At 39.0% G+C, this 496,055-nt stretch overlaps 2 protein-coding genes across 14 annotated transcripts; one reads left to right on the forward strand and one right to left on the reverse strand.

Moving 5' to 3' along the window:
* Positions 1 to 81,452: 81,452 nt before the first annotated feature.
* RIMS1 (regulating synaptic membrane exocytosis 1) lies at positions 81,453 to 389,772 on the reverse strand (the record flags this gene model as incomplete). Of its 9 annotated transcripts, none has more annotated exons than XM_082048664.1 (33): positions 81,453 to 81,897; positions 82,252 to 82,391; positions 83,480 to 83,581; positions 86,339 to 86,451; positions 91,133 to 91,274; positions 122,177 to 122,409; positions 142,833 to 142,999; positions 151,404 to 151,516; positions 160,470 to 160,499; positions 166,151 to 166,263; positions 172,608 to 172,679; positions 174,827 to 174,904; positions 178,927 to 179,010; positions 185,098 to 185,187; positions 185,637 to 185,750; positions 186,089 to 186,166; positions 189,754 to 189,816; positions 193,875 to 194,000; positions 195,924 to 196,077; positions 202,006 to 202,077; positions 203,210 to 203,366; positions 203,496 to 203,667; positions 203,984 to 204,114; positions 205,175 to 205,287; positions 206,133 to 206,179; positions 213,011 to 213,134; positions 215,079 to 215,178; positions 217,309 to 217,419; positions 218,162 to 218,229; positions 246,823 to 247,694; positions 249,988 to 250,331; positions 279,679 to 279,892; positions 389,609 to 389,772. In XM_082048664.1, 33 exons carry the CDS (start codon positions 389,770 to 389,772, stop codon positions 81,679 to 81,681), a joined length of 4,920 nt encoding a protein of 1,639 aa, XP_081904790.1. In that variant the 3' UTR covers positions 81,453 to 81,678. The 9 variants fall into 9 exon arrangements, with proteins under 9 accessions (XP_081904790.1, XP_081904789.1, XP_081904796.1 ...); XM_082048663.1 differs by having other exon boundaries at positions 195,924 to 196,080; XM_082048670.1 differs by lacking the exon at positions 160,470 to 160,499 and having other exon boundaries at positions 195,924 to 196,080.
* A 69,342-nt stretch (positions 389,773 to 459,114) lies between these two features.
* ASRGL1 (asparaginase and isoaspartyl peptidase 1) lies at positions 459,115 to 480,639 on the forward strand. 5 transcript variants are annotated; one of them, XM_082049266.1, is made up of 7 exons: positions 459,115 to 459,216; positions 460,899 to 461,141; positions 465,621 to 465,763; positions 470,373 to 470,527; positions 474,680 to 474,798; positions 476,827 to 476,937; positions 479,590 to 480,639. In XM_082049266.1, the coding sequence occupies exons 2-7, from the start codon at positions 460,955 to 460,957 to the stop codon at positions 479,823 to 479,825; spliced, it is 951 nt and encodes a 316-aa protein (XP_081905392.1). In that variant the 5' UTR covers positions 459,115 to 459,216; positions 460,899 to 460,954; the 3' UTR covers positions 479,826 to 480,639. The 5 variants fall into 5 exon arrangements, with proteins under 5 accessions (XP_081905392.1, XP_081905396.1, XP_081905393.1 ...); XM_082049270.1 differs by lacking the exon at positions 459,115 to 459,216 and adding an exon at positions 459,271 to 459,488; XM_082049267.1 differs by lacking the exon at positions 459,115 to 459,216 and adding an exon at positions 459,481 to 459,614.
* Positions 480,640 to 496,055: the final 15,416 nt, after the last annotated feature.

Consider the following 496,055-nt stretch of genomic DNA (forward strand, 5'->3'; position numbering starts at 1 on the left):
GGGTGGCTGTGGAGGAGGTGATGGGACTTGGGGAGCCAGGAGGGTGTCCTTCTCAAGGGGCCTGGGCATTTCTCCCTCCTGTCTGTGGGACAGCGAATGACCACGGCCTCTCTCTTTTGCAGCTTGTGACACCAGCAAGGGGGAGCAGCTCCTTGTTCTTGGCTCTCCCCAGCCTGCTGTAAGAATTGAGGAATCAGAGTGGAGCTGCCCCATCTGCCGTGACGCTCAAGATGACCTTGCTTATGTGATGCCCTTTCTCCACCATTTCTGCCTGGGCTGCATTTTGCAGTGGGCAAAGAGGAGATCGTCGTGCCCCCTTTGCAGGCAGACTGTCAACACCATCATTTACTCTGTGTGGTCAGAGGATGACTTTTTGGAGATGGATCTTCCACACCCCTCAGATCCATCGGTTGCCAGCCACCAGGAGCTAAGGCAGGTGGTAGCAGGTCCTTCCGCTGCTGCCCAGGGCAGGGACCACTCACCTGGGGGACCCCAGCGCCCCCCAAAGAGGAGAGCTAGTGGCTCCCAGGCCTCCTCAACCCACAAAAGGTGACACTAGTGGCAGCACTAAGGTGACCCAGATGCCAGTGAAACCAGGGCCAGGCCAGCAGCTGGGGCCTATGCCAGCCCCGCCAGGGGACTTGGAGACGTGTTTTAGTTACCTAGCTATGAAAGAAGAAAATGAAACTATGGAAACTGCAGGAAAAGTTATAGTCTCTCATTCCAGGCAGTGCAGCTGGCATTGCTGTCACTGCCACCTGTGGTGCTTTCTCCTCCTTCTCCTGATGCTGTGCACACCTTCCCCATCGTGAGTCTCTGGAAACTTCCACATTGTCTATTGTAGTTTGCCCTGAAGCCTCAATTTATCAGTTAGAAAATGTATCTCTTGCAGGTTCTTCAGAAGATTGTACTATTTTAACTATTGCCATGTCAAATCTTACTTGCAATGTGTCTCTCAGTTTATCATAAAATTGATGAATTCCATGCAAACAGCATGTTCCATTGTACTACCATTTAAATATAACTTAAGTTGTATGTTATTATCTTCTTCGATCTGCTAATAATTATCAAGGGAAATTAGCTATGGCATTTAAATATATTTTCAGATTAAGCCTAAGACTTTTCCGCTTTCTGAATATTTACCTTGAGTTGTTTGTATAGACATCCTGTGAGTGTACAGACTTTGATTCTTTCTACAGAGAGATTAACATATGGCTAATCCTCCTGAAAGAGGTCTTTAGTTTTCTTCAAATATAGAGAATAATAGTAGGATATTTGAAATTGAGCTTTATTTTCAACAAAACATCGGTAAGTCTGGAAATAAACAGTCCTGAGCCTTGGTTGCCTATATGTGGACAGACCAAAGAGAAGTGGCTGCTCTCTGCCTTGGCTGGAGGGTTCTTTCCCTCAAGCACTGCACTGATCATAGTGATTCCTGCAACTATGGATTGCTGGGGAATGACTCTTTCCATGGAGATTTCCAAAGATGCCATATAGCACTACCAAAATTGATTATTTCATTTCCAGCCTCTGCCTTTAAATCTAAATGTGCAACTAACTGTGCTAACTGGAGGAAATCAGGACCAGACCAATTATTGCTTCTGCTTATTGTTTTTGTAAATGTATGCGAATTTAGGATGGTCCAGTGATCTTAAAATGTGAGACATCACAACCTTCACCTGACCCCACAGCAGGGTAGCATATTCTAGCTTCACTAACAGCAAAAGAGCTTAAAGGATCAGGGAAAATAAATTACTCCAGAGGATACATTTGCTTATGGGAGAAAAAACTCCATCATCTCCCCTTTCCTTTTTTTATTGTGAGAGAGACTTTGGGAGGGGAGGAGGAAAGGAGAGGTCAAGACCAGGTTGTTTCCAACTGAATACGAGCTTGGAGAGATTTGTAAAGATCATCTGGGGAGACTTCACTCCCCCAGCGTAAAAGGGACTACAGAGCTCTCAGCACTATCTGAGTAGATTTTTTTTTGCTAGTGAACAATATTGGTAAAAAGAGGATTTTAATCCACCTGAATTTAAACAACAAATTCAATCCAGCTGTATTGAAAGGTTTTAAGTGTGTTGGTTTGTTTGCTTTAAGAACCAGACACACAAAACCAGAATAAAAGGAAAAAGAATAATGTTCCCCAGTCACATAAGGGCTCAATAACCAGAGTTTTTCAGTATTTTTCAGGAATATGCAGGATACTAGAGATGCAAATTAAGTTCCGTTTTCTGCTTGAGGGAACTGAAACCTGCCCTCTTATCTTCCTAGTGTAAACCAAGCAAATAAGTTGCCCTCATATTCTGTGATATAAAGAATATATATATAAATATAAATATATATTTATAAGGGAATGTAAGATTATCAACAGGGATTAGAGAGAAATCTCAATTTAGAGTTGTCCTACCAGGCAGGAGAGTAGAGTGCTCTGGGAGGATATAGGGCATGTATGAGAGGAGAGAATTCAGCCAGTCATAGCTCAGGTGAGAAATCTGACCCCTGAACCTATGGAGAAAAGGCATGAAATTGCCACATCATATTTTATGAAGCTAAAGCTTTATTTCTTTGGCTTTTCTTTCAAATACCTTAACGGTTTTGTTTGTGCCAAATGGGAACATTCTGTGTCAGAACATCTCTTTTTTCGGTCTTGCCAAAATAAGAATTTGGTTGGTGCCAATGGCATTTTTATTGCTCATTTCTCATTTTACAGCAGAACTAACAAAAATAAATCAGTAATTCTTACAGAGCTCTGCTGCAGCTTAGCAAGGGTTATTCAGTTTAGAGCTGGAGCTAGAGAGCTCCTTTCCAACCCTGAAATAAATAGGCACAGCTCCTGTTGGCTTTGAAGTTTATCCTGGTGACTATCCAGGGCTGTGTTTGAGCCATGGAATAGAAAATAAACGTAACTAAAGAGGAGTTAATAAAAGTTTTAGACACCCATTAAATAATGGACCTTTAATGCTCCAGACACAATAATCCCAGTGCTTCTAAAATTAACGAGGGTTCTTTTTGTCCTTGCCTGACTTGCAGTGTAGTCCTATCTCATATTACTGATAAACCCTGGAAATAAAGGGACTGTTCCTTCCACATGTGTCCTTCACAGCTTAGTTCTAAGGAGACATGCTGTACCTTGGGCTGTGTCAGGATCTACTGTGCTTCTCATCTATTCATTCCTTTCAGTGCTTAATGTGCAAGATCCTCTCCTATTGCCATGGGGATAGCCATTCAGTCAGAAAACTGTTTATTTCATTTCAGAAACTTACATAGTAACAAAAGGCCCAAGTTCATTCTAGATTTTACTCCTGTTGAGGATAAAAACAAATAATTCATTTTAAATTATGCTTTGATTCTCAGGTTGCCCATTTGATCATGTTTGCTTCCACCAGCATCTAGATTGGAAAAAATTATCTTTCTTTTTCAGTACCGTAAATCTGAAAAATAAATATATATTCTTCCTTTTCCACTTTGATTCTTTTCATATGTGTACTAGATTTAAAAAGTCTCTTCAGACCTCTATTGCTACCAGACATGATCCTTCACCAGACCAATCAGACTTACTGTGAAATAAGGTTTCCTGTCACATTAAGGTTCAGCTGTCATCTCAACCCTCAATGCTGTAAACAAGCAGTTGCTGGCAGTGGCTCAGAAACAGAACTATAATCTATGTACCTCAATTTTCCACATGTCTGGCCAAGAAAGGTATCTCTCCATGACATCATTCCATCTCATCCATTTCCCTGTCTCCTCAGTCTTACAACACTTTTATCCTCCTTTTTTTATTTCTTCTGCATCCACATCCCTTGCATCCCCTTGGATAATTTCTCTGTGCCGTTTTGGTTACTGTATGTAGCCCAGCAGTGACTCATGGAAATGTCTGTAGACTCCTCGCCTGTTTATTCTACCAGCCATATCCTGTTATTTGTCTGTCTCTCAACTATTCTTGTAATGAGACACTTTCTGCTTGACTTTCCAAATGTTGCTTTCCTTGCTTAGGATTTTCATTCTTGAACATGCAGCCTCAGTGTTGCTTTGGTGCTTTTCCTGTTTCTAATTTTCCATGCTCTGCTGACAAAAAAACCCGCCAACCTACCTCTTTGGCAGTTTAGCAGAATGCATCCATCTACCTTCTTACTTCTGCAGTGGAAACTGAATTGGTTTCTTCTTACATCTACTATGAGTTGTTTGCCCTCTTCTTTTGCTTCAGGGAGCCCATCCCTGGCAGAGGCCAGAGGGCTGTCTCTTTAACCCGAGCTAGTCCCATGCTCACAGTACAATGACTTCAGTGCACCCCACATGTGGGTTTTCTTTATTTGTACATCTTGTCTACCAAATAAATTAAAATATTACCCACTGTGTATGTTTACGACTGAGTGATTTTGTTCCTCCCTCTGCAAGGGAATGGCAGAAGTAAAGGAGAAAAGACTGAAAGGACAGAAAAAAGACAAGACAAAGGATCTTTTCTGTGTATTTTCTTTCCTCTCCCATAACATTTCCTATTTCCTTTTTGTGAGTCTCCTTGACTAGAATACCAGTTGTGTAGATCTGAGGGGAAAAAAGCACATATTCTGGACTCTGCTCTCTTTGAGTATACTGAAACTGCCATTACATGTGGCATCAGTAGGGTAAAAGGCCTTAACGCTATGTGTCAGTAACATATTTGTTAACATTTTTGCTGCTAACATTTTAAAATTATAAATCATATTAGGATCAAATATATATTTTTTCTTGCTCTATTGGCTCTAGCAGACATTTTCTTCTTGTGTTGTCACCTGCGCTTTTCAAAGTACTGCAGACTTATCTTCCTTGTGATGCAGTTTTCTTCACTCTTCTACTGCACAAAGATTTCTGAATTTAAAATAACCAATGGAGTTTTTATAATAGCCCCTTCTTACTGCAACTCTGCCGGTTAGTCTTGGAGCAGGGCTCCAAAGAAACAAGGTCCCTGATTCTTCCTTCACTCAGAATCTAGTTGCAAAACCTGATAAGGACTTCAGCATCAGGGGGGTTTTAGAGCCCAGCCAGTACTCACAGTTGCTGGAGCCTTCCCTTCCAGCCATCCTGCAGAGACAACCCTACCAAAATACAGGATCTCTGTGAAAAATAAATCCTACTCGCAGGGGTCACTTGCAGCTTTAGGTTCTGACAACAAAGGTACCCAAAAGAAAAACATTTATTTATGGGTGGGACATGTATCATTAGGGGCAAAGCAGGAATCTTCAAAGAAATCTTTGCGTTTCAGTATTAACTATCCAGTTAGCACTGAGTCTCATTGACAAATAAAGAGTCTAAGTTCTTCTTATCTAATTTTTGAACTGTCAATCAAAATCACTTAAATGCTCAAGAACTCCTATCCTACAAGCCCACTGTTTGTTAAATGCTCCAATCTAAATTCAAAGAAAGCTGTTAGTCTCATTCAAAAATATCCCAGGCTGACAGTTTTAATGATTTTTCCCATGGGGATTATAATAGTTCCAAAATATCTGAAAATTCAGATAGTAAGAAGACATGGAAACACAATCATTTTGGCTAGGATTCACTAGGCTTGGCATAAAATTTTGGGGAGTCTCTTAATGTCTTTGAATCCAAACTCTCATTTTCCAAAGTGACTTTTGACTTTTTGTGTAGGACTCAGTCTTATTTCTGCCTAAGCTGCTATTTAGGTAAAGTGTTGTACCTGAATGAACAGTCCGTGAAATTTGGAAGGTGACATGGGTGAATCTGAGTCCACAAAAGCTGAGCAATACTTAAAACTCGGGCCACTTACTACTAACATATCTGTATGTTCAATGATTCACACTACATGCCTGCACTATAGACAGGCAGCACCGCTCTTCCTCTTCTTAAAAGTCATGATCAGCTGTTACTTCTGCTTCTAACTCCTCCATAACAAGTGGATGTAATGGCCTTTTTCTAAACTCTCCTTCATAGTCCTTCAAGGAAAAAGCAAAATGCAGGTATCTGTTGACACAAACTACACTTGCAGGAAGGAGACAGTGAACCAGAGTCTTTGCCAGATCCTTCCACAGAACATTACTTGACAATTTGCTGTTTAAAGGATTAGGCAGTTGTCACCTCTTCACTTAAAAGAATCTCCTGTCCTCACCTAAGATGTTATTTTCTTTGCATTGGTTTTTGACGAAATTATACGCAAGTCTTTGTCTAAATCTGCCATTCATGAATACTTGTTCTGGCTGGATTCAGTACTTGAAATATCAAAAGAAATCACTGCCAAGTTTCTTATATTTTCTTCATCAAAAGTTCAAACCAAATAATAAATGTCATGTGGGAAATACCTCTCAAATGCCTGTCATTCATTCAGAAAAAGAATGAGGGATGTGTGATTTTTATTCTGCTCTTGTTCACTTCACTGGTTGTAGGATTAGGCCAGAAAACAGTCTTTCTTTTATTTTCTTTTTTTTTTTTATCCTCTCCTTTTCTTTCTCTTTTTGTTGTAATTGCCTATGACAGTCTGTTGACAGAGAAAAAGCAGAGAAATTACTCCTGTTCAACTTGTCATCTTTAGTGCCCTGAACTGGTGCTGCAGAATGACACTGCTTGCTACAACTGTAAGGCTCTGTAGATTCCAGGATGATAGATTTTTTTTTTTTTTTTTTTTTTAAATGAAACAGTAAACTTTTCAGAGACACCTTCTGTCCAGTTAATCCATTATGTTTTCTCTAGGAAAACATTACTTGCTCATTTTAAAGATCAGCAAGACACTTCGGCTGCCTAAGTATTTTAACTCCTTTCCCTAGCCTGCATTTGGCACAGGAAAGTTTTGGACTGTTCTGCCACTGATTTTGCACCTCAGACACCAAAGTATACATTGATCTCTGCCTGTTTGATACCAGAATGTGCACAGGGAATGGGGGAAACAGCCTGTAAACAAATAAACAAACAAAAATCCTTAAGAAAAAGTGGACTTCCTTGTAAACTAAACCATCCTTAGTTAAGTCCCAACACTAAGCACACGGCAAAAAAGAAGAAGGAATAAACAGTATGCTTTCTGAGTTCCAAAATGAAAACTGTTCACCTAAAAAGGGGAAATATGAGCACCAGGATGCATACTGCCTTTTTCTTTAGTACCTTTGTACTTTAGTAACTTTGTACCTCCAGCTCTCAAAGCTGAGCAGTCTGAAGGAGGGACAACCCCACCCAGCTCCAGGGCAGCGTGGCTGGTCCCCCTGCAGCAGCTTTTGCCTCAGCCTCCAGCCCCCACAGCCATTTGCTCTCTGCAAAGTGAGTGCTAATTTATAAGTACCAGGGACAATTAGGGGATTTGTATTCAAGCACAGTCCCAAATTCCAGGCTAACAACATAGGTCAAGAATGAAGGTAAAGTACAGGTCAAATTTAAAGCCTGAAGGCATTGATCTAAATTATTGCATGCTCATGAGAGGCACTACTGAAAACTACCATTCCAGTAATACAAAATATTGCCACCTACTACTTGTGTAAAAATACCTATTTTGTTATATGCTAACCCAAAGGATTATGTATGCTTTCACTGCGTCTCATAGATTTCCCAATAAACCTGTGCTGTCCTCTGTACACCTAAGTTTAGAATAATTAATATAATGAATATAAGGTGAGGAGAGGCTAAATAGGAGCTTTCCACAAACACAGCCTAAACAGCACAGGAAAAAAAAATGCACAACAAAGCTGTTTAAAAGTCATGTATGCTTAGACACAAAAGGTCAGTTTAATGTGGTGGGGGAACTGATCTTTTTTACATGACTTTATCATGGCACCCATCAGATTTAAGATGTATGTCTTTTACATTGCACCAGTGGATACTTGCAAACGTGCCAGAGAAATCTGGAAAATTACTTGCACAACTAAGGAAAAAACAATCATGCAAACACAGCAAAACTTTATTTCCTTCCAGCAATAATTGAACTGTGTGAAGTCTCAGACTGGCCTTTTAGCATCACTGATTCAATGCTAACATTTAGATCAGATGCAGCGTGGTGCACACCCCCGGTTGTGTTACTGTTGTGATGTTCATCATCTCCTGTCTGTCAGTGGAAGCGCATCATGCACACAGTTGTGCCCAGCTCCCATTCTCTGAGAGCTGGCTGCCAGGGTAGACTTCAGCAAAGGGCATACAAGGGGCAGAACTGACTGGCTGCAAGGTGTCTGGAGTGCCTTTTGTTGCTGTGTCCTTGGAAAGTGTCTCACACTGGAGTAAGGTGAAACATATCTTGAAGGGGACTGTACTTTGCATTTATACACAGACATGCAACAACTCCTTTTGTGTCTCTGGTATGGGGCGATTACCTGCTAGCAGGCTGTTCACACAGGTATTGCTGTGGTTCTGTGAAAGTGGTAAATACTGCTTTTCAGTGAGTGTACCTTGACAGTTGTGCCTAAGGAACAGGATTCACTTCTTCCTTACTTTTGCATTTTATTCATATTCTGGATTTAAGTCACAGCTCAAAAGCTTGCAATTAACTTTTGACAGTCTTTGTTACAATATCAGCCATTTTGCCTTGAAACAATCTTTTATTTATGCCTAGACATCTAATAACAGAACCACAGGATTAGAAGATGGTTGAGGTTGGCAGGAACCTCTGGAGATCACCTAGTCCAACCCACATGCTAAAGCAGGTCCACCTAGAGTATGCTTTTTTCAGTTGCAGTTAAAACAGACTGCAGGCCTTGATGAGCAATCATCCACTTTCTCTATCACCAGACACACAAGATTGGGTCCACCAGCTCTATTTCTCTCTCTTCATTCTGCCCTTCCTTCACAATCTTGCATTAAGGGCTGCTTGGTTTCATATTCCATTAACATCCCTGAAATGCTCAGAGGGCGGGTAGCAACATGACTTGTCCAACACTAGTCCAGTATTTTATTTTGTTGACCTGTAAGAGATTCATCAGTGCAAAAGTCTTTCTAAATTGATACCAGATTTTCGGGCAAGTTAGCTTACAGCCTGCAGTGTTGGAGATTAAAGGCACAGAGGGATGAAAACTCCTCAGGCAGATAAGGATACAGATTTTCTGGATTCAATTCTTTCCTATCTCAAACTGCACAGTGTTCATAAAGTGGGGATGCTGCCTCCATCTTTTAGCTGAAGATTTTAACCACCCCCATTCAAAACACCTTATTACATACATTTGTTACAGGTAAGCAGTATGACAGAGAAGAAATGCTGTTGTTAGTTGGTGGCACAGAGAACAGAAACCATGATTTTAATGAAGGAAGGAGTACCAGTGAGTTAGTTTCTTGATTTGCATTTGTGAAGAACTGGTAATTCAATCTCAACAGACGTTTTTCTTCCCCAGAGTTACTGTTTTTCATAGGAAAACAGCCTGAATAATTAGCATAGGCTCATGAAAGCAAGGTTTTCCTTTCTGGATGTGTTTTCATTGTTGTCAAACTTTTTTTTTTTTTTCTTTTTTTTTTCCCATTGCATTTGTTGCCATTGTTGCCAAAAAATATTTTACTCTCCTGTGTTTTTGCTCTGTTTCTCTGCTGCAGTACAATGACACAGCTCTCAGCCTGGGAATTCGTGAGTGGCCTGCCTTTCCACTGTTATTCAGGGATGTGGAAGAACTGAAGTGCTCCTGGTATGTCTGGTATGTAACTCCAGTGAAGTTTTCCTGGTATGCAGCCCCAGTAGCAAGAAGTTGGGGAATCATAATGAAGGGTTGTTTTGCAGAATCACTGAATGGTTGAGGTTAGAAGGGACCTCTGTAGGTCATCTTGTCCAACCCCTCTGCTCCAACAGAGCCACCTGAAGCAGGTTGTGCAGGACTATGTCCAGACAGCTTTTGGATATCTCCAAGGAGGGAGACTCCACAAGCTCTTTGAGCCAGTGTCTGTACCAGTGCTCAGTCACCCTCACAGTAAAAAAGTGTTTCCTGATGTTCAGACAAACCCTCCTGTGCTTCAGTTTGTGCCATTTCCCTCTGGTCCTGTCACTGGGCATCACTCAAAAGAGCCTGGCTCTGTCTTCTTCGCAGACTTCCTTCACCGGTTCATATACGTTGATGAGATGCCACCTGAACCTTCTCTCTTCTCTAGACTAAACAGTCTCAGCTCTCTCAGGATACTCCAGTCCCTTAAACCTTTTGGTGCTTTAGAATGGTCATGATGTAAAAGGAAAAAGCAGACTGATAAAGTACATCAGAATAAATTAGATCCTTAGGTGAATAAATGCATTTGGAAAAGATTTTCTAAAATAAAATTCTTCAGTTCTTCACTGGAATTCATGCTGAACACATTGTACTCCTTCACTAGCTAAGATAAAACTAGGCACAGAAAACAGAAAGCAATGTGTCTTGTAGAATGTAACTCCTTCCCCTTGATGAAAATCAACTATTTTCTGTCTCACTGGTGCTATTACTAAATAAGTGTCAAGAAGACATACCAAAGTATTCCTAAAGACAAAGCCTAAAATTAATCTGGATTTTAGAATAGAATTTTAGAACAGAATGGCTGAGACCATCGGGTTGGTTTACAGAATCACAGAATCACTGAATGGTTGAGGTTAGAAAGGACCTCTGGAGATCATCTGGTCCAACCCCCCTGCTCAAGCAGGGCCACCTGGAGCAGGTTGTGCAGGACAATGTCCAGATGGCTTTTGAATACCTCCAAAGAGGGAGACTCCACAGCCTGGATATGCTACTTCATGTCTTCAGTCTGTGATTAGAAGATGGATATAAAAGGTATTGTCAGTGATAATGTAATATGATGTACTTTTAAGCCTGTTTTTAATATACATGAGAAAAAGGAAATTAATAAGAAGTGGACCACATGACAAACTAAGATATTATAGTCAGTAGCAGAACTAGTAGTAAAGCCGTAAGAAAATATTTATAATAAAAGATTTCGCACTTATATGGAATGGTAGAGCAACTAAACAGTAGACTTTGGCAGAAGGATTTACAATAGTCAATAATCCACGAAAGACCAGAGTAACTGCAGGTATGTATATGTCTGGCCTCATTTCTTGCAGTTGCTGTATGATGGTGACAGATTTTTTACATACGTTTTGTCACCACTATTGCATAGTAAAGGTGAGTCTTACGAGTCTCAAGAACAATCCCTGCAGGGGTGTACGCTTGGATCTGCGGAGAGTGTATATCAAAGATTAAATCCTCTTAATATCTGGATAGGCAATTTAGAGATTATTCTGGCAGGCTGAGCAGCAAGTCCCTGTTGCATTGCACAGTGGGTTTGCCCTCAACCAGGGCAGAGACTTTGCTGGATCTTGACACCATGCAGAGCTCCTGCGTTTGTCCCCAGCACGAAGATGTGAGATGAGGGGGGACCAGTGCACACATAAACCTAGCTCTGCTATGGGGATACATATCTGGGCTAGAGATCGCAAAATTCCTGCTGGATATGCCAGTTTGGGTGGAATTTGATACTTCTACTTCAGGACAACGTATTCTTTTATTCAGAAGGTTTACACCATTCTCCACCCTTCATGACTCTGCTGGGTTATTTAAGTAACTCCCTATATCCTGATTTCCAACCTGGCTCCTCTCTTGATTCTTATACAGATGCACTGGGCGTGAGGCCAGTACTGATTTTGTTTCTGGTTTTGAAGATCAGAAACGGGGCTTGGTGGAAGAGTTTGGACTTTTTCTGGCAATTCATTGTGTGCCACTCGCTCTCCAAATAAAACTTGGAGAGAGCAGGGTCCCTAAGAGCTCTTTCAGGCCCTGGGTCAGATTGCTTTAAGCTTCTCACAGTTCTCATCAGCTCTGACAGAATCTAATCAGAAGTCCTCTGAACAGAGAATTGTTGTGATTATAGGTGGGTTTAATATGACAAAACTGAGAAAACATTTTAACATGCAGTTGTTATGTGCCACCAACCTATGTGCTTAAAGTTTCTCCACCACATTACAGTATCTTTTTCTCCCTCACTCAAACCAGCACCTGCTGTAAATGTGCTTTTCTTAAGTAACATTCCATTAAAGGAATTAAAGGAAATTCTTGGAAGTCATGTGCACCTGGGTTATCCTGGTGTAATTCTACATTTGGTTGTCTTCTATGAAACCAGAAGTGAATTTGGTCCCATCTTCATAAGCTAGTCATCATTACTTCTTCTGTGCAGATATTTTTACTGCATTCTTGCCAGCATGAGAAAAGATTCTGTAGAATTCATTAGGTTATTGTACTTGGCTGTACAAAGAGTAATGAGGGAACAAAAAAAAGATCAGGATTTTGAAAGACACGACTTTTCACCAGAAAAAGCAGATCCTGCCTAAGAATCACAACTACACTTAAACAGCTAGAGAGTTTTATAAATTGAGTTTTTGGTAATTCTGGCACAACATGTGCTTCTTTCCTACAAAGTCAACTGGAACTTTTATCTATGTCTTTAAAAATCCTTGTTCTACCCTCAAAAGGAACACATATTAAGGAATCTAAGAAAATATTGCTTGATTCCAGTGGGAAAAATGTTTCTCTCTGGTAACTTATGGAGAAGAGCAAAGTTGTCTTTTTTAGGACTTCTGATTCTCTGAGATTATAGGCCCTGATGTGCTGTAGCTCCTGAAAATGGACTGGCATAGGCAACAGCCTGCCAGTTTCCAGAAGGACAGATTAATCAACTGCAGTAGACTCTCAGAAGCTTTCCCAGGTAGGATAGGAAACACTGAACCAAGTCAAAAAGAGAACATGACAGATGGAAGAAACAAAGAGCAACCACAGGTCACAACCAGGCTGCCTCTCCCTGGGGAGCCTCTAGTATCCAGCCAGGTATTCCTTCAAAAAGCAAAGAAAAAAGTGCTTTATTCTAGCTGGTCCCAGCAAAGGTGTTTCTCCTCTTAACCGCTATTTTTTTAAACTAAGATGCCATTTCAGAAGCAGTGAGGCTGGTTCTGCCCAAAATAGTTCATTAATTCTTCCTTTATCTTTGATAGCCTCTTGCTCTGTGTAAGGTAAAACCCACAAATGTTCATTTCAGCGTCCGCATTAGGTTTCTCATTAAGTGTTCACCTTAGTTTGAATGTCAGCAACTGATCATCGTTGGTCTTTTTTTTAGCCCCAGAATACAGAAAATGGCATCCTCGTCCTTCTGCCCTCCCGCTGATGATTAACAAAACAGCTGCAGCTGTTTTAGTTATGGGCGCAGCATGATGCTCTGCCACAAGCGACCTTTTCACTCCAGCTTTATAATGTTTTCTTAAGGTATTGACATGCTTGGTGTCAGGCACCGTCTATTTGTTCTCCTTCTGTAGATCATCCCTGCATTCGGGACCATCTCTCACAGGTTTTATAGTGATGCTGTAATAACAACCACTGTAGTTAATGCTAAATGCCACCCAGTTGCTGGGTTTGCTGTAACCAAGTCTACAGAGATGTTGTATAATTTCTGTCTTGGAGACTGTCAAGAAAACAATTTGCTTAACAAGAATTATTAGGAAATGTGTCAACCGCTCTTAAATAAACAGCCAAGGCTGTTCCTTAGTTGCCCAAAGTTACCTGAAAGACACAGCAGGAACACCTCTTTCTTTAGAACTGGCATCATCACAAGGATGTCCTGATTGGCATCTTCCATCAGCAAGCTAACCACAATCACCTTCAACCTTCAGTACCTTTTATTTTCTGTGGCCCTAAGACCTCTTAGCATTTTAAAATACTAAGGACCACAGAAAACTGAGAGCAATCAGAGCCTGTACGTGATTTCCAGTCTCTTAAAAAGAATCAGAATTAATTTTCTTTCTGAACGCTATAAAAAGAAACATCAAAACTAGTGCCAAAGTAATACAAATATTTCCTACAGAAATATGTTCAAAATTCAGAGTTTTAATATTAACATCCAAATTAAATTATTTGAAAATTTGGGATAGCGGAATGTGATGGGACCCAGCCAGCACTTACAAATGGATTTACTTTTCGCTATAGTAACTTCACAGAAAGATCAAAAGGCTTCTAAACTCAAAAAGACAGGTCTTATTAGGATATAAATACTTCATAAATAGAGAAGCACTCAGAGTGACTGGATGAGAAGGAACAGAAGTAAAAGGGTTTATAAACAAATCTCTCTTCCGCCCATTGTACTCTTGCTTTCTGGAGCGGTTTCGGCCAACTCTAAAGCTTTCTGCCCAGGATCACACTGTGCCTGTTCCTCTGGGCTCCCCAGGATGCCATCCCTGCTTCCCTGCTTCCCTCCATCCCTCCTTCCCTCCATCCCTCCCACCTCCGTCCATGCTGGCTGTGGGCAGGCTGCCTGCTCCCCTTGCAGCCCCACAGCAGAGGATGTCCTGCTTGGCGTGGTGCCTCTCCAGCCCCTCTGCTGGCTTCTCCACAGCCACCTCCAGGGCTCTGGGCTGTGGGCAGGAGCTGGCCCTACTCCTGTGGCACATCCCAGCAACCTTCATCCTCTCCACTGTGGGCAGCCACTGTGCTGATGGAGAGCAAACCAACACAATGTGCCACCAGGACCCACCCAGAGATGTTAATGTACACAAAACACCACATCTCTCAGCCTCCTGGTCTGATGCCAGCGGAGATCTGAAATTGCTTGTATTGCATGTACAGTCATTTAGGACACTGCTTCCAAAATTATTTTTGGCAGAGGGGTGCGGAAGGTGAAGGAGCAGTGTTTGAAAGAAGAAATAATCCTTCCTTCAAAGGGGTTAGTTTTGGCCATGAGGGTTTATTACTGTAAAACATACCTCTGTCATACCCTCTCCAAAAAAATCACCTCAATTATTCAGGATTATTAAGTGAAAAATTCTCCAGCAGTACACAGCCAACAGAAACCTTCATTGTGTTTGTACTTTTGCTCTTTATTTCCATTATGTTGGCAGCTGGGTGTGAAACTCGGCACCTGAGAGCACAGCGTGACTCTGTGAGACCCCGGCAGGACGCTGAGCCAAGTAGGAGCACCCACCCATCTGCAGGGGCAACACAAGCAATGTTGGTGGGTCTCTAACAAATCAGCTGAGCAAAACTCAATATAAAGTTCTGGTTAGAAGCATTGTCCAGCACACACAGCCCCTTGCACCCAGCAGCTATGTACTGTGAGGCTCCTGTGCAGCCAGGATGTGGGCAGGCAGGGCTGGTGCTCCCTATCCCATCTCCTCTCTTGGCCCTGGGCTTCCCTCTGCTCAGCAGCTCAGCTTTGACGCTGGTGCCAGCTCCCACTCACATCACTCGCATTGTATTCGGTAGAGGCCTTAGACTGAGCTTCCCAGCAGGCCAAAGGATGTGAGTTTGCTTGGTCTCAGGTTGCTAGGAGACCTCCTATTTCCCAGCTATAACCTCTCAGATAAAAGAGGATTACTACTTCCACGTTTCAAAGAGAAAAGAGATTTGTTTTTTCTTTTTGCCTGGGATCAGGTCTGGTCAGGGGATGATGAGCACTCCTGTGGTGCCAGACCCTCTGGGAGATGAAGCTGCAGGCTGACCCTGGTCTTGGACTTAGCTAACAGTTGAGAGGGAACTACCTACCAAGGCACCACACCTGCATATCTGGGCATCAGGGAAGGCCTTGAGGCAGAAATGGAAATAATCACAGAAGTTAGCTACTCCCCAGACAAAACTGATGCTCCATAAGTATTTTTTGCATTACAAGTTTGAATCTGTGGGCCTGGAGGCTACCTAAATCTTCTTTCAAGCTCCTAGGAGAAAAAATAAGAGGAAAAAGTCATAGTATGGATTTTCAGTGACCCCAATGGGTGGGGCAGCAAGCTCAAAAGGATCCGTCCAGCAAGACACTTGGTTCCTGGGAAAATCGTCCCTCTGAAATAGAAACTACTCAAGTGTTCAGAATGGGGTATGTGCTTATTTATCTCACTGAACCAGTGCTCAGCAACAGATTAGCTGGAAGGGAAGGAAGAGATTCTTTATACCATATCTTGTTATTGCAAAATGAAAGGAAACAATTTCCACATCCCAAATTTGATCTGCACATTTCATTCAGTATTTATCTTGAGGATATTTTTTATATTGAACTGTTCGAATAAATCTTTTTGCCCTAGAATTTTCACATATTTGTCACATTTGGGATTATATCTTTTCACTGCTTATTTGATAACCAGTATTTTATCAAATTCTGCCACATTTATTACCTAGGTATTTTTATAGAGAATACATAGTAAGATTGGCATGTAGGTAAATGAAGTTCTTAATTGCTAGTCTGGTTGTTTGGTATTGATCAAGTATTTTTGACTTTAGAAGTTAACAAAAAGGACCAAAAAGGACATGTTCTGATTTCATTGTAGATATTAGCTAGATAACAACGCTAATCGCACTTGTAAGCAAGAGTACCTCAATTTAATTTTTTTTTTTTGTCAGTCAGAAATTAAATACTTGTATTTCAAGAAAGATCTATAATATTAAGTTGAGTGGTTTGGACCTGCAGATCTTTTTAAGACATCATTTTTAAGATAAAAGATTTTCCATTCCAACTGACAAAATTACCTAACAGTAAACCACGAATACCTTATTTGGACTAATGTTTTTTTTGAGATACCAAATCTGATTTCCAGGCTTTACCATTTGTAAATTCTTCCACACCTACTTTACCATAGTTTGCATTCAATAGTTCAAAAGGGAGTTTTGCAACAGCAATCCACTTTTTGCTCACCTCCAGAAAAGAATAACTAGTGTGACCATTGTGGGGGACTACAGTGGGTCCGTGGATTCCCTGATGGAGGGCATGGAAACAGAAATTAGCCTTGAAGATATGAAGGCCTACCCATCAGAAAGATGGGAGTAAAGGAGTATCTGGAGATGTTAAGGATGTACCCGTGAGAGAGAAGGGAGTAAAAGAGTAACACTGATGATAGCAAAAATAGCCAATGTGATGTTACTGCTCTAACTTGTAACCAATAGTGAAGAGACACATGAATTGGTAAAACTGTATAAAAATGCACTTGCGGCAACAAATGGCATCTATTACTTTCATCCTGGAAGAACTTGGTCTATGTCATTTGTCCGTCTCAGCCGCGACACACCTGGTTATCTTTTTGTCCTGTCTTTTCATTACCTGTCTTTTGATTTCTGATTTCTTCACATATTCACTTATGGTAAAATTTTCTTGCAGGTTTCCTTTCTGTAAGTTTCTTTTATGAGAAAAGATCAGATTTCTCTCTTTGGAACTACACAGAATATCTTTGTTCTGTTTCTTACTTTATGATGACTTTAACGATGCATGCTGACAACTGTACATTTCAAATATTCACTCCAAGAGAAACAGAGAGGTATTTGAGTAGTACCAGTGAAAGCCAGAATAAAAAATTAATGTTAAGCTCTTAAACCTGTGCTTAAGTTTTGATGTCATTTTCACTGGGCTGAGATGCCCTGACTGAAAAAGGTTTACCCAACACTTTTGGGAGAGGAAGGGACAGATTGCAGATGGAAAGCATCTACTATACTGCATATAACTTGCATATCCCTATTTGCCCTAGTATCTGGCAGAAAAACGAAATAACTGCTATTAAGGAAATCAACTCCTTGAAAAAAATTGAAAGATATGGAAAATCCTGAACTTTACGTGAACACTTCAACTTCTTCAACTTACCCAAGAGTCTGGGAGACAAAAATATCAAATTTTAACATGATTATAAAAAAAAACATAGGATGAAAGACACAGTTAACCTTCTGGGTGATGTGACTGTGCCATAGTTAAAAGCTTTCAGTGTTAATGGTCTGAAACATGAGGTCATAATGTGCACTTACAGTGGAGAGAGGAAAAGAGGAGTATGAAGTCTCTTTCATATTTATTCTTGAATAAGTTAATTCTCTCTGCCAACTTTTCTGGTGTGTGGATAAAACCTGAAAGAGAAGCAAGTAGCTGAAAATATCATACTGACTAGGGGCTGACAGTAGCACCAAGCTCAAGCTTTGTATCGCCAAACCTCAGAACTCTGTTCCCTTACAGACTTTACAGGCCTTTAAAAAGTTTAGGCCATTCCTCTGACACTGGGCAAACCTCCAAAACTGTTTTGGTGCTGTCAGCACCCACTTACTTAACAGAGTCCTCATTTGCTTTTTCTCTTTACAGAATGGTTAAGTTTGAGAACTGGAAACATGGTTCATTGCCTTTGTCCCAGACAGACACACAAGGGAAATGTACACTTCAAGCTCCCAAGGATACAAATATGACTTGGATTCCCAAAAACAACATTCTTTACCCCCTTGCTTTATTATAAGAGCATCATCAGCTGAAAACTGCTGTATGTCAAAGACTTGGGAAGTAATTTAACATAAGACCTTTCAATCAGAACTGGTTATTTAAGCCTGAGATACGAGTGTGAACTGTGCCTCATACTCCCTCCTCCCAGACAGCTTTTCAGGAACAAAATGAATTTGGATTACATAGAAATCTTTCTGGCACCATTGTTTTTGCACAGATTAAAGATTCGTTAGAATGCATTCTTTCCATCCCTACGTGATTATGTGTATGTTGGCCAGCATTTCTACACATGGAGTCCTCAGGCTGAGTATTTTTAAATATCTTTAAGTACTAAACACATGTTCTGACTTTCAGATAGGCTGTGCAACTGACTTCACAAATCCCATAAAATCCCAATGTCTTTTTCCCCATAAGTAACTAAATACCAGTAATTAGCTATAAGAGAGCAGAATTCATTACAGGCAGATTTTCTTTTGAAATTTCCAGTTTGGCAGTAGAAGGTTACCTTGTGTGTCATCCTGTGTGTCATCCAGCTCTTCCAAACTGGAATGTATTGAAATGGGTAAGATAGATTTTGTTGAACAGAGCTGTGCAGAATCAATCTGCTATAGAGAAGAATATATAGCCAAAACACAATTATATTAGTGTAGGGAACTGAGAGATGTGGCTCATGTTCAGCAATACTTTGCAAAAAACAGAGCAAGAAAGGCACAGTTACAGTGTATTTCATGATTCATCGAAAGAATATACAGTACAATGGTGACCTTTAAAAACTGGTGAAAACCCAACGGCCTCATTTAACTGTTTGCAGACAGCACAAAGAGAAAGCAAAGGTCCTAAGTACTCTGGTGTGTAAATTGTTTTAAGAATATACATGGTAACATGTACACTTGTTTCTAAATGGTGGGGGAACTTTAATCTGTGGATGATGTAGGGTTTGGAGTTCAACAAGCTTACGTCTTCTTACTGTTAACACTTACTGTCACGATTAGCTCACAGTCAAAGAACCTTGATTTTACATACTTGGCAAACAACGAAACACAAATGAAATCCATATAATTTGTTTTCTATAACTCTCTTACTGTATGCTAGCTCGATGTTTATCTTAGCTCAACATTTATCTTTTCAGTCATAAACTCCTAAGAGCAGCGACCTCTAACACAGATAGAATGTTAAAAATCCAACATATCTAAGCCAGCTGAACCTGTTGGAAAGAATCTTATTATTGCAAAAGGGTTTGAATTCATTACTCAGTCTTCCAAAAAGCAGCATCTTTTGGGAAGTTCCAACTGTATTTTGTAGCCATTAATTATAAATATATTTCTCCGTACCCCACACCTTCTTTTCTGTGCATCCCCAATGCACTCCCTATCCTTCTGTCCTTTGTCCCTGCTTTATCCCCTCATACCTCCAGTTTCTCCAACATATGCTCCCCTTCTCCCAGTACTCCTCTATTTGTTCTCATATTCCCTCAAGCACTTTCTGTCTACTTTGCAAGTCACATAATTTCCAAAGGCATAAGGGACAGCATGAACAGTGACTGGTTTGAAAGTACATGCTTTTGACTGCCAGCCAGGAGGCCAAATGCAGAGGATAAGTGCTGAGTTCACTCAACAACCTTTAAGGAGACGGCAATAGGGACCATTCTTCACTAACCATTGACCAACTTCTACAAAATCTGTAGGAATTTAGTATCTTCCAGACATCTAGTTTTCTATGAGAGTTTACTGGCCAGGGAATTAAGAACATCATCTGTAACCCAGAACTCCCTTGGCACCAATATCTCATCACTGTGGGATGCAGCCCATTTTATACAGGAGAGAAAATATCCTTCTGATCCTCCTGAAATTTGTTTGTTTCTGTTTCTATTCTATTCTATTCTATTCTATTCTATTCTATTCTATTCTATTCTATTCTATTCTATTCTATTCTATTCTATTCTATTCTATTCTATTCTATTCTATCCTGTGCTGTATTCTCCTCTGCTGTATTCTAGTGCAATACTGGGAGATGGGAGAAAATGGGATGCAGTTTAAAACCAGAAGAATATAAACCACCTAGAATTAAAAATAGTGGACTGCTTAGTGGGGGGAGAGGGGATGAAAAACTGAGTTTGAATAGAAGTACCTAGCACCTGGAGGAGAGTAAAATTTATGGTAGATTTAAATCCCCTAGGGAAATCCATCATTCTTGGAATGGTCTTAAAAGTATTTTGTAATTGATAATCAAGCCAAATGTCACCACAGAAAAATATTATCTGGAACTTCAAACTTATTCTTACACAAGTACCTCTGTGTAAGTCAAAGATGCTACTCATATGCATGCATTTGCTAGCTTACAATGTGTTAGAAGGACCAAAAGCCATATCATGGAGAATTAAGGCACAACAGAGCAGAAGTCTATTGCAGTCCACACCCTTGTGAGAACCTAAAATACTCAGCTTTAATTTCCCCATTAAGACTTTGTCAACTTGAATAACTTACTCTTTTAACATAAAGAGTGTTTAATTTGACATCTTTAATGGATGTTGGAGAAATGTGCAACATTGTTCAGAAAAGCACATTAGTGCTTTCACAGACATGGAGACAAGTTTGAAGGACTTTTAAAACTTTTAATAAAACATGAAACAGCTAAAGTAAGAATGTGAGAGGTTTCAATTAAGTCTAAACAAAGAGAAATCTGTGTATTTGCCTTGTTTGCTCATCTTTGTCTCTAACCGTAAAGATGAAAAAAAATCCCATTAGACTCCACAGGCCTGGAGAGCATGGTGCTGACTCTGTTTTCCGTGAATTGGCCTTCTCCATCTTCTTCAGTGTTGTGCTGGAGCTAGCAATTTCTAACTATTTTTAATTAGTTCTTGTTAGTTTGGGGTGGCTTGTTTGATTTGGTTTGGTTTTTTTTTCAGTTGCAGCAAAAAGTTCTAGAAATCTTTTTTTTAATAAAAGTCACGAGTTTCCTCTGGAGACCGATAGTGTAATATTCCAGCAGAAGATATTTTTCGTGGAACAACAGAGTTTGTTTGAGAGGCCGCGAGGGGCAGTGCTGCAGGCTGTGCCAAGCCTAGAGATGTGCTACGTGGCCCCAGGGCAGGCAGGAAAGAAGGAAGGACAAAACGGTGGTTTCACAGGGCTCAGCCTGTTGGAAACAGGATTTTTTCGGCCATCCCATCCCGCACTTTCATCACACGTGCTGCTTGGGAAGCAGTGGACAAGACAATGTCCTGCTGAAAAAAAGGATGGTGGTGAGATCTAATTGTTCCAAAACCAAATCAGCCTTGATCCACACGCTCACCACCATGTGCAGAATCCAGTTAAATGCCACAACTCCTACTGGAAAACATTAATGAAATGAGGAGATGGGAAGAACAAGTAGTGTGATTAATGGTGTACAATGAAGATATCATCAAACAGAGCAACACGGGACACAGGTGACAAGGGCTGTGGTAAGTTCAGAAAATGGCAGCCATACAGACCAGCTCATACAGTGATCCCATTTATCCTACCACCAGCGCTAACGTCTCAGGCACTGTACTACTTTAGGTAGCACCATAGCATTAATACAAATATGATCAACAATGAACTTTTACATAGAGCATATTTTGCATATATGGATAGTGCATTTTCTTGGTTCTTTTTAGACAACCCACCTATCCCATGAACAAAACCAGTGCTTTTCTTCAAGAAGATGCCTTATGCTTGCTCATATTCACTTCAAGTGTCTTTCCCATACTCTTGATCTCTTGCACATCTGCTCGCTAAGTAGCATCTGTATGGGATATTTTCTATGCTCTCTGTGCTTTCTTTCATGCTGATCTCTTTCCCCATGCTCAGGAAACCTTCCCTAAACTCCCCAAATGCTTACAAAAATTGGATAATGGTTAGGTTCCTGATGCTGTTTACTAATGTCTGCTTGTTTTTTTTTCCATGGACTTCTCATCTGTCTTTCTCTGGTTTATGCTTGAATTGCACTTTTTTAGAGTTAGGCAGTCCTTTTTGTCTGTGTATTAGAATGCTGGCTGCCATGACTAGGTTCTGATAATGTTACTCTCAGAGAACCACCAATCTGAACAGTAAATTAATTTTCTGTTAAAATAAAACCCATGGAACTTTAGTTTTATCAGGGACTGAAGGCCTGATATTTAAATCTAATGTGTGTCTTGGCACAGCCTAGTTTACACAGTGCATAGTGAGACAGCAAGGCCTTGAGATGGGCCTACTCCCTTGATGAATGGAGGATCAATAAGATGGTCTTGGAGTTAGTACAGGAAGAACGGCTACCCAGGACCATTAGTATTTTATAGAAGCACAGAGCAGCTGAGATTGGTGAGGACCTCTGGCAATTGTCTAGTCTACCCACCATGCCCAGAGCAGGGTCAGCTACAGGGTCTCAGGGTTGCTCAGGGTCTTGTCCAATCAGGTTTTGAGTATCTCCCAAGGATGGAGACTCCGCAAGTTCTCTGGACAATCTGCTCCAGTGTTCAGTCACCCTCTGCTCCCAAACTAATTATCATGGAGCTCTAGGCTAACATCTGCTCGGGCAGCACCCTGATAGTGTGTGGAAGAGCAAAGAGAGAACAAGGACGGGCATTTCACCTCTGAGCTCCTGAACCCAATTGCACTTTTAGCTCATAATAAGCTCATTTGGAGAAAAAATCTTGCACTTTTCCAGAGAGGGTGAAATCTCAAAAGCTTATAATGCTACTGAGCTGGCCCAGTGCACCTGACCCAACAGTCCAGTCTGTGCACTATTTCCCCCTCATAAGCTCCAGTAGCACCAGCGATGTGTGTGGGTTATCTGCTACTTAGAGCAAAACTGAAACAGAGCATTACAACAGATAACAAAGCAGGGCATTGCTGATGCCACACACATCAGCTCAACAGCCATGTGAGGCTCCAGCAAAAGGATCCAGGCAGATTCACAGTCTAAGTAAGAAAACCTACTCACGAAGGAGCTGGGTATGTAATGCAAGCTTCCCTGGCTATTCAAGAGAGCTAATTTTCTTTAGACTGTTCAGTGACAACTCTCCTCATTGAGGAGTATATTTCTGTGACAAATTTCACAGATTATTTGTCAAAATTTTGTTATAAAAATATTTATCGGAAAGAAGAAAAACAGAACCACAGAGATTGTTCCTTTCCTCTTCCTGACACCTGCCTACAGCTGAAACATTTTTGGGTTTGAGGGTTTCCTTTTAGACAGTGATTAATTACAGAATATTTTGGCCCAACACTGGCAGGCACTTCTGGTTTTGGTAGAAAAATTTTTCCATCACATGTGGAGTTACAGTTTTAAATTAAAAATGTCCAAGCTGTGTAAGATGCCATAAATTACAGCCTAGGAAAAGTATCCCTCAAAAAATATACTCATCTTAAATTTTCATGATTTTCATTATTTAACTGCTATACCCTGGTATTGTCAATGTATAAAATTAAACTTTAATAAGATGCATTTGGCGCTGCCTATCTGAGCACTGCTAACAGGGCACATTTTAAAGATAACTGATGATAGTTTTCAAAGAGTGTTTTTCCTTTTGAAAAAAAAAAAAAAAGTCGTTGACTACATAGTCTCTTTGTTTTTTATTCCTCTTGGGATTTCATATTGAATAGAAGCCAAGCAGTACAAATTGTGTTAGCTGGTGTCACTGTGATCATTTCACTCAAGCCTAGATATTCTTATCTCATAGAAAAAAATGTAATTAAATGAAGCATGTGTAAACTTTTTCTGTCAGTAGATGAGCTCTCTGTGGATATACTTTTATGGTTTAATTCACACAGAGGAGTATTTATGTGATAAAGGAGAAGGTTTCTTGCTAGCCTGGGCAATCATGTTAAGACATTTTCCTGAGATCTCTAAAGCTTCATAAAGAAAACAGATTGTGGATTTTAGATTCTAAATCACATCTAGCAGCTGTAGGTTTGCACTTTCACCACTAACTACTCTGCTGACTCACTGGCTGACTCATTCAATGAGTTTCATGTTGTTCAATATTAATTTAGCTTAGGGAGAAGCATGCCACTGAGTATTCGCAATCTTACATCCTGTCTCTACGCTTCGATTTGTAGCTAATAACAAAAAACAGAGTTGGGACAGAATGAGGAAATCCAGCATTTGCTGCCCTGTAGACTTTGATCGTGCCAATGAAAGTCATGAGCTGGGGCAGGCACGTGGCCAGTCCCAGGAGCACTGGATGTGACATATAATGGCTCTGGGTGCTGTAGCTTAATCTCAGTCAAAGTTGCCAATAGTTACAAAATTCTAGGATGAAGTGAGGCTTATAAAAATGGTGCTGAAACCCTTCCAGTGGCTACACTTTAGACACTTTAAATATTTAATATAAAGTGATGTTTTTAATATTTATGAATAAAATTATAAGTGGATGCTTCCCTGGACAGAACTTGATTTTCCATTTTTTAAGGTTCATGTATAAACAAATAAAACCTGGGATTATACCGAAGACAACAGCTCAACCCCTTGCTGTTTATGTGCTTCACATTAAAGCTTTCTGAAATTCTTACTTCAGAAAGCACACCTAGTGAAAATAGACAAAAAATATTTCAACAAATAGTATTGTTCGAACAGATTCTTATCACAGAAGGATGGTCATTGAATAATATTTTTTAAGATCCTAAGTCAAGATGAAATACTGTTACATTATTTACACTGCTGCAGCTTTAACCTTCCTTCACCCCAACCTCAGCTATAAAAGGCATCCAAAGACAACAGGAGCAGCATCCTCCCTCTAATTAAGTTAGGGCTGGCCAAGACAGAGCTCAAACATTTTTCTGAAAACATAGGCAGGGTTTCATGCTGGTTGTGTTTCTGCCCCTGCTTTTTTGTCAGGTTCACGTCCACTATTTTTTGGAGTGAGGTAATACATAAGTATTTGGACATTTGTTGTCATCTGACCTTTTTTTCTCTTGTACTTAAGGGAGCAAGAAATAGCAACCCACAATGGAGGTGACTGCTCAGATGATGCAAGATGTTGGAAACCATTAAGGCTAACCCATAACCTCAGACACATTCCTCCCATCCCATGTCCCAGGGACACCAAGATCCACTACCCTGTATACGGCAGGTATGAAGAGTGATAATATTTAATTTAAAATTGCTAGCACTTGGGCTGACAAGTAGTTCTGGGCTTTGATTTCTCAGACAGTTTATTTAGCTTTGAGGTAACACATCACACATGCTGCTGAGAAGGAGGGTCTACCAGTTACTGAGAAATTATCTAACTGCCATAATCCCATTTCTAGATGTCAGGCCAGCTCAGGAGCAAGCCAGGTAACAAACTGCTTGTCGTAGCTGAGACATATGTGGAATAACAACTCACAGTGACCCTCAAACTCTAGTGTGAAAATCTCCCTATGGCATTTTGACACTGAAACGTCAAATGGTGACTGAATTGGGAGGTTTCAGAACTGTAGTTTGGGATTTGAACAACACCGCTTCGCCCAAATCACTTGTTCAAAGACCACATCCTTCTGAATGGTTCAGATGTCTAGAGCACACTAGTGATGAAAGCACAGCAAAGTCCACAAAGTATTTAATAGTTTGTGTGTGGTGGAGAAATTGGAAGACAGGTTGTAAAATTTAGAACTAGGAATGAATAGAAATGCGGCACATTCCAGTACACCATTCACCATCTATTATCACTGCTTGAATAATGCAGGGTCTGGAGAAGAAGAAATAATTTGTGTTTATGCAATTGGACATTCATAATCATGTGGACAGTGAAGTCAAAACAAGATTGTACATACTTCACTCTTCTGTTTCCTCCCTTTTGTTTGTTTTTCTTGAAGAATCTTGTATTCTAGATACATGTAGTTATACACATAAAAGAAGGCAACCTCCCCGCAGACTCTTGAAACTATGCCTAGTGCTGCACATACAAGAAGCAAAAACAGAACTGAGGGAAGATCCTTAGATAGATTAATAGAAACTGAGCAGCTGGGGTCAGACTCCTACAATGCCACAGGCATTGTTTATCCCCTGTGCCTTAATTCTCCTTGAAAATGGGTAAAATATCACTTCTTTACCTCCTGAGAGTCTTCAGAAAGAAGAACAATATGGCCAGACACTACTGTAATGAGGCCATCTAAAGGATATATAGATAAGAAAAACATCTGCTGCCTTCTGTAACAGCCTTTCCTCTTTCCCCTATCACCTAGGCAGCAAACTAGGTTATTTCAGAGGCAGAGATTATTCAGCTTTATTCTAGTGTATACAGAACTTTCGTCACATTTTGTCTAATCAAAGATTTTATCACTGTATCATAAGCCACACCTGGTTCCTGTATAAGAAAAGCAAAATTTCTGGCAAAGCCTGTTGTCAAGCTTTGAGAACATTTGGCTCAAAATGAGTACTCCTTTCCAGCCTAGTCTGCACACACTCACAGCCTACCTGGCTTCTGCAGGGCTGTAAGGTAACAGGAGAGGGAGAGAAAATCAGGTCAAGAGTTGTTTTTCTCTCTGCTCCCATTGCCAGAAGCACAGTTCAGCCTGACTTCTAGTTCACTTGCAAGGCTTTTCATAAAGCTCCACAGGGCTGTGCTGGTAGGTGCTCTCTGTATTTGATTAATACAGAAGACTTCCTTTATTTAGTAAACCTTTCTTCCACTTGATGAGAAAAGTCCCTGGTACAATAAAAGGTGCTGTGACACCAGGTTTGGGAAAAGGTCTACCAATCCAAGTCCAGAGGTCAGGAGGAGAATTAGGGTGCTGGACAGCTTCGCAAGCCTTCAGTAAAATTTCCTTGGGAATTTAGATCTTGTTGTGCTGGTACTCATGTGAAATAGCTTTTAAGTTCCACTGCTGCCAGATATATTGGTAATATAGTGTGAACTGTAACACGGTGCTACTGGGATTCTTAATTTCTCAACATTTCTTAACTTATAAGTAGTGAACTTTGACAACTTAACATGGTTTTTTGGAAGTGACTGTGTATTCCTATGAATTTCAGTATAGTGATCTGAACTGAAGAAACAGCAAATTCAAACCAGAAGCTCTCTCAGGTAGAATTGCATTGCTACTGAGGAAGGTCATCACCAAGGCTGAAAATTTTCAATCCACCACACTGATGATCTGTTACTTGAGCTGCACAAGAAGGCCATGGAGTAACAGCAGCATTAAGTTGCCGCTTACTCAGAAAAACAGCTCTAGTAAAGACAGAGTCATTTTACAATGAGGGTGGTGAAACACTGAACAGGTTGCCCAGAGAGGTGGTAGATGCCCCATCCATGGAGACATTCAAGGCTGGGCTGGACGGGGTTCTGAGCAACTTGATCTAGTTGAAGATGTCCCTGCTCATTGCAGGGCGGTTGGACTAGATCACTTTTAATGGCCCCTTCCAACCCAAACTATTCTATGATTTCATGATATTAGCATAGAAATCTGTTCACAAGGAATAGGAAAAATTAAGAATCACAGATTATGTTCCTCTGAAAGTCAGCATAAATTAGTGAACATGGTTTTCCTGACTCTTTTTCATCAGCCTCATTTTCTCTCACCTTTGGCTTCCTCCCATGCTCATTCTCTTTTGCCAGCCAGAGTACAGCTTCTCATGCCCATCTCAAAATTTTTCTCCAGGAATATGAAGTAGCACAATCAACTTCATGTAATAATACATCTAATTAACAAAATGCTAACAGTATTTTCATAAAAGCAGCTGATGAATGCTTTATCTCTAATAGCATGCATTTAAATACCACAGACATAATTATGCTGGCCTTTTTATGTAGGGTAAAAAAGGCATATGTCAACTTCACCTAAAAGATTGTAAGAGACTGACATTTCAGCAGTGGTTTCTGCTTTATGCACTTTCAGGTGTAAGCCCTGAAAGGGTTTACTCTCCTTTCTGTGTTATTGTGTGGGATGGCAAATTTTAAAGCCATGAATAGACGGAGGTCTTCTTCTTATAACAGATAAAGTGAATGCTAATTTCTAGTTGCATGAACCTTGGTACTCTCTCTGATTATATCTCTTGTAGAGTACAAAGCTGTTTTTTGAACATGAAAAACATGCCATTAGCAAACCTTGTCTTGCTGATATTTTTATCTCCCATATTCTGTGTCATGCTTTGAAGTCTAATGAGGAAAGCCACTCTGCACTCCCTAGGCAGCAGTGCAGAACAAAGGATTTGAAGTGTTTGGTTGCTTTCCTTGCTTGGGAATTAGCTTTTTTTTTTTGCTAGGAAGATGTTAGTTTTAGAATTTTGCAGACCATTTGGCTCATTTCATTGTGTTCATACTTAAAAATTTCATGGATAAGAACATGATAAGAGATAGGAAACACTGCTGCATTTAATGGCAAAAGTGAACAGAATTAAACTGTAAAAATCTTAGGCAGTTGTCAGTGTAAATCACTCTAAATCCATAATTCCAGATTTGCTTTTCCGATAATTAATCATATTAAGATTACATCATTTTTCACAATGAGAAGCCAGACATGGAAATCTTGGAAATATACATCGGTTTACATGAGGTTCATAATTCTTACAAAACTACAAGGTATACCATGCCACACAGGAACCACGGGGTTTTTGCGGGGAGGAGGAGCAAACTGCCAGACATGTTTGGGCAAAACAAATCTCTTGCTGGGTCTGCTATTCATGCTGTTATTAAATGGATTATAGATAGTCTTTTAAAGAAACTGGGGATATGGATGTCACTGAACAAAGTATAACTTATTGATATTGTATATCACAGAAGAACATTTTTGTAACCCCAAAAGACGTCTGAGGAATTTAACACGAACAGACTGAGAAGGGACAATTAGTTAGTGGGCTGTCTAGGCAGCTCTGAAGCACTGAAGGCACTTGGCTCCAGCTAAAACCATCTGGAATATTTCCATTTGTACTCAAATCTTAACTAGAAAGAAATGTCAGAGGGGGTAGGTAGAGTCATATAAAACTTAGAGAGCCATCTGGAAGTCCCAGAAAATGTCTGAAGGCCTAGTTTTTGCAGCTAGGACATGCCGGAAGAATATAGGTGACAGGTATAGAAAGTAGCTAAAAAGGAACATCATTAAATACAAACAAAAAATACATTTTTATATTTATCTTATTTGCAGCTTTTGTCCAAAACTGTGTCTAAAAGCCTGATGCTAAATCTTTCTAATTATGACTTTACTTATTTTTTTTTCCACAGAGTCATTCTGATGCTGGGAACAAGATGAATCTGGACGGAATCAGAAAACACAGGGTATGGCAACAACAGGGAGAACCAGGGAAAGATGGTGGGTTCGGGGCACAGTTGCCGTGTGTGTGGCAATGGACATGCTACTGGTCCCACAGTTGGGTGGCCAGACAAGAGCCCTGAGAAAGGCAGTGCTTTTCCTGCTTTTTCTGCTTTTCCCACTTTTCCTGCAAGAAAGAAAGCAGAGGTGCAGCCCACGGCTCCCATGCGCCAGCTCCGCCACAGCCCCTTGCAGCATTGCCCGGCTGTAAAGATGTGAAGGGCCAGTTTGAGTTGAAAGACACAGGTGATGCTGGCAGCACTGTGCTGTACAAAATGCTGTGACCCTCCCTGACCTGCAGAGCTCAAACTGGGGTGGAAACGCTGTGAAAATTGTCTGAACTGTGGAGTTTGTGCTGTGCAGTGGTTACATGTTATCAGATCGGGAACATAGATCCAGACTTCGGAGCAAAGAAAGGGTAGAACATTTCTTCTACTGTTAGCTTCTCTTCTTATTCCTCCCACACACGCGCTGCTGCACTGTCATCTACAGATTTAAAGGAGTTTTAACAGCTCCTGAAGGATCAAGCTCTCTTCACTCAGATCACCTTGAGAAATTAGTGTCTGAAGAAAAAAAAACAAAAAATGCAATTGGTTATCTACTATGGGAAGCTGACAAAATATTTCCTTAAATTGGATCTACCTTTACTGGCTTCTGGAGGGACAACTTTATAAGTGATTTTCAAAACTTTTCAGTGGAACATGGGCATTCTGCCATATATATGCAAATGAATAAAACATACTCCAAAACTTAGCAAATACAAACTCCAGGTGGATTGGCCATATTTTTGCATCTTTCCCAGCCATGGAGGTCAGTCCAGGCCCTTTTCAACCTAGGAAGTACAAAGCCCGGAAAGTAACACACTCAGCAACACTTTGTCCATACTGAAGGGCGCCAAGCACGTCGTTAACACGTGTGTATGTACAGTCACCATCCAACACTTTGGGAATAGAACACATGGCTGTTCTAGGACCAAGTGATGTAAATTCCCTTTGCTGCAGCAAAATTTCTTGTCTAAATGAGCACAGCAAAGGCCCTGTGCTCCAGATGGCCTAAACAAGGTGTGGACTTCCCCTCCATGCACCGAATTCCAAGCTTGCTAAATGTGGCACCCTGCCATGGGAAGCTGAGTCTCAAAGTGACCCAGCTTCACCTTTGGCTGGTCAGCTACCTCCCAGCCAAAGCTGATCAAGGACTATAACAGCAAGGGAAGAAAGTATATATGTTTATGAAATCTCTCTCCCAGTCCCTTGCTCAAAAAAAGTGCCATCATCCCAATCCTTTCGAGCACAGCTTTATTGTTTGGACAGAGAGCTCACAAACAAATGCCAAAACAAAGCTATTTCCTGGGCTGAAATGACCTAGGGCTATTGCCAACAGCCTCAAGCCAGTGTAGCTACATTGACAGGGAAGAGATCTAATTCTGTTAAACCAGCCTCCCCATACTTTAATTTCACTGCCAGTCAGATTCATGTTTCAGCTCACTGCCATAAATCATTGATCTTGAACAAATATCCAAGGCAAAGAAAAAAACAGGCTTTCAAGTTTTAGCACCACAGGCTTTGAGAGCCTGGTATATCAGCCAGTGTTGAGCTTGGGCCTTGCTCAGAAAACAATTGAACTTTTGTCCTCCCCCTGAGAATGTACACCACATGGTGGTGTGCTTAGCAGCATCTTGAAGGACTGGGTTGATCTCTGGATGCCACATAATATAAGGAAAAATGAAGAGCAGTGATAGAAACACTCCATGCTCAAAGTAGTATAGCATGTCACACCCCCATAGAAAAACACAGAAATGTTCAGAATATCCGTGGGAATGCAACGGGACCGATTGCGATTTTGCCAACACCACCGGCATGCCAAATCTAGCAAGCTGCCTCTGGAACCATTGCCATCGGCAGCTGCCAAATACTGCCAACCATCTCATCAGCAGCGATCTGCATCTGCCAACAACAGAAGCTGCCAGAGTGAGCTATAGCTGCTGAACTGTGAGCTTGCTGAGGGTTGGTGGGCACTTAGGAAGGAGAGACACTGCCTTCATGTCCACTAGAGTCTCTCCATTCCCCTCAAGGTCAGGTGCAAGGAGCTGGACTTACACTCCTTGTTTCCTTCCCCTTTTCTTCTTCTCCCATACACACTACAGATAGCTCTAGTTCAGATTCAAACAATTTTTCCCATGCAGAAAAGAGAGAAAAAAATATCCTCTCTCAAAATATCCCCCAAAAGAAAACAAAACCAGTGCAGTAACCAAAGCAAAGTTCTAACTCTGAGAAGGAAAACTGGCAGGAGCTCTGTGAAACCAGCTAACAGCTACTCCAGGCTGTCCCTCCCAATGCGCTTTTACACAGAAGGTGCTCAGAAAGCATGGATGGGATGGAGGAGAAAGAAAGAAAAGACCCAAAAGTGACAAAACAAGTAGTCAGAGCAGAAACTTTGCTGTTTCACATAAACTAATACAAATACTGATCATTTAAACTGCTGTGTTGATATAAATGATGGACAAAATATTTACACAGAGGTCTCTGATCACCTTTTGAAAGCAAGCACTGCTGCACAAAAGACAGATCCTGTCCTGAGAAATATACAGTCTTGCTTGCCAGGATGTCTAAATAACAAGTATAATTTACTATTTGTGGTAGTGCAGCACATAGTCACATAGCTCCTCTCATCATGAAGTGAAATCCCACTGTGTAAGGACTGTTGTGGTTTAACCCCAGATGATGACTAAGCACCACGCAGCCACTCCCTCACTATCCCCTCTCCCCCACAGTGGGACAGAGCTCAAAAGAGTAAAAGTCAGAAAACTCATGGGTTGAGATAAAGACAGTTTAATAATTAAAGCAAAAGCTGTGCATACAAGCAAATCAAAGCAAAGAATGCATTCATTACTTCCCATTGACTGGCGGGTGTTGAGCCACCTCCAGGAAAGCAGGGTTCCATCTCATGTAATGGTTACTTGGAAGGATAAACATCATTACTCTGAACACCTCCCCTTTCCTCCTTCTTTCCCCACAATAAACACTGAGCATGACATCATATGGTTTGGAATCTGCCTTTGGTCAGTTTGGGCCAGCTGTCCTGGCTGTGCCCCCTCCCAACTTCTTGTGTACCTGGAAGAGTGTGAGAAGCTGAAAAGTCCTTGGCAGCTTAGAAACCACTAAAACATCAGTGTATTATCAACATTATTCACATTCTAAATAAAAAACACAGCACTATACCAGCTATTAGGAAGAAAATTAACTCTATCTCAGCTAAAACCAGGATAGGACTATACATAATATACATAAGGGTGGAAATGCCAGGCTCTACTCAGAGAAGTGAAGCAGATGGAAAACAGAGAGATATAGGCAAAACAAACACATTATGAGTAAAATTACAGTTCATGTAGGTTTTTTTTCAGGCCTTCCTACAAAAATTGGCTGCATCAAGATCCTGAAAGACTCAACATTGCCCTATTGCAGGTGATTTTAGAGAGCTCCTCCAAACATGAGTGCTGGGATGGAGATCACACAATCCAGCATTTGAAAATCTTAGCAGGGGGCACTCGAAGAAACCAATCAGTGGTGGCAACTGGCTTTCCATACTAAAGAAAGGGAAGACACAGAGTAATGATAGGGTATGAAGCATATAAATCTGAGGTCAAGTCTAGAACACGAGATGTTGCAGAGAAAGAGGAAGCCTCTGAGCAACTGTGGGGTGCAATTGTAAAGATGTTGCAATAATTAAATAAGGCAAAAGGCTTTGAATCAGAGAGTAAGAAAAGCTAAACAACTTCATGTAAAATAACATATTTTTGAAATAACCCAAGGTTGTAAAGCATAACAGAAATGTCCTCATTGTATGAATATAAACATTTCTTTTACAATTTTCCTTATCTGAATGTTCTTATGGAAGGAAAATTCATCAAATCACTAGCAATCACATCATGACCTGCAATCTGAGATTCTGTCATCACCCTGCTTTCAGTTTGGATGATTTCAGGGTGCCTTTGAAGGGACAACAGTTATTTCCCCAGAGTAGTTTCCAGGTACCAAAAGAAAGCCTGATTTCCTGTAAAATCCAACTTCAAATGTCCTGCTTTAAATTAAAGGACTGGCATTTGTAAGTGGAACTATTATAAAAAGACATAAAATGTGGCTTAAGGCCACAAATCACGTTCACTAAAGCAGCCCAGAGGCACACACAACTGTGCAGCATGGTCACAAACTGCTGATGCATCCAGTGCTCCACAAGCATCTGATTGTGAAGGAAGAACTGCACTATGGCCTTGATGATGAAGTCAAGGTAGTAATTTCATTTCTGACTGGTAAGCATTATTCAAAAAAGCTACAATATATATTAAAAAAATATCATGAGCATCTCACTCTATATTTTCATCCTCTGTTAGAGAAGGTGAAGGTTTTTAATGTTGCTTGGGATTCAAAGATTTTCACAATGTGGATTATAGGCTGAGAAAAGGGAACTGGAAGATGGCTTTGGGATTTCTAGCTTCAGTCCCATAATGGTTAGAGGTGTCCTGAAAGTTGGGACAAGCAGCAGTTGCTGAGCTGGCACGTTGCTCCTGCCACCCAGGGAGAAGTGTCAGCATAAGCGCTGAAAGCAGACTTCAAGTGGCCTTCCTGACAGAGGAGACCTGCCAAGGGATATATATTTTGGGACCTCAGTAGTGACTCTTTCATGATGTGCCACTTGTGGATGATATATAGAGCAGTACACAGTTCATCTGTTTGGTGAAAATATTAACTATAGACATTACTTGACTGATTCGGTCCTCTTGTGATGTGCGAGGTGGAGCAGCGCGAGGCTGGCTGGCAGTGTGCCACAGCCACGCCATGCACGGAGGGCTGGGAATCGGCCAAAGAGCAGAGGACAAAGCTTTCACAAGCTCACAGTGTGTGCTCAGGTCTGTGGCACCGTCCTGGTGCCTTCACCTGCCTCACCAGTTGTCCACCTCCTACACAAGAGGGTACTGACAGGAAGGACTGTAGATTTCCAAGGACGTCTGAAAAATGAGAGCAATTCAATGGTGAAGAGGTAGATATGGCAGCCTAAAGTTTCTAGCCTCAGCCATTGCAACAGCTTTTGTAGAAAAGGCTTAAAAGCTTGAATTCCCTACAAAATAAGGAAAACAGTGCTTATTTCTCAAGAGTATTTTACCAAATGCAAGCCTGGACAGGAATGGAAAATCAAGACTAAGTATTGCATAAATAATGATTAAGTCTGATGCTAATATTGTTTAAATGTCCCCATCAGCGTACCTTCTGACTTGAAGCTCAATTGCTTCCTGGGTTTTAACCATCTGTTTTTCTTACCTCTTATGCCCTTTATTCTAGAGCCTAGACTTAATGTATGCTAAGCAGCTGTATCTTTTATTTCTCTATTTATTAATCAAAATTTTTGATGATTATAGTGGTATTCTGTGGGGAGGAAAAAATCATTAGGGTCCAATGAAGATCTTCAGCCAGTGGTGGAACCTGAAGTTACCTGGCAACTTTAAGTGGCTTTGGGTATGTGGTTGAGGCTAAGGCAGAAAGAGAATTAGACCTTGACATCAGACTTCCCATAAAAGAGAAATCTCTGTAGGGGAAAGAACCTAGCACTTTAAGCTGGAAAGTTTTAATAAGAATGATACAAATCAATATTCATTGAATTCCTTGCTTTGTAGGAGTGTTGAGGTGTTGTTTTCCCTTCTGCCTCACTTGGCAAGGCCTTTTTCACTATGGAGCTGCTCCCTTGCAAATACATCATAGATTAGTCATAAGGTAAGAACAGAATTAGCGTAGAGTATGCCAGCACACCTGAAATAGCAAAGCAATATAGGGGGGAAACCAATAAATATCAGCTGGGTGTTTGCTTTATGATCCAGGGATACTTCAAGGATCTCTGGGTAACATACTGAGTTTGATTTCTCCACATAAAACAACTGCAACAAGCATTTCATCAATATTTTTAACAGGGATCTTTAGTTGTATGGGAATTGGGGTGCACTCCTTTTTAAGGAGAGAACAACCTGAGGCCAAAGGGTGTCTGTGGGACTGAGCTCTCAGGAGACCCCCCAGCTCTCCTGCAGAGATCAGATGGGGGTACCTCAAAGGCTTTTCCCTTCCAGCCGAGTGACTGAGTGAGGGCATCCACTGTGGTCCTTGCTACAAAAACAAAGATGGAAGGACCGTCCGCACCACAGTCCAGGCCCCCACGATTGCAAGCTCTTCCATGAACTGACCAACTTACAGTTTAAGAAGTAGTTGTGTACTCTGCTCTAGTGATGGGCTCTTACCATGTTTGAGGGAACACTCATCAGAGTTACAAACAGTCTTTCCCACATACAAATGTATAGGAATCAACAAAAGTATAGCGTGAGCCACAAGCTTCCCAACAGCCTGGCTGCATTGCTCCCTCTGAAGAAAACCTTTCAGCCCCTAGAGAAGTTATCTTCGACGCATGATCTGCTGTCACCATGTTAATACAGAAGAATCTCTGAAGATGTTCATGTTTATTTAAAATTGAGGTGGGGCTCCTGTGGTTCGGGTATGGGGTATTCAAGAGCATCCTGCCAGAGCACCTTGGCTGCCTGTTTTTCGTCTCTGCAGTGATGGAGGGCAGTCTCATGTCACCATGCTAGGATTTGTGCTCAGCTCTTCTGAAAACACTGTCACAACAGAAAAGAGGAAAATGCTCATACAGTCTCCTAACAACAACAACTACAACAATGTCATTACCATGGGAGAGAGAACCTGGAATAGCCTGTTGCAGCCTAAGGGGCTCCTCCAGTGTGACCCAGATAATGCAAATTGATTGGGACTTTGTGATTATTTCGCATCTTCTCTAAAGGAAGCAGGTTCCTGCTCTGGCAGGAGGATTGGACTAGATGATCTTTCGAGATCCCTTCCAATCCCTAACATTGTGATTCTGTGAAAATCAAATTAGGCCATTAAATCCTGTCCATAGTACCAATTGCGTTTGTGGTGTGTGTGAAGAACATGAAATTTAGAAGTGCATCTTTTATCTGGATGAACTTCATTTGGAATGAGCCAACAAACTTTATTAGAGAGTTTGTTGCACAAAGCAACATGTGAGGATTTGTATGTTTGTACCCCGGAGTGTGGGCAATTCCATTATCTGCCCTCTCTCTTTCTTTGTGCCAAAATAATGGTTTCCTGGACCTAGCAAAGACAGATATAGATATATTTATATTTATTCTTATTTATTTACTAAATGTATATATTTATGGGCCTGCTTATTTATTTCAGTTGCTGAGGATTTGTGTAATCAATGGTTAACTTTTGCATTACCACAGCAGTGCTTCTAGTCTTTTAAGTGAACCGGATCCTTTGCTACTTGATAGTAATGCAACAGTTACCGAGATTTCTTCAGAGGTTATGCCTAAACCAAAAATCGAAAGCTGTGATTCAGCAGGAGGATGGGTCTCAAGGAATTTACCCTGAGCATCCTCCATCTGGCCAGCCCTGTGCCCTTCCTCCCCTTCATCCTCTTCCTTCTCTCCAAGGAACCTTCTTTCACAGCCCGTTCCCCGCTCCTCCTTGCCTTTCCCTCTTCTTTCACTCATTATCTTGCAGATTTACGTGAGGAAACACATTATCTGAAAACTGGTTTTACACATAAAGGGACGAGACCCAGAATTATGAAAATCCAATATATTAGTCTCAGACATTAATGGTGAAAGACCAGCTATCATTGGCAAAAACCCCAAACTAATCCAGATGCCCACTAAAGCATGAACAAATGCTGTCCAAATGTCTCCAAATGTCTCCAGAACTATTAATTCACCGCACATAAGCTCCAATGCACTTCCTCTGAGTGGGGCAAGGGAAGGCATCTCTGTCTTCCAGGGAAAAAAAACAGCCCCCCTCGCTGCATCCTAAGCAGGAGCCAGACTCCGTGCTATCAAAGTCAGCAGGAATTCTGCCATCCATTTTTCCAGCAAAGTCTTGTATTTGGTCCGATTTTCCTGGTAAAAGATTTTTGAAATAAATATTCAAACCTGAATCTCTTTTACCCAGAGGTTCAGGATGGCAAAATCAGAATTTCATATATTTGATTAACACATGGAAAACAATTTCTGTCCTCTTTTGTGGCTTTCTGAAACACATCTACCCTGCTGCACTAGATTCTGTAGAAATAATATTTCAGTATTAGACTGCAGTAACACTCCCTTTCGCTTCGCCTGCTTTTTACATAATATCATATGACACAAGTTACAGATGTGATGGCCAGACAGTGACCTATGTGTGACAGGTTAGTCTCTTGCTGGCAGCAAGGAATCTTATATGTTGCATAAGGAACATATGGGGAAGTAAAACACAAATGGGGGACTAAAGACAGCCTTGTCCAGTCCTGCCTATTCTCATTCATTTTACATCAATTTCAGGCTTCAGCATTTTTCTTTTTAGCACTTTTCTTGCTTTCTTCATGGATGATACCTGGTTTACATCAGCAGTTAGCTCTGCAAGACAACAATTAATTGCTTGAATTACTCTTTAGATAACAGAGGCCAGAAGAGGCTTGTAGGATGACTCAAAAGTCCAGTAGGATAATTCAAAGGGAAGGATAAGTCAAAGTGGGGAACAAATATAAGAAACCATCCTGAGCCTCAATAACCTGCATGGTGATGAAGGAGATGAACCCTTGCAGGGCCACAGACTGAACTGCAACTTTTGGGGGCTTTATTGTCCCTTCATGGGACATTTAATGTTTAGGGCAGGGTGTGAAATTGATTCTTTAAATTACACTTTCACTGCAGCTTCAAGACAAAAGGCATGTGCAATCTTTGTGTTAGAAAGGCATAAATACCCCAGCAGTGTTCCTACTAGATTAATTGAGAAATAGTTTTAGAACCAGAAACTCCCTGTTGGAGACAGTGTTTGTCATCTGCACAACCCAAGGCATGACACAGACTCAAAATATGTTCTTCTCATTTTATACAAGGAGAAACAGGCAAGAGGTGTCGCATGAGGCTCTCCAGGTTGGAGCCGGGGGGAGCAGCAGAGAGACGGGTGCCCCAGTCTGGACTCCCACCACCCTCAGGCAGCCAGATCCTCGCCAGGAAACCCCAGCACTGGCAGTGTCATGTGCTGTCCAGGCTAGATGAACCACCCTGGCCTTGGTGGTGCACATTTCATCTTGCTTAAAAGAAAGCACTTGTTAGTCTAAATGTATCTCAAAAAAAAACCCCACCCAAAAAGCCATATAAACATATCTTTATTCTCCATCTGTACAAATGACAGTAGGCATATGCTGCATGAATTAACAAATTCTTTGCTCTTCACTCCTGCAAAGTAAATACTTTATTTCAGATGCTAGTTGTGTTGTCATTTATTATGACCTAGGGTCTTCCCTTAAAATTTTGGCAACTGAACTGTTATAGCAACTGTCTTGCTATAAATAGTTCTATTTCATTAAGACTTACTAAAAGAAACACAACTTCTCTCTCTCACTGAAGTGTTACCCCCCACCCAATGCAGCACAGGCTTCATTCCCCTACTTAGGGGATTTCTTTTTCCCTTAAATTGCTTACACACTTTATTTGCCTTATATCTCTAAAACTCCTTACTCAGATTTTTTTCAGCCAAGTTTGTACAAGCTGCCTCATAGTCTAGAAATATTAACTATATTTTATTCACTGCCTTTGCATTGTAGATGGCATTTTTATTTGATTTTTTTTTTAATATTGAATTCATTTGGAAAACTTAACTGTTTGTTTGTTTCCTTGTTAGTTTGACTTCTACCACAAAACACATCCTCTTATTCCTTCCTTGGTCGTTTCCTTCTGGTACTGCTGTCTCCCTAAAATGATTTAAAACAGTGCCATGCTGGCTCAGCTCTATTACAAATAAACCTCAGAGCCCTCTGCTTCAGGAGACCCAGCAAGCAAGCATAGAAACTGCAGAGGGAAGTGGTAAGAATGATCAGAGGACCAGAAAACGTGACCTCTGAGACAGGCTGAATGAAGAGATGATCATTGTACAGAGAAAGAAGAGTCTGAGGGAACAACATGGTATTCAAGATTCAAGTATGTTAAAAATGTTTCAGAGGAAGGGAAAAAGTATTTTCTCTGTATGCACAGAGCTGAAATGGCAAGAATGGGTGAGATTAATTGTAGAAAGGGAATTCAGACTGGACATTAGAAGAAAACCCTAATGAAAAACCCTAAAACATAATGAAGCACTAACTTTATTACTAGATGAGCCCTGGGAGCTCCACTACTAAACACCTTCAAAAACAAATATTTTGGAGAATATCTGTGAGCCACAACAGAAATGCAGTTGATCCTTCTTCAAAGTAGGGGTGAGTGATCTTTTGAGTTCCTTTCTATTACTCAGTCTTATGTTACATCACTTAAAACCCACTGTGGAACATCACTCTTTACGGTGAAAACTGAGAAGGCAAATTAGGATTAAAATTTAGATCCTTGCTACAAAGAGACATGAAGGGAAGAAAAGATCAGAATCAACAGTTAGTAACTCCATACATCTTAATAACATGAATCAGGAGTGAACATTTTAAAAAACAAAACAAAACAAAACATTACTGTCTATTACTCAGTCGTTAAAAGGGATTTCAAAACTAAAACATGCAGCTAAACCAGATTTTACATTAATTTACATTACATTTAACAAACTAAAATAGAATAATTTATTTTACTCACTGCAAGATAATGTGACATGTACCTTACAAAGCCGGGGTCATTAAAAAAAATAAATGGGTCAAGCTCATGGTATCAGGAAAACCTCTAAAATGCACTGTGAGAGGCAGTTATATAAGGACAAGACAGTGCCCGATTTTACCGCTTTGTGTATTGATTTCAATAAAGACCTCCAACTATACATCTTACAAGGCAAGGGGACATCCCTTTGCAGAGGGCAGTGGGTGGGAAATATGTGATGCACGCAGGGGCTCTGTGACCCCACTGCCCATCAGCAGCCCTGCCCTCATTAATACCGTGTGAGGCTTCAGGACTGCTTTTCTGCATCAGATTGGAAAAGAGAAGGCCTGGCCTAAGTTAATAAAAAGCTGTGGAATTCAACTTCCTGGACTTCTAAAAACATTGGTGTCTTAATGGAAAACTATTACCAATATGACACTGAAGATTTCAATGCTTTGGAACTGAGCCTGCCCAGCATACATAAGCAGCTTGTGATTTTTCACCTCCGGTCATTAAACTGATTGCAGATTCAATCTGTGATCCAAAACCTGGTTTTCTTCTGTAAGATTGTAAGCACGAAGATTACAAGATTTCTCCACCAGGTCTGTTGACAGCTTTCAGAGCATCAGACAACTGAAAACTAGGACCTGCGTCATTTCTGATTTACATGAACAGGCTCTGGAATCACATAAGTCTGAACAAAATTGATAGGTTTTACATAAATAGGTTCCTTTTTAAGACACCAATGAAGAAACAGACTCTGCTTTGTTTTTTCCTCAGCCATGTTAATTTGGCAGCTGTAGCAAGAGGAACTTGTTTTTTGTCACTAAAATAAGATCCAACCAAACTCTTACAGGGGGCACATTACAGATAAAAGCAATTTTACAGCCACTTTTCAGACTAAAACGGCAGTTGAGATGGAGAGGCACACATTATTTTAATAGTAAAGAGAAATATGGAAGAGAACTGAGGGAGATTTCAAAAAAACTGTTAATTAAAGAAAAATAAATGAACTCCGTGTTCCCCTAATGGCAAAAGGAAAAGCAGCCGTCATTTCTTTAGAAGTGATATAAAATTAAGGAGCAATAAAAAGGCAGGAAAGTGGAGCATTATTTTAAGTTGCAATCAGTTAGTGAAATGGAGGACACAGGGCAGAGGCAGGTATTTTAAAAAAATCTATTTAGACAAGTTCCCTGTTTTTATTTCAACTTCCTTTGGGTTTTGGGTCTGCTAGGAGCTGGAAGAGGAACATGGCTTCCCTCACTGAATTACACTTGTGTACCCTCTCTGGTTCTTCTCCCACAGGGGGATGAAAGGTGCCCCTCAGCCTTGCCACCCAACCCTGAACAGCTCTTCTGCGAGGTGGCCGAACGGGCACCAGTTTTCTTACACAAGCAAAACTGGAACGGAGCTCAGGCAGGAATAAGCACAGTACCCCAGACCGTGAATGTCCAGTCTCACTATGGGTTGTCATTTCTTCCCAATATAATCAGTCCCTGAGGTAACAACAAACAAAGATAACCAGGTCGCATGACCTGGGTCACATTTTGTTATACCAAAAGGGTCAGCATGTTACAGAATCTTATTTTATCCTGTGTAAAGCCACCAAAATTCAGTGAGAATTACCACAAAAAGGTCTCTGACTTACCTTTCATGGGTACATGTGGTAGACACAAGAGAATTATACAATGACTGTGATGGGACCATTCTGTGCTTCTTGATGGGCTGTCATGGTGGGCACTCAGTTCCCACTAACCCAGGAATCCTTGCTGTACCCAGTGGCAGTAATTAGGTCAAGTGAGACATTTGGTTGGTGTTTATTATCCAAGACCTTGAAAAACATCAGAATGACTAATTTGTTAGCACTTTATTAGACATCCTGGTATGTCCTTTCATTATCTCTTACAGACAAAATACAGGAGAAAATTGGTAAAGAAAGAACAAGAGAAAATGCCTCTATTGACTGCTTCCCCGTATACTTGTTAGACTTGTCTTAAAATTAAACACTTCCATCGTGCAGCAGTTGTACCAAGTTTTATCATTCTTCTTTCCAGTACGCCAGCCCAGGCTCAAAGAACAATACTCTGTGGGAGTGAGCATCAAATTAACTTATTTTGGAGTTGCCTGACTTCTCTTCCCAGGCAGAACAGGGGTCTAGGAGCAAAGCATAGCAGCACAGCTCTGGCATACAACATCTGACCATCTGTGGAGACCTTGAGAGTGGTATCTAAATCCCAGATGTAGCTCAGGTCAGGTAGGTGGTCATAATTCTGTGAGCCAGATCAAGAAGGGTCTGCTGCAGAAGGTTGTAAAACATGCCTGGGTGAAGAAATGTCTCATAAATGCTCTGGATTTTTAGTCCACTTTTAATTATTTTATCTTTCTCTCTTATTTTGCAGGAAAACAGTTTATAATATTTACAAAATACCTTGTTCCCTGAAATTTTGGTTTAATTAGAATAAATCCTATTTTTAAATCAGAGTTGATTTTATTGAGTATGTTTGGCCACAATGAGGGAAGAAGTCCAAAGAAAAGAAAAAACTACTCTTCCCTTCCTTTAAGACTTCCATCCGGACTTGGGAAACCTATTTCAAATCCCTCCTATTGCCTCTTCCAGAACAGATTGCATGTATGATAGTTCCAAGGAAGTATAAACTGGTCCACATTCTTCCAATTTGTATAAAACATTTACTGCTGACCAGAGCAGGGACTCGCATCTGGGCCTCCCTGGGACATGACCTGATCAGCTCTCTGTCCAACCACAGACACAAGTGTTTCCTCTAAAATGGGACTATTCTGGCAGAAGAGAGGCACTATAGCATATGTGTCACTGGGATGATTCTGCTGGGGGGACAAATATTCACTTAAGATCTCTGTCTCTACTCAAGAAGGATAAGGGGGCACTTTTTTCCCAGGTTAGCAGCATGTCCTGGCCCTACGAGTATCACCCATAAGACACCTTTTGAAGCTTCTTTGAAACTCCTTGCTAAATCGCTGCTGATCCCAAGCTGTCAATTGTTTATTTATCTGTTTTTCAAATCTTCTAGCTTAACACTCTTCAGCTCCACAAGCTGGCTTTGCTGCATGGGGGCTCATATATGTAGTTTCTCTGATTATCAAAAATATTCTACTGAACCACAGCAAGAAAGTACAGCTTTTGGGTTCTGCGCTAATGCAGACTTTTATTTTCAATGTTTTTTCTCCCTCCTTAGCATCTACAGCTTTTACCTTCTGGACAGAGTAACTTCAGAGATTAAAAAAATCACAGTTCCCTGTCATACTTGTTACTCTATTTTCTACTAAAATTTTAAGGAAACTCACTGCATGTAAATATTGGTATATACTCTTTGTGGTTTTTTGTGGCTATGCACAGCATCAGCCTCCAAGTAGCTTTACTGACAGAGTATAAATCAATAATAATCTCTGTATTTTCCCAATTTTTCTTCTTCAGATTGTCTTAAGGTTCATCTGCTTCATCTTCTGTCCTGCTGCACCTTGTTTCCGCTCCATCTACTGATCCCTAAATATTTATTCTTCTTCTGACAGTCTTTCTGCCCTCTGGCATCAAGTGCAAAGGTACTGGGGATGCTGTGGGGACCCAGCTGTGAAACACCCCGTTAGGCTTATTGATATGACAGGGCAGGCTCACCATGGCACTGAGTGCAGGCATGGGAAAGAGCACGGTCCCCTTGCCTTCATGTTTTTCAGAGGTGCAAAGCCAGCCCATAGGCCTTCTGGCATTCTTCCCAGCATCAATTCAGCAGGCGCTTCCCTGTAGCCCCCCAGGAGAGGCTACGCTGGGGTGAGCTCTGGCTGAGCTGCACTGTGAGCAGGAGCAGCCCCGTGTCCCTTTGGCCACCACCACGGGACCTGCCAGGCACTTGGTGGGGTGGTGATGATCAAAGGGCAGAAGTTCCCAGGACTCAGCCTCTTACAGCTAAACTGGCCACCGGCTTCTGCTGTTAATGCTTCGTGTTCACTGAAGGAAAAATACACAGTACTAAATCAGCTAGAAAATAATGGAGCTTTTCTGTGTCTCATTGTAATAAAGCTGGTGAGGGGTCTGAAGCAAAAGTCTAATGAAGAGCAGTTGAGGGAACTGGGGCTGTTTAGCCTGGAAAAAAGGAGGCTGAGGGGAGACCTTATTGCTGTTTACAACTACCTGAAAGGAGGTTGTACCATGGAGGATGTTGGTCTCTTCTCACAAGTAGCAAGTGACAGGACAAGAGGAAATGGCCTCAAGCTGTGCCAGGGGAGGTCTAGGAAAAAATTATTCACAGAAAGGGTTGCAGGCATTGGAACAGGCTGCCCAGGGAAGTGGTGGAGTCACCATCCCTGGAAGTGTTTGAAAGGTGTTTAGATGAAGTTCTTAGGGACATGGTTTAGTGCTAAAGTTAGGTGATGGCTGGACTTGATGATCCTGAGGGTCTCTTCCAACCAAACTGATTCTGTGATTCCCCTATATGTGTTTGTATTTCAGAGCTACAGCAGGATCTTACTAATGCCAGCATTGCTTAGTGAGCCATGCTTTGTTTTGCTGCCCTGTGCTCATCCTTGGCTTTTGGAAACGCTTTGTACATAATGCACTTTATGACTTATATCTGTGCTGTCAAAAATATTTCCTTCCATTTAAGCCTGGCCTGGGCCTCAGCCATGTGGATTCTTCTATGCTGTGACTGGAAAGCATACTTTCCTACACTTGCCTCTGAGAATTCATTAGAACAGCACCATCTTTGTCATCAATATCGTTCTTTAAATATATATGGACTTTAATTTCCTTGGTGGCCCATGTTTGCAGTGTGACATACCATCAAAGAAAAAGGCAAATGCTTTGCTAAAATTTAATAGCTTATATGGCTATTCCTAATCTAGTTGTTCATTATGTCATAGATACTTTGACGTACCTATTTTGTGACAACGTTTTTACCCTCCTATGCCTACAAATCAGATACATTTTAATCAGTGCAATTCCTAACACAGAAATGGGATGTGACTCACGCAGCTTATTTTTACAGATTGGAATTTGAGATTTCTGTCCCACCAAAGGGATACAATGACTGATGGTTAACAGAGATGTTACGTCTGAGTCCATGATATATTCAGCCATTTCCTTCAGACAGCCAGGCTGTATTCCACCTGCAATCACTGTATATCCTTTATCTAAAATTCAGGTGATCCTTCTATTATTTAGTGACCATAATATTAAATTTTTATATATATATATATAAACATACCTACCTAAAGACACTGTTGGCCAGCTTCATCAGTCCAAATCAAGATCCTGAACACATGCCCATAAAGGTAAAGAGGAATTTGAGAGACCCTTGATCAGAGTCCTAGTCACAACAAGAAAGAGAATAATCCAGTTACCTAATTAAGATAATTGCTGAAGAGTTCAAAGATGCAGGAGGAGTAAACCTCTCCTGTGCTGATGAAAATAAAGGGAGGTAAGCTGCCTGCATGCTACCTGTAAGTTTTTTGCAAGGTAACTGTTGTAGGTTACTATGATTTGCTGGCATCATACGCAGCAAATGTGCTCATGGGGTGTTTCAGAGAGGAGCAGTGTCGAGGATGAGCCAGATCTGCAGGACAAGGCGCTGTTTCATTCCCAGCCTGATGCCCATTCACCCCACACACAGACCCACTCTCAGCCTCACCTCAGTCCAGAGGATTATCACTGAGAAGACTCTTAGGAGGCATCCTGCTGCTTGCATTAGTGTCAGTTTGTTTGTTTGCTTTCTGAAAAGGAACCCTACTGTGCCTAAATAGATTGGATTTTTTTTTCCAAAGCTATAAATTCAATTATCCAGTAGCCTTATCCAGCTGACAACCATCAGAAGGGAAGCACTGAGTGTATTTTCTGAATGAGAAGTTGAAGGAGATTTACTGTTTCTTCACGCTGCGGTGTTTCCTCTCAGGTGTTTGCCACAGCATGGGAGGGATTTAGCTGACCATTGCACAGCCTGGCCTTCCTTCCTCCATGCTGCTCATTTGTCATCTCATCTTCCTCTAATAAGCCGCTTAGTGAAAATAAAATGTGGTCTCTTTTAAGATAGTGATTTTTTTTTTTTTCATATTAGCTGTCCAGACCGTACCTTTTGGTCACTTTCTGGATAGGCAGTTGGAAAAAGTACACTGTCAAACTTAGAAGGCTATTACTGAGATTACAGAAGAAAGCTAAACCATAGGTTTCAGACATGCATCTCCAAAATCCACTGCTTTCAGGAGAATTGTCTCAAAGAAATACCCAGCTCTTAATAACAATATTCACTATGAAAGTCAGATTTAGGAACAACTGAGATACAATTAAGCTGTACTATAATGTAGAAACAATCGCAAAACTTATTTTTTATTTAGTTTTGTTAAACTAATATTCCTTCACACTTTTCTCTCTTGATAGGGCATGTAGTCAAATGCTGTTGAAGAAAAGAGGAAACCTGATGGAGAAAGATAAATGAGTGAAGGAGATGAAAATGCTATAAACACAATAAAAATTCATAAATACAAATCCCTATCTAGCAGACTAGGTAAAAGCTGTATTTTTGGTGATCCTCATCAGACATTAAATTTTATGTCCATATTTCTTGTATAAGGTAACAGTAAAATATCTTTCTGGTCTACATCATACTCTGGCCTTATGCTTCTTCATGCCCTGTGTTTTTGCAGGACCTCAGACCTCACCCAGAGATAGATGTATCTGAGTGTCGAAGACACCTGTCACTTCCAACCTCACAATGAGTCAGCCTCATTAAGTATTTTTAGTACCCTTTTCCTCCTGTTGCAAGGATTGTTAATGGCCCTAGGAAATTTCTAAAACACCCATGGACTCTCAGTGAAAATGTAGCATCTGTATTCCTTTTTGTAAAGGCCTTCTAAATTATTTGGACCCTTCAGATAGGAGTAAGGTCTAAATATCTTTTAAAAGTCTCTGACGCTTCTGCTTGTATCCTGATCTTCTGCAATGGCAAGATGGACAGCACCAGTTACACAGTCCCACATCCTTCATTTTGGGAGACTGAAGCAGGCCTGAGCTAGGAGTCTTACTCTCCATTTTGATATAGTGCAAAACAGTCTAGCCTGGGGCTTCTACTTTTAGGGATTCCTTTTTCACAAAGAGTCAGATTACGGAAAGAAAACAGCTCCTTTTTGATAAGGGATAATTGCAAAATGTAGGCAAAACCATATTTGCTGTAATTTTCTTTCTATGCACCATTTTTGCTAGAATATAAAGCAAAAATTTAGACCATACATTCTGATGGAGGAAAAAAAGAAACCCACAAGCAACAAATCTCAGCTCATCTGTTTGTGCAGTCTGTGCACATTTAGCATTGAGACTCTCCCAGAAACCCTCACCGCATCTTCCTCTGGTTCACGCTAGCTCATGCTTAATATATTTTGGCTTAAAAAAAACCCAAATTGACAAGTAACAGCCCTTCACCTGTGTAGACAAGCTAACTGCCAAAATAACTGTTTTCCCTCCTGTAGACAAGCCTAGCAGTAGACAAGCCTAGCAGCTTGCAGACAACATGGTGGCCACTGAGCAGTGACACTGGTTGACAAGATGACAGGAGCAGCCATAAAGGCAACCTGGTTAGAAGGGGAAAATTACTTACTAGAAGAAAATACATGCTGGAAAAATACCGACAGAAGAAAAGCCTGCCAGCCTGGGAACCAGGCCCAGGAACCAGAAGCATCCTTGAGAAGTGCGCAGCTGGCGTCTTTGAAGTACAGCTGGGTACCTGGAAACTGGACACATCCAGAGATACCACCAATAACTGCAAAAAACAAAGAACTGTAGCAGCAACTTATCATTTGAAAAGGTGAAAAATAGTCTGGAAAAAAGGGGAAAACATTCTGAGAAAAAATGAATCAGTAGCTACCATTGGCTGTCCTAACTGTAAGAAAAGGAAAACAGTCTGGGAAAATAAAAATTGGCCTGAAAGAACAGAAAACATCATTATCTATTGGCTACCCCCCTTGAAAAACAGAATTTAACAGACTCTATTGGCTGTTCAAAGTGGTAGTGTGTTGTGGTTTAACCCAAGCTAGCAATATAACCATGGTAGCTGCTCACTCACTCCCCTTGTCCCACCACAAATAGGGAAGAGAATCAAAAGTGAAGGGAGAAACTTGTGGATTGAGATAAACACAGTTTAATAAAATAACAAAATAATACTGATATACTAGTTGTAATAATAACATATATAAAATGGAAAATAGAATATAAGATAAAAGATACTCAATGCAATTCCTCGCGAAATCCATCCTCACCAAGCAGCCAGACCCAGGCAGCAGCACCTGGTCCCAAACAGCTGATCCCAGAGAGAGCAGAGAGGAAAAGGCGGAAAGGCCCAGAGGCTTCTGCAAAATGGCAGGATGGCAAAGGCTGAACTAAAAAAAGCTCTAAACAGAACTCCCCAAAGAGGTCTCCATCCTGGCTCTGAGATGACCCTGAGAGTAGCCAGAAGATCCCGAGTCTCCTTAAATATAAAGCGTGATGTTAATGGGATGGAATACTCTTATTGATCAGTCTGGATGTCAGTCAAGCTCTGCCCCATCTATGCCCGGCTTCCTTGATGCCTCATATCTGCAGGCAGAGCACTCAGAGTGTCCTTGGCTCTCAGACCAGAGCAATTAAAAACATTAACTCTGTGCTGGGTGTTATCTTCTTGCTCTCAAACTAAATTCAAACAATGACTGTGCTAGCTACAAAAAAATAAAAGTTTCTGACTGCATGAAGAAAATTAACTCATTTCAGTCAAACATGGTGATACGTGGCGTACTATACTCTCTTATGTCTCTGTGATACAAAAATGACTTATTTTTTATCCAAAATGGAGCTGCTTTCTCTCTGAGAACTTCCTGTGCTGTACATACTTATCTTTCCCTAAACAGGTTGAATTCTCCATATGAACTTTGAGAACTTGGTCCTTCATGGGGGTGACTGGCTGGCTCCAGCCTCCATGACTCAGAGCATCTTTGGAGTGAGACTCCCTGTCACATTACTGATCTCCCTTTCTCTCGCTTCTGGGATCAGTGCGGTTTGTCCTCCCACATTTGGGATGATTTGGCCCCTTCTGAGATCTGTCTTATTTGCTTAATACTGTTATTATATATTCATATAATATATTCTATCATAAGTATATCTGCTGTTATATTGTTCATAAGTAGCTTCACTAATTCTAACTTTGTAGTAACCTGTAATACTATACACCTACTTGGTTGTTATAATACTATTGATTGCTGCTATACTATTGACTGTTACTGTTATTGATTGGTGTCACATGATTAATTGCCAATAGTAATTTGTACTAGCTTAAGATATATATATATATATTGCCTTTATTAATCATAGGTGTACTTACTAGTGGTGATTTTTGTTATATTTGTGGTAATTTGTAATAAAACAGAGAAATCTAGAGGATAAAGCCTCCTTGCTCTCGTTTATTATAGAATCCTATAAACGCATGGTCATGATCCCTAGACACCTGCAGGCTGGGTAGCCCTCCAGGTCGTGACATGGTGGGGAGAAAAGGCAATTTCCCCAAAGAGCTCTGAGGCAGATGAGTGGAAGCACTTGCAAGAATGGCATTGCTGGTGCCACAGCACCATGGCCAAGAGGAGAGCTGAGAAGCAAATGTGGGAAGTGGGAGCACACTCACAATGGGAGCAACTGTTAGAAAATCAAAATGAGTCAAAATCTGCAGTATTTCTGCATTTGTGAAATACCTCTGCTTATTTTCTTTTACAGGAAAACTTTGGGCAATGGCAATGTGAAGAAGCTGGGACTGGGAAAATTGTTGAGTGTTGCTGGGAAAAGATGGCTGTACTTAATGATCTACTCCACTACACATGTATGTTCATGAAAGGAAAAAATAATGATCTTCACTTGGATTTAACTCTCCTTTTGCTCCTTCTACACCACTTCAGGTATGAAAACATTTATTTATAATGTCAATTTGCTTGTAGTTCTCAAACCCAGTCTTTCTGCTTGTCTGGTAGTTGTTTATATAGGTTGTTGCTACGGAGTAGGAAATGAATTTTCTTCATTTCAGCATGTGAAAAATCAGAAGTCTGCTACTGCTTTTGAAGGTCTATAACAAAGGCAAGTGTAGGAGATAGGAGAGAATGAGCCTTAGGGCATGCAAGCAAGAGCATTGTTATGAGCTGGTGGAGAAAAGATGATTCTTTGACTGTCCTACTCCTCCCAGAAAAGGTAAAAGCAAAGTTTTAACTAGAGTTGCTTGGAAAAGAGCTTTGTTTTTCCAAAATATACTTTTTATCTTTTTAAGGAAGAATCTGAACATGAAATTTTGACATTGCCTGTACCAACCATGCTCAAATGGCTCAAAGGTGTTGCTGCAGAAGGGGTCTCTGCTGTTTGCTCCTGGGGCCAGGCTCTTCTCCGTGCACTCTCCCTCCTCTGCAGGGATGCCAGAGCAGCACACTTGCCACACTGCATTTCGGGAGATACCGTCATCTGGAGGCTTGTTGAGGAGACAGCCAAACAGTGGCTCCACAAGCCATTGGCAACAGCACCAAATTTTTTTTTTCCACACAACTGTCCAAAATGTTTTAGCTTTTACTGTTCAGTCTTTAGAGAGAAGAAAATAAATAAATAAATAAATAAATAAATAAATATAAATTTTCTGTCAAAAGCGAATGCTGTTTTGTGAAAATAAAACTCAAAATTTCACTACAAAAGAGTTTTGACAGAGATTTTCTAACCAGAGGTCTGGTAGAATGGGGGGTGCCGCCCAGCGCCCCCTCCTGCCCTGGCAGGTGAGTGGGATGGGGTGGTGGTGGTCCTTGGAAATGCCCCCAGCTCCACAGCGTCACTCGTAGGGGCCCAACCCCCTTTGGTTTGGAGGCCACACAGCTCTCCCAGGGCCCGGCTCCCCAAAGGGCCTCTGCGAAGATATGAGAGGACCCCTCTTGGTGCCTGGGAGCTGGAGAGCTAAGGGAGACCTGCTGGTCAGGGATTTCTTCCTGAAAAAATGAAACGTTGGCATTCAAACCATTTATTCTCATCTTTCCTGTGTGTTTTCTTTCTTTTTGTCGTTCCCATTCAGCAGCAATATTCTGATCACTGCAATTTATGGACAAACTCGCCCTCGCTCAGAAGGAAACCTCTGCAGAAGTGACATATGCCCATGTTGTTCATTTTATTACTTTTCCAGTGTGCACTGCTTGCAAAAACCATGGCTGCTCAGCGTTTTTTTTCTACTTTAATATCTGCAAGATCTTGGTCTTCTCTCTTTCATATGCATTAACTTGAGAAATAAGCAGGCACTGTTTCTTAAATCCAGATAAAAAGGATACATAATAATTACCAGCTGTGCAGCTTCCTGGGGTGGTCCCTCCCAACATGCTCCCCTAATCTAATAAAACTAACTGTGAGCAAGATCTGATTATGACTATCAGCTGGCCACTGTATTTGTTCACGTTGGCCAATAAAACCTCAATAAAAAAATAAAATTGTGATTTTTTTTTTTTTTTTTAGTATGTGGAGGTAACTTACAAGGCCCCTCAGTACCCATATCTGTGCCCATGTAACCGTCCAAGTGTCTCTTGTACACCCACACTGCAAAATCTCAGCACTGAATCTCTTTCAGAGACAATTTTTTATGGCCTCTTCTCGTGGTCCTTCCCCAGGCAGGTTTGAAACACTTCCTTCTCAAGGTAATATTTCAGCTCTTTTTCCTAAATGTTTTTTAAAGGAAGATTGGTTTCTGTAAGTTTCCTAGGTATCATGTAAAATATAATTTCCTGGACTTTTTTTTCTTTTTCTGAATTCTGAAACTTACTAAACAACAATACTTAGAAAAAGGAAACACTATCTAATGTGGTACTGCATAGTGTATATTCAGGCTGAAAGGGAAATAATTTATCACAAAGAAATTCTGCAAAGGAAAGTACTCCTAAAAAAACCCCATTTTTGTGCTAGAGGAACATTAAACAACTCTAAAAAGATTAAAAACAACATATGGTATTTTTCCCTTTCTCCCCCCAATACTAGGACAACCAAACACGTAATTCAGCTTTTTATGATCTGGCATCAGCGAGTGCCAGTTATCATTGTTCAGTTGCCATCAGACAGCTCCGTAACAGATTGCACCAGAGCTACAATTAATTAGGAGGAGAGCTCCTGCTGCCCCAGGTCTCCAGTTCTCCTGGGAAGTGTGTGGTCGCTCCCCAACAGGGTCCTCAACCCAGCTTTTTCCAGAAATTTGTTGTGTTTAACACCATGTCATGACCAAAGCTCTGCATCAAGAAGGGTGTGGGACAAGCCTTTGTGTGCAGGAGGCGGCTACAAGTGGAGAGCTTAACAGAATACAAAAGCTCACTAATTGTGTTAGCTGTCACCTAAACGCATGGCTAAGATGGAAAAGTTCAAGTATGTCGCTGGAGCTGCCACCCTGAAGCCATCCTGTGTCTCCCTGAGGCAAGTCAGCAGCTCTCAACATGAGACCTATGGGCCTTGATTGGGACCCGGCACAACACCAGCACACCGGCAGCTTCGATGCTGCTGAACTTCTGTCTCCTGTCTCTCCAATAAATCTCATTAAAGGAAGCTAAAAATAGACTAACATTATTTTTCCATTGTCTTGGACCAGAGAGGGGGAGGGCTGTGCTGGGGCCTGGGAGAAGCAGTCCTGTGTACGTGTCTGCAAAGCCAAGGAGGTATGTCCTCCAAGATTGGTTTTTATTAAGCTGCGTCTCAGTGTAAAACCTGGTGAACTCTACTTTAATCCCAGTAAAGGCTTTTAGCTTCTGCTGACTTAGATTATCAGAAAAAGTATATCTTTTACAGACTACCAATGATTTAAACATTTGTGTATGGTGAAGATAACAAATTAAAGTCAGTTGCCAGAGTATGCAGATTGTATCCTCCCTTGCAGTGCCAGTTTTAAGGCAGAGAAGGCTTCTGCAGTTGCAATGACTTTTTATTTAATAAATCCCTCTGTTTATGTATTTATACAACGGGAAATGCAGAATACCTGGAATATATCAATTAGGAAAAAAAAAGGAGTTCCCCTTCACTTTTGGTTCTTCTGTTATACCCTTCTTCCTCTGTCAGACTGAATGATGAGTTAAGACCTTCATCACATTTTAATACCTTGTTCCTATGCTGTCCCCTCCAGCTTCCAGTGACAGATTAAAAAGGAGAAACACCTACAGCACAATATTGCGTATTTCCCAACTAGTAAAGCATTAACTGCTACATATTATACTTTTACTAATTTGGCCTTGTACTTCTGTGTTAGTCTATGCACGTATCGCTTTGAAAAGCCCTGTAAAGCAAGAAAAGACTATTATCCTTGCAGATCCTGAACCAGGGAGTGAAAGAGGATTATTTGTCTCAACTAAAGCTATATAGTGAGTCAAACCAGAATTAGGAAGAAAATCCAAGAACCGACACCTATAATCTGCTGTTCCTACGGTTTTTTCTCCCCTCAGTTCAGTGTATCTTTTTGTTCTTGTATTTTCCATTCAGAGGCTTTTTTTTTTTTTCAGTGCTGCTTTCATGTTTTCCGAGAAACCTGAGGCAAATTGCAACTAATTCCACAAAAAAAAAAAAAAAGTAATACACATAGGAGTCAAACCAGAAATTATGAAGGGGTCCTCTTCCTCTTTGTCTAGGTGCATAAGTGTTGGTGGAGTTTCTTATCCTGACACTACCACCTTTTACTGGCAAATGTTTAAAGACAAGAAAAAAAAGGCACTATAAATCATAAAGGGTGTAACAGGATTATTCACTGTAATACTGAAGATGTTTCTGGCAAAACATGCTTTATAATGTATTTTCTAATGGATGTTGTATTCTTAAAATTAAATAAAATAGCATAAGTTAAATTACATTCATTTTGCAATGAGGAAAAGAATAGCTAAATTAGAAAAGAGAAATACCATCCTAGTTCCAAGGTGATTACTTCCAAGTCTCCTCATTCTCATAGTTTTGAAAATGCTTATGATTTTCAGATCTGGTGACAGTGGGTTTTTTATTTTTTACAAGAGACCCTGAGGCCTCTGCTGTTGTTTTTGTGGGTGTTACAGCCCCGGCTGAGACCACCGTGGGGCAGATGAAATGGCGCAGGAGAGGCTGGACAGGCACGGCCCCAGGATACGGAGGAGCATAAAGGGAAATGTAGAGTCTTGAATAAGCAGTGCAGAGTTTTGAAAGTCTTACACAATATTAACTATTTCCTTTGGAATTACCCTCGGTTACTTGTTGCTCATGACACAGCTTGTCAGTCTGGCCAGCTGCAGCCCAGGGTGTCCAGGCACGTGTGGCCATGGCGGCTGAGGCCTGGCTGGGGCCCACAGGTCAGGACAGGGCAAATGTCACCCCTTTGGCCTCCCTTTTCACACACGGCTGTTCCTGCAGGAAAATAAAGTTTCTGTTTCTCAGTCACATAGATGCAGGCGCTGGAGCGGGGAGGAAACCACAGACACCACTGCAGCTGCAGCTCTCCTGGGCTCAGGAGACCAGAGGAGACCAGATGGGCTTTGGGATCTGCCTCCAGCAAAACAGGGACTACCCTAGAAAAAGAGGGACATGGCCCCCAGCCTTCATTACAAAGGCTGCAGCTTCATGCCACGGTGGCAGCCTGACTGCTGGCAGCTGAGCTGTGCCAGGCAGTGGTGGCACCGCACCAGGGGCACCCATCACAGTGTGGGGGCTGAGCGGCACACACCCCACTCTTCCCCCAGCTCCCCATTGCTTCAGAATTGTAGTAATCAAACAGACAAGCATCACCCATGAAATGGCCATTTGGAATGACCTTTGTGCCTCTGGAGGTTTTACATACATCCTACGAAATCTATGGGCACAAGTAGCTACTGAGCATTTGGGCAGATGTAGTGACTAGTTACTCAGATTTGCTGCTATGCAGAGTTTCTTTAATATCCTTTTTTTTTTTTTTTTTTTTAGATGTCATGTTTGTATTTTGAGCACCAAACACAGCATCCTTTCAATCAAAACACTAATAAGCTTCTTTGAGTATCTCACTGGTTTGCAAGGCCACTGCACCTACCTTCCTAACTCCCCCGGCCTCAAGCTTTGCTCCCGATTATTTGCGAAAGGATAGCTTCTGCATTGAAGAAGAAGCCAAATAGAGAGAGAGCTCAAGCACTATATAGTTTTTAACATGACTGTCAGAATAGTAACTTTTAATGTTAACATATTTTTAACAAAACATTATGATTCAGAAGTGAAATTTCTTGTCCCCCTGTCTTAGAGTGACTGAAAGTTCAGGCTGGGGCAGGCATCTGGATAGACAATGAGAGAACTTACAATTGTGCAAATTGGATTTTTTTGAGAAAAAGATAACTATACAACCTGTATTCATAGGGCTAGAAAACCCATTTCATCCCAGCTATCCTTTGCAGACATAGGCTGATGTGGGCTGGGGGTGACAGCACCCAGAGGAAGGTGAGGTACCACTGATGCACCAGCTACTGTCAGAGAAAATTGCCATGTTAGATGGCCTGGAGTCAGCACAGACAGCCATGGCTAGGAACCTGAGATCTATTATAATATCTAATTATTTTTTCACAGAAACTGGAGGAGGGACATTCAGTCCTTTTGCCAGGACTTTATAAACACCTCCTTTTTAAGTTCAGTATGAAAGCACTCAGCAGCACACACCTCTAAGCAAGACCTGAAACCTCATCATCACAGCCCCCTGTGATACAGGATAAAAGCATAGCTGGCTCTAACTGCATTTTTGAAATGTGGTTAAGAAAACTAATTGTGCAAATTCTTTGCCAAGTGATTAATATTAAAGAGGAGAAATCTCAATTACTAGTCAAAAGGGAAGCATGTTCTTAATAAGAGAACATTTGGACCAAAACAAAATGTCAAACATTTTCTGATCAGCTGCATCCTCAGCTTGATGTGCCTCCTACTCTCTCACAAGATCAGCGTCACCTACTGAGCTCCAGAGTGAGATCAGGCCTATACGGCTTGGTGGCTTTTTCAAAGGGTGCTGGTGCCATCGGGGGGTCACAGCGCAGTGGTGGGAACAGCCATCCCCCATGGAGAGCGTAGGCACAGCAGGAGGTGGGAGCTTGAGCTTCTGAGGGACCTGAGGGGTGATGCACTCTTCGGCGTGCACGATGAGAGTAGTGAAATTGGAAGAAAAATATGAATTGGTGAACATGAGTGAAATAAATACTCATAGGTAACGTACAAGGCTATTTTTCAAAAAGTTTACTGCCCGGGGCCAAAGGTGTTTGTTTTCACCCCAGGGAAAGCCATCAGTGTTCACAAGCCTACAGCAATTCTGGGCTTTACTGGGACTCATTTGTGCTCAGGGTGTCTGGCTCCCTTGAAGCTGCACCACAACACTTTATGACCAGTAGGAAAGGCTACACTGAAGAACAAATGTTACACTTAAATGAGGCACCTGCGTTGACCTACATATTTACAAACTACATATCCGACCTCTGCAACTAACCTCATAGATGTATTTGATAAGGATTTGATAAACTATCATTAGAACATGATCAAGGAGGTTTTCTTTAAAATATAACCCTCAATTGCACAAAGTCTCACTGCTGAAGGACCAGTAAGTATGAAGAAGTGGTGGCTGAAAAAAAAAAATTCTGATAGCTCCAAGCAACAGAAAAGTGAGGCTTATAAAAACACATTTCATAACCAAAATTATAGCAAGTGATAAGGCAACATATTCTATAGCATGGAAACTGAGAAGCTGTTTTCTTGCAAAGATTCTTGGCTTATTAAGTTAACTGAGAAGGTCACAGAGAAGCAGAATGATGTTCCCAAGAAACAAAACCCCAACAGTTTTCCTCAATATTATATGCATGTTCCACACAGTGACTAGGCACCCAGATGCTGTTACCACTATACATTAGATTAGCCACAATTATTTCATTTTAACTATGTGTTCTCTCTGGCCCTTTCTTGTTTTCAATTCAGATGCTGAACTGCGAGAGGCAGCAGCAGTATTCTGGCTGGTTTATGGTTCGCTGCAGGAGGAGAAAAGCACTTATACCCTGGGTCTGGGACATGGGATCCAGGTCATTCTGGGTTAGCTCTTCAAAGGTGATGGTGGAAAGGTGCTCCTGCAGAACCTTATCTCCCTGTTTCTGGTTGGGCATCTTTGCTAATTTACAGCAGGCACTTCACCTGCAGCTCACCAGTAGCAGAAGGAGTTCATAGAGCTGCTAAAATGAAAGGTCTTGCTAAGCCCCTGCAGCCCCTCTTACCCTCATCCCATGGATCTAAAGTGTTCAACGCTTCTTCCTATATTTCTGAAGAGACCAAACCACAAACTTGGGACAATTTAGATCTCAAATTTGATTCAGACTTATCACCTTTTACCAACATCTGTTTTAATCTTTAATGAGGCAAACTGTACCTTAGTGTGCGATTTGGAAGAGAACCAAGAAAAACAGGGTTTTGATTTTCAGTTCATTTAAACACCAGACAGTCAAGAAACATCATCCTTCCAGCTAATTGAAGTCAGACGGCAGGTTGCTGCTAATCTGGGACTAGGAGTTGCACGCCATATCATGGCCCTGTGTGGCCAATATGCAGATGCACAGAACAGCAGCTACACTGAAATGGAAGGTCATGAGCAAAACAGGTAATAAGAATACCACAGTAACACAAATAGGAAAAGAAAAATTGCTGAGGTACTAGTGCCAGAATAGTGCGAATGGAAACTTTCTCTAGCCAAAGCCTTCAGCACCTTGCAAAACACTTTCTGAAGTCAAATTCCAATATGAAGAACATAGATCTTTTGGAGCCCCTATTTGACTGGAAGGACACATCTCCGTGCTGCTGCAGGAGTGGCTTCAATTAATTCCAGCAACACCTGAGCTAACTTTACATCAGGTGCCATGGAGACCAGCAGAAGACCTGCCATAGCAGCAAGAAACTTAGTCTTTCTTTACCTGTCCAAATTTTGAAGAGACTACTCTGTAAATACACTTTGACTGAGTGTAAATACACTCAGATAGTTATGGTAACATGTTCTCTCCTTCCTAAGTACCTTTAATTCTGTTAAACACATGACGCTCTTATTTAAAAAAAAATCTCCATTTTATTTCCCACTCTGAGGTTGCCACAGTACTGTGACAATCAAAAGAAATAAGATGTTTCATTATGATAATTAATGCAATGAGCCTGGTGAATTCATCGTGATTGCTGTAAATGTCATTCCTTGGGCCCATAGTTTGTTCTCACCTTCTTTTTACCTTTCTTCTACTTTTTTTTTTTTTTTTAATCTGTTTACTTTAATCTGTTGTGGGTTTTTTTGTTTTGTTTTGTTTTTGTTAAGGCTAATACTAGCACTCTTCTTAAGTACAAACTGAGAAGTTACCACTGTTTAGAAGCACACTGGTTAGCAGGTCAAATAGCTGTTGCAGAGCTGATGAGTCCCTGGAGAACCTTTAGCGCAAGAAAGACCATTTAAAATTAGAATCTGCAATGACTATGGCTTGGCTGAAGATCATAAAAAGTGGAACCAGTATCACCTCATTTTACAAAAATAAAATACGTGAACATTACATTAAAGGCTTACTAATATATATGTAGCAAGAATATATTAAAAAGTATGAAGGAGAATTTGAATTTGTTAGAATGGACAGGTGAAGATATTAGCTGTGTACCCAAGGAGAAGCAAACCAAGACAGAGATGAAACATTAATAACATTTGTGTTCTGGTGAAAGGTAAATGTTCTGGAGGACTTCGCAGGGGGGTCAGGGAAGGCTGCTCAGGGACTGGGGTCCTTCTAGACTGTACACTGTTCTTAGCTGTGCTCCTCAGAAGGTACTGTTTAGTTTACAGACAAATTTATAATGTTGTGACACATTTATCTCACTCTGAAAGCACAAAGGACACTGTAATTCTATAAACAGTGCCCTTCCTTCCTCCCTCCCTCCCTCCCTTCCTCTTTCTCTCTCTCTCTCTTTCTTTCTCTTTCTCTTTCTCTCTCTCTTTCTTCTCTTTCTTCCTTTTCCTTTTCCTTTTCCTTTTCCTTTTCCTTTTCCTTTTCCTTTTCCTTTTCCTTTTCCTTTTCCTTTTCCTTTTCCTCTTTCCACAGTTGCTGCTGCCTCCTTATGGTTGGCATTACTCTCTCTAGGGAGTTCTACTGCAGAGCACAAACTTAACAACTGCTACCTTGGTGGCAACATGACAGGCATTGGAAGAAATACTCAGGCATTTACATGTAAAATGATAGAAGTTTTTAAGTATACTCTACTCAATTTTTAGCCAGCTTGACCTGGTACGCTTGGCCACTGACACTAGATTAATCACTTTTCAGTTCCCTCTGACCCTCTGATAGAAAGGCCAAGAATCATTTAGTTGTAATTGTTTCTTTAAATACAATATATATCATATTTTACAAGAAAAAGTATCTGTGGTCTTCTACGGAAACAAAATCAAAACCATGGATTGCATGAGAGTGTTTCCAGAAAGACAGCTGCAGCAGTTTGATGTCCTTGGCCCAGCGAAGGGTAGCTGTCAGAGGAATGAGGTGGTGTCTCCAGCTCGAGCCGCTGCTGCTTTCCAGCCTCTGCCCTCCCTCTGAGGACTAGAAGTGGGGTGGGAGGACGAATGCTCCTCATGCCTTGCCTGGGAGACATGGGGAGAGCTTCTGGTGGGAAGCTGGTTGGCAGCAAGGAAAGTTTATGGATCAACTGCGTGAGCCAGCAGAGGAGATGCTGGGTACGTCTAAAAATGTCCAGGCGAAATATGCAAGCCAAAGCACATACACGAAGAAGAGAGAATGCAGGGCAGCGGGTGGATAAACAGCAGAAGCATGATGTAGCTGCATAAACTTTACTGGAAAACTTCAGACTGGTACAGAAAGGGCCGTGAGGCCACTGAGATACTTGATGAAGGCTTCTATACATGTACCAGGGCCTTGACTGCTGCTACTGTCACTGAGATCTGGGGAGCAGCTCAACAGGCCAACTGAAATGCCCTTGTTGTCTGAGCTGGCTGCTCCATATGGTCTTCCAGAAAGGCAAGGGTCGCATCTGCTGGGCTCTTACCAATGTCTGGGCTACCCTAGGGCTTCTCAAATGGCTAGAGATGCCTGCACAAGCAACTCAATTAAGCTCTTAGTCAGCAGAGCAGTGGACCATAAGGCATGGTTCAGGTTTGGTATGTGGCTGGGGCTCAATCAAGTTGGCGAAACATAGGCGTCTGTGTTATGTTTTATTAGGCAGTCTGGGGTACCTCATGTGGCTTCTCATCTGTCCCATATCTGTGCTGGCTCTGTGCAGCTCCTGGGTGTCTGTGGTGCCCCTGGTGCCTCAAAGTACACAGGCTGGACTTCATCCCACTTGGCTGGTGAACTTTAGGCTCCACTGACTGCATTACCCTGCCCTCTCTCTCATGCTCGGAGCTTAAATAGACATAAAACTTCAGGTTCCTCGTTCTTGAACTGAATAGCATCCCGAGTGTTTACCTAAGTGCATATGCTGAAGATTCCTTACAGCTACTCACATTCATCCAAGGGAAATAAAAAGAGTTTTATCAAATTTTATCAAAAGTTTGAGGAAGATTATATTGGCTGGATTGGATGGGTTTTTGTCTTGAAAAATTTATTGCCAGCAAGCAGCCTATGTCAAAAAAAAGCCCTAAAAATTTAAACTGTAACAGACCCTATAGCTTCCTCTGCCCTGAAACATCAGAGGGTTTATTTCAAATATTTGCCAAAGAAGTCTAGCAAAGGAGAAATACTTTCTAAATAAAGTATTCATTATTGTTTTTATTATTTGAGGAGCTGTCTGGAAAATTTCACCAAATTAAACTGGAAGCTAAATAGTATGCAATTTTCAGTGCATTTTCTCAGTTCTTGGAGCAGTTCTAATTATTCCTTCAGAGGCAGCTCCTAGGGACCAAACTCAATTGCCTGTGCAGAAAATCAGGCAAACACAGAACCAATCTCTCAAAATTTACAACCTGACTAAAATCCTTATCCAGCAAACCATTTACTCACTTGCTTTACAGTAAGTGTTTAAATAGCTAGAGGCTCTTAAAATCATGCTTCAAACGATGAGCTGTGTGAATATAAAATACACTTGTCGCTTTCTGCTTTTTGCCAGAATTTCCATAACTTGAATAGACACAAAGCTCAGGAGCACAAGAGCTGAAATTCTAAGCAGTCTTTTTATACATACACACATACATATGCTCTCTGTCTATGTGTGTGCCTGTGTGTAGTATATGTATAGATATGTGTATAAATGTGTATGCATGTACCTATGTATATCTAATTACAAAGTTTGCACAAATGCTGGGAATCTTAGTCACTGCTGTGAACTGGAAAGGTCACTCGAGCTGTATGAATTCAGAGAATTTGCCCTGGGGAGCAAGTTTGGAAGCATCAGCCCATGTAGCTGTCCAAGTATGGGAAAATAATTCTGGAATATTTTTTTTTAATAGGGATGAGCCTGAACAGCAAACCATAGAGCCAAAACATCCCAAGTGTAGCAAAGCTTGAAATGGAGTTATAAATTCATGTCTTCATAGACAAACAGTCATCCATCTTCTAGAAGAACAGTCAGGAGGGTCCAGTCATAATACTGGGAAGAAGCCATTTCTCAGTTTTTCACCCCAGTAAGGTCATTCATGAAAATAGTTACCAGCACTATGATACATACTTCTCTTTTGCATTGGTCTTACTGAGTCAGAAGACTACAGGGGTCAGCTGAGTAGACCAGTAGCTGTTTGAACTCTCATCTGGATGACCCGTCATCCACCTCTCCCACATTGATGTGTACATGAGTTTTCCTCCATGCCTGATGATTCTTTCGAGTCCTCAGTGAAATTTAGACCATCTTTGCAGGACTGCAGATAAAATCACAGATCTCTGCCTTTTCTGTCAGAGACTTTTGGCTATGTTTGACCCCAGTGATGATGTTTGAAGATTGCGTGAATGAGCCGTGATTACAGGAGCCTCTGCTCACGCATCCTTACCCAGCACCAGCTGTACGGCTGTGGCAGACACACCTTCCCAAAAGCATCAGAAACTTCTAGACTGATAGACTGCCATGGTCATGTCCATGCCCCTTGGTCAACAGACAGGGCCCTTGACCAATTAAATGCCTCGATTGAGAGAAGTTTCTAGACTACTGCCATCAATTACTTAGGGTATAACTAGACCCTGTTGGAGACCACTTTTGAGTGGGTCTTTCTCAGAGTAGTGGGGAGGTAGTGGAAGGCTCTTCTCCTTAGGGTGGAATGCCATCTAAGGGTGTTTCCTCAAGGACTGAGACATTTTGCCTTCTTGGTAATTGGTTATATCTTCTGGGTACCCTGGGGAGTCCTCAGTTTTTATGAATGGGAAGATGCACATTGTGAATCATCATTCTAGAGATTTGGGATCCTTTGAGTTTGAATTGACTGTGTAGTAACTGAAGTCCTGACTGGTATCTGAATCTGTGTTTTAAAATGTTGGAATGCAGAATAATTTTGGATAAACCCTGTTTCTAGTTGGTTCTCTCCTAAGGAGTTCTGGTTAGAATAAAGTCTGTCTGGAGATTATTGCCTGCCTGAATTGATTTTTGGAGTGCCTCTGTGACAATGGCGCTGAAGAGGAGGACGACAGAGGAGGGAAATAAACTATCAGCTTGGGAAGGGGACTGCAGATGTAGGACGGCCAGGGAAACGCCTCAGTGACCTGAGGGGGTACAGTGAGGCCTGGGCTCTGCGGGGACACCTGCCCCCTCAGCAGTGCCAGCAGAGCCCTTTAGCAGTGACTCGAGTGGGAAGGGGTGCTCAGCCGGCAGCTTCACTTGACACCTAATGCCCCAGGGCTGTTAACCTGCTGAGGGATAACCAGGGCATTTGTGCTCACTTACAAGGCACTGAATACAGCTGGGTAAACTCCTTTAAGGATTCTTTGTTCTATTTTCTTCCTGTCTTTCATTTCCAGTTCCTCAAGATGCACTGGTTGCCCTTGGCAACATTCTCCAGATTCTTCTCAAAATTCATGAAGACAAAATGGCACATTTGAGGACAAGCCAGCGTGGTCATTAAATAAACATTCCCTTTCCATTCAGTGGCAGCATCAGAGCCACAGAAAGTCTTTTGCCGAGATAGTTTCCTGAGATTAATGTCATTTATTACCAAAGCTACTGGGTCTTGCAGCAGAAACATGACAAGCCCCACTCGCGTAGCCCAACCCATCTCTCAGCACATCCTGGGATGTGCACAGTCCTGCTACTCAGAGAACAACAAATTCTTCATCAAAATACTTGGTGAAAAGATCTTCTTTGAAGTTCAAAGTTATCCATTTTAAAAAATCCACAAAAACATTCTTAATTATTTTTTTAATTCCTGGCTAGTTTGAAATCTATTAGTACAGACTTCAAAAAAAGATTATAAATGGATAGCAACTCTATAGATGCCTTTACTCATTGTTTTCTACCATTCCTGAGCAGATCATCCACAATTGCATAATATTGTTTGTGGCCCACAAGCAGCCTAACAAAAATAGAAAGTGATCATAGGCGTAAAACGCCACAATAAGAAAAAAAAAAAAAAAAAAAGAAGAAAAAAATTCTATAATTGTTATAAAGAAATCATGACTCCATCTGCACAATATTTAATTAAGGCAAAGAGAGAAAAATCAAGCCCTTCAGACACCAATATTTTCAAGCAATTGACATGTTTTGGCACTAGCACAGCCACATTACAATGAAATAGAGTACCTAAGTCTGTAAAACCTTGGCTGCAAAACCAGATTTTCCAGATGATGGATGGATATAGGAGAAAACAAATATGATTTGCTTAGAGGCTGAAGTGCACATTAGGCATGGATATATGCAAAATACGGCACAGGGGTCAGAAAATATGTAGCTGAAATGTAAGCTACTGAAGAGAAAAATCAGTTGGAGAAAGCAATGTGGCAGAGAAGAAGCAATTTGAACCAAGAATTTGTCAAGTCAAGCTAACAAGGGGTTAATTCCTCTTTAAGTAATTCTTAAAAAAAAAAAAAAAAAAATTACAAACAATTTGGCTTGAAAATAGGCACACACAGTGCCAGTAACAGACATTCATACTTGTCAAGAAGGAAAATTAAACTATTTTTTAGTAAAAGATGTATAGCAGTATAGAAAATTTTCAGATCTCGAACTGTATATGCTAAGATTAAGAATATTGTTGTGGCACAGTCATCATTTAGTCCTTGCTGGCAATATGCTACATCTTCACTCCCTTGATTTTGCAGTTTGGTATTGTTTTTAACTCTTTTAAGAGGGATCTGAGTTTTTTTGCAGGCAAGGGTGAATTTGCAAGCGAGTTCAGCTTGTCAGAGCCCTTACCAACCTGCCTGCTCAGTGCTTGACCAAGCAGAGAGAGATTAAATAAGAATCCAGAAATCATTCTCGCCCTAATTTTTTAATACTTGAGACAGAAATTGATAAATATAATTAGTTGACTACCAAACATAGATAAATATAATATTTTACATTTTACTGCAAAGAAAAACTATTTCCTCAGCCCCACTTAAATTCCACATTTCCAGTTTAAACCTGACAAAGAAGCAAGAAACTAAATATTATGCACAAAAAGGCTGAACTCCACAAAGATGTTGGGTGAGGTTTCCAAAAGCATTTTCCCACCACCTAATGGGGATGTCACCACTTCTCTGGGAAGAGTGACGCTGAGTCTTTCCGAACCCTCAGACAAGTCCTCTTCACCCCGGATGGGCTGTGTCGTGTGAGGTTTCACCGCAGTGCCCTCCACAGTGACTGACATGGCAGAGCTTCTTGCCTTCACTGGTGTCATACAGAGAGTTTGTGCTGGTTCAGCCACCCAGCCCAGCTCTGGGTAGTTCTTCACTTCAGCTGGGACCCCACAGGAGAGGACCACGGCCTCTGGCCATGCTCCCAGCCCACACACCACTGACAGATGTGGGGAGGCAGAACCTGCCCTGCCTCCTCCAGCACCTCATATGCTCAGTCAGGTTAAAGTATCATGTTCACGACAATGTTTGAACCTGAGCTGCTGACCCAAGTTAAAACTGAACAGCCTGCTCATCACAGCTCTTTGAAATCAGGTTAGTAAACCTAGATTAAGAAGATATCTTTTTTTTCCTACGCTAGTGAAGGTGAACTCCCAAAGGTGCTCTATCACTTTGTCTGCCTGTTTTGATGCTGCAGTCTTGTGCAGGCTCTCGTACTTAACCCCACTGTGTTCTTTTTCCACCTCAAATCAAATGAGCAAGGCCTTCTCTCTGCAAACTAAGTGTATGTTTGTGTGAGATGTTTTAGTAACAGCAGCCTGGAATGTAAAGATAATAAGCCTGGCTCTATTTACAGAAAAGGCTGAGGATGTAGCATACATTTACATATCATTATTTTAATAAGGAAGAGTAACTTTCCATGTCTCCAAGCGCTTCCCGCACTTCTAGAAGCCGTGGAGTAGGGACACAGCAAACGGGGAGCCTGTCAGGACAGAGGATCTGCTGTAAAGGACATACACAAAGAGGGTGGGATATGACTGAAAACCCAGGGGTGGCCATTAAGAAAGCTTATTTAAAATTACCTCTGCAATTGTGACAGTTCCACTTGTTGGTATATTATGTTCCTAGCAGAGATGTTGTTATGAAATTAAAGCAAACATGTTACGTTATTCCTGTTGATCATCCTTATGTTTATTCATAGACTGTAGGGTAATTTCCTCAAATGTTAGCTTCTGGAGTTTCTCAACATAGAGGAATGAGGTAGAAGGAAAAAAGAGCAATATTAATTCAGGCCTGGCTGTAGATATGTACCCCCACCAACTCAAACAATCAAAAATAATTTAAATTAAACCAAAGCAATCTCCTCTGAAAGGCTGATCATGTTGGAGAGGGAGGATGGCAGTAAGGCGAGCTCTGCTCCTCCACTGGAAGCTGCTGGGCAGCCAGGGGTGCACAGAGCTGGTCCCAGGCTGCAGGGTGGCCTGGGGAGCAGTTCTGGGCACTGCCAGTGTGGGGGGTAACGCTGGAGTTATGTCCCTTGCAGTGGCCTGGGACACCTTGCTCTGGTTTTTAACATTGGAATTATGTCTGTGAGTATCAGGTTGCTGTAAAAGTCACTTGCTGTACACAATGTAAATCTCATCATTTTGAGGATGCAGAGGTGTTTGCAAGGTGACAAGCCTTCAGGGAGAAGAAAAAGACAACACCACAGCAAGCCAGTGGGAACACAAAAGAAGCAAAATCTAATATCCCTCCCGTCAAAATAAAGTGAGTTGCTTTGCCTAGGTAAAGGTTAGCTCTGTGTCCTCCAGAAGGGAAGATTAATGCTTGGCTCACAATAAAATAAAGACAATGCCACAGCCTGTGCGAGTGAATAATCAACTATTTAAAAATGGTCAAGCAGTTGACAGGTGCTAAAATGGGAGCCATTTTGAATGTGCTTGGATTTCCAGGCATACTGTGTTCATTTGGAGAATAAATTCTTGTGTTCTGAACCTAAGTTAATGACACTACATGACCCTTTTTCTTCATTTTAACTTTGCAGTTTAATTGTCAATTTGTGTAACACTGCTAAGTCCTTATAAAAGCCCAATAGCAACAACCCATATGTCCTGCCTGACTGCTGGCTTTATAGTGACTGGTTGATCTTTTAAAAACATGCTGAGGAATGTATAGGCCTTGGATAAGAGACAGCTGAGTAACAAGAACCGACTTATGTCTGTAATTGGTTTTACTTATTCATGCAAAGATTGGTGATGATGCAGGATGAAATGCTCAAAGGTCTGGCTTCAAGCTCTCAGTGTCAAAGTTAATGGTGTCAAGCTCCAAGAACACCTTAACAGCCAACCCTAATTGCAAATATGTACTTCTTCTGCCAGGTCCCAAGAACAATTACAAGGGAGGGGATTGACTTCAGTCTCTCTGAGGGCCCTTTTCCAAGAGTTTCCTGTGCTTAAACCTCCTCAGCTCTACTGGCAGAGGTCTCCTTCACAGCTCCTGAGAACAAGGAACGGCAAAAGGAGCGGACAGAAAAGGCCCATGACAGCCCTAACCATATTTACGGACAACAAATGTGCAAAACCCACCTGGCATGTCAGGATGGTGATCAGCAGTTCAGTTCAAAGTATTAGTTATTGAGCCTAGTGGGGTCTGGGAGGCTTAGTCATGCCCAGCTTAGTCAGCTCTGCATTGCTTCAGCCTCTCCCAGATCCAGAGGGGTCAGGGTCGCTATGCAGGGAAATTCAGAGCAAAGCCTGACCACCAGTCAGCCTGATGGATAGTCTCCTCTTGCCAAAAGTCTCACCCATGGTTATTCCCTCAGCTCTACACCCGATCCAGCACCTAGGTGGCGGTGGGGGTCACTTGGGTAAGAGACATAGCTCCAGGACTATTTTTCCATGTAGCCACCAAGCATAAACAGCTAAAAATAGAAAAATTTCAGTTAAAACAAGAACACAGCATGCAGCATGATAAGTGAGCCACACTTATATTTGCCCAAGTGTTCTGTCTGTGACTGACAAGGACCTTTATTGTAGGGAAATGAGATTCTCTACAAACGACCTCTGTTCCTCTTGGAAAGGATACCATAACTTTCCAAATACTGCTACACCTGCCTCGCCAAAAAGTTGATCCCTGTCCACGGGTGTGTTGGCTGTTTCAAGTTGGCTTCTGTGGCGTAAGTTCACATCTTTCCACAGCCATACAAATTATTAATTGAGTAGCTTATGATGCTTAAAACAGGATCCAGAGTAATTTAGAGAGCGTGTGAGCTCACTTCAATACACAGGATTTAGTTGTGCAGCTGATTGATTGACGTTTTGCTACAAGCCTTTGCTTTTTAGGGGGTATGAATGTTTTTCTGCAAATGCAGTGGAGGGGGATTAGCTCTGATGAATTCCACCACTGAGGCACATTTTATCTTTCAGCCCTTTCACACAGTAATGAATGGGAGCTGTCACTGTTGCGTAAATTACATCTGCTCTTACGTATGTAAATGCCTAATCCCGTATGTAAAAGTAGTGGTACACAGTAGGCAAAAATCTTCTTTAGAGACGCGTTGTGGAAGGTTTGGATTACATCCCGGTAAGAACATTTAGTAACAGCAGCAGCGTTCCCAAATTCCTTTTTCAGAGTTTGCACAACCGGTAAATGGAGCTTTAAACTCACACTGAAAATTGATACAATTTGTTTGTTGATATAGTTACCATCATCTGCAGTTGTATAATTTATTATCGCCTACCGCTGCTGGGGATAATAAAAGAGTGAGTGGGTTTTGCGATGTGAGTAAAACATGAGCACAAAATCTGCACTGGAAATACTGAGTCACTTAATAAACATGTAGACCACAAATTCATTGTACATTATTCATTATACAGGTTACAGATGGGCCTGAAATAGAGGAGCCTGCTTAGGTTTGTATGCACATCTGCAGTGCCGAGGTGGGGAGGAAGGGTGTCAGACCCTGGGTGCCACTTTAGACCCTCTCCAAAGACAGAAGCCAGAGAGAAAGTTTGGATTCGATGGACCATATCACAGCCACCTCCAGGCCCGGCAGCCTGCAGTTTTATAGGTTTTGGCTGATCTCCAACATAAATACTGTTAAAGACCTCATTGAAGGAATAGTGATCAGGGGTGTCTGTATTCTTATAAACAACAGATAAGAGACAGGAGATACCACAGCTGCTTTTTGACGCTCTTGTCTGCCTCTGGTGCAGCAGTGGCAGCTGGCTGGACCCACGCAGTGTGGCCTCCTGGCAGCACAGCAGGCAGGGGCAGAGCCTGGATGTGTCCACACTATGGCTTGTCATGGGTGTGCAGATGTGCCAGCCTGACAGGAGCTGGTGGGATCCTCATCTGACCCTCAGCTCTGCGGGACCAATTCTGCCCTGAAGGTAGAGCCCGGGCAGTGCTCCATAGGAAGGAGAAGAAAGAGGAATGTCTTGTGCAGGGAGCCTGTGCAGCCCTGCGGTCAGGCCAGAGGTCTGGACTGGTGACTGCAGCATTTATTCTAGGCCCTTGTGAGGAGACAAGGACCTGCAGAGAGAAATGCAGAGGATGTAAGTGCTCCCTGGGGTGCACAGCAGCAGGGAATGAGTACCAGCCAGCCTCAGAAGTGGTTCTGGAAGCAGGTTCTGCCTCAGAGCTTTAACCAGAGAAGTAAGGGCAGTGATTCACCTCAGCCTTCTTCTCACCTGGTGCACTTGCCTAACCCAAACCAAGCAGCACGACTTGCCTTTTCAAGGTTGGAAACCTGCTTACCTGCTTGTGGGGGGAAGAAAAATAAAACAACCAACTTTGAGTATTATGTGTAGCTGTGCCAACTGGTGACACCTGTCACAACATGAATAAACTAGTAAGAGTTTGCATTTGCTATTTGAAGTGCATTTTGTATGTGAAATACAAGGAAACCGGAGTTCAGTGTAAGCCCGAATGCTAATCCTGCATGTGTTTTGGGGGTGGGGAGGGAATAGGAGGAATTGTGGGAGATCTATTCTAACCGAGTAAACCCTGCTGCTTTGCAGATTTTTGTCAGGCATGGACCACTCTAAGTATTGACTCCCCTGGGATAAGTAACCATTTGCAGATTAGCCATCATGGCAGAACTGATAGACATCTCCCCCAGACGGAAGCATTTATTTGCTTTCTCACATCTTTGCTGCTATATTAAAAAAGGGCCATTATTGAAGATTTCCAGGAAAAGCTTTGCAGTCACATTTTTCGTCATTGCATAAGCCCTTAGATATATCTCAATCATTAAACATGTTTCAGCACTCTTTCTTTTTTTATTATTTTTTGTTCCAAATGGCTGTGCAGTGCTGCAGTTCAAATTTCCAGAAAGGCTGTAATTTCCTTGGATTGTCATAACTTTGTTGTAATAAAATGGGCAAAATGCTTAATGGGCAACCTTTACTTACTATTCTTTGCAGACAGTTGTGGTCTGACATTTAGAGGAATGCTCACCCAGCTTACAAACACAAGGGCATTCAGGCTCAGGTGCTGAGGCACAGCCATGTGCTCCATCTGCGATCCCTTTGTGCAGCTGTCAAGGTTCCTACAAAATGCCAGTCAAAAGCACAGGACCACCATCTTACCCAGAAATCACATTACAGGCATTCGTGTTTTCAGAGCGTTTTAGACTCCTCCCCACCTCTTGGAAAGCTACTTTTACTCATTTGCAGTTGACAACACATCTATCCAAATCCAATCCTACAGCAGTTTCCTAGGTAACTAGCGCTTTGGCACAGAAACCCTCTACACGGCAGATAGAGCCAAAACACCCGTTAGCATTTCCACTTCTTTTCAATGCTTTTGAAACATGCAAAGATGCAAAAAAGCACCACGGAAGCATTAAAAATTTAAAAGAAAAGGCGACCAACCAACAACAAGAAAGCCAGTGGCAAGGTATGTTCAGCTGCTCTGTTTAACTTTCATCCAGGAAATTCTGCATCTGCCAAAAATTAGCTTGGATCTAGAGACAAGAGCAATCTAAGGTCTGAAACCATTTCACAAGGGCTGGACCCCTTCAGGTTATCTTCATAGATTGCGAATACCTTTCTAGGCTCTGAGTCATGCCTGCAGTGTGGACAGGTACTTCAGAATCACACCAAGAGCAAGTAGTTTGAGTCTCTACTCTCCCAGCCTCTCTTACTGTAGCCAAGCTCCAGTGAGGCCTTACAAGGGCCGTAGGGCAAGGACCATTATCTCCATTACCTTGTGGACTTCTGAGGAAGCGTTTCCTCAAATCGCCTTGTTACACTGTCCTGTTCAATGCTCTCTCATTCACTGCTTGGCTGCAGAGCTGTGATCACTGTCATGGGATCCCACTGGCCCTCATCCTTGTTGCTCTGCATGTGGCTGCAGCTCATTTACCAAAGGTTCCTCAATCCATCGAGAGAGAGAGACTCTCTAGATCTCACTGTGGGACTGGTGTCTGGAGTACTTGGGTGGAGAAGGGGCAGGGCGACTCCAGCGTTTGCACTCGCTGCAGCCCAGCAAGGCAGTTGTGGTTGCGGCAGCTGTGGTGAGGCAGAATGCATTTCCATGTTTCGTGTGCAAGAATAAAGCAAATTCTTGTGCTCACCTAATAGCCACAGGCGGTGCATTTAGGCACTGGAAAAAAAAAAAAAAGCCGCAGCTTGAAGCCAGGTTCATATTATTAATAGAAGAGATTGGGCTGCAAAGCTACACTGACAGCTCTTCCTGGCATTAACATACACACACACACAGAGCTGATCCCGACTAAAAGGTAATTAAGGAGAGGGGGAAACCTGGGAGTGGCTGGTATGAACTGCCCTGAAGGGGAGGAGTGGGCTCAGGAATGTGCATCTGAAGGGCTTGGTCCCGTGTCAACTTCTGTGAACAAGTCCTGCTGAGTCTTGCTCTGCAGGCCCTCGCCAGCCTGTTACATAGGGAAGGGAGAGGGCTCCATGATGGGCGGCTGCAACTTGCAGGCAAGGCCCTGCCCTCCCTTCTCCGCCTGCGATTGTGCCGGTTCACTGAAGGGCAGTGTGTGCGCATCGGGCTGGAGCAGAGTTCAGAAGAAGTTGCCTGCAGCTGTCCTCACTCCAGAGCATGTTACAGCAGGTTGAAGGCTGCTGTGAGCTATGCCAGACACCAACTCGAGAAGCTTTTCTGGCAACTGAGCATTGCCAGGATATAAGGATACGCTAGTCATGTCCTGTGGAACAGCCTCTTCTTCAGGAGCTTGAGGGAAAATGCCAGGGACACCTTCTGGTGACCTTCTGCGACTTGCACAGGAGAGGGGAGCTACAAGAAGCTGGAAACGCAGGGTCAAATGTAGCAAGTTTTGTGCCATGACCTGGTGCGAAGCTGCCACAGAGCGCAGCTGTCCTGCCACACTAGATAATTTAAGAACCGGTAGCTTTTACAGTTTCAGGCTTTTATGCTAGCGATCTCCCCAAGCACTTCCTATCAAGTGAGCACTTCCCTCATTGCCGCCTAGCAGAACACCATTGCTGAAGTGCAGCTGTCACTAGCAGGGGGCAGCAAAGTTTTTTTGTCCCCTGCTGACCCCCAGAGCTGTACCAAGGTGGGTGTCATTCTTCTGATTGTGCTTCACTTTCAGATTCCCAACAGCTCGGTTAGAGTCCTAAACCTGGGCCGTCTGTTTTTAGCCCCTTGTGATTTGGGTCGGGAAGCTCTAGCACTGGCTTCAGGGCCCTTTTGCGCAGCTCAACAGCCCATAGCTGGGCTGTGAGACACTCTGTGCCAGGTCAGCTGACGCTCAAATCCCAGCAAACTTTAGTTTTACTCTTTGGGGATGCTGATGAGCTGGAGGCATGAAGACTTTAGTCCACTCATTTGGCAGTTTAAATGCCATGGTAGGTATACGGGGTTACACAAAACAGTCCTGTGCAGTTCACTGCTTGAGTTCCTTCACGGTGTTGAAGGTTTATTTATGGTTCAGGTACCAAATTAGACCTTGCTCCCGCAAACCCAGCCTGCTTTTTTTGTCCACTCTAACTGTGCAAGACCTTTCCTTTTCTGCCCTTGATGACTGACCTTTCTCAGCAGGTAGATGAGCAGCACCTCCTTGAACAGATTATCATTGAAGTTTAATAATCTTCCAGCACAAGCGTTCACTGGTCACAAGAAATTCTCCTGGTGTTTCGGACTTGGAGCTTAATATGAAAGTAACAAAGGTGTCGTTGGGTACAGCATAGTCTAACAAAAAAAGTCATAATCAGAAAGCAAAATGAGGTTGGTTGACATTAATCTGTCAGAGCAGCCACTTCAAATAAGGAAGGAATGGGGACAAATGTGTTTTTTTAACACTCCTTAGTGGAACTGCATTGATTTGAGTGAGTTCATAATCACTACTGAATCAGAGAAAAGGGTAGGCTGTTAAATATAAGCATTATTTCTCTTTATGCTTTACAAATTCTCCTTCAAAACTTTTGAGTTTTGACTGTTTTGAGAGCTCTTACTTGAAACCAGCAGAGAAACACAGCCTGTGATCACACAGCCGGTTTCACTGCATCTGCAGGTATACGTCCGAAACTTGGAAAAAACGCTACAGGTTTGGGTTTGTTTTTTTTTGTTTTTTTTGGGTTTTTTTTCCATATAAAACAGGCGCCTGTTTCTCCACACGACAGCAGGGATCTTGGCGACCCCCTGCTCCGAGGCAGCAGCAGCAGCAGCCGCGCCGCCCGCGGCCCGCGGGGCTGAGGCGCCCTCCGGCGGCCGAAGGGGGAGCGGCGGGCGGCGCGGCGGGGCCTCGTGTGGCACCGGCAGCCCCGCGAGGGACCGGCGGCCTCGTGTGGCACAGGCAGCCCCCGGAGGGACCGGCGGCCTCGTGTGGCGGTGGCGGCGGCGTCCTGCCCTGCCCCGGGGTGGCTCGCTCACCTCAATAATGTGTTTTAAGGCTTGTTGTCCTTTGGCACTGTTTGCAAACAGCCTGAATAAAATTGTAAATAAATTTCCACTAAATAAATGTCCCTAAGTAGATCTATGTAACTAAATAAATCACATTATTTGCAGGAGCCGGCTCACCCAGAGGGTGGTGGAGCACTGGAACGGGCTCCCCAGGGAGGTGTCACAGCCCCAAGCCTGACAGTGTTCAAGAAGAGACTGGACAATGCCCTCAGACACCGGTGTGAATTGTGGGGTTGTCGTATGCACGGACAGGAGTTGGACTTGACGATCCTTGTGTGTCCCTTCCAACTCAGGACATTCTATGATTCTATAACAAGCGATTGCCCACAGTGGCAGGTTTTCCCTCTTGCTACCCCTCAGGCATCCCCAGCACTGTCACACAGGACCTGGCACCGTCCGAGGCCACCTCAGCTGTCACAGCCCAGCGCCACACTCCGAGGCTGCTTTTCCAGAAAATAACAGCTTTTGGTCTTCTTTGTTACAGCATATGCATTACAAAAATAGGAAATGAGGCTCATCTACAGGCCAGGCAACATCCTCTTGTCATGGACGGGGTGCCTTGGGTGGAAATGCTGCCGCAGGCTGCACAGATCACTGCCTCCTCTGAGAGAAAAATGAGGCTACGAGGTTCTGAGCTTGGTGCAGCTGGAATTGCCGGCTGGCCTCCTGCTTGGTTTGGGGTTTGTTGTCAGCAAAAGGGCCTCGCTGTGTAGTGTGGATCAGTCACCTTTCGTCACAAAATCGCCTTGAGCTCGGTCTCATTGAAATTGGTGGTGAAATTCCCACGTTCATTGCAGATGAAGCAAATCCTGAGTCCATAAAAAATGCACAGCATGCATGAGATATGCAAGTAGGGTGGGGGAAAATAATGGTCTTAAATCAGCCATGTACCAATGGAAGAGCAGCCCCAGAATGGTGAGGTATTCAACCACCCTTCTCTGCTTTCCTCCATTCACTCTCACTCACTGAAGAAATGTAAATGTTATCAAATCCAACAGGCATTCTCTGGAGAAAACAGATACAGCTCTGAGCTGGTATCAGACAGACAAGTGATGGGAGAACAAGGCTAAGATTAGTGACAGGCTGAGATGCCAGCCTAAAGAACCAAGGGAGAAGGCTAAACCCTGAAGGGTGGATCACTGTCTTGCAACATATCTCTTTCTCCTCCTTTACATTTTGGGATTCATTTTAGGGAATATTTGAATGGCATAACAGAAATCTAACAAAGAATCCCACATGTGTTCAGCAGACCTGAAGGATTACATAGATAGCACAGCAGTGACTTCTATTGCAGCTGTAATTTAATTCTGTTTAAAGCTCTCCAACAAAAGAAAATGTGATGGTTTTCTTCCATCTTTTCATGCACATGATGGATGAAAAAGGCTTGATGGTGGGGTTTTCTTTGTGTTTTAACATGAATGGGTTAGGAATGCTGGGTTTTGCCACCCACAGACTTGGGAATCAAGTGAAATGCTGGGAGCACCAGAGTAAAAGTTGAGTCCAGGCACCAAACTACACTAAACTTTGGTTCACAATTTGCAGGAGCAATGACCAGGACAAAGTGAGAAGAGGGAATCAGCATTTCTTAGTTTTTGTATGAGAGCAGATACTGTTCTTCAGCTGCCTCCAAAATCCTACCAGGAAAAAATAAGCAGAAGAGGTCAACAAGCCACTCTTAAGCTGCCTGTGAGAAGATTACTGATAGTCCCTGTTCCCAGCAATTATAGCCTTTATGTGCCTTTTGAGACTAGATAACAGAGCAACTCAAGGATTATTTGTGCCACCAACTTACTTTTCCTCTCCCAATTGACTCCTAGAGAGTCACCGGTCAGAAAGGCAAACAGTGCCTTTTGACAAGCCCTGCTGCCACCAGATGGTCTGTTCCCAGTAGTGAAGTAATGAAGTTGGGCCAAAGCCTTCAGCCCTTCAGGGGGAAATACACTGCCACCTGTGAGGCTTTAAGGAGCTTCTGTCATTCAAAAATACAGGAGCTAAGCTGTTATGCCTCTTTTTTTTTTTTTTTTTTTAATTTTTCCCCTTGGTCTCCCTCTTTTGTGTCCCCAGTGATACAGGGGTGCTCCTTCCTTCTCTTCCCTCCCCGTCTATGCTCCCCAAGCCTGCATTGCCCTCCACGGGGACCTGTTTCTGACTCTCTGGTTTACTCATCACAAAGAACCTGACTTCTTCACCATCCTACCCAATGCTTCGTGAGGCCTGATGACAAGATCCCTCTTCCACAACATGTTTTTTTTTTGAGCTTAAAATTAAATATACACTTTACATCCCCTTAAAGTTAAGCTCACACTCAATGCATGTGTCAAATGGTCATACATACAAACTACTCCTTTAGGAAAAGCTGGGTCATGCTGAGCAGCTCTGTAGCATTGGCTGCTAACAGACGTAGAATTGTAGAATCATAGAATAGTTTGGGTTGGAAGGGACCTTTAAAGGTCATCTAGTCCAGCCCTCCCTTCTAACCCATGATATGAGAGGGACATCTGGGTGCTCATTCTAAATCCAGACTCTTTTTCTGTACCTGATCCAGGGACAGCTGCATTCCCAGCTCTTCATAATCATAAGGCAGTCTTCCATATGTTTTTGAAGGGTTGTGTTTTTTTGCTGTAATTGTGAATATTTTCTTTTGGGTTTCCTGTTCATTCCTGAGCACTCAAGGGTTGCTCGCTTAGCCTCAGACTCTGTGACTCTGGAAGAAACACAGCCCTTTCTAAGACTGGAGGGTGAAGATTTGAGCTCACTCTTGGTTCCTTTTGCTGCAGGTTTAACAAACAGCAGCTCAAGGATAATGCTGCTCCTGGCTTCTAACAGACTTTGCTTAGTAACTAAATATTTAGAAAACATTTCCCTCCTGGCCATCCCTCACCCTCTGCTTTGCTGAAAATAATAATTTGGTCTTTTTTGCTCCTGTGTGTTAGTGTAACAGTGCCATGTTTGCACTGTGTGTGGATGCTGTTTCTGCACTATGCAAATAGTTATCAAAATCGATTTATTTTCTGAGTACACACCATAACATTTAATTGAAGTTCTACTTTGCAATATTTGCTGGATTTGCAAATCTTGGCTTTTTTGGGTTAAACTGCATGACAGGATTTCTTAAACTATTGAGAACTGTCTCACCAGCCCTTGTATGAGCTTGTTCTAATTGGTATTATTCTGTCTTCTGTAATTAGTGCCATAGCATGTACATGGGTGGCTCTCTTCTATGGATACCTGCTGCCAGACCAGACAACAGTGACTATAGACAAAGTGGTGGTATTGGAAATGCAGTGGTGATAGTGCTACTTAATTCCTGGGAGACTGGGACAGGAGACATCTTCTGTATGAAACTCTGTACAGGGGATGGTATAAACTGCGGAAAACAGCAGTGTCCTGAGGTGTGTGACTCAGGAGTTTTTATTCGGCTGTAGCTGAAATGTAGTGACAAGGTTTAGTACAGAAGATACAGACAAGAAGGTGAGATCTTATTGTGTCATCTCAGTCTCTGAGGACCTCAAAACAGCTTTATACACATTTATGCACTGGTCTTTCTATATCTATGTCATGTTTCTAAATAGGAGATTGTACCTCCCCCCACCTCATTCATCACAAAGTCCAGGTGCAGAGACTGGTACCTACATTCTCAAAGTCACTCAGTAGCCTACATCCCACTGACATAAATGAGAAAAAAAAAAGTGAAAAAAAGACCCTAAATTTTCACCTAAATAAATTGTTGTAGACACAGTGAAAATCCACACAGGTGGTGATATCATATGGCCTTTCACACAGGGCATTACCTCTGGGCCACTACTGACTTGTAACTGCATTTTAACAGGGCTCTGAAATTGTAGGCTTGTTAAAGAATGGCGATCAGGATGAAAGATTCTGAGTTGTCCAGGGAGCACAATAATAACAACCTGCTACTAATCACTTCCTGTAGGTAATTTTTTTCAGAGGCCACTATGGGGATTCTGTGACACCCTTAGGTGATTCACTTCTAGCAGCTGAAACCTCCAAAAGACTCAGTGCTTGAGGATGCCTTTCTTGTACTGGCTGAGACATAAATATAGCTGTATAAAGTTTGTCTTACCTGAATTGCTATTTTGGTACAGTTGTCTACAGATTCTGTCGACCTTTTATCCTTTCCCTCCGGTACTACACTGACTCAACAAGGTGGAACATCCAAGGTTTTATGTCCTGATGCATGACTAGAAAGTACCTAATGAAGGGCCATCTCATTAGACACCTGGGGGAGCATTACGGAGCTGAATCATCATAATCAGATGGGCTCTAGAAGGAGTGAAGGCAGCTTCCCTTTCTGTCTCTGGCACCTCAGGGCGGACAAATTTGGATTACGAAACTCAGAAGAACGTTTGATCTATGTGACACGCCTGCCACACACAACCTCTCTCATAATGATGGTATTTAACTAACAGCACACATGGTCACCAGTGCAGACCCTGAGAAAATACACACATGACCTCCACATTTTCTTTTTCTTCTGGAGAGAAGTGAATGGGCTGGGAGTGAGGTATTGAGACTTGTTATGCTTGATAGATGTTAGCGGAGTTACTGATTATTCAAGATGGCCAGAATACTCACTACCTGAGTTGAGAAACCACATTATTCAACAACAATCTGCTTTCTTGCAGATTGCTTTCTTCTACATTTGCAGAATGCAGTAGGGTAGAAGTTGTAGGGTAACATGGGGTGAGCATTTGGGGCTTGAAATTAAGAGCTCCATTGCTGTCTGCCAGGACTTTCTTTACTTAAAGCAAAAGAAGACTATGAGTCCCATAATCCTTTTTCCTAGAGTTAAATGGGCTGTGGACAGTAGCATAACAACTATAGTGGAGCAGCAAACAGCCAACTTCATAGAAGACAAGTCACAAGCTATAATTAAAATATTGGAGTATGCAGAACAGCCACTGAAGATCCACTCTGAACTCTTCTTGTATGTATAACATATACCTGGGCTGCACTAGACTTCGGTCTGTCATTTGTTAGTGAAAACAGGCAACCAAAGTGCGCATATCATTTCCCTGGGATTTGTGGAGGAAGGAGATCCTGAAGCTCTGGTTTGTCCTACTCACTCACAACAGTTCTGATGTCTCTCTAACACAAAGGTCAAGGCCAAAAAGCTTTTTCTCCATTCAGAAAGAGGGACACTAAATTTGCATTTCAATACAAAATTTAGAACTTTTACTCATCATGAGCAAAATAACTGTCTGATTATATGACTGAGATCATGGTTTTAGTATCTTTGCTCTTCCTCTGAGTACATGACCAGCACACAATTCATCTATCCTACTTTGTTCTTTAAGTCTTTGCATATGTGATCCCCGTTCACCAGAAACACCATAGAAGAAATGGTTCAGCATGTTCTTTGCTTCCATATTTTTGGTGCTGTAGGGGTGGGGATCAGAAATGCTGAACTTTATTTATTGCTCAGGATCAGAAAGGAAAATAAACCCTAGTATTGGACGCAATATTCAAAGCCATGAGATTTTTGAAATTGAGGGCTTTTTGCAACTGTATGACAAATTCTATATTTAAACAGATCACTCCCACCACACAGAAGCAGAAATATAACATGCCTTTTGTTCAGAGATTTACCATGTTTAATTAATCATTTTTTCAGTAGCTTAACCATGTATTCAGATAAATAAAGTAATAAACAAAAGTGTTCAAAGTGAGGCAATATTGTCTTTATGTTATTTTTAAATTGTGATCAGGTATCTGTGGGACATGGAAAACTAAAAATCAAACAAAGTACATAATCTTTGCTTCTCTAACAAAATTTAGCGCCAAATTCTGCTCTCAGGTAAATTTCTACAAAGCATTGTCCATAAGGGCATTACAACACAAGGACATATTTCTGGGTTTAAAAAGTGCAAAAGATCAGGAGTTGTTCTCACGTCTTAAAGGCTCAGCACACAGCAAAGGGAGAGCTGGGGCCTGGCTCTGACACACATCGCCCCGCTGACCCAGTGCAAGCACACGCAGCATCGCTCAACTCCCACAAACTCATATGATTTCACCAGATGCTAATTTGGCTAAATTTGTAGGTTTACTCCAATTTGCCTGCTTCAGTGAATGAGAGCACAATTTGGCTCCTTTCTCAGTGAAAAGGCAGCCAACCAAACATGACTTTCACCAGGCCTCAGTTTTTGGCTCCAGATTTCAACATACACTATTACAGCGATCAAAAGAACCATAGAAATTACTTATCATTTTACTGTTCCTTAATACATTTCACACAGTCCTGAAGCAAGCAGAATCACAGATGAACCTCAGAACATACAGAGAGCACAACTACTACACTGGACATGAAAAGGAAATTTTATTAAACATGTTTACATAACATGAGTTGGAAGTTCATTTAAAAGCACAGGGGAGTGTTAAGACAAGTGGTCAAAATAGAAAGATACTATCGAATTATAACTAGTTGGTTTTTGGCCACTAAGACAGAACAGGACCTAGTAGTAGTGCACCAATGCTTGAGTTCTTCCTGCTCAGCAGGTCGAGCAGTAACCAATCTGCGCCCTATGGAAAGGTGGGCAGAGTAATTCCCACGTGTTGAGTATTAACAAATAGTTCACTTGGTGCAGGCAGTATGTCTATGAATTAAAACCTAGTGTGTACACAGTTTCTACATGTGTTACAGCCCCACAGTAGGAATCTACACCAAAATAGTTATTAGAAGGAATTTGGTCCGTACTACATCACGTTTTCCATAGGGTAAAAAATAAAGTCCATCTATAGACATTTAGCACCAGACTCACAGACCTAGCCTGGCTAAAACCCGCAAAATGTCTATAAGAAAAATGGATGGCTTAGATTTCTTGGTTACTTCAGTATAGTAATTACGAGCAAACTGTACAAGTACATGCAACATACAAGCTGGCCTATGTGGAACTAACATACATTATTAAATAACCTTTTTCATCTTTTTTTTACAAAACGTGCATGCAGCTTTGAACAGTTCCAAGTCATGCTGCTCTATTTGTGTGATCACAAAATTGAATGGCCTGTAAAAGGAGGGGAAACATATCAATGCACCTGCAGGAATCTGCAGTTGTTCACACATTTACAGAATATCACAAGGGATTTCAAGGCCAAGAAGAACTCAAATGAATAAAAAGCAAATTGAAATTTGACTTTTTTTTTTTTTTTGTCTCCAAAAAGTAAGATATCTTGCGTTAAAAAATCAAGCCTTGTGCTTGCATCAATCTCAAAGAAATGTAAACTAAAATTTGATAAAAACATTAGTAAGTGCAGAATATTTCAACTGGAATTTCCAGTGAAACACTGAACAACTCATACCATGCTCTATCCAGGGCAGACGGGTGCGTCTGAAGCGACACACATCAGAGGAGCCTGGGTACAGCTGAAAGTGTCATATGCTCAATCCATTCCTGGTCGACGTTTTTTGGGAAGTCAAATATACATTTATACACAGAAACATAAATATTTCCTCTCCATTTCTAGGAGGAAAACTGCATTACCAGTAACATATTCAATGTCAAAATTAAGACCAAAGCTGCTTTATACCAGTCCCCAGCAGTAGTTGCAGAATTCTTCAAAATTTTTCCATGCAAAACATCATAAACATAAAAGTTATTATATATAATGCAAACATATCTGCTTTTTACAAAGAAAAAGTGGCACTGTGATGATTATTTATTTTTCAGAATAGAACTTAGATTGGTCATCTGTTCTGGGTTCCCACAGGAGAGACCTGGAAGTCCCAGAACTGAGAAACTATTTGAACTCGCTGGAATTGTAACTGTGGCTGTTGAACATTGTAACGATGCTTACAGAGATATGCTTCAGCCCTTTTTTGTTTGGTTTAGAAAAAGAAAGGAAGGGTCTCTGTTAGCATTGTGAGGACTTCTACAAAACTAACAGAATCACATGGCAAAAAACTCGTGGAAGTGACAAGTACAGAAAAACTGCTGAAACACCAGGAAGGTAACACTGCTTGAGGGCTTGTCAAAATGTGAAAAATACAACGTTGTTAACAGAGTGAGAGCTTCCAGTTTGGGTCATCTTTGACTTAGGTCGAATCTAAACATCTCTCTCTCTCTCTTTTTTTTTTTTTTAATCATTATAAGCATCGGTGATAGCCGCTAATAGATTGGCCGTATGTGATATACCTTTGTTCTGTCAATTTAAGCCATCTCTTGACAAACAGCAATATTTTTGGATAACTACTACAAGCAAAACCAGAAGTGATTGTCTCTCTCCAACAGTGTTTTTTGATCATGTGAATATCTGGTTCCAATTGTTATCCTGGGTGATGTTTTCATTAGACAGCACCTGCTACTACGATCTAATGCAGGGAGGCCCAGTTGAACTTTCCAGAGATGACTGGGAAGCCCTGCGCGTCAGGGGAGTCAAGGTTGGATCCACTAGCGATGAAGGTGGAAATAATTTATACCAGCCTATTACCACACTGGACAGATCCAGTTCCTCCAGAAGGATCTGGGCAACTCCCATGAAGCATTTGTGGTCCATTCGGCCGTAGTCTCCCCAAACTATTACCTGGAAGAACATAAAATACAGGTTCAGCATTGTCCCCAAATCCATGCTTATACCTTCACTCCTGCTGTTGTGTGTAGCATAAGGAAAATGTGATTCTTAAGGGTGAATTATTGCTCCCTCTTGTGGGAAAACCTCACAGCAGGATAGCAGTGAGAGTCAACAAAAGAGAAATGTTTAATTCATCCAGACATTTTGCAGGTCTGAAACTGCAAGCCACAAGGATGTGTTTGCTGGTATTTATAAAATTAAATGCTTAGTGAGCTGGAATGGGTTTATGCATATTGCTTAAACTTAAGTAAACATGCAAGTGCTTCTCCACATGATAGCCTAAAATGGGATTAAGAAGCAACTGACCTGAAGGACTTTACCCTGTGGACTTTCATCAAAAACCAGTGTCTGTTGGTACAAAGGATCAAGGGTCTTCCGTGCAATTCGTGTCTTCTTCTTAGCTATACATGCTCCATTTTCCAATAAATACACTTTGACATACGGAGCTGCAAACAGAACATCATTAATTTTATGTTTGGACTTAAAAACATCTACATTGCACATCTGAGCTGGAGCACAAAGGCCTTAAAAGGAAGCTGAGTGGAAAGAAAATGACATGCTGTCTTCACTGTATAATCTGAATACAACTATATTCATAAAGTAAATGACACAGCCCATAAGAAATAAATTTGTTTTTTATAAACTTTGAATGTAATGATCTAAGATGTTACTAACAACAATTACATTTAAGCTCTGTCCTTTTAAAACCACTTTCTTTTGCCAGGAATTAGCTGTCACTGATAGCTACTCTGGAGTCTCTATGTATGTTTAGGGGTCAGAGATATTTCAAAACAAAAGACTGATGTTTCATTGAAAGGAATATTTAAAACTAAGTCACTCTGATAACACAGACATTAATTGTTCTTTATCTTCAGCTCCTAAGGAGGTTGTAAAGTTCCATTTTGGAAAAATGTTATCTAAAACAACTGTTACAGTTGTTAGGGTAAGCAGTGGTTGTGGTAGCAATTATAAATCTCCTCTAATAAAGATTTCTATAAATAACTAGAACTTTAGAAATGTCCTTATAAAATGATAAAATATTAAATCTCATTCATTATACAAATTATTGACACTGGGACTAGCATAACCTGCTGTCTTTTGAGGCACTGTTGCACAGAGGAGATCCTGGCATGTGGGTCTCTTCAGCTGTTCGTTCAAAGCATTTTCATATGTTCTCCATGTCTTGTTTTGATATGGAACAAACACAAAGGACTTCATCTACATCAACAAAGCCCCCCTGAGATACATAACTTGCCCAAGATACGCAGAAATATTTCTGCAAATGTTCCTTCCAGAATGGATGCAGAGTTGCTGAAAACCATTCCTTGAAAGGTAGGATGCGACTGGCAAGGTGGTGAGGAGTGGACATTGGTCCCAAGGATATATCCATGCACACATTTCTTGTTGAAAAGCAAACCAAACAAATGCAAAGGTAGTGACAGCTAATGAGGAGCTCAAAAAGTCTCCAATCCCCAGTTCATCAGCACATTTCAAGTTCTTGTTTTCTGTTCTTATATTGCCTTTGTTTCCTTACCCGGGGTAGATTTGGAGCCAGGTTTTTGTGTGAGGCCACGGGCTCTAATAACTTCTACTTCTAACTGGCCCTTTTTATCCACCATTCCAATCTGGATATCACCTGAGAGGGAGAAGAAAGAAGCTCACATTTCAGAGAAGCAGCACAGCCGGGGAGACAGTACAACAGTGAGAAACAGAAAGACTAGTTTGCTACTAGTCTGATGTATTAGTGTGCTTGTCACCTCTCCTCCTGATCACTTGAATTTTTCCATCCTTAAACGAAGACTAAAAGATGTATATACTAAAAGATATATGTATCTGTAAGGAGCACGGTGCCCTCTCTTGGTGAATGGTTTCTACCAGAGCTCAGGATTTCCTCTCCTTGGAGGCAGGCAAAATTACAGCAACCCTACGGTATAATCACCACATCTTTAAAATTGCACTGTTGAATTATCTCGAGGCTTCCTACCTCGGACTTTTGCCCCAGGTTGCCAGGCGCTGACATGTGCCCTGACAGTGGTCCCACACTCAGAGAGCCTAAAACCCAAAATCAAGTTCAGAAATCCCTTCGGCTGGAAGCTCCTGCTTCCAAGCTGAGATGCAGGAGCTGGCAGTGCGAAGGCTCCTTGTCTGACATAGTTGGAAGGAGAACTGCTGGTAGAGGCTAATACTGAAACCTTCTTCTGTAACTACTGACCCTGACTGGATCCTCAGCGTGAGGCAGAGGCACCAACCAGACCAGGTACGGTCACAGCGCAGCTTCAGAGAATGACGCCCTGCCCCCAGGAGATCAAAAGGTCTTTTTTTCTGCAACAGACTCCAACAAGTAAGGGGTGACAATTTTCTTGTTTTTATCAATATTCCACATTCATTTTTGGAGTGAATAAAATGTCGCAACACGTTAAATTAAGAAGGTGCTTTCACTATTAATATTAAGACTTGTTTCCCTGCCTGAGTTCTGACAAATGACATTTCCTGCAGAAAAAGGAAACTGCTTAGTTTGAGACCAAGCTCTGTTCTGATCTAGATCAATAAAATGCAAGGGAAGTCAACTATGGGCTGATGCTCAAAGCCTCGTATCTATGTGGTTTCACATATCATGAAAGCAGCTGGGTAGAAATCTAACAGGCCACTTAGAATAAAAAATGCACAGTATGACACGGGCAGCTACATGATGCCTATGTAAATAAATAAACTATATGTGTATCCATGACACACATATGTATATATTTGACATGTACACTCTGCCTAAAAAAAACCACACTCACAAATAGATGGTCCTGAGTATAGATTTTGGGGTCCAGGTTTAGAAAGGCAGCATTTTGAAATTAACTGAGCATGAGATTTCCACATGCTCATCTAGCAGTATATGAAAGCAGTGTTCATACCTTAGAACTTGAAGTATGACAGAGCGGCAGGGAAGATTTTTTTATCAATCAAACTTTGCTTGAATAAACAGAACTCTATGTTGTACTAAAAATAGTTCACAGGAAAATTTCAACAAGCCTTTTTAAGAGCACATCCAAAATAAAACGTGCAACAGGGAACCAGAAGGGGGAGCGATAATACAAACATTTTCAAATTGCCACTAGTGAAAGGATACCACATAGAAGGTCTTCTGAAAATTGTTGAAAAGCATCATTGAGTGCTTTTTTGGGGGACAAAACTTGAGCCTTTAGTAAATAAAGCAGTTCTAACAAGTGAAAGTAAATATATTACTCAAGTAACCTGCATAAAAATATTTAGTCAGAAAAATAGACTCAAAGAGATGTGAGAAACCTAAAGCCTTATATTCATACTGATAGAATCACACAGATTTTTATTGGGAAAATTATCTCACAAATATATTTTCTTTCAAAATAATAATAAAAATATGATTTTCAGAAATGTAGTGCTTATTAATGCATTAGTAGCAGTCATTTGGATTTACACAGCAACCCTTGCCTTAGGGGGTACTCCAAGTGTTCTCAAGAAAACTTCTGTCTCCTTCTGCTCATGAGTTGGGAGGAGAATACTCTGTTCTGCAATTTTTCTTTCTGTTTCTCTCTCTTATTTCAGAAGTGGCTCAGTAGCCCTTCCTGAAGCTGACTCTTCCAGGACAGATGTACAGAAGCATTGGCCATTTATAATTTCTAGCAGGAGAAGTATGGTTAAAGCAGTGGATCAGGGACTCCTCACTCAGAATCCTAAAGCATGTCTAAGAATTGCTCACATATAAGAAAAAAAGAATCAGACCTTTCCAAAGATACTTACACAGTACTGCACTGTTGCACACTTACACACACACTCTAATCATAGCCAAAATACAACTAATGCTACTATAGGGAAACACAGACTGGCCTGGAATACAGAGAAAAGTCACAGATAACCCCAGGCAGCTGCTGTAGAAAAGGATTTTGTCTCTTTCATGACAAACACTGGCTTTATCAGCAGCTCATTACCGGGCATTGCAAATGGGGGCAGAAGTTTCACATTCTGGCCTTAGAAGGTTGGACAAGTGCAGAGTTTGGCCAGAAAACTGTCTGTTACATCCAATATAATCTGTGGCAAGTAAATGTAAACTCTGAACAGCTGAGACTTTGCAGTGAGCTACAAGGGAGAAGCCACAATAATTCTGAGTGGGAAGCAAAGTGCAATCCCTGTCTTCAAACTGCAAATGAGATGAGCCAACACCTCAAATGGAGCAAATACTGTTTCTCACCCCATTTCCATTGCTAGCACACAATTTCGATTGCTAGGAATACCAGTGACTGTGTACAGGACCTTCATGCTTACAGTGAAGGAAGCCACTTTGTAAAAGTATTTTTGGTGCTGTAGTCTGGCAGTGTGTGTTAGCTAGTTTATTATTCAGTTAACAGAAAGGACATATTATTCTTACCCATGGCAGGGGTTGCTAGTGTTTGTCGGCCTACCAACTGGGCAGGTCCAAGTCCATCGAGGAAATCACTAAACTGACTGTCAGCGCCCAGCCGTACTCCAGGAAATATTAAGCTGAAGAAAAATAGAAGCTGGTTAAGCATAAGAATAGGATTAATTTCTACTGTCCTACTGTATTTACCTCAAAAGTAGTACTGATACAAGGCAAGCAGCTAAGGATGTGCAACCGCAAATTGTTCTGCAGCATCAGGGAGAAGCCATCTCCCATGGACTCCAAAGCAGTGTAGTGAAATTTGGCACACAGACCCAAAGTTGTTCATAAAACAGTTCTTGCTAAGGAGTTCTCCAGGAACAGTGAAGAGCCTGACAGGTGAATTAACTATGAGTGACCTTGCATGAGAAAACATATAAAGTCTCAAGAAATTTAATAGCCTATCATTGTTCATTCTTGAATGTTTCATTTACCTTGTAATACTGTTTTGTATCTATACACACACCCAAACCCCATCTGCACCAGTTTAAACAAACAGGGAAAACAGATGTATGTACTAAATTAATCTGATTGCTGCAGCTGTTTAATGAAGCAGTAAACTGGCAGGTAGCACTAGTGTTGATTAGAGTTAAACCTAATGCCACCCCCCCGGCCAAAATATTTTGGTAGCCACATCTGGATCTACAGCTGGTAGCCACCCCTCTTTCAGGACATATGAATATACGTGCTCTTCCAAGCTGCTTGTATTCCAGAATCTCAACTTCCTTTTTAATAGATACACAATCTCCAAGGAAGGAAGGAAAAAGAAAAAGAAATATAGAAAGAGAGAAAGGAGCAAGAAAGAAAGAAAGACTTTGACTAGACTTTGAAGCAAGTCTAGATAGCATCTTACCCAGCAGATCATCCACTATTCTGTACCTGCTTCTCCCTCAAAGGAAATTCCCTCTTAGACTGGAGAAAGTAACAAAACTTCCTAATGAAAATATTCAGTGTAAAAAGCTTTGATTTCCACAGATCAGGCTTATGGACTCAATTCACAGTGAAAACTCTTTGCAAACCCCAGTTAGTTGGATATAAAAAGCCAATTGCTGTCTTCAAGACTAACTGCTCTTACTATTCCTGCAGAAACATATAGACTGCCTGTAACTAAAACTGTCCAGAAAATATCAGTGTTTTTCATTAGAAAACTCTGATTTACCAAAAGGTAAACTTTTCACAGAAATTTAGTTTTTAGAAACATTTTTGTTTTGTTTTTAATGTTTCTTTAGATGGAGAAGCGAAAGAACCCCATGGTCTCCAGTTCAACCATCAGCATTCACCTAACCTTGAGATGTAGCTTCAAGCCCATCCTCCCTGACCAAGACACACAACCTGCTTCTCTCCACAGCGGCACTACCCATTCACTCTTGCCCCTACTATGAAAAGTTTCTTGCTCATTTCTTTGGCCCTTTTCCCCAAAAAGTGTTAAATTTTGCTATGGAATGGCTAACAACATTGAAAAAGTTCACTTGAGAGCCTTCTCACTTTTCAGACATCTCTAGCCAAACACATAATAATGAAGGTTGTGAAGCAGACTTTCACCTTAATGTGTATTAATTCTAATTCATTGAACTCCAGTTATGGGTCAAGCGGAAGAACATAATATGGTACCTGGGGTAACTACTGTAGGAATCTGCATTCTCAGTTGAGCTATGCATCTGATTTGCCTTATAAAATGCAGGATGAGGCATGATACTGCCAATAAACTGTGTGATTCTGGAAGTAAAGTCGGTACCATCATGTACACATGCACATGGAAGGAAATGTAGCCTGTGCAAATTAATACAGGCATTTCCAATTGTCATCATTACCTGCCTACATTAATGTCAAGAGTGGGCTGCAGACAAAATACTACTCAAGCAAACAAAGTCAAGCTCTCACTGATTTTGATGGGAATCTCACAGGAGAGAGGAAAAACCTAGCTAACAGCTTTGCTATTCAAGTGTAGGAGAAGTCTGAATACAAGGTGCTATCAAAACCTGAGTCATGCTGACACTAGAAATAACATCTCAAGTTAAAAGTAACATTTCTAGTGTTTGAAAAAGGCCCAGAAGAAGAAGAAGAAAAAGGGTGTGAGGAAGAGGATTTTAGGATCAGCTGGCACAGTGCATGTACCCCTGATTCCATGATGCATTTCTGAAGCTTCCCCTCCACCTTGCAGTTGTGTCCAACTCAAGTTCTACAAATAAGCCGGTGATGCACGTGGGGGAAGTGATTAAACAGTTGAAAATTGCTTTATTGGTCATCTTTCTTACAAGAATCTCTGCATTTAACATTCTTCATTCACTGTGATCTAAATCCAGAGCTGCTGTAAAGTAACATTATTCTATCAAACTCAAGCAAGTTTACAGAGCATCTGGGGATTTTGATCTACAGCTAAATCATAGAATCATAGAAAAACAGAAGACTTCAGGGATGTTTTCTAAGCCATAAAATACAGCACCATGCTGAACAGAGCCCTCTGGTATCCCTTCTGCCTACGGCATTCTGTCCCGTTCATGGAATGTTTCTCTTCCTTCATTGCAGGAAGATATATTTAACTGTTTCACCTGAGATTTATCTGCCTCCTTTGGCCTGTTCTCCTGGGCTTCCCTTCAGAGTGACTGTTAGATATTGGTGGTGTTCACACTTCACTGGCCTCACTGTTTCTGTACTCTTGCCAGGGACTGGAATAAGGATGTGGAGATCAGGGACAGTGTTTAAGGCTAAGGTCAAGTGCAAAGTGTGTTTGGAGTCAGGAAATGAAGTTGAGCTATACTGAGGAACAGGGATCAACCAGAAGAGGTGGTAACTCCATCAAACCAAGAGTCTGGGACAGAAACTTAGTGAAAAGTTAGGGAGCTGGTACCAAATCATGGATCAAAAAAGCAGGACAAAGGTGGACAGATGTGAAGAAATCTGTTGTATGCGAGCACTGAGAGAGGTAAGGAGACTGGTCAGACGCAGAACTGGCGCTGAAGCAGCAAGAGATGGGAAACAGGCACAGGAGCTAAGGAGGTAGAAACAAGACCTCAGATGCAGATAGTGTGACTGCCAGTTTACGATAGCTCACTTTACTGTGAAGCTGGACCTAATTCTAAAGGATAAATTTCAGACTAAGTCCCACTATGCACACTCAGCCTGCAATATGTCCCAATAAGAAGCGAGCACTCCGTTTGCCTCCCAGGCTTCTCTCTTCTCTGCCTTACTCAGAGGCCGATTCTCAGGTCAACAATTTAAGGCTCTGCCTTGCAGTTTCTGTACTCCAGTTGCACGCTGTGACCTCCAGATTCACACCTTGGCTGCCCCAGCCTTTCCAAATCTATTTACACACTTTGAGGGTAGAGCAGAAAATTAGTCTGTACCCCTGAAAAGGTCTTCACCTCCCTCATACTGCTAACCAGGGAAACAGGCCCCCCAGCTCACTCTTAGCAGGGTCCAGTTTACTGGGCCCTTTGCCACCATGGTGAATGGCTGGTGCCTTACAGACTGATGGTCCAACCTAGAGTGAAGGAGGAGGATGGCAGGATGGAGTGTTGAAAGGGTAAAGGTAATGCCCTATCACAGAGTCACAATGAGAAAAATACTGTGGTATTTTACTCTTGTCCCTCATTCTTCATCTGATGCTTATCTACTTTTTGCTTTTGAGTTATTCATGATGGAGCCTGTTTTTTTTTTATGTGGCTCTTGTGATTCTTAGCATTATCATTGAATCATAGAATAGTTTGAGTTGGAAGGGACCTGAAAGATCATCTAGTTGCAAACCCGCTACCATGGGGAGGGACATCTTTCACTAGATAGATCAGGTTGCTCAAAGCCCCAACCCTGAGCACTTCCAATGACAGGGCTTCCAGAATTTCCCCAGGCAACCTGTTCTAGTGTCTCACCACCCTCATCAGAAAAAAATGAGGGTGGTGAGATAATCTGATGATGGAGAAACTGCACCTTTACACAGCTCCCTGCCACCACCACGGCTGCCCCTGGCTCTTCATGCCCTATAGAACCTGCAGTAGTAATTGTGGTAACACAATAAGCATATGAAAAGATGAAGCCAAAGAAGTCCCAATCTCTCATTTTTTCCCAGGTCCATAGGGTAGATTTGCCTACCCCCAGTTTCCCTTTTTGTGGGGAGGCATCTTCTGAGAATTCCTTAGTGACCCCTGTGCCTTGGCACACTGGTAGAGTCCCACCAAGAGCCGTGAGGAGACTGGAGTTTTTGTGCACACTTTTGTGTCAGATCTGCCTTTGTTCTCCTTTTCTATATACCGAGCGGTGCAGTAGTGAATGAAAGCAGCTGCCCCACTCCCCACAGTTGTCTCCCTGATTTCAGCTGATGGGGCAGCTGGGCTCTGGGTTTACAATTCTCAATAAGAGACTTGGACCAACTCCAAACTAAACTTTCTTTGTTTGCAGTATTACTGAACAGAGTTCCATATCACAGGGATCTACAAACAGCATCTCAAGTTTAACTCTGAGTTAATCCAAACATAACTCAAAGAAAAAGGACCCCTCTGTTTTGTTTTGAATAATGCAGTCTGAATTTAGTTGTCTTTTGACGAACAAAATGCCTCACTGGATAACAGGGAAAATGAATCCTTAATAAGCCCTCTCTCAGTTTCAATTTTCAAGAAATTTGTGTTAGGTGCATAAAATAGGTGAGTTTGCAAATGTTTCAAGAGAAACAATCTGTACACAGAGCTATCCCCTTCAGCCAGAACTGGGATCCCAAGTTTTCTCACAAAGACAGGAAACTTCTACATTACTGATATTTTTAATGCCACTTACTTGCCCTCGGAGCTATAACTATTTATGCTGCCATCAGTGGATTCCCGACTTGGCTGTCGAACCATACGACTTCTCATCTCTGCTGCCATTCCTGTCTCTGTGCTTCTCTGTATCGTGCTCTTTAGCTTCTTGTTGCCAGCTTCTGAAAGCAGAGAAAAACAAGTGATGGTTAGAATGACAACTTAGAGCAAAGCAGTTTTCCTTGCAGTTTTCCCCCATGAACAGTGATCTGACTTGACCATTACTATTTAATAATTCTAAACAATTATTCTGACTGAAGAAAGAATCTCCATCATTCTTCAGTTGCAAACTGGCAATGGCTTCTCTTTAAAAGGGCTGCAAACTGAAGGTCTTCATTAGGGCGAACTGTTAGAAATTAGGTTTTTAATGAATAACCTTCACACAGTTCAAGTGTAGACAGGATGACTGTGACCATGTCTGCTAACCGTATACTCGGTAAGGTGTCTCTAGCCACCTTGTTAGTTAGGTTGGGTGACCACAAAAGAATTTACAACTCTCACAGAAAAAAAAGAGGGAAAAAAAATCCTTCATGCATTCCACAGAAAAATGTTAGCACTAAAATCCCTAGTATCAAAAAACAGTATGTTGTGACTCAGCAAAATATTGCTTTTCACCACATAAATTCCTCAAAGTAACCAGTCTGGGCTTGCATCTGAACACTACAGGGTAATGTCAGTCTTGTGAAACTGTTTAAAGATTTGATCCATTTGGAAAAGTTTCCATCACACATTCTTTAAAATGCAATTTGAGTTCCACCTGAAAGGTTTCGTGTTCCCCTTGAGCAAGGAGAGCTTCCAGTCCTTTGCAGGGGTGGTTACGGGCTCAAGGTGCAATGGCCGATCTACAATGAATTCCACTGTCACGTAGTAGAAATTACACTTGTAGATGATGGTAATTGTTCTCAAACACCTTTAACTGAAATGCTTCTACCAAAGTCTCTGTGTGATGTAATAGCGTGTGTTGGCTTCAAACTGAGTATCCTGTTCTTTTTTATTTAGTTCAGCCTGTCATTCAATGGGTAACATTACTTTCTTTCAGGACGCAGTAGGTAGATTTTACAAAATATTTACAAAAAGATTCTCCTGCATTTGTCCCTTTATTTCAGTGCTCCTTCCTTCACTCTTTGCAAAGTCTGTGCTTCCTTTTCACAGTCTCTTCAGGGGAGCATCTGAAAAAGTAAATGTTTCTTCCACCTCCACCTGCTGTGGAGACTGAATTGCTCTGAAATAATTTTCACTTTCCTGTTTCACTTGGACATCATTGATGTTTGAAGTTGACAGATCTGGATCTCTTTTCGCATAGAAGTTATGGCTTTGGTAGCCTCCACAAGGCTTGCCCATTGCCCAGGCTGTGGAGAAGAGCTGGTCCTTGCTCTTTGGGTCCCCAGAGCTGGTGCAGGGCAGGGAGAAATCACAAGGCAGAGCAGCTCCCCCTGAGTTATCACAGTAACATCTTTGGAGCTAGCAGATGATAGACAGCAAACATGGCCAAAGCAAAAAAGAAAGAATTCATATATTGGGGTTAGAGACATCACCACAGCGAAAGGTTCTGTGGTTTTCCCCTTAAGCCTTCTGGACCAGGGGCTGTTTAGCTGTGGCCACTTAGGAGCAGAGAAACAAATGCCTCTGACTGGAAGAAATCAGCTGCTTCCAGAGACCCTTTACTCCCTTCTGAGGCCAACAACTCTGAGGTTTTGCTGTGGGCCACTGCAGCACATCCAAATTGCCAGTCCTTGGTCAGCTGAAAACACACAATTCAGTGCTGTGGAACGTGAGGCAGAGCAGACAAGGTACATCAGCAGACCAGGCTCCACTCTGGGACACTGCAGGTGGCTGTGGGAGGTATTTGCTGGAATTTTAGTGACTCTGTATATAGAAAATCAAATGCTACCTTTTACATCAGAGCTTTATCTTTAAAAACAGATGGTTTGTCCAGCATATCAATGCTGAAAGGTAAGCTTGAGCACCAAAAATGAACCAAAAGGCAGCCTAGGAAGTATAACCCACACGCAGAGCCCTACACCAAAGTGGGATTCTCACATTTTCAGTAGCTAAGCATTTGCCACACACGTTGCTTTGTGCATTTCTCTCTCTTGCTGGGACCTGTCTGAAAGTGCCTCTGTTTCCATCTGTTCCTACAAAGCGTGTGAGGTTAGGTGGTTTGCCCTCTGCCTTCTTTTCTGGAGCAAGCCAGATTAGACAGCATAACTAGGAAGGATATAATATGGTAGAGCCTGAAATGTGGGCAGCTGAACAGAGTTGCCTGTGAGCATTCATGGCTCAGGAAATGGGACGGATGACACAGTAAAGGGAGCTACAAGATCATCATGACCTTGGCACAAATTGGGAAAGACATGCTGCTCTGGACCACCAGGACAACATGGTGGGTGCTGAAATTTAGGGATTAGAAGCCAGGCTGGTGGGAAAGCATAATGAAGAACATATTGACAGAAATAATCATTGTTAAAAATATCCATTGACTACATCACAGAAGTTAATCTTAGCTCTGAGCCGCAGTAGAGATTGAAAAGAGCAAGTGGGTTTTTTTTGAAAGAGTAATTTGGTATTATCGTGGATAACCTCCATGTTGCTGCTTGAACAAGCTTCTTTGCTCCACAGATTTTAAATGAGTAGACCATTTAGTAGGAATCCTCATGCATGGCCATAAGAAAGTCCACAAGCTTGTCTCGCTGTGATGCAAATACCAGATTATATTTTCCTGAATATTTTTCAAGTTATCGGTTTCTTTTATTGTGCTGAATTCCACCTTTTTTTTTTGGTCAACTTTTTTTCCAGGTTGAAGATTAAAAAAAAATTCCTTTGCCTCCTCTTATAAGTGCTACTAATATCTACAATGTTTCCTGGGAAGACTAGAGTCCTCCTGCATACTTCATTTTATAATTCAGTATAAGTATTCTGCAGTACAATCAGAAATATAACATAAAAGTAACCCAAGACAGAATGGTAAAATACGTCAAGAGTTTTATGGCATAAAGGGAATTGCTTTTGCCCATGACTAAGAACTGAAACACATGTTGCACGGGTTTTGGAAGTTTTACTCTGTCAGCTATGCATATCATACTGTTTTCTTCCACTTACAGCACAAAAAGTAATGAGAACAGCTTATCTTGTTGGTGTATTCCTGTAAACCTCTCAGCAAAACCCAGTTTTGTGAGGGAGGGCGGTTGGTTTGCACACAGCTGAGTGGGGAACTGCTGTTGTTTCTAAAGGTGCCCCGGTAACGTGAAGTCATTCTGGGGCACAACTTGCAATCCTGCCTTGGCTGCACAATGAGATACAGGATATGAACAACTACCAGTGGTCCTCCTGCTCTTTAGAATGTTTTGCCTTTTCATTGTTGTTGGTTTGGTTTGTTTTTTTTTTTGATTTTCATCTTGTATTACTTTTACTCTAGCAGTTCTGCATATATCTTTGGAATGCTGTCTTTATATGAACAGTACAAGCTCATAAAATACTCTATGCTATGATATATTGAGAAGATTTTCTGCTTTTGTCTGGGTATCTATTGGAGAATGCTTGGTCCTGCTCCTCATTTTTATTAGTTTGATATTTATAATTAAATAATATGTTACAGTTATTTGCCTGCAATGTGTAAATTACACTACATTCATTGTGCAGACGCTGTCTCTATACTGAATACCATTTAGGGGAAAAATGGTCTGTATGCTTCTGTCTGCTGTGTCAATTGTGTAAGGTTTTCTGCTGCAGAAGTGCAAACTGATGTGCATAAATTGCATGTAAACACATACTTTAACAGGTACAAGCTAGCAAAAACTATTACAGAGCAATTGTGATGATAATTTTTGCAGATTTAATAACTGATGCAAAAGGATAATAAAGCAGACGTCTGCAGCTACAAAATATACACAGCTTGTAAGCATTTCGTAATTAATCAAAAGCCTTGTTGTAGCACTCCTGCTACAACACACCAGTGAGTGTGTGCAATGTGCTATTTCAGTCTACCTATTATAAATATAGCCTATAGTGATTCCTTTTTGTTCTGACAAGAAACTGGTCTCTGATTTTGGTTTTCTCAGACAAAAATAAATTAATGGAAATCTAGATGTATGTAATGATGATGTACAAAATATCAAATGTAACTGATGTCTCCCCAAATTCTGTACTTCTTATCACCTTCAAATATAGTGGCCAGGAGCAAAACGCTATTGACAATGGAGTTATATTAGCAGGAAAGGGTCAATGATAATATCTATAGAATTAAGACAGTCTGCTTCAGATATCTCAAGGCAGGCTTTACATTTCTAAAGGCATCCAATTCAGAGAGGACAATGCCAGGACGAATGGCCCAAAATGACTTGTGTCCATGACTGCTCTTAGCAAAAACATGACTGCACATGGCATCACCATTGGCTTGCCTTACCTCTGAGCTCCATGTGGTGCCTGGAGCCAATTACTACATTTTGCTCATGTTTCAGTATAGAAAGTCTGAAATAACAGGAGGGGCTGTGCCACGACCTACTGGAGTAAAGCTTTTATCTTGTGATGCCAAGGTGTGTATTACATGCCACAGAACAAAGCTGGGGACATACAAGAATATGCAAGGACACAAACTTGGTGACTTAGTCAACAGGACAGCGTGAGAGACCTCTGTGGGGCTGCAGAAGACAATCCTGACATGGTCTTCTATGTACTGCCTATAAGGAGAGGTGCCTTGAGAGGGCAACTTCTTGGTTAGCACCAAAAAAAGAAGCAAATTTACACACATGCAGCACCTGGGTATGTGGCATGGAAAATTCATCACTGATTTAAAGAACACTCTAGAGAGCAAAGCTAAATCCACAAATAAAGGGATAACAAGAAGGGGACTAATCCTCAATGTCATCGCATGACTAAAGGGCAAATAATTCACGGTATAAGGCCTGTTTGTGCATCCAAAGAGAGCCCAGAAGGACTGCAGCTCCAGGCCAGCTCTGGCTGAAACCTGGCAGGACTCTGACCATATTGTGGGTTTGCACACTGACTGTGCGAGACAACAACAAGATCATGCCAGCTGGAATAGTAAGAGCCATCCTCAGTTCAGAGAATTACAAAACAGAAATGCCAAGGGGTAAATTTCCTTCTGGTCCTTTCTGATTTACAACCTCAAATTTGGCTGCTTGGAGACTTGCTGAGTTACAAGTTCTGCAGCATCCCACTCACTCCGCATGTAGCACTTTTAAACAACAACAAAATATATTTACACATGAATTAAAGCGCCCCTTGGCTAATAGACCTAAAACACAGAAAGAAAAGACGACATAGTTCAAATAGCATTTTTTCTTCTACATGTGTACATCCCTCAGATTAATTCAGCGGTAGATTGATCTCAAAGACTGAAAATGCATAGTGACTATAGACAGAAGATAAATAACAAAAAATACAACATTTAAATACATTTTTTTCCTACATTTATATCCTGCAATGCTCCACTGTATTTTCCATTCTGTGTATTCTGCTATACTCTCCTCAATATCTAAAGCTGCTTATAAAAAGACATCTGAAACATTGCAGTAATGGTCTTTTAAATATTTCCTCCAACTATCACACAATGTATTCAAAGAAAGTAGAATGTTGTTTTTATTCTGTGGTGTTAGATCCTGAGGTTTAAAATAAAAAAATAAAATATCGTGTACTTTTTCCCCACTTCTATTTATTAAAACAAACCCACAGACAACTTTAATACTATTATGAATACCAAAACCTTCTAGAAATAATATTCACCCTTTTCAGCTGAGATAATTTATGAAGATGTATTTTTTTTTTCCAGAAGTTTGGAAAAACAGTAGCTCATAACTGTATTTATAAATTCACACATTCAGCTTGCAAACCAGTTTCATTCCCAATAAATATTTTCAGATAATACAAAACTGATAGTGCAATTACACATCATACTTTTTTTTTTTTCTTACATATTTGCAGACAAAGGAACAAAAAGCAGGAATCCTAACAAAGGGTGACTTTACTGAAATGCTGTTAATGGTTATATTGATGCTTCCACGGCATTTTAGCCAGTGCACTGCAGAACCTCAGCTACAGACTGTGTTATTCCTTGCAAAGCAAACTTGCAAACTCAGACGCTTAACAGTTTGCACTTAGATTTCAAAGGAAAGTAACTTTACTTATCCAACAGCTCCTACTGACTTCTGCAAAGCTGAAATAACTCTTTGACAACAAATGACAAGAACGGAGGGTGATCCATGTTCGTAACAAAAAGTAAACAATAACTTGAAAATCAGGCTATTATTTACTACCTGAAGATAGCCTCAAAACTTTAAGCAACTGCTTTTACAAATTTTGTCTCCTTAAAAAGAGATGGTCCTGGGCATATTTACTGAGAATGAAAAATGTAAAAAGAAGCATGCGGTTTTGTATTAATAACCTGATACATATGAATTTCTCATGTCAGAGAAGAAAACCTGTGCCTAACCAGGGCACACTTAATTTAAAAGCAAGGGTATCTGTTAAAAAAAATAAAGTTTAGTTATGGCTTCTAAAATTATCAGTATTTTTGTCCAAAGATTTTTAAATTAATAGTTTTGTCCACATACTTGCAATGAAGTGAAATGAGCAACTGTCAGCCAAAATGAGGCAATCAGTGATGATACATGGTAATGAGTTTTTACTGCTGGGATTGCACTAAACACTCTTTATAAACATATGAAATAACAGCATATTAATTACCTTGTTCAAATATATGTAAAGAGCTATGTGAAAGCAGAATATGTAAATGAAACTGAAAATAGGTATAAATGCCTAGTTCTTCAATTCTTAAAGCCTATTTCAGTGAAATTCAATTAGCAAAACAACGATGTCATGTTTCCAACAAATTATTTACTATATAAACAGTTTATAAAAGTTCAAGCACTCATTTTCCCATATACACTTGGATTTGTCAGTCTGAAGGAGAAAGTGAGATGGAACAAAACAAGAAGCTCAGAACACTTCAACAGTAACATTTTTACAGTATAACACAGAGTTATATTACAACTTTGTTTATTACCAGACAACCCTTAGAAGAGAAGTAGCATATAGTACAGTGAGAACATTTGTCCACTGAAACGGTGGACAAAAATATGAGTCTTCACCAATACAAATATTTATTATCAAACCCATGAAATTACAGCATGATTAGTAAAAGACAATGTTTTGCAAGAGGATATTACCAATAAGACAATTTATACAACATCACTAACAAAAAACCTTACTATTGCTATGTGTCTTCAAAAAGTTTCCTGAGAACTATGTGATGTATAGAATAGCAACCCAAAGTCTAATTCTTTTAATAATTTCCATAAAAATTGTAAATTGAAACACTGTCAAAACCATTGGTGCCAAAGCATCTTCTAGGAAAAAGATGTCACATGCCTTTTTGTACAGTTAAAAAGTTTCTGAATAATAACTCAGCCCTAATTTAACGGCACAGCATACTGCTCAGGAGACATTACAGCTTAAGAAAGTCCTCTCCTTTTTCTCACAACAATTAGCATCCTGTTAACAGATCTGAATATTATGTACCTTTTCTGTAGTTCGATTTGTTCGGACTGCAACTTTCAAGCCCTTCAAGTTGTATTTTACCACTAGCAGCACCTCCAGGTAGGTATTATATTTCCCTTTAAAGATGTTACTAACCTGCCTTGAGAGGCCATTTCTGGTGGATCAGATCAAGGGAGGATCACACTGATACAGGTTTTTCCTCAGTGGTTGCAGCATTGCAAAGTTACCACCCCAGACTAACACATGCTGTTAAATCAGACTAATACGCAGGCTCATCACAGCAACACACAGAAAATACAGGCTTACCTCTGCTTTAAGCAAAATTAAACATCGGCTACGATATAATCCTTAGCACGCAGACAGCACCTAAAGCAGCTTCACCTTTGTTTAAATATCTCGTGCTGTTTCTGGGTAGAATAAATCCCTTGGGTCCTGGTGCTTCCTCTCCCTCGCTCTCCTGTAAGCACTTGGCACCGCAGCGCTGCGAGGAATGATCAAGTTGCTTCACTCACAAGTTCCTTTTACAACTGTGATTACATTATAGGGCCTTGCTGTGAAAAAAAGTACTGAACTACCTGCCAGCTAGCACTTCATAATATATTGCCAAAAGGTTAAAGAATTCAGTCAGCAGTGCATTTTCTAGTGATGTGCAAGTAGAGAAGAGCACAAAATACTCTTGGCAACCTTGGTCAATGAATTTTTTTAACACTGCTGTTCAGAACTGGATGAGGAGAGTCAGATAAACCCAGAAACACATTTCTCTGTCCTGGTGGTTTTGACTCATTCTGCATTTATTTTAGTACAAAACCACCTGAAATATTGCAAAGTTGAGAAAGCATCAAAATAGCATTAAATACTAAATTGCAGTTACACTACAGAAAAATCTTAATGATATTACTGTCTTAGATGGACTTGAGCCTGCTAGAGTTAAAGCGTCACTGCCTCCCAAGTGCCTGCATGCATTTTGAAAACAGAAATTGATCACTGAATTACTCCTTTCATCTTTAAACTTCATTTTGAGGAAACAGATTTTGCCATATGGCTGTTTCCATGTCAAATTGTTCAGTTTTTCTGATACTTTATTTCGAAAATGCAATATGCTTTCCTCTTGCAATTGGTTAGGAATCAATTAATTTAACATACATTTATCAACTTGGCATTCCAGCATTGTAGGGACTGATGTGCTTTCTCTCTCTCTCTCTTTTGCAAAGCAAGGAGGCACCTAAACTAACGTACATTGTGAATTTGGATATCAGGTTGATTAAAGATAAAAAGCAGAAGGGAAATGACTCAGCATTTGTCAAGCAAGAAGAATAAAATTATTTCAAAAATAATTGTAATGGGGGAAAAAAATGCATGCAATAAATCTCCCTCCAGTCGATCTTGATTATTTAAAGTATCATAAAAAGATTAATGAGAAAAATGCCACAAATGATAATGTGCATTTCAGCTAATAAGCAAATAACAGGACTTACAATTGCAAATACTGTATAGGTGAGTAACAAATTCAAAATCCTCCACAATAGGCATGCAGTATACCTCATGTCACACCTATGCTAAAATGTCCACCTGTTTTTGTTGCATAGGTACAGATTTCCTATGTAGTGCAACGGTTAAAGTAATTTGTATTTTCCTGTTCAGACCACCACAGAGAGGGTGGCTTACCACCTTTTTGAAAAATACATAGCCATGCAGTATGCAGGTCTCTCATGATGTATGTTAAACAAATTAAACATGCAAAATGCAACTAAATGGAAAGATCCGTCTTCCAGAGATCTATACAATGCCACGGTAGGAATGAAATGCTGATGTTGGTAGCTGCTGATGCCTCCACGTCACCCTCCTGAGACATCCCTTCAGCACGTCCAGGGCAAAGGCGCCGAGACCAGCCTGCCATGTTGAGCAGTTTTACACAAAAAGTGCTACACTTACATCAACTGTACAGAAGTTCCCTCCTACTCAGGCTCTTGCTCAGAGAAAATCAACAGAGGTTTAAAGTTTGAATAAAAAAACCCATGGAGGGAAGGCTTTCATGCCATAGTCTCCCAGAAAGCCCCCCCTTTCGATCACAGCTTTTCCTCTTCTACACTCCTTCTCTTAGTCCCAAGAAAAATCAATCCTTGTATTTCTTATTTGTATAATCAAAACCCCATTCCAGTATTATAACTGTTTGATATGTTCTTCTGGATCTGTAACAGAAAGGCCAACCAAAAGCTTGGCTTGTTCCTCGACCACTGCAGGAAGAGTGAATTTGAGCTCCTCTGGCTCCGACTCTCTACAGAATATTTTTCTCTGAGCAGCCTGCAAAGTACTGCACCCTAAACCAAACTTTCGTTTAAACTCTCTACATTTGTAAACACAAATTTGCATGTTGTTTTTGTTACTTTGTTTGCAATGCTGTACCTTGTATCACCATCAGTGATCCCACTGAAGTTTCAGCTACGGTAAAAGGCAGCTGTGCTCTTTTTGAGCCAAAGCACCTCTGTTAACTTTTACTCTGCTTTTGAATTTCTTCTGCAGTACTTTTGAATGCAGTTTTAAATGTGACTATATGAAGTCCCGAGGCAGATGTGTTGCGATGACGTGAGGATCTATCCCCTCACATTCGAGGTCAGCCCAGGAAACAGCTGCCAGGAGAAAGGCTACAAACTCAGAAGAGGCTCCTTGGTTTGGTCAGTTCAAATCCACTTAACAATGATCCTGGTGCAAAACTTATCTTTTTAATCAGCTCTTTATCCATAGCAGTAGTTAAGACAGGTAAGTAGTGAGCGAGACAGTCACTGAATGTTTCTATTTTAAAATAGCTGTTTGTGGGATTGCATTCAAACTGGTTTGCATTGGTTACAGCAGTCAGCATGTAAAAATACCTATGGACTTGGACAGTGGATCTGTGCTAGATAAACATTGCATAACTCTAAGATATAATTGTTCCCTTTGTGTTTATATTATTGAAAGTGGACAACTGTATACAAAGACTGAGTTTAGAGACAGATCGTTCAGCCAAACTGCCCGCATGAGTACTCTGGCATAACTCTGCTACAAAATCATAAGGTTTGCATCCAATATTGCTGGTTTATGTTCATTATCAAATATACAGCTCTACTGACAAGATGTAAAGTTTCAGCTGTGCCACAGAGAGATGCCAGCACAGACATTTGCCACAGCATCAGTATCATTTTGAATACTGTGCAATAGGGAGAGATGCAAGAGAGCAGGATTTTCTGTAACACCTTGCCTTTTGCCATTAAAAATGAATCCAGCTTATTTTTTACAGGTCTGTATGGCTGCCCATTTCTCATTCTTCTCAGCTGTCTTTTCTGGGTTGCAAACCTTGCTTAGAAAGGCTTTGCCTTTCTCAAAGGCAAAGGAGATGAGGCAACAGTCAGCAGATGCCAGGCAGAACGGGCTCCGATTCAGGAAGAGTTGTTCTGTGTCTTCTCTGGTAAATTATGCTAACTTTTCATTACAAAGCGCGATTTCTTTATTGCAACTGTTCGCTTGAGTGAAAATAGATTTCTCAAATAACTAATCTGTTGCAAACATGATAAAAAGCTATGAAAAATATAAGCACAAGAGAGAGTTAGCCATATCTTATAAATGAATATTTGAGAGCATCTGAATTACAGCCAATATGTTTAAGCAGGCGGCAAGTGTTTACCCAGTTTTAAAGCCCTCTCAACCACAAGGCAGGATGAGATGGAAAAAAGCAAATGAAATGGTGCTAATATTGCCTATCTCTATAGAAAAAAAAACAACTCCCCCAAACTTCTAGTTATTTCTGAAGTGAAACCACTTCTGAACTGCTATGCCAACTAAAACACAGGGTTATTTGAACTATAATTTTGAATGCAACAGTGCAAGCATAGTAGCAAGTTCAATGACTGAATGCACTTTTCTTGAAATAATAATACAACATCCATAAAGGTTGCTCCATCTCTGTTAATAATGTACATTACAGTACAATATGAAGCTACTTCAAATAATTCAGAAGTATTTAACAGGCCATTTCTCTCCTTCTATATTATCTAAAAGAATAGGTTGAGATTTAACATTAAATTTTCTTGCTGTTTTGATATAGGTGGCACTGACAAACCTATCACAGATGAAGAGATTTCAAAATAAACTGGAAAACAAAAAATGCATATGAACATTGGCACTGAAGAAAATGAGAAAATGTAGCAGAAAATCAAACATCTCAGTATGAAGGGAAACTTTCAAATCTACACCATAAAAACAAACATGAAACTCCACAACAATCCATTGGCCAGGCTGAACCACAGATTTCAAAATCTGAATTTACTTGCAGATAGCATATAGAAAGATGTCTCCCCAAAGTACACAGAATAAAATCAAAATATAATAAACAAACCTTATTTTCACGTTCCTAGGCTTACTATCGGTTAAATAGAAACTTGCCTTTTACAGTAAATTTTGTCTCTCTCTTAGCAAAGAACATCTCAAGCCAAGCAGTACTACATCTTTCCAGTGATTTCAATATATATTAGCTCATGGATGAAGATCATAAAATACGAAAGTAAAACAAACTTGCCTTTCATAGCAGGATTACACCATAGTGCTTGAATCTTGCAGACCTAATGGTTTGAAGGTCAGGCTTTTTGGAACAGATGCACTAATCTCTTATTATCTGCATATTACACAAATTATTTCAGATAGTAGTTTTTCCTTGGAACTGACAGATAAAGCTCTATTTGCTGCTTAGGATTATTCTGGTCATTAATGAGAGTGCTGCTGCCAGGGTGTGTTCACACTGTGAGAGGTTAGCTGTTATTGAGTACAGGCTGCTACAAAAATAGCAATGGACAGTTAAATAGTAGTCAAAAATAAGACAGGTAAATTCTATGCAGGTAAGACATTGTGAAAATAAGGATTAAACACAATATATGCACAGAAAAAATATTGCCATCCAAGATATGAATCAAAATCACATAAGGTGAAAATTAAGATCAAAACACTATCTTGCTCTGTCATTACGAAATACTCTTTAAGGAAACATGCAATTATTATAGCCTCTTTAATACAGTAGATTTTAAAACTCCGTGAGTACAACAGAATCTAACATGATGGAATATTGGAGATAAAAGAAGAAACAATAAAATGTGCATAAACCTTGGCTCATTTTTATAGAAATTATATTACTATCCTGAACAAGTAAAGATTAGATGGACATAATAAAACTATCTAATTGGCAGTTACCTTGTAATAAAATCAGAATGAAAGGAGACATAAAGAGCATGCAAATATCACAAAAGAAAAAGTTTGGGAAGCTCCTTGATAAGTTAAATGATATAGCTACTGCCAGAATAAGAAACCATATAGAAGTGACTTTCAACAAGCTTAAGTAAGATACACAGTTAGTATAACTATCTTGAAGCCTTTAAATAATAATGATTATATGTTATTAAATATTCCATCTTTAGACTATGAAAAATATCAAAACTAGCATGTTAGAAAGAGGATATTTTTGAAAAGGAGACTGCAATCACAGGATTTACCCCATCCATTAGTGATGAAGACCATCTCCAGTTTCTTTTGAAGTGAGTTTTGATGTACATTTCAGTGGCAACAGGAGCCAATGTCACTGAAAGATGATTCAAATCTAAAAATTATTTTACTTTATAATTATTTCATACAATGTGCCTGATTGCATACAGTTTCCAAAAGATTATATATTCACAATATCTCCTTTTTTCCTCAGCGTTAAATACATATATTTAATTTTTAACAAAACGAACATATTCTAGAGGAAAATTGAAGGCATTTCTCTCAAGTCAAGAACTTCCAATATATACACGGGAAAGTTCTTAGAATAATTTATGTTTTCTTCCACAAAAAAAAATTAGCTAAAAGCAATCTTTCTAACCCTAGATTGCACACCATTGTCCAGTGGTGGTCTTTCTCTGAAGACTGCACGGTGCGTATGCCAAGTTGGGAATGAGAAAGATGCACAATGAAGAACAAAGCTTTCTTAAAGGCCTTAGCTTTTCTATACATCTTTCTGACATCTTCAGAGGAACTTTGGGCTACACAGGCTCATTGACTGTATTGAACTAAACAAGAAAGTAGGGGTAATTCAAATAAAATCCAAAGTGCATGGTCCTATTGATTATTTTCTGTTCCTATATATCTGCAAGAAGTGGTTTTTATGTCGTACATACTCCTTCACATTTATGGCTTACATAGTTATCCACAAAAGCACGCAGAATTTTCACCAGGGTCCAAGATCATCATGTTCATATCTCCATGGGATTATTCCCTGTGAAACACACACAGGACTGGGCCTCACCCACGTCTGGATACTTAATGCATCGTATTGAAATAAAACTTCCAATGTGTTTGCAGTGTGACAATATGGTATTTCAACAGTGAGGAAAATAATGCATTTTAGAAATCAAAGTCAACTCTCCTATAAATCCTGTTCCAGCACAATGGTGCCTGAGAATCTGAAATAATTAAAATTACCTAGCTACTAGGATATAATTGATATAAAATAATAGTAAGTTTTTAATATAACTCACAATCCATGAGTATATAATCTCTTCTGTTCTATTCAACCCAACAACACAATAATAAATAAAGCACCAACCCAGAATCAGGATGAAATTCTGGTCTGCTTTTCTTCAGAATTACAAAGGGAAAGGAGAACATCTGGTATACACTCCAGTGATCTCTTATGCCATCTACCTATTCAGCAAGGCAGGTAACCAGTATTTTCAGGTATTTTGTAAAGGTCATTTATGACAGTGATAAGCTATGATTTATATAGAAAAACTAGCAAGCTGAATAAAAGATCTTGTTCAGCACTGTGCCATCAAGTAAGACAAGAAATGTCACCATGCTCTGTTCTTAAGTACAAAACACGAGCTGAAAGAATGGTCAACAGGATATGAGTATAAACATACATGTTTTCAAGGCTACCCAGGGATGGATGAATCTATCTGCAATTATTTCAATTTAGTTAATGAGTTGTTCATATATATTCACAGTTAACTGAGTTCACCAGATTAAAAGATTTTAGGGATCTTACAGTGAAATCCTGACCCAGCCTGTGGTCAACATATCTTTTATAATAATATCACTAAAATATGTCTTTATCAGGTACCACTACTTGATCATCTAGGTCATTTTACACTGCAGAAAATAATATACTACATTAACCTTTAAAGCAAGTTCTTCCTGGGAGGGTATTTAATTGAAATCTCCCAAATAGAAACATTCTTACTAGGAGGACACAAGAAATGAAGATGCTAAATGAAGCCAAGGATGACTGTAGGAACAACCCACATGATATCCCACAGGACAGAAGTGAGTCCTACTCTAACATGTTGCAGGAGTCAAACATTATATTGCTTTGAGCCAGAGATTCCCATTTCAAGAAAGCTAAGGCTGTAATTGTTGGTGTTGTAACCATTATTAAACATGTTAAACCACGTGATATTTAGTCATGCTTTAATGTATGGACATTTAAGATCCCATGGAATCTTTGCTTAAAACAATACCCCTAACTAAAGCTTACACACACATGCTCACACATATACATGCCCACTCTGTGGGCACTCTGGGTTGTTTCTTTTCCAGCACCATTTCAATGAAATTAATATAGCCCTTATAATGTGCTCCTAGGTACTTTAAACAGACACAAATATTTATTTTTTTTTAAATCTTGTAATTACAGTCATAAGTTTTTAGGAGGTCCTGGTTCTTCTGCAGACAGATTTTTTCAGTAGGTCACTTCCAATCCTGGAGTTTGCTCCTCAATAAAACAGGACAATGGCACTTACCGTTCCTTTGTAATATGCTTTAAGGCCTATGACTGCCAACAACACAAAGAACAAAGAACCACTGCTACTATTAAAGAGGACTGGGATAACTATAAAAGTCAGAACATAAATTAAGAGCACATAAAATAAATGGCACTACAAAGGAAAGTTCAATAGTACATGTTTACATAGTATCCATAGCAGTCCTTGCTCCAGCTGGAATTGCAAAATGATCACTATACTACTACTGCAAGTCTGAAGAGGAGAGGAAACTTCATACAACAAACACGAAAAAAAAAATCTTTAAAAGCTTGTCCATTTATTCTACAGAACAGTCTTATGGAGTTACCAAATTCTTAAGCCTTGAAATCAATTGGATTTTTCATCACCAAGCTCTCAAGAGCAATTGATTTCTTAAAAATAAGCACATCCTACCAACAAAGAGAACTTTAAACGCATGAAGAGAAACTACTTTTGTATGTATCATGCTGACTAGCATGCCTGTAGGAAGAAGGAAGGTTTTTAAGTGAAAAAGGCATGCTATGATGTGATGCAAAGCCTCAAGGTTCAAACTTCATCTCATTCTTAGCTCTTTTATGAAAGAGCAATGATCCCACTTCTCTGTGGTACACAACTTCTGTTGTAAGCACTGCCAATATTGCAGTGATGGGAACCACATGACACAAACAAGGAGTAAAGGACGAGAAGGAGGCCAGGAGATGTCATATCTGTCGCCTTAAACTGACATCTTTCAGCCCTTCTTTTGGGATCAATCATTGATCCATTGATGATGTGATTTGCCTCACTGCTTCTCTTCTTCACTTTTAACTCAACTGAAATACATGTTGTCCCAATACATTCTCTCTTCCAGCACCAGGCTTTTTGTAATTATATGTGAAACGTAATAGTAATACAATAGTAAAATAGCATAGTATTAATAAAAACATTAACACATCAAAGTTACACCCCTCCCATTAAAACTATGCATATTCATTGTTCATTACACCAGCACAGAGCTCTCCAATTGCCCTTTGAAGACTAAAAGCATTATTGTGTTCCCAGCTCTTAGAAACTGGCAGTGTCACATCATGGAAAAAAGTAATATTTTTGTTAATGGTACATTAAAAAAAAATAATACTATTAGTGAAAGTACTTACTTTTTTATCATAAACAAGGTATCACAGGACAATGCTGTTATTACATACTCTGCTTGATTGATGACAATATTTGAAAGGCTTGGATCACGACAATTGTGCTGAGAATGCAACTAGAGTTACAATAAAATTACAATTCATTGTATCATTTCCATTTACATGGTTATTCAAATTTTGGTTTGACTGGAAGGGTTTATACCAATTACAGTGTTAGTTTTGATGATGACATTTGCTTGTCAGAAAAGGTAAAATACTTAACGAGATCATCAGACATAAAACTGCCTTCCCTTATTCTGATTTGATCACATTTAAAACAATTAACCAATGTGCTTCTTAAAGGCTTTTCATGGCAGTAGTTTTCTTCTGAGGCTGACAATCTCACTGTCCTTAATATAAACATATTAATGGCTCCCTTCATGCAAACAATTAATACAAAAATATAAAATAGAAGTGCACATAAATGTAACTCTTGATTAGCATTCACACAAAGACTTTGAAAAACCTTACATGTGCAACCAAATCCCGCTGCTGTTTTGGATGCTGAGCAATTAGCAGAGCAAATGAGAGAAGCCACTTACGAGGTAGAGAATTACTCCATCTCAGTAAAGGCATTATCTGATCTACAAAAATAACATCGGAAAACTTAAGACAGTCATACCAATGAAAAAACACACCCTATTGAAAAAAGTGTAATTTCATTTTAAGTGTGCCAAATGCACTCTTGTATTTGTAATTTGAACTTTGCAATCATACAGCAAGATAAGGATCAAACCTGGTGCTGTGACACTGTTTGCTTATTGCATTGCCAAGCTGCAAGAACAAGAAAGTGTCCATTTTGTGTAGCTCAGCAGCTGGGTCATTTCTTAGGAACTCTTCTACCCATGTACCTCTGCTCTGTGCCTCTCCTTTCTGTAAGAGGGGCAACAGGAAACCTTGGAGGACTCAGCCACTTGAGATGAAGGGCCGGGGCAGCTGATGCCATTGCTAACACCTGCCTTGAGGGGGAGCCAAGGCAGGGGCTGGGAACACAAATAAAGGGTGCTGTGCACAGGCTATGTATGACCCAGCTCACTGAATTTTACATGTCATGCCAGGCTCCTTTTATAGCCTATGGAGAGAAACAGATATTTTATGGTGCAGTTCATTTTTGCTATTTCAGACATTTACTCGAGGAGGGATAAGCATGCGCAGAAGCACACGCTTCTCTCTGCTGGTGAGAAAGCCTGTAGTGATGAACTGACAGCTACTTTGTGGACACCTACACTTGCTCAGACTAATCCCACTCTGTGATTACAGCTCCTGGTCTGCTTCTTTGAAGAGCGGTGACTCTCCAGTTGTTACGAGGAGCATTCCTGCTCTCTGTTCCCCAATCCTCAGCTCATACCATACAGGTGTATTGAAAAAGCATGATGTGAGGAACATGGACACATGGGATTCCTTGAAGAGAAAAGCCACAGTGGAAATTAGTGTCTGGAAGATTTGTACTCAAGTCTTTCTAGATGCAGCCTCAGGTCTTACCCCCAGCGAACATGAAAATACAATCCCTGTCTTAGTCCAATACTAGTTTAATAATTGCTTTGAAATGTAGTGCAATGGTCAAATGCATTGTTTTAGAAACAACTCTTCTCTAAAAACTGATAAATATAACAGAACTTTGGGTACAGGTTTGAATGCTCCTAAATGAACTCCTGTTATTTCCAGCACCACCAATAATGTGGCTTAATGAAGGTTTGCAATAGTGAGATTTTTGAATTGCAAATACTTAGATCTGAGTGTAGACTGCGCTTCAGTGAGCCAGTTAGTTTTTTTTTTTCAGCCTTGAGCAGTTAATCTGTATTTGGAAAATTTCCTGAATGGCTTTTCATAATGTGAAGCAGAGAAAATGTGTGGGAGTTGTATCATTAGTAACTCCACCCTATGCATTATGTACTGCATTCAGCATCATGTCCTTATAGAAATGCCATCAGGTGACACACAGCCCAACAGCTGGTTGGGCCCAGAAAAAAGAAATGGAGGTGAGGCCACCTCAGATGAGAGTGAATGACTCACTGGTGCTACCTAAGGGATATTTAATACATACTTATTAACACACACTTATTCTGACCATTTTTTTCTTTTTTTTTTTGCAAGTAAAGCAATGAAAGATCTCCCATAAGCAACAGAATGTCACCTTCTATGTAAGTTTTTCTCTTGGATTCCTCAGTCAAGGACAACGGTTCATCTTCTAAGAGCTAAGTCCTGATGTGGCACTATAATCCCTGCATAAATATATCAAAGTTGCCTGTTCCAACACGTGCTAGAGATGATAGCTCTCTTCTAGTTGTGATATGAGTCTGTTGCCAGAACTGTAATTTTTTTCACATCAGAGGAGAAATAAGTGCAATACAAATGCAGCTCAGTTCTGTCACACCCAGCCCTTGGAGTGGTTGTGTGCCACAAGGGTCATTAGCGAGATGCCAGAAAAAGAATTTGGTTACTAGATAAATTGGATCCTGTCTGTGACCTTTCTTGAGTGACCACAGTGCTATGGAGTACCTCTACCTAGGCAGAAGAATCTGGTTCTTCACATGGTATGCCTCTAAGGTAAAGATAACTGACTCCATCAAAATGTTTTCTCAGTAAATTATTCCTTTCCTATCAATAATACTAAACAGAGTACTTTAAGTATGCAAAAAACAAGCCAGCCCTACTGTGTATATACCCTGGAGTTTGTTTTCTATGCCCCTTGACCGTCTTCCCCATTAACATTTTAGTCACTTAGAGTCCAGGCTGAAGATAGCAGGTGAGTCTTGTCAAAGAAATCCCCCCACCCTGCCCTGACCATGAACTCTAGAGAAGAGCTGCTCAGGCAGGAGAAAAGATGGTTAGTAGGATAATTTTCAAAGGAAGAGTGATGGGTAAAACTGATTTACTTTTATACATAAATCCTAGGTTACATCCATACCTAATTCAGTGTTTCAGTCTGGCCACGCTCTGAGAGAACACTTTGCACCATCAAATCTAATCAAATGGCAGAGCTATAAATAAACCCATCAACCGCCATGTGAAAGCAAAACTAATCAAAAAGCAGCCCTGAGATTCTTCCCTGGAAGAGCTTTTCAGATATTTTAACCTGCTTTATAAACAGGAAATCCATTTGCATGGACCTGCATTAAGATAACTTGTCAATTGGAAAAGTTCTGTTTTGAGACCAAAGAAATCATTACAAATAGATGGATTCCCTAGACACCGATTTTTATCCCAAAGACACAAAAGCCACCATTAACCCCCTTATTGTCCGATCGCACTCAGGAGCTGAAAGCCATGAGGAAACTGGACAGGAGGCAGCAAGGGTGCTCCAAGGGTGGAGAGCAAGTTTCTCCTCAGTGCTGACGGTGTGAAGAGGCAGTATCTCACATCAGCTTCTCAAACAGACTCCTCTGACTTGGTTTCTTTCTTCAGCAATATCAAATCTTGCCTTTTTCAGAATCTAGCAGGAATGGGTGGGCAATTCTGACCAGTCAAACTTTCACCAAACAGGGAATTTCTGCTGGCATTGCAGACTTTTAGAGCTTCCAGGAAGAGAAATATCTCATTTCTACAATTTCTTGCAAAGCACTGTTTCTGAAGTTATCAGGCTCCAAAACCTCATTTTTGCAATATGAAAAATGACTATATGGGTAAATGAAGTAAACTATATATGTGTGTCTGTGAGCATCAAGGACTTTTATAAATATTAAGTAATTTCAAGGCAATTCTCGGGTAACTTATGAGGATAAACACACAACAGATCATTAAAAAATACTGTAGTTTACTCTTTCAGTTCTTTGGATATCTTGAGTCTATGACACTGCAGTTAAATATTTGTAGACTTCAGACTGAGAATCTAAACGGACTGTCAAATTTTAGTAAATCCAAGCAAGTTCAGGGATGAACCTTCCAACGGACACCTAAGGATATGTAGAAGCAACACGTACTGTTCACTGAGGTCTAACCAAGTAATACTGAGGTCAGTAAAACAGGAAACAGTAATTCAACTTCAATATTGCACAGTATTTTCATGACTTAGAGTAAGTTATATGAAATAGCTGATATACATAGCACCTAACAATGCAATATAAGTCAATATAGATTTAAGCAAAGTTAACATTTCACACTACTCATCCCTTTTTGGAAGTTATATGACCATCATATTCTAAAAATTGCATGCTTATCAAACTAAATAAAACCTGGCACAACATTCAAAATGCAGATGAAACTGTAAAAGTATGCCACACTTGGTAAAAATATTTGCACTTTGACAACATGCTGATCATTTAGAGATCCCAACACCTCTAACTTCCTGGGCTGTGTTTTTTTCTTTATCTTTTCTTGGCCATTTGAAGAACATTTAGCAGATGCAACAAACTGGCTAGTAAAATGGAGTGCCTAAAAATCACTGAAAGTTTAATTTAAACACCTGAAATACCAGTACATGGTGTAAAAATAAAAAAGCATTTCAAATATAAACCTCTGTGAAATTCTCACCAGTCTCTGATTGATTTCCTTAAAAAAGCAATCACACCTGGTGTGTTATGACGAGTGTCATTCATACGCACAGAGAGTTATTTCCATGGGATAAAACCCACTGCTCACGAGCAGCGTTCACACATGACATGCAAGTGGATGCAGAAATTCATTGGGTGCCTCAATCCCTTTTTCCCTTCTCTTTGTGTATCAGACAGGGTGGCAGGAAGCAAGTCAGGACTAGCAAGTCATACAATATGCTTGTTTTCATCTCTTCTATCTTTGCTCTATTTTAAGACTTGCCGAAGTAGTTATTACTTACATTAAATTAATTTATATGCTATGTAAAGAATGGAGAGGACTCTGGGCAATAAGTGTTATACAATCAGAGGTCAAATTCCTTTGTCACACAGTTTACATTAGGCTGCTGCTCCTTCTCAGAAACAGAGTCAACACTGGCCCAGCCCATAGCCCTGGCCAACAGATGTGCTGCCAGACTGATGCATCTGGGACCAAGGCCAGTGACCGTCCTCATTGATCATCCGTCCCTTCCTGTCCTGCAATGCTGCTGTGACCCGAGTCTTGGCCAGCTGAACCAAACCATCCTTCATGATCTCTGAAGAGTCCTGGAGAAGGGAGCTGCTTTTAGGACTGTAGCTCAGGTGTGCTCAGAGAAAGGACATTCTGTGCAGGGTGGCTGCTGCCCAGACTCTCTTCTGTTTATATGCAGAGGGGAATATATGCAGAGGGGAAACAAGGTACCAACATGGCTCTGCAAAGCTGGGTGAAATGTTTCAGCTGAATGCTTTTTTTCAGGAAAGAAAAAAAGATATTCAGCAACGCTGAAAAGTCTTGTGAACCAATACCTGCTCTATCCAATGCTGTCAGCATTTTATTTTAAAACGTCATTCATATTTGTTCATATTTAAGGAAATACTCAAGCTGAATTGTGTCCTTTCAATGAATTGTATCCTTTCAAGATGGACATCATAAGTTGTTAAATTTGAAATAATTTTTCATCCAACTTAATGACTTGCAAAAAAACTTTAAAATTGTATTTAAAAAATCCTATAAACAGTTTTTCATAATTTTACTGAGTTCTGCATATTTCATTACTTATAATACACAATTCAGAGCATCTAAAGGCCACTATTTATGCAGACTGTTAGTTATATTATAGGTATGTATCTAGATTTTTACAAATATATTAATATCATCAGCTGCAATAACAACAGCAAGCTTTATTACTATTATCATTATTATCCTTGAAAATCCCTTACAAACACCTGTGGATCCTCCTTTTTGTCTTAGGTTAGGTTTACTGCTTTTCACTTGGATTCTATTGTTAACAGTTCTATTCTAGCAAAAAAACCCCTGAAAAATCCCTCAAAGCTCATCTTCACATTCACATGTAAAAACTGCTAAATAAGATTAAAATACTGCCTCTGAATCTAATGCTTCTTTGCATTCAGCTAAATGCAGTTTTTAAAAAAACTCAGACCACAAATATCTTAGCAAACGTATGATTACCACCCATTTTTATAAATGTTTTATGAAAAAATACTTCAAGATTTTTAAAAGTCAGTTTTATTTTTTAAAAGATTCAGATGAAATTATTTCTTGCCCCTAATGAATTTAGAGATATATTATACTCATATTTTAAATACTGTCCTGGAATCAAAACAACCCACTTTTTCCTTGACTGTAGCTACACTGAAGCTACAAGCAAGGAAGCAAAATATTAAAGGTGTTCTGTAAAAGAAAAGAGTGCAAAGAAAATCTCAGTTTTAAAATATTTTTTAAATATTTGCAAATTCTTCAGTTACATGGGAAAAATAATAGCATAAATGGTTTGAAAGAAATACTATAATTTATTGGCCAGGTTTCAAAATTTCTCTTTCTACAATATATTTTGATCTGCTCTCTGAAACTCTGTGTTACATTTTCTAAAAGTATAAAGGAAAAGGCCATAGTGTGAGAATCTGCAAAAATTCAACAAAAACGGTAACACTAACAGTCTTTAGTTATAACTGCAGTAATATGTCTGTTAGAAAATCAAGGGAGAAATTGCAAAAAGACAGAAAAGCAAATGAATACTTTTGAGTACAAGTCAACCAGCTACATAACAGGAGACACAGTCAAAATTTATATTTCGGGAAAAAGGAAAAGAGTCACACATAACACTAACTCAACAGAGCGTCGGGACTTTGTTTGAAAATACTAGCCCTTATTAGGAAATCTTTTGGAAGATGAGTAACTGGAACTGAATTATGTTTCTATTAAGGGTAGTGAATTCCTCAGCTAGACGGCAACAGTAAATAAAAGAGAACATGCTTACATTCACTCAATAGTTTCAAAGAATTAAGTATCATTACTAGAACAAAGAGTTCCTCTTACAAAAATAATCAGGGCCTTTTCTTTGTTTTGAATATGACTGTTCACCCGCTGGTTCAGTTCCCCCTCCTGCTGCAGTGACATTTGGGTGCAGGCGGGATGGGCACGGAGCTGTTACTGGGTTTGCGGGGGGCTATTTGCTGCCAGGGTGTCAGGTTTAGAGCCCAGATCCTGTCACTGTCCCTAAGGCACCGTCACCATCCCCACTGTTGCATTACAGACATTTTTTAGATTGGCTGAAAAGAGAAATCCATCTTCATGTCAGTGGCTCCCCGTTCTCTTTTCGTGCAACAGAGCCATTGTCCTCATAGGTCACCGCACTACACAAAACAAGTGCTAATGGCCTGCACTGGGAAAAATAACAACCTAGATAGGAAAGGCTCTCCCAGAGATAATACTGAACAGCCAAACAAGCCTAATGACTGAGCTGCAGGATGGAGCACCACACTCCTGCTAGGCTGCAAAAAGGTACTTTTCAAGTACACACAATCTAACATTAAGGAAAAGATTTGCAAAGTGTGCAGATTTCAGATAACAAAACAGAGGTATCCGTAGACAAGGAAGCTCATGTGTAAATGTTAAGTGTTCTTGCAGAGATAAATTCCCAATGCTAGCAAATACTTGGAAATTCCCCTCTGTAACACAGTGAACAGGTGAATTGCAGAAGTTTAAACTAAACCTGTGGGGTAACCATACAGCTGTAAGACTCATGGTAGTTCTGACCTCCAAGACAATTTTCTGAATCTACCATTAGAAAATCTGAGATCTTGTAGCATTTCATCGGGATGAGCAGGAGATGGCAATACAAAAGAACAACATCAGAAAAGAAATCCTATGAAAACAGCAATGGGATATTATGCTAGATAAGAAACAAAAAAAGGCTGTTTCATCCCTAGGAAGCTAAATGCTTTGAGAGGTTTAAGATACCTCTCTTTCTGTTCTGACTGTTAGAAACTTTTAAGACAATTTACAAAATTTATTCATAATTAATTTATACGCATTTGTTCTTACATCACAGTTTCTGATAGTGTTGCCCTTAAGCTTCAAAAGCTCTTCTGCCTCTTTGATGTTTACTCTCATTGCATTCTTACAGAACAAACATATCCCTGTTCAGCCTTCATTTTTAAAGGCTGAACAAATCAGGCAATAAATCATCCTTCAAGGTCTCAGTTCCCACAAACACCCAGCATTCATTCTCTTGAATGACCAGTATTCCAGATGAGCTGTCAGCTGTGCCTCATTCAATTATGTTAACATTTTCTTAGCTCTCCGAGGAAATATCTTACCCGATGTACCCAGGATAGCATTTGCCTTTTTCCTGGCCAGATCTTATATATAGTTTACATTCATTCTCTGATTTTTATTATACCATTGTCTTCCTCCCCCTCCTTTTTCTAATGACAAAGCTCCCAGATCGCATCTGAAAATCTTCATTAGTCATTCTGAAAAGAAAGATCTTGCAATATGCATTATGACATTTGACTTCAGTTCTATATTATTCTAGTCCTCAAGTTCACCAGTCCTTCCTCTCTGTCACCTGGAACTGACATACTTTCCAAATCAGTATCATCAGCATATTCTAGCAGCATACACACTACCTCTCATTAAAATATTACTGAGGTCTGCCGGTGTTTTTTGTCTTAGAAACTCAACCAGTAAGCACTCTCTGGCTCTTGTTTTAATAAAACCAGCTGATGACTCCCTCCTAACCGGTTTCTTCCTGACATTCAGTACTCCTTACTGATTTCTATGCTGCTCATCCAGTCTAGTAATAATAGATGGTTTATTGAAGTCTAGATAAAGTAAGTATTTTGAACTTTTGTCTAGCACTCAGCTTCTTATCAAATGAGTACATTTTTTAAAATAAGCACAATTTGTTTCACTACAGTAATAAAAAAATAAACTCAAAGGTTATAAGGTAAATGAAACATGCTCAGAAATGCATCCTTGTCATTGTTTATAATTGAGATCGAAGCAATCAAAATGAAATGTGAAGAGAAAAAAAGCCTGACCACTGCATTAAAAGGTTGTTATGACCCTCGTAAAAAAAAGTAACAGAATTACGGAAAGAAACAATGGCTTTCCCAAGAAAGACAACAAACATCCCCCCTCCCGTCCCCTTATTCCAAAGGCCTCCACCCTCCAGCATATTTTATTTCCAATTTATTATCTGCTTCATCTGTCTGTACTATCTAGAGCTATATGAAATCTCTTGTTGTATCATAAAATTACTACAAGGATGGATGGAAAATTATCCCTGCCGGCATTACTGAACAAAGGCTGAGAAAAAAAAAAAATAGATTTATTTTTTTTCTGTCAGTGTCTTCTCTGAAATGATGTAGCTCTGAGCCTGGAAGCTTGCTTTACTCTGCTTAATTTCCATGTTTCCCAGGCAGTGTTATTTTTACCACAGCATAGTGGTACTTGCTAACAGTCACTAAGTACCTCCAGTGAACTACCGTATTCTCCACCACTAGAGGACATTTTGTGTAATGGTTGGGGATTGTCTCTTCTAAATGTTTACCTAAAATTTGGTCATCCAACAAAACCATGACAGAAAGCCTTCCTAAGACCAGTCTTAGAAGGTGGTGTCTGGGGAAGTCAACCAGATTAAGAAGTATTCTCAAAGCTAGAGCGAGCACACAAAAGGAACACAGCTACACTGTGGAGTACAGGGTTATCAAAACTTCACTGCTCAATGACAATTTCCTCACTTAGATGATAGTACGTCTTCTGAAATCGGGAATTTGGAATGTAATTCAAAAGAACATATAGAAAGCCACTTCTTTAATAGGAAAATTACAGGAAATTGCATAAAATATACTGTATCAGGGAATTCCATGTGAGGACGTGTAATTGTTACATAGGGAAATATGTCAGAAGATTCTCACGTGGTTTTGCTCAGGTTGCCAGTAACATCCTAAGTGAAGCAGTCAGACACTTAAAGATTTCTTCCAAGTAACAAATTCACAGATGCACATAAGTGAACGTAGAATCATGGAATAGTTTGGGTTGGAAGGGACCTTCAAAGCTCATCCAGTCCAACCCCCCTGCCATGAGCAGGGACATCTTCAACTAGATCAGGTTGCTCGGAGCCCCATCCAGCCTGGACTTGAATGGTTCCAGGGACGGGGCATCTACCATCATTTTGGGCAACCTGTGCCAGTGTTTCAACATACTCACGGTAAAAAGGTTTTTTTCATGCTGTTTTCACGTTGTGACAACACTTGATTTCAGCCCCACTTCATGGTACGCAACCTCTCTCTGAAACATTAATGCCTATGGCTCCATTTCAGGTAATTGACGCTAAACTTCACAAGCGGGAGAGGGACAGCAGATAACTTCGGTTCTTTCATAGAAATTTTTCATCGTGGTTCATAGCATAAACATGGCCAAGTATTTCCACTTAGAAAAATGATCCGGTATCAGTGTAATGTGAGATTGGACAAGCTCCCTGTTCTGCCAAGCTCTTTAGCTCTCCTTCTCTGCATCTCTGCCACTCTCATCTGTTTTGAGCCAGTAATGTGAACAATATACAATATTCCAGGCAAAGTCTCACCTTTATCATATACGAGGTCACTCAAGTTTCTCAAGCAACGTCAATGGAAAACTAGTCAGAATACTGAGGTTATTGGTATTGAGCACCTTGGAAAATCAAAGTAGTCTCAAAGAACTCATACTGGGGAAAAAAGAGAGCACATGTCTCTAAAGGCTCACCGGTCACACCCCTGGTAGTTCAGTTCATATTTATGTCAAAGCTGGTATTTTCAGTCTTTCTATCTGTTTATCCGAGACTGAGCTTTTCCTTTTCTCCAGAGCTCATCTCACTGGTGATACCCCTACCATTACTTCCATCTGCTTTGAAATGCATCATTATGTCTCTACTTATGGTATAAATTCTGTAATAAAATTCTTTGATCCTATGGCAGAAGTTTTAATGTCTTTAAAAACAAACTCAGAACCCCAAACCAAAGTGCAGTATGATCAATACTGCCCTCAGTCCCTCACTGGCCAGGAAACTATTATATAAGAATATCTGTAGGGGAATAGGGTGATGTATCACAAAATCAGGACAATAGATGATGACCTCCTATCATAATCTGTTTTCCTATGGCTTTCCTATGATTTAAAGTTGAGTCACAGCAATTATTTAGATAATCTGCAGTTATATATTTATTTTGTATATATGTATTATTTACAAAAACTAGGCTGGCAAGGAAAGCTAGAAAGTTGGATTATAACTAAAATTGTACAGAATATGCCTGGACTTATTTTCATTTGTCTGCGGTATTTTGGGGGCCTTGGCTTCTTTTTTTTTTTTTTTTAAATTATTCTTTTTAACTGTGATAGTATACACAGAGCTGGAATTTCATTAGGAATAGTGCTGGAAGATTACAAGCTTTTTTTTAATGAACTAAAAACTTTATCCAGTTTGTGGGTATGATTAACTAACCACAGTAAGTAAGGATTTCATTATTTCAACGAACAGTTCCAAAAAGTATTACGAAATCTTAAACATAATCGAAAGGAAGGTGCAGCAGAAATATATATTTTTCCTTGCACATTTACATAAAAATAAAAACTGGTTATTTTCATGGACAATCTTATAAGGCACATACTCAGAATAAACATTTTCCAAATGCACTGAACAAGGGTGCACAATATAATGTGATTACTGGTCTTTCTAAATCTAACATGCAAAAGGATCTGTCCCATATATTCAAAGAGGTCTATGTGTGTATATATAGACACATACATGCATGCACACCCACTCCTTTTTCAATTGAAAAGAAAATCGACTCTTAGAAACAATATCTACCTAGTAGCAGTTTCATACACACCACTTCTATTTTTACATAAGATTAAACTGTACAGTATACTAAACGCAAGATTCATCTACAAAATTCGAATTCACAGAATCACAAAATGGTTGGGGCTGGAAGGGACCTCTGGAGATCATCTAGTCCAACCCAACTGCTAAAGCGGGTTCACCCAGAGCAGATCGCACAGAAATGTGTCCAGGTGGGTTTTGAATGTCTCCAGAGAAGGAGACAATTCAGCCCTTATTGACCATTTCTTCCAATGAAAAACTGCAAGATGGAAGTTAATTTTACTGGTTTTGAAGACAGTAGTAAACCAGAATTTAATGTTCCACAAAAATATGCAAGGCCGATTTTCAAGAAATATCTGACTTTCTGTTTAATTTCTGATCTTCTATTTTGAGTTTTCAGAAACAAATAACTGTATTTGTCATGCATACGCAACTTACAATCATTCAAGTCATAGGAAAAAACTTACTTAAACTGACCAATTCAGGAAAAACTATGGAGGCTACACATACATTTCTGTATTTTTTATACCTTCTTTAAAATACATGCTCTGTGTCAACAGCACACCTTCAGTACCTGAAGATCTGTAGCAGAAGTTCACACCTGGCACCACTTTTTGGAGGCACATATACACCTCCATGCCAGTTTTAAAAGCTCAGAATTTGGCTTTAAGAACTGATTTTCACATAATCAATTTTAAAGACCTAGTTGAGGGTCAAACCAGATTTTTAAAAAACTCTCAATATCGGAGATATTATTAAATTACTTAGGCAGAACACATTAAAATTAATTAGAGCTTTTCAGATTTGTCCTCCCCTTGTCTACACTGCAGGAAGGAAGGAAAGTGGCTCCCTGATTTAGGGCATGAGTACTTAGTCTCCAATAATGAATTTTCTTTGGAAAAACTATCAAGTCTCATGTGTATGCTGTACTAAAAATGCATTAATACAAGTCACTGATTTCTAACATAAGTAAAAAAATAGTGACTGACAAAACATTCTGCATTTTATTTGCTCTGCTTATACCACAGATAGTACTGTTTGCCTGAGCCACAGTAAGGCAAAGTAAATATCACTCTCAACTCTGTTTTACAATAATGAATAATACACAATCATGCTTTTCATATTTGTTTTGCTGTTTGAGTTTCATTAAAAGTTCAGGTGCTCCATTCCTTGCAAAATTCCAGTTGTTTTGAAATTTACACCAAGCAAAATCTGGAGAGCTATAGTATCTTTTTATGAAGAATGGCAACATCTGAGCTTTAAACAGATAATGCTGAGAAGTGCTTGCAAGTCACATATTACATTTTAAGTCATTTACTAACTTCGCTGAGCGAGTTAGGGCTCATGCAAGGCAAATCTTCCTGTTTGGCAGCCCCCTGAGCCTTCTTAGGCATCCAGCCCTGACTTCTGGTCAGAACTGGACTACTGAGTAAGATGGAGCAAAGATTTGCTCTATCCTATTTCAATGAGATTTAGGAGGTAGAAAGGAATGCCAGATCAAACCACAAAAATATGCTGTAAAGTACTTAAAATATTTTATTGTTTACAGCAAGTGGATTAAAACATCAACCTAAAATCCTTTCTGTAATACAGTAGCACATTTTTACTGTGAGAGCATGTAATTAATTCGGATGCATCTAAAATATCATTTTACTGAATACAACTATCTATATTCTAGTCTAATATTCAGGCAGAGTACATTTTTGAGCAACACACTATTAATTACAATTCAAGTCTTCAAATTTGCCCACTACATCTATCATTTAGTCCAACTGCGTGATTATATGCTTTCTAGACTAAAATTAAACAAGTAGTGTAGAAAAGTATTACAATCTTTTTGTTAAAGCTCACCAAGCTTTACATTTTGAAAGAATCACTTCTGTTGCTCATCTGGTAATAAAAGAAAACCAAGGGAAAAGGCTGAGATATTTGACGATAGAAATAAACAATACTGTCATTATACTTACCTTAGTTTAGATGACCCTGCCTATGTGAGATGAGTACTGCAATATGTGTGCATTCTATGCTAGGCTGAAGCTTTTCCTCTTTCTTTTCCTTCTTTTAGTAAGAACCCTTAGGGTCGGGTCCTGCTCTTCCTGAAGATGAGAGCAAAAGTCTTCATTGGAGTTCAATAGGACAGGGACTTTAAAACATTTTTTCCCCTTTTGTATCTTTCTTTATGAGCTTTTGTTCCTTCAGGCTATGCAGATATGAAGCTTTTAAAATGTCTGAAGTCACAATAAAGAGTTGGAAGCTGTATGTTCCCAATAAAACACCATGCTGTTGTCTAATCTATCTGAAACCACTGACCCCAATTTGCCAGTGTTGTTTGTAAAGAAAAAAATATTTGATTTACTCTTGACTACGAAATCAGAGGTAGTTTTTAAAAACATATATATATATTTTTTTTTGCCACTACAGGTACAACCTTTTGTCCGAGTTACACAACTGCCATTCATTTGCTCAGATTTAAATTCACCCATTCATACTCAGATCTTCTGACAGAAGACATTTCCTATACAAAATAAGCTGCTCTTAGCCAAACCATTATCCACTGCTGATACCCACATATGTCTCTTTGCATTTCCTTGCCTACCTGTGAACAAGGTTTATAAAAGCTGAAACCATTTTTCATTGATCAGGACAGAAAGTTGTTACGGCACACATTCTAAAAGGCATTTGTATATTGTTTCTTGCAGATGCCTGGTGATCAAAGAAAATTAATATCTCAGAAATTCATTCACAGCTGTAAAATCACTCCTGAGAGGTCTATATCCATTTACACGTAACACAGATGCCACAGAAGAAATAATGGTAAACCACATCGGGTGAGAGTCCTGTTTCGGAAGAGCGTGCATCTCACTCACCTGTTTGGCTAAGCTGAGATGTGCTTCTGCTCCTCCGAGACACTATGGCCACCACCTTGGCACTAAGGCTGGAACGTCTTTTCTTCCCACCTGTTCCAACCGTGCCGACGGCCGTGTCCGACTGACTCCCGTCATTGTGCTCCAGCTTATACATCTCTCCGCTCACACTTGTGCTCTTAGTGATTCTCCCTGAAGTCCCCATCCGTCTCCCTTGCATTTTAGGAGTAAATGTACTACAGTTACAAAGTAAAAACAAACATGTTAATTTGTCTGTGTGACAGCATTTCCAAAAGCCTTTTTTTTTTTTAAAATTAGTAAATTAATTTTAAGTCTTGATACATTTTCACTTATTTGGTTCACAAATAAAAGGTTAATTTGATATTCCTCAGAGTACATATTTACAGTAATTACAATTTGTTCATCACTTCTTTGAGGGAAACAAATGAATTAACACTTTCCCATGTTTTCCAGAGTGACAGAGACACACAACATTTAAAAGTTGTGTGGAGCCTTCCTGTCTATATCCCTAGAATACAGAACGCAACAAAACAACAATTTTACATCGAAAGAAAATGAATACAGGCCAAGAGAATACACGTAGGTTACTACACATATCTTATCGGCACTGTTCACCAAAGCCATAAGACCTAATAGATATGAAAATGTCATCTCCTATGTTTTCATACTTCACAGAAGAGATAATACGTAGCATTTTTTAGATCTTCGCTCTCTCACTTCTTTAAAGGTAAATGAAATAATCGCAGTATAAAGGCAAAATAACTTTGAGAAAACCTAATAACCCACTAGAACTTTCATTGATTGACAAAAAATAAATTGCTCTGTCAGTTTTTTTTAATTTTCTTTACCTATCGCATTGCATTTGAGTGTTTCTATACAAATCCTTTTCCTGTTGTTGCACAGAGAGTATTCAGAAACATGCTCTAGAGAACAATCTCAAAAACACACAGGCCATTATACTACACAGTCCTAACGCTGCTGCGACCATGCAATGCCCCGGCTCTAATGGCAATACAAAGTTTGCTATCACTCTGCAGAGACCCAGAAATTTAAGCTGCAGCCTGACTCACTTCAGATCTGTATTTTGAAGTCAAATTTTGAATGTACTTGTTGAGCGACTTCCTGCTGTCCCTCCCAGCAGGTTCCCTTCCCAGTAGACACGCTGGCCTGCTCCTGCCCCCACAATCCCCAAAAAAGAGAGAGGTTAGAGGCACAGGATTGTCCTATCATGGCAAGTTTCAGATAGATAGGAAATCTTGCCTGGGAGAAACGAAGGGGTCTATGGGAGAATAACTGAAATCCTGTGATTTTTCTATGGATCTGGGCTCTGCTAAAACTTAAATCACTCCTGTGCAAAGATAGATTCAGGAAAGTACAAAATTATGTATACCTAAATTATGTTTTGCTAGTAGTTACAAACATTTACTAACATGTGACCATAGGAAAGAGCAGATAAAAATAGACAATACTTTTTGAAGAAGAAGCTGGAAAAGTAAAGTCCTTGAATAGACAACACTTAATAAAAAGGTCATTATCAACCTCTGCAAAGGCATTTAATTATGACTTTGGGGACTGCTCCCACTCAGACAAAAACCCGGCCACCACCTGCACACAGAACAAGGTGCTGTGATGCCCTGAAGGACTCAGGAACACTTTCTAGTGGATCACCTGAGGCACACTCAGCTTAAAATACATTCTCTCTTGTTCCCTCCTATCCCACTGTGACTTTAGTGACCACCCTTTGGGTTTGCATGGCAAAAATAGCAGGACACAGGTATTTCGATGTTTCTATGTAAAATTCCATTGTATTTTATTAGTAGATTTCTCCCAGCACACACTCCCTCACATGTATGTGAGTGCACACATATATATTCAGTCATTCCAGGAAGAATTTTAACTGCACTTTTTGGTCATTACAAAAACCAAAGCAAACAACCCCCCAAACAAATAAACAAAAAAAGACCACCTTCCCTAAATATGCATGTATCAAGGAAAAGGTTTTGTGTAAGGCAAACTAGTTTTGTTCACTTAAAAAAAAATAACAAATTGCAAAATAATGCTCTAGAATAATTCCCATTTTCAAAACAGAGACTGACTTTCTTGAGGGAGATAAATAGTAATTTCTTGGCTTCAATATAAATCATGTCCCTAATATAGTACAGGTGTTTACTTCATAGGCTACTTATACTGCTGCTTTTTAAAGTTGTAATGATCACTAAATAACACTATTCTTGTTCACAGAATGAAATAACCTCACCTTTACAAAATATCTAACCCGGCAGCTACTTTTGTTACAACTTACACAGATTACTTTCTTCTCCACAAACACCGCAATGTGAAAAAACATTAATTGGGTTTCCCCATGGGAGTCATTATTCTTGAAAGAGCAAATTAATTTTAAAAAACCAGCAATGAACATCACAAAATTCACGCTGAAACTTCATCTCAAGCAGAAGGTGGACCAAAAGTGCCATCTGGTACTTGGAGGGTGCAGAACCACACAGGCCTCATTTTCAGGGGTCCTGCTTTCTACTTTGATTAGGCATCGATAATTGCTTTCCACATGGGTAATTTCTTTCCACCAGTGCTTAGAATTGGATTTCAGTGACTATTCTGCAATGCTGATGATGCCCCTCATTCAAAGCTTTCTGTAGTCATTTTGTACCAACTTTGAGCCATGGAGTTGTTGTCAATTCTGGAACTCTTAAGTTTATGCGTCAATCACTTTTCTAAGGGAGAAGGAAGAAACTGAAAACGCTTAGAGAGCATCTGTTGACATTTGAGCTATATTGACAAGCACTTTGCTGACATACTAATCTACAGATGTATAATTTACAGCCATAAAGTTTAATGGACTACAAAATCTGCCATGCAATTGAAGAAATAATTGTTTATAATTCTATTGACTTTGCTCTACTGAATTTCAAGTGTTTAAGAAGATAATAAATACTAATCTTATGATGTTTTTATTCCAGTCTTCACTTTTTTTGTACAATGGAGCTGAAATGCTCTTAACTCACATTATTTAATAAGTGTTTAGGCGACAATGATGCCCATCCACTGAGAGGTGCAAATTGATAGTATCATAACTTTAGGAAAATCCCTTTTTTGATGTATTAATTCCCTAATTCAAGGACTATGAATACTTTCTGAATGATAGATAAATTACTTTTTCAAAGACCCACATAAATTTCATTTTTCATTCCTTGTGACAGATAGAGGGGCCTAGACAATTCACCTTAATAAAAAAATGAGATACTTAGAATTCAGATTAATCTTGTACTTGTTTTTACCTTGCAAATATGAAGTCCCACTTTCCTAGGAAATATGTTCTAGTGTACTCCTAGTACAAAGCAGCTATTAGTTTACTAGAAACAGGCTTAATGGGATAGGATCGAGTATCAAATCCTACAGCTGTCCAATATTTCTCCTTGTCATAACTAAGCAAACAGATTAAGATTCTTTTGCATTCATCTAATCCCTGGGCTAGTTTATTATTTGACATTGATTTGAACAGTATCAAAAGAACAGGCATTTAAAATTCAGTCTTCTTATACCATCTAATTGAGTACCCTTAGAATACAATATTTTTCCATTCCATTCCTGGCTATTGCTTGAAGAAATAGCTCCTAGCTCACACTGTTACTTTCTTCAGTATAGTTAGGGTTTAATTTATGAAGCACAAAGAAGCAAAAGACCTGCATGAATTTACATATATCCTTTTGCACTTAATCCTTCTGATAATAACATACCTAAAATTTAATTTTCTTTTACTGGACTTGCTGGTATTATTGGCACATTCATTTAAATGCAGCTGTAAGTTTTTGCAGTCCTATGGCTAAAATTGGTAAATTAAGTTATATTGTTGGTTCAAGCATACTTATCATAACATAAACAAATACAGTTTTCAGTAGCAGGATAACTAAGAGTAACGTATTTATCAGTACACTCCACTTATTTCTAAATTAAATAATTGACTACCTTTTTATTGTAAATTATTTTACCCTCTTTAGCAATTATTTCATTGACTAGTTCAGCAAATTTCTATTTCTAATTATTGGCATAACAACATAATCAATGTCTATATTAAGAATAGTTACGGACTATCTGTGCCTTTGCTTTACTTCACAGATATTTAGCATGGAAGAAGAATCACCTGATTTTGTGTTTTTTTTTTTTAATTGAAGGAAACCACTGAGGCCCCCACCCCTTTGTCCCCAGCAGCAGCAGAGCCGTCCCCCTGCCTGAGCTCCTCAGGACCCGGGTCACTCGCTAACCCCAGACTACCACATCAGCTGTGAAGCTTACATTTTCCTGCCGAAACTTATGCGGCTGAGAGGGATCCTATCTAAACTGGTATCTGTACTACACAAGGCAAAATACAGCCTGTATTTACATGTCAGCCATCGGAGCTGTGAAAGAAAGCAGCACTTGCAGTTTTGCAAGCTGCCAGTACCTGAAAGTTGTACTTGTATCTATGGGAATGAAGACTGAACTATTAAGATAAAAAAAATTATTCAAACAGTAGTTTGAGTTACAAGTTGCCATAAAAATTAATCATGAGATAAAATTCTATAAAATGAACACAGTACAAGGACACTGTGAATTATACTTGCCCATATTAAACTATGGCACACAGAACTACATAGAGCTGAAACAAAGCCAATTACATGTATTAAATCACTGTATATCTTTCTACACACGTACTTAACATATATATTCAAAATGCATAGAATTGTACTCAAAAATTACTTGGATTGATATGTAGATATACACTCAGTATTTCTCAGTAACTACATAAAGTACCTGGCAATAGTACGTATCACCTGAAAAAGAAAGATAGTAAGACACAGGAAGTTCAAACAAACTTTGCCCATAAACTCACCTATATAATATCTGGAAGTATCTCCCTTGAAGGAAAAAATCTTAAGTGATTAGCCATTGCTAAAAAGTACAGTATTTCCTACGTTCTCTTAGACTGACTGATGATTTATAAAAAAAACCTTTAGGTGTTTATGTTCATGATCACTAATTTTTACTCCATTTTTCCAATAATGTGAGCCATGAGTAAATAAATAATCCCCTGTATTCCTTGCCATACAGATGATATTTTAATATAAGCTCTTTCCATAGAGTTGCAGGCAGCTGAATCTTTCAACAGAATCCCTGGCCTTCACCAGCCTGAGCTAGTATGGTTCCTTTCTCTTCTGTTCAGTGCAGAATCACGTACTAACTCATAGCCCCTGTGGTACCCCTTTGCAACGAGGTAGTTCATGAATACTAATAACCTCCTAAACATGTAATAGTTGTGGACCAAAGGGAAGATGAGTACTCCTTTATAATGAGGAAAATCACATTTCTAAAAATAAACTGAATTCTTGTTATTAGTATTATATGATATGTAATTAATAAATCCAAACTCTAAGGTTGCTATCCACAAATTGCTCTGTCGGTCTTAGAATATATAGCTATATTTACATATGATATATGACATCTGATGCAAGATTAATTCCTGTACAATTTATGGTATTTCATAAATTAATTCAAACATGGTGCTTTACAAACCAAAGCACAAACATATATCACATATTAAAATTCTCTCTAGTAGGTCAAGAGAATTTTTAGACCATAAAGAAGTTAGTTGATTCAATGAAATAACCATTTTGTACAGCCTGTACAGTCTGTAGCAACTGGAATTACATATTGATTTAATGTGCACATTGATCATATATTAAATCCACGAAATAGCTATTACAAGAGGAAAAAAAACCTTGCTTCTCCTGGAAAGTCACCATATTACAGTCCTATTGGTGTTGAAATGCAGTAACTCTTGTAAATTATATCAATTTTTGACAATATTCCTATATTGTCTAAAAGTGCTACTCAGTGAGATGGATACGGCCTCTGGGATGACACAGTTCCAGCACCACTGTGTCCTCTGTGTAAACTCTCACCGAGGAAAGGGCTGGAGAAGATTTCACTACATGTAAGTCTCCTCTGGGAGCTAAACTGGTTAACATCCTACTTTGGAAGACCAAGAAATTTCCATGTTGGAATAGAGTATCAGAAATCTGGTGAAAATGCTTTTCTCAGTAACACACTGACCAGTGAACTGGGCAAGTTTCACAGCTCTAACAGATCTCTTTTAAACTTGTAAAAATAACATTTCTCCACAAAATGGAAGAATAGTAATTCAGAAAGTCGGTCTGAACATGACAAAAGATGATCGGATTTCGAGTGTTTTCCAAGAACATTTCATCAAGTTAATTTATATTCTCAGAAACAAGCAGAACAGCTGTCTCTGTGCGCGGGAGCCGGTGTGTCTGCCTGCCCATACCCACTGCCCCGGCAGCCTGAGGCCAACTCGTCACACGGATCATAAAAAGAAAGCAAGAGTTAGTTACTGCACAGACGCTGCTCCGGGTTAACTACTGATTAATGCTGATGCACACAGGCTAATGGGATTCAGAGGGCAAACAGCTCAAATCACCCAAACTTGACAGCAAATAATCATGTATATATTAAGTGCACCAGACATAGCAAGCACGTAGAAGTTAAATCTGTATCAAGAAAATAGGTACTGGGAGGGTTGCATAACAAACAAAGAAATGTGGAGGATTTTATGCTCACCACTGAATGGAGAAAACTTTCTTCAGTAGCAAGAAAGATGAATTCACCAGTTTTTGTTTCTTTGCATAACATTCTGCAATGACATACTATTCTCCCTGTTACACCATGCTGTATTGCTTTTTTTACCTCCAAAACATGAGGTACTGAAGTACCCATGATCTCACTGCTCTTTCTGTAAAAAGGCTGCATCATTGATGCAAAATACTTCGGTCACTGTTCCTTTGCAAAAGTAAGTAATAGCAACAGGTAATAGCCACAAAATAGGGAATGAAGGAGGAAAGCCTGGAAGGTTATAGGGAACATTGAAAGGACAGGACTAACAAAGACAGAAAACATTTTTAAAAAGATAAACTGAGCTGAAGATAAGGCAAGTGAGAGCTACTCTGAGGTCTGAGCCATGGCTAAAACTATTTTCCTACATTTCTTCATTCTAAAAATAACATGTACTGCCTGTTAAATATGTTAGTGTAATGTCCTTATACTAAAAGTTTATGAATTATATTTCATCTTAATCAGCTGCTATAATTAAATGAGAAAGCAATTAAAATTATTTTTCAGTCTTTTTAAATAATTAAGAAAGGCTGCTGGTAACACGACAGTTTCTTTGAAAGAGGAAGCATAATTAGATAATTAAAAATGCACAAGCGATGCTTCATAGTACATTTTTCATGTACAGATGTTCTGAAGGGATTAAAAACTCCATCTTCCTCCCTCTCTGACAGACACATAAAGCAGTTTATAATGACGGATTTGAAAAAATCATTATCTTTAGATAATGAATAATTAGAACATTAATTACTCTGGCTTCACCTTGGTTTTATACATAAATGACCTCAGAACCAGAAGTTTACATCTGTAATATACCGTTTGGGGGTAAAAAGGATACATTATATTTTTTAAGCAGCTTAGCCTGTTTTCATCTATCTTGCTTCCATGGCAATAATTTGGAGGCTATTGTCCTCTATTTCCCCCTCAAAAAGCACAGTTGTGACTCAGGTTACATCAGTGTGCTTGCCCTTGTCTGAAGAGAGATCACCTAAGAAGCAATATTAATTAATCACCAGACATGTTCAAAATGTTTCTCTCTTTAATGAAACTGAGAAGTGCACTAATTAATGAATCAGTTTTGGTGTTCAGTTTTGAGCTGCAGTGATTTGAATAATCAGAAACAAAGCAGGATTACCATTTTACTTCAAGTATTGCGGTGAATGCTTATACTGTGGAGATTTTCGATGCAAATTGTCAGCCAGTTATGTTACTTGCTTGCCTGTTAGTTACATCTATTCCTCAAATTTGTCACATATTAAAAATTCCTGTTTTCTGCCCAAGGTGTTGGCTGAAATACCATGACAGATTGTCTGGTCATTTGAAGGAATTAAAAAGAAAAAAAAAAAACCAAAACAAACAAACTAACAAAAAAACACACAAAAAACCAAAAACCACCCACATTTTACTGTTGCATAATAAACAATTAAATAAATTCACTTCACTTTGAGAAGTACTTAGAGCCGGTGCCTGACTGAAAGATGCCAATGAGGTGAACCTTCTATTTGGCACAAACTGTTTTCTGTTCCTTTGAGTATCTGCAATGCTGGTAAAACAACATCTTTAAGTCATAACTCTCATGTTAAGAGACTTGAAAGAGACCAACAGTTAAGATATCAGGTGACTTTCTATTACAAAGTGGCATTCTACTCACTTGCAGATCCTATTGCTAAATAGATTGTACAAATCCTGAATATTACTATTTTGCCTCAAGGCTAGAGACAGAAAGTTGGTATTTGCCAGGAATTGCTTCTCTTGGCTACTCTGGATCTGGGAAAATTAGCTGTCCAGGATGCAGGAAAACTGTATCTTGTTTGCTGGCCATCTGGCATGACCCAAGACACAGTCATCTGACTGGAGTGCAAAAAAGTGAGATAGACAATAATCCCTGGAAAGAGACTGGTTTATGGTGATACTGAAGTAGGAAGAGATTAAGAAAACTTGGGGAATAAATTCTTTTAATCTCTCTTTCTGATAACAATGGTTCCTAAATATTCCGAGACTGAACGAAAGCCTTTCCAACATACCATCACAACTATTATATTATGACCCTCCCATGAGATGGCCAGTTTATCTTTTGTAGCAACAAAATCCTCACTATCCTCTTGCTTTTGCAGAGAGAGCACACTGCTTTTCTATGGGCCGTTCACCCCGTTCTGCATGGTGAGCCCAGCAATCATATAACCTGTGCAATCTTTCACTAACTAACTGGGTTAAACGAACCAGAATGCCAAAGAACTGTGTATGATTTTGCTCCAAAGATTGTCCATGATGAGGGGATTGAATCCACAGATTCAAGTCAGAATAAACTGATGTGCAACAGGCAGCATATGGTCACCAATGAAGACATGTTTTGAAGTGATTTGTCAGTCATCACACAAAAGCTATGGGCAGCAAATCGAAGAGATTAATTTCCCAGAGCAGTAATTAACTAGCTGAGCCAGAAGATCATCCTTTCTCTCTCTCTACAGTTCCCCCCTCGTTCTCTAAACAAGTTGTAGCTTCTGCAACAAAGACAATTTGAGTTTTAAAGACGACTAACTCATGATGTCCACTGTCTTCATTTATCCCTCGGACAGGCCCATACCATGCACTGATCGAGGCAATTTCCATGGAGAGAAATGTGAAACTAATTAAATGAGTATGCATACATACAAAAAGGCCAAGTATACACAGGCCGGCTCAGGTCTAGCATTTTCTATCTTTCAGCACTTAGCTTTGCACTCTTCATATACTTTTAATATCAGTTTTATGAAAGTTCTCTTTAGTAAGCATTCTTTAGATTACATAAATTTGAATTCAGTGCTTTATGCCACTAAAAATATTCACATGTAAGCAGTATAACTGGTGGAATATTTTATTCATATACACAAGTAAAAATGCTACTGCTTTTCCTCTGTTTTTTTTTTTTTAAATATAACCATAAATCTAAACATTATAAAATGTTTTTTCTTTCCATTTTAGGCTACATTTTTAAAGAAGTGAATTTTTATAAAAACATATTTTATTCTAATATATCAAGAACTGAAGAGTGAACAGCCATAAACTTAACAAATCAGAATTCCTTTTTTGTTTTCAGTTGATGTATTTTAGACTGAGGGGCTTTGGTGACTTTAAATTTATTCTGACAGCTGTTCAAGCCAATTTGCTGGTCATTTTTCCATTTCTGGTCAGTATCAATTTCAATGAGTGTACTGAATTGCTTAGCCAGCCAAACTTTGTTAAAATTATAGTTTTCTGACTTTTTGACATCTAAGCAAGTTATGCTGTTTGGAGACTAACCACAACATCACAGACTAATGCAAGAGGTCACTCTCAAACCAAATTACTATATCCTCTCTTTTAGCACTTGTTGAAAAAAAAAAACAGTCCCTATGGTAACTATTCTGTGAGACACTTTTCTTCCCACTGTCTATTTCTACCTGAGTTTCTTACACTGTGTTATGGTTTGGGTAACCTGTCCTCAGCCCTATACTATTACCTTTCTTGGCAAACTCTGGCCAACTCATAATGTGATGGTTCCTCTATTGCCACCAGGAGATCATTTAGATAAGGGAGAATCTGACAAGCCTACTCCCTGCTTCTCAGACACCTGGGGATGCAGATGAGACAACCAAGCTAAAGCTGCCCAATGCCGAAAAGGTTCCTAGAGAGGTTTGATCGAGCTTTTTGCTGCATAAACACTCTTTTCTTTGTGAGAACAAACACTATTACCATCCTGAAGTTTTGAAAAGATGGTCCTTCATTTCTCAGATCTGATGACAGGTAGAACACAATTATCCACATCTGTGAAGCTCTTACTCTTTGCTAACCCTGCTAGGGAATTTGCATTGGCCACAAGTTGCATTTTGCACTATATTAAAATAGTGTTATCTTTCAAGACAATTTGGCTTGGACTGTTTTGTCTTACATCTGTATTTCTCAATTTTAAATTGTTGCATTTTTAAGCAAAGTAGCAGTCATACCACTACTACTCAATACAGTTACACTGACGACTGACAAGTTTTCCAGTAGCTTGAACTTCTAGTGTGTGTAAAAAATTGAAGAGTAGTGTAATTGTTTAAAAGACTTCTCTGTATTGAAAAGTATCAGTTGCCCCCTAGGGAAAGCTGAATAAAGGTATCAGTGTCTTAAGCACACAAAATAGCCAAACTCCTAGCCTGTAAATAAAAAGATGAAGTAGTGTGCTTTTTAAGCTCAGATTTAAAATGTTACCATTATGCTACCGTGTTCCAGAGCATAATGTTCTAAATAATAATAAAAAATTTACTAATTCTTGTAAAAATGTATCACTATCTTGAGTACAGACTTTTAAAAAGAGTTTCAAGTGCTCTTTATCATACTCTCATCTGAAAGTCAAATTACTTTTTGGCTTACAAACTTCCAATTCAGAAAAAAGACAAAAAATCATGAACTTCATTTTTTAACTCAGATGTGAAACTTCTGAGCTTTTAGCCTTGTTTCCTGTGTTCTGTACACAACCATTACAGCTCCTGTCACTCATCCCCTTACTTCCTGATGGTGGTGAATTTAAATCAGAACTGATCCATTGGGAAGGAGTTGGAGACACCAAGGTTTTACAAGTTTTGTGAAGTCTGCTAACTATGCAGATAAGAGACACATTAAATAAGGTGACCTGCTGAAGAAAGGCTGCTATACGATCTCGGTACTTATCTATTCTCCTTGCTCTGCCAGTTGGACACTCTGGGTCGTGGAAGATTGTGGAGATACAGCGGAGGAGGGAGGTGACTGCAGTGTGGGCTGCAGGTTGTGACACTTCACTAATTGAGTAGTTCCAAAATATCCCGTATGCATGGCCTTTTCACTGCGACAAATATTAAAGTTGCATTGTGTTCAATTTTTTTTTTTTTAATCAAGCCTCCATATTTTATTAATGTTTGTATCTCTTGTGAGCACAACACTAATGCAAACATGTACTAGGGACACACACACAAGTACTTACAGATGCAACACAGTGCAAATGGGCATGTTAAATGTGGAAAGCCTATATCCCAGAAATGATTGAATCTAGTATCCACTGTTGATGGTCTTGATTTCACCTCTTTTTTTTCTTGCAGTAGGAGTTTGATTAGCAGCTATGGAGTAGACAAGTTTCATTGATGATTTTAAAGCATCCAATACTTTGAAAAATGCCGTTTCTTTTAATGCTACCCCGTATGCCATTCTCTGCATCATTAATATTGAGATACTCTTTGGAGTGAATAAGTGCTAACACCAGTCACATTATAAAACGCTAATTTAAACATCCTATTTTTAAATAAAGACTTTGCAATGGAAAATTCCAATATGAAAAGAAATCTTCTGAAAATATAGCAGACATATGGCTACAAATCCAATGAGGGCTTTTATTGTTTATTTTTAATAGTAAGACACATGGAAATTCTTTAGTATGTCAGCAGTGCTGCCTACATTATGGATGCTCCCATTCTAGCTGTGGGAGGGAAGATATTCTCTGTAGCAATATCAACTAATTAATCTCACTCAGTATTTAAACACAGAACTATAAACTACTAGAAGCCACTGCACAATAAATGTTGTTTATTACGTTATATAAGACAACCAGTCTCTACTTAGTGACCCTAAATGTCTTGTTTACAACAGAAACCTGGATTACAAAGAAACAGTCACATACAGGCAAATTATCAGGAATATAATTAGTGTAATAAAGATAGAAGTTTTCTTCTGGCATTTATAACAGTCTTTTCTTTTTCATCAAACTGGAATTCCATTACTGTTTTGGTCATGCTGAACAAAAGCTAAAGAACTATAAATATCTTTGTTCTAATACTGACTTTAATTACTTGTATTTAAAAATTAGAAAAAAATAATTGTTAAAAAATATTAAGGATATAGAAGAAGATGGTCACTATTGCCATGTGCTTAATTAACTTGTTAATACAGGTGCCAAGACAGTCTAATTCCTGAGGCTAATGGAAACGGGAAAGGGCTTGATACTTCATTGCAAGCAGTCAGTGCCATGCAGAAGTCCAGTCAGACAGAAAAAAACATACAAGCAAGCGCTTAACATCCAAATTCAGCAAAGTGCTGCCACGAACTTGAATCTTTTTCTTTGCAGCAAAGCACGTGTGGCACAGCACAGGCTACGTACTTCACAGAATGTGAGCATAAATCAATAACCACAACCCTTCATCGGTTGTGGGGACCACACATTCATCCTTCACTGAAACCATCTGGCCCTTCTTGCACCTGTAGCCTGTAGCTCACTGTCTTGCCCTTCTCTTACTGCTGATGGTCACTCACTGCTGCTCGTTGCTGTTGTGCAACAGAAAAAGCTATTAATCATCTCCCCATTTATTCTCCACTCCCCACACACAGCTAAGTTGGCTGGTATGAAAATACACTTCAAATGCTCAATTCCCTGCAAATTCCCCCCAAATATCCAGCTTAGTACAAAGATCAACATGACAAAAGCAAACACCATGAAGAGAGACCTTGAAGAATGAAGAATCGAACCACTGTGCTCTGCTGGCTATCCATTGGTGACGTTCGCTATCAATATAGAGTGACCATTTAACCATTTTGAGAGCCAAGTTCAGCAGGCAATCACAGCAATTTGAGCTCTGCAATAATGCCTTGAACCAAAAATCCCTTTCTTCCATGAAGAAGCTGGCCTTGACATTAGGTCAAACTGGGCCACTAACTCACTCAAAATGACCATGCTTCCAAGTGCATGACAATGTCTCCTTTGCCAGACAAGGATCTGCACTGACAGCATCTAGCACAATTACAATAACATCTATTTTTATCCAGAATACCAGTAGTGAGAGCTATAAAAATCAGGAGCATCCAACTTGGTCTGGTATACCCAAACACATTCCTTGCATGCTACGCTAGAGTACTGCATATTTCACTGCAAATTTATGTAGCTCAGTCCCTTCTTTATATTATATAATGTGAACTTGCCCTTACAGAGGTTTGTGTAAGGAACATGGGATGAAACATACATAAAGTAAAAAAAAAAAATCTGTAATAGTCAACACATTTTTAGGATCCTCTCCTAGCTTTAGAGTGTGGCATAGTGAATAACCCACACAAAGCCAGTTTGGAAATACTTGGTAATTGGTTCTCATTTTCCAGGTGATTTGATTTTATTGATGGATAAACTGAAGTGTTCTGGTTTTGCTTCTATTAGTTCTGTCTGCAATATCTATAATACTAATTAAAAGCTTTTACATTTTGGGTTTTTTTTTAAGGATGAAGAATCTTAACTATACCCTGTACACTGTAGCGCAAATTCAATATATATATATTAATTACTTCTGTAATTAACGTGAAATTAGTGTGTTTCTTTATTTCAACACAGACCACAGTCTCATCAACTGAGATGCATGAAAAGCCTTGGTGTATTATGTTTTTCCTTGACTGTCATGACATGAAGTTAAGTTTGGCTCAGCTGGCACTGTGGTGCAGCACTGCTGCATTTCAAGTGAATTAGTGAGCTGACAAAGATGGATGCAGCCCTAGTCTAAACAGAGGGTGGGGGAAGGACTGAATAACTTTATTGCACAGGTCACATCACACAGGTTTATGATTGTTACAAGCAGAGCTATTGGGAAGGCTGAGAAGAGGTCAGAAGACCCTTCAGACTCTGTGTACTCCAATATCCCTCATCACCACAAATTTTATTAAACTAGCTTCAATGCATGATGTGGAAGGATGGAAAAGCCATTGGAGAAAATCTGTTTCCAATCCACAGAGTGCTCCATAGCTATATATCCTTGAGAGATCTTCTGCAGGTCGTTGTTGCTGTTTGTCATCCATGAGATGGCAAACCTCCAGCTACTTCACCTGGCTCAACACTAAAGTCACTGACCATTTTATGCAAGAAAACAGTGTAATAAGCAGCATGAAATGAAACTCTGAAAAGAAAGAAGGATCTATGTGCACAAACATTACTAAGTAAGAGGGAGCTACAAGCACAGAAAAGCCACCAGTCAGAACTCACCAATGAACCCCAAGCAGAATGTCTCTGGGCAGGTCTAGAAGCGGGGAATGGATAAGTCTTATTTGAGTCACTGGGAGCCTTTGCCTGGCTTAAGAGTTTGCAAGCTCTTCACCTTAAGAGCTTGAAGAAACTGGCTCTACAGTAACTAACAGGACAAAAAAGTACAACAGCATAAGGAGGGGGACACAATCCTGTGCTAGAGATTCTCCTACATCTACATAAAGCCAGCAGACTCCTCTTCCAGAAGTGTGAGCTTTCAGAACTGTCACAGTAACTAGGAAAATCCTCAAATGCCTTGAAAATAAAATATTTAAATGGCCTAATTTCTAGTTAGCTCCTTGCATGAGAGTACAGGCAGCAGAAGGAACATTAGGTTATTTTTGCAGAGACTGACACAGACATAGCAGGGGGTACTTCTAATCCCTGCTGAAAAACTGGAAGAATTGTTGGAGTTAAGCAAAAATTGTGGATCCTAAAAGTTAATGTTGCATGATACTCTAGCTGTGTTATCTTCACTTTCACAGTGACGTTCAGACTTTTAGTGCAATTCTTCAGTTATGGTCAAACACAACTTTAATAAGCTCATTCATTTTAAAAGAAATAAATGAATGGCAGATTCACGAATTAGCAGACAGCTCCTTTTCAGTACAAAAAGTTAGGGATATTTGGAAACCACAGTTTATATCTGAAAGCTAATTTGGATTTAGCGTATCTTCTCTCTCAGTAAGTATAGCTAATCAAAACTACAAGGGGTTAGAAAAAATATCTCAGTTTTTCAGATTTCCTCTTGGTTGAAGTGGCAAGGAGAGCCTGCAGAGGAAAGGCCAGAAGCGAGGTGCCAAACAGAATGTTGTACCATGGTCCACATCGGTATCAGCCAGCTCTTCATGCATGCTTGGTACCCGGGGAGAAAGGAGATAGAGGGAACTGAAGAAACCATCCAGATGTAACTAAGCCTCCAAAGGTACAGCTTCTGACATGGTTACAGTTTTTGACCATTTTGGCCAATTGCTGCACAACCGGCACAACCAAGAATTAAGGTAATGAAAAAGCAAATGGATTCTTCCATGTGTTGGTTAGGTTAGAATTAATGACACTGTGCAGGAGACCTTGTCTACACTACTGGTCACAAGAATTCAAGAAGGTTTCATTCAAACTGGAAACTGGCAGAGAAGAGCTGGTAGGATGACCAACAAAAGAGAAAGGATGTAATATGTAACTGAGTAAAACAACAGCTAGTTAAACCATTCAGCTACGATTGCTTGCTATGATGCCCCAGGGAGTAAATAGAAGGGGAGAAAAACCTATCTAAATTAGATGCCAGCATTGGCACAGGGACAAATATGAACAATGTGTTTAAACTCCTTGTGAATAAATTTACCCCGGAACAGAAAGAATCTTCCAGAGTATGAAAGAAATCAGATTTGGAAACCTTCTGAAATAAGTGGGTGCAATAGAAAATCATCAAGAAGTCCAGGTATCTTTGCATAAGCAGGCCCCTAATGAAAAATGATGCCATGACATCACTGGGCATAATTTTTAATGAAGTGAGCAAACGTCCTTCTTTGTCTGATCAAGCCCATATGATGCTGATTTATAACCATGTGGTTAACGTGAATTCTTACTTAGCAATCATTTGCATTAAACCATGCAAAATTTCCTCCTGCTCCATTGAGGATGTGAGAAATGTTCCTGAGTCATGTACAGTAACATCTGTAGCATACACAGGCACAAAGTATTGCTTGACTGTATTATGAATACATAAATACCATGACTGATGAAAGCAAACCTCCATAAAGAAGGAGTGGTAATCTGACTTCAGTCATGAAATATGCACCAACTCCAAATGCTATGGCAAGCCTAACTCACAAGTCTGATTCTGATTCAAGTCAAAAGTCCCAGAACATTTTGTTCCCACAACAAAAATTCCTGATATTTGTCTGCACTTCCACTAGAGAGCATGGCAGTCAACCAAACTTCCCAGGATGGTAACAAGAAAGATGGTTGGAATATTTTCATATGCAGACTGGTTTATCCACTCATAGCTCCTTGTTACAACATTCACCTGAAAATGCTAAACAAATTAGAAATGTAGAAGCTATTTTATGTACTTCTATTTAGAAACTGCATCAATCATAATTTGCTCTTGCAACCTATTAGAAGTGTAAATCAACAGAGTCTCCAGACTGAAGGTTAACTAATGGTATTTTCTATGCATGCTATGTCACAGCTTTCTGACAGATAGCTCAATTACAAATATAATGTAGGAATGGAATTAGTATTCTGCCTTAAAGGGTTTAGACACAGTCTTGTCATTAACAGAAAGGGAAGATTTTATTTCATTCTCTCTGTGTTACTAACTTCTTCAACATGCTCAAGTTTCCTAATACTACAAAACTTTGAATTTGGGAGTTCTGACCCAAAGAATAGCTAGAGTGTTATTTAGCTATTCAAATATGATGTACAGTATTTCTGTGTTGTTCTGCCTTGACTGGTTTTATCCTTGCTGTACAGATACTGTTTCATTCTATAAATGCTATATATTATTAAAAGCACAATGCAATTTGAATGTAATGTAACTGAAGGAGTTACTCAGTAAAATTAAAAATTGCTGAAAACCCCCACAAATTGTTCTACACTTATAGATAATACCCATAGACCTCAGAGCCACAAGAAAAAGAAATGTGCTTCCAGGTTTTAAAATCTTTACTGTTTGAATAAGGAAAAAACAATTTCTAAAAACAGCATAATGCAGAATACATTGTCTGAAATGAGGGAGAAGAGAGAGAGAGAGAGAGAGAGATCAATTCTGCTTGGATTGATGGGGAAAAGGCATTAGCTAGATTTTTTATGGTTCTTTCCTTAGTCAGGAAGCTGTTTGTGCTGGCAGCTGAAGTAAGTGGTGGTGGTGAAGTAAGTGAATATAAACCAAAACCTGAAACTTTGGTCCCTTTAACATTAAAAAGTAATGATATTTTATACAAAATTACAACAAAAATTTGCCTTTTTAATGACAGCCCCAAAGAGGACAGGATCCTTTATTTTCATATGTCTAGGAGCTAAATTTATATCCTGTTTTACAGATGCATTAATATAAGGGATGGTGATGCTATGTTGACTAACAACATTAACTAAAACTATTGCTGTCTTAAGCTGGCACACTTCACATTCAGAAATTTGACACCACGGCTCTTAATATGAATAACCCTTGTTTCTGAGCTCAAGTACAAATGCAAGAGGAGCACAGTTTCACTTCAGGTTACTAATTTGAACTCTCGAGTTCTCTCCAATCACATTTCTCTCTACTCAATGGAGAAAAATATAGAGATACCCTTTCCAAAGGTGATACAGACCAGGAATCTTGCTTGTGTATTCTGCATCTGTGTATTTTTCTCCTGGATACAAAAGGCACCTAAGAACACCAGCTGAACGGCTCATTTTACTCAGAAGGCTAAAACTGGGCCACCTCCTTTGAGTTGATGTATGCTTTCTAGATTCTTCATGGCTCTCATCTCCAGAAGGTATCTGGAGAACAAAAGTAGGTGCATAAAAAGGCAGTTCAATGAACTTTGTCTTTAAACTTAACATTACACCTGTCTTTGACAGCTATCTGAGGATGAGGTGAAACATCCAACATAATTCGTGTTTGCTTCTTTTCAATAATGACTTAGGGAAGTTAGGCAAATAATTTAACAAAAACCTAATTTTTATGTGAATTCTACTGTCGATACATAGTTTTTAAGGCTAAAGTTAAACAGCATGAATCTCACTCAGTCAACATTTTCCCTAAATTAAATCTTCCATGTAACAAGTGAACTGCACAAATAATTTACTAAAGACTACGTGACAGAGGCTACCAGTAGAGGCACGGGAGAGCAGGAAGCTGACTTTGTCTCAGATCATCAGCAAAACGTCTTTTCTTTTTCTTCAACACCCTTCTTTTCATTCTGACCTCTTTTGGTATCTAATTTCCAAGATACAAAATTTTTGCAGGGCTCTAAAGCCTTTGACCTTCTTATAGTGATGATAGACAATCATGCAAAAATAAGTGTGGACAACTCAAATGGAAAATTTTGAACCATGGATGTTAATCTGCTGGATACAATGTTTTCCAGCATAACATCAAAATGATTTTAAATTTCACTCCACTGCAATTAGCCAATTTCAACAAATCAGTGCAAAGGTAGTACATTACGCACATCCCACTTATTTAAACAGGTCTTTCAGTGGAGCAAAACCGCTGCCAGGTTAGAGGAAGAATGTTGAAAGTTATGAGTAGTTTATGGATCTGTTAATTTCTTCCTCACATTTCTACTGAATGAGCTGCATTGTATATTATCACTATACATTTTATTCACCATGGAAGTATTACCTGAATTTAGTGAAAATGAAAGCAAGCAAGTATAAAGTGTCTAATCTCTGTGGTATGGATTCTGTGGTCTGTATCAGAACGGGATGACATCTGAATTCTGTTTAGATCTCAGTTTAGGGTATTAGAATGAAGCTGAACTGGAGTTGCATTGCAGACACTTGGTTTTGTACACTTGGTCGGCTAATCCTGTACCCAAGGTGCTCTGCTATTAGAATGGAAGAGGCTGAACAAAGCATGGACTTGGGCCCAGGTTTTTCCCTTTCCAAACTCACATGGGGCTACTGTTTCTCCTGGTTCTAATATTTGTGATCAGACATCCTGAATCCAAAGAATATCTCTGATAAAATCTGTTCAATGCAGAGATATTTATGGGAAAAAACCCATATTTTGTTCAACCTGCCAAAGATGAGTTGAAAGGGCCTACTTGAGAAAATTCAATGTCTAGAAAATACAGGTATTTTGGTATCACTAAAGACCTCTGTAAGAGACAAATCCTGAAAAGCTAGGACACAATGAAATGTAAGATTCAAACATATGAAGTGAAATAACTTTAAATGTTCTGGTGGATTGTGGATTACTGCAGCTGTCAGGTTATAATTTCACCAATCTGAAACGTGATTTTGTAAAACCCTCATGAACTTTCCTTAACAAAAAAAATTAGGTGGATCTAGTTCATACATTTCTGAGTTTCCCCACCATCCCTTCCCATTACATGAACAGATCAAAAAGCCCACAGCTGAACTTCTCAGATAGTGAATCCATCTACAAGTGTTCCAAAGTACTAAATAATGCCATCTAGGCTTTTATCAGACCGATTTCCTCCATAGAAATATTTTTTTAAAATAGTTCTTAATTCTGCTTGTGTCTTATAACACTTTAAGTAAATTTTTTGAGAGTCCAGACATTGGCAGATGTAGTCATAAACTACCAAGCCAATCCTACAGCCATCATAGCTGGGGAGAGTTTTGTCCTCAAGTTAAATGAAGACAGGAACCAATTTGTGTATCTAAAAAATGCACTAAACCAAGAATAGATTATTATCAAGGATGAAAGAGATATTTGATTATTGATAATGCAAATGGATTAAACTACTTTTGAACCATAGATATCAAAATTACTATACAAATACTTGTTTCAAATCTAGTAATTTATCGTATGCATGAAAACAGCACAAATAAAGCAGGTAAGGAAATAAATACATAGGTTGAAAGAAAGAAAATCAGAGCTAATATGAAAGAAAGTTATTTAGGTAAAAAAAACTAGTGATATTTCTGCTGTAGCACCTTATTGGCTGTAATACCCTATTCTGCTGTAACATCTTATGGATTACAGTGATAGCCAGCAACGAGATAATAGTGTGTTCAAGTTCCACTTGCCACAAATACATTTTTCTGTCATCTCATGGGACGTTTGCTTTCTGTTTTAGATGCACAACTGCATCTAACAATGGAAGACAGATTATTTTGGCATAACAGATTATATGCACGTAACATTTTTCTTAAATTATTACGTTGTGGTCTTCTAATTTCAATAATTTCTGGTTGCATTTTGGCACTAAATGCAAGAGGGGGTGTGATACAATTGAAACTGCACTGAGAACTCACCTGATTCTGCCCCGAGGGCGTTCAGATTGCTCTGACATAAAACTTGTGCTGCTGAGGCGTGAGGCACTGCTGGTTCGGGAAATGGCTGACACATCACTGACATCACTATCTGATGATTTGGCAGAGACGTTATCACAACTTCTGTACTGATCTGTTTGTATATTATACTAGAGATCAAGAAAAGAAAGGGTGAGGAGTCTCATCAAAACATAACGCATATATTGAGACAACAAATGACCTAAGTATGACAGTTCTCTCTAACTGCTTTTAGATCTAACAAAATTGTATGAAATTCAGAGAAAAGCCTATATAAAATAATGTCTTTATGCCTAGTGAAGAAACCAAACATGGTATTTATGGACCAAATAAGACACTTGAAATAAATTAAAGCACTGGAATTGGAATAGGCTCCCGGTTCATTAGTGTACTAGAACTATAGTAATGAAATATTTATGCAGTGGACAGGCATCTTCTCAAGCACATACATAACATTTATTTGGCTATAGAACCTTTTTCAATTTTTCGAATATTAAAAAATATGCTTATGAAATACCTGTACAAAGTCAGTTTGGAACAGGAGAACTGTGTATGAGTCTGAATGAAATGTAATGATATACGAAGCTGACATTAGGGATTGATTTCAATACCTATGTTATATCAGAAAAGGGAAAAAGTACATTTTCTACCTCAAAATATTTATTTGTATCATGACTCTAGAGGACTAGTCAGGCAGAAAGCTAACTCAGCAAAAATAGTATTTGTTTTCAGGCAGAGCAGTTCCCTGATCTATTTGCTTTTACATATGCACATGCATGACAACTAGCGAAGACCCAGCAGGAGGAATATGTGGGCAGAGGTAGAAGGTATTTCCCTTTTGTTAACAGCAGAAGCTTTGATCAGTTAAAACCAACTGCAACACCACACAAGACATTATATAATGCTTGTATTACTCACATCATCATTCAGACATGCATAAAAGGAAGCTTCAGTCCCAGCAATGTTACACTTACCTAAGTCTTCAGTCACACAAATATGAGGATCAAATAATTGTCGGGTTCACAAAAGTAAACCCGACTACCATAAGAGAGCATAGTACCCTTGGCTGGGAAGTGACTAAACCAGGGGCATACTTCGCATGGCATACTACTGGAAAACTATTAACACATGGGAACACCGGGCACTTTTTGACATGACAGTCCAGGGAGTTCGTTTTCTGGATCTGTGCTCTGTAAAATTGCAAGTCATAAAAGCTTATTCATGAATTGCACACAAGCTGGGACAGTCTGTGAATATCCTCAGCTCAAGTAGGCTGAGTCAGCTGGCAAATGTCATGACTTAACTCTAAAAGTCTGGCAAATGCAAGACTGGGTTTGTGCAGATGAATGTTTCAGGCCTCCTGTCATTAAACCAGGTTTATCTTCTAATGCTCTGGTACCTTTCAGCAACAATGTTTGAGGTCTCCAAAGCACACTTGGAAACCTCTTGGTAAAACATGTCAGATAAGATGAGGAAGTTAATGGGAGTAGAGAAAGGGAGGAAATAAAGACAATACTAAGCACTGACTGTAAATATAAAAATCTGTAGGAAAAATCAAGTTGTACAAATTTAGTGTCTCAGCATGTGTTTCCAGCTTACTCACAGCTCCTGAACGGCATATGCCAAGATTAAAAATACGAACCAATCTATGAATAAAAACCTGGGGGTGTGACCTTAGCAGCGTGCATTGAGGAAACTCTTAGCAATACCCTGTGAGGGGCTTACATGGAATGACTGAATAAAAACATTCACAGGAGGGAAAGCTCTGGTTTACTAAAGGTAAATTTTAAGCTGCAAGTACTAAATGAGACTTTTCAGAATAGCTTGCAGCATGATGAGTTTGAGCTCAAATAACATCTCTAACAGGCATTGACATGGAAATAGCTGCAGCAGAACTCTGATTTAACAAAGTGGGTAACACAAAGGACTCAAGAACTCCAATATTTAAAAATATTTTCAACTACAGCAAGGATTTATTCGGAGATTCTCTTTCCAAGGGACTTGATGTGACTTATCAGAATATAAATGACCAACAGGGTTAAGGTGAAACTATGCTGATATGTTTAGTAAGATCACCTTTTGGAAATGGCTTGTAGAGTCTCTTAAATAATTCTACTGCTTCCTCACTTTCAGACTGCAAAATAAAGCTCTCTGTGGGCCAGCGGGAGACACCCTGTTTCACTCATACTGAATTTGCTCCACCTTTCATGGGCTATCTACATGGACTGGAAAAGATGGGGAGAAGGGAGAGAGAAAGCATTAAGCATGATTGTCTAGCTTACTGGTTACAATACTGGAGAGAAGTCCCAGCTTGTGCACTAGTGCCTGTTTAGGTACTCAGCCGCAATATGGAACCAGGGTCTTCAGTTCACACATAAGTTCACAGTTCCCCTGTAAATGGAGGCTATGTAGATGTCCTCACTCTGTCCTGCTCCCTGTAGTCCAGCAGTCTGTACAGAATTACTCTGTAAATATCAGACTGGCTTAACAGCCAGTCTTTAACATGTTGGTAAACAGAGAATTTTACAGTAAGAGGGGAGAAAAAAAACCAAACTGAATCCATGTCTTCTACTTGCCTTGGTATTCTAATCACAGAGCTACTCCATATAACATGGAGCTGCCCTTCCTAAATGAGATTTTCATGGCATGGTCGAGCTTTTACTACCCCTTTATCCTGGATGCCAGGGCTGTGATTCCCGAGAAACTGAAAACTTTTCCCTTCAGAGAACAGAGATTAGTGCAAAAAGTGGTGATGCTGGAAGTTAATGCTGAGTGCTACAGGGTTTACATTTTACTACTACTTCTTCTGGATTTAGCTGCTGCTTTTGATGAATTCACTGTCCTCTATAGGAGGCATACAACTCTTCCCATGTATTCCCTACCTGTCCCTTTCCAGTACAATATGATAATCAGTCATCTCAACTAACTTGAACAAAATGAAAGCAATTTTGAAGTTAACCTTCCCCTCACCCCCCACCTCAAATAAAGAGAAAGCTGTGACCATTAAAAGGAGAACATTTTACTGTTGCAATACACCTGAACTTATCATTTAGAAGAAAAATGTCATGGGCTGAATTAAAGTAATGCCTGTAGGTTTCCAACTGGCCTAAAAAGTAATATGCTACAGTCCTCCTCATCTAGAAAACTACTGCTCTTCATAACTCTGCACTTATTTGTAATAAATTTCCCTGTCATGTACTATGTAATATTATGTAAATATTATGTAATTTTGAAGCTTCAAAATGAAGTGAATTCTTAGTGCAATCACTTCTCTTTCAACTCTACATCTTACAGAGTTCAAGCTTACATAACATTTCTATTCCAGGGTGCACTATTTATCACATTGGGAGAGTTGCTGAAGTTTGCAGCAACTTCAATAGCAATTACTAGAGAGTATGTCTGTTTTTTTAAACACTATGAGTGGCTAGCATCAAATGGCCAAACTATCTTCACTGTCTGCTTCTGCATTACAAAGACAAAAGTTTTTTTCAATAGAACTATCTGAAATATAAACAGCTGAAATGCAGTTCTTCCATTCACTTTACCACCTGTGGAGCTGCTGCTGCTTCTATGCCAGCAAAAGGAGAAAAAAAGGGTATGATGAACTGCAGATGTGTTAATGTCAATGGAAAAACCACAGACATAAACCAAAAGAACGTACTTCATTAATCATTTTACAGTTCCTCAATGACTAACAATGTTAGCAATTTTACTGATTATAAGGCACATTTTAGAACTAACTTAATAGTCCATTATATTTATATTATCCTCCATATTCATAAGTATTTATATTTCTACGTTTATCTCCCAAAACCATGGAGAATACAATAGTTCAGAGCATTGAAAACTGAAGGAGTGTCCCCCCCTTTGACTACAACAAAAGCTCAGATGACTAACATCTGAAAATATCTGCCTCATTAAGTGCTTAAAATGAGGAAATTAAACAAGAAAATTAAACAGGGGTTAAAATGAGGAAAGAGAAATCCAGATCAGAAACATTAAGGACTAGATTCATCCAGGGGCTTGCGCAAGTCTTGAGATCACAGTTAGCTTTTGAGGCACCTTACTCTAACAAGGAATTTTGTCAGAAAACACTGAATCATGTGCAAAGCACCTTGAGTTTTATGACCACTCACAGAGGGTTCCCCCGAGTGCTGCTGGGGTTCACAGCCCAGGACTCAGCACCTCAGTGTGCCCAGGCCTCATTTCTGACTCCTGCCAGCATCTGTCTCAGGAGCAGCTCAGGTGATGCTCTTCCCAGTTCTTCCCAGTACTGTATTCAACCCAGTTACTGTGAACACCACTCAGCTTCCTAACAGGGAACAGTGAAAATGAGCAAGTCAAACCATGGCAAAACTGCAGTGGAGCCCATGAGTGGAATGAACAGACCTCACTGGAGTTTGTGAAACCCAGCCAGTACTGGAGTGACTGTTGTATCGATACGATATACAGTAAACATTTTTTTCTTGAAGGTGGATGAAGAGGGATGGAAGGAAGACACTCATCACATCAGTGTCCAAGAGCACTTTCTATACCTAGCCCTATGTGCCTTGCCCAGCATCCCATAAAGCTTAAACATCATCAGCCTCCTGTCATCCCAACTCTTTTATCCAGCCCTTTCTTGTAGACATTTACTATCAAGTTAAATTCAGAGAGTGTCACTGAAGTAATGCCATGATTGCACTTCATGCTAAATGCTTTCCAATCACATACAGTCTTAACTGAGTCAGGAGTGCGTCTAAATATAGAGTGATGTCCTTTTAAGTATGTACTACGGTGTTCTGATCAGTAACTCTCTTGAATAAACAGACTTCCAAAAAAATGTGTTGCACACTCTCTGGAAAACTGGAGCAGCTGCAGCATGATGTTTATCTTCTGTGTGTGGAATATAAAACTTAAGGTATTTTGAATTAAAAACCTAATAAAGATATGCTGTCATTTGTATCTATGCAAATCCAGAACTGTGCTGCCAAAGTCTTTTGATTATCTCAAACACTGAAACAACACAAACGTGCGTACTAGCCACTGCAGCCTTACCAATATACAAGAAAGAAGAGAGATGGATGTTTAAAGCTCTCCTTTAAAACCTTTTGCCAAATCCACAAAGGGTTTTGCTGTTTAAAACACAGATCCTTAAAAATGTTTCCACACTAACTGCATGGTGCATGCTCGAAAAAGCTAGTGCTTGCTTACTGAGACTAGAAGATTGAGTGGGAGAAATAACAGAAATTGAAGAAATGCATCAGAAATGGATTGAAAGTTGCAAAGGCCATATTAGGATACCGTAAAAAAAAAAAAAAAAAAAGGTTTGCTTCAATATAAGAGAAAACATAGTTGAATTTAATATAAGAGAAAACATAGTTGAATTTAAGGAAGCAATTTTTCATACATGCAATTATCCAGTCCATACTGACGGAAAATTTTTGAAAGGACTAGGGAATTTTATGTGTAATAAAACAAGCATATTTGCAAATGTTAAAATAGTGGAAGAATCAAGCCCATGTGAGATGACTGCTCTGAAAAGGAGAAGTTAGTATCTTCTTAATGTGAAGCATGGCATAATTTCCTTACTAAATATAAACACCTATTTTCTGAAGCAGCGGGCAAACACCACCGCTTGGAAAGAAAGGAGTATTTCTTCCTCACTATTCCAAAATGCCTATTAGACCACTGATTATTATTATTTTTTAAAATCTATTTAAAGTTGCAATCCTGTAGCTTTTAAAGACTTTTCACAGGCTTTGGCAGCAGAGATATGTAGTCAGAAGTCCTTAGAAGCTTAAGTCATCAGCTTTACTCCATCACCTGATGTGACTTCCTACATTTTCATTACAGCTGTCTAAATCTTCATCTGTGTGCTTATTTCCTTGACTTTTTTAGCATCTTCTGAAGGTAAAGAAAGACAGTAGCACAAGGTGTCCTTCAGTAACATTTTTAAAGTGATGAATACCACCATAGTGATATGAAGAAAACAGCTACATCACTGAATCTCTAGTGTCAGAATGGGCTAATATAATTTGTCCTCAGCACTTAAAAAATTATAGGTTGCATCTTATCTAGGATTACACCATTATCATGTAGAAAATATATGAAAAGTTAAAGATTTTTTTATTTAAAGACAGGACAACTAATTCATTCTCCTCACTACAGTTTTAGCGTGGAAAGGAGGGGGTGTCTGTCAGAGCACCAGGTACAAAAATATTTTCCTAGTAACAGCAGACAGAAAATTTGCTTCCTCAAAGTTGCAGTCATAATTAAAAAAAATCCAAATAAAACAATTTTCAACAGAGTTCTTTCCTGTTAGGGCTCATCGTGCTGCAATTTCAATTTTGATTTCATTTCCATGTATTTTTAAAAACTAAAGATGATGCTAGAAAACTTGAGGTACTAGAGGATAGGAGAAATTTGTAATACTGCAGGTTGACATTTTCCAACAACTATTTAACCATACATTGGATGTACCTTAATCCAATAAGAAAATACATTGAGGAGCAAAAATAATGCTTACAATAAATATTAATGATAATTGGAATAAAAAAACATGGTCATAATGAAAAAATTCCAACATTTGAATCAATCCGTAAACACACTTAATCCAAAGCAGAAAACCAGCCTTTGACTACGAACAAAGGTGTACATTTTGTTGTCCCAGTCGAAGTCCTCAGATCACATATTACCCCTCTCTCCTGCAAGATTTATCAACCAATTTTTACTATTTTTTTTAACATGTTAACTAGTTAGGAAGTACCATAGAGACACACAGCATCTCACGCTCTGGTCCTGAGTTGACCTCTTGTGAAGGTATTGGCAAACCCAACATCAAATGACCTGTTCTAACTATTATACAAATTCCGGCTTCTGACAGATGATTTTGTTGGAAATTTCCATCTCAATTGTTTATTTGTTTTTTTAATGGCACTGATATCCTGCAATTTGACAATTGAGGACCTAAAGCCTTGTTTCTCTTACTTCCCTTTCCTTTGACAACTGTTTCATTTAAGTTTTATGTTCACAGTGAGGCAGTCTCAAAAAGAAACACCCTTATTAAAGTTGTCCCCATATTTAACTGTAAGAAGATCCTGAACAAATCTTTCAAGTCTGTTAGCTATTACAAGCTAGAAGCCCAATTGCATATTTATCCATTCCTAAGTAAATTTCTGATTTTGTTTCTGCTGAGTATCTCTCTTATCCCTTATTTTAACTTGTGCCTCAAGGATCATGCATCAGTTCTGCAAAACACCACGCAGTTGCCATGGAAGGGCCAGGATAGAAATGTTGGTGTCTGTGCTATGGCAATTAATGCTGGGAGCTTTGTGATGTCAGTAGCTGTTGAGAGCTTGACAATGTTTGCTGCCTTTTGTATGGCACCAGTTCACAAATGGAAAGTTTGACTCTTTCAAAACGTAGAAATAAATATACAAGCATTTAGGTCTTACTGATGTAAAGAAAATCTTTGAAATGCGACTCTTGAAGCATGAAAGTCTAAATTAATAAAAGCTGTGATTTTCTTCCATCTACTGTTATTCTCAGACCTTATTTTTAAAGCAAACAGTTGCTATGTGTCTTCAAATTTTTTACAGTGGACTTTTACATTCATACTGCCATCCCGTGGTCACTCGTCGAAAGCATGTAACCCTCAATGGCACTGGAAGAATTGCAGGAATGCTTCCCCCACCACTCAGTTACCGCTGGTTTTGCCTCTGCTTTTTACTTTGCCTACACCAACACAGCGCTGTAGCTCTACATGGAAACATAGAATCTAATCAAACATTTCCCCTCCTGACTTCCACAAATGTTCCCCCTCCACTAGGCACCACAAGGCAAAATGTCTTTAACAGAAAGTTCAGCTCCAGGCCCTCACAGCTTGATTTGTTAGTGGCAGTGGAGACATGTGAGATGTCCTCAGCAATTCACTCAGAAGAAAAAGGTCCCTCTATATAACTTCTTAATCTAACATCATGTACACTTATCAGAGGAAATCTTTACAGTTTTGTTAGAAAAGGAGATGAAAGTAATCAGTATACATTTCAAGAAAGGAATTACTTTATCTGGGACATAATTAGGATGGAAAGAAATTACAGAAACTTGAGAACAGCTGCATGAGATTGATCTATTGTAGTTGTGTCTGGCCCTCTACATGTCAGACAAAGTTGGGCCTAGTGAAGATCAAAAGAGCAGGGCCAGGTCACAATGACACTTCCATGGCCCACTTCTCCTGCCTCCAGGGATTTGCAGGCCAGGCACTTCCTAAGCTAGTGGTGACATGGCTTTGTTTAACAGCTGTTGAAGGGTCTTTATGCCCCATCTTAGTTTTGAATTGTTCTGCTTTTTGCAGATACGTTTTAGGTGAGATCAAAAATTAAATCTAATGCACATCAGATGGGGGTTAAAACGATGTTAAAAAGCTATAACTCGAAGACATTTCTGTCAGGCTTTATAACACAGTGTTCTTGAGGGTTATGTAATATTTAAAATAAACAGATTTATGCCTTGAATTTTCAAGCCAAAGTATCATTTCAATACTACTGACTTTACCTTGGTATATTGCTCACGCTCATGTTCTTGGCTAGAACCAGACCCTGATGTCTGATTATAACGGTGCACTTTCATTTTCATCTGTCTCGTTCGCTCCTCCACTACTAAGCTTGCTGCAAAAACACACAATGAAAATCAATTAAAAAGAGTGGAAACTTTTTGGAAAAAATGGTTTAACAACTATTTTAGCTTATTTCCATCTCAACGAAACGAAGAAATGTACAAACATGTAGAACAAGCAGGGTGTAAACACAGAACGAAGGAACACTAATGTCAAGAAATCAACCACTTCCATTGCAAGAGTCTTTACCTGAAAATGGGAAGACATCCCCATTTCCTATACATAATCAAGCTGGGGCAACAGATATGAAAAGAGTGAAAGAATTTAGGTGATAATAGGCTGAATTATAAACCTGTTAAGTATTCTGGATGCAGGGGACATAAATCCATGATAATCTAACCATGAATTTGCTTAAATGTAGAAAATATTACAGTAACATTCTAAGAGTTAAAGTAGTAAACAAGTATTAAAATTTATTTTTAAAGTAATTAGCTCCTACTACTATTTTAAACCAGAACTGCTTACCATAGCTAAAGATTATTCGAGAAGAATAATTTCTCCATTCAACCAGTCATAGTAAAAAATACATTAATGTGCTAGTACTTTTTTTTTTTTTTACAAAATAATGACAATGTTTGTTTAAAAAAAAAAATCTAATCTTAGACTTCCAAGAAGCTGTGGTGCTATAAGAAGCATCTTCTTCAATTTGAACAAGTTATTGCAATTAATATTGGCTGTCCTTGCACTAATGGAAAGAGCGGTGTGAAAGCCCCTGGGCTAATCGTTCCTTAAAATAAGTCAGCCTTTGTGGTAGTGCATAATTTTCAGAGTGAACCACATATTTTACCATTCTTAAACTTGGTAGCATTATAAATGCAAAACAATAAAACAAAAACCTGATAAACTAGCCCTTTGTAGCAGTTCTAGAACTAGACCCAAATATTCATCGGTAACTATTCTACATCACAGTAGCGCTCACTTTGTTCATCTTTTTTTTTTTTTTTTGTACAGGTTATAACATCACAGAAGGACAACTTATTTTAGTTTGAATTTTTTGTGTGACCACAAATTCAAGACTGGTGTTTTATTTGGGAAAAACCTCTGCAAAAATCTTCTGCTGCTTTTGGGTCAACCACGGATTTATAGGACTCTCTCCAAAACTATTAGTTTTAAAGTCATTACTTTTGTAAACAGCTCTTCCCCAGACCAGTGGCAGGAGAGAGACACCAATTTAAAAACTGCATGGAATCAATTTTCGATCACAAAACACAAATAATTTTAAATTAGTTGAAAACAAGTACTCTATCAGGCTTTTTAAACATCTGTATTGTGAATGAAGAAGTACTGAAATTCTCATATGTGGGTTTTATGCTGTTAGTTAACTGTGGGATTTTTTACACATCTAATTTTTTGCAAGCACAAAGGTACCAAAAAAAGAAGAAAGAAAATAAAAAGGCAGTACACTCAGGGTTGGAGATTTTAAACTGTGGGCTACTGCACAAATCCCAGTTGTGCATGCATGTACCATCTGTAATGCACTTTTGGAAATGATGGAATGTCTGTGCGCTGGTTGGGTATGAAAAATATACAAAGACATCACTGTGAAAAATATGCTGTTTTCATGTCTTCCTTCCACATTTCTTATTTAAAAATAGGAAAATTTAATACAGCAAATTACATTAAAATTCTGCTACAGCTACAAATTTAAGGCATGAAATAAAGTTATAATCATAAACTTCAACCTCCCACACGCAGAGGGTCCAATCTCAGAAATTCTGCACATGCAGAATGCCACACTGGGCCCAGCAATTATTCCAGATGACTAATTATGCCGGTAAATGTGTACCTTAATTGCAATGAGTCCAGTTCCACCATCAGATATGCAGGCACAGCTCCAATTACTTCAATGGAAGTTGCATGGAGGTATCTGAAGGCAAAATTGAGCACTTTAGGTGAAATTTTTAAAGATGGCCTCTTATTTTAAGGACAGATATGAAAGGATTAAGATATATCAATTAGTGACTGAAGTAAAAAACTCAGATATCTTAATCCTGTCATACATGCACAAAATAGAGTGAGGATATAAAATCAGAGGGAAAATTGAGACCCCTTTAAAAATTTAGCCCTATACGTGTGTGGTGCACAGATTACCGTTACTCTAAAAAATAACCCTTTCATTCTGTGACTTTTAAGTGCTTCACCCTGTCAAGTGTGCGTTGTACTAAATAACTTATATGAATTAGTGTTTCTCCGATTACTTAAGATACCTGAGAAAAAACAGATGCTATTTCGTTGACTATACGTGAAAATGACTGCAGTCAAGGTTGGCTAAATATTCAAACTTAACTCTGTAATTCTTGATATTTGTTATGTTCAAATACTTAACCTTAACAATAAGTTTTTGTTCTGGTTTTCATTATTAGATATGATTATATAAAATAACATGAGAACAATTAATGAGGACTGTGAAGTAAATCTAAATTCTCTAATGGAGAAATTTGTTTCTGTGTTTGGAGTAAAATGTAATTCAGTATCAATTAGCTGTTAATGTATTTCTAAGCAAATAACTGTCTGAAATGTAAGTCTGATGCAAAAAATACAACAATGTTCTTTCCAGCTTTGTTTACTGCGAGTATCTGAACTGATGTTGTATCTAGCTCAGTTCTGTGATGGAAAATTTAATCTGCCTGACAAGTAGCTTGGTATGCTCTTTACAAGTTAATCACAAAAAGCAGAAAAAAAAAATCTAACACAGGAGCAAAAAGCACATTAGCAGAAGCTGTAACAACCATAGGTAACACCACCATATGATCACATTACTTTCTTGGAACATAGCTGGTTACCACAGGTAACAAAAATTTGACATAAACAATATTTCGAGAACTGAACCTGCCACTTAGAAAAGTATGGATTTACTTTCTTTAAGGACATCAATATTTACAGAGTGCTTTTCCTGGAGCTCTTGAGAGGTAGGACTACACGGTAATGATGTACAAATGGAAGCACCTCTAAATTCTACAGTGGGAGATTTACCATGAGTGTCTCAAATTAGTGGTACAACTACCATCAATATCAGTTGTGTCAACATGTTACTCTCTGTGGTGTCAGAAGTCATGCTTCAAAGAGCTATAACTCTCATCTCTTCGAGAACTGCTGATTCAGAAGCGATATCAATCAGTATAAGTAGTAACTGCAGGAACTCATTCAGCAAACTGTTTAGACAAGGGGTGCAAGTTCAGAGCTAAAGCTTTTACTACTAATAAAATATGTGAAGGTTGTACAACAATTGGGTACACAAACAATCAAAGCCATGCAAGAGAGAAAACACAGACATACGAATGGAATCAAAATGTTATACTTCAATTCCATTAATAAATTTATAAACCAGTCTGACTCCTTTAATCCCAGGTGTACTCGTTCTGGCGGAGATAGAGGTAGATTTCTTCACAGCAGCCTGTATGGTGCTGAGGTTTAGATTTGTAACTAAAACAGTGTTGTTAATACAGCAATGTTTAGCAATTGCTGAGCAGTGCTTGCACAGATCCAAGGCCATCTTTTTTTTCTCATGCTGCCCACACTCCCAGCAACACGACTGGAGACTAGGAGGGAGAACAGCTGGGCCAGCTGACCATCACTGACCAAAGGGATGTTCCATACCACACAGCATCATCCTCAGCAATAAAAATGAGGGCAGTTGATCCAAAGTAGCTGTTGCTTAGTGACTGGCTGGGCATTGGTCCGCTGTTGGGAGGTGGTGAGTGATGCCTTTGCATCAGTTGGTGGTGGGGTATGTGGGGGTTTTTTTCATTTTTTCCCTTCACTTATTAACTGGCTTCATCTTGGCCCATGAGTTTTTACTCACTATTGCTCTTCCAATTCTCTCCGCCATCCCACTGTGGAGGATATAGTAAGTGAGCAGCTGGTGGGTGCTTAATTGCTGGCTTGGGTCAACCCACCACACCAAGCTACCAAAAATCAATAGCCCAGTGTAGTTCTGAATGGTCTTCTGTCAAACAAAAGTTCAACTCACTGCTAAGTCCCATTTGGCTTCCCCTGTGAATTGCATTCAAAGGAAGAAGATGTGCTCTGCCAAGATGAAGACCATCTCCTATTCCATAGGCTAGCATGTCCATCAGCTCCTCCTGGGTCTCTTCCTCACATGTCATTCAAGAAACATTCTTATGAAGACTGTGTAACCTGGATTGTAATTTGAAATGGATCTTATGGGATTCTAAATATGCTACATGTTGGAAGTACAAGTAAACATCTGGATTTCCAGTCTTTGAAGAGGTGATCATGCTGTTAGTGAAAAAAAAATTTAACATTTGCAGATAATGGAAGAGGGGTTTTCTTAACTCAAAGTAATTAAAAGACTTGCTAGTATTTCTTGTGACAGAAGCTTTGATTAACATTAAAGGCAGTTCTTGGTACATGTTTCCATCAAAGTAAAGTTGTGGAAAGAAAATAGGTACAGATCTAATTTTCAGCCTGCAACCTACGCCCAAAGAAAATCAGAACAGGCTAACACTTGTTTTTCTTTAAGGGAGAGGGCCATTTCTCAGTTTTTCTAAGACATTATCTGTTCACTAAGAATTTATGTACTAATCATACTCCTTTTAATATGGCAGTGCTATGGTAAGGTTTATAGAGTTATTTCTGACGGCATTAACTTCTTGACAGCCTTGATCTTTATTTCTATCCTCAGAAAACTAGTAGGGACACATTTCAACTCCAATCTACTGTTTAATTGATAGAGAAGTTAGACCTGACTAGAATCCTCACTGTTCAGAATATATGCTGCCTTTTCCATTGTATACAGAATGAGAGAACCATAAGCAATATACTATATTAATGTATCAAATATAGTAGGGGAGATAAAGTGGTTTTGGTTTGTGTAGGGTTTTTTGTTTGTTTGTTTTTGGTTTTGTGTGTTGTTTTTTTTAAATACGTTAGTAGATAGACAGAATGTACCACATGGCATGTTTCTACTACCCACAGAATGGGAATCTAACAATGCAAGAAATGTGACTTCAAAATAAATTCAACCTGCATTAGCATCAACAACAGACCAATACGAAGAAAATCAGTGAAAGCCACAAAAGCTGCACTAACAGTAGTGACCGGTGCAAAACTGAAGTAATTTGAAGGCTTTAAGTCCCCTATTTAAGGTTTGAAAAGAGGCCTAAAATATATATTACTTGCAAAATTTCTTAAATGGCATAATGCTATAAACACCTATATATGAAGCTGGTAGCACAATGTAGGAATCATGTGGGCTTATTTAAATAAGAATTGTAACCCAGACAGCAATGCTGACCTAGCAAGGAATAGTAAAAATGCTATAGATGCCTTTTTAGCTCCAGTTTTTAATTTCTAAGCTTAACTTTTTAGGTTATCTACCTCTTTCACATTACAACAATCACCAAAGAGCCTCTGCATTCTGTAGACTTTGGAAAGCTGTGAACCTTGACAATAAGTCACATCTAATAAGAACCCACTCAAACTTTTGAAAAAAAAGGGATTAGAATTGTTTTAGCACTGAAAGTACCTCCTGTGTAGCAGTGTAACCACCACCAAATTCCAAGAAAAAACACCTTATATCCAAAATTGAACTGCTGTACATGCTACACATGTATCTCCAGCAAAATATCACTATCTCTGAAACGGAGACTTATTGCTATCTAGCAAATAATAAAGCAAGAAAGGAGAAGGGAAATTTTGGCAGGGTATGTTAACATAAGCCTTTGTGTTTACACAAAGAACCAGAAATTCTTAAATGCCATATAGACAAGGAGTTTTAGGACATCAAAAATAACCATGGAAACTGGAAGATATCCAGTTTATCAAAGGTAAATGTATTCTGATATATTAGGAAGATTATCATTCCAAGCATACTGTTGGTGAAACAGATTCAGAGAGAAGTCATGAGAACTATACGAACTTCAGTACACAGTCTTGCAGAAACAGATTTAGGAAATTACTAAAAAGTAAGAAGGTATGTGGTTTGAGTGGGGTCCATAATTATTTACATGTGAGAAGACTTCTCTCAATAAAAGGCTCTTCAGTTTAGCAGATACAGGTCCAATAATGGCCTGTGGTTATGAAGTTAGGTAAAGTCAGATAAGTAATAAGACATCTATTTAAGAAGTCAGGTGGTTAAGCACAAGAACAATTTTCCATTGCTTGCAATCGTTAAGTGAAAATACCTTACTAAAAGGACATTCTTACCCAAACCCAAGTATGGCCTTACTGCCAGAATGACTGGTGACATCATCTGGTCTGTGACTGAAACTGGTAGCCACATCAGTTTTTTCCTAGATTATAGAAAACCTATGGATGTCTTAGTACAGGCTATACTATTTTCTGTAAAGGTGAAGTCTTCAATAAATACAGAATTTGCTCTTGAGGCATTTCATATTTCTGTTCAAGTTGGTCAAGACAGAAAGGAGATGTAGACAAACAGTACGGTTTGGAAATCCTCCAAGTCTTACCCACACTATTAAATGTTGGATTAAGCTATGTATCAAGAAGAAATTGGCACCAATATTTCAGATAGCTATAACCCTTACCAGCAGATATCACACATCCTTATGATGCAGACTTTAAGGATAAAGTCTAAAAGTCTAAACCGAGAGAAAGATTTGCTTACACAAGTAAGCTACTGAAAAGTAAACTGAAGTGAAGATTTTTCTCATGAAAATTATTTCATAGTAATATTGTTTCTGGGGCACAAACAACAGGTTCTGGCAGGGCAAGAGGGAACTGCACTCATCCCAGAAGCCAACAGAGATCTGACCTATTCTCATTCTCTTCATACTAAGAAGAAAAGTTGAACAATGACAGCTACCGCTATAATACAGTCTAGAGGGATTTACACTTAGCCTTTCTACACAGCAAAATCCAGGAGTCTGCATTCTATAGATGTTCTGTGGATGGGAAGTGGGGGGAAAAAACAGTATTTGGTTTGAGGAAGTGAGAAGTGGAAGCTGGAGAAGAAACTTGGCAAAACCAACATCCAGAACAAAGGCAAGAGAATAAAGCAGTGGTGAGATTTGGATGGGAGAATCCCCAGCGCAGTGGGCAAGGGAAGCGAGAGGGCAGGGGAGGACCTGTGGTAGAGCTGGCTGTGTGGCACGGGGGAGAGGACACACACCAGTATTGGACCAGGATGAAGCATTTCAGAAATAATAGAAGTCGTAAAAGGTTACTTCCGTTCAGCCTTCAAGATGAGTTTTGCAATATGTACACACAAAGCATCCCTGCAGTAAGGTAACCCTCAGATTCTCTTCTCCCATTCACCCACTGTCTATTCTTTTTATCTCTTATTCTTATTTCTTCTGGGGAAAGTCAGAAATGTCAGTGGGCTACTAGTGTAATTCAGCCCAACTTAAGCTTTTCATTGTGTCCCAGAACTGACAGCACTCCTCTTCTTCTTGCTCCTTTTGCCCAACTTTTTTTTTCTGCCCCTGAACTGCATCTGAGTCCAGCTCCTCTGAGCCAGAGGAATCTGTGCACATAGAGATGCCACCACGTTCTACACACTCCAAAATCTCGAACCAGATCCCTCCATATCTTGTGGAAACAAGCTCTTCTACAAACCTGTTACAGGCTTGGTCTAGTTTGTCTGCATAAAGTCAATTGTTTCAGAGAAATATCCACTGCAGTCCAAATCACAGGGCAAGGTTTGTAAACTTGAGGGAGGAATAAACAAAAAACTGGCATGATTGATTTGTATTATTCTGTTTGAAAGGAATATAAATACTGAATAAGGCAAAAATGACAGAAATAATTTGTGAAATTCTTAGCACTTTCTTAAGGTATTTCGTAGTACAGTCTTAACACTGTAAAATAACTTCTAATTACTAATACCTATGTGAAACACTATTTCTTTTCACCTTTTTTTTTTACCATTGTCATTAAAACATACTCCTGAGTATTGGCGTAGGTGTTAGAGTTCAGAGCTAGAGGAACAGGTGCTGTATTTTTACCTAAGCAAGTATGAATGCATAAGTGGGATTCACCCTTTCAGAACGTAAAGATGTTGGAGAAGGTATTCTGATTCAAGTTGCACTCACAACTTGTCTTTGACCCACCAAAGCATGTATTCAGACCAGAATGTCCCAAGATCTGCATGACTCAGCACTAGGGGTCAGAAAAGGTTAACCTGTGCTGTTAATGTTTATGCAGCACAGTATTTTGCTGTTAACATTAAAAGGGATTAATTTTTTCATTTCTTCTCTCCCAGTTTGTTTCTGATTTTGAGATAGCTTCTACTTTCAGCAAAATGAAAAAAAAAAAAAAAATAGGACTTCTCTACATTGTTGTTGTGATAGGGACATGACAGACTACATTTTTCACTTTGCAGGACAGCCTTAGATATCTATTGTTTGAGCTCACTGATTCACTGGTATCAGCACAGACATGGAAAATTCACAGGAGGTCAAATTCATAGCAGGTGAGGGCTGTACATCTGCCCCAGAAATGTGCCCTACAATGTGACTAATTTTCTGAGTGTCAAGGGCTTGTCATGCAAATGAACCAGCTCATTCTTCAGCATCTGTCTGCATACAAAGGAGAGTTTTTGGCCATCATCACCTTCAACTATTCCTAAGCCCAGACCAAGGAAACAGCCTTCACAGATGCCAAGAGTCACGGCTGCATCATTAGAAGTAGATGTTGTGCAGAGCTCAAGAGCAGCTTAGGTAAAATCTTAAGTCTTGAGTGAACTTTAACTCAACTGAGCCACTTCTGAGTCGGGCAAAATACCATGACTACTCCTCTTAAATCCATTATATTGCATTTCAATAGGAAAATTAGAAATTGCAAGAGAAACCATTTTAAGATTCTAAACAGGTGCATCAGATAGCATATAAATGTTTGAGAAACAACCTTCTTGCCTGTTAAGCACTGTTAACTAAATACTATATACTGACATGGAATATATTGAAGGAAAAGTCAGTATTAACAGTTGTCAAACATTTGTAAAAAATTACATAAATATTTACCTTTTGTGGAAGAGTTAAAAGTCTCTTGCTCTTCAATGAATTAAATGCACGGAATGATGGAAACAGAAAAAGAAATCAGCAAATTTAAAGTTAGATAAAGAAATGTGTTACATGTGACAATGGCATGTACAGTAGGCAGTATTCCAGCATATGTAGTAATGTAGAAAATTAAAATGACAAACCATGACAAATAATAAAGCCTATGGCTTTTTCTTTAAAATTAACAGGAACAATGAAGTTACTGAGATGCAGATTGTGGACTCTTTAAATATTCTGCTCGAGCAGTATTGTCTTACTCAAATTTATGAATGACATAAAATTCTTAAAATTGCCTTAAGCATCTCTCTCTCTCCCGAATCATGTAGTCCTGTTTTAGATTCTGAAGCCTTTTCTGCAATAATGAGTGTTACAAATTTATTTTCTATTAACCGAAATCCATAACACTCAATAACCACTGGACTATTGAAAATTGGACTTTAAGGAAAACATAAAAGATGATGAGGCTTGAATTCATTTGCAAGAGTTTGCAATGCTGAGAAAAAATACTCTCCAGCGTGATTAAAGATTCCACAAGCTGCCTCAAAATATGCAGTGCCACCTAATAACTTCAAAATAAAGCCAGAAATATGAAGACGAAACAAACAACACTAAAAGACTAATATCTAAAATTGAAATGACTTATTGTTTTTCATTGCCACTCACGTTTTATACTGATGGATCTGAAAAAAGGTTTTAACTGAAAGGGTTTGATCTTTTAGCATAACTCAAGCCATGCTCTCACTGCAATGACATTTCAATGATCAAGTACATACACAAAGAACAGTTTTCACTAGCTATTCATATTTTTCAGGATCTTAAGTTCGTAAAATATAAAAGTATATTTGCAACTCAGATGTATCATTTGACAACATACTGATTTTTCTGTACGAAATTCTGATTTCTCTTTGTTTAAAACACTATAGATCAAAACACTTAATTCCTCCATGTTTTGACTACTGTTAAATACTTGTACATATACTACACACATGAACTTTATACAAGTAATCCCCCCTCAGTATGAGCAGAGCCTCCAGTGTAGCTTTCCCTCATGAAACAGCAGCACACACACGCACACACACGCACACACACTTGACCTGGCACACAAGCTGCGTCCAAAGCTTATGCAGCTTTTTCTGATCCCAGCTGAGATACAGTGGTACTTAATGCTGGTCACACTTTCGCTTTTCCAAAGGTCACTGCATAAGGACTATTGCCAGAAACAGATGCCACCGGACACACGCACAACAACACCAGTTCAGTTACATTTACGGATGCTCTTTACATGTTAATAGGCTGCTGATTATCACAAACATTACTCTCATGATAGGGCTTCTGAAACATGAAACCAAATTTTTGAGGCTACGAAAAAGAAACCAGCCAAATTGAAGCAGATACAGGGAGAAAGACCTGTTTTGCAAGAATTAGCTCTTAAAGATCGTTTCTATACTACAACCAACCATTGCACATTTATCTTGCTGGCTCATAAATTTCAATAATGCATAATATAATTTTTCTTATTCACTTTCTAGATTTCCCAATATTATCCCTAATGTTACCTACTGCAGCTAAGAAGGAGTGTAGAAAAGTGCTATGGATCTTCAGACTGTATTCATTTCCTTCATCAATACAATGATTAACCATTATACAGAAGCGTAGAGACCCAACCTCAAATTCTATTTAGGCAAGAATTCCTGTGATGTTTGATAGTTGCAATGAAAGAGGAAGTATCGAGTAACGATCACAGAAATATGCTTTATACAAAGTATCATTTAAAAACCATTTAACTACATAACAAAATTGTTATAGAAACAGCTGAAAAACAAAGTCAATGCAGGATCCTCACCCCTCTTAATGATTTGCAGAGATCCATTCAAACATGATGCAAATAAAAAAACCACTGATGCAAACCTCTTAGAGCTCGGCACAGGATGACATATTGAGAACACAGTATTGTCCTTACCATGGCTTACAATTCCACTACATTAGCCACTGAGCCCAAACACCTTCATATTCATAGGTTCTAATAAAATTATCAGTTTAAACAAAGAAATAAAAAACACTTCTTAAGTAGCATAAGTTAGAGCAATGGCTACTAAACCACGACTGTTTGAAAACACACACAGACACACCTATACCAGAATAACTTTCAATACTCATCTCAAGACCTTTAGTTCCAGTAACATCCCAGCGTGTCTCGCACTCTAGGAAATCCTGCTGATGGGGCAGCAAAGGAAAGAAATACAGCTGAAAGAAATACAGCCATGTCTTCTTTGAATATCACTGGGATGAAAATAAAACCACACTGCCTAAAAGTTATAGAAGCCTATAATCTTAACTGCAACCACTTTAAAACGTCTGCATGTACTGTAGTTGCTAAAAATACTATTTAGTTAGAAGCATTCCAAGCGGAAGTAACTACCTCCTTCCCCGACTCCAAAACTAGGCAAAGTTGCTATATCCCCTTTACAACACAATCAGCACAATCAGCAAGAAGCCTTTTTTTAAAAAAACTTTTTCTTTTTTTTTTTTTTTTGTTAGTGTGCATAATTATGCTGTTTTGAGGTTTTAGTCCTTAAATTGGACTTTTTCCTCTACATTTAAGATTTATGTCCGTGTTCCTCATCAGTTGTACCAACCCCATTTTTCTAATGGAATAGGGACCGCTACCTTGGTCTTCTCTGTAATAATTACTTCTAAATTACTTCTATGAGATTTTTTTTTTAAATAAAGTGTGTCTACTAATAAGGACCTTTTAAAACTACCTTATTTTCTCACAAGTTGTCTTTTATTGATTCTCAAACTGTTGACCAGAGCAGCAACTAAGGCAACATCGTCTGGTAGAGACAAGGAAACAACTATCTTTTTAGTTCTAAACTTGACAATGACAAAATGGAATGTCCAAGATGCAATGTCAGTCCTAGAAGAAGCCTTATTAGCAGATAAAATCATTTGCAATTGAGAGCAAAAATCTCATCTAAGATTAAGAGTTAAAATATCACTCTGTTTCTCAAGATGAAAACCACTACCAGTCTCCTGTTCCCTCATTAACTCTCATGCCTTCCATAATAAGAGCTTCAGAGAGTCATAAAATTACTTTACTGGATTCTTCTATGCCTCTCGAATACACAAACAGCAAATAAAAAACCCACTCTCGATATACAGGCATTCCATCTTTTTACAGCAATTAGTTTGATTTGTAAACCAGACACAGATTCACAGATGTTCACCTTTAGATGTGTATTCAACCGTCTTGACACAACAGAATTTGTAAAGAGTGTAAAGAAGTACATTGCTATAAAAATGACACCTTATGATATACTGTATTTCCTTGAAATGCAGGATGTCATTACTGACCACCAAGAAGTAGCTTTATTTATAAATGAAGAAAATGCAAAGGATTTTGAAATGCTCCCTATAACATTTGTATATTGCACTAGACTTTGACATCATCTATATCCATGGTGACTGTGAAATTAAGTCAATAAGGACACAATTCAGTTCCAAGTACAGTTAATGGAAACCTTTTACAGACCTCTGTGTGCTTCAGAATCAATCCTACATTAGGGTTAGATCACTTCTAGTCACTTCATTTGACCCAGATAGTCATTTGCAAGCAATTAAAGAGGTGAAAGTGATATTAAAAATTGATACTGTAAATCAGAGCAAATACTGTGGTCTTGTAGCCTCACTGAATTTAATTTCTCAGAGTAGTATTAAGTTTATACATACTATCATGTTTATTACAGAAGATACTGACAAAACCATTTAAAAATATTTTATAAAATCTCTTCAATTTAGTAGTTCTCTGCAAATACATTCTCAGCTTGAACAAAGTGTTAAACATGGGTAAAATGACAAAAACTCCCCTTCAAATAGACAAGCCAGTCACTTAGACAAAACCAAAGTACTATGTAGAGAAGAAAATCTCTTTAGCCTTCATTTCCATGTGCTGTAACACGGCCATATTGACATAGGCGATATGATATATAACAACGAAGTAAATGGTATGTCACATCCTACTTGTACATTTTATATGTAAGACGCAGGGGTATGAACCATGAGCATTGATGGGAGTTCACTGAAACCACGTTACTTTACAGATGTTCATAGTATGAACAACTTTCTAAACCTAGAGTAGCTTTAGCCTTCTGCCAAACTTTCGTTCTCTCTTTCCTCTTCTGTATACGTCGCATCTCTACTTATTTTCATGGTTTTACATTCATTTTGTACATCTTCAACAAAACGTAACTAATATTTTATTCTCAGCACACCAGTTATCAAGAACAGCAGAAAGATGATAGATGAATATCCAAAGGAAAGCCAACTTTATATTAAAAGCTGATTCATGTTTATATATTGTACCAAATTCCGAAATTGCAGAAAAAAACATGAAAGAAAGTTTAAATTAATTACTCTTTACATTTGCCTAAAAAGCTTCCAACTTATTAATATGCAGAAATAGAAACTGTAAATGTAGTTTGTAACCAGTTTATAATCCAGATAGTCCTAGATTCACTACAAAACAAAATGAGAGGACTCAAATGTAAAGTTGAAAATGAATAAAACTCACTTGTATTAGTATATTAATCATTCACATAAACACATGCATAAAACAAGAATACATTTTCTATGTGTTAACTGAAGGTGTAGTATGCCATCACAGCTCAAAGCTATAAAATTAATGTAAGCTGATTGTACGTTAATGTAAGTCACCAAACAAAAACAAACAAACAAACAAACTATGCTTATTTATAGTGATAAGGTCATAGTCAGCAACATTATTTATAAAAGAAAGCAGTCTGCCAACAGTTCTATAAAGCACTACAATATATTTCATTCTTAGAAGCACCTCTTCAATTTCCATGTAGAAGAAAACCTTGCAGTACATGGCAATCTAAGTTGTTGCTTGGAGTCAATGAAAAACAGACTTTTTAAACACAGAAGAAAACCTGAATGTGCAAATATTGTACATTGTGCCATTTCATTTTACCATAATAACTCATACTCTGTGTGCTGTATGTTGCTAGAAAAGGAAACAACAATATTCATACTTGTTTGATATTAGTATGTAAAAGACATCTTCCACAACCACTAGGTCTTCATTGACTTTTTCAAAAAAGATCAGCACTCGTTGCCTGCTCAGTTTATTCTTAAGAAAGAAAGAGCTCATGACCCATGCTTTCACATTTCCCGTGGTGAATTTTTCAATTTTTTAATCTCTGAACTACGAACTCTTGAGGTAAAAACTATTTGTGATATTTATTATTGATCTACATTAACAGTGCACAACAATTAATATAAACCACAAAATAAAAAATTACTAAGACTGTCAAAATACTTGCCCCTGATTTCTTTACCAGAATACAAACTAGATATATGTTGGAAACTACCACAACTCTAATAGAAATTCTAAAGTAGACAAACTTAAAAGGGTACTAGAAAATTAAGGCAATTAAACCATGTGTGATAATCCACCAGTCAACTCCACTGGATTTCCCAGAGTACAAATATGCTTTCATTCTCTTCTTATTGCTTTATTGGTAGAATTATAGCATTGAACATGTAGTTATGAAAGTAGACTTTAAGTACAAAAATGTAAGAAATCAAAGAGTTTGAGCTATCGTAAGCTCATTATTTGATACCTTGCTCTATACTGCCACTTCTTACTGGAACTTGCGGTAGCTGTCTTCCCCTGCGACTGCTGAAGGATGTGTCTGCAGGAGGAGACTGTGTGGGACTTCCTTGTTGATGTATTCTGCAAATGAAATGAAGATAAAAACAAAATAACCCAAAGGAAGAGAATTTTTTATATTCTGAATATTAAACATGTATTAAGCTTCATATATTGAAGATGAGATTGAAAAAGTTGGCATTTGGTGTATGCCATATGCACATACCCAGGTCTGGATACTGCGTAAAAACTGATAAGGCCTCACATTTAATGTCTCTAATGACCTTCAATTAAGGAAAACTATTTTCCTTTGTTTTGTTGGGGTTTTGTTTGTGTGTGGGTTTTTTGTTTTGTTTTGTTTGTTTTTAAATAAGATACTAGTCTAAAACCACTGAATGATACTTGGTTTTCTAAGAACCATTTGTGATTTCAACTCACAATTTAAGTATGTTCTCTTGCACTGGTCCAAGGGCAACACAAAAAGCCACCTCTATTTTTTTATTAACTTTTATGTTCTTTTTGTGCTGCACAAGGGCAAAGAGAATTGGACAGCAAGTATCTACTCCCATGGGATAACGTGTTGTTTTTCTCTGAACTCAAAAAGGAACAAGAGCTTTAATCTTAGTATTGGGGGGGTGCATGTCTGTGTGTGCATGGAGAATGTACATGATTTTTAACATTCTTACTTAAGTAAATATTCTAAACCCCTTTGGCTGAATTCTAGCTAGCACTATTTCAGAACACCCTAGCTACTTGATTTCTTATACCTAGATCCAGCATCGGAGTGTAACACGTCAAACACCTTTGGAACACTGGTAAGTTTGCATTTAAAATAAGCAGGGCCACCTCTAATAACTAGGGGAAAGACTAAGCAAGTAAAACAAAGATGAGAAGCAGCAGACTGCTGAGAGGGAGAGCTTACTATTCAATGCGCTTGCTAGTTACAGCAGTATCACACTCACTGTAGTGGATAAGCACTATTCTGTCTACTACACTAAGGCTGCAAGCAGATAATTTGCAATTTTAAGTAACACAACTGTGCAAGTTCAAAATACTGTTGGCTTTTACACTATGTAGACCAACTGACTTTCTCTTAGCCTGTAAGATGAGAGTTAGCCCTGTGAAAAGCATGTGATTTCCTGCACAGTGTTTATGCAAAATACTTTGGTAATTTTCATATGGATACAGAACAAAACACAACAATGGACGGACAAAACACAGCCATTTTTTTTTTGCTCTTACGTTGCATAATTACTTAAGTTCAACAGCAAGAATTACCATCTGGATGGTGAAGATAGGCAGCATAAAGGATATGGGAGAAGTGTAAATACCATGAAGAGAGGATAATCTATAGTGCCAGAATGAGTGAACGCGCCATGTATGCTCAGGAAAGTACAACACCACACTGACACCTGGGAGGCAGAACACGAAAGCTGTGCTGTACACATAATAGCAACCTTGTCAGAAGTGGAGAAGGCGGTGCCGACCCTCCAGGCGCTAGATGATGTACAGAGCATAAGGGTCTGATACTAGAGTGCTCACTCGACCTCGAGCGAGCGTGATGTTTTCCCCTAATGACTGGCTGTTCAGTCGTTCGTGGGGTTGGAAGTCCCCTTCTAGAAAGACATGGTAGCAGACCCCTAAAACATCAGGGCCAAAAAGAAACCGTTCAGTTGTTAGCTCCAGGCACACCTTCCCGCGCCCCCCTCCACCAAAGAACATTGCAAATCCTGGCTGCAGGACCAGGGTTGATATTTCAAAGTCATTAACTCTGAATGCAAATCCGTTCTCAAAATGATGAACTGCAGAACACTCACCACTGCAGATACAAGTGACCCTAATTGTGGAACTGTTGAACTGCACTGCATTTAGCGGACAGTTGGTCAAAAACTCCAGCTGCATCTTAAACACAGGAAACACAAGCTAACAACACCTGTGACATAAGTACCAGCACAGAGCAGGATATGAATACTCAGTTTTACCACAAAGCGCTTCTGTTTTAAAACATACCTTTTGGCGTTTTAAAAAATATTAGCTGGACTTCAATGAATGTCCTAAAAAAGGACAATTTGTAAGCACATATGTAATTACTTTGGTTGCCTTAGGAGTTTGAAATAAGGAATCTATTTAAATATCTCTCTGCTGTAAGGAACTAAATGAAACTATGATTAAAAATCATGGTAAAATGATTAATCTTGTTAGTATAATAAAGCATAATTATTAGTAGTTTAGTAATTGCATCCACTGCAAGTATAAAATAACATGAAACATTTCAAGTTTGGAGAGTGATGAAGTATTCTAAGTGTGCCTTTTTACGCTTCCTTGGTTTCCCAACAGTGCAGCATTTTGTAAATAGTACTACTGTATCTGCTGTAATTTCAAAAATTTCCATTTACCGTGACATCATTTCACTGTGGGTTTTTAGTTTTGTTTATTTGTTTTAATTTCTGCAGTCTTTTGAAGTCTTCCTTCACACACACAGCACAACTTTCCCACAAGACACAACATAGCCAAGAGACCGTCCAGTTCATGTGACTACCACAATGAAAAGTCATCTTAAAAACAGTATATATTAGGTAAAATGCAGTAGCCTACCAAGGATAATGAACAGGTTTTGTGTCACAGCCATTTCACAACAACAGCTTATGTGGAAATCCAGCCACAATGCAACAAAACCAGGCTCCTGTTACCCTTGCTATATTCTCTCTCTTAAACCCTAACGCTTCTTTAGCCTAAGTCCTGGCTTACCCTGGTGAGAACAGTAACATTCTCGCAGAAGCTGATTCCCCTGATTCTAGAAGATGTTTACGATAATGAAGATGAACCAAGTTTTGAAAACACCTGTTTCTCTACACTGACAGTAAAAGTAACACATTGCAACTATTGCATGCAACCAGCTTCTAAGTATCTCTTTTATCAGATGTTTAAATATCATAACATCCATAAGGTAATCATGGATCCCACTCTGTGCCAGAAAGTGCTTGTTGCTTTTACTATAAATGATTGCTCCCATCTAACAAAGTCATCGTGTTCTCAGATTTTTCTCATTTTAGAGGCTAAATACCCTGGAATTTATCTGAGAGCCCAGTGAAGCACTAGGAAAGTCTGTTCCACTTTTATAGAATGGACAATTTACGTGAGACTCAGAAACTTACTTCCTGCTCTTTCAGTAACACCCTTTTTACAGACCTGTCCCTTTCCATGAGAGAAAGATAGAGGATCTCCTTAACTAAAATGAAGTCAAATTAGGCTTGAGACTTATATTAGCTGGGGTATTACAGTGAGATGAATACGCTACTTGAGGTGCAAATGAAAATACAGCTAAAAGGGAACTGGAGAAAAGCTAGAATGGAATTAAGGACTTGCTGCCCTAGGAGAAAGATCAATTGCTGAAAGGAAGAAATCCGGAAATGGCTGATCAGGTGAATGAGATAAATAGGAACAAGCATGGGAGACAAAAGCTAGCGTAGGACTGAGGAAATGAGACATAAGTGAGACAAGAAGTACAGAGGGGAGAGGAATTCAGGGGAGAAACAATACCTGGTGAGCAATGAAACTGCAATGAGCACATACGACAGTCTCATCTCCTGGTTCCTCACACAGGAAGGTGACACTACAAGCAGCAAATCTATTAATTCAATTGGAAATGGTCTGCAGGGGAGTCCTACAGATTCCAGCTCTGCCTGCACACAAGAAAACTCTAATTCCTTTCTCTTCAGGCTGATGCCTCAGTGGCATGTACTGAATAAAACATGGTGCCACTTATAGAACTATAAAGAAAAACTAAGAATAGGAGAGCATCGCCAATCCAGTGCACCTCTGGCACAGGGTCCTATGTAGAATATAGCAAGTACAGGTAAAAACTGTATGTATCACAGCACATATGATAGGTAAACTCAAATCTGGCATTTCTGGGGTGATCAGTTAGGGCTGAAAGAAAACTTTTAGGGGTTGGGACGAACCAATTTCTACCACAGCTTTGCTCATTCCTACAAGCACAGAAAATTTTCATGTAATCAGTTTTACCCTTTCACAAGAGTTTACTGAATCCCATCTTGAAGGCTTATCTCATTGAATGAAGAGAATTCTTAGGCTCTGTAAACTATCCTGAAAAGATCTGCCTTTTTCCTTTTATGTACATTTCCTAAGCTGTCACAAAACACAGAGAAGTTAATCTTATATATGATCCTATATAGCATGTTGAAAGGCTTTACAGAAAAGCTGACGGTATGCTGATATCTTATTCCAGTAATCTTCTTAGCTAATAATAGCAGATTAGATCTGCAAATTCCAAAATAAACCCCAAATCTAAGACAGAAATGGAGAGATGAGAAAGAAATAGGATTGAGTTATATTTGCCATTTGATGAGAAAATTAATTGCTTGTCCTGTTATGAAAACTTTCTGGCACTAGTGCAACATTATATCTATGATGAAATTATAAACTACAGCACTCAGGCTTATTTAGGCATTTGTGTCTCACATCTAATAGCAGTGAATCATTTTGTGAAAACAGAAGCCTACACCATGTCCCATGGAGATGTAAAAACAAGAAGCACAATTCATGTTTCCCTATGCTCTTGTTGCACTGGGTTTATTGCTCTTAAAATCATTAAAAATCAGAGCTGGCTTTTTTTCTCCTGGAAAGTAAATTATAACTATGGGGACTTACACTTTTGGTAACTTCTCTTAACTTCAGGGAAAAAAAAAAGAACAGAGTTTTTTTTTCCCTAATAACTCATGAAAAGTGATTCCATATTGCTTTAAAAACAAAAACAACCCCCCTGCCCCCTCAAGCCAGCAGCACCCTCCCCTCCACTCCAAACACTAGCACTAGGTAGTGACTAGAGCCAATACCTGGGAATGTATCAATGCCAAATTTATCTCAGCACAGGAATGACTAAAGGATCAACTTCCAATTTATTAAATCCAATACAAATTCTGTATATAAACACTGTAGCAATATTTCACAGTGGCCTCCAGACTCATGCTTTCTCATATATATGAATAAATCCTCAATCGTACTTTATAATTATGAGGAGCTTTGAAATGTCCAGGCTGGTAATTTCAAAGCAGAGAAACATGTTGCCCAAGCCTCAAAAGGCCTTTCTCATAATGCTTACCCTTTGAGATGGAGCCCATGTGCTACTGATACATTCAGTGTAACAATTCATAATCATAGTCCCTGCAAATTCGTTCCTATATCACCTGCAATATCTGAAATTTTAAGTATTTCAAGATTATGATTTATACCTTCCCTATATTGAGATTAGTGTGAAACACTAATTAGGGTAAACAGATTTTATTGAGGTACATGTTTTTGACCTATGCAGTGATCGTAACATCTGTAGAAGACAGATGTCCCCCCATTCACCCACTGAAGTATCAGCTTTGAAATGGTAACGTATATACTGATACACTGATTTGTCCAATTGCAAGTGGTGTGGGATTTCCTTTTGTACTCTGCCAGTATCTCTCACTCTTTGCTCTGCCCTTTTACCATCTGAACCTCTTACATTTATTTTGCTACATAGTGTGCATTTGCATTGAAAGTAAAAATGCGTCTGTGTTTTTCATGGAAGTTTTTCAGCCCTCACGTGGTAAAGAGATGTACATTGCTCCTCTGCTAATGAAGGGAACATAAATCTGTTTCTGACAAAGTTAGGATCTCACCCCTCCCCACTGCTCTTATTTCAGCCAATACACAGCATTTAAAACTTAATTATATGTACTTCTGATTTAGTAGGCATTTTTTTTTTCACTTTCACTTTTACTTAATAATTTGAATACATAAACCAATATTACTGTAGTATGAAAGCTAAAAGTTACAATGATAACACAAGGAGAATTCAATGAATACAAAGGTTGAAGTCCCAGTGTTTATATTAACTTTATGTAATGATAGATTATAAATTTTTCTATATGGATTTAAATGCATAACTTAAGATTTTTATACGATAAAATGAAATTAATTTGATCAGAGATGTCTTGAATTATTAATCTGTTAATATATTTTTTCATCATCCAAGTTATTGTAAGCTAGATGAGATTTTTTGCAAAAAAGATCACTGGTAGATTGAAGAAAATGTTTAGTTTATGTTTACTAATGAAATATGCTACACATTTCCACATTTCATCTTACAGGGACCAAGATAGTGGCAATGGGTCTCAGATCTGTGCTCATAAAATGGATGGACTGCTAGTCTTTACCACTGAGTTTATCTGCAATGATGGAGAATGCCAGAAAAAATCTATATATATGCAACACAGCAAGCAGTGCTAATAATATGGATACAAAGTAAATAATAATACTGTAAATTATGACAACATAACAGATGTTCTGCTTTCAAAGTCGTATTATAGGTGTATTGCAAAAACTGGAATCAGATTGATTATAAGAGATGTTTACTCATCAATCAGCAATCCTACCTTTCTGTTTCAGTTGCAGAGCCTTTCCTAGTTTGTTTCTGGCTGCTATATCTTTCCACTTTTCTGGACTGCCTGTGAAATGATATGTCAGAAAAGAAACAAACAGAGAAGAAAAAGAATACAAAAATATGAGGATTATATATTTATTAATGTATTGTAAATGTAATAACGTAAATGGCTGACAGATGAAAAAGTGACAACTATCTGCATGGACATGCTGGTGAACTTGAGGTTTAAGACACATGGCCCCGATTAGGTTTGATTGAGGTTGATGGTGTGAAAGTTATGAGGTAACAAAACAGGGGAGGTAACATTAATCCTGACTGAATGTGCAGCTGGTTCCCACTTCACAGTCCGTATTTGATTAGAAACAATTCCTCCTCATAGGCCTTTTAGTCCTCTCTTGACAGCATAAAAAACAAATGTAGAGTAGACGGCAGGAAAAAAACATTGCAGAGAGGACCAGGAAATACTATTCAGAGGTAAACTTAAAAAAATGCTTTTAAATCTAAATTTCAAAAGCAAAACAAATACTGCAATAGATTAGATTCCAATAACGCTGCCACAGTATTAATAAAAACCTGGTTTCTCAAAAATCTTGTTGCATTAAAACGTCTGACAGTCTACACATTTACTTAGATAGTAAATAAGAACAACAAACAGTAATATGAGTCAATAGATACAAGAACAAAGGTAAAGCATGCTTCACCATTATGATCCAGGACTATACACGTACTATAAAGACCGCTGCAAGCCTTGTGTGTTCCAAAATTTCCATTATTATCCATAGATATTGGGATTTTCAATTTTAAACCTCTGATAATCATCATTATATATCAGGATTTTTAGAACAAAAAAGCGCAGACAGTGTTTCACAAGTGGTCAAAACCAGGGAGCAATGATTATTCATTGATAGATGAGAAAAGTTAAGAAATCCTAACCTGCATCTTGCACTAGTGCAAGAAACATGTATAGGAACTTGCAACAATGTAATCAATGTCATGTATTAACCTAAAAATGAATTACTGTGGGCAAAACAAATAGATAAAAATAATACTTAAAAAAATATTTTGTCCTTTCAAACCTTTGTGGTTATAAAGAGCAACACAGTGTCTAAACTGGAAGATATCTAAACATCAAATTATATCTAATCACAGAGGATTTTCATGAGTTGTACCCTCTGCAATATTTGATGAGTGCTATACTGTGATTCAGTGTGCTCCAAAACAGAGAAAATACTGCAGCAAAATACAAAATATTTTTTTTTGCACGAGCAGAGGTCATTACCAGATGTTCACCATGTTTTAAAAGAATATATTTTCTTACCAAAAATATCCCCTTGGATTAAAAATTAAAATCCCCTTTGTCCTCAAACTGTTTTCTCCAGGTTTATTTTTTGTATATTCTTATTACTTTTTAATTTTTTCTCTTTATCAGGACAAATACAAGGTAGATACACAGGGAACCAGATATTAAATACTGCAGCTTTACTTAAAGCCTACAGTTAGATCCACTGTATGCAGCAGCATTATCACTCAAATGACGTCACCCTCTTCATTTTCTGCTTGGATGGTTATGGGGCTTGTTTTCCTCTGACTCCTTATGTCAGTTGCTTAGACTCTGACATTATATGCAATGGAGAAAAAAAGCACACGGTGACCACTCTTTGTAGGGTGGAAAAGCTGAGAGTAGGAAATGCTTTCCTGTGAAAAGGGACAAAATAATACATAGCTCTAGTGAGCTGAATATACTTATTTCTCTGCTCTCTCTGCTGTCCTTGTGAGCAGCACACATTAGAAATACATTTAAAATCACAATTTCCTTCGTCTTTCCTTCTTCTTGCTAAGATGACACTGCATACAATTCAGTATAGCTGAACAGCCTAGTACAGCACTCGTGGTCATGGCTCAGCTTGAGGACACTCTGGGCATTGGCAGGTATGTATTAATATTAACACTAATATTTACAGGTGGGCATCCCTTCATGGCCGAAGAGCACAGTGGGGATAAGAGCACTCATGTCATACTCAAATTTACCTCTTAAACATACTTTCTAGGGGATTATAAATTATCTATGGACAATCCATGCATATATGCACTTACACATCAAAAGAGAACAAAAAATATAAATACGTGAAAGTATTATGCAGAGCATATGAGGAATATACTATAAGCAATGCCTCATTTACTTGAAACTATGATTTGAGTAAATAAGGATACCTCTGTGCTGTTCCAGGTTTAGCACTTAGGTGGTCTACACTGTCCTGTTCTGGAATGCAAGACTCCAGCGTCCTTGTTCTTCAGAAAATTTGGAAACATGGATGTGAATTTGGACAGAATGAGCAGAAACAGAGAGATGGTCACATGCAGTGAAGGTGGAGACATGCAGTAAAATATATAAACCAAAAGCATTAAGGCAGTATCGGGTGAGAAAAATTCTATTTCTCATTTCCCCTTCAGTTGATTTAATTCATACACTTTAAGGTAATGTTAAAATTTTCAGTCATAAAGCAACAATCTAAGATGAAATTAAGAATGAAAGCCACAATGATTAAAAAAAAACCCAACTTTTATACTCTACATGTTGAATGGCAGCACTGTGGCTGAATAGTTGCCATTATCCTTCTTGAGAATTAATCTACAGTATTGTTCATTAGACTATTACATAAACCTATACAGAACACCTTCCCTTAGGAGATTGAAAAATGCATATTTTGTCATTATATCATGAAATTATCCTGAAAATGCAAGTAAATTTCATAATTTCACATATTTTGATGAAAATTTCATATTCTATTGCCAGCTAGTCTGCTCGAGTACTAATTAACAACAATTAAATAGCAAAGTATAATAACTGACTCAGCTTTTAAAAAAAAATTCCAATAAAGCTCTGAATATTTCTTAGTTTCTGTAGTATTTTCATTTCTGCTGAAGCTGTTTAAGAAACTCAATTTGTTCACAGCTTTCAATTTGGCATAAAGATCATCAGCTTGTTGGTTTATTATTAGTTTTTTATGGAATATATGGTAAAACTAAATGTTTTCCTTGATATGGCATATCAATGTAAGACTTTTTTCAAATCTAAAACAGCTTTTAATGAGAAAACTCAGCAAAATTTGCAGTCCACCAACAATCTAGGGTATGTAATAAATTTGCATCTATATCTCCATTATGGTGAGGAAACAATAAAATCTCTCTTAAGATCGTAAGTCTACCAACTGTCACACCAAATCACTGATCAATAAGGCATTGTTATATATACAGACAAGCACTATTCATATATTATTTTATATACAGACAAGCTATTCAGAGTTCATGTGCAAAAGACCCTGTTTCCTCAAAATATTTAGCATTGTTGAGTGTAAGCAAAATCTACACACAGAAATATAATAATAGTCCTACCAAAATTAAAAATCACTATTCCTAAAGTGACAAAATAACATTTGTATAAAATCCAGTATCTAACATTTAAAGTAATTTATTACTGACTTGCATAAGAGACCGCAGTGGTTTGCAGTGAATCTGTTCATTTATATAGTATTAAAGCCATCACCAAGTCATGTTCAATACTTCCTGATTTTTCCTGAAGATTTCTGGAAGGCTGGACCTACACAGTACATGAGCTGGGAGGTACCAGAAGAGTACTTGCTCCACAGCTGAATTCAGGATGACTCCTGGACAAGCATTCTTACAGATGCTTGCATGACTGCCAAAAGCTACTTTACTGAAAATACATGAGAATTAATTTTTTAAAGGCTTATTTATCCAGTTTGGTTATGTGCTGAAATTATATGCAGACTTCTCCAAAAGAACAGCCTGAACAAAATTCCCATCTACCATTAAATGCTCAGCTTTCATTCACCTTGTTTTTATCATCACTTACGATATCTCCAGTTACCAGAAAGTCTTTTGCTTTAGACAGACTTTCTAATTCTAATTTCTAATATTTAAAAAAAAAAAAAATCTCCTAGCAATAAAGCTACCAAATTCAGCCCAAAAGCTCTTCTTTAAAAAATACATGATACTAACCAAGCACTTGTTGATTCTTAACACTGGAATAACAGATAATGCATGTCTTCATCTTATCAAGGTACAAATCACTTTTTCTAAAATGGCAAGTGAACGAATTCCAGAATAACAACAATCTTGCCAAAAGCTTTACTAAAATTTATATTATGAATCACTATCAATAAACACAATGTTGCAAAAACTGAATTTAAATGATTAAAATTAACTATAATGCATAAGTCATGTTTAAGAAATGTCATCAGAAATAGATCTTCTTGATTGCACCCTATATGCAAATTGGTCCAATTTGTAAAGTAAATCTGGAATGTACCCAAATGAAGAGTAAGATGACATCTGTCAAAGTCAATTAATCTGTGAAAATACAATTTGAAAGCAGTGATAAGCAGCTAGTTACCCCTGCTGATCCATCATTCCCTGACACCCACTGCATCTGTTGTCAAATTGACGCAAGCACAGCTTAAAAATACAGAAATCATAGAACTGAGTGGTGTTGGGCAAATGTCAAAGCTATGGGAAATATAATAATCAGCATGAATGTGTACTTAAAGACAAAGAAACAAAGGTAAAGCACCTTTGATTCCTTCACTGATACTCTCTCTCCAAACAAGGTGGGCTGTTATTTTGTATTGGCCTTCAATGCAAAGAGCCCAATGTTCTGTGAGCTTCTCTTAAACCGGGATCCTGGAACTGGGAGGTTGCAACCAGTCATCAGGATTGGGGGTAGCCTAAACACCTTCAGCACTGGCTGTATCGCTGGGATTTGGTGACCAGATGACCTGGGGGACTTTCAAGCACAAGAAGGCACTGCTTTCACTCAGCTCAAAATCTTTCCCAGAACAGATTTTATATCCTACAGATGCTTTATTGTAATATGTTTGCTAACAGGTATTAGATTGTATCAGTTTTTCTCTGCAAAACTTCAGCTGACATCAAAAGGCTTACAATTCTGTATTAAGAATGGCAGTATTTAGATGAAAACCTCATTTCACTGGTATGTCGTGATTATGATTTAATTCTAATGTCTTCAATGACAACAAGATTTTACGAAGTCTGATTCACTGAAGTCAAAGACAATTTTTCCATTGACTTGAAAAATGGAAAGCAAAATTACTTAAAAATGCCTCAAAGTACATTTGTAAACTATTAATAGCTGTCCCATCAAATGGATGTATTGGCAAAATTTCTAGAAATTAAGTGTCTGTAAGGGGGGACAGTTTTGAAATAACATTTCACATATTTCATTTTAAAATTTATAATGCTGCCTTACTCAAATAAAATAGGAAACACGATCCAAACACAATTACACACTTCCAACCTTGTATTAGTGGAATACATCCGGTATCAAGCAAACAAGACAAACTACACTATAAGTACTGTGGATAGACTTTATCAGAAGGTAAGCACTAGCACTATAGTAACTGAGTCTTAAAAGTTTTAACTGCAACTTCATGAGAGTTTACACATTTATGGATTATTTACATGAACCATCTGTATCCTGTCATTTGCTCTAACACAAAAAATTTGACGGGAAAATTTTGAAGGTGCATCTCAACAGAAATTATAATGTCCGCTTAAAAAAACCACCTCATCTATCTGGAAAAATAGAGGTAGAACACTCATGACAAGTAAAAATCAAAGGTTCTTCTATAATTCATAGGTGGCATTTAGAATAAGAATTTATTTAAAGCACTGGTGTTTTTAACCGAAACCTACCTTGTTGGGAAAACCTGCACCATGGAGACCATCATGATTTCAGACAGAATTTACAAACAGACCCAATTTTTACATGCATCAACTAGCAAGTGTTACCAAGACTTCTGACGTAACAGTGAGTTTAGTTTGTGGTTTTGGTGGTTTGCTTTTTTTCCCCTTATGAACAGTTTGTTAAAAAAACAGGAAAAAAAAATAAACACCTAGACAAGAACAGGCTCTATAACAAATACTTATCACATTATAAAGCACCACAGTGAAAACACCATCAACATTTACAGAAGCAGGTAAAAACAGACTAAAGAACATCGACAAAGTTGATGGTCTGTTGTATCAGACACTTTCTTTCATGGCTTGTGACCAGTCAGGCAAACAGAAAACTTGAAAAGACATTATTTCTTGGGTGCTTTATAGCAGTTCAACAAAATGCAGAGATGATACCTAAGCTGCTGTTTTATTTTGGGCTTCTGGAAGTTGTAAGTCTCTCTCTACATATATGCATACTTATAAATTTCAGGATACTCCTCTGTGAGTGCAGGATGCAGTAAGCTACTTTTCAACTGGGAGGAGTTGACTAGTACCTGTCATCCTCCGGAGATGCATGCTGGATATGAATCCTGGGACTAGTAGGTCGTCTCCTCTCTAGGGAGGGGGACCATCTACCCCTGTTTGCCCGTTCGATAAAACAGGAAAAAAATAGGATATTTAGTTTGTGATAAAATTAAATATATGGGATTTGGGACTGGAAAAATACCCCAAAAAGTTAAAAAATTGTGTAATTGAATTATTTTTCTAGCAGTTTTCTAGTTCCCAAGTATACCATTCCTGTGGCTGCTCACTGCAGAAACATTACAGCTGAAAGAAAGACAGTGTATGCCCACAGATGAAAAATTTAGACTGATATTAATCTATTACATAGTGTACCATTAGGTTTTCAAATGTTATCAAATGGTACACTATCTAAAAGCCTGTCATTCACACAGAAAGTCATAATTCCAAACCTAGAAGAGCTTTTCAAAGACCATATGATGGTTATTGCTTGTTGACTACTGGCTGGTTTCTTTGTTAGGCCCATCTTTCCTAGCTCTTTGCACGGAAAAATGAATTCTCAGTAAAAATGTAGGACTATGAATTATAAGAAAAATTCTAAGACATGAAGTGACCCTTTTCTGGAACACAATGAGTGAGTAAAGGTAAATTAATGAGCAACAACTAAGCTACAACAACATTTGTGTAGAAGTACCTGCGTAATTTTTCTTGCTTTAAAAATATCTATTAAAGTGTGTGCAGCCAGCTTGCTCTTCTGTTCATTTCTCTGCATTCCTGCAGTACATACCAGCAGATTATGTTATATAATTAAGTTTAATAAAAAGAATCTGAATTGTGAATGAAAACTGGTGTCTTACATGACTTTTTAATTGAACAAGCTCATTTAATTTAGATTGATGTATACTACGCTATAGACTGGTGTTGCTTATTTTGTTAGGATGTTATGTGATTGTAATAGTACAAGTGTATGCATAACAGTTTACAAAATCAAAATATACTGATTAATTTACAAACAGTAAAATGTTTACAGAAACTCTGCATATTTCACTTTCTGAGGCATCCTTCCAGTCCACGTAATAAGGAAAAGGGTTTGATTTATGGAACATGCAAATAACAAAAGCTTCAAGGAGATTAGCATCACTTGAACAGTTAGGAAGATATTTCAGAAATTTCAAGAGGTTGTTAGTAGTTAGTTTCTTTTTCTCTCCAAAGCAAGAGTTAAAGAAAACATTAATGCATCAGTGCATTCAGTCAAAGCCCTTAATATGCTGATATCTACTATAACTATTAAACAGCACTTGATAGAATTAAGTAGGCCATGCAGTATGAACTTTGAGAACATGCTCTTTCACTGAATTTTGAATGACCATAAGCTCCAGTACGATGCTGACAAACATGCAACAACCTATTCCTTTATGTGGTTGAAAAGAACTGTAAACACAATATGCCGAATACTTAGTGCAAACAGTTATTTTACTGTACATTATTTTAAACATAAATAGTGACATACAACAAAACTTCCTTAACAACATGCAAGATAAACACCTAATACTTCAGACCTATTAAAAAACCCTAGAAAAAACAAGATTAAATAAGGACAGGTCTTAACTGCATCAGCTGACACTTCCAACTTCTCTACTATCTATTTATGAATAGGTAACAGGTAATTGTTGGGCTCTGTATCCTGTTCAGGTGGTGGTGGGCAGCTGACAGCAAACATCCTGAAGATCTTTGAAAATATTCTTACTGTAGCAAAGTACCTCAGAACAAACATAACACAGCTGCTGGGGATGCATTTTACAGAGATGCTGACCCTGTTGTACAAGAACTAATCCCTGGGCTTGCGCTCCTCACTTTTATTTGTTCAGATCTCCACTAACGAACCTCTCAGGACCAAGACACACAAGTAGCACCAACCCATCCAACTGCTAACTGGTGAGACACACAATTGCTGGCAACACACTACATATTATAAAGTAACTATAATTGGCTGCAATTTTAAATCAAGATGCTAATATGACGGGAAATCACTGATGAATCAGTTCAGATACCGCACTTAAATCTCATGCCTACACGCTTTCCTGACTGGAGGCTGGGGGAAGCAAACAAATTTCTCTGTTCTAAAGAAATTGTGCCAAATTTACATGGAGAAAAAGCAGATATTTTGAGACAGAGTGAAAAGGACAATTAAAAATTATACTTAATGAAGTAGTACCAGCAAAAAACCATTTCAGTGGCATTAGAGGATATTTATAACTATATTGCAAACTAACAAATGCCTTGCAGATCATCACAGGAACTTCAACAACACAGTCATTTTGAAAAAAACCAGCTTGGAATAAACAGGTGAGGCCCTATCTTGAATCCTGTGATCAGTTTTGGGCCCCTCATCATAAGAAGGACATTGAAATACTAGAGAGAGTGCAGAGAAGGGCGATGAAGCTGGTGAGGCATCTGGAGCACAAGTACAGTGAGGAGCAGTTGAGGGAACTGGGGCTGTTTAGCCTGGAGAAAAGGAGGCTGAGGGGAGACGTGATTGCTGTCTGCAACTACCTGAAAGGAGGTTGTAGTGTGGAGGATGTTGGTCTCTTCTCCCAAGTGATAGGATGAGAAGAAATGGCCTCAAGTTGTGCCAGGGGAGGTTTAGATTGGATATTAGAAAAAAATTATTCACAGAAAGGGTTGTCAGGCATTGGAACAGGCTGCCCAGGGAAGTGGTGGAGTCACCATCCCTGAAGGTGTTTAAAAGGTGTTTAGGCAAGGTTCTTAGGGACATGGTTTAGTGCCAGAGTTAGGTTAGGTTATGGTTGGACTTGATGATCCTGAGGGTCTCTTCCAACTGAAATTATTCTATGATTCTATTCTATGTTTAAAAAAAAAAAAAAATTTAAAAAAAGGTAGGCATGGTACAACTGTAGAGATATATTAGCAGGGTCTGGATCTTTCTGAATATTCTAGCGTATACTGTGCCAAAGAGAAATACATGAAGGATTAAGTTTTGTACCAAATGATCCTATTTACCAAAAAGCTTCAGCGGGTCTGTATCAGTTTGCCAGTCAAGTTATACAGACTTCCCTTGCTCAAATGATGAAGCTTATAGCAGGAGAAAGGGAATGTCTTTTTTGATGTTTTGGGATTTTTTTGTTTTAGCACAACAATCCTTATGTATCCCAAATTCATACATGTTGCTGCAAGTATGTTTCTGTTGGTATATGTGGGTCAACAAAATAACTTTTACTGCCAAAGCAGCATCTTAAAAAACAGGGACTACTCTAACCGTTCCAAATGACATGAATGATGATGTATAGAACTTAGCAATTAAAACCCTTTCCAACAAATCACTAACATAGAGAAATAGGGCTCTACTGTCCATCATTTACACACATAGAATATAATTTTGGTAAAAAAAGCTCAAGTGGACAATTTCAACTCTTGATCTCAAATACAACCTAATATATAACCTCTGAGACAAAAGGTTAGGGCAATAAGTAGAAATAATTGTCCATAGGTGAGTATACTAATAATTTTATTGAAGGAAGTATGCAATGCCACATTTACAAGTCTGTATTTATATTTTGAGGACTAAAAGTCCAAATTTTAAAATAAAATCTACAATTTCATTGAGGGGGTGGGGAAGAAACACCACGAAAGCAACTAATAATACCTAGGTCCCTCAAATATAAGAGTAATAGTAATAGTAATAGTAATAGTAATAGTAATAGTAATAGTAATAGTAATAGTAATAGTAATAGTAATAGTAATAGTAATAGTAATGGAGTGGTGCTGTACAGATTGGACTTCACAAAACCATATAGTGTTTCTCCTTGCTACGAGCAGGACCAGCTCTACACCTGATAGATGTTTGTCTAATCTCTTCTCAGACAGTCTGCAGTAATGAAGCCACAACCTTTTCCATATTGTCTATTATAGTGTCTCATTAGATTTGTTTCAAAAAAAGCTTTCCTATTGTTTAAGATGAACCTGTCTCACTGTATGATAAGTCCCTTATTCTCATCTTGTCCAGCAGAGAAACAAAATGCTTTCTACATACCTTGGACTCAATTCCGTGTTCTTCACACTGAACTTTCCTCTATCATTCCTTCAGCTGATCGCTAAACCTCACACTAAAGTGTAGGCAGATACATTCAACAGTGGAAAATTACATCCTCTAAAATCAGCTTTCCCCAAAACAAAAATATTAATTTGGTCATTCTAATACATTAAATATAACATTTTCCTCCAAAAATTGGGCTGTATTTGAAAAAGATCATCTATGTTGGTCAAAAAAAAAAAAGTTATGTCCGAAGTCCTCTGTCAGAGCCACACAGATCTAACTATTTTCAACACAACCATCATGGAAAATTTGAATATTAATTTGCTAAAAAAAGAGCTTTTCAAAACTCTCATGAAGGATCTCAAGTCAAAAGCATTTATTTAAGACTTCTAAAAGCAAAGAAGTAAAAGTTTCATAGTGATGGACAATTGTTCCGGATCAGGCCCAGAGATGATTTGGTAAAATCATGAGGTTAATAGTTGGACTCGATGATCTTAAAGGTCTTTTCCAACCAACATGATTTTAAAATTGTGTGCTTAGTAGCAGCAGAAGCTATTAACACAGATTAAACACTTTTCTTTATAAGAAGATAATGAAAAATGCTGCAGATTCTGTGCCATGGCTGTTGGACGGAGATTGCTGGACACGAATTATAAAGACATAACAGAACTACTGAACATCAGTGACAGGTGTAGTTTTGAGTATCGTATTTTAACTAGATAGTTTACAATTGCCAGTTAGTGTTTCACTGAACATTCACCTCGATAGGTGTTAAATGAAAGTACAAAACATATACTGGTCATGTCCATACGACATTACATTAAATAGCTGCTTGAAGATTAATACAGCCATATATATCTTCATACTTAATTATTAATAAGATGCTACGATATTTTTTAAAAATCTAGAATGATGCCTTGTATTTTATTCTGAGTGGCCTTATTTTTGTCATACTTTTTTCTTTTAATAATAATGTATATGTTATCTATGATATCTTGAGCTCAATCTTGAAAATAAATGAACTAGTGTAGATCCATTGAGAGATCGCAACAGAACATTAACCATTCCTCTGCAACAAGGGCACAACTTGAGAAGAGCAAAGTTTCAGTCACAGAGCAGTGGCAAGTGGGGAAAAGAGAAATTTCACAAAAAACTCAGAAGAAATCTTATGTCAAAGAGAAAAGTATGTTCTTATTGCCTTTCTTCAGAGGTCCTCTCCCACAATAATAAAAATGTTGCAGCTGTTCTAACCATCACACTGAGGGTTGACTGACAAAGCAACTTTGCATTATTCACTGCCACACTAGTTTAATATGTACTGCACAGATGAAATTGTAATTCCACCATATTCCCACTCAATGGGAGCCTATTTTCGCCTTTGGTGAAGCTAAAATCTCACTCTAAAATGCTATAGTGCTTAGCCAAAATGACTGAAAGTGCTGAAAATTCCTTTGTGGAACACACCAGTAGTATTTGTTTCACCCGAGGTTTTGAAGGAAGCTCTTGTAATATTAAAAATTCAGAAAGCATCCATAAAATGCTTGCACAAGGTATATGACACAACAGTATTTCATTTAAATTGCAAACTTGTCTCCTGAAGACTTATGTGAGCCTTAATACAATGTCACAGGGTGAAAAAACTTAATGCAGTGACTTGCCTTGTAATTGCAAAAGCAAATGCAGCAGATTAGATGAAGAAAGCAATGTTTGGCTGTTTTGTAGAAAAATACATCACTATACAAACTACAGTTCTGTTTTGAAAGGTGTGAGTTTTGTCATAATTCATAAATTATGTCACTGCCTTATTAATAGTTCACAGAACAGGCAAGAAACAAACGTAATACGTTTTAGCACGTGATGATGGAGATTAACAACCAAAACTCTTAACACTGCAATGCTATTATCAGCATACTGAGGACTTTTGTAACAATGACATCAGCTTGAACTAAAACAAGGAAAGAAGCCAGAAGCAGATACAAACTCCAACACATAATTTACATGACACACATGAATACAGGAGCAAAAATGTCTACAAATCCCAAAGCAGACATGGATGTACAAGAATGTAGAGTACTCATATGAAGAAAAACAAAACTGAGAAAGATCACCAGCACAGATGACAAGAAATTCATAAGTTTTTATTTTATACCTTTCTCGTTCTGGTGAATGCAAACTAGTATCTGGTCTCAAGCAGTTGGTACTAGCACTCCTAGCCCTGTCAAGGGAGGGCTGTAGTTCACTAGTGCCAGTGCATTGCATCCAATGGTAGAAGAGAAAGAAAAAGAAAACAAAGGAATACAATGTTAGATATTAACTCATAAAATAATGTTCTTTTTACAGAAAATGTAGAATCACAATGATTTAATTAAGGAAAACGTAAAAGAGCTGACTGGATGACAGTGCCAAGATTTCTTTAGAAAATAAAAGCCAACAAAAGACTGCTAGAAAATTTTTTTGCTAAGATTGTTGAAATGTTTAAAACTGAATGAGACAGAACAACATCCAGAAAAGCAGAATGAGAAATATCAATCAATTTAAATCCTTATTAACAACAGTAAATCTTAAGCCAACATAAAAGGATGTGATAAACTGCATATTACGTGAAATCACTTTACAGTGAAGCTCATTTATTCTGCAAATCCATATTAGATACCAAACAGGAGGAGGGATTAATCCTCAGCTTCTTACCTAACCAGTAGATCATCTCCAAATTTCGGTATTCGTGAATTAAGGCAATCACGAAGCAGTGAAATATCCTGTCTAATCACTGATTTGGTCTTAGCACATGCAGGAAGAGTTGAGCTTTGTAAATTAAAATTATTTAAACAAAATGAAAATAAATGTGACATGTAACCAAAATCTTACACATAAACAAAAGGATGTAACAAAGAAAAATACGCAACATATAATTTTAACAGTGAAAACAACTCTACCTAATACAAAGTGGTTTGGGATTTTTTTGTAATGTAAGGGTTAATTTCAACTGTTACATGAAGTTATTTTAGGATTATATCTCTTATCTCTCACTTATTAAAAGTGTATGAAACTTTTACTTTTTTTTTATTTAACAAGGGAAAACTAATATTTTATTTTTTTAAAAAGGAACTAACTACTTAAAGGTGACTCTAAGCACTTCTTACCTGTATAGGTTCCAATGAGTACCATTTTCTAGTAAAGGCATCTTGGGTGGTAATGTTTTATAGTGCCTAACAGAGCTTCTTGAATGTGGTGGAAAAGAAAAGAAAACAGAACAATGCAAAAACATGCCAAAAATAAAAAGACGGGTAAAGGTAAGCCAAGACTGACCCAAACGGAACATAAATGCATAATATTCTACTACATTTAATAGCTGTACAAGTAGATTTTTCTCAACTATTGTGACAGCTATCTGGGGGGCAAATTTTTGTATTTGCACTTTTGTTAATACTGTTCATGAACTCATGGCAATTCTAATACAGCTCAGATGTTTTCCTTGTAATGAAAGTAATCTAAAGTCAATTTAAAGAGATTTTTAATTAAAATATACAAGCATTTGTAAAGGATTAGGTTGATATTAAACTTGATCTTTAATTCCCTTAATGATGCCTCACTTAGACCTACAGAGACTTTTACTTTAGTAGCTAGGCATGAAAAGCTTGCTAAAACAGTGATACATAGTATCACAAACTGAATTACAGATGTAATGTATTAATATAAGCTAATTAAAAAACCTACGAGATCTACTATGTCAGCCAGCACAGCAGCACTCTGAGATGTTACAACTGTCTAATATAATCACTTACAGTGAGATTTTTAAAGGTGAAATGTTTGCTTTATTATCCAGCTCTACTCAATGAACAAGAGAGAAATTTAAAGGCAGACAGTGGCTGCCAAATGGAAATCATGGCCATTTAATGGTTAAGGGTTAATAATCAAGTTCTAAAAATTTACCATATACCCTACCAGGATATAGCTGCAGTGCTATTAGCAGAAGAACCAGCAGACTTGAGGACTTTTCAGCTTCAAGAACGCTCTGTCCTAACAGGACGGAAGTGCTCACCGGGGTACTTTCCATCATTTATCAGGCTAACTGTGGAGGACCCAGTTGACTGGACGTTAGCAAACGTGATACCCATCTACAAAAAGGGCTGGAAGGAGGATCTGGGGAATTACAGGCCTGTCAGTCTGACCTTGGTGCTGGGGAAGGTCATGGAGCAGATTATCTTGAGTGACATCTTGGGGCATGTACGGGACAACCAAGAGATCCGTCCCAGTCAACATGGATTTATGACAGGCAGGTCCGGCTTGACCAACCTAATCTCCTTCTACGACAAAGTGACCACTTAGTGTATGAAGGAAAGGATGTGGATGTTGTGTACTTAGACTTCAGCAAAGCCTTTAACACTATTTCCCACAGCATTCTCCTGGAGAAACTGGAAGCTCATGGTTGTACTCTTCACTAGGTAAAAAACTGGCTGGGTGACTGGGCCCAAAGAGTTCTGGTGAACAGAGTCAAATCCAGTTGGCGGCTGGTCACGAGTGGTGTTCCCCAGGGCTCGTTATTGGGGCCAGTTCTGTTTAATCTCATTATCAATGATCTAGATGATGGGATTGAGTGCACCCTCAGTAAATTTGCAGACGACACCAGGTTGGGTGGGAGTGTTGATCTAGTGGAGGGTAGGAAGGCCATATAGAGGGATCTGGACAGGCTGGATTGTTGGGCTGAGGCCAGTTGTATGAAGTTTAACAAGGCCAAGTGCCAGGTCCTGCACATGGGTCAGGGCAACCCCAGGCAGCGCTACGTGCTCAGGGAAGAGTGGCTGGAAAGCTGCCTGAGGAAAAGGATTCGGGGTGTTGATTGACAGCTGGCTGAACATGAGCCAGCAGTGTGCCCAGGTGGCCAAAAAGGCCAACAGCATCTTGGCTTATATGAGGAATAGTGTGGCCAGCAGGACTAAAGAAGTGATTGTGCCACTGTACTCGGTGCTGGTGAGGCCGCACCTTGAATCTTGTGCTCAGTTTTGGGCCCCTCACTACAGGCAAGACATTGAGGTGCTGGAGAGAGTTCAGAGAAGGGCAGCAAGGCTGGTGAAGGGTCTAGAGAACAAGTCTTATGAGGAGTTGTTGAGGGAACTGGCGCTGTTTAGCCTGGAGAAAAGGAGGCTGAGGGGAGACCTTATCGCTGTCTTCAGCTACCTGAAAGGAGGTTGTAGTGTGGAGGGTGTTGGTCTCTTCTCCCAGGTAACAAGTAACAGGATGAGAGGAAATGGCCTCAAGTTGCATCAGGGAAGGTTCAGATTGGATAAGAGGGAAATTTTTTTTTCACAGAAAGGGTTATGAAGCTTTGGAAGTACATCTGAAGTTCATAATATAATATTTACTTTGGGAACTAAGTGAGAATTTAAGCATGGTCATTGAAGAACTCAAATGAAATTTATCATCTTTAAGAGGGAAAGGAAAAAACACTGACTGTGGGCAAGGACGGGGGTGAAGATATAGAAAATGCAGCAGAAAGAGAACGGCCATAGGAAGGAGGCAGGAAAATTTGCTGTTATATGCCAATAAACAGACATAAAATAACAGGGGGTAAAATGAATGATTAAGCTTTAAAACTAAAAATATTGAAGGAAAAGCTTTTTTAGATGAAGTATGAGAATGAAACTCTTTCTACTGATAATAAAAACTTGAATTTTAATTTAACAGCTTCACTGATGCACAGGTTTTTTTTGAAATTTTTATTTATTATTTTACCTTTATACCACTGTGCCTTATAACAGAACTCTATCACAGCATCTTCAATGCTATTTCAAATGCAATGAAAAGAATTAAAGCAACCTGAGGGATATTCTAAAATCCCTACTCTGTAGGGGAAAATCCTACACCAAATAAATTAATAAGCACTTTGGACAACACGGGTTTAAAAGTTTGATGGTTTTAAACTTATAGCTTTGACATAAAACTGCTAGCAACACCCAAATCCTAAACAGAAAAATGGTTAACTACTTGGCTGAAGTAGTTGAATGGTTAGTTACTTCCACTTCTACCTACATTTTTACTGATTCTAAATGGAAGATTTTCTGCACAAGCTGACATATTTTTAACAAGGTTAACAGATGTGATGAAAATAAAGGGGTGCAGAGGCAGAATTATATTAGTTACATACAGATATTTCAGTCCCATTTAGTTTAATAACATTGGGAAGAGTTGAGACAGGGAGTTCCAAGCTTTGGAACAAGAGATTAATGAAGACTGAAGATGAGCCCAAACTACAAAGCTTATGCCTGGATCTAATTTATAGCACAATCTACAGATGCAAAAACAAGTTACATGAGACCGCTCAAATCTGGGGTTCTCAGTGAGTAGTCATTAATCACTGTTCTTTCCTCTACAAGTGACCATAATCAGTATGAGACTAGGTGTCACAACAAGCAAAGATTGTTGGCTTGGGCATGGCTGCAATACAAACATAAAAATGCAAATAAAAGCAAACATAAAAACACTTTAAAGGGAATGTTTGAAATTATAAAAACATTGTCATGCATTGAGAGATCAGGACTTCTGTGACTGGACAGAAAATCTACCACAAAATACAACCGCAAAATCAGAATTTCTTCAACTGCTTTAATCCTTACTATTGAAGTTCACAAACACATATAGGCATCTCAATCTGAATTGAAATGAATGAAAAAGAAAACTGACACCAGATCACAATGTACTAGGAAGTTCTTTACTTACTGGAACTAAATACACTAGGGAAAGAAGTCAGGCACACAAAATATAGACAACTAACCAGATGTCTTCATGATTACCAAATTCCTGTATTTACCTGATGGTATGTAGGCACTCTGCACTTCTTCCTCGTTTTGCTCTGGGCAGCATAAGAAGCTCACTGCACAGACAGGATGGGTGGTGAGTGAAACAGATATAATTATGAAGCATTAGATGACATGGGTTATGCCAATGATATGCAAATGAAAACATAAAAAGAAGCAAGAAGCTTCCACCCAGAAAGATAGGCTGAAAATGTCCAAACCCAGACTGCACTTCTCAAAAATATGAGAAAAAAAATGCCTGTGATAGCTACATTTTCAACAAATTCCTTTTAGTGTGGCACATAATTTTGTGGGATTTCTCCTTTTAAAATTCAGAAGTACTGTTTCAGAGCTCTTAATGACAAAAGGAATCCATAAACCAGCTAAATTTCTCCAATTATGTCCTTTCTTTTGAACTAATTAATGTAGAAATACTTTAGGAAAAAAAAAAAAAGAAAAAAGAATGGTGCGGGCTGTTTGTTTGTTTTCCTGAACTACAAAAACGTGCATGAAAAAGCAGGAAGGGTTTGCTACTAATTTATTGCAGATCTATTTATGGGAAAAACAAAAAAGTATCTTCACTGGAAATAATACATCTGGCCAAATATAAATTCTAGCTCAAAGTTCTTGACATTATTTTTTAATGCAATCTTAAAGAAACAAAAAAAATACTAATCTACCATCAGACTTTTTAATTTTTTCCAATTGAGAAAATCAGCTGTCTATCATATTTTTTCATTTACTGCAACCAAACACATGCTACAGCCAGCAAGATGGTAAAATTAATACATAGTTATGCCTATGGTAAGTATGACTATGATATGAAATATCCCTTGAGTTAATCTTGTAGTTGTATGCAGTGCAACACAATCAGAAATACCAAGCTCCAAACCTCCTCATTATCAGAAATATGAAATTAAACCTAAACTTCATGGAAACGTGCTTAAAAACGTCTTAAAAGCAGCAGGGAATCATATGAAGTACTATGGTGACAAAGAGAGAAAAGATAACAAAATAGATAAAGCAGCAGTTCTTTAATGTGTTTTGGGCTTCATGCCATTATCAAATGACCCATTTAACTGATGCAGTACAGGTAATAGTTATCTAAAATTCTAAACTGGGCAGTTTGAAATAATGGCTTGTGAGTTGCATGTGAGATTCAAGTTTCCATCTGGAACTGCTAGCCTGGTTTTGATGCAACAATATGTATTAAATGTAAACTGAATTGCTTGGGTTTTTAAAGCAAAATTTCCATTCATAAGCTCAGAGGACTGACAGAATTTGTATGCAGGTTTCCAAATTACAAATAGAAATGCATTTTAGGAAGAAATTACCACTTTCTTAAGACTTGCAAAGTAGATGCGAAGTCCACATTAAATCACAGGATACTTTGTTAATATTTAGCTTTGCTAAGCCAAAGAATATCTATTGTAATTGGCCCACACCAAACAGTAATATAAAATTCATCCAGAAAAGGGATATAAAATAGCAAATCCACCACAAAATCTTCAAGTTAAAAAAAAACAAAGCAAAAGAAACCATCACAGTAGACTACTGATAATATAAGACATAGTTATATAATAAATTAAGTCTGGGTTGGAGACATTTAAAATAAAGATTATTATTCTAAAGCAAGTGTTTTCTAATGTAATAATTTTAGTACTCACATTAATGGATTTTATTATTGGGAAAAAAAAAAAAAAAAACCACCAAAAAAATGAAAAGGTTCATGCCTTTGAAAATTGGATGATCCTTAATTCAGAATAAAGTATAGTGCTTAGCTAGATTTCCTAATAAAAAGCTTTTCCTAACAGATTTATATATATATATACACACACACGTGTGTGTGCATACATGTATATAAATATAGATATAAAATGGTACAGTGGACAAATCAGTTCCACTGGAAATTCATCACACTAGATGCTTTAGTAGGAGACTATAACAACTATATTTACAAAGATCTATTCAGAGTATTCAGAATTAATTTAGAATCAATAGCAGATCATTGAGAAAATAATCAATAGTAACCAGCAACTGTAATTTCTGCCATGTAACCATCAGATAATTACTGACCTTTCAATTCAAGTTCATGTTAGGTATCTACATGAATGTACTTGTTTAGATGAAGGGTTCAGTAAATGAACAATGTATAATACTTATACTATTATTGATACTAATACATAACAATGAGGTGGTTTTTTTAAAAAAAAATCCTTGGATGTGATAAAGAATCTTCCTCAACAAAAGCTCATTTTGATTTTCCCTATCATGCTGCTCTTACATACTGATAGACAGTGAAACCTGAGTTAAACAGTCTCCGCAACTGAAGAAAACTGGGGGAAAGATGAAAAAGAAAATGGGAAAAAGGAGACCACTGCAGACTAGATTATTGTTCAAGGAGAGTAAGTACATGGGCCCATCTCTAAAGCCTGCAAATAAGCCACGTACATCCTTCATGTCTGATTTTTAAACTTCTGAAAAGAATTTGCTGAACATGGAAAAGAACTGAAGACTACTTCTTACTCCTCTGAACAAATCCAGCAGCCCACTGCTGCTGTGGCTCTGGTCTGACGGCTCACCCCCAAAAAAGCCTCAATGCAAGCCCTGCTCTCTACGCATAATCCATTCATTGATCACCATTTATATCATGGCTTCAGGCTTTACTGGAATAAAATTTCCTGGATAATTAACAGTCTATATTTATTTCTAATGATAAAAGCTACTTTTAAACATCTCTTCTTCTTCAGATCTGCTGAAACAAGAAACCTGCTCAATAAATATCTTCAGGAATCTCCTGGATATATCACTACATACAAAAATAATAACGCAAAACATTTGCAACAAGTGGAAATTACTTGAATTAGATAACTATAAATCTGGCTACAACATTTAAAAAGCATTTCATTTCACCTCTGAAAGGAAATTCAGCACAACAATCCAACTTAGACAATTCCGTACATACTTCTTGCCTGTAAGGTCGAATTCTAAAATGTTCCAAATAAATCTTTAATTCCCATGTGTATGCTATCTCATTAGAAAAAGCAAAAGAGGCAAGATCATATACAAAACGGAACTAGTTTAACTACAAAAGTAATCTGTTATTCCATTTCTATATTGCTTCAAAACTGGACAAAGAGTTCCAGAGATTTTTATGGTTTATTCTTTACATGTTTTCACACCACTATCAAATGTATGTTCCATATTGAATTTACTGGATCATTTGGAAAGGTTTTGTCATCCTTACTCATAAAAAATAGTAACCTAGTGCAAAAAAAATTCCAAAGACACTACTAGGACAATTGATCTTATATGAATGGTAAAAGTTTGCTGTCATAGAGTAGCTATATGATTTTTTTTCAACATCATAAACTACACACAAACACGGATCTTCTATCTGACTGTCATGATTATATTTCCCAAAGACTGAGCTGAAATGCCTGTTTAAACATTTTTCAGCTATAAACTAAATGGAAATTTATGGATTTGTCCCTTTTATTAGAATATATTCCTAGATACCTGAAAACATTCTCCAAGGAGTGTAGCCACTGCATGTATTCCGGGGAGAGATGTGTGTCACGCACTTAAGATTGGAGATTTTTGCTAATTACAAGCACCGCAACTATCCTTGCTACGCTTAGCTATTATACCAGCTTCACCAGAATGTTACCCAAGATGCTGTGCACCTGCATGTATCAATGCCCAAAGCACAGGAATGCAATTCACAGTATATGCAACTCCCAACTAGTAGGAATGCATGCCTGTTTTTTTGCTGGCTATTGAAACAGATACATTCTGAGTTAAAGTAATAGCTAGGGCATATATGTGGATTTATGGTTTACTAGCAAAAATCTCTGGGCTTCACTCATGAAACAAACAGCAGAATCACACACAGAGGAGAATACTCCAGGACAAGCAACCAAGAACTGTTAGTCTAGGAACCTATTAAACCCAGTGCACAGTTTTACCAAAAAAGAGGTATAGATAATTTAACTATGACACTAGATTTATCAGTTAGGATGATTTCTCTCCCTTCCTCATTACTATCAGTTGTGTTTCTACTGAACACTTGAAAATTAGGCAAACCAACACAGACATTTCTGAACTTTTTTCCAAGTTCAGGGTGACGATGTACCTTTCTTGATCAGACAAATACTGACTATCCATGTCTCTGGATCTGTAATCAACTGGAGTTCTGGAGGCATCATGGTGTCTAGTTGGAGAACGTGATCTTCTCATCTGATGAATTTCATCTAAACTCCTGAAAGGCAAAAATATATATGATAATCTTATTTTCTGATAAGTAACACAGCTTAATGGATAACGGTACAAGTTGGTTGAAGGAAGTTTTGAATCCTTACATTGTTAATATATGACTTCTAAAAAAAATACAGGATCCTAAGACTAAAAAATTCCTACCTCTAATATAGAAAGCAGCCATTTCTATCCTATTTAGAAGCACATGCCTGCTTCTGTGTACACTGATGGATTCGATAATGGCATTTTCAAAGCCTGTACTTAAAGAATAACTGAGATGACACAACAACTGACAATAGGAGGTCCCATGAAATAAATTTTTAAGCATTTGTGGATTCATAGTCAGATTTCTAGCTGATTCCGGGCTGTCAGCTTTTTACAGATATCTCCAAGTACCCTTTAAGAATTTCTGGGATAGGATATGGGAACTTGCAGCAGATTTTATCAGTCTCGAACTAAGTGTTATACAAAAGGGGTATAATTTTGTATATATGCAGGTAAGCTCTGACCTCCGTGACAGTAATTTAAAGCTCTCTTCACACTGAAAAGAACAAGAAACTACTACTTGAAGGGCAGATTCTTCCTTTTGCTTAATAACTGCCATTGGAACAAGAAGCACTAGTATTTCAAAGTATAAAATGAAAGGATGGGTGGAATTGACTATTAAATATTTCATTAGTGCATTGTGCTTGCAGGTTGAAAGATACAAGAGCATATATAGTTGTTTGCAAGAACAGAACAAGGAACTTTCCTTCCCTCTACTATAAAAAAATGAGTCAGTGCCACAGCCTGTTTTATGCACAGCCATACTCTCCTGTATTACTGACAAATGCAGATGTGAAATAGCTTCATCTGTAAGATGCAGGGAGTGAAACAGCTTTGTCTGCAAGAACTGATGTAACAGAGAGAGATGCATGCAGGAACTTTAAATACACCCAAAATTTCAATGCACAAGAACAGTAATGGACAATGGAAAGGAAGAAGCAGGACCATCAGGATCCTCAATTGGAAGGAGAATATACCATCATTTTGAAACATTACGGATGTCTGGTATTAATTGATCAGTGATGCAACTCAAAAAAAACAGGCACAAGATGATGGATAAGGACAGTACTGTAGCACTGAATTTTGTACACGAAATTCAGCTGAGAAGGGTAGATTTTCAGTAAACTACCACAGCTAGTGAGCAATAATGTTGCTAGTGTAACACTCTTGCAATAATTCAAGAACAAAGCTTCCTTTAAATTGGAGGAAAGGGAAACTAGTAAAAACTGGATGATATTTAGAGTTCCATGAGAGGTTGCAAGAGAAGCTTATTGTGCTTAAACAGTCAGTACAGTGCTGTTCAAAAAAAAACATAAAGCATGCAAATGGAAAGTGAAAAAATGATTCTTCTATTAATAGGTTGTCTGTTAAAAGCAGTAAATGCAGAAAATAGAGGTTTATAAATCACTACCTGAATCTGAAGTATTTTTAACTTCTTCTATTAAAAATATCACTTTATGAATACAACTGGTAATTTCAGCTGGCTGTTACTTCAAAACTAGTTCAGTTCATAGTTACTATACAATTTGTACTTACTACTTATTATGCTACAAATAAACTTCAGTGGCTTCATAGAAGATTCAGCCACTGACTGAAAAAACATTTCCAAACCTACATATTAGTTATGGTACACAAACGATGAATCACAGAGAAAGCATCAGTAAGAAGAGGCAAGTCTTAAAAAGTTACAGTTCATCCCATGCATGCTCTTGAATGATTAACAAAAGCATCCATCAAGATCAAATACTACACTGTTAAATTCAGACACACACACACAAAAAATATTAAAATTGTGAAAAACTGCTGAACAAGAGAAAAGTCAATAATGCCAGATTATACAAACTTGAAACCAGTCAGTGCTCAACTAATTTGTGATGCCTACCTCTGTAATGGCACATTTGGTAAACGTGAACGGGTCCTGCCCTGATCGTCACCACGGTGAGGAGATACGGATCGTGAACGATGATGTGTTGTTCTTTGCTGTTCTGGCACAGTTAGCGTTGTAGATTTACTTTCTCTAGTACTAGACCTATAACCTACTGGCAAGAGGACAACAAAAGGAAATTAGAGAATAAAAGTCTGGGTTTGGAAATAATTCAGATGGTTAGTCCTTCCAGGAACACACATCTCAATGCTTACACAACTTTCAAGTTGTCATTCAGCTGTTGTACATTCCAACGTATCATGCAGGCAGGATAAATTACTAGCATTACCTTTAAATGTCTACATGTACAGAGACAGAGAAACTGAGATGATTTTCATTATGTACTGGAAGACGTGGTGGAGAGGACTGAAATAGTTTTCTGACTTGGGGAAGAGTACGCAGAGTAACCTGTATTTCAAAATTATCATAGAGTAGCAAATATTTGAAAGGAATCCAAGCAATGTAGGTTTATCTTATCTAACAAATGGAGAAGGCATGCTCGTGTAGGACAGCACAGACTCATCCAGGATTGCTCATAAATAAAGCATCCTTCTGACTCTTGTTTCAGCTGAATACAAATATGTTCTCCTACTGAACTTGGCCAAAGCCACCTACTTTCAAGAATTACAAGCATTTATAGTGTATTGTATAGAATACTGGGTGTTGTATACTCCAAAGAACATTTTTAACAAATACTATGGATGAGCTGTAAAGTTTCTCATAGTTTTTTTTTAAATCCTATGTAAAAATGAAGATAAAATCAGCAGAATGTTATTACATTTTAAAGTGTTGATATCCCTGTGCTTTTTTCCATGTAGCCCACTGTTTGCCTTGTTATACACTTTGCATCCCATCCTAAAACAGACAACGAAGTTCAGTAAGACAAATAGCTTTCAAAAGGTGCCTGTTACCTTTCCAAAAGAGCCTAAGGAGATTTTCTCAGACTTCAGTTGCTCATTTCTAGACATTTAAATTAGATTACGAGAATCCCTTGAAAGCAAATCCCCTCATCACAGAAAGGTTCAACCCTTGAGTCATCCCTTAATGACTTCACAAATTATTGTTTAGATTCCAAAATAATAATTTTGCTGTTTGTCTGAATTTTTCAAGCATTACGTTCCTGTAATGTGTTATTTTGTTCAGCTGAAAAAAACAGCCTGAATCAGAAATCTTCTTTCCACACAGGAAAAGATTATGATTTAGTCACTCAATCATCAATTCGATAAATTAAAGAAGGAATTTGTTATGGTGTTTCAAGTTTGTTCGTTTTTTTCTGGTTTTTGTTGTTGGTTTTGGTTGGTTGCTTTTTTGATTGTTGTTGTTTCATTTGTTGGGATTTTTTTTTCATATTTTGTATAATTTTGTAGTTCTCTGATCTTCTACCAAATTGTTACAGCCCTCTTAAAAGCGTGGCCCATACACAGAGTCTGTATGAGGCTTGTTGATGTATTCATATATCCAATACATTCATGTAGCTCAGAAACAAACACCAGAGACCCTAATGTTGAGGGCATATGTGCACTGTTCTCAAACAACACTGAGTTAGACATGTCAAATAAAAATAATGAATGTAATTTCATATTTAAAATGTGACATTACTCAAGTTTGGGGAGGGTGGGGGCTGTTGTTCGAAAACCAGAGAAGAACTATTGGGAGAGCTCACTTGTAGTTATAAAACCAGCAAATGCTTGGCACTTACAGAGCCCTTTCAATAGCAAAGCTGTACTGAGTACCGACTGCAAAATAGGCCTGTAAAAGCTGATAGCATGCATGTAAGCATCTACCAAGGTTTATCAACCTTTTAATAAAGAAGGACTCAAATGTTTTGCAGGTTTTGACATACTGTGGTGCTGGAGTACCTTACCTGCTGAAAAAGTGCTTCAGAGTTGTGTAATAATATTAAGAAGAAATCAGGATTTCCCTGATCTTGGGACAAGGACTGGGTGCAAATTTTGAAGCAAAAAAGAGACTCCCTTAGGACTTCATCTCATGTACTAAGGTTGCTGCTGAAAATGTCAAGTTTTTTGTCAGAGGAAGAAAAAAGACCACGCTTGACAAAAGCTGGATGTGTTCCCTTTCCCAGGATAAGTAAATCTAAGCTGTATGTGTTAAAAGATATTTCATTTTTCAAACAAGCTTAGTTTAGGTAAAATCCTATCATTTCTAGCAGAAGTAACACTAGTTTACATTTATTCAGCGCTAAAATCAAAGAAAATCAAAACTTCTTTGTAAGCTTTAGGTAACTGTACTGAAATACATATAGTTTAAATATTTAAAATTTAACTATACATTTCAGTTTAAAACCTACCTCTAGAGTATCTCTGGTCTGCCTGGAAAAAATACAGCTAGGATTGTCCTGTACACTTAAAAATCTGGTATAGAAGGATGATTTTATCTCCTATATTCTTCATAGCCAAGCTCTCCAGGGAACAATATCTGAAACTTGTGCATTGTGCACACAAAGCTTACAGAACAGATAGAGCAATGGCAATTCACATCTGTCCTAAGTATGAGCTCAAGTATTGACAAGTTGGTCAAATCGTATCCATACTCCCACAGTGACCATGACAGTGACAGCAACAGCAACGTTTCCTCACATCCTCAAAGACAAAGGTTCCGTGCTCTCCAGAGTGAGCAGAGGAATTTTTTGCATGGACCAGCACAACAGCAGCAACCAAGCTTATGGCAGCTCACGCAGAAGAAGTTTCTCAGTTGCTCATGGGAAACTGTCACATGTGACATGAAATGGAAGCAGATGGATGATGAAAATGGTTCTAGCAAATGTTTCATACTAGAACTTATTTTTTTTTTTTCTAAGACAATACAGACAACACCAAGGTGTTGTGTTGATGTCACCCTGCTGCTACAGGAGGAAAGTAAGTACAATGCAACCACTTATACAGGTTACATATGACAGAAAAATAAATTGTTCTGAAGAGTTACCCATAGCATAGGCAACACAGGTCATTAAAAATACCCTTTTTTTTTTTCTTTTTCTTTTTCTTTTCTTTTTAATTAAGAAAGTTACTGAAGTTTTGGTTAAAAAGATAGGCCTCAAAACACGTTCAGTTTTTATTAAATCCTACGCTGACGCTTTGCTAACCCTTCCTATATACTTATCATTGGTGAGGCCACAGTCAGAGTACTGAGCTCCCCAGCACAAGACAGACATGGAGTTACTGGTGTGAGTCCAGCTCAGGATCACAAAGATAATTAAGGGACTGATGCAGCTCTCACACAAGGAGAGGCCGAGCGATTAAAATAATATTTTCTTCATGTAAATACATGTGGGCATACTGCAAAAAGCTGTCAAAAATCATTTCTATTAAAGTCAAGTTTCAATTTAAAGTTTATTTCAGCTATTGATACAAATTCTGTTTATGAACAGTTCTACGAGCTGATTTTCTTAAAAATTATATATATCACTGCAAGATGCTACTAATAAATGAGGACAGTACAATTATACGAAAGACAAGGCACATTTGTGATATGACAAGGGAAAAATACTTTTCTGAAAATACTCTTGAAGTTATCAAATACCATTGTTTTTGATGTAGCAGTCTTTACTTCCATGGACAAGCAATGATTCTTTGCAGCTACTGAAACTCTAGCAAAAGAGTTTTCTCTGTTCTTACTAAATGCTAATACTGCATTTGCCTTAGCAATTCACAAAGCAGTTGAAATTATAGTTTTAACAATATCCAGTGTTAATTAAATTAGCCAAAATATCGTCATCATTTGTTTGTTAGCTTATGGTGGTGATCAAATGAAGGTTTGTGCTTCTACGTTTTGCAATTATGTGTCTATTTTTTAGAAACCGAGCAACAATCTTTGTGAAAATCTTGAGATATTAAGAAGGCAAAATAACTTCCTTCTCTTCTGAATATTTCAAGAAAAAAGAATAAATTAATAACTGTAAGAATATACCTTTAATAGAGAGAAAGCTTATATATAATGGTGGGTAACGTTGGCAAATAAGTGGAAAAGGAAGGAAAAAGGGACTTAAAGGGAAACATTTGCTTTTGCATCACATGTTGCAAACTCGATTTTGATATCATTACTTCTGTTGAGAAGGAATATCTTAATCCTAGATTAATCTAGTTGAAGCCAGTAGAGGCTATGACAAAAAGGTCTAAGAGCGCACCCGAGCTGCATCATTATTCCCTGTTATAATGGGGAAATACAAATATTTGTTGTTCCCTCCCCCACACATCCCTCACAGGAAAATCTGTGGGAAATCTGGACCAGACAAGAGCTGCAGGGCACTCTGCTGAGGTCCATGGTACTGGGAGGCAGGAGCAGGGACGGGGTAACGACCCTGCAGCACAACAAGGAACTTGCATGCAGCTCATTTTGAACAGAGGAGACTGTTAGGTGGAGAAGATACTGTACTATTCACTCAGTGCAAACAAAGGCAGCAGTCCCAAGTCTTGAAAGACTGAGCAATGTGATAAGTAAGGAAGGCTGGACAGGAGGGTAGGAACGCATTTCTGAACTTGGTGTTCACTTAGGAGTGACGTTGAGCCCATAAAGAAGGGAGGGGAGGGAGGAGGGAGGGGGAGGAAGGTGTTTTAAGATTTAGGGTTTTTTCCTCATTATGCTACTCTGATTTGATTGGTAACAAATTAAATTAATTTTTCCCCAAGCTGAGTCTGTTTGCCTGTGACACTAACTGGTGAGTGATCCCTGCCCGTCCTTGTCTTGACTATGATGAGCCTTTCATTACATTTTCCCTCCCCTGTCCAGCTGAGGAGGGGAGGCCAGAGCGGCTTTGGTGGGTGCCTGGTGTCCAGCCGGGGTCAACCCCGCACAGGATTATTTCAAATGGCAAATGGACACCTTGAAGAACTGGCAGCTGAAAAAAGCCCCAATTCTTAATACAATATACCGAAAGCTTAAACTAAATAAGACTACACAGTTATGCCAGTATCTATATTGCCAACAACAACAACAAAATAATAATAATAAAGAGGAAAAATATTTAGAACCTATGATTTAGTTTTAAATGTTCACTCACCTGATGTAAAAATATCAAGACTAATCACTTACTTAAAGCAAATATCATTACTAGGCATACCTGAAAAAAATTACCTCTTAGAAACTCAGTTGGTAAGTGTATTTTAAGTAAGGAAAAAAACCCAATTAACATCAAAAGAAGGAGAATTTGCCTCACTAAACATCAAAACGATAGGGTTTTATCTGGTTATATAATGAATAAATAATTTTTCAGATTATTTCAAACCCAGATCTGGAAGACAAGACAGCTTTCCAAATCCCACCGTGACTTAATTCAGTGATTTTCACCAGGAAGATCCACAGAAAAACTGATTTAGTGCTGGCAATGGCATGGTGACTCTTCAGTTAGTTAGGGACAATTGGGAAACATTCATCTGACTTGCGGAAACAGTCAAATGGAAGTAGTAAAATGTGATATCCAAAATGATTCTCAATATTTTCAGTATGTAAAGAATGCTGAACTGTAAGTCAAACCATTATAGTCTCTACAAGTATATATTTGTGAACATTTAGGTAATGATAGTTCATGAAGGCTTATGAAAACTGGAAAAGATACAGCCATGCTACATGCACCTTAATCTAGAGCCATGCATTCTCAACAAAGTCCATGGGAGACTGCATTATATCTAAGTTTCAAGCAAACAGCAAAATAAAAAAAAAATGCTTGTGAACACTGAATCCTTAATTAGCATTTTAAAATGATATTTTGAACTTGATTCATATTTTAAATAATGCTTGAAACATTACTCAGTAAATAATTAAACAATTTGAATGATCCAGTGATTCCCATATGAAGAATGATATGTAAAAGAAATATCAATGAATGAATAGTAGAATCTTTCAATTCACCATGATTTAGGACAGGTACCATGGAATAATCAGGTAAATTGTTTTTATCACAATGCACTCTCCGAAACCAGTATCCTCAATATTCCAAAATGTTATTAAAAAAAAAAAATAAGGAAAAAACAAACAGGCAAAAAAGAAGAAGAAGAAAGCAGGACCATGCTGTTCACCCACGCACCTGGAGGAACAACTCCAATACCATCATCAACATCATAATCTGAGATGTCACTATCACTGATTGGCCGAGATCCTGCACAACAGTAAGGTAAACAAATACCTGAACATCTGGATGTGTTATAAAATGTAAAAATATGTTCATTTCATGTACTACTGATTAAAAGGATGATTTTAAGTCTAAACAACAGAGGAAGAGAACTAAACTGGAGTGACTGACAGTGATGTCACACAAGATGGCTGAGCCAATTTAACATCTTACAGCTGCTGCAGCCCCCTTTCCCCTTCTCCTTCCATCAAGTCCTCAGAAATCAACTACCAGGATAGTTTATCTCACTAAACCAGCAAAACGTTAACTCTAATGAAGAAAAAAACATGCTTTTATGCTATTTCAGTGAGTAAGCTGAATCAGTTCGCTGAACAGGAAAGGAGAGGTGGCAGCATATGGTGAGAGAGGGGAAGAGGAAACAGCGCTGCCAGCTTTTAGAAAAGTTTAAATATGTCATGAAGATTAACCTTTAATTTTCTCACTCTATACGTATCCTCATGCAGCAATTACAGCAGTATCACCTTTTTATAATTCATTCCTGAATGTGCACCAATTTCCCATCCATTGGCTGGAATGAATGACTTCCATGTTTAAGCAAAAACAGAAAAATAGCTTGGAAATGTATTTTAAAACAATACCCTATGTCCTTCTTATTTCTAAATAAATCTGAAATTAATTTAAATTAACAGAGAGGCTACAATATTCAAATGTTTCAATGCTTTCATTCTTTTAATATAGCTCATTCAAACCTGAAATCCGACTCATCAGAACAACTGTACCTCCCAAATTTTTAAGCCTCATAAGTCTTTAAGGACTTTATTTTTAAAAATAAATATCTTTAAATTATTAAAAAGTATTCAGTAAAGATGATCTTCATCTTTCTATTTAAAAGGAACTTTATGCAAACATTTGAACAGTTTTCTTTTGCTAGTGAAAAGCAAACCAAATCCAACAGGTTTCCATACTTAAAAGTTATATGTCACAGGTGAAAGACTGCCATGTCATAATGTCAAAATTTGCATCTCTTTTCTGCTTCAAATTTTCATTATGTCTAAAGACTATCATATTTTTATCTTGTATATGAAAGTTAAATACCATTACACCATATCCAGCATTTCTAATTTAAAATTTAAAAGAGATGAATGGAATTTGGACCTACTTTGTAATTTTTTGCTAGTGCTTTCTCCACCGTGAACATGTCTTCTTGGCATGAAAGGTGATGGCTGAGGCAGAGGTAGTGAAGACTCATCATGTGTCTGTAGCTTATACCAATGTGGTTCATCATCTAAAAGTGCTGTCTCCAGCTCTATAAGAATCTATTAGAAAAATTATCAGGTTTTAATTTTACTTTTGAGGCACATACACACAAACATAGATAAAATATATATGCATATGTATTCAAAACCAAACAATTAACTCAGTAGAAATGTCATTGTATGTATCACCTCTCCAAGAAATTCACTTTCTTCTTCTTGTACTCTTGGCTGATCCCATACGGTTATTTCAAGCATTCGTTCTCTAAAATCTCTACGATGTACATGTGAGTAGAGAAATGTTTGGTTCCATTTTGGCTCTAGACTTTTCTTTACCGTTTTAGTCCTCCGTTTACTCTTATCACTGAAACATAAATATTTGTTGTAAATTGTTTGTAGAGATAAATCATAAAATGCCATCTACTTATAAGCACTCATTGTTTTCATTCCTTCTGATCTGATGATGTCTAAGAGAAAAGTATTTTCTGTACAGTGGATCACATTCATCCAAATGTCCACAAAGTTGATTTGACACTGACTTGCATGATTCAAGTGCAATTTTTTGTTGCAATAAATTTAACAATAACAAACTATTAAAAGGAATTATTAAGCATTCATTTAAAAATTTATTCAATACATAGTAACTAACAACATAATTTTCTAATCTGAAAAATTACTACCTTCTGTCTGGAAGAAAATACATTTTTACATAGGGATTCCTGGGGCGTCCATCCACTCTTGGTGGCAAATCTGTTGCTTGCAGAACATTTACTATTAACTGATGTCCCACTTTGTCGTACCACAGTTTAACCTACAAGAATCAAGTTACCAGAAAACATTATTAAAAATGGAGAACAAACAGAATTTTCAGACTGCATCACATTAACCACAGTGTAAAACTAACCATTGCTTTTGTCTAGAGACAGATTTTTTTTTTTCCCAGAAATATACTTTATGTCAAATTCCTTAATATTTAATTAAGTTAGATGGGAAAGATGATGGTTTATACCAAAGACTTTTGTATTCACGACAACGGAATAAAATGGTCATGCTGATTATACTCACATTGTTTATTGTACTCAGTGCACAATCTTGTATCTGAGTGCATTGAAACCAGTCTACGTCTTAGCTCTGCACCTTAAAAGCTACATTCAAATAGGAAGCCCTGATTGCAGCTAAACTCGAGTCATAGTTGAAATCTACCTACTCTGATTTGTCACATTGCAAATGACGTTATGCAAAGCATAACATACAGCTAAACCATTTCTTCAGAGAATCATAGTATGATGAAAATTTTGAGCCTGCTGTATACTTAGAAATTAATACGATCAATACAAAAACACAAAAGAATGTACAAAACAAAATCTAAGTGCCCACAGTATACTTAATAAGCACAGCTCCAAATAAGTATTACAGACAGTTCCATGATATAGTGTGTATCTAAATTAAAATGTTTTATGGAACAGCGTAACTCTTAAGAAATACACAGCTCTTCAAATGCTCTCATGAAGCACTAAAAAGTGCACTACACTTGTTTTCTGTGGATTACAGTGCATGTACAGCAGAATGGCCATTTTCATTGCAGAGGATACAGGATGACTAATTACAAGGCACTTTTATGGGCTCCTCTCAATGTAAATTCCTGCACACTTTGGTGTATTAAGGCAACAATTCTTTGCCTCTTCTGTGATTACAGTGGTGGGGTGTGAATGTATATAGAGGGTCTTAAAAAAACCTTTGAAAGATCTTAGTCTTTACCAACAGCAAACATTTATCTTCGCCTCCCAATAGACCTTGGGAATGTAGAGGTTTGAGGGACCAGCACTTCACAGGTTTTTATTACCAACTCAGGAGAAACAAAATACACTCACAGAAAGCTGCCCTGGTAGGACTTGCGGTGCATCCCGTAGGGCTCCAGGGCTGGTCGGCGATATAACAGAAATAGAAGGCCTTTCCATCTTCTGAGATTCAAAAGAACTTGAACCTAAAAATACATGAGAAACACATGAACTTTCCATCCAAAATTCTGAAGTAAATTCAGATAACTTATGAATTGCTTTTTCTTTGAATTGTAAAAAGGTTATCTTTATACACAGCACAACTGAACTAATATACAGGAAGATTTAAAACTGATGTAGATAGCATGGTGAAAAAGACTGTCTGGATACCTTACCCCAGATTAAACCTGCCTTATTTTGGTTTATTTGAAATAACATGTAAAGAAGCACTCCTCATATAGCAGTGACAAACCGGATTATATTCCCAGTAGCTTCTCCCCAGGAGTTGTCACACAGAAAGGTATACAGGACATGTGTCTGGCATAGAGGATGCTCTGGGACCTGCTGGACATCAGCAGTTCTTCACCAGTGAAGCAGAGCCCTGACTAATGAGATGAGCTCATGACACGTGTAACAACACCCGGTGGCCCCACAGGACCCTGTCTCAGGGAAGGTTTCTGGCTGCATCTCAAACAAAGCTCAGATGTGAAAAGGGGACCATGGCCCTCACACACTCTAGATGACATGGTTCAAATGGGATAGTTAAAAAGAAAACCATGTTTTTGAAGCACAATACGTAAAAATCTCATCTAACCAGTGCTTTCTTGTTAACAAAAAGAGAAACAAGAACTCTGGACGTATGCTGAATGGTGCTTTAATCATATACTGTTTCAAGTTTAACACACAAGACCAAAACCCATTGGATTTTGCCATACAAAACCCTCAGAGCCAAAGCAGTCTCCCAGTGCTCATCTTTCAGAAAATTCATAGCTGAAACAATTATGCTGGGTACAACACCGTGCTTAGTGCAAGGAATGAGGCGAGTACTCACTAGATTCTAACGGGGGGTGAGAAGTCTCAGGAATCCGTGGAATATCACTAAAACATGAATATACACATAGCAATTAGAAACAATGGAGATGACTTTCTGCTGTAACAAATACATTTCTGGGGCACTTTTTTAGAAATAAGGATCTGCTTCTGTTCTACTGGGTTACAAGGGGTGAAAGGGAAAAAATTTAAAGACATGTTTTCCACTAGCATCCATTAAAAACTTACTAATGCAAACTACTTCTTCCAATCTAAGGAACTAGCAGAGGTAAGAATGTATTTTTATAACCAGAACAATAAAGTTAGAGAGCTTTTAGGAAAAGTGGCAAAAGGTAGTGTAGCTACAGATGTTGAATTATTTTTTGGAGGAAAAAATCCAAAAAATAAGACATAGATTAACTCACTAGTAATTTTTATATAATCGTCTCAAGGAGTTCACGGCATGAAACTGATGAAAATGTCTTATAATAATAAAAAGAAAAAGCAAATAATATTAGCAATGTTAAACAAACTAAAGAATAATGCATTTCTTCATAGGCTACAAAAAAATCAAACCATATTATTATTAAGTATGGACATTTTTTTGACATACACATACCCAGCACATATACAGGTATAAGCAAAATCAAGCTAGTTAAGTCCACACACATCTATCAAAATTTTGCCCTCAACAAATGTACTCTTCCATCAAAATCTGGATGATGCCAGCTGCTGGCTCTCTTCTGTTCTCAGCATTCATTGAAAATATATTGCAAGAGCAAGAAACAACTGTTACTGTAGAAATGTTAGCAAAGCAGCAGAGCAGGAAAATGGAAACTCCTAAATATTTTCATCTACAGATAACAATCTGAAATTGGAATTACAATAACATTTCTGAAGAGCATTTACAAGATTTTAAGTTTAAAGCTGAGCATTTTAAAGGTATTTGGGCATTTCTCTGTTTGGCAAAACACTATCTTGCTGACTTGAAAGTCAATAAAACTAAGACTTCTTTTTCGTAAGTGACTTTCATATACCTAGACAAGACTCTTAAGTCTGAAAAGGAATGTAACACTGTCCAATCGATTAGTCTTAAATATACTTCTCATGTCCTGAAATTTAAACTTCTGGTGCCCACGTTTTAAAAAAGGCTATTTCAGTGCCAAGCTAATGTCTCACATCAGCTTACATCTCACATCGCTGAACAAGAATGTTCTTCTCTTCGCCTTGACTTCATAATTCCATAGCAATTTGGCTTCCTCAAACTCATGGAAATATAACTGAATTACTCATTGTTGACAAGGCATAGTACTACTTCACAAACATATAAACAGATTCATGACCTCTCCACAGCAGGGCTGCTGTGCAGGCTTCTTCCTCTTTAACATTTTCTCTCCTTCCTGGGCAGAATTTTCTGGGCAATTCTCAGCAGTCTGAAATATTTATTTACCATATTCAAACTGATTTTTCTCTTCAATACAACATTAAGTTTATAATTTTTTTGTGTTAGAATACGAACACTCTCATCTGCAGTATAGCATTATTTGTAATACCGTCATGTTTAGGATACCTAAACAAAGGCGCATATGTGCAATGAGTGTTTCAACATGGAAAGTGCAACTATAGTGTCAAGTTTCATCATCCATGGAGAGGTGATAAAAGACACTAAAATTAATTTTGTTTGGATTTTTTTCTATTGTTGAAAATACAGTAGACAAAAAGGCAAAAAATAAGCCTCAAATATTAATTACATATATAAGGACTTAAAAACTCACTTATACTTACACTAAGGCACCCTCACACTATTAGACCAACACAGAAAAGTCTAACAATAAATCAACATTTAGATCCACACAGTTTGTAAGAGGTAAAACCAGACACTGGAATAAAGATGCCACACCATGAAAAAAATGGTCAAGTTGAGCATAGTTTCCTTACTTAGAGCTGGTGATACAAAATTCCTCACCAGGTAAAGATAAATGACAAAAATAATCAGACCTTTCTAAGACTTACTCATCAGACAGGAAAGAACTGAAATTACAATTTTTTTTAATGTACTTGTCTTAACTTCTTGCAATTCTTATCAAAACCTGACAAGAACAGTGAAAATTAGCGCATAAATTTCAACTCCAGACAAAATGCATGGTTTGCAATAGAATTAGTATTTGAAATCTATAAATCTTCATAGTACAATGGACACCTTTTAAAAATACATGTATATAATTTCTATATATAAAATGTATGTTATTTAGGCATATATTTTAAAAGAATATATATAATGCACGTGTCTGTATGCGCACATATATAAAAAATATATTGCCAGAAAATCTCTTCCCTAATGTTTATCTTGTTTAGGTCCAGCTCCACACTGAACTGCAAGATACGAAAATAAAATGAATAAATAAATAAATAAATAATGCAATGTAGTGCTGATCACTCATGGCAGAGTATTCGAACAAGCTCTGTAACATTTCTGCTTTTGATTTCAAAAGGTACGTGAAGTAATTTAAAGCTATGCTTCTGTCTATTTGCAAATTTCTTACAAATTCAGTAATCCAGTTTATATAATCATTTCTTAAGTATCACATGTGCACAAGAAAAATAACAGGTGTATTAGACTTTATCAAATGTATGGGTGATATTTTTTAAAAAATTTGGCATTTTAATTAAAGAATGGAAATTTGAAAAAGAAAGTATAACGTAAAAATTGTTATGGAAGAAAATTAGCGTTATCTAGCCTGCTTTTACTTTTGGATTGCAGAAAATATCCAGACACTATGATTTACAAAAAAAAGCTCTTCTGAAGCAATAGTAGCTCATGACTTAAAATATTCAAAACCAGACTAGTAAAAGCAAACGGTTAAAACAAAATAAGAAGTTGCATGACCACTCATTTAAAATAGTAACAAAATGTTACTCCCCTTTCAGAGCAATGTGAACATCAGAAAAGTAATGTGAGACTCATCCAGTAAAGAGCTGCCAGCACTGAACTTTGTTTCTCTATCCCTGCCTTGGAAGGCAAAGGTATTTTGTGGTCTTATGTGATGTTATATACGATTATCTTTTGTCTGATCCTCCCACATCTCCATGAATACATAAATTAAACCAAAATATAACTTGAGACTACTCTGTGCAGATATATGGTTTGTGAGGATCACTGTATTGCAAAATGCAGGAACAGTTATGATTTCTCTGAGGGCTATAGTAAAGAGCTTGATCACTGAAGACAAACCAAATTCAGATGTGGCTGTAACCCACGCTTTTTTTAGCTTTCTCCAGGAACAGAAATATCGTCCAGGACATCCTACAGAATTTTCAGAGCATCTGAGTACCTGTCCCCAGTGCTCATCCTCCCATTTCCAAAACCATTCCTTCCCATCAGAGCCTGCAAACCAATCTGCAGTTTGCACTAATTACATTACTTCAGCAACTCTCTGGAATTCAGTACTGCCTGGTTTATGATGGAGGTTCAACCTCCTCCTGAGGACCTAGAGCACAGTAGCAGTTCCTGCATGGAGGAGCTGAAGCACACCAGAGAAACAACAATTTTGGCAGTATTATCTGTGGAAATCCAAGCAAAGATAACTGACATATGACCAAGAAAATAGAGACAAATAAAAAAACCCATTTGTTTTACCTGCACTATCCCATAGAGCTCACCCGAGAACACACGAGGTGGTGAGTTAGTGACCATGCCGGCTTTCTTCTCCAAAAAGCTTTCTGCCGGAGGATTTTCTATGCACCTCTCACGTTGTATGCATATTCATAGGTAATTCCTCCCCTCATATTTAGATAGCCAACCCATTAATTCTACTTTTTATAGGTTTCTTACCTACCTTGTGTTGCAATCATTAGCATTAGCATCAATTAGTTTCTACGGAGTTTTCACAGTACTATTGTGGTTATACTGTTTATTGTTGTTATGCCTTCATCTGCTAATAGTGTTACATGTTTCACATTTTTTGCTAATAAACATCCTACAATTATCCATTACTCAAAATTACATTTGCTGGTAGACACCGAAATCCAAATTTACAGGACTGGGAAAATTGTTTAGACATCAATTTTGTAACTAGCAGCCTTATTTGTGGGCAGTCTAATGCATGGGCTTTCAGTCCTCCCATTATTCACTTAAGCCAAACTGTGTCATATTTGGGCTTTTTAGACCTAATATGCTAGGACTTTTTAAATCAAGGCCATTAAAAGTGCTGGTACATTATTTGCATTATTAATACTGAGAGATGAAAACACTTAAATTATGCAGGCAAAATATCATTTATCAGGTCTTTCGGGAACCTGTTTCCTCTCAGGAATTGTACGTGTAATGCGTTACCACTGAATGCTGGATCAAGCAGCTTCGATTTTGCTGACTCAGCACCCAAAGTAGACACAAACTTTGACATACTAGATTTGTTGGATTGAATAAAATTCCCTCTCATGAATTTGAAACAATCTCAAAGTTTGGATAACAAGACAAGGAGAAGCTTGTGGGAGGGGAAGTAATCTGTTAATGCTACAAACTATTTCCCATTGTGTAACACAATTTACACAGATTATAATTTTATAATTATTAAAGAAAAAATCCTGTGAAGTATGCTCTTTCTCGTTAACTAATATCAGGATTTCCTTCATTTTACAATGTCTGATATTTTTTCTTCTTTTAAGATGACAGACAGGTAAATCTCACTCTGATATGAAACAATAGGACTTTGACTAATTGCTGCTGGAAAAAGGAAAAAGCTTTACATTTTGGAGTTATATGTTCCAGTCACTATAGAATATTTATTTGCTCTTCTCAAAAAACAAACAAACCAAAATAAACTCAAGTAACAACAAAAAAGTCAATCAGAACACAAATTTACAGTAATAGTCTTATTATAGTATGTAAAAATCTCTGTGCTAATACTCCATTTATCTCAAAATAAAAGCACAACCCGATGTGCTCCATTTTTGCCTATGCCTGGAAAAAAAATGCATGGGTAATCCAAAGCAGAATTTCACGTTTTATTGGTACTATTTCTGGGTGCACTTTTTAATTGTAAAATCTACTGCTGAGATTCAGAAACATTCTTTGATATTGAATGCACTTCATTTTCTATGCCTCAGTTCCAACAGTTGTGGTATTTTCTCTCAATTTTTCTCCAATAATATGTCACTGGAATCTGGTCACCTTGTACTTCATATTTTGAAGTTATTAGATTTATCAAATTCATAAGCTATAATAGTTCAATTGGTATAATAATGAAGTTATCTTAAAAGTTTACAGATATGTTGACATTTGCAAATATGCTGATAGCAATAAATATATCGAAAGCTCATTATTTAAAATATTAATCCAGGACTCTCCATTTACATCATTTGTACAAATCAATTTTCAGGCTTTCTTTAATTGAGACATGGAGTTCAAGTCAGGTCCAGTATCAACATATTTCTTTACCACTGATTTAAACATAGAAACCAGACTTCTAAAAATCGCCTTATGGCATTTTATTTTTAATTACAAAGACATAAGACTGAATTTGCAATTTTCAGTCACGAATGTCTCCTAAGTTATCTGACTAAAGAATGTAAAATAATGTTTCTGCTTCCCAACAGTCTCCACCTGGATGACAATTTTAGCCTTTAACAACCACATCAAGCTTTCACTTTCCATTAGAAGGTCAAACTCACAACTGTAATTAGCACCGAATATTAATTTTATTTAAGTACTCTTAATAGTGATTGCCATTAAAAAGGAAGAACTAATTTGCAAAATATACCTACACTTGCACAGTGTAGACAAAACTAAAATCAAAAGTTGACGTGAAATAAATGTAAAAGAAGAATGGTTCAGTCAGAAGGAAAATTAATGGTGTTTTTTGTTTCTAAAATGGAAAATTTATTGTATTTGAGAAAGATGAAAAATATAATAATAATTAGAACTAGCAAATTCAAAATGAAATAATCATGCATTCATAACGAGGAAACAGTTTACCATCTGCCTATAGGATAGTGGTATTTAGAGACTTACAGTGAGTGTATACGAAAATTGGGCAGGTGGCAAACTACAGGGCAGGTAGCAACTACTATTTTTTTTAAGCTCCCCCGGAGTCACTATTTATTGTTCATCATGTGACTCTGTTCTGCAATATCAATGTGAATTTACATTTTACAATTCTTATTCAATCCTGTAAGACTTAGTTCAAAACAGTCCCAATGGAGTTGTTTTCAGGGAAGGAGTGTAGAATACCAATAAATCAGTTGTGACAAATGCAGGGCCAACCCCACTAGTCTTATAAACTCAAGCACATTTAATGAACTTTCTAAGGCTTATTTGGGAAATCAAGAATATGAGAATTGTTATCACAAACCCTCAAACTTGAATTTATAATAAATAAGAATTAATATCATAAATGTAACACATTAATACTAATTAATTAATTTTTTGTTTCCACTTTTGATTTTAATGATAGTATCTTTTAAGGCTAAATACAGTGTTTTCAATTAAGAGCTTTGGGGTTTCCTTTTTCTGGCTCTTTAAAGGAGGCCTTTTTAAAACCTGCTAGCATGGACTTATTAAAATCCTGTAAAGCTAAATGTTTGCTGATGCTTCATTCTACTCATGAAGACTCATACAAGTTCTTCTGATTTAGTGAAGCTAAAAGTTTGAAAACCAGATTTTTCTCATGCACAGGTACACTTGAGCCACCAATTTTCCCTTGTCACTTGGCAAAAACCTTGTTAGTACTTTGACTATACAGAGAACAACAATTATATATAAATACATATCACTGCAATAATAGAAAGTGAATCATATTCCATTATTATGAGATTAAAAATAATGAACTCACAAATAGTCCTTTTAAAAGTCCCATTAGTAGAAGTAATAACTGTGCTTAAGGAGTAAGTCTTTAGCCTTACCCAATAGGTCTTGAAACAATAATTTCAACTTGAGGTTCTGATTTTGATTCTAAAATAATGTTGTAAACTTCTTCATTTGTAGCTCCAGGCAAGGGTTTACCATTCCATTCTAGAACTTCATCCCCTTGAATTTAAAGAGAATTTTATCTCATTTCACATTCTTTTACAAAGTGCAAAACATTTATGAAATCTATATAATCAAGTAACATTGCCCAAAATCATTTAAAGACCTGTGCCGAAACCCTAAAATACTTTTGAGACACTATCAAGGCTTCTTTCTCAGAACTCAACTGAAATTTGTACATGGAAAACATATTAAAGAAACCACTTGTGCAAACATATTATGTATTTTCAAAGTAATACAGGACCTGTTCTTGTGCTATGAAATGGAAGAGTCTTTTTAAAGGTTCCTTTTTAACTAGCAAAATAAAACAGGTTAATCTTCCAAAATCAAAACTATAAATACCTACTGTTAAACCTTTTAAAATCATGACATTTTATTATAATTCATATACTGTGCAATTTGATTTCTCTACAAAGTAAAGGGCAGTCTTCACTGTCTATCTCAAACAAACCAAAAATAAAAGCAAAGAGTGAATCACTGTCTCCTGAGGACGTCAGGGGAGACAGAATAGAAAATATGATGCGAAAGTTATTTAGTCATGTTCAACTTACTGTCCTCCAGCACCTCCAGACACTTCTCTGCCAAGCTGCTTTCTGGCTGATTGGCTCCTAGTGCTTACTGTTGTACTGGCTTATTCTGTTCCTGATGCAAGACTTCAGATTTGCCTTTGTTAAAATTTATGAGTTTTGTACAATTACTCAAAGATTTATCATCCAGCCAAATTTTGGAGGTTTTCCATAAAAGACAAAAAGGTGTGTTTTCCTAACATCAAGGACTCATCCACAGCTTTTTGTGTGCGTGTGTTTTAGTCAAATACAATAGGATGAATAGACTCCCATTCATTGAAAACCAGTACAAAACAATGTACTTTTCTGTAAAATCATTTTGGCTCTAAAAAAATTTTGAGAAATTAAAAATAGCTTTGACTTAAAAAACAACCTAGACCAGACATTAGAGAAGTAATATTAATATGTCAGCCTAAATACTTCAAGATTAGTGGAGATAAACTTCTTTTCTGTAATTATAATCTGCAGTTAAGATCTATAAGAAACTATAATAACTTGTGCTATCGGCTCCGTGTATATTAACTTGGATTAAAAAAAAATAACCGATATCGAAACAAAGTAGGACATTTTTAGAGACTTATCTTTTCTACTTCTTTATGACTATTAGCTTCATGCAATTATCCTAAATTCATACAAGTTGTCATTGGAACTTCTGGATTCCTAAGAAGGCATTGCATAGACTTTGGTTTGCTAAGACAACAGTTGAAAAATATTGCTTAGAGCCATGGTAAAAATATAAACTACTAAGAAGTACTTTTGGAAACCAACTGCTGTGCATAGTTCTTGCTTGGTTTAGAAGCTTGAAAAATGCCAACAGCACAGCCACTTATTTGGAGTATATAAACTACAAATATATGTATACACATCTTACATAAATGAAATATTTTAAGATAATTTTTTTGGGGTGTTTTTGTTTTGTTTTTTTGGGGGGTGACAATTCACATTAAAGAAGCACTAAGTCCATTGTTTACATACTGAATCATCCTTCAGGTGACACTATAGTGCAAGTAAAATTAAAAAAAGTAAAGCGAGTTGTGTTTGCCATAATGAAACAATTTTAAAAAATGTTTGCATTGATTCTGTAGAGTGTAACAAGCAGCTCCTGAGCTAGCAAGTGAAAGTTTACCAGTAACACTCAGGCCTGACACCAGCACTGATCAGGATTGTCTCGTATTTTGCTCACACAGCCAAGCAATAGGAGTTAATAATACATTAGAAATGTAGGCAACTGTGGCATTCCATAACAACTTTACAATATTGTCTTGTATTTAAAAAATACTAGCACATTACATGATCAACGTTAATTTACATTAACTGCTGCATTACAAAAAGCCATAATTAAAAGACAATCTATTTTGTATGCAACTGATTGATTTACCTGCTCTGAGATGTCCCACCACATCAGCCAAGCTACCTTTCTTCACTTTGGTAATGAAGGCACCGAGTCGTCCCAATTCTGTCATTTTTCCCCCAACAACCTGGTTAATCATAAATTTGTGAGTTTCCAAGCCAGAAACCAGACATCAGATAAAGCATAAACACAGATCATTTTTTGCATTATTTTAAAAATTAAGCTTAAAATACGCATAACCAAATCTATTATCAATTTGGGCTCTACAGAGGCATAAGGACAAAGCTGAAGATACAAAAAGGCCAGATCTAGTTGAAAAGAAGTAAAGCTGACATAGAATGAATAAAATTTATATTCCTTTTAATGTGTTTGACTAATCAATCTTATGCAGTTTGCTAAGTATCTTAATCTGTTGCAGAAAGAACATTTATTAACAAATAACAAAGAAAATGTACTTTTGCAAACAGATGTCTCTCATGTTCTTAAGTTTAAATTGCAAGTGTACATCAAACCAAACATACAAAAATCCCAAATTGGTACAACAATTAAAAACCTAGCAAATACACCACTATGAAACATGGGAAAACAGTTGACAAGAACATTGTTAATGCTAAAACCCAGGCCTTCTCATCCAAGCACATGACAGGACAAACCAGCAACTTACGGTTTCTATTACATAGAACTGAAGAGAACTATCTTTGAAAATAACTGCAGGATAAGGAGTTCAGGAAAATCAGAAGAAAAAAAGGTTCCCTCAAGAGAATAGATTTTTATAAAATATAAAACAAGAAAATGTAGTCTTGCTGAGGTGCAATTATTCTCTGTCTTATTCTCATCAGTCAGGTTTTTTTGTCAGCGATATCCAGGGAAGAGTTTTTTAACAAAATGAAACAGTGGTTCATTAGGTTTTATTTCCCCGTGTTGCAACCACAACAGCTAGTAGGAGATTTAATACAGATATACATCCAAGAAGATCCAGAAGTGTACCTGCCAACAAGCTTGTCACAAGATAATGTGTTAAATTTCTAAGTGGGGGCCTTTGTTCATATCATACAAAAATGAAACTTGAAAAATCAAAGAGAAGTTCTCTAATCTCTAAATTTCCTACTAGGACCAGCCTTTTTCTCACATATTAAAAAAATTGCTCGCTGCCACTAAAATTCTGCTTTGTGCTACAGACTACTAGACATTTAGTAGAGTGAAGCTGTTCTCATCTGTATTCACATGCAACACTATCTCACTTCAAGGTGGATAAATTGTTCTTACTCAGGACATGCCATTCATGCCATTATGAAGTTCACAGGGTTCTTTCTTGATATAATTCCCACCATGACAAGTAGACCCGACTACCCATGTGTCCATCACATGTGATGGATTGACCTATCAGACAGCTGTATGCAAGAAGCAGTTCAGTGTCAGTGCCCTTTGAGGTAGACTCCATTCTAAAGGGATGGGAATGTTTCATATTTTCATTATTTCTGTTGTTCTCAATGGAGGGAGAAAGACACCCGAATTAAGTTCTCTCAGTCATCTTTGAAGGTCCATATAGTTAAAAATATACATGGAGAGAGAAATTCTTGACCTGGCACACTGTACTCCTAACCAGCTTCAGAAGTAGTGCTCTTTTAAGTATTCCAGGAATTTAGGGACACAAACCTTAAAGTCCACTACAAATCACTGTTTTAGGGATTTAAATAGGACATGTTGCCAATGTCTTAATTTTGGGGCACCAGATTAACTGCAATTACATTAAATACAATCTCAGTTATGCTTTAAAAGTTGTTTGGGGTTTTTTTTTGTGAATTTTTGTGTAGATGTTTAGTATCGGTCTACAAAAATTCTCTTTCCAAATGGTTGTGTGGATTTTAAACACTGACCTTGTAAACACTTGCATCTGGATGACATTTATGTATGTGGATTATGAGATGAATTACTTGACTGAAATGGAAACAGCAGAGCTAGAAAAGGCAGGGCTCCATTAGTGCAGTGCAATGTGCAGTGTATGTCTTGCAGACAGAAATCTGAATAAGCACACACTTGTTAATCAAAACGTTTCAGCCCCTATGCCATGGATAAGTGGAAGACTGCATAGAAAGATAACTTACCTGTATAACATTCAAAACTTACTAAAAATAAGGAATATATTTTTGACAAACGACCACATGATTGAAAGTCCTCTGATTTAATGTGTTAGACCTCTAGGTCTAAGGTCAGTGGAAGTTTCTTTCATTTGCTGCATAAGCCATGTAACACTTACTTTTAACCCCAATAATGCACCTGATTCTTTTGGCATGGTTGTTCTCTTGTTAAGAATAACACGCCCAATTAAGCGATCTCCCTCTTTAGAAGGCTGCCACGTTACTGGATGCTGTTAAAAAAAAAAAGCAGTGGAATTAAAGAAGTGCAACCATCTTCCTTTATTTAGAGGCACATTTATAAACCAATACAGTTTTTGGGTCATTATGTTACGGTAGACACAAACATCCTTCAGAAGTGTTACATATTGTACCTGAGCTTTCTGTTATTATATCTTTTGGACTCTGGCTTTGCTAAATATTTATGCCCACTGTAAAAAAATTTCAGCACTAAGTGTGCATATAGAATTACGATACAATTCAAAGTTCAATACAATTACACATTTAAAACATACCTTAGGTAATAAAACTAATAATTTACTTTTAAATTCCATGACTCTGAAAAGCACATCCATAAATTCTGTTCTTTAGAATTATGTACATGTCATACAGCTCTAACATATGGGTTCACTATATAGGAAAAATCCAAATAATCCTTTCCCACTCCAAGTCACTAGAAAAAGTCACTTATCTCTCCCAGAGCCCCATCACACTCACAGCTGCTTTTGCAGTGTACAGTGAAATCTAGTATCATGTCTATAAAATAATTAAATTGAAGTTAAAATTTGGACAATTTTACTAGTACACATTTAGATGAAAACTTCTTTCTGAAATTTCCATGATTCACTGAACCAAATTTTCATATAATTTGTATAGAATATATTTTAACAACAACAACAACAAACTATGTTAAATGGAAATAATCAGCGAACATTTCAATTCATACTCGTGGACCTCTTTTTCCCTATTTCTTACCGAACTAATAGGGGATGTCTCCCTGCTGTGCCACGTGGCAGGATCCAGCCAGTAATAATCCAAGTCACCTGGAAGAACAGGAATAGAAAGAAATGTGTAATCTCTCAAAGAGAGAAATACTTACGAATGATCACTTCTACATGCATGAATTTTATTGCGCAATAGTTTGGTGAAGCAAATATAAAACCTGTATTATGATTCAAATTAACTTATACCAATTTGAAAATAACATAGCCTAATAATATAAAAACAAACCCACATAGCAATGCATTTATTTGGACCTCTGCTTTTTCACGAATTGCACCTCAGAATCGGTTGTGCACTCCAGCTGTTTTTGACTTTGCCCAGTCATCTTCCAAGAACAGACCCCAGTGCATCGCCCTCCTCTTCCCCCTGTCTCCATAACAAACACACAGGACTACGGCTAATGATGACACGAGGGAGAATACTCCACAAAATAGGCACTTTGCTATAGTTCAGGACAGAACACTCAACCACACTCAAGAATCTACCAAGTAGTTGATCAATACTGTGACAAAAGGTATTGTACAGATGGAGAGACACAGGAGCTGGTAAAGGGTAATAGACTACAGGGCAAAACAGCCACACAAACAGAGCAAACAGTGCCAACAGCAGATAAGAGGTTGCAATCTTCCATTTCACTTGGGACAAACTTACATAGCATGTACATCAAGAATATACCCGTGAATTACAGCAGTCTGGAAGCCATGAGCCCATTGGGTCAAGCAGGGGAACCGTGGGGAGGGTTTGGCAGAAAAGGAGGCAGAGTATAAGATCACGGAGACTATATAAGTAATTATGGAAAGCTAAGGAAACCACAGTTTGACTTGATACATTACAGCTGCAGAAGGATGAACTGGTAGCAAAAAAACTACCAACTTCAGTGGCAGTTGTCTGTAATAGAGACTGATGTGCTCCAAGAAGGAAAAGGAGGCAGGAATTGCAAGAGGAAGACTATCAGGCAGTGCAATTCAGAGTGCGATTTTCTTTACAAAGAGGAAGGGTGCAGGTGATATTGGGAAGGACACAGAAGAATGAGGAAGGCCAGAATAGATCCAACAGAAGGATAAATGTGAGACTGATATAGCAGGAACAAGCTGAAGTATTTCTGTGCTAGTTTGAAAGAGAATATATAATACGTGTGAGCTCTGAACCTTGGCATTATTTCATCCCTTTGGGCATTGCCACAGTGTAGTAATAAAAATGCAATAGTGTCATTAGAAATGAGAATGACAACTGTTTCTAATTGTTTTCTTGCAATAACACTTGTATATACAATCTTGATCTGAAATAACCAAGAGGTATTTTTTAAATTTATCTGAGAAAAAGTAGAGGATTCTGCCATTTTTTTTTACAATGCCTTTAAACACTTGAACAAACAAAACCCTCACCAAACCAAAATCTAAACTATCACTTCAGAGACAGTTTTATACCCTGAGGGATATACAGTCCCCTCTCACTGAGGTTTATACCCACACCTGCACTCCAGGCATTTTTCACTCTGACTTAGGCAGAGAAGCTTGCTCATTTGAAATATTAGTGGAACAGTTTAATAATACCACTTTCTGAATTTACAAGTGATGTTTTATTTTCAAGTCTTAAAATTATTATGTCCCAGAGTTAGTTTTGTTATGAAACCACTCTTCACTTGCTCTCCTGAAAGCATTCCTACAAACTCTTTAGTAATCATTTAAAAGCCACTGGGTAAAAAACTGACTTTATCATTAAAGCTAAATATTTATTGCCAATGCCTTCTGCACTCTTGATATGTTCCATGTCTTCAGAAAACATATTTTATTTATTATCTAGACTTTAGGCATTATATCTTCACTATCTAATTTTAGAAAGTACGTCTCTGTAACACTACTATTAGATGAGTATTCTTACTAGCACACAGGCATCCAACAGAAGCCTAAACAAAGCGTGCTTCTAGCAAGAAAATAATATATTTAATCGAACAGTTTATTATTTTTTTACTCTTTTTTGTGCCGCTCTTTATAACCCATAAAATATTTAATAGCTTACCATCTACATGATCATACGCACAAGCATGTTTTTAAACAGGTTACTATTATCACATGCATAACTACACATTAGCTACTGCCATTTTGGAGAGCTTAACTTCACATTAAAGATTTTTCAGTTTTATTTTTAGCGTCATTCCTTGCCCCTTTATAGACTTCAAAATTGCAACAAGAACAACAAATTCACAAACCAGACTGCCTCGCCAAGTGCCAGCAGTAAGCACAGAGCTCTCCAGTTTTCATTAATGGACTCAGCAGTAACACCAAGCAGCAGGTCCGTCCTGTGTGAGCTGGCCTGCTGCACAAAACACAACATGCTCTGCCTCTGTGTTTCACAGCTAATTGCTCATTGATGGAGAAACATTCAGGCAGGAACAAATGTCAGCTCCAGCATGCAGAGGTGTGTGTCCAAGCACTCAGAGACATTTCTGCTCTTGTCCCCATTGCTCCCTCCTCTCCTTTCTTCCTTCCCCAGCTTCAGCTTCTGGGTCCGAACATCCTCGCTGCTCTTCCTCCTGGTTATTGCAGCCACATGAGCACCTGATTTATGCATCTATAACAGCATCCTCCCCACCAAGTTCCTGCTGCAGCAAGATCCTCTCATCTGTCTTCTGCCTTGGCTCCTACCTGCTAACCTTCCCTCCTCACCAGCCGCCTACTCTTTGCTGCCTTTCTTCCCTCTCACTTTTGTTGCCATCTTCCATCTTCAGTCTCCTTCTGCTTTGGTGTCTTCTCTTTAGGTTGTGTACTTTAATCCCTCCTTCCCCTCATGCCCCGTGATAATATGCTACATCCTCACAACCCCGTCCTCCCCACACATAAACCTTTTGCTTTCCGCCCCTTTCACCCCTCCTATCTGTTCCGCAATTCGGTAGATTCCAAGCCACCAGCTACATCCACCACAGCTGGCCATGGCCACAGCTGTGGTCCTTCTGCCCTCTGCTGCACTGCGCTGCAAGTGCGGCCACATGGAGATGTACTGCGGTGGAGCACGGGTGAGACACCGAGAATGCATAAAGGTAGCTTGCAAATTAAAATTATTGAATGAAAGTGATAGGTCTACAATTTGCTAAATACTTTTAAAGCTGCAAAAATACATTAATTGGGGAGAAAATACATAAGAAAGTCCATGCTCTTGAAAAATGACTGAATTTTTTAATTCCCCTTAAAATTCAGTATGGAATAGACCACTGGCATGCAAAATTTAGATGAATCTCCAACTGTAAAAAGGGTTTTACAATGGAAAGTGTCAGTTAAACCACATTCATAAACACTCATAGAATAGAATAAACAAATTAAAACATAAAGGAACAAAATCCACAAATGAGCTTGAAAAATAAACCAGCAACACTGGCACTAGGGTCTTGACATCTGCAGTTAAGTACTCTGTTACAGCTATATTTTTAAAAATAATTTCTCCTTCCTCATCCTACGTCATTGCTGCTTCTTTACTCAATACCTATTTATGCCATTCTTGCACTACCACACCCTAGAACTGACCATTTATTTACACAAAATAATTCCACTAAACTAGTATTTTGAGATTCAGGAATAGATAAGTAACATGCAAAAACTTACAGTCTAAGAGCATAGTTTCAGAATTTCAGATTTTCTCAAAAAAAAACTCCACCAAAACTCAAAACAACAAAGACCTACACACGGACTATGCTTTCCACTGGTAAAAGTTACTAAAAATAACTAGTAATATACGACAAATTTAAGACAATATGTAGACAAAAAAAACCCAACTTTTCAAATGAATAAGTAATTGATTTACAGGCTTAAACTGCTTTTAAACAATGCTTTAAATATGAAAACATTGAAACGTGTAAAAATAATAAGCCTCTGAAAATATGCATATACAGTACCATTATTTTTGTACATTACTGATATATTCCTAAAACATACGAAGACGTATTTCAACTTAAAGCATAACATTAAAAATGCATTTGCAGTTATAATACATAATGTACTTAAGAGTAATGGAGGGAAACAAGTACATATTCATAAAACCTTTTTCCTGAGGGAATAATTAAAAAGTTGTACCCTGCCAGCAATGAAATATTTTTCCTGTTAACATGCTGCTGCTCGATTACTTTACTCTTGAACACAGGCAGGGTTAATAATAAATCTACTTTTTCAAGACACAAAAGTGGTTTGTTCCTCAATAAGTCTTTTGCAGTCTTCAACCAAATTTCAAGATGGGGAGTACAACTATAACATATTGCTCTTGTTTTCATATCCATAACATGCTTGCAAAATAAAGTGAAAGCAAAATTCACACCACCACAACAACAACAAAAAAGCTCTAAAATACTTAATCTTCAGCAGCACTACCCATACCAAAAGCTCATGCTGGGATACTGCAATTTTGAGTGAAATCCTGCAAGGCTGAGAAGTGCTGGAAACTACAGCCTTGTCTCACTTGCAAAGGGAAAAGAAGCACAAAATATGAGAAAGTCCATTATCGTGTATGACCAGTCATGCTGATTTCCAAAGAATCTTGAATACTGGATATACAATATCCCAAGATGTTTTCCCAAATCCATCCAGGCTGTATTTGGAGACTACTGATATTCAGCAAAGATCGCGCTGCTGGTGTTTTGCTCAAACCCAGACACACTAGATTAGCAGCAGTTACTTGAGACAAGAAGCAGACAGTTTAACGATGAAAGTCAGCCAGCCCATGTTAGGCACTTAATTGCCTAACATGAAGCTGCTAATTAATAAAGCAGTTCTATCACATAACTAGGAAACTTAGACAATTACTTTCAGAGACTGTATCTAAAATTGAGGTTCAAACTGGCTCCTTAATTAATCTGACAAGATATCTCTAATTAACATTTGTGACAGCCACTTATTTATTTACTTTTCTTAAGTTTTAGGGTCAAATATAGCCTGTATTAAATAGATAAAAAAGCTAATCGAAGACCTGGAACATCCTCTGTTACATCTTCCACAGTTCCCCTGGAACGGGCTCAGTATCTCAAGGAAATGATAATTGTTTCCCAAGGTAAAGATCATTAGAAGCCATATGTCAACCTATAGAAAGCTACAACAAATGTCAAGAAACTCCATGTACCAACTCGACTACCTTCTTCCTTCACAGTCTGAGTTTTCATGAGTTAGAAGACCACTCTATATGCTATTGGTAAATGTCTTTAGCACACTGTTATTGCCATCAAAACATCTGGCTGCTGTTAGAGATGAGGCAAGTCACATTGTTAAGCAAGAAAGTACTTCTATGCCCCCTCCCCCCCCCCCAAAAAAAAAGCTAATTATTTTATCACATCAGATAACGTATGTTTAAATCATTATAGTGAAGCTGCTAACTACATAAAGAGAAAGCACATGAGCACCCTGGCTTGACAGACAGCCCTCACATCTATGTGACAAGCAGAGAATTCAAAATCTACCTATTAATTATTTATACAGAAAGCTTCACAAAAATGCTCATTACGTCCTTGCTCTCAAATCAACCCACTTCAGATGCCTACAGTTCAGAACTTAAGTCCTTTTATCATTTATGCAGTTCCAGGCCAAGCCGGCTCATGAAGTATGTGGGAAGAATGCACCACATGACTGTGAAGTTTAGGTTTTATATTGTACAGAAAGTATATAATTGCATTGGATTTTACTTCCCTGCTGGCATATGTGCTATACACTGCATGCTAACATACTGTAAGACTCCAAAGTTCAAATATAGACTAGTGCCCCATACAGGTGACAATTTACACGTATGTGATACGCATATTTGGAATAGAGACCTGGCACCACATGCCTGTGACCCCTGTAGCTCCCATAGCTAGAGCCAGCCTCTCGGATCATTCCCTCAATCCAATATTTATGTAGGCACATTAATATAATGATGGGATACAAAATTGCTTTTCTAGACCTTAATTAAATTTCTGAGTAACAGAAGGTCATTGAAAAAGGGTCTCTGGAGCTTTACTAAGCACTAGGCTTTCAGATCTGTGTAACTGACAACCTGGGCTTACCCAGCACACACTGAAAATAAACATTATTCCTTACTTTCGTGTTTAGAAGATAAGTCATTTCATACTCTTTCTCATGCAAAACAAACACTTCAGGATTTTATTTTGAAACAAAATCCTTAGTTGAAAATCTTTTTCAAGTGGTAGTTACATTGTGAGCACAGCACAGATTGCATTAGTAATTAATATTTGCAAACCAGAAATCCATAAATAATTAGAAAGGAAGCACTACTTTGATTATTAAGGTCAGTAATATTAAACTAAATCTAGTGACAATGAAAATCCGTTTCACTTCTCCCTTAGTTACTGTTGCAAAGTTGTTTCATTACACAATTATTTTTGATTTTGCAAAGGAATGATTTGGCAGTGGCTGATTACTAAAAATTATTTCATTATATTATTTTTTTTGGGTGCAGGCTGAATTTTCTGTGGACAGTTTAAAATTTAACATCAGTTTCTTACCTATATGTGTATTTCGCAAAGACTTTTTTATTTCATGGATTGTGATTTTTTTAATGAGTATGGTTTACACTTTCTTTTATAATAAAGCATTGCTCTTGTGTTCATTGATGGCTCAAGAAGGTTTCTCAGAAGATATACTTGCAAAAGACCTTCAAACACGAAACTAACTGGGCCCATTTGTATGTTCACAAGATGCACTTCCTACCTGAACTATCTTCACCCAGAGGGTGGTGGGGCACTGGAACAGGCTCCCCAGGGAGGTGTCACAGCCCCAAGCCTGACAGTGTTCAAGAAGAGACTGGACAATGCCCTCAGACACATGGTGTGAACTGTGGGGTTGTCATATGCAGGGACAGGAGTTGGACTCGATGATTCTTGTGTGTCCCTTCCAACTCAGGATATCTATGATTCTAAGTATTGTTAGAAGGCTTTATAAATTACTGAAAGTGAAGATTACTAATCTTGCCAGTGAAAGCTTGAAGCCAAAAATCACAACCTACCCAGTCAAGAAGCAAACTGAGGATTTGTGAATGTTTCTAAAACTTTTGATATACACACGAGGAATGTAACAAGGAAGCTGTTCAAAGTTTCCTGAATCTCTAGAAAGTCTGCTCATGAGCCTCCCTGAGCCAAGATTATTTCATTCCTTAGAGTGTTGAAGAATTCACCAACCCTTTCCAGCCAGATGCTTATTTTTATCTCAGAGACTGTCTAAAATATTATTCTGAGAACATGTAAGTCTTACTGTAAGCATGTGAGTCCAAGAATATATGATCCACAAAGGGATGGTTCTGAGAAGCATGTTCTGTAAGGTGTTCAGAAAGTATGTTTCAAGAGCTACAGAACCTGGAGAGAGTCAGAAATTTATAATAGAATACTAAGCAAGATGCATGATCTTAGATTAATTTGAAAAGTTCCTTAAAAACCTCTACTAAAAATATTTAGTAGGAAAAGTGGTTAGCACTACCAAGAACTTAAAAAAAGCAGGTGAACATTTTAACTGATTTTTGATACTGTACTATCCAAAAATTGAAGAAAAATGTGGTTGTCTCTGGGCTCGCCCTGAGTGCTCATTTGGCTGACTTTGATTACTCTTTTGAGTGGAAGATAATATTGTAGATGGATGGATGGAGATCTCCATTTTGGAATTTAGAGCTTCGTTGAATGAATTTATTACTGTTATTTAATTGCAACCCATTATTGACATTAACTTGTTTTAACAGTTTAGAGTTCCTGTGTCATATAATTAACACTATTATTAGCTTTGGCATGATCTCTTGATAATACTTTTGTTCAGCACATGATTAAATTTGCAAAATGTATATAGCAAGTTATCTCAAAAAGTCACAAAGGCTCGTAATTTCAGACACATGGATATATATAGTAGCTATCCTGTACACTAAAAGTCTGACCAGCTCTTTTCTGCTGTTCTGAAGGAATTCCCAGCACTTCAAGTATGCCATGCTGTTCTCCAGCCTAACACAATTTTTCTTTTCTGCATTTGTTTGTTTTGATTGGCTTTCATGGAGTGGTGGGAGAAGGTGTTTTAAAAAGCCCATGTAGACAAAGTAGCTTTCAGCTGTTGTTTGTGGCTTGTTTTATTTTGTTTTGTTTTTCCTGTGGACATTTAAACCAATTGAGTAGGTATTAATTACAGAAGAAGGTAATATTCTCATTTGGTCTCTTTTGGTATTTTTCCCATGACAATTCTAAAAAAAAATATTCAGTTGATTATTTTTTATTTTAGCATTTTTTAAAGACTGATTTATGAAGAAATTATGATTCAAAATCAAAGCTCAAAATAAATTCTTCTCAAACCCCGGGGCGTTTCTACACTGACAGAGATAGGAATTTTAACAAGGACAAGCAGACCAGAAAAAAATGTAAGGCTGTGAAACAGCAGCCCGTGCCTTAGATGCCCAGTGAGGTATCAGTGCCCTGGTAGAACCCGCTGCAAATAAGGTGACCAAAATGGGTGATGTCCAGACATCATGTTCTTTGAACATACATTTTCTCCTACTGTGGGGAAAGAAGAAAGGCATTTCTGCTCAGATGTAGAACATAATAGAGGTTTTCATAAACATGCTGACAGAAACAACAGCAACTGGGAGCAAGGTTTCTTGTTATCCACAGGACCACAGGAAAGAGAATGGAGAAAGGCGGTGAGACTTTCTGTTGATTGTCCAACACACACACGGAGTCAACCATGCTGACCTGCACAAGTCACGTGAGAACTGACAAGAAGATTATATTTCATAATCAAAGGGTTTTTTTCATCTTCATGAAAACTGGGGCATACAATTAATCTCAAATATTGCAGCAAAAAGGAAAATCTAAGGAGGTAAAAAAAAGCTCTTAACTGTCCTGAGCATTGAGACTGTAAAAGTGAATACAGCAGATGAAATTCTCCGGACCATGACTAAAGAGAAAAGCACTTCAGCAGTGCCATGATGGGGATGTAATCCAGAGCACTGACTCAGGAAGATGAGCCTGGTGAGTTTGGGGTTTTTTTTGTAAGGATTCATCAGAATCCCCCATTATGTTGCATTTGAACATAATGAGAGGTTTCTCTAGTTCAGAGGGGGATACAGCAGGAAGAATCCTTGGACCACACAGTGAGACACCAGGAGAGCAACCAGCAAAGGACCTTTGGAGCTTTGCTTCCCCCCAGTAGAAAGGAAATAGTTAAGAATGTGAAAGTGAATGAATTTTATAATCTTTGAAAAGGGAAGGAAGCTGACCAGAAGAAAAACCCAAACAAAACAAAACAAAAAAAAAGGAATGAAACAAACCAAAACCACCACAACATTAGATAAAACAAGGAAGCAGCCATGACAGCAAAAGGAGTCCAGCAATCTTGGAAGAATCTGAAGAAATAATATCAACATCCAATGCACAACCAGCCCAATACAGAGGAAGAAGAAATGCAGTCAGACTGACCAGCTGAGTCATAAGTGTTTCATTATCTAGAAGAAGGTGAACAATCAATGGAAAGTTGCCTATGAGTGAGTAATATAGAGTGACAGAGTACCGGGAAGCATACAAGAAAAAATCAGAAACGCACAAAATGTAATGCAAACAGCAAATATGCAAAAACAATTGAGATAATTCTGCAAAAATTTAGTCCCTAGTATTTAGTTCCTAGTACCAAGTACTTGCCGTTCTAGAATACTATAGAAAGTCTGCTACCATTTGGCTCTATCGGTAAATGATACGAAGGTAGATAAGTGTTTGGTTGGGTTTTTTTGTGGTTTTTTGGTTGGTTGGTTTTGGTATTTTGTTTTTGTTTGGGTTTTGTTGTTGTTTTAAATAAGTTCTCCTTAAAACAAACTCAAGTGAAACTCACAGCAACAAAAATTAGGTGTTATGCCGAAGCAGGAAGAGGTCAGACTGCCTAGACTGTACATTAAACACTAGGCTAATTCAGTTCACCCTGGAGTACTTACAGACCTGTCTGAAGTGATCTCATTGCAACAACATTGAACAAATATTTCTTGAGAATTAGTGGAGTATGGATGAAGTTCTGCAAAACTGGGAAAGGGCAAACACAGCACACACTTTTAAAGGAGAAGGAAGGGGAAGAGAGACTAGAAATTATAGATCAGTCAGTTTAGTATCAATTCCTGAAAAAATGCTAAACCAAAACAAACCAACTTCAAGACAGTAAGAAGAGATGAGACCTAAAAATCAAAGCATCAAAAATCAATTAATCCAATTTTATTTCTTACCACTGCAGTATGATAGGTAATAAACAGAAGTCAAGTATCTTCAGATGAACAGTTCTGTTTATGAGCATGCCATGTTAGAGTCACAGCAGGAAAAGTGTCTAACACTAGTATTAGGTGAAAAGCTATTTAGAAAACCATATTCTAAGCAGCTAAAATTGGTAACAAAAAAACCCCAAAGTATTCTTTAAGCAGGGTCTGCCACGTTTGTCTAGGATATGGTAACAGTCAACAGTCACATTACTATTCTAGACAATAAATACAAACAGGTTTGTAGGTGACCTGACTGCAAGGAGAAAGGAATGGCCAGTTACAGGAAAGCAGGACTGGACTTCAAAGCTATCCTGACAAACTGGAAAAATAAACTGGAAAAAAAAGGACCCAGTTCCGAGTGGACATGGAAATGGCTCTACATTCAGACCAGGATAAAAAAAGTGTAGAAACAGGGAGAGTCAACCAGTGAAGAACTGGCTGTGCAGATTATGAGGTAGATACAATCCATCCCAGCGGTGACAGCAGAAGACAGCGTACAAGCCTGGCTGGTGGAGAATTTAAGGTTTTGTTGCTATTGTATTTTTGATTTTCCTTTACTCTGCATCATGGTTTGTCCTCTGGGCCGCTTTGCCACCTAACCAGCATTGTGACATGGAAGTGACCTTGATGGCAGCTTAGTTCCTCAGGTTCTCTACTTGCAGAAGACAGTTAAATTTTTAGAGAGGAATATTTAGCTTAACTGAACGGTAGTTATGGGAGAGAGATGAGTTAAATTTAATGGCCAGAGAGATACAGATGGTCTGGTTTAATAGTCCTTTATAACTCTACAATCTATTTCACAAAAAAGTCAAACGTTCTAAAGAGAGACCAAAACTGCACCAGGGAATGTGGGGTTAGTGTGATTTTAGTTACCCCAATTCCATGCTATTCTGAAGGCTGGAGACGTGCTGCTGTATGCCACTGCCCACAGCACAGCCTTGAATCTCCACAAAGCACAGTGACACAGTTCTGTACTTCTCAATCACAGCCCTACTTCGCCATCTTCATCTACTTGTGCCAAGAGGTGCAAAAGGTCTCTGGAAGGCAGTTTATGGCTGTCTACCATAGTGAGCATCCTGAAGGAGAAACAGGGGGTTTACCCTCTTTATGTAGCTATAAACAACTTATTAAGTGTGAGATAGAATGCAAGGCTTTAATTTTAACCAAAGGTTTTCTTCAGACTTTTCCTTTAAACTTCATGAAGAGCTAAGGCTGACCGTTGTCCCTTCCCCACCTTAGCAGCATCTTATTTTCCTGATATTCCTGCTGCTGTTTCAGTTCTATCTCTGTTCTTAATGCTGCTCGACCCCATTTCCTCCAACACATCTCTCCAGATTCTGCCCTCAGTATACTCTTATTCTCCTCTAAATTCTGCTAAAACAAATGAATATCACATATGGATTTTTTAATATATATTAACTAATACAGCTGTAATAATTGACAGAATAAAACCTCTTTCATGACTTAGTCTATCACACAACCTTTAAAGATCACTTCTTCTAGAGAAAAAAGTACTTTTCAAAACCAACTTTTACACACAGTGTTATCAACTACCTAGATATAAGTCTTTATATAAAGATCTTTGTTATTCTCAACACACTGCATAATCCCCAAGAAACTTACAGTTGTCAATCCTTCCTCTCACAGGGGAAACCTGTGATCCTTTCGGGATTTAGCTGAGGACCTTCTGATTTCCCTCCCCCCTGCAAGGAGAGGGCTGATGTCCTTCCCTGATTCAGAAAGTGCAATGCATCAGTATGATGATGCAGAGATAAGATACAAAATAAACACAACTGTGCATTTATAATAACCCATATATTATTATCAGAACCATATATTATGCAGTTCTTGTTCTATGTACATGGATTTGATTATATTTTCCCAACATAATACGCGAAAATAAAACTAACAGAATCATATTCTATTCCGAACTTGTTAAAGCTACTAACAATAGCACAATTCAAGGGATCGAGGGTACATCAATTGCCCTCTGCCAAAGAGAAATAATACACAGCAATTATCATTTGTTTCTTGAAGTAAATTTCTAAATTCTTTATCCATGATACCTCCAAAATGCAAGATAATCATAATGCAATCAGAATATTATTATTACTTTTCAGAAACACAACTACATTTTGATGTATGCTTTCAAAATCCAGATTTTTTTAAAAAACTCATGCCATATAGCATCTCTAATATCAACTTATATTTGACATGTGAGCTTTCAAAGTATGAACATAACTGAAACACAGACTTAACAGCAAAATGGTTCCTTATCCCCTGCTTAAGAGGAATATTTGCTACAATTAATGCTTTACATTCACAGGACACAACGTCCCCACTCAAACTGTACAGTTAATAATTCTGTTTGTAAAAGGATATATTTTTAAAATATAAAATATAAAAATAAATCTAAAACCTCAGCACCATATGGTCACTTGTTTACCTGTCCCTGAATGCAACGTTTGGAGAAGAAACTGAAGAAACCCAGCAAACATAGCAAGAGAACGGTTAAAAAAGCACAACTGGCATCTAGTAGGTTGCTGAATTCCAGCCTGCAAGTGTAGCAAAACCGTAATGCAAGCAAAAATCCACTTCAGTGTGAAGGAGATGATATAGAAGTGCCTAAGGTTCTTGCGTCCTGATTCTAAGCCAAATTATTCTGCAGCGTCAAACGTTCAACACCGGTGACACCAAACAGGGCTACAAGAGCTCTTGTCATCCAAACAAATCTCTGCAGTGTATGCAAGCATCGATTACTGCATTAGTTCATACACGCCTGCTGCAATGACAAGGAGTTTCAGCCTCAGAAGGAGTTAATGATTTTAGGAATCCAGAATTAACAATCCTCAGGAAACAAGATGGGAAATAAAAGCTCCTTCTTCTCCAGATGGAACAGGGTAGAAGTTTCTCAGTGCTTGAAAGCCAGCAGTAGAGGCAAGCTCAGGTAGCAACATAATCAATATCAGGGCTGCAGTTACTGTTTATACTTAGCAGTGCTGTGCTGCACAAGTTTTAATGAACTCCATAAATGAAGCAAACATGAAGTAAACACTGTTGTTTTCAGTTATGTAAAACTACCCAAGCTGCAGACTTATTTCTAGCACACTGAAAACACAATGGCCCTTGAAAATATTTACTATTTTTTAGAAATTAAAGGGATGATTTAATACTTTTCTTACATAATAGATGTGTGCATGAAAATGTAATTTTATATAAGAAAAATATATTCTAAATAAAAAATTGGAAATAATATTTTCTATTCCAAATTACATATTCAAGGTAAAAGAGAAAAGCAGAACCTGCATACCAGCATATTTGGGAAAGCCAGATGATTGGAGAATTACAGCTAATAAAATTTGCTAAAGAATTTAATCTAATTTAATTATATCTAAACTGTATGACAATAAAACTATTTCTCTGGCAGAGAGTCCTCCTCTGTAAAAATACATGCTTCTCTGCAGCATTTCTAGATACTGCAGGACTCCAGAAATACAAAAAACCTGCCTGCTTAGAAACTAAAATGTGAGAAAACAAAGCACAATGAACTAACCTATTTAAATTTCCATTCAAAGAGAAGCCTATATGGGGTAAAATATAAATAATTGGGCTAATAAGAGCTTACAGTTCTGTCATCTTTGACATTATAAAGATGTATTAGTAATAATGAAAATACAGTTTCAATCAAGTTGTTTCCCTGCAATTCTGGATCACATGCTCAAAGCCAAGGTACTGTACCCTGCTGCCTTTCACACACTATCTCACCTGTCAATCAACAGCAAAAGCCACAGCTGACATCCCAGGTGACTTCTGACTTTCAGTGTCCCCAGTTGCACAGTATTAGCAGAAAGACAACACAACTTCTTCCACAGGCATGTCCTCATTAGAAGATGATTCTTTACAGGAGGACAAAGTCCAGGCTTCATATACTCCAGAAGCCAGTGATCATCTGGACATCTGCTGACCAGGGAAATACACGCAGATTTCTCCTAAAGCTGGAGAACTTTTCATGCAAAAGGCACAAAGGACAGGCTATGCCAAGTGCCTGGTGCTTCTGCAGCGCATCCACTCTCCCAGTGACCCTTCTACACTTCTCCTTGAAGGATCTCCTGTTCTGCCAGGCCTGGCATGGAGGGCTTGGCTTCATTTTCAGAACATACCTCACCTGGATCCTGAATGGTCTCCTCCCTTTGCAGCACATATTCAACAAGGCAGGGGATTTTGCCACAACTCAACATATGACAAATATTTACTCCTTACAACCTCAGAATTTTTAAATGAGACCGCACTGTATGGGGCTTGTTTTCTGACATTTTAAAAATGTTCCTGCCTTTCACATTGCATGTATGTGTTTGTGAAAAAGCTAATAATCTGTTCGCCCAAATGTATTTAGAAAGGTTGTTGATGCCCCATGGTGTTGGTGAAGCTCCCACTGTCTCCCATTCCTGCAAGCAGCCTCCATCTGCTCCTCCATCCCCACATCAGGCAGCCCTCAGCACCAATTTTACCCACTTCTCTTCATAGCCATGAGATCTGCCCAAGCCCTGCCTAACAGCTTCAGCTTTAGATGGTAGAGGAGTCTGCAAGTATTTGATGACAAGTAAGGGAAGAGAGGAGCAAAGGAGGAGTGTTTTGAGGTCAGAAGGGGCATTTTGCAGAAAGGACAGTGCCAGAAACTCCAGTGTGTGCTGTACACCCTGAAGGTGGTTTTCATTCCTCCCAACCCAAATCAGAGCCCTTCTGGCTGTCCCAAAGGCTCATCTGACAGCTTGAGGTTGGTTTATTTACTTTTATATCCACTAATAGTAGCAAAGCTACTGGAAACTAACTAGAAATCGGGTTACCATTCCATTGTTCTAGTAAAGATACATAAATCAGTTATAGCATACTTTCAACCTTTGCTTTGGATACCATGGCCTATGTAATCTCAGGAGGTTTTTACCCTTGCAAATTATTTTGCTGCCACTGTCCTCTGAGGCTCAATACATTGTACACCTGAGACTTAGACTTTGACCATCATATTTTATTTTCTTCATAATCTTTCTGCTAATAATTGTTCTAGATCTTAATCCACATTCAATACCCCGCATTTATAAAACTTCTAGGATCATTAGAAAATAATGAGCTTGAACCATCTCACACAGATATCCAACCCTACCAGTTGACGAGTTTCCAGAGGTCAAATTCCAAGTACTAAAAGTACTTTTTTTTTTTTTTTTAAAGAAGAAAGCCAGAGAATGATCCCAAGCTTAATTCAGTACTAAGGAATTAGCAATTCAAGGAAAAAAAAAAAAAAAAAAACAAACAAAACAAACTATGCTTTAAGTTGGAATTTAATGTAGGAAATCAGAGAAACAAAAGAAAGCATCCATGCTACGGTCTCCAGAACTCAAAGCCAAGTGACAATGGAGAAGAGTTTCTAATCCCATTGCAGAAGTCTTAGACACAGTATTAGGTATTGTACATGACATTTTGTACTGTAGCCCTGTCTGATCCACTTCAAAAGGGCCTGGCTGTTGTGAGAGATTCACAGTGAGTGGACAAGGCAAATGTCACACCACTTTTCAAGGAGGGCAAGAAAAAGGACCTGGGAAACTACAGACTGGGAAGGCCAACCTGAGTCCCTGGAAAGATTACGGAGTGAATCCCTCTGGAAGGCAGTCCTGAGTGCAGGAAGGCCAAGACGGTGACTGGGAACCATCAGCATGGTTTTATCAAAGGCAAATCATGCGTGACCAAGATGATTTCTGGATCTGGCAGGCAATGGGAGAGATGCAAGGCTTTCAACCAAGTCCCCACAATATCCTTGCAGACGAATTGGAGAGATATGGATTGAATGGTGAACTACAAGGTGGGCAGAAAACTGACAGAACCACTTCACTCAAGTGATGGTCAAAGGACTGAAGTTCAACTGGTGATGAAATATTAGATATGAAAAAAAGATCAGAACAAAGATTTACAGGGGGGAATCAAGGCTTTCCATTGCTCAGCTAGCAGCACTGCGGACCACAAAATGCTCTCCCGGGATCATAGAAAACTTGGACGTAGCCTTTAGTTATGGATCAAGAATTAAACTTGGCAGAGAACACTTACTTGCTTCTGATAGGCTTAAGTGCAGAGTGTGGCTGACACTGGGCTAACTAAAACACTTCTGTTCTCTGTGCACTCATGCAATGTACATTCGTCTTCATTAAAGTATTGCCCAGTGAAGAGGACTAAATATTTTTCAGATTCTTTGGCAAAATAGTTTGATTGCCATGCTCAGGTACAGGCTTAAATTCACAAAACTAAATTGCTCAAATCAATTTATGTTACTAACTGTAGGAAGAGACTACAGCCATCTAACCTGCACCTGCATTTTCCTGATGAAAGAGAAGCCAAGCAAAAAGTTACTATATGCAGACCTGGGCTACAGCAAAAGCAGGAGATTCAACCTACAGTGACAATGTCATTACAGCTTCTTATTTAAGTCAGCAACACCACGCTACCAAAACGCTTTAAAATAATTCTTTTCTTTTCCTTCCAAACCTTTTTTTTTTTTTTTTGGTCCCCTCTATTACAAAACAAAAGACAATGCATGTCCTGAACTGATCCATGTGGTTGAAAAGTTGTACAGCTAAGGGTGACAGACATCTACACATCACTAGTTCATTCTGTTGCTCTAGTTCAGAACACCTTTGGCAACTTAATTCACATTTCCCTCCTTTTCTTTACCACCTAAGCCTGAGTAGATGTTGTTTAGTTTCCAGTTCCTCCTACAAGTCAGATTCCCCCCAGATCCTTTAATTCTAAAAATTTCTGATTTAAACCTAGAAATCAGAGCAGCAGTACCATACATACTGACCACTTCAAAAGGTTAATCTCTGTTAGATACAATTTTATTACTTTAAAAATGTTATATAACATTCAAACAAAAAAACAAAAAACCCAGCCAAAACAGAACACAAATCTAAATGCAGGGTTTAACAGTGACCATGTTGTTTGTTTAAGCATTGACAGAAAATTTGTTCCTAATCCTTCTAATAATTTTCTAGGTCAAATTAAGATTAGGTCTACCATAGCACAGATAACAGATATCTGACTACGTGCCTTAAGTTAATATCATTATTTGTAATTGTTGCTTTTTCTTCAAGGAAAAGGATGCTTATAGTTTAGTATTTTAAAGAAAACATTTGAAAATAAGTCAAAATGTAAATGGTACAGTTCTTTGTTTAAAATAAATAAATCTGCTCACTGGCAAAATAAACATCTTCATAAGCGTCTCCTTCCAGTAGGAATAGCCATTCCCTAAGACTTCCTTGGCAGTAAGATTTAAAATTGGGTAACAGGAACAGATTAATCAACCTTTTGTGTAAATCATTTCAGAGCAACTTGTCTGTGGAAAAGAGCCTGCAGCAGCACAGCTGGATTTATTCCTAAGCGTTCTGTTCAATTCCCATTCCCAGGGGGCTGTTTTGCCCTCCCACAGGCAGTCTCTGCTTAAAGATGATGACGATTCCACTCCTGGCAAATCCATAACACCCACCCCACAACTGAACCTGCCTGGGTATGCTGACAAGGTTCAGCGTGTTACATAAAAACTGGCAGAAACAGCAAACACCAGAATTGAGAATCTACATCTATTTTCGAATTTCTATTTGTGAGTTGCTTTTGTGAGGTTCACTTTTATCTGTAAGTGCAGGTCATTTTTACACTATATTTTAAGCAAAACCTGAGCTTGTACAGAATACCAAGTTATCTTGCATCCCATGTGCTTTGATCTAAACTTAGGCCAATTTGCTGTGGTAGAGCTCTGGAGCACCACAGGCACGAACTGGCATTATAACTCAGAGTGACCCAGGACTTTGGGGAGTTGGAATAAACAGACCGTTCACTATCCCTTGGCTCATGGCACTGATCAGTATTCACTGCCTGAGCAGAGGTTTTTTCTCATCTCACAATTCAGGTTAGAACTGTGTGAATAAACTGCAGGCAGGTTAAAGCAAGTCAGCTGGGGAGCGCAGCTTTGCACAGCATGACCTCCCCGCTCTGCAGAGGTATCTGCCGCTCCTGCCCAAAACTCAGGAGCTCGGTGCCAGGATTTGCAATTTCCAGCCGAGACTTTGGAGCAGGGCTGGGACACTCCAAGGACTATATCCAGCTGCTTCAGAACAGCATTTCTTCTCTTGTAACACCTCCTTATAATCTTTAATGCAGAACAGTCTGACTTTCAAATACTTTATAAAGGCAAAGAATGAAACAAAGACCTGCAGCATTTTATATTCACATCTAGCTCTATTCAGTAACTTCAAACGCCACTCTGGAGTCATGCCCTACAAGTACACATCATGCCACTTGAAGTATTTACATGCAACAGATGTATCAGAATGCACACATGCCTTCTAATAGCACATGCACATTCTAATTCATATAAACATCTATGTATATACTCACAAGCATGTATCGGCCTCCAAAAAATCTTGTCGTACTAATGTTATGAAACTACAGTAAAACAAAGAATATGAAAGCATTCACATACATTATTGTATCTTTCTGCTCCTGAACCTACTTGATTGCAGTGTTCCTGAAGCAGATAACACAGTGTGCTCTCATTATACAGGTGTTTCTTATGCATTAGGTCACATAAATTATCAGGCTGGAAGGAAATGTGCTTCTGGTAAGTAGGAAGAAAAAATGTGACTACACCAGAAGTATCAGTAAGATTTCTTAAGCACAAACATACAGAGTCTTCTGTATATGCATCTCTAAGCTTCCCAAAAATCTTCAAAATCTGCCTCATGATCCTCAAAAATGAGTACCTTTTTCTTGCTATGTTTATTTTTTTCTAAGGATCAGACTTAACTCATGTCATGAATAACTGCTTCCATAGAGCTTCACTTGTCAGTGTAATGCCCATATCCAGAATACATTCCATACACCGTCTCCTACACTGACCCTACAGGACAATGTAAATCTGTCTAACGAAAAATGCACATGGAGATAAGATCTGAAAAAGGTTTTTAAATTACCAGTTGGAGTAGGAAGGTATTTCTGCATTTCCAGACTCTCTCTTTGCCAAGAGAGAAATTGTCTTGCATAAACAGAATGTGATAAATAAAAATTAGATTTGACTGCTCCATCTAGTGGCTCATTAAGCACAACTTCAATGATTAAGAACATGTAGCCTAACACGTTAAAAAGAGCCATATTTGGTGCTTGCTTCTTCTCTGAACAACACAGCAAAATAAATTATTAGTACCAAGCTCTTTTAATAACATAACATAAAAATAATCTCCAAAAATGAAATAAAATTTCATGAAAGTTTAATAGAGTTAGGTCCATAAAAGCATTTAAACTTTTTTACATTTTTAATTATGAGCTTAATTTTTTCTATTTTGTAAATAAACTTTAATAAGAATGGCAAAGCTTTAGAAATCATTCATTTGAACTTACAGTTGAAGTTACATTCATATTTGAGTTTATGTTTCCAGTGAAAAGATATCTTACCTTTTCAGTAAAAGAACCAATTTAATAAAAGTCCAACCATGAAAACATATATGCTGACCTATAAGAAGTGAATTTCAAAGCCCAGTTCTGATTCAGAAAGGCACTCCTGGTCTGCGAAGGACAACTCCTAAACAAATCTAGAGCACCACTGGTTATTAGAGGGAAAAAGCAGTGTGTGCTCTTGAGTCTGCCCAAGGCTATTTCATGGCAATTCTAAAAAATACCAAGAACTTAGTTCCTTTAGAAAACTGGTATAACAACATGACCAAGTTGCTTTAAATAGAACAGTTTTCCAACAATAATTTTGAGAATAACTGATTAGAATTAAAGCTCATATTTCAGATGAAAGAATTACCAAATTAAGGCCTAGGTTTCAAAAACTGGAACATCAAGTTCTAGAAATTAATGTATATAAAGAAATAATAAAATGCATCTGACTTAAAATCAGACAGAAGTGTAATGTACTTAATTTTTCCTTGCTACACGTCTGAAAACATTTTGTCTTGAATTACACATATGACTGAGCAGTTGCCAAGGAATATAACCATTGTATTTATTACTCCACCACATCCAGCTCCCACAACTAACACCAAAGATACATCAAGTTCAGACCCTGTGTGCAATCAACACCTCTATCTAATGGAAGTTAAACATATCCTCAAGTTCTTTATAGACCTGCCTTTAGAATTGCAAAATAATCCATGCTAGCTGTGGCCCAAGTGAAGGGTGGAATACACATTAAGTTAAACACCCCTTTGCATCTAATGCTCCAACACCACTTCATCTTCCCTTCTAAGGCCACACTGGGATTTGGAAAGTTCAGATGAGCTGTGCTGCCACTGCACATCTCTCAACTTGCTCAATGGACCAAGTTAAAGACTTGGCCCAATTTGCATATAAGGTACAGCAAAGCCACGGGTCACCAAGTAAGGAATGCTGATATTAACTTTCCTAAAATAGAAAAGGTCAAGTTTAGAGACAGAAAGCAAATGTGAAAAGAAAATAATTCTAACTAAAATGTACTATTAGAAGTTGCTTCATGGCTAAAGCGAAAGTGTAATAAAATATTTAATAGTGAGGGTCTAAAAACTATTGCTGTAGGTATGCATCTACTGCATAGCATCACAGTATTTCTAAGACTTACACTCCCTTACAAAATACCTCTACGATTGGAAGCATTTAACGGTTAAAAAGCTCTTCATATACTATTTTTGTGGTCGGTCAAGAGAATATGCTGAGGGACTCACGCCTAAGAGAGATATTTTTAAGAAGCTAAACATGTACAAATGCAGAGATTGCAAATGTTGAAGCACCTCAAAAAGTAACTAATTCAACTCTTTCTTAACATTTAGAGCAGCTGGATGTCTGCAGGGGGAGGTGGTAAGCTTATTAACAGTCTGGCAAGCAGCATGTAGGTCCCAGCTGTCTACTACGTGCATTAGCCAACAAATAATCACTGTTGCCTTACATTTTGCCTATCCTGCTTGCAGACTTTTTATTCTCACAGTGAACTTACACAGAAAAGGCAAAAACAACTATCAAACTGAAAATAAAACTGTAAAACTCTGCCCTCTCGTTAAGTGTCTTTAAGCTGAGGGGCAAGCCAGAGTCCTCCAGCTGGACCAGAAGAGCAACATGATCAGTAATCAGAACCATTATATTAAGCCCTTAAAACTGGTCAGGGGGAGAGGGGGAGAGAAAAAATGAAAACTGAATAGAGCAGCAAGGTCCCATGCATACAGCCATCAAGCTGTCATATCCTTCAGTGGTAGCTCCGTAAGTCAGAAAAAAAAAAACAAAGTTGTGCTGAAAAAAATATAAACTGGCATTGTTCATGTGTATTACAGTAATTAAGTGCATCACTATAAGAAAAAAATATATATCAAAGGTATCAGAGAAATATGAATGCAAAATACTAACCAATAATAGTACCATACAGCATAACCCCTGCATTTGGACCCGATTTGATTTGGGATGATCAGAATCCTTGTAACTAAGAAAAGGAAACAGAATTAACTTTTTCAGAAAATAACAGAATCAGATGCTTGTTTGCTCCTAATTAACTCTATAATAAACTAAAATTAACTCTGAAATTAATTATGTGTAAGTATTGTTCTATAATAAGCCAATAACTAATTTACCTTTTTCTTTCACAGGCTTTCATTTTTCAGCCAAAGGGAGACAGCTTCCTCAAACAGGTGGAAAAAAGCAAAAGGTTTGGATTTCAGTCCCAAGACCTACACTCATCCTTCAATATGCTTCCCAGAACATCCACAGTTACGCAGCTTTACCAAACACAGTTTGGTTTATCCTTCACAGTTCACCTTTTCCTCTAAGGTCTCAGATCAAAAGAATAACAGTAAATCCTGAGTAGCTGCTCACATAACTTTTACGGTATACAAAAAATATATGCAAATACAAAATACTCAATAGTAGGATAGAGTGCGGGGAAAGGATCATCCTCTGGCTACAACCCCATGCCATGTTTCAGGCTAGGTGAGTTTTAGCTCTGTTGACCACATAGCTGCATTTTGAAAAGTGCTCAGGGCAATTTTTTCAAAACCTCTCAGCTCCCCTTGGATCCTTCAAAAGTGCTCCATGATCTGCAGCTCCTGTTGCTCTTTTCACACCTGCTACCTCCGGTGGTTTCTCTATGGGAAAAAACTGCCTGCTGAATGTTCTCAAGAACTGGTCTTTCATGGAGAAACCTTGAGCAGGGAGAAACCTCTACAGGTCCAAACACTCTCACAGCTCCTGAAATTACAGCTACCCTGCTTATTGGGTGTTAAGTCTCTTTGAACATACGATCCTAGTTCCTCCATGCTTTAGTTTCCCCTTTTTGTAATGACAATACTCATCTTACTACTGGACAAATTACTATTAGGACAAATTCACTGCTATTTTATGAAATAGATGTGCAGGAGAAAGATAAGTGACAAAGAACAAACAATTAATAATATGATGAACATGTGAAAAATAAAGCAACATAGAAGACAGAGCATGTTAGTAATAACGAAACATAATGCCTGGCCAACTGCCAGAGATATAAGAAAGAACTCAAGATTTAACAGTCTGTGACATCCTTTTCTTCCATGTCTCTTGATAAGTCAAAATGTATATTTCTTTTTTCCTTTTCAGAAACCAGATTGTTATTACATAAATTTGTAGTGCAAATGGCTATCATTACTTAAAAGGTGACCAAAAAAGGATAAACTACAGTCAAGAGTACTGTGGATTTAGCCCCAGATTTGCCCACCTTGGCCCGGAGCCTGCCCCAGGAACAACGGCAGTATTTCTAGCCTAGAACAATTTGAAGGCTACGAAGAAATAGATTTTTACTTCTAGGAATCCTCTATTTCGACTAAGAAAGTATGATTACAATTAGCCTTAACTTTGCTTATCTGTCCCCAGAGTTGACACAGTTTCTGGCACTGAGCTTTAACCTCCTTAGCAGTAACTTAACCCTCCAGGGAAGAGAGAAGCACTCATTCAACCTCCTTCCCCCTCCAGCTTCTTCTTTCCCATTTAAAGTCCCCCCTTTTTGCCTTTTTTTTCTTTTCATTTTTTTTCTTCCTTTTTTTTTTCTTTGTTTTCTAGACTATTCAACCCCAATCCATCCTACCTTTCCTCACACATCATGTTTTATAGACCTCAGTCAATTCTCGCTGCTCTTCTGTGAACTCTTCCAGCACGTTCACAACCTTCTTAAGGTGAACTAGAGAAAAGGCTTTCTTAGGATTTTAAAGGAGAATTCAGCCACATATCTTCTATGCAATGCCATTTATATGGTTATGTATCTCAGTGATGTGTTGGATTTCTTGACAACAGTATGACTTTTTTCCAACTTGTGCTCAGCTTATTTCATTTGCATATACATGTATGCACTTAAGTAATTCCATATACACAAAGCAGATCTCTTACTGTCCAGCACCAATTTACCAAGCATTTATTTAAAACTCCATCAGCACTGTAAATAATTTCAGCTACTCAAAAGCACTGAATATTGACAACACTGAATAATGTTAGCACCGACCAAAATCCTGAAATCAGAGCCATTTTACATATTTTCATTAAAATATGAATCAGATGTAGATCTAAGTTATTTGGAAAGATATTTTCTTTCACACTAAGTTAACGCTCAGTCACATTTTTAAATCCAGCTCTTTTTAGAAGTCCATGCCCAACTCTCCATACGAACAGATGTTCCAATATGCTAGCAGATGTTACAGTACAACTTCGCTTGCCTACACTCCAGATTTAAAATACCACAGTGAAAAAGCTTAGGTAAAAACATTTTAAGCCAGCCTGCTCTTCTCTATAGCCTTTTCCTGATGTTTTCTCTCGGTCCATTTACACACCCTGCCACATGTGTGCGGTTTCTCCCTTAGCCCACAAACTACCTTCCCTGCCAACAATGCTACTGCACTGGAAGAAATCGCCAGGGCAGGGTTTTAATTGATGTTCTCCTTCCCCCCAAAGCACCCCCAAGCATAAGCACCCAAAGCAGCGCTCAACACACCAGAGGAGGACGGGCCCAGAGCTGATCCAGCACTGACACATTGGTCTGCAAAGCACAGCGTCCTTTTTCCTTCTGGCCTCCAGGTCCTCTCCTCCTGGTCACAACCTCCCAGCCTTACAAGATCAGACACCAAGATCCAGCAAGATCCCTGCCCCTCACACTTTCCAAACAGAAGGGTAATGACAGGGCAATTAAATGAAACTGGGTCGCTGTCTTCCTGCTCATAATGTAAGAGAGGCATTATGAATGAAACAATCACATCCTCACAGAAAGTAACTGGAATGTTATCGCAGAAGGTTTTTTTCCAAACCAGACTCCAGCTCTATCATGCCCTCCTTACCCCCAGTTAAATCCATTAGCCAGTATACATATTACTGAGCATTTTACCATTTTGCTGACACTATGTGAGTATTAGGCATATTTTCAAGCCTAAATGGTGTGAACAAAATATACATTTAGGCAAATACTAACAATGAGTCTGTAAAACGTAAACCTATTAGCACATCTATTTACATCAAAGTACATGAGAAGCTTTCAGTACCTCCTCACGTTGTTCCAATTTCCAACACTATTTTATATTTCAGTTTCAAAGACTGCATGAACAGAAGTCTAAAGTATCTCTTGTATCTACCACGGCATAAAAGGAGTCAGGTACAACCCTGTCTGGACACAAATCTATTAATTCTATACAAATACCTGGTTTTAAAGTTTAAAGAAAATATTTTTTCGCAAGCTTACTCTAAATCCAATTTGCATTCTTCATTGGATGGCAGTAGGCAGAAGCTGTTTTCAGTTTTAAAATGAAGTCTGGATTTCACGTGTGATAGTCTGGTTTATGTTATTCTAGCAAGTCTTTGAAGCGAATAGGAATGCAATCTATGCCTTCTAAGAGGACTCCTTGTGCCTTGGCAGGACAGTGTTGTCACTGGAAATTCAGTCCACCTACTGCTCAACTATTACAGATTTCAGAATAAGGAGCCCTACAGCCTGTACTGATAATAGGATGAAAATTATTATCAGTAATAGTGTCCTGTAAAGGGTGCAGATTATTATTTCTTTTTTAAGAAACTGAAGATTACTTTCTTGGACACTGCTAAAGAGTACTTTCTCTAGATTTACTCCAGCATGGAAACAGCTCAACATAAATCTTTGGGTCCTCTGCCAAAGAGGCAAAATCCCTGTGGATTGCAAATGACATTTATTTTTTTGGAAATAGAGTATCTCCAGTGCCTGGGAATTATTTTGTTAATAATTTTGAAGAAATACATATTAAATGGTTGCAGTAAATAGCAGGGGATGTACTAGCTAAATCAGCTTGGTTTGTATTTAAGAATAGCACTTTTAGAAGGTTTTTTTGTGCTCAGAAGACAGGGTAATGCAATCCTAAACAGTGTTTCTTGGAAACGCAAAATATAAAAAGTAACTTTTGCACAGTATCTACTTTATATGTCACTTTTGGCTATAGATTTTTAACCCAGTCCAGTCTTATCCCCTCTACTTACACCTTACATTTCTATGGGGCATCATTTTCTTTTAAACATCCATGTAAGCTGTTTTCCATAGAAAACTTCTATTTTAATTGTTCAATATAGAATTGAAAATAGTTCCTCTTTATTACTCAGGTGCTGATTGATTTATATTGGCACTCACCAAATGCAAACATTCATTTTAAGACCTTGGTTTTTTCTTGGTAAAGCTGCTCAAAGTTAAAATAATTCGCAAGAAGCCTATCTTTCTATTTCCATTTCTATTACTTTGGCACCACATTTCTGACTGAGCTGATATTTAGATAAGAGAGGATGGATTCCAGACCCTGCTGTGCTTATAAACTAAAGCACTACAGCTAGGGACCTGTGCAGTCTCTCTCCCAAATTACAGGCAAAGCACTGAAGGAATGGTGAGTGAAATTCTGTTTGTAATGATGCTGCTAAATTGCAAAGAATGTGATTCTGACCTCAGTTACAATAGGAGCATTTTTTTTAATTTTTTCTATCAATTTTTAACACTACACCCTTTTATTGTGTCATTTTTTTTCTTTTTAAATATTGAAGGATTTCTAAAAGATTTTATTAGGTAAATAAAATTTCCTGCCTTTCCATCTATTCTTATTAAATAATGCAGATTTTTTCAAATACTGATGAAAACTGAATTCTAAAAGTAATTGGATACTTTACTACCAAAAATGCTTCTGTACCCTCATTGATATTCATATTTCCTAGCTCTTTTGCTGTACTATACCCCCAGATTCAAAGGTTTTCCACTTAGATTCAAAGGTTTTCCACTTCTTTTCCCATGACAAGGACTGTAAAAGTAATATCAAATCAGGCAAAAAAAAACCATTAACAGCTATATCTCACAGCTACTAAATTAATAAATATATTTCTGCAATTAATATATTGCAGACCCCCCCACATGCATACATATACATATATACACATATGTACGTGTGTATATACATATTCTGGTTAATAACATGGTGCTAGATTACTGCCAATTAGAGATAAGGTCTCGAGGAATGCTCAACAATGTTAACCAGGTATTGAGTTGGCAGTGGCCAGACAGGTTTCTAACATACTCTTATTTATAACTTTTATTTAGATACAGTGAGGTAGCACTATGATGTGATACAAACCAAGACCTCCACTGTCTAAAGGGAGAGCCTAAATATCGATCTCAGAGGTAACCGAGAAGTTGATTCAGTTACCAAGAACATAAGCATTTAGCGACATTTGAAATCGTCTGGAATTCATAACACTGAAGGAAAAAAGTCCAACCTTTAACAGTTTAACACTACAATGGGAAATTGATCAAAAGCTGAGATCAGTGTCATGAACCTGAAAGCAACCATTGAAAGGTTTTACTTACAAAGGACCATTACAGAGCAAACTCCATCAACATACTGATATCAGTACCAATAACTTTCAGCCTGGACTTGACCTTCACATCGATGACCTTCCAGTTGATAATGGTACCCCTCACTGAAGATGGGAAATCCTTTCTGTTTCATAAGCAACCTCAAATTGATGCACATAAATGAAAGCAAATAACAAAGATGGAAAGGAAATGCTATATTACAATCAGGGAAAATCACACAAATCCAAATGTCAGCATAAAACATTGCCACAAAATAAAGGAAAGATGTGGTTCTCTTAGAAAGATAGAATAGTTGAGACTGGAAGGGACCTCAGTAGGTCCCTTGTTCAAAGCCCCTTGCCCAAATGCGGGGTCAGCTAGAGCAGATTGCTCTGGGCCTTCTCCATTTGGGTTTTTATCATCTCCAATGATGGAGACTGTACCTCTCCATGCTATATGTTTCAGTGTTTGACGACTCCTGCAGTCAAAAAAGTGATTTTTTTATGTCTAAGTGGAATCTGGATTAAGATTTCAGGAACATGATCATCATCCCTCCTTAAAAATGAGCAGAAAAGCAAGCTTGAATATTTTGAATGGAAAAGTTAGTGCTTAGAAAAACAAGCAGCTATTCAGATGGGACAGGAGAGAAATGTTGTCTCTTTTTTTATGTAGGGATGCTTTAGGGGATGTCAGGAGACCACAACATCAGATACAGACAGGTTAGCATATATGAATCAAGAATGTGTCAGGAAATAGTGAATCAAAGACATGTCAGGAAACAGTGACAGGAACTAAAAGGCAATGCAGACAAGCTGCTGGCATTTTGAGTATGAACACCAGCAGAAAAAATTCAAGTTGCAAACACAGATTATTACACTAAAGAGCTAAAAGCTACTTCCAAAGACAAAAATCCTTCAGCTCACTGTAGCATCACTTGAAGACAAATCAGGGTTCAAAGACAGTTGGTACCTTCTACCCATCTTTTCTGAGGATGCTTATTTTATCTGTTCACCATTCATGAATTTGATTAACTTCTTCAGCCAGAAGAAAGGCTTTATTTAAAAGCACACAGTGTCCTACACTTATTTCTTACTGCTGAGTGTCAGTGTCAACAGAAGGCAGCAAACTGAAATAACAGAATTTAAACATACTTGTAAGCTTGGGAGCAAATTCATCTAGACAAGTTAGGCAATTCTCATACAGACAAAAGATGAAGCAACGACCAAAGGAGTACAGATACCATCAAGAGAATAAACTGGAACCCTTAAATTCTGTCAGTTCCAGGTGAAAGAGAGAAGAGAATGAGAAAGAAACTCATTAGCTGATGCTACCTGTGGCCACCTCATCTGAGAATGCAAAAGGAAACATTGCAAACCAAATGTAAACAAGTATAAGACACTTCTCAGTTGGAAAAAAGAAAAGGGGGGGTGGGGAGGGAAACAAAGGTGTATGTTTAAAATAGAGGCAAAAGAGAGAGAAAAACACAGATTATTTTTTTTTCCCAAACCATGGCCATGTGCATAATATACATAAAGGTCCTTACCTTTTTCACTGACACTTTCACTTTCTATCTCCACATCTTCACAGCTAGTATATTCTGGTGTTGATGCCCCTTCTTCCTCTGAGCTACTAACTGACATCTGCCTTTTCTTTCCGCCTCTTTTTGCTCTATGAGGCTTTGGAGGGGATGGCCGCACTGATTCCGACTGGTCAGAGCTAAGGGAATCATTCCTTAGCATGGTCTCCATTTTCTCCCGCTTTGCTTTTCGCATGAGAATAGCAGAGCTAGGATCAAGGCGGCTCTGTTTTTTAAAGGAATCGTGGTTCTTGTATTCTACGTGTTCTATAGGAACTGGACTATGCCTGGGAGTTGGTGGGCTATGATTAGTTAATTGTTTAGAAACAGAAATTCTTACATCACCTGTTCTGTCTATAGAGTACGACCTCTGAGTTTCCACAAGAGATTTTCTGTCCTGAGTTCCCTGTAATTGTGAGCGTTTTCCTAATTTATTCTCAGGTACCTCCGCTTCCTCCATTTCTGTATGTGGTAAAGCTACATCACTGTGCCTTCTCTCGTGCCGCGCTTTAGAAACTTTTGCATGCATGCGCATCTGCTGTTCCTCAGGATGCGGTTTTACAGGGTATCTTGCCAGATTGGGGTCACTCCTGTAACGGGTATGATATTCATCTTCCTTCCTTTGTTTTTCATCATCAGGCACTTTGCCTTCCTCAAGTTTCTCAGGCAAGTCTGGGTAGTCCTGTGACTTGCCTTTCTCCAGCCTTCTTCCTTCGTGCCGCTCTTTACGCTCTCTGTCGTCTGCTGGTCCTTCTTTTTGAAGTGAGGATTTTGGCACACGCTTACGCTCACTCTTCAAACCTTTGCCATTCTGGTCTGAAACCAATGTTGTCTTCTTCCTATGGTGAAAGGGAGTACAATAATTTGAAGAACCAAAACCAAGAACACTTGTGTACACTCTTACAGTAAATAGATTATAAACAAGACTAAGTTATGGCAAAACATATAGAAAGGTACTGGATCCATTAACATGAATTAAGTCTATTAATTCTTCCAGCAGTACTTTTCCAACAGCAAACAACTTCCAGAGTCCATAAAAACATAAACTACGGGTGGCCCAAATAGTTGAATAAAATCACAAATAATATTAACGTGGATAAATGCAGATAAAAATCATTTACCCATGTAAGCAAGAAGACTCAAAATGATCTTCGTAGTAACTGCAGCACTATGACAGAATGCTGGAGTAATTTTCCCATGAGGGTTACAGACCAACCACATATACACAATTCACTTCAAGCACTCTGACAGAATAAACACCACCAAATGGAGTATTGTCCACAATGATATTATAGACAGAAGTAATGTGGATATACAAAAATGCAGGAGAGAATGTATCCAGAAACAATAATATTTGACCTAGTTTGCTTTATCTTATTGAAACTCTAAAACGAAGTGCCCATTTCATAAGCATATAAAGAAATGCAAATTGACTCCTTGAGATAAATCAATGGCATTCCTTTCTCTGGTAGTAAAAGAAGATGGAAAATGTAATTTATTTCTCTATACAGCAAAAGTACAGAAAAATGAATCATGAAGCTGCTTGAAAATTATGCTCTCTTTCCTCTTTCATCTTCTGCTTTGGGAGAATGAGCAATCTGAAGAATTATAAAAATGCCTTATACTGGATATTTTTATTTCTGTCATCATTCCAGTTGCCTTTTTGCTTACCATTCCACATATCAATCCATCAATTTTGAAGAACGTTGAACACAGCTATACACTGTATTTGAGATGAACCTGCATCAGGACAAAGTCACTAGGACTTTGTTTTGTGGCAGTGAATCTTCCACAGCCGATACATCTTCCGATTACATATCACAGATTTTCACAGATGCGTCCGACAGGACAGGCAAAGTTGGATATGATTCAAGCTAAGCTTCTGTCTCCTTTGCTTCGATCTCCTGTTCCTCTTGAGTTTTTGGCAGTAAGTGGGACCTAAGCTTACCATAGATGCTCTACATTCAGAACCCTTTGACTCCAAATGAAAGTGATGAGTAGAAAACATTATTATTGTATAATTAATATAAACATCTCACTTTTGGACAGCAAAGGAGAAATAGAAAGCATTTTGCTGCCCTACAAGTGTCCTTCAGCCGAGTGACGACTGCTCTGGGGGCCTTCCCAGTGTTGGGGGGAAAAGAGTCAGAATTAGGGGAGGACACCATGTGTTTGTTTACATCATGCATATACATAACAGTAACCTGAGTTTTGGTACAGTTAAACCCAGACTGACCTCACCAAAAGAGTCAGTTTTTAGCCGCTGCTTATCATCCATTTTCAACTTCAATAACTATGAAAAAAAAAAACCATCAGCTGTTCTGGCCAAGGGAGAATCTTCTATGGGAGACTCTTGTTTTGTTGCCACAGGCTCCCTCCTCAACCGCCCTGCCATCTGCCAGGCAACAGCCAAAAGAACAGCAGCGGCTCCATGGCATTAGCCTCTTTTGATTTGCTGCTCAACCCATTCATCACAGTGAATGCAGCCTGGGGATTTACTCATTTACTCAAATATAATAGTTTACTTCCAGTTGGCTTTATTCTTGCCTACAGCTTGCTCTGAATTCAATATGGTACTATTGCAGTTCTGCATGAACGTTTACATTGCAGGTGTAAATGAGCTCTTTTAATAGTTCCTGTTTTATTATTAAAAATAACACAATCATTGATAAAAAGATAACACATAAAGATATCTGACAGAACTCCACAGGATGGGTTTTCCGTTTGTTTGGTTTGTTGTTGTTTGTTTGTTTTGGGGTGGAGGGATGGTGGTGGTGGTATTTTTTTAATTCCAGTACATCATTTCATCAAGGCTTGCTTTTTGTTCAATCACTTTAAAATACCTGACAAATATAAAATTTAAAAGTAACCTACAATTCTGTATTAAAAGTATACACCAAAATTCATTTAAGTACTTAGAAATATCCCTAAAGTACAATTATTTTTTTTCTTGATTTCTGTTGCACAAACCAAATCACAAAATGTATTTGCTAGTGAACACTTATCCTTCCCGGCTCAGTCAATCAACTTATTCTTGGTTTTTACTCAGTTCTAGACACACATGAGGCCCATCCGACAGCCTTGTGTAATATTATTGAACTAGTGAGGCTCTATCAAAACAGAAAGCATTACCTCTCTCTTGGAGGTTCACTTCTAGACCTTGATGAAGCCTGCTTTTGGTCCAGGCCCATAGCCGGCTGCGGTACTTCTGCTCCTTTCCTCCGGTCGGACTGCACGCTGGAAGAAGAGAGTTCCTGTGATGAGGCAGCTGCTGTACTTAAGGGAGTCTGTGATCTCGATCGCTCCTGAAGTCTTGCTTTCTTTTCTCTCGGCGCATCCGAGCTTCCACCAGTCGCCGTATCACTCAGGGTTCCGTCCTGGCTGGGTGAGGGCTGTGGTCCACTTCCAAAAAACCACGCTCCGGATTTCGTGAGGATTTCTTGTTGCTTTCGACATAAATTGCATACCCACATAACCTAGTTGAAGATAACAAGAAGAGTCAGTGCAACGACCCCTCAGACCCTGAAATGCATGCTCGCTATCACAGAGCAGGTACCATCTCTTGCTCTTGTCTAAACTGGTGAGGCTGGTGCTCATGACAGGACCCAGAACATGCTTCTCCAAGCACTGACTGCACTGGCTACAGCCAAGCATCCTACAGGCACATGCTATGCGAGCTTCTCAAAAATGTCCTGTCAATATACGTCAGTCCTACCTGTAGCAACCCCTCTCAGCCCAGCCCTAGCTCCATCCTGACCACCTGGTGTTGATGCAGTTGGTGGTTGGGTCAGGTTGTCACACCTGGTGTGAGTCGGTGTCAGGACAAGCCTACCAGATGGTAAACAGGACTTACACCTTGGGCGGCGGTATCCTGCCCAGCTAACTCCCAACCTCCACTGGCACAGAAAATGAACACGGTATTTCCCTTTAATTAGTTTTTCTAACATAACATACCTCAACATTCTCTTGCAAATAATTTGGCATTTACTGCGCATGGTTTTAGCTACATCCACAACAACTACTTACCAGAGATGTAAGGTAAGACCTAAAGAAACCTACTGATAGAGAACTAAATGCACCAGTGAATAGAATGCAAACGTACCGTATTTTGTACTAATTTGAAAAGATCTTTTACCATTTCTTTGAGTTATAATACATAATGTAAATATGTAAATAATACATAAATAAATTAAACATTTGTCCCTGGCAATGAAAATTCAGCTGTGTACATACAGGGTGCTTCTTAGGATTTTTTTTTTTTTAATTCCAGATACACAGATAAACAGAAGCACACACAGTAAAGCCAGACTCTATGCTTCAAATCTACACACATTACAAAACAGATTTATGTACAGGAGCAAATCACCAGAGAAAATAAAAGGTGAAACAGAACTCTACATGAATATTTAAGAAAAAATTGAGACAAACACAAAAGGAGTTTTGAGCCAGCAGAACAGAAAAGGCAAAATGCATGAAGAATATATAAGTGGTAGGAATTTTGTCAGAAACAAAAATAGCAATGAGAGGAAAGAAAGCTGACAGCTAATAAGGGAAATGGTAAAGAAAATAGTTTAGTTTAGTGTGGAAAGAAGTAAAAGAATGGATAAAATTGTAAAGAGGGTAAGAAAGATGACGAAAGTTGGAATGAAAAATATGTTTAAATTATTTTTTGTAAACACAGGAATGATGCAACAGTTGCAAAATCAAACAACGCTTAAAAATGAAAAGAAACAGAATAAATCACTTCAGGGAAGAAATTACAATAGGACAGATCTCTGGTACTGAGCTCTTCTATCCTCCAGCTTGAGGAGGAAGTGGGGGGCTTAGAGGGCGTGATGAAAATTTGAGGCATTTTACATACTTAGCATAATTAAGATTTACTTAAAACACTCTAGAACAGACCACCTGTTTAGGTCTGAAGACTACATCTGAACTTCCAATACTATTTCTGCACTGTTTGACCAAACCACATGGGGAAGACATTCAACTGTTTTCCCTCTATGTGGATTGTGCCTTTATCAAAAGATGACTGTTATATTTCTTATATTTAAGAAGGATAGTAAAATGCCCATAAAAAAATTAATTAATTAGAAAAAAAAACCTCAATGAAAAGCTACAGTTATTCCAACAATGGCACAAACGTATTATGATAAAAACAGATAACCCTCAGTAGGATAATAGGAACAGCAACTTTGACAAAATAAATGCTAGTCTTTACCAAAAAATCCCTTGGTTCCTAAATGTCTTATTCCATTAATCTAGTACACCTAAAAAAAATAAAGATCCAGTTTATCAGACTATCTGTTCTAATAGAATAGGTTTTTAGTCTATCTGGTATTATTATTACTATTATTACAGATATTTAAAAAACAGCAAGACTAAAAGGAAAAAAAGTTCTACATTTGTAAATGTCTTTATAAACTCTGATACAATTGTTAGCCCATTAGACAGCAAGAATGCACATGCATATGCGTCTATGTATAAAATCTATGTCAATGTTATAAACTGTCATTAATTAAAAATATGTCTTTCCTGCATTTTATCAGTTTACAGGGAAAGTTGAAAAAAGTGTTAATAAAAATACATCAACTAGAGATTGTTTAAAAGAAGCATAAGGAGTACTATAGTAAACTTCAAGTATTCTAACTAATTACATATATGTGTATGTATGCAACCACATTTACATGTGTAAAGATAACAGACTTCATTTACAATTTAATGTATTTGAGCATTTAAAATATGGATAAAGTATGTAATAAGTGTCAAGAAATTACCATTAATTTACATAATCACCCTTGATACTGTAATTCATTTTATGCAAAATATTATGAGATCCAAAGAAACAGGAATAGCTAATGCACAAATAGACACAGAAAAATACAGAATACAGAAAGAATAAATACTAGACATGCAAATACAAAATCATTTTCTTACACCTGTCTTTAAACGCTGCAGTTTGGACACAATACATACCAATCATGACAGATTACGCATGTAGGAAATCTACATTATACTCACATAGAAGTTACACTACCATCCCTGTTTAGGAATCTCCTCAGGACTTAATATATGCTATGCTTGCCTTGAGATAGATTTGGTCCAAAAGGAAAAATAAAAGCTTTTCTTTAAAAGGACGAAAAAAAAAAAAAGAAACAACAAAAAACCCCACCAAATTTGAGGTGACAGAACAGTTTCAGTGACAAAACTGTATGTCGAAAAACATTTTTAGAGAAGTCTATGGAGCAAGCAATTTAGCAGCATGCAGGAATTATATCCTGATTGAATATACTGGGATGTGGTCCAAACTAATCCAGACTAAAGCAGGTCTGTGTAATAACTTATCTTAACAATCCACAGATGTTAGGCAACCAAACAAATGCTCTGATGAAGGATTATAGTTCTTTAATGTGGCTTCTGGCCCTCCACACGATGCATCAGTAAAATGAGGATTGTTAGACAATTTTACTCTGGCCTGTCACTTCAAAAATAGTTTCTGTTTACTGTTTTCTGGATGGTGAGCTCTGATGCAGTGCTACAGTAAGTCATTCAAGACATCCAGTGTCTGGTTTTTGTGGCTGGGTTTGTTGCTGGTTTATCACGTCCTTGCACAAGTCAATGTATATCCGCACATGAAGCTGTTAAAGAGAACCAGTAAAGGGGTGCTCCTCATTCAAAGGGTTCATATGCATGGCTCTGGAAAAATGTGCATTTTCACGGCATAGCAAAGGGGTCTGGGCATTACTGCTACATCACAAAGTGGCACATACAGGACTCAGCGGAGGTGGGGCAACAATTCCCACACAGATTCACGTGGAAAATTTACAGGCTGCGTGAAAACATGCTAGAAGGATCCCATGCTTGCCTTCAGGTGGAATATGGGGTATTTCATTCACAGAAAAAAATATTCCTCGAACTTACTCTTACAGGTACTGTTGAATGTGATCCACAAGGAGTAGGAACAGAATTCCTGTACTAACACAACATGAAATTCCAACTTGAAAGAGCCCACAGTAAACAATATATACAACTATACACACAGAGAAAAAGAGCATTTTCAGTTACAGAAATAAGAACACTTCTTCATTATTACGTATTTCAAAACTGCCTTTTAGAATGCAGGAAAAGGCTTTTTTTTTTTTTCAATTCCAATTTAGAAACTTCCAAACAAGCATTGGGGGACTAAATTCACATTATGGGGGAGACAAACTTTATACCAAATTTGTGTGACAGATGCTAGGCAAAGCACAGGCTAAGCTCAGAGCAAGGTCCCCAAATCCTTCACCCAAGGTCAGATTCTGAGGAGACTCTATAAGGAGCACATTCCTTCATGCTTCATGAATTTAGAAATGGCAAACCCACAGTTACACTGACCCACATGCATCCTGCTTCATCTCTGTACAAGGAATTAGGTGACAAGTGTGCTACTAAAACAGACATTCCTTACTGAACCTTCATGCTGTCTTAATTATTTCCCTTCTGAAGGATGTGTACACACCATCTTTTCAGTTTATTGCTTTTGTTAATGTTCCTTTAGTCACTTCCTATGCACTTCTAGAGGACCATTATTTCAGACAGATATAATCAGGCAGACCCTCTTCTCTGAGGCACCATTAACTTCAGCAGAGCTCTGCCACCATCCTACACATCATCTCTTGAAAGACAGAGGGAAGAAATGGTATCAATTTGCTCTTACAAAACTATTCATTCACAGAATTAAGTCAGACTATGTATCACTTAATGTTTCTGCAATAACATAAAACATGCAGCAAACCATGAAATTAGTTTACAGCATTGCATTTATCTCTGTTGCTGCATCAAAATGAATTCTGTAATGAGACCTTAGCTTAAGCATCATCATGGCTTCATTAAAATATAAATAAATGAAGCTGAAAATCTACTTGAATCCTAGCATTAGTCCAAAATCTAAATAAGTAAACAACTCTACCTTTCAAATGAAAATGTGCTTGTGAATCCAAGCTTTCATCTAACATATTGCTTGAAAGTGTTCAGACAGCTGAGTTCATCCAATGGCCCCTGGTCATCAAAGAGAAAGTCTTGTCCCCACCTCCCTCCTCTCTTGCTCCTCTCTCTCCCTGTCTGGGTTTGTTCTCTCTGTTCTTTGCTTCCAGCTTCCCATGCTTCATGTTCCCTTGACTGTCAGTTCCTCCCAGGAGCCACTTGCATTTAAAAACATAGTAGAAATTTAACCCTAGTTTTAAATTGTTTTCCTTTTTCATCACATCTATTTTTCTCATGGAGAGGTATGGTAAGTAGTGAAATCCTGTGGCCAGGAACAGAGGCAAATTTGGGGAAGAGGATGTTTCCTCCAGGGCAGTGGCTCACTGTCCCCTGTTAAGCTACATCTTGAAATGACACCCATGCTAGTACATTAAACTTGCACAGAAACATTTTTGAGCACTTATGTTGAATGACATGAAATAACTTGGCATTTCTACTAGGATCTCTGCTCTACTTCAAAGCGAGGTGGCTGCATATGGATTGCCTCCTGGAGGTAATTCTTGGAGCATCCCAACTCCTGAACCACCAGGAAAAGTTGATGAGAAAGTGCTAGTGGGCAGAAGACCAAGAGCATTTCAAACAGCCTTCTACTGGTTTACTACTGAGATACTCTAACATCTAGGAACAGTCCCAGCTTAGGTTTAATTTGTTAGTAAAGAAGTAGCCAAGGAGTCTAGGTTCTGCTTTATGCTGAAGCCCCCCCTCTAGACTGAAAGGTTCAAAAGGACAGGACAACTCTCTACTGTTCTCCCCTCCCAAGCAAGGAGAAGACTGTTTTGGCAACACTGACATACAGGGCTCAGTCATTTCAGGACTGTGATACAAAGCCATTTTAGCACTCTCTTCCATTCCTGTGCAGAGCAGATTTTCTTCATAACTTAGGTTTTCAGCTTGATATTTTTATCCCAGTTTGGCAAGAAAATGAGGTTTATGCTGACAGTTGATTGGTTTCTTCCCTGTTTTCTCCCCACACCCTCCAATAACATAAGACATTATTAACCCACTGGAAAAATGCAACAAAATTTTGCACAGGCATAGATGTTTTTGAGGGATTAAATTCTAAAAAGTTTCATGAAATAGGTAGTTCTATAAAAGCCCCAAAAGTATTTCATTAGTGTTATCTTTATTAGCATCACAGAATCTACACAGCAATTCAATTGCAAGACGTTCATAGGGAATGAGGCCCCACTGCTCCCAGAATCACACGTTACCTTAAAGTCTGTGCTGCCATTTACATGTTTGACCAAGATCACCCAGGAAGGATGTTTAAAATCCCGCCTTGTCAGAATTTTCCACTTGCACTACAGAGCACACTTCATACTCTTCCTGCTTGCCTTTCATAGATAACTGAGATGTTAACTTTCCAAATCACATCCTATGTGTATGAATAAGGATGAGAGTGAGATGCTTAAGTTTTCTCTGTCTACACAGAAATGCCTATAGGCATGGCAGGTACTTAAGTTTCCATCCAAAGAGAATTCATTCACTCTCATCAAGCAGGCACAACTAAATAAAATGAAATCCTGTGCCTAATGATAGGCTGCTAGTACAGAGATAAGGCATAAGGGCATAAGCCAGCCATATGTATATATCTTATGCACTGTAGGGCATAAAAAATGGCAACTCAAAGTTCACACATCAGTCCTTATCTTATTCCTGGCCTAAGTTTCTAAACCCACAAAGTGTTAATAGAAAAATGCAGGAAAGGTGCAGTGGAGCAATGATTCAAGGAATTTAACATCAAAAGGGGTTTTTTATGCCAGTTTTGTTGACACTGTTGCTAGCAACTGTGCTACTAGTCATTTTAAGATAAAAATAGAACAAAAAACAACTTACTTTCTTCACTTGCCCTTCTGCCAAAATGTCTCAGCTACAGCTGCCAATCTTTCAGAAAGCTCCTGACAACTTCCACTGAAAGGAAACATCCTCTAGAATAATCCTGCAGCAAACTGAGGGTTGGAAGCGATGCATTCAGGCAACTATAAAGTTATCATATGAAATAGTATCTCTAGAACAGTACAGAGACAGGTTCCAGTCACTATCACAATGTACTTCTCCGAGAATGCCTTTGGAGTCCAAGGAAGAAACCAAAATCACTAGCAAAGAAGTCTTGTTTTTTGTCTAAAAGTTCACACTGGCACATCTACATACAGTAATTTGAAACATTCTTCCCCTGCAAGTTCTTTTTCTAAATCTACTATAAAAGTAGATTAATTGATATACACCACTAAAAACATGCTACAAAAATTGTATTGCTTGTCTCCGTTACAGTTGTCACCTGCTAAACAGGACTATAGCTTGGACAAATCTGTGAAATCTTGTGCCTGAACTTCCTTGCATCTCTGGTTTTAAGGTCTACATCTAACTAAATGATCAACATTTACAAACTTCCAAGTTGGAGGGAGACAGAAGAGATAATCATACCAAGAGAGGAGGGGTTAAACATGGAAGAGACTGAGAAAGTTATTAGTTGTTTGGGCTGATTTGTCTGGGCTTGAGAATTTCATTTTGAAAAAAAAAAAAGAAGTAAACCCTCTAGACAAGTTTACAGAGCATCAGACAGTTCAGGCTTTATTTATCTACAGGTCATCATGATGAGGCTTAGAGCACCTTTTTCGAGACTCAGTGATCCCAAACATCCCAATAGTTTGATTCCTCCACAGGTGCTGTGTTTAAGTGTACCCATTGAAATACATTTTCCATATTGCTACATTCACACCCTCCTCACTCATCTTGTCCGCACTACCCACTTTTACCTTCAGTATTTTCACTTACTTGGCAGTGGGACAATTCTAAGCCCCAGCAAGAATCAGAGCTTTCAGAGAGCTCTGCTTTGGTCTCGCTCTTTCCTTATAGATCAGTTTCTTTTTCAACTTCATTTCTCCTGCCTGAATTTCCTTCCATTTCCTAATATATTTCTGATAATGTAGTAGCCATGAATTGCTAGTCACTTTTTCTGTAACATCAATCTCCATTTTTCGTAGACCATTAAGCTACACTAGAAATCATTATCCCATAGATCATTTTTGTATATTCTTCTAAGCTTCTTAAAAACAACGAAAAGTTTTATCCAACTATTTGAACATTTGGCTGTCTTGATGAGCCACAGAAGCATCAACTGCACTCCTCTTAATCACTTTATGGTTTCCGTAGTTACAGATATACATGGAACATAGAAATATATATATTTTTAAATTACACAAGTCTAACAAATAAGGTTAATGGCATGAAACAGCTTAGAGTCAGGACGGATATAAAATTTCAGTCGTCATTCAAAAAAAGAGAGAACTCACCAGAAGCTTTCCACTCCATTTATCCATTTCTATATTTACAAATTGTAGTACAAATATACAGATGCTCAGAACAAAAGTGTCTTTAATAGTGCACAAGCATGCACATAATCTCTGTGGGAACTTGAACCGTAAGACCATTATTTATGTTTCTATACTAATTGTTTATATAAATATTCTTTTATACAAACTGTGTCAAAACAAAAGTAGTAGAGAGGTAAGAGAGTTGTTTTTTGTTGGTTTTTTTTTGTATAGAATAAAAAATAATTTAGGCCGAAAGAAATTGGAAATGTTAAACTGCAGAGCCAAATTCCTGAAGTAAAAAAAAAGTTCATGGAAGAAAAAGTGAGTGGGTCAACTGATGGAGGTCACAGGGGACTTCATGGGCATGAATTAAATTCTGATTTTGTACTCTCAAACACACACAAACAGTTGGAGACTCTCCATCCCTGGAGACATTCAGAGTCCAGTAGGACACGGCCCTGGCATCCTGATATACCTGGCCCTGCTCTGAGTAGGGATTCAGTCTAGAAGATCTCCAGAGGCCACTTCAAACCTCAACCATTCTGTGATTCTTGGCCTTATAGTTCTTCAACTATGAAAAGCATTATTATGTTTGCGATACTTTACTGTCAGGACGTCTGCTTCTTTTTTGTCTCACTATCTACATAGCTTTCTGCCCTAAAGCAAACAGTACATAAAATGTGAAAAGTTCCGAGTTGGAGAGGGACTGTGCTCACACAAGGGACTATGCAAAACCCACAGCAAATTGACCTGTTTTCTTCCAGGAGCATACAGCAGTGTATAAACATAGATATTCCCCTCAGCTATCTGACATCTTGAGATTACCAGCACCAAATTCTGGTGGAGTGACTGTGTGTTTGAAAGCTTCCAATATCAGTTAGTGAGAATCAAGTTGTCTTCTATTATATTTAAGATAGATAGATAGATAGATAGATAGATAGATAGATAGATAGATAGATAGATAGATAATATCTGAAATCTCTGGACATGCATTTAAGTGTCTCTATCCCGTGTTGAAGTAACACGTTAACAGCTGATGGTGTTCCCTCTACATTTGAAAGAGACTCTGCCTCAAACCTGTATTTGGAGTTCCCAACTTGTGAAACACACATCACTGTTGAGTCACTCCGGAGCACATACTGGCCCTGACAGTCACTAGGAGCATGGGATGACCAGGAGATCTGTTCTGGATGCTTCTGTCTTTAGGGACAAGAACAATGGACACAGGAGATAAGTAAAGCTTACAGAGATTGCTTGGATCCATAGGAAGAACAGCGGAGCTGAGACTAACAGAGCGCTAAGCAGCCATGATGTGGAAATCCAGGGGCTGGGAGGAAGAAGATGATCGTTACTGGCTGTGTGAATAGGGATAGAAGTCAACAAAGGATGGCTGGCAGTTCAGGAGTATTCCCAGAGGGAATAAGCTGAATATACAGCAGAGTGACAATCATGTTAGGTCATGCCTGGTTTTTTGGATGACATAACTACCTGTTCAGGGAACATAAGGGAGCGCATACAGCACATTCGGATCTGTCAGTTCAAACAAATGCCCAAAACCACTCTGGTTGAGAGGAGAGAAGGCAGGTTTTTTATATATTGCAAGATAATCTCATTGGAGTGATCTCTGCTGTGCGGATTAACAGAGGCCTTCTCTGATCACTCTGCTCGTCTTTCCAGTCACAGGGAATCGCACTGGATGACTATAAGCTCTGCTGACCCAGAATTTCCCTCTGTTCCTTGCCAACTCCGTGCTGCTCTGGCTGCTGAGTTTTGCTTTCAGCTCCCACACCCCCAAGTCCACACAAAGCCTAGATTAAGGCTGTCAGGGCCCTACAACCAGACTGTGAAACTGAGAATATAATTTGCAAGTGATTAAGTGAGGGAGAGCATGGCACGAAAAGTCCCTGGGCAACCCCACGCACAGCCCAGGCTCACCCACACGGCCAGGGATGGTCAGTGCCCTTGCCACTGTCCTTGCCACTGTCCTTCTGAGGCTGAGAACAAAGATCTGAAACAGTCTCTGATTTGTTACAGATACTTTTTTATATCACGTACAGATACAATATTAAACACAATCCAGATAAACCTGGAAATGTAAGATTAAGTAAATGAAATAATGACAAACGTCTACCAGTTTGATCCTTCATGTTTTAACTTTTCTTAAGCAAGCAAGAGCAAACATTCTCAGTGGAAGAGAACAATTCATATTTTATGACTGTACATTATTTTTGTATTATTTAGTTTTCAGAATTAAAAAAAAAAAATCACCATGCTGGAAACATAGCTAGACAGAACTTTTCAACACCTGGGGGATGTTAAGTATCACATGGTACCTACTTATGAGTATTTTGCACCAGTTAGTACTGCCCAGTCAGGGTTCTGACAAAGCATCAGCTAGGATTGTGCCCTATACATGTTATACACACTCATGATTCACAGCTGTCCCAGAACCACCCTTTAGTTTGTAGTTTTCTTCACACAAAAATACTTAAACTAGGTCTTTTCTTATGCATGTAAATGCCTGCAATGCTTATAATTACAGAAGGTATATTCTTCCCGCTTTGATATCATCACTGCAACTTTTTATCTGTTTATAACAGCTTTTTTTAAAACAAGCATACAATTTCTTTGTGCAACATTCTGAAGATCAGCAACCTGACTGAAAAAGCTACCAGACTATCCTGAGAAACCACAACATACCATATGAGTTGGCTCAACATCTTATTTGCATTTACTCCCTTACTGAAAGGATGACAAAGTTTTTTGGCTTTTGGGGTTTTTTTTCACATTTTGTCTTTGTTGATCCTACCTTCTGAGATGTCCATGGTCCTTTCTCTTAATTCTCCCACCTCTCGCTCCAGGTGCAGAGTCTGAGGCTAAGTTGGTTAAGTCTGTGCTATCTGTGCTATCAAGCTCGAGCACAAAGGAATCTCAGTAAATCTGGGATGGAAGATTTGAGGAAGGGGAAGAGAGAATATCAGTGTTCTACAACAAATCTGATTGGATATCTAAGATTAAAAAAAAAATAATAGGAAAACCAATATATTTTTGGTAAGGAAAAGTGTGGATTTTTAGGAGAGTAAAGATTACAGGGTGACTGAGAAAGGGATAAACAACTGTGAGTTTGAATATGGAAGATTTAAAAGATAAGGAAAAGGAAAATGGGGCAGGAAAATGCAGTAGGAGTTTCGTGCCAGCGTAAGAACATTATAATTTTTTTTAACTAATCTAAACAGTGCACTGTTAACAGCCAATTCACAGACGATTCCCAGCATCAATTTCAGAAGTTTACTGTCCCAAATTTAAAATACTACTGGCAGACCACACAGGGAAAGAGGAGAGTTTTAATAAGGTAAGAAGATGTAAAGCAGTGCAGAACATTACAGTTGGGAAATTCAAACAGTAATGATATTTCATTATTCGATGAAGCTACTGTTACAAAAACAGGTTCAAATACTGAGATCAGAACTTTGTTAGATGATGAGGCAATCATTCTGATCTTCTGCACTTACCTGTATATTCACAGATATCTAATGAGGCTTTGTATTTCCTAAACAAATAAAAGGCATATAGCACAGTGATGACTTAGGAGTATGGTGGGAAGAGGTAACAGTTAAGGATATTCTGCCATTTTATTATCAGAAAAAAGAGGGATGGGTGCTCCATGGTGGCATGAATATAGGGACCATGAGCCCTCAGTCCACATTTACACATCAATAAACACGTGTACAGTCTGTTCAGCAGAGACAAGCGATCTTTTCAGTCAGGTAACTGATTTGTGTGTCACAGGTTTCTGTGTGTATCAGGAGCTAGAAGAAATTTAATGGTCAGCTAGATCCTTCTTAAATGCTAGCTCCCCAGGCACTTCCACCTTATATAGAAGAAAGAGAAACATCTCAGCAACTAAGGAGAGAAATTCCTTCTCTCCACCTTGGTCACCTTACAAAGCAACAGCTTCTACAACTGGTGGGGTCCATCTGCTGTTGCCTAAACGAGGATCAGCTTTCCTACATTCAGATGTTAGCTGTATTTAATGTTAAGTATTTGGCCATATTTGAAGTTGCTGAACACTAACCACAACCAAAGGGTTTGCAGGAAGCAACGGTATTTCTGATCACATTGGTACATCTGGAAAAAAAATAAGTTTCAGATACATCAGTCTCTTGCTGGGTCCAAAAAGATGGACCATCTTTTGAGCTGAAAATATCATTTTGACCAGCCCACCTAATAATCTTTCTGTGCATAATATCAGCCCTCCCAGTTTTGATTTGATCCCTGCTTGTTCTCATTAATCCATCTTTGAACTTTTTTAAAAAAATCAGATTATGTAATGTAGCCACCAGAATCATCCCAGCCAAAAACATTAACTTTAGTTATTTGAATCCAAAACAGACATAATAGAAAAAACAGGGTTTTATGAAAGGTTTTCTAGATAATTTTATTTCCGTAATATCTGTTCTTTCTAGAATGTTAGTTTAATCATTCGTTTTTCTCTCTAGTCTGTAATTAATTTTAACTCTATACTGAAATACTTTAAATGGGTCAGTAGATTACATATTGAGGTTAGCACTGTTATACTCAGGTTCTCTCTGTAAGTTTTAGGTGATTATACTAAAACCAGTGGTTTATCCCAGCTTAAACACGACTGGTTTACCGGAGGTCAGACTCTTCTGGCCATGTTGTCTTCAACAATTTTCTTTTAACAACTTCAGCTCTTTATTGAATACAGAGTAAGAGGGAAGACTTGGGGGTTGAGGTGGCCAAGAAGAAAGAACATCCAAGAGGACACAGACGAACAGGTAGAAAGCTTCAAAGTAGGGTGAAAAGTTAAAGAGGCAACGACAATTGGAGGAGAAGATTTCAGAGAGAGACAATAGGGAGAAAGTAGGACAAATATCAGGAATTAAGAGGAAACAAGTGTGCTGGAAAAGCAACAAAATTGGGTTGTTGTCTTGTCTCATATGAAAGGAACAGAGAATGGAATTCTGGAACAGAGATGATTGCACAGACAAATAAAACTTACTTCAGTGGAAACTCTACTTCCTTTCCTCAGTTTGGATTTTTTTCTTTGGGTTTGGGTGGGTTGGTTTTTTTTTTTTTTCAGAAAAGAAAGAAGGCATTTGGGGATTAGGGTTATCTCTTAAGAAAAATGCTTTTTGGCAAGCTTTACATCTCTTCAGGCAAAATCAGCATAAGATGTTAACAAGCCTACACACACGTGCACTATGACAAACCACCTAACAAATGAGCTTACAAGGGCTCTCAGTGCACAGTGGTAAACAGTGGCAGATTGAATGTGAGACACTACAGCTCTAAATGGAAACAAAACACGTCCAGCAGCTTTTGAAATAATCATGCGGTATTGCAATCTTTTATTTGCTAGTCTTTCACTCTTTTTATTTTTTGGTCCTCCCTGTTTTAAGGGAACTAGACCTATTCTGAAATTTAACATTCAACCACTAGAAGAACATTTTTCTTCCCTGAGCAGCGGTGACAAGAGTATTGCTACCCTTATAGGCATTTGCTGCTTGCAGAATATGATAGAACTGAAAGGTTTAAGATCTACACTGAATGTCATGCTTGCATAAGTCAGGCTATAATACAAAGATTTTTCTAAGGTTATAATGGCTGTCTTTCAAATTAAATCAAAGCAGAGGTGACTCCTCAGTTTCTAAATTTACATATGTTTACTTATCTCCCATAAGAAATAGTACTATATATAGGGATTTAAGCATTTTGTTTGAAAGAGATTATGCCTTGTGCAAGCACAAGTAACTTTTTTTTTAAGCATTTATTGTATTTGCTATACTTAGTCACCCCAAAGAGTTTACAAGACAAAAACTTAAAAGATGCTGTAGACTACATTAATCTTGAATGCTGCTCTCTTGCTGTTTGAATCATAAGTTCTTTGCACTTGTTTAATATAATACTGTGTGACATTTAAATTTGAAAAAGGAATTACTGGGTAGCTAAAGTTAGTCATCCAGAAAGCTATTGGACATAAAGAAGGAAAAAATATTAAGAAAGTACATACCTTTCAGCTATTCAGTAAGATAAACTCCTAAGAAATAGTAATTACGGTTAAAATATATGCTGGGCAGGTTATATACTTAGAGAGAACAGAAAAATAAAACCAAGAATAGAACTAAGGAGGAAAAGGTGATTTCTCAGCCCATAAACGTTGAAGTAGCTACATTTAAGACATAGATATAGCCAAAAAATAGAGTTCTTAGTCACCTATGAGCAGCTCTAAAATAAAACCCTAAAATGCAGATTGCTATCAAACAAATTGAAGGCAGTAACCAAGTGAAAAGATAGCACAATATGCAAGATGAGTTTTGAGAAAACAGCCATCTTACAAAGCAATATAATGTGTTGTACACCAGGAAGCTCTTCTTGCCATAATTTAGCACTTCCAAAAAAGCGGCTTTTAAAAGCAATTGTTAAAGCAGTTAAGTCCCAAATCTGATCCTTCTGGGGCTAAACCAGACAGACAGTCATTTTATGCTGATGGTGGTTTAGATCGCCATTTAACACATTTTCATCCACTTAGTGTCTACATAGTTGCTTCTATATGGTTCTAATTCATTACACAATGTAACGTAACACTGGGATGCTAAATGCAGCATTATTATATATTAATTTATTATTTATTTATAAATCAGCTTATAATGGAAATAAAGCCTGTAAGCAACACTGCCTCAAAACTTGCCATTATATAGTCTCAAAATTGGCAGGTAATCAGTTAAATAATCAGAAGTTGAGAACAAATTGAAAAATGAAAGCAACCTAATAAGGATGTTGACAACCTGTGTGCCACTGACTGTGTAAATGATGTTCTACCTTTAAAAAAGCAGAGGAAATAAAAAAGGAAAACCTTCCAAAGTAAAGTTTTAAAAAACTCCATGCTCTACACTGAAAACAAGCTATCGTTTCATGCATCAAATGAAGGATTAAATCCAGTCAGTTTACTGAAGAAAGCAGTAACTCTGGATATTTATAGTCAAGGAAAGTAATTAAGCAGAACACAGTGAGCTGATCCATGACCATCAGAGTGACAGAAAGAAGTGGCTAAGAAAGAAAGAGGAAATTTTATGAGGACTACAAAGGACATACTGTGCAGGCCAGGCTCCCTCCAGCTGCACTAGCGCTTCCAGGGAGATGGGTGAAGGTGCCCAACGGCAGGATGAGGGGCAACAGGCACAGACTGAAGCAAAGAAGGTTCCATCTGAATATGAGGAGAAACTTCTTTACTTTGAGGGTGCCAGAGCACTGGAACAGGCTGCCCGGAGAGATTGTGGAGTCTCCTTCTCTGGAGACATTCAAAACCCGTCTGGACGCATTCCTATGTGATCTGCTCTGGGTGAATCTGCTTTAGCAGGTGGGTTGGACTAGATGATCTCCAGAGGTCCCTTCCAACCCCAACCATTCTGTGCAACAGGTGCAGGTGCCCAGGCTGTGGCAGCGGGGGCTGCAGGGGGTCTCTGTGAGGAGACGCCAGACACAGCCAGTTCCAGCGGCTCCAGCCACCCACCGCAGGGCACAGCTGAGCCCCGAAGCCAAGGTGGTGGTGCCTTGGGGACAGCATGTGTAAGAAGGGCCAAAAATATGACACAAGAGGAAAAAGTAATACATTAATCTTCCCCAAATTAAGCCTGTTTTGCCTGTGATGGTAATTGGTGAACTCTCTGTTTTTATGTAATCCCACGAACTTTTCCATCTTATTTTCTCCCCCTGCCATGTTGAGGCATCTAGCAGCCAGCCAAGGTCACCCCATCACAGCAGCTTCTCTAAGACCTTCAAAATGAAGAAATGCAGCTGACTGGCATAAATCTTGTCTTTGTGAAACAAACCGCATTAACAGTTTTACAAATTACTGGAAGCCCATCTATGGTCTTTGGAGTCTTAAGTCTCTTCCCACAGCCTTCAACAGGGAAAAATAATATCTGGATGCATTTCAGGTGCACCTCAGATGGATTTAACCACCTCCTTAATCAAATTTAACTCAGTCATGAACTTCCACATCAAGGGATTTGTTTAATAAGTTTCTTTTCATGTAATTACAGTCACCGAAGTATACATTTCTATTTATCGAGTCTCGCAAACACAGCCCCAGATCTGTCAAGCTTTCAGCTCTCTTCCCAGTGGATACTTTGGGAATTCAGGCAGGGAGTCCGGAGAGAACTGTACTTGACAGTTTGCAACAGATGCTGAGACTCCACAAAGCTTTTCCTATGGTAACTTTTGACAGTGTGCATCTCTGGCATTACAGAAGGAGCAGTTTCTGAGAAACAAAGAATATACTAGCCTGCCTGAATCCTCTGCAGCTTGAAGCATTAAGCTTGCCCTGTAGTTTTGACTTGGTAGAAACAGCCTGCATGGCTTATGGCACATCTCTTTTGTATCCCAAACCTGTCAGTCAGCTTTTTTTTTACAAAAACAAGTAGTTTCTCCTAAATCAACCAGACCACCTTGAGTTTTCCCCAATCGCCATCTTAGCCTCAGGAAGTCTGAAACATTTTAGCCCAGACTAAGTTAAGTAAACTCTTCCCTTAGCTGACTACTGATCTTTATGAATACTCATAGTCAGTCAAACTACGCCATTTTCATTACTTCAAGATTATGTGTAGCAAATTTTCAACAAGAGTTTCTGACTGTCTAATTGCATGGCCAGAGAGTTAAAAAAAAAAAGATTTTGATCTTCACAGGTCTATGAATTATACTTGAGAAATGGAAAAAGAATTGTCCAACACTAATAATTTCTATCCTAAATAAAATATTGAAAATTGAATTGTGTGTTAGTAAAATTTTCAGTAACATACAACATTTTCTTATCAGTGTTTAATATGGGGGCGGGGGGGGAGGTAGGGGGTGGAAATGAACTCTCTATAGAGGAATTGTAGGAGACAAAAGGCTAAAAAAAATTATCTGCTGTTGTATGAATTTTCAGGTTGCCAGTAGAAGAGAAAAGGCATAGGTTTGCAAATAAGATTCAGATGGAGTGTGTAGAATTTCAGTTGAGATAAGACTAAATATAGGTTTCTAAATGTGTCTACAGGCCACCACTGCTGTCTGATTTCCTACTGTAACTAATGAAAATCTAGAGTAGGATTCAACTGCCTCAACAATGACATTCAGTTCTACCTGAAATGCCTTAACATTTCTAAAATGCAAGTGTGGAGCTGTCAGGTATGACATGGGAATTACCTGAGAGCCACCTTCATCTGTGGTAGCTGCTGGAAGCTACAGTAAAACTGCAGTACCCGATGTGACACCAGAGGACATGGAGCTCTGCTTCCCTATGTCTGAGAGAGATTCAGAACAGATTTAGGTCAGCTCAGAGGAAGCTGAACCCCTCTGTGACACACCAGTCCCCTCCAGCGCACACACAGCTCACATAAAATGTGGGGGTTCTCACCTGGAACTAATTCCTACTCATTCTGACAGGTAAATGTATTGACATAATCTTGGACACCTCACCAGCCCCCTCTTTAATGGTCTATAGAAGTGACCAAGTGGGCAGCTCCCCTAATGTGAACAACAGGCTCTACTAAACACTCGCTGACTGATCAGCAAAACGTATACTTAGGTGTACACAGCAAAGCGGTATAACCTGCAACACAGGATATCCACAGATATGCAAGAGTAAGGTTATATCATTGCTGAAAGCAAAGGTGTAAAAAACCAGAATAATAGGAAAAGCAGGTGGATGAAGTCTTCTTCCATTTAATACCCTAATCCACTGTGTTGCTTCTCCTGCTACACAGGTAGGAAGTTGTCTCTGGGGTCTCTTTAACCCACCCACAAAGACTGTCAGACCAGTCCCTGAGAACAGGCTAAGAAAGCACGTTTCTCTACAGCTAAAAGAACTGATCCAAATAATCCTACAGGGCAAAGATGTCAGGCTGGCCAAGGTCTTGAGAGCAGGTTGCTAGATGGACCTTCAACTGCCATACCTCCATTTGTAGAAGCTATTGGGCCAGAGATAAAAAGTTACAGAGAGAAAAATTAACTTTGCCAATGCATGCATAGGCAAGTAATAGGATACATGAGTTTTGATCATTTACCACATTGCAGAGATGCAAGTTACACTAACATGAGTAACATCCCCACAACATACAAATATTTCCTTCAGTCATGACAGCACAACCATTATGTGCATGCTCATCTTTAGAGAGTCCCAGCAACATCTGTTCATCTTTACAATTAATCACTATTTCTCAGTAATACTCAACTTTTTACAATGTAATATCCCCAATCATTTTCACAAAACTCACCAATACAAATGTTTTGTTATGGGAGTCTGCTTTTTATGGGCAAGTTAATTACAAATCTAATAAATTGTTGAGAAAACAACATTTAATTCCAAATTTTCTGTAAATCTGTTGCATGTAAGTTAGTTAACAGGTGTTTTAGCTGGAATACTGAAGTTGCACAGTAAGTGATTAAACTTCAGCCTAAATAATTTGCAGCTTTTTGGTAATCTCAATCTGGATTTAAAAAATTATTAGGTTTTATTGGATCCTTAAGGAAATGTAGATTACATTTTGTGCAGATTTTAACTTACTGTCTTACCGATCATTAAATAACCAGTGACAGACATTTTACACCATGTTATAGTCACAGTTTTGGGGAGGGGGTTAGTTTATCTCCTAGGAAGGCTGAGTTGCAAATGAGTCCCTATATTAATGGAATCCGAAGATACTCCATAAAATATTACAGAAACTTTGTCTATAGATTTGCTTGCTTGACATACACTATTCTGCCCTCAGACCCACATATTATATGTAATAAAATCATGTATATCAGGTATGTTTATGACAAAATATCCTAAACTCTCACTAATTGCAGCACTGGAGATATATAGATGGAAGTATCCATCTGTTAAGTAAAATCACAAAATGCTACAGAATGCAAAAGATATAAAAACATAGATGGAAGTGCCTTTTATCTAGGACATCGTATTGCTAAAAATACTCTGAATTTTAATCCTGGATGAGGATTAAGGTTATTTATTATAAAAAGAGAAATAAAGAATGAGAGAGAGCACAGATTACATCTAGTTCTCATAATTACTTTGTTCTCTGGAAATTATTTCTGCTATTTGTTGGTTTCTCATGACGCGTAATAGGTCATAAATCTTAACAAATTCTCTTTGCAGCAAGATCTCTTTTTAGCTAAAATCTTGCTGGTTCTGGGGTAACAAAATAGCCCCAGAATTCAGTTTGCTACATTTAGTACTATTTAGCATCTCCACATGATTTTGTGACTATTAAAACTGAAGAATTGTGCCTCAGCAGTGTACATAACTATGGAAATTTTAAATTAATATTAGGAGTCATGTTTAGTCCAAAACCTCCACACATCACGTTAAATATCCCATCACATGAATGGGTCTTACATGAACGAGTGCCTTCATGATTTAAACTGAGAGACACAAATTCCCAGGAGAAACAAACTGATGAAGAGAAGACCCTACTGGGGGTAAGGGACACACTCTGGGCTGTGGACTCAGCCTGTGTTTAAATGCGGGTGCTGCCACGTCCCCAGGAGTTGGCAGGGTCCTGGTGGTGTTTGTGACCACCAGGAACAGGGGTAGCCACAGGCTGAACAAGGGGATTCAGTTGGTTCTGTTGCCACAACCCAAAGTCTTTTAGGGAAGGATGATGCGTGATTATCAGACAACTTCACTGGATCCTTTACAGGACTGTTCACAGATACCACAGCTGGGCACAGTGGGAACTAAGGGACAGGCTAGATTGTCTCATAGCAGTAAAACCCAGATATATCTAGAAAACATGCCACTGCTGGAAAAACTGAAAGTGCATTGCTCAAATGATAAACACTTGCATCCAGCGTTGCCATGAGCCAAATAGCTCTGACTGAGCTCTTAGTTTGGATATGAGCAGGCAGCTCTGCTGGTGGGCCATGTCCCCTCAGGCATCCCACTGAGGTACATGCTCCTTCAAGCCCCTGAGCCTCAAGAAAGGCTGGGCCCTTCCCTGGAGGTCTCCTGCACATTTCTTATTCAGCTGAGGGAATAAAAAAAAAGTACCAAGTGTCTCCAGTCTGTAGGGATAAGCTTTCATTAGAATACTGACCAGAAGAGACATCAAGGTTCACATCTGCTGTGTGAAGCAGATGAAAGTTTAGTTGGTTTGAAATGTTTGCCTGCTTGGTATGTCTGTGTAAAGCAATCCCTTCCCTTCAGGCGGGGCTTCCACAAAACCCCTTCAGCAGAGTCCCCCACTGGAGTCCTTCACCTCTTGTTGTGGTTTGGCTGTACCTCCTTGCTTTCTCATTATGCCAAGGTGTCCCTGGGGAATCCTGCCAGCTCCACGCTGTGCTCCAGACAGGCTCTACTTGGGTGCACTCAGTCTTCAATCTACACTGCCAGTTTATTTTTTTTGCACCCCAACTGAAGCTGAGGACAGCAGAACACAAGAACGACCTCTCTTGGTTTGCCAATAGATGGCACGTCACGTATGTGGCACTCCATTCAGAAACATGTATGTGTGAATTTTTGATAAGTGTACGTGAAGCATTCAAGAAATATCTCAAAATTATTAATATCTAGGATTCTGACTGCCAGATGCCCCCTTGACTAATAGGCTACCTCTGACATGAACAAATGCTGGTTAAGTAAATTAAACATCTGACACAAGTATACACATCACATGTCTGTGAACAGTAGTGATGGCACTGCTACTTAATTCCTATTTTCAAAGCATTGCACAAAATGAATTAATTTCCAGTGATCAGACTCAATGTGCAGACCAATCTATACAGATATCCTATCAGTAGCTAGCCAACCCTACTACCAAAAACATCTGGAAGAGAAGTATTTACTGTATGAGCATTAAATATTTACTGTAAGTTTAAGCCTCAGTATTTACTAAGAGTGTTAATAATGAATCAGCAACAATATTTTTATTCTAAAAGGTTCCTGTTACAGGAGAAATCCATCATTAAAGAAACGGTCCATTTAAAATTGAGATTATTACAGCTATCTACAGATCTTTTTGATGGCACAATCTCAAGAAAAAGGGTGATAAAATACTGTTAATATATTTCCAATCCATCATAATTAATAACTAAAGGCAATAAGATGTAGAAAGTTAATTTGATTTCATGCATTTGAACATATCATTATAGCATTTTTTTAATTGGCTGATTATTTCCTCCTAATTTTATAAAATTATATACATATTCTGATCAAGAATGATCAGAATTGTGTCTGACTTAAACTTTTCATGTTGTTTCCTTTTACCATGCACCAAATATGCATACATTATCATATTAAATATATAAGGTCACACTTGTGCATTTTCAAAACTGCAGTACACTGACTAGACAGGGATCAGAATCTACTAGAAAGTTACAGTTTTTAGGACCATGTTGATTATATTAATGATGAACACATCAAAGAGAAAACAGGCCCTTATGACTTCTTATTGTTGAGTTGCACCTCTACGTATTTTCTCTGTTTATTATCCTCTTTCTTCTTAGGGTGCAAGGCATACAAGAAATCTCAGATTTCAATTGTTAGAACGTATTTCCTTTACTCTTCTTTTCAATATGTACCTGCAGCTGAAATTCGTTAACTAAAAAGTATGTTCCTTTACAAAAGATCCTCATGCCAATTCTTTACTTACAGAGATATAGAGCATAGATGAATATATTTTTGACAGAAAAGCAAAAAAAATATATTTCTACATTTTTGCATTTTCTGAAAACAGAATTATTTTTCAAATCCCTGATACCACCTTTCTCTAGAACTTTCAGATTTTCATGTATCAGCTAATGCAGGATCCCAGTCAATCCTACTTATTACTCAATAACATACCAAAAGGGAAAAAAAGGACAACACCTGCTGACACATAAGCAATTAGAGGTTTAAAACAATCAAAAAGCTACAAATCGTATTTTATTCCTAGGAAGAGGAATAAAAAAAATCTTAAGGGAAAGCATTCAAACCCAGAAGTGTATACTATCGCATGACACTTTTTTAGTTTAATACTTAACAATACTTTTTTGTTACCATTATTACTATGAAATAACACAGTTGGGGAAAATAGCATCAGCCTGGGAAAATGTGTTCTCTTGTTCAACTGAAAACACCTTATAAAACAGACATTGAAAAATAAAGAAAAAATTGAAAGTCTTCTCCCAGGAAACACAGAAAATATTATCATTGTAGAACAAGTTCCTATATAGCACAATCATAAGACAACTACCATGCAAGGCAGCGGACCAGCCACTGTGATCAGGTATCTGTAGCAATTCAGTTTAATACAATAAAAAAAGTCAATAGCTTGGTTTGTGTCACTTTTTTTTTTTAACTGACCAAACTTTTCTTATGTATTCTCCATACATGATTTTATTTAAAATAACAATGAAAAAAATCACATGGCCTTCACTCACTGGAAAAAAATATAGTTCTTTCCCATTATTTTAAAGCATCCATTTAAGGAGATCTAGCTTGTAAGGTGTGAAATGTCAGAACTAAATTTGCTAGTATCTTCTACTGTGAAGGCACACCTTTAAAAGTAAAACAGACACACTTACTAGAAAAATGCAATAAATACATTTCCAGCAGTCTATCTAAATACTAACTCAATGTGTACTTTTGGACAAAAAGAAAACCAGAAAAACCATTTCGACATTTTCCATTTTAACTTCTTAGTGAGACTGATCCAAGTCAAGTAGTAAGATGTTCCTCTTTCTTTCAGTCCTTACAGCACTGTATTCCCATCTGAAAAAGCAAGCTTTAATCACCATGGAGGTCAGGACACGTCAGACAGTATCTGAGCCAGCAGGATATACAGCATCACTGGGAGAACCACCCACAGGCCCTCCCGTTCCCGCTCTTTGACCTTATACCATCAGCTTAATTGGACCAGACAGAATATGAGGTTGTTAGTGTTAAAATGATAGAAATACAACCTTGAGGGAAACAAACAAAAAGCTTAAAGTCAATCTGGTAACTCGTGAGTCACAGAATTATTCCCTAGCAGAATTTAAGGAGTTTTTGTGTAAGCTTATATTGTGTGTAGTTACATTGAGGAAACGAGTAATAAAAATGGCACAAAAGATCCTTTGCTCACCACACAAGTCAAAAGACACATGGATATGTCAAGCTGTGAGGAGCAAGTTCCTCTCTTGGCCCTGCTTGAGCAGGGCAGCTGGATCAGATGACCTCCAGGGGTACCCTCCAACCTCAGCCATTCTGAGATTCTGTCTGCTATGGCATACCATATCTTTTTTGTCAAAACAAATGGGCATATAGATAATAAGTCCTCGATTTAAATACCTTGAATGATTTACGGATTTCAAAGGTCAAAAAGGTAGTTCATAAAAGTTTTATTCTGCCCCATACTTCCTGTATTAGACTATATAGTGGGATGCATGTATCTTCACTTACGAAAAATCTATACGATATATGCTTATGCATACATAGACCATATACATATCTTCAGTACATGAGATTAGGTAAGAGAAGGTGGAATAAAGCTCGTTTTGAAAAGCCTTATTGACCTTTGAGATCTTATCAATATTTAATTTTTTTTAACACAAGTTCTTACAGTTGCAGCAACTGTTACTCTCAAAGGTATTGCTGACATTTTAACTAAAAAAATTTCTAAATAATTCCTGTATTCTTTATCTTCAATCAGTCAAATTGAAACAAAGGTACTGAAAATACAAGACTAAAACTAGGATAACATGTCCAGTAGTAATGCTCCAGGGAATTAACAGTTTGTTTTGTTTTGTTTAAATTTAGGCTCCATTATACTACATGGAATTTCCAATATTGATTATGTGGGTTCTTCACAGAACAGAATTACCCGGATTGCACACTAACAGCAAAAGCAGCCATGAAGGATTCAGGAGCCCATTATCACAGGTTAAGAAAGAAGGCTGCAGTAGCAATATTTTTTCTTGGTCATCAACCGTAGAATTGCATGACAAACAGTTTAAGGTTTGGCGAACAGGTGAACTAAACCTGAACAAACCACGTAGCATAAGCAAGGGGTTACTGACTTAATGCTGCTCTAAAATTACAGAGGAAAAGAAAAAAACATCTGTCTAGTGACTCTGCTGCAGTCCAGCCATTAAATGAAGAAGGTCTGATCAGGTTAACTTCAGAGCACAAGCATCAGCGACCGGCTTTTGTTCAAGTACAAAAAGCAACCGATCATTTTTGCCAGCTGGACACTGAAAAACAAGTGCAAAAGTCACACATGTTGCTTCAGCAAAGTTGGTGAAGAGTAAGCTAATTTTAAGGATTTAATTAAAAAATTTTAACACTTGGATATGTTTGCAGTGAACTAACTGCCCAGAAAGCAAAGGAAAGCACTCTACATCTTGCTTGAGATAGAATTTCTCAGTTTCTTGCTGGAGTTTTGTGGGTTTTTTTCGTTTTTTCTTTTATCTGCTGGAAGCAGCAGTTCTAGGGAGTGATTACTGAAAAGCTGCTTCCCTGATGCATACAAACCCCAAATCTTTTAGGAAACATATTACACTGAATGCTACAGAGAGAGAATTTATCTGCTATCGCTTTGCAATTTGCCATGTAATTTTACCTCCTTTTGATGATTTTTTTTTTTTTTTGGTTCTACAACTGTATTTGTCAGAACTTACATAAATTAGACTTTTAATGGAAAATCTGACACAAGTTCTGTGAAAGGCATGTAAAAACACTCCTGAAAATCCAGACATTTTGTTCTGACAATATTAACAACTTCTGTTAAACCCATTAGTACAGAGATGAATTGCACAGCATATGGGCTCAAGTTGTTACAGCTTAAATTAGCAATCCATTACGTATGAAAATTTTAAGCATATTTTAAAGGAACTAAATGACAAGCACCCTGTAAAAACACCTGACATACAATTAGGGAAGTGTTTTCAAGTTGTCATTCTTTCCAAGGAGAATTCACTGACATTACACTAAAACAAAAATAATTTCAGTGACACCGAGATCAGAAATGTGGATCTTTAGTATTTCAGCACTGATCATCCACATTACTTTGCGCAATCACATGCTACTAAGTTCAGTTAAATCAATTCTCTTTTCTCTATAATGTATTTTACATCCTGATTTCCTCCCAGTTATCCTTTATGTATGTAAACAGAGAAATGAGTAAGCAAACTGATCTATTCTGCACAACTATTATTGGAAAACATGGGAAAACGGTGATAAAACTGTTTTTCATCATTTGCTTTTCTTTCTTTTTCTTCAAATTCTTTTCACTTTAAATTTGATCAGAAATTGTAATCCTAATGAAATCTGTAGAATTGTTGACTGATTACTGGGGAGACATATATGGCTTAATCTGGAACATGGATCTTCTACTTAATTCTGTCAATGTCATGCAAATTTCACTTAGTTCAGTACACCCAGAGCACCTCACAAAATACTTTAATTTCAAATCAAAGAAACTGCATTCGCTTATTCAAATCTACTTTTGTACCCCAAAAAGTATCTCCTTTTCTATAAGGAGAAATAAACAGAGCTGCATAATTTCATATATCAGGTGTTTACAAAGGAAATGCATCTTTTTGCAATACTTAACCAAATATTAGGAAAAAATAATGGAATGGAGAGAAGGAACTCAAACCCATTACTGTTTTGGCAATTAAAATGATAGTGTGTGGAAAAAAAAGCTAGAAGGATCCAGACCAAAAGTGTAGACACTCTATAAGAACTTGACAACACCTAGAAAACAGTCACCAAATTAAAAGCAAGGGGTCAATCCTGCCAGCTTTTCTCTAAGCACCTACATGACTTCCTTCTGAAATGCTAGCCAACATAAAATCTTGTACTAATAATATTCAGCTTTCTTTAAAAGTATATAGAAATGCTCAGCGCTCACAGTGAATAGGTTGCCACATTCACATAACATTGTTTCTGAATATTAAGGTAACAAGAAGGAAAACACTTGTACTTTTTCTGTATACCATACAACAGCCAATGGTTTTCAAACCCAGCCACTGCTGACATTATTACTAACATTATTAACACAGCAAATATCTCACTGCACAACTACATTTAAGCCTGATTGGAATAACCAAACTAGCTCACAGTCCTCTTATCTGACAGTGCTCCCGTTAAACGTGGTCTGTCTGCAACCATGTGAAAACAGTGCAGGTTCAGGTGAGAAGTATGAAGAGCTAAACAATACAGAACATGGAAGAACTTAAAATACATATTTAAGTATGCGTTTTGACATATTAGAATAAAAATCATTAAGAAGTATATGCCTTTTAATGGATGTACCAGTTATTGCCAATTAATTTTGGAAGTGCACTGGAGAAGCCTCATGATAAACCTAGGATGCTTCCTAACTCCCACTACATGAAATTAATGTTTTGGGATGTCCTTTTTTATTTTAAACAAGGAGGAAACATATTAAGTTCTGCTATATATTTTTGAAACAGTCCTTAAAATATATTTGGTGCTTACTTGAAAAAGTCAAGAACAGCTTCAAAGGCTTTGCATGCAATATTACCTGGTCCTAGTAAGGACCTAATACATTCCTCTACAGCCACAAGTAACTACATCACATAAATCCTTTCTTAAACTAACCAAATTTAGCCTTTAAATTTTTATTGGGTTATTTTTCCCTCCAATAAGTCACATGAAAATATTTCCCAAAGCTTTACTCTAATGATTGCAAAAATCTTTTCCCAAGCCAAGAGCATTTACAGGCAAGTTACACCCATTTGGTCTTACCTACCATCCTCTTATTCTATTCTGTCTCAGCACTTGGTTCAGAGTACCACGCAAAAAAAGAGAGTGGAATGAAACTATAGCAAGTTATATTTCATAGCCATTAGGAAAACAACCATGCTCTCACAACACAGCTCCCTTAGAAAAAAACTACCACAATATGCAGGTATGAGAGAAATAATTTTCTCTGGGTGTTGCGTAGTACTAAAGCACAGGCTACAGGTGTGCTATGAGGCCAGTGGGGACATCCTACCACTCCATAACGCAAGTGCAGCACCATCATCCTCACATCAAAACTCCATTGGCTTTTAATGGCTTTACACTCCTTTGGGATAAAGATCCAGGGAAGCTGGTGAATTCCCACTACGCAGGTCTCCAAGTTGAAGTCTGGACACCACCTTCTGCAGAGCTCCCAGACACACACTGTCCTGCTCAGGCGCTGCCAGCCCTTCCTCCATGCACAGGGACCCACAGGGAACTGCCCGCATCCATCTCAGCTGAGGCACAGGTATTAGTGACCAATAGGCCAGGACTTGATCCTAAGAGTTTTGCACATATTTGAAATGGTAACTACGCATTCACAAAGGACTCACTCCATCCTGCTCGCTATACTTATGTCCAGATTTAAGAGGTGATTTTGAGCCTATGCAAATCATTTCAAATGTGAAATCAGAAAGCTGATTTCACAAGAACCCCCTGAATTTCTGCTGCAGCTAGGAGCAAAACACAGCAACCCATATAAATCAATGTATAATTGCAATTAAAATTTCTAAATTAGATTTCCTGAATCAGATAGAAGGACCTTGCATGCAAGAAGTCAAATTGTTAACCAAAGGCATTTTTATGAAATAAAGCTTTATTACAGTTTTATACCCTCCTCTACTTTTAAGCTCATTAATAATTCTCAGTTCTTAATTAACTTATTTTATTGTCCTAATTTTGGCAACAGTCTTGGGTTTCCTTGCTGGACTATCTTCGAAGAGTATATTCAGCTAGGGGGTGGGCAGGGCCTGGGTGTTAGAATTCCTGTTCTTCCCCCCCTCCCATAAGGAAGATTTTAAAATTGCATTTCAGTTATTTACATCAATATGTTTCCCAGTTAACTAACAACATTATAATAATAAATGAAAAAAAGCATGGATTCTAACCACTTTGTCCTCCTTTGGGAAAGCATCCAAGGAAGCAGAATAAAAAGAGAAAAGAAAAAAATAAGAGAAAAAGAATAAAAGAGGCAAGTATTAATAGACAGATTTCAAAGAAATGCAATTCCTCTACAGAGATAAAATCATAAAATTTCCAAAGGAAAAAAAAAAAAAAGCTTTGAATAAAAATATTACATTATTGCATATGTAGAAAACATATTCTCCCACCCTAATCCCCAGAAGCATAAGCAATGTAACAAACAAAATGCAAGTTACAAATGAATGGACACGTTTCCACTTCTGTGACTTGAAACAGTGGGTGAAAATTAATTAAAATTTATTCAATTTTTTTCTGCATAAATACAAGCTGTATCATATACACTCCAATTAACAGTATAACATATCAAAGTAAACTGTATTTTCATAGACTTGCTCTAATGACACCACCTGCAGGTTTTGCAATGTATTGCATCTATTTCTAATAAAATATGAATATATGAATTTTTTTGTCCAATACAACTACATAATTTTTTCAGAATGTGAATTTAATTTAATGGACTCACAAGAACATCAGGGCTACGGAAAAATTCCAAAATAAAGATGAAATGGGCATTTTTCTGAGGTTATGTTTGGGTTTTTTTGGTTTACATGAAATTTAAGAAGACCTATTCAGTTGATATTTAGCTCAAAGCAAAAAGGCCGTAAAGTAATTCTGCTGTGAACATGATTATCTGCTATAAAACTTGTGACCATTTTTAACCTAATTTATTTTAATACGAAGAACATTGATGCACTTCCTCTACCAAAGACGGGCACCTCATCTCATGACAGATAACAAAACTATTCATACAGTAAAAGGATATTTGCAAAATGTTTTATAACACACCGTAGCACTAGACGATTAGCCAAAAATAATCACTGGATAATGGCCTTCCAAATATAGATCCTACCGCTCACGTGCAAGTGAGTGGTCAGTTCCCTGTAAGAGACTGATGGAACAGAGGGGATTCCCAGACACTCTGCAGTTTTGTGGACACACTACTGCAGCTAAATGCAAGTGGGTCAGAGGGAGGAAGATTTATCTTGCCTGCCTGAAACCAGGATACTTAATCTAGATTAATCTATAGTTTTACTTTCAAATAAATTTAAAATAAGTTGACATAATACTCTCACTGTGGTAAGAAAAGTGGTTGGGTCTTTTTTCTAACCAAAATTGGACTGACTTTATGTAAGAGAAATCTATACATGTATATGAAAAACTCTATAAAAAATAAATCTAAAATGAAATGAGAGTTCAATAAAAATTTATCAATGTGGATTTGTACCTAAGCAAAAGGGTTCATTCTTCCATTCCATGAAAAAAGTATGTTTTTTTCAAGCCATCACTCAGTAGAACTACACACTATGTATTCTTTTTTTTAAATTAACTCTCTGAATCCTAAGTATCTCCACAATCATTAAATACATTGTTCTACTTTATACACACCTCATAATGAAGTAATGAATGAGACACTTAGGTAAAATGAAGCATGAAATGCCAAACTTAAGGTGAACAATCTACAGTGTAACAATGTCAAGGAGGCTTTTTCTTAAGAGTACACATCAGAAGACTTACATTGTTTGATCGCAGAGAGACACGACCTCCACATCGAGCACAAAACTTGGTCCGGCAATAAGAGCACAAATGGCCACAACCATCTGCAAACTTTGTTTTATGACAGATTCCACATGTTGGAGCATCATCCTTGTGCTCTCCCTGGTAACGGCGGGCTTCTTCCCCTATCTTTCTTACTTGCTCTTTATAGCTTTCAAATTGTTGATGCAACCTCCTGCATAGATGAGAAAAAAGTTTATATAGCAAGAATAGGAGGAAATACTACTACCGTGTATTTCTTTCTTTCAATTTATAGCTCTACCTAACATTCTTGGCATGTTCACAACAATAAATGTACCTGATATCAAATACACACTGCACATGGAAGGCTGTATAGGAGAATCTAAAGGAAAAAATAACAGACATATGTATTCCCATTAGGCTTGCTTCAAAGTTTGTGAGCAAATAATTTCATTTAAACAAAAATTAATGCAAATACAAAAAGATGGCAAAGAATGCATAGTCTTAAACAGAAGTATCTACCATGTACAGAATACAAGCAGAAATACAATTGCCTGAGCAAACTTGCATTGCTTTTTAATCAATGTTATTTACACAGATGGTGTAATAAAAAAATATACATATATGAATCAGTCTTCACTTACAGTTTTGAAGATCAAAATTACTAAAACATGTAACTTAAAGATTTCAACAGGCGCTCTACAATCACACTGGCCCTACAAGAATCTGAGAACAGATTTCTATGTCAAATAGATATATTAACAATCTGCAGCTCCCTCTCTTGTCAAGTGTGAGAGACTATGTAAGGTTTGCCCCTCCCTCATTACAGAAATTTCTTTCAGCTTAGCTGTAGGAGTATATAGGAGTATTGGCAGATATACAGACTGATGTTCAAAGAAGTAGCACTTCTCCTTCAGCTGCCCAAAATAACTAACAGCCTGACACTATGACAACCAACGGGCTAAACCTCCTGCTACCCAAAAGAGCCACCTTCTCATAATGAACTCAGGGAGGTGCACAAAGCCCTGCAGCCTTCACTTCCCCTTCTATCAGTAAGGAATAATAATAATTAGATATGTAATTATAACATCTTCCATATAATTATGACATTATCTCTGAGGAAAAAGATGTTCTTTTGGTTTCTATGAGATTTTGTTGTCAAGGATGAAGTTTCAGAGGGGAACCAGCTACAGGTTCAGGCACTTCACAAAAGGGCAATCCAGCTCCTCTCCTGCTGCCAGCTGCAAGCTGTCACTGCTCCTTAGGCACTGATTGTGACATTCACCTGATCCCTCTCAGTGGCCCTGAACCCATGGCCCTGAACTATCAGAAAATTAATTCTACCCCCCCAAAAAAAAGGATTTGTCTTTTTTTTTCCCTGAGTCCCTCCACTCTGAGCAGGCCACTGGAGACCTGGGAGGAAGGTAGGACCCGAGGAAAAGGACCAGTGGACATCAGGACCACCCTTTTTGCAGCAATGAGCAACAAGCTTGGCTGTCAGGTGAAAGCCCACCCTGAAGTTTAATTAGAAGGATCATAATTCAGCTCTTTTAACTACCTTGTTTTTCATCAAATCACACAAGAAAGCAACATTTCTGTAGGTGCACAAGGACAGCACTGCAACTCTTGACCTTTATTTCCATGAGCTTAAGCAAAGACCTCAAGCAGCCCCCGTGGCAGTGCAGTGCAGCACACTGAACAACTCGGCCTTTCACCATTTATGTGGAACATGCAGTCTTTTCACCCACATTTTCAGGTGTTGCTTTGAATCTACAAGTCCACGGATGACATTAAAAAAAATCATGAATAGATAAATAATCACTAATAGAAACAGGGAATCTTGAGTTTAATATATGGTAACAGTAGGTGTATTGTCTATAGAGGTCTTGATTAATTAGCATTGAGACTCTCATCATTTAACCAATGTACTTCCAGTGTACTTCAATTCTGTGTTTCTGCAGGATTTTGTGTGTGTGTGTGGTGAACTTGTTTTGACTTTTAAGGTGTAAGTAAACAGTGTTAACTGCATAAAATACTCTTTTGGTAAAGTGGGTATTTTTACTTTAAGATGATATTCAAGCCTGGAAAATGATAATTGAACTTAACTAACAGGTAAAACACACATATTCTATTTGGACTGGAATATCACTGCTCATAACTACATAAACTGACCAACTTCCACTCCAAAAACAGTGATTTCATATGGGCACATCCTAGTGAGGATGCAGCAACAGCAAAAGTTAAGCCAAATAATCTCTTCTCCCTCACTACAAACATGATGCATTACCATTAATACTTTATGCTAATGAAAATCTTGGCAGAAGTAGCAAAGAGGTTCTTTTGTTCTATTTTTTTACTAACCTGCTTAAAGAACCTTTGCAGTATTAAGATGAGAAAAGTGGGGCAAAAGAATTAGGCGAAGTACTGGAGAAACATAATACTTTGGGCCACATTATTGGATTACACATATGATTTAATTTATCTTACACAGCTGCTCACTTATAATGCATAGAAACAAACAAAGACATTCAAGAATTTGTATAATAGCCAGCTTAAAGAACACAATTAAATAATGGAGAGGTCTGGAGGTATATCTTTTATTGCATCCAATGTTCTGTTAAAATATGGAACCATGGAAACTAAATTCAGTTCTCTTCCACTACAGGAAGACTGAAAGCTCTGGCTCTTTAGTAACACAGAAAGGGACAATAACAGCAAGCACTGTGACTCTTCCTGTTCTTTTCCAATTCAAGAGTCCAAATCTGAATTTTTTCTATCTCATATGAACCTTACAGATTGTATTAATACAATGATGTTTTTTTGCCCTTCTGTGTACACGAAGAGGTAGATGAACATACTGGCAACTAAGCAAAACCTAAGTGAGAGGAGATCCCATTTATTTATAAATAAGGTGCTCTTATTTATAGATTTCTTATTTTCTGCATCAATATAAGACCAGCCTTTTTACCATCAGGGGTTCAAAACCCAGTTCTCATCTTGCACGTCATACTCCGCCTTACTGGAGAAATCCCAACAGATTATCTACAGTGGGAATAAAACTGGAAAAAATGGTTGCAGAATTCATAGAGCAGAAAGAATCTTTCCCAGCCCATGATAGTTCAGGTTCAATTACTCCTTTTGCAAGGTTTGAACCATCTTTCCCCCCTTCTGGAGGAATGACAGGATTCCTGTATCTCTGGCTATTCTATAATGGCGACAGCAAATCCCTCTCAACAGTTTTGCCTTATATATTACAGAAGTATTATACGCCTTACACAGAAGTATCTGTAGTATTCTCTGAAGCAAGAACAAAAATACAGATGAACACTTTTCAAGTTTGCTCCTTAACTTTCAGGCTCTAGAGAACATTTTCATCAGATGCAAGGAAAATATACGTCTATTAATTAGTCCTCAATGTAAACAGGCACCTAAAGGTTAGGTTAGAGACTTCATAACAGCATGTCACATAAAGGCTTGGAGATCTCCAACAGAAAGCAACCGGGCTAATACGTAAAAGAAATATGTGCATATATCCACACCACTTTTCATCATGGACCCCAAAATTGAGCTAGTTCTACTACTGAGGTCACGGCATAGCCAAAAAGGGGAGGTTTCCTCTCCCATCCAGCCTCCAAAGACAAAGGTGGGAAAAAAAACAAAACAAAATATTAGAAAAAAAAAAATAGAGGAAAACATTCCAGGGCTTAACACTGGACATATACGTCAGAATGAAGAAGTTTCATAGAAGCTTTCCTTCAAAAGCGAGAAATAGAGGAGGCAGAAGATGGCCAGAAGGGGCAACACACTGCAACTGTGTTCTTACAGCCTTCGCGTACATTGGGACACAAGCATGAAATCTAATTCATTCAGATTTTATGCTACCTATTAATAAATAATTGCTAAAATCAACTTCCTTATGTGCTCTGGAACAACACAGTAACAAATACAGCAAAATTCAGTACTTAGTTTTAAAATGTTGACCAGGAAAAAAAATCTACCAAATATTCTTATTATTAAAATTAATATTTATGTTTGAAATTGATATCTTGAACAGATTTCATTGAGTTTTTATTCTACAATAGAAAAAAACTTAATGGTAAAAAATATCTCCCAATAATAGTATTTTGCAAAAGCTTTTGTTGTTCATGGTTCATTTGGGGTTTTTGAGGTTGTGACTTCAGCAGACAGTACATAAAAGTTAACAACCACTGTTGTTACTCAGTTTAAATGTCCTTTGACATTAAACTGCAAATCTTTGATTCCACTTAAAAGAAAATGTGTTTCTTTATCTGTTCCTTAGGATTTGATCCTTGAATTCACAAAATCTAACAGCAGCAGTTGCATAAGAAAATAAGTAGGAACTGTTAGATACAAAATTTGAATTTGTTAAAAAAACATCCCTCCAGGTGTAGATGTAAGAAAACATTAAAATTCTCATAAGTTCACATATTTTAAATATATCATATGGTACCATTAATATTTTAAGTATTTATATATTTACCTTTAAATATTGCTGAACTAGAAGTCTGCTAATTTTTGTTCTGTATCATTCTAGCCGCTATTCTTGCTTAATGGATCTACCTTCTTTAACATATTGTCTCAATGTAATAAAACTTTGGATACCTCCAAGAGCACCTCTTTATAAACACTTAGATGTGTAATTTCATCCTTTGCTGGAAACACTGAAGTGTCTGCATCTTTGGAACTGTTCAGATCACCAACAGCCTAAGGCTTCAGTATTGGTTCACCTTTTACTATGCAGTTAACTTACCAGGCAGGAAAAACCTCTCCACACATTGAATTAAAACCATTCTCCTCTTCACGGAGAAACAATATAAAAAACAATTACAAATGCAACATAGCACAGAGAAGTCAAGAAACTTGAAGGTAAGCTTCCTCCAACATTATTATTGCCTTACTTCCCTTGTGCAGACCTTGCATGCTCTTAACAAAACAGCTGCCCCTACCTGCATGAATGTGTATGACCAAGAAAATATATATTTGGCACATTAGATCTCATATGACTAAAAAAATATCTTTTATTGCTAAAATTCTGGAAAAGCTGCTCGGAAAGGCACGTCATAGCACCACGGCTATGACTCCATTTCTAGTCTCTTAAGCATCAGCCTCAGTACCGTACCACGTGTATGTGAGATGTTGGCAAGACAAGAACCAATACACAGTTTTCATGCGTACACAGAAAGACTTAACCTGTTCACTTTTACAGTAGGACACTGTAACATACATTGAGGTTTCTAGGGTTGTTTCCCAAGAAAGTGTAGTGACTTCCTCTACCCATTTTTCTTCAACGGCATTTCACAAAAAAAAAAAAAGGCTTTAGCTGTGTGTCATACCTATACCACATTTTCATTTGAATATGCAATATTTTACATTTTTAATGTAAACTGGTAAAAAAAAAAAAAGTTACTTATGGGCAATTCTGCAAAGCTTTACTCATGTCTTCATGTACTTACTGAAAACTGTAAGCCTGGGAAGACACTTGTGTCATAAGCATCTTACACATCTCAAACCTTTCAGACAGCTCACTGATATACTTAAGAGGACAATAGATATTGAGGTAATCTCTAATATTGACTGACCAGAAAGTGAAGTATCAAACCCCGCAGAAGTTATCATTTATGTTGTTGTTTTTTTTGAGTTGGCCCTAGATGTGTATTTATACTGCTGCAATGACCTCCATTAGGCAGATATTACAATTATGATCCAAGGATTTTTTTTTTTTTATTAAAAGACTATGTTACTGGGTTTTTACTCACTTTCTTTTACATTTCTAGTGTATACCTATCTGAAATGTTTGCACATATATACTGAAGATTAAAAAGTGACAAAATAATGCAATTGCATATGTATGCTCTGTCTGCACAGATTTTTCTAAAAATGCCAAAGATTTGGGTCACCTTTATGCAGTTACATTTTAAATTATTTTTAAATGTAGTATGAAATCATATGCATTTATTTACCTGAAAGTCCAGCAGATGGCACTACAGATTGCATTTTCACCCTCCCAGTTGAACTCAAATAATTCAGTCTTGGAATCTTAAAACACTTGATTTAACATTATAAGAATATTATGCCGTCATCAGTTCATGTTAGTAGAAAAAGTGCCACTTACTAAGTGACATAGACTTAGATAACTATGCACCAGCGGCTATTGCATGTATGCAAAAACTTAGTAAAAAGCAATATTTTGCCTTGTTCAGTCATGCCAGAGAAACACATAATCATGCTAAGCGTCATCCCTTTCTCCTCCACGTGCCAACATCTCTTCTTCCTCCCTGTTTTACTGACTCAAACACAAATCTGACCATGCTTGTAACTCATTGGTCTGTTTCTCTCCCTCACATTTGTCTCCTGTCCAAAGCTAAGTGTTTGGTGCAGATTTCCAACTCCTGTCATGGGTGATCTGTACATCAAGCTCTATAAACTGAAACTGAGATCTCTGCACACCCCCAGCAAACCTTAACCCTCATCTCCACTCTGCCTGTCAGGCAGGACCAGTAACTGTTGTATCACACTGGACTCGGATCTATTTAGACCTTTACCTCAAAATGCTATACAAACCTCGGAGATTAATTTTTCAAATGAATAAAACACACTTATGTTTAGCTAATTTCATATCCATCCAGCTTAAAACATTCAGCTATCGGGAGATCATCCCTCAATTCCTTTTCTTGCCAGTGCAAGCCTGTCCTCCTGACATTCTAATCAGATGCTTGCAAGAAATACAATTTAATTTGCTTTACCTTTCTCTTTGTATTCCTCCGATGAGCCCCCTTTTCTACTGCATAAAACATAAATGGCTTATCTTCACCTTCAAAGACTTTCACAGCCTATTTCCACCCGGCCTGTCATTTCTCATTCAGTACTGAGACGCTTCTGCTTAAGTTAGACTTTCAAGCACAAATCTCTGCTGTTTTTTCCCTTGTTACCCCTAACATGGGAATATTAGTAACAACATCATCCCATTATCCTTCTTCAAACTGTCCTTTGCCTTGTTGCCTACAAAGATCTTGACAAAAATTAGGTTACTGGTAGGTTAAAACTTTTACTTATCAGGCCAGACAATACAGACTCCCCTGTCTGCTCCTATTATTTATTATTTGCTTAATACTTACAACACAGGCTGCCCCTGTAGCAAAGACTGCCGTTCTTTCTATGGCTGTAAAAACCCTCTTTCAGAAAGGTTATAGTCCATGACAAGTGCTTCCAGGAAATATGGTAATACAAATCTCCCAACGTTATTTAGAAATTCATGAAGTTACTTTTTAAAAATTTCTTTTTAATGATTTTATGATTCCAGTAATACACCTTGTGGTTTCCGACTCTCAGGCAACGTACTCATCCTTTTCTCCACATCCATGAGGGACAAAGCGTTTTTAATGCATGTTAGCATTTTCCTCCATGCCCATGACCCTAGGAACCAGGAGCAGCACAACCATAAAGCATTTCATTATGAGACACGTGATAAAGTTCAGACTCGGCCAAGATGAAGGTTTCACATGCAGACCTCACACATCACCACTGGAATTAAAAGTTGTACACATGTAACAGATACTTATGCCCTCTGTCCAAGTTATCTTAATTCCAATTCGCTCATATAAAGTCTTATGAAGTGCATGCTACCTGTCAGCATCCTAACAAGACTGTACAGGTTGAGGCAAAAAAGCCCCACACCTCGGTTAGAAAGCCCCCACCTCACCACACCAGAGCAGAGGGACACCAGCAAAGTGGCGTGGACTGAGGCTTTATTTATGAGGCTCTTATCTGGTGTCTTTTCATCAGCAGTAATAGGCATTTGCAAGATAACATTTCACAAAGGACAGGTTTTCTGTAAGCATATAAATGAGCTCATTAAGTAACTTGCATAAAATGTCATTTTTCAGCTTCCTGGAAGTTTCCTAATGTAGGTTACTGGAAAACTTCATTTTCATATACTTCTATTTGTTGGTTTGGGTTTTTTTTTTTAAATAACCACAGCCCACAAGCAGACTTCCTCCCTACAAAACCGAAGAACTGTGAGTCAGAAATATGCAATATCTACAATAAGGAATTTACATTCCAGCTTCCCACAGCTCCTCCCCAACGACTGTTACCCTTTCTGAGGTATAACAGAGAAACCAGATAATGAAGCAAACAACACATAACAGAACTAAAAAAGGCATAGCTGAGGAATTCAGGAAGAAACTGTGTATGTCTTGTATGAAAAAGCACTTACATGCTGAGATATACTTAGTACTAAAGAAATCAATGTCTTCGGCAGAAAAAAAGAATTAATTATTATCCATTCTTTGTTTAAAAACATATTCTTATGTCATGGTTTTATGAAAAATGCAAATAATTTAAATCAACTGATTTTTTTTTCCTCTGAGTTCATAAAAATATGAAAACTGATACCATTGACAAAAAGATGTTCCATTCCCCTCATGTGACTATTTCACTACCTTAAGTAAGAGTACAGTCCCTATGCTTTATGGTAACTGTGTGAAGAAAAGCTTATATTTCAGCAGTTAAAGTCTTATTTTTCACTGAAGTGTTTCAGTAGCATTTGGAGGTGTTTTGTGGGTATTTTGGAGGCAAAATTGTTACATTTCAACAGTGAAGAGTTATTTGGAATTTTTATGTTTAAATAGGCAAAAAAAACTTAAACAAGACAAAGGGAGAAAGGACACAACATCCTTCTACCCAGTACTGCTCCATCCCAACTACATCTCAGGACCTAGAGCCCTTGCAAGTTTGGGAACCTCCATGCCCCCTTCCTTGGCCTTTTTCAGGAGGTATAAGCCCTTCCATGCAATTGCCATTATGAGCTGAGATCTGGAAATACATTCTCCTTATTCATGATGTCCCAGCTGGCTTGCACAAAAACAAGGAGGAAGACCTCTAGGTCACAGCACAAGCATGGAAAACACTGAAAGGGCAACACAAATTCAGAATACAAGAAAAACAGATGAAAGGTATGATCTATCCCTCTGAGGTGCAGAGGCAACTGTAAGTGATGGAGATTACATCAGGGTGGAAGAGGCTCCAGATTACTGTCTTAGAGAATGAGACCCTTGTCAGAGGTCGTCACAGCAAGAGAGGAATTTCAGACCATCCACGAGACCAGGTTTCACATAAAGCCCCTCAGGTAACCTTCTGATGTAAGTACAAGCAAAAGAGTCAGTATTAACGACTTTGAAGATGTTAATGAGTTAAAAGAATGGAAATAGGATGGCAAGTGGGAAATGGTGGCAAGGAGTCTTCTGGTGACAGGAAAAGGATAAAGCTCCATTAACAATTTTTTAGCATTATCCATAAAATTTGTAATTACACTGACCACAGATAGCTACACTGCTCAAATTCAGTGACACAAGGATTAATACAATACCAAGTCTCATCAGGTGTGTTTGCACATAGTTTCACACCAAAATAACATTCATAAACATTTGTCCCTAAGCCCATTGGAAAAAGCTGTTTTAAAAACTGCAAGGAGCAACCACAGTCCACATAGTCCAGCTTCCAGGCAAGCAGACACTTCTGTGTCCTCTAACACAGTCAACTCAACGCTCTGCTAGAACAACAGGTATCTAAAGGTACATGACATGGTATCATGCAGAGAGGAGACATATCTTTACCCACTTGCCTTGTACTTTTATGCTTCCCTTGGTAGCCCCAATAGGCCACTTTTGATTCTCCACCCCCAATATGGCCAATGGAAGGGGGATGGAGCTAGACACTGCCACCACCATCTCAAAGCTGGGAAAACAATCATGGGAGTCAAAGAATTAAAACAATCAATCAAACAAAACAAACACATGAGATAGAGGGGAGTAAGATAAAAAGACTCAGCTGTAAAAATAGTTAATGCCAGGGGACACCAAGCACAGCACCACAAAGACCTCCACAGAGTCAGTAGACTACTCAAACAACATTCTGTCCAGAGACATGAGAGGATGCTGAAGGCCCCAAAGCCACCAGGATCCTCTTGGTCAGGCTTCCTCGTCCCAATGCTGTACACAGACAGTTTGGCCAGAGCCAGTAGAAGAGCAGTAAGAACAGCCTACAATGTCTCAATGCCTTCTCCTTTGGTTTCAACTAGTATGGGCACTTTTATACACCTCTTAGCCCTGCGGGCAACGTCACCAATACTGGTCATCTCATGCAACCATCACAGCTCTGCTGCAGTTTCCCATTTAATTTCTTCACCCCTCAGCTCTCCTAACACAGACAGTGCAGCAGGAGAGCAGGTGGTTTGCTCTGAAGAGTACCTACCAGCTCCAAGTGACAGAGTACAGAAGTTTCATGAGCTCACACATGTGATGCTGTTAGCAGCCTGAAGTTCTCCAAGTGCAACCACTATGGAAATATCCGCAGGTTACAGTCCTGCTCTTACTGAATCGTTAAAACAAGCATTCTGGGCCAAGCCTTTGCTACCTAATACACATACAAATATGAATATCTTTATCAGTTCTAAAGATTGTTCTAACTACTCATGCATCAAAACTGCACAAGTAAATAAATATATTATTCTACTTGCAGCATGAGGGCAATACGTGTTGCAGGAAAACAAACCACAGTAACCAAGGGACAGCAATACTCTTTCAACCACACAGTGAACCAGTCCAGGAAACTGAACGGAGTTAGATACAAATGAAGGAAAAAAACCTGAGGCCACACATTTGGATTAATGCTTATGGATTAAAAAAAAACAAAATAATAATTAAAAAAAAGCAGAAGGAAAATCAGAAGCTGAGGTAGAGGGTGGTAAAACCTTATACTGCAGCAGAAGTGGTAGCTTGAGCTGCTCCTACAGCTGCACTGTCAAAACAAAACATTTTAAGAAATAAAGTCCTAGCATTTGTCAAAGCGCAAACTTTATTTTGTTTGTATATGACTTTAACTGAGAGATGTGCCTCTTGGGAGAAAAAAAAAAGGCTTTTCTTACTGCAAATCAAAGTAAGAAGGTTTGCCACAGACTTTGTTTTAAAAGTGAATTTCAGTTCTGTAAAACTTGTCAGATCAACAGTTTCCATAAGATAAACTGTAAAAAGAGACCTGAGAAATGTTCTCCTACCTGCTGCCTACCTGCATTATCAAACCACAGCAGGGAGAACATCTTCCAGCATCTCTGCAATTCACGACAACCTTGCAATTTAGCCCCTGCTAAACTGAAGTGAGATAAGTCATGTCTTCTTTCCCCCTGTTAATTCAGGGATAAACATCTATTCTTATATGTTAAGGATTAGTATTTATTAAAGTTTCATGCAAGGTTTACTTAAATATATGAAACCAGGGCTTACTCTGACACCAAGAGAAGAATTATGAAATTATTAAAGGCAATTAACTAAGGTTAATTTGCCTTTTTCTTTCAGTGAAATCTTTACCTTTTCTCTGCTTTCCTTGTATAACATAGCAGATGAACTGTTTTAGTACAGGTGTATGGCAAAAAGCAAAGATCCCGAAGACACCCAGCCATGTTGGTATCATTTGCAAGATTATAGGGCATGTCCTTTTACATTACTGCATTTGCAGATACAAGTAATTTTCATACACAGTGGCCTTTTAAAAAACAAGCCCTAAATATGTGAGACACAAGCTTCTTTTATGAAACCTTGTAACAAGCACTGTTGAAGAGTTCCTTAAAGAAAGTTTCATCAAGATGCAGAGTGAAACTAATTGCTGTATTCCCCAGCCAAATCAACCGCTCTAGATTTTCTCAGAGCAACATGAAACAAGACTGTTTGCAAAATAAGTGTTCTTCAACATGCCCGAGAATCAAGAGCACTGATTAGCAGCTGAGGAGGAAACGACCTCTAATGTAGAGAACGGGACCAAATCACTCTGTGAACTTTTTGTCACTGAGTCCTGCTGAACCAAAACCTGTAAAAAAGTGAGGAAAAAATAACTGGAAGTACCAATAGATTATAATGAGTTAAAAAATACAAATAAAAACTGTGCTACCTAATCCTAGTTCTTTATTGTTGCTTTGCTAGCCCATAAGCAAGAAGTTTCCATCTCTGGTTTTGTAACAGGACATAAGGAGTAGAATATTTCAGGTACCGGATCAAGGTTTTCCTTATCAACTGTGTAAGTGGTGTCTTCATTTTCCTCATTTACCTAAATATTACTCAGTTTAACCCATAACCATGTAATATACAAGACACACAAAATGTGTCTCCTGAATGAGCTGACCTGTGTCAGCTCGGGACGGCATAACAGTCCTTTAATGCCACTACTTCACTGAAAGAAGCACAAAATGATCCTCGAAGCAGTAGTCTCAGAGCCCTTTTCTACAGTAAAATACTGTTTTGTGAAGTGGCTCTGCCAGCAAATGTCCCTTAAAATATATTAAATCAATGAGTAAAGAATAACTTGATTTATTTTCTCTTCAAAAAGTCAGCTTCATTTTATTACGGAATACAAATATCATTTATTTAAACTAAACTTCACCAAAATCACATTTTTGTGAAGGAACAAAACCTTATCTGTTATCAGAGTGAAACAAAGAAGAATTAAATGGTGTTCTCTTCATTTTTTTCAATAAATTTACTGAATCACATACTATGCTTCTGTAGGCATGTTTTTTTCCCAAGAATGGTCATCATATTTTAACCAACCAGGAATAAAATGGTGAATAACTGAAAGCCACGTAAAACAACGTGCAAAAAGCCTGAAAGGGCACGGGAGGTGTTTACAATATAAAAGCTCAGTTTAAGGCTTGGAGAGGATAAACCAATATGAATTAAAGTCTTATGGAAGAGGTTTTAAAAGTGAGGCACAAATTTGCACGCACACAAAATCACAAACACATGTACCAGTGTTTAAGTCTCTTACTCTGAATATAGAACTACTAATGACTAGATGTATTAATGAACCAGTGCCTGAGTAAATGAAAGAGAAGCCCATTTATCGAACTGAACAATACTAATTAGTAGCATCGCTAAGTTCAGCTGAATGAATCCCATAACCCAAGCAGAACTTGTCCTGACCAGTCAAGCTCCCTACAATGGAGACAACCCAAGTCAGTGGAGAGCAGGACAACTGCCCATCAGATGGGACCACCTGAAGTCTTCAGAGATCAGCTGCTGTTTATAGGCAGTTGGTCATGCAGGGACTTGCACTTTCAAGCAGTTCGGTCAGTTTGGAAAACCCCACGCACAGCAATACCCAGGGATGCTGGCAGAAGGTGACCACAGAATTCTACAGCTTTGCTATGGGTTCTCAGCTGTGAATTGCTTTTGTTCTTTGTCCTCACCAAGAAGCCATAGGAAACAGAGGTTCATGAGCACCTCTTCTAAAATTTAACCTTATGAACACCTGGCAAGTCCAGATTTTTGCATCTTAAAATACTCCTGAATGAAAAACTCATCATGTCTAACACCCTAAATGCTTTCTCAAGCTCCTCTACTTCTAATTCAGTGATACAGTCTTTTCTCATACTATCTGTTCCCCTGCCCTCAAAATTTAATTATATCATGACAGCTGGTGAAGTGATTTTTTGGTGTCAATATCAAGAGAGATTGAAATGTTGGATTAAAATGGCATCAGCCATCACTAATGCCAACACTTGCAAATCCTAATGTATTCTATCTGTCAAACCAGTTTCAAAAACGGTTACTCAGTGCAAGCCTAATAAAGTCGGAATTAGCAACCAGGGTAAGAACAGACCCTGCTATTCCCTGAGAATACTGTTTCTGTTACAATCACGCAGTGGGAAAAGATGCTTAAACACATTAGAGTTTGCTACTAACAGTGCAATGCACACAACCAAGAGAAAAAAAAAATAATCCCCAGTGCTGCAATATATCCTTTCAGTCATCTGGCACCTGTTAAGAAGTTTGGAAAGTTGAGAGGTGTGGGTACTGGTTCAACATAACAGGAAATTACTTTGGAGCGATGTTTATTAAAACAGCTTTCTGAAACAGTCTTTCTCACACATGCATTTGAAAAAAAAAAAAAAAAAAAGAGTATTTTTGGCATCCAATGTGTTAAACAGATGATGGGTATCAGATGGCAATACAGGGTGAGCAGCAAAAATATGACAAAGCACAGTGGTCTGTAAACAGAGCAAAGCTACTGAAATTCTAGCTACCATATGGTGGTGACAAACAGGACACGTGCAAAACAGGAAAAGATCTCACAGTGAGGGGTGTGATAGGAGCCAGCAAGATGCCGAACTGAAAAAAAATTACAATAGAACTGCAAGCACAACAGTGATAATGTTTCAAATTAATTATATTCAGCTGAGGCTCAGTGTGTACAGTATGTCTTCTATCTAAAAATAATTTAACAGCCTCGCTGAGAGCATCTCTAATTTATCATCCTATTCACCTTCCTTTATAATACCCATATTACAAGGAACAAAAAAGGCTCACACATCTATTTTAAATATATCATCAAAACGCTTGAACACAAGATAATGATTAAGCTTGTCTCCAGCATTATTTAATTCCCTTCATTTTTCTGGATGCCAAAGTAAACACAAATGAAAAGCATATGGCATTTTAGTGAATTAGAAAATTAGAAAAGGAGAACATTAACTGGTTTTATTTTATGCTTTAAGCACAGCACATAGTAAAATTAAAAATTTCAAGGCTTTTTATATTTGTGATTTAATTCCTTCTTTTAAAGTACTCTCTACCGAAGTTAAATGTTCTCAAGAATACTATTTGTGAAAGAAAACCCAAAGCGTGCTCTCTACATTTTTATCACCTATTTTTCCCCAAAGTATCACTGTTCATAACTGTTTTAAAAAAATTGTTTTGAGCCTGAAGTTATTCTCAGTAGACAAACTGAGCCTCTTTTGTGGGGAGCATCCTTGTTTCTTGATGCTCACTGAGACTGTACAAGCTAAGAATTAAATCAGTGTTAAAAAATAATTTTCCTGCAAAACTCTCTTATCTGATGAAGCTGTTGAATAAAAAGTATGAGCACCAAATTAGTATAAACTATTCTTCCTTTGATCTAAACCTCCACAGCAAGGCCTATAGAAAACCACGTCATCAGATTTCAGGTTTTCTCCTCCCTTCCTTTCTGTTTTCTATCAACAGTTTGATTAACTCCCAAGCTTACTGTTTATTCCCAAACTCTTCCAAAAAGCATTCCCATAAAGAAATTCTGTCCACACAGTTCAGTACTGGTAATATATCAAAATACGTGTTTTATTCCTGTAATAACACATATCGGAAAACTGTCATACGAACAACGCAGCAGAAGGACATGAAGAGGGATGCTTCAGGAACCATGTGCTCATTAATCACATCTAGCAGACCCACTGGGGTTCTCTCCTGAGGAGTCATCCTGGTCATAGCTATGATTTTAAGCAAAGGAAAGCTTCTGCCAACCCATTTCCCATTTAAGTCCTGACAGAAAACCCCTAGGGCCCGTTTTAAACCAATAATATCTTAAATAACACGAGTGAGTGTCCTTTGGGAAACACTGCACGAAGTCTACTAACCTGTTTTATGATTCTGCCTGCTACCCTGAAATACCCATAAATTTGGCAGAGAGACGTTCCTCCAAAGGTTTTCCTTGGTTAATATTTTTCTACTTTTCTACAGCGGTTCTCACAACAGCCCACTAAGCAAAGTGCACTCACAGAGCTTCAGATCGCCACAGGAGTCCACAGGCTGGTGAGACACCACATGCAGTAATGTCAGCCCTCCAGAGTATTTGGTCCAGTGCCACAGAAGGCTCCAAGGACAAATCTGAACATTCCAGTGTAGCTGTGTCCATAGAAAAAACACTGATAATTTTTTAAGTGACCAAATCAGTATCTGCTCCAGAATAACTGGATCTCACCATAGCGTTAGTCTCCTCCCTGTTCCCTAGCAGAAAAAAGTATTTTGTTCCCCTCGGCTAGCCCTTTAGAGAGCCAAATCTGTAAGGATTTAGTTCCTGCCATACCTCAGTATTTTCTTAACCTAAAAATGGATTTCCAGACAGAGCTCAGTGTAAAGGAAGAACATCATTCTTCTACATCAGGATTTCTTACCGCTTGAGCCAGCAGCCTCTGATAATCTAAGCAGAGTTCTTGCGTTTTTCATGATCACTGACTTGTCCTTCTGCCAAATTCACAGATTTTTCACAACCACACAGAACAGTCATAGAATGAGACCACTATTTTGCAGTCTTGTTCTGTGCCATGTTTTTTAAAAGGCACTCACTGCCTTTACTTGAGGTACATGATGTAAAATCCAAAGCTGCATGTCAAGAGTGCTTAAGTGACATTTTTACCCAGCACATTGTACAATATTCTCTAAAAGCTCAACGGAATGACAAGGGTGAAGCTGTATGGCTACCCAGAGTGAGATCCTAAAAAAACAGAAGATGATGATTTCTTATCAGCTCCCTCTACCCACGTGGAACAACTAAAAATTTCTCTCCATCAGCTATAATGCAAACAGCCACCAGTGCATTTCTGAAGTAGAACAGAAGATCTGGAGGCTTCAAGAAAATTCCTGGAGCTGGCCAACAGTACAAATACTGAGACTTCCTATGTTTCAAAGAAAATCATCTCCCAAACCATCTGTGCATTGCACCATGCCTTGGTCTAAAGCCAGAACAGCAAAGAGGTGAGCTGGGCCCAGAACACTGACATCATCCAACCGTGTCACTGACGTGGCCTTGTATGTGCCAGCTTCCCAAAGAGCAGGAAGTTAAGTACAATTTGCCAGACAAATTTGTCATGTTGAATGATGGCCCACAGCAAATCTGGCTTGCTTGATGAAAAGTAGCACTTTTCCTACCTGAAAACAGACAAAGAGTTAAGTATCTCTGGGTAGCAGTACCTCTCACCTCTTATTCCTCTCAATAAATTGCCAGGATTATCAAAATAATATCCTGGTATGTCCCATATTCCATGTATATTCAAAAAATAAGAAAGAGAAAATATCTTGATAAGATTGTACTAGTGTGAAACTGTCTCTTGTGCTTTATGAGGACTTGACTTAAGATATGGTACACTGCATGACAAACAGGGGTTTCTTCAGTGATGAGGACTGAGATATAGGAGATTTTTTTTTTGTACTAGACTATCTGCCTGTGCTCACTGCCATTGCTACTGTAATGTATTTATGTCACAGGTCATTAGAAGACCAAAATATATGTGAGGAACACTGGAAGGAAGCAGAATGTCAGAAACTCAAATGACAGTGTCCTATTTTGTGTCATTTTGGTATATGAAGTCAGCTGGGGGATAATTTGATGTTTCATATAGATTTTTCAGCCAAATCATTACACCATTTAGAGGCTGGAAATATTACTATTTCAGCTCAGAGGAGTGTGGAAGTATGGCTTCACACATTTTGTATCAGTACCTAGCTGATTACCAGGGAGTTACATTTGGTGGTACATACGACTGATGAGTGGAGAAACAGTGGACTGGTTGCAACCATTATATTGGAAATGTTACCAGCACATACAATGAAATATATTAAAGCAGTAATTCTAGGTAAGTTGCCTTTACTACACTATAAAACATGTCAATTAGTTCCTTTAGGAAACCTGCTCCTGACTTAGGAAGATCCATACAATATGAGTCTATTAAAATTCTTGCAACGTGTTGACATCAAAACCTTCAGTTCTAACTCTAGTAAACCAGTTTGAAAATTGCCCCAAACTCTTGTATCTGCCTTTGGGAAAACAAAGAAAAACCACCACCCAAATTAACTAAGTCCTAATGTTCAGGAAGTGTGTAACACTGTGTTGATGAGATCTGAAGCTGTATAATGCTTTAACTTTGAGATAAGAAGCAAGTGTTTTCCTGAGAATACTGAGAGAAGACCAGCACCTCCCAGGTGAATCCTCCTCACCACAACAAATGCATGCTCTGCTTCCAAGGACAGCCACTCCCAACTCCCCTCCCTCAGTGCTTATGCTGCCTTTTACCAATAGATCAAAAAGCTTTTAGTGGTAGATACTGTGTGTCTATGAAACTGTTTATATTTTACAATCAAGTCACCTCTTGAACTCCCCTGTGATAAACTAAACAGATTAAGATGTCTAAATCCTTTACGGCAAAGTAGTTTCTCCAGCATCTGAAACATTATTGTAGCTCTTAACTGACCCTTTTGCAACCTTTCAACAAGCTTTAAAAGCATAATGCCCTAAGAACTGTATCTTTCCTTTATTCATTTTTTCTGTTTTCCAAGTGCTGTATTACAAGCAAGGAGTTGGACTTGATGATTCACAAGACATTCTGATTCTATGATTGCATGAAATGCCTGGGACAAGCGTCAGGCTTGATGGCCCAACAGCCTTTGGTTACCTGAGTGCCCCTTTTGAATACTAGAACTACATCAGAAGTCATATGAATTCACAGGATTTTCCTAATGCTCCCAAATTTGACAAAGTAAAAAAGAGCATCAGTCAACCAGAGTCTTCTGCAGCCAAGTCTTCCAGTCTTCTTTTGAACAAGCAACTGAGGCCATCGTATTTTTAATTATTTACCCAAAGCGGGTCTCAAGCTTTCTTTGGTTACTATCAAAGTGGGAAGCAACTTCTTTTTCCTCATAGGATGCAAATATACTTCTAAATTTTTTTCCATGTACAAACAGAATATTTATCTAATGATCTTACCTTTTGTACATATTAGCAGTGCTAGTATGTCCATCTGAAAATGGGCTGGTATCTTCCTTAGAGTATCTTCTGTGTAAAATACATTTCCTGAATGACCTCATTCTCACTGCAGCTCTGGATTTTTTCCTTATTTCTTTAGCATCCCTTATCAATTCTCTGTACTTCACAGCTTGTCATTCCAAACAGTTTCTATCTGTTTATAACAAATCAATACTGACGAGTAAAGGCAATTGGAGCTGTATCATCACGTATTACCCAAATACAAGCAAACAAGCATACAATCGTTTTGGTTGGAAAAGACCCTCAAGATCATTGAGTCCAACCATTAACCCAACACTGTCAAGTCCACCTCTAACCTATGTCCCTAAGAACCTCATCTACATGCCTGTTAAACACCTCCAGGGATGGTGACTCCACCCCTTGCCTGGGCAGCCTGTTCCAATGCCTGACAACCCTTTCCATGACGAAATTTTTCCTAATATCCAACCTAAACCTCCCCTTGTTACCTGGGAGAACCACACCCTCCATGCTACAACCTCCTTTCAGGTAGTTGTAGAGAACTATAAGGTCTCCCCTCAGCCTCCTTTTCTCCAGGCAAAAAACAACTGAAATTGCATTAAAAACAAACAAAACAACCAGCAACCTGACCTCAGGAAAAAAAAAAAATCTCTTTAGAACTGCTTCAGATGAAATTATCAGTCAGGTGTCACCTACTATGAGCTGAATAGATTAGCCACGTAAATATCTTCCCTGGAAGATATTCCATTTCAAACTTGACAGGGTGCTGTTGAATATAGGCAAATGAAACTTTCAAAGTATTACATTAGTCTTTTCATCTCTGAAAAATGCTAAAAATATTGCCCTATTTTCTTCTTTGTAGTGTCTACACAGAATTACTTAAAAATCTTTCCTGCAGTTTTTAGTAAGTACATTTGAAATTTTAGAAGTACAAAAATGAACTCGCATTTTAATGACACCCAGGATTTACAGATTAAGAGTCCTACACGAGCATTTAGTATTAACCACAATGAAAAATGGCAATCAGATTTTTAATTAAAAAAAATTCTCTTGGCCATTCAGGCATATGCTTTTCCCTTGATGATTTGTACTACTGAAATCTTTTAAAATTCATAGAAAATAGCTTCTTGTCATGAAAAAAAAAAAAAAAAATCAGCTATTTCTCCTTATGAAAGAAGGCTCTCGCTATTCTCACATAAAGTCATTTTCTCCACCCCTTCTGAATGTGAATCATGGTAGAATATAAAAAACTAAGCCTCATTGTACTTTCACCAAACAAACAAAAAGATCCATTAATTGCGGCAAAATGTTTCAGAGTGTTGTATCTTTATTTTCTCCTACTAATGTCCCTTAGGTAAATCCCAAAGCCTTCAGTCAGGGGAAATTCTTTAGCAATAATTTTGAAATCCTTTCTTCATTCTACTTCCTATTTTTAGGTTTCAGATGTTGGCAGGTAGGAAAGTTGATTACTTTCAAATCCTGAATTTCAGCAGAGCTCCCCTGATTTCTTTCTTCGAGGATGCAAGAGACAATTAGGATGTCCCCACTGTCAAAAAGTTTCTTAATTAATTTCATGAAAAGGCTTTTGAATTCTTGACTGAAGTGGAACAGTCTTGTTTATTGCTCGTGGTGTCATCACTGCTGACGCTATGAACAGCTCTCCTGCTTCTCCTTGCACCAGGCATCGTGGCTGCTGTCCTCTTGTCAACTCTCCTATTGCGACTGGCATCATTGGCAAACTTCTCATACGCCTCGCAGAGCTCACCCTGACTCCCCTGACGTTCTCCACTGATTTAGACTCTTCATCTTAAATCACAAATACTCAACTCCTACAAATTGCAACATATTACCATAATTAAAAAATAATCCTGAGTATCTGCTGTTCAATTAGCCTCATCACCTTCTGTGAACTGTAAAGCATCTAAAAAGCCTAATTCAGAAAAAGTATATTTCTTTGAGCTGGAATCCTGACTTTTTACATACTTTTTTAGAGCCAAAAAAAGTAATGTGGCATTCTGTGATTTTCTCAAATAGAAGGTGAATCTCAGTTTTAACTTTCAAGTATTTGCTCTGGTAAGAGTTTAGTTCTAGCAAGGATATGATTTGCATTTTATTTGTAAGAAAAGCAAAGACAGATTCACAAAACAAGAGACATTTGGACTGACAGGAGTTGTGAGAAAAAAGATAAAATTTCCAGTTTAAGTCTTTGAAGGTGCTGAAAACAAAAAGGGAGCAGATGACAATACAAATGCCACTCTAGGAAAAAAGCAAAAAAAAATTGAAGCACAGTGTCAGACAACTTTTGTCATGTATTCATTTTTAGCACTTTCTGAATCTTCCAAATATATTGTTCTACTGTTTAATTTTTCTTCTCTATTTGGAAAACATTAAATGCATTAGCAGGCTTTTACTATGGCAAGCCAATATTGCACTATTTAGTTTACTTCCTTCCTTATTCATTAGCTGAAATGATTAAGTCAAGAGGATTAATAAGTGAGACATTTTCTGGTTCTAGATCTCACAGCGCAGCAAAGTCTATAATGTATTAGATCCTTCAGAGACACAGTCATTTAAAACAGTTTTTTGAGATTGGCAACTGTATAAACAAACAAAATAATACTTGCTTAACTCTGCATATTAAAACTGTACGCCCCATACACACAGATGTTCCCAAATAAGAAGTCCCAAAGCACATATCAAATAAATGCACTAGAAGACCACAGTCAGGCAACCAAATAGTGAACCTAGTTACAGTCAATGGAGACTATAGTGCAATTACCTCATACTAAAATATCTGCTTTTGATTGCCTGAATAGCTCCCAATTGGCTCTACTTTTTTTTTTTTTTTTTTTTTTTTTTTTTTTTTTTTTACTGTGAGATAACAAACAGTTGCTCATTTTGTAATTATAATTGAAAAACCCTTAAAAAATATTATTTCATTTGGTGATCAGATCTCTAAATTAGACCCAGACACCCTAGAATAAAATTTCTTTAAGGGCTGCCTCTAACACATTCACCCACTTCTAAAAATTAGACATTTGGGCCCAGAAATTTTGCTATTGACTTAAAAAGAAACAGGTGGTACTATTTCACTGGTAGTCTCACCTAATGGAGGTTTGGCTCCTAGACAACTGTAAATTATTGCTTCTTCCTTAATGGCATATCATTTTAAAAGGGCAGCATAATGGTCAGCTTTTGAATTGCATGGACTCTCATTTTCATTTGCAAAGCAAGGGTAGGACCATATCTATTGATACTTTCTCTAGGATATTTAAAACATAAATACATAACTAAATTTTGAATACTATTCAGTAGAATGACATGACTTAGAAAATTCTAATGAGGAGTCTGAGAAAGAGCTGAGATGCCTATGGCTAATCCAACATGATCTCTGTCCTCATCTCTTCTGCCCCCTATTCGGACTTGTGCTTTCTGGGTTCCTTTGAACTTCAAAGCCGGTGGCTGAACATTTTATGGGGCTAGAAGAAGACGTACTCCAAAAGTTGGCCTAATCACACCGTATGTTTAATTGCCTCAACATAGCATTGCATAAAGGAGAAGAAACTAGGGGGGGACTGCTTGTTTGTGATATAAAAGACCAGCTTTTATAATATGTGGGGTGGATAACCATCTCACTGGAACTGAGAAAGAGTTCCAGAGCTCATTTCAGTAATGACTTTAACTGCACTCCACTGACAAAGCAACTTCATTGGTGTTGTTGCCCAAAACACAGGAACCTATTTTAAACACACCAAGAGAAGTCCTACCCAATATGAATTTACTTCTGTTCTGCAAATGAAAATAAGAGTCGAGGCAATAAAACTGTTGATGTTCTCTTCTTGAATTTAAATCACAGGGTGTGGAGAAGAAATAAAAATTCATGTTTTCAAGAAACCCAAGTTCTAAGGCCCAAAGCCACAGAAAAAGTGTTCAACTCTTCATGTTAAGAGCAGAGCTCCCGTCCTCATTTTGGAAAACAGTAGGATTAAAAGGTTAATTTACTAAAACTCACTTTAGTAAGCTAGAAAAAATACTATACTATATTAAACATAAGCCATGAGTCCATATAATACTGAGAGAAGTATAGAATAGTTCATTCTACCAGTCAGGTGCATTTAAAGTGAAGTCTAGTAAGCATCTACTTAAGCCTCTTCACATGGCATGAAAGCAGCATGATTCCAATGACTTCACTATCCCTAAAACAGTTTAAAAAAAGAAGCTAAATATTTAGCTAAAAAGAATGCTCTGCAGACATTATAATGTTTAAATATTTAATTTATTAATTTGGACTTGGGTTTGTCTTGGCCCTGCCTGAGTTGATTTAGTTGTAGCTCTGAAAGCAATCGTCTAGTAGTCAAGATAACTGTTGCCTAAGGTTGTTTTGTTCAGCTTTAGTTTATAGTAGTAATAAGTAGCTATCCTGTGTGGATTAAACTACCTGGTGGTGTCGGAGAGTACAGACACCGGACAATACCAGAGGTCCCAGACTGTGCACAGGAGTGACAGTGGTCAATGAGCAGTCACTGCAGGAGTGCAACCTCATGATTCATGAAAAAACAGCAATAAAGACAACAAAGAGGATGGAAAAACAGAGTAGTTGAGGACCAAGATAAAAACAAGTGAGAAAGACTGAGTTTAAAAAGAAAAATACAAAAATTAACCCATGCTGACCAAAACACCTAGAATGAGAGACCATCAACAGCATGTTTCTCCCCCCAGCAAACAGAGGGAAGAAGCCCCCCTCACGAGCATCAGCTCCTCCTAGCAAAGACCTCAAGGTGCTGACAGTTTATCATAACCTCCCTTCTGCTCAGGAAAATCCAAAGGGTAGAACCCTAAGGAACACTGGAAGGGCAAGCAGAGCAACACAGAAAAGTGAAGTCTCCAGTTCCAGCCCCAATGGACAATATTATGGAAGTGCCTTCAGGGAGAGATCTCCTCTTTTGAAAGGGAAGAGCATGGCAGGATGTTTAGATGCTTAAATTCTGTCAGCACTTTTTTAAAGATCTTTTCTGCTCTTCAGAAAAGAAGAATCACAGTAATAACATTTGTGCAACTGTAACCTAATCACAGTTTCTGTTATCAAATTTGTACTATTTTTCTGAAATAACCTGAACTCGCACTTATAAGCCACAAAACCACACTCAATCTAAATATGATCTTTCTGGTTATGCTTTAATAACAATCATATATCGTGCCATTCTTCAAAATGAAAGGAATAAACCTTTTGATAGTAACTTTTATTATTAAAAGAGCATCCTTTATCCATGTTGAAATAATTCTTCAGTTTGTTTAATACATTGAGATAATGAAATTATTACTGCCAATTTTAACTTTATAAACTCCATATGTTTACACTGTCTTTGAGGATGTTCTATGTGAAAATTTCATGCAACGTATGTACAGAAATATAGTAGCAGATTTTCAGGACAAGTTTCAACACATTTCAAGCACTTAATCATATAAATGTGTAAAACCTTTCTGATCAGATATGGTTATACTTGTACCAACTAGACAATTACACAGTCCCTATCCATATAGTTCCCTCATTTGAGGTCTTTACATACATGTACATTCTCAGTAACAGAAATTCTTTGCAGATGAACAAACTGTATTTTTGGGACACCAGAAGAGTAACAGTAAGTCAAGATGTATAAACTAACAAAATACAAGATTCAGATGAGAAGGAAGACAGGGATCTCACTAATTCCTTAACTACAAAATCCAAGTATTCTATTATTCAAGATATTTTGTTCTATGCATTTTCACTATGGTAACATATGCTGACAATTTAAAATTACAACAATTTCCTCATGTTCACACAGGATCAAGAACACCACTTGAGAATGGATGGGCTGACCATCATTCTTAACCATTTCTCTGACACAAGTAAATCAAGGAATCCATAGTCTAGCAAACAGCTACCTTATTTGTTCTTAATGATATAGTTAAGCATATTAAAAGATGGAGGTGAAGAGGTGGCAGGTCTGTTCACAGTCAAGGGGAGGATGGTAAGAATAGCAGGTTTTTAGCTTGCTGCTGAGTCACACGTAACAGAAGTTGTGTCTTGTAGGTACAAGAAGAACAAGAACTACCTACAAGACTGACTGTTGCACTGGATGGCAGAGGAGGGCAAAAGGTGGACACGAGAAATAAGGTTTTATTCCCTAAAACTTAATTTGCAGTTAAAACATTTTACTAATTTCAAAGCAAAAAGACTGACCTAAACAGAAATGTATCTAAGAGATGTAAGAGGTTTTTCTAGGATGAGGCAAGAAGCTGCACGTTATCAACTATATGGAGTTTGAAAGCAAGAAACTCGTGTGGCAGAGCAGACCAGAATGATGCAATAAGCAAGGTGCCAACACTTAGAAAAATGAGTAGGGGAAAAAAAAAAGTAAGACAATGGTATAGAAATTGTTTTTCTTGTCTCCAGTATTACATGCAGCATTAATGTCCCACAGAAAAAAAAAAAAAAAACAAAACACAAAAACCAAAACACAACTTCTTCCCTATTTAACAAAACAACACTGGTCTTTGAAAAGTTTTAATTTTTTTTTCCCAACTACATATCACTACTGCCATACACTACATGATATTTTAGATAATCATATGTCACACTACTCAGAGTTCATAAACATGCCAGCAGAAAAGTGTAACCAACCTAAACTCAAAATCAAAATAAGCTATGGACATCATCTTCACGGTTTACTAGTTACCCTTTTTTTTAATACACTGCATAAACAATCAAATGCAATTCTATCTGTCATTTCTATGAAGTCACTACTTTTCTTTTGATTTTTCAGTTGATGTGTTGCATCTTTCTACTTAGACACTGACAATGCATTGACTTGTCCAGACTTTTTCAACTAAACATGATGTGATTTCATTTATTCTACTATATAAAACATACAAACCTGGAAATGCCTGCCTTCCATTACAGTTAACTAAAAGAGGAGGGCATTAGAAAGGCTGTATCATCTTCTGAAATTCTCTTATCCATTCATTATTCGAGGAATTTAGGTGGTTATATCACATATATGGATAGAGGTAGAATTCCAAGAACAGGTATGTAAAATTTTGGTGAAGCAATGTCTAATTGGTAAAAGCTGAACTAAGGAATCTGAATATCCTAAACTTGATTCATCTTGTTCCTGATTGCATGTTGCTTGCATACACATTCATTTTCTCTTTTGGGGGCTCTTGCTGTTTTCCTCAGTCTTTTATTTCTCATCTTCATATTGATGAGAACCATACAAGAATCATACAGGATCAGACCTATGGGATCAGGCAAATCATCTGCCTCTCCCAAATTGCCTTTCCCTAACTCCTTTTCATATGGAACATAAAATTAACTAAAGTTTCAAAGAGCAACATTTGAATTTTGCTCATTCTCTAACAGTGTTTTTCATCATATTCTTCCTTAATTTAGCTGTCCTTAATATTAGTGCCTTAAATCATAACTTCAAAACAGATCTTTGATATTTTTTCTTGTTCCTCTTCTTTGTAAATATTCACAGAGGACTTTTTCACCTATTCAATACCATCTAGTGTCTAGCATGTAGTATTTTTAAAGCAACTGAAATTCAGCTCTGAACACACCACAGGATTGCAATGTTACAAGTTACCACCAAGAAACATAAGATGATGCCATCACCTTCACAAAGTCCATACCCTAATATAACCTGTAGTTGAAAACTTACAATTTACTGCAGTACAGAAAATCACTGTGGCAAGTGTCTCTGAGGAAGAAGATAAGAACATTAAAAGGAAGAAGAGACTAGGTTTCCCTGAAGACATAACCCACAGGCTAAATGAGGGCCATGCATTTTATTGAAATCCTTTCTTCAAATTCTGTTGTGCCATGATGCTTGCAAGTTATCTGACAATGCCTATGGTGTAAATTTTGAGATCAGCATCTGTTATGCTAACCAGGATATTCACAGTCTTTCCTTGCATGCTACTGTCTGTCTGTTTAGACTATAAACTCTTTCGGACAATGTATTTTCTGCGGCATTCCTTGTGTACAGCTCCAATGAGGATGCTACTCCAGGCCTACAGCTCCTAGATGCTGGAGCAATCCAAGTGCCAGTAACAACAGAAGTGTTCTCACAGACATTCCTCACAAAGGAAAATATAATCTTCAGCCAAGCACAACTCACCAGGAAATCTCAGTTTCCCAGTGCTGTTCTTCTGTTGATGAAGGGAAAATACTAGAGGTTGTCCACAAGTCTCCCTTGCAGCAGCATCTTCCAAAGAAGTATAAAATAAAGATGCTTCTATGATTGCTAAAAAATATCACAATTACTCCCTTATTTAAGGTTGTCTTTCATTCTTATTACACCACTATTGAGTCTGCAATGGCTTCTCACCACGAGTTAATATTGGGGAAGTATCAGGGAACAAACCCGTGCTTCCTACCATGAAAACAGCATGTCACCTCTAACAAAGTCCCCAAGTTCCACTCTGGGATTTGAAATGTACTCCTATGCACATCTCTTTGACAGATTAATGCACTGAATATGGCAGGTCATTAAAACATTTTTAAATAAAGTACAGTTCAGGGAATTCTAATGTGAACATGATTTCTAGAATTAACTCAACATAGAATTTCTCCATTGCAGTATTTCCCCAGACATCATTGCGACTACAGAAAAGCGAAGCACCAAAGCACACTTTCCATTTTAATTTGTTAACTGCTCAGCACCATTAAGTTGCTTCAGGAGGGTTGGGGGTGACTAACTGTTTGGTGTACATATTCCAAAATATCCTTGCTATAAACAAATGAAATCAACAGTCTGTATTAATGCACAGAATAGCAGCAAGTAAATAATGAGCTGAATGTCCCTGTTGCTGCAGAACACAGAACAAATAAATGGAAAATGCACAGAAGATGGCTCAGCATTTACAGGCAGAGCCATTCCCTATGTTATCAGCTGCCATCTCTATCCTTCTGCACAACCAGTTATCAGTCCTAAGCCTTCCTGATCAAAAGGCCAAAAAGGTATGGTCTTACACAGAGAAAGGACAGTCTGTGAACAGCCACCCATCATCTCCAGTCCATCAATGGGAGAAACACTGATTTCCTTCAACTTTTCCATACCAGAGAAAGGGATGATGTGGGAGACATTCACAAAGAGAGGAGAAAGGCGGACAATATGAGATCATGGAGGAGCAGGGAAGTCCCGGCTATTCTGTGTCTGCCACAAAACTTGCTTCCACCAAGCAATGATTTAGAGAGTCTCCAGAAGTTCAATCCCACCTAAGGATAACATAACAGTTAGGGAACTACGACGCAAACACTCCTTTAGATTCATTTTGCCAAAACTGTATCTTTACGTGCAAAAAATTGCCTATACATCAACAGAAAAAATAAAAGCCCCTGGAGATACTTCTCCACGCTGACCAGGGGGCAGACTTGCTCGACATGTTTAACTACAGGTTATTCGTACATCTACAGGTAAGAATAAAATAAAGCTGATGCGTTCATAGCTTTGGAAAATTAACTGCCTGGCAGAAGAGGTTCAGGACCAACATTCTCTCTAATTGCTCCTCCTGTGAGCAGGAAAAAAATGACTGCCGTATCTCCAGTTGAAAGTCACAGAGCAGAGTCTCTCCCCTTTGCATGCTCTCTCGTTATTTAATCTCCCCTTCCACTCACCTGCTCCCCCTCCTTCTTTGTTCTATTTTCCACCTTCATTACCACCTCCTCCTCACCTCTCACATTCTCCCTTTTGTCTCCCTCACTCTCTCTTTCACTTTCTCCCCCATTTTTTTACTCCTCATCCCACACATCCTCCTCTGTTAGCTTCACTATGTGAGAAGTTAAGAGAAAAAGAAGAAAGAGTAAAGACAGAAGGGTTTACGGAGGTGGGGAACGACAAATAAAGAGGGAGAGACAAAAAAAGAAAGATGTGCTAAGCCATCCTATTTGTGTCAGTGAAAGCAAGGATACGAACCCAGAGCCCCCCAATCCAGCAGACAGATGCTAACTGGTAGGAAGCAACTCTGCCAGCAGGGACACCATTTAAGAATTCAATCAATAGCAAATCTCTGGTGAAAACAAATAAGCATGCAATATTCAAATGTAAATTAAAAAACATTAAAATCACACTGGGTTTTAGCTGCAGAGTCAGAATTAGAAATTGTAGTACAAATTGAGTGACTCCTTACTCGGAACAGTTTCAAATACAAAAATGGCTGAACAAACTGTCGTCGTCCCCCAAAACTACCTACAGCTGCCTATTTGTGTACAGACCGCCACATGCACAGCACATACTTATGCAAACAAATCATCTGGGAAGCATATTTTTTAATAGTGACATTTTACTGACAATATCCATAATTACCAACCCCAATTATTCATAGGCATTCGTCCCCCAGTATTCTCAAACTTCGTGTCCGAGTTGGCGACAGGGATCCTCCTGAGTTGCCAAGACTGCCCAGGTTTCACTTTCACATAGAATCAATCAGGCAGTATAGAGAGTGTTTTTTAATTAGATCATATCAGGATTATAATTAGCACTGTGCAGGAGGAGAGTTAAGGTAACACAGCAAATGCAGAACAACTCTATCCTGCCTGGCACAGCTAGTGCCAGCAGTAAAATAGCTAATAGGGTCTGATTATTTTCTCCTTGCTACATGTATGTGCTTTCATTTCCAGCACAAGCCAGTGGAAGCAGCTCTAGGAGAGAAAAGCAGGGAGTGCCAGCCGAGTCCCACGGCCACAGAACTAACAGGGTGCAAAGGTGGCTGGTCACTTCCATACCAGGTACAAGCACCATACAGACTTCGGGAGCAACAGCGCGACCTGCTGCACAGTGCACAAACAACATATGGATTCAGCATTAGGGGAAGCACGTGCATGGCTGCAGGCACCTCTTCTCTGAACTCTTGCAGAGTTCAAGGTGTAGGAAGCAGGTTGGGTAGCACAGCCTCTGCCTCACACTTTCCCTCTGTGAGCACAGCCAACAGCCGAACAGAAACACACTGAGCCTCCCCATTTGTAGTTTTTTCCCTCAGAACAGCCACGGAGTCACCCTGAACACAGGGCTACACAACCACCACCACATCGCAAGGTGTAAGACCATGCACAGCAAACCTCGCTTGTTCCTCTGCCACACCAGAAGATGGGTGTTGAGGAAATGAAGCTGCACTGAGACAAGCAGGTCTCATGACAAAGATACCAGCTTAGCATAGTTTGCAGACTTTTGTCCTTGCAGCTCTGGAAGAGTAGGAGGTTGTCCCTTCTGCAGTCCTCTTGAGGCATTTCCCTTGAAATCTGCTCAAAAGTCTCAGCCATCTGCCCACTCTCTTTGTCTACATCTCATGATGAGAGAAAGTAGAATGAAGTTGACCGTTATCACATTTATCTCAACAAATAGCTGCCTGAGATTCCATGTCTATTTTAACAAAAATAACTAAATACCAACAACTAATGGCTCACAAGGCAGTCGACAAGTTTTAAAGCTCCACGAATGCTTTAAACAAGGTGAGCTGGAGCAGTCACATTTCACAGAGTAACAAAACCAGGCAGGCTGAAAGGGATGTCTGGACCTCATCTAGTCCAACACCCTGCTCAGAGCAGCATGGTTTCCCAAAGATGCGCTGCTGTCTGGGAGCAGCAAGAGCACCTCTGCAGATCAAGGGAAGCCAGCCACCAAGCTATGTGATAACCAGGCAGGCAGAGGCTGTCAGTCCCACAGTACCAAATCTGGGTAGCAGAACACACTTTGTGACAGTAGCCAAGCTCAGCCAAGAGTCTAGTAATTGCCAGGCAAGTCTGCAGTAACAAACAGCATTGTCCCTCACCTTCAGTTCCTGGGGGACACCACTAGTAGTCAGTTGCCAATTGCATTTTGGTTGCTGATCACCAACCTTGGGACAAAGCAATCCAACCAGCACTTACCAATCCCCAACTTGTCTACCAGGATACTACTGAAGTAAGTTTTAGAGAACTCACTTAAAGTCCATTCAAGAAACTTTCACTGCACTACTCTTGTTTACAGAGCCAGTCATTAAGGTAATTAGGTTGGTCAGGCATGATTTGTCATTAGTAATGCCACGCTGGCTGTTCTCAATCACCTTATTGCCTTTCACGTGCTCAGAAATGCATTCCAAAAGAATTTGCTCCAAAATCTTCCCAGGTGCTGTGGAGAGACCAACAACCCTGTAGGTGTTACTTTTCTTCAAGATCAGTGCAACATTTGTATTTTTTCCAGTCATAAGGGATCTCTCCTGATTGCCATGACCTTCCAAAGATGATAAAAAGTGGTCTTGTTACTTCTGAAGTCTTCCTCCACAACCTTATATGCACCTCTATCGAAGGAACTACTACAAAAATTTCCTTAGATTCTTTTAAAAATACGTTCTATGTCCAACAGCATTTCAGATCAAGGTTACATGTTGCACAGTTTGTGTCTGATCCAGGGTCCAGCAACTGATGTTTTCACATGCCATTAGAGATTTTAAAATACTATTGATAAAACTAGCATATAGATTAATATTTGATGTACAAACAGCATTTGAAAAGCCCACTTGGAGCAAGCAAATGACTCTTCTCCTGATCTAAACAAGATCCCTTTCAGTTTGATAAATGACATTTGTTGACAAACAAGTTTACCCCAATGTCAAAGTTACCCCTGCGAAGTTAACCAAGTTGGCTTTAAAGATCTTTTCTGTTACCACATAGCAGAAAGTCATCTTCCAGTGGCTCAGATCCAGTTAATCCAAGTCTGTGCGTGCAGAATGCTCTTCTCTTCACCCTACATGCACCTTCTGGTTTACTCAGCCACTTGCAGTGAACATCCTTTGCATATTCAGGGAAAACGTTCCATGCCTGGTCTCTCCACTGTGATCAAGTTCTTGCATACTTTCACATAATGGAATTTCAGTAAGATAAAGTACTTTTGTCAGACAATCAGATAAATCCATTCTTTGCCATATTTTTTTTCTGTGTTACTGCAGCTAGAATAGAGGCATTCTCTCCATCCCACGGGAGTTGGCTGAAGATTTATGCTGCTTCTCTACCTTCACTACAAAGGGAATTACATTAGACTGGCAGCAACAGTCTCACAGCTTATTAGTACTTCCTTTGCTGATCTTTGAAAGGTTGTACCCTGAGAGAAAGCATTTAGCAGCTAGGAAATGAGCCAAAGAAACACAATACTTGAAGAGAGCTCTCTTTCGCAAACTACAAAATATTTTTACTAGGCTGACTAAAAGCATTATACACCCTACACCACCAATTTTAAGAAATCAAAAATTGTCAAAAAGCTCAGAAAATAACCATGAGACTGCTCCCTGAAGTCCATCTCCTAAAGATACCTCTAAATTTTCTGTAATTTCCCTACATCCTATTTTTCCCCACAACTGCCTGAATCAGAACTATGGACTGAATCTGCAAAATTAATAACCAAGAAACATGCAAATCCTTGTTTTGTGCCAAGTTTCCCACTTACCTTTCTTTTTCAGCAGATATTCACATTTTTACATAAATGAACCAAAACATAGCTCAGCTAACATCATTGTTGTTATTATACAAGGCAACTTTTTTCCCTTATCCACTAGTGTCAAAATACTTAGCAAAATATTAAATCACGCGACCTGATTTTTACAATTCCAATCAACTCTATAATTATACACATTATTTGATAATCACATTACTTTTATTTAGCTTAAAACTCATATTTGCCCTAACAACTAAGAGGAATTGATTCCTTATTGTCTTCTGATCCTACTTCCTGAGACTTGCCAGAAATGAAGAGACAGAAACCCTGCCACTGTCTTTGGGACAGAAGTCCTAGAGAAATGGGGTTGGGAGGGCAGTTTTCCTGCTATTTCTTTCACACCCCTTTACCTGAACGCCAGGCACCATCACTGTGCCAGGGGATTTGGGTCACTGCAACAATTCCTCCTGCACTAGGACTTGGTTGACTTGTAACCTAAGGGACATTAGAGTGATTTTTCCTCTTGACTACAGCATGCAAGAATTTCAAGGAGAGCATTTTTTCCTGAGTCGTTTTGGGGATGACACAAACCGAGTACCCTTTGGCACCTGGCAGATGCAGATATTCAACTAAAAAGAAACACCAGACAAGTATGGATCAACCAAAGAGTCAAAGGGTTAAGCTGGGACGGCTGAAAACATCTGATTTGATCACCCATGCTGAAAAAGGCTAAAGAAGCATCTAGGCAGTGCCTGCACCATCAGTGGGACAGAAGTAGTAAAAAATGCAAGCTAACACAGAAATACCATGATATGTGTTAGATAGAACAAATACAAGGCTTAAAGCCTGTGTTTTTTCACAAGGCTGAGTAGATGGTACCCAAATAAAAGGAGTAGATATCAGATATACCCTGAAGATATTTCTTCAGATTATTCACTGTAACTATCATGTCATATAAAAGCCAGTGCCAAAAACCACTGATTTGAAGTGGTGGTTGATCAAAACCATCCTGCTAACTCTGAACAGTCTCTGTACACTGTCATGTGTGCAGTCATATTGAACAGCTGAAAGACTGAACTCCTGTGATGTAAACTTTAGCCTATTTTGGTTAATACAGAAACCCTTAAACATTTATTTAGAAAATAAACTTAGCGGGATGTCTCACAACTTGGAAATGTTCTGACTTCCAGTGTTCTCTAATAACTTCTCGGCACTCTGCTGTAAACTAGGCCCTCTGTAAATAGCATCAATAAAATAGCAGCTCCTGTGGAGGGAATTAAAACTAAAGAAACAATCCCTTTTCAGTTTTAAAAACCTTAACCAGAAAATTCACGCTTTAATTTTAGATATGCATCCTAGAAAGATCAGAACTTCAATGGTGCTTTAAGTGATACCACTAATGCGGAGCTCTGTGATGCTTAAGTCTTACATTTAGACCATTCTCTGGGACTGGTTTTAAACACAGAAACCAAGGAAAGGGAAACTATTTTCAGATTCATGTGAGAGAAAAACACATTAACACTGACTTTGTGATTTTTTGACTGAAACCATAAGTGTGATTTGAGTTCTGCAACAAGGAGAAAATTTGATAATAAAACACCACAACAGCTGAGATTTCAGCAAAAGGAGCATTCGGACTCCACAGCCCAGCTCTGATGACAATGGATACACTCCACAGCAGTATCAGCAAGATGGATCATTTAGACAAGAAGCACAATCCTTATTTATACAGCCCATTAACTAGCTATATATACACACACACATGCAGAGAAACACATGGAAACTTTCTGTCAGCTAACGGAGCATTATACAATAAACTTGAGGAGAGACAGTTTCACGTGAAGTAGTGGAAAGAGTCCTTAAAAGGCATTTTGAAACTAATATCAGAATGTCTTCTATTACAGATCATTTTTTTATGGCTAATGATTTTTACTTCCTCCAAAGTCTATTTTTTAAAAAAATCTGCCTAATAGAATCTACTTCTAAATCACAAAACGCAATTCTGTCTTTAGTCACACGGTGCATTTCAGAAGTCACCACGAAGAAGGAGCCGGCAGGTTCGACAGCTGTAGGCTGACGGGAAGACACCTCCTTGCAGTCAGCCCAGAGAAATCTGATGCTGGGATCTCTCCAGGCCCACTGCAGGAAGGTGTTTTCCCCCAGGAGCCACCGGCTCCGTGCCCAGCCCTGGGATGAGCCAGCCCAGCCACACCGTCCTGGGCCGCACCACTGCCCCACACTGACCCAATCCCTACCCCTCGCAGAGACAACGCCCGCTGCCACCAGCTAATCAAACAGCTTTATATTAATCCATAATTGATTAATTTTCTAAAAAGAAACTTTGAAAACATCAAGCCATCTTTCACAGTCATTAATTCAACCCTCTGAATATTTTATATCTCCAGACACTTCTACTTGTGCATACTTATTTTAAGAGCACTTCATCACAAGCGCTGATGCTACTTGTACACATCCATCACTTCTTAATTTCGCCGTGTGTGTAAACAGAATGGGATCCGCAAAAGTATGCATACAGCAAAAATACGTAACTAGAAAGGCCAGGAGTTTTATGTTATAACAGTACAGAAACTGTACTGGAAAGACATGAAGTCACATTTACTAAAAATGGTGAAACTTAAAAAATGAAAATATATCCAATTCTATACACAGAATAGCTATGCCCACTTACATAAGACTACTTCTGGCAAGCAGAATATTTTATTATTTATGAAACATAAGTAACTCATCTTTTGCCAGAGAAGAAATAAAAATTTCCCTTGTCTTATTCTGATAAAAGTACCTTGAGATTCTTTAATTCACAGCATACATACCTTTCCTCCTTTCAAACACCAAACACCTACATTATTAATTCTATCAATAATTATTTATGTGGAATGATGGGTCAAAAAAACAGGCTGGAAGACAACAGCTTCTTTTGGATTTTATTTTTCAAGTATTATACAATTGATAACTTTCTGAAGGCTACTGACTGAGCAGTCAATACCATAGACACAGTCAAACTACCAACATCACCCCCTGCATCACCTTCCTACCTTGTAAAACCACATTCCTGAAGAGCACAGCATCATCCATCCACCCACTTCCACTCCCCAGCCACTTGCAGCTCTAGATTTATGACCTCTTGATGGGCTAGAGATGGGGATCATGTTACTGCCTGGATCTACAATCTGCAGAAACGTGAAGCACTCTTTTCTTGGTAATCAAGGAACTCCATAGTAAAAAGGACACCCTGCTGAACTCACCTGCTAGCTTTTCTTCCAAGTCATCAGTTCAATTGCTTGCAACTGCTGTCCCACCTTGAATCATTGAACTTAAGGCTCAATGAGCAAGAAGAGGAGCAGATCTAATGAAAATGTCCCACAGTTGTTGCTTTTTAAAAGACTTCTTAGAAGTCTAATTTTAAAAGCAAGATGCCAAGAGATGAAAAATGGCAGAGAAAGAGCAGCAAGAAGTGGGGAAATAATTTACGTATTTTTCCCCTGTAAAATGAGTTCTATGAGACCTGCAGTGCTCTCAAAAATAAAAGTGAAGCTAGGGAAAATAAATATTACACCACTTATGTTCTGCTTTTCTTGAGCATCTTCTCTCTGAAGGCATCAAAATATTTTCAGTAATAATACCAGCTAAAAGCACAAATGTTCTGCTCATTTTTCACTCTTTTCAACTCTTCACTGAAGAATTTAGCACCCTACTGTAAGTCACACACTGCATCAACTATATTGATGGGAAAATACATGAAGACGAGATAAACAGGCAACTAGAAAATACAACTGGATGCCAACAGTGGCACTAAATGATGTTTGACTTACAAGGTTGTTTTAAGAGACTAAACTATCCTCAAGGATATAAATGTTTTCCTGCTAACAGAGATCCACAACAGCTCACTAACAAAACCCTGTGGAACCTAGAAAAACATTCATGACATCAGTACACTCATAACAACACAGTATGGCAATTTGTCACATCTAAAAGCAAGAAAAGTAAAAGGAAAAAAATCATTTGAAGTTAACATCAATACACAGTTCTTCACATTGATCAACACATACATGATCAATTATTGAGAGTATTTTTAAAGAAAAAGTGAGCTGAACTTAAATGCAGTTTCTCTGGGAAAAGCAACATCAATCTTTATCCAGGCAACTGCGTGTACTAAAGGGTTAAAACACTAGCTTCTTCCTATTGAGATTGCTACAGACAGAAAACTGTTAAAAGAGACAGGCTTACAGACTTTTCTTCTTTTTTTTTTTTTTTTTTTTTTTTTTTTTTTTTTTAAATATAAAAGGCTAATTTTCTCACCTCATTAGGGCAGTCTTTCCCCAGGGAAAATCAGCATGTTCCAGCACCCAAGTAGAAGAGAACACTACTGCAAACAAATGTCTAAAAAAGAACTTGTTGTGAGTGACTACAGTTTTTGCAGGTATTAAGTACACCTCGATCACACATTCAAAGCTGACTAATATTTGTCAACTGAGATAAATCAGGAAACTTCGCCACTACTTCTTTTAATATTTTTGCAGGACATAACAGCCTTCTACAACACTTTCTACAGAATTTGGAGTGGCAAATTTTTTTTCAGAAAGTGTCTCCAGTGAAAAACAGCAATGTGCACATAGTTGAGCAGTTTTCAACATTATTCCCTCACAGACCAAGATAGCAGATGCATGTTTCTAGATCTTTTCCACATTTTATACAACTACTGCCATCTTCTTCCTCCATTAGTTAGCCCTTTGATTTTTGGTTGTGCTATGTATTCCCTATAACTTCTTCTGCTATGCTTTTCCAATTACTATTTAATTTTTCCACTCCCCATCCCACATGTTTTTTTTTTTAATCATAATTTTCTTAAGATTCCCTGCCTATTCTTAGTAGGGCTTCAGGATACATCTGCTTTTAGAAAAGCACTGCAAAGTCTGAGAGAAAATTTGCATAAAATTACATACACCGACGTTATGCAAATACAAACATCCCACAGTTCTACCTTGCTATATCTCCCCTCATCCTACTGACGAGCATAACACATCTGTGTATTCTGCCAATCAATTCCACTAATTTAATTTCCCCCTTCTTCTAAGTCAATTTGTCTTTCAAGTCACTGTGTCCCAGTTTCACTTTCTTTGCTCTGCCACCCATCACCCCTAAGACACCTTCCCTCCATCCTGCCAAGTCTCCCATCACGGAGTGAGAGAAGAGTAAAGACCAGGAGGTCAAAAAGCATTGAGCAAGAAGGGCAGGAGAGAGTCATAAGTGGCCCTTCCAGTTCATTACAGTGACTTTGAATTCTAGAATAAATAAATTCTAGAAACTCCAGTCAAAACCCAAAAGCCAAGCAAATCTGATTTCATATGAAGAGAAGAAATGTTGATGCTTAGGTCCAGGGTGGCTGCACCAGGAGTTGCAAGAAGCCCCAGGACAGAGAAAATATGAGCAAGAACAGTTAAAAGACTTCAGGAGTGCATGGGAGTAAAGAAAGCTTGAAAGCTTCCATTTTGCCAAATGGGAAATTTTAAATGTTTATGGAGATTAAATCTCAAATATTTGCCTCCATCAGCTTACTGGAAACACTTCTCCTGATGCTTCATCCTAACGCTCCAGGATGCTGTTGGCCTTCTTTTTCTTCAGAGTGCATTGCTAGCTCATATCCAACTTGTTGTCCACCAGGACCTCCAGGTCATCTTCTGTGAAGCTGCTTTCTAGATGTTTGGTCCTGTACCGAACCTGTACCGGTGCCTGTAGTTATTCCTCCCCAGATGGAGCACTTTGCACAACCCTCTGTTGAACTTCCTGAGACTCCTGTTTGCACAGTAGTCCAGCCTATCCAGGTCCTTCAAATGGCAGCACACCCATCCCATGTATAAGCCATTCCTTCCAGTTTTGTGTCATTTGTGAACATACTGAGGGTTCACTCTGTCCCACAGTCCAGCTCATTAATGAAGAGGTTAAACAGTACTGGCTCTAGTATTGACCCCTGGGGTATAACACCAGTAACTTGCCTCCAACTGGACTTTGTGCCACTGATCACCACCTTCTGGGCTCCATCATTCAGCTTGTTTAATCCACCTCAGTGTCCATTTACCTAACTCATACCTTGTCAGCTTGTGTATGAGGATATTATGGGAGATAATGTCAAAAGCCTTACTGAAAATGAGGTAAACTGTACCCACTGCTCTCCCCTTACCCACCAACCTAGTCACCCCATCAGAGAAAGGTATGAGGTTGGTTAAGCATTTGTAAATGCATGGTGACTACTCGTGATCATCTTCTTGTCCTCTATTTATTTGAAAATCGTTTCCAGGATGAATTGCTTCATAACTTTGGCAGGGTTGGAGATGAAGCTCACTAGCCTGTGGTTCCCTGGACCATCCTTCTTGCCATTCTCAAAGACAGGAGTGGCATTTGCTTTCCTCCAGTCTTCAGGATCCTCTCCTAACCACCAAGATCTTTCAAAGTTAACTGAGGGTAGTCTTGGAATGACATCAGCCAGCCCCCTCAGCACTTGTGAGTGCATCCCATCAGTCCCACGGACTTATGTGTCCAATTCCAAGAAGTATGTTTATTTGGAGATTTTTATTTTGCTTTTAAGTCATATCAATGCTACAGTTCCTGACAGGATGTTTGAATTTGTTGGTTAAGGAGAACTGGAAGCATCCAGAAAGGAAATAAGTTACCATTCACCTCCAACTGTGAAGAATTCATGGAGCATACATACACATTAAAGTTGCATGCAGCAACTACTTATGTGGCTAAATGTGCACAACAGTACAAAATTCATTCCAGTGCACTAAAATACAGTGCTGAATACATGCAACAGTAACTACCTGGGAGAGACTTATAAAAAATACCATTGGGTTAACTGCTCACTAGCTTTGCTGAATAAGTTATCAAAAAATAATCCAAATATCATTCACATTGAGTGCCTGTTTACTAGAAAATTGACAGTACAGGACCACCAAAGGCTGACAGGCAGCACTTATTAACACTGACACTCAGTTTTCCATACTGCACTTTGCAATGCAACTCCCTAATAGCCTGGATTTTTCTTTATAAAACAGCTCAAAAGACTGACCTCTGCTCTACGCTGCAGCAGGAGGTTTGCTGATGTGCAACAAAAAATAAAGGGGGGCTACACAGCTAAACTGCTGTGCTCTGGTCACATGTCCCTGAGCCCATAAACTTCATGTTCATCCTTCCTTCCAGCTGCCAGCCAAAATGGGTAGAGCTGAATGCAAGCTTCGGCACATCTGTAACCACATCTGTACAGGACAAGCCACCTATGCAGGACAAACCACCTCCATCCAGGACTTGAAAGAAATTCCTTCAGTTTGAGTGGACTAAAAAAGCCTCTCGTTGAAATCACAAGAAAAGGCATCATTCTGGGCTTTTCCAATTAAACTCTGAATTCTTTCTTACTGGACAGTTAACAAGCAAGAATCAGTTTATGCTTTATAAGAGACACGTGCTGTTATTTGAAGATCTAATGGATTATTTGAACGGCACAGAGGAAATTGGGTCAACAATTTTCACCAACAGCACATTGTGTTACTTATCACCACTTCCTTCATTTGCAAGTATGATGCCTCTCGAGTCAGTCCCAACTTGGCCACCACCTGTTTTTCTCAAAATGTTTTTTATTCATTATAAAGACATGCTTCATTATCACAATGCAATAAATAGCCCATCTGATGTATTGGATAATTTTTTCCACATTCACATTCTTAATTTTAGGTTAGCAGTTTGGGATATTACTTTAAATTTTTTTGCACATATCTACATTTCTAAATACAAATATTATTGATAAGAAATCCTCAAAGGGTGTTATATCCTTCTCAGTGAAGCACAATTAAATCTATTCAACTAGGCAGACATGATTTAGTCAGTACATTCCATAAGCTACTGATTTTGAAATTATGCTGCAATACAAAGGAACCAATTTCCACATTAATTTGTATTAATGCAATGCCTTAAGATCAAGAATTCTCTTCATCCTGCTCTTGCCTACTGTGAAACCATGGCCTGAATTCCAGAAAAATCTCACACTTGAAAGGCAAAGCCCACAGAAAAATCCTGTGTCGTGAAGAACAGCTTTCGCTACTGAAGAACAGCTGTTTTTGTCCTTCTCACTGGATCCACAGAATTTATCTGAATGCTTTAGCTAAGGAAACCTTCTAAAAGTTGTCCTTTGCTAAAATTTGTGTTTTCTTCAGAAGCAATTCAAAGAACTTCAGAGCTCTGTAACGTACTTTCCACACCAAAAAAAAAAAAAAAGAAAAATAAAAATCATTGCCCTGTTAAAAAAATGTAGAAGAGTTTGGTGAATAGACAGCACTTCAGTTACTACATTAATCATAATTATCATTAGTCTCTTTGAAACCTTCTAAAAGATAAACAAACCTATCGTAAGGAAAACACTTGACTGAAAACTCAAGAGACATATTTCCCCACCACCGTAGATCACAAGCTTGATCCTTATCTCAGAGGTGACTTTACTAAGTCCCGTTACAAAAATCCTTGTCCCAGGGCCATTTCATTTGCATATCCTGTATAATACAAGAACAATCCTCTGTATAAATTATGCCTGTTCATGATTCATCAAGCCTCTTATCATAGACATGGTTTTCTGCACCACTGGACAGAATGGCTTCTACAGGGGGTGAAGTCAGCCAAAAGAGAAGCAACTCGACCATAAACAAAAAGATTAATTAAAACCACTAATTTATGAAAGAAAAGAGGGCAGCTATAACTATCTGCCACAAATTACGTAAGATGTATTTGTCCATCTATTCAGGAAAGAAGGCGCCTACAGAGCCTTACCTAGCTCTGTGATGACAGTGACTCTTTAAACAGTATCTGGATAAATTTCAACAGTTATTTTTAAGAAGCTTTAAAATCATTAACAAGTCAAAAATGTACAACTTAGTTTTTGCACAGCAAGCTGCGTTACATAAACATTCACCTGCTTCCTCTCCAAATTGCACTATATTTTTAAAGCTATTATGAATTCTTGTTTTATCCTACTTCTGTTTTGATGGCTCGTAACAGATGGTAGAATTATTTAGTGTGTTTTCAGTTTACTGTGTACCTACCTTATAGATGTTTAACCCAGAAAGGATGCCAGCAAAGAACAGGAGGAAGGCTGTCCCATTGCAGTGCACTGACTGCTACCCTGGGGGAAGGGGCTGCTTTGCTCCTCTGAGCTCCCCAGCATCTGCAGCTCCAGCCATGGACCAGCAGAAAGGGAGGGCACTGAAGACATCTACACTTGAAAAGCTGTCAGGGAGACTTTCAAGGCAAACCACTGATGGACTGGAAGGAAGAGCTCTGCTCTGGACACCAGAGGAAACTGGAGTTTGCATGGCTCAGGAAAACTCCAAAGTTGGACCGATTCCTCATTTTCAAGAGGCTCAAATAATGAGATACACCTGGTTATCTTGTTTCAAATTATCTGACTGTACTTTAGTAAAACATAAATTTAGCTACTGGAAGGTTTCTGCCATCATGTAGTTTGTTCAGTTTGAAGAAAGAAGTAGGGTACCTCCACCCAAATACTCAACTCAGAGTTGAGTCAATGCAACTCAACTCTGTGTTGAGTCAAGTGGTGGAGGTTCCCTAGTTCTAATGATCTTTTCAATAGCTCTTGAGATGAGAGAGAAAGAAGGAAGTGAAGAAGCTACATTAATAGAGGAGTTATCAATGCTAATTTGCAGGAGTCTCTTAAAGGCCTATGGCTTGGGCCAAAAATCGTGATTAAGTTCTTCTGCAGTAATTTTGTTTTCTAAAAACGAGGAACTAGTCACCTACGGTCTTTCAACAGCTAATGGTGGAAAAAAAATACAATGTATTACCATCTAACTTATTACAGATGTTTTTCTCAGTACACGTGCCCTCTGAAAGTACCTTTTGACAGCACTGACTAAAAAAAGTTCAGATGACAGGGAAATGTAGATGAGAAGAATCTCAGCCCATACCACCTGCAGAGTTAAGGGTTCTCAGATGCTGAGTTTTCCTTGCACTGCCTGTCAGGTTATCCTAGAAGCAGAAACAGAGATCTATCCATATAAGTGGTTTCAGACATGGTAAGTGCTTTATTCGCTGTAACTTCGAAAAGATGAAAGCCCCAAAGGGCAGTTAAGGTCCCCCTAAAATATGCTTGGTTCATCTAACAAAAACTATGAAAATAATAATGAAACTAAAAATATTTTGTGTTATTAAAGCATTTATCTTAAAAAGAAAAAAACACTTGAAGCCAAAACTTATCTTTGCACTATGTTCCAAGTTCTGACGGTCAGGAGGTCTGGTCAGAGGCCTGGAATTACAGCAATAGGGCTTACCATAATGCAGACCCTAAGACAAGGCCATTAGAGTAGCTCCTCTGAGTGCAAGTCCCATTAACGACTTCAGACTGGCACGCAGCCCAACACAGAGACCATCCCATCCCATGCCAGCAGTATTACTTGCTGTCAACACCGCTGCTAATGGCGGTGTCTGTCATTTTTGCCACTGTTGACTGTGACATCCAGTCAACAGCAAAGTAGTTTGCAAACCTCTGGCTGAGTGTGAAGCTGTTTGAGTAAAATTATTATGCATTATGTGTATTCAAAGTATAATACTTATTTAAAATGGTTGTAAGAGATACTAATGGAAGTTCCCAAAAAACAAAACATTCATTATACATGATACAGAAGCATTACAATTATAAGGATGTCAAAACATCTACACAGAACTATAACATCTTAAACATTGTTAGCCTGATGATTATAAAACCTCAAACTGAATCAAAATTAAAATCTAGGAAATTATTTTCACAATTTCACAATGAATCCCCATTTAAGATGACAGAGACCTATGGAATCTCACACATATAGACATGCCCTGATATGAATTTCATTTTTCTGCTGAATTTAACTTTACAGAATCATGGCACCACTGCGCTTCAGAAGGATTGCTCAAGGTCCCTAGTCCAACCCCACCCTGCTCAAGCAGGGTCAGCTACAGCAGGTGGCCTGGGACCACATCCAGTTGGGTCTTGAATACCTCCAAAAACGGAGACTCCATGAACTTCACATGGCATGAACTTAACAGGCGTTTAGTCTGACTGGCTGTATTCATCTGAGAAGCCTTTTCATTCTTAGGTAGCTGAGTCAACCAGCTGCCCTCACAAAAGCGTGTGCCATAGACCATGCGGTTACCAACCAGGGAGAGAATCACTGGTGGGCACTGTGCAGCCCACGGCATGCTGGAAGGCTGGCAAGTCCTCACTTCACACAGGCTGGAAGGTGGGAAAGTGGTCCAGGAAAAAATTATCTTTTACTTCTCTTCTATTTTGCCATTATTGCTTCATTGAAAATAGATTTTTCATTCAGCATCTTTTTCATGTTTTAAACATAAATAGCAACAAAAAAATCCATCTCTATCCACAATCTTCTGTCATCGGAATCAGCCCATGAGGCTTAAAATTAGCTACATCAAAAAAAACCTACCAACTCTTGTAATTTGTGTTGCCACACACTATGCTTGAGGCTTAAAAAAATTCTTTGACTTACAGCGGTGCAAAATAAATACAAATTATTTTCGGATAATTTCTCAAGATGCACATAGTTTAAGGAGGCAATTAAATTTACCTGGAATATACACTCTAAAGGGAGAGAGAGGTATATTATCAGACCAAGTAATCTTATTAAAAATTTCAGCTGCTCTAAAGTTTAAATCACCCCAATCAAGATTTATCAAGGTGCTCAAAGGCAAGACAAAGACTCAGATAGATGATATACTACAATATTTATTAATAATTAAACAATAATTATTAATAATTCAACATACAGAGAAGGAAGGAAGGAAGGAAGGAAGGAAGGAAGGAAGGAAGGAAGGAAGGAAGGAAGGAAGGAAGGAAGGAAGGAAGGAAGGAAGGAAGGAAGGAAGGAAGGAAGGAAGGAAGGAAGGAAGGAAGGAAGGAAGGAAGGAAGGAAGGAAGGAAGGAAGGAAGGAAGGAAGGAAGGAAGGAAGGAAGGAAGGAAGGAAGGAAGGAAGGAAGGAAGGAAGGAAGGACTATTCAAGTAGTCATTGCTATTGCATTTCTATTGCTATTCACTATTGCAAATATCTTTTATTTCAATCCACAGACCTCCATATGCTTTATTTAATTTTTTAAAAGTCAAATTATCTCCATTTTATTGATAAGGGTGCTACAGTCCACAGGAATAAAAATAACTCAGTGTGTATGGCTGGCCAATTAAAGAATGTTATGCAAAAGCCTGGCATCCTATTAGAAAATGGGAGAGTGCTCCATGCACAGACACCATCGACAGAACACCATATGGCATTGGTAGCCAAAGTGCTAAGCTGATGTTGAATGCAACATGACCTGATAAATTGGCAGATAAAATAACTGGCTTACGGTAGGTTGCTGGTTTTAGCTGCTGAAACACTCTCCGCTTCTTGCAAAAAGCTATGCCAATGACTAAAAAGGAATATTACTTTCAGATTAAATTTTAATTATGTAATTTTGAATATGTTACTTGTCTGAATATTTATATGGTATGATATTATGAAATATGTCTATTACAGTATACCACTTTGAAGTGCATAAGCAGAAGAGTGAGGTACATACCAATAGGTTCCTACTGCAACTTAGATTTTTAAAACATTCTTGAAATGGTAACAGGCAAAAGCCAGAAATTCTCAAAGCATTTATTCCCAACACTGACAGTCTCAAAATATATTAATTAAGATCAACAACTCAAAAGGTATACTTTTTAATAATGTATGAGTGGAAATAGCTTTGGCTGAAGGCTATGCCAAATTCAGAACCAACAGAAACTCCTTTATTCTTCTGTGTAGCAGGGCTTATCATCTAGCAAAGAAACAACCTTAAAAATACAAAGTTTACAGAATCCAAGTATAACAAAGCAAAATAAAGGAAAAATCTTGCTTGCCTATACCTTAGAGTACCTACAAACCCCACTCTCTAGGATATCACCAAAATCTGCTGGTTGAGATCTTGGATTGGTTTGATTGTGAGTATGTAGTTTACCTCTCTAAAGCAAAAATGCACGGTGCATTTTCTCACTCTATAACCTCTGAAGAGGACACTGTTTGCTACTTTTTTTTAGCCAGCCCCACATATCCTGGACATCATTCCTGCACATTTCCCCGTCTGGGCAGAAGTCCCGAAGCAGCTGCAGAGTTAATTCTAGCAGCTCCTGTTGAGATACATCAGCATAAGGAGACGGGTGACAAAACGCCTGCTTCCCCTCAGCTCCAGAACACCAGGTTCCCAAATCAAAATGCTTTGAATTGCAGCCTGTGCTAGAAAACAGCACTGAAGAAAGGAAAGGACTGTCGATATTTAATCTGTCACCTTCCTCTACTAGCTTATGGAAACCCAGACAAATGCTCACAGGAGTCCCACCTGGTTCCTCATCGCTGGAAGGCAGGGATCAATCCAGGATTACCAAATTAGGAAAAATCAGACACATGCCAGAATAAAACCTCCCGAACCCAAAGCAAAAACTTCGATACAAAGGGAAAGCAGCAATCTCCCACTTTAAATCACAATATGTACTGTAATGTAATCATTCATCCTCAAGACGTAGTCAGGCAATATTTTGATTCTTGCCTTTCAGCTGTTCTGAACAACTTAATTATCAACCTTTGCTAAAATAGATACAGGAATGATGCAGGTTTTAGTCTCCAGCCATGTTTTATGGTGTGTTTGGTTGTTGAAGTGAATACCCCAATTCAATAAAGCAAGCTGAACCAAACATAGCTAAAGCTTTTTGCTTCTACAGTGATTTTAAGAGATTTCTGAATAACAACATAGAAATGCGGGAGGACATATTGCAAAGACATGTTGGAAGCAGAATTACTGACATTTGCAAGCCTCATATAGCAAACACCTCCTTCATCTTACTGCTTTTCCAGATCTGCTTTCTTGCTTCTGCACTAGTCCTGTGCTTGTATGGTACAGTATGTGGAACACACTAATAGGAAATACTTTGAAAGCACAAAATTTTATTTAATAACTAATGAAACGTATTAAATGATCACTTCATTACAGAGCATTTCCCCTTTCTCTATGAAGGTTGAGTTTACTTATAATTTAAAGCATAGGTTCAAATATTGTTTCCATTAATAGGCATATTTTGTTTCACTGGCTTATTTTACTAATTCATTTTCTTTTTTGCTTTATTTTATCATGTCATTCAAAGTGACAGCCTATTATAGACTTCATCTTTCCTGTCTGACTTTTCTGAAGTTTAGATTAATAAATGTATTTATAACTATTTACACTGCCACTTTGGAATTACATTTAACATCCTCCATGCAACAGGACACATCTACCTATGACAGATCCACCTCGCCTCTGTAAAATATTGACTTCCTAGCACCTCCATGAGAAAACACAGAAATTTAGGAAATCAGTTTCTCACCTGCTGTTTATTCAGGATGCTCATAAAAGGCATAGCAATCTACAAAACCAATGGGGTAAAAATAAACGTAATTGTTTACATGATTATTTGCCCTTCCAATGCTTTACACTCACAGATGATAAATCACTTATATTTTGTGACCAAATTCAATTAACACATCTATAAATAAACTACAATCACTAATCAGTTTTTTTTGGTTTAAATGCTACCAATATGGAGGCAGGAGTCTACACTACAAGCATATTTTAAAGTCGCATGTGCATTTAACACTGAGATGCAAAATTTTAAAGCGTGTTTACTTATGCAGGACACAGATAATCAATTAGTTGTTTCTGTGATACTGGTCACACGCTGATAAATATTGCCTAATGTTTTTAATGCAATACAAATGCTAATTTTCTAAAGATTTTTTTTTTTCTTCTTAAACACCAGCTGCTTTCTTTACCACATGGTGGTGGGAAAGTGGTTTAACACTTTTGAACTTCTCTCTCCCCCAAATAATGTAAACCTTTAAATCAAATAATCATTATCCTGCGCTCCAAAGAGATAATTGTGGCTTATATTTTTGTATATATCTCAGCTCTTTTGTCCAGAGGACTGGAATATTTTGTTGATTGACTGCAACAGTATTTTGATGAAGTAATGTATGTTTCCAGCATAGATGTGTAAAAGGCTGTCATTTTTATCAGTACTAAACAAATTCTCTGACAGATTAATATCTGTAGGTTTTCTTGTAGAAGAGCTTGTTAAATAGGCTCCCAGAACAGTCAATTTGCTCATTTAATTGACTCAGTATTCTTTCCTACTTTTCTTAATTGACTGAGTAGCTAGAATATAGATAATGTAGTATAGGGATAAAATCACATGCTGTGTAAATTCTTCTACAAAAATGGTTTTGAAACAGTTCAGAATTACACACATTTCAATTATACAGTTAAAAAATACATTTCATTGACACTGCAAGTCTGCTCTTAGCTGTGCCTAGCATGAAAAAAAACGAACAACAAAATAATGGTTAAATTCAAAAATAACTTATTACACATTATGGATTGAAATGCAGTCAGGGCACCCTGAATAGCATTAATTTTGCCCATTGAAGACAATAGGTTACAATCATATGACTAATTAAATTTTTGTATTTGTATTTCAAGAAAAAAATTAACTGGGTGTTCTTTTTTAATAAAAGCATCTCTCCTGGCTTCTATCACAACATGGTAAACTTGCTGAAATAGTGTTATAAAATCACAAGATCCACACTTAACAATTTAAAAACATGACATTGCATCAAGACATGGTGGATAGGTGGTGATAAAGGTAAATTAAAAAAAACAACATATATATATATATATATACAACACACACACACACATACACACACACACACACATATATGTGTAAAACACAAACCACCACATAAAATCAAACGAAACAAACAAACAAAAAGAAACTACCACAAACATAGACACTTAGAAGCACAGAGAAGCAACGCAATTACTGAAGCATTCTCTCCCATTCTGCTACCTAGACAGATCTCCTGGCTTTCTCAGATAATAGAAAGAAAATATTGTGGTCCTAGAAAACATTATCAGATGCAGACAGTATCAAACACACAGAACACCTTCTAATCTACTTTACTGCCCTGGAAATGAAGAAGGAGAGGTCATTGTTCCTCTGCTAGAGAAGCAGTAAAGCCACACTTGAGGGAACTTTTCTGTACTAAAAATCATTCTGTCAAGCCAGGCTGCTGCTGTTCAGTCACTGAAGGCAACATCTCCTCCTGCAGGAAAGACTCATGGAGGAATCTTCTCAAAGAGCTTTCCCAACAGAAGTGCACGTGCGTGGGAGTACTCAGCCTTCCTCCGACTTCAAGCCCTGTTACTGTATGATGTTCTCCAACATCACCCTTCAGAAGGGCGTAACTACACTGTGGACATGCACTCTTGGCCACGCTAAGTCATGTCAGATGTATCTGCCTAGAGACCTTACTTCATCAAGGGCTGGGGATACACCAATGTAAAACTAAAAGGTGGTCTAAGGCAAAAAAAAAAGTCCCTGAATATCAGGTGATAATTCACAAACAGATTTGCTTGGCTGAAAAATCAAAAATTCCGGAAAAAAAAATCAGAGTAGTCCTACATAGCATAGCAATTATTTTTCTCATTCTATCTTGCATATCTTGCATATAAACACCCCTATGAACTGTTTGTCCCCCTCCAAAGGAAAAAAAAAAAGAAAAAACCCACAAGTTGCTATCACTATTTTTATTTTTAAACCTAAGCAAATGCCATGACAATAAGTGCCTTGTAAGAACACAGAAAGAAACTTACAGAAGAACAACACAGCATATCTCAACACAGCTTCTATTCCAGATAACCCCAAACAACTGGTCTGCTTCTCTGTTTAAGTCCTTACTTTGTGCAGATTCTTATGGAATCTGAAGGCTGTTTCTAATCCAGCAGCTCTAAAATCTTCACAGTAACAGACCTGATTGCAAGCAAGATGGTTCCACACAAGAAAGTCCACTCCAAGACCCAAGGTACATTTAAGAGTGCTTTTTAGTTCAGAATTCAAACATGTTCTGTCTGAACATAGGCACAAAGTAAAGACATGAAACATGGTTGCTACTGAATTTAAAAGACTTAGAAATACTCTACACATCATGGCTCCAACACCACTTGATTTGAATACTCCTACAATTAAAAAAAAAAATACATTTCCCAACCTTCTGGCTATTTCTTTTGGTAAAATTTTGTATTTTAAGTTGTTTTCCTTTTCTGTGAACAAGTGTTGGCAGACTGTTCCAAGCCTGTCACTTTACTGCAGCTTATCTTTTCGTTTCATTGATCCTCTAAATCAGCAAATTCCTACACTTCAAGTACTAACAGAAATGTAGGTTTGGGTGCTGGCATACTAAGACTTAAAAATATTCACAATAGCATGAGCATTTTATAAGAAATGTTTTCTTTCATTTGTGCCTCCCCAGCTACTCTGATGGACAAGATTTTCTGTGCACATATTTAGTGCTTCTGTCCCCCTGGTCTTAAAGGTCTGATTAATGTAGATGAATAACTTGTGTCCATTTAAAAAGTAAAGTTTTCTCACAGAGATCATCATCAGCACCTGCAGCAAAGTTTCAAAGTCTTAAAAAGCAAAATAATTTAAAATCCAGAACAACAAATCCAACAATTTTAACATATCATTGTTGTTTTAAGACAGAACTCTGACCAGCTGAAAGTAGTTTTCTCCCTTCAAGCGGTTTTGAAATAATATCTAGACGGGTCACTAATTCCACAGGTATCCAAAATGAAAAAAAAACAAGAGAAAAAGAAATTGCTCATAAGCCTCTTCCTTTAGAACAGTGCATAAGGTTAGTATTGTTCCTATTTTATTTTCTTTCAGCATGACAAACATTTAATCAGACAACTGGGTCCTGGAGAAGTATGTGGTATGACTTCTTTTTGTTGCTAGTCATGAAGGTAAACTATTTTTCCCAGTTTCACGTGACAAAAAAGAAAAAACTCCAGGAAATCAATTATTTTCAGAATTCGGGAAGTGCAGAAGAACTTCCATGATAAGCAAAGTTCACAGAGCTGCGCAAAAGTCTACTGTGAAAGACAATCAAGCTGCTTCAAGACGGAGCTTTCTTGGTGCTTGAAGGATATAAATGAGAAGCCCGGCTTCAATTTCTGATGGCAACCCTGAAGAAACTACACTTGGTGCATGGTCTGCTGCTTTCTGCAGAAATTGCCAACTTTATACCTTTATGAAGCAAATACTACAGAAAGTACCTGAGATTCACGAGCTGCCCCTACATCACACTGTAGATGCCATACACCAGATCAGGGATGGCAAACGTTAAATCCCCGTAGGGAATTCCACAGAAGGACCTGCTCAGAATTACGATCCTTTATCCTCAACAGAGGAGGAAGCTCTCCAGCAAGCTTATAACCAGCTTTCCATTCTCCTGTCTAGGTTCCTCACAATCACAGAGCCTCCGCATTTGACTGTATAGTTCCCAAAAACATGGTGGTTTCACAGCAGGATCTTTCTTCAGGCTTTTTGATTGGCAGATGCTCTTACTGTCCCATGAACGAGCTAGAATGAAAAGCCTGTTTTAGAAATGTGCTAACAAGCTACCGAATCCTGAGTAGTTCTGTAACTGGCTGTTCAAGGAAACCATCTTTGGTTACAAGTTACCACGTTTTCTCTGAACTCTAGGGTAGACTCAACTGCTCAAAATTTATCCTGGTCTTAGGTTTTACGTCACAGTATACTCAGGTTCATTTTGTTGCAAGCCATTAGAAATAAAAGGCTCAGGATATGGGCCTCTTGTGAGAGGATTTGTTATACGAATTGATGACTGGTATCTCCAAGATTGAAGTGCTATCAAAAAGGATACTGCAATCATTGTATTTTCATTTAACTCATTAAATCAATAATCACAGGCAATGAAGAGATATTAACTATCTTTTTTATTATTTACTTTTATTATTATTTTATATGCATTATATTTTACACAAATATATATGTATACTTACACACACACATATCTATATTAAATGGTATTTTGTGTCCATGAGGCTGTAAGCAAAACTACACTAGTTTTACCCAGCAGCTGCAGTTTTCCAGAGCAGACATTACCAAAGCAACATTACTGATGCTAAATTCAGCAAGTCTCATGTTTTCTAGTTGGATGGTTTGGGCATCAGTGATGACAGACACATACATGTTGGGTGACTTTACTTACAATTACGGCCGAGGTTTTCCCTCCCTCATCTCCTTGTGGAGGAGCAATGGTTCTACTTTTCTACCTACAAAATACAGATGCTTGCCTCACCCAACATGTGAGGTTTGACCACCAAGTCCAAGTGCCTCAGATGGCCAGAGCACACATGGCAAGTCACATCAGATGGTTTCACTGCACACATGTGGTGCTCACGTGTGGACTTCGCTGCAGACTCTCCACTGACTCCACAGTAAGTATGAAACGTCCCGGCACCGTAAGTAAATGTCTGGCTGATTACTAACACACAGGGGTTACTCATCCAGGATTTCCAGGCATCTAACAAAAGAACACCATGGCATCCAGCAGTCCAGCTAGAAAAGCAGCAACTGCATGGACATCCCAGTGAAAAATGCCAGTTCCCTCCTTCCCCATCTCACCCCCACCCCAGCTGAAGCTTTGTAATATTACAGCTAAGCAATCAACTGAAAAAAAGTGATGGTTTCTGTTTAGTAGGAAGGCTACAACAAGGGTAAAAGAGGTGAATTTTTGTTTAAACCCTTTCATATCAAAGACAGTTGTGCCAACAGAGCACACAGCTGCCATAAGGAAACTTCTGGTAATGGTAAACCTATGGGTTGCATCTAAGATTTTTCAGGTCCACAAGAGTGTAAGCCTTACTGCAACTCCTATCACAATAAGCTTTAGATCCTGAATCACCATATAATGACAATTAAAGATTTCTCAAACTAAGTAATGGGGCCACAGATGCAGTCTTCTCTTAAAGGTGAACCCATTTGTTGAGGAAGCTACTGGCTTAGTCTCAGCTATGAAACTGGTAAGTTAATGCAAATTTTATGCTGCAAGTAATCTAACGTAAACATGATTTTCTCCAAAACTTAAAAATATTTGATCTATAAATTGTTAGAAAAATTGTGTTATAAATGTGTTTATGCTGATTACACCTCTTCCCTAACACCTACACCATTTAGAATTGAAAGGTAGCCATTTCTAATCACAGCACTTAACTGAACATCATTTTTGCAGATTTTTCACAGATTGTCAGATTCACACTTCCTAATCAAGAACCCTAGTTCCATGTTTCCTATGGTTCAAGGAGCTAAAAAACACAAACACTTCCATTCTCATAGTATATACCTTCATTCTTCCTACTCCCTTTCCTTTATATCCTCTTTCTTTTTCTTACGTCTTCCTGGCTCTTCGAATGCATTTTTCCTGCATCTAAATCAGCTATTCTTTTGGTTAGTCTTTTTTTTTTCTGTAGTGAAGAACTACCAAGACTGCAATACTTGCTACAACAAGCCTAGTCTTCAACATCCACTTAGAGAAGTACATGAACAGAACAGACATTTTTGTACTTGATGTTTATCAAAGGTCTCTTAGATCAGACAGGATTATCATCTTTCCCTCCATCACCTGACAGGACTGTGGCTTACGCGTATGTCACTCACATTGCGAAGAAGAAAGCCTGGCTGTTACTCTCCAGCCCTGTACATTTGCAGAAAAGCAGATATAGGTTTCCCAAAACCCACACACTACTGAAAAAATAACCTCCATGCTTGTCAGAACTTATTTATAACAGTAAATATAAATAGAAGGAACCTCTAAAGAATGCAAGATTTAGTCTTCCTGACACTACTTCATATGAACTCAAAATGGAGAAGGTGCTTACAGGGTGCATGCAGGGTCAGGCTATCATTTCCAAATATCAAGGAGGGCAAGATCTGCCCTTTCCTTCCTCTGAACTGTCAGAGGGCTGGGTGGCAGAAGGAGACTGGGGAACACTGCCGTGGCACACACAGGGCTGCTCGCTGCCAGCAAACCCAGGTGCTATTATGGCCTCTATGCTTGAATTATGTCTTCAAAACATGGCAACACAATTCTGCAGTATCTTCCAGGATCAACCAGATGAAGGCTCTTTTGAGGTCCCTTCCAATCCCAAACATTGATACTGTGATACTGTGAAGGCTGTCCAAATGAAAAGGAAGCATCTACTTAGCTCACTGCAAAAGACTCTCATACCCTTCTTCATAGAATCATAGAATCATAGAATCACTTTGGTTGGAAGAGACCCTCAGGATCATCGAGTTCAACCATAACTTAATCTAACTCTGGCACTAAACCATGTCCCTAAGAACCTCGTCTAAACACCTTTTAAACGCCTCCAGGGATGGTGACTCCACCACTTCCCTGGGCAGTCTGTTCCAATGCCTGACCACCCTTCCTGGGAAGAATTTTTTCCTAATATCCAATCTAAACCACCTCTGGTGCAACTTGAGGCCATTTCCTCTTGTCCTATCACTTGTTACTTGGGAGAAGAGACCAACCCCCTCCATGCTACAACCTCCTTTCAGGTAGTTGCAGACAGCTATAAGGTGTCTGCTCAGCCTCCTGTTCTCCAGGCTAAACAGCCCCAGCTCCCTCAGCTGCTCCTCATTAGACTTGTGCTCCAGGCCCCCCAACACCTTCATAAACTACACCCGGAGGTACTAGTTGTCTCAAACTCTAACTGCCCTACTGCAACACAAGAAGAAAGGGTCCATTTCCCAGGAATAAAGGACCCTGAACCAGATTCCATGGCAGTTCCAACAGAATAAGCTATGAAGCCATAATGTGGAAGGTTTCCTTATGGTTCTCCTGAAGACACCTAGACACACTTTTCCTGGAAGTCTCCATTACACCCATACAAGAAAGAGCGACAAGGAGAAGCTTGCTTAAATATGTACCTTCACACTGAAACGGGTCTTTTGGTAATGATTTTTGAAAGTGTTCAGGCCTGAAGGGAGATTTTTGAGTGGGTTGATAAAATCTCATTAGGCACTTGAGAGCTTTCAGTAAAGAGTTAAAGAGTCTACCTCCAGTTTTAAGTTGTTAAACAATGTTGAGCCTTTTGTCCTTGTATCTAGGCTACAAGCAAAGACAGAACACACAGCTACCTAAAAAGATGGAAAAGATAAATAATTTGGGTTAAAAAACAAACTTCATGACTTCTGTCTCTCTGAGTGTCTTTTCCTTACAAAGAGAGACTGGACTCCCGTAACTTTACTCATCCACATCTGAGCCAGTCACTCCAGGTTTCTTCCACAGCCAGGAGAAACAGGCACATCTAGGAACATCTCATTTGTTTTACATATCCACTTCAGTCTAAGCCATATTCACTGTAGATATATATATGCCTACTCCTTTCAATTAACTAGTAATTTTTTCAGAATTATCTACGCTAGAAGTCAGTGATGCTGCAGATGTTTAAATGGAGCCTCATGCATCCTCTTTTAGTTGTCTGGATGGCAGCTGAGTACTGCTCAGTTAGACAATACTAACAGCTCTTTCCCATTTTCTTCTGCTGACACAGAAGCAAGCATAAAAACAGAGGGAGACGCAACATGTGTAAGAAGCAGCAGTGAGAGAAGACATTGGGTAGAATGTGAATCTCCATTAGAGATAAAACATGGAGAAATGATTCTGTGGGTACACCATTCATCCATGCAGCTGGCATGGCACTTACGTCACAGAGGCATTTGTATGTTGTTTGTTTTTTTAAAATGCTGCAATACAAAGAATCAAATATGTGACTATGATTTTTCTGAGCAGCTAAACTATTTCTGTATATAGTTGCTAACACTGGAATGTAAGAAACAACACATAAACACAAGCAATACTCTACCAGGTCAAACCAGTGGTCCATCCAGTCCTATATTTTGGCTCTAATAAGCATGGCTACATAGGGAGAGCACACAAGCTGGACCACTTTGTGCAGCCATTTCCCCTCATTCGCCACAAGCATCCACTGATGCTGTTAGAGGGGTGCAAAATAGGGTAGGCCCCCAACAAAACTGAGAGAAAATTAGCTATATCTGAAATGTCACTGAAAGCTGTAGCTTGTTACATGGGGAAGTTGCCAGGTTAAAAATAGAAACTGCCATTCTGATTACAGCTGTGAGATGCATTTCACTGATGGGCTGGTTTTTGGCTATTTTATATTTTACTTAAAAGGATTAATCCATAAAAAAAACCCAAACCCCTAACATCATAAAATGTTACCTATTTCAGAACACCAAAACCTGCAGTGCTGACTGCAAAGAACAATCCAGTATATTGCAATACATGTTCTCATCAGGAGTAGGTCACAAGAAAGAACTGTGATGAATCTGCTGCTGCTTTTCTATTCTGACTGTGGTAGTAAAAGAGATGGTTAGAAACCAAAAAAGGTATCTTTAACAGCTGCTCTTCACGGATGCTAGGAGTTACTAAAGTGGGACTAGTCTGCATGGGTTTGAGTCTGCTTTTAGGGCATCATATTTGCCTATATAATGGTTAGAGCCGTATGTAGACAGCTATGTATATAGTGTAACCAAATAAATCATACCACTCATGTCTAATATCAGCTGCTCTCCAGTAGAAGACAAAGGACTTCAAGCCAGCCTCCAAATATCACCCAGCTGAATGACCTTAAAATAGACAACACATTACTTGAAACTTCTGAAAGATGAAATATTGCTAAGGTGGAAAACAAGTTCAATACATTTGATTTCTTCCTTCTATTGTGAAATGCTTCTTCGAAGGGAAGAGAGATAGTTTATAAAATTGTATTTGTACAGCACTTCATTTTTCAAAATGCAAGGAATGAAGTACACTCAGTCAACACCCACATAACTTATGAACAGATAATTTCCAGGCACCTGTAAATCACTTCACTTGAATGCAGTCAATTAACTGCACATGCACATATGGATAAAGGGAAGTTTCAAACCCCTTGCATGCTGCTGGACTAGAGCACCTGGTCACTTATCCATCCCAAAACAGAAATCAGTCTCCTGCAAGAAGGGATATTTATCAGTACATGATACTCTTCTGGTCCAGCTCCAGGAGAAAAAGCAACATATCTGGGAAAGTCATACCTCCAGACAGATCTCTCAGCAGGTCACATGCAGTATTCTTTTTTAAGTGTGTATCTTCCTTTGATGTACATATTTTACACTTGTTAATACTAATGAGAGCACTGAGAGAGTCTTGAGAACAAAGGAAAAACAGCGCCCCAAAGGGGATGTGCTCACTCCTGGCGAAAGCAGTGACTGCCATAGTTTGAGCTGCCTGAGCTACAGTGCAAAGCCTTCTGAAAAGGAGATGAAGCACACACACACTTTCATTGGAACATTGCCATAGTGAAGTTTGGCTTATATATATTTTAATCAGAGCTTCTGAAAAAGCTTCTAAGAGCCTACAGTGTACAATTTAATTAGCTATTTGTTAGAGAGAGACCAGGGTCACTTTGAAATTCTGCCATCTGATAAGGAACAAGCACATTCAGTCCGAGGTGCAATGGAAACCATACAGAGACAGTGATCCAGATCTTCATTTAAAATAAAATCTTCTAGCCCAGCATCATGTTCTTCCAGACTGTGCTTAGAGCAGGATCAGCCCCAGGAGTCCACCTGCAAACAGGTCAAATACAGCGAAGTAGATTGACTATTCCACTTCTCAATGGACAGTTCTGGTTCCATAAGGGGATAGTGTTGTGTAATTTAACATCCTAGACCCTGACTTACAACAAAGAACCCGCCATTTATCCTTCAATTTAAATGCAATGGCAGCCCTGACCTTAAACACCGTGTCCCAGCCAGTACTAGATCAGCCTGCAACAACAGCTCCGTTGCTGTCTGAGAATGAGCAAACTGCATAGGCCAAACTACAAGAGATGGAATAGCTGATACAATAGCATTTATTCACACACAGTTTCAAATAAATCAGATTTATACATCGAAATTGGAAGTCTATCAACCTGCTGTAACCTCCCTAGTTTGGACACAAAGATGAAATAAATTCTTGTTGAGACCATCTATTAGACTGGCAGTCACTGCAATGAGGGGAAAAAATATAGACACTGTAATTTTAAGAGCAAGAACATATTTAAAGGATGGTTTGCTGCTTCTGACACTCTCTCTTCTCAAAATTAAACTTTCACTGTCATTGATGCCTTAAAAATATGCAGTCCAAGAATATATTCCTTACTCACCTCAAAATTTTCCTTATACTAGTGGATAGAGAGCCATTAATTTCCTAAAACTGTTTGTTTTAAAGGCAAAAGACACATTCCAGATGGTATCACAAACTAGATGGCACCCCTTGAAAGTGATTCATTGCCTTTAGCTGAACACAGAACCATTAGACCTCCACAGCCACAAACTACAGTGGGCTTGAGGAGAAAAGACTTAAAACATTTTCCTTCATTCTAAGCAACTCCCTTTAATCAGATGCATTTAGCACACATCTCATTACATTCATCACGCCGTATTTGAGCAGCTTCCCGAATCGCTTGTGATTGCACAAACGTCTCTTCTGCAAGAGCCTGGAAGGCGGCTGCGGCTGCTGGCTCCACCTCGCAGCTCGGCAGATTTTATGAATGACTCGCAATCACTGACAGTGAATGACTGCCAACTGCCCACTCAACCCTTTCTACTCTTCCCTGCACGTACATGCGAGAGAAGGAAACAAGCTCTGTGACTGCAAATGAGCCTTCAGTACACTTTCCAATGTACGGCATTCATCTTTCAAAACAGGAACTAAATGTTCTTCCGGATACCTAGAGTATAGAAATTAAATATTAAAAGCTTATGCAACATCCTTTTTCTTTTCTTTTTTTTTTCCAACCAGATAACTTTTTAGGCATTTAATCAAAGTGAAATTGTCTTTTTCTGAATGCTTCACTGCTTCAGCAACAAACAGGAAAACTGGAATTAAAGAGCCCTCACCTACTTCCAGCAAACTGAGATTATCTGGAGCCAAAACATAAAATCTGTCAGTTGTTTTGCAATACTATATTGGTAATGTTTCAACATAAAAGATACTGTCTATCCAGAAGGCAGTTACTTCTATACCACTAATTTCTTAATTTAATGGATACATGAAAACAGTCAGTACTATTTGGCTTGTTTATTACAATGAGAATGGCCCATAAAGAGCATTAAATGCCACAGCAGTTACCATCATAGCCTAATCAATCTAAATTTGTGACTGCAAGCAGAGGGTACAAAACCCACACAGGAGAAACATTTGTGTTATACATCAGTTACTGAGGCTAAATGTAAATCAAGAAGTAGCTCACTGCATGCTCTGACATTACTCTGTCATAACAGAAAATGAAATAAAAAGCAAGGTACACTCTATTGCATGCTGCTTCAGATGCCTTTTCAGATCTCACAACCCTGCAGCCCAGTATTACACTGCTAAGAACAAGCCACAGGCTTTGCATTGAGTTTGCAAGGCCTTGGGACCAAGGCCTGTCAGCTCTGCTTGGGCTGAACTTCCCCTGTTTTCAGCTGTTTCACTCAGTTTAGCTGTAACAACAAATAGCAGAGCTTTGCACCTCCTGTTATCTAGAAGGGAAAACAGGAGGTGCTTGGGACATGAGAGGAAGAGTGAACCTGAACAGTCTGCAGCTAGCACATCCAGAAATGTGAAAGCAGCCAAGACACACGAGTGCCTGCACTGAACATTATTCAGTAAGGAAAAATATAAAGGATTCAGAACAGAAACACAGGAAAGGTTGTCAGAAGAGGCAGAGTCCAATGGCTTCCGCACACCTCGAGCTCGTTTCAGCTAAAACAATCAGTGATTGAAGACATTTGAGCACAATAAATTACCATTTAGAATACAACCCATCGTTTTGAATGTATGTAAAAAATGAATAACGAGATACTTTCAGAAGCAGCTACTACTGAAGCTTAATCTCGTGTCCTAATGCCACACAAGTTTCAAGAACAGATCTGGAGATGTAATATACCACGCTGGAAACTTATACACCATGTTTCAGCACAGTTATTGCTAAATAATGATCATTAATAACACAAGTAAAGGCTGAGGAGGGGAGGGACATGGGACCTAAGGGGATCTTGTCAGTACATTTAAAATATCAGTGAATTTAAGTCATTTAATGCACTAGTAAGTACTTTTAATGTAAATGTGTTGATAACTAGACAGCAGTATGCAGGTTGCAAATCCCATTCTCCATGCACTTGCTTTAACTGAACTGGGCTAAATGAAGTTCCTATTCGTGCTCTGTGAATCTGAGCATGGAAGAAAAAATGTAAATAGTAATGTATATAGTGATGGAAGTATTTCAACATCTTTACCTTCATGTCAAACACTTGACTTCAGCTGGGACCCATGAAATTATCACAAAATGTATCAAAAGATTTTAGTGAACTCCTCCTCAGGTGCTATGACTTCTAGCAAACCATTTCTTCTTGTCCAATTCCCAGCAAATACTGACACACACGGGACATGTAAAGTGGTGTGAAACACATGATGAAGCCAACATTTCCTTTCTGTCCTGAGAAACAGTATTAAAACAAACCCTTAGCAGAAATTTATTTTGCTGTGGTTTTGGTTTTGGGGGGTTTTAGGGCTTTTTTTAAGCCTTCTTGCAAAACAAGTAACACAGGGACAAAAAAAACAGTATTGTCTTGCTACTTATGGAAGATCAAATGGCTACAAAGGAATAGCAGTTAAGGAGGCCTGAAGATGAGCACATTCATACCCAATTAACTTGTTCTCCACCTCCAGCAATATTAGATAGTCTTATAAAAGATAATCACCTCTTATTATGAATTTTGCATTGCTTACTTATATCTTTACACCATCACAAGCTACCACAAAACTACCATTAGAAAAGTGGAAGGTGAAAGTGGCAGACACAGCCTTTGGAGTTCTCTAACCCTGTCAAAGTTTGCCGCCTTTCCCATCTCACCACACTGATGTCCATCTGTAAACAAAGCATGTCCTCCACCAAGATGTTTGCCACACACAGTTTTTGAGAGAGCTGATCAGTTTGCGCTGGCTGGTTTCTGGGCCAGGTACCCAAGGGAATACCAACCAACCACTAAGATTCTAGCGGTCAAATAAGATTTTAATTGCGTGGCATCTGCCATCATTTATGCTCCTGACATAATAAAAAACCCCAACATTTTTAATAGAAGAACAGCACTACTCAGTTTTGCAGTTATGGCCATCATCCAGCTCAAGGCAAGTCTGATGATCCCCAGCTGACAGAGGTTTTTCACTTACTACCCTACAGAAAGGAGCAAACAAAAGGGCAGGGGATGAAACCAGCTCAAGTTGCTATCTGAAACAGCCAACGTGTCCCCAAATTTGTTTACATTTGTTCTTTCTCCCCTGGATATTTTGAATTTTCAATGCAGTCAACATGACTGCTTAATACATTCACACTAGTGCTATTCATAGCAAAAAAAAATCTGAGTAATTCCGCTTTTTCTTTTGATCTATTTTTGCAGGTGTTCTGATGCTGACATGATTAGGCTGAGAGCATATTTCTTTATCTGAAAGTAATTCTGAAGCAAGACCAAAAAACCTTTATCACTGCAAGATCTGAAATACCATCAGTCTTAGGGACATAATTATGGATTTTTTTCTAAGCTATTTAAGATTCTTATGACAGACCCTGACTAAACAGTACTAACCATTCTTTCACATCCAATTCAAACAACGTTTGTTATATGATCATGGAGAAAGCCAACATGTTAGGCATCGTAACATATTCAGGAAGACAGACAGTTATGTTCACATAGCACAAAATCAGCTCCTCAATTATTCTTGATTACATCTATGCTGCCCAGCTGGAAATAGCTGAGAGCTGCATTTAGACTTCAGTAGGGGACATTTATTGTATGAATTATTTGTAAACTGTCAAATACCAGCATTATGTTTACCTAGAATACATGTATCACCCTTACTCTATGTCTTCACTTTAACAGACATGTAGGATTTTGGCTATTTGAAGGGTTGTCTCCAAATAGAACAGCTACATTGATATATTGAAAGCTGTTTGTTTGGTTTTTTTTTCTACTCCTCGTGTCCTATTCTTTACATAAATTGTGTAAATGGAAGTCACTTACTAAATCCTTGAGAGAGATGCATTCAACATGAATTCAGGCAGGGGATATGTGGATGAATATGGTGACAGCATTTCAGACCTTGCTCATTCTCGACTAAAATAAGGACTGTGAAGCACTGGGGAGGCGGAGAAAAGCAGATACAATGGGTTTGTTGTTTTTCTTTTTCTCCACTGAAATCCAAGTATTCCTTGTTAAAAACCCACTATATTTTACTTTCAACAATGAACCACTTTTATGGCCTCTTATATACTCTGTGAAGACATATTCCATGTATGACCTCCACAGAACTCATTCTGTACTTAGTCCATACTTGCATACTCTCACCCACACAGAGGATCACAGGATATTTGAGGTTGGAAAGGATCTCTGGAGATGATCTAGTTCAACCCACTGCTCAAAGCTGGGTCTGCTCCGACGTCAGATCAGGTTGCTCAGGGCTTTATCCAGTCAGTCTTCAAACCTCCAAGGATAGAGATTACACAGCCTCTGTGGGCAACTGCTCACTGCCTGACTGTCCATATGGTGAAAAAGCTTTTCCTTATAGCCACTCTGAACCTCTCATTTTAGTTTACACCCAGTATCTCTCACCCTCCAACTAACACAATGCTTGGAATAGCCTAGCTCCATCTTCTGAATAAACTCCTTGTAGGTACTGGAAGGCTGCTAGCAGGTCCCCCCAAAGCCATCTCTTCTACAGGCTATACAAGCCGTGTGTCCCTCAGCCTCTCCCAGGGCAAATGTTCCAGATCCCTGACCCCGTTGGTGACCTCTGCTGAACTCACTCCAGTTCATCAATATCCTTCCTGTACTTCGGCTCCAAAACCAGATGCAATATTCTAGATGATGCCTAATGAGTGCTGAGTAGGGAATAATCCCTCCCCTCCATCTCCTGGCTGCTGGGTGCTGTTGGCCTTCTTTGCTGCCAAGGCACATTGCTGGCTTATATCCAGCTTGCTGTCTGCTGTAATGCTCAAGTCCTCTTCTGCTGAACTGCTCCCTGTCAGTCAGTTCCCAGCCCACATTGTTACATTCTTTCCCAGATGCAGGAGTTTGCACTTGTCCAACTGAATTTCATAGGGTTCCTGTCACAGAATCATAGAATCATTTCAGTTGGAAGAGACCCTCAGGATCATCAAGTCCAACCATAACCTAACTCCAGCGCTAAGCCATGTCCCTAAGAACCTTGTCTAAATGCATTTTAAACACCTCCAGGGATGGTGACTCCACCACTTCCCCGGGCAGCCTGTTCCAATGCCTGACCACCCTTTCTGTGAATAATTTTTTCCTAATATCCAATCTAAAGCTTCCCTGGCGCAACTTGTGGCCGTTTCCTCTCATCCTATTACTTGCTACTTGGGAAAAGAGACCAATATCCTCCATGCTACAGCCTCCTTTCAGGTAGTTGCAGACAGCAAAAAGGTCTCCCCTCCGCCTCCTCTTCTCCAGGCTGAACAGCCCCAGCTCCCTCAGCCACTGCTCATTGTACTTGTGCTCCTCACCAGCTTCGTCACCCTCCTCAGCACTCCCTCCAGTACCTCAATGTCTTTCTTATGATGAGGGGCCCACAGCTGAAAACTGTTAACTCAGTCCTCCAGTTTATTGGGGTCAATCTGGGTGGCAGCCTTGAGCCTATCTACTGGCCCCCGCAGTATAGCATCATCTGCGAGCATGACCGGAGTACATTCTGTTGTCTTTTCCAGGTCACTGATAAAGACATTAAATGGGAGAGACCCCTGTGCCACTCCGCTTGCCACTAGCACCAACAGAGAGTATGAAATGTTAATTGCTACTCTCTGAGCCTAAAAATCCAACCAGGTTTTCACTCATCTTGTTGCTAATCCATCCAGGCAGTAAGTTCCTAATTTGTACATGAGAAAACTGTGGGAGACTGTGTAGAAATTCCTCTTAAAGACAAAGTCAATGACATACTGCTCATAGAATCATAGAATGTCCAGAGTTGTAAGGGACCCACAAGGATCAAGTCCAACTCCTGTGTCTGCATATGACAACTCCTCAGTTCACACCATGTGTGAGGGCATTGTCCAGTCTCTTCTTGAATACTGTGTCCTTAAACAATCACAAAAGAGTTTGAAAATTTTGTGAGTTGTTTTTAGGTATTCTCCTAAACTGAAAACTTCAGCACGATCAGAGAAGTAGCTACCCTTTCTACCTTTGTTACCCTGCTAGAGTGCGAGGTGAGAGGATGGCAACCTGAAGCAATTTTGGGTGACATGCTGCCCAAGAAAGCGCTCCTTCACAGCAGCAACAGCCAGGGAGGAACTGGGGCTTACAGACAACACATTTCAAGCACTATGGTTTTTTAAACTAGCTGACAAGACTCCTCATCCAAGAGATTTCATGAACATTACAGAGTTTCCTTTTCATTTTTCAGAAATATTTCCACTTAGAACCCAAATCAGACCGCAATATATTGAAGAACAAGAAACCGGAATGGTCATTCTGTCCAGTTCCCCAATGTTCATGGATTCCTTTGCTTTTAGTAGATCACAATGGACCTTCCACTGCAGAATCACTATTGAAGGTCTGGGACAAGAAATAAGGGTGCTGTGAAATTAAAGGTCAATAACTAAGCCCAGACATAAACTTCTAATGACATATAAACAGGTATGATGCTGGGTGAGGATGGAAGCAGAGGAAAGCTCGCTCTCATGCATGTGAAGGTGAACATTTCGGTACCTCATTCACGTTAACAGCAGGTCAGATATGGTGGCTACAGACACACAATAATCCCAGGGTAAAAGTGCTACAAAACATAGTATTTGTTCCACAAAACCATGGGTATAAATGTTTTATGAGTTTCAACGGGGCCTAAAGAACATATTGCAGATTGGGTGGAAGAGAAAAAGATGCTTAAGGAAAGGGAAAGTGGGTCTTGAGCACTCAGGTCCTCAGTCACCCAGCATGTGGAAAAAAACAGAAAAACAATTCCCAATCATATGGTCACAACTGATTAACTGTGAGCGAGGGAGGGTGGAAACACAGACTCACCCCTAAGTACTCCTTACACCTGGCTTTATGCAAAGTTAGCAGCAGGGGCACTTCAGATATGTAACCAAAACTAGCTCTGAAAAGAAGATAATTACATAGAAATTGAGCTTATACGGAGACCTCCTAGAGATACCCCAGCCCCTTGCTCAGTGTCAGCCCAGGGTTTACTCCCAGGCAAAGAGATTCCCAAGAAATACACACAACTCTGCCAGCTCTTCAGGTTGCTTTTGTTGATGTTTGCAGCCTCTGCACGCTGTTGTCTCATGCCCAGAATGCCAGTCTCTCTCCCGTAGTTTACTAGTACACATTGCTCATGTCACTTAGGCCATATTTTTCCACTTGAAAATTTAATTTAAGCCAGTTGACTTCTCCTAAAATTTAATTTCTCTCTAGTGAAACCAGCCACATAATACTAGACCGTATTAGCTTCACAAAGAAGGCCAACACCATCCTGAACTGCATGAGGGGTTGCAATGCCAGCAGGTCGAGGGAGGTGACCCTTCCCAGCACCAGTGAGACACATCTGGTGTGCTGGGTCCAGTGCTGGGCTTCCCAGTACAAGAGAGACATGGACATACTGGAATGGGTTCAGCAAAGGACCACGAAGATAACTGAGGGTCTGGAGTGTCTGTCATACAAGGGGAGGCCAAGAGCGCTGGGACTGCCCAGCCTGGAGAAGGGTCAGGAGGGATCTCATCAACATTTTTAAATACCTGATGGGAGAGTGCAAAGAAGATGGAGCTAGGCTTTTCTCTGTGGTATCCAGTGAATAGACAGGAGCCGACTGTCATAAACTGAAATACAGGAACATAAGAAAAAGCTCTATTTTATTGTGAGGCTGACAGGTTCCCCACAGAGGTTGCGGAGATAGCAAAACCCAACTCACCGTGGCCCTGAGCAACCTGTGTTCATTCAGGAAAATTCCAGAAGCTGAACATGGCTGTACCTTCAGATGGTGCAGAAAATTCTTGTTTCACTAGTACTTCTTCAGTGGTCATGCCTAAATTACTTATTAAAACATAACCAGGAAGCCCCAGAACACCGCCAGCAGTTTCCTCCTCTTTTGGAAATGTACTTACAATAACACTCATCCTAGCCTCTACACTGTACAATTGCCACAGCCTCCACACTAAGCTCCTTTGGGGAAGGAGAGAAAAGCGGTCAGATCCCTCACTACCAGCTAATTGCACACGTACACCAGTTCTGCATCTGAGAGCCCAATGTATCCCAGGTGAACAGGTCCAGAGACTGGTGTGCTGCTACAGTTGATAGAAGTGCATGTTGCACCCACACAATAAACTGTCCTGTAAATGGTGGGACAACTGGTCTGTGCCTTCTGGGAGCAGCCGAAAATGGAGAAAGCAGAACACAACAGTTCAGAAAGCCAGTAGCATCTGAGCATAGTTAGCCTGCATCCAGAGCAGTGGTTATGGCAGCAGCTGCTAACCTGCTTTAATTCAAACTTTGAACTATATTACCCAAAATTCAATCAACAGGGGAGTTAAGAGCACTGCCATTTTGAAGACCAAAGTGTTGTGTATTGTTAGGACCCAAACTATGGCAACAACCAAGTTAACGCCACAGTGGCAAATCCTACTGAACATCTTCTCCGCTGCATGCAGTGGGTGCTCGAAAGCATCTCCAGCTAAACAAGGTCTAAGCATGCCCAGCTAAGCATGTCTGAAAATGGTAAATAAATCCAGGTGTCTACATGATTGACAAAGAGGTTTTAGGTCTATCAAAAATACCAGTGTCTTCCTTACTGCTGACAACAACTTAATCCATTTGTAGGAGAAAGCGGAAACAACATATAATTTATGGTTTTCAGTAAATATCATTGCGACAAATTGTCAAAGGTAGAACCAACTTAGTTTTTGAAAGCTATGTGAAAAATAAAAAAGACTACCAACTTCCTTTTAATGAAATCTAAATTTAGCTTTAATAATTAGAATCTTTACAAAAAGGAAATTGTCTTCCAAAGCGAAGATTGGAACTAGCTCATGTTGTCAAATTTGACAGCATGAAATCATAGAACAAATGATGGGATTCTGCAGCTGCTATATACTGTCAAATATATTTTACAAGTTTTATTCTTATAAATTCATTAATAGGAAGCCCTATTTTTGCAAGGAACTGCCTCTCTTCCCAACATACAATTTGGACAAAAACAGTTCTAAAAGATTCCTCACTGCTGTTAAGAAGGCTTGCTGTTTGGAAACAGCTAGAACAGCTCATGAGCAAGTTCGTACAGCTGTTCTGCCTGAGGGACTGCACAACCACATCCACTGACGGCTGAGGTGCAAGCCAACCCGGCTGACTTGGTACAGAAGCACACGAGATCAACCACAATGCATTAAAGCTGTGACCTTCTGTGGCAGTGAACAGCTAGTGAGAAGTAATGTTTTAAACTACTGTAGCTACATGTATTGGATTTCATTTTCCTATGTATAAAGGAAAAATATAAAGCTGGGTAACAAATATTGTGTGTGTGGACTGACATCAGTATAAGCCTGATGCAGGTCAAATTGCTGCAGCTATGTGGCTAGACACCCCAGTTAGCACATATTTTCAAAAAGGTAATGAAACCCCAAAATATTATTAATATATAAATTAGGCACAAATCCTTTGAGTACTTATACTGAACACATATTATATTTAGTATTAGAATGGAAAAAAGTGTTATATGAATTTAAAAAACCCTTAAAGTTTCTTTTCATTGTTGTTAAAGAGCACTAAAATCAATTTGAAATTAAAAATAAAACTACTTCGAGAAAAGCATATGCTAACAAAACTTATTATTGAACTATTGGAATATTTAACTATTTTTTTCTGCGTGTCAATTATTATTACTTCAAGTCACCCTGTCTCCTAGAGGTACAATTAAAGTTATGTTGTTCATGCACTATCTATACACTTTTCTCATGTGTTTGGTTAGGTTCTTGCACCTATTCTTATAATATTCCTAATGCTGTCTTATATTAAGACCTATTAATTGAAATTAATTGGCAGCTCTACAGTACTTTTGGGAGCTTCAAAATATTTGTTATTGGAGAAAACACTTCAGCTCTTACATAGCACTTCATCATTTGGCCTCACAAAGAGCTTTGCAGGAAATCAGTGCTTTGTTCACACTACACTTACTGGGAACTAGAGATATAGAGAGTATAAAAATATTTTCAAGGTCACCCAGTAAGATGCTGGAGAGTCTTCTGAATTCCCAGTCACAGACTCATTAGTTACTCTGAGTATTTATTGATAGTTCGTGTTTCTCTTCATTGCAACATCACATCCAACTCCAGGCAGCCTTTGCCAATTCTCTATGTACTCCTGACTGCAAATGTGAATGTTCCCCTAAGGATTACTTTTATATTTTTTTTAAGAGTACATTAGCACAGATTTTGGAGCAAGATCTCCTCCTGTGCTACAGCTCTTTACTGCACAGGACAGGCATTCAGGAACTGCTTCCAGCTTCTTGATCCTGAGAAAGAGGACTTTGCTCCCACACGCAGCTGCTGCCAAGCAGCTCCATCTTGCATCACTGACACAAGGAGTGGGATGCACCTTGCCTATCTTCTCACACCTACCAAAAAATGATATCTCTATCTGAGCTACTCCCCCTAGGCTCCTTTTGTAGTCACTGTAGAGAAATAGGGACCTTAGGATAAGATGAATCGCATGCCACAAGTACCCATTCCTCTCCAGCTATTACTAAAGACAATTTAAGATGACTAACTTGTATGAGGATTTCTGGTACAAACATACACTTAGAAACCATCAATGAGATTCAGCTTAACACGTACAAGTGAGCACAGGTTTGGATTTGGATCTGGCATAGATAACATCCCTGAAATATCTGGGGCCAGATTCACTTATTTTATGGTGTCTGAACAGCTGGAGAAATGTTGTATGCACACCCGAGATTTGATCTTTAACCATACATATGTTGACAGTGACCAGCTACTCCTCTCAGCACCATGAGGTTTAAGTAGGACAACCAGAAGTGTGCCAGCCTCTCCCTTTGATGCTTCACATCCAGTGAAGTTTCATACATGTCAAGTGAAGTTTCAAACATCCAGGTTTCAAACTTGTCACTCACCTTTTACAGCCTTCGATCGGGATTTGAACCTCCTCTCAATCTGTCTGGGTATTACATAGCCCTGTTTTAAATAATCTCTTAGGCAGAAAGTTTTAGACCTTCCCTCCAACACTGTGACAAGAAGCCTGATCAATTAATGGCTCCCAGGATGACCATCAGTAGTTCTGCTATGGATTCAGATGGGAGAATGCCTGAGAAAAAATAAAACTCTCACTTAAGTGGTTATTCACTGGTGTTGTCGATGCTCAATGGTTTCCCCCTTCCATACTCCTGAAGCAAACCAAATCTGTATTTTTCCTAACTGGCATCTTCTGCCTTGGGGCAGCAAAGACACACACTTGTCATGTCTCCCCAGCCACCAGGCTCACAGGCTGCCCACCCCGGATGGAAGTGAGTAAAAAGGTGCCTCTGAACAAGATACCCCCACACAGCAGTCAGGAACTGAAATCCCACCAGTTAGAAGCTCCCAGAGACAGTGTGGAAGCAGCACTAGCACCCCAAGGGAAGGGAGCACCTCTCCCACCTTCCAGCAGGCACTGCAGAGGATACGGTCCTATACCCCACTCAGGGAATGCACCCAAGTGTAACAGAGGAAAAAAGAAGCACGACTGTGTTTCCTCCCCTGCTTATTTGCTCCCAACCCTTTCAACACACACACTGAGTCCTCTTTGATCTCCGCCACTCCTCCTGTTCCTGTTAGACGGAGGCACAAGTTGCCTTTAGCTTCCACACCCTATTTTTAAAATCAGTACTGCTTTCTGATTTTTTCAGGTCAAGTCAATCTGCCCACGAGTCTGTTGATGCTCCATATGCTGCCGAAAGCTGGAGAGGAAGAAGTGCAAGTGAACGCTGGCAGAGATCAAGCAGGAGGAGTTGGTATTTCAGTGCCATCACATGTGGCTGAGGATGGGAGTCATTCCCAGTCAGCTCTTCCCTAGAGGAAAGTTTCTGCTTTTAAAGATCTTTACACGTAAATCCTCGGTGAATATATCACATACTAAGTGTAAATGCTGGACACGGGAGGACTATGCCATATTTTCCTTATACAAAATACACAACTCCATTCAGTGAAAATGATAAATACACAGCACACTGGAGTCTAGCTCCATTTTATTCTTCATGTGTACGTGGTGTGAGGGAGGAGATGCATGGATTCCTACTGTTGTGAACTGAAGTCACTGCTGCTGTCACTAGCTGGTTAGATCTAAAAAGGAAAAGGCTGTTTTTTCAGTTGGCTGCAATTGAAATCTCATGAGAACAGCTGCTGTCATTTGAGTTCAGGCCAAGATGGCAACATTTGAGAAAAACAACTGATCTTGTGAATTTCCCACCACTTGGAATTTAATTGTAGAGATGCCAGCATCAGACATTTTTTAAGTACACAGTCCTAGTTGAGACAGGAAACTGAACCTACTGAAATACCTTTCCAGTCATCACCTGTGTCATCCTCTCACCCACACCTCATGCCCAGGGTCTTTACAGGTCCAGGACCTGGACAAAGCTCCATGATTGAAAATAGTGGCCAACAACCAGGTCCAGGACCTCTAGAAAGCTCCATGGTTGGAAACGGTGCCCAAAAACCAACGTTGATTGTTGGCCATTTCCAACCATGGAGCTTTCTGGAGATCCTGAGGAATCTTCCACTTCAGATGGAAAACCTCACTTGGCGGGACCTAGCTTTCTCATAGACCAGCTCAAATAAGGACTTTAAGCCTCACAAGATATATACGCCACCACTGCCCTCTGCTTCAAGTACGCATCTTCAGGTCTGCCTTTTCTAATACAAGCATACAGAAATACACTTAAAATGAGCTCTAGTAAAACAAATTACTATCCTACATGCCCAGATTCCAAGGCTGACAATGAAGCGCACATGACAGATGTTAATCATGCCACATAACGCATGACTGGGTGGATGCTGAGGCAATGTGGGTGGTTTAAAACAATACAATACCAACCTAGAGCTGCAGGAGTAACTGAACTCTGCCACTGCTTTAACAGCACATTTGTTATTTGTGTGGACCTACTCATATAACAGAGAGATCCTTTTAAAATGACCTCATATCTAAAAAGTATTAACCAAGCATTCAAACCACTACTGAAGAATCAAAACACAAGTTTTAAGAGCTAATACTTGGTAATACTAAAAACCAAAGGCTGTATTTGACGCTACTAAAGAACTCTGTATACTGGCTTGAATGCATTCCTCTATTTTTGCTCTTTGCCAGTTCTCACCAAAATATCAAAACTCTTTTTCCAAACCTTTTGTTATTGAAAATTATTCACATTGAAAGACCTGCAAGTAATCTTCACTTCAAACAGCACTTTCAAAATACTAATTATCTTAAATTTGAGTTATGTGGATGATTAGGATGAATGATATACTTCTGCTCCCTCACTGAATGAATGTAAATCTGCAAGGCAGGGCTGCAGCGTGAATTATTGTGATAAATCCACATTAAACATTTGTGTCAAATATCTGTAGCTACTTCTTTAAATATGCAGTCTGCCCAAAGAATCCTGTAAGTAAAGGTGCATGGAAAGCAAAAATAAAACATTTATAAATACAGTGAAAATTTAATTTGGTTTTAACTGACAATGAAAACATGTTGCGAATATTTCTCTCTTTTTCTAGTTCTCGGGGCATTCAGCAGATGTTCAGTGAAGAAATGCATTTGAAATAGGAAAGCATGTAACACTTTTTTCAGTATTCGAAGTGGAAAACTGCAAAAGGGTTACAAGCTACATAGATATTCCTTCTCCTGTAAATGCTATCTTACATTCTGCACCTACAGATGCTAACACTGACTTTAAAGGAATATTTACCTGAAGAGCTAAAAGCAGCCATATGATTCTGCATTTCAAATACAGGCAGTATTCTGTGGGCAATACTGTGTCCACATCAATATTTAAGTGATTTAAAGGATGACTTCAAGTTCTTTCTTGGTTATAACTTCACACACTTGCAAAAAATGCCAGAAGACCATGATTTGACCACAACTGGTTAAAAAATTTAGTTTTACATTCTATAGAGTAGATGGTAATAGCAGAGTATAGCTAAATTTTAAATTTCAAATTATACCATAAAACCTCAGTTCAGAACTGTCCAACTGTGTCTGAAACCTAATAATTTCAGACACAGTGGTAGGTAAAACCGTATTTCCTTTCGTTAGAGTTCAGTCATTAGTATGTCTGTGATAACTACAGTACATCAAAACCAAGTGCATAAATCTGATCAGTCTCCTGACATGCTTTTAGCTTTTCAACTGCTTTCTTAAAAAAATGGCTAATGTAAATTGCATTATAAAGGTCTACATGTATTTTGGTTTTATTGCTTATATCACTGAAAAATAACACGAGTATATCTAGGTTTAAAGTATTAATATTGAAAGTATTTTCAAAATCAGTAGCAATTAATGAAAGTGATGAGGCATGATCAATCACACTGAAATATTTTCTCAAATGGGATTATTTTTAGTAAAAAGTTACTATAATTGATGCTATGATTGGTTTGGTGGGTTTTTTTGCATTTGTTGTACAAATGTCAAGTGACTTTCTATGAAGCAATTTTACACACAGTTCTGCAGTGAGTACTTGTGAGTAACAGTGTTTTCCAGACAAAGTACCTTCAAGTAGGAGCTGAAACTTAGGAGTTTTAGATAGCATACAAAATTTGAGGATGGCCGTGCCTTCAATTTGTGTCGTTGAAGTTCCACTGAAATTAGCTGGAGCTTTTGGTAGACAAGGCAAGCAAGACGGATCATATAACAAGTACTCGAGGTTTAAATACTCTTTTGTTCAATTTAACACAATTGCAACTGTGGAGAAAAAGTGGAGAAAAAATCTACAGAAAATGGTGTTTTGGTTTTTTTTTCTAGACTGATTAGAAACATGCAAGTAATTTACATGCTTTGATTCAGTGACCTGAGTTATAACTCATTGGTAATGCATTGGTAATTAATAACATTCACAATATTTACATTTAACTCAATATTCTGTAGAAATAGAATACATGAAAGTGCTTCAAAAATTTTATTTAGAAATTATTTTGAATTCAAAATTATTTATTATTACATAAATTGAGTTCATACTCTCCCTTTTCTCCTGAGGGTACTGACATACTCCTGAGTGGGTTTAAACTCATTGCCATTAGCCCATCATCTTACAAACTCTCTGCAGAATCACGATTTCATAAGTTTCATGAAATATGCAGCCAGGAAAAGAGATGTCAACCCAAATAGATATTTTTATTGTTGCTAACAAAGTCAGTAAGTTTACTGGTTTAGGGCTCTGGTTTTCTTTTTTAATCAGACTGAAATAAAGTGAGGGCAAAGCAGGGAGGTTCACTGAAGAACTATGTTAATAAATTTTAATGCATATTTAAATTGCATATTTGTAAATAACCTAGTGTCCACCAGCTTTTCCATTCGTTATTTAACAAGCTAAAAGCATAATGCCTGAGCACTGCACATGAAAACAAAGGGTAAAATTTCATTGCAGTCACTGGCTTTTAACACTTGCCAAGTGGTCAGTGCACAGAAACTGGCCCTTATCAAGCAGTTCAGTGTTTGTTTCCAGTAGGAAGCCAAAGCTCTGTTTTCAGACAGTCTGTTTGAGGCTTTGGAGCCGCACTCAGAGCCACATCGCAACCATGAAGCTCACCAGGCACATGTTGCTTGCGCCTTTTACAAAGCAAGGAAGCCTTCATGTACAGCACCACCCTTCATTCAGGACAACAAAATGAAGAACAGAGGACCAAAAAGCAAACAGGGAAGCAGCTGGAGCTCAATGTAATTGAGACGATTCTTTCTTTAATATTCACTCCTCTCGCTTCTCAACTCCAGAGCTTTACAACTCAGGATGACTGACAGCAGTCAAGGCCTGCACACATGACAAGCTGAGGTGCCTGTCTACATGTGGTCAAGGTTGGCTTGCAGGGCTTATGTGGCCTAATGGATGTGGTATGCTTTTGTAAACACAAAAGCAAAACCAGAATGGCAGATTTCTTTTTCCCTCCTTAGTCACGAAAAAAAGAAAAAATATTATGTATTTAATGCACAAAGGTAAATGAAATAGGAGCTTCTTAACCACTTAGAAAGAACTCCCCAGCTATACTTTAGACCAAATAAGTGCATACTAATTAGCAATAAAATAACAGCATTTTTTTAATTTCAGTGTTAGTAAATATTTGGATTTTATTGTTATTTGAATCACAGGTCAAAATTATTTGTTGAATCCTATTTCCCAGCAATGAAGCAAAATGGATAGGCTTATTTAGAAAATATTCTTTTAATGTAACTAAGGAATCGAGGTACTCAATTACAGTCTTTTAAAAAGGAACAGGTTTTCAAACACTGCCAACCTTGAAAATACTCTAAGGTGTTTCATCTAACAACTGTCATATTTCAAGAGTAGTTTTTAAAATCAAGGCCACCATGCTTAATAGGCACATTTTTTTTTCAATATTGCTGAACAACTATGATATTCTGGTCCGGAAAGTGCTAAAGGAATGCAAGGAAACATTAAAAACAATTATATTGAACAGATACTGCAAGTATGTGGTGAAGTGAAACACACAAAAATTAAACCTGCCATGTTAAAAACAGAGGCATGTTTCAACTAGGAACAAACACAGTAATATCATATTTAATATAGGTAATGATAAAGAGCAAAATCAGGTAACAGACGATGTTACCATGCTATTGAATTGCATTTACAGTAGGCAAATGACAGTTACACTTAAAAAGATGAGCAAAGGATGATTCATGCTAACTTATGTCCTGCTTTAACTTATTTTAAATTCTAAACCGGTGTTTTTTCAACTCAGTGATTAATGACATACTGGTATGGTACAGGAGTTTCAAATACTTCACTGATAAAGAGATGCGCAGTTAGGTTAAGACATTACAAAACTTTTTAACACTATGCATCTTCTAATTTTAACTAAACACACATTTTGTCCTTACACCTAACTCCCACTTACCAGATTTCCTATACTGAGAGGGGTGCTATGGACTGCACAGAATTCAGCAAAAACAAGCATCTAAAAAAACTTGCAGTTGGCAGAGACTGGCATGTTCTCAGGTACAGCTTCGCAAAATAACTACGGGAACTTCCTGGCTAGTGAATGGGACTATGGGACAAACCTCCTTGCTGACTCTGCACTTTCAAAAGCATTCAGATTTCGTATGAGTGCTTGGAAGCAGAAAGAGCACAATTCTATACATGGCTCCCCTAAGATACATGACAACAAACACACGGGACAAACTTCTGACACATTTAGACATTCTGACGCATTTAGACATTCTGACACATTTAGAAATCTTCAAACAGAAGCCAAAACAAAACAAACAAAAAAAAGTCAAAATATGACAACTCTTATTAATCGCACTATTTTAGGCAGAGCTGTGGATACTCTGACTGGTGGAGGCTCTAGGTGTTGTGCAGCCACAAAAGCACAGCCCCTGCCAGCTGATTATCCAAGTACAGGGCACACCACAACACACGGGCACCGACAGATGGGCGAGCAGAAGGAAAGAATGAGTCAATATTGGTCTGTGTGTCAAAAGAGCTGGCACATGAAGTCCCAGGTACAACTGCAGGTCCACCATGGGATGGTCACATAGCGAGGAAGAGCAAAACTCATAACCGTTTTTAGAAGGGCAACTAAAGCACTCATTAGCCTGGCCATGCAATGTTTTATTCCAGCCTACAGAGTACATATGACTTTAGACAGGCCTCGGTAGTATGCTTTTGAAGGAAGCAATTGTACCAAAGACGGAGGTAAATTTAAGACAACTGAGAAAAAAGATGAATTTCAGAAAAAACAGGTCACACCAGATCAGTGGCAAGAGCCTCCTCCTCCTTTGATGAACTGACTGGTTCTTCTAAACAAAGGGAGATATAGTTGATCTAAATTTCAATAAAAGATTTGATACAGAGTCAAATGGGAAATCATTGGCTAAACTGAAGAAGGTTTCTTCAGCAACCAAGCTGAAGGGATAAAAATATTTATCTGAGAGATGTACTACCAGCCAAAAGAGGATGACTAATCAAGTTTCACAGAATTGGGATTAGGATTGCCTCTACTTATCATTTATCTCAATAATCTTTGCACAAGAGGTGTAACTGTGATCAAGAAGTTTTTTTGCAATACAAATTTGGGAGGCAAGGTCAATTAAGAGAAAGATTGAGCTGTACACAAAGTCAAATGACCTTGAGTAACACAACAAGATTACATTCAATAGTACAAAATGTAATGTCAGGCAGCTATAGATTAATAACATCTATTACAAGCTGCAAGTTCATTACCTGGAAATGAGTAAGGAAAGAGAGAGAGACCAACCAGTCTGCTCGTTCATCACAGCTTGGCTGTGAACAATGAATGCAATCCCAGGATATGGTAAATATAGTGCATTTCTGATAGAGATGGGAGAACTCTACCATTGTCAAAGCTCTCTCAAAACCTCACCTGTACTGAGGAAAGCTGTGGACAACCCAGTGAAAGCCTCGTGATGTACCCAGCTTAAAATGGTTTTGGCTTTTGTTTGGTTGTTTTTTTAACAATGTTATAGAAACAGGCAGCCAAGGATGGCCTACAAAACTATATTGGACCTCTTGTTAAAGCATTTCAGCAATGTTGTATATATTGTTACCTTAAATAATCCATGTGTTGTGTGTATTGTAATTATATACATATTAAAGTTCCACCTAAAGGGCTCTAAACCCTCATTAATGCAAGGTATAGCAAACAAAGGCAGGAAATTCACTGATGTGAAAGCAGGAAACAGTGGCCTGTGATGTTTTACTGTAGAAGTGGTACAGGAAGGTTCCCTCACTTTGTTAGCTCCACATGCCACTAACAAGTAACAATTAGTAACTAGCAACAACTAGTTTTGGCCAGTACTTAAGAATTCGAGGATATATGGACATTAAAAATGCAATGAATTAGAAAATACAAAACAGGTAAATGTGTAAGGACTGAATATAAAACTGGAATGAAGAGAAAAGAAAGGCATCACTGGAATGCCTAGAATAAAAGTCTAAGAGGAATGAAGTTCCCTACCTCCCAGAGAGCCTCCTTGACTGCAGCAACTATTTCAGCATAGCTCAGATGATGAATCTGTCTGTAAATTGCGTATCTTGGTAGCCACCCACTGAAAATTCTTGAATTTTAAGAATAAATTATGGCTCTGGCCAGCCTCCTTCTCCCTCTAATTGGAGGGGAAAAAAAAGAAAGATAAAAACCTCCTGGACCATTCTACTGGATAAAAAGTCCTCCAGGATGACCTGGGAATGGAGCCTGCCTGAGCAAAGGAGACTCAAAGAGCTCACTCCATCATCTAAACAACCTTGCAAGAATTTAATGCTGTCTTAACTACATCAGGATAAAAAGCATGGAGGAAAAAAGCTGAACAATAAGCAATACATACACGTAATTAGGAAATAAATTAAGCCTGAAATTTATAATATTTAATTATCAGGCTGGATCTGAGGTTTGATCTCTTCTGGCTGGCACTTGGAGGTCTTTTGACAGAGGAATCCTTTTGCAGAGATTTGAATAGACACATGTAGGCATAGAAAAAGCATCACTTTCCCTAACACATCTGAAAATACTGAGTCCTCCTCTGCAGCTGAATACAGGAAAATGTAATTTTTAACCAGTTTCTAAAGGCATCCTGTGAACATCAAAAATAAAAGTTACAGATGTATTGAATGGCCAGCCTCTTATATTTCACTCTTCCATAAGTTCATAAGCAGCCATAAGAACACTGGAAGCATCACTGAACTCACTGGCTATTTAGATTGAGCTTTTCAGCTGAGGCAACAAGCACCACATAGAAGATCCAAATCAGGCTGTAGTGCAACAGAAGGACACAGAGAGCACGGGAAACACCAACAGAATGACATGACCACTCAATGTAGATATAAATATTATCCTCATGCTTCAGATGTGTGATCATCTTGCCATTGCTGGTCCTTTAAAGTGCAAACACAGAAAAAATCTTGAGGAGATATTTTTACCAGAATTATTTGGTAGCATCAGATACCTGAATTATAAGGGAAGATGCTACTAAGAGCTATTTCATTGCATAAAAAGAGTATTCTGAAGCAGCTATAATAGAAATTATGACCTACTAATATATAAAAGTAGGAAATTTTCATTATTTGACAAGTATCCTTAAAAAAAAAATTATTTGTGTATTGTGCATGTATACACATATATATATATGATATCCTTTCAAATAAAGATTTCAAAGACCAGCAAGTAATCCAACTGCTATACAGTGGGAGCTAACCTAGGAAGGTGTTGTCAATACAGTATATTAAAAAGTCATTCCTCAAAACAGCACAGACAGAAGCAGGCAGCATCCACATTGACCATCTGATGCTGGGCACACATGTTCTCACCTGGAAGAGGCACATCAGCTTTGCGGGAACAGGAGGAACTCCAGCCAGGCTTTTGTAGGCAATTGTCAACACACTGGTTCGAGCCATTTGGCTTCGTGAGCTGGAACACAGGTCTCCAAAGCAGCTTCCACATAAAGCTGCTGTTGTAGATATGCTTGTCTTTGGCTGAAATGTAAGGTTAAAAGCCAAAAAGAGCCTGCTTGCTCACTGGTGGCAATTCTGCAGGAATCCCTTGGGCACAAAGCACCAATCGGTGCTGACAAAACACAACCAGCTGGAAGAAATTTGGCACTGTAGGCAGCCCTCTCTTACCCCCACTGTTTCACTAATTCAACTTACAGCATGGTTTTGAACTGATCCAGCCAGATCAAAAGCCAGTGGAGGAATCAGTTCAATTGAACTCTGTCACTTAAGTCAGAAAGGTACATTGGGTACCGCAAACTTACATTTCATAATGGTTTCATTACACAACCCCTGGTCTTTTCTGAGGGCTCCTTTCTTCTTTTTTGCCAGCGAGAGGATGGGAGCGTTAGTTGTGTCTGGAGGTAGGAGAGTGTTGAATCCAATGGTTGCCCAATGTGTGCAGCTTTCGGGCTAAAGTCAGGCCACATCTTATTTTCTACTGACTAGAATCTCGCATGACTAGCTTCAAAACTGCCTAGTTTCAAAACGACCAACAGACCAATGTGCCTCCTAAACCTCATGTGACCAGGCAGGGAAAGCCTTTCGAGGAATTAGGACCTGTGATCTGTGAATCTGACAGCGAAGAATCTAGTTGCATTGCTTCTGATATGCCGTGGCTTCCTTCATGCCTAAAAATCAGCTGTGATTTACACACGCACCCAGAATACACCTCCAGGGTCTGGATCTTGAATACGTTCTAGTTTGTCACTCTGAGCTCCAAAGCAGAAAGAGCTGGGACCCTCATGTCATGTTAACCCCATTCGGGGTGTCTACAAGTCCCCGCTGATGACATAGGAAACTGGTGTACTGGAATCTACTTGCTAGATCATGCTCCTCAGGCCACATGCCTGAGTTGGAATTGCCAAACCTCAGTTTTTACCAAAAGTGGTCGTTCTGGACATTAACTACAATTCTAAGCCAAATAAGTTTATTCCTCCTTTTTAAACTCAAATAGAAGTTCCCCAGTTCCATTTGTTTGAATAAATGATGCATAACTGTGCATACACAAAACAAAAGATCAAAATAAACTGGATATGCTATGTTATGGGGCTACCACTATTTGTCTTGATTCATTGGCCACTTCTGTTTTAATATTGTTCACCTCCTTGTGGGAAGGTGATATATATCTCACTGGTGTTTTCAGCTGAGGGGACCCCACACAGACGTTTAGTGGCCCCAGCACCACTGTGAAGACAACACAGGGTTTTTTTTTTAAGAACTCAATGCTCGCACAGTACAACAAATAAACGTGAACAAGCGAGCACACAGACACACACTGGAGACACAAAGAACCACGGTCACCTCATCTAGTTTTTGGGGTGCAGAATGCAGCCATCACATTGTGGTTGTTACCCCAGCCTCCTTTACTAGCCAAACAGGCACCTTCAGGATATGAGTCATTTCATCTTAGCATAAAGGTAAAAAAATAGGTTCTTCAAGGGTGTGATTCATCTGTCCTGTTTCTCTCCATTCCTCACATAGGGAGCCTTGGGTGACTAACTCAGATGTAGACGTCTACATTTTGCCATATGAATCCCACTCACAGTCTGTAATTTCCTGCACATATCATGCAAGAGCATGAGATTTCAAAACTAAAGAAGGGAGGTAACGGAGACAATTTCCCTATCCTCCCCCCACCAAGTTAATTATATATGTTGCTCTTGCATTGTGTGTGGTCGCTGGAGAGATCTAACAACATACCCTGAATGGTAAAACTATCAAAATATTTTCCAAGTACTACTTTATTTTGATGCTCAAATTGAAAGTTATTCCAAAGCCAAGAAAAAGCTCACAATGAGTATCACACTTTCAGGAAAGGAAGGAGTTAGATGAAATGATAATTCAATCGACCAGATGAAAAATGGTGCAAGGGGAAGAAATCAGCATGTCACAAGGTCTGGGCATCTCAGAGGACAACCTGGATTCACACAATCTGAAAAGAGGAGAACAAAGAGGCTTGATTTGTATTCTCACAAACAACCAGAGCTAATCAAATTTTCTTAAATCAATTAATAAAGACAAAGGAAGAAGCAGGGGTCCCTGTAGCTGCTCTGAATATTAATTTGAAAACTGTAGTGTCCAGATGACCCTCAGGATTGGTAAATCCGAATTGTCAGTGGTTCTGGAAAGCACTGGGTGGGATTTTTTATCTTCCCCGGAAGTGGCAGCAAAGGGGGAAGAAAAAGAGTGGCCATTCTTCTCTCCACCCGGAGAGACACAGAGATGCAAAGAAGAAAAAGCAATGAGGTGACTGTGTGAGGAAAAGAAGGAGCAGGTGGCAGTCCAACAGAAATTGGGAGTAGTCAGATTTTTATTTACAGTGGGGAAAAGAAATTTCTAATCCTGCTACCAAGAACATAGTCACTGTAGAAGCAGAGTCAGGGCCCACTCCAGCAACTTCACCTACGAGAAGTTAAATTTCACTCCAACTCCTCATTTGTCTCCACTGACTTCAATGCCTTTCTTCTGTAATTTCCACTTTTCTGCGCAAAAGCACAACTACCTGCTTTTCTGAAATATGTGCTGTTGTTGCTCAGTCTAGTGTACAAAGTCAATCCAGATGACAGACACTGAACATACTATTTTCACAGAGGCAGAAAATCCAAATAAATCAGTGCTGCACGCAAAAATCCATGAAGTACTCAAAAACAAAGGCAAATCTCTGGATCCCACACAATGGGATGTCCTCCTCAATAACCTGCAACCTTCTGTTTGCAGAAAGGTTTCAGATGAGAGATCCCTATTAGTGAGTATTTCCAGTGTCCCCCTGGGAAGAGGCAGACAATGAAATTACAGTTTACAACTATGGGAGCACTGTCACAAAGAGTTAATAATATTACATCATTGTATTAGATATTAGCACATTACCTCCAAATATACTTTAATAAAGTACTAGGCCACCACTACAGTCCACTTACACAAAACCTTGCTGGAATCTCCTCAAGATAATATATGTCCTCTTTTCTTTCAAGACATTAATTTGAGCTGCTTTGGATTTTTTTTTTTTTCAGTTTTGTCACTAATCTTATAAGAATTTCCAGAGACATTTCCATATGAACATTGTTGACTTTTTAAAGTGAAGCACGAGGAAATTTCCATCTTTAGAGGATTTTCTTGCTTCACAACCAAGAGCAACATATTCCTTCTGTTAAAATACTTTGCAGACTCATTTTCTTTCAGCACATATCTAATGCATTTAGGTCCCAAACCTGTAATGAGCACAGATGCAGGGGTCTGCCCACACACAGCAGGAAAAGGGCCATAATTCTGACTCATCTGGTAATTTATGCTTCTATACTGGTGTTACAATAATGTTAATATTGCATGAAAATATTTCTATAACACTTATAATATTTGTCAAAAAATAATGTTCGGAGATTGTCCAATTGCCACCATGATTCTTACACGATCAGAATATCTCATCCTCCAGTGGGCTGCACTGGCAAGGGCACATCCGAACCCAGCACATGTGCTTCGATATTTCCACAGTTCTCAGTGACCTCAGGTACCAACAGAGCTTGGAGGGGCAAGAAAAGAATATGCTGGGAAAATTAAAATATCCAGCTCAGTTGCTGAGAAAGCCTCCAAATTCTGCTGTGTAAAATGCCTTCCCTGCTGCCAAGCAGATACTTACCAGCAGATCTTTGTCAAGGGCTAAAAGTGCTGTCTCTTGTTAAAGTGTACATTCATCTCATGTTCCTATCTCTCTTTGACAAATGCAAAATTTACACTGGTTTATGTGCAGTAGTCACTGTACAGGACAGGTCTAAAGTAGATGCAGGATAGGTCACATGGAGAATAAACATACAGGAGTTTCATATTTTTATACTTCATCTCAGCTAGGATAGATTCAAAATTTGAGACCAAAACTGGAACTTTTGGGTGGTATTTCTAAAATCTCCTTTAATTAATGAATTCAACTGGAGAAAAAATGTGTCCCCTCCACATTTTTTTTTCTTTTTAAAAATTATAGCACGTGTAATTGATGAAATATAAAACATAGAGAGGAGATGTGCAATTTTGACTTGAATGCACACAGCCAATTTTATGCATGTTTTGCCACAGTCTGATTTCCTTTAGTTCAGAAAAAGCTGTTCTGCCCCTCCATGCTTGTATTTCAAGTATCTTTATTCTTTGGTGATTACGTATACCAGGGGCTACATTACAGAAATGCACCTCCTAAACTATCATTAAGCAGTGATGGAATTTGCTAGGATACATTTCGGTGTCTTCAATGACAAGAAGACAAGAAAAAAAGATTCTCAGATTGGGGGGGAGGGGGCAGCGCTAGTTTGAAATAAAATTGTTGCTCTGAATGACTGAGTTTTTTAAAAGAAACGCTGAACATACTCAAATGACTATATTAAACGTTTAAACAGGTAAAAGTAGGAAAGGTGATTGTGTGTGCAAATGTATGCATGTGGCAGAGTGTGAAGATGAGTACTTATGTAGATATGTACACTACTAGATAAAAGAAGCTTACGTTTGAGAACAAAGTAGCTTACACAGATGCAATTCCTAAGTTCTTGAGATCTCTTCTTGAAAGGTCAGATCTTTCAGCTCTTCTAGACCCTTTCCAATTTTTGCTATTATGTGTTAACGTTTCTCAAGCCCTTACCCAAACAAAAAACATCTGGTGCTTCTTGTATTTCTTGTTAAATGATTAAAAATCTCTGGTTCATTCCTTTCTGCACAATTTTTTTTAATTAATAGATAGATACATACATACATACATACATACATAGACAAAAAAAACACCTACACCACTTCCTATCTCAGTCTGACTTGTAGCCTTTGGATGCATGAACGTAAGTACTGTGATTCTGCTTTGAGGGTCCATATTCCTGGGGAGCTGTGGTGCAAGGAGAGATGAGGATAAAGTTACCCACAGGTTCATCATTCTTAAGCTACATGATGAGAAGTGGCAGCTGGAGTTGATTAGTTCTTCAGTCACTCAAAATCATCACTGCATTAAATTAAGATTGCTTGAAGGCACACGGAGCAATTTACCTTGCACAAAATAAAGGAATTAACAAAATTACATGTGAAGAAATCATTATCTGATCCCTGGTTGTAATACTTCACACTTCTTCAGCACCCTTCATCCAAGGATCTCAAAGCATCCAGGGGCCAAAATTTTCTCAAGTTGAGTCCCAACTTCGCTTGCTCAGAAGTTACCACTTGCACAGATTTGTGTCAACTTCACACTGAAGGCATCTATGATGCCCTCTGATGTCCAGCCCAAGGCTGCATTCATGACAGAAGACTGAAAGTCTGAAAAGAGAAGACCTGCAGGCACAGGTTGATGCACAGCTGGAAGGTGCCCTTGGGGGCACACCAGACCCAAAGTGTGCAAGCAGGGCATTCATGTCACCGCGTCTCCAGGGATGGCCGCATAGGTCTTAGGGCACTTGACAGGAACAGCAGTTGAGAGCACTCTCTGCAGATGGGTGTATTTGAGATGACTCTTTTGGAAAGGGCAGATACAGCTACCCATTATGCTTCTCTCATCCACTAACACAAATCTTTGGATTATTCCGTCCCTTCTCATTTCCTGCAAAAAAGCTTGTCCTTCTCCTTCCACAGTAAGAAGATATAGTTTAAAATTAAGAACGTAAATACATAAGAAAGACAAAGCACATCTGCTAGGATGGTATGCCCACCAGGGAATCAAAACAGCAGTCTCCACCACTCTGTGACAGATTACAGGGCTGCAGAAATGTAAAGAGGTTGTAAAAGCCCTGGTCCCATGAAGAGAAGCATTCCTCCAAGGAGCAAAGGCGGGGAACTGTGGGCAGAGGTACTTAATTTTGTGCACATTTAACTACTGATGTTTCACTTCCAACACACAGCTCCCTTGGTAAGAGGTGAAGTCCTCAGGACACGGCACTGCAGAAGACACAGGGTGGCGGCAGCTGAGGACAAATCTCTGTAGATCTGACTGTCTGTACCATGTCTGTAGGGTTGATTCCAAGGTCTGAAGTAGCCCAGAACTGCACAGGTACAATGTTGATGTAAAGCCTTCTTAATTCTCTTCCCTTTTATTTACAAATTCTCTTCTGTGCATCACAGAATTTCATCCAATGACCTAATTTCACACATACTTCTGAATGGGTTTATAACAAATACACACACAAATACACATGCATATATACACATTATATAGAACACATTTAAATACACCACAGAAAGACCCCAGAGATTGCCAGTAAGGAGTAGTCAAGACCCTCACATTTGATGTGATATATATTGTTTCAAAAACCATTTTTTTAATTCAAATTTTCGTTCTTCATTAAAGAGTCTTATCAGGATCCAGAGTATTTGGATATATCCTTGCATACAACTGATACAGCTAATATAAAAACACTGAACTACTTACTAACTCAGTGTACTTGAAACTACCAACTGGCCTTCACAGCTCACTAGTTAAGACATATGCTTAGGAACCTGACTTTATAGGATCCACTTCCTAATCCAATTAATATTTTTAAATACACAAAATGATTTGGATGATTTGTTCTTTGGCTTTTGTTGTGTTTTGATCTGGTTTTGGTTTTTGTTTTGTTTTGTTTTGTTTTCCGGAGGGGAAAATGAGGGAGAATTTTCTGATTAAGCCCAATTTAAAAAAAAAAAAGTTGGTCACTCTATAATCCAATTTATTTTTTTTTTTTTGGGGGGGGAGGTCTACATCCCAAAAATAGTAATCAGCACATGCACAGCAGTACTGACCAGAGACTTTGTCTTACCCTTTTTAGTCTACATGGACTGTGTAACACAGTAGAGCAAACTTACAAAAGTGTTCCACTTTCTTTCAGGCACCAACACAAATCTGATTTCACAAGGAACTGGCCGGCTGGATGATCACTGGCACTAAGTTCTTGAAAAACTGAAGACAACAAAAGAGAGCCATACCGATGTGTTTGCAAAGCACAGCAGTTTCTATGTTTTATATCTCTCACCTGCAATTCAACACGATGATAGCTCCATGAAAGCCAGAGCAAAAGGTTAGGTACAATATTACCACACCGGTAGCAGCAGAGGCATTTGAAACTTTGAGCATTTCAGCTCTATCAGAAACACTGCGTCTGCACTGAAGTCAATGGGGAGAATGCCTATTGATTACAATGGGGCAAGTATTTCACCCTGAGTCTCTATAGAATGTATAACAGTAAACACACCACACTCCTCCTATATGTTGTGACATATTACTCATTACAAGGTAAAATTCCACTGTTTATTCAGGATTAGACTTTTCAGAGAACAGAAATACAGTTAATAAATTAAATCCAACAGAAAGTCCTTTAAAACAAGCCTAAACAAATAGCACCTCTTATTAATATGGTGTGTTTCTTTCCTTCCATGACACCATGTTCCATGAACTCTTGAGTAATTTCAGTCTCCACCAATTTTCATTGAAGTGGAAGACTCAAGGATCTCCATACATGTTGCTAAGCACATTGGATGGATAATCTTAACACTTTGGCTCTGTCTGCAGCCCATACCTACATCACAAAAAACTTAGCTGTACTACGGTGATATTTTAACTTAAGATAAAACTGTATGAAACATCTTGATTTGAAAATAGATGACATTTAATTGTAGGTATTTTTAGTCATTTGTGAATTCCCAAAGTTACACTAACACAGCTGACTACTCACAATGTTTGAGTGGATTTCTTTGGAAATTTTAAGTGGAAAGCTTTGGAACTTTTCTCTTGCTTGGTTGAATACATAGTGCATAAGAAAACCATTTTGTAGCAGCTGCTGACAGAGTGATATGTCATTATATGTACACCAAAGTATACAGATATGGCAGAGATGGCTTAAATCATTATTTACATCATCTTCACTTGTGAAGAGAACAACTTCCTCCCTAGGGAACAAAAGCTAGGTCCTCATGAACCAAGTTGTAAACAAACGATCCTATGGAAAATGTACTTGCCTAAATGATTCCAATGAATCACTTGTACCCAAGGAATGTGAGGACATCACTGCTTCCACCTTGTAAGTAAGGCACTCATCAACTCACCACCAGAAACAACTCTCTCCTCAAAATTTGCCTCCTCAAATTCCTTCCTCATCCAATAATTTTGCAGTGTTTACTCATTAATTCTTGCCATTTATTGCAAATAAGCCTGCATTCCCTACTGTTAGATTGACTTACTAGCTATGGAGAAGCAGTAACCCTATGCCAACAAGAAAGAAAAAAGTAAAAAAGCAAGGATTTAGTTGAGAAGAAACTATAAACTTCAGAGCAGATTGTGTTTTCTCTGTAACATCTAACTAACTTAACTATGCAGGTATTTGCCTAGGTGTTCAGCCCTCCCTAGACCTCCAACATGTACCCTGACTGCTAGAGCAATAGCACAGGAGTTCCCAGCACCATGTCATTAAGTGTCTTCACTGCAATCAGTGTTTTGAAAGACACAACTCTCTTTATCCTAGCTGTATTCCTTGGGAGGTACGTCTGGGAAGTAAATGCAGTCACTTCTGATGACAGAGCCTGGGACTGTGTACCTGGGGGACTTCAAGGACATCTTTCCTGCCCATGTCTGATCATAGCATGTAAGGCCTATATAAGTACAAAATATTATTTCTAGAACTGTTTATTGGGACACTCTTCACCTACTTCCCCTCTCAATTTTCTTCTGTCAAACAAACATTGTTGGGATTAATTCCAGTAAATTATTAAAAAAATACCATTATTTACAGACATACTGTACTCATTTTGTGTAAAACTCAAGATTAAAAAAACAATCCAACTTTGAAGTTCTAAAAGTGGATTTTAAAATGCTCAGACTGCCCTACAGAAGGGGAATATTCAGCTATTCAGAAGGAGAATACTCAATCCTCTTCCAAGCACCTCTTTAATAAGGAATACAAAGTGACTGAGAGATGCTGCAATCATTGAGCCTTAAATGCCAATTCCCCAGCAGTGAAGAAGTTCATGGGTCTCTCACCAGCCATGGGTTATTAAAAATCAAGTTCCCCAGAAAAAAAAAAAAAAAAAAAAAAAGGCATTTTGTGCTCTGTTTAAAGCACAGCTTGGCCAAACATAAGGACCTGATCTAAACTAATCTCACACCCTACCCTGACACGACTTTTCAAAACTATTTCTAAGCTTTTTGGTTCTTACCTTGAATACTGATTGGCCTAAAACTTCCATATTTATCCCACTAGAAACAAGATACTTTTTAGCATCTTTGGAAAAGGAATATTTTGCAGAATACAAAGACACACCTGTCTAATTTACACAAAGTTATAACAGAAATATGTGTGCTTTTAAAATATGCATGGGGTTCTACTTGCCCCAGCTAAAGGTGGGGTGTGAATAGAGTAAGGACGAGAGCGTCTCACAAAAAACAGTTTTCTCAGTCTCTAATGGACTGTTCCTTGGCAGGCCTGGGATAACACAAACAAAAGCAGAAATTGTCAGGACCTGAGGTGTGCCGGGGTCTTGGAGAGGAAAGGATATGAAGCTGGAAGTGAATGGGGAAGAATGAGAGTGCAGAGTGGACATGGAACAGAAGATGAGGTTAGACAACAGATGGGAAGCAGGAGGACAGCATGGCTTATATCTGTGCCAGAAAACACAGAATACAATGCTCCTAGCTATAAAATAATATACATGTATATTTTATATACGATATATTAGACGTACACATACATATACTCAGAAAAATGCTTTATAAGACATTTAAACAATGCATGAAGTTTTCCCCAACCCTCTGTTCCCTCAGCCATGTGTTACCAAGATACTGAAGCAAGCTGCCACCTCAAACATGTTCACCTGAAACTGGCAGCAGCACATTCCCAGGAGGGGAATGGACTTAAATGTGCCTTCTGGACTTAAAGAAACTGGACGCCCCTATGCATATTTTGTATGCCTGCCTAAAGGAAAATTGGTGCTGAACTAGAAAGCAGACGGAATTTCTGAAGAAAGAGACCAAATTGTGAAGGACTTTCAGAAGACTCCACCTAACACTTCTTAAAATGCTACATTTTTATATAAATCTTCTACTTAAAATAGCCCAAGGTAAGTAATAAAAAACCTGGACAGGAGCTATTAAAAGGCCCAAACTGTTCCTATTTCCCTAACATTCTTCATCCCCTCACTACCACATCAGCCAGTTTTATCTGTGCCTCTTACACTTGTAAAAATGTATGCAAACAGTAATGGAATAAGTGACTAGGAGATTACGAAATCCAATTTTCCTGCTCCCAGTATAAATTTCCAATACAGCAAAACACCCACCTATGCTATCTTACTCACTCCAGGAAACCCCACATGTTAGCTGCTACAAAATGTATTTAAGAAGACAAACTTGCACCTGTGAACACACGCAAACATACACCACCATATAACACATACAATTCAAGACTAAGAGATCAATAATTACAATCATATGGTTCTGCTCTATCACCACATTGTACTTTAAAAGAAATAAATAAAACAAAATAACTGTCTAGTATTACCTTATGTTTCGGATATTATATTTCTACTGAAATCTCTGCACTTACTAAGCCATCAACACATCAACATATACCCAATGCTTCATTTTCACTGCAGAATAAAACAAGAGGGAAAAGGAAAATGTGAGCAGCATAAATCGACACTGGAGGCAACAATGAAGGACTGAAGGCAATGAGAACTCACTGGGTTCTGTAAAAGTTCATTGCCAAAGTCACAAACTGGTATCTTTCTCACAGCTGAAATATTTTGCCTAAGAAACACTTCTACTAACCTTTCATGCATTTTTCTGTTCTTCCGGGCATTAATGTCTCTGGGTATTGCCAAATAACCCTTTCTAAAAGCTGGCACAGTTCCGGGGCTCATTACAAGACCTCTGAGGAACTCAAATTTTTTAACCTTTAAAATGAGACAGACAGTCACAAGCTGCCATTACTGTCAAAATACCATCAGTAGATAGATATAGATATAGATGATATAGATATAGATATAGATATAGATATAGATATAGATATAGATATAGATATAGATATAGATATAGATATAGATATAGATATAGATATAGATATAGATATAGATATAGATATACATTCTCAGTAGAGTGCAACTCAATGTAAATTTGCTAATCAGCAGCATGCCCTCCCCATTCAGGCTAAACACAAAAACAAAGAAAATCCCTTGGCATGTGCAGAACATGTACTCGGTATATTAAGATTATCACTGGCTATGAGGAAAAAAATTTTGCAGGAGCCACTTGTTAAACCACTGAAAACATATGACTCATTAAGACCTGTGGCCTCTAAAACAGCCACTAATTTTCCAGTAGCATCCTGCACTTCAGGGCACAGCAGACTGGCACTGCTGCACTTGGAAAGAAAATTGTATGTTTGAGTTTGTACTTTATGATACACTAAACCAAGGTTTATGGTCTCTAATTAAGGGCCAAATAAGATCTAGAAAGTAGTGAAACTTTTCATTCTAATATAATTTGAATTCTACATTAGCAAGAATATGATTTAAACACAGCAAGGCTCACAGAAAAAGAATATCAAAAAATCAGAAGATCCCTTTGAAGAACTATTTTAGTTTTCCATTATAAGCAGAGAAAAAAGGTTTTCATATTAAATGCCTCATGAAGAAGTGTGGCCTTGGTTTCAAGTTTCAATGAACTAAAACAATAGAGAAAATTAACAGAAGATGTAAATAGGATTTTTTAAATCTCTTTTGTTAAAGTTGGAACTGTGCTTATTCTTAGCTGCACATCCTATACTGGCTAAAAAAAAAGTATATTAAAACCAAGTTTTTTTAATATATTGATTACATTTGTTTATATAAAAGTGGGATTAAAAGGGTTTGTAATAACTTGCTTCAACATTTTTTAACATTTTAAAAACTAAATGGCATCCAAAAAATACAAAAATGTGCTTAGACAGAGGATTTTGGAAGGGAGACTGGAATAAAAGACTCCTATATCAGAAGAACTATACTATGTATTGCTAGTGTGGGCTCCTATGTGTTAGTATATTCTATTTCAATATTATTTGCATATGTGCTTTAAGGTCCTTGATATATTTTCCTAGCTGCAGGGTTGTTGTTTTTTTTTTTTCTCTGAGGGTAGCAGCCATTTATTAGAGAATGGCCACTTGGACCAGCATGAAGAACAGCTTTTCTGATGTGGTTTTTCTGAAGGTAGAACCCCCAAAGGCAAATTCATGATCATTCAACCAACACAAGAGAGATTTCCATTCAAAAAAACAGTGGGTATTTCCACTTTTTCTTAACAATTAAGCCTTTAGTGACATTATAAATATGACTTAGAGGAAAATAAAATATCATCGCGTAATGCTAAGCTTGCATAGTTATGTAAGAAATAAAAACCTTTAGAGCATTACATAGTAGGAATCCACCCTGTTTAAACAACACAAAGATGATCAAAGAGCGATAAAACAGTTAACAGTTCTGATATTTTGTCACTGTTTGCCTCCATCTTTTGTAATGAAATAAGACTGGATGATGCTTGAACACCGTATTCACTCCCATCTTGACATCTTTATCAACAATCTGGATGAGGGATCAAGTGCACCCTCAGTGAGTTTGCAGATGACAGCAAATCGGGTGGGAGTGTTGAACTGCTGGAGGGTAGGAAGGCCATACAGAGGGATCTGGACCGGCTGGATCATTGGGCTGAGGCCAATTGTATGAGGTTTAACAAGGCCAAGTGCTGGGTCCTGCACTTGGGTCACAACAACCCCAGGCAGTGCTACAGGCTTGGGGAAGAGTGACTGGAAAGCTGCCTGGCAGAGAGGGATCTGGGCGTGTTGGTTGACAACAAGCTGAACACGAGCCAGCAGCGTGGCCAAAAGGACCAACAGCCTCCTGGCTTGTATCAGGAATAGTGTGGTCATCAGGACTAGAAAAGTGATCATTCCCCTGTCCTCAGTGCTGGTGAGGCTGCACCTCAAATCCTGTGTTCAGCTTTGGGCCCCTCACTACAAGAAAGAAATTGAGGTGCTGGAGAGAGTTCAGAGAAGGGCAATGGAGCTGGTGAGGGGTCTGGAGCACAAGTGTGATGAGGAGCGGCTGAGGGAACTGGGGCTGTTTAGCCTGGAGAAAAGGAGGCTGAGGGGAGACCTTATCGCTGTCTTCAGCTACCTGAAAGGAGGTTGTAGCATGGAAGGTGTTGGTCTCTTCTCACAAGTAGCAATCGATACGATGAGAGGAAATGGCCTCAAGTTGTGCCAGGGGATGTTTAGATTGGATATTCGGAAAAATTTCTTCACCAAAAGGGTTGTCAGGCATTGGAACAGGTTGCCCAGGGAAGTGGTGGAGTCACCATCCCTGGAAGTATTTAAAAGCTCTGTAGACGTGATACTTGGGGACATGGTGGACTTGACATTGTTCAGTTAACAGTTGGACTCTATGATCTTAAAGGCCCTCTTCAACCTAAATGATTCTATGGTCTTCTCACGGAGCACATTTTTATGCAAATAGAGTTTTGTTAAACACACTCCCTGTGAATGATATTCCCTGTCATCAAACACCAAAGCATGAAATTTCAACACAGGAAGAAATGCTGGTCCTTTAGTGTTTCATGACGTGCAGGGAGCACACATATTAAATCCACACAATGGAATCTATGCCTTAATAAAACAGCATTTGGGTATGCCACTGAGCTGCATGGCCAACCTTGGACAGAAAAAGCAAGTGGAGAGATTCAAGAGTATTCTCAGCAATACATTCCAGTAAATGACAAAGTTGTGCCTATGGAGAAGATGCATTACCAAACTGAGTTAACAACATGAAATGTCCAAGTTTAAAAGCAGTAAACACAAACTTTTCCCATGAGCACAAAGTGTTGAACTCACAGTTAGACTGCCATTGTAAAGGAGTAATTCCCTGTACTGCATTTCCTATACTATAGATTTATATCTTCCTTTGCCAAAATGATTTTTATTCATATCTGATTCTTCGGAAATTATCACCTTGAACAAAGGATGAGGCTTCACTACCCAGGAGGCAGCAGTCATTACAGAAGAACCCCAAACAGTTCCAATTTCAGTACAGAGAGTGAAGTCAGACCCAGCTGCAGACATTGACGAAGTTGGTTATTTGGATTTATTATTATCGCTTCACCTTGCAGCACTGTGCCCTGACATCTCTGCTGAGACCACGGATTCTCAGGAGCAAAGCCTAGAGACTATCCGAACACACAGGAAAGAAGTGCCACTGAGACAGGAAACAACCTGAAGAAAGAAGATGGACAACTGAAGGGAAAATAATTACCTCAATTTAACGAATGCAGACCTGAGGTACAGGCAGACTTCAGCTTCTCCAGAGTGGCAGCACACAAAGGTTAATTGCATCTCAAGTCTCTGTCCAATAACTTAACATCCAGACTGATTCTTTCTTAAAGTAAAATCAAGAAAAACAAATCTCAGAGTAGCACTAGCAGAACAATGACAAATTTTCTGGATGACAATGACTCATAATTGCTCCTGACACTTGTTACAGGCTGCCAGAAGTCTTCCATCTACAGTTATACTCAGCATTGCATAGCGTAGTGCACCTTTGAAAAAAATTAGATAGTCTTGATTGTAATTTCTGGCAAACAAGCAGCTGAATTAGCAAACTTCTATCACAGTTAGCACTTCTGGAAAATCCCTACCTTCAAAGTTCAACCAAAAGCATCAAAGATGTGGGAAATGAATCATTACATCATCTTAAAGTGACCCCTCCAGAACTGCTGGATCGCAGAACACACTCTGGATATTGCCTTTGAGTTGTGGTTAGACAACTCAATATCAAGGGTTGGTACCCTTCAGGTATTTCACATACATTTGAAAGAAAGGGGGGAAAAATTATGTTTTCAGAAGAACAGTATAATTAATCACTCTGCTCTTGCAATGGATGACCACTAAGATACATGAGTATGTATCACAGCGTCACTCCCATATCTTGACTTCTTGAAACTCTGAATTTCAAAATTAGCAGACACACATTGGTATGGAAGCAAGTCATCACCTGATAAACCAAATAGCTGATGTCAAAATTTTGCTCCTATCAAAAGGGCTTATTTTGTATTTTGGTGAAGAAATACAAAACAGTCAGTCCCAATCTACAACATAATGGAGATCTGAAATACCCTTCTCTTTCCTTAGAACAAGCCCCAGGATATCCTCACTCTCTCAATCTTCTTCCCCAGCAAATCTACTTACTTAGGTCTCTCTGTTTCTCCCCCACCTTTTTTTTTTTTTTTTTTTTCCTGCCACTGTGTGTGCACACTTCTGGCCAGCAGCAGCCTGTGAGCAGTAACATTTGCTTGTGTAGCTGTGATGACATGATTACATGTATTGCAGTTTGAGATTTCATTGTGCATCCCTTGCAAAGCACACTGGGGGAGACACCTGTTTCACATTATGTCCACACCCTTCTATCCTTAAGGCCATCCAAAACAGCTTAAAACTCAAGATTAGTGCAAAACTGTCTGCTGCAGTCACCCCTCCCAAATGTAGCACTGATACACTTTTTTGCCTCTTTCATATCCATTTTCTGCCTGCCAAGGTACAAGATGACACTACTGTTTACCTGTTTCTCATCAGAGTTTGGAAAACTCATTACTTTCTCCAATATCTAGAAAAGAAAGACCTAGACCAGCCCAGGAGAGTCAAGGTTTAGTTCTGTGTTAACCACAGTATTACTGTGTGACAATCTTTAATTGTGAAAATAAGCTTCATACTGTAACTGATCAGAGTCCTCCTCTACATTGAGAAAAAAGGGCAATAAAGAGCTGGAAATGCTCCTCTTCCCCTTTCTAGCTGTTTCAGAGGATCAGATGGTGCAGGAGCAAGGCAGAGACTTCTACACAACTTCAACAAGATTTAGGCGCTGTTTCCTCTCTCTCCTCCCTTTCAATTGTGCCACTGGGGAAAACGCAGAGAGCAACAACCAGATGTTGCAGGTGGTGGGATCAGTGCTAGAAGCAGCCAAACAGGCCCCTGATACCAAAGAACCCAGGGAGTAAAACAAGACTGCCTACCTTAGTGTTTCCTCATCCCAAATCACACTATGCAGCCTATGAGATTATGCACCTACGTGGCTCATCTTAAATACCAGAGCAAAGTTTTCTAATGCTGTTTCCTATATTACTATATATAATATGCATGCATATGCACAGCCACACACACGCATACCAGGGAGATCTCCACATGCTGCCAAAGGACCAAAAAGTTATCCCTACCCAACGGAGTGTGGTACTGGGGAAAAACTACACAAAAGTACCAGGCAGATTTCCAAGCCAAGAGTAGCTGTTGATTCAGCAAAGCAGGGATCTTTACACATGCAGAGCACTTTTTGTGGTTTTGATTAAGGTCTCTGCTGTACAGCGATCTCTTTGCCATGGTTGTTCACTTTTCTTCTCTCCTGCTTGGTCTTTTAGCACCCTCGCCTCAAACTTCAACATCCCTTACTGCTTTTTCTTTCCATTTAGCTGATTCCTTTTAGCTCCACTCTTCACCCACCCAAAAAAACAGAGATGCCACCTTTAATTAAAAACAAAACCACACAAACACACACCATTCCCTCAGGCACCAAGCCTGCACAGATTAATATGTACATGCACACAACCTCCAATATGTCAGGCTGGAGATGACAAGGCTGGACAGACACAGGGGACATGGCACCCTGCCTACAAACCTTGAGACTAACACAACACTTAGTGCTGCCCTACAGATTATCTACTCGTGCTCTTTATACCTGATCTCCCTTTTGTCTGCTTACTCTGTTAGGAAGGTAAACTCCGGGTGTGGGGCCTTTCCACAACCCAGTCATCCAGCTCCTGTAACAGCAAGCACGCTTTCCTAACCAGGGAAGCACTCATCTTGTAAGTAGCAAGCAAATTCCAAATAGTCAAAGGCCTTGAAAAATTCTAAGACTGAGTTAACAGAGCAAAATGTTTTGAACAATAATAATTAGCGTTACTACTGTCAGGTTTAGGAACTCTTAAATGTGGCTGAGCTGGGTTTCCAAGTCCTCTGCTACAAACAAGGAGGAGGCTTAACCACTCTCCTTGTTAAACCAGATCAAATTTCTTACATGGACCTACCTTTCAAGGAGAAGCTTGGGGGCAGCGCAAGAGCAATTAGGTAATACTACAAAATGCTGATTTTCTGGGCATGTTGAATTCAAATGCACCGAGGTATCCAGTTTCTTCTTCGGTCAAGCTACCCTGTGTTTCTCACTGCTCCATCCAAGCCTGCCGAGACCCAGGAAGGCAGCTCTGCCAAGCCCCGAGTGTTCTAACCTAAGGACTCAGACCCATCTCTTCACAGCCTTCATGAGGCTGGCTCACACCCTGAGCATTTCTGAACCTTTTGCACTTTCTATTGCCTTCTCATTTATTTATTTTCACACTGAAAATAAATGTTCACCTCCCCCTGATTTGTGTGCTTAACCATCTCCAGTTCAAACCCAAAGTGAAAGAGACACATAAATACACAAGTCCCAGGTCTGCTACCAAAGGATCCATCACTTTTCATTACCCAGTTCTCAGTGCGCAGAACTACTGTTTTACACTTGTTCTGCACTAGACGAACAGGCAGCTGCATCACTCACAGCCGACTTCCAGGCTCCCACCCCAGATAATTCCAGCCTTCTTCTCACATCTCTCCCTGTCAGATACTCCTCCTCTGTATGATGCCCACAGACCCATCTCTATGCCCTCTGAGTCCCACTTTTTGCGCCTTAAGGGATGTGTACTTTCTTACACTTTCCACTTTACAGCTCACTAGCCACACATTTTCCTCTTTTCTGCTGTCCCTCACAAGGCTCTTATTTCTCCTCTCCCACGGCAACTAAGCAACCATAGTTTTTCTATTGAATAGCCTTGCCAGCACAACGCAAAATGCCAACCATTTTGTTGTATTTTCTCATGAATCTGGTGTTTACCTTGTGAGGAGATTCAAAACACTTCAGCTAGCATGAGACTCGGGTTTAACACAATAAAATGAAATAAGAATTTTGTCAAACAAAGTATTGCATTTTCATTGATGGCAGTTTAATGATAATTCACATTCAAAAGGTACTGCTTCTCATGTGGGGAGAAACATGCTTTTACCTCACTAGCCATAACATTATTTGAGAAATGAGAGATCCCCAAAGGAAAGATAGCGATCTCAAAAGTCCCGCAGGGGGGATCTGGAGAAAGTGTCAGGCTGTTGTACATGTCTGAAAACACAATCAGATGCAGCGACTGAGCTGAAGCTTTTGTCATGGCCGTCTATGTCCAGCAATGAAACCCAGATGGCCCAGGGACCGCTTCCAGCAGAGGAAATACCCACCCATGGTGTGCCCAAGGGAGATCCGTGCCCGCCAGCCACGGAAACCACCACCCGCTCCTGAGCTCCCTCCACTCCCTGCTGCACAACCTGGTTTAAAATAGCAGCCATCTGCCCACCCTTTCCTCCCTCCTGAAGACAAGGAAGGGCACCAGTAGACATCTCAAATAGCAGTAGATACCTGTGTTTAGACAATGACATTCCCTCCATGCTGTCACCACAGCCCAGGGACAGCACAGACAGACCCTCTGCCACAACTGGGCAGTGCTTCGCACCTCTGAACACCCACCACAGCTTGTCCTCTTACCAACACTTTATGAACCGACCATGACATCTGCACTGAACTACACCGGGGCATCCTTACAGTTTTGCAGGAAGCTCACCTTAAACAGAAATGCAATTTAATATGTATAGAATGGCTCTTTAGCTCAACTTGATTTGTCTTAGATTTTATTTTATCAATAGCATGATTATAATATCTGGAATGAGGAAAAAGAAAAAACTGCACGTGTTCCTAAAATATTACAGATTGAAGTCTGATGTACTGCTTATATTGCATATAATGGGTAAGATATATAAGTAATATACAATCATTTAAATATCTGAAAGTAAGTAAAGTTGAAAGCCTTAATGAAATATACATTATGAGACAAAGACACACATGCCATTAAATTGGTCTAGAATTCAAGTGGGAAGCACCACAGTGTTATGGGGCATAATTTGAACTGTCTTCTAGTGAACAGACAGTAATAATGCTTTTCAGGTCTACAAAATGTAACAAAAAATATTTTGGGAACTAATAAAAAATACGAGGCTGACAGCCCTGGGGTGCAGCTCTCTGGAGGACAAACATCTTGATATGAAATAAGAAGAGTATAGATTCACAGTATAAAAAACTGCAGGCTGTTAAATTCAGACAAACTGTGGTAACATAGCAGAAAAAAAAAACCTTTCCCATACTCTCAGTGGCCTCAGCTTTAGCCTGAAGGAAAAACTACTTTTCCTTTTCCTTCAGGGAAAACACTTTTAATTTTCTTGTTCATTCAGTTCTCGGCCTCTGACAAGGGAGTCAAAAGGGTGGCAGTTGCCGAAGTCATTTATTGATTTTCTTGGTTTATTTATGAATGCCAGACATGCAAGGGCCTGTCTTCAAAATTTAACACCTGGTATTTCATGCCATTAAGTACATTGCCAGGAAGATTAGTTCCTTTCCACCTCTGCAACTTTCACATAACGAGCAAGCTGCCCTCCCAGAAAGTTCATTAAACTTTGGCTTTCATAGAAAGCTCTCAAATTTAGGGCCAGAAAGCTCTCAAGTCTCAGTTAATTTCCATTCTTCTACCAACACATGGGAAGGAAAGCTCTGCTTTAGGCTGAAATATGTGCAACACGAAGCAGAGGGAAAAGTAAAAAGGCACAGTATGAGATCAACAGGATGGTCTTCAAGGGTAATCCCATGTACAATATGTTGCAGTAACCCAACAGAAGGTGACAGAAACCATGAATCACTCTGAAAAGGTCTTGATTTCAGAGAAATATGGCAAACACTTAAATGCAAAAAGAAAAAAGCACACTTGACCATAAATTCTGCAAGGAGAGAGCTGAAAGCATTGCCAAACACCAACCTGTGAAAAATAAAGAGGACAAACCCCTTCATACACGAAGCACTGCCGTTGCTGCCATTCTCCTCTAGATTCTTCCCTCATATTGTTAACTTCATTCATTTTACTTTACCTCAAAGAAAACCCCAGCTTTTTTACTTTTGATCCCATACAGGATAAATACCAGGAAAGAAAGAATTGGACCACCTTGGTTGGATGAGGGAAGCGCATGGTCTTATCTGCCAATGTAACCAGAACTCCCCAGCTGCTTTTCCACATGGACATGTCAGGGACAAGACATGTTCAGACAGGGACAAGCTTAGAACTTGCATCATCGCCGTCAGAAAAAGAAATTTTACAGGTGAACAAAACTGTAAATTCACTAATTCACTGCTGATTCCCTCAGCTGGTCACTCCAATCCAAACATTTCCTGGTGGAAGTTATCTCACGGTGAGTGCTATAATTGTTTGAAAGACACTATTTTAAGGGAGGATGTTTTGCTTTAAGCTAATGTAGTTTTACAAAAAAAAAAAAAAGTTATGAAGAGATTTAGCTTATAAATGTGAGAGCTTTTAAATGTAAAAAGCATGATCAATATTAAATCATCTAAAAACACAAAATACAAGAATCATAATATGTTAGTGAGGGTCTATATTCTTAGAATAGATTTCTCATTAAAAAAATCAATATCTAATTTTGCTCTGAAATATAAGAAAAATGTACTGCACATTTAATCTCAAGGAAATTTACACACTTTTTACATATACACTATCAGAAACAATTAATACAGCTCTGCAATCTCCACCTCTGAGTGAATATAGTTCCTTTCTATGAGTATACTGAAAAAGAGCTTTTTGGAGAAAACAAAATATGCAATTAAGACTGCAGGAAATCAGTGGTATACACAACAAAATGTAATTTTTAAAAATATAGATACACTTACGAACCACTAGTGATAAATGTTTTTTGCTTGATTGTTTGTTTTAAAAATGTAGGTAGCTATGCCTTGGTTTCACTTTTCTGTTTGTCTTAAAGCTTGGGGAGTAACTAAACAGCTATTGAATGCATTTGAGAAAAATGTGCTGCTTTCTGCAAAATACAAGACGTACAGGGACATATCCCATCTAAACACACTCAACAACACTTAAGTCATACTCCAGTTAACAGATGTGCTTCCAGTGGCACTTGTTCCAAGGCAGAGATTCACTGAAGTTAACCAAACCCAACACAAGCACAATACAATGTTTTAGGGGTCCATGGCAGCAACTTTTTCAGCTGTGTCACCTGTCCCCATAATATGACTGCAGGTAAAACTGTTCCAAACTTTCAGCTCCTCATCAAATTGCACCAATGCACTCTACATATTTTAAGTGATGCTAAAGAACCTAATGTTGCAATTAAAGTCCATAAAACAACTTGGACGTATTTCTGTGCAGCCTGGTTCCATATCCTTAGGCATGAGCACAAATACACACACAAAATCTCATCTCATTCTCAACCATCTTAATATTTTGCAGGTGGCATCCAGGGCCAAAATCAATAGAGTTAAACTAGGATGATCTAGAGTTCTCCTAAATTCTGTCCTTTCTTCTCAACTGCGTAGCCTCAAGCACCACGCACTCCATCAACCAGCTGCCTTCCTGTTCTACATCTATAGCTAAAACCACACAGCCAGCAGAACATTAAACTGTAGAGCTGAAGTTTGCCATGCAATGTTAAAATTTTTGCAATAAACAACAATATTAAGGAGACTGATCACCTAACGTAACTAAAATACTCATAGATTGTTCATGTCTTTTTACTGTTCAAGCTTTCACATTGTTTTCATCTACATCTGTGCAATTTCATTTAACCAGTACAAAATTTAGTCTCCTGATGTCAAATGTCAAAATGATTCTAAAGTTAATACTGTAAATATGAAAAAGTGCAATGACTTTATTTTGAAAATAACTTCATATGAAAGGCTAATTAAAAAACTAGAGAATAATTAATATAAATGAAAAATTACACTGACTGCTTTCTTAGTACATGCAAGTGCTAAAGAAATTGTGTAAAGAAAAGAGAATAGAAAGCTCAGACAGCTACTATGCTTTTTCCAAGACCAATGGAATTCTCAAAAGGAAAGAGTTAGACTAACCAATCATGGCTAAAAACACAACTAAACATTTTCAGTCATCTAGTTCCAAAATAGCCTTTTGTTACATAAACGACTCGTCATTTCTCTCAAAAGTCCTATTACAAGTCATTTGATCTGTAGAATATTTCCATATGATTAATACATGCTGATGCAAATAGCTTATAGTTAAATCTTTGGATTGTTTGCATAATATAGGACTGTAGGTTTGCTAAATATCTGGAAAGAGAATGATGTATCAATATCACAAATTCCTAGTTTATTGATAGGATTTTGAAGCCTTACAGTACATTCAAATACTTTAGAATAAATGTTTTACAAAAATGTAGACAAAATCTTCATGAGCAGGGGCTACAAAATGTGTAATGCTTTTTAGGCTCATAGACCAAACTAGGCTTGTAAAAAAAAAAGTAGAATCTTTTATTAGGCCTGCTAATATAACAGATAGACAGACTTTTGGGTACATAATTTCTTTGTTTGGTCAATTCAGAGTATGCCGTATTGGTAATCAAGAGAAACGCTTGAGAACACACTTCACACTTAGGTCATTCAAGCATGTGAAGACTTCCCTTAGCAATTCTCGGAACAGAGCACTCTGTTTCTTGCTAGAAGAGTAGTAGACTTTTTCTCTGCAGTATAATAGTATTTAAACTAAAACAGCGTGGTTGGGCTGTGTTCCATTCATGAGCAATGTCTTAATAAATTTCACACAATGAAGTTTACAAAAATAACTCTCAATTAAGGACCTTAAGGTAAACAACTGTATTTTGATGCAAGGCATTTAAACCACCATTCTAACTAGAATTTGGTGTTTATCTAAAGCCAAAAATGCAGAGAAAATTATTCTTTGGTTACACCCCAGATCTTAAAAATTTCAAACACTTAATTTGCTAGAACCACCACTGTCTTCACTAAAAAGTCTAGCTCTGTCTGCTGAGTTTAATCCTGATCAAAAAGCAACCCTCAGGACATACACTGATCTTCAGTGATTCCAAGAGGGCCTAATACAGGAAAGACGGACCAAAAAAAATAGGATATTTCAAACACTACCCATTTTTATTACAGATATCTAAAAAAATCATACACAGACACGCTTCCCTACCTTCAATAGTTTTAACAATGCTTATCATAAGCTGCACAAAGTCCTGACACTGAAAATAAGACACACTTGATGTGAACAACCTCAGAAATGAGTGTACAAATAGATGTTCTAATTCAATCTAGAACTGTCTGGAAACAGCTACTCATTGTGGTGTGTCTCTTCGTGCCTCTGAAACACTAAGTGTATGAATGGTTTTGTGTGTGCCATTATTCTGAAAATTGCAACTAGCTTTTCTTGCCTTGGTTACAGTGCCAGAAAATATATTTGGAACATGGTTTTCTTGTTTCATACTCTCTCTGGACATTAAGTATCTGATATGCAATCAAATTTTGAGGATGATTACTTCAGTTTTAAGTACAAAGAACTGCAATGCTACCCTATCACCTTATGCAAATTGTCTTACCTGAGTAGCTATTAAAGCAAACTGATTGTGGTATTCTTTTCTGCCGTTTGTTGTGAAAACCAAAAATAATTCTGTCTAACATTTACTGCCTAGATTCCAAAACCAGGCAACACCATAAACATTGCATAATATTTTACCATTTCTGTGAAGTATAAAAGAAGGAATAAAACAATTATAACTCTTGACAGATGCAGATATCTGATAAGCTATCGGCATCCTTACAGATCCAATATTTGGATCTGACTGGGGTAAATCACACAGCCCTGATGAGGTGTAAATCATTCCAGTAACTGTAAATTATATGCAAGTATTTCCAAAAATCAGAATGAAACCAGTCTGTGTTTGTAACTGATTTTGTAAGATTTTTCTTATATGTTTTATTATCATTGGGAAGTAGGTTCAAACTCAAGCTTTTTTGCCCAAAATGCAATTTCATGCCAGCATCTACTAATTAAAGCTGGTAGGCCTGAGGAGAAAACAAATGCAGTGGGCATCAGTGGGTAGAGCAGAGGAGAAGGTAAAATTAGCTAGGAATTATAACTGGCTCTAACTATGGGCAACCAAAAACGAAATTTTGGTTTTGTCATTTTCCACCTTCAGTAACACCTGCATCCCAGCAAGCTTGAATACAAGGGCAGCAGTATTTTTAAATAGCCTTTCCTTAAGGTATTAAGTTCAAGTCTTAAAATACTTAGTAACCTCCTGATGAAAGAAGCACGCTACATCTTTGTTAGTTGCTTCCTTGTAACCAAGGATGCAAAAAATTCTTCACAAATCTTTAGAAATAAAAGGGCATTGATGAGATTGAGAATTTCAAGTCTCTCTGAATCTTCTTCTTCTTTTATTTTCCATAAAAATAACCCATGGGGGGTACTTTAACCCGCTAGAGAAGAAGTCTCTTCTGCATAATTCCTTTTAAGATCTGGGTTTATAACAACTTTGTACTTTGAGAAGTTCCTGCCCAGAGATCATGTTCTTTCACCCATTCTTTGTCTTCACCCTTCTGCAGGGCACAGATAACGTCCATGTATTTGTAGACTCACAGACTTCTCGGTCAGAAAGCATTAGTGCAATGTCAGGCAAAGCCGGGCATGAAGCTTTGAAGGCTCCTTGTATCAAGTGGAGAATCACATGGGAAGATGCATGCACAGAAATAATGCCTTGTGTATTTCAGTAAAACCACTGAAACTGAGGCCAGGAAAGAGCTCTGGATAGAAGTTTGCACTTCGAACCTTTTGAAATTTCAACATACGCTGTTCTGAAGCCCATGTCTAGAACATGGTCGGGATGTTTATTACTGCCTGTCATCCCCTACCACCTCCCGCTCTTCTATAGCTTTTGAGGAAATTCCCATGAATCTGCTGTTGTCTGCAGACAGTCTCCTGCTCCTGCCTTGGCAGTAAAATGGACCCTCAGTAGAACAGCCTTTGAGTGTCCCGTATAATAATTGCCTTACCACATGACTGCATACAGTTGTGAATAAATTTTTACTACATATAGTAGTCTCCTTGGACTACTCAGTCCACCTTCCTGCTTAAAAATCACTGTCAATTCTCTGAAATTTCCTAAAAATCATGAAAACCCTCCTTGCAATTCTGAGGTCACCACAGTTCTCTCCTTTAATCAGGACACCTTTCTGGACACACCTGCCCTCTCAGAGTGGTGAAAACTTGAAGCCTCAAATGCTGTTAAACTCTTTCTGATGTTTTCATTGCCCAAAAGGCTATAATAGTTTCTGCACTGCTCAATTCTCTCTCTCCCTCCCTGAGTGAGGACCTTGGGCAGTAAAGAGAAAGGGGCTGGAAGCAGTGACCACAAGCAACTCTTCCCCTGAATGATTCAGAAGGATTTGAGAACACATTAGACACTGATCTCTTTAAAACACTCAACAAACAGGCATGCCAAGTCCTGCATGAGGAGAGGAATAATCCCATGCACCAGTACATGCTGGGGGGCAACCAGATGGAAAGAAGCTCTGCAGAGAAGCAACTGAGGATTCAAGCTGACCATGAGCCACCAATGTGCCACTGCAGCGAAGACAACCAACACCACTCTGGGCTGCGCTGGAAAAGGATTACCAGCAGATCAAGAGAGGTGATCTTTCCTCTCTGCCTCAGCACTGGTGAAGCTACATCTGGATGCTAAGCCTAGTTCTGGGCTTCTCAGTACAAGAAATGCAAGGACATATTGGAGCGAGTGCAGCAAAGAGCCACAAAGACAGTTAAGGGACTGGAGCACGTCACATAAGGAAAGAATGAGTGGGAATTGTTCAACCTGAAGAACAAAAAAGGCTCAGGAGGATCTTAAAAATTTGTACAGATCCCCAGTGGGGAGGAGTAAAGAACACAGAGCCAAACTCTTCTCACAGGTGCCCAGGGACAGGAACAGAGGCATTGGAAACAAACTGAAACACAGGAGGTGCCATAGGAACATCAGGAAACACTTTTTACTGTGGGGGTGGCTGAGCACTGGAAAAGGTTGTCCAGAGAGGTTGTGGAGTCTCCACCCTTGGAGATGTTCAAAAGCCATCTGCACACACACAGTCCTTGGCTACTAGCTGTAGGTGGCCCTGCTCTGAGTAGGGGGTTGCACTAGACAATATCCAGACTCCTGCAGTCCTCCAGCACTAAAATTGTTTTACCATGGATCTGTATACTCAAGTGTCAGGACCGGAGTTGGCACTGCCAGAAGAGGTGAAAGACAATATTCTAAGTTTGTCTGGGAGATTCTAGGGGCTTAGACCACCCATGCACACAGTAAGCAACCTGGACTCTGCTCCCTGCTCCACCACAGAGCCTGAAACATGGTGGTTCCAAACCCCCTTCTGTACAAAGGAAGAAATAAAGGTTTTCAAGCAGCAGAGGTGAGGGCATCCTCCATTCCTCCTGCTCCACTCCACAGAAAGTGAGATTCATGGGACGATGGAAACAAGAAGCAAGAGGGAGTCTGACGCAGAAAAAGGTGTCTTGGTATTGTTTATTTTATCCTTTAATTCCTTGGTGCCAAATGCACAACCAGTTCCCAGAACTCTTGATTCCTCATTTTTCTTCTCAGTGAGATTAAAGATAGACTTTAAATCCTTTATCCTAAAGAGAGGAAAAAGACAGACTACCTCATGATGGCCCCTTGACTCTTGCTTTTATTTCTACAAAGTGGCCCCATTTCAATAGAAGGGATGAAGAATGATCCTACCTCTCCCTTCCCTACTCTTTATGGAAGGACAATTACTGTCATGGTATTTATAGCATCCAGGCTAACAAGGTCTTGGAACCCTACTTCCTGATTTTGCCCATAAGTACTACAGAAAATAAAGATGGCGCCAGCTGCCACTGTGCTTTGAGCAATATTCAAGGTTTTCTGACAATGTTAGGTGTGGTCCGAGTGTTAGAAATGGAGAGGGAAACAAACTGTCTCCACGAAACCAGTTAAGAGCACATGTGTCCTGTCCAGCCTGTTAATCTTCAGCGTTACAGAGCAAGTAGTTCATGCTGGAAGCTTCCAGATGCACACATAGGGTTTATCTTGCAATCTCTGAAACAGATTCTCACCAACTGCAAGTGACTTCAGGATTTGGCAGCCCCAAAAACTGAGTAGCTCCAATATCCTTGTTGATTCTAGAGACCTGAATTCTACTAAACTCAAGTTTGTGTACCACACTAGATGATCAAAATAGGGTGGCAGGATGAATTTTTCCCTAATTATTAACTGCCACTCCCATAACAAATCTTGAAATAACTGTCTTAAGATCTGGGAAGGTTTCAAGTACCTGCTAGCATCTCTACTGAAGCTACTCAATTAGAGTTACAAATCTACAAAGAACATCCTATGTCTCTGATTTAACCTTTCTACTATTGCCACTACCTTGGCAAACAATCTCTTTCAGAGTCTTGTTAAATCCCATTAGAAGTGTAGTAAGAGCTTTTGTCCTCACTCAAATTTGCTCCAGAAAATGACTGCCATGGTAACTAGGAACCTTCTTCTAATTTCTGGCCAAATTTATCTAAGGATGATTTATAGCTGTTCTCCCTTTGATAAGCTACTGTTACACCAGGGCTGGAGAAAAGTACTTTGGCTGTCCCAATGTGTGGACCCTTTGGGCTGTCCACGGGAGAACGGACCTGGAATTCAACCAGCTGTGTTCACAGCTGCCGTGGTTTACACTTAGTACTTAACTAACCAGATCAGGTAAGACACACAGTTGCACATAAACTCCAGCTTAAGTACACACATATAAATACAGATGGTTCTGTGCTTTGTCTGTTATTGAAATTTGCTGTATATTAAATGGGGTTGTTTTACTTCAAGGTACCTTGTAACCACAAACAATATAGTTGTTTCAGGCTATCCAGTGTTTGAATGCACACCCTAAACTTCTAAACTATTTTTCCTTTAAAATGTAACACTGCCTGTCCCCTATATGTTAGGAAGGCAGTCATCGCTGTGACAACAGCACTTTGAGTTCAGCACTGAGTATCAATATGCATTACAGAGGTACTGTATTAGCATTAGTTCTTTCAGAGGGCTTAAGCATATGACTGCATAGTTTGTGACTCCCAACCAGGCTTAGGTATAAGACAGACAGCAAGCAATTCAGTAGCCAAGGCACCCACATGCTCTTACCCTATATGCCCTGGATGCACAGGAACACCCAGCTGTTCAGGTGCACCATTACGAAAAGATTTTGTGGACTGCACTCAAGGTGTCTCAGTTTCTACTTAGTGCCAGATAAGCATCGAAGTGCTTATGTGGATTTGAGTCTTCATCGCCATACAGCAGCCTGGGGTTGCACTTCACTGCACGAGGGCACAGGCATATTCTCAGAAGTACCTAGTCACACCATCCCCATTACAGCACGAATGCAAAACCGATCTTTGGATGTAAAAGCAATTTCAAAGCAATTGCCTAATGTTGAAGTGCTCCTCATGCCAAGGTGCACCTGTTCATAAAAAAAAAGGCAAAACAGGAACCTTCACAAAAGGCCTAACTCCTCAACACATTCTTCCAAGGTATTCAACAGGTCATAGGACAGCAGATTGTTCCCTTTCCACAAACACCACACAGCAGTTTGAACTCTGATATTGGAGGGGTGGGGGGAGGACAAGGTCTCTGCCACTGACCAGGTACACCTAGAAACAGAAAGTCACACTAGCCAGTGCAAGTTGCATGCCTCTACCCCATGAGTGTGACAAGCTCCTTTAGCCCCAGACTGCTGAAGGAAACTCAGCGGGCCAACAAACTGGCAGATCGGGCAAATTCCTGGAAAGAACCAAGCAGGTGGTATCAAATCAAAGCATGCATTCCTGTCACTTTCCAGTGCAAGCAGCGGAAGCATCACGTTGTCCGCAGCCCTGCTCCCCGGCTGGCAGGCTGCAGTACATGCTGTGTCAGCAGGGACTGGCAGAGAGGGTTTACAAGAAGGGCTTTAGCTCAGAGTCAGAATCAGGGCTCTGGAGGACAGGGAAGTACAGGCCAGAGGAGAGGCACATAGCCTCTTTTCTTGTGATCCTAATCTCTTCCACTTCTCCTGAAATTCATATCGTCTATTCACAGAAACCCCTCAAATTCCCTTGGATCTATAATTTTATAAGCATCATGTGAAGAATACAGTAGTTTAACCAATAATTCTTCCCACAGTTTCCTGCCATGAGGAGTTCTGGAAAGGAAAACTGCCAAGTACTGTTTTAGTAACTTTTACTGCCAAGTATCAGGACATCCAGAACAGGAGAGAAATGCTGCACCTTTTTTAGCCCTTATGATCCACGACACAGCACGTATCCAACCGCTGATCGGCCCAGGTAGCCCAGTTTGCAACATAGATCAACTTCACTTCCAGGGGATATTACAGATGTGCGTGTGGGTGTTACAGACAGAAACATTTCTCTGCCAGGTGGTTTTAAGAGAAAACTGGTGGGTATTTTGCTTAGACATTTGGATAATCAGAAAAACTTTTACTGAAAATAATAGGAAGCGATGGTGACAATACACAACTTTTACAATATAGCTGTGTCATCTGGATACCACCATTGTACATTTTTAACAAACCTCTACAAAATTACGGAAGTAAATTCTTGTCTCAAAATCCAATCTTTTAAGGGTTACTTTCCAGAAAGATGTGTCTAACTCTTGTCCAATAAAGGAAGTAAGTGCTCAGCATACAGAAAAGGCAAACGAAAATCTAGTGGATCTCTCGCAGATTCAAATCATAAACCCTATGAAAACTATTTGCTGTGATCTAATTTTTGAAAACTAACAATATAGCTGAAGTGAGTATACACGTTCATAAGTTTCCCCAATGTATTTTCTATTAATTTCTGGCTCTTTATTTAAAGAATAAAAAAAATCTATTTAAAAATCACGATTTCTCAGACCAACCGAGAGCCTGGACTTTTGTTCCTATGATATGAAAGAACTGTTTTAAGGAAATAAACTTTTAACTCTGGGTATCACAAACCTCTGAAGATAATATAAAGTAATTTAAAGTTGAATTCACAAAGCACAATTTTTGACCTCTTCTAAAAATCATGTTTAAAGTGTCCTAAATTCATTTAGTAAAACTACTGAAGATTCCCATAATCTCACAGAAAAATGAAGTGTCAGTGCAGAATTCAGAAATGCCAATACCAAAGAGGAGAAGGAAAAAAAAGGGAAAAAAAAAGAAGTAAAATTTATCCTCCATCCCATGTTAACAAGAATAGGGCTGAGAAATTACCATCTCTCCCAACAAAAGTTCATTCTTGCAGAGACTGTAAGATTTACAGTATTGCTCTTTGACATCATCACAGAAACAGTAATCTTCTTCATGGAATAAAAGCTAAATATTTACAGGGAAGTAGGTGTGCTGGAAGACAAGGAATGGGAGAAGGATAAATGTAGTTTATGGCCTTTGAGCTACTCCTTTATTTAATTTTCTTTTGATAAATAGAAACTGAGGAGGGATCCTTCGCTTACATTTCCCCACATTGACCAGCATACTGCATCTTCACAAAACATTTCAACCACCCCACCTCGGAGACCAGCCACACCCCAAGTGCAATGAACAGCAACAGCAAGTGGAACTCTTCATCTTGGACCAAGGTCCAAACACCATGCTCCCAGCTGGCTCCCTGGCAATACGCATCACTAGTGGCTGGGCCTCAGTACCCACCGTTGCAATGGCCTCTAGTAGCCCCTGTAAAAATCCAGGGCCAGGCACCGATTGGGAGGGACAGAGACAGGAATACACCAAAACGCTGTCCCATCTTCACCACGCACAGCGCGTGGGGCTGAAACCGGGACCCTGCGGGGGTTTAGTCTCTCTATCGGTCATGGAAAGCCAGAGTGAAGAGCTGGCACCTGCATCACTCAAGCAGGTATTTCCGACACTGCCCAGATCACGTCACACATTCAGAGCATCCCTTCCAAGCACAGGTGTACGCGCCCAGGGAGGTAAGAATACACCTCCCGTGGCAGGGAGGGTCTAGGTAACGTCAGAGGTTTGCACTATTTCAATCACCTCTCCTACTGTCTCCCCCTCACAGCAAACAGGCCTGATGGGTAGTCATAAGAGGAGAAACCCTGATTCTCCTCCACAGGCCAGAGCTTCAATCTGTTTATTCTCATCACTCGCAGCAGGCAATTTGGTAACGTTATGTTTGAAGCCTCCTATTGACGGAGGAGGCTAGAAAATGTGGTCACGTGCTGTTTGGCAAGGATGCATGGGGGGATGAGAGAGAAAAGGTTCAAAAGAGGCTGTGGGGACCTGGTTTCCAAACATGGCACCTACACACACCTCGCGCTCCCCGCACCCCTCCCCGTGCCGCCGGCAGCGGAATAAACCCGCTCCCTCTCCGTCCCGGCAGCACGCACGCACGCTTCCCCTCCGCAACGAGCAGAGCGACTAATTGCATTTATTTCCTAATTACGAACGCCCTGCTGTCCCCACAGCGAGCTGTCTCGCCGCCCCTGCCCTCCCGGGAGCAGGCGACCGGCGGGCCGGAGACGGCGGCGGGGGGCGCGGGGCGGAGGGTACACGGAGCGGGCGAGCGGCGGGGGGCGGCAGCCGCCCCAGCCCGCGGTGGGCGGCAGCGGAGACCGAGCCAGGCGGGGGCAGCACAGCGGCCGCGGAGGCTCCCGCACGCAGGGAAACCCCACCCAGCGGCCCCTCCTGACAGAGGCGGGGTTTTGGGGACCCCAAAGGAATCCCACCTCGCCCCTCACCCCCATGGCGGGGTTTCCGCCCGCCCCTTCGCCCGCCCTCCGCCGCTGGCTCCCTCGGGGCGGGGAGGGCCGCCGTCCCGGCTCCGTTCCGGGTTCCCCCTGCAGCTCTGCCTCGGGAGGAGCAGCTCGGGGTGGGGGAGGAGGAAGTTGTGGGTCGGGAGCGGAGCGGGACCGGGGCTCCGCAGCGGCAGCCCGGTGAGGGTCCCTGCGGGGCGGCCCGGCGAGCAGGGTGAAGCCGCTCGGCCCCGGGCACCGGCCGGCTCCCGCTGTGGCAGCGCCCGCTCCCGCCCGCCGGCGATCGGCGCATGAATGAGTGGCTGAATGAATGAATGACTGGCGTCTGCTTACTTGAGCATGGCCTCTTCTTTCTCTTCCTCTTCTTTCTGCCGGTCCATCACTGCCATGATAATGTTCCTCTCCTCCTCTGTCAGGTGGCTCAGGTCAGGCAGCTCCTGCATCGGGGGGGGCACCGTGGGCGGGCGAGGGCCGCGGGGCCCCACCGAAGAAGACATTTTCTTTCCGCCTCTCCCTTACACCTTCTACCTTTGCACGGCAAACCAAGCCAGCCTCTCCTCCGCCCCCTTCACACTGGAGTCCTCCGAGCAGCAGCAGCCGGCAGCTCTCTGGCAGCAGCGGAGGAGGCGGAGACCCAGCCTTTCATGGTTGCTTGCATCCACCCCGACCCGGCTGCTGCTGCTGCTTGCTCCCTTTGTTTCCGCGGCTTCAGAGAGCTCGGGGGCTGCCGTGCCGCCGCCCGCAGCCCATCCTCCCGGCGGTGGGCGTGCGGGGCGGGGGTGCCGTGGCGCGGAGGCTCCCGATCGCCGCTGGCGGGCTGCGTGCGGGAGCGGGGGGGGCGGTGCGCGCCGCGGGCCGGCCGGGAAGGGCGGGTGCTGCCGCCGCCGAGATGCTCCGCCGCTGCGAGCCTGGCGCTGGGAGGAGGGAGGGAGTTCGGTGCCGGTGAGGCGGAGTCCGAGGCGCGTCGCCGCTGCCTCACGGGCGGCAGCGCTGCCTGCCGCTGCCACTGCCCATGCCGGGGACCCGGGCTGGCCGCGCCTCTCCCCGCCGCCCCCCTCGCTCGTCCCGCGGCCGCACGGTCACGGCGTTGGTCCCGGCACCGCCGTCTTCCTCACGCCCTCCTCGACGTTTCCGCACCTCAGGTCGAGGCTGCGAGCTCGCCCGAGTCCCGCCAGCGCTGCCGTCTCTCCCGAGGCAGGGGCAGCCGTGGGACGGGCAGCGGCGGGGGAGCCGCGCTGCGGACTGGCTGCGGGCTCGCTGCGGGCTGCCGGGGGAGCCCCGGGCTCCGGTGCTGCAGTCGGTCCCTCGGCGGTGAGCCGTGCCCGCCCCAGCCCCTGGGACTCCAGTTGCAGCCCCTCTGCCTTCAGCCAGCACTGTCACCACTCGACCGTCCTTTCCTCGGGTTCCCACACTTCTGCATTTTCTTCGTATGCTTCTTACACTCAGTCAGTGTCATGCTCCCCACACACCTCCCATGGGGGTGGCAAGTGCTCTTAACTTTCCTCATTTATCACACCCGTTTTTTCACTGCTGTGACCCACCAAGACTGGCCATGAACCATGCCACAATGCCAGCTATTAAATTGAGGAGGTAGCACACAATGAAACCAAACATCACTTCCAGACAGAGATAGCTTGCCTATCAATTTCTGATCTACCAGCTCTGATCAACTTGATTTTGTGTAGCTGGTAATGAACACAGCAGCCTGTCTCTTCAGGAGATCATCTGCATGTAATCCACTGGCCAGAAGCTCATGCCTATAGCTCTGGACAGTCCCTTGCTCAAATGCATGCCTGTCAGTGAATGAAGTCGCTCAGGCTCCTTAGAAATGCAAAGCTGAAATACAGAGAAAACTTTCAAATAAAATGTGAACTATCACTAGCACAGACTGACATTTAAGACCTCTCAGTCACGCTTCTGCCGAGGTCACAGCATGGAAACAGCTCTGGTTTCTAGAGAGATCGTCTGATGGGCACAAACCAAAGGAAAAAAATCTATGTTGGCAGTGTTCAATGCTTCTTGCTGCCAAGCTTGCCAGGTTTGGAACAGGGAGAGGGGCCAGCTTTCCACCAGCCACGCTAATACCTCTCACACAAATTTTGAGAACTGTGAACCTTCGTGACCCTTTGAATTTGAGAGGAATTACCATGGCCATCTGCTTGTGTCCCCTCAAGAGATCTTCTGCAGGACACAATTTGAAAACACAAATTAAAAGAAAAAAAAATAATAAGCACTACTGTGACCACCAGAACTTTTGAGTGATAATGTCCAAGTTCAGCTCAGAAAGTGAAGTCTCTCAGCTCTTCCGGCACATGAAGGAAACTGAAATGTGAATGACCGACAGATGGCTCAGAAGAGATTAAAGTGGTGTTAATAAGCAAAGCACTTTGAATGGCTGGTAAATACCATAATGTCACACTCAGTTAAAGACACAGACCCTCTGCTAACTTGTGTGGTGATCTGTCCTAGGGCCTGGCCATGTTATTACTGCTAGATGTAATCCTTCTAGCTAAGTACTAACAAATCAATAAAATCACTTCCCGCCATCTGCGACCGGCAGGGAAGACAGCCTTCATGTTACAGGCTGATGCTAAAGAATTTAACCACTCATTTCCAACAGGCAAAAATATTTCAGCCACCTCAGAACTGAAGGAAGCAAGACTGAAAATGACAAGATTATGAGAAGAAGCTGAGGTACCACCAGATGTTTAGTGTCAGAAAAAACTAAAACATGCCATGACTGGAATGTTGATGCTAGACACCATGATTCTGTTGTTACAGGTATCCTTAGGTAGCCCACACCCCTTCATATAATTTAGGCCTGCACATGCCATATAAAATGTGTAGCTCAGGTAACTGCAAGAACTAATTCACTAGGGCCACTGCCCTAGTCATTGGAAGAGTCATTGCTTTAAGCACAATCCAACCAAAATATTAGAGGTCTGAGGACATAAGACCCAAATCCATCCAAGATAATTTTATGTAGAAAATATTACATAAGGTTGAGTTATCCTACCCACCTTTCTGCTTGTTAATTACTGACAGAGTCACATACATGTATGTTCTGTGCTATTGTGTTAATTGGTATATGCTGGCTCAAGTACACTAATTCTTACTTCTGTATGTGAAATACGAAATTAATACAAGGATTATGAAGGGGTTTTATGTATATTTTCTTATAACTTAAAAGGGAAAGCCAAAAACTTTTGTAGAGTAGTGGTTTAAAAAAATAACAGAAATTGGATTACAGACTTGCACCAGACTGATATTGTGAAAAAAACTCTGTTACTGAAAAGCACAGCATCACAGAATCATTTAGATTGGAGAGGACCTCTCGAGGCCATCTGGCCCAGCCTCCCAGGTCCAGCAGGGTCAGCTAGAACAGGTTGCCTGGCACCGCATCCAGATGGCTTTTGAATGTCTCCGAGGATGGAGGTTCCATAATCTCTCTGGGCAACCTGTGCAAGTGCTTAGTCACACAGGCAAAGTGTTTCCTCATGTTCAGATGAGACCCCTTGTGTTTTAGTTTGTGCTCATCGCCTATTGTCCTGTCACTGGGCACCACTGAAAAGAGGCTGACTTGGTCTTGCTTACACCTTCCCATCAGATGTTATTCACATTGATAAGATTCCTCCGAGTCTTCTGTTCTCTAGGCTAAACAGTCCCATCTCTCAGGATTTCATCATATTACTTGCTTCAGTCCCTTACTTATCTTAATTGCCTTTCACTCGACCTGCTTCAGTATGTTCACATCTTTCTTGCACTGGGGAGCCATGAACTAGACCTAGCACTCCAGATGTTGCTTCACCAGTGCCAAGCAGATGGGAAGGTTCACCTCTCTCAACCTTCTGGCAATCCTTTTCCTAATGCCTACAAAGTCTTAGGCACAACAAATGATGTTACATTATTTTTGCACAAAGAGAGTAAAATTTACTAGAGAGAAATATGTTTGGAGTCAATGATCTTGAGGGCCTTTTCCAACCAAAATGATTCTGTAATAGAGAAGAAATTATAAAAGTCATCCCATTTTCCATAGGGCTACAGAAAGAGGCTCAACTCTTGTTGTCAAACCTTTAGTGGCAATTTTCTGATTTGCCTATGTTTGCTTTGTAAAGGTTAAATAGCTGACATCGCTGTCCAACCAACAACATGTGGAAAGCCCAATCTAGTTCAATACATTATATCCTGAAGCCAGAATGATACACGAGAGCCTTGAAGATAATTTCATTGCCTAGTTAGTAAGAATGCCCCCTGCTTGGTAACATCCAAAGTCTTGTCAGTGACAGGCATCATATTAACTCCCTTTTCTCTGAAGTCCTATCTTGAGAAGACTGCTGTGAAATCTAGAAATTGAATATCAATATAGCTATTGTAACCTGTCAAGTAAATTACTTCCTTAAACTTGATAAGCCAATCATTATAACGGCATCTGTGATCTTTTCTTCTCAGTTCAAAATGGCAAGTATCCACATATGCCACATCCATTACAAATATGTATTTCTCTGTGATTCTAGACCTTCCCCCAATCTTAGGAACTTTCCTTCTCCCCCATATCTTCCTTTCAGATTGTCCAAAGGCCACATTCTAAATTTCTCAATTCCACCAATACTCCCTTTTCAAGCTCTTTTTGTTAGCCTAGCTGTGAGTAGTCGTGATTCACTGTTTTCTTGCTTGAGGTAAACTGAAAGAAGAAACTGGAAAGGAACAATTCAGAGGGTTTTCCTGTAGGTTCCTTCCCTAGAAGAGTGGCAGTCTTTCTCAGACTCATGGGAGACTGAGGATAGTGAAAGCTGTGGGGGAGATTTCAGTCTGAGGGGATTTGCTGTTTGAGGGACAGTCACGAAGGATAAAATATCCTGTAGCATCATGGGTTGAAAGTAGTGGCTCGCAATACATTAGTAGAAGTGGGACATTGGGATTTCTCTCACTCAAGATGTTGAAGGAATTGAAGAATTTAAAAGACAGATCAAATTCACTGTAAAATATTTTTTATTAGCAAATCGTGATTTTGAAGAGCAGTTTTGGTTTGACATCTGACTTGTGATTTTTGATTTCTTTAAGTTTGGTGGTACTGCCATATTTTAAGAGAGAGAAGAAGGTCATAGCTAGCTATAGCATGAGAAGAAACGGAAACAGTCCTTTCCAGGGGAGACAAAAAAACACTGGCACAAGGGGAGTTCATTTCAAGTAGGGATTTCAGGGCCTGTTCTGAACGAGATCTATTATTATGCATAATTTTATAATGAGTGCTTACATCCTGCAGTGATTAGTGTCTTAAAAATACTCTTAGACAGAGGTCTTGGTCTTATTTTAAATATATTTTATTTAAAAACTAAAAACAAAACCAAACAACAAACAAAAAACCCCTCTAAACAATGAACTAGCAGATCTATCAGCAGCAAACCTTATGGAGCCTGGTTTTGTATGACAGTTTTGGATTCTCTTGTGTCAGATAATGCATCTGAGTTCACACTTCCACCTGCTCTTTAGTGGGTACACAAATCTGAGTCTTCTTTATCTGGCTGCTTATTTTCATAAAACCTGAAGGAGCTCAGTGTTTTTAGCCCTCTCCCTTTTTGTCAGTCTTCTTTGAAATTGGTCAAAAGATTCTAATGTTATTGCTGGACTACTGACAGAAAAACGGTGAGATTACATAGCTCGATTTCCTTAAAAAAATAGGCTAGAAACTCTGTCCTACCCCCAGAGGTCTCTAGTTATTCCCTTTGCTCTTCTCAGTTCCCTCTTGTTTAGCTGTGTGTTTCTGGCATGGCAGGCTCCAGAAAATCATCCCATCCTTCAGGTGAAGCCTGCCAAAAATGCATAAACAGGAACTGTCACCTTCCTTCTCCATGGCATGATGCTTCTGTATGTGCAGCATCAAATCACACACCCTTTTAGGTGCAATAGTGCATTTGCAAACTCCATCTGACTTGAATCTGTTATGAGATGATTCTTATTTCAGTCTGACTCCCTTCCAAATGTGTTAATCTTTTTTAACTCAGAAATACTAACAAGGTTTTAAGTACAGCATCAGCTTCCAAAGTACTGAGATCAGTTTCCTTTTTTTCTCCTTTATCTGGAAAAAAAGTGCAAAAATGACAGAAATGACACCACCCTCCATCCCAAAAAGTCGTCATCTACTTTTTATGTTCTGGACCTATTTTCTAAAGCTGATAGTGCGGGCAGATTCAACCCCATTCAGTTCAGGGGAACCGTGCATATGGCCATTGCACATAAAGACCCTGAGTTTGTAATATCTTTTCACATCTACCAGAAAGGCTGAGAAGTGTTATGGCTCAGACAGAAGAAACTGAAGCCCAATACTCTTAGTCAGCAATCTGGCAGTTGGAAAAGCAATGATTCAGTTCAAGCCTTGAAGTAAAACAACATTTTCTATAATTATGACCCTATCTTTTTGGAATAAGAATTTTATTGTTGCTCCAGTGGTTTTGCTGAACGGTTCTAATAAAATTATTAAAGTAGCCTATGGATATAATGAATATGTACTTTGTATTATAACATTATAACAAAGTTGGTTGTTTTGTGGTTTTTTTTTAATCTATTTGCTGCTAAATAAAGTATCTTATCATTATTTTTGCTCCAAAAGAAAACCTTCGGTAAAGTCTTGGATGTTTTACACTATGACTGCAGCAGAGAGAGCAGTAAGGGTAAGATCTAAATGCTCTAAACCACGAAATGAACAAAGTGCTTAGTACACTGAGGTCTAATGCCATCCATGTAGCCAGAAGCCCTCCAACAGCTGCCAGCAGCCCAGAAATATGTTTGTCAAGAGAATGCAAGAAACTCCTGCTGTTTTATCAAGCCTAATTGGCAGTAAACACCGAATTCCCCAGACAGGCTGTAAAGAAGCAGCAGGTAAGAGGATCGCAGTGATGGGAGGATGGTGTCATTCTCCAGAGCTGTTCGTATGGTGGAGGATGTGCTATGGCAAGTTCTGTCTTACAGTCTATTGCAATTTCATCACAGTCTCATGCACCTCTATTCAAATTGCAAGATACTTTAAAAGACAGTATTGCCACTACAAAAGGCACAAGAGTTTTGATGGAACAGTTTGTCTTAAGAAGTAGTGAGGCAAAGTTTGTAGGAGAAATAAAGCTTTCATTATCCAATGGATATAGTAAGAAAAGATGAACACACTTTAAGACACACAAGCACTTTTAGGTTCAAACAGAAACAGCAAAATTTAAGCTAAGCACTGCCTAGGAACAGCTGCGTTGAACTCAACTTTATTATTTTAATCAGCTAGACAACCTGAGAGAAGAGTTCTTGAAACATGTTGAACAGAGAGAATATTTGTCAGAGGAGTGATGCATTTGTGGAAAAGAAAAGGAAATAGAAGGAAAGATGGACAGGAAGATAATTATTACCTGTGAAAGAAGAAGATGTCAGATGAGATGCAAGAACAACCAGATGTCACTAAACCAATATGTGTACTGAGTTAATGACTTTAAATGAAACATAGTTTCATCAAAATGAAAGCATTCGTCAGAAATGTATCAGCATCTACTGCATTGTTTAACTGGAGAAGAAAATATTTATTTCTATGGAGTAGAATTTCTTCATTTTGATAATGTTGTTTTGATTCATTTTGTTTGAAATTTATATTATACTAAATTACTGAAAGAGTAGCCGCTGATGAAAGAATGTCACATATATATTGTATTTAAGAAGTTAAATACTTCAGTATAAGAGGCACAACTGTGTTAAAGAGAAATCATGGAACAGGAAGTTGTGATAATTCAAAAAAAAAAAAAAAACAAAACGAAACATTTTGGGCAATATTTGTTTAACAAATAATTTGGATTTTTGCTCTTCGAATTTAGTACCTTGAAAAAAAAAAAATAAAGAAAAAATGACCACATAAGAGATAACCCCTTTCTCAGCCAGCTGTACCAACTTTATAACTGGGGAAGCTGAGGCACAGATTGATTTCAGGAAGCTGAGGCACAGGTTGAATAAGTGACATTACCCAAGTAATCAAGTGAGTCACTGAAACTGAAGAGAAAATATTAAAGGGTCACATCCAGTTCCTATGATCTAACTAGTCATCTGCCTCCCACATGTTAGGGTGCTCTTACAGTCAAGCTGAATAATCTAAGTAGTTACTTTCCTTAGGCTTCCCATAGTTGCTGTACTCTGAGTCACAACAAAGCCCATGTGTTTGTAGTCCACTGCAACAGAGAGTAAAATAGGTGAACTTAAACAGGTGATTTAAAGTACTTGTTTCAATATGGATCTGGAAACCAGCTGTTACCTTTTCTCTTTCAAAATGTTATTTTTGTTACCAAAAAGGTACAACATAATGTTCTTATTTATGTGTTAAATATCTCTCTTTTATATATACAGTCCTCTCTATTTTTTCTGAGTCTTTAGGTATGCACATACTATTTTATGCATAAAGAGTTATCCATTTGTGAAGAGGGAGAAAATTCAGAACTGTGGCACCTAAACCAGTGTCTTCCAGTCAAAAGCTTCACTCTGAATAATCTTGTTTCAATGTTTTAACAATACAATACAACAGCAGCCACTTGCTCACTCTTCCCCTGGTAGGACAGGGTAGAGAATCAGAAGAGTAAAAGTGAGAAAACTCATGGATTGAGATAAAGACATTATAACAGGTAAAGCAAAACCCGCACAAACAAGCAAAGCAAACCAAGGAATTCATTCACTCCTTCCCCTTGGCAGGCAGGTGTTCAGCCATCTCCAGGAAAGCAGGGCTTCATCAGGCATAATGGTTACTTGGGAAGACAAACACCATCACTCTGAATGCCCTCCCCTTCCTTCTTCTTCCCTCAGCTTTATATACTGAGCTTGACTCATATGGCATGGGATATCCCTTTGGTCAGTTGGGGTCAGCTGTCCAGGCTTTGCCTCCTCCCAACTTCTTTTGCAACCCCAGGCTACTCACTGGTGGCGTGGGGTGGGGAGCACGAAAGGCTTTGACTCTGTGTAAGCACTGCTCAGCAGTAACTAAAACATCCCTGTGTTATCAGCACTGCTTTTTGCACAAATCCAAAACATAGCCCCATACTAGCTACTATGAAGAAAATTAACTTTGTCCCAGCCAAAACCAGTACATCTGGAGATTATGTTCCTAAAATTACTTCTCAGTGGTCCCCAATAGTAATTTTGTTGCCAAATAATTATATTCTCGGATTATTTTGCAAGTCACCTTTAAAAAGCTGAAACTTTGAAAGAAAAGATGAAACTCTACCTAGGTTCCTAGTTTTTTTCCGCTTCTCAGGGTAGATGAGGTTATATACCGAACTCTTAAAGGAGAGGTCTGTGGTCTCAGGTCAACACCTGAGATTCGACTTGGAAAGGGTTATCTCTGTAAGTGTAGTTTTGTATTAAAAATAGAATTGTATCTGTTGAAACACTTTGTGGTCAAGGTGTAATTAGAGAGGAGAAGATTTTTACAAGTATAAGAATGCCTTCAGTTACAGTAAATATTGTTGTTCTCTGGGCTAAAGACAAAATCAAAGTGCTGGAATATAAGATTATCAGGATGAGGAAAATGGAGTAGAATTAATGAATTTGCAATGAAGGTGAAAGCATTTGGGCACAGCAGAGTAGTAGAGAAACAGAAGACAAAGCTCAGATTTTGGTATTAGTAGAGTGAGAGTAGCAGGCTTCAGGGTCAAAACCCAACAGCATAAACTCTGCTGCAATACTAAAAGCAAAGGAACTGGGTTAAAAACACACATATTGATGATGTGATTGAATGACTATCAAGTTCAACTTTTTTTCTTCCTCCCTTCTTCCTGATGGAAGAAAGGTAGACAATGGGAAGCTGTAACATTACTGTATAAAATAAAAAGGGATGAGAAAAGTATATCATGTTACAGTGTCACTGTTTGATTGCAGGGCGACAATAAGACAATAAACCGTGGGAGAAGCTTTGTTTAACCCATCCCCTTTCCCCGCCCCGTTGTCAGCCCCCGCCTCCCCACTAAGGAAACGCAATAGGAGGGCAGAGAGAGGCAAAGAGAGAGAGGACTTGCAAGTTGCAAAAAATTAAAAATGTTTTACTAATGCTACTAATAAAATAGAGAAAATAATACAAAATATACAAAACAAATCTTGAAATTCCGTGGCAAAGCTCAGCACTGCTCCAGCAGCTGCAGGGCAGGCATCCGGAAGTCCTGGGTTGGACTCTACAGCAAATCGGAACTGGATTCAGTCTGTCACTAGACCTCAAATTGCAGGGACGGCAGGCAGGGTCCTCCCCAGATGCTGGCCATAGACGAAGAGAGTGAGACCCTCATGATCTACCACCTTTATATGATGTATGACATGGATGGGATGGAACACTTAGTTGGTCAGTTTTAGTCACCTGTTCAGTTCACTCCTCCTTGCAAATACATGAGATGCATTCTTATCAGCGACCTTGCATTCCATTGCTATGTCTACCAAAACATGTATCCAACATCAGAAAAGTGCAGTTACTAAGAAGAACTTAGCTGAAAGGAAAATTCACTAAAAGATAAACTGGTCTTGTTTTTAACAAAACCAGGACATACAGCTACAATAGAATTACATGTTTACTGAGAGCTTGTGATCAAATTGAATTAACAAACCATCCACCTTAACAAGTAGCACAGAAGCTGGATTGACATGCCAGACCCAAAGAGGAAGACTGTAGAATGGGGCCAGTACTACCAGCCTCTCAACCAGGAGCTGAGACAGGCTGAGTTAAGCTGTAAGAAGTGAGAGAGTTGGTAAGGACAGAAAGTATTAGGTCACTTCATTTACCTTCATGTAGAAGAGGGAAACTTCACTCATGGTCATAAATCGTAGATGAAATTGTCAATGATTCTTTCATGGATCAGCTGGCTTGCAACCCCACAATAGGAAATGCAGTCCTTGACAAGATAATGACAAAGATCTGCTTCAAAATTTCTTCTGGAAGCACAATTCTGTAACAATAATTGGTCCTCAGATCCAGCATCCATGACACAAAAAAAAGCAAAAGGCCAAAAACTTCACCATGGTTGTGCCATTAATTGTGTGACAAAGGATTAAGTTACAGGTGGCGTAGAGGCTGAAGGACACCGGAGTGGGAGCACAACACCACTGTGTACTAGGAGAGGCTTGGAAACAGGCAAAAGGAAGATGTAATGGCTAAGCCTGGTTGTCAGGATTAAGAAAGCATCATGTAAAAATAGGGGGCAGATGAAATGTGAAAATTTAATCAAGCAGACCAAAAAGGAATCGAAGGAGTAACTTCATAAAGGAACTAAAAGTAGTACTAAATTATTCTCTCAGGACATCAGGAGCAAAACATCTGGCAAGCTTTGAGCCTTGAAAACCTCTTGAAGTTCTCCAGAGTGGTCAACAAGTTAGTTGTTCTGTGTGAACCTGTTGATATAGTTTACTGGGATTTCCAAAAGACCCTGAAAAACATCCTTTAAGAAAGGATACTGAGCATCCATGTGAGAAGAGGGAGAATCCTCTCTTAAATGCATAGAATAATGTAAAAATTTAGGCTTGAATGGACTTCTGGAGGTCATATAGCCTAACCTCTTGCTCAAAGTAATGCCAGCTAACATTTTAGATAAGGTGGCTCAGGGTCATGAACAGTCAAACTTTGAATGTCCTGAAGGACAGAAAACCCACAAGCCCTTTGGGTGTCTTGGTACAGTGTGAAGAAAGGCTTTCTTATTTCTAATCAGAATTTCCTTTGCAGCAACTCATGTCTGTTGCCACTTCTCCTTTCATTGTAAACCTATAAGCAGAGTCTACCTCTCTGTTTTCTATAATGTCATCTTAAGAAGCCAAACAAAGCAATTAGATTTCCCCTTAGCCTTCTCTTTAAGCTGAACAAACACTGCTAGAAGTAAAACATAATAGGAACTAATAGTCGAAATTTTCAGTGAAGGAAGAGGAGTTTGACAAAATTCTACACTGGGACTCACATGCTTTAGCACAACCACAAATGACCTGGATGAGCAGTGAGATTTCAAAGTTTTCTGATGATAACAGCTATCAACGTAATAGGACGAGAGTTGAGCGTACAATTGCTGAAAGATCTTATGAGGCCTCACAACAGAGCAATAAAATGGCTTCAGGACAGAGCAATAAAACATTTTGTGAAGTGCCGTGGTGAAAAACAATCTTAACTTCATATATCAAATAGTGGACTGTGACCTGACCATTACCACTCAGGAGGGAGAGAGACTTTGGGGTTAAGATAAATATTAATAGTTCTAAGAAAGCACCACCTCAGCGCTCAGCAGCAGTCAAAAAAATAAATCAAATGCTAGGAACTACCAGGAAAGGAGTCACTAACAAGACAGAAAACACAGTTACATCTCAGGATAAATGAACATTTCTTATACTTTGAATACTATCTGTGGTTCTGATCTCCTCACTTAAGAAAGGATACGTTAGAGCTTAAAACGATTCAGAGAAGGACACATTTGATGATCAAATGGTACAGAGGGACTTCTGTACAATGAAAGATTTGGTAGACTGGGCTCCTGGAAAAAAAAAAAAAAAGGAAAAGAAAAAAAAAGGGTGATTTGCAAGGATGTGACATATCTACAAAATCATAAGTAGCATGACTGAAGTGGATAGAAATCAGCTATTCACTGTCCCTTCCAGGGACATTAGGAGTCATCAAATAAAGCTTGTAATGGTGGTTCCTCACACATCAAGTAGCAGAACTTGCAAAAGACACTGTGAATGGAAGAAGTTTATATACATTTAGGAGGTGAGGTACTTGGAAGAATGATTCATGAAGAGCTGCTAATTAAACAAACTATAAAAGGCTTGGGAAATCCTCTAGGCTTGAAACAGTAAGATGCTGGGAGAGTATTAGGAGAAACAACCATATATTCTTACACAGTTCTTATTCTTCCCCAAATGTCAGCTTATGATCACTGTTAGAGACAGGACATTGGCTAGAGGGATCTTTGTTTTTTTGTTTTGAATTAGTATGGCAGTTTTTATGTTCTTACTACTTGTCTTTTTTCTTTTTTTCTTTTTTTCTTTTTTTTTTTCCTTTTTTTTTCCTTTTTTTTTTTTCCTTTTTTTTTTTTTTTTTTGGTAACTAATCATCCTCAAAAGCAGCCCATTTCAGGGGCTGTGCAGTTGCCTGACCTGTCTTCTTGCTCCATTCCAATACTTGCTGAGATGCAGCCTAGAGTCTAATCCATTTTATTCCTGTCCAAAATAAAGAAATACATATTTTATCTCAACAAAACAGCTTTTTCCTCCAACCACAGAGTAAACCAAAACCAAGTTATGTGTTTTCTAAGCACAGCCTGCTCTTGTATACACTGCGAACAAAGTGATGTTCAATATCTCATTAAATGCAGTGTTTAATATGTCTTCTGCGTTGACAGAACAGAAACAAAACCTCCATTAGATTGGAGATAGATGAGATTTCCTTATTTAAAAAAGCTCAAATCAGTCCTGTAAAGGATGCTTGTTAAATTTTTTATAGTGAACTGACCCAAGCCAGATGCTCCGAAGAAAACCCTAGAGAGATCTACCAGCTGCTGCTGGTAGAAACTAACAAAATGGATGTCAGACTAAATAGCTCCTTATACTTTACAGTGGAAGAGAGTTGAAAGGCATATATAGATCTTCGTCCTTTAACTGGTGGTACTGTGGCACATAGGTAGGCTGATGAGAGACTTCTATTAGAGAAAAGCTTTGGTCGGCAAGGAGACAGCAAATACAGATTTCCGTTCTTTGGAAAGGATTGTTGCCGGCCTTCTCACCTTGTGTTAAGGAATCTGTATTTTTCCACTTTGATTTAAAAACCTACATTGTTTTCAGTCTTGTGGCTGTACCACAAAGGAAAAAATCAAGAAACCAGAAGTCAAAGCTATTAGACTTCATAATAGAATAACTTCTTTCTGAGGGCCAGAGATAGTTGTCAAAGTAAGGGTAAATTCATTTATGTTGTGAGAGTTTATAAGATCAGCTGTCCTTGGACAATTCTTCTGAGACTCAGAGGCATTGCAAACCAGAAAAGTGTTGTCAATAATGGAGAGAAGCCCAAGAAAATCATAGGGATTGTACTAAAGCTGTCTCAGTATTAATAACTACCCACCACCATAGCTTAATTTACGTAACTGTTCTATAGCAAACCTGTAGAAGAGATGTAATGTGTGGGCATGGTGCACCATAGCTTACAGTCTTCTATATGCTATACTGGCTTAGGTTATAATTCACATTATTATTTGCCTTTCAGGGAAGGGCATGCATTGCATCTGCTGCAACTCCATCAGTCTAACCACAAGGGTTTCTTTGAAACAGGTTTTTCATTCTATAGTACTGCATCCTAACAAGGGGAGTTCTCTGCTTATGTGTTTCTGTAGAGGCAACAACTCCTATAGAGATGCTGCTGCTGAAAAGAGCATCCCCAGAGATACAGCACACCAGCTGAATGTCTGCAGGCATTGTAGTGATTTAACATGGTTCTTGCACAGCCTTGTGTCCTCAGGGCGCCCTGCTAAGTCTTCTGACCTCCTGCAGGGTGATTATGGCCAAATCCTGGAAGCACAAGTTTAACTTGAAGTTCTGTGAGAGCTCTTACCCCAGGAGTTGCAAGTGGCAACTTCCAGACGAGTAGCTCGGTGGATTTCTGGCAGGACCCGTGGTTTTGTCAGAGCCATGGTGCTGGAATTGCAGGATTAGAACCCCTTCATGCCACCCTTCAAAGCAGCATGCCAACAGGCAGTCGTGGTAGAAAGCTGATTTCTGAGCACTCTGTCTCTAGCTGAGGTACTGGCTTGCAGCTGGTGGGCCAAGTCATTCTTGGTCTAGATAGGTCTGCTTTGTTAGGGATAGTGGCACAAACCCTGGCAAGCTCAGCATTAATGGCAGTCCCTGCCCTGCAACAGCTGTGCTGTGAGTCAAAGAAAGGATGAATACTGCATTTCTGTACTAAGCTATAGTAAAGATCTGTCTAGACTTCCCAGTGTTTCCTCCTCAGAGGTCAGAAACATGCTTCATTCTGACTCCTCTCTCTGTTGGCACTCTTTGAAATGAAACACCCCTGGCATGCATTCCATCAGGCTCTGAGATCCTGTTATTTTGTTTAGACCCTTCTGTCTCATGTCTATCTCTTCAGACCTCAGAAGCTTACTTTACCTGAAACCTAAGACTGACTTTCAGCCACGGAGCATTGCCACTGAACCAAGGCTAGTGCCACATCTCCCATTAGCCATTCAGAAGTTATTAATAATTCCTTCCCTGAAGAGTGTTCCGTTTAAGCATGAAGCCAGAGGGAACAGCTGGGTACCATAAGAGGGAGCATACAAAGAAACAGTTCTCAGTGTCTGTCAGCGTCAGGGGTGACAGTCTCAGCCGAGGGCTGCTGCCAGTGTGGCAAAGGGGAGTGTAAAGAGACACTTAAAAAGAGTTAATGATGTAGCTTTGTGGCTATCTACAGAGTTTTCCCTTAGTGTGAAGGGCAGGAGGGAAGAGAGACTGAAGGTGATGTTTTGGTTTTTTTTTTTTTTGTCTAATAGGTAGAAAATGGAAACTGGCAAATTGAATAGAAAAAGAAAAATGAAAGGCTGAGTCCTAACACTGCTATTTGTAAGACCATCTTTTGATTGAAGGCCAAGTGAAATGAGACATTATTGTTATGCCTCGAAATATTAAAAGTAACAATGTGCATTATTTTGTTTCCCAGGAAATCTTCCTGTATCTGAAAGTTTGATGAAAGACAAGATATCAAGACTGCACACCTTTGGCTACAAGCTACTCCTGTAGCCATGACCTAAGAAGTCTCAGAGCTTTCTTTTAGCCCTTATTCTATTAGATGGCATTCATAGTCTATAACCAGTGAACTGGATGACCTAATGCAAAGATTTCCTCACTTCCAAATATGTCTATCAGTAAGAAGATGCAAGTAGGGCTTGTTTGAGTACATATCAGTGAATCTGTTCATTGCATGTTCTTAAACATAGATGTCTTCCAAACTGTGAGTAAACAGATTGGAGGTACCAAAGATGAGGTACATAATCAGTCTGGATATTTTAAACAAGTTGCATAATCAGCCTCCACATTTTCAAAATATAGCTCCCATCTTATAAAATGTTCAAAATGCAGAAGTGTTGCTATTTTGGTTTTGCAGACTTACACTCACCTGGAGATTTGATAGAATAAGTGTGGAGGAGAGAGAAAATCACTGGACTGATATAGTGCAAAAGATCAGAACTGCACGCATGCAGTCTGTCAGTCACCCTTTCAGTTCTCAGAGGAGGTGCAAGTCAAATATGACACTCAGTGAGGAGAAACAGAGGTTCCTCTGCCAAGTCTCTTGTCTTCCATTGAAGTATTGGAATATCAGACTTGCAAGAGAATGAGAAGAGGAGAAAAGATGGCAACTCAGTACAAGGGGATAAAGTGTCTAATGCAACTGAGCAGAAGGACGAGAAAGAGGCAGGAATGGAACAAAATACCTAAAGAGAGTAATTAACATGTCACTATTTCTCATAGATTTTCTGTCTTGCCTATTTTGAGTGGTTTTGACAAGTGTTAAGTGTGATAAATATCAGTCACAGAATCACAGAATCACAGAATGTTAGGGATTGGAAGGGACCTCAAAAGATCATCCAGTCCAATCCCCCTGCCGGAGCAGGAACACCTAGATGAGGTTACACAGGAAGGCGTCCAGGCAGGTCTTGAATGCTTTCAGAGCAGGAGACTCCACAACCTCCCTGGGCAGCCTGTTCCAGTGTCTGTCACCCTCACTGTGAAGAAGTTCCTTCTCAAATTTAAGTGGAACCTCCTTTGTTCCAGTTTGAACCCATTACCCCTTGTCCTATCATTGGTTGTCACTGAGAAGAGCCTGGCTCCATCCTCGTGACACTCACCCTTTATATATCTGTAAACATTAATGAGGTCACCCCTCAGTCTCCTCCAAGCTAAAGAGACCCAGCTCCCTCAGCCTTTCCTCATAAGGGAGATGCTCCACTCCCTTAATCATCTTTGTTGCCCTGCGCGGGACTCTCTGCAGCAGTTCCCTGTCCTTCTTGAACTGAGGGGCCCAGAACTGGACACAATATTCCTGATGTGGTCTCACCAGGGCAGAGTAGATGGGAAGGAGAACCTCTCTCAACCTACTAACCACCCCTCTTCTAATACACCCCAGGATGCCATTGGCCTTCCTGGCCACAAGGGCACAGTGCTGGCTCATGGTCATCCTGCTGTCCACCAGGACCCCCAGGTCCCTTTCCCCTACACTGCTCTCTAATAGGTCATTCCCCAACTTATACTGGAACCTGGCGTTGTTCCTACCCAGATGCAAGACTCTACAGTTTCCCTTGTTATATTTCATTAAACTTTTTCCTGCCCAACTCCCCAGCCTGTCCAGGTCTCACTGAATGGCAGCACAGCCTTCTGGCATATCAGCCACTCTTCCCAGCCTAGTGCCATCAGCAAACTTGCTGATAGTACACTCTATTCCCTCATCCAAATCATTGATGAATATATTGAATAATACAGGCCCCAGTCCCTTTAGTAACTTAAGTATAGAGGATCACAGAAAAATGGGTGAGAAGAGGCATCTTCCCACCCAAAGTAGGATCGATTATTCATTTATGATCAATCATCATTGCTGGTAGACATTTGCCTACCCTGTTCCTCAGGACAGCTAAACTATTCCAGAGACTGGCTATCTTTACTCTTAGAAAACTACTCCTAATGTCAAAACTTTGTCTGCTGCAATTTTAGCCCATTGTTTCCTGTTTTGTACACAGGGGACATTCTCATCCTCTTTGCAGCAGCTTTTAATATATCTGAAGATTGCTATCACATCTTTTCTCAGTATTCTCTTCTGCAGTGTTCCCATCCTGGCAATTTCAGACTTCCAAACAACAACCGAACTTTTAAAATGAAAATGGCTTTCTTGATTCCCTTTCTCTTTACTTCCTAAAAATGTGTAAATTTTATTCCTAATGTTATCATGAGGGAAGTGGCTACATAGTTCTTTTGAATCACCTGGAAGAAAGAAACATGAAAGTCATGGGCAAATGAAACAGCCTACAACAATTGTAGCTGTCCAGTTTCTCCACATTTCTTAGAACACAGCTTTAGTATCCGAATATCATTATGGCATTTGAGCACACTTTGATTTTGAAAAGTAGGCTCAGATTATCATTTAGGTCCTTTGTGTTACAGTCTGATCTGTATCGGTGGAACTAACATGAATCTAATAGGATGTCATGGAGATGTAATGATTTATCTGTAAGGTCCATTTCAGAGGCTTCAGGTGTGCAGGTTTACAATTGAAGTAGCTCCATTGCATTAAGTATAATTTAAGTATAATGTTACAAGAATTACTATTGTAACATACTGTTATAACTGTTACCTGCAAAAATTATGCATAATTTCTTATACATGAAACAAGGAATTCTTTAAAAAACAAGTGGTAGAATCGTGCCTTAGAGTAACACATAAGCAGAAATTAGGTAGTTATTAATTTCACTCAGAACTAGGAAAGACTATCATTCTGATGAGATTTTTATTTCTCATTATGATTACAAATGAAGATTAGACCAGGAGCCTGGTCTAGGTTGCTGCTGAAGGTTACTGCTGTACTGTAGCACTATAAACACAAGGGTCAGCAATTGCTAGGCCATTCAGCCTCTCTCCTCCATTTATACCCTTGAAAGGGAAAAAGAAAAAAGGCAGAAAGAGGTTCTGTTTCTATTCTTGTTAAAGTTAACGCAACAGGATCCTACAGGCTGTAGGTGTTGCTAGGAAAGTACTGCACAAGCTGGTCTGCCTCTTTTACTGTACTAGCTCTCTGCCTTCTACCAGCTGAGAATGCCATGGAAACAGAGGTTGGGAAGCAAAAGCTGGTCAGGTTGGGGATCGGGGATTTAATTTTTTTTAGCACCTGTATCAAAGGAGACTTTCTTTGAAATGGCAGTGTGAAACACCCTGCCCTATTTCTAGTGAACTTTACAGCAGTGACAGCATTCCCACTGGACAAAGACAAAACAGTATGACAAGGTCAGTGCAGGAGCTCTTTGACTTGGTATCTCCTAAGCAGTACTTAAAAAAATTCAAGTAATTAGGAAGGTGAGGCATGCAAGTGTAAAAATATCTTTAAATGGAAGCAAATAAACTCAGTTTACCTTAGAAGTGGTGGATGCAATGGAAGTTAATAAGTGGTGCAAATTAGCAAGGATGAACACAGACAATGAAAAAAGATGAAAAAAATCTGATTTTATTATAATGAATTTTAATGACTATTTTTTCTAATATGTTAGCAAATATCTTGCAAAATTGCATTTGTCATTCCATTATCATTTCTTGTCTATGTCAATAAAAACCTGATCTTAACCGCTGCAAATAAAGAAACTTATCACAGCAATATCTCAGTCCAGCTCAAAGGCCTATAGTCTGTAGGTCCGTAGCTCACAGTGGAGTTACCATGATTCAAGCATTTCTTCTTATCAGGTACTACCAATGTGCACAGTTTTAATCTTCATTGAATGTGAGGCAACACATCTTGGTTTAGTTTGCAGGAAAGAGTAAGCAAACTAAATGGAAATGTTTTTGAAATTGCTGACCTGGGCCTCAAAGAGCTTAGTCAGTGGTTTCAATAGAATTAACCTCCCATCAGCCTATGAATCTTCAAACATGTACACAGTTGCTGTGGAATTGCTCAGCTGACACCAGTTAACTTGTTAAGTGTTAGGAACTGCATGTGTGAGCTTACATGATATGTCAAACAGCTCTGTAACTTCCTACTATGGAGACCTCCAAACATTATCCAGTTCCTAGTAATATCTTATTTGGAAGCCAAACAAAACAAAACCCCAGAAGACTTAAAATGAGAATAATTAATACTAAACACCTGCATTACAACAAACTGCTGTCAGGGGAAACTGCATGCCTGGTATTGTACCAATTTAAACTTGCACAGAATGGCAAGGTTTTGTTGTGCCTGACATTGTCTTGAGTTGGCAAAACTAGTGTTATTCATGCTTCAATATATTATAAATGAAAGTGGAAAGATAGCCATTATCACTGAAATTGTTCGGTAATAGTTATACATAAACATGCCATCAGTGACCAAGCAGAATACATTTCATTACAATAGTTGTGACAAAAAAATAGTTATCCAAAATTACTTATGTGGTCTTGTGTTTCGTGAATAATTTGTATTAAGTACCAGTCAGTGTCCTGAAATATGCTGTTGATAAACAAGAAGACACATACCAGGTAATCCTTGGAGTTGCTTGCAGACATTCAAGAACATAAATCTAAGAGGTGTGAACAGTCCCATCTACATTGTAAGAATCTTTTTAGATGATCAACAGTGCTAATCCAACTAGAACAGGTTAGTTACCTAAACGGAGGCACATAGTGCCATTTGCAAACCTTGTAAGTGCTGCAGACACTTGCATGGGCTTGACAGACATGACTAAAGGGCTTACAGGACCCCAAGCAGAATATCCTGTGAAATCTAATTTACGTTAGATTAATTTGTTTATAAATCTGAGTTCTGCCCCAATATTGTCAACCTTTCCACTGCTTGTTAAAGACAGAAGATGACAATTTGCATTACTAGTCTCAGCACAAGCTCATGATTGGCACCTCTGTTTGGTATTGTTAAGATAGTACCAGATGAGAAGGCCTGTTTATTTTGCCCAACAGGTTTTTGCTCATTCTGACCCACTAAGCCAGAAGATCTGAAGAGTGTAACGAAGTGTGAAGTTTATCTGACCAGCGACATAAGCTTTGTCTCTATCACTAAGTTAGAGTACCACAGAATGGATGTGGTCATTGAAGGTGAATCATCTTTACTTTTTAGTTTGCAGCAAGATTTTCTCTCGTATCAGCTGTGGCCTCTACCAAGCAATTCCCTTTCTTGGTTCAACACAACATAAGCCAAGCAGTTCCTACAGAGAACCTAAGTAATCCCATACTGTTTTGGAAGCTAAAAGTGTTTAAAAAGTATGGACTGGGCCAAACTGCTCCAGCTGGCCTCAGTGTCCCAGTACAGAACCTCTCCCTGTTTAGCCTATCAGTATGGAGTAGGTATAGCTGAAGAGACCCCTACGGCATGTTGTCTTCCCAATACACAGCTCCTAACTGCAGAAGCCAGACTGATCTGAGAAGACCCAAGAGGCTTTTTCCCATCTTGAAATGGCATCATTTCTTTCTCTGCTGGCTCAGGAAGACCTTCCATGTTTCCAGGTTTCATATTTTTCACTGTAAAAGCAAGAAGTAAGAGCAAAATTAAGACTCAGATACCCTCTCCACCCAGTCTTGATTTAGCCTTTAGCACCTAGAGATACAGCTGTTGTGCCTGCTCTTTTATTGGGACAACACATTGAATGTTCTCCAAAGGGGACCTGAAAAAGGAATACAACCTGTTTTGTGCGGTGTCTTGCTTTTGCATTTCAGGTGGGAAAATGTTTGCTTGCAGATAGGATTTGACAGAAGACTACCAGTATCTTTTTTTGCAGTGTGAATGCTGAATCATTTTGAGAGTATACTGAGTACTGAAGAATTAAACCTCAGTTAAAGGCTAGATTAAGACATTTTGGTGGTTTAGGTCTCTAATCCAGAAAGAAAATGGGTTAAAGCTTCCTAAACTGCAACCTCCCTCAAAAAGAAGTTAAAGTTATCAATAGCTAACTACAACACCTGTTTATACAAAGATTTAGAAAGCTCAGACATGAAACTATTGCCTTGAAAACTGTGACCCAATGGCAAAGTTATGAGTGGACTAAAAATCTCAATTCCTAGGCCTCTGCTTTAGTTAGTAAACTATGTGCTATGGCAAGGACCAACAAGCCTGGGACCACTTTGTGAGAGATGATGAGGAGGTGACCACAATGCAGGTAGGTAGGAGCAATGACCACACTGGCAAGGGCACAGTCACACAGCATCCAAGCGAGACAAACAGAGCAAAGCTGGTGACAGTAACAGACCAGGCAACAGTCCAGTGATCAGACACAGGCAAAGTGTTAAGTTCGAGGTCAATCCAGGAAGTACAGTCAGGATCATCAAAGACCAGAGCTGATCACAGACCTGCCTACAGTGTAGCTCAGGCAAGGACTAGGGCCTGAGCTTAAACGGAGCAAGTGGACCAGAGGTGGAGGGTGTACAGGTGAAGGTCCCAGATGTTCTCAGGGCAAACAAAGCTAATTGGTGCACTCAGGGTATACGCACTACACACTGTATTTCCTGTTCCTAATGTCCATCAAGAGGAATCTTAAGCATTGCTATTGTTACTTCTCTTGAGGTGAAACGGTTTTTCATTAAATGTATGGACTACTTTGTTTTCACAATGTTTCAAGAGCGTCCTTGATATGTTTTTGTAATTATTTGCAATTTTAATAATTGTGATGCTATGGTTATCTTTTTTACAATATCGGTATCAGCAAAACAAATCTTTTTGACAAAGTGCTCTCACAGAACAAAAGCATGTGCGTTTCCTGAAAGGTAACATGCATTGAGAGAAACAACAAAGGAAACCTATGAATGCCGGTGGCTCCTGAAAGAGGTCTTACTTCACACAAAAATCATCTAACCTTGGTGTTGGACAATTCTGTGACAGTGCCTTCACACTTCAAGGAGGTTTTTAGAAAAGCAAGAGATGTAAGTTATTTTACTTTTGATTGTAACTGATTCTGGAGATAAATAAGTGCATTTGAATAACCAAACACCAGCAGCTGTTGGAATTAGAATTAGAAAAAGAAAAGCTAATCTGATAGGTCCTATCAGAGAGTGAGAGTCAGGGACATCGTAGCTGTTTGTCTCTTCATGTGAGACCATTTCACACTCTTCTTTTGGTCCTCTGATGTGCCAGCTGAAAGGGGTGAGGTTGCGACCTCTTCATTTTACTAGCAGAGCTGATTGACAGGAAAGGGCACACCAATGCCTACAAAGACCCACTCTATACTGTCCTCTGACATTCAGAGCCTTTTGTTACAATTTCAGATCTGTTATATGACTTCCCACTTGTTCTTAGAGCTTAGTCTGTGAAGTACATTTGTGTATAGAATATTTTATTCTTTAAAGCAGAGAGTGGATGGAGAGTGCAGATATGGTGACACACTCACATAAATGTGTTTACTTTGAAGGCTGCACTCAATCCAGGATCTCACTTATTTCTGTATTTGGCTGTGGAGCTGAACCTTTAGCTGAACTATGGCTTCCAGTAGAATTTTGTCTGCTTCTGGCAGCTAAAGTTCAAACCTGCCTGGAGAGTTCCTAAAGACAGAAATTTACAGAGAGGTAATGAAAATTACTAGGGGGTCAAATGCTTCTTTGTAAGTGAAAATAACTGAAATTACTTACTGTGAAGACAACTGCAATAGCAAATATTGGGTTAAGAAGTACTAGCTCTAGCCTTTAAAGACTTCCTTGCCTAAACTATGAGAAGCAACTGTTGATGTAGGTGTTTGACCCTAAAGTATTCAAAGAGACACCTCAAACGTGTTTCAATTTCACAGTAATTGAAAACTTGCTATTCGGAAACCAGATTCCACAAGTTATTTTGAGTTAAGTACCACAAACCAAATGACTTCCTGAAATTTTAGGCCAAGTTTTAAATATGTAGTGCATCACAAGCAATGAAGTCCATTATTGCAAAGGATTATTTAGAGATCTGATGGAACACAGAACCATATGAATGTGTGAATTGCTAAGTATAAGGTACCTACTTAGTTCTGATCAGGAAAATATTCCTTACCATATTATCACACCTTTATGGGTATCTTCTCCTTACAGCTAAAAGGCATTATTTTAGCCCACTAAGAATGCAATTAAATATAGATGAAATAGGAAGATACTGATATTAAGAAGAGCTAGGTAATTTTAGAGTTCAGTCTTTGGTTATACTATTAGCAGAAACCAAATCATTATTTGGTGTAGCAGCACATATGGTGCATAATATCACCCACTGTTCTGAGGCACCCTGTTAGACAACTGTATGTGCTGACAAAAGTCTCTGTTTGTTCAGGGGCTTATTCAAGATTGACTGGCTGATTTTTATCAAAATGTCCTTGATTTACTGCTTTACATCTAAATTAGAGCTTTTAAAGTGTAAATATTCACACTCGGATTTTAAATGCTAGAGCATGTATAATTTTGGCCTCAAATACCAAGCTTCATTTCTACCAGACGAAAACAAGCAAATCCTTGACACTCAGGAACTATGAAGAAAGGTTTATATTTTGATATTCTGGTCTAAGCATTATTAACTTCCCTGCCCAAGTCTTTTTCCCACTTTACTCCCTAACAGTACATACCTCTAGATGTGACTTTCTTCATGGTTGTAGCACTACAGTCCTCATTTCACCTCTTATCTTTTAGTATCCAGTTTATTATACATACACACTGTGTGTTCTCTGTGGTTTGAAGAGTAGAAATATCCCATAGGAAATGTATGTAAATAGCAGCAGTTATGGGACAACAAATAATGAGTCTTTCGTGAGTCAGCTTTGGCTGCTCTGAATAATACGGTTTAGAAGATAGCTCATCACAATAAAAAGGATATTGTAAGATATTTGCTTAAAGGAAAAGTTAAAGCATGGGAATATATACTGAAAATAAGACTGGAAGAGTATTTTACAATGGCAATTTAGAGTGAGAGCACTGCAGAATAAAATCACAGAACATTTGCAATGAAATATCTTATATACTGTCTTTAATGGGAATCAAAAGACAGGAAGATACAAATTTCAGTTAACACAAAAGTAGGTCATTTTACTTCTTTGACATAATAATTTCTTTGCTAAAGGAACTGAGATGATTTAATGTTAAGTTTAGTCAAGAATATTACTTAGCACCTTATGAAATTCTGTTAAACAATTAGGACTACACAATACCTGTGAAGCACATGCTAAGTGGACTCAGAAATTATAGTCTGCAACATTGTCTGTCAATATTGAATCATCCCTGGGTGGTGTGTCTCTGATGGATTTCCTTATGACTAAAATTTACAGCATTCAACATTCTCCTGGGTGACCTAAAAGTAAATATAAAATCAGCATTAATAAAAACTGCAGATGACTTGAGGGTTGGCACAGTGGTAACTAACAGTGAATATAGATAAGTCAGTGTGCTTTGGGTCAGCTGGTAGACTTGTCTATTCAAAATAAACTGTAATTTAATACAGCAAGATACAGCTAACCCTGCAGAATACTGAATTCTAAACTGAAAAACAGCAGCTATAAAATAAACTGTGGAGTCACAGCAAACAAGAATCTGAGTTCCTATTGTGATGCTATGGCACAAAGAGGTAGCAAAAGGAAGTAGTGAATAGAAACAGGGAAGTGTTTTTTACCCTGCATGTGGTACTTGTGACACTGGTGTGCCACCTCCACGTGCGGTATATACATCTTAAAATTCATGCTAGAAAATTAGAGGAAATGGCAGGAAATAACTGCAAATATATCATGAAAGACTTAAAGAGCTCAGTGCTTATTTTTAGGAAGAAGGATATTCGGAAGTTACTTGGATATGTTGTTTTGCAGAAAGAAAATACTGATTTTCCCTCTCTAATAGAGAAAACAATAATATTTTGGGAAGGGGAAAAATAATTTTTGATTTCTTTAATTCAGGCCTATCTTCCTTTCAGAAGGAATTTTTAACCACACAAATTTTTGAGTTCAAGACAGGGTTTAGTGGGTGAAATGTGATGGTTTATGAAAGGCAGAGTGTCAGGCTGAGTAACCCAGCACCCTTTCTGATCTGAAACACTATGAATCTATGATACATAGATAAATTTGTTTTCTCCCAGCTCCATTTGTTTGTTCCACAAGTAGATTTAATTGCGGTAACCATTTTGTTCCAAAACACACTGGCACTTTCAAATGGAAAAATATTAGTTAATATAGAAAATCTGCAAATATTAAGTGTAAATGTTTGTATTTACATCACCCTGATCTGAGTGGGCAGATGCTGATATCCATGTGTAATGACATTAGCAGGGATTGTTGAGTATAAATAGTGAAAAAAAAAATGCATTTATTCATACATTATAATAGTAGGGTCATTGCCCCACTGTATAACTAAGTATATGGTATATTTTTAATGTTTTATGTAAAGTGTCTGTTTTCCATAGCACTGGTTATCCCTGTGGAAGCCCGTGCGGAGGAGCTCGCCGTAGAAACCGATCAGCACCACGGACAGCGCCCACCGCCAGCAGCCCGGTCCCAACAAAATACAATATACTAACACTACTACTACTAAAAAGCATATTAAAATTGATATATATAAAATAAGTGATACTCAATGGAATTCCTCATAAACTCCAACCGCACCGAGCAGCCAGTCCTGAGGAGAGAGCCCCCTGGTCCTGAACAACTGATCCTGGGGAGAGAGTGGAAAGGCAACAAAAGGCAGAAAGGACCAAAGGACAACTGCAAAACAGCAGAATGGCAAAAGGCCAGACTAATTAAACTAACTGGACTAACAGAACTCCTGAATGGAATTCAACTGGAATGGAGCTGAACTGGAATGGGTCTCACAAGCCAGAAAACCCAACTCCAGTTATAGACGAAGCATGACATTAATGGTATGGAGTATTTCCATTGATCAGACTGGATATTAGTCAATGTCTGGTCCCAGCTATGCCCCTGTTCCTAGATGTCCTGCACTTACAGACAGAAAGCCCAGAAGGACTTTGGTCTCCCAGACAATGGCTAAGATATCAGTAAGTTCTTATGTTTTCTTCATATCAACTAAAAAATGCTGGGAAGTTACTTGAAGACAACATGAACTCTATCCTAGAGTCCTATCTTATTATTCTCAAAGTAATCCAAATGATGACTGTGCTAGCTACAAAAAAGAAATTTTCTAACTGCTTGAAGAATATTAACTTGATTTCAGTCAAACCAGCAGAGTTATCTTCTGTAGAGAATCCAGAATAATCATGGGCAAAGTGCGTGACTTGGTTTTTGAAGTCATTAAAGATGCATAGATGCACAGTAAATGCAATCAAACCACAAACAACAAGGTGTGAGTGAAAACCTTGTTCTGCTGGTAACCACTACTGACAGGATGCATTGCTAAGTCTAATGTGTGGTGAGATGGCCCTGGCCAGCAGCCCAGCACCCACAGAACTGTTTGCTCACTCTTCCCTTTCTTCCTCTCCCACAGTGAGAATGGGAAGAAAATATGAAGAACAAGAACGAGAAAACTCGTGGATCAAAACAGTTACAAGGAAATCACTCACTAGTTACTGCAGTTGGCAAAATAGACTCAACTTGGGGAAATTAATTTAAAACATTTAAATACTGATTTGGGTATTGGGAAACAAAGATGACAAACATTTAAAGGCTTAGAGAAGACACCTTTTCTCTCCCACTCCCAGGTTCTACTTCACCTTAGTCATCTCCTCTCCCCACTTCCCAATCTCCAATCCTCTTCCTATTATCGCAGGTTACACTCAGTCCCATCAGTGAGGCCACAGGTGGTGCAGGAGGTTGGGGTCAGTGTGCAGCTATTTCTTTCTGCTTCTTTGTTCCCTTTTTCCTCCATTGCCCCTTCCTTCTTACCGTTTCCTCTGCTCCAGTGTGGGCTTCTCCATGGGCCACGCTCCCTACAAAGGAACACTTGCAGCAGTGCGTGCTTATCCATGAGCAGCAGTCCCTTCACGGAAGTGTTTGATCCAATGTGTGTCTTCCACAGGCAGCAGTCCTTTCCAGAAGTACTTGCTTTGCCATGAGCTTATCCACTGGCCACAGTCTCTTCAGGGAAGCACCTGATCAAGTATAGGTCCTCCATAGACCACAGTTCCACCATGGAGTGCCTCCTAATGCTGTGGCCTTGTTCCTTCAGTTGTTCACTTGTTCCGCCACCCTTGGAGTTTTCTGCCTTTTCAAAAATCTGTCCTCACAGAGGCACCTCAAATTCTTCTGATTTGCTTAGCTTTGGCATGCAGTAGATCCATTGCTGAGCTGGCTTGAACCAGCTGTGTCTGGCACAGGGCAGTCCCTGACCTCCTCCTACAGAGGACACCATTGCAGGCCCCCTCCTTCCAAAACCCTCACCATTTATACCTTACATTAAAGAAATTAGCTTGGGAAGAGGTCAATATGTTAGGCAGGGGCTCAGGAGTCTTTTTAGATGGCAGCAAATGCCCACTGAGGACTAAAGAAAGGAGTATTTGTCTCACTGTGTCTGAGACCAACACAAATCCATTCTTTTCATTTGCCTTGGTTCCACAAGGTCTCATGGGCTCATTCCAGAATTAAAGCACTCAAAGGTAAAGGAGAATGGGGCTAAATATCATTTGTTGTCCTCTTTGATTGAATTGCCCCTGATTTGTACATTGGATAATTACTTGCAGATGTGCAAAGAAAATGTAGAAGGCTACTTCACTAATTTTCAAACACCTTAAAAGCTATAAAGACTCAAAGCATTTGGAAGCGAGGCTTCTTTCACCAGTGATAAGGTAGACCTCTTAAGGAGTATGGGTATTCTTGATAACAGATGTGAGTACATCACGTGGCAGAAAATCTCTGTTAGATCAATCTAACTAACTGTTGCAAGGAACATGCAGCACCACAAACTTCCAAATGTGCACCCAAGATCTGGAGGGAGTTTTTCTTGTAGGTATTAGAGCACATCGAAGACCATGCCATTGTATCTCCACAGTTGCTGCTTGTGCTAGCTAGTTTAAGCCCACATTGGCATAGCTGCAAGTGCCAGATTCATAATTCCACTTTGTTTTTAGACTCTTTTCATGTATCAGAGACTGGCTTGGTGTAGCTCTGTTTACCATTTTTGATTCCTTTGACCTAATTTGCCTGGGATTCATATTGGTGTAGCTTCATTAATTTCAGAGGCATAGATTCAGACTTATACCAATATAAATGTCAGACCCATAGTTATAATGACATCCATATATTCTTCATTATATTCATGGACAATAGTCTACTAACAAGTCAATCAATTTCCTTCCAAACAAGCAGACTAATGAAAATAACTTCTCAATATCCAGCTATTATTTTTTCACAGACAAGACAAAATCACATCAAGCAAACTAAAAAGCCCCAATGTTTCTTGTGTCTTTAACACGGGGTGGGGGAAAAAAGAAAGGCAACTCTATTATGGACCAAAATTCTGTTTCTAGTGGATTTTATCATTTTTACTGGGTTTTTTAGTCTGCAGTGGTTGAATTAAACAATAATTAATTATTATTTTAATATTCATAAATAGAATTCGTGTCATAACGGGATCAAACTAATATGTCATTACAACAAGGCAGTCCATCATTGTAGAATAGCTTTATTCTACCAAGAACATATTACATGTAATATATAAAGATAGACATAGATGCTATTATAAGATTGAGATTGCACAACATTTGGCCACCACACAGAAGATGCAGGAGTCAAATCACTTGGCACCTTTTCATGGGGCATTATCATCAGTTTTCCATCAGTGCTGCCATTAAGAGACACTTCTAAACATCTTTATCTCTGGGTGAGTCTATTGAGCCTGAACCAGGAGAACTAAATCTTAATAGGACCAAATGCTTTTATATAACAGAAATCTCTGTCACTTTTCCTTTCAGAGTATGAGGAATAAGCACATAATAAGTCATCTGTGCCTAGACACTCATCTGTCAGACATTCCTCCAGAGTATTCTATAGAGTGCAATTGTTTTTTCTTATTTTCATAGCTGCAATTTGTTTTAGTGCAAAGATTGTTGAGGAGTGAACAGGTTGAGAAAAAAAATAATGGCAGAACATTGAGTACCTCCATTATCAGAAGAAGTTCTAAAGCTCTGCAGCAGCTTTTCAAAAATATGCAGGGTTCAGTGTTTCTCAGTGTTCCCTCTGAGAGACAAGATATGAATAGGCTGTGAGAAAGCAAACTTAGCCCAGGTTGTTGAAATGTTCAAGTATAAAAATACACTGGTAGCATCCCTGAAAATGATGAGGTTACATTTCCAGTCTCCTCTCATCCCTCAGCTCCACTTTCATTCTCCTTTCTCATTCTCAAAAAAAAAAAAAAGACGACAATTTTTAAATGGACACCTACCAGAGATGTGATTTTCCTGTCATGGCTTTAATGAGTAAATAGTTAAATTGCCAATAGTTAGAGACATAGCAGGGAAATTTTGATGACTGGCATGGCATAGCCCTTGTGGAAACATTTGTCTATGCAAGAGTGAAAGGATTTCATTTAAAGGGAGTCCATTGTTTCTTCAGAAAGTGAAGGCTTTGGCAAAACAACATTATAAATAACAAATCAACACTTTCATTATTTTACTACCTTATTTTACTGTAATCCTAGTTGATGGCTAGACTTTCTAGCTGAAACATTAAAATCTCCACTTTTTCAGTAATATAGGCAGTTAAGCAGACATTACCATTACCTTCTCTTTCACTCATAGTGCCTATCTGAGCACCTGTTCACTCCAAGTGCCAACATTTTTAATGAGACTGTGCTTAAGTTAGGTACCTAATACAAAAAGTAACTGGATTCTATAAAGATATTTATTTAAATTTTGTTGTTTTGACACTTGTCAAAAGTTTTGTCACTTTGACACTTGTCAGCCTTCAGATTTACTCAAATTCAGTCAATAAGATGAATCTTGTGATAACCACACTTACACTGGTGGGGCTTGTCAGATATCATAGGTGTTCAAATAGCATAGTCCTAAGAACTTGTCTGTGCTTCCTCCTCCAGCAAGAGGCTCACCTTTGGCATGGAGTCTTCATTTTGTTTCAAGTGCTGCTTTGCTGATACGCAGAAATGGAAGGCCTCTGTTTTCAATCTGGGCCTTACATGGTCGTCCTTATGGGGTTTCACATCACCTCCTGTCTTTGAGTAAAATCGACACAAAATAGCTTCAACCACAGCATCAAACTGAAGGGACACAATGGTAATGAAAGGTGGGAAACTGGCAGCTAGAAGCTGATCAAATAAAACTTTGCAGTTCTCAACTTGTCCAGTGTAAAAGGTCTCATTACAGCCTCAATGGATTTTTTTTTTGTCTGAATCTTAATCTACATCTAAAATTAAGGTCGCAGATTTACACCTACTCTGTTTCTCACTTACACTGTTTCTCTTAACTTTGCATTGCTATGTTGTAAGCAAAGGGAAAAATAGGAATAGCAGGAGTGAAGAGAGTCAAGAGGAGGTTTCCAAAAAGAGCACTTGTCCTTAGCACACCCTTATCAGGTCTGCAGGTATCTTGGTGCATGCACAATGCAAGGTGCTGTGGGTAGTGGAATGGGTGCATAGAGATTATTATTTTCACTCATCTGAAAAGGATGGACTTAGGTTGATTTAAAAAAACACCAAAAAAGTAAAATTACCAACTCCTGATTGTTTGAAAATTTCTGACTAATGCCTAGCATTGTAGCAAATTTTGAAGTCCAGAACTGGAAAAATAGATTCCTCTGACATTCTTCTATGAATTAGCATAAGCATATTAAGTTTTATAAAAATGCAAGCATTACTCGAACCCAGAAGCACTATCACTATGTTCTCCCAGCTGTCACATGTGCCTAACAGGTATAAAGGTCTGATTTAAATTCACTTTTCTGTTCACTCAGTTTTGTTTCACAATTTCCCATTAATTGTTATTGACTATTAGAATGCAGAATTAGGTGCAGGATTTTCTGTACTGCAATATGGAGTGTGTGCTCTTGTTGCTTTCTTACCTTTCCCATTAGCCATTCCTCTTTATTCCATGCTAGCTTGCCGTGAAGTATTTAAGATTTTTTCTAATGCTTTGTTCCAACTTTTCAATTATTTATCATGTTTCACTACTCCCATCCTCCTCCATTGTGTGCTTTCTCAAAATCATCTTTTTTTTTCTATCTCACTCAAACTGCATTCGTCTGTTACTCAAATATTTACTTCTTCACTTATGGGATATTTTCTGTTGGGAGAGGAAGAGAAATTTCTTCTCTTCCCCCTCCTTGGAGCTATCAGGAAGGGAATGCTCTTCTCCATTGCTGCTCCAGAAGGAGCAGAGCTCTGACTGAAAAAAGACAATGGATAGAAATTTCTGACACTGATTTCCACCAAAATATGAAATGTCTCTTCCTCCCCAGAACCAGGCCTTTTACTTGCTCATCATCTAATTTTAGCTGTTAGCTGAGTTCGACCTTTCCATAATAATAAGCAACTCCTAGATCTCATAAAGGAGAAGTTTAGTCAAGATATCCTAAGTTTGGTATCTAATACTGTATGTTTAAATCTATATTTCTTTGCCTAATTTCCAGCTGAACAAGATACTGCCTGGCTGCTATGAATTCCTGTCAGATTTGGAATAAGTAAGGTGGAAAAAGAATCAAAGAAGTAGATAGCATGAATTATAGAGCTACACATCCCCCTTTCCTGTTAGATTGTCTACACAGAAATTCAGTAATAGCTAGGCAGCCCATGACCTCTGACAAATCATCTCATCGTTTTCTTGGTCTTTCCCATCTTCTTTTCTGAAACTCTGCCAGTAACCTCGTGGAGACAGCTATTGCATTTCAATATTTCTGTGCCAGATCTATCAACTCAGAAGGTTCATTGTTGCTTGATTTTTAGTTTGACAGAAATGTTTTTATCTTAAAAGATTCCTGACAAAATCTATTATAGTTTTAATAACTCTTATGAGTATGACTTCTATATAATCCTGCCTCTTATTAAAGTCTGACATTTGTTTCACTGCTTTGTATTTGTCTGTCTACAAAACTTTGAGGGTCAAGGAGGACTATAGTTATTCTGCTACCTTTAGTGGAATGACTTGATGTTTTTCTGGTTGTTTCTTATCAAAATCAAGAGGAAAAAGATGCCTGAAGAATTTAGGCTTGGCCCTGTGCTTTGCATTGCTAGGATCTATGGGGGGACAGAGCATATACTTCATATCTTCAAAGCATATCTTCAAAGCATGTAAACTATGTGTTGGTAGACAGATTTCATCCACATATTTGTGTACCCAGGGAACTGTTACAAAAATTGTCTACTTTCTGCTAATTTATTTATTTGTCCAAAGACAGACTGAAATATTCCAGTACTCAGGATATCACTTACTGTAGCTTCATTATTACTGTAACATTTATCATAAAAATAGGCCAGATCCACCTAAAAATCACTAGATCCATCTAAAAGTTCATAGTACTGGGATTTATGTACTTAAACATCACATAAATAATTTTCTTCTGCCTTTATTTTGCTGTTGATGTACTTGGAGAAGCCCTCAATTTTGCCCTTCACATTCCTTGTTGGTCTCAGCTCCAGGTGAGCTTTGGCTTTTTCAGCTCCATCCCTGCATGCTTGGGTATTGTCTCTATGTTCCTTCTGGGAAATCCATTCCTCCTGCCTCATTTCATGTACTTTTTGGTGTTTGAGCTCACTTGGGAGTTCCCTCTTAATCCATGCTGACTTTCCATCACCCTTGTTCACCTTCCTACGTATCAGAATTGACTGATTTTATTTTCTGAGGAAGTTCAGCCAGCTGTCCTTTGCCCTGGTGTCCTCCATGGCAGCTTCCCATTGGATCCTGTCAAGAAGATCCCAGAATAAGCCAAAATCTGTTCTCCAAAAGTCCAGAGTTATGATTCTACCAGTTGTCTTCCTACTTCTTTCAGAATTTTATACTCCACAATCTCATGGTCATTGTAACCAAGATAGCCCCCAACCTGTAACAGTCTACTTATTAGAATAGTCTTCCACTTAGTGGGAAAATTTAGGTTTTATGTTCCTTAAATACATCCAGTCCTTCAGTCTTTTAGAGATTGAATCCACCCCATTGACTGTTACTATATTTTCTGCCAGTTTAATAAAGACATTGAAGAACATTAGACAAAGAGCAGATCTCTCCATGATGTGCTATAAACACCCCAATGGATGATTTGCAATTTACATATACAATTACATTTTGCAAACTATAAACAATATAAGATTGGTTTGATAAGACATGATCAACAAAGCCACGTTGATTGCCATTAATTAAACACCTTCATTTAATTCCTTGATGATTGAATCCTGTTCAACCTTTTTGTGATTCTGCCCAAAAGTACTATACAGCTGATGGATCTATGCTTTCAAGATGATGGCACTTAGAAGGAAAAAAACATAGAAAGAAGAGAAGGAAAATACATAGCAAACAAATATTTCACATCTGAATGACTGTTTTCCTTCTCGCTTGGACACTGGCCATGTTGAAAGAAGGTCCAACATAGATGTTTAGAACAAAACCTGTCCAAGTCAGGAAGTCTCAGCAGACAGAGAAGGCAAATGGTATTTTTATTTTATTTTGCTGCAAAAAAATTACTTCAATTTTTCAAAGTTAGAGGAATTTTTTGATAAAATGCATCCCCCAAACTAACAAGGGTGATGATGTTCTGTCCCCTGCTGCTCAGTGGTGTTATCACAGAGAGACAACTCTGTCCCTCTGAACAGAGCAGGCTGTTTCAGACACCATCCTCCTCTGCTAAAGCTGAATGAGACAGAAAACTTAAATACAGAGGATAGAAGCTAGCAATTGCTTTGAATATAGGTCAAGTAGTCTTATTGCTTATTCATTAGGTTTTGTGTTTTTAAGTATAGGCTATTCAGCTATGTAATTGTTTAAATCAGGAAATGAGGCCCAGCTGACACTTGTTTGATTTAAGATGTTCCTCACCACACCTCTTTGTTACTATCATTGCAATTTAGACTGAGCTAGACAACCCTGTATACAAACACAGGCACTGTAGCCTGGCTTACTCACACAATGCCACAACAACTTTCTTACATTAATAAGCATATTGAGTGCAATACTTCTCTGGATAAGGTTGCCTTTTTGTTCACTAGTAAAATAAGCCTGAGACAGATTCTTGGAAGTTGCCAGGTATTTAATATCCGTTTTCATTATCAAGGGACAAACATTGCAAAACTTCTACTAACTAGCTATATAAATGGGCACCGTTTTTTGGGGTTTTTTTTTGTTTGTTTGTTTGTTTTTTAGGTTTCTTACCATTCAAATCTTTGAAAAGTATTTGGCTAAGACTTTGTGGAAACTGTATTTCGAAGTCAGGGTTGACTAGGATTTTAAGGAGACACTATTTTTTTCTTTCCAGGTGAGCTTCATTGCTGATTACATATATCCTTAGAGTAATTCTTACAATCCTTAAAGTTTATCAGGAGAATTTCATAAGGCTCTTTCCAAGGACCAAAAGCCTCTCACAAAAGTAATGGCACATTAACTGGGGCTGCACAGTTGTGTGGCTCCACTTCTTCATGTGCTGTGGCCATGCACATAAAACACAGCCTGGTACTAATAGTCTTGCATGTACCACATACTAATTACTAACACTCCATTGCCTAGAATTCATCTCCTCATCCTTCTCTTTCCTCAGTTAATCAGTGACCACCAATCATGTCTATCATCTTACTGAAGGAATCCTGATAGAAGAACCATGAAGATGAGGAACTGTCCTCTCAGGAGCCAGTATGCCAGTCAGGAATATCTTTATTTGGTTGTTTTCTGTCTTCTTGGACTCTCTGAAGCTACCGCTGGTTTTCCACAGACTTCAAAAGGAACAGAACTGGGATAGTAATGTTTACTGCATGACCTTCACTGTCCAAAAGAATCATAAATATTCATACTGCCAGTAGTACTTCTGGCAGGTATCTTGTCTGGTTAGTTAGTGGAGAAAATGGCATGCAAATAACTGTTTTGTTTTTCAAAATGGTGGTGGTGGGTTTTTTCTCAGTTCATCAGTAGACATTGTCTTTTACATTTGGTGAACTTCATAGGCAAGTCCTGCAGGCCATGTGTCCAAGATTTAAGGCTACCTCTGCCCAACGGTACTGCTCTCAAAATCCCCTCTCTCTTTACAGACAGCCTTCCTCCTCTCCTTGTTCAAAACCTCGTTTTGCTCTGTCCCTTATCTATTCTGCTAGAGAGACTGAATTATTAAAATCCATCTGAGATTGCCAAACTACAAGAGATAAGAATTCCTGTGGAAAAAAGCTATGTAGGTGTTCTGCTGCAGACCAGAACCTTTTTTGACCTGCAGAGGAAAGGGACAAGACTTAATCCAATATTATTAGCTTAATTGACTTTGAAACAACACTGCACTGGCATCTCATTATGTGAAAATAACATGGATGCTTTTAGCTCTGCCTGCCTAAGAAAAGCCCAAACTTATAAAGAAAATAAGTGGTTTATTTGGCTCTCTCTGTGGTAGTTATCTTCCTTTTTTTTTTTTTTTTTAACAAACTGAAGTCACCTTTGATAACTCAGCAACCACCACAATTTCCAATTCCAAATTATTGGGGCTTTACAAGAAATTTTGTCAGTAAATACCTTTAGAGAGGCTAAACTTTGCAGAATCCTGTCTGTGTAAAGCACAGCAACTCTGCATAGGTATGTATTTTAATTGCCTTATTTGTTTCTTAGTGGTGATAACTTTATTAGTTCTTTTATCTCTTGCTGTTTACTCTGCTTCAAGCAGGTTGAAAAATAATCTAACTAAAAAGGAATTCTAAAACACTCACTTAAGGTGCTTTCCAACTTCTGATGCTTGGAATAGTGCCATTTGAAAATAAAGGCCACAGAATTAGAGGGTGTACTGCGCCTAGATGCTTTTTTCAGCTTATATAATAAATACCTATTTCCTCTCTACTGACAAAAGAGGGAGCTCAGGGTGATTAGCCCAGTGGTAAATGCCTGTATTGCAGACATCTGAAGTTAGATGAGATGAGACCCACCTTTCTTCACAGCAGAATGCTTCAGCTCTGCTAGCTGAAATCTCTTACACTTGCTGGGACTCCAGCAGGTCCAAATGACATCGACTGTCCTTTGGAGACATAATGTTTTGAACAGCTGAATGCTCAGTGAATGTCTGCAGCAGCACAGTAACCTCTTTTCAAAATGAGATGTTACCTATTACTCAACATGGATTTAGTGTTTGGAAACACTGACTTGAATTTATTTTCTCATTTGCTTAAGAGCATCCCTTTTTGTACTGGCCAAGATAATAAATTACACGCATGTCTGCATAAGTCTCTTTAGCTCTGGCCAACAGGCCATAGATTGTATTATTCTCTCCAAAGGAGAATAGGATTCTTATAACAACTCCTTACTAGCAATGGTTTTGTTCTTGTTGCAGTCACATAGCTGACATGGGTACTGCTTTCTCACACTTTGAATCTCTTAAGGGAGGGGGCTTGGTTTGATAGATCATATACCACACCAGAAAAAGAGGAAGCAAAACTGCAACTGCTTCAAGCAATTGTATAATACAACCTCTTTCATAATTCAGTCAAACACCACACTATGGCCTTTTTGCTTTGTTACTATTAGAAGATCATTCCAGAACCTGAATGTTTTGAGTACAAAAATCCTTTTTTTAGATTTCAAGCATAGCATTAATTCATGCCAAAATCTCTTCATCTGTGCTGTACTGCTGCCCCTTAGTTTGAAAAGCTCTCCTCCTACATTGATCTTTATATTTATAGGCAGTGATCATATCTCCTTCCAGCTCTTGATTTAGTGTACTGAGAGCCAGTCTCCCAAAGGCTCTCCATTCCCCTAATTGTCCTGTTAACCATTTCAAAAATGCATTCCACCTTGAGACCATTATTTTGAACATGGATGAGCAGGACTGCATAAAGTATCCTGCATAAAAACTCACCGAACTATCTTATACTTGCTTTAATATTTGCAGATCACACAAATCAAGGTTGGTGAAGATTTTTCCTGAGATGTAGCCAAGAAGGATATATTCTTTTTATCTAGGATACACATGATAGCTGTGCCTGCTTTCAGAAATAAATGGGGCTGTTATAGATGATGTCCAGTACACATTGGCCTGATCAGGAGTTTGAAATGCATCCAATTATGTACACTTTGGATCCCAAGTGATTGCTGCTGGTGCCCTCCTCAGGGGTTTTTGATATTGCACTTTGGCTATGAAATACAAATAATAAAGGATAATAATGGCAACTGAATAAAACTTGTTTTCTTGTGTATGGAATAGAGATTTGATTAACCACCAGAAAAGACCTCCCCTTCACAGAAACTCCAGTGCTGAGGTGGTCAAACACTTGAACATTTTTGCCAGGAGAAAATGCTGAGTCTAAAGCAAGCCAACTCCATGATTGTGATGTGCATCAGAAGACTCTAAAACTTAGTAGTTATGAGCAGGATGTGGCTCAAAAAGAAAATTAACTTTCCCTTATTTTACTGAAAATTTTGAACTGCAACCCCTGGCATCACATCTGCCTGATCATGAACATTGATGATATTTTTACCAGATACTGCAAAGGCTGCTGGCAAGGAAGGCTGTGTCTTCACACTACAGAACTTAGCTCTACAATTCAGTATATCTGTAGATGGATATATGTGATGTTAAGTGTTCAGATGGTGTGGGAAAGGATAACGGGACATCTGGATGAAATATTTTCATGTATGTCAATCTTTTAAAAAGGTAAGGGTGCAGTTATTGGTTTCCACTGTATCATCACAGTAGCACTAGCTACTTGCTGCTGATTCATGATACACCATTTATATCACAGCTGACATTTCTACTTGAACCACATCCAATCCATTTTATGCTTATTCCATCCTTTCCAGTACATGTCTCTGTAAAAAGTTAGCCTTTTGAGACAGAGTAGGCAGCAATACAAAAATCAATGCATAAATAATACAGAAATACCTAACTATACGTACCTCATTTATGCCATGCAAAATGCATTTCAATTAATTTTTCAAAAAGGCAAGTATGAATTAGATAAGTGGAAATAAATATTATGCACCAAATGACATAAAATTTAACCTATTTTATAGTCTTCAGTTTAAAATGGGTGATGGCCTTACATTTTAAAAAGCTACAATATAAATATTCCCCTGTCAGCTTTGGAGAGATTTGATTCAGCTGCAAAAAATGCAGAGATAAAATCATAGAATCACAGAATTACAGAATGTTAGGGATTGGAAGGGACCTCAAAAGATCATCTAGTCCAATCCCCCTGCCGGAGCAGGAACACCTAGATGAGGTTACACAGGAAAGTGTCCAGGCGGGTTTTGAATGTCTCCAGAGTAGGAGACTCCACAACCTCCCTGGGCAGCCTGTTCCAGTGCTCTGTCACCCTCACTGAGAAGAAGTTCCTTCTCAAATTTAAGTGGAACCTCTTGTGTTCCAGTTTGAACCCATTACCCCTTGTCCTATCATTGGTTGTCACTGAGAAGAGCCTGGCTCCATCCTCGTGACACTTACCCTTTATATATTTTTAAACATTAATGAGGTCACCCCTCAGTTTCCTCTTCTCCAAGCTAAAGAGACCCAGCTCCCCCAGCCTTTCCTCAAAAGGGAGATGCTCCACTCCCTTAATCATCTTTGTTGCCCTGCACTGGACCGTCTCCAGCAGTTCCCTGTCCTTCTCGAACTGAGGGGCCCAGAACTGGACACAATATTCCAGATGCGGTCTCACCAGGGCAGAGTAGAGGGGAATCTACTAACCAACCGTCTTCTAATACACCCCAGGATGCCATTGGCCTTCCTGGCCACAAGGGCACAGTGCTGGCTCATGGTCATCCTGCTGTCCACCAGGACTCCCAGGTCCCTTTCCCCTACGCTGCTCTCTAATAGGTCATTCTCCAACTTATACTGGAACCTGGAAATCATCTTGCTGGGTCAAACCAGTAGCTTAACAAGTCACTGGTAACAAGCAAAGCTTCAGAGGCTGATGAAAAAGTTCCTAGGATGGACAAATATAAAGAAAAAACACACCTGCTCCCCTTGGGATTTCTTCTTAACAGCAGTCATTTGGTTTTCTCACTGTAGACTTTATAGTCTAATTATTTTTGTTCAGTTAGGAGTTTTTGAATTTTGGTGAGATCTTGAAGACATTGTTTAGAAGCAGTACCTTCTGTGGGCTAATTATTTATATGTGAAAGTGCATTAATGGGTTCCCCTTCTAGTCATCCCTAACAAATATCAAATTGTAGCAAGTTATGATTTCACAGACTTTGTTAAGATATTTTACTGAAGCAATAAGAATGTTTTATTGACAGAATAAGGGAAGAATGAAAATTATGGAACAAGAAAAGAAAACTGAAAAGAAGAAAGATAAATTATCTTCAAATAATTTGTAAAGAAATCATCATTTAGGTGAATTTGGTCTTCACGTGACCAAACATCTATTTATACAGAAATTTGATACTAGGTTATAGGAACAGCAAATAATTTTCAAAATTATTACTCAAGAAATCAGATAGGGATGAAAGTAATAACATTATGTATGAAAAAAAAAAAAAAAAGCTTAAGGATAGACCTTGCATTAAGGAAGAAATTTGTTACCTGATCAAGATCAGGCTAATTAAAGAACAATAATAGAGACTGAAGACAAGTGTTGAAAGACTGTTTTAAGAAACAGTTCCTATTATGTTTTTGTAACTCAGACAAGAAAAGAGGGGAATCTTCAGTGTAGATAGTATGATGACAATGAAGCACCAAAGGAGTTGAAATGGAAGAAAATTAGTCTGGCTAAAGACAGCAAAAGTATATAGTGTTAAGATTAAACAGATGGATTAAATTAAATACTATAGAAATACATAGAAAAAAATTAACTAAGAGGACATTCTTACATGAAGGATGCTGAAAGTTTGGTAAAAGAGAAAGAAAAGATGAAATATTTTTAATTACTGAAATTTAAGACTGGAGAACTTGTAAACAGATGTCTTGAATAAAGCCTTCTCATAACTGAGGAGAAAAAAAGCAGACTTACAGGCAAATGAAATGTTGCTGGTTTAGCCACATCTTTCAGGAAAAAAGATCCACAGCTTTTGTAAAAGTCACACATTGTCATGGAAACAAACTGGAAGTGTTGCTTTGGTGAAGGGTATTTCAGGCCCAATGAAAGCAAAGATGCACATTTGCTTGTTTCAGTTATACTAAACAGAAGAGGTCTGTTGTCAAGTTATCTTTGGGTAGCTTTGTTATGAAGACCGCTTTACCTTGAGCTTCTAACTTGTCGCTATATATAGAATCAAGAAAGGATAAATATTAAAACCCTTGGCATAAACAAATATTACTTTATTTTCATGAATTCTGTATTATTTTCCTGTTGGATGTATACAAACAAGTTTACTTTCTGGATTATTACATTTATTTTACAATCTTAGAGGGAAAGAAGAGTTTAGACATTCTTGAACTGCTGTTCAAAACTGATTGTATTGTCTTTTAGATAAAGCACATAGAAAGGGGAAATGCAGCTTTTGTTTCTCCTTGGCACTGTCCAGTTTACTGATGGAAAATACTAGGGATGGCATCTGAGGTTTCTGGACATTCTGAAATGTCAATTGATTAATTGATTAATGCATTGCTTGAAACCCAAATGGTGCTGCATAATAACAGTGTTACCTAAGAAAGGGTTATTTTGTTTCTCTAAACCAGATTCTCATTAAAAAGAAAGAAAAAGAGGAAGAGGAAAAATTTTAAAAGGGAAGGATTGAAAAGTCTTGTATGCCATAGACGCTTAGGATTCATCCAGGCTGGAGTAAAGTGTGCGAACAACTGTGTCCTCTTTCTGAAATGCTGAGTAACGAGATAATTTCAAAGCAGAACAACAATGACTGACATTCAAAGCATCAAAATGGCCAAATATTTAAAAGCTGCTGTCCAAACTGCTTACAAAGTTGGCTTTTCAGTGTATACTATTCAGAAAGCAATCTTACTTCATTAAACAACCAAACATGTCTACAGACATTCATTTCTTATCTGATGGACTGTTCAATATCTCTTCCAAGACAAGAAAGGAACTTTAAATGAAGACAGTAAGAACCTGGTTCAAAACGAAAGGTGCGTTGTTTTTTTTTGTGCGAGACAGTCCCAGGTAAGGAATGCTTTGCCAAGGGGATCTGAATGTTTCCATTAATTCAAAGGGCCACTGTACGAGTTAATTGAAGATAAATCCTCTGAAGGTAACAATAAGCAGAAACCATATGGAGCACAGGAAGCCCAGCTGAAGATGGTTAGAGACCGCTAGAGTATCAGGTGTGAGCACTTGCCCTGTTGTTATATTTTTCTCTGTTTGCTTATGGCAGCTGTTGCATACATGAAATGTAGCCAGGGTGAACTTTGGTCAGTCATACTATGCCTGTCTTTATATTCTTTTAGTCTAAGCACTTCCTTCTCTGTTGAGAAAATTGCTTCTCACTGGCATGTTACTGTATATTCTCGTCTTTTAAACCTTCTAGTCACAGGTCTTGAAAAACATAATCCAGTGTGTACAGTTCTTTCTAATACAATTATTTTGCTTACTCCATCAGATTAACTTCTTGTCCCACCTGGTTTTCTGTGTCAGCTATTCAGTGGTTTTGGTGTTGATTCAGCAGCCACCATTTGAGTTGCTTGCTCACTAATACTGCTGTTTCTAACACAGTTAGGCCACAGAGGTTTCCTCTACATCACTCCCTCTTTGCTTTAGCATTACAGTTGCCAAAACATGAACCTATTCCCTAGAATTTTCAAAATATATATAGGTCTCTGTTATCTTCACTGTATGATCTTCATCTGCGGGAAGTCATGTGCTGCTGAAATCTCAGTGGTACTTGGTGTGACTGACTCACATCAAGATCACAGCAGTGTGCCTGGAGGTTGGTCCCCTTCTGGAAGCCACAGGAGCACAATCAAGGCCAGGACCCAGCTCTTATCTACCAGCACACCACTCTTCCCACACTCACATATGCATTAGCACTCAGCGCTCATCTCATCTCTTCCTCCACACTTTGCAGGCATCTCTGATGTTATTTCAGTGCTTATAAATATCTCAAGGGTGGATGTCAAGAGGATGGGACCAGACTTTTTTCAGTCATGCCCAGTGACAGGATGAGGGGAAACAGGCACAGGCTGAAGCACAGGATGTTCCACCTAAACACAAGGAGAAACTTCTTTACTTTGAAGGTGCCAGAGCACTGGAACAGGCTGCCCAGAAAGGTTGTGGAGTCTCCTTCTCTGGAGACATTCAAGACCTGCCTGGACACATTCCTGTGTGATCTGCTCTGGGCGAACCTGCTTTAGCAGGTGGGTTGGACTAGATGATCTCCAGAGGTCCCTTCCAACCCCAACCATTCTGTGATTCAGGGTCCACCTGGAGGTCCAATCTAAAGTAGATGGGGTCAGGGGCAGGACTGGAGACACACATGTGCATGACGACAGCCCCCAGACAGGGCAAAATGGGGGTGCTGGGCTCCAGCAGAGGCCATATGGGGACATTCAGGCCTGTCAGTGCCCTCAGGGCCCTGGTGCTACAGATCAACACAGGCATGGAGCTAACCTTGTATCCACCAAATATCGCAGTGCTGTACATGGGAAATGTTGATGTCATAGGGGAAAAATAATACACTATTATGCTAGGAACTATAAGCCAAAATATGTTTTATTTAATTAGTATGTTCTTGCTAACTCAATTTGTTTTTATCCTGGCAGAAAGATAATAGAGCTTACAAGCAGATGACATTTTTTTCCACTTCTGGTTGGTCTAAATGTGTAGCAGTCAGATTCTTCCTAACTAGAATATCATGTCTATATTTCAGCTTTCATTACTCCCTCAAACTGTTAGTTAATTAGCCTATAGAAAACATCTGGCACTGAATTAAATCCAAGTGGCTGATGAAAAAATCAATATAATAAAAATGGAAAATTAATTACAAAAATATTCTGTAGGCATTGGTTTAGTTAATGAAACCCTGAGACTACACTGAAGATTTGTGATACATACATTGTAAGCACTGGCATCTAAACTAGTTACCCTAGACTTCCTTTTTAATCTAGTGAGAAAAATGAATGTTCCTTAGGTGCGTTGATCCTAAAGGATAATTCTAAAAGGTGCCCTAAAAATATTTATTTCTCTCCATTGACTATAAAGTGTGCTTCCTACTCTCCAATGGAAATACTGCACGGTAGACAGTTCACCATTAGGTCGTCTGAACAGAGTCCAAGATATTGTTCAGATTTTCCTAAAACTTTTTTCGCTCTTCCTGGTATGTAAATCATTCTATCAGCAAGATATTTACTGAAGTGTGTTCTGTCCTGTCTAGGTCCATTTAACATCTGTCCCTCAGCATCACTAGAACATGCCTTGGAGAAGGAAGCAAGTTAGCTAGAAGCCATTTGTCAACTTTGATGTCTTCCTTCGAGACACCTGGTTCTGTGAAACTTTCCCTGACTCAGTTAGACTGTCACAGCTCGTTATTGTCATACTGTAACTCAATGCATTAGCATCACAGTCTCAGAGAGCCTGATAGCCATCATTTATTTCTAATACAAAAATCCCTGGCTATTTTTTTGTGGGGAGAACAATACAAATTCTGTCTATTATGGCATCATTCTGTTTACTTTCTCTGTTGCACTTTGTTATGTGAAAGTAGGGACTGTATCATACTTCAGTCTAGTGGTCATGTCCCTCAAGAAAATTCTGACAAATTAGCACAAAGCTTGCATGCCTAATTATTTTACTTTTATTAGAAGCTTAATTTTGTAAGACATATCTCAAAACTATGCCCTTTCTTAAGTGAGAGCTACTTGTTAGCCTAAGGAAACTTAAAGAAACTTTGTTAATTGAAAGCAGAATGTTTTTATAAAGAGGGTCTTCAGATTTTAAAAGGTTAATTTTACACAGGTCTGTCCACTCATACATATTTTTTATAGCTAGTTGAAAAAATCCTGTTATCAGATTTTTCTATAAAAATGTAATTCCATGGAAATCTAAACTTCCTGTAGGAATGGGCCAATTTCTGTGACCTTTCATGAGACAAAACCAGTCCAAATTGAAGCATCTCAGCTAAAATATTCCAGTTTGACCTCATCATATTTCAGTTTTTCTTATTAAAATGTCTTTTCATCTCCAAATGTGTATTTTTCCATTACGAATTATAAAACGTAAGAAGAAAACATCCGGGAAAAAAATCTCCATTTTACCAAACAAGGGTGAATTTTTAAATGTGCAATTTTGCTGAAATTCGGAAAGATGTGTGCTTCATTCTAGTATTGAAGAAAACCAGTTTTGTAAGCCCATTTCCCACAGAACATTAATACCATTTCCTGTACAACCCTAATCATTTTTGTGGCATATATTTCAGAAAGCAATCCTTCTCCACTTAACATCTCTTCTAAGACAGACAGATGAATCACGCCCTGGAGGTGCCTGTTTCTTTCAGCTGGCTATAAAGGGAATCTAGGTTGATGAGTCTAGACATCGACAACCAACTTTTAGATATTTACCCTTAGGCAAGATGACTCCTTTCTATTGAAAAGATGAAAATACTTCACAATTACTTTTCAGTAAGCATGATTTTTCCATCATGCTTGAGGGAATATTTATCAACAGTTTGTCTTCTAATTATAAGCCTTAAAAGAGGTTATTTGAGGAGGTGGTGGAAGCCCTGCCATGCCAGTGCAAGGCCATATTAAGTACATATGTACCCCTCAGAGATGGGCTATGCCAGTGCAGTCAGCTTTATTCAACTCTGGCTCGAATTATAACCTGGGGTAGCTGTGTAGGTCACAAACAGAACTATAACGCTCCGGTCCCCACAGTCACAGGAGAGCGGTGCCCTCCTCCCCAGTGAGCATGTCAGCAGTCGCAGAAACACGTGCATGAGCATATGGAGATGATCAGGACCCTTCCAGCCTCTCCAGACCTTCACATGTGGCCAAGAACAGCTGTTTTCCTTGCTCACCCTTGCACACAAGGTGACAGCAGTAAGATGCTGGGCTGGATGGGATCACTCAGCTGTACTGAGCCTTTTTGCTGCTTGCCACAGACCATGATGGTCTGCGTATATTTAGCCTTGCTTCTTAATAGAAAAATGGACTGCATGATCTCTGGAGGCATCTCCTAATCCTTACGTTTCAGGGTTATAGATTCAGCCCCAACATTTGAGGCAATTCGCTTTCACTGATTACAGCTGGAATTCCACACTGCAGGAAACAGCTGGACCTCTGCCATCTCATACCACTAACGGTGTTCTAAAGCCCAACTTACTACAGATTTAAGATGAACAACCAGCAGTAATTTGAGCTATGCAAGTGAAATATTTAGATAAACAGTGCGAAAGACCAAAACTGAGGAGTTTTTATTCTTTCTCCTGCCACTGATTCACTTTGTGTATGCTGAAAAGTGATTTAATATGTGTTTATTTAAAAACTTACTGAGAATAATTATGGGCACCTGACAGCACTTTTGTATAATTTTGAATTCAGCAAAACCAAAACTTGTCAGAAAGCTCAGAAAATAATACAGACAGGTAGAATTCTGTCCTGCCTCCTCTCCCCTTGGGGACAGTAGCCCTGGGAAGGCTGGGAAAAGTCTCAATGTCCTGCTCACAATGGGAGTAAAACAGCAGCACATGACGAGAGCAGCGTGGGTGACCTGTGGGTCCAAGAGATCATCAGGGATGAGGCACAGGGGGAACAGGAGCCCCTGGCTCAGTCCTTGCTCTGTGATCACAGAAAAAAATAGATATGCTAGTGCCATAAAAGATACCATCTACCACATTTGAGCAACTACCATGGAGAGGGGCGGATATAGTAATCTCAAAGGTCTTTTTGTGGTAAAGCTCATCAGCACTGAAGCTGGAGATTAATACAGTTTGTGTAGAGACTAATGGAAAAATGAAAAATGTGGTGTTACATTTCACATCAGGATAAAGGGGTAGGAAGAGTGGGGTGAGGTAGCTGTAAAATCTAGCAGGTGCGGTGTACTTTTTTGGACTATGGCAAGCCTGAGCACAGGGAAAACATAAGCAGCTTCTGTTTCAGTGCAGGTTTCAAGGCAGAAGGAGAGAAGTTGTGTGTTTATTGGGTCATTGTTCAAATATGGTAAAACTAAGGTTATTTGAGAACTTAAAATAACTCTTCATTTCATGGTTTTATAGACGCATAATATTTGTTGACTTTCCCAGTCTGAAAGGGCACAAGATATGCCTGGGATCCGTTTACTGCCTTGGCAGAGTTTTTCAGCAGTGAATTACTCTTTCTTGAAGAGAATGCATTTACATTTGGTTTTGTACATGCGAATGGAGTTTTAAGCAGTTACAGATATCCATTTAAGATGTGGTTACAGTGATGCAATTCATGTATGCAAAACCAGACAGTGCTTTTCCTTGGCAATTACTGGAGGGCGAAACACCACTGCCAATATTGCACAAAGAAGGAACAGGTCAGCTCACGGGCATGGTCACAAACATCCCCCCAGCTCCAGTGAGTGGCTCTATGGATCCCATATCACTCTTCACTGGCTGCACAGGTGCTAGAAATGCCCAGTTCCCATCCCTAAGCTTCTGCTTTGTTATGGCAAAATGAAGATTATGGTTGTATCTGAAATACTATATTTGAAAATAAAAAATTGGCTCCGTAGCTCAAGATGTCAGTGACTTTTCATGGCGTGACTGCTACAGTAAGAGTAAGCACTTAAAAGCAAACTGATGTCTCCTTCTGTCTTTATCTCCTTCACTGTTTTCCAGTGCACAAGTCACGCCCACCATCCTGGCCATCAAGATCCTGTTACTCTTCTTTTCATCCCATTACAGAAATAGTATTTAAGAAGCAAAAAACATTCATGGAATCCAACAGTTGTAAGAAAATCTTGCTCTTGCTTCCTCCAAAGGTTACCTCTGGAGAAGCCCAGCTCACAAGTTCTCAAAACACATCTCTGGACCTCCATCACTACAAGGCACTCAAAATTAAGTAAACATGCAGATTTTAGAGCACTTAAACCAGCTACCCTTTGCACATGAAGAAGTATTCTAAGCCATTCATCCAAATGCTATCAAATGAGTGTGGGTGCTTCTGGAGAAAAAAAACAACCTGAAAAAACAGCTGTGGCCCTGTGCCCCAGGGTGGATGGAGGAGGTCACAGCACCTGTCCATGAGCTTCTGTGGGAGAAGGGTGAAGTGCTTAGAGCTGCCCAGGAGATAGCCCTCATGCACACATGAGATGCAAAAGGAAAACTGGAAAGACCCCCCACCTACAGTCCCCTAACCTTTCTCCCGCTCTGTCTTTTCATTCCTTTCTGACCTGAACTTGACCATACCCTCCTTCCTTTCCCAGGACTATGTCCTTTCCCTCCTGCTCCTGCCTCATCCTTTACTTCACTCCTGTAACCCTTGTCTTTCCTTTGTAAAACATGGAGATTGTCTTGTGAGTGGCCTTATATATTGGATTCTGTTAAATTTTTCTCCGAGATCTCCACAGGCTTCTACAGGTTGTTGCTTGGGACCAAAATCTCTTAGAAGTTTTAATCTTAAAACTCTCTTTTCTACTCTGAGAAGATTTGTTTACATATCTGGTTTTGTTGCTTGGTAGTGTTTCCATCTCAGAGGAAAATTAACAGCACGTGAAAGCTTATCAGGATTCTGCGGTGAATCTACTCCACTTAAGATATGCATATTTTTTCTCTAAATTTCATTTATGCATAATATCTATGAAAAATTAATTTGCCATGTATGTACCTCTGAAACACTTGCTTCTTTGAAAAAAAATTATAAAACTAACACTGTCTCTGTACCAAATTATATTCTGTTAAAATGCTAAAAATAACTAGATTTCTTCAATGTGTATGATGTGAGCAGCTGAGATCTATTATGGGAATCTTTTATCACAACTTCAACTATGCTGATTATAATTAAATGAAAACATTCCCATTTATTTTATTCATTTTACCTTTTTGCTGTTTCTAAATTGCCTGCTAATAGAGACCAAGCCTTTCTGGAACTCACTCTAAATTGCAAAAGCAGTTTGAAAGCTTGGCATTCTGAGTGCACAGGTGAGGAACTGTAACACACCGGGGTCACAGGGGTAACCCTCATGGGTACCAGGAGGCTCTTCCAGTGATGGGGTTTGCCAAACACAAACCATCCTTTCTCTTCCGACCCTCCCAGACTGAAGGGTAAAGAGGTGCAGGACGCTGCCTCTGAGCCACCAGGCTTTTGTGTGCTGTTTTTCCAGGTGATTGCTCTCCCTCAGAGACACCATCTCCAATGCACGATTGAAAGGTGGAAGAGTAACACAGTAATATTTATATACTTCGTTATTTTTAATAATAATTTAGAATAGAAAGAAAATGGAGGGAGTGAAGTCTGGAGAAGAAGGGAAATCCATTTTGACATCAATCCTTTTGAATATAAGTTACTGCAATTCCTTACCAGTGTTTGATAAAATATTAGGGAATCTTTAAGGAAGTCCAAGCCCTTTTGTATTAACAGTATCAACTACCTGAAGGTTAAAAAAACCTAAAAACAACATTTTTCCAAGAAAAAAAAAATTAAAAGTGCCTAGCTTTGGTTAACATAGCCTGCAAGATGTCAATTCTTTGCGTAAGTTTGATAAGAGTTTTAGAAGGCATTCCTTTTCCTCGCTTCTTGCCTCATGATAACTTCATTGAGAACAGGAGTGCACCAAGTTTCAGTCCCTGCCTGGAAAGCCATCACCACCAAAGGTTTCTGAAGGTGGAACCAGCTCCTATAAGGAATGGCTCAGGGGTAGCTGACCCTGCCTCGTGCACAGAGGGGTGGACAAGGTCAATGTTCTTCAACACATGAGCTGTAAACACTTGCTGCTTACATGAGAGCACACCCCTTTCTGGGAAATTACTTTCTTGCAGTGCACAAACATATTTTAAAACAAGGAAGTGAAAAGAATGAGGTAAATAGCTCTTTCCAACTTAATTTTTATTTGGTTTTTAATTAAAACTTGGGGATGCTTCCAGAAGCTTGTGTGTGGATATTTTCATAATGATTCTAGCACTGAAGAGCAGAGACAGACTGGACAAGACATTCTGCAAATGGCTCTCCCAACACCCTCCTCCGTGACTCCAAGTTATAAAAGCAGTGGGGCCCAGACATCACTCTGCTTACTCTTCTGCTTGTATTTTTAAGGCATAAATTGTCTGCCCAGTGCTTTACTTTGGCGACGTCCTTCAGCACGCTGCTGAGCGCTGCACACAGCTCTGCCTGGGAGCCGGCATCGTCTGCTTCACTCATCTCCAGCGAGGGCCCAGCGCCGGCTCATCTGTCCACCTTCGGAAGTTCTAGCACTGCTGTTAGATGATGCTGCATTAGCGAGATCTCATCACTGTGAGAGCACTTTATTTTATTAGAAGTGCAATTAAAACAAAATCAAATACTTTCATTAACTGCAACAACTAAAAATTATACTCCCAGTTGCTTTCTTCTCATTAAGAAAATTTGCATTTGAATAACTTTTCAACTGTGTGTATTTGTAATTAATGCAATTACAAGCCAGAGATCTGTTCCCAAAAGTAAAGAAAACTTCTTTATCAGTTTTACCATTTTAATTGAAATAAGACTTTGTATAGTGAATTATTTAATGTCTGTTATCTGAAAAGTACATATAGAGATAACAAGTCAGCCTCAGTATCTGGGACTGTGCCCATTTATTTTAGAGCTGGTGTAAGTCCTGGGAGCTACAGAGGATGAATTGTTGGGTTCAACCCTGGAGTACTGAGTATTATGGCTTTGTTGGTTTAAAACTAGGATGTATTGTTTATTTAACTCTTTAAAATGATCTTTTTCTTTTCCAAATTAATAAATCACAGTATCACAGTATGTTTGGGATTGGAAGGGACCTCAGAAGATCATCTAGTCCAATCCCCCTGCTGGAGCAGGAATGATAATGATAGATAGGAAGATAAATATTCATAAAAGGGGAAAATCTTTAGCTAGGTTGAGAGAAGTTAAAAATTGTTCATATGAAGAAATGGAAAAAGGGAAAAATGATATTGTTTATAAATAAAACAACAGAACCTGGGCTTGTCACATGCAATAACAGGACTCAAGACCTCCGGGCATAATCAAGGTGATACCAGGCTGGATGCTGCACAAATACACGGCGCTTGGAGTATTTGCTTCAATTAATTTATAAACTGTGTTTTCAAGCCTGAAATATTTTTTTTTGCCAATTTCTCCTGGGACTTCAGAGAGCCTTTGTCGGGCCTCAGCTTTCACACAGTCTATGGGTAGGTGTTACTGCACGGCTCTGTGTCTTCACAGGTGCAACATTCAATGATGGAGCCTAGTTTGAAAAACGAGCCACAGGTGTGTGTGATCAGTAAATTGACATGGAGTAAAAATGGCTAAAAAGACACATGCACATAAAGTGGGCAATTTGTAAAGAGCTGGAAAGGTTTTTAAAAAGGTGCATCTACTGTTACACAACTTAGCTATTATTGCTTGGGTAATTTTTCACCAGTACTACAGCAATGTCCTTCTTCAGAGGCCTCTTTAAAGGAGGAAAAGATGCAGGCTGCATTCAAGAAAATGTATGTATTGTGCAATTGAGCACCAAGGTCTAGGCCAGGGGTGTCAAACTCCTTTTCACTGGGGGCCACATCAGCCTCAGGGTTGCCTTCCAAGGGCCACATGTCATTTTAGGACTGTATAAATGTAGGAGTAGTTATGTAGGAGGAGTGGTCTAGGCAAATGCAGCTCCAGATTAGGTCCACTGAGACACAAAAGTGAATTACAATTAGGATGGAGAGAAGGCATTTGGGGAGAAAACGACATATTAATCTGCTTGTGAGTTCACACTTAACAAAAAATTCACATCCTAGAAGAAATGTGAGTTCTACATCACAGAGGATCTGCTCTGCTTTTGCTTCTCATTCAGCTGCTGCCATGGCCAGCTCTGTGAGATGGGGCCATCAGAGAGGGTAGGGGAATGTTCTTGACTATGAATGCATCTCGTCACCGTACCAGGCAGTGGCCTAATAATCCTACAGGAGGGACAGTTCTGCACCTCGTATTTGCCAGACTGTGGGATTCACGTGTGCTTTAAGTGTGTACCGGAACAGCCTGAGCAGAGAAGGCAGCTTTCCACCAGTGCTCCATCCTCACCATGCACTAGCATTAGCTGGGCGCCCCAGGACCGCACGGCCAGAAAGCTCACTGCACTCCCCACGGAATTCCACTAGGGAATTCACCTGGTGGACTTACTGGGCTGAGCATTTATCAACAGGGAATTCTCATTAAATTCCTTCTTTTTTTTTGACTACATTAAAATTAGAAATCTTTCCTTAATTTCAATTTTTCATTCTGAGAATGTATACATCAAGATATATGGAATTCCTCTAAACCCTTTCTCTCCAGCAGTGAGAGAATACCCATCTTTCACTAGTCCTATAATACAAATACATATAGGTTTTTCTTATATGATGTGTTCAGCAGCAAAACAAACTGTCCAGAGAGGACAAACCAGCAGAAGGAAAAGACACACTGAACACATCATTTTCCAAATTCTCCTGTTTCCCCTCCCTTTCCTCCCTCACAAGTACAGGGCTCGCACCCATGCTCTCAAACTGTCTGTCTTCTAGATTTGGTTCACTGCTTAAAGAATATTTCAGGTGAAGAACTGGGAAAAAAATTGCATAATGAAATTGCATAATGACCCAGACACCAAGGGTGCAACCCTATGGAATGGACAAGAGCGAAATCTAATCCAATCGGGAATTGCTTCAAGAATGTCCTGCACTAGTTCCTTCAGGGTTATATATTGTTCATCTAAGAATTTGTTACAAGTTACACCTTATATCTGTATAGGATTGTTCACTAATGGCCATTTACTGGTGTTTTTCCATAAAAGGAGGCTTCCTCCTTTTTCCCTGAGGGGGACTGATGTAGGCAGGAAATTGAACATCACACGAACCAAGTCCTAGAACTGATCAATTTAATTTTTCTTCATTTCATCCTCAGTTCTATATCCTGCTCATTGAACTACATAATTCTCTTTCTGTACACCATTTAAGTATTTATAAATTGCTACCATGCCTTTGTAGATTTCTGGCTGTTATGCAGCCAAGCTGTACAAGTTCAGTCTTCCATTTCCAAGCCACTTTTATTGCACTTGTTCTGTACCCTCCAGCTTGTCAAGACCTTCAGGACACTGACTCACCCAGACTTAAACACACTATGTCACGTCCAGTTATACATGGAACTCTTCTGCTGCTCTGTGTTGTTTCCTCATACACATCAGGTAATTTCCAGGTCCTTGCAACAGCTTTCACTGAATTTGGCTGTATGTCACAAGGATTTCCATCTCGGATCCTCATAAACCAAGAGAAAAAATACTCACGTTTTGTGGCTCTAGGCCACAGACAAGGAGTTCCTAAAGCCTGGAATTTAAAAGTGCTCTGCAGGTAAACACAATTAGAATAACTGTCATTTTTTCTTATCTAATAAATGAATTAAAGAGAATATGTAATATCCCTTTCAAAACTCCCATAGTCCACCACTGCAAATTTTAACTATGACTCAGCACTTCACATTTCCATTGAATTTCCACTTCTGTAACCCACTGATGGCATTATCCCCATTTATTTCTACTGTCCTTTCAGTATTAGTACACTAGTTCACTATAATACATAAATGACAGAGGACTTACAAGTCGCATCATAATCATTGTTAACGGTTTCATATTATTTTGTACTGTTCTCACTTGCATATTATTTGAAGTTTTGACTTTCAAACATTTGAGTAATTCCACTGAAATAAATAACCATACCATGAAATCTATTGGAATCCATGGAGTCCAGTATCCTATAGATATGTCTCTCAGCTTTGAGCTCTGATGTGGCTTCTCTGATGTCTTTTCAATAAAGAATGTTCTTATACACAGCACTGTCTTCAAAGCTGCTCAAGGCACCTCCTGTCCTTGAACACCTTCATTCATGAAACTTGTAGAAAATGACCTCAGAGTTTTCTCCCTTCTCAAATCTGGTTGAAATAGGGCACTAGATTAGAAAGTTTTTGAAAGAGTAGGCATGAGGCAGAGAACAGAAAAAGAAAACTGAGAGAAGGACACAGAGAAAACATAAATCTCATTTTCCTTTGGAAAGCTTCTTGAATAGATGTTTATAAAGCTATGTGCAATCAAAGCCTAATGTCTTCACAGTTTACAACTCACAGACTATAACTAGATCCTCTACAGTTTCCCTTACTTGGTCTCTTGAGTACTGTATAAAATGAGTTGCTTTAAACCAGATTCTAGTGAGAGTGCATGATAACCCTTCACTAATAGTTAATCATACTAAGCTTTCCAGGTAATTTAAAAATTTAAGTTAAGGTAATGGACTGTGATAGATATTTGACACATTTATGCTCTTTATGTTCTTTTAAACATAGCCATTGATGGCCCATAAAATAAAAAGGAATAAACTCCAGAAACCAGATTTACAAATTTGTCTGCAGATGTTTTGTTGTATCTTCAGACAACAGTTATTTAAAGTAAATAAGAAGAGTCTTTTTTAATTCTGAAATTAAAAGCTAGAGAAGAAGAATGGAAAGATGCTGCTTGATAGATTAGGCAAGAAAGATGCAAATGTGTTCTAGCAGAATGTAATTATTTTGAGGAATCTACTGTTCAATAGAAGATAAATTATATTTTAGAAGAATTCTATAAAAACCCAGGTAAGAACTTCTAATGAGGAAATTGATGATTATTTTAACAGATGAGTCTGCTGTCAGTTACACATAATGGGAAAAATCTCTTAGATTTTTCTTTTTGTCTCACAGGAAATTGAGAAAAGCAATTAAATGTATCAGATCTGAAAACTTTTTACTAACGACAGGTTTCCAATAGTGTTTCACAGACCTTACTGACTGCACGGACTTCAGCCTTTAATTGAAATATTCATTCCTTGTACAAAAGAGCTACTTGTGATATTGCTGCACAAACAGAAGCAATCTCTGCACTGCTTAAAATAGACAGGGGTCACTTAAATGGTAACAGTTTGTAAGTCAAAAGTCCTTTCTTAATAAACACTGCAAATTCATTTTCAACCCTTTTAACACACATGCTGGCAAAATGAATTGGAAAAAAAAAAAGGAATAGTAGGTGTCAGGAAATACAGCTTATTTATCAGGAAAAAAATACACAAAAAGCAAGCCTCAAAACCTGTTCCCCAAACTACATAATGCTAATTACCTATAACTTCCTTTCTGCAGTTGTTTTCAATGCTCTCAAAAGTCCTTTGATTGCACTGAATAGCCGTGCAAAATCCTGAGTCATTTCAGCCTGGGAAGATCTTTACCCAGTGGATTAAGGTAGTGTTGGTGGTGTGAGGTACCTGAAAACACTGTATCTGAGAGCCAGCACATGAGACCTGTTCTATTCCTTTTTGTTTGGAGACATCTACACTGTTACACCTCTGTATTTATGTAGGTGTATAACATGAAAGAGGCATTTCTCATTGTCTTTCATTTTACCAAATGGCATTATCATCAGATAAGTAGAGATTGGAGTCAGACAAACTTGAGTGCTTTCACATGGAAATTAAGACTTACGTGCTTGTATGACACCCAGCAAAACGCACCCTTACCCTGATCGAAGATTCAGCAATATGAAATAAAACACATTTGACCTTTCTTAGACAATCCTTCTTTAAATTGCCTCTCGGGTTCTTTTTCATTTAGACTGTGTATTGGTAAAAGTATTTTGGATCAATGAGCTAGTGTACAACCTCTAATTTTGCAGCCTAATCATAGGCACATTGGGGCCAAAAATGAAAGAATGCAAAGTATGAACCACTTTATAAAAGCTCCTGGTTTGTGCGTAGCAGAAGCAACCACCCTGCACCAAGCCCCATGTGAAGAAACTGCTGCGTGTGTCCAACCAGACCTAATCATGCCAGCATATGGTGTTCTGTCAGGAAAACTCTTCCACAAAACCTGATTGTGTGATACTCTGCTACATTTTCTGATAGCAACAAAGTACAGGAGCACCACAGAGCCATGATAGCACTGACCTTCTGGAGGCTTCTCTTTCACTGCCTTAGATATTCTGAACACTGTGGCAGAATGAAAACAGGGGGGCGGCAGGGGAAGATGATCACAAATACCAAGAGCAAACGCTATTCAATAACAGAAATTGCAGAAATTTAGGTTTGGAAGTATCCCAAAATGGGGATGGACCTGTTAAGAACAAAATCCAGCATAACAATACCAGCCCTGGAAGATATTTAGGTAACCTGTTTCTGAAATTTTCCCAGAGAAGTGTTAAAGCAGCCGCAACATAATAGAGGTAGTCTTGCTTTAGACAGAAGCACTTATTGAACATAGGTTTTGATAAAAAACGAAATTGCTATCTTCTTGCTCAAGTGACAGCTCCTGCCTTTGTAACAGCCTTTTAGAGACTGGAAGAGTTACTGTGCTTCCCTTAAGAGTGTTCTTTATAGACATAGATAGATATATACATATGTATCTCATTAAACGCTAAATACTCTTCACTAAATATGTATAGCTAAAGAGTTACTCAGACACCTGAATGAGAGGGAGAGTTCCCCACTCCACATTTCTACACTGCATTCTGCTGTCTCTTACAGATCACATTTTCTTAAACCTTTGTATTTGTTGTCATCCCTCTGGATTCTCTCGAATGGTGTGTTGCCCTGTAGTGGCCCAGCTGATGCCAAGTAGGGCAGGTCAACTACCTCCTGTGCTTTACATATGATGTTTACTTAATACACCACAGAACCAACATTGCCTTTTCAACAGCAGCATCATACTGTCAGCTTGAATCGAGTTTACTGTTCACGGCAGTTTCGGTTTCCTTTTCTGTGTTGTCCCAACCTACCAAGGAGGCGGAAGGTGGCAAAGGTATCCTAATAGAGAGATCTGTGGGTTGCATGAGATATTGTGAAGAAGTGACACTGAGATGACAGTAAGAAATCAAAGCTAAATTAAAAGCTTGATTATTTACTTCACCAAAAACAGAAGTAGATTTTACGTTGGAGGAAAATTGCAGATCTCATGCAGTGCTTAGCGTCAAAGGCTTTATACTCCCTTTGAATTGTATCTTTATGCATACTTGCATGAAACTACTCAGGAAGTTTTATTACCATATTGAATAATAGAGTCCAGAGCTGATAGGAACTGAAAGACAAATCTAGTCCCAAGGCAGTATCTATTGTATCTGACAGATATTTGTCTGACCAGCTCATAAACAAGCAGGCAGAGAAGCCTCCACAGTCCCAGTGCTTTCAATATGCCTAACAAAAATAATGTAATGATAATATTTAGCCTGAATGTTTTCCTATGATTTAAGCCCATTTCATATTTTTCTACTCCCATTAGCCCACAGGACAGGTTATTCTCTCTCTACTTTCAAGTCTTCTAAATATTTGATATTTGTCATGTCTCCCCAGCATGTTTACTTTTTTATAGTAACACAACACTGTTGACTCATGCTTAACCTGAGTACCACAATTCATTCCTCACACTACATTTTAGATAAGAATACCATCTAAATAAAGCAGTACTTTGAATTTGTCCTTGAACTGCATCCTGATTTTCTCAGACTATTTCTCCACATCAGTATTAAACCTCTCTTAGGTGTATTTCAGTCCTTTCAGCTTTGAATTGTCTATAAACATGAAAAAACCTGTAATCAATATTGAGAAACATAGCTTATGGATATTGTATATCTGCAAGACATTGCACACAGGATATTTTCTGCTGTTTGACATCACTGTGAGACAAGAATAGTCACACCAAGCACATTTATTCATAAATGAAAGACAGTAGAGAAGCAATTCATGTAAGCGACACTACTCCTAAGCAATTCTAATTTATGTATCTTACATTTACAGAACATGGCACAAATCCACGCTTCCCCAGCTTTAATGATATGCACAACCATATGCAAGCCTAGCCTTAACTATGTTCCTAAATCACTTTTCTACAGGTGTTTTAGGCATATTGAATATTTTGTACTTTACTGATATTTAAATTTAATAATTAAGCCACTACTGTAGTTTCCAAATACAATCCAGCTAATTACTATTTCTTGTTGTTTAATACGTGTTCACATGACACGCTAATAGATCAGTAAGGCCTGTTCTGTATCTTCCCCAAACCAAGGTCCATCCCATGCTGCTCAGTTTAAGGCTTCTTCTTCATCCCTCCTACCATACACACACACACAGACTCAGCCATTCAAAAATGCGCTGTTTAGTCCTCAAACACTGTTTTGTAGTTTGCACTTACCCTTTACAAGTTTTTATATAATCATCGCAGAATGCTTTTACTTTTCTTTCTGTGAGATAACCATGGAGACCTGAAAGGGCTGACATTACTCAGCAAGGAGGAGTAAAGGCACTGCTGCAGAGTCTTTGTACAGAAAGTAATCCAAAACTAATCCTGTTTATTGTAGCAATAGTTGTTCTACAGCCTTTACCAGTCAACATTGTTCGAAATTTTTAGCAGATTTTTTTTTTTAATCTGGAAGCAGTTCTAAAAAAAAAAAAGAGCATTTAATTGTTGTGAACAGCGAGCAGAAAAACTGCAACAGCAGCTTCATGTGTTGCTCCCAGGCGTGTCAAAGCAAGCTAATTTTAGCAATCCTCGTGTATTCTCAGAATATGTGTTCATTCTTTATGAAATTGTGGGATATCTTAGTAGAGGCATTTCAGGTAAATTATTTATGATTAATCCTGTGGCTTGGTTTGGCTTATGTCCACTCTCAGTGAAAGAACTTTAAACTTCTTAAGTGGAAGCACGATGTGAAATATTAAACAGAAATATTTATATATACATTCTCTTTCTATCTATGGATTTCAGACATGAGATAAAAGGTTTCTATTGTTGATTATTTCAGCTCTCTTGGTACTACTGCAGAGCACTCACTGCCGAGCTTGAAGCTACAGCTTGGGGATTTCAAACTGACAGAGCAATGCTCCAAACTAGCAGTCTCCTTTTGATTTGCCAAAAAGTCTTCTGAACTAGCAACCGAAGTATTCTTCTGGTACGAAAAAGATCAAATATAATGAATCACATTTTTCACCCTCTGGAGAAACAATTAAATTTCTGTATTAAATAACAGCAGTTTGTATGAGGTAATGGCTTCAGGAGTCCACAATGGAGTCTTGCCTGTATTATGCATCCCTTCAAGTTTTGCCCTTGGTAAGGAGATGTTAGCTGACAGCACAGTCAGGTTTATATTCAAAACCAGAAAACTTCTCACAGTCCTTTTTTAACAGATGCACTTAGATACAAAACTTGCCACACTGTCCAGACAGGTGTTATCTTTAAATAAAAGTATGTTTAAAATGAAAATTAATTCAGTAGCTGCTCAAGTAATTTCCATTGCCCTGTTTAATGCACCCTATTACAGACAAATCTTCTTTATGGAACCATACAGTGACAGATTGGTCTTCCCTTTTATCAGGTATCTAGCAAGTGAGCCTCATCAAACAGCTCTGGTGACTATAAATGATGTTCTTGTTCCCCTGGATACAGCCTTGTGTCCTTCGCAATTTTACCTTACTTTGTCTTTAAAACAAGAATTACCACAGAGTAGAATTTTGAACTTACCCAACAGATTCAAGGTTGTTTATTGTCTTGGGTGAATGCATTCACTATTTCTTAGGGTTACCATATTAAAGTAATTTTGTCATCTAAGCTCCTTCACTGTAAGACAATGCCAACACTTGTTGATTGTCTTTTGTAACATGCCTCCTTTTCCTCCAGAAAATCTGGAAACTCCTCCCCACCCCAGGCAAGAAGGCAATATCCTCTATCGTGCTGTTTTCTCTCTGTGTGCAATGAAGATTGAACAAGGCTGGTCATTGTTCTGTGACTTGTCTTCACCCTTCCCTGATTTTGTGCTTTACCTATAAACATGGACTTCCACATTAAAGGAAAGGAAAATCCACAGATCTCAACCCACCATGTCAATATGTTCCTAAGCTCTGTTGATGATTTTTCAAAGTGTAACAAATTGGTTCAGTTCCCTGAATTTCTAAGCTCTGTACAATCTGCATAAAGCAATATATAATTGGTTATTGCACTTTTAAAGCTATAGTACGGGTGTAGTGCTTTGGGTAAAGCAGCTGTTGACCAACAGAAGGATATAAAACTCACTGGTCTGTTTGATCCCAAGCACTGCATTCTAACACTCTGAATGCAATGGTAAGTGAAGAGGGCCTTGCGGTGTCCTTGCCTGCCAATGGCTTGGTACTCAGGGCCTTGCAGACACAGAAGAAATTAGAATTGTTTATGTTCCAACCAGAGAGCACACAAAATGAAGGCAAACTTCCTGAGAAAACCAAATGGATTTTTCTGACCACGCTGGGCATGTGAGGGGTGCTCAGTCAGTTAAGTTACCAGAAAAAAAAAAGTGTAAAAACGAGCATACTACATACATTACATTACATACATACTACTACATTAACACTGTTGAACATACTACATACATTAAGCAGGGAGCAGCTACTTTTGATGCAAGCTAAGCCTGACATTCCAAACTATATTTTAAATATATTCAGAAAAATATTCTGCTCTGAGTTGACAACGTACTACTGACCTAAAAATTATGATCAGAAATAATAAGGGTACTAATCACACTGCCCACTTTAACAGCCTACAGCACCAGGCCAGGCTTCCTCCACAGCAAATACGGAGGGATAAATATCCCAGAGGTTATTTCAGAGGATCCAGGCCAGGCAGCGGAGTGAGTCCCCTGGAGGGGAACCTGAGCCCAAACCTCCTGCTCACCTTTGCTGCTCTGCACTGGTCCCTGGAGGTGCCAACTCCTTTCCGCTGGTTACAGAAGGTGCCCAGATTCCTTGCTTAGAAACTGAGTTCAGTAACTAAAATCAGATGTTGTGAATATTCACTGAGACTTCATAATTTTCAAATTGGCCAAGTGATGGGTTTGAATTAAATATTAATGAGTTTAAAGCTTAATTTTTGTAAGTTCTGCAAAAAAAAAATGCACCTGAAGCAGTAATCAGTGGACAGTGAAGTTAGTGTCATGTACATTCCCTTGCCGATCTTCGAAGTCCATGTTGTACTTAAGCAGATACCTGCTAAAGACCTTTTAGTATACAAACACCAAGTGTAATGGATTTTACATCCAGTTCCACTGGTACAAAGCAATTTCAATTAAAAGCAATTTCAGTAATGGAAATTAGTGCAGAATAAATATCATGTTCGTTGCTTCATACTTCTTTGTAATGTAAATGACGCTTATCCCTTTCCAGTGGGATTTTTAAAGTGAAGAAACATCTTTTTTTCCTTATAGATTAATTTAGTAAAAAATAAAATCAATATATTTATGAAATATACAGCTGTACAGAAATGCAGGTCCACCTCTTTTTCAGCATCTACTGCAAGACTAATGCTCTTACAGACTTTTTCATGAGGACTACATACTTGAGCCTCGTTTCATTGAAAAAGACATTGGTGCTAAGCTCTCTCACCCATTACCTACCCATCCAGAATTTAGCTATCTAGGGTAAGTTAGTCATCTAGGTCTCCCTCTGTCGTCAGTAAAGTAGCAGGTACTTCCAGAGGGTGAGTCATCTCATCTATTTTAGACATGTATCTTAGAACAGAATGAATCACTCTGAAAATCCCTCTCCCCATGGCTTACAGAGGAAGCCTGGACAACCAGCTCAGCCAGGACACCCAACTTTCAGCCAACTAAGGAAGGTGCCTGCTACTTAGTGTAAAAATAACGTTACTTAGAAAAGAGCGTTTCTTCAAATGTAGATACATGTCAACTGATGGCAATATAGAGACACGTTCATGCAGAACTACCGGACCATAACAGCATTAAATCAGTATCAACCTGCTTTGTTTCTGACCTTGAGGTGAAAAATTCCCTATTTCTCTGCCAACATTTTCTGCTAACTAATTCACATTTGAACATGTTGATAAGGCAGATGCAGCAAGCAAATGCCCTGGCAAGCACCAAGCCTATAAATTAGTGACTGGGGAGTAAATTTTTTCTAGCCAGTTCAGGTAGTCTTTAATCCCTGTTAGTTAATACTGCTTATTGTTTTTATATCCTTCTGATTTAAATTCAGACAGGAATGCTTTCATACAAATTGCATTCAAAATATGTGATTAAATTCAGAAAAGAATGAAGCCTTATCACAGAGGTATATGTCTATTCCTTTTTCCCCTTCGAAATGGGCTGGATAGGGAAAAATAAGTCTACTAATTAAATTACAAAATTTTGAAAGGGTCAAAATAGGGTAGCAGGTACCAAGCTCTAATTCAAAGAACACAGGAAGCAGTGCAATTCAGATTTGTCATCCTTTGACACAGATTGTAACAATGTAGTCAGGAGTTTTAGAGAAACACGCATCTTTTTCATTCTTTCTCTCCCTCTGGGGTCACTGCACAGTGATCTATTTTTACACAGGGGGGAAAAAAACCCAAGGTTTTCATTGTTAAAACACGTTCGATACTCCCATATCTCATATTCCATCAGAGAGCATTTCAGAAAGCCTAGCGTCCTCCTTTCAATCTGCTTTGAAGCATTTTTACTGGCTATACGCATCATTCATCCACACTCCTTTAACTGTAAAAATCTTCATTTTTTTCAAAAGTGGGGAAAAAATTGAGCTTCCAACGAATTACAAATAAATGGTATTGAAATATTTTCTTTAAAAAAGCAAAAGAAGGAACAAAAGCAGCAGAAAGATAAGAAATCTAACTACATACCCCCAAAATTTTAGGGATATTGATGTCCAGATATTAACTACTTTTCCTTCAAATTCTGTCTTCATTAGGGTTTGTCTAAGGAATTCCTCTGCAAAAATAGCCACCAAATATGATGAAAACTGGTACTATCGTACGTTCTTGAATTGCCCATCAACTTGAAATATTAAATCTGCAGTTTTTCCATGAAGCCCACTGTACAAAAAAGGAAACTCAGAGGGGGAGAAGAGGTCAGAGAAAGATGAAAAAGATGCAAGAAAGAAAAGGGCAAGGATAGCAGTTGTCTTGGAATTGCCGATGTCTTCCTGATTACAGCAGGAGACACCTCTGCGTTACCAAACAAGAAGTTTAGTTACAAAATCACAGATCACATTTTACCCATGGCATCTTGAAGACCATGCTTGGTACAAGTCTCCTCTCCACACCTGTAAGACTAGAAACTTTCCAAGCTTCAAAATCAGAGCTGTTTGGGTTGGCCTTGCCACAGCACACTGGCCACAAAGCCTATTCCCCTTCTTTGGACCGATTCGACATGCAGAACTCAGGTTTTGGTTTCATGCTGGAACCTTGCCCTTGAAAAGATATCATCTGATAATCTCCAATGTTTTGCTGTTTTCATGAACATACATGCCAGGTGTTTATTAGCTGTGCGGACATTTGGATGAATAAATAAATCATTCTTTCCTGCAATGCCAAGCAAAACCATCAACATAACTCCAACATATGAATGTCCTTAACAGATCAAATGATGATTTACTTCAGACATTTTAATAACATTTTAAACGGAGACTGTATGATGAAACAGTATTAAAATAAGGACTTACCTGATAATATCAGAGACTGTTTGCAAGTGTACAAAGTAAAGAAGAAGGAGAATTTGTGGTTCAGGAAATAATTGATTTGCAGTTTACAACACCATGACAATCCAGAAAAAAAAGATTTACTACAAAGTGTCATGTTTGTGTTGTCCTCATTTCTTAACACATATTTCAGTGCTGGAAAAAGCATAATGGTACCAACATTTTGATCCTTAGCAATGCTCTTTGCTACGCTCAACACTCATCTTAAACCAGTCCTAATTACATGTGTTCATTTGTTTGCTCATGTACTGTTAGTACTGCAATAGCTTTAGTCTCTTCAGTAAAATATACTGTGAACCCACTCCCATTCATTTATCTTTCCTTAAAAATCGGCTGATGAATTGTCCCCTTCTGTAATTTTAGAATAACACTTATCCTGGGTTTTCCTGTGAGTTTAGAAATTTGGTAGCACCAGCAACACAATCAAATCTTTAGGAAGACATCAAGTTTTGCAGGCATCTAGCAGTCCAGTGTGCATGTGTAAGCTGCAGTTTTGCTTACTAGAAGGCAAACAAAGTCTTTCGCTTTCAGCAACTTCAGGAAGCTTACCAGATAATGGTACCAAAAGAAACAATATTCCCCATGTATGATTAGCACAAGTGACACTACAGAATTCCCTGTACCTCTGGTCTTGAATTCTTCTCCAAGCTCTCATGAAGTGATCACTTTCTGTGCTGCAGTGGGGAGTGAATATCACTGCTGCTGTTCCTATGACTGAGGAGAAATTCACCATACTGCTCCCGCTTTCAACTAAATCCACTGGTTCTCCATTGGTATTGCAATCAATACAGAAGTGCCTTTTGTTTCCAAAATCCTTAAATGGCTTGCCCCAAGATCTCCCACAAAACTCATCACCTGTTACACTGCATTTACAGCATCATCTTTGAGAAATCTGACATCAGTTCTCTCTGTAATAATATATTTATATAATGAATGGATGCCTATGAGGCAGACACCAATTACCTATTCATTTAGCATTCTCATTTTAAAATATACCTTTTCTCTTTTCCCCATTTGATTTTTTTTCCCTGCCACCAGCCTCATGACCGACTTCTTCCATTTATACTGGGGAATTTTCTGTTAGCATGCTCTTCATGGCCTACTTGGAGCAGTATTCTTGCATTTTATAAATAATTTGGCCAACATCTTAAAAAATCCAACCTTAAATCAGACTTTGAGGTTGCTATGCAACAATATGGTCTTTAGTTACTTCACTAGAATTGGGGTTCTGAGTCAGGGATAGAAGAAAAATAAAGGTCAAGTTTTTAAAAAAACCCCTTAGTTCCTGATGTTTCCTTTGTAGTTATTTGTCACATTAAAAACTACAGCCATAATGATGTCTTAACTCTAAGTTTTTCCAGGTTCATTTTTGATCAATTATTATTACAATATTACAGATACCATATTAGTTTATACTTAGGTGGAAATGAAGAGGGAGAAATGCAGTTCCTTATTATTAAAATACAAAAAACAGATGTTTGCTCAAAAGCAGCAAAGACATATGGAAAAAAAAAATTGAACTTTCTTAAGAAACAGATTGATGAAAAACTCTGAAGAACCCCCTTTCTAAATATGCCTTTTGAATCTTGTTTTATGTACATTGCACACATTTTTTCTAAGCATTTCTTAATGTTAATGACTACATTAGGATATACTTTTATTGCAAAAAAAACATTTTGATCAAACTAACTTGATCACTTCAATTTTTATGGTTCTGTTACTGTTACATCACAGCTTTGTACTTCATTACACACAAAAATAATTTTAACAAATACACCAAACATTTGAACTAAGCAAAACCATCATGCCTTAATTTTCGTTTCTAATGGCCACACACAGTCATTACAATCCTCCCGGTACCACAGTAACTACTATATATATGCATACCTGCAATGTAATGCACTTATGCCCAGAAAACTTCTAAAGCTTAATATTTCCCTGCCCACCTTTCTGCAAAATTAGACCACCTCCACAGGGTCAACTGCAGGCAATGATGATGGCCCCCTGGAGCTGCATTTACTAAGTTTTCACTATTTGAACCCCATTTCAAATCATGAGAGGGAATCTTTGATCTGATACAGGCAACTTGGTGAAGTCCTTAAGTTCCTAAAAATTAATTATTTTAATTCCATGACTATGCCCCAACTTAGTTTCATTTTATTCCTATTTCATCTCTCAGGTCTGAAGAGTATTTCAAGTATTAAATGTAGCTTTGGTATGTTTCTGCCATGCTGATGTGCTTTTATCTCCTGCCTTCTGTGATACACTGCATTTAGGGTCACTACACATCCACACATTTGAGTGACAAGAAGTTGCAGAGGATGAAAGAACTTCAACAGATTTTCATTTGTCATTTACTAATTTTCATTCAGCTCCAACTGGGAGACAAGAAAATCCTCTAGGAATTATTTTGAACTATTTTGTGATAACTTTTCTCCCCACGGTGTTCTATATATTGACAATGTTGCCTAAAATCTTTACCATGGAAACTTTTATCACCCTCAGTAAGATTACACACATGACAAAATACTTAGAACTGAGCCTTAGTTACTGCTAAGGTGTATTATAAATTTCCCTGAAAATTCCTGGAGTATTTGTAAGTTTGAGGCCTTATCTCAAGCAATATTTAAGTAAATGTGTTCTGATGTATTTTTAAAAGTAATTATGGTTTTACCCAAAACATGGCCTAACCTAAAATCTCTATGTTAATTATAGCCTATAGCATGCTAATTGTATATCATTAAAAACAAAGAGAACTGCATTTTCCTAATGTAATCAAAATTTAAAGATAAAATAAATGTAAAAGGCATGTAAGAGAAATACTCGCTAAATCTTGGGGAGTGCCTGCAATTGTTGTGATAGCTCTGGACTTTGCATGTGTTTTTGGCTAGGTATGTGGGGTTGAATGAAGAAAGTATGGCTCTTGCCAACTCTGAGGGTGCCATCTTCTCTAAACAGATCCATCCAGAAGCCTCCTGCACTTGCTGGGAAGCTGTAAGCTTGTGTCAGACAGACGGGTTCTCCAACATGCTGCAAAGAGGTACTATGCAGATTAGCCAAAACAAGAACGTCTGAAAGAGTTTTACAGAGGGAAGGTAAAGCTTGGAATAAACAGAGAATTGAGAATAATCTCAAAAAATTGAACTTGATCTCCCTTCTTTGAAGTTAAAGTGTTTAGAGGGGAGCAGGCTGGGATTTATAGACTTCACAGGCTGTGGGAGGGACTTCAAAAGCACAGGGGTGATAGATTAACATGTTTTTTCATGCGTGCAGTGACAAAAATGCAACATGGTTTCAGGGCTCTTATAACAACAGATAGAAAAGAAAAACAAGAGGTTCTAATTTTAGTTTCTGCCAGTCATCCATGATGTTCTTGCCTTGTGCTTATGACACTCACCTTCAGCAGAGCACAAGACTGATAAATACTGATAAATTCTCATTAAATACATGTGACACAGAGAAATTAACCACCAGGACCATTTTTAAACTTTAGCTTTGAAAACTGGTCAAACCCACCCTGTGCTCAGTTCAAAACTAGAATCTGAACTGGGATTTCCCATGACCAGAACCGCATCATATACTGTTCTACTTCCTCCCCCAGCACACAGGTTTCTCAGAGAGGTGCCTACTTCTGTCGCTCTGATAGGAGCATCCCACTGTGTGTGAAATACATAAATACGGGGAACAGTAAGATGCTGTTACCATCTCGTTTGGGACAATCTGCTAGGTGAAGGACATCTGAGTTCTGAGGCTAGAATCTCCTCAAAACAGGAAAATGAACCCATCTCCAATTTAAGCTCACTTCTGGGCAGAAGCGGAGAAAACATCATTGCCGTTGGTGATTCTAGGCCCTCCACCAAGAAAATATTTCCAGCTAAACTATTCAACATACGACTCATTAATGAATTCGAGTTGATCACATTTGTATTTTAGTGAATACTGCATCTACCGTTTTCTGTCTTGCTGCTGCACATTTCGCTGCTAATCTTACTGGAAAGTAAGTTTAAGAAATATTGCAATTTACATTAAGAAATTAAACTCTCAGAGGAACTGTTTTTTTTCCAGCTTATCTAAATGGGAGCATACTCTTTGCAGTAAGAATATAGTACAGGCTTAATCAAATTGTGCATGTAAACAAAGTTACTCAACATGCGTAAGTTTTTGCAGAGCATTATCTGATGCTGCAGTGCTCTCCATATGACAGCTCTGCCTAATGTAAGATCCAAGTTTGCAGTGTTTTTGAATTAGCATGGTGTTTCTGCATGCTTATGACACTTGCTCGAGCAGCCTTAGCCTTGATCCTGCATGCGCCTACAATCCAAGTAATAATATACAGAACACTGCTTTCTGTTCCACATCATGTTTTGAAGATTTTAAAATAGTTCATGGATAACAGACAAGTTGCTACATTAGCATTAACTCAAAAAAGAAAAAAAAAATACTTATTACATATATGCATTAAAAGAGTTACTTTTACAGTGTATTTTAATTCGCTCGTTCCTAGAATTAAACTTTCAAGGAGATTCTAGGGGAATTCTTTCTCTAGAAGCAGGAGGGCCTGCCCTTAATTATACAGGTTCTGCAGGAAAATAGAAGGCACAATTATAGTTGGATATTAGTCATCTTAGATGCAGAGTAGACCTTACAATATCAGGCTACTCTCACACACACACATGGCGAGATTGCTTACTTCCCTGCTTCAGCTCTCTAGTCCTTACTCACCTCTGGTAACACATTCCCACCTCCTTCAGGTATAGTACATTCAGCCTACAAGCAGGAAAGCAAAGCTCCGTGAGGCTGCACATGCAAAATAACTGATTTATTCTATGTATTTTTAAAATTTGCCTCTCTGGCAATTATAATATGCAAAGATCTCTTAAGAAAATTAGCAAGAATGAAATCAATAGCTTTCTACAGTAATTATTTAAAAGTTATCCTAACAGTTTACACAGCTTTAGGACAGATTCCTGATACACAATTCAATATGTTGATTTTTTAAAAATCTACATAAGTTATAAACTTAAAAATAATACTTTGCAGCAAGTTTTGAGAAGCTAAACATTAAAGGAGCACAAAATGATTTGACCACAATGGCAAAGAGGGCTTAAGGCAGAAAACTGATGTGGAAACAGATTATTAGATGCTGATCTCTGTGGTGATCAATGACAGAACCCGAGGGAATGGCAGAAAGATGTGCCAGGGGAGGTTTAGGTTGGACATTAGGAAAAGGTTCTTCACCCAGAGGGTGGTGGAGCACTGGAACAGGCTCCCCAGGGAGGTGTCACAGCCCCAAGCCTGACAGTGTTCAAGAAGAGACTGGACAATGCCCTCAGACACATGGTGTGAACTGTGGGGTTGTCCTGTGCAGGGACAGGAGTTGGACTCAACAATCCTTGTGGGTCACTTCCAGCTCAGGACATTCTACGATTCTTTTCCAGTTCTATCAAGTGATGCTTGTTTTTTTGAATTGTAACATTATTAGACTAATATTAAAATTTCAGCTTAAGGTTATTATTTAGTGTTCAGCTGTCCATGCAAAAAAAAAAAAAAAAGAAATAATTCTTCTAAACTATTTAATCTAACATCCATTTCCTGTTTTGATAATACCTCTGAGAGCAAGATAGATATTCCATAAAAACAAGTGATACTCTCAAATGATTCACATATGAAATTTAAATTCCTCTTTGTTAACCCATCAGTGACAATGAAAAACCATCCAGACTAGTTTCTTTTAATTAAACCACAATAATTCATTTTAAACCAACCCCCAGGATCAAAACAGACCTTAAATTGAGTGACTGCACATTGACTTAAGTCCTTGTCCTTTTGCACAGCCTTGTCACCTCAATTCCTTGCATGGCCAGAGCAAACTGGATTCACTGGTCACCCTGCAGCCTTGCCTGGAGCAAAAAAAAATGGAGAAAAAAAGAAACAAAGAGATAGTGAACTCAACAGGAACGGCCAAGGAAGAAGGCCAGCTGCCTGCTGGGTAGAGTTCGTAAAAATGTTGAGAAATTTTCGTTTATATTTTTTAACACAAAGGTTTGGAATAATTTTTTTTTAATTAAGTCTATTTTACCAATATTTTTCCTTTTCAGGAAGAATCTTTTCTAGTAGGTCTTTTTATAGCAAACAATTGTTCACAGAATCACAGAACGTTAGGGATTGGAAGGGACCTCAAAAGATCACCTAGTCCAATCCCCCTGCCTGAGCAGGAACACCTAGATGAGGCTACACAGGAAGGTTTTGAATGTCTCCAGAGAAGGAGACTCCACAACCCCCCTGGGCAGCCTGTTCCAGTGCTCTGTCACCCTCACTGCGAAGAAGTTTCTTCTCGTATTTGAGTGGAACCTCCTGTGTTCCAGTTTGTTTGTCCTACCAGCAGTCTACAATTAAAAAAAAATAAAATAATAATAAAAAGCAAGATTATTTGTTGCCTTCGCTGCCTATCTGGTCTAAGTGTGTCCACACACAGCTTGTCGTCCCGTGCTCCACCCGTCCGCATACCCGCTGTTCCCATAGGCCCTGCGGCTCCTTCCAGCCTCCCCGGGCAGCCCGAGCGCTGGGAACGGGAATAACCCGGCGGGAGCAGAGCAGAGGGAGCGGCGGGCAACCGGGACGCGCCGCCGGGTTTCGATGTGGGGCAGAGGTGCCGTTTCTCTAGTTTAACAAGGGGGAGATGAGGCGGCGGTGGGTGGTGTCACACCGCACCTCTCGCGTCCCCCGCGCGGCGGCAGCAGGGCGGCCCCGGCCCCTCCGCGGGACTGTGCTGCCCGGGAACGCGCTCCCCACCTGCTTGTAGCTCATTGGGGGAACGACGCCGAGAATAGCACAGCGCGGCAGCACCGCTGCCCGGGCCGGGCCGGACCGTTCCCACCGCCCCTGAGGCAGCAGCGCCCGGCCCCTGCCCAGGCGGGTGGGGTGAGAAGGCAGCAAGCCGCCATCTTAACTGCGGGCATCGCTCAGCGCGGGTGGGGGCCGCCATGTCTGCTGAGGGCGGCCAGAGCAGCGGCTCCGCCGGGAACGGGCTGTCCGCCTGCCGCCGTGGTGCGTGTGCCGTGCGGCTGGGCCGGCCGGGGCCGCTCCGGCACCGCCACGGGAGCGCGGCCAGGGTGCTGCGCTCGGCGGCCGCGGGTCGCTGCTGGGACGGGGCGGTGCAGCTGGGCTCCAAGCCCGGGGTCCCGCTCCCCGCAGGGGCGGGTGAGGCTGAGCGAATGCGGGGGCCCCAGGGCGGGCAGCGCGGTGTGGCGTGGGGCGCGGGGCCGGACCAGGCCCGCCCCAGGCTGAGGCGCCGCCGCGCTGGCCGGCAGGCTTCCATATGCGCTTAGGGAAAGGCCGGACTGAGCTGTTCCGATCCGGACCACCTTCCTTGGCCCTCGCGGCGGGAAGAGCGTAGCTGCCGATCGAAATAAAAAAGCGGGATTCTGGGTGGGAATCGGGACGTTCCTGCCCCAGCCGGGGCTGTAACGCGCAGACAGCGCGGGGTGCGGGTCCGTGCGGGGCGGTCCTGCTGCCCACCTGGCCCGCGGCCCCGGGAGCAGGTGCCGCTCCCAGGGGCCGGGTGGTGCGGAGCCCCGGGGGCTGCGCTGGGACTGTCCAGCAGTCTGCGTGTAGGATGAGGAGATCGCTGTTAGGTTTTGTTCCTCACAGCCTCCAAAAATAGCTGGCCCTGAGAAACCGTTTTCAGGTGGAGTGTTTCCTCTGTGAGGTGCCCTAGATTTCGGTGGGAGATGAGGCTGCTTCTCCTTTGCCTTTTCTGGAAGCAAAAAAGTGATTGCCATCACCAAAGGTGTATAGCAATGGGAGGCCGTCAGCAGTAACAAGACACAGTTGGCTGCCAGGTTTGCACGCCTTGTGTTCCCTGCGCAAAGTACAAAGTTTGGCGAGAGATCAGAGGTTTGAACTCCAGGCAGTAGAGCTGGTTAAGCTGTGAACTCAGGCCGGGTCAGGCACTTTTTTGCTGGTTATATTGTATTAAAACAATGAGGCTGCTCATCTAACGTGAAGAGCAGTTAGCAGAATCAAGAATCACTCAGATGTTTTTTCCAGTGTAACTAGTAATGTTACCAGACAGGGCTTGTGACAAATCATAAGATCAGAGAGTAATTTAGGCTGGAAGGTGCCTCAAAGCAGGGCTGACCTCAAAGTTGCACCAAGTTGCCTGGGGCTTCCTCCAGCCCTGACATGACATTAGGAGCTCCTGGGCATGAGCGCACAGCTTCCTGAAAGGTAAAATGGTTGCAGTGGAACTGACCATATCAGTTAACTAACCTCCAGGGCTCTCTCCATGTAGAAGGGAGCAGATGATAAAGGCTTTTCTTTCCCAAACAGGCTGATTACAAGTAACCTGTGTGCACAGCTGAAAGCCTTGAGAGGAATTTGGCAGGATGAAGCCTGTCATTGTGGTGCATGGTGGAGCTGGCCGGATCTTTAAAGAGCGAGAAGAGGGAAGTCGTGCTGGTGTCGTCAGAGCTGCGCTGCGAGGCTATGGTATCCTGAAACGGGGAGGCAGTGCCTTGGATGCAGTTGAGGAGGCGGTACAGTCAATGGAAGATGATCCTCACTTTAATGCAGGTAGTTTTTCAAGAATTGAGTTTAAAATCATCATGTATTTCAAGTGTTTGCCTTGATGCTTCTGAAAATTTGAATTATGCACATTGCAGTGGAGTAAATACTAGTGTCACAAAACAGTTTATTGCTCTGTGTAATAAAATAGCATGGTATATACCATAGTTTCTTATGAGTCCACTTAGGCAGATGAGTTACTCTTTTCTCATTTCTTAGTGTTTTATACCTGCCATTTCATTCTTGCAGTGCCATATTACTTTTTGGTAAATCTTTTCCTGTTACTGTGCTGTGTATTCAGTTTTAAGACATGGGCTTCTTAACAGAGTATACATTTAGTTAGCATTCATGTTTAAGACACTTGAATATAGCTTGCAGCAGTGTTTAAGCCTTAACACTTCACCTATTGCTAAAGAAGTACTGTTCTTGGGGATTTGAGGTGTTTTTCTCTTAACTAATGCTTGCAATTAGTGTTTTTGTAAATAACATTACAGAAATAATGCAGTAATGGTATATGTATCATGAATTTATACAGCTAGGTTCATAACTGAATTTCCTAACAGTTAATTAATGTTCATGTCTATAGTTGAACATTTTTCTGCTCTTCATATGACCTTAAATTTATTATTTTGATGAATTTCAGTGAAAATGTTTCCCCACTCCCACCAAGGTATGTCAGGAATAAATGTGGAAAGAAAGACCAGTCAGTGTTCACTGTTTTAGATAACATAGCGATTAGTTTTGTGCACGTGTAGTTTGGAGAGATCCTTCTGTTCCTTCTCACCTTGCAATAGAGAGTGAGGGAGAGCTCTTATGTCATATGAAACTTTCACAGTGTTTTGTTACTGACTTGGGTTGAACATCTTGATTTTTAGAGGATTCAAGCTGAAATAATGAAGCAGACATAGAGATGTGGTATGTACTATTATATAATTAACATCAGGGTGGCATTCTCATTTAACTTTTCTTCACATGTTCTCTAAATCAGTCACTAGCCTTTAGGACTTTGTTTTGCTCAGGTTGGTAAATCAGTCTCTATTTGGCCTTTGGCTCTCTTTATACTTTTGAGTTATGTCTCAAAATATCTCTCTGGTGAGATAATTAAGATTTACTATTTTAAAAACACCAGCTACTTCAGGGCAGGAAGAAATCCTAATTCTTGAGAAGCACCTCAAGAATGTGCTGTCTGACATTAGGTGTCCAATATTAATGTGGAAGTAACTTCAATATAAATTTAAGCTTAAAGATTGTTACCTGTCTGTTTTAATCATTCCACGTAAATAGTTGCATACTTTCTTGGTTTCTTATATACTAGTTTTAATGGTTCTGTGTTTAGATGGGAAATATATTTTAGTTCAGTGTGACTCTCAGTGATGAAAGCTTACTTTATAATGATCTGCTTAGGCTCATTTATTTCACTTGTACACAACAGTCTGAAGCATTTGCATCCTAAGTAGGATCACAGTAGCTAGCCATATTCTGTCTTTTGCATGTAAGCTTTTTTCAACCTTTATGTGGAATCTTGTCACTAACACTGCTAGTTCTGAGCCGCGCTCTCTTGTAACATGCCATCATTGAACTGATACTGGTGAGCAGTGTATGCTCCTCTAAAAAATCGTATCATTTGAGGATAGGACCTTAGGGTCTACTGTATAAAGTGACTGATACACAGTTATAACTTAACATTTTGCTTAATGTACAAAGTGTAATATTGGTGTATGACACACTTTTTCATGGTCCAAGGTCACATTTATCCTTACTGAAATACATGTTGAATTATTTTTTGTGTAAAGGTGTTTACTTCAATTTGTTCTAACAATATTAATACCTTGTTTGGATATTAAATGAGGATTTTTTTAGCAAAATTTGCTTAAACTGGACTTGAGCCTTAAGCCCTTGTTGAAGTTTGACTACACTGATCCTAAGTGGCAAGTAGTCTGGTAATCACTTACAGACACATCTAATTGTGCAAACACTCATTAGACAGAGCTCCTAAAATGAGCTGGAATGGCAAAAATGAGCTGGAAGCCATGTGAAGAGAGCCCTGATTGGAGTGGCTGTTTAAAACTCAGTATGTGGCATTTATCTTTGTAGAAGAAAAATCCATTTTAGTGTAATATTTTCTAGGAAAACACAGACATTGCTAAGAGACAACAATAACGATTGTGAGGAATGGGCAAAATGATCAAGTTGTGTCCTTTTTTCAGTTACAGGATTTAGGTGTACTATGTGAATGCGTCTCGACATAGGCTTGGTGTAGGGACTGAGAAGCTGTATTGTCTAAAACTACCATCTTAGTGACTTCTGCAGCATGTAATTTATAGAGAAGTCATCATGTTCTGCTTGTGATGGGGAAATGGCCATGGTAATATTTCCTTCATGGCATCTCTTTGATGATTAGAAGTGTTAACTAGCTTGATCTGAATACTCCAGATATAAGAGCTGTCATTCCAGTGTAGTGCTCCTTGTACACTCTTTCCTCCTCAGCCTTTGCAGGATAATGTATAGATAGAGGGAACTGGAGTGCTGCTCTCAGCACCCCTACTCTGATTTGGCTGATGTCAAACATGTTTGTTTTTTTTTTTTTTCTCTGCTTTGGCTTCACAAGTGAGCTGAACTTTTTCTTCTGGTGCTGCTGCCAATGGATACTGTGGCCTCAGAGGCAGGTAGTCCCAACCCATTGTGCTGGAAGGCAAGTGAAAAGACAGTCTGTAACAAGAGAAAGAAGGATTTCTCCTACCTCAGATAACCTGAATTTTAGCATCCAGCCTTGCTGTGGTGCACAAGCTTTCATGGTGATGAGTAGAATGAGGAAGGATGGCTGTACAGCTCTCTAAGGCAAGGGGGATGAATTGTTCTTAGAGGGCACCTATCTCCACTGACTGTAGAAGGAGATTTTTGTAGGAAATTGCCTTTGACTACCAGATCTGTCTGAAGGTGTGTTCTGCTCCAGAAATTTTAGAAAATCCAAAGATGTATCCCAGGAGAGATGTCTGGTAGACATAGTATTAAGGCAGTGATGAAGGGGACTGGTAGAGCTTCCCCTGACACTGTGGTCCTCGTCACTGATTCCTGAGCAAAGGGTACCCTAGTTCTAGTGGGAATTCGGTGATCATGGGCTGGAGGGCCTGCCTTGTCAAAGGAAGCTAAAAGAGGTTTATCTAAGAAAACAAGTCTTATTCCTTATAACAGCATAAAGGAGAAGCTGGGAGACTGGTGTTAACACAGGTGGCATAACGCAGTTACCTGTAAGCTCTTTACAGAAAGTGTAGTCTAGAAATTGCCACATTGGGAATGGTGCAGGGCTGAACTCTGGAATAGTTGATGCAGTTGGAGAGGGGCAAAAAATAATTTTTTGGAGGTGTGTCTGTGTGTGGTGGGGGGAGCTCTGGAGATTATAGGAGGATTACAGGATTTTGTTGCCTCTTGTAACAGGATTTAACTTCATATATTTAGGTCTGATGTACATTGGTATGGAAGTCTTGTGTCAACAGTTACTAACAGTGCTTTCTGATCTGCTTTAATGTTGGTTTAACAGAAATAATAATTTTTTTTTTGCTCTGTACAATGTTCAAGTCTTTCTACCTGAGCTACTGTGTAAGTTTGCCATATTTTTTGGTTTTGCTTTTTTTAACTTATTTTTAGGATTTGTATTCTCCATCCTTATTAGCAAGGCTTGTGCACTTGATGGCTTACAACTGATTATTCCCCTGTGATAGTTATTTGCTTTATTAAAGAAAAAAAGCACCTCTCTGCATTGTCTCATTTTGTATCTCATTAATTTTCAATTAGGTTAGTGATAGCACTGATAATTATAGAACAAAATAACTACCCAACATTTTATTACTTGATTTTTTGGGTTTTGGTGTTTGTTTGTTTATGTTTTTTGTTTGTTTGTTTTTGTTTTTTTTAGTTCTTTTGTCTACTGTTTTTATTTGGTAATGAAGAACTTGTTATTTCAAGCTTTTGCTACACTAGTGAATGGATGCTTTTATTCTCCATCTATTTTGGCAGTTTCTTGGAATGCTATGTGATGTTAATCTGTTGACAGGATTGAACGCTACACTATTTTGTTGGGTTCTTCTTTTCGAAGAACTGTAAAGGTAAAATAGTTTTATGTGCACTTGAAGTGATCTGGGGGATAAAGAATTCTGTTCATGATTGTTTGTCATTTTAACTTTTGTACCTAGTATATCATTTTGGATGGGATTGGAAGTGTGTTTTTCATCTTATAAAGATAAAACTCAATTTTAAAGTAGATGTACCCTGTGAGACTTCTGTTAATGTCTGGATTTTGTGGCTATACTCAGCAATGTTTCTGCTTGTTTGTTTGTATTCAGGAGATACTTTCAATACGTCAGACAACAAACTGGGAAGGAGAAAGTTTGCTTGATGAGATACAATAATTGAATCACCTGATGGTTAGCTCTTAATGACTTTCTTCTTTTTCCCTTCCTCCTTGATTTGTGTGTGTGTGTGTGTCTTTAGGCTGTGGATCTGTTCTAAATGAAAAAGGTGAAGTAGAAATGGATGCCATTATCATGGATGGAAAAAATTTAGACTCTGGAGCAGTATCTGCAGTTAAATGTATAGCAAACCCAATAAAACTTGCTCGACTTGTCATGGAAAAGGTATGCTGAATATGTACTTGAATATGAAGCATTTTTTCCTTTTAGAATTTCATTCAGTACATTGATACACCTCAATGATGATGTTTGTGTAGTGCTTTAAAGAAGGAAAGAAGAGAGAAATAGATGGTTGTATTTGGAAACTATGGTCATGATCATGAAGAACTTTTATTTTAAGGGTTTTTGAGAGTTATTTATTGAAAATAACATTCTAAGGAAACAGAAGTTCTGCCGTGCAGTCGGAAGCTCAAGGAGAAATTGACCTATACATGTCGATCACCTGTAGCTCCACAGCTGGTGTTCAAGATTTTAAGTTGTGGGGTTTTTGTTCACTTGTCCTTTGAAGAGATTTCATGCTGTCATTGAGTCTTCTGCTTGATCTTGCAATATTAAAGTTGGATAATGTACTGTTGACTTTGCAATGACATAGAACTTAATTAAATGACCCAGTAACATACTTGACCATGTGACACAGTCTTTTGTTGTTGGCCTTCTCCACTGTGACCTAGTCAGATGGTAGCCCTCGTGCAAAGTCGTGGTTTTCCAGCAGTAAAATATTACATTAGCACTATGTGATGGTGACAGATTTTCCAAGAGAATCAAATTTATAAGGGCAGCGACATGATTATTACTTGACCTTCTATGTAAAATCAATCCCACCTTACTCCACTAAGAAGTCCTTCTGATGTCTGTCACAGCAGATGTCTCTCATTTTTCATAAATGGTTCAACTGCTGTGGTTCAGGATGGAATAGGTCGTTTGTGTGATATGTGCATCCATTTTACAATTACTAGACTGTGACAGTGATCGAAAAGTTTGTACTGTCTTTGGAGTTTGTTTTCCAACCTGCTAGTGCAGCTTCCTCATTGTTGAAAAGAGTTAACATTTGCAAAACTACTTATTAAAATATGGGATTTATATTGCTTTAACCTTTCAAAGTGACTTCTCGGGAAACAAAGCCTCTTCTGGTGTCTGTAAAGGTAATTGAAATGTAATTTGTCCTCAACAGCCTCCAAAGAAGATAGGCATTATTTTTGCCCTTAATTGGAGGATGTTCTGCTTTTAAAATCAGAACTTTTCACTAAAATATTTTTAAAAATGTGTATCCACTAGAAAACAATGTTAAAACTTGTGATGAATCAGCTTTTTGTTCTTTCATATGGGGTTTATGCTGTCATGTAACTAGAACAAATAAGTGTAGCTGGTAGACAGCTTTGCAAGACCACCTCCTTTGTCTTTCTTGTCTGTTATAAGGTCTTTCTTGTCATTGTGTGGTGCTTCTGGGGTTCAGAAATACTGAGGCTCATTTTGAAATGAAACAAATTCAACTGTACAGGATCAAGTATAATGGTATAGCTCTAAACCTATGACATTTTATGGTAAAGTGTATAACTCTGCTCAGATACAAAAAAAAAATCTGTGTAGATGACAAAGTACAAATGTAAATGTTGGCGTAAATTGCTTGTTATGGCTTGAGGTGAGTTTCTGCTGTTTTTCCAGTTGGAATACCAACTGATGTTACTCTTCTGTTAATCTTGGATAGGAATTTTGGGACACCAGCCCAATCCATTTCACAGTACTTTTCAGAGCGTATTTTGTTTTGGTTTACTGTGCATAATTAAAAATATCTTGAACTCTCTGACCCATGGATAATAAGACTATAGTTTTCCTGGGGCTTCCCAGTGGTTTTGAGATGCCTCACTGCCTTAAGGAATTTTGAAACATGTAGCTCCCAAAACCAGGCAAACAAATAAAGCAAAAAACCACTTCCCACCCGCTTGTAATTTTCTGTATTTCCATTCCTATTATGGAACAATATGGGCTCCATCTGGTGGCCAGAATTGCTCTTCTAGATTGTTGTTGGGCACATTTATCCTGTGTGCCTTCTCACTGGGCTCAAACTTGTCCAAATTCGCGGGGTAGAAGAAAGGAGGGAACCAGAATAATTTCCATTTGTGATTTAATACGCTGCTGAACACGGCAGCCTCTAGAGATGGAAAGCTTTTAGTACGTTAACTAATTAATTCAACGAATCCTTGAGAAAGCATTTAAGTCACAGGCGAATTATTCCTGTTTGTATTGAACAAAAATAGAATGATACACTGAAATGAGGGTTTTTTTTGGTTGGTGGTTTGTTTGTTTTTTGTGTGTGTTTGTTTCTTTGTTTTTAATGGGACATGTAATCCCCCTCAGCTCCAACTCTTCATTAGATAGGCATCTTGTGAAAATTAGAATGCTGATTCATTGGTATACATGAGCTGTGTGTATATTTTCCCTTACTATATCATCCAACTCTTCACATTAGGCACAGGAGGATTTAGCTGAGAATACAGACTTCTCAAGGCAAAGGTGCAAATTTTTGCCGTGCTCTGTGCACTGCCAAGCTTGTTAAATGAAGAACAGTGATGGTCTGAATTTCAGTCCAGCTGCAGAAATTTGAGGGATTTTCTCTTTTTCCCATGAAATTAACTAAACTTGCCAACATTTGTTGTTTATTAGTAAGATTTCTGGAACCATTTATTCATTTATTTTGTCCTTTGGATTATTTTGTATTAAATAAATGTGTCCCAGATAAATTAGGCACTTGAGAAAGTCAGCAAATGTAGTAATGAAACTGTAGAAGGATGAGACAAAAACGTGCTTTTGGGTTGTTTGGCAATGTTCTAGCAGGTCTTTTGATCAACAAGGTATATTGAAGAGAAAAACAAATCAAGTTCTGCTTCAGAACCTTACCACAAAAAACCAAAACATCACAAGACTGTAATAGAAGTTTATTCCTCTATATTGCAAGTATTGTTTGTGCAGCTCAGGAAGGTGGGTGTGTTATGAGAATCTGCATATGGGAGGGAACATTTTTCAAAAAGTTTTAAGAAATAACTTCCATTTTTTACAATAAAACTTGAGGGGTTTTTTAAGCTTATTTAACAGATGATTTAGGGTTTTAATTGCTGAAGAAAGTAAGTGATGGAGGACACAGCCTTCCTCTTAAGGATAAAGCCAAAAGAAAAGTTCAATGCATTTCCTAAGAATAAAGAAAACACCAAAAAAAACCCAAAACAAATAACCCCACCAAAACCAATTTGGATGGTGTGCTTGTGGTGGTTTAGAGGCAGAGGGGGGCAGTATCGCACAAAGAAGTGACTTTTCAAGTCAGAAGAACAGAGGCAGGTCTTTTATTGTCTGATGCCCGCACTTGACATGTGAGGTTATTGCCCCCTCTCACAGATGCAGAGGGCTCTTCCTTGAAACCCTCACTCTTGTTCCCTAAGCCTGTACTCTTGGGAACTGAGGACTTAATTTGTCAATAGAAGGACATCTAAATTCTCAGAAATGTTTGATGTCAGGGCCACCACATGCATGAATGACTGTTCAGGAATGTTTCTGAAGTGTAGTCGCGTTTCCTGCTTGTGCAACCATCTGAAGGGGTCAGAGCAGAGGCTGTAATAGGCTGGAGCAGAGCTCAGTGTCTGTGGTTTGTGAGGAGGTTCAGCTCAAATCCTTCAAAACAATGCAGTGCTCTGGGTTGGTGTTGGTGGTGATGGCTTGTCATTGCTTTAGAAATCAACAGAAGCTGATGGTTTGCAGCATCTTAAAGCCTGAAACTTTGAGACTGCAAATGTCCTGCGGAATGCAGCATGACACAGTAATTCCCAACTTCTGGCATCCTCACTTCAGGCTGAGAGTAGAGTAGGTGTCGCTGCGGTCTCCTGCTTGGCTCTACAGGCTTGCTGCCTCCAGCATCGTGTGGTTCTACGTTTTGGACCTCTGCCTTTTGGTACTTGGTGTTGTGCGGCTGCATGGATGTAAAAGCTCATTTGAAGTTAGCTGCTGTGCTCTGAAATGATTCCATGCCATATAGTCAGACCACTGCTCCTCCAGAACCTTCCTGGACAGTAATAAGCAATTAACAGCTCTGTAGTGGTCCAAGAAGTTGGTGTTTATTTTTGGACACAGATTTCTCTAAAATATGAATTTTCTAAAATAGGAATTAACCAAGTTGTACAGACTTTGAAGCATGGAATTAACTAAGGTTGTTGGCTTAAATCTGGTCCAGGTGCTTGCTAAATAAAGGAATCAAAACAGAGCTTGTCCAAATGTTGTTAGAAGAAAGCAAACATTTTTTTGTCAAACCTGTGAGAACAATATTCTGTACTTAAATTTGAAAATCTGGGTCTATATGAGTAGCAGCTAGTTGAAGGAAGTATTTAGAATAAAATGGTTCAGCTGATGTTAAGAAACACCTTACTGCATGATATTTACATTTATTTACATTACAAAGTAGTGATTTGGTGATTGGAAACAGTACAGAGAAGTTTCATGCTTATTAGCAAAAGCAAATGTACCTATTTTTCTTTTCCCATTACAATAAGTATTAAATAGATAAATGCAATTCTTTGATACTGATGGTGAAATTTTGTATCTGTGCTTTGGAGAGCTGAAAATCTTTTGAGCTAGTTGAAGAGAATATAGGTATAGAAATCTAAACAGTTTGAAACAAAATTTGGAAATTTTTTTTTTGTGTGTGGCTACTTCTAAAAACAAAGAGTGATTATACAAAACTGCTCTGTACAAAGCAAAGTAAGAATTGTCAATTAATCTCTTTCTTCTGTAGACGAAACACATGCTGCTGACTGACCACGGTGCACACCTGTTTGCTCAGGCCATGGGTGTTCCTGAGATTCCAGGGGAGAAACTCATAACTGAGAGATCCCGGGAGAGATGGAAGAAGAACCTTGAACCAGATTCCAACCCTGAAGAGTTTCAGAAGTAGGGTTTTTGTAAAATATTTTTTCTTTTTAAATTCAGGTAATTTAATTTGTGCTGTCAGTTAAAAAAAAAAAAAAAAAGCACCAAAGCTTGATGGCCTGTGTTCAGATTCCAGACTGCCTCAGTTGCGAGTGTTACATGGTTTGATACAGTTTTCAGAGTGTGTTCTCCATGGAAGTAATGAAAAATCAAGCTTTTAATGACTGAAACAAACTTGAACAAACTTGTTGATGCTTAAGAAGGACGTTGGTGACTTTGACCTAGGGTAGGTTTTGTGGCGTTAATGGAGGACGAAATTAAGACTTGATATTGCTCTTAAAATCACCAGTTACAGAAGTGCGTAGAGTTAACAAACAGCAGGTATCACTTTATATAGCTCTTTTCTGTGGAGGAACTATGATTTTAGAAAATGTCCAGTCCACATTTTAAAACAAGTCCATAAAAAAAAAAAAAAGCTGATCAGATTTGTCTTTGAACTGGATTAGGCAGTTAAACAACATCAGATTTTGACCAGTAACTCCTTCTGAGTGCTGGTTGTGGCTGTTGATTATTGCAGATATGAATGAAAAAATTGACCAAGTTCAGTGTAGTGGTGGGTGTGAAAAGAGATGCTACTGGATGGAATTGCACAACAGCAAAATTAAAGTCACTTGAAAAATAAGCAAGTTTCATATGAAGTACAGAGGAAGGTGTGGTGGATGAGAAAGGAAGGAAAATCATCAGGTGTCAGATATGTTTTTTATGCCTGTGAGGCAGGCATAAATACTAAATTGTTTTGAGTTTTTATTTGTATGTCAGTGGTTGTGGCATAGGAAAATACTCTATGATGTTTTATAAATGCTGTATTACATGTTCGTCTGTTCTGTGAAACAGCAGTAATGAAAGAAGCAGAGCTGAAGAATTTGTAGATCAAAAGGAGGAAATTTATTCTGTGGACACATTAATTAAAGCCCATTAAATAAGCCCATAAAATACAAGCTATATGTTACTTTCAGGAAGTTGCTGGAAAGAAGAACAAATTTGTGAGACAAGTGTAAATACACTCTTGCAAACAAAGTGTGGTTCCTTGACCATGGTGTCTTAGTCGCAGTTCATCTTGTATCCAACAGAAGTTTTCTTTTGATCCATGGTCTATCCAAGGACTATGTGGTATTATAATTCATTACAAAGAATGTTGAGGATGGTGTAGCCCCTTACTGCCACTTGGTCTCCTGAATATGTAAGTCGGAATGGCATGGCATCTGGGTCTCCATTCATTCTTTATAACGGGGGTATTGTTTGTTTGTTTTTCTTTTGTTTTGTTTGTTGGGTTTTGTTTGTTTGAGTTAAGAAAATGGTGAAACTGAAGATACCTGTTCTGGAAAATCTGATAAAAGAAGGCTTATGTATTTCTGAAGTGCTCAAGACTTTTTCTTATCTTAGCCACACTGTTCTTTTCTGACAACTGGTGGCCAAAACATCAGCACAAATTCACAAAATTGAAAATGGGTCTTGTTTTAATGCAAGCCCATTTGTTCCTGTATCACGTGTGGAATGTTCTTTTACCGTGTTAAGTCCACAGTGATTATACAGAAACTTGCCTGAGGCAAATAGGCAGAAGGTGAAGTAGTATTAGTCAGAGGCAACATAATACCAGGTCATACCGGGAATCTGGAGGTTGGTGTGTACTTTGCCACCAGTCCTATGGTCCTAACAGTGTTGGAAACCTTGGGGGCTCAAGGCTTTCCAAGCAAAGTTTGGTGTTTCCAGAAGAGAGACCTTTCTTTTCTGCTGGTTAGGAGCTTGCATTCATCTATGTTAAAAACCTGTGATTCCATTGCATGTACATCACAGCATCTTGTACACCGTTCGCTGAGAATATGGAGTGGTTTGTTTTATTTTCAGTCGCTCACTCCAAAGATTCTGACCAGTTGAGAATTACTAGAGACTGTTTGAGAACCCCACAGAAAGGGACTTGAGACTGGCCTTGAGGTAGAACATGGGCTACTAGTCCCTCTGTGAATCATAGCACAAGAGTAACTCCTGGACGTATTAAATAAAAGGACCCTGACAGCACTTGACAGAAAACCCTACTTCTGATGCAGTGCAAAGAGACAAAATAGCAGATACTTCATTGGTTAAATGGGCATAGAATAAGTGCATATAATTTCATGGATACTGAACAGTAAAAGACTTAAACAAAAGGGAATGAACAAATCCAAGTGATCCATTCTGTATCGCAGTATATGCAGTACATAATAATTATCGATTGAAAAAAATCATTATTACTAATAGTATCCTCTGATATACTACAGGTACTCTGGGATTCTTACTACTATCACTGAGTAATGATAGGTAATTATAATAAGATATCTGTACTTACACAGTTTTGCCTGCCTTGGCAGTGTTTCTGAGTTGATTAGCTGTGTGACAGATTGTTTCTATCTTCTTTGCCTTTGTTCTGAAGATGAACAAACATGATACTGAAGCAATAAAAATGTTTGAAGGGACAGGAAGAAATTGAGTGTAGTTGTCTGTTTGCTCTGCAGCAGATGAGGTATGTTGGACACATGCTTTTTGTTATTTATCACTCATTGAGCTCTTGTACCTGAGCAGTAGCTGCTGCCTATGTGATCTGTGTACTTTCATTGTTCTCACAGTTGCTTAAGGTAAATATAAACCTAGGAAAATGTACATCTGGATGCACCTTTCTTAACTTCTCAGAAGCATCTAACTCTGGTTGGTTGAAGGTGCAATGCGAGTGTGCAAGGAAGTATTGAATTTACTAATACTCTTCAGCAAACCATTTGTAACAGATGGATGGGTGGGAAGCCCATCTGCACCATCATATCAGTTTGAGATGAGGTCTGTCTCCACATAAATGTCAGAGCAGTTTGTAAGGCCTGTGATTAATCAGTCAACTTTGAATTGCCATGAATGAAGTGTAGGGACTGACAGTATGATATTTTCTATAAGCAGGAGGGAACAGGAAGTTGGTTCTCTGAGAAGTCGACTGTGGGTTTCATGGTACACAAAGACTTTATCTGATGTAATTAGCTTAGATTTTGGGAGGGTCATAGACCCTCACCAGTGCCCAGGCAACTTCCAAAGGTATTCCTCTTCCAGTCACCTGTTGGGCACTTCCTTCAAGGATTATTAGAAATTCTTTTCCTGTGTGGAGAGATGTAGATTTTTCTTGCATACATCTCCTAGCCAGATACTGGTTTTTGTTCCTACATGATTTGCCAAAATTGGAATATGTGGACAGTCAAATTGTTGTTTCTCAGTAATGTCTTGCTGCTCAGTGCAGCAACTGTTACAGTAAGTTACAATAGCTTTTTTCTCTGAGTATGAATACATATGTATATTTTAAGGAGCCTATTATGTATGACTTTTCTGTGCTGAAGAAATAAAGCAGCAGTTGAGACTTCTGTTTTCTTCAGTGCATAACATTTTTTAAGCTGCTGTGTGGTTTCAACAGATTCTACTGGCCAAGTGATTTAAACCTCAAGATTGCTTAGCTACAGAGTACCAAGACAAAAATATGTATTAATGATGCATTGTGAACAATACTAGTTGAAAGGCACATAAATAACCTTTTTTTTTGTGGCTTTCAAGCATTTAGGGGAATAAGGAAGAGGAAAGAGGAGGAACAGGAAGGAAATGATTCAGTGCATTCATAACATGACTCGCCTTTTCTGTATTCACTTGTTTACATGCATTGTCATTAATAATTCCGGTTTACCTCCCATCGAGACAGTGGAGACAATTCTTGCATTTTTGAGTTGCTGTTTAGGGGAAAGTTGTGTGTTGGGTGTGTCACAGCCAAAAAACTACTGCAGACCTATGATGGCTGGAAATATTTCTGCCCTGTGTGGTTTTGTTTTGTGGGTTTTCTTCCTCCCAAATTCAAATTTTCCATGCTAGGAATGTAAAGAAGTCATGGGGGGGGGGGGAAGTTAACATTCTCTATTCTATTAAATGTAAAGCTGTGAGAATTGTTGCTTATTGCTTCTAATTTTTGTAACAACAAGCATGGTAATAAATAGCTTTATGATAAGCAGTAATTTTTTTGCAGTCATCTCTTTTAAAGCTACCTGGAAAATAAATGCAACATGCTTTGGCAGGTATGCTTTAATTCTACCTAATTTTGTGAACTGTTTTTCTTGGCAGAGACCTTGGAACAGTTGGTGCTGTTGCTATAGACAGTGAAGGAAATGTAGCTTGTGCAACATCCACTGGAGGACTCTCTAATAAACTGGTTGGCCGTGTTGGTGACACAGCATGCATAGGTATGAGGTTTGGGGTCTTGCCTCTCAAAAAGAAAGATGCATCACACACACGTGAAATGAAACATAAGTACTGGACATCTGAAATGGAGGTCTAACATTCAAATGTATCAAAACTCAAGCTTCTTAACACAACACGGAGATTGCAAATAGGAAGTAGGAGTAGAGGTGTGGTACTGTCATCATCATCCAACACTTTTCTGTCTGAAAAACGGGGACTGGTGTTTGTTGTTTCTGTCCTATCCCAGATGCTGAGTTGTTTGGGTTTTTTTGGTTTTTGGTTGGTTGGTGGTTTCTTTTTTGTGTGTGTGTTTTTTTGTTTTGTTTTGTTTGTTTGGGGTGTTGTTGTTGGTTGGTTGTCTTCTGTCTCTGTGTTTGTGGGTTTTTTGTTTGTTTTTGGTTTTTCTGTGTTTCCTTGCATTCACTCTAATAAAGCTCTCCTTTTGTACATCCATGCTTACAGCCGAATCAAAAAATGTAGCGTGATCCATACTAAGATGCTTTTTTTCTTGATACTTAAGGAAAGTGGTGCAATTGTAATTACTGTTTGTTATATGAGTGAGCCAGAATTATAAAATTACTGGCAGCTTTGAGTAAATTCCTGTTCTTAGAGAGCCCTGATAAGGCTGCCTCAGAGCCTCATAGATGCGGTGTGGAATAAAGGAAATATTTTAAGAGATCTATTATCCAAATATAAAGAGACACTTAAAATCCTTTCCCCAGACTTGTTCCTCTCACGGGACAGACTTGCCATTTGATTGCTTCAGGGTTCTACCATACAGTTGGAATTTGGCAAATAATTAGTAAAGCATGTTCCAAACTCAAGCAGCACTGCTTTTACCAGTACATGATTATTACAAAACTAATACTAACTTTCTCTCACAGTCTAAGTTGCTAATATTTTGGTATCCTCTGCATGTTGACTATGATTTTCAGCTTCATTTCTGACTGCAGCCTTCTGACCATGAATACTCTGCTCTTGCATAGATCACATTCAGGGCTCCTATAGTATGGGACATAGGTCTGTGAAGGACAAGTGAAACTGGGCACTGGTGAGCGTATTGGTTGCAACTTTTGCTCTTACTAGACATCTGAAGGATTTGATATAGAAATACTAGCTGTTCCTTTAAATATTAGAGCCTTTTGAAACCGGGCTTGGACAGACTGACTGTGGCAGTGTTTTTCCATGTGTAAATTACGGTCCAGTGAAAGGGTCTAATCTGATCAAGAAAGTACAGGAGGGAAGAAACTTTCATTGCTCTTCTGTGCCTCTTTCCCCTCCCCCAGTACCTTGTTTATAATGCTGTGGTATGCTCCTCCTCTGCTCCTGGGAAATATTTTCCTTAGGAGATGTGCTAGAAACTTGGGTGTTGAGCAAGCGGAAGCTTGGTGGAGAACAGGGTGTGGAATGTGCCGGCAAAACAAGGATGGGAGAGGAAAAAAAAAAGGGGGATAGGGAGTGAGAGTTCAACAGAAGAAGCACTCTGCTTGTGGTGAGGACTTGCAAGATTCTTCAGGGGTGCTTTGTTATGCTTCACTAGAGTCTAGGCTCTTCAAATGTCGTATCTGCTTTTGCTCTTGTGGATTGGCACCCCTCAAAATTTGGTCAATTCACCAATGTGCTCATGAGATCTCCCTTCATATCTTCTTAATCACTAATGTGTGACCTGGCATTCTGCATCCCATCACTATCTTGCTGATCCTCAATATACTGTCCCTTGCCGTTCTGGAAGATATTTTTGTCCATACCTGTGAAGCGTTGGCCTGCTTCTGCTTCATGTACCACAAGCAGATCGCTAGTCTTCTAGCTCGTAACTTGGCAACTGACTTCATCCAGTTGTTGTTGATGTCTTTCATATATTTTACTTTTCAAACTGAGGCAGAAATGAGAAAGAAGTTATGACACTTTGCTCCCAGAAATGCCCAGAAGTGCCAGACCTTTAGGAATAAACGTTCCATACCTATTTTAAACAATGCAGAGCTTGTACATTTTTTTTACGGAATATTGCCTTTTTTTTCCCCTCTGGAAAGGAAGTGGAGGTTATGCTGATAACTGTTCTGGTGCCACTTCAACCACAGGACATGGGGAGAGCATTATGAAAGTGGTCTTAGCCCGACTGATCCTCTATCACATGGAACAAGGTAAATTCCAAACTTCCTGTAAGCTCAAATAATGAGGATAGGAAACATTGCGTAATGACAAGTTTCAGTTTGTGTACTATCATCCTAGAACAGTTGGCAGAAGAGTTGCTCCCAGGGGTATGTGGTTGGGTCACCTCTCTGTAAAAAACAAAACAAAGTACTAAAGTATTTAAAACTCAAGTGGACAGAAGTATCTGTGCTGCTTGATGTTTAATCATGCCTTGGATCAATGTACATTGAAAGACATTATTGTCTACTTTGTCTAACTGAAGTTCTAATTAATAACCTTTTTCCCCAATTTTAAGCTAAATTTTTGTCAACAAAGAAATAGAAAACAGGTAAAAGCAAGATACTTTAAAGAAAGCAATAGGGGAGTGCTAGAGATGGATAATCAGAGCTGAAATAAGAAAGCATACAATATCTCCTTTCCAATAAACTGTAATGGTTTTTATTTTAACAGCACTGATTATAGCAACAGAAATGCTTTTAAGATGTTTTAACTGTGATTTAAATTTTTATTTTGTTTTGGAAAATATACCAAACTGACTGGGTGGGTATGTGGCAAACAGCTGACACAGTATGTCTTCTGTGACTGTAATATAATCTGACTGTGGCATGACCCTTTGGAGCTTTACCTTCATGAGTTAGTCTGGCATCTAAACCCTTGATTATATTACAGCCTGTAAACATAGCCAGACAACATACTTGTATTCCATGCAGTTGAAGAACCATTAATATAGATATCACCATTATTTTTAGAAAGTCATAGCTTTTTGGCAGTACAGTATAACTGGCTTTGAGATCAACCAAACTGGAAGTAGCTGAAAAACTTTCAGTTTACATTTTCCTTGGAGAAGCAGTAAGTAGAGGGACAAGTAACAGCTGAGAATATTTTTGTTATGCTTTTAGAGCTGTTTGCATATAATCAGTGCATTTCTCTGTAAATCTCTTGGCTACTGTGATAGTTTCAGCATAAAATACAACCTACAGATTATTTCCCAAAGCTGTAACATGTTATGATCTGCCCTTACTTTCTATATTAAGTCCCTGGCCATTCAGTTTGTGAATGGTCTTCTAAACAGTACTTATGCATAAACCACTTTCTTTTCTGGCTTGAAGTTAACTGCATTGTAAAACCTGTGCATTGATGCAGTTGTCTGGCTTGTGATAAATCAGTGTGAAAGGTAAATGAGGCTATTTTTTTTTTTTTTTTAAGAGAAAAGAAACAAAGATAATGAATCCACATATGTGCATGTTTAATGGGTTTGCACTTGTTCACCCTGCCCGTGCTTGCTCTACCTTCAGTCATATGGCCCAGAAGTATAACTCAGCTGCCAGGAAAGTACGTCAGCAATAGACTTCCCCCCCACACCCCTCATTTCCATGAAGGCACTTGAAAACAAATCCTCAACTTATTATAACTTTTTGAGTCGTTGAACAGCCAACTAAAGTTGCAGACTTTAGAACAACTATAGAGCTCTTTCATAATTCCGTTCAATATTCAGGAATTCACATACTAAATATCTTCTTTTAGACCAATTCTGCAAAATTGACTTTCATATTTTAGGGGTGAATTGCTTTGCTAGTCTTTTAACAGCTGTTGGAATCTCTGTCTTATGGTGGCAGCTGTCGTCTTTTCGTAAAATCAGAGGGTGAAATACTGACCCTTTGAAGTCAGTGCCACTGACTTGAATAGTGACAGTGTCACCCGTAATGTCAGAGAAAGGAGCTTTATCCTGTCAGTCACCAGTGCTGAGAATAATTCTGACTCTGTTGGTTTTGTTTGGTTTTAAGTCAAAATTTGCAGAGAAGGCATGAAGGTCAGTTTTTGTTCCACAACTGAAGCTGCATAACATTACCAATGGTATATATCTTGGAACAATTAGGGTAAGCCAGCTGCATTGCTGAATATATATTCATACATATATATAGTGAACAAATATTCCCCAGCTGTTACAGGCCTGTGTGTATGATGTACACATTAACTTTGATTTATTTATAAAATATTCCTGTTAATATGAATTAATTGTAATGAAAAGATAAAGTTGCTTTGCTGGTCCTTTCTCTGATATCTAGTACATCAAATCCTCACCTTGCCTGATAACTTTCAGAAGTTTCAGGAAGAGTAACGCTGATGTTTGCTTTTTGATAAAATATGGCAATAGGAAATATGTGCTTTGAGATCCATTAGAGCCAGTGGACTTGGAGCATAGATGATGAGTGAAATTTTGGATTGTTTTGATGTGGTTTGTTTGTTTTGTTTTGTTTTCAAATTGTAAATGCTTTAGACCTAACTTGTGACAAACCTTTGATGGAAAGCTTGCAGAGTGGCATTTTTCCCTTCAAATGCTGGCATAAGAAATGTATCTCAAACATAGAGTTCATGAGTTAATCTATATCAAGCACTGAAGCTGAATTACAATCTGAAGCTATTTAAGACCCACCTTTGTAGCAGCACCACACCATAGCAGCTATTAGCAACTGTCCAGAGCCTTCCTACAAACAGTTCCTTTGCTACACTGGAAATTTCTTGCTAATTTAGTTGAAGGAGGAATAGGATTTGGCTGGCTCCATGGGAGGAGTGAAACTTAAGGGAATTGAAAAACTGACTTCAGGACAGATACCATGAAGTTACCTTGTTCTTCTTTTCAGGATTGTCACCAGAGGTGGCTGCTGACACTGCATTGGACTACATGAAGACACGAGTTGGGGGCTTGGGGGGTGTCATTGTGGTTAACAGTTCAGGAGAGTGGGCAGCAAGGTTCTCCACCAAGCAGATGTCCTGGGCTACGGTAAAGGATGACCAGTTGCATTATGGGATTTATGCTGGGGAAAGGCACACAAAATCTGTTGATGAAGCACTTGCATCTGAAAGGGAGGGATTCTGAGAATGAAGAAACGTGGACTAAGGAGGAATGAAGATGTCCAGTTTTTCTGGAGGACGATGACAGCTGATTTAATCTTTCCGAAAGATCTGTACTCTTGATTGGCTCACAGGCGTTGCCACATTTACAGTCAAAATGAAACTTAGACATGGTTCTTCAGTAGTCATGGATATATGTATAGCGTTTATTAATACCTTCAGGGAGTCAGGAGATCCTTCTATTCTAGATAAGAAAGAAAATGGTTGGTAGGTTTCTTGGTTAGAGACCAAAACAAAGTAGGCTACAATATTTCCAAGTATATGTGGACAGTTAATAGGAAGAATATTATTCACTTAATATCTGGGGTAGTAGTAAAGAAGGTCATGATTTCAATAAATATCAATAAACCAGCAATCCTTGCTAATCAAATACAAAGGTTATAGGCACCTTTTAAGTCTAAACATGTTACAGAGAGACAATGATTAACTGGAAAAATAATGATCTGAAATCAAGTGATAAAAGCAAGCTGTACTGAAATAAAATTGCCTCTTCAGCTTCTTGTGTGCTGTCTGAAATGTTTTCTGGTGAGGTTTTCTTTTTAAAAAGAATTTATATTCTGCTTTATTTCTGAGATAGCTTCATCATTAAGATTTTGTATTTTTAAAAGAAAGAGCAAAATTTCTATTTTCTAACTTAACTATATTTTTTTCTTGTGTTTAAAACTGTGTAGTAATTTTATGGATTTCAGCTGTGACTAGATTTCCCCTGAGGACAGATTGTATGCTATAATTGCATGCCATTGTACTGTGGAATGTTCCGCCTTACAAGATAACCAGAATAAACATAGCAAACATTGAAACTACTCGTACCTGCGTCGCAACAACAATATTGGGCTCGCTCAGACAGAAGGGTCAGGTTGCCAAGTTGTCTAACCTGCTCTCTACTTTGATCCATGGTTTATTAGACGTTGCAGATGGCTGGATGGGGACAGTGGTGGTTCACAAGTAGATGGCTCATGCAAAACATAACCATGGAGTATTTGCATGCTTTGTTGCACAGAAGATAATGTAGAAGACGGCTACTATCTGATCACTAGCAGTTTATGAAACAATAACAGTGTTTAAGATGTGCTCATCTGTAGAGAGAAGTAGTCTTGTGAGTAAAAAATAATTAATTTCTCTTTCTGTGTGTGAGATGCCCATCTAACAGGGCCAGAGTGTTCTCTGAAAAAAAAGCAGTTATTGTTTTAGCTTCATTTCTAGCATATCAAGGTAATCCAGGTTTTTGTTGTCAAGATTCTGCTTTGTTTACCTCACCTGTGCCCAGTGCTAGATCAAATTCAGGACAGGCAATAGGAAATATGATCTCCTCAAGTTCTGCCAAATCTCACTCTGCAGCATTGTTTTGATGAAGTTGCTCAATTATTCTTTTTAAAGAAAAAGAATCAAATGTGATTTTTTTAGAGCTAAATGGTGATACATGGGCATGAATGTAGGTTATACACAAAAGAAAATGAATACAAATCTATTGTCTTATACCTGTTTTATTAGATTTATTAGACTCTGTAGAGGGCACATTCCTAGTAACTATTCATTTGCTTGAAGTAGCTGGAGAGATGAGCATTTAACGCAGTATTACCACAACACTTGGTGTGTCATCTTTGTCAGGCTCTGCTTTTGTTATGTTCTCTTAGTGCATTCAAGCCTGTTCCCAGTTGACCAAAACCCGATGGTTAGCGTAGCAGCAGGCATAAAGCATTGCACCCGCCGGGCGGTTTGTCGGCCAGGGTTTGGCACTGTGCTCTCCTGGACAGTTGGCTTTTGGTAGCTTTGAACAAGTTCATGTCTGCTCAGAAGGCACCGTCAACCACAGCAGCAGTACAGATACGATCTCAGGGCTGTCCAAAGGAATGGTAAATGGTTGCTGTGGTTAATTCACCTCAGCTGTTGTCAGGAATATAATGTAATAAATTGCTGACACTTAACAAAGTGTATTATCCTATATAGGTTGTTCTAGCACTCATCACCAGCCTAGCTGGGCACCTTCCAACAGTGCATTAAGCAGCGTGACTACCATCTGGTCTGTATGGTTTGTTCTGTCTCACCCGCTCCTTGCTAGCATGCTCAATATTCCTGTCTTATGAAAAAGCATCTGGTTTTCAAAACATGATGTTATGCCTTTCCAGTTCACATGGGGCTGGGAATGAGGAACTGTCCCTTGCGTACAGATTGATGGTATTGGATAATGTCCAGGCTGTGTGGAGCTTGCTCTGCCATTCAAAGGACAGCAGCTCAGGCCAAGCACGGGTGCCAGCAGTCGGGGCTATTGGCTTCTCCAGCCCCCTGACCAGTCTGGGCTCCTCCAAAGCGATTTCCACAAGTAATTAGGATGGCAGGTACGCCTCTTCTAGGACAGTGTTCCCCTTCTATGAGAAGGGGGGTTGACAGCAGATGGTCAGGAATGGGGCAGACCTAGCTTTGGAAGAAGCTGGAGATAAAACAGTTGTTTTCCTTCTCTTTACCCTTTTGGTCACGTTCTTCAGCTGGAGCAGGATGAGACTTTGTTGCTGCTGATGTAAGAAGTTGCTGGTGTTGCACAGGGCTACCTAATTTTTTAATATGCTTACATGTCCCTTGACCCCTGGGAATATTGACAAACTACTCTTTATAATGGCTTTAGCGTTTAACAGCTTTTACAAATATTGTTGAAACACGCTGAGCTGCAGGGGGATACTGACAGCAGGACGAGAAGTTGTGTGCCACTGCCATGCACTGCTGCTGGAAATGAGCCTCTAATCCAAATGGCTGTGACCTGGATATCAAAGGAAAATTAGAGGTCTGTTGCCAAGAAACAGAGTGTCCTTGGCATGTAGCAAAGCAGCAACAGAGTTTTAATTATCTAATTAAAGTGCGGCATCCCATTATTATATATCATTTAGAGAGCCAGTTGTGGATGTTGTCCTGTTTCTTTCTTACTGCTCGCTAGAAAGGGTCTCTGACCTGAGCAGGTAGCCGCGATGTTAAAAAAAGCAGCAGAACCGTGATCATTGACTTTGCTAATATATTGTTGCTTCTGTGCGGGTTTTTCTTCTTAATCTTTGCAAATTATAAGTAAGAAAAAGTTGTTCTGTAGGACATCAGTGTTTGGAAATTTGGGGTTATTTTTTTCAGTGTTCTGCTTTGTCCTGCATTTTAGCTCTGTGTCTCTGGGGTGTTTTTTATTGACTTTGAAATCTCTCTTGGCAAAGTTTAATGGCACTCGCTGTTTTGCTTGTTTCTCTTCTGGTCTGCTTTTCCTTTGATATGCTCTGATAAATATTTGCTGTGGGACAGATTTCAGTCTTGGTTACGTCAGTATAACAGAAAAGCGCAGTCACTGAAGTCCGTGATTACACTAGAGGAAGTGAAATCAGAGATGGGCTCGCCTGTCCGAAGCCGGTAGCTCTGCGGGTGCTTGAACAGCCTTTGCTGAGGAGGGACAGAGCAGCGAGGGGACAGGAGCTGCTGCCGGCAGCGTCAGGGACAAGATGATGCCCAGTGAAATAGTTAAATCTGCACACTGGGAAATGAAAGTGTCAAATGATTCGCATAAACAAATCTTAAGATCACACAGACAGGGTGAGCAAAGAGTCATTTTGTTCTAGATGTGTAAACCACGAAGGAGAGGAATCTCATTTTCCTTTCCACTGCACTCTTTTCGCTTGGTTTACTGGGGGCATGTAGATACCCTGCAGCCTTTGTGTAAATGAGCTTTGCCAGATCTGGTCACATGTGCTTTAACTTCAATTACTTTTAACATTCTTGCCTTTTGGCCTTTAAAATTCTCCTTGGTTGGAGTGAGGCTTGTTCTCTTGCAGTTCCTCCCTAAGTCCTTTTCCGCTGGGGACAGGATGGGTTCCGATGCGGTCTGCGTGGGCTTTAGCCCTCCAGCCCTGCACTTTTGACCCTTTACCGCTACGGCTTTACTACAACTTAAGCTATGTAAATGCATGGTAGCATGCAGCTTATTAAATACTCAGCTGCTTCCAGACTTAATGGCTCTGCCTGGTGCTGCCTGCCTAGCGGCATAGCAGCCTGCCTGCTTAGCAACCCCGGCTGCCAGGAGCACATCACCCCCCTGCGCTGCTTCCCCTACTGCCTCCCCACTCAACGCAGAAATTGTATTTCAAGCTTATTTTGATGGTGCCCAAAACCTTATCTAGGTTCAGGTGTAGCTATCACCTGCCAGCCACAGCCTGCGCTAACAACTGTTTTACAACATCACCACGAGGGCTGACTAATATGGGAGTCAAAGTGATTGTTAAATATACATACCAGTAAATGGACACCCTATTGTTTTAGTACTTGCTTTCTCTTAGCAATTTCCAAATGTCAGCTCATAAAACAAATTTCTAGAATAATTAACAAACTGCTTCTCTTTCAGGCTAGAAAAGTTCACAATTTGCAGGGACGTAGGTACTCTCCTCTGTACTTGGAACTCATTTGCTGCATGGAAGAGGGATGTAGCCAGGATTTCTCTCCTTTCTTAAATTATAGTAGATAATTTGTGGTGGTGTTGGTTGGTTGATTTTTTTTATTTCATTGGGTTTGTTTTTTAAAAGCTGAAAAGGGTTATTGCGTCCTCACTCAGGAGTTCTTACCTATCTTTTGTCTCACCTCAGCTAACCCTTCTAAGAATGGGAATGAGTGCAGCTCAGCTAAGCCTCTAGTAGGATAATCACTTAGAAATGATGATATTAGGGAAAATGAGTGGAACACGAAACCCAGCATGTTTTCCAGAAGGAATCACCATTATTATCTAGTCTTGCTTCCCAGATAAACAGGCCATAGGTCCTTCTCTCTGTTATTTCTGAATTAAGCAAATAACTTCTGTCGAAGTATGGTCTATTCCTGCCACAAACAGAATGAAAATGAGGACACTCCCTGAAAGAAAGCACCTTTACCATTTCTTAAATAATTCTGTTTATTGTTTTAACACATTGGGGAAGCGGGGGGGGGGGACAAAAACAGAAACAAACAAACAAAACCCCATACCACCACCACATTATCATGGCAGACACCCCAGTGGCTTTTTTGTTGCCACCAGGCTGTGCTTCAAGTCTCCATGGGGCGAGGGCATCTCTGGCATCTCCTAGAAAATAGACCTGGAATTTCCCATCCAAAGATACATGGTATGTATTTTCCTGGATACAAACCTCCAGAAGTCCTGCATGTAATGGTAATATTTACATAACAGTTCAGGTCTTCAGACAAGTATACAGAAGCTGTGAACTGATCTGCACAGATCTTCAGTGGAGTTTATTATATTTGAACTGTTTTATCTCTGGTGAGCATGCAGGGAGATTAAACAACTACTCCAGGGCTACCAAATGCATCTGAGGCAGGGCCAAGATTAGAATATTGATTTCTGGCCTCTGCAGTCCCAGGCTTAGTTCACTACATTATGTTGTTTTTACAGATAACGTTTAGACAAATAGATCTTGACATATCAAAAGCTGAGTAGCCTCTCAGTAAATTGAGCAGGGCTTTAGCTGTTCAATTCCTGTGATTTGTGCATGCCTCATGCTTGGTCCCAGTAATCTCAATAGCTATTGTATATTTACAGTGAAACCCACTCCTAGCCTGAAGCATACTAGACTTTTTTTTTCCTCTTAGAGCAGAAATAAGCCTAATTATGATACATTTTCTTCTTGTCAGATCGAGATCTGCAAATAAGTTACTTCAAAGAAGTTCTGCTTCAATCCTCTTTAAAAAAAAAAAGAAAAAAGTAGGAATAAAAAAAATAAAATAAAACACGTTGGTGGAGATTCTCAGTCCTAACCAACAGTAGTTTGTCACTCTTTCTAATTCCTTGTTTGAGTTAAAAGTCAGGAAAATGGGAAAAGTCCCACAGACGTGAAGTTTAAAATCCGAATGCTTTTAATGAAATCGCCACGTGTTACCTGAGGATACTTGGTTTCTGAAATCTGAATGCCAAACGAAAGGCAAGTATGTACTTGAAAGCTGAAATAAATTCTACACAGAGGATAAACAGGTACATTAGTATTAGAAAACTTGTCTCCCGATATTTACAGTGGTGTGAGCATATTGCATTGCTACAACCCAGGAAATCTCCGAACTACCTGAGCTTGCTGAGGCATAGACTAGAACCTTTTTTACACATTTCTGAACTCCAGGTATCTCATCTGCAGCTAACAAAGGACACTGCTTGCTCTTAGAGAGCCTGCTTGAAGCTTGGCAGACCTACAAAAGCTGTACTGGCGTTTCAAACACGTCAAGTTATCTAACAGCCTTCTCCACCCTTCTTTGTTCCTCGATGCAGTAGCACGATGTCATTTGTCAGAGTGCCAAAACTGGAGACAAGCTGAATATGTGAATACCAAGGAAGTGGTTTCCTTAGCAATAACAGGCATGTGAAAGTCAAAACTTCCTTTCCTCCTCATGTGACCTTTTTCAAAGCAACTCAGCCGGGGGACAATAGGAGTGAATTCCAAGCACCCACAGCGTTCCTGCACTGCTGGGCAAGGATCTGACAAATGGCAAACTTATCTTACCTTTTTATGAAGGTAAAATTGTATTTCTCTTTAGATGTTCCCCACTAGGGATTTGATGTGTTTGTATGTACAACATAGTGTTTCCTGAAAGCAAAATTGCCTAACGCCATAGAAACAAATATCTAGAATATAAGTTATTTTCTTGCTAAGTAATTTTCTTGCCATTGTGGACCAAAACTTTTGTTATGCATAAAATCCAAAGTCCTTTCTCTGGAGAGGAAACAAGGACATGAAAACTCCTACCAGTTTGTTTTAATAGCTGGACATCCCTGATGTCATTCTTCCCATTTCATATAAGGTCAAAATCACCACTGCTTAGGAAAACCCCTAAGGAAAAAACAGGAGAGACAGAGAGAAATTATTTATGAAGTCAAATAAGAGGAAGGTGACATTCATCTCACTCATCCTGCACACAAGTGCAGTATCAGTCCTTTGTTGCTATCCTTATCCTGAATATATGGTACAGCCTCTACTCATCCTAAATATTTGGTACAGCCTCTCCTCATCCCTAAAGAGACAGGAGTGATAGGCAGAAGTACTTACACAAAGCCACATGTCCAAGAATACTGAAGTATTTCCTAAAAGCAGCTACTAAATTTAAACCTGAGCTTACTATTGAGTTAGGGAACTATTCTTCTTATTTTTCCAGCTGGGGAGGTGATACAGCAGCTGGTTGTCAAAAGGGCAGAGAAAATTCCTGTTGGAGCTGGAAATAGTTGTTCAGCATCCTTTCTGTATTGCAATGTGTGGGAGATGGGCTTGGATTTCAGAAACTCGAGGAAAGCTCTGGTGTTACAGTTCTCCCCAGCTCCAGTGTTTCTGGGCCACCCATGCACAGGCCCTTCCCAGCTGCTTTGGTGCTCACCTGGCCTGCACTTGAGTCACTGGTAATTAACAGAGATGGGATTCTTTGGTTCTTAGGGACCACCAAATTTTCATCTTGCTTTTAATCACCTGCTGTGGTTTGAGGTTTTTTTCACCCCAGCTTCAGCATTTAATCTTAAACTCTAGAGGACTGGAGGTTTTTGGACATGAACTATGCAATGTGAGTAGCTGAGGTTGGAGCCTGTCCTGCCAGGCAGGAGAAAAAATTTGACAGGAGACAATTCATCTGCAGCTTTCTGTGAATCTGGAGAAGGAACATGGCACAGATTTGGAGCCTTAATGTCTGGAGGAAAACAGGCGAGCCATCTGCTCCCGCAGGCACTGGCACGTTGGTGCTTTGTGCCAGTTACACCAAGGCACAACTTATTGTTTAGCCAAGCGTTGATGTCCAACAGAGTGTGTAAGTACCTGCGGTGAGTTGCCTTATGAAATCCCAGTCCACTCTTGGCAAAATGTCATACCAAGCATGTCCACATTTAATGCCTTTCTGGATACAAGACGTGGCCCTGCGCAGGGAATGAGGAGTGGCAGAACCAGGACCGTGCTTCTCAAGGGAAAGCAAGGGAGCAGCGGCCCAGTCATGGCTGCAGCGGCACCACCGCAGCCTGGTGTGAGGTGGAGGTGGGCTTTTTGCCATCAAGAGGCTTAGCAAGCAATACTATAAGCCCAAAGTGCCGTGTTACACAGGCAGTGTGAGGTAGGTACAGACTTGGGACAGTGGTGGAGTTGAAACCGAAGACAATCATGTGCTCCCAGCCACTGCCTTGGTGTAAGAAAGGACTCCGAAAAAGGCCCCTGCCTTTTTGTTTTTTTTTTTTTCTGGTGTGGCAGAAGAGGGTCAGAGAAAAGGTGCAGGAGCAGCCCAGAAAATGCTCTCCAGCAGAGACAAGACAGCAATGGGCTGCCCACAAGTCACCCTCCAATAGTAATGGTATAGACCGGGTCAAAGTAGGCAGTATCCTGGCACTCTAGTAATATCCAATAAACTATTGCAGCACCAAACAATGCTGATATTATTATATGCCAGTGCCTGAACAAGTATTTCAAGATTTATTCAGCTAGCTCCGTGTTGCTGCTGTGTGCGCAGCACTTCCCAATCCCCCTGTCATGCATGGGGCCTGTGGGAAGTTGTGGGGAAGGGCTGCTGCTGGTGCTTTGGGACTGGAAAGGCACTGGGAGATGCTGGGATGCAGGTGGGCAAGGTGAGGTTTTGTTGGGGACAGGGTTCCTGGCAGCCACAGGAGGACACAGGGCTTGAGGGGGATGGTCCCCTCCAAGCAGGGTTGGAGCAGAGCAAAGGTCCCTCCAGCCCACAGCTTGCCCCACAACAGGGGATGTCTCTGGCCAGGCTGGGGATTTAGGAAGGTACGGAACAGCAAGGCGAAAAAGCAGCTTTGGCCAACAGTTCAGCCTTTCAGACACTGCCGGCCCACCACCATCCACGTGTCTTGATGTCAGCACATGAAGCATTCAAGCACATTTCAAAGGCTGGGGGTCTGCGGGGGGTTGGCTGTGAGGACCAGCTCTGGTGGGACGGCAGCACTGTGCACTGGTGACCCAGACTCCGGGAGGAAGCACGGACTGCTGCAAGAACACAACAGCAGCAACAAAATCTGAAGGACAAGAGAGGGGTGTGCCTGGAGCATGAAGCCTTAGAGGAGCAGAGATGGCAAGGGAGACCTGGCACCAAGCTGCTTGCCTGCAGCGCTGACTGCTGGGGTTGGGGGAATTGCTTTCCTATCAAGGACTAATTTGAACATACAGGCTCAGTGCATTATAATTACCCAACTGAGAGCAGACTGGAAGATGTGTGTCATGTGCCGTGGGACTGGGCACTACTTCCAAAAATGCCATAGAAGTGTGATAGGATGATACTCTCAGCTACGTGTTACTATTTTTTTTTTCATTCAGTTTTCCTTTGTTCATGTTAAGACAGGCTTTTTTTTTTCTTTCTGTGTCATTTAGCTTGATAAATCTATTTGAAAAATTACTTCACACATATTCAAGCAAAGATTCTTTCTAAGTATGTGTTCCTTTTGGAGAAAATCTGGCCAAGTATCTTCTGATCTGTTCCTTCATAAGACAGATAATACAGTCAGGATATGCCAGCTCCTCCTGCATAGTCCAGTTATTTTTTCGCCTTCATTCTTGCATGTTTCAATTTTACAATTGCTCCCATGGGTCATAATAAACCAAGATATAAAGAAAATATATTCAGCATATTTTGAAAAATAACAAGCTGTATGCTTTACAGGAAATGTGGGTTGAGGCATACTATGCAAACTTTTGTCATGTCCTTTAATCTCGCTTAACGGGGACATAGTTCAGCCATGCTGGTTTCTCCAGAGCATGTGCAGATACGATTTAATTAAGAAATCAGATTTCAGATTCTGTGACTGCTACAAAATGTTCAACAGCAAAGTCATTTTGACTGAGCTGCCTTTCAACATATTATCCTTCTGCTGAAAGATCCCCCAGTGAATCCAGTATTTGTCTCAAGCACTGAGGAGAGCAGTGACCCACTATAAGGAGCACTGCCTGGCAATCACAGCTTGCTATCATCAAGTTACTGCCACAGCAGCTCATTCCCAACCTTGCTGAATAAACACAGGTATTAAATCATTCAGCTGATGGAAAAAAAAAAAACAGATTCCATTTAAATTTGTGTATTATGATGTTTCTAGACTTTACTTTTGAGTAAGTGCATTTTAACAAAACTCAGACTTCCAAGAGACAGGAATGTAAGCTAAGGCAGTGTTATATGCCTTAGTCCAGAAATTTTCCAGCTATTTCAGCACAAAAGTGCTGTCAGTTTAGTGCACTTTTGAAACCCGCTATGAAAGCACTATGAAAGTAATGAGAACCGAGCAGATTGTGCTGGATCTTGGAAGAGCTGCTCCAGGTGAAATCTCAGCAAAAGGAAACCTTCAGTGACCAAGAACGAGCACAGGATGCAAAGACTAGGGTGGGATGTGAAAACAAGAGTGGGATGCAAGGATGAGAGTGGGATAAGGGCCTAAGCAGACATGCAGCTCAGGTGAAAGAAGACTTTCACCAAACACCGGTTGCATCCTTCCTCCCAGCACAGACACACAACCTTGCCTCTCCACAGTGCACCTCTAGGCCCTGTCTGAGAGCCACCAGGTGCTTACCACATTGACTAAATTAAAAAGCATCTCTGCAGGAAAGCAACAGCGTTTTCTGATGATTGACTTGCAAACATACAGTCGCCCATGAAGCTCATTTTCTGTTGCAGACAATGGAAGGACACACAGAAATTCAGAATCCCTGCTATTGCAGCTACTGAGACCTGAAAAACGGGTTCATTACCAGTTCTACGGGTGTAGTGGGAGGATATGGATCTCATATCTTTGGTTTCACTTGTTCTTGTGCCCGTCACTTGATCAGGCAGAGTTGTTCCTCTTTCTGGTTCATTCCTCCTTTGCTCCGGTCTGTGTCGCAGGCAGTGTTTGGGAATAGCACATGACTCTCCAGCACTGTTTTGCACCGGCAGATCTCTAAGAACTTGCCAAAAAGAAAAGAAATGGAAGGAATGAGGCAGATTTGGGGCAGTTGGCAAAGGCAGGTGCTTGGGGAAGCGCTATGGATCAATGGCTGGTGTTTGAGAGGAGCTGGTGTAATGGTGTCATGTGAAAACACAGGGTGGTCAGTCCTGGAGTGATACCCACATTCCCTAAATCTTCTGTGGCTGCCACTACTGCTGGAAGCCAGTGAGCAGACCTGTTCTTGTCCTGGTCCACCTACAGAGAGTAAGCTACTGCTACAACAAACACAGGCTGCTTTGAGTGGCTGTGGTTTCTGTGGGGAACCTAAGGGTTTCGGCTCCTATATGCCAATGTCAGACAAGTATTGGTATGATGTTTTAATGTTTTTTTCCTCCAATTTATTAAAGAAAATTACTTGTAAAAGCTAGATTAAAAGAAAGCCATAAAATCATGCACTCATGTTACGAAATGTAAGAATTACAGTTTCACTCTTTAATTCAGCTCTTTTTTTGTCCCTGCCTGATACAATCTTTAATTACATTCCACCAGCTAAACTTGTAAGAAAAATGCTACTGATTACTTTTACTGGTAATTTACTGTAGAAAATAACACTCTAACTTGAATGACATGTTCAGTGATGTAATATTACCAAAGTAATAATGCAATAAAATATTGCGGTGCTACTTGTTCGCTCCTCATGCTGTACTTACTGCGCAAATGTTTTAGTGAACAGCATAGAAAGCCGAGAGCTTGAAAGTATCTTTTGGCAAAAAGAAAAAAAAAAAGACTTTTAGTTGATGAGAAAAGTTATTTCAGGAAAAAAGCAAAGGATGTGGACTAATTACTTAGCTTTCTTGTCCCAGACATTCAGACATTCAGCTAGAGAGAAGAAGCTTTACAAAATTCACGTAAGTGTGAACTGAGAAGCTTGTAGTGCAAACCAGAACTGTTATTTTGTGCTGTTTGATGGCACCTTCCCAATGCACACAAGGCCCTGGTCCCTAAAAGCTCATGCACAGCACATCTGTTAATGTTAGACACATTTACCATCACAAGACCATCCAAAAATAAGTAAATCCCAGTTCTTGCAATACAGTATTTCATGTTCTCCTCTCTTTGTTTCTGTATTCACCACTACTCCAAATTTTAATTTGTTAGGAAGTTATACTTTCAGTATGTTCTGGTCTAGTCCTGGTAGAGGGTGCAAAGAGCTACAGACATTTACTGTCCTCTTACAATATCACAAATATAACTTGGTCTGAATTTAACTAAATATATAAGATCTTGTACAAGGAGAACTGCAGTCTGTGTCTTCAGATACATTTATTCGAAATTTAACTAGTTACAACATAATTGTTTGCCTCTGAGTGTTAGATTATTTTTGCTCTTTACTAATATCAAGTGGCACTAACTAAAAATTGTCCTGTTGTTGCCTTTAACAAGATGACCTAGGGAGAAAATTCCTCTGATACTAGAATGGCAAAACTGGGCCTTTCGTTCTTTAAACAATGATTCAAAGTCACGTTGCCCTTATTGTTGGCCTTCAGTACTAAAGCTTTTCCTCATGCCTGGCTTCACTTTGACTTCATGGCTAAGGTTTCAGCTAATGATGCTATCAGACAACAGCAGAACACAATTCAAAACAACTACTGGAAAAATCCCTACCCTCTTCCAAAGCTGTCAGGTTAGGACAAAAGAAGAGCTGTAATACCCACCATGAAGCAAAGAGAAGCATTGAAGCTGTCAGGCCTATAGCTGTACATAGGTTTTCTCACAACACATTTAGGGGTTTGTTGTTTCAAATCTAAGTTGCAAATAGTTTGACAACATGGCCTGAAAACAGAGTGTTTGCAACTTTTGAGAATTTGCTATGGTCCTTTTTAAAAAAAATTATTTTATTTTTTTCAACTGCAGCCTTACTCTGGAATTAACTATTGCACTGTCCAATGAAGCTCACCAGAGACAGCAAGCATATGCCGTCATGGTCAATACATCATGTCTAGGCATTTTGTTATGGAATTTATGTCTCTGTTGTTAGCGTATACTTCTTTTACTACGCTGTCCAGTGTTAAATCATGGTATTAATTATGGAGACAGAAGAAGGCAACTGGCAATACTGGGGATACTCTGGACATCCCTGTGAGTCACTAGATCAAACCATATCAGTCATGAGAAATATTTTGTTACAGTTGAGATCTGAGGTCTAACAGTCACTTACTATTACATTGTAAAAGTGTGTTTTCTAAACTGTGTTAATTTTACTTTGAAGTCCAGAGCAGAAAAAATGCAAGACAAAATTCCAGTTACTCTGATGATCGGTTTTGAAGGTTCAACACTACATATCACTTCCTAACTGTAACTCACTGTGTGCATGGTAGAAGTATTGAATTGAACATCTGCTGCTGTCCTCTTTACTGGCCAGGCCACTTTAAAAATCTCTCTGTTGTGCTTTCAAAGAAAACCGTCGCTATTTTCCAGCACTGAAGGCAATAGTGCTAGGGCAAAGAACTAACTCCCCTTGCACAAATGTTGTATGTTACACCTCCTGCAGATGAGAAACCGTCATGTAAAGGAAGAAGAAAACAAATTTTTGAACACCGTATTTTTCCAAATAATACTTTCAATCAGAAATGAAGTGGCAGAACTGCCCAATCTCAGTATGATTTATTAAGCAGGTTCATTATGGTTGCATCTATCAGCCAACCCGCATCAAATCCTCCTGTGCTAGACATTATAAAACGAAGAGCTGTACTGAAAGTTGGACTATGCAAAAAACGATTTTGTACTGCCGAAATGTGTTGCTTGGAGAAGTGGTGAACTTTGTGACATTCTATCACAAACATTTTTGGAGTAAGGAAAATGGCATAATATTAATTTCACCCAAAAGCTTAGACTACATAGAGCATTCTACTCAACAATGGAACATCACCCAGGAACGGTTGCTTGTTTGTGACTGCAAACAGCCAGAGAAGAGGCAAAGACAAGCAGCCACAGCTGCAAGGTAAGGGTGGAAGATGCAGCGTGAGAGAAACATGAGGACTCCTTCTTTCTGGTAGAAAAAAAGACTGGAAGAAAGCTAGGAGTACTGAATAAATATTGAATAAGGTATGTTCTTCTACAAGGCTGCAGAACTTCGTCAGTGACATTCCCAACTCTACCCTTGACTTGGTTTTCTGGTGGAAATAATCTGTGAGGCCATGACTATTGGCTCAAAAGGGATTTGGGCCACATTTCATGAGTTTGGATCAGAAGAGACAAGAAGATACCACTGGTTTTGGCCTTAATGTTGCAGTGTGTTTGTCCTTCATTAAAAACTAAAAGGAAACGACTGTGCTCTTTCCTCCTGCGAGCCTCCCACACAGCAGCTCTGCTGCAAATCAGATACTGTGTAGGGTAGGTACGTCTTCTTTCCAAATGTCTTGTTTAAACTCCTCCTGCCCTTCTGTTCAGCTTCTCTTACAGTACAATAAACCCCAGGCTTTTTCCACCAGTTGTGTGTAGACATTAAGTCCACAACCTTGTTTGTAGTTCTGATGACCTCTGGGGAGAATATATCAACACTTTTTCATCTCACTAGAGCAATGAAAGTGAGTAAAACACAGTTGTTTTGTCTTTGAGCAATGGATTTGATGAGGAACTTATCTTAGTAATTAAAAAAACCCACCCCTCCCCCGGACCCTGAATGGCTTCTCTATTAATCACTACAAGGACACCATTGACTTTCTGTATTCGTGAGAAACATGCCCACAACAAAGTAGATACAATGTTTTCCTAATTCAAAGAGCATTTTATTTAGCAGAGTAATAACTTTCCCTCACAGATATTACGCTAATAAACTGTGACTGAAAAAAAAAGATAGTAAATATAACACTGCACATCTTAAACATATGATTGAATTTTATCTGTTTACCGAACTCTTTCAAGTGTAAAACAGTAATTATCAGCTCTCCAACAGTCAGCAATATTGGGCTAACGCAGTCGTCTGATCAACCCGCCTGGGCACTACAGCCTGCTGAGAGCTCACCATCGATGGAGTTACCAGACACCAGCCAAGCAGCAGTGCCCATCCCTGCTCTTAGCCCATGGCAAAAGTGAGAAGCGATGCTAACATAAACCTCTTCCCCTGTGAAAGTGGCTTAGGAAATGTTTTTCTCACATTTGAAAGAGTTTATGAGCAGGAACATGGCAAATTACCACAGCTCAATCAGTGGCAGCTCATAAAGGCGTTGCAAATCACCGACATATCTGTTGTGACCAATGGACATCTTATTTTACCCACATATCGGGAAGCTGGACATAGCTACTGTAGGAGGGAGATATGGAGTATAGATTGGAAGGACTCCAAAATTTTTGCTCTGCTCTGCTTCTGAGATTTGGCTGAATGGTTAGATAACTATTCCATGTGTAAATACTAGATGTTCCTTCAACATATCCTGCATCTTGTCCAACTTGAGCTGTGGATTTCTGGGGGCAGAACTGTCCTTGGTGGGATGATTGTACCAGAATGTCATGCCTGGGTTCTGTCCCTGGACTTGTGCCCAGCTGTGACATAAATACAAACCTTACGGACAATAATAATGCCTGAATTTCTGGGGTAAAATCCCCAGACACCAGAAAGGTACCAAGCTGGCTCAGCAGATCATATCTTAATTGAGAAACAGAAATGCAGCAAAAAATGTAAGCTAAGGCTATGTTTTGAGATGCACAGGAGAGGATGCTAGCACCAATGTGCTTATGCACTGATAACTCAGCTCTCAAGAGAAAAGGCTGAGAAAGAAGGACCTCTATGTCACGTATGGGATCGAAATCCAAGTTCAGCCAAATCTGTTTTTGTTAACTGTGGTATTGTTGACTCTCCTGTGGCCACAAGACATAGTGTTTGGCACACAAGCTGGAATTACCCCCTATTTTTCTTGTACCTATGGCATGGGACTCCCACTATGGCAATCCTCATCAAAAGGCAAGAGTCACCTATGTTCTCCCCAAGCAGGAGGCAGCCCATGTGGGGTTGCCACCAGTGTGCTCTTTTTGCCAGCATTCAAACCTAGCAGCAAGCAAACTCAGACTACTTGTCTGCCACCACTTGTCACTAAGGGTTGAGAGCAAATGTATAAGGGAAATGTAACAAAACAGGTGGAAAGTGAAATAAAATGCAACAGGGCTTTGCCAAAGGTAAATCTTGAGAGGCAAACCCAGTACCCTCTGTGAGAAGTGAGGTTCCTGACTAAGGAGAAGGCGGGAGATCCATCATGACTAGACCTTAGGCAGCATTTGGTACGCGACTTCATGGGAAGCTGCCACAGGGGCAGG

This window comes from Streptopelia decaocto, assembly GCF_964273445.1.
Source record: "Streptopelia decaocto genome assembly, chromosome: 3".
NCBI lineage: Eukaryota > Metazoa > Chordata > Aves > Columbiformes > Columbidae > Streptopelia > Streptopelia decaocto.

Bases quoted from the DNA above. Each gene is read 5' to 3' on its own strand.
- ASRGL1 (XM_082049266.1), top strand. From the start codon at position 460,955: ATGAAGCCTGTCATTGTGGTGCATGGTGGAGCTGGCCGGATCTTTAAA. The intron at 465,764-470,372 runs GTATGCTGAATA...TTTCTTCTGTAG, and splicing joins CTCGACTTGTCATGGAAAAG to ACGAAACACATGCTGCTGAC. The intron at 476,938-479,589 runs GTAAATTCCAAA...TCTTCTTTTCAG, and splicing joins CCTCTATCACATGGAACAAG to GATTGTCACCAGAGGTGGCT.